The 567,574-nt window shown below is 45.3% G+C and overlaps 4 protein-coding genes, 3 long non-coding RNA genes and 3 pseudogenes across 20 annotated transcripts, besides 58 other annotated features; 8 read left to right on the forward strand and 2 right to left on the reverse strand.

Moving 5' to 3' along the window:
* Positions 5,096-5,365: a silencer, noted in NCBI's record as "silent region_12902". NCBI's record gives its function as "represses an Ori minimal core promoter by ATAC-STARR-seq in GM12878 lymphoblastoid cells {active_cell/tissue: GM12878}" and the evidence as "EXISTENCE:reporter gene assay evidence [ECO:0000049][PMID:35858748]".
* Positions 5,096-5,855: a biological region, named in NCBI's record as "H3K27ac hESC enhancer GRCh37_chr20:37376699-37377200".
* Positions 5,216-5,717: an enhancer, noted in NCBI's record as "H3K27ac hESC enhancer chr20:37376699-37377200 (GRCh37/hg19 assembly coordinates)". NCBI's record gives its function as "activates a minimal SCP1, AML or CMV promoter by ChIP-STARR-seq in naive H9 embryonic stem cells {active_cell/tissue: H9 hESC(naive)}" and the evidence as "EXISTENCE:reporter gene assay evidence [ECO:0000049][PMID:30033119]".
* ACTR5 (actin related protein 5) lies at positions 5,620-29,680 on the forward strand. Its single transcript, NM_024855.4, has 9 exons — positions 5,620-6,013; positions 7,170-7,399; positions 9,291-9,460; positions 12,117-12,334; positions 13,017-13,199; positions 22,562-22,678; positions 23,398-23,537; positions 24,624-24,756; positions 28,719-29,680. The coding sequence occupies exons 1-9, from the start codon at positions 5,639-5,641 to the stop codon at positions 28,974-28,976; spliced, it is 1,824 nt and encodes a 607-aa protein (NP_079131.3). The 5' UTR covers positions 5,620-5,638; the 3' UTR covers positions 28,977-29,680.
* Positions 5,666-5,855: a silencer, noted in NCBI's record as "silent region_12903". NCBI's record gives its function as "represses an Ori minimal core promoter by ATAC-STARR-seq in GM12878 lymphoblastoid cells {active_cell/tissue: GM12878}" and the evidence as "EXISTENCE:reporter gene assay evidence [ECO:0000049][PMID:35858748]".
* Positions 18,688-18,926, forward strand: RN7SKP173 (RN7SK pseudogene 173; annotated as a pseudogene).
* Positions 36,658-37,322: an enhancer, noted in NCBI's record as "OCT4-NANOG-H3K27ac-H3K4me1 hESC enhancer chr20:37408141-37408805 (GRCh37/hg19 assembly coordinates)". NCBI's record gives its function as "activates a minimal SCP1, AML or CMV promoter by ChIP-STARR-seq in primed H9 embryonic stem cells {active_cell/tissue: H9 hESC(primed)}" and the evidence as "EXISTENCE:reporter gene assay evidence [ECO:0000049][PMID:30033119]".
* LOC124904902 (uncharacterized) lies at positions 36,658-43,996 on the forward strand. The gene is made up of 2 exons (XR_007067584.1): positions 36,658-37,112; positions 43,500-43,996. It is a non-coding gene; the product is annotated as an uncharacterized LOC124904902 (long non-coding RNA).
* Positions 37,655-38,155: an enhancer, noted in NCBI's record as "H3K27ac hESC enhancer chr20:37409138-37409638 (GRCh37/hg19 assembly coordinates)". NCBI's record gives its function as "activates a minimal SCP1, AML or CMV promoter by ChIP-STARR-seq in naive H9 embryonic stem cells {active_cell/tissue: H9 hESC(naive)}" and the evidence as "EXISTENCE:reporter gene assay evidence [ECO:0000049][PMID:30033119]".
* Positions 38,156-38,656: an enhancer, noted in NCBI's record as "H3K27ac hESC enhancer chr20:37409639-37410139 (GRCh37/hg19 assembly coordinates)". NCBI's record gives its function as "activates a minimal SCP1, AML or CMV promoter by ChIP-STARR-seq in naive H9 embryonic stem cells {active_cell/tissue: H9 hESC(naive)}" and the evidence as "EXISTENCE:reporter gene assay evidence [ECO:0000049][PMID:30033119]".
* Positions 39,150-39,761: an enhancer, noted in NCBI's record as "H3K27ac-H3K4me1 hESC enhancer chr20:37410633-37411244 (GRCh37/hg19 assembly coordinates)". NCBI's record gives its function as "activates a minimal SCP1, AML or CMV promoter by ChIP-STARR-seq in primed H9 embryonic stem cells {active_cell/tissue: H9 hESC(primed)}" and the evidence as "EXISTENCE:reporter gene assay evidence [ECO:0000049][PMID:30033119]".
* Positions 39,762-40,371: an enhancer, noted in NCBI's record as "H3K27ac-H3K4me1 hESC enhancer chr20:37411245-37411854 (GRCh37/hg19 assembly coordinates)". NCBI's record gives its function as "activates a minimal SCP1, AML or CMV promoter by ChIP-STARR-seq in primed H9 embryonic stem cells {active_cell/tissue: H9 hESC(primed)}" and the evidence as "EXISTENCE:reporter gene assay evidence [ECO:0000049][PMID:30033119]".
* Positions 61,170-62,032: an enhancer, noted in NCBI's record as "OCT4-NANOG-H3K27ac-H3K4me1 hESC enhancer chr20:37432653-37433515 (GRCh37/hg19 assembly coordinates)". NCBI's record gives its function as "activates a minimal SCP1, AML or CMV promoter by ChIP-STARR-seq in naive H9 embryonic stem cells {active_cell/tissue: H9 hESC(naive)}" and the evidence as "EXISTENCE:reporter gene assay evidence [ECO:0000049][PMID:30033119]".
* Positions 62,033-62,894: an enhancer, noted in NCBI's record as "OCT4-NANOG-H3K27ac-H3K4me1 hESC enhancer chr20:37433516-37434377 (GRCh37/hg19 assembly coordinates)". NCBI's record gives its function as "activates a minimal SCP1, AML or CMV promoter by ChIP-STARR-seq in naive H9 embryonic stem cells {active_cell/tissue: H9 hESC(naive)}" and the evidence as "EXISTENCE:reporter gene assay evidence [ECO:0000049][PMID:30033119]".
* Positions 62,033-63,086: a biological region, named in NCBI's record as "OCT4-NANOG-H3K27ac-H3K4me1 hESC enhancer GRCh37_chr20:37433516-37434377".
* Positions 62,177-62,446: an enhancer, noted in NCBI's record as "active region_17861". NCBI's record gives its function as "activates an Ori minimal core promoter by ATAC-STARR-seq in GM12878 lymphoblastoid cells {active_cell/tissue: GM12878}" and the evidence as "EXISTENCE:reporter gene assay evidence [ECO:0000049][PMID:35858748]".
* Positions 62,707-63,086: a silencer, noted in NCBI's record as "silent region_12904". NCBI's record gives its function as "represses an Ori minimal core promoter by ATAC-STARR-seq in GM12878 lymphoblastoid cells {active_cell/tissue: GM12878}" and the evidence as "EXISTENCE:reporter gene assay evidence [ECO:0000049][PMID:35858748]".
* Positions 62,857-180,184, forward strand: PPP1R16B (protein phosphatase 1 regulatory subunit 16B). 4 transcript variants are annotated; one of them, NM_015568.4, is made up of 11 exons: positions 62,857-62,952; positions 92,985-93,335; positions 146,755-146,825; positions 152,725-152,870; positions 157,741-157,844; positions 159,828-159,952; positions 163,129-163,254; positions 164,139-164,214; positions 164,966-165,095; positions 165,188-165,353; positions 175,317-180,184. In NM_015568.4, the coding sequence occupies exons 2-11, from the start codon at positions 93,086-93,088 to the stop codon at positions 175,824-175,826; spliced, it is 1,704 nt and encodes a 567-aa protein (NP_056383.1). In that variant the 5' UTR covers positions 62,857-62,952; positions 92,985-93,085; the 3' UTR covers positions 175,827-180,184. The 4 variants fall into 4 exon arrangements, with proteins under 4 accessions (NP_056383.1, NP_001166206.1, XP_011527070.1 ...); NM_001172735.3 differs by lacking the exon at positions 163,129-163,254; XM_011528768.4 differs by lacking the exons at positions 62,857-62,952; positions 92,985-93,335 and adding an exon at positions 139,652-140,700.
* Positions 63,277-63,496: a silencer, noted in NCBI's record as "silent region_12905". NCBI's record gives its function as "represses an Ori minimal core promoter by ATAC-STARR-seq in GM12878 lymphoblastoid cells {active_cell/tissue: GM12878}" and the evidence as "EXISTENCE:reporter gene assay evidence [ECO:0000049][PMID:35858748]".
* Positions 63,475-64,313: an enhancer, noted in NCBI's record as "H3K4me1 hESC enhancer chr20:37434958-37435796 (GRCh37/hg19 assembly coordinates)". NCBI's record gives its function as "activates a minimal SCP1, AML or CMV promoter by ChIP-STARR-seq in naive H9 embryonic stem cells {active_cell/tissue: H9 hESC(naive)}" and the evidence as "EXISTENCE:reporter gene assay evidence [ECO:0000049][PMID:30033119]".
* Positions 63,557-63,906: a silencer, noted in NCBI's record as "silent region_12906". NCBI's record gives its function as "represses an Ori minimal core promoter by ATAC-STARR-seq in GM12878 lymphoblastoid cells {active_cell/tissue: GM12878}" and the evidence as "EXISTENCE:reporter gene assay evidence [ECO:0000049][PMID:35858748]".
* Positions 65,893-65,942: an enhancer, noted in NCBI's record as "active region_17862". NCBI's record gives its function as "activates an Ori minimal core promoter by ATAC-STARR-seq in GM12878 lymphoblastoid cells {active_cell/tissue: GM12878}" and the evidence as "EXISTENCE:reporter gene assay evidence [ECO:0000049][PMID:35858748]".
* Positions 66,003-66,052: an enhancer, noted in NCBI's record as "active region_17863". NCBI's record gives its function as "activates an Ori minimal core promoter by ATAC-STARR-seq in GM12878 lymphoblastoid cells {active_cell/tissue: GM12878}" and the evidence as "EXISTENCE:reporter gene assay evidence [ECO:0000049][PMID:35858748]".
* Positions 75,126-75,673: an enhancer, noted in NCBI's record as "OCT4-NANOG-H3K27ac-H3K4me1 hESC enhancer chr20:37446609-37447156 (GRCh37/hg19 assembly coordinates)". NCBI's record gives its function as "activates a minimal SCP1, AML or CMV promoter by ChIP-STARR-seq in primed H9 embryonic stem cells {active_cell/tissue: H9 hESC(primed)}" and the evidence as "EXISTENCE:reporter gene assay evidence [ECO:0000049][PMID:30033119]".
* Positions 75,674-76,221: an enhancer, noted in NCBI's record as "OCT4-NANOG-H3K27ac hESC enhancer chr20:37447157-37447704 (GRCh37/hg19 assembly coordinates)". NCBI's record gives its function as "activates a minimal SCP1, AML or CMV promoter by ChIP-STARR-seq in naive and primed H9 embryonic stem cells {active_cell/tissue: H9 hESC(naive and primed)}" and the evidence as "EXISTENCE:reporter gene assay evidence [ECO:0000049][PMID:30033119]".
* Positions 90,817-91,036: an enhancer, noted in NCBI's record as "active region_17864". NCBI's record gives its function as "activates an Ori minimal core promoter by ATAC-STARR-seq in GM12878 lymphoblastoid cells {active_cell/tissue: GM12878}" and the evidence as "EXISTENCE:reporter gene assay evidence [ECO:0000049][PMID:35858748]".
* Positions 99,923-100,032: an enhancer, noted in NCBI's record as "active region_17865". NCBI's record gives its function as "activates an Ori minimal core promoter by ATAC-STARR-seq in GM12878 lymphoblastoid cells {active_cell/tissue: GM12878}" and the evidence as "EXISTENCE:reporter gene assay evidence [ECO:0000049][PMID:35858748]".
* Positions 116,226-116,520: an enhancer, noted in NCBI's record as "tiled region #4490; K562 Activating DNase matched - State 5:Enh". NCBI's record gives its function as "activates a minimal TATA promoter and a strong SV40 promoter by Sharpr-MPRA in K562 cells {active_cell/tissue: K562}" and the evidence as "EXISTENCE:reporter gene assay evidence [ECO:0000049][PMID:27701403]".
* Positions 116,609-116,748: an enhancer, noted in NCBI's record as "active region_17866". NCBI's record gives its function as "activates an Ori minimal core promoter by ATAC-STARR-seq in GM12878 lymphoblastoid cells {active_cell/tissue: GM12878}" and the evidence as "EXISTENCE:reporter gene assay evidence [ECO:0000049][PMID:35858748]".
* Positions 117,625-117,874: an enhancer, noted in NCBI's record as "active region_17867". NCBI's record gives its function as "activates an Ori minimal core promoter by ATAC-STARR-seq in GM12878 lymphoblastoid cells {active_cell/tissue: GM12878}" and the evidence as "EXISTENCE:reporter gene assay evidence [ECO:0000049][PMID:35858748]".
* Positions 118,455-118,544: an enhancer, noted in NCBI's record as "active region_17868". NCBI's record gives its function as "activates an Ori minimal core promoter by ATAC-STARR-seq in GM12878 lymphoblastoid cells {active_cell/tissue: GM12878}" and the evidence as "EXISTENCE:reporter gene assay evidence [ECO:0000049][PMID:35858748]".
* Positions 120,474-120,613: an enhancer, noted in NCBI's record as "active region_17869". NCBI's record gives its function as "activates an Ori minimal core promoter by ATAC-STARR-seq in GM12878 lymphoblastoid cells {active_cell/tissue: GM12878}" and the evidence as "EXISTENCE:reporter gene assay evidence [ECO:0000049][PMID:35858748]".
* Positions 123,731-123,830: an enhancer, noted in NCBI's record as "active region_17870". NCBI's record gives its function as "activates an Ori minimal core promoter by ATAC-STARR-seq in GM12878 lymphoblastoid cells {active_cell/tissue: GM12878}" and the evidence as "EXISTENCE:reporter gene assay evidence [ECO:0000049][PMID:35858748]".
* Positions 123,851-123,920: an enhancer, noted in NCBI's record as "active region_17871". NCBI's record gives its function as "activates an Ori minimal core promoter by ATAC-STARR-seq in GM12878 lymphoblastoid cells {active_cell/tissue: GM12878}" and the evidence as "EXISTENCE:reporter gene assay evidence [ECO:0000049][PMID:35858748]".
* Positions 127,631-128,201: an enhancer, noted in NCBI's record as "H3K4me1 hESC enhancer chr20:37499114-37499684 (GRCh37/hg19 assembly coordinates)". NCBI's record gives its function as "activates a minimal SCP1, AML or CMV promoter by ChIP-STARR-seq in primed H9 embryonic stem cells {active_cell/tissue: H9 hESC(primed)}" and the evidence as "EXISTENCE:reporter gene assay evidence [ECO:0000049][PMID:30033119]".
* Positions 128,330-128,389: an enhancer, noted in NCBI's record as "active region_17872". NCBI's record gives its function as "activates an Ori minimal core promoter by ATAC-STARR-seq in GM12878 lymphoblastoid cells {active_cell/tissue: GM12878}" and the evidence as "EXISTENCE:reporter gene assay evidence [ECO:0000049][PMID:35858748]".
* Positions 128,410-128,499: an enhancer, noted in NCBI's record as "active region_17873". NCBI's record gives its function as "activates an Ori minimal core promoter by ATAC-STARR-seq in GM12878 lymphoblastoid cells {active_cell/tissue: GM12878}" and the evidence as "EXISTENCE:reporter gene assay evidence [ECO:0000049][PMID:35858748]".
* On the forward strand, positions 129,930-130,234 carry RN7SL116P (RNA, 7SL, cytoplasmic 116, pseudogene; annotated as a pseudogene).
* Positions 130,448-130,767: an enhancer, noted in NCBI's record as "active region_17874". NCBI's record gives its function as "activates an Ori minimal core promoter by ATAC-STARR-seq in GM12878 lymphoblastoid cells {active_cell/tissue: GM12878}" and the evidence as "EXISTENCE:reporter gene assay evidence [ECO:0000049][PMID:35858748]".
* Positions 143,758-144,258: an enhancer, noted in NCBI's record as "H3K27ac hESC enhancer chr20:37515241-37515741 (GRCh37/hg19 assembly coordinates)". NCBI's record gives its function as "activates a minimal SCP1, AML or CMV promoter by ChIP-STARR-seq in primed H9 embryonic stem cells {active_cell/tissue: H9 hESC(primed)}" and the evidence as "EXISTENCE:reporter gene assay evidence [ECO:0000049][PMID:30033119]".
* Positions 149,762-149,962: a silencer, noted in NCBI's record as "peak4213 fragment used in MPRA reporter construct". NCBI's record gives its function as "represses an SCP1 promoter by STARR-seq MPRAs in K562 erythroleukemia cells {active_cell/tissue: K562}" and the evidence as "EXISTENCE:reporter gene assay evidence [ECO:0000049][PMID:32103011]".
* Positions 150,326-151,284: an enhancer, noted in NCBI's record as "H3K4me1 hESC enhancer chr20:37521809-37522767 (GRCh37/hg19 assembly coordinates)". NCBI's record gives its function as "activates a minimal SCP1, AML or CMV promoter by ChIP-STARR-seq in primed H9 embryonic stem cells {active_cell/tissue: H9 hESC(primed)}" and the evidence as "EXISTENCE:reporter gene assay evidence [ECO:0000049][PMID:30033119]".
* Positions 165,150-165,649: an enhancer, noted in NCBI's record as "H3K4me1 hESC enhancer chr20:37536633-37537132 (GRCh37/hg19 assembly coordinates)". NCBI's record gives its function as "activates a minimal SCP1, AML or CMV promoter by ChIP-STARR-seq in naive H9 embryonic stem cells {active_cell/tissue: H9 hESC(naive)}" and the evidence as "EXISTENCE:reporter gene assay evidence [ECO:0000049][PMID:30033119]".
* Positions 177,514-178,385: an enhancer, noted in NCBI's record as "H3K4me1 hESC enhancer chr20:37548997-37549868 (GRCh37/hg19 assembly coordinates)". NCBI's record gives its function as "activates a minimal SCP1, AML or CMV promoter by ChIP-STARR-seq in naive H9 embryonic stem cells {active_cell/tissue: H9 hESC(naive)}" and the evidence as "EXISTENCE:reporter gene assay evidence [ECO:0000049][PMID:30033119]".
* Positions 183,195-183,554: a silencer, noted in NCBI's record as "silent region_12907". NCBI's record gives its function as "represses an Ori minimal core promoter by ATAC-STARR-seq in GM12878 lymphoblastoid cells {active_cell/tissue: GM12878}" and the evidence as "EXISTENCE:reporter gene assay evidence [ECO:0000049][PMID:35858748]".
* FAM83D (family with sequence similarity 83 member D) lies at positions 183,577-210,266 on the forward strand. Its single transcript, NM_030919.3, has 4 exons — positions 183,577-184,085; positions 199,119-199,286; positions 205,036-205,160; positions 208,699-210,266. The coding sequence occupies exons 1-4, from the start codon at positions 183,603-183,605 to the stop codon at positions 209,678-209,680; spliced, it is 1,758 nt and encodes a 585-aa protein (NP_112181.3). The 5' UTR covers positions 183,577-183,602; the 3' UTR covers positions 209,681-210,266.
* Positions 183,665-183,764: an enhancer, noted in NCBI's record as "active region_17875". NCBI's record gives its function as "activates an Ori minimal core promoter by ATAC-STARR-seq in GM12878 lymphoblastoid cells {active_cell/tissue: GM12878}" and the evidence as "EXISTENCE:reporter gene assay evidence [ECO:0000049][PMID:35858748]".
* Positions 185,150-185,239: an enhancer, noted in NCBI's record as "active region_17876". NCBI's record gives its function as "activates an Ori minimal core promoter by ATAC-STARR-seq in GM12878 lymphoblastoid cells {active_cell/tissue: GM12878}" and the evidence as "EXISTENCE:reporter gene assay evidence [ECO:0000049][PMID:35858748]".
* Positions 219,369-219,488: a silencer, noted in NCBI's record as "silent region_12908". NCBI's record gives its function as "represses an Ori minimal core promoter by ATAC-STARR-seq in GM12878 lymphoblastoid cells {active_cell/tissue: GM12878}" and the evidence as "EXISTENCE:reporter gene assay evidence [ECO:0000049][PMID:35858748]".
* Positions 219,504-296,881, forward strand: DHX35 (DEAH-box helicase 35). 11 transcript variants are annotated; one of them, NR_033905.2, is made up of 22 exons: positions 219,504-219,567; positions 226,241-226,374; positions 229,719-229,811; positions 240,859-240,936; positions 245,953-246,077; positions 248,614-248,675; positions 249,516-249,585; positions 251,981-252,040; positions 258,890-259,002; positions 259,932-260,028; positions 260,909-261,067; positions 263,306-263,516; positions 267,440-267,564; positions 272,040-272,094; positions 275,964-276,059; positions 279,001-279,095; positions 280,850-280,927; positions 282,390-282,519; positions 285,578-285,659; positions 287,864-287,935; positions 291,366-291,477; positions 295,659-296,881. NR_033905.2 is itself a non-coding variant. In NM_021931.4 (22 exons), the coding sequence occupies exons 1-22, from the start codon at positions 219,528-219,530 to the stop codon at positions 295,701-295,703; spliced, it is 2,112 nt and encodes a 703-aa protein (NP_068750.2). In that variant the 5' UTR covers positions 219,504-219,527; the 3' UTR covers positions 295,704-296,881. The 11 variants fall into 11 exon arrangements, 8 of the variants coding, with proteins under 8 accessions (NP_068750.2, XP_011527274.1, NP_001177738.1 ...); NM_021931.4 differs by having other exon boundaries at positions 245,973-246,077; XM_011528972.3 differs by lacking the exon at positions 280,850-280,927 and having other exon boundaries at positions 245,973-246,077.
* Positions 219,529-219,838: an enhancer, noted in NCBI's record as "active region_17877". NCBI's record gives its function as "activates an Ori minimal core promoter by ATAC-STARR-seq in GM12878 lymphoblastoid cells {active_cell/tissue: GM12878}" and the evidence as "EXISTENCE:reporter gene assay evidence [ECO:0000049][PMID:35858748]".
* NPM1P19 (nucleophosmin 1 pseudogene 19) lies at positions 234,674-235,674 on the reverse strand (annotated as a pseudogene).
* Positions 245,172-245,291: an enhancer, noted in NCBI's record as "active region_17878". NCBI's record gives its function as "activates an Ori minimal core promoter by ATAC-STARR-seq in GM12878 lymphoblastoid cells {active_cell/tissue: GM12878}" and the evidence as "EXISTENCE:reporter gene assay evidence [ECO:0000049][PMID:35858748]".
* Positions 299,772-299,972: a silencer, noted in NCBI's record as "peak4214 fragment used in MPRA reporter construct". NCBI's record gives its function as "represses an SCP1 promoter by STARR-seq MPRAs in K562 erythroleukemia cells {active_cell/tissue: K562}" and the evidence as "EXISTENCE:reporter gene assay evidence [ECO:0000049][PMID:32103011]".
* Positions 327,606-327,900: an enhancer, noted in NCBI's record as "tiled region #15217; HepG2 Activating non-DNase unmatched - State 4:PromP, and K562 Activating DNase unmatched - State 22:ReprW". NCBI's record gives its function as "activates a minimal TATA promoter and a strong SV40 promoter by Sharpr-MPRA in HepG2 cells, with weaker activity in K562 cells {active_cell/tissue: HepG2 | K562}" and the evidence as "EXISTENCE:reporter gene assay evidence [ECO:0000049][PMID:27701403]".
* Positions 364,674-365,873: an enhancer, noted in NCBI's record as "BRD4-independent group 4 enhancer chr20:37736157-37737356 (GRCh37/hg19 assembly coordinates)". NCBI's record gives its function as "activates an origin of replication core promoter dependent on BRD2, P300/CBP, MED14 and CDK7 cofactors, and independent of BRD4, by STARR-seq in HCT116 cells {active_cell/tissue: HCT116}" and the evidence as "EXISTENCE:reporter gene assay evidence [ECO:0000049][PMID:35650434]".
* Positions 366,351-367,345: an enhancer, noted in NCBI's record as "H3K4me1 hESC enhancer chr20:37737834-37738828 (GRCh37/hg19 assembly coordinates)". NCBI's record gives its function as "activates a minimal SCP1, AML or CMV promoter by ChIP-STARR-seq in naive H9 embryonic stem cells {active_cell/tissue: H9 hESC(naive)}" and the evidence as "EXISTENCE:reporter gene assay evidence [ECO:0000049][PMID:30033119]".
* Positions 369,370-369,871: an enhancer, noted in NCBI's record as "H3K4me1 hESC enhancer chr20:37740853-37741354 (GRCh37/hg19 assembly coordinates)". NCBI's record gives its function as "activates a minimal SCP1, AML or CMV promoter by ChIP-STARR-seq in primed H9 embryonic stem cells {active_cell/tissue: H9 hESC(primed)}" and the evidence as "EXISTENCE:reporter gene assay evidence [ECO:0000049][PMID:30033119]".
* Positions 387,192-477,198, forward strand: LOC107985448 (uncharacterized). Its single transcript, XR_001754587.1, has 3 exons — positions 387,192-387,251; positions 388,327-388,413; positions 476,747-477,198. It is a non-coding gene; the product is annotated as an uncharacterized LOC107985448 (long non-coding RNA).
* Positions 408,036-408,536: an enhancer, noted in NCBI's record as "H3K4me1 hESC enhancer chr20:37779519-37780019 (GRCh37/hg19 assembly coordinates)". NCBI's record gives its function as "activates a minimal SCP1, AML or CMV promoter by ChIP-STARR-seq in naive H9 embryonic stem cells {active_cell/tissue: H9 hESC(naive)}" and the evidence as "EXISTENCE:reporter gene assay evidence [ECO:0000049][PMID:30033119]".
* Positions 447,791-448,469: an enhancer, noted in NCBI's record as "NANOG-H3K27ac-H3K4me1 hESC enhancer chr20:37819274-37819952 (GRCh37/hg19 assembly coordinates)". NCBI's record gives its function as "activates a minimal SCP1, AML or CMV promoter by ChIP-STARR-seq in naive and primed H9 embryonic stem cells {active_cell/tissue: H9 hESC(naive and primed)}" and the evidence as "EXISTENCE:reporter gene assay evidence [ECO:0000049][PMID:30033119]".
* On the reverse strand, positions 470,941-481,908 carry LINC01734 (long intergenic non-protein coding RNA 1734). The gene is made up of 4 exons (NR_027124.1): positions 481,715-481,908; positions 473,107-473,272; positions 472,707-472,822; positions 470,941-471,978 (listed from the first exon to the last, which is right to left on the reverse strand). It is a non-coding gene; the product is annotated as a long intergenic non-protein coding RNA 1734 (long non-coding RNA).
* Positions 505,331-506,117: an enhancer, noted in NCBI's record as "VISTA enhancer hs1042". NCBI's record gives its function as "enhancer in: neural tube[5/7]" and the evidence as "EXISTENCE:transgenic organism evidence [ECO:0001131][PMID:17130149]".
* Positions 526,540-527,040: an enhancer, noted in NCBI's record as "H3K4me1 hESC enhancer chr20:37898023-37898523 (GRCh37/hg19 assembly coordinates)". NCBI's record gives its function as "activates a minimal SCP1, AML or CMV promoter by ChIP-STARR-seq in naive H9 embryonic stem cells {active_cell/tissue: H9 hESC(naive)}" and the evidence as "EXISTENCE:reporter gene assay evidence [ECO:0000049][PMID:30033119]".
* Positions 539,347-540,025: an enhancer, noted in NCBI's record as "OCT4-NANOG-H3K4me1 hESC enhancer chr20:37910830-37911508 (GRCh37/hg19 assembly coordinates)". NCBI's record gives its function as "activates a minimal SCP1, AML or CMV promoter by ChIP-STARR-seq in naive and primed H9 embryonic stem cells {active_cell/tissue: H9 hESC(naive and primed)}" and the evidence as "EXISTENCE:reporter gene assay evidence [ECO:0000049][PMID:30033119]".
* Positions 540,026-540,702: an enhancer, noted in NCBI's record as "OCT4-NANOG-H3K4me1 hESC enhancer chr20:37911509-37912185 (GRCh37/hg19 assembly coordinates)". NCBI's record gives its function as "activates a minimal SCP1, AML or CMV promoter by ChIP-STARR-seq in naive and primed H9 embryonic stem cells {active_cell/tissue: H9 hESC(naive and primed)}" and the evidence as "EXISTENCE:reporter gene assay evidence [ECO:0000049][PMID:30033119]".
* Positions 546,920-547,498: an enhancer, noted in NCBI's record as "OCT4-NANOG hESC enhancer chr20:37918403-37918981 (GRCh37/hg19 assembly coordinates)". NCBI's record gives its function as "activates a minimal SCP1, AML or CMV promoter by ChIP-STARR-seq in primed H9 embryonic stem cells {active_cell/tissue: H9 hESC(primed)}" and the evidence as "EXISTENCE:reporter gene assay evidence [ECO:0000049][PMID:30033119]".
* Positions 547,655-548,194: an enhancer, noted in NCBI's record as "OCT4-NANOG hESC enhancer chr20:37919138-37919677 (GRCh37/hg19 assembly coordinates)". NCBI's record gives its function as "activates a minimal SCP1, AML or CMV promoter by ChIP-STARR-seq in naive H9 embryonic stem cells {active_cell/tissue: H9 hESC(naive)}" and the evidence as "EXISTENCE:reporter gene assay evidence [ECO:0000049][PMID:30033119]".

Genomic DNA, 567,574 nt, shown 5'->3' on the forward strand with positions numbered 1-567,574 from the left:
ATCCGTGAATGTGCCCTCATTTAGAAATATAGTTGTTGCAGGTACATAGTACAGATATAATCAGTGAAGCTCATACTGAAGTAGGGTGGGGCCCTAATCCAATAAGACTGGTGCTCTTAGAAGAAGAGGAAAAGTGGGCTGGGCGTGGTGGCTCACACCTGTAATCCCAAAACTGTAGGAGGTCGAGGCAGGTGGATCACAAGGTCAGGAGTTCGAGACCCGCCTGGCCAATATGGTGAAACCCTGTCTCTACTAAAAATGCAAAAAATTAGCTGGGCGTGGTGGCGCATGATTGTAATCCCAGCTACTTGGGAGGCAGAGGTTGCAGTGAGCCAAGATGGCACCACTGCACTCCAGCCTGGGCAACAGAGCGAGACTCTATCTCAAAAAAAAAAAAAAATTAAAAAATAAAAAGAAGAGGAAAAGAGACAGATACACTCAAGGGGAGCACCACATGATGACGGCAGCAGAGACTGGAGAGGCCAAGCAATGCTGAGGATTGCAGGTGTGTTCGTCACTGAGGATTGCAGGTGTGTTCGTCAGGATTCCCCAGAGAAAGAGAACTAATATTATATATGTATACATACTTACACACACTACATGGAATTGGGTTACTCAGTTACAGAGGTAAGCAAGTTCTAAGATCTTCAGGGTGAGTTGGAAAGCTGGAGGCCCAGGAGAGCCAATGGTTTAGTTCTAGTCTGAGTCTGTATTAGTCCGTTCTCGCCCTGCTATAAAGAAGTTCCTGAGACTGTGTAACTTCCAAAGAAAAGAGATTTAATTGGCTCATGGTTCTGCGGGTTATACAAGCTTCACTTCTGGGGAGGCCTCAGGAAACTTAACAATCATGGTGGAAGGCAAAGGGGAAGCAAGTACTATCTTCACATGGTGGAGCAGGAGAGAGCAAGCGAAGGGAGAAACAACCAGATCTTGTGAGAACTCTACCACAAGACCAGCCAGGTCCATGGTGCTAAACCATTAGAACCACCCTATGATCCAATCACCTCCCAGCAGGCCCCACCTCCAACGCTGGGAATTATAATTCAACACGAGATCTCCGTGGTGACACAGAGCCAAACCATATCAGAGTCCAAGTCCGAAGGCCTGAGAACTGGCCTTAGTAGTGTAGTTCCAGTCTGAAGGTCAGCAGTCTTGAGACCAAGGAAGAGTCTATGTTTCAGTTCAAGTCTAAAGGCAGGAAAGGCTGGGCGGCGGCTCATGCCTGTAATTCCAGCACTTTGGGAGGCCAAGGCGGGTGGATCACCTGAGGTCGGGAGTTCAAGACTAGTCTGACCAACATGGAGAAACCCTGTCTCTACTAAAAATGCAAAATTAGCAGGGCATGGTGGCACATGCCTGTAATCCCAGCTACTCAGGAGGGTGAGGCAGGAGAATTGCTTGAACCTGGGAGGTAGAGGTTTCGGTGAGCCGAGATCGTGTCATTGCACTTCAGCCTGGGCAACAAGAGTGAAGCTCTGTCTCAAAAAAAAAAAAAAAAAAAAAAAGGAAAAAAGCTGATGTCCCAGTCCAAAGCCATTCAGGCAGGGAGAGTCAGCCTCTTTGTTCTATTGAACTGATTGGATGAGGCCCACTCACATTAGGAAGGGAAATCTGCTTTACTCAGTCTACTGATTGAAATGTTCATCTCATCCTAAAGCACTCCATAGAAAACACCCAGAAAAATGTTTGACCAAATATCTGGGCAGCCAGAAAGGCTGACATAAAACCAACCATCATAGCTGACAGCACCAGGAAGCTAAGAGAAAGCTGTGGAACAAATACTACCCTGGAGCCTTCAAGAAGAGCATGGCCATGCCGACACCTTAATTTTAGCCTTCTGCCTCCAGAAGTGTAAGAAAATAAATTTCTCTTGTTTCAAGTCATCCTACTTTGTGGTACTATGTTACAGCAGCTAGGAAAATAATACAGTAGGCTTCTAAAGCATTTTTTTTGAGACAGAGTCTTGCTCTGTTGCCCAGGCTGGAGTGCAGTGGCACAATCTCAGCTCACTGCAACCTCCACCTTCCAGGTTCAAGTGATTCTTGTGCCTCAGCCTCCTGAGTAGCTGCGACTAAAGGTGTGCACCACCATGCCCAGCTAATTTTTTGTATTTTTAGTAAAGACAGGCTTTCTCCATGTTGGCCAGGCTGGTCTCGAACTCCTGACCTCAAGTGATCTGCCCCACGGCCTCCTAAAGTGCTGGGATTACAGGCGTGAACCGCTGCACCCAGCCTAATGTATTTTTTTCTAGTCATTTCCATGGGTAAATCTTTACAGCCCTAGATTTTGTCTAGTGCTACAGTGTGCAATAGAGTAGCCACTAGCTACATGACTATTTAAATTTAAACTAAAATTAAGGCTGGGTGCAATGGCTCACACCTGTAATCCCAGCATTTTAGGAGGCCGAGGTGGGCAGATCACTTGAGGTGAGGAATTCACAACCAGCCTGGCCAACATGGTGCAACCCTGTCTCTAATGAAAATACAAAAATTACCGGGGTGTGGTGGTGCATGCCTGTAATCCCAGCTACTCGGGAGGCTGAGGCAGGAGAATCGCTTGAACCTGGGAGGCAGAGGTTACAGTGAGCCGAGATTGTGCCACTTCACTCCAGCCTGGGTGACAAGAGCGAAACTCCATCAAAAAAAAAAAAAAAAGAAAGAAAGAAAGAAAAATTAAAATTAAGAACATTTTAAAAATTCAGTTCTTCAGTTACACTATTCACATTTCAAGTGCTCTGCGGCCACATGTGGTTACTGGCCACTGTGTTAGACACAACAGATACTAGATCATCTCCATCAATTTGCACATTTCCAATGTACAAAGTTCTGTTGGACAGCATTGGTCTAGTGTATTAGTCGGTTTTCTCCTGCAATAATACTGCATAGCAACTCCAGAATTTCAGTGGTTTATAAGAATAAACATTTTTCTTGTTCAGAGGTCCATGGGGCAGCTCAACTTTAGGTTGCAGGTTGGCTGGACTTGGCTTCGGACTGCAGTTTAGGTTCAGATCTGCTCCATGTATCTCTTATCCTCTTTGGACTCAGGTATGTTCCTCTCATGACTAAAAGCAGGAGTGCAAGAAGGCAATCTAAACCAATCATATTCAGTTAACAGTCCATTGGCTAAAGCAAGTCACATGACCAAGCCTAATATCAGTGTCCTCAAGGAGAGGCTCTACAAAGTTACAAGGCAAATGGTATGGATGTATCATCCTACTATAAAGGAGTGAAGAAAAAAAAAGTAAAGGAATGAAGAACTGGGAATAATAATCCAATCTACCTCATGTGCCAAACGCTTATAAAGACCAGCCTGGGCAACATGGCAAAACTCTGTCTCTATGTGGTGGTGTGCACTTGTAGTCCCAACTACTAGTGAGGTTGAGGCTGGTCTTGAACTTCTGGGCTAAAGCAGTCCTCCCACCTCAGCCTCCCAAAGTGCTGGGATTACAGGCATGAGCCACCACACTGGCCATCCCCGTTGGAGTTGCCTCTCATATATATATAAAATAATAATATATATAATATATATATTTACCTTGGTGCTTTTCTTTTTTTCTTTTTTGTGAGACAAAGTTTCACTCTTGTTGCTCAGGCTGGAGTGCACTGGCGTGATCTCGGCTCACTGCAACCTCCGCCTCCAGGGTTCAAGCGATTCTCTTGCCTCAGCCTCCCAAGTAGCTGGGATTACAGACACCTGCCACCATGCCCAGCTAATTTTTGTATTTTTACTAGAGACGGGGTTTCACCATGTTGGCCAGGCTGGTCTCGAACTCCCGACCTCAGGCGATCCACCAGCCTCGGCCTCCCAAAGTGCTGGGATTACAGGTGTGAGCCACTGCGCCCAGCCAGTGCTTTTTCATATTAATATACATAGACACAATTCTTAAATTAACATTCACTAACTTACATTTACTGGTTTCTGTGTTCTGCTGGTCCCCCTCTTAATTAACTTAACGATGGTTACTTCAGATATCTGAACAATGGACGTGTGTTGAAAGACAACACAACCTGATTTTTGCCACTGGGCTGGCTCCCAATCTGGTTTAGGTGTGTTAACAGGCTGGGCCCGTCGTCTCAAGCCTGTAATCCCAGCACTTTGGGAGGCCGAGGCAGGCGGATCACTTGAGCCAAGGAGTTCGAGACCAGCCTGGCCAACGTGGCGAAATCCCGTCTGTATTAAAAATAAAAAAAATTAGCTGGGTGTTGTGGAGCATGCCTGTAATCCCAGCTACTCGGGAGGCTGAGGCAGGTGAATTGCTTGAACCGGGGATGTGGAGGTTGCAGTGAGCCAAGATCACACCACTGCACTCCAGCCTGGGTGACAGAGCCAGACTCCGTCTTAAAAAAAACAAACAACAACAACAACAAACACTGTTAATAGAGGTTCTTGAGATAAGTTAGGAGTTTCATTTCTCGCTTACAATATCTTTTGTAACTAATTTGATTTTATCTCTCAAACTGAAGTGTTATAGACCTGGTAGAGTAGATTCAAGGCAGCTGCTCTATTCTTTTTCTTCTTTCAAAATGGTTATGGCCAGCATGGGCAACATAGTGAAATCCCTTCTCTACTAAAAATATAAAAATTAGCTGGGCGTGGTGGTGCACGCCTGTAATCTCAGCTACTTAGGAGGCTGAGGCGGGAGAATCACTTGAGTCCAGGAAGTCGAGGCTGCAGTGAGCCGAGATCGCCCCACTGCACAAAAAAAGGTTGTAGTAAAACAACTGCTCTAATTCTTACCCCCTTAGCTAGTGAAAAGATGGAAATGCGACAGGATAGAGCGCGACGAGTGCTTTTAGGGCTAAAACTGAGTGGGTCACACACATGGCCTCCTCTCCCACCCGCTCCTGGCCAGAATTTAGTCACATGAGCGCATCTAGATCGCAGCCAGACGGATGGCCACGTGGGAGTGGGAGGTGATGCCACTAAAAGAGAGGGAATGCTTGGGGAACAATCAGCAGTCTTTTCTCAGGGTTTGAGAAAACACTGTGTCTTAGTGAGAAGACACAGTCTGTGCGAGTTAGTAAAGTGAACAGAACTGAGTAGTCAGCTCCCTAGTCAAGAAATTGAACAGTCGGCAGAGTTTGAGATTTCTTAACGTAAAGGAAGCGTCAAAAGATAAAGGACCCTTCTAGCCAGGACGCAAGACTGAGGGCGAGACAGCCACGCGGAGGCGGGGCCGCCGGCGGTCGAAGGTGCGCGCCCGGCCGACGGTGCGCGCCCGGCCGACGGTGCGCGCCCGGCAATGGGGCGTGGCCAGGCAGAGAGGCGGGGCTCCACCGAGCGCGGCGCTGAAGCTGGCAGCCAGAAAGGGGCGGGGCCTGGCGGCGATAGGCTTTGGGGCGGGGCTTCCAAACCGGGCGTCCCGGCTAGAGTGAAGGGGCGTGGGCACTCATAGGCTATTGGGGGAGAGGTTAAGAAACGTAGAATTTCGCAGCCAGAATGGGTACGTCTCAGCGATCCTGAAAGCAGCCTTGACAGCCAGAGGCGAGTCAAGTGGAAAGGCTGGCCGGGCTTCGAGAAGGGAGGGGGCATCGAGGTACTTAAAGGCCTGAATCGCGCGGCGTGACGTCGGGGGCGCGGTTTCGCGGCGTCTGGGCGGACACTGCGCCGAGGGGCGGGGCTGGACGCGCGCTCCAAGATGGCGGCGAACGTGTTCCCGTTCCGCGACGCCCGTGCCGCACCGGACCCAGTGCTGGAGGCCGGCCCGGTGGCACACGGGCCACTGCCGGTACCGCTGGTGCTGGACAACGGGTCGTTCCAAGTCCGCGCTGGCTGGGCGTGTCCCGGGCAGGACCCAGGTCCCGAGCCGCGCCTGCAGTTCCGCGCGGTGTGCGCCCGCGGTCGTGGCGGGGCACGGGGCGCGTCGGGCCCGCAGGTGGGGAACGCTCTGGGCAGCCTGGAGCCACTGCGCTGGATGCTGCGCTCGCCCTTCGACCGCAACGTGCCGGTCAACCTGGAGCTTCAGGAGTTGCTGCTGGACTACAGCTTCCAGCACCTGGGTGTCTCCTCACAGGTGAAGGGCGGAGTAGGCTGGGCTGGGCTGGGTTTGAGGGGAGGGGTGCGGTCTCGTCTCCGCTCACTCTGCTCTCGGAGAGGTAACAGTCACTTCAGTAGCTCCGATTGTCTTTTAGTCGACCAGATGCTAGGCGCTGTGGGTGTAGCAGCGAATAAAATGCTGCTCCTTGTATCTTGGAGCATACCTTTGGGCATATATGCTTGTTTGTTAAGAAGCCCATTTATTAACAAATACGTATTGAGCACTTACTCTGTGTCAGGCACTTTTTAGGCATTTGGAGTACATGTGTGAACACAAAACTTCCTGTGCTTATGGAGCTGTTAATACTATGGAAAGATATTCTAGTATGAAAAGGCAGACAGTAAACATAGAAATAGTAGATTCTACGCCGTGATAGGAGAGGAGGGAGTTACATTTTTTCAGTAAGATGGTCAGGGTAGGACTCGTGAAGGTGATGTTTGAGCAAGGACTTGAAGGAGGTGATTCAGGTAGCAAGCCATGTGAATATCTGAAGGAAAAACGGTCCAGGCAGAGGGAGCAGCCAGTAAAAAGGCCCCGAGGCAGGAGTGTGCCCTAATCCTAACTGCAAGGCTGCCTGTGTGAGGGGGAGAGTAGTACCTGAAAGAGGATGTCAGAGAGGTAGTGGAGAGGCAGATCACACACCTTATAGGCTTTTACTGAGTGAAATGGGGAGCCATGGCAGGGTGTTGAGCTGAAGAAGGACCTGACTTGTGTTTTAAAAGGATCACTATTACTGCTGTATGGAGAATGAATTGTCTTGGATCATAGGGTGGAAACAGGGACGAGTTAGGAGGCTGTTGGAATAACCCAGGTAAGGGATGATGGTGGCTTAGATGAGGCAGATAGCAGGGAATGTCATTAGAAGCAGTTGGATTCTGGAAATACTTTGAAGATAGAGCCAACACGATTTGCTGACAGTTTGGATGGGACCTTGACTTAATAACTTAAATTGACTCTACTTTCGTATTTTCAAGTAAAGATGAGATGGGAGTTTTATAATCGCCTCTGATCAGGTTTTTGATTAAGAAGCCAAAAGCAAATTCAGTCCTGCAATAAGGATTTTGGGTTCTTTTATGCTTCAAAAAGAGTATTCTGTTACCACTCATTTATTTGCCCTTTTCTTTCAAAGTAGGGCTGTGTTGATCATCCCATAGTTTTGACAGAAGCTGTGTGCAACCCACTGTATTCACGGCAAATGATGTCTGAGCTTCTTTTTGAGTGCTACGGGATTCCCAAGGTTGCCTATGGAATAGACAGCCTCTTCAGCTTCTACCACAATAAGCCAAAGAACTCGATGTGCAGTGGGCTAATCATTTCATCTGGATACCAGTGTACGCATGTTTTACCCATCTTAGAAGGGAGGTGAGTTGCACTTGTGGCATTTGAGTGCGATTTTGAGAAGCATTCAGGAAACATTTATTTACTGCGTGCTTTAAAGGCAGAGTAGAAAGAGCAAGTACTAGCCTGTGAACTGAGCCGTTGGGCTTAGCTTTGAACTACCTCACTGTGTGACTGGGTAAGTCCCTTTGCCCATAGTTGTGTCCTTTGTGACCTTCTGGAGGGAGTTGGGGTGGATGATCTCTTAGTTCCACATCCATAATTCTACAATATTATAATTCTGACATAATGGGGAGATAGCTAACATAGTATCTGCAGGTAGTAGGCATTCAGTAGAAATGTTTTGAATAAATTTAATCGAGACCATCTTTGTGTTCTGGAGTTTTTTTTGTTTTTTTTTTGTTTTTGTTTTTGTTTGTTTGTTTGTTTGTTTTTTGACAGAGTCTTGCTCTGTTGCCCAGGCTGGAGTGCAGTGGGATCTTGGCTCAGGGCAACGTCCGCCTCCCGGGTTCAATTGATTCTCCTGCCTCAGCCTCCCGAGTAGCTGGGACCACAGGCACCTGCCACCATTCCTGGCTAATTTTTTTTATATTTTTAGTGAGACAGGGTTTCACCATGTTGGTCAGGCTAGTCTCAAACTCCTGACCTCAAGTGATCCACCCTCCTTGGCCTCCCAACATGCTGGGATTACAGGGGTGAGCCACCGCGCCCAGCCAATTTCAAGTTATTTAATCACTATTGTTTAGACCTTTCAGGTACAGTGCCTGGCACGTAATGGACCCTTACTAAATATTTTCAAGTTGAATAAAAGGCAAGGGTAGTTTATGTCATATTTAAAAATCTGTTGCCACTTTATCGTTGAGCTTTAACTGTCTGATAAGAGCCTAGGCCACCACTGTGTTCTCCTGAGGTTTCTCACATTGGCACAAAGAGACCCACGCTTTACAGCTGAATGCCTGGGTTTGCAGCTCTGCTACTTAACTTCCTCACTTCATTTCCTGATACGTAAAATTGGGAAAAACTGATTTCCCAGGGTTACCCTGAGAATGAAATGAGATAAGGTAGGTAATGGCACTTTGTAAACTGTAAAGCAGACTGAACATATAAGGCAAATACCATTGAATTTCTCATGAAGTTTCTATGAAAATTTTTGAAGAAAAAAGTAATTCTTAGGTGTTACCAAATGCTCCTGATGTATGAAGTTCTCTATGTAAACAGAATATGCAAAAATAAAAAGTAACATATTTTATATTGAGAGAAAATTACCTGAAGGCTGGGAAATTATCAGAGTGAATCATATCGTGTTCTATGCTGGCATCTGCTGGTGAGGTATGATACAGCAGTGACATTTTAGTTCCCTACAGTAAGTTCCTAGTGCTCTGCCACTTACTTTCTCACATTAGGAAAATAAAATTATTCTGGTTCTTTTACAGTAAGTCAGGATGCGTGTGGTTACTTAACGTGTTTGCTTCAGTAGATGTGGAGTGTTAAGGGAGGGCTTCTTAAACTCTGGCCTTCAGTCACCTAGGGAGCTCATTAAAATGCAGATCCCCAGGCCCCACCCCAGAGCAGCTGTGTCCTGGGAATTGGCATGTTTAAAATTTCCCCCAGCTAATTCTGGGATACCTGGTCCCAGGACTACAGTTTGAGAAATATATGACGAGACTCATTAAGATCTGACTGGAGTGCATACTTGTTAGGTGGCCGTGTGACTGTATGGGTGAGCTAGGAATGCCTGCCTAGATAAGAGGTTATACCAGGGGAACTTCAACGTCCCTTCTGACTATCAGGTTTTGTATTTCTCCTGCTGGTCTGTTTCTTCTTTATCTGCCTTAAATTATCTTGTTTCTCCCAAGATGCTCCATATTTCTGTCCTCCAGAAATTTCAGTGCTGTTTTCTACTGCTTGGTTATAGATTAGATGCTAAAAACTGCAAGCGCATCAATCTTGGAGGAAGCCAAGCAGCTGGTTACCTCCAGCGTCTCCTCCAGCTGAAGTACCCTGGGCACCTGGCAGCCATCACCCTCAGCCGCATGGAGGAGATTCTGCATGAGCACAGCTACATCGCTGAGGATTATGTGGAAGGTATCCAAGAGGATGTTTGCCTGCAGCTTTTGGGTGTTGTCTACCTTGTATTCCTTAAATTATTGCCAGCATGATTCTTTGCTTGCTCACTTTTTAAGCACCTCCTTCCCCTTTTTGTATTCCCTTTCTTAAACTATTCAGTAAACTGATAACTTATGTTGTATAGGTTCCCTTCACAAATGGTAGCTTTTATAACTTGCCTTTAATACAGAACTTGGAATTGCACAACTTTCAGCTTTTCCAGATATTAAATATTTTTAAGAGTGAGCAGAACATATCAGACTAAAAATATCTTAAGCTAGAAAACAATTGAAATTGTTTTATTATACCCTTATAATAACATCTATGCTGCAGAAACACCTCTTTTTCTTTTCAAACTTGTCTTGGACTTTTGGTTGTATTTTACTTCAAATTAAAGTATGAGTTTTAGTTGCTATTGTCACATGAATGTGATGAAAATATCTTCCTCGTGAATTTAAATAGTTCATATAAAACCAAAGGACTACGGACAATGCCACTGTGAATACAACTCTATTCCAAGAATGGATTTGCTTGTTGTCATTGAGGGTACTGATCTCAGCTGACCAATAATGAGCTCCTGAAGGACAAAAACTGCATCTTTTTTTTTTAATTGTGAAAACCATATAACATAAATTTGCCATTTTAACCATTTTTAAGTATACGTTTCATGTGTGAAGAGCTGTGTTTTAATTAACTTTAGAAAGCATTTATTAAACATCTGTTATTCCTGGGATACAAAGAAGTTGCGGGAGACAGATAGGGAAATAAATAATTGATGAGGACACTCAGTCCGGAGAGTTAGAGGCTTGCCAGAAGACACGGCTGAGGCACACAGCTCTCCGTGCTCCCACTTCTCTGTTCTCCAGTTGCTCTGGTATTGACTCTTTTTTTTTAGTTAACTTTTTCTTTTACAATTCTATGATATGATTATAAAGAGAGAGCATGAGGGAATTTTTTGGGATGATGAACTCTTCCGTATCCTGATTGTGGTGTTGATTACATATGCTTTCTCTTTATAATCATATCCTGTTTTTATCCACAATAAACAGGAACAAACTACTGATACACTCAACAACTTGAATGAATCTCAAAGGCATGATGTTGAGTAAAAAAAAAAAAAAGTTTCAAAAGGTACATACTATTTGATTCCATTTATGTGACATTTTGAAAAGATAAAACCATAGTGATAGAGAAGAAGTGAGGGAAAGATTGCCTGGGCTTGGGATAGAGACAAGCTTTTGGGTGAACTTGTTTTCATTTCTCCAGAGTAAATAGATTGCTGGGTCATGTGCTTGCATGGTATGTCTTTCCGTCCTTCTACTTTTAATCTACCTATATCATTATATTCAAAGTGAATTTCTTGGTAGTTGGATGATTTTTAAAAAAAATCTATTCAGTCAACCTCTATTTAATTGTTAGACTAAACCATTTATAATTAGTTTTAATTATTCATATGCTTGGATTTAGGTTCACCATTTTATTATTTGTTTTTGTTCCTTCTGTTTATTGTTCCTCTGTTTCTCTCTCCTGCCTCCTTTTAGGTTATTCGAGCTTTTTTTTTTTTTTTTTAAAGTATTTTATCTGTTGTGTTTTTTACTCTACCTTTTTATTGTAGTTTTTAGTGGTTGCTTTAGAGATTACAGTAAACACAACTTTTCACAGTCTACTTAGATTCTGTATTTACCACTTCAAGGGGAATGTGGAAATGTTAGCAATGTACAGACTCCTTTATTTCGCCCGGTTTATCTTAAAGTTGTCTTATTTATTTCATCTGTATACATTGGAAACCCATCAGACAGTGTTGTGATTTTTACTTTCAGTTGTCAAATAGGTTTTAAAGAACTCGTAAGGAGATTAGTCTGTTATGTTTAACCAGATTTTTATCATTTCTGTTGCTCTTCCTTCATTCCTGATGCTCCAAGCTTCCTTCTGGTGTTGTTTCTCGCTGAAGAACTTACTTAGCAGTTCTTTTAGAACAGGCCTGCTGGCATTATGTCCAGGTTTGGTAGCTGCTTTTAGTTGATTGAGTGGATTCAGGGATTGGATGGAGTGTATTTTCTCCATCTGACCTATGTCTGAAATGCTGGTACTGACTTTAAAAAAAACAATGGAGTCGGCCGGGCATGGGGGCTCATAGCTGTAATACCAGCACTTTGGGAGGCCGAGGCGAGTGGATCACGAGGTCAGGAGATCAAGACCATCCTGGGTAACATGGGGAAACCCCATCTCTACTAAAAATTCAAAAAAATTAGCCGGGCATGGTGGCAGGCGTCTGTAGTCCCAGCTACTCAGGAGGCTGAGGCAGGAGAATGGCGTGAACCCGGGAGGCAGAACTTGCAGTGAGCCGAGATCGCACCACTGCACTCCAGCTAGGTGACAGGGCGAGCCTCCCGAGTACCTGGGATCACAGGTGCCCGCCACCACGCATGGCTAATTTTTTTGTATTTTTAGTAGAGACAGGGTTTCACTGTGTTAGCCAGGATGGTCTTGATCTCCTGACCTCGTGATCCGCCCACCTCGGCTCCCCAAAGTGCTGGGATTACAGGCGTGAGCCCCTGCGCCCAGCTGGTATTGACTTTAATTGTTGTGTTAATAGTGTTTCCATTTCATAACTTTCAAAATTGTTTCTTTGAAGAATTACACAAATGGCGGTGTCCTGATTATTATGAGAATAATGTCCACAAGATGCAGCTCCCATTTTCCAGCAAGCTCCTGGGCAGCACTCTGACCTCTGAGGAGAAACAAGAAAGGCGGCAGCAGCAATTGCGGCGGCTGCAGGAGCTCAATGCCCGGCGGCGGGAGGAGAAGCTGCAGCTGGATCAGGAGCGTCTGGACCGACTGCTATATGTGCAGGTAATAGCAGACACAGGGACGGGCGCCCTTCCGTGTTAACAAGATAGTCTCAGAAGATTTTCTTGCATATTTTTCCATTGGCCTTAAGATGCTTTGACTGTTTGTCACCTTTGGGGTCACGAAGGAGTCCAGGGGGATCATCAGCATAGAATACAGTGTAGAAGCAGCTGTTTCTGAAAGAGCTGTGGACTCCAGCATTATTTATTTTCACCTTATAAACTCCTTTATGTTTTTAAACTTTGTAAGTGTAGCATACATGATGCAAAGTGCACAAATCTTTATGTTTCATCTTGATGGATTTTCAAAGTGAAACTCACCCGTGTATCTGCTGTCAGGTTAAGAAACAGCATTGTCAGCGTTCCAGAAGGCTCCTTTCATGTCTCCTCTTAGTAACTTTCCCACCTTCCTTCACATCCCCCGCCCCACCAAAAAAAAAAAGGGTAACAACCTTTTAGACATCTGTCACCATCATTAGTTTTACCTAATCAGTTGTTGCTGGAACTGTGATGCAATGCTAGCCTAGAGACAGAGAGGTGGGCAGCTGTGTGAAACTGGAGGCAGCTGGAGGCGTGGCTCTGGGCAGGGTAGGCCAGGGGAGCTCTGGAAGCCCTCTCCAGCTGTCGTTTTCTCCGTTTGGCTTTGAAGCTACTTTCCTTCCTGTTTGTGACTGCTCTGTTTTCAGGAACTTCTAGAGGATGGCCAGATGGATCAGTTTCACAAAGCTCTGATAGAGCTGAATATGGACTCCCCAGAAGAGCTGCAGTCCTACATCCAGAAGCTCAGTATAGCAGTGGAGCAGGCTAAGCAGAAAATCCTCCAAGCGGAAGTCAACCTCGAGGTGGATGTGGTAGACAGCAAGCCAGAGGTAACTTAGGGCCTTGGAAGGAGCAGCCCTTCTTGAGGGGAGGAGTGTCCTGAGAGGCCTGACATCAAAGGGGTTGTGCCCAGAGTCAGGAGGGAAAGAGAGCAGAGGGGATGTGGGTGGTGGTGGAGATGGCACTGACCTTGTACCAACTGAAATTCTGTCAGAAGGGATTTCACCCTGTAGATCCCCGGACCCCTGAGCGCAGAAAGTGCATTTAACGTAGGAAGAACATTCACACACCAAACCTGTGGTGCTGTCTTGAACCTAAACCAGCTCCACTGATAGTCATTGGCAGTCATATACTTCCTTTAATTTTCTTTTAGTGTTTTATTAAATATATTGTGGTTGATTGTTCACTTACCTCCTTTCCATCTTGATGTTCCCTAAGGACAGGGATCATGCTTCATACATGATTTATGAATTTTTTACAGCAGTTGGTAGTTATGCTCAATAATATATGTATAGGTTGCCTTAAGATCAGCCTTTTATTAGTTGCTAAAGACCCTTTGCATAAGCTCTTTGATTTTCTCTTCTTCTTCTTCTTCTGTTTCCTCACCCGTGCACTGTTAATAAGTGTTTTTGAGGCCGGGCGTGCTGGCTCACGCTTGTAATCCCAGCACTTTGGAAGTCCCAGGCAGGCAGATTATCTGAGGTCAGGAGTTCAAGACCAGCGTGGCCCACATGGCGAAACCCTGTCTGTACTAAAAATACAAAATTAGCTGAGTGTGGTGGCACACGCCTGTGATCCCAGCTACTTGGGAGGCTGAGGCAGGAGAATCACTTGAACCTGGGAGGCAGAGGTTGCAGTGAGCCGAGACCGCTCCGTTGCACTCCAGCCTGGGCAACAAGAGCAAAACTCCATCTCAAAAAAAATAAATAAATAAATAAGTATTTTTGTTTGTTTGAGACAGGGTCTCACTTTGTTGCCCAGTTAGAATGCAGTTACATGTTCATAGCTCAATATAACCTCAGACTCCTGGGCTTAAGTGGATCCTCCCACCTCAGCCTTCTAAGAAGCTAGGACTACAGGTGAACGCCAGCATGCCTAAGTCATTTTTACAATTTTTTGTAGAGATGGGGTCTCACCAAGTTGTCCAGGCTGGTCTCGAACTCCTGGCCTCAAGTGAACCTCCCACCTCAGCCTCCCAAAGCACTGGGATGACAGGCTTGAGCCACCATGCTTGGCTGTTAATAAGTGTCGAAGTAGCCAAAAGAGCTTAGGCCCCAGCATCTTAGTTCCTGTATGGCAAAGGGGCAGCCTGCAGGTCACTCCTCAGTCCAGAAGTCGCTGGTTGAGTCGCCTGCCTTTAGAACTGAAACAAAGAGTAAGTGTACATCCTGTTCCTGGATCTGTCATCCCTAGAATTCCAAAACAAAGGAACTTACTGCCTTGAGACATGTTTTAGGCAGGATAAACCAGACTAGCCTCTTGTTTTTTGTTTTTTGTTTTTTCCTTTTTAAATCAGCTTTCATTAAGCTGTTGATTACTTATCCTTTCAGAAAAAAAATGATACTTTGGAAAAATGCAAGTCAGTGCCATTTGATGCTGGGTGTAGCATAGTGCTTATCAGTGATGTCAGAGTTGCCTTTGGCTCAACAGGAAGCTTGCTTTTGCAGTGATGGGCTCCCAGCTGGAGGCTCGCTCAAGGTTCTGCTCTCACCGTTGCATCCTCTACATCTCATTCCCAGGCTGTCGATTATGTGAGGACAGTACATGAGTGTATGCTTTATAGAGCAGATCCTGAGATAGGCTTACTAGATACACCTTATTGGATCACCAAGATCTTGTGTAGAAGGGGCCTTTACCATCTTCTTCCAACACAGCATCCCAGATCAGCCTCAGTTGAATCAGTGTGTGCCTTTTCCATTTTGCTTCTCTTGGTTTTTCAGGTCTTTGAGATTTGAGTTGTTGTTTACTGAAATCCGGAACCATGTTGTCTTTGTTATGTATTCATCCATATTTAGTTTTTATCATGCTTGACATGTTAGCAGGACATAGTTTTCTTTATACCAGAGCAGTGCCACTCAGCCACAAGCAGATGAGGGATTTCAGATTTCAAAAAGGGAAAAAAAACCAAACAGCTGTGAAGATGTGATTCTTCAGCAGTGGGGAAACTAGTTTTTCCTTTTCTTTGTTCATTTGTCTGCATTTGTTACATGATGTGATTCATCACCCATTCCCCCATTCTTTCAGCAGATACTCAGTAGGTACCTACTTCATTTTATGCTCTGGTACACACATTTAAATCTCCTTGGGTTTAGGGGATTTTGAAATGCCGGACTGCAAAAGATTTTTCTATATGCAACAAATTTGATGATCAGTTGGGCCGGGCACGGTGGCTCACGCCTGTAATCCCAGCACTTTGGGAGGCCGAGGTGGGTGGATCACCTGAGGTCAGGAATTCGAGACCAGCCTGACCAACATGGTGAAACCCTGTCTCTACTGAAAATAGAAAAATTAGCCGGGCGTCGGGGCAGGCGCCTGTAATCCCAGCTACTCGGGAGGCTGAGGCAGGAGAATCGCTTGAACCCAGGAGGCGGAGGTTGCAGTGAGCTGAGATTGTGACATTGCACTCCAGCCTGGGCAACAGAGCAAGACCCCGTCTCAAAAAAAAAAAAAAGTGATGATCAGTCGTCAAAGCTTTAATGGTTAGTCAGCATTCAGCATTTTAGGGTAATTCTTAATGATCAGAGTCAATTACAGTCACATTTGTGGGATAAACTTGACCATGACAATGGCTAGCCAGTTCTACCATTCAAAAAGTATTTGTAGAGTTTCCAATAATATAATTCATTTAGAATGAATTGAATCAATATATGTGAACCAAAATTCATATTGAAATTGCACTTAAGCAGTAATGGCTGAACTGAATTAATACAGCTGGAATTTAACTAATAGAGGTCTCGAAAATCTATTTTTTCTTATAGACCAATCTATTCTGACCCTTGCTATTCTGCAGTTGTTTCTGTGAGGATGTTGTGAAGGAGCAGGCTTTGTTAGCATTTTTACCAAGTATTTAAACCAGAAGATGCTTGCTTTTCATAGCTACAAGCACAGCATAAGAGGGTAGGAGGGGGGAGAACACAGGTTTTGAGCATCATCATTTGTTGGAAAACGCAATGGGCCAAATATAGAAAGTTCTCCGGCTTTACTAGCCAAGATCAGGGTTGGCCTCTGCTTCTTCTTATGCCGCTCAAGGCTGTTTTAGGGAACCATGCTGCATCTTCTGTGGTATGCCTTGGCAAACTGTCATTCCCTGCAGTTCCAAAAGAACAGTCATATTAGTGTTTCTGAACGCCACATAAGACATGTGGAGACCCTGGCAAACTCTAGCGAGAGAGAAGCCAGCCGTGGCAGAGAAAACTATTCTCTGTTGGATGCCTGTTCTCTGTGTTGAAATGATCAGCTTTGTTCCTCTCTGCGACTTGTATGAATTGGGATAAATAAATGTCCTTTTTATAATTTTTGTGAAGCTAAGAAGTTATCTTAAGATGGTATGCTTTGGAGTGAAGCTAGGTGAAGGTGAATGTTGATTTTTTTTTGGCAGCTGAAGAAACCTCTTGAAACCCAAAGCTTTACAATCATCTCTATTTCAGGGGAATTTGAGGGTGTATCCCAGGGGCCCACCACTCAGTGACAGGTGCAGTATACCAGGGATGCAGAGGTGATTAAGATACAATGCCTGCCTTCCTGGGTACCTCAAAAACAAAAAATGAGGGCTATAGCACCATGCTTAGCTGACTGTAATGAAGCGTAGCAGGTATGGTGGTAAATGTGTGTGGGAATACACATTTGGTTTTTTGAGAAGGACTGGATGTTTCAGCTGGGCCTTGAAAGATTATTTGGGCCGGGCACAGTGGCTCACATCTGTAATCCCAACACTGAGAGGCTGAGGAGGGAAGATCACTTGTGCCCAGCGCTTTGAGACCAATCCCTGAGTCACATAGACCCCATCTCTAAAAAAAATTTTTTTAATTAGCTGGGCATGCATCTGTAGTCTCTGCTTGAGAGGCTGAGGTGGGAGGATCACTTGAGCTTGGGAGTTCGAGGCTGCAGTGAGCCATGGTTGTGCCACTGCATTCCAACCTGGGCAACAGAACAAGACCCTGTCTAAAAAAAAAAAAAGAAAAGGAAGATTATTTGATTTCAGTAGGTAGCAAAAGGAGGAGGGAAGGACATTTTAGGTGGAAAGAACCACACATGCAGGCATATAGAGTGTGAACAAGAAAAGCTGTGGTGGGTGATGAAGTGGAGATGACTATTAAGTTCTTTACCCATCAGTCTTATGAGCCTGCATATTATCCTTCAGACATTCGGAGCCTTCCAGGGATGTTGAGCAAGGGAATGAGACGATGAGATTTTGTTTTGGGAAACTAACTGGTGGCAGTTAGGATGATGGGTTGAAGGGAGGGGTGAGACTGCAGGTGGGAAAACAAAACAGATGTAGGATCAGATGTAGGATCCCAAGATCTCGCTGCCATTTGCAAGCCAAGGTGACAAGAGTAGCAGTGTTGATAATAGAGCATGTGGCATGTGCCGACTCCTTGCTGAGCACCTACGTAGGTGTCCTCCTGGTTCGTGTTCACAACTCAATGGGTAGGTACTATCATTATCCCCCTTTTACAGACAAGGAAAGATTTGGAGTGAGGTCACATAGCTAGAAGTAGTGCTGATCAAATTCACACACAGGCAGTTCAATTCCAGATTCCACCCTTGTAACCCTTAGGCTGTATTGAAAGGCAGTGGGTAGATGGTAGTGCCTTTTGACCAAGTTTGGGAAGATAATTGGCTTAGTTTTGAGCACCTTTTTTTTTTCTTTTTTTTAAGAGATTGGATCTTACTCTGTTGCACAGGCTGGAGTATATGTTGTGATGATGGCTCACTGTAATTTATCCTTCAGACATTCGGAGCCTTCCAGGGATGTTGAGCAAGGGAATGAGACGATGAGATTTTGTTTTGGGAACTCCTGGGCTCAATTGATCCTCCCACCTCAGCCTCCCTAGTAGCTAGGACTACAGGAGTGCACCACCATGCCCGGCTAACTTTTTGCTTTTTAATTTTTTGTAGAGATGGGTCTCACTGTGTTGCCCAGGCTGTTCTCGAACTCCTGGCCTCAAGCAAGCCTCCCACCTTGCCTTTCAAAGTGCAGGGATTACAGGCATGAGTCACCGTGCCTGGCCCTGAGCTCCTTATCTTTAAAATTGTTGTAGGACATCAGGTGGAGCTTTTCAGCACTCTGTGGGACATCAGGTGGAGCTATGGGAGGACAGAATCAAATGGGGAGGAAGAAAAGAAAAATTCCTGGAGAATGCCACCACTTGAAAGTTAGGTGACAGAAGAAAAGCCAGGACGAAGATTGAGCAGGAGCAGTAAGAGATAAAGGAAGCCAAAAGGGTTGATGGGAGAGTTAAAAGCTTGAATGGTCAGCTTAACCTAGGATGAGAATTATTTTTTGAAACAAGGAAAGCTTGAAAGGATAAGAAAATAGGATGTGAGGGTGATCTGGCTGCGATATCTGTCACCCCATTGATTGCCAGGGTTGATTCGGCTGATCTGGCTGGCTAAGCTGGTGTCTTTCTGTCCTCACCACTTCGTGTGTGTCTCTCCCAAAGCTGCATGCTTGGTCGAAGAGGACGACCATCCCCAATAGAGGAGGACTGATCTTCCGTCAAGAGTATACGAGTAGCTGCGCTCCCCTGCTAGAACCTCCAAACAAGCGCTCAAGGACATGAAAATAGATAAGGAAGTAGAATGAAGAATAAAGAGGGAAGTTCATTTTTTGAGGCAACTAAGATGATCTTTTAAGATTTCCAGGGTTGAGATTAGAAAGGAGACTGTGGAGAAGGGTGTTGGGAAAGGGCAGGCAGAAGGAAGCTGAGAAGTAACCACAGGATTGCCTAAATAGCACCTGGGACTTTCTGCACTCCTGCCCCCCTGGAGCATATTTAACTTTTCTATTGCTACAAAAACCATTCCAAACTTAGCAGCATAAAACAGCAACCATTTTATTGTGCTCATGGGTTTGGTGGGTGAGGAATTGAGAGAGGCTACAGGGATCTCTGCTTCAAGTTGCCTGGAGCCACTGCTGGGAAGAATTAAATAGTTGGGGACTGGAATCAGCTGGAGGGTTTTTTACTTACCTGTCTGGTATCTGGGCTGGGAGGACTCAAGGTCTGGGTTCATGGGGGACTCTTGACCCAGGCACCCACATATGGCCTCTTGGTGTGCCTTGGGCTCCTCCCAGTGTGGCCACTGGTTTCCAAGAGGGAGCTTCCCAAGAGAGCAGCTAGAGAGTGAATGTTTCAAAAGATGAAAGCATAAGCTGCATGACCTTTCAGGACCTTACCTTAGAAGTCACATGACATCATTTGCACCATACTTTGTTGGTTGTAGTCCTCACAGTCCCCCACTGAGACTCAAGGGGAGGAAACAAAGACCCTCCACCTCTGTTTGGGGAGTGTCAAGGTCACATTACAGAAAAGTGTGTGGGATAGAAGTCACTGTTGTGACCTTCTTTTAAAAATATAATCTGCTCCGGAGCCCAAGTGGAAAGAGTACTGGGAGGCATCCTTTAGACTGCAGGCTTACTGGTTGGGTGTAACAGAAGCAGATAGAGTTGGTGGAGGGATGACGGCAAAAGTGATTGGATTCCAGGCTGGGTAGAGAAGGGCATGTGAATCCACAGGAAAGGTCATCACTTGGATTGAGGGAGGCTGGAGTGGAGGTTAGGATGAAGATGAAGAATAGGGTAAAAATGTGGGATGTAGAGAGGAAGGACTCCAGTGGAGCCCAGTGCTTGCTTTCACCTGTTACTTGGGGAATCACAGGTTACAGGTTTTGTCTGTAGTTATTTTAAATACACAGATGACATCTTTGTCTTCAACCCAGTAATACAACAGAATTATTTAAGGGACCAAATTGAGTGTGTGTTTAAAAGGGAAGAGGGAAGCGTTGTTCGTTTCTCACCCGACGCTGCCCTAAGTTCACGTCCCACTTTTACATAGATGGAGAAGCAGCTCAGAGTGTACTGTTTCCAGCTCTAGTACTGTGACCTTTAATATACCTTTGGTTGCCATTCCGAGCTGGATCAGTGTGACTCCAGAGCCTGACCACCTTCTGTTATGTCACACTGCCTCCTGGTTCCTGGTTCCCCCAGATGACAAACCACCAAATGAAAAAGAACTTTGATGATTAATTTCCATTCCTCCCCTGGAACCCCTTTGGGGTCATTCCTGAAGAGCTGGGTTTGGTGCCAAGCCAGAATAGGCACAGACACTCCCATGGTAGGGCTCCTTTCTTGTGAGGGAAGCTGAGAGTCTTCCAGATCACAAACTGCAGATGGCAAGGGGAATGTTCCTTTACTCCCTCTCTGCTGTCCCTGCTGGGACAGAGGAGCCTGTCATTGCCTCAGCTGGTCTTGCTGCTGCATGTAAAATCTTTCATTCATCTCTTGTATTACCTACTCTGACCTCAGGCTAGATTGTTTTCATGTTCCTAAAGCCCCAATTGTCTTATCCTTAGCCTCATGATTTATAGAACTCCAGCTTAAGGCAGAACAAAGACTTTGGAACTGAGCAGTTCTGCCTCTTCCCACATGTCCACTGCCTACTAGTGTGATGTGATCTTGGGCAAGTTACTTCACCTCTCTGAGCCATAGCATCCTCACCCATCAAATACAGTAATGTCTGCAGTGAGGGTTGTGCAGATAGCAGGTGTCCCTCCCCTCTTTGTCTGATTCAGTATTGGCAGGGACAGCTTTTGCTTCCTTCCCTGAGAGCAAGGTTCTTTAGATTCGTGTCACCCAACCCATCTTCCTCCTCCTCAGATTACCTCTATAAACCAGCCCCCTCATCCTGTGCACAAGTCTCACATGAAGAAACATTCACTTTCCTTTCCAGGGTTTATCCTCAAGCCTGGAAAATCCCCCTCAAATACTGTAGAATCATCTATACTGAACAGAATTTAGAGTACATTGTCACCCATCTTGCATGCCATATTTGCCACATGACTTTTGGTGTGTGAATGTGTGTGGGGTATTGAGGGGTATTGCCTTATTTTAATGCTAGTTTACATTTGCAGTATATATGAGTAGGTTCTAGAGAAGTATATTTAAGTCCTCTGAATTATGTTGGTGATTTACATACTTCATAAATTCCGAGAGTAAGGAGAGACTCAGAATGCATACTCAATGGCGCAGTCTCCTCTCAAGCATACTTGGCTTTGGTTACACTCTGCTTGAACCCTCCCAAGACACTACCTCATAAGACAGTCCATTCTGCAGCAGCTGTCATTGTTACAGCATTCTTCCTTGGGATGCAACTAAATATTTCTACCCAGAACTTCTCTCCATTGAGTCTAATGACAGATGGCTAAAGATGTCTTTCAGAACCACCACCATCCCCAACTTATTTTGTACAGTTTAAAATTAAAAGCACCCTAACTTCTCTTTTGGAAATGGTGCCAGCATGTCTAGACCCCTTCCAGGTTCATTGTGGTCATAGAGGGAACTTGTTCTGCAGGACTCCACAGATAGCAAGCACTCTGCTACCTTGGAGCCTCTAGTCGCATTCCCAGCCCAGTGGGACCTGCTATTAAGGGACTGATTGTTGAGCTCATTAGCGTTGGCACATACATTTATTTATATTTCTGAGGCAGAGTCTTGCTCTTTCACCCAGGCTGGATTACAGTGGCATGATCATGGCTCACTGTAGCCTCAACCTCCCAGGCTCAAGTGATCCTCGACCTCAGCTTCCCAAGTAGCTGGGGCTGTAGGTGCTCACCACCACGCCCAGCTAATGTTTGTATTTTTTGTAGAGACAAGGTTTCACTCTGTTGCCCACGCTGGTCTCAAACTCCTGGGCTCAAGGAGCCCACTTGCCTCTGCCTCCCAAAGTGCAGAGGGATTACAGGCGTGAGCCACTGCTCCCTGGCCAGCAGATGTATTTATTAATTATTAAAAGATTGCTTTAACTTTGCTGGTAGTCTAGCTGCCTTGTAGGATAGCAGCTGTCACACCCTTCTCTTAGAGTTGCGTGTGTGGTGGTGTGACTCATGCAAGCAGCAAGTCTTCCACGGGGCCCAGCCATGAGCTGGCACCATCAGAAGGCTTTAGAGAAGGCGGGGGTTGGTGAGGCTTGTATAAAGTAGGAAAGGTAGGAGATCAAAGCAAAGCCCGTTCCTGGCTTTTTAGTCTTCGTGTTCATGTGTGCTTTTTTAAAAATAGCTTAGAAAAATTTTCATAGTTTTTATGTAAGGTTTTAGAACATTGGGCAAGATCCCAGTTCTTTTTTGTGGCACTAAAATGATAGAACTGAGGCCTGCTGAAGGTACAGGTTCTGTTTCATTTTGCTCCTTCTCTTAGACCCCTGACCTGGAGCAGCTGGAGCCGTCTTTGGAAGATGTGGAAAGCATGAATGATTTTGATCCCTTGTTTTCAGAGGAAACACCTGGAGTGGAGAAGCCGGTCACCACTGTTCAGGTTTGACTTCTACAGCCCAGAACATGCTTATTCTTTGAAGGTGTTGACCTAAATGGCTGGGCTAGTCTGTTTCTTTAGGACTTAAAACTGTTATGTTTTTTAGAAAATTGGGTACCAATACTTAAAACATCTGAAATCAGGGATTTTTTTCCCCCGGTGATTGATCGATTGGTTCTAGTACCAAGATCTGTGAATCTCTGAGAAACAGTCCACCCGGCAGAAACATTTGGTAAAGTAATTGGGAACTTGAGATCTGAATACTGGCTTGTAATAGTTTCATTTACATTTAAGCCAATGCCAGTACACATAATCCTCTTTGGAATCTATGTTTCTGTCATTACAATGCCAACCAGATAAACTGTCCTGAGTCTGAGACCCACCTGGGAGAGAGCTTCCTTGCCGTGCAGGGATAGGGCACTAAGCAAGGCACTGAGCAGGAGACTTGTCCTCTAGACTCGGCCTTTTACTGCTGCTCTCCACAAAGCCTCTCCCTGCAACTCGGGGACCATTTCATGATGGAAACATGTACATGTTTATAATACACAGGTTGGAAGAAGGTAGGAAATTGAATTAGCAGGTCAAGAGAGTTGGGAGAAGCTATACTGGCATTAACAAGGGACAGAAACTATTGGGATTAAGAAACGCAGTTTGAGGAAACTAGCAACTGGAATGTTTGTCATTTGGCCTAAAAATATCTTTTAAACCTTGGGTTTTTAAAGCCCGTGTTTAACTTGGCAGCATATCATCAGCTATTTGTTGGGACAGAAAGAATTCGAGCTCCAGAGATTATTTTCCAGCCATCTCTCATAGGAGAAGAACAGGCTGGGATTGCAGAGACTCTTCAGTACATTCTGGACAGGTGAGACAGCGAATCTGCTTTTCCTTCTATCTTCCTGAACCATTTCCTTGGATTTTGCATTGAATGGTAGATTTGATGGTCAGGCACTTGAAAATGCATCTCACTCTCTTCTTTTCATTGACTTGCTGTGCTCAGATAGTATTCCCTTCATCTCTTATCACCAGGCCTGGCACGTAACTGGGGCTCTGTAGTTGTTTTCTGAACCTGTAAATGCTGGGTTGACTGAGTAGCTTTAAGAGTGTCTTTTAAGTTTGAACAACCCGATAACATGTACACTGGTTTCCATGTAAACCTTCACATTATTAAAGACTAGTGATTTTAAATCACCCTAAAAATATTGCAGAGCTAATAAAATTTTTTTCCCCTCCTTGCAGGCATTTTACTTATTTAAGAGTTACATTTCCATAAGAATCCAGGTGTTTTACCCATTTATGCGGGCATTTTCCTGCAGTGTGAATTTGATAATTCAAGTTGGGCAAGTAGAGAATGGAATTTTGTAGGACTCTGGCTGCTGTTGGTCATAACGGCAGGGAAACTTGTACCTAGCAAGGAAGAAAAAGCTGTTGCTGCTACTTTGTTTGAGTGGCTTTGAGCTTTGTCTTGACAGTGGTTGGAAAGTGATCAAACATGTCTTAGATAAAGCTGTTATTAAAAAAGATAAAAAGAAAGCACAGGTCGATAGATGGGCCCTCAAAAGGGAGGCATGGCTTTTGGGGATAATGGAAATGTTTTGTGTCTTAATTGTAGTGATGGTTACTGGAATGTATAAATTAGTTAGACTTTATCAAAATGTATGTAAATTTATCCTCAAGTTTATTTTTTAAATGTATTATAAAAGTATAAAAATTCTAATCATGTTAAGGAAATAAGTTGACCATTCAGATTACGGTTTTGTCTGGCTGTTTGGAAACATTGGGCTGGCGTTTTGTAGAGACACAAATGAAAAATGAAAGTTTTGATTTTTTTTTTTTTTAGCTTTTTGTGTAGAAGTTTTTCTGTTTTGTACTGAGAGCTTACATTTCTGCATCCACATTTCGTTCTGATATTTGAGTTAAGGGACTATATTAGGAGTTGTTTCTTTCCTAGGTACCCAAAGGACATTCAGGAAATGCTGGTTCAGAACGTTTTCCTCACTGGCGGCAACACGATGTATCCTGGCATGAAAGCCAGAATGGAGAAGGAACTGTTGGAGATGAGACCCTTCCGGTCTTCTTTTCAGGTACTGATTGTTCGAGTAGTCAATTATTTTGAAAATAGCATTACCTGTTTTCTGATTGCAAAAGTAATAATCATGCAGAAATATCCACTGTTAACATTTTTGTGGCTTTTCTTCTGGTCTTAAGTCCATGCTTAATTTTTAAAGCAAAATGGGAATCATGTTTTATATACTGTTTTGTGGTTTCTTTAAATTGGAAGATGAAGACATGCGTAGAATTCTAAGAGTGTGAAAGAGTGTACATCAAAAATAAGTCATTCTCCTACCCAGTCCGGGCCCCTGTAGACATTGTGGGGCATGGGATACATTGGAGCGTTCCAGACAGAAGGACTAGCATGAGCAAGGGCACAGGGGCCAGAAGCTTGTTGAGGGAGTGAGAAGTGGCTGAGTGTTGCTGGAGCACATGGCTGATAAAGAGGAGAGGAGGTGGGTAACGTAGAGAGGTCAGCAGAGCCCACACTGCAGAGCCTGTGCATCCTGCTAAGAAGCTTGGCCTTGGTCTGCTCTGCTTTGCTGCATGATGTCGTGTACATTCAGGGGGGCGTCTCTGGGCTTTGGTGCTGACTCCATCATCACCATTACTGAATTGTGCTAAGCTTTGGCTGTCTCAGTGGTAGGAAGGGGGTAATCGGTACCTGTTGCTGGGATTCAGTGTACTGGTGCCTGTCAAGCGCCCGACAGTGGGCCTGCATGTAATAAACTCTCAGACATGAGCTGTTGTGTTGAGGGTCCCTAAGACCATTCCAGGCAGGATGATTCTCTGGGAGGATTCACAGGACTCAGCTTGTAATCCTACTTACAGCTGTGACTTACTACAGCAACTCAGCAGAGAGACAAGGTGCCCGGGGTGAAATCTGGGAGCAACCAGGTGTAAGCATCCGAGGCCTCTCCCTGTGGAGTCACACAAGACATAATTTCCCCAGCAGTGCCTTGTAAAAGCACATTAAGTGTTGCCAACCAGGGAAGCTTGTAGGAGACGCAGTGTCTAGGGTTTTTATTTGGGGGCTGATCACATAGGCACCCCCTGCTTGGAGCATACCCAAATTCCAGGCTCACAGAAGGGAAGCACGTGTTTGGCATAAACCACATTATTTGTGTGAATGGGCTTATTGAGCCATTCTTATCAGGTGGTGGTAGGAACCCTCCCAATATCCAAGTTCCCAGATGCCTACCAAGGCCCCACCCTTGTAAGTATGCCTTTCTAAGGTAACAGTAGGGTGGTCCTGTTAACTCTTTTCTGCACAGCTCTTATTTTTAGGCCATAGTGATGAACCATGAAGGAGTCTAAGCAGGGAATGTGATCTGATTTACATTTAGTAAGATATATTTGACACTGTTGTGCAAAATAGAGTATTAAGAGAAATATTGGAAGCAGACCAGTTAGGAGGCAGCTTCCCAGCCTCTAGGAGGAAGTCCTCACTCCACTCACCAGGATTTACAGGGTCTCTTGTGTTCTGACCTTAAGAACTGTCCAGGGTTCTCTCATCATTCCCCCTTCCACCCGCTCGTCAGCCACAGCTAACCACTATTAGTTTTCCAGAGTTTTCCTGCCTCAGGGCCTTTGTACATGCTGGCTCCCTTTGCATAGAATACTCTTTCTCCTCATCCAGCTTTCTCAGTGGCTGGTTTCCTGGAAATCACTTCCTCCAGGAAGCCTTCCCTGTCTTTCCCTATGTTCCTTACAAGATCCACCTCTTGTAAGGGAAGAGACAGCCACTGTCTTGTGAAAAGTGTCCCAAGCCCTTGGCACAGTATTACTTGGTAGCTCTGCAGGAAATACAAAAGCAGTGGCAGAGGGAGAGGAAGAGAGGGAGTTGATGTGAAAGAGGCTAAGGCAGTCAAATTGTCAGAGCTTGATAGTAAGTTGGATCTGGGGAGGGAAGTCGGACCTAAGATAATTCCTAAATTCTAAGTGGAGCAACTAGTTTGCTGATTAAGAGATTCACTGAACGAGGAGCCGCGGGAGGGAGGACAGGCTTAAGGGAGAGGATAGTACGTTCCATTTCCAGGGTGGGTTGAGTTTCCAGTGGACACACGAAAAGGTGGCCACAGCTAGCTGGATGAGCGCTCGGTGGGTAAGGGGGAAAGCAAGAGGGTAGTTTCACACCCTCCCACCTGCCACAAACATAAAATGTGCTCTGGGCACTCTTTGGGAGGGTAGTGATGTTAAGGATGAACCCCTAAAGAACACTAGCATTTAAGGGCTGTAGGACACCCATGAGTCTAAGAAGGAGGTGGAGGAAGAGGAGTGGGGAGCAGGAGAGAGCAGCAGTGCTGAAGCCAGGGGGTGACAGTAAGGGGCATGAGCATGGGGCTGGGTCACGCTGGCAGCGGCGACTTAGGATGAAGTAGTAGAGAAAAAAATCGTAGAGGATTTTCAAGATCTATTTCTTGGTAATTTCCAAAGTCTCCCATGAATTACTCTGTGAGCATTGGTTGTGGAATGCTGCTACCAGCCAGATCTTTTCCCAGCCCTGCTTTTGCTGTTATGGTGTCACCTGGCCTAGCCTCAGCTCCCCCCTCCCCTCCTGTTTCTGCCCCCTTTCACATTGCTAATGTAATGAGTGTGTCACACTGTCACTAAGCCCTAATGTTCCAATTTTAGATTATGTATTCAGCAGTGGCTCAAACATACCAACCACCTAAGGCCCTCCGTGATCATTAGAAGGAAGAGAACCCCAAGATGTGCAAATTTACAACTTTAAGTTCCTGTTTTTTCTTAAACAGTAAAACATTTTTAAATATTACAAAAATATCAGACAATTTAAACCAAAATGAAAACCAAGAAAACTGTAGTTTCAGCCTCTGCGAGCAATGTTCTTTGTATACTTTCCAGTCGTTTTCATCTCATGTATGGTTTTAACCAAAAAGAGATTGGTGATAGCTTATTTTGTAACCTGTATTTTTTTCACTTTCAAATTATTATGACAATTTTTTTATATCAATAGGTACATTTCCAGAGCATCCTTTTTATGGCTGTATAGTCTATTAACCATATGTCTTGCTGCATTTTTTATTAGTAATGATGACAGCTATGCTTTATTGAATACTCTGTACCAGGCAGCATCTACCATGTGCCTTACACTCATGCACTTAAATCCCCTGAAGCCAGGGGGTGGGGCCTCTGGTTATCCTAGTGACAAGGTCCTCATTCACAGGCCCCTTGCCCACGTGGCAAGCCCAGCAGCTGGACTCCTGAGCCTGCACTTTCCCACCTCCATTTGTGCATGTTGATTCCACTGTTATGGCCTCTGCCCTTCAGTCCCGAAAGTTCTGAAATCACCATTCTAACCTGGAACTCATGGGATTGGTGGAGTGGGGAGGTGAGAGGGAGGTAGGAAGTGAGGCGGGTAACTCCAGAACACAGGAGGCCCGATGGAAGCTGCAGTGTTACCATAATGATCAGATCAGCCTAGCCGAGGGCCTTCTCAGAGCTGCTGAACCCCAGCCCAACTCCAGTGAGAAGCAGGGGAAACTAAGTGCTGGCAGCCTCACAGAGAACGCCCAGGTCACCCCTCTCTGCTGCCATTTCTCCTGAGGCTCTTTTGCTACCCTGGCTAGAGCTGCCTTGCAGCGGCCCCTGTTTCCCTCTACTCAGAGTGGGGAGCGGGGCCAGGAAGGCCTTTTCCCCAGGTCACGGGCCAGCCTCCACTTCACCTCTCCCTGACAGCTTGTGGTTGACAGCATCAGGCAGCAGGAGGCTGAGCCACTGGCCCCTCTCTGACCCCGAGTGTCAGGTCTTATGTTAGTAAAATGTCTGACAGCCGTCTGTTCTGGAGAGTCTGGGCATTCCAGCTCACCTTTGTTTACAGGGTGTGGAGCTAGCCCCGAACTGTCTTGGAGTGCACTGGGCCCACCTATGTGTATATTTCTGGGGATAAAATATCGGGGGCTGTAGCTGAGCCAGGTCAACATTCACTCCTGGAGCCCTGGTGGAGGTGTCCTGGTGAATCTTTGTGTTTCAGGTTCAACTTGCCTCGAACCCTGTGCTGGATGCCTGGTACGGTGCTCGTGACTGGGCCTTGAACCACCTAGATGATAATGAAGTTTGGATCACCAGGAAAGAGTATGAAGAAAAGGGAGGAGAGTACCTCAAGGAGCACTGTGCTTCCAACATCTATGTCCCCATCCGCCTGCCGAAGCAGGCCTCCCGCTCCTCAGATGCCCAGGCATCCAGCAAGGGCTCCGCTGCTGGTGGAGGTGGTGCTGGTGAGCAGGCATAGCAGAGGCCCTCCAGAGAGACTGCCCTGCACGCCATGCCTTGGGCCACGTTGGCAGTGTGACAGGACTGTGATTGTGCTAGATGTACCTGCCCAAGTCTGCTGGTCACATTTGGCAGCAAAATGGATTTCTCCTGGGGAGAACAAAGTTAAGGGACACTGAGACCTGCCCTTCAGAATTCGGTTCACTTGGGGGCTTCTGTGGTAGAGACTAACTGGCCTTCTGATGTCTTTGTTCAACTGTGGCCAGCTGTGGCATCAGCTTCCTGGAGCAGTAAATGAAGACAGAGTGGAGGACACAAATGTACAAAATGCACAAGACTGATTTCTTACCACATTTTAGTCTTTCTTGTTTTAAAAAAAATTCTTTAAAATTTATCTTGTCCGTGTAGATACTTTATTCTTCTGGATGTATTCAGAAATTGCATGAATGCCCAGTGAGGGGAGGTCTTTCATGCATATAAAAAGGTAATGTTTATTGCCGGGCACAGTGGCACGTGCCTGTTAAGGCCCAGCTTTGTGGGAGGCTAAGGCAGGAGGATCGCTGGAGCTTAGGAGTTCGAGGCTATCGTGTGCTGTGATCGCACCTGTGAATAACCACTGCACTCCAGCCTGGGCAACATAGGAAGACATTGTCTCTAAAAAGATACATTTTTCATAAAAGGTAATGTTTATTCAATAAAAGCAGTTGCCTCAGGAACCGGAAATATTTCCCTCCTCCTATTTTTTCCCCTTACAGATAAGGAGAAAAGCCCAGAAAGTTACCAGCATGTGAGGTCACTCTGCAAGCCAGGGACTTGCTTGGTGCCAGAGCCAGTGGCCCAACTTTGTTCATACTTTCTCTGCTGTAAACTTTTCCACCATACAAGGCCTACAAATGTTTTATTTCTGTCCTTCTGAGTTTGTTGGCTTCTTAACTTTTTCAGACTTTTTGGAAGAAAGATAAGACTGGAGGAGGTTTATCCTGTAGCCTGTTCAGTTTTGCCATAACCTCCCATTCCCTGTACCTTCCCAGCTGTGTCTTAAGTGGACAGATAACCCCTCACCTTCACAGAGATTGCTCGGTGAGAATTTTAACTCAAAGACAACCAATTATTGATCCCAGAAGGCCCCTGAGCTAATATTGTCACTGAATTTGTACCTTTAAATCTTATGGAGCCTCTAGCCCACCCCTCTGATGAGGCCACCTTAGAACCTGTTTGCTCATACAGTCTACCAAGGGTCATCACCTGGATCTCCAGCTCTCAAGGGCTTAGAAACTGCAGACCGGAAGGGAAGGGGCAGTGGTGATGGAGAGAGTGGAAGACCACAGCTGACCGTAAACAAAGGAAAAAGGAAAGGTTATCGCAAACCTAAATAGAAGATGCACAGGGGGAAGATACTCCATTGAAAAGAAATGAAATAAGAAAGTAATAGATAAGGAAAAGAGGCAAAGGAAATTAAACTGTAGTTGAAGAAGAAAATTTAACTATATTGAGTTTTGTGGTGGTGATGGTCAAAACAACATGACAAACTTTACCATCTTAACCATTTTTTTTTTTTTCCCGAGACAGAGCCTCACTGTGTCGCCCAGGCTGGAGTGCAGCGGTGCAATCTCAGCTCACTGCAACCTCCGCCTCCCGGGTTCAAGCAATTCTCCTGCCTCAGCCTCCCGAGTAGCTGGGACTACAGGTCTGTGCCACCAAGCCCAGCTAATTTTTTGTATTTTTAGTAGAGATGGGGTTTCCACTGTGTTAGCCAGGATGGTCTTGATCTCCTGACCTCATGATCCACCCGCCTCAGCCTCCCAAAGTGCTGGGATTGCAGGCATGAGCCACTGCGCCGGGCCCATCTTAACCGTTTTTAAGCGTCCAGAACAGGGGTGTTAACTCTGTGCACATTGTTGGTCAAAAGATCTCCAGAACTTTTTCATCTTGTAAAACCACACTCAATACCCATCAACTCCCTTCCCCCTGCCTCTGTCCATCCCCTGCTCTTTGCAACCACCATTCTACTTTGTAAGAGTTTTTCTTTAGATAACTCACATAAGAGAAGCCATACAGTATTTGTTGTTTTGTAACTGGCCTATTTCACTTAGCATAATGTCCTCAGGCTTCCTCCATGTTGTGGCATGTGTCAGAATTTCCTTCCCTTTTAAGGCTGAATAACATTCCATCATATGGATATACCACATTTTCTTTCTTTACCTTCGATGGACATTTAGGCTGCTTCCATTTCTTGGCTATTGCAGGCAATGCTGCAATTAACATGGGAGTGCAGATATCTCTTCAGGATCCTCATTTCAATCCCTTTGGATATATACCCAGAAGTGGGACTGCTGGATCATATGGTAGTTCTATTTTTAATTTTTTGTGGAACACTCGTACTGTTTTCCATAGCAGCTGCACCATTTTCATTCCCACCATCAGTGCATGAGAGTTCCAGTTCCTCCACATCTTCACCAACTCATTATGCTGTTTTTTTTTTTTTGATAGTTTCCTCATTTACTATCTTTCATCTTTTTGATAATAACCATTCTAACTGGGGTAAGGTGATATTTCATTGTGGTTTTGATTTGCATTTCCGTGATGATTAGTGATGTGGAGCATCTCTCTGTTTGCTTATTGGCCATTTGCATGCCTTCTTTAGAGAAGTCTCTATTCATGTCATTAGCCCCTTTTTTAATTGGGTTATTTCATTTTTTGTTGAGTATAGGAGTTCTTTATATACTCTGGATATTAACCTCTTATTAGATACATGGTTTGCAAATATTTTCTCCCATTCTGTAGGTTACCTTTTCACTCTTGTTTCCTTTAATGGGCAGAAGTTAAGTTTGATATGGTCTCATTTGCCTGCTTTTGCTTTCATTGTCTGTTTTTGGTGTCATATCCAAGAAATCATTGCCAAATTCAGTGTCGTGATGCTTTTTCCCGGAGTTTTCTTCTAGGAGTTTTTCAGGTCTTATATTTAGGTTTTATCAACTACATTACGTTTTATGTTGAAGAAAAAACACTGGAATAGAATTAATGTTTAAACTGATAATAAAATTTTCTTCCCCCACAAAACAAACCACCCTGAATATAAATACTGTAAGGCCACTCTGTGTGCTTGGGAAAGTTGACTCAGAGGTGTCAGATCCTAGTGAAACGATTAGATTTTAAAGATAAAAGAAGTCCTCTCGGGCCAGGAGTGGTGGCTCATGCCTGTGATCCCAGCACTTTGGGAGGCTGAGGCAGGCAGATCACTTGAGGCCAGGAGTTTGAGACCAGCCTGGCCAACATGGCAAAGCCCCATCTCTACTAAAAATACAAAACTTAGCTGGGCTTGGTGGTGCACACTTGTAATCCCAGCTACTTGGGAGGCTGAGCCATGAGAATTGCTTGAACCCAAGAGGCCAGGGTTGCAGTGAGCCAAGATCGCACCACTGCACTCCAGCCTGGGCAACAGAGCAAGACTGTCTCAAAAAAAAAAAAAGTCTTCTCAGCCTCCATGCAGGCTTACACAAGAAAGGGAAATTAGATGGTGTCAGACTTTTTAACAGCACTAATACTAGGAAGTTAAATAAGTTGAATAATTAGAAAACAAAAATGATAAATTTGAAGAAGGATGGCAACATTTTTAAACTACTAGAAAACCTAATTAATGTAGAAAGCACAAATGCATGTAATAAATAAGGTACTAGTCATCAAAAGAAGAAATAGGTTGGGCTCAGTGACACACACCTGTAATCCTAGCGCTTTGGGAGGCCGAGGCAGGAAGATCACTTGAGTCTGGGAGTTTGAGACCAGCCTGGACAACATAGGGAGACTCCACCTGTACAAAAAAATTTAAAAATCAGCTGGGTGTGGTGTTGCATGTCTGTGGTTCCAGCTGCTCAGGAGGCTGAGGTGGGAGGATTGCTGCAGTGAGCCATAAATGTGTCACTGCACTCCAGCCCGGCCAACAAAGTGAGACCCTGTCTCAAATAAATAATCATCTATTTTTCACACACTCTGGAAATACGTGAGAAAATCTAGCTGCAATTGTCAATTTTCTGCATTCAAGCCTTTAATTTTAAAAAAGTGAATTTTCTAGGAAAATAATTCACCAAAACTGACCTTAACAGAGATATATAAAGTTCAAACAGACTTTTTTTTTTTTCCATAGATGAACTCAAGAAAATTGCCACAGAGCTGCCCCCCTCCCTCCAAAAAACTCCAGGTCCAGTTGAGTTTAATAGCTATTAGCCTTAAACACTAGATACTTCCAGTGTTCCTTAAACTTTACCAGAGCATAGGAAAAAAAAATTAAATGATTTTTATGTAGTGAGTATAATGTTGCTATCAAAATCCAGTAGGTTGTACACACACACACAAAACAATCTTGCTTAAAAATATCAATGGAGAAAACAAATTATTTGCAATTGAAATCCACCAACACGTTAAAAAATAACATCATGGCCGGGTGCAGTGGCTCATGCCTGTAATCCCAGCACTTTGGCAGGCCCAGGCTGGCAAATCACGAGGTCCAGAGATCAAGACCATCCTGGCCAACATGGTGAAACCCCGTCTCTACTAAAAATACAAAAATTAGCTGGGCGTGATGGCACATGCCTGTAGTCCCAGCTGCTTGGGAGGCTGAGGCAGGAGAATTGCTTGAACCCGGAAGGCGGAGGTTGCAGTGAGCTGAGATCGCACCACTGCACTGCAGCCTGGCGACAGAGCAAGACGCTGTCTCAAAACAAAACGAAACAAACAAAAACATCGCGACCAAATGGGTTTTATTCCAGGAAATGCAAATGTATGTGTCAAACACCAAAATCTCAGTGGCTTAACACCAAGTATATTTCTTATGCTGCATGTTCAGTAAATACCAGTATGGTGGAGTGTGGGGAGGGGGTGATGCATTGCTGTGGATAATTAATTACTCCACACCATCTTATGATCCTTCCTTCTCAACGCAAAGCAAGGAAAGAGAACATCAAGCGTTAAGTCCTGGCTCCCAAATGTGCCACCCAGAACATATCCACCACGAGTACTCAAATTTCACTGGCCAAAGCAGGTCATTTAGCCATGTTTAATTTCTTAGTATTTCATTTTTAGTTATTTAGTATTTCTATTTATTTATGACTGTATGCCCTTGTGTGTGTGTGTGTGTGTGTGTGTGTGTGTGTGTATGGTGGTGGTTCTAGGAATTACAATATATATCCTTAAAATATTACACTCTGGGGGGTCGCAGGCAAAAAAAAATTACAGTCTGCCATTAATTAATTCTACAATACTTCACATACAATGTCAGAATGCTACCATAACAGTATAACTCTGTTTCCCCTCGGTTGGTCTTTTGTGGTATTGTCATGTATTTTATCTACTATTATGTTGTGAATCCCATAACAGTATGAATTTTTTTTATGTAGTAGTCTTCTAGAGAAATGTAAAAAGATGGTCTTGGTTGGGTGTGGTGGCTCACCCCTGTGATCCCAGCACTTTGGGAGGCCAAGATGAGAGGACTGCTTGAGCTCAGGAGTTCAAGACCAACCTGGGTAACATAGCAAGACCCTGTCTCTATTAAAAAACAAACAAATGCCTGGCGTGGTGGCTCATGCCTGTAATCCCAGCACTTTGGGAGGCTGAGGCGGGCGGATCATGAGGTCAAGAAATCAAGACCATCCTGGCCAACATGGTGAAACCCCATCTCTACTAAAAATACAAAAATTAGCTGAGTGTGGTGGCACATGCCTATAGTCCCAGCTACTGAGGAGGCTGAGACAGGAGAATCTCTTGAACCCAGGAGGTGGAGGTTGCAGTGAGCCGAGATCGTGTCACTGCACTCCAGCCTGGTGACGGAGCGAGACTCCATCTAAAAAAAAAAAAAAAAAAAAAAAAAAAAAAACAAACTCTTAGCTGATGGTGGTGGTGCACGCCTGTAGTCCCAGCTACTCGGGAGGCTGAAGCGGGAGAATTGCTTGAACCTGGGAGGTCAAGGCTGCAGTGAGCCATGATTGCGCCACTGCACTCCAGCCTGGGTGACAGAGGAGCAAGACCCTGTCTCAAAAAAAAAAAAAGAAAAAAAAAGATGGTCTTCAGCACTAACCTGCAAGTTGGCCCTTTCCAGTACAGGAGAGTAGGGATGGAGGGAGGTCATTTCCTTGACGCTAGTCTCTCAGCTTGGACATTCCTCTGAGGAATGCTTAACAGGATGAGGGAGGGGGCTTCGCCTCTGGCCAGTGCCCAGCTTAAGTAGCCTTTTGGAAAAGTTCCAGAGGACATGGAGTGGGGTGGGGTTCTGCAGGCAGCCATTCCTCAGTCTACACAACCCTCTGGTTCCACAAGAATTGGGAGATGAATTTGGCTGCCTGCACTTCCCAGCCTGCATCAGTTTTTTAAATTTTTATTTATTTATTTTTTTTTTAGATGGAGTCTCGCTCTGTCACCTAGGCTGGAGTGCAGTGGTGTGATCTTGGCTCACTGCAACCTCTACCTCCTGGGTTCAAGCGATTCTCCTGCCTCAGCCTCCCGAGTAGCTTGGACTACAGGCGTGTGCCACCATGCCTGGCTAGTTTTTTGTATTTTTAGTAGAGACGGAGTTTCACCATGTTAGCCAGGATGGTCTTGATCTCCTGACCTCGTGATCCACCTGCCTCAGCCTCCCAAAGTGCTGGGATTACAGGCGTGAGCCACCGCGCCCGGCCTGCATCAGGTTTTGATGAGCACGTGGCCAGGAGTAGGGTAGTGCTGTCCAGCCGATCCCCTGCCCGGGGAACCTCCTGTGGATTGCCTGGCATTGAGGTTGATCGTATGCCCTAGCCAGGACAAATTTCTGGAAACCCTTTTGCTTTAGTCATGGGGGCAGGGCTTTACCCACTGATACTCCCCAGCTTGCAATGCTTCAGCAATAATCTGGACTGGGTTTCATCACAAGTGGTGTTAAGTCTCCAAGGCTTTACATTTGGACTATTAATAACCGTGCCCTGGTTATCAATAGAAAGGGGCACTCCAAGAGTGTGAACTAGGTCCTCGTGTTGATGGTGATTCTGCCAGCCTTTGCTACAGGCATTCCTTTAGCCATTCAGAGAAGATACACTCAAATGCTACAGTATACTCTAAGATATGAATAAAATGGACCAGGATATTTTCAGAAGGCCCCAAAGGAGAGGATGACTTGCCCTCATTTTCTTGACAACTTTTCTCACATCTGGGCCTGTGCAATAAGAAAGCTCTTACAAAACTGCTGAGACACACTGGGAAATCCAGGGTATACCGATCACATCCAGCCAGTTCTGGCACTCCTTGGTGTGTGCCAAGCTAGGGGCTATGGGAACAGGGTGAGTGGGTAGATCCTTTGATGCCACTCCAAAGCTTTCTGGGGAGCACCAAAATGACAGGAATGCAAAATCTCTGAAGGCTCTTTTCTGAATTCCAAGCTGACTCTGCAGAAGGGCCAAACTTAAAGAAGCGGCCCAGGCTGAGCGCAGTGGCTCACACCTGTAATCCTAGCACTTTGGGAGGCTGAGGTGGGTGGATCGTCTGAGGTCAGGAGTTCGAGACCAGCCTGATCAACATGGTGAAATCCCATCTCTACTAAAAAATACAAAAATTAGCCGGGCATGGTGGTGGGTGCCTGTAATTCCAGCTACTTTGGAGGCTGAGGCAGGAGAATCGCTTGAACCTGCGGGGGAGGAGGTTGCAGCGAGCTGAGATCACGTTACTTCACTCCAGCCCGTTTATAAGAGCGAAACTCCGTCTTGGGAGGCGGGGGGGGGGGGCATGTGGGAAGAAGCCACCCGAGGAGCCTGGTAGGGTGATGAAAGTGAGAGCAGAGGTGTAGCTCAGGGCCGTGCAGCACCTCGGCTTTGGCTCTTTGCAGGCTGTAGAAGCAGAATCGTAAGACTTCTCCTGGCTTGTTTCTTTCCATTTCTCGATTTGACTCCTCAGCCTGCTCTTCTGGCTCCCTGCTGTCTAATGGAATTCCAGAGCTTGACCTTGAGAATGCAGATTCTCCCGATTGACAACTTCTAGAGAAGGGAATCTCAGAAAGACAAAGGAGATGTTCCTTCTTCCGCTGCAAGAGTGGAAAAGCAGACACTCTCCTGAGAGCCTCATAAAGCTGGTGAAAGCCTGTTCTGATAAAGCACCCAGGAGATCATTCCTTCCGCCCCCTGCTCCCAGGACAGGCACTTAGGTGAGAATGTGTGACTCATCCAGTTCTGATACCTGCTGCAAATGGTATATGAAACAAAGGAATCTTTTAAGCCACCTGGGCTTCAAAGAAATGTAACTGTGTACTTTTTTTTTTTTAATCTGCTTTTAAATTGGTAACCTTGCTTAATTGCATGTTGCCCTGGTAATAACCTTGCAATTGACATCTCTTTTTAAAAAATGAAGGTCTACAATGTCTGTATTGGCCAGAAGAGCTTTGCAAGTTTCTTTGTTCATCTTTCTCCTATGACTATGATTTTCTTCGAACAAAGAGTTTGAGAGGCCTTGCTTCGTTTTAAATTAACAATACATACTTTGCATATTTGACTTGAGAATTGTGTGTATGTTATACACTACTACAAAACAAACCAATTTCAATAAAAATAAAAGCACAATCCTTAAAATCAAAGCAAAGTGAAACAATTGAACCTCATTATATATCAAGTTGGTGGTTTACTCACACGGAGAGGACTTATTTTAAGTGACTTTAATTAGGTGACTTTATTTTAAGTGACTTTCCATGGTAGTTGGAAAAAAAGAAACCACAGTAGTTGAATGTATATCTTTAGTGGGATATATTCTAAGAACAAAAAATAACCGCACAGTAAGAAATCTTACTGTTTTCAGTAATTATGTTGTTAGTAATGGCATTGGTATGATTATTCTGAAGATATAAATATGTGTGTATATATTCAAATAATGTTAACATTGTTAGCAACCAAGATTTTCAGTATAACAAGATATAAAAATATAAAATAAAAACTGAAAAATCATATAATCCTAAATTTGAATTGCACGTATCCATATGAACACATGATGTATTTTCTCTTTACAAATATTAATTAATTAGCCTAGAACAACAAACAGCCAATCAAACAGGCAAATCACCTGAGGTCAGGAGTTCAAAACCAGTCTGACCAACACAGTGAAACCCTGTCTCTACTAAAAATACAAAAAATTAGCCAGGCGTGGTAGCAGGCGCCTGTAATCCCAGCTGCTAGGGAGACTGAGGCAGGAGAATCGCTTGAACCTGGGAGGCAGAGGTTGCGGTGAGCCGAGATTACACCACTACACTCCAGTCTAGGCGACAGAGTGAGACTCCATCTCAAAAAAAACAAACAACAACAAAACAACAATGACAACAACAATAAAACCCTCAAAATTCAGGAGTCCACTTGAAGGGGCTCCCGCTGGCCCAGGAATGGGACAATTTGAGCATCTGAAAAAATAACAGTGAAAGGTTGAAACATACTAAAATCTATGAATTCATCATGGTCACCTTTGGAGAATGCTAGGGAACCAGTTCATCATTCTGAAACTAGGAAATAAAGGGCAAAAGCAGGCATAGATCTCACCTTTCTTGTAGAAACTGTACCTCATGGCAACCGAACAGATAATAAGGGAATGTTTTTCTTTGTAGAGGATTTCTAGCTAAACAAATGAAAACAGAATGATGAAATACCTACCACCATTTTCTCTTTCTTTCTTTTTTTTTTTTTTGAGACGCAGTCTGGCTCTGTCATCCAGGGTGGAGTGCAATGGTGTGATCTTGGCTCACTGCAGCCTCTGCCTCCCGAATACCACCATTTTCTAGCTCCTAATGAAATAAAGGCAAGAGACAAATTCTTCATCAATGACAGCTAAAAACCACTCGGTGAAGAGTTGATGGAAGGCTGGGCACAGTGGCTCATGCCTATAATCCCAGCACTTTAGGAGGCCGAGGCAGGTGGATCACCTGAGGTCAGGAGTTCGTGAACAGCCTGCCAACATGGTGAAACCCCGTCTATGAAAATACAAAAATTAGCTAGGCGTGGTGGCACACCCCAGTAGTCCCAGCTACTTGGGAGGCTGAGGCAGGAGAATCACTTGGAAGTTGCAGTGAGCCGAGATCGTACCACTGCACTCCAGCCTGGGTGACAGACAGAGTTGGTCTCAAACAAAAAAAAAAAAAAAAGAAAAGAAAGAAAAAGAGTTGATGGACATCTTTATAATGGATGGATATTATGTGCCTCCTGGTGTGATACAATACGACATACTGCACATCATCCATGAAGAATTCTTAGGAAAAAATTTGAACCTGAATGTGATCAAGCCACTAAATTTAACTGCCATTTTACTAGAAATTCTGGGGACAGAGAAACATATTATGAATTAGCATCCCAACAGGAAGCAGATGGGATACTCAGGTTAGGAGAATGAGATGTGAAGGCAGGGTGTAAAGATGGTGCAGGGTCCTGGGAAGGTCCTCAGAGAAGCCTTTACAATAGGAAAGGAGAGGCTACCCAAATTTGGAAGGAGAAAGAGTTGTATAGAACAGTTGTGTTGAGAGGGACACAGCTTCAGTCAAGAAGCACAGCCAAACCAAGGTGGCCTTGCCAGGAGGGAGACAGGGAAATACACGCCCCAACTGCATTGTCCTCCCTCCCTCCCACACCTGCCAGGGCTCCCTATTGGCCAAACCCATCTGAAGCCAGAGGGCAAGAGAGCGCAGCTGATGTAATTCACACATGGCAGTCTCCAAGGGCAAATTCAAAGGTCAGAGTGGAGAAGGGTAGTTGCTAAATGGGACAAACGAGTACAGTCTGTCACAAACATGATAAATAACACCACAGGGCTGCAAACAGCAAAATCCAGAATGCAGAAAACTCTCCAGGACAAATAGCATTTTCCCCCCACCAAACAAATTGCAAAGGGGGAAAAGAGAGGGAGAAGATATAAATTAAAAGAAAATTTAGGCCAGTGCGGTGGTTCACGCCTGTAATCCCAACACTTTGGGAGGCGAAGGTGGGCGGATCGCTTGAGGGCAGAAGTTTGAGACCAACCTGGACAACGTGGTGAAACCCTGTCTCTACCAAAACATACAAAAAAAAAAAAAAAACAAAAAACAAAACTAGCCAATCGTGATGATGCACACCTGTAGTCCCAGCTACTCAGGAGGATCAGATGGGTGGGTCGCTTGAACCTGGAAGGCAGAGGTTGCAGTGAGCCGAGATCATGCCACTGCACTCCAGCATGGGTGACAGATCAAGACTTGGCCTTAAAAAAAGAGAGAGAGAGAGAGAGAAAAGAAAAAAGAAAATTTAAAAGCATAACAAAAATATAAAGTGTGGACCTTGTTTGGTTCCTAATTCTAATAAGCCATGTTTGATAAAAGAAACTTCTGAGCAAATCTGGCAAATGTGGATATTTAATAATATGAAAGAATTATTGATAGTTTTTAAAGATGTGGTTGTGATTTTTGTAGTTTTATGGAGGGAGAGAGAGTGAGTGAGCTTGTCTTATAGAGATGCATATTGAAATGTTGGCAGCTGGAGTCATATTTGGGATTTGCTCCAAAATAGGCAAAGGCTTATAGATAAAACAAGAGTGAGTGACCGTGTGTTGATTGTCACTGAATATGGGGGAATAGGTACACAGGGGCTGGTTATACTTCTCTGTTTTTGTGTGTGTTTAAAATTTTCCATTAAAAAAATTAAAAAGTTGAGCCAGGCACAGTGACTCATGCCTATAATCCCAGCACTTTGGGAGGCTGAGGTGGGAGGATCCCTTGAGCCCAGGAGTTTGAGACTAGCCTGGGCAATGTAGCAAGGCCCCTGTCTCTACAAAAGCAAAAAAAATTAGTGAGGCATGGTGACCCAGCTACTCCGGAAGCTGAGGTGGGAAGATTACTTGAGCCTGGGAGATCCAGGCTGCAGTGAGCAGTGATTGTGCCACTGCCCTTTGGCCTGGGTTGCAGTGAGACTGTCTCAAAAAATAAGATAAAAAGTAATGACACTCTTGTCTAGCCTTGTTTTGTTTATCATATAGCAATATTTCTTGGATATCACTCAGTAGCAGTGCGTAGTGAGCTGCTGCTTAAAAAACAAACAAACAAACAAAAACCCAGGAGTCTCACTATTGTTTCACAGGCTGGTCTCAAACTCCTGGGCTCAAGCGATCCTCTCACCTCGGCCTCCTGAGTAGCTGGGATTACAGGTGGGGATGCTTCTTCCTTGTCTCTTTATAATGTATGTCTGTATAAATTATATGTGTCACAAACACGATAACGCCATGGACATGCAATCAGCATATCTATGACATATACATATAAATTTTACTCAAACGGTAGCATACTATGGCTTAACAATATGTCTTGAAGATCACTCCATGTCAATACAAACCAAGCTTCTGCTTTTTTCCCTTATCTTAATATTATTTTTCATGGATAATGCATTGAAAATCTACTCTCCAACCTTGGCTCTTCTTTTTTTTTTTTTGGAGATGGAGTCTCACTCTGTCACCTAAGCTGGAGTGCAGTGGCACAATCTTGGCTCCCTGCAACCTTCACCTCCCAGGTTCAAGCGATTCTCCTGTCTCAGCCTCCTGAGTAGCTGGGATTACAGGTGCCCACTACCATGCCCAGCTAATTTTTAAATTTTTTTTTAGTAGAGATGGAGTTTCACCATGTTGGCCAGGCTGGTCTCGATCTCTTGACCTCAAGTGATCCACCTGCCTCAGCCTCCCAAAGGGCTGGGTTTTCAGATGTGAGCCACTGCGCCCGGCCTCCTTGGCTCTTTTCTCTTAAGAAACGGATGAGAATTGCAAACATTTTCCTATGATGGTATTTGTCTTTTAACTTTGTTGGGGTGTTTTTCCACTCAGATTCTTTTCGTGGACTTAAATTGCTTTTGGGTTTTATGTCATACTTTAAAAGGCCTCACTCACTTTGAGATAACAAAAAAAAAATCCTACGTTTTCTTTTCACATATGTGGTTTTTTAAAAATCCTTTTTGGGCTGGGCACGGTGGCTCACGCCTGTAATCCCAGCACTTTGGGAGGCCGAGGCGGGCAGATCCCTTGAGGTGAGGAGTTCGAGACCAGCCTGGTCAATATAGTGAAACCTCGTCTCTATTAAAAATACAAAAATTAGCCAGGTGTGCTGGCGCGGGCCTGTAGTCCCAGATATTTGGGAGGCTGAGGCAGAAGAATCGCTTGAACCCGGGAGGTGGAGGTTGCAGTGAGCCAAGATCATGCCACTGTACTCTGGCCTGGGTGACAGAGCAAGATTCCATCTCAAAAAAAAAAAATCCTTTTTGGTAATACATACACACATATAATGATATAAAACATAAATGTACACCCAAACAACTGTGGCTAAATGAACACCTGCATGACCACCACCCTCTGTGGTCAAGAAATAGAATACTGCTGCCACCCTAGAAGCCTCCAGTATGATCCATCTTCCCTCATTAAAATCCACTCCTTCCTCCTTAGAAGAGACCATTGTACTGATGTCAGTGGTATTCTATTTCATGTTCCTTATCATGTTGCTACCTCATTATGCATCCCTAAACATTATTCTGTTGTTGTTGTTTTGAGACAGAGTCTTACTCTGTCAGCCAGGCTGGAGTGCAGTGGTACAATCATGAGTTTGAGGCTCACTACAGCCTCAAACTCCTGGACTCAAGTGATCCTCCTACCTTAGCCTTCTGAGTGGCCAGGGCTGCAGGCATGTGCCATCATGCCCAGCTAATTATTTTATTTTTTGTAGAGACAGGGGCCTCCTTTTATTACCTAGGTTGGTCTCAAATTCTTGGGCTCAAGCAACCCTCCTGTCTTGGCCTCCCAAAGCTCTGGGATTATAGGCATGAGCCACTGAACCTAGCCCCTAAACATTGTTTTTTGTTTGTTTGTTTGTTTGTTTTTGAGACGGAGTCTCACTCTGTTGCTCAGACTGGAGTGCAGTGATGCAATCTCTGCAACGTCTGCCTCTCGGGTTCAAGTGATTCTCCTGTCTCAGTCTCCCAAGTAGCTGGGATTACATGGGCATGCCACCATGCGCAGCTAATTTTTGTGTTTTTGTGTGTGTGTGTGTGCAGATAGGGTTTCACCATGTTGGCCAGGCTGGTCTCGAACTCCTGACCTAAGGTGATCCACCCACCTCGGCCTCCCAAAGTGCTGGGATTAGAGGTGTGAGCCACTGCACCCGGCCAACATTGTTTTTAAGATCCATTCATGTTGTGTGTAGCTGTGGTTCATTTTCATTGCTTTGTAGTATTTTATTGTATGCATGTACCATAATTTATTTATCCAGTTGGAATTTATCCTGGCAAAGATTTGCAGTAAGTCTCCAGCTGAATTTCTTTTCAGGCGACTAGCCAGTTGCACCAACAATATTTAGTGAGTAATCCGTCTTTTCTCCACTAATGTAAATGCCACTTTTATTATTTATTAAATGACCTTAAATATTGTGGTCTACTTCCAGACTTGCTCTTCTGCTCCATTCATCTTTCTATTTCTGAATTTGCAATGAACAGTTTATTATTGTCACTTTATAATACACTTTAAGATCTGGCAGAGTTTGTCTCCCGCATTTCTCTTTCTTTTTCAGAACTTTTCTTGATTTCCCTGCATGATCTTTGGAATCAGCTTGTCAAGATCCAAAATAATCCTGTTGGTATGTTTGTTTGTATCCCATTAAAATTATAGATGAAAAGATAGAAAGATGGTATCTTTTCTTCAATTGACTCCTCTAGCCAAAAATGGATATGACTTTTTCCTTTATTCAAGTCTCATGGCACATAATAGCCTTTGAAAGTTTTAGTCATATAGTTCCTGTACATTCCTTGTGAAGTAACTCATTCATTTAAACATTTGAATAGTATTCTATTATATTTCATTCCATGGTTTATTTAATCATTCTATCTTTGAATGGCATTTGAATAAATCTGTTTCCAAGTTTATTCTGTTACATATAGCACTGCAAAGAGTATCCCTGCAAAAATATGTATTTGGAAATGATGTTACTATAAATGAAGTTGATGGACCAAAGGATTTTAAAAATATAAAATAATAAGATAATAAAGGTCATGCTAATATAAAAATAAACAAGAAATTAAAGAACAGTGTGTTATTGGTCAAGTGTGGTGGCTCACACCTGTAATCCCAGCACTTTGGGAGGCTGAGGCGGGTGGATCGCTTGAGGCCAGGAGTTTGAGACCAGCCTGGCCAACATGGTGAAACCCGTCTGTACTAAAAACACAAAAAGTTAGCCAGGCATGGTGACACACACCTGTAATCCCACCTACTCAGGAGTCTGAGGCACGAGAATCACTTGAACCTGAGAGGTGGAGATTGCAGTCAGGTAAGATCGCATCACTGCACTCCAGCCTGGGTGACAGAGCAAGACTCTGTCTAAAAATATATATATAAAAAATATATAAAATATATATATATAATATATATTATATATAAAATATATGTAATATATAATATAATATATATCATATATTATATATATAGCATGCTATCATGTAAAAAAAGAATATGAGGATAAACAAAATATACCAAAATAAGGGTAAAATATGTAATATCCTTGTATTAAGTAGAGGATCATAGCAGGAAAGTAAAGTGATTATTATGGTACTATTACTATTACACTGGTCTTGACTGCAAAATCATTTCCTGCCTGTCCCCAGGCTGGAGGTCAGAAATGGCAAAGCTGCCACCATTAACTCTGTTGAGGTTCTACTTCAGGGCTTTTTTTCACTGAGGTGGACACCTGGAAAGCCTCCACTACAGGCCCATAGCCAGGCAAGGGAATGGAAGCTGCCCGAGGGCTCCAGCTGCTCACTGAGTTAACATGTGGGAGGTGGACCACAGCAACTATGTGGGGAAACCCTGTCTGCACACTGAATCCCAGCAGAATCTAGCAGAGCCAAGAGCTGAGTAACACAGAGCCCCAAGGACATCATGTGAGACCCTGGATCCAGCCTCACCTGAGGATGTTTCAGAGCAGAGTTCTCTAAGGCACAAGCTACAAGTGAGCATGGCTGTAACAGGCCCAAGGGGGCACCAGAACTGGGGAGAGGGGCTTGGTGCCTCAAATATTGACTGCTTTGGGAACGGCAGGAGTGCTTGAGCGGTGGACACCGGCAGCAGCAGCGAGGCCCCTCTAGAAGCCTAAGAAGGGCGCTGGAGCAGAAGGGGACACACAGCAGGGGATTGGTTATCTATTGCTGCATAACACCCACCCCAAAACTTAGCTGCTTAAACAACAACTATTGTATTTGCTCAGGATTCTGTGGCTCAGCAATTCATGCTGGGCTCAGCTGGGCAGTTCTTCTGCTGGTCATGCCAGAGTCACTCATATGTCTATAGTGATACGGAACTTAACAGGGGCAGGCAGTCCAAGGTGGCCTCACTCACATGTCTGGGGCATCAGCTGGGATTCCTGGAACAGGTTGAGTGGCTGGATTATTCCGTGCATGTAGCCTCTCATCCTTAAGGAGTCTACTCCGACTTTATTCACAAGGTGACAGTGTTCCTAGAGAACCAGGCCCTGTGTATACAAGCATCCCAAGCTCCTGCCTGCCTCATGTTTGCTGATGGCCCACTGGCCAGCGCAAGTCACATGGACAAGCCCCAAGTCAGTGTGAGAGGGGGCTATGCATAGGCGTGGATGTCAGGAAGTGTGGTCCATTGGACTCCATTAATGTCATGACGTTGCCATGTAATATACAATGCATGCTTGGCCCTCAGCCTATGTCTAAGCTCAGGTGAGACCTTCCCTGGGACAGCCCAAGCATAAGCAAGTGAGCCTGGCAGGTGAGACTAGAGCTGGTGCAACCTGCATTAATGAGGGGATTGGTGCTTTGATAGGATTAAACCAGGGGCTAGCATAGCACAGAGGAGGGGGCTTAACCAATGCCAGGGCTTTCAGAGGCCCTGTGGCTAGAGGTGACAAACACAGTCTCTCAAACCAGGCAGACCTGGGTTCAAGTCTTCACTCTGCCATTTCCTTCTTCTGTGGTCCTGGGCTAGTAACTCCCCTACTCTGACTGTCAGTTTCTTCATCTGTGAAATGGACCTCACAGGGTTGCTGTGAGAATCAAAGGAGCTCAGAAGAGCTTAGCCTGACACAAAGCAGCAGTCTATAAATGGTGGTGCTAGTGATCAGTGTGATAAGAGTGGTGATAAACATCATGGTCCCTGACATTGGTGACAGGAGGCAGGGTCATGGATGTTCTGGATGAGCAGAGAGCTCTGGATAGGTGACTAGGAGTGGCCTGTTAGAGGAGGGCAGGGAAGGGCATCCCAGGCAGAGAGAGCGGTGCATCCAAAGGCGTGGAGGTAGGATTGAGAATGATGTGCATGACCAACTGCGACACCATCGGTGTGTGCAGTGTGCCTCGAGGACGGGTGCCATGGCAGACCGCATTTTCCCAAGACAGATATCGCCTATATATCACATGATCGTCTGACAATGTGGCTGTTAGGAGCAGAATCATGTTCCCACAAATATATACGTTGAAGTCCAGTACCTCAGAATGTGACTGCATTTGGAGATAGGGCCTTAAAAGAGGTGATTGGCCGGACGCAGTGGCTCACACCTGTAATCCTAGCACTTTGGGAGGCCGAGGAAGGCAGATTGCCTGAGCTCAGGAGTTCGAGACCAGCCTGGGCAACACGGTGAAACCCCATCTCTACTAAAATACAAAAGAAATTAGCCGGGTGTGGTGGTGTGTGCCTGTAGTCACAGCTACTCAGGAGGCTGAGGCAGGAGAATCGCTTGAACCCAGGAGGTAGAAGTTGCAGTGAGCCGAGATCATGCCACTGCACTCCAGCCTAGACAACAGAGCAAGACTCTGTCTCGACAAAAAAAAAAAAAAAAAAAAAAAAAGAGGTGATTAAGTTAAAATGAATGCGTTAGGGTGGGGCTGTAATCCAGTATGACTGTGTTCTTATAAGAAGAGGAGACACCAGGCATGTGCCACACAGAGGAAGAACCATGTGAGGACACAGTGAGAAGACAGCCATCTGCAAGCCCAGGAGGGGGTCCTTAGGAGAAACCAACTCTGCCCACACCCCATCTTGGATTTCTTGCCTCTACAACTCTGAGGAATAAACTTCTGTTGCTTAAGTCACCCTGACTGTGGTCCTTTGCTATGGCAGCCTTAGCAAACGAATATATTGACTTTGACATCCCTCCCATCAAAGGGTGTCCTATTTCTCCTCTCCTTGAAACTCACACTTGAGCCCAACCGCCATGCTATGAGGAAGCCCGAGCTAGCCCAGCAGCCATGCTGTGCCTGAGCTAGCCTAGCTGCCATGTTGTTCCTGAGCTAGCCTAGCAACCATACTAGGAAGCCCAAGCTAGCCCAGCTGCCATGCTGTGAGGAAGCCCAGGCTAGCCCATGCTGTGAGGAAGCCCAGGCTAGCCCATGCTGTGAGGAAGCCTGAGCTAGCCTTCACGGAGAGACCACACAGAGAGACCCTTGGTAGGGGTTGCAGCTGACAGCCATCATCAATACCCAGACAGGTGAATGAAGACACCTCCGGATGATTCCAGCTCCCAGCTATTGAGTCACCCCCCCCTCCACGTCCCCACCCCCAGCTGGTGAGTCACCCCCAGCCAACAAGTATTTCCACCTGAGGCCCGGGACATGTGGAAAAGACAAACTATCCCTGCTTCACCTTTTCCAAATTTCAGACCTACAGAATTCATAAGCATAATGAAATGGTTGTTTTACCCCTCTAAGTTTTGGAGTAGTTGGATACAAAGCAATAGCATCTCCCAAGGGCTCTTCTAGATGGAGCAGCTACCCACAGCCTGGTTCTGTTTTTGACGTAACAGCGTAGAACGCCCCTCTCCCGAGCACTCCCGAACTTTGAGAGAGACCTGATACTGCCACTTGGTGGCCAATAGAAACTATGCAAGACCCGCTGTTTCGCCCTTTCTTCTTCCTTAAGAGTTTATTCACATTCATTCATTCATTCCACATTCATAATCCCTGATGGTGGTGGATCAAGTGTAGTTTTAAAAAGCATATTCGAAAATTACTTTTTTTAATATGCTTTCATCTTTGGTCATGAAATTTCATTTACAAGTCTACAATCCCTTACACTCTTCCAAAATCCAAAATTCTCTGCAAACTCAAAGCGTTTGCATCAGTTTATAAAAGCTTACTCAGTAGCTAAATCTAATCCGAACTGGCTTAAGGCTATTTATAGTCTTTCATTAACATTTCACAGTAAGATTTTTTTTTTAATTTTTTTTTTTGACGGAGTCTCACTCTGTCGCTCAGGCTGGAGTGCAATGGCACGATTTAGGCTCACTGCAACCTCCACCTCCCGGGTTCAAGTGATTCTCCTGCCTCAGCCTCCCCAGTAGCTGGGATTACAGTCACCCGCCACCACACCCAGCTAATTTTTGTATTTTTAGTAGAGACTGGGTTTCACCATGTTGGCCAGGCTGGTCTCAAACTCCTGACCTCAGGTGATCTGCCTGCCTCGGCCTCCCAAAGTGCTGGGATTACAGGTGTGAGCCACCATGCCCAGCCCACAGTAGAAATAATAATATTTGATTTGGGGGTGCTGCTCTAGACCCCTCTAAGGATGTCGTAAAATAGCAGTAGTTCTCAAAGTGTGGTTCTGAGACCAGCTGCATTGGCATCAAATGGGAAATGGAAATGGAAATTCTCAGGCCCCACTTCAGACCTACGGAGTGAGTGTGGCCCAGCCCTCTGTGCTTTAACAAGCCCTCTTGGAGATTCTGACTCACGCTCACATATGAGAGTCACTGATATAGACTCTATGCACCCACCACATTGCATTTATAAAATTCAAAAAATTGTGAAATTCCTAAGCACATGTAGTCCCATGCTTTATGAAAAAGGATTGCTTTCAGACCTGTATTTTGGAATGTCAAGTAATATTAAGGGAAGCCATGAGATTTTCATGTCTAAAAAGGGGGGAAGGGGCCAAGCGTGGGGGCTCACGCCTGTATTCCCAGCACTTTGGGAGGCCGAGGCGGGTGGATCACCTGAGGTCGGGAGTTCAAGACCAGCCTGACCAACATGGAGAAACCCCATCTCTACTAAAAATACAAAATTAGCCAGCCATGGTGGCGCATGCCTGTAATCCCAGTTACTCAGGAGGCTGAGGCAGGAGAATTGCTTGAACCCGGGAGGAGGAGCTTGCAGTGAGCCGAGATTGTGCCATTGCACTCCAGCCTGGGCAACAAGAGCAAAACTCTGCCTCAAAAAAAAAAAGGGGGGGCAGTGGGGAAGGAGTTCCTTGTAGGAATGGAGAAAGGGTGTGATTAATAACAATAAAAGCTAACTTTTGCTGAGTTATTTATAACCTATCAGGCACTGCGCCAAGTGCCTATGCTTATCTAGTCCACATAATGCACCTAGGAGATAGTTACTTTTATCATACCCATTTTATGAATGGGGAAACTGAGGCAAGTGGTGTGAGCACCTACCAAAGCCTGAAGAAGGTCAGCAGTAGAAGCTGTGGCCTTCAGTAGAGGGACACAGCCAACTCACATGGCCTCACTTCTGCCCTCTTATCTCCTACAAGAAGCCAGAAGACAAGGGAATTCCTATGGTGTCATCCACAGTAGTGCAGAGCAAGATGAAGTATGCTACTCAGGCCTCCAAATTTCCCTCCAAAACAACTGCACCAGCGTTTGGTTCCTCCCACCCCAATGGGTTCCACTTACACAGTCTTAGGTCTGTAGGGCTAGTGAAGACAGCCAGCCTATCATTTATTATGCCTCTAGTGCAAATCTGGGTATCACAAATGCATGCTATTGTGGTTATAAAATATAAAAGTATCAGCCGGGCCCAGTGGCTCATGCCTGTAATCCCAGCACTTTGGGAGGCTGAGACGGGTGGATCACCTGAGGTCGGGAGTTCGAGACCAGCCTGGCCAACATGGTGAAACCCCGTCTTTACTAAAAATACAAAAAAAAAATTAGCTGGACATGGTGGTGGGTGCCTGTAATCGCAGCTACTCAGGAGGCTGAGGCAAGAGAATCGCTTGAACCCAGGAGTTGAAGGTTGCAGTGAGCCGATATTGTGCCCTTGCACTCCAGCCTGGGCAACAAGAGTGAAACTCCATCTCAAAAGTAAATAAATAAATAAATAAATATAAAAGTATCACACTGTAAGTGTTCATTTGCAGCTTGCATTTTTTCCCAACTCATTTTGTTTTTTCAGATTTATCTATGTTGATGCAGGCAGCTTTATTTCTGTTCATTCTCTCTGTTGTTTAGAATTCTGCGATATTAAAGCACTCCTGAATCCATTTATCCATTCCCCCTTTGGTAGGCATTTAGGATGTTGCTGGCCTTTTGCAGATAAAGGCCTAATGAATATCTTTAGACATGTCTTCTACACAGGTGGGAGGTTTTCTCCTAGCTGGATGTTCCTAAATGTGGAGCTGCTGTATTACTGGACGCGAGTACCCAACTTTCCCAAATAATGCCAAATTTCCCTCCAAAACGATTGCACCAGGGTTTGGTTCCTCCTACCCCATGGGGTTCCACTTACACAGTCTTAGCCCACCGCGGTATTGAGAGACTATTTTATTTATATTTATTTTGCCTTTCCGATGGATGTGACCTCTACCTCCTATCTGTTTTATTTACATTTCCCTGATAATTCAGAAATGGAGCATCTCTTCAACCCATCTGTCATGTGGGGATAAACATTTTGCCTTTCCACTTCAGGCTTTGCCTATGTACAGTTGACCCTTAGGCAACATGGGTTTGAAGTGCACAGGTTCACTTAAACACAGTTTTGTTTTTGTTTTTTTTTCAATAAATACAGTAGGCTGCCCATATGGATGGGTTCTGCATCTGCAACCCAATGCGGATGGAAGATACCATATTTGCCGGAATCCTGCAGGACTCCTGAAATTTTACGCACTGATTTTGGGAACCAGAGTCCTCTGCAGATACCGAGGGATGACATATCTTCCAAGCATAGATTTCTAGAATTTCAAAAGACCTTCCCTCTCTTATTCCAGGCAGTAACACATGAAAAGCGCTTCGGCTTTCAGGCTGCCTCCTGGGCTGTGGGTGTTCCAGGCTCAATTTTGCCACTCAGGCCTGAGGAACAATTTTGTTTGCTGTCGCTGGCATCTGTCCTTCCCCAGAGGCAAAGAGTGACAATCGCGAGATGGGTGAGAGCTGAGGGCAACCACAGTAGCAGCGCAACAAAACAAATGCAGAAGGGAAGGAAACCTAACCCACATTTGTAATTTCCAAAATATTGTCTTGCTGCATTTTCAAGCTCTGTTTATTAAAGCCCTGATGTATGCCAGGAGTATATTTCTCTATCCTCCAAACACTTCCACCAGCCTCCTAAAGCAGGGTCACTTCATCCCTACAACAAATTCTTGCTGCCAGGCACAGTGGCCCACACCTGTAATCCCAGCACTTTGGGGGGTCCAAGCAGGAGGGCTTGAGGCTGAGTTAGAAGTCAGCCTGGGCAACATAGTGAGACCCCATCTCTACAAAAAAATTTTGTTTTAATTAGCCAGGTGGCTGGGGGTGGTGGCTCATGCCTGTAATCCCAGAACTTTGGGAGGCCGAGGCTGGAAGATCACTTGAGGCCAGGAGTTCGAGACCACCTTGGCCAACATGACAAAACCCCGTCTCTACTAAAAATACAAAAATTGGCCGGGCATGGTGGTGCGCACCTATAGTCCCAGCTACTTGGGAGGCTGAAGCATGAGAATTGCTTGAACCTGAGAGGTGGAGATTGCAGTGAACTGAGATCATGCCATTGCATGCCAGCCTGGGCGACAAAGCAAGTCTCTGCCTTAAAAAAAAAAAATTGCCAGGTGTGGTGATGGCACCTGTAGTCCCAGCTACTTGGGAGGCTGAGGCAAGAAGGTCACTGAAGCCCAGGAGTTCAAGGCTACAGTGAACTATGATGCTATCGTGGCACTACTGCACTCCAGCCCAGATGACAGAGTGAGACCCTATCTCTAAAAAGTAAAATAAAATAAATAAAAATGTCCTTGCTCTTCCTATATGCCAGGCTATGTTAGGCACTGGGAATCCGTGTTAAGCAAAAAGGCCTGGTGTCTGATCAGAGCGCAGGGTGGCACTCACTGGATCAATGTCCTGGGGCTCCCATAACAAAATACTGCAGACTTGGTGGCTCAGACAATTTCCTCACATTTCTGGGGGTTAGGAGTCTGAGATCAAGGTGTCAGCAGTGCTGCCTTCTTTTTCTCTCTCCTTGGCTTGTAGGTGCTGTCTTCCTCCTGTGTCTTCACAGTGTCTTTTATCTGCCTCCAAATCTCCTCTAATAAAGACATTGGTCCTACTGGATTAGGGTCTACCCATATGAACTCATTTGACCTTAGTCACCTTCTTTTATTCTTTTTTATTCTTTTTTTTTTTTTTTTCTGAGATGGACTCTCTCTCTGTCGCCCAGGCTGAAGTGCAGTGGCACGATCTTGGCTCACCGCAATCTCCACCTCCCAGGTTCAAGTGATTCTCCTGCCTCAGGTTCCTGAATAGCTGGGATTACCGGAATCTGCCACCATGCCTGGCTAATTTTTGCATTTTTTAGTAGAGATGGGGTTATGCCATGTTGGCCAGGTTGGTCTTGAACTCCTGACCTCAAGTGATCTGCCTGCCTCAGCCTCCCTAAGTGCTGGGAATACAGGTGTGAGCCACCACACCCAGCTCCTTAGTCATCTTATGAAAGACCCTATCTCTGTATGCAGTCTCATGCTGAAATACTGGGGGTTAGGACTTCAACATAGGAATTTGGGAGTGGTGGGACTCAGTTCAGCTTATAACACTGTCTAATGGGAGAAGCAGGATTAATATTCAATGCCACAACGATGTACAAAATGACAACTGTGGTCCCTGGGGTTATGAGAGCTACTACCAGGGGGTTTGGCTGAGTGGGCTCTAGGAAACCTTCCCTGAGAAAGTGATGGTTGAGCTGAGACCTGAAAGAGGTTGGGGGCTAAGCAGAGGGAGGGAACAGCAGGCCAGGTGTAGGGACAAGATATGCTGCAGGGCTGGGAATACCCCAGTAGGCACATGAAGACCAAAGGCATTAAGCGGCACAGGTTGCTGAGGGGGGACTTCTGGGCACTATGTTGGAGATGGTGGCAACTTACCCCAGGTAAAAATCACCAGAGCACTCTTTTAAAAATACAGATCCCAGGCCTCATCCAGGTCTGCTGAATCAGAATGGCCAAGGGGAAGGGCCCGAGAATCTGCATTCCCTCACAATTTTTCTTATTTTGAAAAATATCAAATCTAGAGAAATGGAAAGAAAAGTACAAGGAACACCTGAACCCCCTTCACCTAGACTCACCAGTTGTTAACATTTTGGCTCATTTTTGCTTTCTCTCTCTCCCTCCCTCACTCTCTCCTCACCAAGCATCTCCTAAAAATAGGGGCCTAGGCCAGGTGTGGTGGCTCACACCTATCATCCCAGCACTTTGGGAGGCCGATGCAGGAGGATTGCTTGAGCCCAGGAGTTCAAGACCAGCCTGGGCAACATAGGGAGATCCTGTCTGTATAAAATTATTTTTAAATTAGCCAGCTGTGGGCCAGGCATAGTGGCTCATACTTGTAATCCCAGCACTTTGGGAGGCCGAGGCGGACGGATCACAAGGTCAGGAGATCAAGACCATTCTGGCTATCATGGTGAAACCCTGTCTCTGCTAAAAATACAAAAAATGAGCCGGGCATGGTGGCACGTGCCTGTAGTCCCAGCTACTTCAGAGGCTGAGGCAGGAGAATCGCTTGAACCTGGGAGGCAGAGGTTGCAGTGAGCCGAGATCGCCCCACTGCACTCCAGCCTGGGCAACAGGGCAAGACTCTGTCTCAAAAAAAAAAAAAAAAAAAAAAAATTAGCTCCCAGGTACGTGGGAGGCTGAGGTGGGAGGATTGCTTCAGTCCGGGAGGTTGAGGCTGCAGGGAGTTGTGATAGCACCACTGCCTTCCAGTCTGGGTGACAGAGTGAGACCCTGTCTCAAAAAACAAACAACAAAAAAGGACCTTTTCCTCCATAACCACGACCAGAACACCGTTGTCATATTTAAGAAGAGTAATGTCAATCCAGTAATGTCATCTAATGTACAGATAATATTTAAATTCCCTGTGGTTTACAACATTTCTTTCATAGCTATTTACTTGTTCAGTCCAAGAGCCAATCAAGGTGCACGCATTATGCACTTTTTATTGTGTCCTTTTAATCTCTTTCAATCTGGAATAAGTCCCTGCCACTATAAAAAATGATATTAACTTTTAAAAAGAGAGTCTAGGCTTTTAGAATGCCCCACATTCTAGATTTGTCTTAATTTTCCTCATGATTAAAATCAGGTTAAGTATTTTTGGCAAGAATATGACATAGAAGATGTTGAGTATATCTTATTGCATCACAGTGGGGGCGAACAATGTCAGGTTGTCCCACTATGGTGATGCTGTGTGATCTCGCGTTTAAGGCAGAGACCACTGGAGTTCTCTGATGTAAAGGTACATTTTCCCCTTTTACCTAGTAAATGATCTGTGGCATGATGTTTTGAAGAGTGTGACTGTTCTGTTACCCAATACCTTTTTTCTCAATGGCTGTAGCAGCTGTTCATGGTTGTTGTTCCCTCAATCAATTATTATATTGGTGGGTGCAAAAAGGAATCTGCATCTTTCTTTCCTTCCTTCCTTCCTTCCTTCCTTCCTTCCTTCCTTCCTTCCTTCCTTCCTTCCTTTCTTTCTTTCTTTCTCCTTCCTTCCTTCCTTCCTTCCTTCCTTCTTTCTTTCTTTCTTTCTTTCTCTCTCTCTCTCTTTCTTTCTTTCTTTCATTTTGAGATAGAGTCTTGCCCTGTTGCCCAGGCTGGAGTGCAATGGTGCGATCTTGGCTCTCTGTAACTTCCACCTCCCAGATTCAAGCAATTCTCCTGCCTCAGCCTCCCGAGTAGCTGGGGTTACAGGCGTGTGCCACTATGCCTGGCTACTTTTTGTATTTTTAGTAGAGATGGAGTTTTGTCATGTTGGCCAGGCTGGTCTCAAACTCCTGACCTAAGGTGATCCACCCGTCTTGACCTCCCAAAGTGCTGGGATTACAGGTGTGAGCCACTGCACCCGGCTGGAATCTGCATTTTTAATAAGTGCCTCAGGTGACTTTTCTTTGCCTGGAATTTTGGAAACCCCATTTAAGTCAATATAAGGAATACAGGAGAATGAGGCATTGCTACCAAGGCAGCTGAAGGCATTAGCTAAAGCCTATTATTCATTAGAATCTGCTAAAATGCATATTCTGAGGCCCGTACACCAAAGAATGAGAAACGGGTGCAAAGGACAGGCCCAGGAAGGAGGATTTTAATACTATCTCTCCCCTACCATCCTGCCAACCGTGGATATGGTTTGTTTGTTGCCACCAAAATTCATGTTAAAATTTGACCTTCAGAATGAAGGTTTGGGGATGTGGCACCTAGTGGGAGATGTTTGAGTAATAGTGGCAGATCTCTCAGGAATAACTTGGTGCTGTTCTCCCAGTAGTGAGTGAGTTCTGGCTCTGGGGAGACTGGAATGGTTGTTGCAGGAACGGATTATTTCCCACAAGAGTGGGTTGTCATAAAGCCAGCACAGTCCTCAGGTTTCCCCTTTTTGCACATGTCTGTTTCCCTTTTGACCTTCTCCCTTCTCTACCATGTTGCGATAGAGGAAAACCCTTGCCAGAAGCCTGGGCCATGCCCTTGAACTTCTCAGCCTGCAGAACCGTGAGCTAAATAAACCTCTTTTCTTTATAAACTACCCAGTCTCAGGTACTCTCTTATAGCCACAGAAAATGGACTAAACTCCCTCTCCCATTTCCTACCCACTTTGTGGTCACCAAAACTTGTGAAACACTGACTTAGGTGGTGATTCTTAATCCTGGCTAAGTTAAGTGAAGTTGCATTTTCAACATGCCTTGGGAGTTCTTTTGATCTGTATGTATGTTTAAAAATAAACCTCCAGAGATTTTGATTCAAAGGGTCTGGGGTAGAACCCAGCCATCAGAAAAATTTAAAACCTCTTAGTGATTCCAAAGTACCACCAAGACTGAGAGCCACTGCACAAGATTCTCCATAAATTGAATATAAAAATGAAAGCCAGCTGGGCACGGTGGCTCACACCTGTACTCCCAGCACTTTGGAAGGCCGAGGCAGGTGCATCATGAGGTCAGGAGATCAAGACCATCCTGGCTAACACTGTGAAACTCCATCTCTACTAAAAATACAAAAAATTAGCTGGGCGTGGTGGCAGGCACCTGTAGTCCCAGCTACTCGGGAGGCTGAGGCAGGAGAATTGCTTGAACCCAGGAGGCGGAGGTTGCAGTAAGCAAAGATTGTGCCACTGCACTCCAGCCTGGGCGACAGAGCGAGCGTCTTTCTCAAAAAAAAAAAAAAAAAAAAAAATTGAAAACCAGTCTATCCCACTCTTCGTTACCCCTATCCTCACAGCATCACAGGTTGAGCTCACCACTAGCCTTAAATGCCTGGGGCTCCTTCCACCTACTTATGGGGCTCCTACTGTGTGCAAACAGCTCTTGGGGAGCTTACAAAAGAGGTAAAAGTCACTTCCCACAAAAGCATGAGGACGTGGGAAAAAACCACACATACAAACACTTATAAGTATTGTACAATCAGAATTGTACAGACCAGGAAACCGACATTCAGAAGAGGAAATGACCGCCCAGCGAGTTCATGCCAGAGCCAGAACTCTTACCTGGGATGCCTTTCTCCTTCTTGGCTCATTTTTACTTGAACCCAAGTTGAACCCTCTGCACTTCCTGCTCTTCTGTTGGTTGGGCCTGGCCTGGAGCTATCATCTTCATCATCAGGAGTAGCAGCATGGGGACAAGGGCAGCCTATCAAGGCTTATTCTGGGTCTAGCATTAGACTAAGTATCTGTTGAATGAATGAATGAATGTAGCCAGCCTAGCACCTGCCCACAGGCTGACATTAAGAACCACAAGTTCAGGCCAGGTGCAGTGGCTCATGCCTGTAATTCCAGCAAGACTGTTTGAGCTCAGGAGTTTAATACCAGCCTGGGCAACATAGCAAGAGCTCATCTGCACTAAAAGTAAAAATAATTGAGTGAAACTCGGTCTCAAAAAAAAAAAATTAGCTGGGCCTAGTGGCATGCGACTGTAGTCCCAGCTACTCAGAGGCTGAGATGGGAGGATCACTTGAGTGCCAGAGGCTGCAGTGAGCTATGCTCATGCCATTGCACTCCAGCCTGGGTGACAGAGTGAGACTCTGTCTCAGAAAACAAAAACAAAAACAAAAACCTTTGTTCAGGCTGGGTGTGGTTGCTCACGCCTATAATCCCAGCACTTTGGGCGGACCACTTGAGGCCAGGAGCTTGAGACCAGCCTGGCCAACACTGGGAAACCCTGTCTCTATTAAAAATACAAAAATTAGCCGGGCATGATGGTGGGTGCCTGTAATACAAGCTACTCAGGAGGCTGAGGCAGGAGAATCACTTGAACCCAGGAGGCAGAGGTTGCAGTGAGCCAAGATCGTACCACTGCACTCCAGCCTGGGTGAGAGACTGAGACTCTGTCTCAAAAAACAAACAAACAAAAGACCTTGGTTCAGATAACCTCTAGAATGAATCCCTTTAAACACTGAAATTAGTTCATTTTTCACAGACTCAGGAATCTCTAGACCTTGCCTCATAGCAACTATATAATTCACCCAAATTCTACCTTCTGTATAATTTTTTTTTTTTTGAGACGGAGTCTCGCTCTGTCGCCCAGGCTGGAGTGCAGTGGCGCAATCTCTGCTCACTGCAAGCTCCGCCTCCCGGGTTCACGCCATTCTCCTGCCTCAGCCTCACGACTAGCTGGGACTACAGGCGCCCGCCATCATGCCCGGCTAATTTTTTGTATTTTTAGTAGAGACGGGGTTTCACCGTGTTAGACAGGATGGTCTCGATCTCCTGACCTCGTGATCTGCCTGCCTCAGCCTCCTAAAGTGCTGGTATTACAGGTGTGAGCCACCGCGCGCGGCCTACCTTCTGTATAATTTCTATGGAACTATGAATTTACTTAGTTGCTGTTGACCGGTTGACCTAAAGTTATGTTGACATTTAACTCTATATTTTTAAACATCAGTGTTTAGATTTTGTATGTTGGAGCCCATTTATTTATTTGGCGGCCCTCAAACATTTTCCCATAGCCTCGTAGAATATTCAGTGGCCTTGGACTGTCCCTTAATGTCTTACTACAGATGGTACCACAGATGACCTCCAAAATAAAGGAAGAGACTTTCCTGCCTGTGGACAGGAGAGAGAGGTGTGGAGGATGAGAGCATAGTTTAACTTTTTTTTTTGAAAAACTTTATTGAGATATAATCCACATGCCATACAATTCACTGGCTTATAAGTATATAATTCAGTGGTTTTTAATATATCCATAGTTGCGTGATCATCACCACAATCAATTTTAAAAATTTTTATCACCTCCAAAAGAAAAACTGGTACTCTTTTTGAGTCACCCCCCATTTGCCTCCAATAACCCCCTCCCAGCTCTAGACAATCACCAATCTGACTTCTGTCTCTATAGATCAGCCTATTCTGGACATTTCCTATAAATACAATCATATAATATGTGTATGGCCTTGGAACTGGCTTCTTTCACTCAGCACAAGGTTTTCAAGGTTCATTCACGTTGTGGCATGTGCTTCATTCATTTTGATTGCCAAGTAATAGTGGATTGTACCGTGTTTTATTTATCCATTATCATTTGATGGATATTTGGATTGTTTCCACTTTTTTTTTTTTTTTTTTTTTTGAGACGGAGTCTCGCTCTGTCGCCCAGGCTGGAGTGCAGTGGCGGGATCTCGGCTCACTGCAAGCTCCGCCTCCCGTGTTCACGCCATTCTCCTGCCTCAGCCTCCCAAGTAGCTGGGACTACAGGCGCCCGCCACTACGCCCGGCTAATTTTTTGTATTTTTAGTAGAGACGGGGTTTCACCGTTTTAGCCGGGATGGTCTCGATCTCCTGACCTCGTGATCCGCCCGCCTCGGCCTCCCAAAGTGCTGGGATTACAGGCGTGAGCCACCGCGCCCGGCCTTGTTTCCACTTTTTAGCTGTTGTGAATAATGCTACTATGAACATTTGTGTACAAATTTTTGTGTATGTATGCTTTTATTTCTCCTGAGTATATACCTAGGAGTAGAATTGCTGGGTCATCTGGCAACTCTATGTTTTAAATTTTGAGGAAATGCCATACTGGTTTTCAAAGCAGCGGCACCATTTTACATTTCCACCAGCAATGTATGAAGGATCCAATTTCTCCATATCCTTACCAATGCTGGTTATTGCCTATCTTTTTTATTATAACCATCTTAGTGGGTATGAAGTGGTATCTCATTGTGGCTTTGCATTTCCTTCATTGCTAATGATGTTGAGCATCTTGGCCATGTGTATATCTATCTTCTTTGAAGAAATGTCTATCCAGATCCCTTGGCCTTTTTTTTTTTTTTTTTTTTTTTTTTTTTTTTTGAGACTGGGTCTCGCTCTGTCGCCCAGGCTGGAGTGCAGTGGTGTGATCTTGGTTCACCGCAACCTCTGCCTCCCAGGTTCAAACAATCCTCCCACCTCAGCCTCCCCAGTAGCTGGGACTACAGGCCCATGCCATCATGCCCAGTTAACTTTTTGTATTTTTAGTAGAGTCAGGGTTTTGCCATGTTGCCCAGGCTCCTTGCCCATTTTTTATTATTTGTCTCTTTATTATAGAGTTGTAAGAGTTCCTTATATATTCTAGATATAAGTCCCTTACCAGGAATATGATTTGCAAATATTTCCTCCCGTTCTGTGGGATATTGTATTATTTTGCCAAGGCTGCCATAACATAATACTATAGACTGGGTGGCTTAAACAACAGAAATTGGCTGGGTGCGGTGGCTCACACCTGTAATCCCAGCACTTTGGGAGGCCGAGGTGGGTGGATCACTTGAGGTCAGGAGTTTGAGACCAGCCTGGCCAACATGGTGAAACCCTTACTCTACTAAAAATACAAAAATTAGCCGAGCGTGGGGGCATGCACCTGTAATCCCAGCTTCTCAGGAGGCTGAGGCAGGAGAATCGCTTGAACCTGGGAGGTGGAGGTTGCAGTAAGCCAAGATCGTGCCACTGCACTCCACCCTGGGCAGCAGAGTGAAACTCTATGTCAAAAAAACAAAACAAAACAAACCCCCAGAAATTTATTCCTCACAATTCTGAAGGCTACAATTCTGAGATCAAGGTGTTGGCAGGTCTGGTCCCCCAGCCCTGAGTCCTCTCTCCTTGGTTTGTAATTAACCTTCTTCTCCCTGTGCCTTCCTCTGGTCTTTCCTCTGTGTGGCGCATCTCTAGTGTCTCTTCTTATGAGGACACCAGTCATTGGATGAGGGCCCCATCCAAGGGCCTCAGTTTAAGATGATCACCTCTTTAAAGACCTTATCTCCATCCACAGTTACATTCTGAGGTTCTGAGACTGTAACCAGTACAGTTCAGCATATGAATGGGGGTGAGGGGGCACACAATTCAGCTTATAACAGTTATTTTTTCACTCTCTTTTTGTTCTTTTTATGTTTAATTTTTTTTTTTTTTTTTTTTTAGAGACAGGGTCTTGCTCTGTCACCCAGGCGGGAGTACAGTAGCACCATCATAGCTCACTGCAGCCTTGAACTCCTAGGCAAAAGCAATCCTCTTAAATAGCTAGGACTACAATCATGAACCACTACGTCTGCCTAATTTTAAAAGAATTTGTAGAGACAGAGTTTCACTATGTTGCCCTGGCTGGTCTTGAGCTCCTGGCCTCAAGTAATCCTCCTATCTCCACCTCCCAAAATGCTGGGATTATAGGTGTGAGCCACCAGGCCCAGCCATAACTTTTCACTTTCTTGATGATACCCCTGAAAGCACAAAAGTTTTTAATTTATCTATTTTTTTTTCTTTTGTTGCTTGTGCTAATATCTAAGCAACTACTGTTTAATCCAAAGTCATGAAGATTTAGGCTTATGTTTTCTTCAGAGAGTTTTATAGTTTTAGCTCTTACATTTAGATCTATATGTTGCATATAGTATGAAGCAGGGATCCAAATTCATTCTTTTGCATGTGGATATCCAGTTGTCCCAGCACCATTTTTTGAAAACACTATTCTTTCCCCATTAAATTGTCTTGGCACTCTTGTTGAAAATCAATTGGCAGTAAGTGTAAGGGCTTCTGTCTGGACTCTCAGTTTTATTCCATTGGTCTGTATGCCCATCCTTATACCCGTACCACCCTGCCTTGATGACTGAAGTTTCCTAGTAAGTTTTGAAATCAGGACTTGTGAGTCCCCCAACTTATTCTGAATTTACTTTAACTTTTGATACCGAACACAGTGTGAGAGGTGAATGAACAGCATGACATTGGAGTTGGGAGCCCCCTCCCTCCAAAGGCCTTATTTTAGGAACACAGGCCCCAAGTGCCACACAAGCCTTGGAGAGATGGGTTCCCATCCTCTCAGCCCATGGCTCTTCATTATCAATCAATGGAAACATTCTTCGGAGAACAATGATTCCCTTGGGTTATTTTAAACATGGCTTTAAGTCTTCCCCACATGCTCTACTGTCTAATTGCTTTTCCTGAAACAGTGTCATTCACAACTGGATTATTAATGAACTGAGAGGGAGCCAGGGAGCCAATGAAGGGGGCTTACAGAGTTCCTGGAGAGGGCCTGGGGGCCTGGAACAAGTTCAACCCACAGATTTTCTCTCCCCCAAGAAAGGTGACTGAGCAAACAGAAAATCACTAAACTCAGGTGATGCTGGTGGCCTCAAAAGAATATTGCCAGTGAAAAAAAAAGGATTCGGGCGAGTTCCTCAAACATGACAGCTGAGAATCAAATTAACTGGGTACCATCCCCAAACTCCCCAAACTTAAACTCTGAATTTCCCCAGCTGGCTGGCCCTGGGGTGCCTAGGGCTCTCATCTGTAGGCCGGGAAAGCTCAGGAAACAAGGCCTTTGTGGAGAAGAGAAACCTATTGTTCTAAGGCCAGGGTTCAGCAAATGTGGATTCCAGAGAATGTTTGGGGAGGTTTTCTCTGCTTTGTTTATGAACTTTCTTTTCTCTTCCTGGGGTGGTGATGGTGGGGGGTGACTCTCAGCAACTTAAATAGTTAAACCCATTGTGTTGTAAAGAAAGGCTGGTGCACAGAGTGCAGAGGCCTTCAGCCCCAGAAAGAGGCTTGAATGAGGTGACAGAAGCCACCGGGTATGTTTTGCTTTTTATTTTTAGCGTTAAATCTCAGGGAAGCAGCCCCTATCTTCATCCTGCACATCTCAAAGGGCGTCAGACGTCAGCAGAGGTACGACCACTTCCTTCCTCCAGCGCTTCACCTCCCTTCTTTCCAGAAAGAGGAAATGATGCGAGTCCACACCGCAGGCCACAGCCCCCATGTCTCGGCCCCAGCAGCTGGGGGACCTGGCCCCACAGATCTGTCCCCAGCGCAAGGCCAGGGCCGGCCCCTGGACCTCCTGGGAAGCCTTCAGACTCAGGCCGCGCAGGCCTTCAAGCTAGGAACCCTGAGTTCCTGGCCCTGGCATTCATTCTGTGTGACCTTGAGCAGGTTACCACTCCTCTCTGGGCTTCAGGATTCCCGTCTGTCAAATGGGAGCAGGGATACCGTCCTTGGCTTCCCTCTTTCCATGGTCGGGGTGGGGGTTAGGAAAACTATTTTGGAGGAGGGGGCAGCGTTAGGAAAACTATTCCGAAGCCTGGCCACGTCCCAACCGGTTTCAACTTCCTGCAGCTCAGAAGAGGGGTCCCCACCCGAGAGCGCCGGGACCCTGTCCCGCGCTGCCTCCCAAGCCGGATGGGGTTGAGCGCGCCCACCCCAGTCCCAGGAGCTCAGGCCCCGCCTTGGGGGAGGAGCCGAGAGGCGGCGCGGAGGCTCGCGGCCGAGCAGAGCCAGCTCTGTCGCCGCTGGAGCAGCTGCGGCTCGGGGACCCACAGACACAGCCGGGGTCGGGAGCCGCCCGGGGCAGGGCTCGGGAGAGCGGGTGAGTTCCCCGGCGGCGCCACCACCCTCCTTGCGCTCTGCGGCTTCGCAGGGCGGGGGATGAGGATGGGGCGGGGAGGTGGTCCCAGCCTGCTATCACCTAGCTGGGGGCCGGGGCGCTTTGGCCAAGGGACGATAGCTTGAGATAAATGGGAGTGTGGGGACTCTGGAAAGACGGGTACCGAGAGCGCTAGGTCCGGGAGTCGGGCTGGAATGGGGGCGTTCTCCCCGGCCTCGCAATTCCTTGACGAGGCCAGGGGAGGGGGCGCATTGGCAGGTTGTTGGCTGCGGCCGTCGTAGACCGATCTTGGGGCGGGGAGGTGGGGTCCTCGGTCTGTTCTGGACTCATGGGGCCGCCGTCTGCCGGGGGTGCAATGCCGGGCGGCGGGAGCCACAGCGGACACCAAACAACCCCCCCCCGCGCACTCTCCCGGCCGGGCATGGTGGTGCCGCCCCCTCGCGTGGCGGGGCTTGGTCCTGGCGGGCAGCGGCAGGGCGCAGAGAGCGCTCCTGCCCGGGCGGGAAAGATCCCCAAGGCAGGCGCCTCCACCTGCAGACCCGCCCCGCCTCAGGATCCGGCTGACAGCACCAGCCAGCCCGGGGAGACCCCGCGAGTGGTAGTTCCCCGGGAGGGGCGCGCCCGGCCTCTCCCAGGGCCCCGTGCGCCGGCGGCTGGGTCCCCCGCGCCAGGAGCGCTCCCCTCTGGGCGACTCCGGCTCATCGATTCCGGCCCAGAGGAGCGCCCCCGGGCGCCGAGGATGGGCGGAGACGTGCAGCCGCCCCTGAGAGGTCGCCCAGAGGGGTCTCCCCAAGGTCACCCGGAGTGCCCAGGCTGAGCTGCCCAGACCGCCCCGGGTGGAGAGCCGGGAGGCAGGCGCTCGCTGCCCTCCTCCTTCCCCCATGTAGACTCCCTTCCTCCGCTCCCCCACCCCGGCCCGGCCTCCAGCTTCACTGGAGATGCTGATGATGCAGCTCCCAGCCCTTGGAGGATAATTGAGCCTGGGAGAGCTTTGAATCTGGCCCTCCTGAGACCCCAGGGCTGCGCCGCTGCCGCGCGCCAGGCCTGGGTCCCGGTGCTCCCGGGCACCTCAGGAGCGGAGGGAGAGGGATGTGGCTTCATCAGCGCTTCTAGGAACCGAAAACCGAGCTGCCTGCGCGCCCATGTGATTGCATTTCACATAAAGGGCCCCTGTTTTCACTGTCAGAAGAGCCCCCCAGCTCTCCGCGGCTCTGGACACCAGGTGCCGCCTCTGAATCACCCTCTGTGGAGGACCCGGGGCCCGGAGGTACAGGCGCCCTTTCCCGCAGGGCTCTCCCTGGAAAGGGCCTGCCGATGGCGGCCTCAGTCCGCAGGGGTACTTCCCTGTGTACCCTGCCATTTCCTGCGGCTGGTGAAGCACCGGAGAAAAACCGTCCATCTAGGAGGCCTCCTCCAAGGCTGGTAATAAAGCTTCTTAGCCCAGCCAGCGACTAGCTGTCTACTCGTGGGCAAGGTACTTGGCTTCTGGAGTCTCAACTGCCTCTAAGATACGGGGCTAACAGCCGCCAGGCTGTGGGGAGATGAGGGAGAGGCTGGGTGCAGCAGAGCGGGAGGATGAACACTCCTTGGCCAATACTGGCCGCCCTCGGGATTGGCTTTGAGTGGGGCGTGTCTCTCTTAGACAGGTGCAGAAGTGGAGCCCTGGTGGGTGGTTCTGCAGGGGCTGGGGGAGTTTCCACATCTTCCTCCCCCAGCTCTGTCATAAAAAGCCAGCTTGCAGGAGGCCGGTGGGGGCCAGCAAATCCTTCCAGCCGGCTGCCTGCTCACACGGCCCTTCCCACACAAATCTCCCATGCCCTTCTCTCCCACCTGTCACCCAAATCCCATCTTCCTGGCTGAGTCCCCAGGATGCTGGGGGCAAGATGTCAACCAGGCCACCCTGGACTGTCAACTCTGTGCCTACTTGTCTACTGGGGTCTACCTAACAGTGTTCCCCTGTCCTGGAACCTTCCTGGCTCCAGCTCTTCCCAGCCTCTGTAATGTCTTCTTTCCCCTCTTTTGGTCTCCTACCACCGTGACACTCATTAGTGGCTCTGTGGTTCATGTGTCAAGGGCCCCGTGCCATCTGTGCTCTCCAGATCATCCATGGCCTAGAAAGACACGGTAGGCAAGGCCCTGTGCCCACTCAGACTTTGCTCTCCCTGGTAATTGACGGAGTGGAGGTTAAATTCTAATCTAGCTGTTAAGTCATTTCAGGAGCTTGAGCCACAGGGCTAAGAGGATACTGATGTAGGCAGGTGGTTTTTCCTTAAAGCCAGAACCTTTCTCCTTTCTGCAGAGCCCATTTGAGCCCTTTGGAAACTAGGCCTATGTGTGATGGCCTCACAGAATCCTCACAACCCCGTGAAGTAGGCATTACTGATTCCCATTTTGCAGATGGGAAAACTGGGGCTCAGCTCCTCTCAAAACCAGCTCCATGCCCCAAGTGTAGCAACAGAGGCTGCAGCCAACCTGGTTTAGGAGAAGGCAGAAGGCACATACCTGAATTCAGGTGCTGTGCTTGGACTCTTGGGACCCCATCCCCCCAACCTTTCCCTCCCCTCTCCCAACCTAGCCACCACCCCTCCTGCACCCAGGACTCTTGTCACATTTGTTGACCAGGAGGTCCCAACTGGCACTCTTCCAGCAGAGACCAGGAAAACCTTCACTGTCCTGAGTGCATCTTAGCAATTGGGCTTCAAGAAGGGCTCGGACAAGCCTGCCTCTTACAGAAAGCTACGAGTATGAAGAGTGAGGGAGCCAGAGAGGTCTAATTTTAATTAGGGATCTATACCTAAAAGCTCTGTGACCCTGTATACATGACTTAATCTCTCTGAGTCTGGTTTTCTCATTTGTAAAATAGGTATCACAGTAATGCCTACTTTGTGGGATTGTAAGGATTCCATGAGACCATTAACACATAGAAAGTGCTCAGTACTAGGGTGGAGCATAGTGGCTCACACCTGTAATCCCAGCAGTTTGGGAGGCCAAGGCGGGAGGATCACTAGACGTCAGGAGTTCGAGACCAGCTGGCCAACATGGTGAAACCCCATCTCTACTAAAAATACAAAAATTAGTGCAGCATGGTGGCGCATGCCTGTAGTCCTAGCTACTTGGGAGGCTGAGGCACGAGAATTGCTTGAACCCGGGAGCAGGAGGTTGCAATGAGCCGAGATCACATGACTGCACTCCAGCCTGGGTGACAGAGCGAGACTCCATCTCAAAAAGAAAAAGAAAAAAAAAAGTGCTCAGTACAGCATCTGGTGTGGGTAGGAATGCAGGAAATGATCATTGTCACCATCACTACTATTTCCTCCTTTGTGTTGGACTCTCAAAGGTCCCACCTCCTCCAGTGCTAGGGTGGGGAGTGAGTGCGACCCTGTCTCTTCTGCCTGTAGCCATCAGGACGGGGAAAGCCTCTCAGCCTGTCTCCTGGGGCGGGGGTGGGGGCTCACTCCTGGGAACTTGAGTCTAGCACCAGCTTTTCCCCGGGGAGTCTGTGAGCAGCCACTTAGCCTTTCTCAGCTGACTGCCATTTTCCAGGATTCATTGATTCATTCAAAAGACGTTTATTCCATCCCAGCCCTTGTGCTTAGCAAGGGATTTCAAGATGAATGAGGCAGCTCTCAGAGTTCTCCCTCTATGGGGAGAGGCAGGCCTGGAGACAGATAATGAGGACACTGTGGGATAAAGGCTGCAACAGCAAGAAGAGAGAGTGACGAGCAGATCCACATGGCTCAGGCTGACCCAGGTCTGAATCTTGAAGCTGCCACCTTGTAGCTGGGTGAGGATGGACAGAGGCCTTACCTCTCAAGCAGATAAGCCACCTCCCTAAGATGATGATGTGAGGAGAGAAGTGAGACACTGTGGATAAAAAACCTAGCTTGGACCAGGTGCGGTGGCTCATGCCTGTAATCCCAGCAATTTGGGAGGCAGAGGTGGGCAGACTGATTGACTCCAGGAGTTCGAGACTAGCCTGGGCAATATGGCAAAACCCCGTCTCTACAAAAAATACAAAAAATTAGCCAGGCATGGTGGTGTGCACCTGTAGTCCCAGCTACTTGGAAGGCTGAGGTGGGAGAATCACCTGAACGGGGGAAGTGGAGGCTCCTGTGAGCCATGATTGCGTGCACCTCTGCACTCTAGCCTGGGCAACAGAGTAAGACCTTGTTTCGAAAAAAAAAAAAAAAAAAAAACAAAACCAAAAAACTTAAAAACCCAGCTTGGGCTTTCTAGATATTAATAAGTGCTCACAGATGTTCGTTGCTATTATTAGTCTATTATTGCCAATAACAGGTGGGCAAAAGTTGCTGTGGGAGCATGTTGAGCCCTTCAGTGACAGTTTTCCAGGTGGTAGGGCAGCCCTAGCCGGGAGAACAGCATGTGCAGAGGCACCGAGGCTTAAAAGTGCTGGATGTTTTTGGAGAGCAGTGGGAGGAGTTGCTGATGGAGCAGAGTCATGAGAAAGTTTGATGGAGGCAGAAGCAAGGCCAGGGAGGTAGCAGAGGCTATCCTGCCGGGAGCCCCGAAGGATTAAACACTCACTGACCCGAGGCAGTCCCTCTGCACCTTCCTTGGAGGGTGGTTCTCTAGTGAGGGTTGTCCAGGAAACTTCAGGATTAACTTTTGCATGGGAGGAAGGGCTGGTCTCTGCTCAACTATCCATACATTCACCATCCTTCCCTCTTCATTCCACCCAGGAAGCACGAAGAAGAAGAGGTCCACTCCCTCTTCCTGAGATGCTTTTCCCACCTCTGCACTTGTTTCTCTCTTCCTGGGACTCAGTTTCTCACCTGAGAGAAGAGGGTAGAAGTGGAGGAAGCGTCATGACCTGACTCACTGATTGATCATGATATAGCACCAAGTGCATTTCTGGATGCTGGTCACTGTCAAAGGTCTTTACTTGCATCGCCATTGAATTCTCATACCAATCCGTTGAAATGAATGCACTTATCCCCCACTGCACAGAGGGAGAAACCGAGGCACAGAGGGTGAGGCAATTTGCTAAAGGGCATGCAGCTTGTAAGTGACAGGAACTCACGTCTTGGGGGGCATCTCAAAGTTGCCATGTGCTATCCTTCACCACCTTCTTCACACACTTTGTAAATCTAAGGCTGACTGCAGAATATCTGGCCTCTTTTGCTTTGTGTACCTTTGGGCGCTGGGCAGTAGGCATTTTGGAGATGGGTCACAGTGGGGTGTGCTCTGGGTATGTAACCTGACTTTGGGGAAATTCCTGGGTGCAGACGCTTTGTGGGGAGGTGTTCTTGGATGTCTCAGAATCTAGAATGGCATTCCTTCGCCCACAGATGTGCCTTGATGCAGGCAATGTGCAGCTTGATTGATGTGGCAAGATGGTGGCTGAGCCCCACGGTGGCCCCAGGAAGGAATGAATGAATCTTTTAGGATGGCTGATCAGAGCATCACATGACCACAGACCCTCCCTGTTTCAGAGGACATCCAAACACAGGCTTACATTTCCTTTTACATGGGGGCAAAGTTTGGGGCCAGGGTTCAAATGCTGGCTCTGCCTCCACTGGCTTTGGGGCCTAGGGAAATTTTTTCACTTCCTTGAACCTTAATTTCTTCATCTGGAAATAAAGATGAAGAAATAAGTTGCTAATTTTAGCATCTTCAATAAGTTGCTAAATAGTAACTCACAAACACAATTCTGAATTGTCATAAGGATTTGTAATCATATGGAAAATGCTTGGCTTCCAAGCTGTAGATAATATTGATGTAATATCCAGCAGATTTTTCTCTGCAGTACTTATAATTGTGATTATATGGTTATATGTGAGCATTACTCTTTTAGTCTTCTGTTTCATCCACTAGACCTGTGGTTCTCAACTTGGGGCAGTTTGACCCTCCCCAGGGGATATTTGGCAATGTCTAAAGACGTTTTTGGTTGTTACAACTTTTCGGGGGATAGTGGGGGAGAGGAGCTACTGACATCCAGTGAGTAGACACCAGGGGTGCTGCTAAATATCCTGTGGTGCACAGGAGAGCACCCCCACAACAGAAAATGATCTGATCCCAAATATCAATAGTGCTGAGGTTAAGAAAGACTACACTGGACGATGAGCCCCATAAGGTCCGTGACTGTGTCCAATTCATTCAGCTGTGTGTCTCCAGTTGGCCAGCGTGATCAGCATGATGTCCAGCACACAGGAGACAATCAATATGCATTAAAGGAATGAATGAGGACTTGGAAGGCCTTATGTCCCCTGGAGTCCCAGGGGTTTAGCTTGTGGAACATTTTGAATAGGCAGAAGAGATTTAGATGAACTTGAATGATGAACAGCCAATTAGTAACTCAGGCCAAAGACATTCAGACCGAGCTCTCTGTTTTCCTTCCCAAGCAGGTGCTTGGGGGCCCAGATTATCTGAATTGTTCCTGCCATCACCACTGCATTTTACCCATGTAGATACAGGACCCGTCTTTATCTGGAAAGTAGGCTGGGGCAGAGGAGCATAGGTGCTGTCAGCTGGGCCCTTGGGATTTGCCAAGCTGGGGCACAGCTGCTTGTCAGCTTCCTGTTTTGTCCCTTTCTAGTGGAATGAAGGAAACCCACTGAATGGCTATTTTCCACTGACATTTACAGCAATGTGATAGGCCTTGGATTAATGAGGTCAAACTGCAGTGTGAAATCTGCCTGATAACTTGAAGCTTGGCCAACGGGAAGACATCGCTTGTTTTCTTTGGACCGTTTGATGTCCCTGGATGGCTTTAGGCAGGAAAGCAGGGGTCTCAATTCTGTACGAAAGAGGAGGGTGTTTTACTTCCTGGAATTATAGAGGCCAGAGGTGTCTCTTTTTCAATTTATTGGGAAGGTTTATTTTAATATGGACTTAGAAATAAATAACTTATTAAAGTGAAGGTTCACCTGGAGCCTTAGGCTGGCTGCTAAGTGTGAGTCTGGGCTGTTGAAGGGACTGTGCTGTTCTTCTGGGTCTCTGTAGGAGTTTGAAGGAGAAGACTGGCCCCAAAGGGTGTTTGAACAGGTTAGATGTGCCCATTGGTTAGAACTTACTTGGATAGGGAGAAGGGATCTAGGGCGTATCCACAAACTTGCATATGGATCCCCTTTGGTTTCCTGCTAAAATGCAGAAACTGACTCAGTAGGGCTGGGTATGGAGTTTTCTGCATTTCTACCAAGCTCCCAGGGGGTGTCAAGCTGCTAGTCTGTGAACTGCACTTTGAGAAGCAAGGGTATGGGAGACCCCAAGTCTACAGGTGAGGGTTCCCTGGTGCAAACCGCTTAAGCATGAAAGCAAATGCAGCCTGTTGTGCCTGTTCACACAGCCATCTGCTGTGCTGGCTGGCTTGCGGAGTCACAGATGTTCACTGTGCCCCTTCTCTGTGTGCCCAGGCCTGGGACCAGACTTGACAAAGAGGATGCTTGGTCTCAAGGAGCAACTCAGACAGCCAGAATGTCAGCTAGAATGATGAGCTTTGAGTACTTTCAAAAACATGTATCCAGGTACATGGTGTTCCTGGGTCATCTGGTCACCTGGGACTTGTGAGAAGTACAGATGCCTGGGCCTTAGCCCAGTCCACCTGTGTTAGAATCAGCCAATATAGGGCCCTGAAAGTCTGTATTTTCTCAAAGTGTGCCAGGTGATTCTGATTCACAGCCAGACTGATGGAAGGGAAGGTGGGAGGAAGAACTGCCAGTACATGCAGGTTAATTGCTCAGCAGGACCTATGTAAGGTTGTAGAGTTGTGTATTGCTGATGGGCACAGTGGCACTCGGCTAAAGGAGAGGCTGAAATCTAGCCTGTGGATCCACTTGCCAAGCTCTGCACCCTGCAGGGTTGCATCTGCTTAGAGGGACGGGCACCTTTTTCTTAATATTCATCATAATCACTTGGTACTTATTATGAGCCAGGTGCTGTCTACTTAACTCCTTTAGTCCTCCTAACAACTCTAAGGGGTGACATCATCATCATCATCATTATTATTATTATTATTATTATTATTATTATTATTATTATTATTTTGAGACACAGTCTCACTCTGTCGTCCAGGCTGGAGGGCAGTGGTGCCATCTCGGCTCACGGCAACTTCTGCTTCCCGGGTTCAAGTGATTCTCCTGCCTCAGCCTCCTGAGTAGCTGAGATTACAGGCACCCGCCACCACTCCTGGCTACATTTTGTATTTTTAGTAGAGAAGGGGTTTCACCATGTTGGCCAGGCTGGTCTCAAACTCCTGACCTCAAGTGATCCACCCGGCTCGGCCTCCCAGGGTGTTGGGATTACAGGCATGAGCCACTGTGTCTGGCCAGGTGTGACTTTAGTGCTACTCTGATTTTACTGTTCAGGAAAGTGAAGCAGAGAGGTTCAATGTCTTACTCAAGGTCACACAGCCAGTAAATGGAAAAGTCAGGATTCCATTTCAGGACATCCGGCTTCAAAGTCCTTGTACTGAATCATTACACTCTCTGGCCCTTTCTTTGCATAAAAATGCTGTCTTCTCTTTATGGGGCTATCCCTACTCTGAGGGAGTACCTTTTTTCTTGTCCTTCCTTCAGAGGGGGGAAGGCTAGCAATGACCTTGGCTGGCTTTAGAGTCAGGTACGGGTTTGATTCCTACCTCCAGCACCTACTGCAACCTTGAGTAAGTTACATGTGTGTATTTGCTGAGCCACAATTTCCCCATATGTAAAACAGGAATAATAATAGTATAATATAAATTGATATGATTAGGCATTTAGCCTCTGCTTGGCAGGTAGGAGGTACCTGATACATGCCAACTATTCTTATGGCATTATTATCATTAGAGTTAGTCCCTAGGAGTATTCAGGAGCTAGGGAAATAGGTGAGCAAAGCACTGTGTCATTATGTCCCCAGGAGCTGGGTCATTCATTTTGTTCACTAGGTTACTTATGGCCATTACTTACCTGGGCATCCCTAGTCTCCTCCGCTTCTTGGCCCCAGAGTCTGTGCCAGCCTGGAGAGTTCTCAGAATGTCTTAGTTCAGACTCTTAGTCAGAACTGCCTTTGTTTCCTCACATCCAAGAACAAGTAAAACATACAAATTTTGACACTTATTCTCTTTAGGTCTCTTGACTCTTTTTGGTGACTTTCTCTGTCTCCTGTTTTCTTTCTGGAACTATTGCTGTCGTTGGCTATCCCATGGACTGGATAGAGAGGAAATGTTGCCTTATAAACATTGCCAATTACCTTATAAAAATATAGGGAAGATTTTCACCAAAATGTCATTCATTTTTTTTCTTTTATATATAAACTTAAGCTTTTGTTTTCCTATGGCTGTATGTCATGCTTTTTAATTACACAAAGTATATAAGTGTATCATAAGTAAACTTTCCCCATCTTCTCAGCCACTCATCCCTTTTCCCCGGAATAAATCTATAAATGTTTTATGTATTTTTCCATAAATTTCATATGCATATATAAACCCATATTCATTTACATGTTTATCCATTTTTCTTTTTAACACAACTATACAAAACTCTCCTGAGATCTTCTTTTTCAGCTAATTTATCTGAGCACATGCCAACACACAGATATACCTGGATCTTTAAGGCTATCTGATAGTCCAGTGATAAAAATGTACCATCATTTGTTTTCTAGTTTCTTGATGATGGCTAAGATAGTTTCCAGTTTTTTTCCTCCTACAAATGTATAATGTTGCAACATCCTTGTTTGAACAGTGTATATATCTTTGTATACTCTACATACTGATGATTTTATTCATAAGGAAAATTCCTGGCAGTTTCAACTGTGATAGACATTGCTAACCTGTTCTCCAAAGAGGCTGAACCAATTTCTGTTTCCTCAACAGTGTATGACTGTTTCCCCCATCTATTCTCCAGCACTGAGGATTAAGTAACTTTCATTTTTGTCAGTCTGACAGATATAAAGCAGAACATTTCTGCATAAGGTTCTACAGTAATTTTTAGATTTTATGACCCTTTGGATTATGCCTACATAATGATGATCAAATATTCAGAAACTACATTGTACCTGGCCTTAGGCTTGGAATTGGATACAAAATTAAATGAAACCAGCTTTTGCCCTCAGGTTGATCCCATCTCCTGGAGTTGGCAGACAAATGAACAAATAAAATGAGAGCAAAACTGTATGGTTCACATTGTGCTAGAGAAATGCATAAGCTTAGCTAACTTTTGTTTGATAAACTCTATATTCATTAATATCACAAATGAATTCATAAAATACCGTATGCATTATGTCCCAGGGTGTGAGGAGGCTTGAAATTCTCAAAAGAAAACAACTTGATTAGAAGCAAAAAGAAAAAAAAAAATAATGGAGCTTATCCTTAGTGGGGGCAGCAGAAGAAGTGGGAAGTTAGGAAGGGGTGAGTAATTTTAGAATAGTCTCTTTGGTAGTTTCCATGTTCACAAATAGGGTTTGTTTGAGGGAGCCTGTGGGGAAACCCAGCTGAGTTTGCAGCTGGCACTGATTACCGATCACTCAAACCCGGGCAGATCTGTACGTTGGTCCAGATAGAGTGGGAGCAAGGAAACAGGAGGCTGGCTTTAAAAATCAGCAACCTTGAAGCTCATAGAGGTTGGATGTAGGTGGCATAAATAGGCTGTTTACCACAGGGATTACAAGCAGGTGTGCTCTGAACAGGCCTGTGGTAGAGTGGATCCATAGAATGGTTTTCAATCAATGAATGAACATCAAACATCTGTCTATGTATTGTAAAGGGACCTCCTTCTCAAAAAGAATAGGTCCATGTAGAAAGGGGTATGATCATCTGGTCGACCCACCTGGGGGGAACCAAGCCTTAGCTATATACATTTTCTTTGGGCCCACCTGTCCTAGATAGCTCTTCATTCACTTGAGACATCTTAAAAGCAACACAACACAAGGAGCAGTTGAGAAAATCAACTGAATCAGCGCTGTGGAATGAACCTAACCATTGTTTTACAACAAATCCCCTCAGCAGCGATATATAGAGCCAATTGCAAAGCATGCAGAGTGGAAAAGGGACTGTGAAGACCAGCACAATCTTAGTCCACCCTCTTACAGGAGGCAAAGGGCAGGGGCCAGGCGAGGTATGTCCTGGTTCTGGTCCCAGGGCCCACCCTCCTCCTCCCCCATTAGCCAAGTCTGTTTTGCCCAGTTTGATGTTACAGCTCTTGTTCTAAGTCAAAGGACCACTCTCTCATGGCAGAACAGAAATTCTTCATGAATTTTCAGTCTCTTGGCCAGCCTCCTGTCCACCCTCTCCCACGTATTGAATACCTACCATGTGCTGGGTGGCGCTATCATGGGATGTAAAGGTGAACAATACATATCCCTTGTCTTCTGAGAGCATCCAGTCCAATGGAAGAGGCAGATCTGAAACCAGCAATTACCAGAGTGCTGAGTGCCACAGAAGAGATGTGGTCAAATGCCTTGGGACTAGAGAGTGGAACGAAGACTGTTTGGCACAGGAGAGATAAAGAACAATTCAGAGGCAATATTAAGACATTGAGGCTGGGTGTGGTGGCTCACAGCTATAATCCCAGCACTTTGGGAGGCCAAGCTGGGCGGATCACCTTAGGTCAGGAGTTCAAGACCGGCCTAGCCAACATGGTGAAACCCTGTCTCTACTAAAAATACAAAAAAATTAGCCAGGCATGGTTGTGTGTGCCTGTAATCCCAGTTACTCAGGAGGCTGAGGCAAGAGAATCACTTGAACCTGGGAGCCGGAAGCTGTAGTGAGCAGAGATCGCACCACTGCACTCCAGCCTGGGCAACAAGATTGAAACTCCATCTCAAAAAAAAAAAAAAAAAAAGACATTGAGACAATATTGTCTAAATGAGACAAGGCAAGTGCTGAGCACGGTGCCTGGAAAGCCCTTAAGAGATGATAGCTATTGTCATTTTAGCACTTGAGCTACCTCTCAAAGAACAAGAGGAGTTTGCCAGGTGGAGAGAAAGAAGGGTACTGCCACTCATAAAACAGCATGTGTGGGTCGGGCGTAGTGGTTCATGCTTGTAATCCCAGCACTTTGGGAGGCCGAGGCGGGCGGATCACGAGGTCAGGAGATCGAGACCATCCTGGCTAACACGGTGAAACCCCGTCTCCACTAAAAATACAAAAAATTAGCCGGGCGTGGTGGCGGGCACCTGTAGTCCCAGCTGCTCGGGAGGCTGAGGCAGGAGAAAGGCGTGAACCCGGGAGGCGGAGCCTGCAGTGAGCTGAGATTGTGCCACTGCACTCCAGCCTGGGCGACAGAGCGAGACTCCGTCTCAAAAACAAAACAAAACAAAAACAGCGTGTGTGAAAGTGAGGAGGTTAGTGTGGTGTAGTGAAAATTGCATGGGCTTTGTAGCAGATACATCTTGGTTCAAATCTTAGCCCTGCCACTTCCTAGTTGTGACTTTGGGCGTGTCAAGAGGAGCCTCCTTTTACTAATATATCCAGTGGGGGTAATGATGCCTGTTTCTAAGACTCATTGCGGGGATTAAAGTCAATTTATGCATAGTACCTGGCACACAGTAGAGTCTCAGCAAATGGTGAGTACCACTGGGGAGGAGTGAATCATCAGTCCTGTTCGGTGCAGCTGGAAAATTGGGTATTTAGTGAGTTGGGGGAGGGGAGGGAAGTCAGGCTGGCCAGAGAGAAAGCTAAAATGTCAAGGCCCAGATATTGGACGGTTTAGGCTGAGAGCTTGAAACTGGACAGCATAGGCAGTGGGAGCCATCAGATGCTTCCCTCCAAGGGAAATACAGGATCAAACTTGGTTTAAGAGTGAAAACTCCACCAGCGTTGTGGATGGCTGGTTGGAAGGTAAGCGGTGGAGGCAAGGAAACCACTTTGGGAACTGCTGCATTCAATATTCTTGTCTTGACAACAGCTCAGATTAGCATAGCAAAGGCTCAGTTAACTCCTGCAGTCAAGTGCTGTCTGGGCAGGCAGTTATGGGCAGTGGTCGAGTGTGTAGGCTTCACTGATTGTCCTCTTTTTTTTTTTTTTTTTTCCCCTTGAGACAAGATCTCACTCTGTTGCCCAGGCTAGAGTGCAGTGATCTGTGATCGTGCAGTGGTGCAATGACAGTTCACTGCAGCCTCAACCTCCTGGGCTTAGGCGATCCTCCCACCTCAGCCTCCTGAGTTGCTGGGACTGCAGGTGGGAGACACCACACCCAGCTAATTTTTTAATGTTTTGAGATGAAGTCTCACTGTGTTGTCCAGGCTACTCTCAAACTCCTGGGCTCAAGCCATCCTTCCATCTTGGCCTCCCAAAGTGCTGGGATTCAGGCATGAACCACTGTACCTGACCCCTTGTAATTCTTGCAAGAAAAAGGAAAAAAAATAAAAAAGAGCATGGGCTTCAGTGTCAAAGCCAATCTGGATTTGAATCCCACCCCTATTGCTTACTGGACATTGGGCAATTACTTAACCCTATGGAGCTTAGTTTGCCCTTCTATAAAATAGGGATTAATAGTACTTTTCTCATAGGCTTGCTGTGAAGATTACATGAAATAGTATGAGTAGCTAAAACACATAGCTTAGCTCTAGGAATGCAGTGAGTGTTCAGTAAAAGTTGATAATTGTGATAAAATATATTACTAGCTGGGCATGGTGGTAGCTATAATCCTGGCTGCTTAGGGAGGCTGAGGCGGGAGGATTGTTTGAACCCAGGAGTTTGAGACCAGCCTAGGGAGCATACTGAGACCCTATCTCAAAAAAGATAAACTAAAAAATAAATATATTATGTATATGACTATAGAAGACTTTTTTCATGTAACTCCTATTAACATCCTCTGGCGCTACTAGTGTTCTACCAAAAACATCCTGCTTTCAGACTTCCTGGAGAAGCAGCAGCACTTTCTGCTCCAAGAAATAGTAAGGAGAGTTGCCAGGTTCTGACACAGTGGTTCTTGGGTGCACATGAGACCCACCTGGGGAGCTTTTAAAAACGTCAATTTCTGGCTGCGTTCCAGACCAATTAAACTAGAATCTGTCGAGGTGGGACCCAGAGAGCAGTATTTAAAAAAAAAAATTGTGATGATTTCTTAAGGAAAAACAAATACACAAAAGTACACAAATCTTAAGTGGATCAATTTTTCACAAACTGAACCTATCTATTTAACCCATATCCTGCTTGGAGTGCTACCAGCACTCCAGAAGCCCCCTCTCCAACCCCGTATGTCCCTTTCCAGTCACTCCCTACACCCTGAAACCACATAGATTAGTTTTGCCTGTTGTTGAATTTTACATAAATGCAATCATATAGTATGCATTTTTGTGTGTTTGGGTTATTTTGGTTAACACTGTTTGCGAGAGTCATCCATATTGTTGAGTGTAATTGTATATTGTTCATTCTCATTGCTGTACAATGTTTCATTGTGTGAACAAACCATATTTTTTCTCCAAACTACTTCTGGGGGCATTTTGGGTTGTTTATACTTTGCGTCTATTAGAAATAGTGCAATTAACATTCTTGTGAATGCCTTTTAGCGAATGTATACAGAAATTGCTGGCCGGGCGCAGTGGCTCATGCCTGTAATCCCAGCACTTTGGGAGGCCGAGGCGAGCGGATCACCTCAGGTCAGGAGTTCGAGACCAGCCTGACCAACATGGAGAAACCCCTTCTCTACTAAAAATACAAAATTAGCCGGGTGTGGTGGCACATGCCTGTAATCCCAGCTACTCAGGAGGCTGAGGCAGGAGAATTGCTTGAACCCGGCAGGTGGAGGTTGCAGTGAGCCGAGACTGTGCCATTGCACTCCAGCCTGGGCAACAAGAACGAAACTTCGTCTCAAAAAAAAAAAACAAATTTCTGTTGGGTGTATTCCTAGGAATTCAATTGCAGGATTATAGGACATGCCCGTGTTTAATTTTATAAGACATTGCTGAACAGTTTTAAAAAGTGGTTGTACCAATTTATATTCCCACTCAGTGTGTAAGAATTTTTGCCAACAGTTGGCATTTTCTGTCTTAAAAAAAAATTTGAGCCAGGTGCGGTGGCTCACGCCTGTAATCCCAGCATTTTGGGAGGCCGAGGTGGGCGGATCATGAGGTCAGGAGATCGAGACCATCCTGGCTAACACAGTGAAACCCTGTCTCTACTAAAAATATATATATATATAAAAATTAGCTAGGCATGGTGGCAGGCGCCTGTAGTCCCAGCTACTCAGGAGGCTGAGGCAGGAGAATGGCATGAACCCAGGAGGCGGAGCTTGCAGTGAGCTGAGATCGCACCACTGTACTCCAGCCTGGGTGACAGAGCAAGACTCCGTCTCAAAAAAAAAAAAAAAAAAATTTGGCCATTCTGATAGATTTGTAGTGGTCTTTCTCTGTGATCGTCCTGTATATTCCCAGCATCTCCAAGTGATTCCAATGCCAAGTTTGAGAACGTCTTTCCTAACAGATTTTGCAAAAGCAGAGTAGAACTGGGGAAAGAGATGTTGTAATGGTGAGTGCCTCCCCATGGACTCCCTGTGATGTCCCAGAGTTTTTGGTAGAACTGACCTGGCTATCAGCCAGTGGAGGGAGAATGTTCACATGTGTCAAACCTGACAGCCTGCCTCTCATTCCTATGTGCTTTATTTGGAGCAAATGGCTCCACCAGAAGTGATCTGGAAGCTAAGGGGGAAGCACTATGAAGCTCTGGAAAGATGCCACAGCAGGACTTTCATCTCTTTTTATAATTTAAGACCTGAATGAGAAGGGAAGATATGAGAAGTGACTAGTGGGCTATATACACATTGTCAGAGAAGAAGAGCTGGTCTTTGTGACATATTTTTTTGCCCCAAAGGCTGCCTAGACCCTGGCACTTGGAAGGTGCTAAAAAATGGTCATTGAAATAAACATATTAGAACTATCCCTAGTGAGAGACACCACCCAAAGAGGTGCAGAGGAAGGTACTGGTGAGAATTTAGTGGAATTGATGCTTTGGGTTCTTTTCTTTGTAATTTCTATGTTGCTGCTGAGATTTCCTATCTGTTCTTTTATTACAAGCATAATTTCCTTTACATTCTTGAGCAAAGTTATAACTGCTTTAACAATCTTTATTATTTCCAACACCTGGGTCACCTTGAGATTGGTCTCCATTGATTGCCTTTTCTCTTGAGTTTGAGTCACATTTTCCTGTTTGTTTGTTTTTAATTTGCCTAGTAATTTTGGATTACATCCTAAATGTTGTGAATGAGACCTGAAGAGACTCTGAATTCTATTCCTCAGAAATATATATATATTAATATATATAATATATATTATATTTACATTATATATAATTTATAATATAAATATAATATATATATTTTTTTAATCAGGCAATTAACTTGACCAAACTCAAACTCCAAACTCAGTCTTTCTTGGGTGGACAACATCTGAAATCTTTGCTGAATTCATTTAGCTTTAGTTGAACTACTTGAAGTCTGCCTTGTATGTACATCATTCAGTGAGATTTGGGCACTGTTTATACTCAGAATTTGGGGCTACTGTTCTGTGATTCTTTTCTGGGATATTTCTCCTTATTTTCCAGCTGTGGTTACCTGAACTCTGTCTTTAAACTCCTCAAATAGTAAGAGAGTAGTTTTCTATCCAAGTTTTAGCTAGTAAGTACAGCACTGACTGGGCGCTTCCCGCAAATAAAAAGCCATTAAAAACACGAAAGTTATCTAGTGCCATTTCTTTCCTTCAGGTGTTGCCTCCTCTCCAGTTTCTACTTGCTTGTAGTTGAACACATTTAGTGCCTTCCAATCTTTTTTTTTTTTTTTTTTTTTTCTGTCTAGAGTTCGTAATAGTTTTGTGTGGGAAGTTTGGTCCAGAAAGAGCTACTTTGCCCTTACTAGAAGCAGGACCTCTCTGATCAATAGCTTTGTTCATTTAGGGATCCTTAGACCCACCCTACTTTATTGCCTACCTCATATAGATGGCAATAAATATTTGTTTATTGGCTAAATAAATAGGATTTAAATTAAAAATGGAAGTGAATTTTCAGAGAAAATTGCCAGAAGAAAACCCTGAAACTAGTAGTTACTTATTGTTGGCATCAAGTATGAAACAGAGTGTTCAGGAATTTGCTGAGTAGAAGGATGGGTGTGGTAGTAGAGCTCCAGACATTTGAGTGTAGACCAAAGCAGTTAACAAAGTGAACCTGAGATTTTCACATGAGGAGATAAATTCAATTGTGTTAGCAATACCACTTTCGTGGGGTGAAACTATGGCTTATAGAGAAGTTATCATGTTCAAAGGAAATACAACCGGTGAGAGGGAAGCGGAGGTATGCTTGGAGTTCTGTATACCCAAGAGGAGGGAATCAAAGTGGAGGAACTTTGGCTGGAGATCAAAGAGGGGAGGAACAGAAGTAATGCTCTAAAGGCAGAATACTACAGCCTGCTTCTCTGCATGGTGACCTGGAAGGTCATAGATCCAGTACTGAGACTTCAAAACCTGCCTATGGGATGGAAACTTCACTTACCAAAATGTAGGGCATCTGGAAACTTTCTGATTTATTGTACTAACAGTTTCATCTCTCAGACAGGAGAGGAGAGAGGCCAGTTGCTGTTGTGAATCTGGTTTGGGAGTTACCGGATGAAGTGAAAGTGCTCACTGAGGCCAGGCACGGTGGCTCACACCTGTAATCCCAGCACTTTGGGAGGCCAAGGCTGGCGGATCACTTGAGGTCAGGAGTTCGAGACCAGCCTGGCCAACATGGTGAAACCTTGTCTCTGCTAAAAATACAAAAATTAGCTGGGCAGAGTGGCACTTGCCTGTAGTCCCAGCCACTCAGGTGGCTGAGGCAGGAGAATTGCTTGAACCTGGGAGGTTGAGGTTGCAGTGAGCCGAGATAGTGCCACTGCACTCCAGCCTGGGCAACAGAGACTTTGTCTCAAAAAAAAAAAAGAACAAAACAAATCCAAAAAACACACAAAAATGCTCACTGAAAAAAGGAGCACCCATAGGGGGTTGAGCCTATAGGGGTTTGGAAAGCAGATTTTATGAAATTTAGGATGAGATATATTTCCTGCCCAAGGCTCCAAAAGTGATGACAGCTCCAACAGTAAGGGAAGTTATGACTTTAATCAGATATCCTTACTCTGCATAGATTTCATTTATTTTCCTTCAAGGACTCCTCTTACCGTCATGCCTCCGTGGCTCATCTTTCCTGTCTGACATTTTTTTTTTTATTTTTAAGGAGAGGGGATATTAAAAATACTTAACTAATGGCATAGAGACTGACCAATCAAAACAGATGCCAGACTAATCAGAAGAGATGCTAACCACACACAACTGGAACATCAGCCCTAGTTACGAGTTCCCTAACCTCTCCGAGTCCCAGTTTTCTCCTCTCTGAAATGGGAACAATATCTACATTGCAGAGTTGGTGCAGTGATTCCCAGAAAGGTTACATGCAAAGAACTTGGCAGGTGGAAGGTATGCTGGACACAGAAGCTGCCATGATTACCTGGCATTCTTTGTTTCTAGGTTCATTTCATGTATCTAGTTTATAGGTTCTGCAATGTTAGCCTTTAGTTTCATTAAGCATGTTTTACTCTATACTGACTTCAGCAAGTATTTGTTCTATTACCAGTTGGTCTCTCTGGTTTTTTGGCCAAAATGTCCCCATCTCCCTGGTCACGAATACTGTGGATTTTCTGAAATCTTCTTGAAATTCATGAGAAAGATCTGTTAAAGATGGTTATGGTTCCTTTAGAGATTTTCCCAGTTCCTTCTTCTCCTTCTGCTTTTTATGGGTGTAGCCTTTGGAGTTAGGCAGACCTGGGTTCAAATGTCAGTTCCATCCCACACTGGCTATGCACTTAATTGGAATCTGCTCTCTGCGTTGCCCTCTGTCTTCCTCTTCTCATTCTTTTGTCCCCCAGGGTAGGACTTTTTCCTTCAAGTTCAATTCTATGCTTTTAATCGTCCTTGTTTCCTTGGAATTATTCTCTGAGCTTCAGTGAACAAACTATATGAAAAGTTTTTAAAAATTCCCATCCCAGGCTGGGCATGGCGGCCACGCCTGTAATCCCAGCACTTTGTGAGGCAAAGATGGATGGAATCACTGGAAATCAGGAGTTCAAGACCAGCCTGGCCAACATGGTGAAACCCTGTCTCTGCTACAAATACAAAAATTAGCTGGGAGGCTGAAGCAGGAGAATCACTTGAACCCAGGAGGCAGAGGTTGCAGTGAGCCAAGATCATACTAACACACTCCAGCCTGGGCAACAGAGTGGGACTCTGTATCCAAAAAAAATTCTATACCAACTACTTCCTAACTGGCTAAGAATATCCCTGGCTAAAGGGGAGGAGATAGCTTGTTAGGGATATTTGAGGTTTCTGAAATGGAGAGAGTGGTCTTATAAGGCAGCAAATTGTGTTCCCCTTCCTCTTATGCTGGTAATGGTGTGGAGCCCAAGATGCTTCAAATGGACAAGACAGTGATCCCCAGACCTGGATGAGGAAGGGTGTCAGTGGCGACAGTGCCTTGGTCCTTTTCCATTCCTGAATGGACCCTATCCAATTACCAACAGCATGCTGTCTCCCCACATTCCAGGGCCAGCCTTGGGAGGGGGAAGTAGGAACTAGAAAAAAACTGTAAAAGAGCCGCAAGTGCTTTAGAAGATCTTCCTGGTAAAATGCAAGAAGATATCAGAAAATCCATTGTATTAGTGATCAGGGAGATAAGGGGACATTTTGGTTAACAAACCAGATAGACCAATTTGTAATAGAACAAGTACTTGCTAACGTCCATATGGAGTAAAATAGGGACTGCCCTCCTCTGCTTGAGTTCCTAGAGTCTGGATCTAGTCACCTTATCAGGGTGGAGTACAGTTCTTCCTTTGCTCCCTAGGATGGGTTATTGGAAACATTCCTATGTGAACCTGAGATTTCCTTGATGCTTATCTACCATGGATGCCACAGTGAGTTGTTGCTGTTGTTTGGATGATATTCTGGGATTTGAAGGGCCTTTCCACTCATACCTGATAACTTCCTAGATCCTTGGCCTCCCAAAGTGCTGGGATTACAGGCATAAAGTACCATGCCCAGCCAAGGATTTTAATCAGTGGATACAAAGGCAACTACTGGATGATGTAGAACAGAATTGCGTACTCAGTGTGCATGCAGCCACTTCCCACCTCTTCAGCCATGGCAGGCTTTGCTAATTGATCACAACACACGTTCTCCCTGTTATCACACATGGCTTCGTAATCCCTCTCCTCACAGTGCACCAAGTAGCCACCACCAACCTAAGTGGTGGCACAAGAGAGGAAAGTTTGGTCATGAGTGTTGTGCTGGGAGAGAAAGGCAGGGATTAGAGGCCACCCCCAGCCTACCCGATGTGAAGGGCCATCCCCAATTTAATAACTGTGTAACCCAGGAGTGTGTTCGGTAGCCACAGGTGGCCTCCTTTGGAAAATGATCCCTCCAGCTGCAAAGGGAGTTTTTATCTCCCTGTGAAGGGAGGGGGTGGACCACACTCCCTCAAGCCTGGAGAAACTGTTTGTAATTTGACTCCCGTTTCCCCAAGCTTAGCTATTACATAAGCTTCTTTAGAAGACAGGCTGTTTGGTTTAGCACCGTGACTGTGACTGACTAATGCGTTTGTAGACATCATGTTAGCTTTGTGTGTGCCCCTGTCCTTGGCACCCTTGTTCCTGTCCCCTACGGCCTTCTCCACACTGCTGTACTTACCCAAAAGTGTGTGGGCTTCCCTGGGTTCAAGTTCTTGCAGGGGAAGCTCAGCATGGAAGACCAGTGTGTTCATGGGTATTCCTTTACCTGTTTGAGCTGTGGCCTCCTTTGAAGTTTTCTTGGAGCTGAGCCTGAGAGAGCGGCTTCACCCTGACAGGCAGAACCAATCCAAATCATCAATCAGCACCTGCTTAAAATGGGCCTTGCAAGTTGTGTAGCCTGGTGGTTACCAAATGCTGGGTGCAGATATGCATGATAGAGTGCTTAGTCCCAATACGATGCCAGCCCCTGCAGGCCAGGATTGGGGCTCATGGGCCTTCATGGGGCCATTCCCGTCTACCACCCACCATAGACCTCTAAAGGCCATGGAGTTCCTGGTAGTGGGGACTCCAGCATCATGCCATGGCTGGACTTTGTTGAATTATCACTGTTAGACAGTTTATCCTCATGCCAGGCTGATCCTAGTTGTTCTTTTTAAAAAATTATTCATGTATTTATTTTTTAAATGATTTATTTTTATTTTTTAGAGACAGGGTCTTGTCCTGTCACTCAGGCTGGAATGGAGTGGTGTCATCATAGCTCACTGCAGCCTCAAACCCCTGGGCTCAAGTGATCCTCCCACCTCAGCCTCCCAAGTAGCTGGGACTAGAGGCACACGCCACCACACCTGGCTAATTTTAATTTATTTTTGTAGAGACGGGGTCTTGCTATGTTGCCCAGGCTGTGGATCCCACTCTTCATATTACCATGCCTAAGCCTCACTCTGCCCTCCAGAGGCCTGGAACAAAGCCGATCCTTTTTTGTTGCCTTTTGTTAACACCTGGTCTGCTCCCAATATGGCCCAGCCAGTTCAGACAGAGGTCAGTAGGTCTGTTATTGTTCCACTGCTGGACATGATGACATGATTCTTCTCCTGGGAAAGCTCAAGATGCATGAGTTGTTTCATCACTCTTTGTTCTTGTTAAATGTGTGGTTTTTGAATCCTGCCTCCTCTACCTTCAGCCTCCCCAACACACACAAAGTCCTGCTAAATGGGGTTATAGTCAATGGGCTTCAGGGGACAGTGACAAGTCAGAGATCTGAATGAAGGAGCACAGCTGGGAGAATTGGAGTTACGGAGTTGACCTGTGGGGATCTGAGTTTCACGACTGATTTAAAACCAGGAGATCTGTCTATGATGGCAATGCCCAAAGTCTAGAAGGTTCATCCTAGCAGGAGTAGGACAGTCAGTCCACAAAAATCCCATGGGAATGAGATTAGGGGAGACAACATTGATTTCTAATTCAGGTATTTGGAGCACCAAGGGCCCCAGAAGTCTCTTTGCTCATGAGTTAAAGCATCTTTATGCTGGAAAAAAAAAATGACGCTATTATTCAAAGAAGTGTGTTGTGGGAGGGCGGGGGTGTACATCCTTTAGGAGAGAAAGTAGGTCCCGAGTGAGATCCCAGGAGTAGGAAAGCCAGCACTGTTTGTTTTGTTTTCTTCTTTCCCTCATGCTCAATGGTACAGGAAACACAAGGAGAAAAGGACCCATCGCCTTCCTCCAGGCTGCTGCCAATATTGTGTAGAGAAGAATAGCTGAAGAACATGAAAACAAATCTTCACATTTCCTTTTAACAGTGTGAACTTTGAAACACTTTCTGACTCATATTTTAAAATCTCTTAAATTTGAATTCACCTTCCTTCATGTTGTTTTTCTCGAGGCACTAGGCTTGAGTCCAAAAATGTGTCAACCGACTGCTCCCCCAGAATTAAGCAGTCACAAAGCCTGGGCCCGCTTCTCCCAGCTGAGTGGGCAGGGAAACCTGGCTTTGACCTTCCTACCCTTCCTCAAAGCTGGGCCTCACCTCAGGCCTGAAGAGCCAAGAAATAACCATTGTAAGGGGAAGAGGAGGTATTTGGTAATATGCCTCAGCAAGAGGCCATTCATTTTGCTACAAGCAGCAGTTGCCTCTGGGGTCCCTATTTCTGCACCCCTAAAAACATCATTGCTGTCTCTTAAGGTGCTTTTGGCCACAGGTGGCAACATCCAATTCAACTGGCTCAAATAATAAAGGGGCTTTTGTTGGCTTGGATAACTGAAGTCCTGAGACCCCTTACTTAAAGGACCCTGTTTCCCTCTGGTGACCGCCAAGCATTGGTTTCATCCAAAAGCCAGCTTCCTGCAGGGATGGTGGCAACAAGGCTTCCAGGAGCAACTGTGTGTTGTGCTTCCAGTTCACAGATTGTGAGAAGAGAGAGCTTCTGATTGGGCCAACTCAGGACACGTGCCTAGCCTCAACCACTCACTGTGCTGGGCTCAGGCCGCTGCTGACAGGCTCTGGCCCATCAGGACCCAGCACTGAGTAATAATGTGGGAATACACAGATCACCACCAAACCAGTGCCTCTGTAGTTTTCCCAGAGGTATATTTATTCCCCCAAATAACACTCTTGTAATAGTCTTCTTTCTTTTTTGAAGGTGGAGAGTGTGAGGAGTTCTGTAGTACATCCTGCCTACTCCCCTGCCATATTTTGGGCGATGCTATTATTCAAAGAAGTGTGTTGTGGGAAGGCGGGGGTGTACCCTGCCATACTTTCTTGCCTTTCCCTTAAAGGGTCAGCCCTCTGGAGCTGAGTCTCTGCTTCCCCAGATATGCACTGACTCTGTCTCTCCCTTTGGGGTCAACAAGAGGAATGGAGTTCGGACTTTGTCAGACAAGAGGGGCTGAGTTAAGGCTCTAGGGGAAGAGGTGAACACACCTCAGTGGCCTGTTCCTGCTTCCCCAAGGGTCAAGTGCCTTGGCCTCAGACTTCCTGCTGGCCACAGTCAAACTATTTTGGTTCATCCACCCAGATGTTAGAAAAATTAAGTACCCTACCCTATTTCCCCTTGCTTCTGATTTCTCTTCTCATATCACAGATACTTCCTGGATGACCTCACCCGACCTGGCCTCCACAGATCCCTGCCACAGATATCTTGCCAGTTCTGGACACTCTGTTGACTTGTGGGCCCATGTATCCCATTCTCTGCAGGATGTTCCGTCTGGATTTTCCGATGCTGGGCTTGCTATGTCTCCATGGAGCTGGTTTTCCTCCAAATGAGGTCTTCCTTGGGGATCCCCTTTAAGTCTTGATGATAACCATTGCTCTCCCAGGTCCTGGCAGTTTGTGCTGTGTTCCCATCACCCTCTGGGGCTTTCTCTGGAAGTGTGGATAGGTGAGCCCAGGTCTTACAAGGAGGACAGTCTGCAGCCTATTGGAGCCATGGCTGCCGTGGGCTGCCCCAGCACCCAGGCCAGTGCCCTGTCTTGGGGCCACCCCGCTGCTGTGTTTGCAGCACCATGGCAGTTCTTTAATTAGACCAAGCAGGGATTTCTCAGACGGGGGTGGGAGGAGGTGTGCGGGTCTATTGGGGGAAACTAGGTCACCTGAAAACCAGTAATCAAGAGGGAGCTGTCCTCGAGCCCCAGCTCCAAGGAACCCAGAGGGGCAAGGTGGGAGGGGCTCGCGGGGAGGGCCAAGTCAGAGAAAATATGCCTCTGGCCCCTTTTACTGGCCCTTGGGAGACATTGTTCTCACCTTTCTCCAGGGAGCTGGGCAACTGCCCTTAATTCCTTTGCTGGGAGTAGGGAGGACACTGCAGTGGTGCCTTCTGTCTGCCTGGGGCCTGCCACCCTGGGGCCCATGGAGGGAGCACTGTGCTGTGAGTCAGGCCCCAGGTTTAGTTACTGCTCAGCCTCTGTATCCTTGGAGCAGGTCACCCACTCCCATGTGTCTGTGCCATCCATCCACTGCACAGGGACTGTGTCTGCCTTTACCCTGCTGCCTCTCTAGCCCTGAGCACAGGCCTGGCATGTGGTAGATGCCACCTAAATATTTGTCAAACAAAATAATGAGTTTATATGAGTGCTTCTCTTGTAAGATTATTGCCACGAAGATCAATGGCAAGATGGGTTTCCCAAATATCAGTCACTTATAAGTTTTGCCAACACTAAACGCCATTGTCATTAAATTTTTCTTTACTATCAACTTCCTATTTCCAACTGAAATAGATTTGTTTAAAAAGGAAATTTTATATCACAACCATAAACAAACAGTAACTGTGAAAACAAATCCACAGGAAACAAAACAATGTTATTACATTCTATCCTAGATACAGTGGCTTGCCCAGGCCAGGAGCTGAGGCCTGCTTTCTCTTTGTTTTGAAGGAGGATTGGCATAGTTATAAAGATGTTAAGGGTCTGTTAGCATTGGACTGACACTTTTCTCTGGAGAAAGTCTGAAAGATTAAAAGAGAAGTGAAAAGCCTATATACCCTGCTCTCTGTGTGGGTCCATGTTACGTCAAGGCTTGTTCCTGTACTTTTGAAAATTTCCTTGGAATGGATTCTCCTTCCACACTTAGGGAAGCACTTGGCTGAGATGATGGCTGGGGAAGTTCTTTGAAAGGGATAAAGTGCTGTAACAGCGCAAGTGATTGGTACCATTACTCTTTACTTTTAGCATGTTTTTGGTACCTTCCACTCAGAGGTGATCAGTCATAATAATGAAGAAATGAGTAACTGTGTTCAGGATCTTAGGGCTGAAAGACATCTCACAGAATACTTAGGCCAATCTGACACGGGTGGACATTTTATCCTCCAGTGAGTGACGAGGAACTTGCCACCTCCTGAGACAGCCATTGACCACGAGCACCTTTGTCGAATTGCTTGTTGGACAGCTCTAGAGGCCGGTGTCTGTTCTTGGGGTGCACACAGCTGCTTCCTTGTACTTCCTTGTTCCTCCAAATGAGGTCTTCCTTGGGGGTCCCCTTTAAGGGTTGATGATAACCATTGCTCTCCCAGATCCTGGCATTGGGCTGTGTTCCCATCACCCTCTGGGTCTCACGAGGAGGCCAGTCTGCAGCCCATTGGAACCTGGCTGCCGTGGGCTGCCCCAGCACCCAGGCCAGTGCCCTGTCTTGGGGCCGCCTAGCTGCTGTGTTCACCCTGCTGTGTGTTGGGGAGACTCACAGGCTCTCTTTCCTTTCTTGTTCAGAGTGGAGCTCTGGTTATTTGGAAACTGCTGTCTCATTCTGCCTAAGACAGAGCTTGCAAACTCAAATGACATTGGAGCTGGCAAATGATGTCAGTTAGTGAGGGCAGTCAGGCGGGAGTAATGGGGAGCATTGGGGACTATGGTAATGGAGAGCGTATGTGCCCTATCTAAAGGGGACAGCCCGACTCTACACCAGTTGATGGTGATGCCGTGTGAGCCCACTGTGGCCCCATACCAAGATGTTCTAAGAAAAGCAGACCCCCCGATGTTGGATATAAAATCTCCAAGTTGTAAATGTCAGCAATGAATTAAAATATTTTAAAACATGGTGTGGACTTCGACCAAACTAACCAACAAACACGATGTGGATCACAGGAGGCTTTCTGGTCAGGCCTGGCCCACAGCCACAAGTGGCTCATCACTGCCAACAAGACTTCTCTGCTCCTTTTGGGCTGGGCAGCCACGTCCTCTTCGGGCCATGCTTGTGCATGTTGGTTTCCAGAGTTCCCTCCATTGTGGTCAGCCACTCTGTACACCTTTGAGCGCTGCCTAACTCCCTCTCAGCTCGTGTCTGCTCCTTTCAACTGGTGAAATCCTACTTCTGCACTGAGATTCAAATCTGTTGTCCTGTATTCTGGAAAGCCTTCCTTGAGAACCCCGGGCAGACTGGCTCTTCCACTATCTAGCGGTGGTATGTTGGGTAAATGACTTAATCACTCTGTGCCTTAGTTTCCTCATCTGGAAAATGGGCATGATAGTACCTAGTACTACTATTTTATTAGGTTACTGGGATAATTAAATGGATTTATGAGATAAATTGACAGACAGAAGGCAGAGGTGGTCCGCATCCGTCTCTGAATCAGGGCTCGTCACAGAGCAGGACTTCATTAAATGTTTACTCACTCGAGGAAGTGGAGTGAAATAAACTTGTGATCTGCTAGCTCCCAGAGAGGTCTGACTATAATAATGATATTGTGTGGTTGTGAATTGAACTCTTTTGAACTCCTTACTTCTAAAAAAGCAACCAAAACATCTATATCTAAGTGGCTAAAATAGAAAGCAGTGACAATCCCAAATGCTGAAGGGGAACTGGATCACTCACACATTGCTGGAGGGTATGAAACCAGCACAGCCATTCTGGAGAACAGTTGGGCAGTTTTCTTTTAAAAGTAAACATGTGCCAGGCGCGGGGGCTCACGCCTGTAATCTGAGCACTTTGGGAGGCCGAGGTGGGCAGATTACCTGAGGTCAGCAGTTTGAGACCAGCCTGGCCAACATGGTGAAACCCCGTCTCTACAAAAATACAAAAATTAGCCGGGCATGATGGTGGGTGCCTGTAATCTCAGCTACTTGGGAGGCTGAGGTGGGAGAATCGCTTGAACCCAGGAGGCGGAGGTTGCAGTGAGCCGAGATCACGCCATTGCACTCCAGCCTGGGCGACAGAGCGAGATCTCAAAAAAAAAAAAAAAAAAGTAAATGTGCAATTACCATATGCCTTATCACTTGTACTCTTGGGTATTTGCTCCTGAGAAACAAAAACTTATGTTTACACAATCTGTAGATGAATGGAACAGCCTTAAACTGGAAACGATGCAGATGTTCCTCAATAGGTAAATGGTTAAACAAATTGGGGCCATCCATAAAATGGAATACTACCCAGCAACAAGAAGAAACGCACTATTGATGCATGCAGCAATGTGGATGAATCTCAAAGGAATGATGCTGGGTGAAAAAAGCCAATCCTCAAAGGTTACCTGCTATCTGATTCTATTTATATAACATCTTTTGAAATGACAAAATTCTAGAGATGGGGAACAGATTAGTAATTGCCAAGGCAGGGACAGGAGTGGGTTGGAGGGGGAGCCTAGAGAAGGAGATAGGTGTGGTTATGAACTGAGGTGGTAGATACATTGATACAATTGCATAAAACAAAACACATCCAAATAAGTACATGTGAAACTAGGGAAATCGGCATAAGATTGGTGGGTTGTATCACGTCAGGTTTCTGGCTGTGATACTGTATAGTAGTTTTCAAGATGCTACCACTGGGATAAACTGGGTGAAGTGTACACAGAATCTCTCTGTACTATTTGTTACGCTCCCTGTGAATCTACAATGATCTAAAATAAAAAGTTTAATTAGTTGAAAGTGCATTGCAAGTGTATTCAAAACAGAAATCAAAACAAAACAAACAAAAGGCAACCAAAACCAGCTAGCTTGTCTCCCATTGAGCCTTGCCATTGGCTTATTTATGCTGGAGGTCACACCCACTCAGACCCTGGAACTTTTGCCCTTTGGGCATTGCCAAGCCAACCCCTTCCCCATTCTGCCTGCTTACTCTCCAGTCTCCGAGCTGGGAGAGACATGAAGAACGATCTGGATCTGACCCAATCTGAGCACCTGAGGATTTAGCCTGAGCCCTGCTCTTCAGCTTCTGTAGAAAGGGCTTTTGGAGGGGCGGGTGACGCAGGCGACCCAGGAGATTAACAACGCTTCCTGAAACCAACCAGGGGCTAACCCAATACTCTTTGAGACAGTGGACCACATCACACAGATGTAGACTCCTGCCATTCTTTCCTGTTACCCAACAACCATAAACCAGCCTTGCCTGCTGGTTCACAAACATGCTGCATTTACATCTCCCTACCATTCCTCCTCCAAGCTTGTGTCTCATTGTTTAGTGTCTTAATGTTTAGGGCCAGCTCTTTTTTAAAAAATTATTTTATTTTTTTGTAGAGATAAGGGTCTCGCTATGTTCCCCAGGCTGGTCTGGAACTCCTGGCCTCAAGCTGTCGTCCCACCCTGGACTCCCAAAATGTTGAGATTGCAGGCATTGAGCCAGTGCATCCAGCCCCAGCTCTTTTTATTCCTTGCACCTGTAACTTCTGGGAGGTGGATAGGACACTTTGCAGGTGGAGGAACAGGCTTAGAGAGGATCAAGTGATTGTCCTAAGACCCTTTCCCTCTGTGTCTGAAAGTTCATAGAGTCCGTGCTGAAGACCAGCTGGCTTTAGACTTTGAAATTTTGTTGACCTCATGTTATTTGAAACTCATGAGAGCAAGGATGTAATTTTTTTTTAAAGGTCATCCAAAGAGAGAAACTTTAACTAAGATTTTCTATGTCCCAGTAGTTCAGCAGTTTTTAAACTTTTTTGTCTTAGGATTTCTTTAGTTCCTTAAATTGAGCATCCCAAAGAGCTTTTGTTTATGTGGATTATATCTGTCAATATTTATCATAATATAAATGAATATTGAGGAATTTTTAAGAATAGCATTAATTCCTTTAAGATAAAACCATAAACCCATGATATATTATAACAATATAATAATCTATAACATATTTTTATTAGACTGTTATAAAAGCATAACATATAATATATAACATTTTGATGAAAAATAGCTATTTTTCAAAACAAAAAAAATTTAGTGAGAAAAGTGATGTTTAAAAATTTTGCAAAATTCTTTATGTTGAGCTTAGCAGCTGGATTCTTGTATCTACTTCTGCATTTAGTTTGTTGCAATGTCACTTTTCATATAGCTTTGGGAACCACTGTATACTCATAAGATAATGAGTAGAAAAGGTTAGTAATATCTTAGTATAGTTATGAAAATAGTTTTGACCTATGGACTTCTTGAAATGGTTTCAGGAATTCCCTATGGGGTTCCCAGACCACACTTTGAGAAGCACTGCAATAGTGTATTGTTTCTTCTGGTCTCTTTCTTGTCCTGTCTGTCCCATCTCCAGTACAACTTGCATCCCATAGTGATCAGAACAAAAGAGGCTTGAGCAGAAGTGTCAGATGTTCATAATTCTGAGGCCTTGGATGTTTGTATAGTCTCCAGATTTTTGGGGGCCTGCAGCCCCCATCATGTCCTGACCCTCCCTGCACCCCTTCTGATTCCAGCACTCAGATACCCAAATCCTTAAAGTAGGGTGACTCTATACAAGAAAACTAAAATGGCATGGTTCTTGTTAAATAGCTGTGGCTAGAGAGGCAGACAACCAAGCTATCCAATAGAGCTTTCTGCAGTGATGGATATATTCTTTATCTGCATTGTCCAGTATGAAGCATGTGGCGATTGTGCACTTGAAATGTGGATAGTGCAACCAAGGAATTAAATTATTTTACTTTATTCTAATTGATTTAAATTTAAATAGCCACAGGTGGCTACTGGCTGCTGCATTAGGCAGCATAGCCAGACCTTGCTGATACTTACAGGGCCACTGTAAGGATTTGCACTTCTCTTGAGGAGCAATGGAAGGAAAACCTCAAAAGCGTTTCGAACACGGGGCGTTGGGGGACGATCAGATCTGAGTTGTGGAGTCTGACACATGTGTTCATCTGTGTCTCCCTCCCTGCCACAGGCCACACCATGAGGCCCCAGCCCCACCAGAGGCCCCGCGCTGCCCTGGCCCCCGGTGCACCGTGCTAGCCCCCAGCCAGGGCGTTGGGGAGGGCGGTGGCCATGGCCAGTCACGTGGACCTGCTGACGGAGCTGCAGCTGCTGGAGAAGGTGCCCACGCTGGAGCGGCTGCGGGCTGCCCAGAAGCGCCGGGCCCAGCAGCTGAAGAAATGGGCACAGTACGAGCAGGACTTGCAGCACCGCAAGCGAAAGCATGAGCGGAAGCGCAGCACGGGCGGCCGCCGCAAGAAAGTGTCCTTCGAGGCCAGCGTGGCCCTGCTGGAGGCCTCGCTGAGGAACGACGCCGAGGAAGGTAGGCCCCTCTGTGCCTTGGCGGCCACGCAGCTGCCTTGGCCTCTGATCAGGGTTTGGAATCCAGGTTCTGTGCAGTAGACGTGTGGGCAAGGCAGGTCTGCAGACCCACTTCCAAGTTCCAGCAGCCCCATTCCTCTTAGGAAGTGGACGTTCCTAGGAACTTCGAATTTATCTTAGACTTCTTTTTTTTCTAAGACAGGGTCTCGCTCTGTCTCCCAGGCTGGAGTATAGTGGCGCGATCTCAGCTCGCTGCAACCTCTGCCACCCAGGCTCAAGTGATCCTTCCACCTCAGCTTCCCTAGTAGCTGGGATCACAGGTGTACTGCCACCATACCCAGCTAATTAAAACAAAAAAAATTTGTAGAGATGGGGGTCTCATTCTGTTGCCCTGGCTGGTCTCGAATTCCTGAGCTCAAGTGATCTGCCCGCCATTGGTCTCCCAAAATGCTGGGATTACAGGCAAGAGCCGCAGCGCCAGGCCTAGACTTTTTGTTTAAACATCTTCGTTCATTTGTTTTTATTTATTTATTTATTTAGACATAGGGTCTTACTGTGTTGCCCAGGCTGGTCTCAAACTCCCAGCTTAAAGGGATCCTCGTGCCTCAGCCTCCCAAGTAGCTAGTATTATAGGCAGGCCACCTTGCCCAGCTGTATTTTTTTGGGAACAAGGATTCCAGCCTTTGGCTGAGGAATACCATAATAACTTTCTTTCCCTCCCACAAATATTTACAGACAACCACAAATACTTACAGACACCTTCTTTTGCATTACTTTCCTAGATATAGTGGTGAACAAGTTGGATCTGGTTTCTCCCCACCAAAAGCTCAATACTCACAGGATCTTGCAATTCATAAAGCTCTCCTCTGTGCCAGACCCCATGCCTGGCACCCTCTGAATGCTGTTCCGTGTATTCCGTGTATGTAGCCTTTGCTGCAGTCATAAATGGTGTAGAGGGATGGACTCTGAAGTGAGACTACCTGAATCTAAAACTGGCTTTCTCAGTTCCCTACGTGAGCTTGACAAGTAGACAAGTCTCTTCCACTCTCTATACTTCGTTTACACCTCTGTAAAATGGGGCTAATAAGAAAATCCACTTTAAGGGCTTGCTGTGAACATTAAGTTAGAAAATCCCTGTGAAGTTCCTAAATATGGTCCCTTATGCTGAGGAAGTGATTATTACTGTTTTATTTTATTATATTAGTATATTTTATTTACATTATCAAAGGATGTCCATAAAGTCTGAAAACAGATATAGACAATGCTATCTAGGATATTTTCACTCTGTAAAGTGAATGAGTAAATAAATATAAACAAACATGTATACACATTCATACAATCTATGTTTCCAGATTTTTTTCTTTTTTTTTTTTCTTTTTTTTTTTGAGACAGAGTCTCACTCTGTTGCCCAGGCTGGGCAGAGTGCAGCGGTGTAATCTCGGCTCACTGCAACCTCTGCCTCCCAGGTTCCAGCAATTCTTCTGCCTTAGCCTCCCGAGTAGCTGGGATTACAGGCGTTCACCTCCATGCCCTGGCTATTTTTTTAAATTTTTAGTAGGGATGGGATTTCGCCATGTTGGCCAACCTGGTCTTGAACTCTTGACCTCAGGTGATCCACCTGCCTTGGCCTCCCAAAATGCTGGGATTACAGGCATGAGTCACTGTGCCTGGCCTATGTTTCCAGATTTTATGGATACCTTGTACTTGCCATGTTTAATTTAATTATATTATTTTTGTGTCTCATGAGCTAGATATCATGATCTGTACTATGTATAGTGCTTTAAGAGCCATGTATGATAACACCCATTTTACAGATGGGGGAATTGAAACTCAGAGAGGTTCAGAACCTTGACCAAGGTGGCAGAGCGGGATCAGAACCACTGGCATCCGACTCTTGTCACTGCCCTCATGGCCTTATAGGTTTGCTTCCTGTTGTAGGAATGAATGGAGAATCCATGATGTAACCACAGCCCCCTTCCCTGGGCTTGTTCAGAGGCGGTCTCGCCTGCTCATTGTGAGCCAAGGTCTGTGCACCTCCCTGTTCCCCTTGGCGCCCATGGCCCATCCCTGTATAATAAGCCTTCCTGGCTGTCCCTGGAGAGGCCTAGCCATGCTTCCTGGGTCCCTGCACACACCTTCCAGTCAATGAAAGAGCAGAGAGGTGTGGCACTTCTGGCCCAAGAGGGTGCTGGGTTTTAGTCACCTTGCTCTTCAGGTTCTAGAACCCTCTGAGAAGTGTAATTCCACTTCCACCTGGCTGCACAGGGCTCTAGGAAACGAGCCAAGAGGCATCCCTGGAACCACTCTGCTGGGAGCTGCTCCGCTGAAAGCCTGGGGTGAGCAGCCTGGGTGAAAAGAGAGGTGGAATCTTGGGCTTGGGGACATGGCCCCGAGGCTCCTTCCCACGTGCAGTTTGCCAAGTGATGCGGCAGCCCCATCCCCACGCAGTGGGTGGCTTGTCATGATGTCTAATTTTTGTTGGGGGCGGAAGTTCATCAGCTCTTCTCTCACCCCTCGTTATTGACTGCCTTCTTCCCTGACAAAGCCCCATTGCCCCTCCCTGAGGGGCTCTGTGCATGGGCTGCGGGCTTCAGACCATCCTCCCAGCCCCCTGCCCAGCCCCTACCCCTTGCTGATGTCTTGTTTCCTGGTTAGAAGGAGCACTGGGCTGGGAGTGGAGGGATCAGTGCCCCGCAGCCCTGCCTGTGACTTTGAGCAGCTTGTTTCACCTCTATGGGTCCAGTTTTTTTGTTTTGCTTTGTTTTGTTTTTGAGACGAAGTCTCGCTCTGTCGCCCAGGCTGGAGTGCAGTGGCACAATCTTGGCTCACGGCAAACTCTGCCTCCCGGGTTCAAGCGATTCTCCTGCCTCAGCCTCTCAAGTAGCTGAGACTACAGGCATGCACCACCATACCCAGCTAATTTTTGTATTTTTAGTAGAGTTGGGGTTTCACCATGTTGGCCAGGCTGGTCTCAAACTCCTGACCTCAAAGTGATCCGCCCACCTTGGCCTCCAAAAGTGCTGGGATTACAGGTGTGAGCCACCGCGTTCAGTTTTTTAATCTGTAAAATCAGGTTTTGAAAGCTTGCCCTCAAGAGGGTATGGCAAGACTTAGACAAGGTCCTGGATGTGACAGTTCTTTGAAAGGTTACCCTGAGACCTGTACCAGCACGGTGATAACGCACTTTATTTTGTTTTGTTTTTTACAGACTTTAATGTTTTTCAGAACCTAAATATGCACAGATACATTCTTCTTGTAAAAATCAATCAACGTAGAAGTGTACAAAGTAAAAAGTCCTTTCTGTCCCTCCCTTCCTCCCTCTCTCCTTCCTCCCCTCCTTTGCTTCTTTTTGTCCATCCATCACTACTGTTGTTAGTTTGATGTTTCTTTTCCAGGTATTTTTTTCATTTGCATATGCACTTGTGGACTTAAGAGAAATATAGAGCCAGGTTTCTTTTTTAAAAAGTTTTTACATAAGTGATGGTATCCTGGATACATTATTCTGCAATTTTCTTTTTTTTTTTCCCATCCAACGGTATATCTTGGAGACGTTTTCATGCCAGAACATGTACAGTACAGATCTGTGCCATTATTTTTATCTGCTGTGTAGTATTCCATAGTATGGATTACCAGAATTTTCTAACTAGCTCCTTATTGATGCAGATTTTTCCAGTAGCTTCGCTTTTGCCACAGTGAATGTTTTATTTCCATGTGCAAATGTTTATCGAGGACAGATGTGATGAAATGAAAGAGATGGATCTGAAGGTATTAAATTTGAATGAGAAAAGTGCTAGACCCCATGGGCTGGTCCCCCTGTCTCTATGGGGCAGCCAAGTGAGGGGAAGGGGCCAGAATACTGTGCTCTGTGGCAGGCTCGTGGGTTGGTTTTAGGGTCCACAGTTGCCTGGGTTTGGATGAGGGGTGTGAGGCTGCCATCAGTCAGCCCTTGACCTCACTGGGCTATGCTCAGCTTCCTGGCAGCACTACAGAGCCTGCTGCTTTCAGCAGGCTGGGAACGGCTGCTTCTTGCTGGTGGAGCTGGTGTTTGGGAGGCTGCCGGGGTGTTAGCTCACAGTGGCGTGGGAGCGTGGGGTGGCAGCTCCCCCACTCCCCTGAGCTCACAGCAGCCTCTGAGTCAACCTCCCCCACCTGCCTGGGGAATGTGAGTTGTTTCCAGAGAAAGGCAGGCTAGGAACTCACTGAGTTTCATCCTCTGGTCCCATATTGCCTTTAGACTAGTGTCCTTGCCCTTGGACCTGCCTGAGCCCCATGCTCACTGCTCTCACTGCCATCACCCTCTGCCCCAGGCGACGCCAGCTCCACCAAGATCCTCCCATATTCCCTGCGTTATCTTACCTCCACACCTTTGTATATGCAATTCCCTCTGTCTGGGACACTCTTCCTGTGACTAACTCCTGTAACCCTCAGCTTTGAGTCCAGCGTGATCTCTGGGGAGCCATCTGTGAGCCTTTTCCCGGCCCTGGTTAAAGTAGCAACTCAATACGTAGCTGATGTTTACTGAGAGACAGTGTAGTGTCATGGCTAGGAGCACAGACCCTGCAGTTTGTCCTCCAGGATTCAAATCCTAGCTCTACCGTTTACTAGCTGTGCATCCTTGGGAAAGTTACTTTACTTCTCAGTGCCTCCATCTCCCCATCGGTAAAAATGAGGATGATGATGTACCCGCTTCATAACGTTGTTGGGGGGTTAAATTAAGTTGATAAATGTTGAAGTGGTATGGTCAGAGCTACGTAAGTGGTATAAATTGTTGTTATTCTACACTATTCTACATTTACGTAATCTATTATTACAGCATATTCTGATTGTCATCATTGTTATTATTTATCAGGTGCTTTGTACCAGGCAGCTTGCCTTACATATGTTATCTCGGTTAATCTTCACAGCAACTCTCTGAGGTTAGAGAGTCAAACCCCATTTTTAAAAAATAGCTTGGGGTTCAGTTTACATATTATAAAATTTGCCCACTTTAAGTGTACTATTCAATGATTTTCAGTAAATTTACAGAATTGTGCATCCATCAGCCACAATCCAGTTGTAAAACATTGCCATCGCTGAGTGGTGTGGCTAACACTTGTTATCCCAGCACTTTGGGAGGCCAAGGTAGAGGATCGCTTAAGCCCAGGAGTTCTAGACCAGCCTGGAGAGCCTGTCTGTACTGAAAAAAAAAAAAAAAAAAAAAAAAAAAAGCCAGCCGTGGTGGCACTTGCCTGTGGTCCCAGCTACTTGGAAGGCTTAGGCAGGAGGATCGCTTGAATCCGGGAGGTTAAATCTGCAGTGAGCCATGATTGAACCACTGCACTCTAGCCTGGGTGACAGAGCAAGACCCCATCTCAAAAACAAACAGAAAGCCTTTTCATCATCCCAAAAAGAAGCCTCATGCCCATTTGCAGTGACTCCTGGTTCCCAGACCCAGGCAACTATAATCTACTTTCTGTCTGTATAGATTTGCCTTTTCTGGACATATTATTTACATGGAATCATACAGTATATGATCTTTGTGATTGGCTTCTTTCATTCAGAATACTGCTTTCAAGGTTCATCCTTGGTGTGACATCATATATCAGGGCTTCATTCCTTTTCATTGCCCTGTAGTATTCCATTGTATAGATATTCCGCATTTTGTTTATCCATTCACCAGTAGGTGAACGTTTGGATTATTTCTATTTTGGGGTAGGATGAAGAATGCTGGAAGGCAAATTTGGGTACAAGTCTTTGTGTGGATATATGTTTTCATTTCTCTTGGGTCATTACCTAGGAATAGAATTGTTGGGTCATATGGTAAATTATGTTTAACTTTTTAAGAAACTGCTGTACTGTCTTGGAAAATGGCTTCACTGTGTGAATTCTCATCCCCCATTTTACAGATGAGAAATTTGAAGCTCAGAGAGACTAAGTCACCTGCCAAGGTCTCACAGGTTTTAAGTGTCAGACTCAATCCCAGGATTCAAACCCAGATCAGTTTCTCCGAAGCCCATGTATTTAACCACCAGGCAGTCCTGTACTTCCTGCTTTTGTTTTCACTAGAAAACTAGAGAACCCTCAGTTGCTGTACTGATCTGTGTTTGTTTTGGCCTTAGGCATCCTGGTGTTTCTGCTGGCATCTTGGGCCCTTTGATTTGGGGCCCCCAAGATAAACTCTTTAGCCCCAGATATAACTTCTTTCTAGGGCCACAATAGCCCAGCCTCCCTTGAAACCATTGAATGTATGTTAAGTTGTTAGAGACTTCTGTTTTTCTCTCAGAATGTGTAGGGTTTTCTTTATGGAAATTCTCATTCAAAAAATGTTTGAGTGATTCTTCTGTACTCTAAATTTAACTCTTATTAAATTTAATGATTTTTCTCACTGTAAAAGTTTTCAAACTCTTTTTTAAGCAGTGGAAACTTTTCTTTAAATGAGATATTATGCAGAAACCCAATATGTAAAACAAAGGAAGGAGCTGTTCTGACTGGGGTCAGGTGGGTGGGGTGCTCAGTCATCCCTGCCACCTGCAACCCCCTCCCCCACCCCCAGGCACAGTGCTGGACACCTGGGCCTTGCCACCACCATCTTAAACCAGCAGCTCATCTACAGGAACTAGCTCAGACTTTCACTTTTGGTCCTTTTAAAAAGGGAAGTTTCTTTTCTTCTAATTATTAAAAAAAAAAAAACCCTGTTATTGTTACAGAAACTTTTAGAAGTACAGAAAAAAAGAAGCATTAAGAAGAAGATAAAATCACCCATATTCCCCCTGAACAGCAACAACCATTGATAATATTTTGGTATTGTTGTGTCAGGCAGCGTCCTGGGAGGAAACAAATGGTGATTTTATATGGGGTGATTTGTGGAAAGTTTGATAAAGGGGCAGTTTGTAAAGGGTTTAGGGAAGTGGTCCTCAAACTTTTTGGTCTCAGAGGCCCTTTATATTCTTAAAACCTGAGAACTCCTAAAAGCTTTGGTTTAGCTGGGTTCTATCTACCCATATTTACTGTATTCGAAATTTAAACGGAGGCATTAAATATTTATTCATTCATTAAGTCAGAATGATAAACACATTATCTGTTGGCTATCTGCTTCTGCGTAGCAGATGAACTCAAAATTTAGCAGCTTAAAACAATAAACATATACTGCCTCACACAATTTCTGTGGCTCAGGGATCCAGAGCAGCTCAGCTGGGTGGTTCTCGTTCAGGATATCTCATAAGGTTGCAGTCACTTCAGGATTTACCTGGGGCTGGAGAATCCACTTCCAAGATGGCTCACTGGCATGGCTCTTGGCAGGAGGCCTCAGTTCCCTGCCATGTGGCCCTCTCTATAGGACAGCTCGAGTGTTCTCTCAGCATGGCAGGTGGCTTTTTTCAGAGTGAGTGATCCAAGAGATAGAGGAATCCGCAATGCCTTTATGACCTTGTGTTGGAAATCATGTACCATCACTTCTACCATCTTCTATTCATGAGAAATGACTCACTAGGTCCAGCCCACACTCAAGGGGTGGGGAATTAAGCTTCATCTTTTGAAGAGAGAATTTGTGGACATGTTTTAAAACCACCACATGTTAACATAAATATTTTTATGAAAAATTATATTTTTCAAAACAAAAAAAAAAGCAATGAGGAGAGTAGCCTTGTTTTATATTTTTGCAAATCTTTTTAAGATCTGGCTTAATGGAAGACAGTTGGAGTATCTTATCTGCTTCTGCCTTCAATCTGTTGTGATATGTTATTTTGGTTGAAGTAAATAAAGAAAATCTTATGTAGTTGGAAAAGGGAGGAAATATTTTAATTGCTTTTTCAGATATTGTGGATATTCTTTGATACTACATCTAAACTCAACAAGTAGTAGTTTCTTAAAGGTTAGTTGCAGTGCTGAATCTGAAGCCATATCAATTTACATCAAAATCCATTGGTCTGTCTGGCATTTTGAATGGTTCTTTTACCCATGTGTACTTTTTTTTAATGTAATATATTGGATCTGTTAGAAAATATTGGTTCACTGAGTTACACAGATCTTCCAAATGTTGACACATTGCTTTATACAATATAAGAAAATGTATAGTTTCAATAACAATCTTGCCATACAATTATTCAGGTACTGGGAAACTGTAAGTTCGTGGTAGCTATAAAAGTTTTCTAAAATTTGGATTTTTGCTTAAAAGTTCAAATTCTATCATTGGTAACAAATGCTGTCAGTTGTGAGAAGATCCATTTGCCCTTTTTAGGAAAAAAAACACTGCCTGTTAAATACTCAAGTCTGAATAACCATTGTTTGCTAGACATCCTTTAAGTAAAACTAGTGCTCCATGAGAGAAGAGACTAGCTTAGCACACAGCTTAAAAAATGGCTCAAGTAATGCAGTTGGAGACAATGATTATTCTTTTTTTGAACTTCCCATTTTGTCACATGGAATATTAAAAGGACATGTACTCAAGGATTAAGGTTTCATAAAATTAATACATTTTATTGCTTTATCAAGGACATTTTTAAGGGAAACTGGTATTGATTTTTTTCTTTTGATTGCACATACAAAACAATGAAGATGGTGATTGCTAGTACAGCTTGGTGCCACTAAGTTAATTCTGTTAAAACAACAGTAGTTTTACCCACCATTGCTTTTACACCATCAGTGCAAATGTCAACACAGTGGAAAATGCAAGTAATTTCTTAGTGTTACTGTGAAAATTATTTTGATGTTTTAATACCCTGAAAGAGTCTAGAGACCACTTTGAGAACCACTGGTTTATGGGGGTCAACAAGGAATGGGACAATACCCTGGGATAGCAAAAGTTGGGAGATCTTACCCACCCCACCCCACCCCCTGGGCCTGAAGGAGACAAGGAAATGAACCTACTGGAACCTAAGGAAGGCACCGTATGGAGAGGGCTACCTAAAGGAGCAGTGGCTGCCACTCCATGCCCCTGCCATTCTGGTGCTTTCGGTGACAAACCTAACCAGAAAGCAGAATGCAAGGAAGCCTTTGATGTAGTGCAAGTCAACTGGCTTCCTCAGGCACGGAGAGGGGAAGATCTAGAGGGACAGATGGGGCAGAGAGTGAGCCCAGCTGTCTTCAGCCCTTCGGATCTACACACAAACAAGGAGTGAGTTTGTGTACATTTAAAAAACAACTTTTAGGGCCAAATGTGGTGGCTCATGCCTGTAATCCTAGAGCATTGGGAGGCTGAGGTGGGAGGATGGCTTGAGCTCAGGAGTTCAAGACTGCAATGAGCTGTGATGGTGCCACTATACTCCAGCCTAAGTGACAGAGGAAGACTCTGTCCCTAAAAAATAAATAAACAAATAAATAAAAATGTAAAAGTAAAAACAACTTTAACCCTAACATTCACTTGTGAATTCAGCAAAATTAGTCATCTGCTAGAGCTGTGGTATCAGGGAGAGCCTGTCTGAGGAGGTGATTTGGGCTCAGACCTGAATGTGGAGGAGTCTGGAGGAAATGTACAAAGGATGTGTGATGGGAACAGGGTTGGCGTGTTTGAAGACAGGAGAAAGATGGGAGGTGGAAGAGTAGGGGGAGGAGGTGGTTGAGGGAGAGCATACTGACCGTAGAAGACTAGAGTAGGAACTGTACATTTGATTTCGATGAAAAGCCACTGGTGGTTTTGAAAGGGGAATCATGTGATGAGATACAGATTTTGAATTCGGGATGGATTTTCCTGGTTGCTGAGTGCAGAATTGACTGTAGCAATCTATTTTCGCAGGGCTGTGAGGGGAGCAGGGAGGCTCATGAGAAGCCCTCACAGTAGCGTAGGTGAGAGCCTATGGTGGTCACTGGGCGATGCAGAAATCAGGAGGTGGAGCCCACAGGGCTTCTGTGTCAAGTGACAGAGGAGGGACTCAGTGATGGCTTTTGGGTTTTTGGCTTGAACATCTAGGTGGATGACAGTGCCACATTTTGAGACTGGGAAGATCGGAGTAGGAGGGAGGAGGGGATTTGGAGAGAATTGAGTTCTATAGGACTGTCCAAGTTGACATGTCCTTTTAACATCCACATGGAGATCTTGAAGAGGCAGATGAATATGTGAGTCTGGAGCTCAGGGGAGATATCAGGGATGGTTATAATACTTGGGAAGTCATCAGCATGATACAAGTGCAGTATTTTCAAAAATGCAGGACTGTAGGAGGTCATCTAGGAAGCAAGGGTAGTTGGAGCAGAGAAGGGATCGCAGAGAAGGGATCACTAGAGAAAGCTCTGGGACACCTCAATAGCTGCATGTTGACCCAAGAAGAAGAGAACAAAGGAGACCAGAATCATCTACTCAGAAGGTAGAAAGAAAACCAGGAATAGTGTGGCATCTCAGAAGCCTGGAAGAAAGGACTGTCAGCTCAGTCAAATGCTGTTGAGGGGTTGAATATTTTGTCTTATCTTTATATACTCTTTGGAAAAAGAGATTTCTAATGATGACCTCATATATCCTATCATGGATGTTCCATAATTTATGCAGCTACTCCCTTATTATTGCATTTTGAGGCCATTCCCAATTTTTGCTACTATAAATTATGCCGTGGTGAATATCAATGTATAAAAGTATTTGGTTGGCCGGGCGCTGTGGCTCATGCCTGTAAATCCTAGCACTTTGAGAGGCCAAGGCGGGAAGATCACTTGAGCCCAGGAGTCCAAGACCAGCCTAGGCAACATAGTGAGACCCCATATCTACACGAAATTTAAAAAATTATCCAGGTGTGGTGACGTGTACCTGTGGTCTTAGCAACTTGCGGGGTGGAGGTGGGAGGAACTTTTGAGCCCAGGAGGTCAAGGTTGTAAGCTGTGATTGTGCCACTGCACTCCAGCCCAGGTAACAGAGTGAGACCCTGTCTCCAAAAAACTAAATAAATAAAATAAAAATAAAAAGTATTTGGCCATAGCTTTGATTATTTACTAGGTAGATTCCTAGATGTTCATTGGCTTTGAGGTCTCGATATAAACCACTCATTTGACTACCAGAGAGGTTGTATCAGCTGTGTGTATCCATCCCTGCTATCTCCCCACCTCATCACTACCTGCCACATCAATGCTGGATGATGACATTGAAAACACACCTTTGCTGATATATTTGATATATGGAAAATAGTCCTGTTGTCTTAATTTGCATAAAATCGAGACAGTTAAGGTTGAATACCTATTCATAAGCTTACTGGTCATCTCTCTCCTTCTTTGAGTTGTCTAGTTTGTTTTTTTGTTGTTGTTGTTTTGAGACGGAGTCTCACTCTGTCCCCAGGCTGGAGTGCAGTGGCACAATCTTGGCTCACTGCAACCTCCGCCTCCTGGATTCAAGCAATTCTCCTGTCTCAGCCTCCCGAGTAGCTAAGATTACAGGTACCCACCACCACACCCGGGTAATTTTTGTATTTTTAGTAGAGATGGGGTTTCACCATGTTGGCCAGGCTGGTCTCAAACTCCTGACCTCAGGTGATCTGCCTGCCTCAGCCTCCCAAAGTGCTGGGATTACATGCATGAGCCACTGCACCCGGACTATTTGTTCATTTTTTTTACTAGTGTGCTTCTTATTGGTTTCAATGATTGTGTACGTTTATGTTTGTGTGTGTGAGAGGAGACAGGGAGAAGGTGAGAAAGGGGGAGAATGACATTGGAGGGAGAGATGCCAACTCTTTGTTGTCATGTATGGTTCATATATTTTCTGCAGTGCGTGTATGTGTTTGCTTTAATGTTTTGTTTATAGTAATTTTTTATGCTTTGGAGTTCTTATTTTTTATATTGTCAAACCTAATGATACTTGATTTCTTTTTTTAAAATCATTTTATTTTTTTTATCCCTTTAAAGCAGGGACCAGAAAACTGTGGCCTGAAGTCCAAATCTTCCCACTGTCTGTTTTTGTAAATAAAGTTTTATTGGAACACAGCCATGCCCATTCATTTACATATTATCTATGGCTGCTTTCACATTACAATGGCAGAGTTGAGTTGTAACAGCGACCATGTAGCCTGCAAAGGTTAAAATATTTACTTTCTGGCCCTTTATAGAAATACTTTATGGGCTCTTGCACTAAAATGTTTCCTCATCTAGTGATGTATATTAAACCTATGTTTTCTTCTAGGGTTTTTTGGCCTTATTTAAATAAATAGGTAGTATTTCTGGACTTCATTTTAGTATAGAGTACTAAATGAAAATCTGTCTATATTTTGTTTCCAAAGCATCAGCAATTGTCCCAACATCCCTTCCTTCCCTACAAGTTTGTGAGGCCACCCTTGTACTCTAGAGCCTCATCTGTAATGAAGGGTAACTCTCCAACCTGTCTATTCTGTTCCAGCAACCTATTTTGGTGCCAGTTACATACTGCTTTCATCCTTGTAGGTTTATATTGTGGCTTAATATGTGATAAAACAAGTTTTTCCTCAGATTACTCTTTTTTTTCAAAATGTTCCTGGTTATTTTCAGCTGTTCACATAATATTTAGGACTGTTTGGTCAAGTTTTCCCTCCAAACCTCAAAAATAGATTTCTCCAAAGCTTTGCAGGGACATGGATGGAGCTGGAGGCCATTGTCCTTAGCAAACTAACACAAGGACAGAAAACCAAATACAGCATGTTCTCACTTACAAGTGGGAGCTAAATGCTGAAAACACATGGACACATAGAGGGGAACAACACACACTGGGTCCCTATTGGAGGGTGGATTGTGGGAGGAGGGAGGAGATCAGGAAAAATAACTAATGGGTACTAGGCTTAATACCTGGGGGATGAAATAATCTGTACAGCAAACTCCCATGACACAAGTTGACCTATGTAACACACCTGCACTTGTACCCCTGAACTTAAAAGTTTTTAAAAAATTAAAATAATTAATTAATTTGGACCAAAGTGATATGTTTATCATACTGAGTTTTTCTAAGCGGGCAAATAGCACATGTCTCTGTTAAGCATGTATTCTTTCTTGTCTTTTAGGAAAGCTGTAGGGTTTTTTGTTTGTTTGTTTGTTTTTGTTGTTGTTACTGTTTTCGTATAAGTCCTGTTTAATGTCTTAAAAGGAGGGCTTTGGGTTTTGTACATTAATGTTATACCAAGCGAATTTACTGAATTCACCTTAGTCTTGGTTTTTCAGTGAGTTATCTTGGGGGTTTCTATTTAGAAAAGAACATTATTTGCAGATGATAAGGTTGTCTGATCATTCCAGTGTTTCAGTAAGCCTGGAGATCTGAGTCCTATCCAGATTCTATCCTCTCTCCCCTTCTCTCCAGGCTAACTACTTCCGTTCCTTTTCATATTCTTTTATGACATGTGGCTTTGAGATTTGTGACCATGCTCTACTCTGTCTACGTTCTTCCCAAAGTCTGATCTGGCTCACTCTGGAGTGAATGGAACTGTCACTTTCCTCGTTCTGGTTGCTTTTGCCTGTTAGTATGACTTAAGTTTCCATTAGCTTTTTGGGTAGCTGCTGTTGACTCATATTGAATTTATAAGAAAACAAAACCCCCAAGTCAGCTTCCCATTAATGAAGCTACATTTTCCCCATCCTGATTTAAAAACAACAACAACAACAACAACAAAAAAAAAACAAAAAACTGTTTGTTGAAGCATAATCATCAGACAGAAAAGGGTAAAACTAGTTGTATTTTCATGTGCTGAGCATACCCATGTAACTAATCAGCACTCAGATCATGAAACAGAACATTACCAGCACCCCAAAAGTCTTCCTGGACACACGGTTGATTTTTAACATTGAGGTCAAGCGCTGCATTTATCTTGTTGAGTTTTGAGCCCAATTATCTACCTGTTCAGCTAGTTTTGGATTCTTGAATGATACGTTAGGACTTTTGTGTCACCAGTGACAAAAACTCAAGCTAACAAGGTTAACAAAACAGTGTTCACGTAGTGGAGAGTTCAAAGATAGCACAGCTTCAGGCACTTGTGGATGCATGAGACTACCAAGAAATGTCTCTGAGAAGACGACTATCAGCAGCTTGAAATATATATCCTAAATCCTTTTGGCAACCTCAGTAAGAATAATTTATTTTCCCAGAAGTGTCCCAGGCTCAACAAGTCCCAGAATGGAACCTCATTGGCTATGAGGTCGATTCCTGAGTCAATTGTAATGGCTAGATAAGGGAAGCAATGCTATGATTGGTCTGGTTGGAGCCATATGCCCACTCCTGGAGTCTGCTTCTCCCAAACACATGGACTGACACTTGGTATTATGTTGTACCTACCCACTCCCCCAAAAATATTGGGATGATATTTCCAGAAGGAGGGAGAATGGATGCTTGTCAGGCCATAATTAAATATATTCACCTCAAATGAAATATTCACCGGCAGTTTCTACTCCATATCATTCATAATTGCAATAAGGATTTGCCTTCTAGACCAGAATTGTGCAATAGAATTTTTTTCTGATGATGGAAATGTGCTGTCCAATACAATAGCTGCTAAATTTTTTATTGTATTTAGTTAGAAATAATGTAGTCAACTGTGGCTAAGCTAGAGGCTGCTGACTTAGAAACACAGTCATAGGCCATTATCCAAATCCCTGATAAAAATGTTGAATAGGGCCCAGCGTGGTGCTCACGCCTGTTAATCGCAGCACTTTGGGAGGCCGAGGTGGGCAGATCACCTGAGGTCAGGAGTTCGAGACCAGCCTGGCCAACATGGTGAAACCCTGTCTCTACTAAAAAATACAAAAAATAACCAGGTGTGGTGGTGGGCACCTGTAGTCCCAGGTACTCGGGAGGCTGAGGCAAAAGAATTGCTTGAACACGGGAGGTGGAGGTTGCAGTGAGCCGAGATCATGCCACTGCACTCCAGCCTGGGCAATAGAACAAGACTCCATCTCAAAAAAAAAAAAAAAATTGTTGAATAGGTCATGGGCAGAGATGCTGCCTGGGGCCACACCCCCGGAGACCTTTTCCAGATTAATGTATCAAAGTCAACTACTGGGAATAGTTGTGCAACTGAAATGAACTTAACTACATTGTTATTTGCAGTTGGTATGTGGGAACAGTAGCAGGAGTCTCGACAATTAAAAAACAATTAAAAAAAAAAAAAGCTGGCTGGGCATAGTGGCTCACGCCTGTAATCCCAGCACTTTGGGAGGCCAAGGTGGGTGGATCACCAGAGGTCAGGAGTTCGAGACCAGCCTGGCCAACATGGTGAAACCTAGTCTCTACTAAAAATACAAAAATTAGCTGGGCATGGTGGTGCATGCCTGTAATCCCAGCTACTCAGGAGGCTGAGGCAGGAGAATTGCTTGAATACAGGAGGTGGAGGTTGCAGTGAGTTGAGATTGCACCATTGCACTCCAGCCTGGGTGACAGAGTGAGACTCCATCTTAAAAAAAAAAAAACCATCTTTCCTACAAAACTTAGAAGACGATTTCTCTCTGAGGGTTAAATTACAACAAAATGTGATGGATCAGAGTAGCAATTCATGCACAGACATTTATGGAACATAGTCTGGACATCATCAGGCTGGCATTGGTTGTTCAGTGGTGAACAAAACAAAATGGGCCAGACCACCTTGGAGCTCAGAGTCTAGCAAAGTCATTGTGAAGAGAGCATAGTATTAACATGCTTAACAATGGATGGTGTTATTATAAAGAAGGCCTTGCTGGGCATGGTGGCTCATACCTGTAATCCCAGCACTTTGGGAGGCCAAGACAGGAGGATCACTTGAGACCAAGAGTTTGAAACCAGTCTGGGCAACATATTGAGACTGTATCTCTACCAAAAACAAAAACAAAAACAAAAACAAAAGCCAGGCATGGTGGTGTGGGCCTGTAGTCCTAGCTGCTTGGGAGGCTGAGGCCGGAGAATTGCTTAAGCCCATGTGGGCAAGGCTGCAGTAAGTCACAATTGTGCCACTGCACTCCAGCCTGGGTGACAGAGCAAGGCCCTGTATCTCGCGGGGACGGCGGGGGGGGAAGGCCTTGTCAAGAACAGATGCCAGAAAAAGGGGGCTAGGAGATCATTTATGAACAATTCTATTTAAATATCGTTCAAGGGAGAGGACACTGTGAGCAACAACTTTGGTGATTACCATCCCATTGCTAAGGACAATCTGATTATGGAAAAAGGGGACTTCAACCCATCTTGGTGATCTTGGCGTAATCATTAAACATGATGATTATGTACAACCTTCTGATTATAATTTGGCGTCCCAGCCAGGTCTGCCTACAAGCACAGAATGAGTTGACCGTGCTTAACTGAATTTCAGACATGCAAGGCAATTATTCTCCTGTGATCCTGGCATTGTGTTTTTATGCAGCAGCCTCATAAACTTGGATAGTATGAGACTGCTCTTGGGAGAAGAAACTGCTGTTGGTAGGCTGGTCAACCATGGTCGATCACCAAGGTGATACCATCCTAGGGATCTTGGGGATATTTAACCAATTGGAACTCCCTTGGAACCTCCCCCAAATCAAACCACAATGACACTCAACCAGCATTTCCCCAGGGTGCTAATAAGGAGGTGTATGAGAGGCTTGTCAGGTGCTCAATGGAGTCTAGACATTTTCTATCTTTGACATTTCTCAGTGTAGTGAACCCATTGAGAAGATAGATGAGGCATTGCTAGCATGATTGATTCTTGCTTGGCTTCTAGGGACCACTGTTTCCTTTTTTTTTTTTTTTTTTTTTGCGGGGGGTGGGGGTAGCATGGGGGGATAAAGTCTTGCTCTGTTGCCCAGGCTGGAGTGCAGTGGCATGATCTCGGCTCACTGCAACCTCCGCCTCCCAGGTTCAAGTGATTTTCCTGTCTCCGTCTCCTGAGTAGCTGGGATTACAGGTGCCAACCACCACGCCCAGCTAATTTTTGTAGTTTTAGTAGAGACGGTTTCACCATGTTGGCCAGGCTGGTCTCAAACTCCTGACCTCAGGTGATCCATTCCCCTCGGTCTCCCAAAGTGCTGGAATTACAGGCATGACCCATTGCGCCCGGCCCCACTGTTTCCTTTCTAATCGAGTGAGAAAATGGTCAGTATTTCTGTCAACAAAATTCATGAGGCTCTTTGTACGCACAGACTTCAGGCCTTTCTCTCAACAATCGCCAAAGCTGGAGCATCACATGGAGGAACACTGGGGTTTGAAAAACAGGAATGTTCCAGAATCTTCTCAGAGTATTACATTTTCCAACATGTCCATCCCATATTTGTACCAACAAACAGAGCTGGTCCCACTGCCCTCATCCTTTGTCTACCATGTTAGGCTGAGGAAGTTGCATGCAGAGCAGAGGTGAAGACTAAGAGAAGAAGATACAAGAAACCTGCTGAGTAGGGGAGAGGGAAATGGTACCTCTGCCAGTTATGCTGGAAAAGCTAAATGAAACCCAAATCTTGATGGAGGTGTTAGGGTTTTCAGTCTTTCAAGAGAAGCTCAGGACACAGGCTTTTTGGCTTAAGGACCCCAAATTTCCTGGGCACCACAAAAGTAGTAACGGCAGTCCTCCAGGTGAATCAGTGTCAAGAGCTAGACTGTAATCACTTGCCTTTTGTTGCATTACAAGCCACTCTTGAAACACTTAGTGGATTGAAACAACAACTTCTTATTTCTCAATGATTCTTTGGCTTGACTGGGCACTCTTTCTGCTGGTCTTCCCTGGGCAGTTCTTCTGCTGGTTCTGCCTGGGCTCACTCATGAGGCTACAGGTAGCTGCTGGGTCAGCCAGTGTCTGGGGCTCAGCTGGGATGACCTGGCCTCTCTCTGCCTGTGGTCCTTTATCCAGCATGATGGTCTCAGGGTTCCAAGCAAGTAAGCCCCAATGCACAAGTATTTATCCAGCCTTTGCCTGCATCGCGCTTGCTCATGTCTCATTGGCTAAAACGGATCACGTGGCCAAGCTCAGAGTCAGTGTGGGAAGAGTCTATACAAGCGCTTGGGTACTGAAAGGCATGATTCATTGGGGGCCATTGTTATAATCTACCACACATTCTAGACTTTGCTTTGCTTTAGATCCGAATTCTAGCAACTCGATGTGATAACCCTGGGCACATCATGTTGCTCGAACACTGTAATTGGCTATTGATGTCCCTGGAATGTCTGAGATGTATGGGGTGGACCAAACACTGCCTCTCTCTGGGAACCCCGGACTTTGGGTTGAGAATGCCTAGTGTTTAGGTGGCATTGACTCTAAAACCATGTGGCATTCAGAATTCAGCACTGGGCAATGGCGCATATGCTGATTTAATTTTATTAGCCTATTAGCTGCATAGACACAACAGTGATTTATGTGATTTTATAATATTATGTTGAACCTTCAATAATTGGGATTAAAGTCTGGATTGATGTTGTAACAGAAACAGGAGTAGAAAAATAATCATCAGCCAGATGGAAGAAATTATTAGTTCACAAATGCAGTGTGCTCAGTAATAAAATCTTTCAAAATGTGGATGACATAGGTGCAATAGAATATAAAGAGGCCTTCAGTGGAAAGCTTGGGAAGCTCTGCAGAGATGCAGTGGACCTTGAAGGTTAAGAATATGGAGTCAGACAAAACTAAATTTTAATCTCTATTTTGTGACCTTGGGCAAGTAACTTAACCTCTTTTGGACTCAGATTCCTCATCTGTAAAGTGGAGAGAATGATGCAGGGAAGGGAGGGGAGTGGGTCACCGTGCAGATTCATGGAAATAAAGGATAGACAGTGGACACGGTCAGTTTGGCTGTTACTATCATCTGCCAGTAGCCTCAGTTACAATAAGCCAGAGGCAAGATTAACATCTCTTCCTTTTTCTTTCTAATTCTTCTGCTCCCCACATTGCCATAACTACTCCCATTTTCTCTATCTCTGTTTACTCAATGGCGGCCTTCTATCAGTCAGTCACATAAAAGTATTCTTATTGCAGTCATTTACACTTTAGTATGAATGAGTCAGCACTTTTTTGCAGCAATTTTCATTGGAAGCCAGTGGGAAGTGAAAGGCTTTGGCCACCCCTCATAATATATGACTTAAAGCCTGCTTGCAATAGAGAGCCCTTGCAGAGTCTCTAAAAGAAAAGGACCTGCCCCCTGAAGAACTTCTGAGACCATAGACCTCATGGTGCCCAGCTTTTCCTGGTTGCCATGTGTCATCTCTAAAGACAGCCATGAATATCTGTTTTGGTTGACTTGAGCCATTTGAATGTCTAAAACCCATCTTAATAACAAAAGCTCTTTGGAGGGACCCTAATTAACTTCTTTAAATTGCTTTCTCTAAACTTTTGGAATTAATACAATCTGTTCCCTTGTTATTAAAAAAAAAAAACAAAACCCTAGGATACTTCGCAAAACTTCCCCCAAGTTACTTGGCAGCTAACATTTTGTCAAGGAGGCATGGTGGCCAACCTTCCCCTGAATGGGATTGGTTTCTATATAGTCATTCCTTCCGGCTCATGACTTTCTTCTCCATTTGCTGCCCACGGACGCCGAAAATAACTTGTTTTCTGGCAAGCTTGGGATGAGATTCCTTATGATTTAATCAGATCCATAATGAAGCTCTCCCAGCTTTCAGGAGAAAACATCCTGAACTGCAGGGCTGGTTAAGGGCAGGGCCCTGGTGAAGAGGAGGAGCCCCCTGCCTGAGCAGCACATTTGGAGCCAGGAGAGCTGCAACAGGGCCATGCCACCCACCCAGTGGGGTGCCCCCATTGTGGCTGAGACTCCTGGCAGTGCTCCAAGGTGTGTACCATGTAAGCTGTGCCTTCCCACTCCCTGCAGCCCAGACTAAAGGCCTCAAAGATAATAGGCAGGACATCGCATCTGTAAATACCAGCTGCTTGGTCCAGGAAGAGACAGTTTCCTACATATATATATATATATATATATATATATATATATATAGAGAGAGAGAGAGAGAGAGAGAGAGAGAGAGAGAGAGAAGGAGGAGGAGAGAGACCAGGACAGACTTGCCCTGGCTGAAACCAGGATTCCCTTGATGGTTCCAAACTGATGTTAAATTAGAGGATAACTCCAGATATGATAACAAGCTGGGGGTGGCAAAGTAGGTGGGTAATCAGGGAGCATCTGAGTAGGTGACAGAGAATTGGATAATGAAGAAGCAGGTAAGGTGATGGGAAGTAGCTGGGGCAAGAGGGAGTAGCCAGGCAATAAGGCAAAGTAGCTGGAGAATGGGAGAGTAACTTGATGATGAAGGCCAGGCACAAAGTGGGAGTTACTGCAGTGGGGCAACAGAAGACAGCCCCAGACCTGGGGTAGAGGCTACCCTGACCTGTTCCAGTTGCCTTCATTTTGCCACTTCCTTAGGTCTTGCTGCTGAGAAGTAAACTCAGCCTAAGTCTGTACCAGTTAGCTGGAATCTGGGCTGTTGTAAACTGTTGTGGTGAAGCTCCCTGGGAGTGAGGCTGAGGTTGTAGCAGTAGCAGGTAGGTGTGGTGAGTTTATTTCCTTGAGGGAGGGGCTCTCTCTTCTCTCAGCCCCTCAAAGGATGGGTGAGGTTGCCTGCCAGAGGTCCTGGCACAACTCACATCTGAGCCCCCAATTTCCCCATCATCACCTTCATCCTTCTCTCAACCAGATTTTTATTGGATAACTTAAGCACCAGGCATTGTGCTAAAAATCTTTCTATGCATCAACTCATTGCATCCTCTCAACAACTCTATAAAATAGGAACCGTTAGTAACCCCATCTTACAGGTGGATAAACTGAGGCTTAAAAAGTCTAACAACTTGCCCACATAAGAGGCGTAGCCAGGACTGTCTGACTTCAGAATCTGTCCTCTAAGCCTTATGCCACAGTCATGGTTACTTCTACATGGAGCATTTCTCCTTCAAAAGCTCACCCCTACCCATTCACTATTTAACAGCACTTAACAAGGTCTGGTTTGGGAGTGAAAGCTCAGGTAGGGTGTCCTGGTTGGGTAAGGAGCCTCAGAAACAATTCAAATGCTCATGGTCCCCACCTACGGTGGGCACAGCCACCTGGCTGCCCTTTTCCAAACCCATTGCCCGTGAGGTCTGTTGGATAAAGTCACAGTTTAGAATCAGTCTTCCCCAGGGTGCACCCACCACTGGCAATCAGACCTCATTTGCACTGAGACATTTATAGTCCACAGTGAATTTCCATTATCTATATAGAATGAGACAAAGAAACAGAAGGCTCCTGGCTTTAGGAAGTTTCTTCTTCTCTCTTCTGTCTGACAGCCATCCTTTCCAGCATGTCTTGGGACAGATGCCATGTCAAGGATCATCTAGATACTTGGAAAATATTGTATAATTCCAGGCTTTATAATTTTTTAATTAAAAAAATTATGTTTGGATCCTGAAGAGCCTAACTGTATTCCTTATTTAATGAAAGCAATGCAATCGCATTGTCACTGGTGACATGGTCCCTCATTTAATAAGCTGCTGGCTCCAAGATAAGCCATCCATTCCAGGAGGTTCTTGATTGGTAAAATTGTTTTGCACTAAAAGGAGCTTAAGGTTAAGCACTAATTAATGGAAGGGGGTTGGATTTTATATAGATAGATCGGTAGGTAGGTTTGGGGACATGTCAAATACACCATCTTTGTCTCTGCAGCTGAAAATATATATTTAAAGCCCACACAACTCCGTAGATTTCTTAAAGCTCCATTTTTGGCAAGTATATTCCAGTCTTGGTGTGCTCTGGTTAATAAGCAGCTTCTGACTCAGGGCACTCAGTGACTGATGGTTGCATTGACCCAAGTATCTCTCAGGACGCAACTGATGTGGTCAAAATCCCCCAGGTGGTTTGAGCCCACCAGTCTTTCTCGGTGGACATGGCTTGAGAACTTCAGTTGGGCACTAGGACACTATCTTATCTGAGGCGGCCAGAAAAAAAATTATAGACTGGGTGGCGTAAACGATAGAAACGTATTTCCTTACAGTTCTGGAAGCCAGAAATCCAAGATCAAGGTGCCAGAATGGCTGGTTTCTCGTGAGGGCTCTCTTCCTGGCTTTCCACCTCCTCACTGTTTCCTCACCTGGTGGTGGTTTGGGGGAAAGGAGACTCTCTGGTGTCTCTTTTAAGGACACTAATCCCATCATGGGGGCCCCATCATCATGACCTCATCTAAAACTATCTCCCAAAAGTCCCATCTCCAAATTCCATCGCACTGGGGATAGGGCTTCGATGTATGAATTTGCGGGGAACACAGTGTAGTCTATAGCAGGCACTTTCTGTGGCTGGGCAAGACAGCTGTCTTCTCTGATGTCCCTGGGGTTCTCTGTGGTGCTGGAGAAACTGATGGGGGAATTCTCTGGAATTTGTGTCCTGGGTGGACACAAAGGCCTCAAAAGCTCGAAGCCCATTCCCGTGGCCTGGCTGCATTGAAGGAAACTTTACTGCTGATTGGAAGAGCTATGGGGTCTTCAGACCCTGCCAGAACACAGGGCATATCATTTTGTAGGGGAGAGCCCTAGTCTTGGAAAACTTCCTGGTGGAAAGCAAAGGAAAGGAGGCAGAGGAAAGGACCAAACCTGATTTATTGGGTAAATATTAATAAATGAATGTACCTAGTGGCTGCCATGCTCTTCTGGCAATGAGATTGGAGGAAGGGGATATGATTCAGACCCATAAAACTCTGGAGAGGGCAGTGGGCTTGTTTACCAAATCCCTGATGCTACCCAGAGAGGTGCCCAGGAACTTGAAGCAAGTAGGGATGTAGAAGGAACCTGTATTATTAGGGAGGTGTCCTGGTTCTCTATTGTCACATAGAAAAGCTATTCTAAAATTTAGCTGCTTAAATTATCTCACATGGGTCAGGGGTTCAGATGGAGCCCAGAGGGGAAAATTTGTCTCTGCTCCACAACGTCCAGAGCCTGAGCTAGGATGACTGAAACAGTCATCCTGTAGTCCCAGGGCCTCCCCATGTAGCCTCTCTACGATGGTGGCCTTGGCAGAGTCAGACTTCTTGGATGATGTCTCAGAGCTCCAAGAGCAAATGTCCCAGGATCCAGGAAGCCGCCAGTTTCTTGAGACCTTGGAACAGCTACCAAGCCGACCCCGACTTCAGTGGAAGGGACCAAGACCCCACCTTCTGATGGCAGGAGTTTGATGGTCTCCACTGGGGCTGTCTTTAAACTGCCATGGGAGGCTACCTGCTGCGGCATTTTGAAGTTTATCTCTTGCTCATGTGACAGCCCAGCACGGGTATTCATGCTTACTTCAGCCTGTGGGTGGGGAACGGGGAGTGACTGCTAGTGCGGGTTCCTTTTTTTTTTGGCGGGGTGGGGGAGGGTGTGTGAAATGTTCTGAAATCGATTGTGGTGGTGGTTGCAACTCTGTGCAACCATCAAAGAGGGCAGCTCTCTTCAACACAATGACCCCATGCCTAGGCTTCTTCCATCCTATGGCTCTGCCCGCTAGATCAGAGCTGTCCAATAGAAAAAGAATTCAAGCCACATATGTAACTGTATTTATTTATTTAGAGCCAGGTTCTTGCTCTGTTGCCCAGACTGGGGTGCAGTGGCAAAATCATGGCTCATTGCAGCCTCAGACTCCTGGCCTCAAGCTGTCTTCCCACCTCAACCTCCCAAGTAGCTAGGACTACAGGCACATGCCACCACACCTGGCTGATTTTTAAATTTTTTGTAGAGACAGGGTCTTGATATGTTGCCCAGGCTGGTTTGAACTCCTGGCCTCAAGCAGTCCTACCACCTCAGCCTCCCAAGGTGTTGGGGTTATAGGCATGAGCCACTGTGCCTGGCTAGTAATTCTTAAATGCACTAGTAGCTACATTTTTAAAAGGTAAAAAAATAAACAGTTGAAATTAATTTTAATAATATATTTTATTTAATCCAATATATCCAAAATGTCATTTCAGCATGCAATCAATATAAAACTTATTAATGAGAGATTTTACATTCTGTTTTTTTCATATCTTTTACATTTATTTATTTATTTATTTGGAGATGGAGTTTCACCCTTGTCACCCAGGCTGGAGTGCAATGATGCAATCTAGGCTCACTGCAACCTCCACCTTCCGAGTTCAAGTGACTCTCCTGCCTCAGTCTCCCAAGTAGCTGTGATTACAGTGCCACCATGCCCAGCTAATTTTGTATTTTTAGTAGACATGGGGTTTCACCGTGTTGGTCAGGCTGGTCTCAAACTTCTGACCTCAGGTGATCCTCCCGCCTTGGCCTCCCATAGTGCTGGGATTAAAGGCATGCGCCACCATGCCCGGCTAATTTTGTATTTTTAGTAGAGACAGGGTTTCACCATGTTGGTCAGGCTGGTCTCAAACTTCTGACCTCAGGTGATCCTCCCGCCTCAGCCTCCCAAAGTGCTGGGATTACAGGTGTGAGCCACTGTGCCTGGCCTTTTTGTATGTTTTTGAAATCTGAAATTGATGCACCATATGTTGATTCAGATTAGCCATATTTCAAGTGTCATGGCCACACATGGCTCGTAGTCACCACATGGGGCGGTATAGCCCTGGATCCTCAGAGTTCCCTCATTCAGGTTGGAGGTGGAGATTGCAGGGGAGGGATCTGCAGGCCAGATCTGGAAGTGGCAAGTTCAGCCCGCATTCCACTGACCAGAACCCAGACTGTGGTCGCACCTTTGCAAGGGAGACTGGAACAGCATCTAGCTTTGTGCCCAGGAGGATAAGGAAGCAAGGTCTAGCGAACACTCAGCAGAGTCTCTCCCAGCAGCCAGCAATTTTCTGTGCATCTACTATGAGCTAGTCAGCCTGGTTGGCAGGCTGTATCTAGGTTTTGAGTAAGGTGGAAGAAATTTTGCTTTATATACTGGTTTCCCTTAGCTCATAGTTCATACTCCTTAAAGTGGCTTCCAGGGTCTTCCATGCTAACTTGCTTCCCAGTGCTCCCAGGGGCCCCCTGCAGGTCCCAATTTGCACACTGTTACTCATGCTCTTCCTCCCACTGGGAGTATCCGTGTTCTCCTCCAGTAGTGCCCATCTTCCCTGATTCTCCCCATTCCCTGGGTCCTCTTCAGTCTCTTATGCTCCCCTTTTATGCCCTTCACCATATACAGACATACAGGCAGCATGAGTGGAGAAACATGCAGTTCAGAAGCAGCTGGGCCTGGATTCCAGCCCCAGTTCTATGACACACCTGCTGTGTGACCCTGAGGAAAGTCACTCAACCTCTCTGAGTCTCATCTGTCCCCTCTGTAAAACGGAAATAACCAGAGCTACCTGGTGGGATGTTGGCCCCCACCTGTCCCAGTGCTGCACAGCTGCAGGCCAAAGCCCAACTTGGTATTTGAGCTGGTTCTGACCTGGGCAGGCCCTAGAAGAGGATGAGACCCCTTCCCACTGAGGGAGGTAGATTTGATCTTGTGATGAGATGTCCTTGTCTATGAGTTGCCTGGGAGAGCCAAGACTCCTGTGTCCCTCCAAAGTGATGGCTCCACCTGGGGGGCTAGGCTCTGCCTCAGGGTCACCATCCAACTTTTAAAACCTTTGTCTAGAAGAATCTCAGCATGGTTACCATAGGACCCTGACCTGTCCGTTTTCACCCTGGGATGGGACATCTTCTTCCCCCCCACCCTTCAGCCAGCCTGCATCAATCTGCTGTTGCCACTTGAGGATCTGGATGGTGGGCCCTGGCCTGCTGCAGTTCTTCTTTTTTTTTTTTTTTTTTTTTGAGACGAAGTCTTGCTCTGTCGCCCAGACTAGAGTGCAGTGGTGCAATCTTGGCTCACTGCAACCTCTGCCTCCCGGGTTCAAGCGATTCTCTTGCCTCGGCCTCCCGAGTAGCTGGGATTACAGGAGCCTGCCACCGTGCCCGGCTAATTTTTGTATTTTTAGTAGAGACAGGGTTTCACCATCTCGGCCAGGCTCGTCTCGAACTCCTCAGCTTATGATCCACCCACCTCGGCCTCCCAAAGTGCTGGGATTACAGGCGTGAGCCACCGTGCCTGGCCTACAGTTCTTCTTTTGCTTCTGGTCTCTTACTGGACTCTTGTGAGGCTGACACCAGCCCTGACCAAGCCCAGTCTCCTTGGAGGAGAGGCCCAAGTCCAGCCCACAACTGTGTAGGGCCCCCCAGCCTTGTTGCCTCCCATGCCTGGCTTCTTGCCCTCTCTCTAGGGGCAGGGCATGCTGGGCTGTCTTCCTGAAGCACCCAGAAAAGTTATGAGGAGGGGACAGTTAATGCCAGGTGACCAGTGACCCTGAGCCAGTCCTCATTGCTATGTTCAGAAGAGACAAAGGCAATGTTAGCATAGTGAATGTTGAACTGGGCTGGGTGCCGTGAAAATGATATAAGGCAGAAACTATAAGGCGGAGGATACTATTATACACCCATTTTATGGAAGAGGAAGCTGAGGTGCAGAGAGGTTCAGAGACTTGCTCAGGTCTCACAGCTCCGAGTGCTCAAGTTGAATTTTGACTCAATATCACATGAATGCCCCCGACACAACCCTACCACCTAAAAACTAAAAGGAAGATATGAAAGCAAATGTAGAGAGAATATAGCTAGTAGCCAGAGGTAAAGTGAAGAGTCCCAAAGACTCAGAAATAAAATCACTGTCTGACCCTTTGTCCAGAAAATTCCTGACGTAATGGATGGGCCTCATCATCCCGAGAAACCCAGAGTCAGAGTCAGGAATAAGCAGGTCCTTGAGGAAATGAGGAATGGGATGAAGAAGAATGTTCAGGAGGGAGAGCATGGCCACAAGGTTGACTGTGGCCTGCCCTAGGGTGGGGAGTGCAAAAGCAAGATCTTGGAGCTCTTGGGTTCCTTCCCTGCTCTCCTGCCCACTCCAGATTCCATCAGTTATGGCCTTTGGAGGCTGTCTGATCTCTGCCCTGCTTCCTGGCTCACCCAGCCACTGCTTGTCACCAATTCAGCTTCCTGGGTGTTCTGATGTTCGAAAGAGGGTGTGTGAATGGTGGACGAGAACATCCTGGTCTATATGAAGGAGTGGGCTTCAGGGTCAGTAGATACAATGGTCCCCCTACTTAGTTCCCTGGTGCTTGGAGACCATCGTGGTGCTGGGTCATGAAGCAGAGAGAACATTTGTGGGCTCTCCCAGCCCAGAACTGAAGCTTCTGAACCATGGTGACTCTAGGAAGCCCACCACCCAGGAGTCAGCCTGCCTCCCTGGATGCAAGTTGCCTCTGGTGCTTACAAACCACAGCACAAAACACAAAAAATGTGGAAATGGGGACGTTCCCAGAAGGCAACTTCCTGGGGCTCAGATAACCCTGGTCTGACCGCAGAGACCTGATGCACCTCGTACTTCCCCTCCTGTCTGTGAAGCATGAACTTGGCTGGTGTCATGCCTCTGTGACTCAAAGATCCCTGCTGACAGGTTTAACTCCCTGCATGGCTGAGCCCCTGCAGAGCCCAGGACCACTCCACTAGGCCAAAGTGAGGGGTAATGGAAATGAAAACTTTCCACGTTTCCGTGTCTGTCTCCCCGTAGCCTGAGCCCACACCATCTGCCTCCTTTTACTCTGGCATGGATGATGGGAAGGACCAGGCCCTTTCCAGGTTCCTGTTCTGGCTCCTCTGTACAGCAGCTGTGTGATCCTGGGCCAGTCGCTTTGCCTATCTGCACCCCAGGTTTTTCATCTGAACAGTGACGGTCACAGTAACACCCACCTCAAGGGAATTGCGAGAATTAAATGAACCTGTGGATGTCATCCTAGAACAGTGACTGGTATATAGTAGGTGCTCAATAGAGGTTAATTCCCATCTTTTCTGCTGGGGGGCCCAGATGAGATGAAGGTTTTCTGTTTAATGAAAACGTGCACAAAAGCCCAGCAGCGCTATTCCTAGATATATTCCCCCAAGAGAAATGACATAAGTCTACATAAACACTTGTCTACAAATGTTCATAGCCACATTTCTCACAATCACCCCAAAGTGGAAACAACCCAAATGTCCATCAACTGATGAGGGGATACATGGAATGCAGTCTAGCCATACAATGGAATATCATTCTGCCATAAAAAGAAATGAAGGACTGACACGTGCTATACCATGGATGAACTTTGAAAACACTATGTTAAGTGAAAGAAGCCAGACACAAAAGGCCACGTGTTCTAGAACTCCACTGGTATGAAATGTCCAGAATAGACAAATCTATAGAGACAGAAAGTAGATTAGGAGTTACCTATGGCTCGGGGTGTGGTGGGGAATGAGGAGTGACTGCTAATGGGTATGGGGTTTCTTTTTGGGGTGTTCAGATGTTCTAAAACTGATTGTGGTGATGATTGTACAACTTTGAATACAATTTTAAAAAACTGAAATGTACATTTTTAATAGGAGAATTGTATGGCATGTGAATTATGTCTCAATAAAGCCGTTTAAAAATGAAAAGTCAGGGAGAGGAAGAGAAACTTACTAGCACTTGCTAGTGCCACTGGCTTAAATTGCTTCCTAAATATTCACCCATTTCATTCTCACAACAACCTTTTGGGAGGTCCTTTTATCACCCCATTTTTGCAGTTGTGGAAACAGAAGCACAGAAAAGGTGAAGTAACATGGCCAGTCACACAGCTAGTTAGCAGACCTGGAATTTGAACTCAAGCAGTGGTGGTTTAGAACTGAACCGCCACCGTAAGCTGCCCCCCACTGCAACCAGAGGTCGGACTTCATGTATAACAGAGGGAGTCACAGGACCTCATTCACCCAGAAAGACCACCGGAGTCCCCCACCTCTCACAGAGGGATCTGCCAGGACTTGGGTGCACAGGGTGTAGGGCCTAGGTACCAGCAGAGAGCCAGGCTCTGAGAGGCAGACAAGAAGTGGGTGTTTCTGGGTGACACTGTGGGACTAACATGTCTCTGACCCAGTTTGAGAGTGCCTGGCCCCTCCTGGAGCTGGAGCTGCAGAAATCGATTTGCAGACTGCCGGTTTCCACTTAATTAGCATGGCCTCCTTCTGGCTGGGAAAACACCATTAAATGGGCTGGGTTGGCCTGGAATCATGCCGGTGGCCTCGGCCCTGGTTCTCTGGGGCTATCTGTCTCTTGGGCTCTGTCCCCTTAGCCAGGCTGGAATTCAGAATGGCCCGAGTTTCTGGTTTGGAGTATGAGGCAAATTCTACCCACGTCCAGGCCCAAGTGTTAGATGATCCTGGGGCCCCGGTTGAGGGAACTGGAAGGAGAAATAGAGGCTTCACTCTTCATACTCTGCCTCCTTGGGCCCATTGGTCAGTGTCCTGGCACACAGACCTCTGACTTGCACAGGGCACCTACCCTGTGCCATGTACACTGCTGCATTCTTTTTTTTTCTTTTTTTTTTTTGAGACGGAGTCTCACTCTGTCGCCCAGGCTGGAGTGCAGTGGCGCGATCTCGGCTCACTGCGAGCTCCGCCTCCCAGGTTCACGCCATTCTCCTGCCTCAGCCTTCCGAGTAGCTGGGACTACAGGTGCCCGCCACCACGGCCGGCTAATTTTTTTGTATTTTTAGTAGAAATGGGGTTTCACCGTGTTAGCCAGGATGGTCTCGATCTCCTGACCTTTGTGATCCGCCTGCCTCGGCCTCCTAAAGCACTGGGATTACAGGCGTGAGCCGCCGCGCCCGGCCTGCTGCATTCTTTAGATGCGTCACCTGGTACACCTTCCACTCACGTCCTGCACAGGTGGGCTCCACTTCACAGATGAGGAGACAGAGGTGCCGAGGGGTTGTCACTTACTGAATGTTCCCATGGCAGTAGGTGGCAGGGCCGGATTCCTATCTCCGGGTCTCCTGCTTCTGGTGTAATCCCAGCGGCCCCTGCAGAGCCTGCCTCTGTTTTGAGGGCACCACTCATCACCTTGGCTTTAAAAAGTTGAAAAGTGGCCAGGGGCGATGCCTCACACCTGTAATTCCAGCACTTTGAGAGGCCGAGTTGGGCGGATCATGAGGTCAGGAGTTCGAGACCAGCCTGGCCAACATGGTGAAACCCTGTCTCTACTAAAAATACAAAAATTAGCCAGACATGGTGGCGTGTGCCAGTAATCCCAGCTACTCAGGAGGCTGGGGCAGGAGAATTGCTTGAACCCTGGAAGGAGAGGTTGCAGTAAGGTGAGATCATGCCCCTGCACTCCAGCCTGGGCGACAGAGTGAGACTCTTGTCTCGGAGAAAAAAAAAATTAAAAATAAATAAATAAATAATAAAAATTCGAGAGGTTTGATTTCTGCTTCTGGTTTCAGAGGAAGGAAAATCACTTAGGCAATGGGCCCCTGGGGAACAGAATAGCTCCTAAATCCCGGGTGTGCTGTCCTCTGTGGGCTGAGTGTCTGTGCAGCGGGAAGAAGGGGCACCTCTGGGTTCTACCCCAGACTTGCTGCATGACCTTCAGCAACTGACTTGATTTCTCTGAGTCTCTTTCCCTCATCTGTAGAATGGGGCACAGTAACAGCCTCCTTTGCAATGTGGATGACACAGAATGCCCCGGAAGGTGCGTTGACACATGGTCAGCGTCCCGTAGCAGCTGCCTGTTATCTCGCCAGCACTCTTGTGGCTAGCCCTTCAGAAACGAACCCAAAGAAGGCCTGCTTGCTTTTTCTCACACCATGGATGTCTGGGGTGTGAGGCAAGGCACATCTTTTTCCCATGGAGGGGATACAGCCCGCCATGCAGGAGATGGCCTGGGATGGAGGGTGGGTCTCCTGGGCCTGGAGCTCAGCCTCTGTCTGGTGATGTCAGGAATCTGCACTGTGGAGCAGAGGCACCCTGCAGTGTGCAAAGTACTGGTGTTTTCTTTTAAATTGAGGTAAAACTCACAAAACACAAAATTAACCATTTAAAAGTGTACAATTTAGTGGCATTTAAGTACCTTCACAAAGCTGTACAGTCATCACCTCTGCTTAGTTCCAGAACATTTTCATTGTCCCAAAAGGAAACCCTGGACTCATTAGCAGTCACTCCCCAGTTTCCTCTTCCCCCTAGCCCCTGGCAGCCGCTAATCTACTTTCTGTCTCTATGGATTTATCTGTTCTGGATATTTCATATAATATGTGACTTTTCGTGTCTGGCTTCTTTCACTTGGCGTAATGTTTTTCGGGTTCATCCACGCTGTAGCATGTGTCAGTACATTATTCCTTTTACATCTGGATCATGTTACATTGTGTGGATAGACCCCCTGTCCCCCGCCAACCACACACACCCAGGCTGGAGTCACCCTAAGGTCCACCTCTGCAGTGATGGTTAAAGCGATGTCCCCAAAGGGCACTGTGGTCTTGGCTCCTTGATCTCACCAGCCATTCATGTCCAAACATCAGCCTGGTGCTGATGGGGACGAGGTGGGGAGTGATTCTGGGGGATGGGGATAGTTAAAGATCCACCAGGGACAGATGAGCTTCCTGTGTGGTCCAACTCAGGAGTCACCAGGGTCCATGGTTCAGATGCTGGGATCTGGAGCGAGACCATCTGGGCTCAAATCCTAGCTCTGTTGCCTATTGGGTGAACTTGGGCAAACCATTCAATCTCTCTGTGCCTCAGTTTTTCTTTTGGTTAAATAGAATAATAATACACTACCTACTTAAAAGGGTTGTACCAGAGCTAAATGAAGCCTTGCTTTAGCACAGTGCCTGGCACAGAGGAATATTTCCAAAATATGTTAGTTGTCCAAAATGTGTTAGCATTTCCAAAATGTGTTAGCTGTCAGCTCTTGTGATTCTTTGATTCTTTTTTTTCCCCCCGAGATGGAGTCTTGCTCTGTTGCCCAGGCTGGAGTGCCATGGTGTGAACTTGGCTCACTGCAACCTCCGCCTCCTGGGTTCAAGCAATTCTCCTACCTCAGCCTCCCGAGTAGCTGGGATTACAGGCGCCCGCCACCACGCCCAGCTAATTTTTGTATTTTTAGTAGAGACGGGGTTTCATCATGTTGGCCAGGCTGGCCTCAAACTCCCGACCTCAGGTGATCCGCCCATCTTGGCCTCCCTAAGTGCCAGGATTACAGGTGTGAGCCACCACACCTGGCCGTGATTCTTTGATTCTATCAGTTGGTGTTTCCCCCTAAAATTGCAGTCCTGTGAGTGTGCTGAGGCCGTGCCTGGGCACTATGCACCCTCATAGCATGGGTTGCCTTTTCTTACTGCTCCTCCCCTGGGCTGTTTTCCATCTATTTCAGGGCTTTCTTGTTACTGTGCATCACTGTGAGCTCCACAGAGCAAAGGCTCACTCTGGTTTGCTCAGCACAGTGTACACGCCGGGCACAGTCCCTCTGAACAACTGCATGCCCACACCACTCCTGCGTTTCACCTCAGGACCCCATGGCCCACCCCTGTGAGCTAAGCTCATGCCTTTTTACTTTGAGATAATTATAGATTTACATGCAGTTAAAAAAAATACAGAGAGATCCCTTCTGTTCTACACCCAGTTTACCCAAATGGTAAGTTTTTTTTTTTTTTGGAGACAGGGTCTCACTCTGTCACCCAGGCTGGAGTGCAGTGGCGTGATCTCAGCTCACTGCAATCTCTGTCTCCTGGGTTCAAGTGATTCTTCTGCCTCAGCCTCCTGAGTAGCTGGGATTACAGGCACATGCCACCTCGCCTGGCTAGTTTTTGTTTTTAGTACAGACGGGGTTTCACTATGTTGGTCAGGCTGGTCTTGAACTCCTGGCCTCAAGTGATCCTCCCGCCTCAGCCTCCCAAATGGTAACATTTTGCAAAACTAATATATGTTATCACAACCAGTAAATTGACATTGATACGGTTCACCAATTGGATCCAGATTTTGCCAGTTTTATATGCATTCATTTGTGTATGGATGTGTGTGTTTGGCTCTGTGAAATCTTTGATGGCAGGAGCAGATTTGTGTGACCAGCACTGCAGTCAAGAGGCAGAATTATGAAATACTGGTTACATGATAAAATTATAATATTTTGGACATATGGATTAGGTAAAATATATCATTAAAATATCACCTGTTTTTATTTTTTAAATGTTGTTAACAAAACATTTCAAATCACATATGTGGCCTATGTTATATTTCTCTAGGACACTGCCATCAGTCCAAAAAGTTCCCCTGTGTCCCTTCCCAGTCAATCCCCTACGCTCTTCCAGGCAGCTATTGTTCTGATGGTTTTTTTCCCCACTAAAGGCTATTTTTTTCCTTTTTGTCTTTTTTTTGAGGTGATATGCACATAAAAAATTAGCCATTTTATTTTTTTTTATTTATTTATTTTTGAGACAGTCTTGACGTGTCACCCAGGCTGAATGCGGGTGGCACGATCTTGGCTCACTGCAACCTCCACCTCCTGGGTTCAAGTGATTCTCGTGCCTCAGCCTCCCGAGTAGCTGGAATTACAGGCGTGCACCACCATGCCCAGCTAATTTTTGTATTTTTAGTAGAGATGGAATCTCACCATGTTGGTCAAACTGGTCTCGAACTCCTGACCTCAGGTGATCCACCCACCTCAGCCTCCCAAAGTGTTGGGATTACAGGCGTGAGCCACCGCGCCTGGCCTATTTTTAACTTTTTGGAGAACTGCCAAACTGTTTTCCACAGTAGCTACGCACCATTTTATATCCTCACCAGCAGTGTACAAGGGTTCCAGTTTCTCCACATGCTTATCAACACTTGTTATTGTCTGTTTTTAAAGAAATTATAGTCATTTTAGTGGGTGTGAAGTATATTGTTAGTTTGCTTTTTCTGGAAAGTCATGCAAGTGGAATCACATAGTATGGACCCTGTGTGAGCCTTCATTTGCTCAACTTATATGCGAAGATTTTTTAGATGTGTGGTTTGAGGGCCTGGAAAGTCATGTCCTGGCCTATGGAATATATTAAAGGGGAAGATAGGATTCCTTAAGGCAAAAGTGGCAGTTCATTAACCCCCTCCCCTGCAAATCCCTGCCCCACCCCCATCCCGCTGCCACATAAAGATGGACCTGTCTGCCTGCCTTCACTGCAGAGCAAAAATTTTATTTATTTATTTTTTTTTTTTTTTAAGACACGGTCTCTCTCTGTCGCCCAGGCTGGAACACAGTGACGCGATCCCAGCTCACTGCAACCTCCACCTCCTGGGTTCAAGCAATTCTCCTTCCTCAGCCTCCTGAGTAGCTGGGATTACAGGTGCCCACCAACATGCCTGACTAATTTTTGTATTTTTAGTAGAGATGGGGTCTCACCATGTTGGCCAGGCTGGTCTTGAATTCCTGACCTCAAGTGATTCACCTCAAGTGATCCACCCGCCTTGGCCTCCCAAAGTGCTGGGATTACAGGTGTGAGCAACCACGCCCGGCCTGCAGAGCAAAAATTTATTGAGCACCTGTGGTGTGCCAGGACTCATTTATAAGTAAATAGAAAAGGTCCCTGTCCTTGTAGGGTTTATAAACTATAGGGGGAAACTACAAGTCCACATACACATAACCTACCATTTAAAAGTCTGACTAAATGCTGTGAAGGAGTAAGCAAGGTGCTTTGATAGGGAACAGAGGGACAGTGTGTGTATAGGAAGGCCAGTCAGGTGGGTCCCTCTGAGGAGGTGACACTTAAGAGACCTGAAGGATGAGAACTGAGCCAGCCATGCAGAAGGATGGGGAGGCTGGGCTAGAGGAGAGTGTTCTAGGCAGAACAAAATAGCACAAGCAGGGGCCCTGGGGCAGTGAAAGCCTCTGGTGGTTCAGTGCAAAGTTAGGAAGGTGTGAAACAGTGGGAAGGGAAGGGACAGGGATGCTCCTGCTGGCTGATGGCCCATACTGTAGGGGCCACAACTTTGTCTTAGCTGCAAGCAGGACCGGAGACATGAAGGGCCAGACTCTGGGCCAATTTCCTTGCTGCGTTCTCAGCTCCAAGAGGCAGCTCGGCTGGGATATTGTGGCTCATTCTAGTGTCTTGCAGCCTCTCAAACTGGAGGGCTGGAGGGTTGGGGCGTGGTTAGTGGCAGCTGTGACGGAGACTTATCAGGAAGCAGGCATGTAATTCCTGCAGTGATTCACACCCAGTCCCCAGTTTACTGCAGTCCTGCAGTGATTCACACCTGGGCCCCAGTTTACCGCAGCTGCACCTTTAAACAGGGCTCGGATGCCTGCATCTCCCTGACCCGTGTGTACCCTCATCATCCCAGGACCTCGGAGGTGTGGGTGAGGCAGCACATAGCTCAGCCTGGTGCCCTCCTCTCACTAGAGAGCTTGACCCTAAAGCCGCAAGCTCAAGCCCACGCCCTGGCCAACCTCCTGGAGCTTTGAGAACAAGGTGTCCTGTACACAGAGTCCTGGCCCCAGTACCTGAGCGCACATGAACCCCGTATGCAAGAAGAAAACTGACCCCAGCCCCATGTTACATAAGAACATCTTTGGAATTTGGCTCCTTTTGAAATGAAATGGGAAACCTGCACTCAAACAAGCAGGTATGGGGAATTCAATAGGAGGCAAATGCCCTCAGGGTCACCTCTGGGCCAGTATGCATTCTGAGGATTGGTTTATTCATTCAGCAAACATTGTGGACACCTGCTTTGTGCCAAGCTTCATGGAGGGATACAAGAACAGATGTTCAATCAATGTCTGTGGGAAGAAGGAGAGAGAAGGGGGATGAAAGGGAAGGATTGAGAAGGAGGAGTGTAGGGAGGTAGAGAGTAAGGAAGAGAGGAACGAAGGGAGGGAGGGAGGGAGGGAAGGAAGGAGGGAGGGAAGGAAGGAAGGAGGGAGGCAAAGAAAGGGGAAGGGAGGGAGGGAGGGAAGGAAGGAGGGAGGGAGGGAAAGAAAGGGGAAGGAACAGAGGGAGGGACGGAGGGAAGATAAATGGGCAGAGATACCCTCACAGAGCTCATCGTCATGTGACTGTGGGTGCAGGTGTGCCCATGGTAATGTAACTAAGTATTTACAATCTAGCTCAGCTCTGATCAATGGAAAAATAATGTAAGCCACATATGTAATTTTAAATGTTCTAATAGTTCCAGTAAAGCAGGCAAGGAACAGGTGAAATTAATTTGAATAATTATTTAACTCAACATTATTTCAATATGTATTTAGTATAAAAATATTAATGGGTATGTTACATATCTTTTTCACACTAAATCTTCAAGGTCACCCCTAGCACGTCTCAATCTGGATTATGCACATTTCAAGTGCTCCCCAGCCCTGGACACCGTGGAGGGTGGCAGGCACTCTGACTGAGGTGCACAGAGCCTGCTGAGGGCACTTAAGTCAGAGTCAAGGAAGACTTCACCGGGTGGTGCCTTCAGTCATTTAATCATTTGCTCACTTACTGTTCACCTAATGTTTATTGAATGCCTCCTGCACTGGGTGTGACGGCTGGGCAGAGACTCTGCTTGGAGGAAGGAGGGAAGGGCATTCCAGACTAGGGAAGCAGATTGCAAGCTCTGAGAGGGCAGACTGGCGTCTGTCTGGTTCACTGCTGTAGCCCTGCACCTGGTGCAGAGTTGGTGCCTGGCGAACATTTGCGGAGCGGGAAAGGAGGGAGAGAGGAGTTGGGCATTTCTAGAGCGCAGGAGGCAGAGAAGACTGGTTAGAGAGGAAGCTGGAGACACCATTCTCAAACTTGACAGTGCACTGGAATCACTGGCAGGGTTTGTTAAAGCGTAGATTGTTAGACACCCCCCTCCTGCAGGGTTCCTGATCCAGCAGGGCTGGGGTAGGGCCACCGGATTTGCATTGCCAGCAAATTCCCAGGTGCTGCTGCTGCTGCTGGTCCAGGGATCACTGAGAACCACTGGGCTAGACCACGAACCCTGTGAAGGCAGAGAGGAGCCAGGAGAGGTTTCTGAGAAGGAGAGAGGGGAGCACTTAGGTTTGTGATTTAGAAAACTGTGGGTGTGCGGCACGGTGGCGCATGCCCGTAGTCCCAGCTACTCGGTAGGCTGAAGCAGGAGGATCACTTGGGTCTGGGAGATCTGGGCTGTAGTGCGCTATGCTGATCGGGTGTCGGCACTAAGTTTGGCATTAATATGGTGACCTCCCGGGAGCGGAGGACCATCAGGGTGCCTAAGGAGGGATGAAGTGGCCCAGGTCGGAAACAGAGCAGGTCAAAACTCCCCTGCTGATCAGAAAACTGTGCATGGCTGCTGAGGACAGGGGTTTCCACCTCCGTCCCACCTCTCCTGCCAGGGCAGTGGCACCCTTAGCTCAGGAGGGTGCGTCAGGACCCAGTTCCATCCTCACACGGTGGGGAAGCCTGGGCTGTGCTCCCAGAACAAGAAACAGACCTGGGTGATGAGTGACAAATGTGGACGGTTCTCTGCACTGTGGGTGGAAATAGAAACCCTTAGTCAGCTGTGGGGTTCAGCAAAGAATTTCCCTGGTTAACGGAAACTTGACTGGCTGTGGGTGAGGGGGAGGTTGGGTTCTGAGACGTCTGGGAGGCCTGGGCTCTTCGGTTCTCGTGGTGCCCAGCTCAGCGTGATGCCTTCAGGTTTGAGACCACTTCCTCCTGTTGAGCCTCTTCTCTGGGGGCACTCATTATGTATGCTGCGTAACAAATCACCCCAAAAGGTGTTAAGTGAAAGTAACAACAGATGTCTGTGTTCTCACAGTTTCTGTGAGTCAGGAACCCGGGGTCGCTGGGTGGTTTGGGCTCAGGGTCTCTCAGGAGGCTGTCGTCAATATGTGGGCCAAGGCCTGACTGGGTTAGGGGATCTGATTCTAAGATGGCGCTCACACGCTGTTGGCAGGAGGCCTCACTCCCTCACTGGTGGTCTTTTCACAGGACTGCTAAGTCCACACTATGACAGCTGGCTTTCCCAGAACAGGTGATCCAAGGGGCAAGACAGAAGCTGAAACATCTTTTTTTTGTTTTTTTTTTTTTGAGATGGAGTCTCACTCTGTTGCCCAGGCTGGCGTGATCTCAGCTCACTGCAACCTCTGCCTCCTGGGTTCAACCGATTCTCCTACCTCAGCCTCCCAGGTAGCTGGGATTACAGGCATGTGCCACCACACTCGGCTAATTTTTGTATTTTTAGTAGAGACAGGGTTTCACCATGTTGGCCAGGATGGTCTCAAACTCCTAACCTCAGGTTATCTGCCCGCCTCGGCCTCCCAAAGTTCTGGGATTACAGGCATGAGCCACCGTGCCTGGCCAGCTGAAACATCTTTTATGACCCAGACTCACAAGGCACACTCCATCCTATTGGTGACACATTAGCCCTGTTCACTGGGGGAGGGAACTGGACAAGAAGGTGAATCCTAGGAGGCTGGGGTACTTGGGTGGCATCTTGGAGACTGACCACAATGCCCAAACTGCCCTTTGGCCTTATCTTGTAGTCAGTCCACAGATCTCCAAAGATAACTGTATCTGGTGCTGCTATTTGTTGTCTTGGAGCTTGAAGACTGGGCCCTACATTCCTGAGGGGTGCCTGCTGGAGCCAGGAGGTGGGGTAGGGGAGAGCCAGCTAGTAGCTAAACACTTTACTCATTCCAGACACTATGGTCAGCACTTTATAATCTAATTCTCAGACAACCTTATGAGATTATAGTCCCCATTCTACAGATGGGGAAACTGAGGCTCAGATAGAGGAGATGACACATCTGAGATCAAACCACTGGGAAATGGTGGGGTCTGAATTCTGAACCACTACACGTGTGTCTTCATACCAGGTGCAATGCTTAGGTAGACTGCATATTCCCCAACAGTGTGCTTTGATGGCTTCTCTCCAGGGTGGAAGTGGTTGGAGCAAAGGTCAGACTGGCCCTTTCATCCCTTGGGCTCAGAGCCTGGCACTAGGCTTGCTGGCAGAAGAGGAAACAGGAAGGCTTTGGGCTGCATGCAGATCCCCAACTCTTAAAACCTGGGGTCAAGTTTGGCTCTCTCATACATTCTCATGGTGGAGCAAGCATGGGTCAAGTGTGGGGGTATTGGAGCCTCTTACCAGCTGAGTAGATTGGGGCAAGTTAATTAAACTCACTGTGCCTCAGTATCCCCAACTGTAAAATAGGAGCTCATTAGAGCCTGCCTCACATTTGCCTTGGGCTGTTGTAAGCATTAAATGAGATCATTTCCTACACATGCTAGACTCAGGGCTGGGCAACAGCAAGTGCTCAGTAAACATGAGCTCTTCTTATCGCAGGCTTGTTAGATGCTGATATGCATCTGCTGTCTGTTCCCACATCTGGCTGAGCTGTGAGGATACGAGGGTTGAAGACCATGGCATTTTTGTCTATTGCTGGGAGCATCAGCAAATGATCCATCCTGCAGGTCCGAGAGCTCAGGACATTTTCAGCAAATGGCTCCCAAGTCCCATACATCACTCTACCTACATCCTGTCCTGGTCCTCTCTGAGCCAGGAACAGAGGGTTCCAGAAGCCCTGGAAAACTTGCAGCTTGCTCCCCTCCGGGCCCAGCCAGCTACTCTCTAGCTGTTCCTGTCTGATAAGAGAGTGGATTTTTCCATTTCCTGCAGCAGAAATGCTCCTGTTTCCTCTCTGCCCACCCAGCTGCCCTGGTTTCTGCTGCTGCACGGGCAGAAGATGGGTATCTGGAAGTCACAGGAGATTGTGCAGCATGCAGGGAGAGTAGCAGGACAGGGCCCCCCAGGCAGGTGGGGCTGCAAGGCAGTCAGCATACCTTGCAGGAGCCAGACTTCTCTGTTTTGTTTTGACATGGGAACCGAGTCTGTATCAGAAATGACAAAATCAAACACCCGCAAACAAAACCCCCCAGCGAAGCAAACAGGAAGCAGGGTCTGGATAAAAATACCATCCTTTTTGCAGCTGCAGCCTCCACCATGCAGGTTTCAGAAGGTCACGCTCTTGACAGGAAATGTGGCTGCTTTCAGAGGGGAGAGGTGGCTGAGTTGGGGCCGGGGGTAGAGACAGTGGGGACAGCCAGAAGCAACAGCAGGCTCTCGGGGGAGGTTCGTGCACCTTTCACTTCTTGACAGGTGAAGGAACTGGGCCCGATCTGTCTGTTCCCTTCCTGGCCACGATCCCAGGGTTCACCTTGGACTTATATTTGTTTCTTCCTCTCCTACCAGGGACCAGGAGACTTTTATTGTGAGGGTGAAATGAGACTGTGGTTTTGAACTTTTTTTTTTTTTTTTTTTTGAGATGGAGTTTCGCTCTTGTTGCCCAGGCTGGAGTGCAATGGTGGGATCTTAACTCACTGCAACTCCGCCTCCCGGGTTCGGGCGATTCTCCTGCTTCAGCCTCCCAAGTAGCTGGGATTACAGGTGCCTACCACCATGCCCAGCTAAATTTTTGTATTTTTGGTAGAGACAGGTTTCACCATGTTGGCCAGGCTGGTCTCGAACTCCTGACCTCAGGTGATCTGCCCGCCTTGGCCTCCCAAAGTGCTTGGATTACAAGCATGAGCCACCACTCTCAGCCATTGAACATATTTTGTTAGCTGAAAAGCATTACCCTGAGGATCAGCAAAGTTTTTCTGCAAAGGGCTAGATAAGAAATATTTTCGGCTGTGTGGCCATATGGTCTCTGTCTAACTCCTCAGCTGTGCTGCTGGAGCCTCAAAACAGCCATAGGCAATGCATAACAAGGGAGCGTGTGTTCCAATTAGTTTTTGGACACTGATATGCCACTTTCATGTAATGTTCATGTATTGCCAAATATTACTCTTCTTTGATTTTTTTCAACCATTAAAAAAAAAATAGAAGCCATTCTCAGCTTGCAAGCAGTATAAAATTAAGCCAGATTTGGTTTGTAGACCACAGTGTGCCAACCCCTGCACTCTCCAAACAAAATGGTTTGTATTATTGTTGCTATTTAACTTCCTACTCAATACAGGAATCCCAGCTTTAGCACTTCCTTCATGGGGTCAGCCAGGTTGAGACTTTGTTTCTGCACTAGCTACTTTGAGCAGAAATAGAGTTCTTACCACTTGGCTATCATTCTGCGGAAGGTTTTTGTTTTTTAGTGAAATTGAGAAGTTCTGATTATAAAGGTAGTACATATGGATTTTAAAATGCTTGGGAAATACTGGCAAACACAAAATAAAAATCCCTGATAAATCATAGCTACTGTATTTTTTTTCCAATGAAAAGTGTGTGGATGTATGGAAAGCATTTTTTTCCTTTCCAGTTGAGATTCCATTGAATGTAAAGTTTTGACTCTTTGTTTTTCCATTCTATGTTATATATCAAGCATTTTCCCATGTCATTAGAAATTCCTCAAAGATACCAGCTGCAGAATATTCCATTATATGGATGTTTCATAATTTACCAAATCAACCTCCAATTGTTTAGGCATTTGGGTTGCTTCCAGGATTTCTCACTTATAAACAATATGCATATAAACAATGCTGCTGTGAACATCCTTGTTCGTAAATCTTTGTCTGCCCTCTGATCTTTTCTTTAGGGAGAATGTGTGCTGAAAATTCCTAGGAAAACTGTGCTTCTGACTTATATACTAACTTTTTTTTTTTTTTGAGTTGGAGTCTCGCTCTTGTTGCCCACGCTGGAGTGCAATGGTGCGACCTCGGCCCACTGCAACCTCCACCTCCCAGGTTCAAGCAATTCTCCACCTCAGCCTCCTGAGTAGCTGGGATTACAGGCACCCACCACCACGCCCGGCTAATTTTTTTTGTATTTTTAGTAGAGATGGGGTTTCACCATGTTGGCCAGGCTGATCTCGAAATCCTGACGTCAGGTGATCCATCCGCCTCGGGCTCCCAAAGTGCTGGGATTACAGGTGTGAGTCACCACACCCAGCCTATACTAACCATTTTTGCTTTACTGAATTTGACTTTGCTGATTATGCAGTTCATAAGGTTTCCTCACTGATAATGACTTCATTCTCCCCTCCTGCACCGCTAGCCCCAGGCGACCACTGATCTGCTTTCTGTTTATAATTTCATTTTGAAGTATCTCATTTTTGATCAGCCTAAAGTTGATTACCTCCTTATTTGCTCAGAATTCCATTCTTCATAATAGTAATGCTGCCACCTCCACTTTCTTTGTGTTTGTGTTTGCCTGTTTTATATTTGAACATTCCTTTAATTTTAGTCTCCGTTATTTTGTTTGGAATATATCTCTTGTAAGCAGCACACAGTTGTTTTTTTTTTTTTTTTTTTTTTTTTTTGGCAACCAAATCATTGCTGCTTTATGGGAAGGATAAATGATTCAATTTACTCATCTGGTACATGTTTGGATGTCGGTCATCTTGCTTCGTGATTTGTGGCATTTATTTCTTTTATTATTTCTTTCATTTTGTGACTTTAATGAATACTGTGTTGATTTGCATTTATCTTTTCCATCGATAATATGGAAGATACAAGTAGTGACTTCAATTTCTTATGTGGTTACCTTTAAAATTTTCAGAAATCTTGTTTTATTTCCCCAGGCAGACACTTGTTCATGTCCTATGTAATACAGGGCTGAGGCAGAGTAGCATCTTTAGGAAAGACCAAAATTGAAAGCCAAGGCAGAGACAGGGGAGGTAGTTTTGGGACAGCAGAACAGGACCAGGGAAATCAGAGGGAAGCTTCAGAGTGGACAGGTGTGAGCTGAAGGAACTTCCCCCTTCATACACAGCTTGTTGCCTTTTCCTAAACATTGATAGGAATGGATTTTATTCTTGGCTATATTTGAGTGAGGGTCCCTTGTAATTAGTCATGCCTGAAATACCAGTTATGTATGGAATCAACCAGACTAGAATTTGAGTCTCAGTGCTTACTAGCTAAATAATCTTGGGAAAATCATATAAGTTATCTGTCAAATGGTCTAATAATAGCACCTAAGTCATGTGGTTGTTGTGGGGATTGAGGCATCCCAGGGATCTGGGATAATACATGTAACATCCTGGTACAGTGCCTTATACTTGGAAAATAGTCAATGAATGTTAGATGCTATTATGATGGCTGTGAAGCTATTACAGTGTTTATATGCATGTATCTCCTACCTGCAGGGCTGGAAATATTTTTATCTATTACTTGCCTGGAGATATAAAGTAAATGGACTATTTTTAAAAATTCAGGATTGATAGCTGGAAGGAGAAGTGAGGTGAGAGATGGGTTTTAGAGAGCAAGAGCGAGTCAGAAAGAGGCATTCAGGGCATCTGGGGAGAGGGGAATTGGGATAAGAGCAGATACCTTGGAGAGCTCCCGGACGGCCAGTGCGTGTTTAGGCGGGCCAGGCTCTGCGGAGCGGAAGGGAGATCAGGTCCCTAGGTCTGCAGTGAAGCTGTAAGGAGAGGTGCTGGGAGAATTCTGGAGGTAGAATCAGTAAAGAACAGGGGCCTGGTGCAGCGGGGGTCTGATGTATTTATGAATAGAATGAGGAAGTTCCAAGTTCGTGTTTCTGGATAAGGGGGACCCTTGCCTTCAGTCTCTGAGATTAAGTACAGTGAGGGGTAAGAGAAGGGGAAGGAAGGGAGAAGAAGAGAGAGGGAAGGGTCCAAGGCACACAGTCTTTGCAGCTTTGGTGGAGAAATCTTACAGGCCCATATCATCTTCACGGTAGCTGAGTTAAATGCAGTTCTCCCTCCCTTTGAGGAAATCGAATACACAAATGTCCCCTCACACATTAGGAAGTGATTCCCCACCTCACCCCAACCTCCATGTGTCAGAAAGACTATACATATTGAAAAAGATTAACTGCAGGCCTACTTTGTACATCAGTTTTCTGGGTATCTTTAGTTTTTTATTCTTAGAATTTAAAAAAATATTTTTAATTTGTTCATTCAGTCAACAAATATTTGTTGAGTGCTTTCTCTAGGAGCTGCATGCCCCACATAAGAAGACAGACACGAGTTGCCCGCATAGAGCTTATATCCTAAAGGGTGTGCTGTCACTTTTCCTGCATACACCCAATGCCAGATGTAAGTTACATGTGCAGAGGCATCTGGGTAGCTGATGTGAATCTCTGTCAACCCCTTCTGTCTAGCAGAGACATATGTCCTGGGCACAGAGGTTCTAGAAGGGAGCAGGTTTATAGCTACGTGTCTGGGGTCCCCTTGGCCATCTTGTCCTGGTGGTGCTAAGGGTGTCAGAGATGCTAGGAGAGGAACTGGCCTCTTTGTTCAAGCCAAAGGGTGAAGATTCTCTCTGACAAGGAAAAGTCTGTGGCCCAGCCTGGGAATGCTCTTGTCCAAAGGAAGAAGCATAGAGTAGCTCAAGAACAGATGTTCTGGCTGGTTCTGAGGCTTGGGTAGAGGCCAGGTAAGCTCCATTCACTTCTGCGGTCATCAGAAATTGACTGGGGGCCTGAACTACATCACAGGAGCAGCACGGTAGCCAAAAGATGGTCCTACTCACCCTATCCCTCCAGAACTTTAGTGTCGTAAAGACACAGACAAATCCATACATAACTATAAAATAGTGTTAAGTCTTTTTGGAGTTTGGGAGGCACAGCAGTCATATGAGAAGGGTGCCTGGCCCAGCCTGGGAGACCTGCAAGAGGCTTTGCAGAATAAATGACATTGAAGCTGGGACTTGGAATCTAAGTAAGAATTAACCAGGTGAAGTGAAGACAGAGAAAGACAGGCAGGGCTGGGTGTGGTGGCTCACGCTTGTAATCCCAGCCCTTTGGGAGGCTGAGGCAGGAGGATCACTTGAGCTGAGGAGTTCGAGACCAGCCTGGACAACATGGCAAAATGCCATCTCTACAAAAATACAAAAAAAATTAGCTGGGCATGGTGGTGCGCACCTGTACTCCCAGCTACTTAGGAGGCTGAGGTGGGAGGATTGCTTGAGCCCTGGAGGTTGAGGCTGCAGTGAGCTTGATCACACCACTGTACTCCAGCCTGGGTGAGAGAGGGACCTTGTCTCAAAAAGAAAAAAATACTATTCCATTGTATGGAATTTTGTTTATCTATTCATTAGTTGATGGAAATTTGGGTATTACTTTAGAGATATCGCGACTAATGCTATAAAAACATTCATATGCAAAGTTCTGTGTGGACATATATGTTCATTCCTCTTAAATATATACCTAGGAGTAGAATTGCTGGGTCAGATGGTAATGCTGTTTAACTTTTTAAGGACCTGTCAGTCTGTTTTCCACAGTGCTGTGCCATCTTACGTTCCCACCAGCAGGGCCCGAGGGCTCTGATTTCCACGCGTCTTCACACGGTTGTCCAACCCCTCCTCTTCTTGAATGGGCCAAGAGTGATACTTTCTATCTGGGGAAGAGCAAGGGGCTGGCTCCTGGGACCTGAGGCTTGGTCCTGGGGATGTGACTTTGAGGGAAGCCCGTGTCTTTCTGGTCCACCAGGGTGAGTCATCACCCAGGATCCCGGGGGAGCTGCCTGGCAGAGGGGCGGGCTGCACCAGCCACTGCAGAAACCACCATGCAACTTGACTGAGTCTCCACCCTCAGCTCCAGGCAGCCGGGCTTCCCTGGGAGCAGCTATTTCTGGCTATTTCTGCTCCAGGGAGGAGCAGTGGTGGGTGGAAAGGTTTCAATTGCTCAGTGGGGTGATTTTTGGAAGCGCAGTGCCTTGGGGGCACAGGACAGCTTTGACTTGGGAGGAGAGCAGAGGGGCTGCTCTGAGAGTGCTGGCCCTTTGGCGTTATCAGAGCAGAGGGCTGGGCACACAGCAGTCCTGACAGCACCTTGAAGAGGGGGAAATAAGTCAGTGCGGACTGGGCTGTTCATGCAGGAGGTGCAACCCAGTGGGCGGGATGTGGCGACATCAGGCAGGCCACCAGGGTGCTTGGAAGCAGGGGCAGGCTGGGGTCTACCTACAATGGAGATGCAGCAGGGAGACCGACAGAGGTGGCGCTGGACCTCAGGCTCAGTGTTCACTTCTGTGCCTCAGTGACTTCATTTGCAAATATAGTAACCACAAAGGCTGCAGCAATGCCTGTTGGCAACTGTCTTCTCTATCACATGATGTTCTGGAACACTGACCTTTATTGGCAATGTTCTTGACCTTTCTCTTAGCTTTTTGCCATCCCTGTGGGCTCTCTTCATGATAACATCTGTGTCCATCCTGTTCTTCTCTCCGCTGTATATGCTTCCTTCCCTGGGTCCTTGTTTGGTACCATTTTAGCAAAGTGGTTAAGGGTTCACTCTTCGGAGCTGGCTGGGCCTGGGTGAAAATCCCAGCTCTACCATTCCCAGCCAGGTGTCTTTGGGCAAATCATTTCATGTATGCAAATCTGAGCCTCAGTTTTCCCATCTGTAAACTGGAGCAATAATCGCAGGGAGCTATTTAATAACAGCAGGTTACTTATCCTCGTAACTGGATTATGAGGACTAATTGACTTGATGGATATGAAGGGCTTAACACAATGCCTGGCACACAGTTAGTGCTGGGCTGTAGAAAGAGCAAGGGCACAGGGCAGAGAGAATGAGGAGTGGGATCCTGGACAGAGGGACATGTTGAGTCCCCTGTATCCAGCCTGCAGAGGGGGACAGTGTTGGGTGGGGCTGAAGGACTGCTGTGGTCAGCCTCCAGGTCAGGTGGTGTTGATGAGGGAGGCTCAAGGAAGGGTGTCTGCTCACTCATTTTTTTTTAAGTTTGTTGTTGTTGTTGTTGTTCTTGTTCTTGTTTTAAGAGACAGCATCCTGCTCTGTCATCCAGGCTGGAGTGCAGTGATACAATCACAGCTCACTGCAGCCTCGAACTCCTGGCCTTAAGTGATCCTACGGCCTCAGCCTCCCAAAGCATTGGGATTACGGGTGTGAGCCACTACATCTGGCCTCACTCGATTTTGTACAAAAGTCACAATCATTGCTTTTTATTCCTGAGTCATACTCCTGTTGTGCCCCATGTCTGTGGGACTACACTGACAAATAGTTTCATGCCCTCAGGAACAAGTAGCTCCATGGGTAACAAAGTAAGTGCTGCTGTAAAGGACAAAAGCAGAAATGCAGGGTAGTGTGGAGAGAATAGATGGGGAAGCTCAATGGAGATTAGGGCAATCAGGGAAGGCCTCCCAGAGGAGGTGACATTTTGGCTAAAACCTAAAGGATGAAGAAGAGTTTGCCAGCCCAAGAATGGGAAGAAAGAAGGCTCCGGGCATAGGAAACAGTGTGTGCAAAGGCCTGGAGGATCAGAGCTCGGTTTTTGTTTTGTTTTGTTTTAGGAAATGAGAGGCCAGTGTGGCTGAACCAGTGAGGGATTCAGGGAGGGATTTCCAGGTAAGGCAGGTGTGGAGCAGGCAGGGACTAGATCATGCAATGCCTTGGAGGCAGTGGGAGGATGAGGCCTCATTGCTGGGCACTGGGCAGGAAAGGAAGGAAGAGAGATAGGAGGGCAGGCCTTGTGAGTGAACCTGACCCTGCAAGTCACATGGCGAGGTGGCAGCAGCTCAGCCCCAGGGCACCCCCCGGGGAGATGCAGCTTGCCCAAGGTCCACCTCCACTGGGCAGACACCTCTGCCTGGCTGTCTCCGTTTCCCCAGAGGAGGAGCAGGAGCCACGCCTATGGTCGCATGTTGCTAACCATCTCGAGGTCAGGAAGATGCTCTGTGAGACGGAGTGGGTCAGATGCCAAAGAAAACACAAGCTTGTCAGCGGTGATGTCTCCCTGCAAAGGCAGCCGCCACCAGCTTCCTGCCGAGATGGGCCGGCTCAGCCTCACTTGCTACAGCTGGAGATGGAGAGGACCAGATGGCCCTGTTTGGCCCAGATTCCAGCCAGATTGCCAGGGAGGTGTAGGCGGAGCAGCGGGGTCGGCGCCAGGAGCAGGGATACGTGAGTGAGGAGGGCGGGAGCCACCTCTTTGCCATCTCAGTAGGGCCCTGCCTGTGTAGGGGGTGGCGGGGCACCGACTGTGGCCTTACAGTGGTCTGTGAACCAGCATATGCTCAGAGCTCCCTGGAGGGAGACTGCCTCTGTCTTTTACCACCAGCTCTAAAGCTCTTGAGAGGTGCAAGATGTTGATGGTTGTATTCCCAGCATCCAGCACAGGGTGGCACACAAGCAAGAGCTCACTGGTTGATTTTTGTTTTTATTTTTAAAATAAATGCTAACAGTAGCCAGGGCCTTGTCTTCCTTAACCCCACAGCAATGCCATGAGGGAGCACTGTTGTGATCCCCATTTTGCAGATGAGGACATGGAAGCAGAGAAGGGGAATAACTTGCCTAGAGCCGCAGCTAAGCAAATGCATGAGAATAAATGGGTCACTCTGACAAACTGATGGCAGAGCCTGGGACTTGGGGCTTTGTGGGCAAGAAGCTGCCCTGAGTGTGGGCAACTGAGAGAAGGTGTGGACACTCCTGGCCGAAGGGAATAAGCGTGCCTTTCTCGTCTTTGTGCTCCCTGAGCTCCAGGCAACACCTTAGACCCAAGCCAGCTTCCTCCATTGCTCCAGGTGCTCCAGAGAGCAAGAGATGAGCCGGGAGAGGTAGGGAGACAGGACCCCTGGCGTGGCTGAGCAGGCTGCACACTGCGTAATTCCAGGGCACTGTATTCACACAGACTATGATGAGAACAGTGCAAGGTACTGTTATGCAAGCGTATTTGCATATTGCCTTGGAATTATGCAAGGCAGTAGCTCTGTAGGCGGAACCACACCATACAGGACTTTGAAGACCAGGGGTCTGCAAACCTTTTCTGCAAAGGGCCAGATAGTAAATATCGTAGGCCACGTGAGCCATACAGTCTCTGTTGTACCTACTCAATTCTGCTGTTGGAGGGTGAAAGCAGTCATAGGTGATATGTAAATGAATGAGTGTGGATGTGTTCCAATAAAACTTTATTTGCAGAAACAGGCTGCCTGCCAGATTTGGCTCACAGGCCATAGTTTGTCAGTCCCAATGAAGGTCATGGAAGGATTTTGAACTTCATCCCAAGGGCACTGTTGGGGCTGGACGTGGTTGTGCGTGCGCCTGGAGTCTCAACTACTCAGAAGGCTGAGGTGGGAGGATTGCTTGAGTGCAAGAGTTTGAGTCCAGCCTGGGCAACATAGTGAGGCCCTGTCTCTTAAAAAAAGAAGGCGGCGGACAGGCACAGCGGCTCACACCTGTAATCCCAGGATTTTGGGGGGCTGAGGCAGGCAGATCACGAGGTCAGGAGATTAAGACCATCCTGGCTAACATGGTGAAACCCCGTCTCTACTAAAAATACAAAAAATTAGCTGAGCATGGTGGCACATGACTGTAGTCCCAGGTACTTGGGAGGCTGAGGCAGAAGAGCCGAGATCGCACCACTGCACTACAGCCTGGGCAACAGAGCTAAACTCTGTCTCAAAAAAAAAAAAAAAAAAAAAAAGAAGAAGAAGAAGACTGGGCGTGGTGACTCATGCCTTAAATCCCAGCACTTTGAGAGGCTGAGATGGGAGGATTGCTTGAGGCCAAGAGTTTGAGACCAGCCTGGTCAACATAGTGAGACCCCCATCCCTATATTAAAAAAATAATAATAATAAAAGAAGAAGAAGAAGAAAAGAGCAGAATGGAGCCACGAGAAGGTTTTAAGCAGGGAGTCAGGGAGCCAGGTTTACATTTTAAATGGCCCTGAAAGAGCTAATCCCTCAGCAGGGCAACACCATTTCTTCTGTCCCATTTGTGCATCCTTGAACTCTTCTATCTTCAAGTAGAGGCTTGGCCTGGGATTGCAGGGCGTCTGATACATAGAGAGTTCCAGAAGCAAAGGTCACTGCTGTCCATTTCCCATTACCCTCGTCCCCAAATCAGCTGTCAGCACAGGTCTCGACGTGGCAGAAATCCAGAAATGCTGTTCCTATTCCTGGCCTTAGGGCAGAGTAGAATGGTCCACTGGCCACCAGCCTGGGCTTTGAAATCAGAGAGGCCCGGTGCCAAATCCCTGCTCCTTAATTTGGCCACATGTGACTAAGCTACATCTTCCTGGCCCTCTGTCTCTTCTTCTGCATAAGAGGAATAATTATAGGTGTGAACTCATAAAATAAAGTGGTTCTGAATTGACCGAGGTGCAAATAAAAGGCTTAGTAAGAAAACATTATTTTTATTTATTTATATATATTTTTTGAGACAGAGTCTTGCTCCGTCGCCCAGGCTGGAGTGCAATGGTGCAGTCTCGGCTCACTGCAACCTCTGCCTCCTAAATTCAAGTGATTCTCCTGCCTCAGCCTCCTGAGTAGCTAGGATTACAGGCGTGCGCCACCACGCCCAGCTGATTTTTGTATTTTTAGTAGAGACAGGGTTTCGCCATGTTGGCCAGGCTGGTCTTGAACTCCTGACCCCAAGTGATCCACATGCCTTGGCATCCCAAAGTGCTGGAATTACAGGCATGAGCCACCGTGCCTGGCCAGAAAACATTATTAATATAATAATAATTTTCTTACTGAACTCTAGAGGCAGGGAGCCCGGTTGTGCACTGGGCGCCGAGGACTTTGCTCCTGTGAGTAGGTGCAGAGCCAGGCCTTGGGCTCCTAGGTACATTGGAAGTAGCACTGCTGAGGCAGCCTTGGCTCATGAGTACTAAGGGCTTCCTAGAGATGGGAATCATTTGTCCCACCTCTTGGGCTGAAAATAACTGCCCAACATCAGGGTAATTACATGACTTGGATTCCTCCACCGCATGGAGAACACCCCAATAATTACTGTGCACAAACACTGCTTTTGGCAGCTGATGCTTATTTTCTGCCTCCAGGAGTATCTCCTGGACAGGAAGCTTATTCTGCTACCCACCCCATGGGATTTGAACCCCTAGCTAATGTGAGCAGAACCATCCAGAAACCCATCCTAGTCAGGGATATAGTGGCCACTGCTCCTCTCCCAAAAGCCATCTGTAATGCTCAGGGCACCCCCACTCACCCGTGGGCAGGTTGGGCCTTGGTGATCAGTGGCTTTGCCATAATCTCCTACATGGTCCTGAGGCTAACACCAGGCACTGGGTCTGTAGGAGATGCCTGCGAGCAGAGGACTGCCTGCTACAGACATGAGTCTTCTGGAGTCAGCCCTTGAGGGTGATCTGCTTTGCTCAGTGATGGAGAGGCTTTGTCCTTGGACTGAACTAGAGGGCTGCCAATTGGGTCAAGGTCCTAGAGGAGTTCTTGAGGACTCACTGTGTACCAGGCTTTAGGGATAGAGCCATAAGTACCAGGTCATGGTTCTGCCCTTGTGGGGCTTAGTGTCCAATGGGCAGATACACTCAAAGCCCATAATTAGTTATATAATTGTAGTTGTGACAAGGCTGTAAATGAGATGTATAGGAGCTATGGGTATATATAACAGGAGCCTGGGGAGTTTAAGCTGAGACCTAAAGGACGAGGAGTGGGGCAAAGGTGTGTGTGTGTGTGTGTGTTAGTGTTAGAGGCAGATGCATGGATGATGGTGGTTGGATGGATGAATGGATGCTGGTGGATGGATGGATGAATGATTGAGTCTCCCAGGCAATGGGAACAGACTATGCAAAATCTCAGAGGCCACAAGAAGTGATGTGACTCTGTAACTGACAAAAGACTATTGTGGAAAGTGTTTGGAGTTTAAGAAATGAGAGTGGTGAGGTTAGCAGGTAGGATGATTGTGCACAGCTGAGCAAGTTGTGTACTGGACAGCTCCAGAAGATGCCAGTCTTATAAACCATGATGTGGATGGTGCCACCTAGAATTGTGCAAGCTAGAGACCTGCAGACAGGGCTCACATCACGCAAGAACTTGTATGCCATAGGAAGAGTTGTGGACTTTATTCCCAGAGCAATGGGGAGCCATGGAAGGATTTTAACAATTTGTGACAGAGCTAATTTTCATTTATAATGCCCCAAAGCAGCACCGTCCAATAGAACTTTCCAAGAAGATGAAAATGGTCTATTTCTACACTTTCCAATATGGTAGCCACCAACCACTTGAAACTGAGCACAGCATGCCTGAGAAACTAAATTTTGAATGTTAATTCGTTTAAGCAGCCGTAATAGCCAGATGTAGCTAGTGGCACCATGTTGGTCAGGACAGCGCCAAAGGATCTGACCGTACTGGACAAAGTCCTGTCATGCTTAACCCATACTGGCTATGCATACTGGGCAGGTCTACTGGAGATGCCACCTCTTACTGGGTGGTGACCTCAACCTCCCCTTCACGCAGGGCCTCGGTTCACACTGAGGCCTAGGGTGCAACTGGGACTGTGGTTTGGGAGCTGGGCCTCATGAGGATGGAGCTGAGGGGCTGTACCCCCACCCCATCCACTGCTCCTGAGCCCTTGAGGACTCCTCCCTTGCCTACCAGCTTCTTTTTCCCCTGGCACCCCCTGGAGTTGCTGACTGGGTTTTTTTGTCCTGCAGAAGGGATAGTCTTCTCTTCACCCTGCCCAGCTCACTTCTAATTTGTTTCCCCACAGCAGAAATCAACGAGGAAACCACCTCAGCCCTGCCCTATGGCATGAACCGTAGCGTGGAGATAGTGTCCACGGTGGGGATTAGGGGATGTGGACTTTGGCTTCTGTTTCACAGGGAGCTAGACTTGGCTGGGGGTGGGAGGAGGCTCAGAGGGCTCAGGGCCAGCCTATGTATCCTGTCTGCAGTGCCTGGGCCTGCACGCCTGGCTTCATCAGCACGATGGCACGAGGGCCACCCACACAAGCCAGCTTGTGTATTCAAGTTCGTCCACTTGCCCCACAAACAGCCACCCTCTGTTCACCACTCTGGCCTAGAGGTCCGCTTGCCCAGTAACTGCACAGTCTACCTTTGGGAAGCTGGATCCAGGGAAGATCCTATTGAGGCCCTGCAAGCAGGCTCGGAGTCATTTGGACAGGGACAGTAGAGGTGTGGCCTGGAAGGGGAGCCAGGGGCTTGGGTGGACTCGTCCCACTGGCCCCCTGGACTCCTCATCCACGGGGAGAGGCAAAGCTGGAGGGCCTGAGATCACCCTGCCAAAGCCAGAGCTGGGGTCCCAGTTGCCAAGCCTGGGAAGGGGCCTGCAGGGCTGGTGGGTGAGCTCCTCTCTTCTCTCCCTTTGCACGTGGGTTCAGGGGAGAATTGGGGCTTGAATGGTGGTGGGCAGAGGAGGAGGGAGGAGGGTCACAGTGATAAGGGGAGGGGGCTTATCCTAAGCAAGAGGGATTCCAGGCTGTCAATGCTGTTCACTCTGGCCTCCCTGCCCACCCAGAATCCCTGAACACACACACACACACACACACACACACACACACACACACACACACACACACCCCTAGACAAAATTCTAGGGATTGGGGATGGTTAAAACCTCTGCTACCCTCCTTCCCCAGGGCTCAGTAGGGCCAAAGAAGGGGCATTTGACACCCATAGGTGAGCCATCACCTGCTGTGGGGACCCACAGTTTTAGTAAAAATCATCACATCTGCCAGAGCAGGAGTTCACCTTCAAACCACATGCTGGCCACTGTGCTGAGCCCCTGGCATGGCTCACCTCGATGACCACTCACACTGCTACTGTGAGGAGGATGAACATCATCCCCATTTTGCAGATGAGAAAACTGAGGCACAGAGAAGGAAGTGTCTTGACCAAGGTTGCACAGCCAATGAGAATGGTGCCCAAATTTGAACCTCCAGAGTGTATGCTTTCAATGACTAGAATGTGCATCCTCTGGACAACAAATATAACTTGCTTAGCTCAGTGCCTGGCATCCGGGAAGTGCTAAATAATTGTTAGTTCTTGTTATTGTTATCCATAATAAGATAGGCAGTGGCATCTACCTCTTGGAAATTCTGGGCGTCAGTTGTCTCATCTGTAAAATGGGGAGTTGTTACTACATTCTTCATAGGCCTGGGGGAGAGCGGGTCTTACCCGGGCCCCTGCATGCCTGCACACCCAGTGTGCAACGGGAAGCTCACTCCTGTACCCTCCTATTGCAGTACGCTACTTCCTGAAGAATAAGGTCAGCCCTGATTTGTGCAATGAGGACGGACTCACAGCCCTACACCAGGTAAGGCCGGGCTCGTTGGGGCTCCAGGGCTCCCTGCCCCTCACCTGGACAGGTACCCTGTTTCTCGGCACTTTCCTGCTCAGAACCCTCAGGGAGGAGGGAATGAGGGAGGGAGGAGGAGCTGCAGCTGGCCCATCTGAAAGGCTCTTGTCTACTTTGGAGATACGCGTGTCTGTTACTGCCATCCCACAGAGCCCTGTGTGCGCCCGCAGACGCGACTGCACATGCAGGCTCTAAGGACAGGGAGCCTTTGTTCACTGCATCCCTCCTGCCCATGAAAGCAAGTGTGTTTGGAGCTTGACAGTGTACGAAGCACATTCACACTTATCAGGACATCCCATCCACCCTGGCGACAGAGGCAGTTGGCGGGACTTATGTGACCTGCCTGAGGTCACATGGTCTTGATTTATGGTCTTGAGCCATGTGCTATCATGACATGTCCTTTCCAAGGCAGAGTGATGGGTCCAGCCCTCCCTGCTGGGGATGGCTTCTCTGGCTGTCACCTTTCACGTGGATGCTGCTACAGCCTCGTAACTGGTCCCCAGCATTCAGTCTGGCTCTGCCATAATTCTCTGTCCACGCAGCAGCCATGGGGATGCTTAAGCCAAAAATCTCTTCCTGTTACTCAAAGTTCTCTGGTGTCTTCCCATAATCTGGGGATAAAGAACAAACTCTGCCACAGTGCACAAGGCTGCACGAGGCTGGGCTCATGACCAATCTTCTAAGCCTCCTGGCTCTCTGGGCTCCAGCCACCCAACTTCTCAGGTCCTTGTACCCAGTGGGCTCCTCCCCACCACACTTCCCACAGCACTTGGTGCTTTCACCCATTAGCTGCTGTCCACAGCAAGAGCCTGGGAGCTGTGCTGTGATAGACATACCCTTTGTCTTCTGAAGGCCCTCTTCCTTCGTAATTAGTCATTTTAGCCATTGATGTCATCACTTGATGTTGACTTCTCCCCTACTCAGACGCTGAGCTGCCTGAGGGCACAGCACATACCTCTTGCTTATGAGTGTGTCCTAGCATCTTTCCCCATGCTGGCATACAGTAGGTGCTCAATATGTGCATGTTGAATTAATGCATGAACACACCAAAGCCTCCCTGTGCCCGAGTTTCTAAGCAGATGGACTTGAGTGAGAGGCCAGGCAACCAGAACCCTGGGCTGGTGAGGGCCTCTCCACCTCGGTACAAGGGCAGGGGTGGGATGCACAGAGAATGGCCACGCCCTGCCCGTAAGCCCCAGGGGCAGGTCCCTGTGTGTCCTCTTGGCTTCTCTCTCACAGGGCCTCAGGCATCTCTCAGGCAGCTGCCTCAGTACCCCCACTCCATCTGCCATTGGAAACTCCCAGACTCCCAGCTCCATGAACCCTAGAGGGCCTGGGACTCCACTAGGGAGCAGAGAGCGGGTGGCTGCTATAGCTTGCCCTGAAATGGAGACCCAAATGCCAATTCCCAAGGCTGGGCTGCACCCACCAGCCATGGGCATGAGGATCAAATGTGTGGGCTACCTCCTACTGCGTGCCAGAAAGGTGAGGATGTCAGGACTGACAGTCAGGCTTGTGGCCCGGAGCTGTCACCCACTAGCTATGTGACTGTGGGGAAGTTACTTAAGCTCTCTGTGCCTCAGTTTCCTCATCTCTAAAAGAGGAATAACAAGTACCCATCTCATTGGGTGGTTGTGAGGATTAAATGAACACATGTAAAACTTTAAGCAGCACTCGATACTGGATAAATATTATTATTATTTATTAAAAGTTATTAAAATGTATCATGTGACCACTTCCCTGCAAATTACTTCAGTTATATATTTCATTTTTATCCTTACAACAAACTTCAGAAATATTATCATCCCCAGGCCAGGCGTGGTGGCTCACGCCTGTAATCCCGGCTCTTTGGGAGGCCAAGGCAGGTGGATCACCTGAAGTCAGGAGTTCAAGACCAGCCTGGCCAACATGGCAAAACCCTGTCTTTACTAAAAATACAAAAATTAGCTGGAATTTGGTGGTGAGTGTCTCTAATCCCAGCTACTAGGGAGGCTGAGGTAGGGAGATTTGCTTGAACCCGGGAGACAGAGGTTGTAGTGAGCTGAGATCATGCCACTACCCTCCAGCCTGGGTGACAGAGTGAGACTCTGTCTCAAAAAAAAAAAAAAGAAATATTATCATCCCTGTTTTATGGCTCAGGAAACTGAGGCAGCCTATTCAATAGAACTTTCTACAATGATGGAAATGTTCTGTGTTTCTGCAGTGCACAGTACAATAGCCACCAGCCACACGCGGATCCACAGCACTCGAAATGTGGCTGATGTGACTGAGGAAATGGATTTTGAAGTTTATTTAATTTTACTGGATTTAAAGAAACAGTGGCTGTCTTATTATACCGTGCAACTTGGGGAGGTGAAATCTCTTTGTCCAAGGTCAAGCAGTGATTGAGTGTTTAAGTCAGGATTTGAAACAAGGCAGTCTTAACTGCTCTGTGGGCACCACAGCTGCAATTCTCTGAGCCCCAGGTCCCCTGTTGAGTTGCCATCCCTGCTTGCAATGAACTCTCAAGTGGCACCCTTTTTTTAGCTTGGGGTTCCCGCCACCTCACATAGTGCCTCAACTTCTTCCTTGTTGGTCACATTGCTTTCTCAGGACCAGTTTCTCCTGTGGGTTCCTGGGCCCCTGGGGATGCGTGGTCAGGGAGGCGGGAACTCGCCAGGCTCCGAGTTTAGCTGCATGAAGCTCCTGGCTGACCAGCTGAAACCCGCACCTCACCCCAACCACCACACGTGCCTTGGGCCCCATGTTGGGGCCTTTCAGGGAGACATCCACCCTCATTAGCCTGTGAGCTTCCATTTATTTTTTCAACAAATACCTATTGTGTACCCACTCCATGCCAGCTGTCTTCTGGGAACAGGGCCCCAGAAGTAAGTTAGGCAGAGTCCCTGCTCTCAGAGTTCAGAGTGTGCTGTGGCCACAGGCACATAAATAATAATAGAGGTAATGCAGTGTGGTCAGCCCTTGCACGGAGATAGGCAGGGGCTCAGTGGCAGCTTAAAACTGGGAACCGATGACTCGACTCAAAGGGGAACTGAGAAAGACTTCTAAGAGGAAGGGATATCTGAGCTGGGTCTTGAAGGATGAGTAGGAGCTTGCTAGCTAGAAAAGAATAAGGCAGAACATTCAAAGCCGAGGGAATAGCATGTGCAAAGCCTTGAGAAAGGGGCTCAGCATTTCAAGTTTGGAGTCTGGAGGGTTCCATGTGGCACAGTTAGAGAGCAGGGAGCCTCAGGGAGAGGTGCAGGTGGTGAGACTGAGAGGGTTGAGAACAGGGCCTTTGGAGTCAGACTGCTTGGATTTCAATTCATCTTACTCCATGTGACCTTGTACCACCAGGCTTCCTTGAGCCAGTTTCCCCATCTATAAAAGGGGCCATTTCCCCGTCTGTAAAAAGAGCAATCCTCATAGGCTTGTTTTGAAGATTAAATGAGGCAATGCATGGCCAAAGCTTAGCAAGCTGCTTGACTCTTGTAAGTCCTCAGAAAGCATTAGACATTGTTATTGACAATGTGATGTGACATGCTATTACTGTTGCTGCCGGGGCTGTTGCTATTGTTATCACTGCTATTGTCACTGTAGCTCCAGTGCAACAAAGGAGATGGGGGCACATTAAGAAGAGCTTCCCATGCCTGGCAAAGGAGTGTGGATTTTCTTCTCTTGGCAACAGGGAGCCCTCAGAGGTTTGTAAACGGAGAGCAACATGATTAGATTAATGAAGAAGCTCTCTCTGGTCGAGGGTGTTAGGAAGGGGAATGACGGGGAGGTAGGGAAAGATGATGAAACTTCATCCAGGGCAGAGGGTGGGGACAGCGATTTAGGAGATGTGCAATTCATACCTGGTGATAGATTGAAGCTGGGAAGGGAGGAAGTGGGAGGAGGCGGGAGGAGGCGGGAGGAGGCGGCTGACTGCCAGGTGCCATTTCCCACCTCGGCCGCAGCAGAGGAGGAGGCCCGCCCACTCCACCAGCTACCACCCACTCCATGTGCGCCCCTGCACCCAGCCCCCAACGCAGCCCTTATTCAGGCCGGGTCTCCCAGGTGTAGACTGGTCCAGCCCCTGGACATCTATCTCACAAGACTCTGCCATCTGGGCACACAGTCCCCTCGCCCTTCAACCAGAGGCTTCCACTCCACCCCCTATGTTTCCTGCGGTCTCTAGGGGTTGGATTTCTGGCCCTCTTGCCCCTGACCCCAGGGGCTCCTCAGCGGCATCTCCCAGTGAAGGCCTGGAGATGCTCACCTTCCACCGCAGCCTCGCTTCGTTGCCTTTGGCGCCCTCTGCCGGCCGCGCCGTGCTGCTGCGTGGTTCTCCCGCCCGTCTGAAGCAGCACCCACTCGCTTACAGGGTCACACCTTTCCCTGCCTGTCCGGAGAGAATGTCCTCAGACCTAGCCACCGTCCCCCCCGCACCCCCGCACCCCCGCCCCGCAAAGACCGGCTGGCGCAGAAAGAACCTGGGTCTCTGGCGCCATCTGTGCAAACGGCTGCTCCTTTCCCACATGTCCTGGCGCTGAGCCCTGGCTTCCCTGGGGATAGGGGTGGGGCTGTGGTGCCGCCCCATCCCACGCCTACACCCACGCCCACAGCCACCTGGGGCCGTGGGCTTCCACGGCCGCTCCTGCTCCTTCTGTTGGCGTCTGGACTCTTCTCTCTATCCCTGTGGTCGTTTCTGGAGGCCAGGCCACCATCATCTCTTAACTGGGTGGCTTCAACACAGCTCCTCACTGTCCCCTCCCAACGTGCACACATGTACGTGGGCGTGCACGCGCACACACACCATCTGTTCTCCACGTGTAATCAGAGGAGCAGTTGTTTTTAAAAGCAATTCTGATCATGCTCCCCTTCGTAGTGTAACTCAATGTCTCCCATTGCACTGATGACCAAGCCCCAAGCCCTTATCTGGGTGGGCAGGGCTGAGCCTGTGAGCCCTGCTGTGTCCCCTGCTGGCTTTCGCAGAGGTCACCTCTAGGGAAGAGTTTCATCCCGCAGTCTGTAAAGTGGCTCCCTGTCTTTCTCCTCTCTCCCGGCCTTTCCCATCCTGGTGCCTAGCTTGACGCTCCTCTGTCTCCTTGGGATCTTTTCCTCCCTGTCCCTGGAGCCTGGGGGCCACCTGTGTTGGAGCCTGCGTTCTCTCTAGGAGGCTGCAGGCTGCTGGCCCTTCCCCCTTACTGGGGCTGCCCCACGTGCCATCACTGCAGCATGTAGGCAGGAACACAAACATGGCTGTCTCCTCGCAGGGACTATCAGGACCCCTAGAATGCTCACGTTGAGCTGGATTATTTCAGGGGGAGTCTTGGTTACCTGAAGGCTTCCCCAAGATCTGAGCTACCTGGTCAGAGGTTCCTAAGTCAGAGGTTTCAAGCTATGATCTTGAAACCGCTTTGGAGGCCACTGCCAGGAAAGGGGACACCCTCCCAACACACACACCCCTGCCTCAACCCAACCAATCCTGTTTGAATTTACTGGTCATCTAAGTGAGAGTTCTCCATATAATTTTCTTTGGAGAAAGCCTTTTGGGATTAAAAAATACGTTTTAAAACCTCATTCAAAATTTTGTCCCATTTCACTGATACTTGCAAAGCACTTTATAGCTGACAGAGTGTTTTTTACCTGTATATTTTTATCTTACATATTATTAACTTCATTTTTACTCACAAGGAGACTGAGGCCCAGAGAGGTTAAGTGGCTTGCTCAAGGTCAAGGGCAATGCTTACAGTGTGAACATCATGGAGCTGGATTCAAACAGGCCTTCCACAGTCTTCCTCATGGCCTCTTGCGGGGAACCTGGTGTGTCCTGACCAGGGCCCGGGGCCCAGTGCCCTGCCTGGAGCTGACTCTGCCTGTGTGTCTCTCCCAGTGCTGCATCGACAACTTTGAGGAAATTGTGAAGCTGCTCCTCTCCCATGGTGCCAATGTGAACGCCAAGGACAACGAGCTGTGGACACCTCTCCATGCTGCAGCCACCTGCGGCCACATCAACCTGGTGAAGATCCTCGTTCAGTAGTACGTGCCCCTCCCTGCCCCAGAGCAGCCTCCCTCCACCTCTTGTCTTTTTCCAACTTCCTTCTTTCTCTCCTCCCTCCCTCCTTCCTTCTTTCTCTCCTCCCTTCCTCCTTCCTTCTTTCTCTCCTCCCTTCCTCCTTCCTTCTTTCTTCCCTCCCTCCCTCCTTCCTTCTTTCTTCCCTCCCTCCCTCCTTCCTTCTTTCTTCCCTCCCTCCCTCCTTCCTTCTTTCTTCCCTCCCTCCCTCCTTTCTTCTTTCTTCCCTCCCTCCCTCCTTCCTTCTTTCTCTCCTCCCTTCCCCCCTTCCTTCTTTCTTTCCTCTCTTCCTTCTTTCTTTTCTCCCTTCCTCCCTTCCTTTCTTCCCTCCCTTCCTCCCTTTCTGCCTTTCTTCTGTCTCCCCTCCCTTCCTTCTTTCTTCCCTTCCTCCCTCCTTTCCTTCTTTCTTCCTCCCTCCCTTCCTTCCTTCTTTCTTCCCTCCCTTCCTTCTTTCTTCCCTCCCTCTCTCCCTCCCTTTCTTTTCCCTACCTGCCTCCCTCCCTCTCTCCCTCCCTTCCTTTCTTCTTTCTTCCCTTCCTCCTTCCCTCCTTTTCTGCTTTTCTTCCTTCCTCTCTTTTCTCTTTTTTTCTCTCTCTCTGTCACTCTTTCTCAGTCTCTCTTGGTGCTTGTCACTTTCTTTCTCCCCACATCCTCTCTTCATCTCTCTCTCTGCTTCTACCTCTCACCCTCTCCTCCCCTCAGTTCCCCTTTACTCTCCCCATCTCTGTGTGCCTGTTCTGCTCTTTTCTTCTTCTATCTCTGTCTCTCCTTCACTCTTGGTCTGTCTCTGTATTTTCCAGTCTCTTTTTATTTTCTCTCTTCTCCTTTCATTCTCCCTTTCCCCCCAATTTTTTATAGTGATAAAACACATATAACATAAAATACCATCTTACCCATTTTAAGTGTGCAGGTTAGTGGTATTAAGTACATTCATATTGTTGTGCAGCCATTACCACTCTCCATCTTCAGAATGACTTTCATCTCGCAAAACTGAAACTCTGTACCCATCAAACAGTAATTCCCATTCCCTGCCTACCCCTGGCTCCTGGCGACCACCATTCTACTTTCTGTCTCTATGAATTTGACTACTGTAAGCACTTTATAGAAGTGGATTCAGAAAGGCCGGGCACGGTAGCTCACGCCTGTAATCTCAGCACTTTGGGAGGCTGAGGCAAGTGGATCACCTGAGGTCGGGAGTTCGAGACCAGCCTGACCAACATGGTGAAGTCCCATCTCTACTAAAAATACAAAATTAGCCGGGCATGGTGGTGCATGCCTGTAATCCCAGCTACTTGGGAGGCTGAGGCAGGAGAATCGCTTGAACCCAGGAGGCGGAGTTTGCGATGAGCTGAGATCATGCCATTGCACTCCAGCCTGGGCAACAAGAGCAAAACTGCACCTCAAATAAATAAATAAATAAATGAAAAGTGGATTCAGCTGGGTGTGGTGGCTCACGCCTGTAATCCCAGCTACTCAGGTGGTGGAGGCAGGAGAATCGCTCGAACCCAGGAGACTGAGGTTGCAGTGAGCCAAGATTGTACCACTGCAATCCACCCTGGGCGACGGAGTGAGACACCATCTTAAAAAAACAAGAAGTGGATTCATACAGTATTTGTCTTTTTTTGACTGGCATATTTCACTTAGCATAATGTCCTCAAGGTTCATCTATGTTGTAGTATGTGTCAGAGTTTCCTTCCTTTTTAAGGCTGAATGTACTCCATTGTATGTCTATACCACGTTTCACTTATGCATCCATTCATTGATGGACACTTGGGTTGCCTCCATGTTTTAGCTATTGTGAATCATGCTGTGACGAACATGAGTGTACAAATATCTCTTGAAATCCTGCTTCCAATTCCTTTGGTTATACACCCAGAAGTGGAGTTGCTGGATTGTATGGTAATGCTATTTTAAATTTTTTAAGGACCTGCTATACTGTTTTCCACAACATGTTACATTCCCACCAACAGTACACAAGGATTCTAGTTTCTCCACATCCTCACCAACACTTGCTATTTTCTGCTTTTTCTTTTTTGTTAGTAGCCATACTAGTAGATGTGAGGTGGTCTCTCACTGTGGTTTTGATTTGCATTTTTCTCGTGATGAGTGACGTTGAGCATCTTTTCATGTGCCCGTTGTCCATCTGTATGTCTTCTTTGGAGAAATGTCTATTCAAGTCCTTTGTCCATGTTTGAACTGGGTTGGGTTTTTGTCATTGAATTTTAGGATTTCTCTATGTATTCTGGAGATGAATCCCTTATCAGATAGACGTACTATTTTCTCCCATTCTATAGGATGTCTTTGAAATCACTGCCAAATCCACTATCATGGAGGTTTTGTTCTATGTTTTCTCCTAAGAGTTTTATAGTTTTAGGTCTTTCATTTAGGTCATGGGTCCAGTTTGAATTAAATCTTATATATGGTATTGGGTAAGGATCTAACTTCATTCTTTTGCATGCGGATATCCAATTTTCCTACACTATCTGTTGGAAAGATGGTTGGTCTTTTCTCCATTGAATGGCCTTGGTACCCTGTCTAAAATCATTTAACCGTGTATGTGAGGGTTTGTTTCTGGACTCTATTCTATTTTATTGGTCTATATGTTTGTCTTTATGCCAGCCCCACACTGTTTGATGCTAGAGTTTTGGAGTTCGTTTTGAAATCAGGAAGTGTGAATCCGCCAGCTTTGTTCTTCTTTTTCAGGGTTGTGTTGGCTATTCAGGTTCCTTGAGATTCCCTATGAATTTTAGAGTAAGCTATTCTAGTCTGCAAAAAACATCATTGGAGATTACAGGTGGCTGACACCTGTAATCCCAGCACTTTGGGAGGCCAAAATGGGTGGACCACTTGAGGTCAGGAGTTCGATACCAGTCTGGCCAACATAGTGAGACCCTGTCTCTACTAAAAATACAAAAATTAGCTGGGCGTGGTGGTGCACGCCTGTAATCCCAGCTACTCAGGAGGCTGAGGCAGGAGAACTGCTTGAACCTGGGAGGCGGAGGTTGCAGTGAGCTGAGTTTGAGCCACTGCACACCAGCCTGGGTGATGGAGCAAGACCTTGTTTCAAAACAACAACAACAACAACAACAACAACAACAACAATCATTGTGATTCTTAAAAGTAATGGCAAGAACCACAATTACTTTTGCACCAACCTAAATAATAATTGGTATCACCCAGAGCTGGGCACTGGGCACACAGGGATGCAGAAGTCCTGGGGAGCCAGGAAGAAAGCCAGGGGTTTTAAGTACCAGAGCTGAGACAGAGCCAGACCAGGGGGCTGATCATCTGAGGGCAAGGAGTCAGAGAGAGTGGCCCAGGGCAGGTAACCTTTTGCACTGGTCTTGGCAGAGCGGCAGGAGCCCATCGTTGGCTCCCGGGGGGATGGATATGACAGTACTGCTGCCCCAGCTCAGAGAGCTGGATAAACTTGCTCTGGGGTGTACGAAAGCTCAGAGAAGTCACAGTGGAGGGCTGTTAGGCCAAAGGACTGGATGGTGGCCTGTGCCTATGTCTCTGATGGGAACCTGAGTATGGCTAATTCTGCTAGGAGCATCAGATGGCCACAGCCTGATCAGTGATGGTGCTAAGAGGACAAGGAAAGTGGTGCCAGCCTGGGTCAGTGGGTCCCAAAGCTGATCGGTATTACAATCACCTGGGGCATGGGTTTAAAACAGATTCCCATGCCCTACCCCAAGGACTCTTTCAGGAGGGCTGGAGTGAAGCCCACCCAAGATGCTGCATTTTATTCCCATGGTCCCCAGGTAATTCTGCCACATGGCATCCAGGGCCATTCTTAGGAACCACTGGCCCAAAGGGTAAATTCTTCCAAGGAGTCCCAGGTCTCCATTCTTCTACCTCTGTACTATCAGCCTTTTGAGTAGGGACTTGGAGGAGGTGGAATATAACTGAGGATGTTTCTGCATATGGGCAAAAAATGAAATAGAACATGGAGAAGTAAAAAGAACTAATATGAGAGACCTGGTTTTGAGTCTGGACTCTACTGTATCCAAGCTGTGTGACCTTGGACAAGTGACCGAACCTGTCTGAGTCTTTTTTTTTTTTTAAACTTGCTCTAGTCTTGCTCTATCACCCAGGCTGGAGTGCAGTGGCGTGATCTTGGCTCACTGCAACCTCTGCCTCCCAGTTTCAAGCAATTCTCATGCCTCAGCCTCCCGAATAGCTGGGATTATAGGCTCCCACACCACGCCCCGCTAATTTTTGTATTTTTAGTAGAGACAGGGTTTCTATGTCGGCTAGGCTGGTCTCGAACTCCTGACCTCAGGTGATCCGCCCGCCTCGCCCTCCCAAAGTGCTGGGATTACAGGCTTGAGCCACTGTGCCCGGTCATGTCTGAGTCTTTGTTTCCCCTTGCGTGAGATGGGGCCAACAGTATTAACCTGAGCTATTATAAGGGTTAAATAAAAGGATGCCTGCAAAAGGGGCTTAGATCAGGTTTGGCTCTAAGCAAGTGCCTGGTAAGTGGTGCTGCTGCCATTAATGTGATTTTTGTTATTGTCACCAGGAGGACTTTTATATCTGTCCCTAAGTCCCTGCCTGCTGGTTCAACAGAGTGAAAGGCTTAGGGAGGTCTTCTGGGATAGCTGTCCTGGGACTTTGGTCTCTTCCCACCTGGGACCCTGGGATCCTGAAGCTGTCGTGCTCTTGGGCTGTGTGTCAGGCAGATCCAAGCATCATCTTGCTGGGGTACACCTTGGTGGGGTTTTGAGTGCCGGGTTGTACAGTAGGATTGCAGGCGAGAGGCCAGAGGGCAGAGGCAGCTAGACCAACCCTAGCCACACCTACTTGGCCCTCACCCTGCCTCTTTCTCTGCAGTGGGGCCGACTTGCTTGCTGTCAACTCGGATGGGAACATGCCATATGACCTCTGCGAGGATGAACCCACCCTGGATGTCATCGAGACCTGCATGGCATACCAGGGTAAGGGAGGGCAGCCTGCTATGAAGTGAGCACAGCACAGAGTTGCAGAGAGCGTCCCTTAAATCAATGCAGGCGAACAGATTAGCTACGCATCGGCCTGCCTCGTGCGCTGTGCTCAGTGAATAGGATGGGTCCCCATTCATATCCTTATCTGTGTGATTATCAAGAGCAGGACATGAGAGGACCCTGGAAAACATGCTGCGCAGAAGGGAGGTATTGATCTCATTCGTGTCACCCACACACGCAGGTGGCCGCAGCTGGCCTTGTCTCATCTTCATCAGCTGTGACAATTTGATTCAATAAATGTTCACCATAAAGATATATTCCTATGTGGGACAATAATAAAGTCAAGAATACTGGAGGGTGCCTGCTCTGTGCCAGGCACCACGCTGGCTGCCAGGGGCCCAGATAAACAAGATGTGGGCTGTTCTCAACTCACAAATGAGGTTCAGAAAGGAAACAGATGCAGCAATGAGAGACCTGCGTGCCCCAGCACCCCACAGATAGACCTCTGAAGCGCCACCTCCTTGGAAATATGTCACATCCCCAGATCCTCAGCTGCAGCTGCAGTCCTGCCCTGGCCCTGCCCTTGTGTACCCCACAGAGCCTCAGTAACCGTGATTGAATGTCTTGTTCCTTGCACCCAGATCTTCCTATTCATCTCCTGCAGAGGTTCTTAACCATTTTTGTGCCAATCTGGTGACTCTATGGACCCCTTCTCAGAATAATGTTTTTATTTTTTTGAGATGGAGTCTTGCTGTGTCCCCCAGGCTAGAGTGCAATGGCACAATCTCGGCTCACTGCAACCTCTGCCTCCCAGGTTCAAGTGATTCTCCTGCTTCAGCCTCCCAAGTAGCTGGGATTATAGGCATGCACCACCATGCCCAGCTAATTTTTGTATTTTTAGTAGAGACAGGATTTCACCATGTTGGCCAGGCTGGTCTCGAACTCCTGACCTCAGGTGATCTGCCTGCCTCAGCCTCCCAAATTTCTGGGATTACAGGCGTGAACCCCCGCGCCCAGCCAGAATAATGTTTTTAAATGCAGTTATAAAAGTATAGGATTATAAAGGAAGCCAATTATATTAAAGCGTAAGTACCAAAACATTTTTCAATGTGTTAGATAGAAACTTCGTTAATTCATTAAACAATAAGATAACAGGATATGAAAATAGCTATAGTATCTGTTGGTAACAAAGTTACAGGCACTGCTAACACTACTGTGGGTTTTGCTTACATTCTAATGGTAGGGAATACTCAATTTCGTTTAAAGCTTAGTCAAAAGAAATGTGTGATTTTATTTCCTCCTTTTGTAGATCTCTCCTGAATTCGATCGAACAGTGCTTGGTCTAATGGATCTTTTTACGGAGCATGTCATCCTCTCCTTAAATACTGTTTGTAGCTGTCAGTAACACACTTTTAAGACAGGAATGGGATTCGGGCTATACAATGTCTCTCTGGGCCCCTACCTCAATTGACTCAGCTCTCCACTTGAAAGTAATACATTCATTCATTCAGTCCTTCTGCAACTAAAATTGATTGAGCGTTGTGCCAGGTGCTACAGACACAACCATGGTTAAGATGAAGGAAACTAACAGAGACCCTGGTCAGATAGGGTGGTCAGCAGAGGCCAGCTTGGGAGATGATCCAGTCCAGGACCTAAAGAATAAGACAGAGGCAGCCATCTGAGCAGTTGGAGGTGTGTAGGTGGATGGTAAGGACTTTCAGGTAGAAGAACAGCATATGCAAAGTGACCAATATGAATCCATTGCCTAGTGGGTGCCAGGCAGGAATGCCCTTGCTCTGTGGGCCAATGCATGGTGTCTCATCAGGCCTGAAGACAATGATCTATGGGCATGTCTGCATGCCCGCTTGACTGGCATATCCTAGGGAACAAGAGCCATGCCTCCCTCATCTGCCTTCCCCTGCCCTCTGGGGTCGTAGGCCTGAGGGTGCTAAATAAATCCCCTCTTTCCCACTGCAGGCATCACCCAAGAGAAAATCAACGAGATGCGGGTGGCTCCTGAGCAGCAGATGATTGCGGACATCCACTGCATGATCGCAGCGGGCCAGGACCTGGACTGGATAGATGCCCAGGGTGCCACACTGGTGAGGAGATGGGCCAGTACCAAAACCAAGACCAGCTAGGTCCGAAGTGGGCCAGCACCTGGTGGGGACCAACCCTGTACCCTTGGGGCCTGTCTGTGACCTTGGACCTCCGCAAGAATCCTTTTGGGCCAGGATTGCCCCTGGATAGGGAGGGTCAGCAGAGCAGGGCTCAGCCTCTTTGAGAACCTGGCCTCTCTCTGGGCTGGGCTTGGTGGCTCACACCTGTAGTCCCAGCTACCTGGGAGGCTGAGGTGGGAGGATCACTTGAGCCTGGGAGTTTGAGTTTGAGTTGTGATTGCACCAATGCACTCTAGCCTGGGTGACAGAAAGACTTTGTCTTTAATAAACAAACAAACAAAAAAGAATCCAGCCACTCTCAAGTGGGGCTTGGAGTTAGGAGCCTGGGTCGGAGACCTGGCTCCCACCTGTTCACCAACTGCTCTGTCTCCAAGATATTCCTTCACCCCAGGCTTCATGTGTCCATCTTGAGCTCCTTATTTCCCTCTCCTCTAATGATGTCCTCCATTAAGGACTGGTGTCACCATTCACCCACTCACTCGTGCTTTCTTGCTTTGCACTGTCCATTCCCCTGCCTTAGTATCACCTCTCCTACCCTAGCACCCCACTGCCTTGCCTCATCAGCTCCCCTGATATTACTGCAACAGCCTCTCCTTTGGGTTCCCTGACTTCAGAGTCTGCCCACCACTCCCAGTCATCCATTCATCCATTGGTCCATCCAACCATCCATCCATCCATCCATCCATCCATCCATCCGTCCGTCCGTCCGTCCATCCATCCATCCATCCATCCATCCATCCATCCATCATTCCATCCATCCATCCAGCCATCCAGTCAACACACAGTTATGAGCACCTCCTCTGTGCACATACTTTACTAGACCCTGGAGACAGAGAACAATGGGACCTTCTTCTCTCTCAAATCCGCCTGGTTAACTCCACTCATCCTTGCAGCTCAAGTGTCACTGACTTAGGAAAACCTCCCTGGCCACTCCTCATAGGCTCTCAGAGCACACTGCAGCCTAATATTGGGGAGGTCTGCTTCTGCAACCTGTAAGTCAAAATTCAGAGCATGGCTATGGCAGCCTACCCCACTGACTGGGGGGTGGGTGCCCTGTCCCAGGCTTAGGTTCCACGCTGGTCGTAAGCACTCAGCAGTCTCGGGATCTCGAGCTCACTAGATAGGGCTCAGCAGTACCAGATATCCTCACTGCCCCTCAGGCCTGACCTGGCAGCCCAGGTGTGATAAGTGGGCTTCTCCCACCTGCTTCCTGAGCTCTCACATCTGTTTTATGCCCATTTCTATTACTTGGGTGCCTGCTTGGATCACCTGCTCAGCCTAGCACTCAAGAATGGGGTCAGGTAGGAAGTCTGACTATTTCTGTCTGAAGTCAAGGCCAGGCTGCACTAGGGCATTACCCAGCCTCATTGCAGCTCCAATGGGGCTGTCATTGGGTCCTCTAGACACAGGGATCTTCTCTACCTGGGCTGGGGCTGGCCTCAGGGTGGCCCCACCCCCATGGGCTGGGCATATACTAGGTCTCAGGTCTTCCCAGTAAACTGGAGATCATAGTGTCTTCCTCACAGTGTTGCTGGGAGCATTAAATGAGATTCTGTGTGAAAGTGCTTAGCACAGTCTGCAAATTCTCAATAGATGTTAGCAATGACCATTATTTTTACTAACAATGCCACTATTCCACTCATACCTTTTCATTTCCAGCCAAGTAGTGAGGTTTGTAATGTCGGACTGGCCAGCAGGTGTCATTCTCTACAACTGACAAGCATCAGACATTTATAAATCAGATAATTATACTAATTTTCACATCATACCCTTGCTTTTTCAAGTTGGAAAAAAAAAAAGCTTCAAGCAACCTTCTCCCAGGATGAGGTGGCATCTGACCATCAGGGCTGTGTTCAGAAGGATCACTTCCTGAGGCCATGCCTTCTTTGTCCCACTGACTCTCCAGCCCAAGACCTCAGGCCCCCGAGGTTCTCTGGCTTCCTCCCAGCTAGTCTTCTGCTAGCCGCCTTGGACTCTCACTTCTATCTCTCATCTTGGCTGGGCAGTTGATGTCTTTTTGCCTTATTTCCTTCTCTCTCCTTCATTCATTCTCATGGTCATCATTTAGGACTCTCTAAGAATGTGAATCCCTTACTGAGTGTTCATTATGGGCTAAGCTATTTATGTATTTTGGGGGCAAATTGAACAATCATGACAACTGAGGTCTGCCAGGCAGTGGCCATGACTGAAGGCCTTGAATGGGATCACAGTCCCTCATTGGATGTATTATCTATTGCTGCATAACAAACTACCCCACAATGTAGCATCTTAAAACAATAATAAATATTTATTGTCTCACATGGTTTCTTTGGGTCAGAGAGTTAGGAACAGCTTAACTGGGTGGCTCTGGCTTGGTGGCTCTCATGATATTGCAACCAAGATGTTGCAATATTGTTGAGACTACTGGGGCTGCAGTCTCATCTGAAGGCTTGACTGGTACTGGAAGATCCACTTCCAAGTCAGTTCACACACATGGCTGGCAAGTTAGTGCTGGCTGTTGGCAGGAAGCCTCAGTTTCTCACCTCTTTAGGACCTCTCCTTGAGGCTTCTTGAGGATCCTCACAACATAGTGGCTGCCTTCTTCTAGAATAATTGATCCAAGACAACATAAAGTAGAAGCAGAAATGCCTTTTATGCCCTAGCCTCAGAAATCACAAACAGGATATTCACAATATCCTACTTGTTAGAAGTGAGTCACTCAGTCTGGCCCACATTCAAGGTGAGAACAGTCAGGCTCCATCTTTTAAAGGAAGATGTGTCAAAGAATTTGTAGACATATTTAAAAATCACCATATTGAACCTCAGAGACCCCTTCTTCAGGGCTCAATGCACAGTAGGGGCTCAGTAAATGCTATCGCTTTAACCACATGGATGCTAAGACCAACCACAGGGGAGAAGAATTCAGCTCTCTACCTTTCCTTTTAAGTCCATATTTCAGACTTAATAATCCTCTGCAATGTGACTGGTATTTCCATTTCATTCTATTCCATTCTACTGGCCCCAAGGATGCTGTGGGAGTTGGGTGAAGGTGAGAGCTAGCCTACCGTCAATGTGGGGCTGATCCCCTGAGGAATGCTCACTTCTTTCCTCTCCTCCAGCTGCACATAGCTGGAGCCAATGGATACCTGCGGGCAGCTGAGCTCCTCCTGGACCATGGAGTGCGTGTGGATGTGAAGGACTGGGATGGCTGGGAGCCCCTGCATGCAGCTGCCTTCTGGGGACAGGTAGTTCTCACCCACAGGGCTGTGGGGGAGGCCGGCACAGGGCTAACCTGCTGACACCAAGTTTTTTGGGCTGGCAGTTGTTTTCAAAGAACATAAGACTTTAAGGCTTAAGGTGTTGAATATAGCTCATATGTGGGATATGAAAAGGCCTAGGGAGTTTGCAAAAAACATTGGACAAAGCAAGTTGTGTTTTTTTTTTTTTTTTTTTTTTTTTTTTGAGATGGAGTCTTGATCTGTCACCCAGGCTGGAGTGCAGTGGTGCAATCTCATCTCACTGCAACCTCCATCTCCTGGGTTCAAACAATTCTCCTGCCTCAGCCTCCTGAGTAGCTGGGATTACAGGCATGTGCCACCATGCCCAGCTAATTTTTTGTATTTTTAGTAGAGACAGGGTTTCACCATGTTGGTCAGGCTGGTCTCAAACTCCTGATCTCAGGTGATCTGCCTGCCTTGGCCTCCCAAAGTGCTGGGATGCCACCATGCCTGGCTGACAAGTTGTGTTCTAATAGGATGGTAATCAAATTTGCCAAATAAGAAAATTACCAGCATTTTTGCTTCTAGCAGTTTCTCCATTTGTTTCCAGATACAAAACTCTGATTGTCACTTACACCTAGTCCCTCCTTAGATACCTGCCAGCTCTAGAGTTACAGCCAACTCTTTCTTCTCCTTCTTCTTGGTGTGGCCCAGGCATGTGGAGGAGGTGCTAAGCTCATTGCATCTGTCTGGATTCCCCCCATGGCTCTAGTTTGCAGGCCTTCCCTGGAAATCAACTTTGTCCCACCATTCTTTGGGTCACATCCTAAGAGGCCTTGGGCACTCTCTCCACCTCCTAGGCTTTCTGAGCTCTGGGCAGGGGGACACATGAGCTTCTTCCTGTGTTTCAGATGCAGATGGCAGAGCTATTGGTGTCCCATGGAGCTAGTCTCAGTGCAAGGACATCCATGGATGAGATGCCAATAGGTAAGTCCAGCACAATAGCTGGTGTGCACAAATAGGCAGTTATCAATGTTTTGATGGGTAGAGGGAGAAATAGATAAATATATGGTTGTATAGATTGATGGATTGGTGTCTAGATAGATAGATGGATTAATTAATGGATGGTAGATGAATGGACGGATGGACAGATTAATGGATAGATGGATAAATGGATGAATGGATGGTTGAGGTGGTAGATGGGTAGATATTATGAGGTCTGGTTGAATGGATGGGTGGGTGGGTGGATGGATGGATGGATGGATGGATGGATGGATGGATAGACAGAAAAATAAGTGGATGAGTGGGTAAAGGATGAATCTATGAATACATGGCTCAGTCAGCAATAGGTAGATAGATGGATGAAGGGGTTAGGTAGAATAGATGGGAGTATGTAGCTTTATTAGCATCTTTGCATAATTTATTGCTTGGGCTATGTGGGGTACCTGCTTGGGGACTCTTCTTGGAAACTATCAAAGAGCAACATGAATCCCTCGGTCATAGCTGGGAAGCTTAGGAATTGTGACTGTGCCCAGAACCTGGGTTTCCCATTCTTATAATCCTCTTATAAACACACTCACTCAACTTTGGCTGGCATTGTTTTCTTGCCTCCCTGCATGCCCTGAAAGATGCTTGGAGTTTTCAGTGGGTTGGGGTGGCAGCTCCTCTGGTCTGGAGCACCCTCTTGCGCCACAGGTCCTGGCCCCGTCCCCCACAACAGACTCCTCTGCCCCTTCAGACCTGTGCGAGGAGGAAGAGTTCAAGGTCCTGCTGCTGGAGCTAAAACACAAGCATGATGTGATCATGAAGTCACAGCTGAGGCACAAGTCATCCTTGAGCCGGAGGACCTCCAGCGCAGGCAGCCGTGGGTGAGTCCGGGGCAGGGCAGCCAGGAGTCCCTGTGTGTGCTCCTGCCTGTGGTGCCTGGGTGCAGCCTCTAGGACCCACTTTGTCCTCTCAGGAAGGTGGTGCGGCGAGCCAGCCTGTCGGACAGGACCAACCTGTATAGGAAGGAGTATGAGGGAGAGGCCATCCTGTGGCAGCGGAGTGCAGCTGAGGATCAGCGGACCTCCACCTACAACGGGGACATCAGGGAGACCAGGACAGACCAAGAGAATAAGGACCCTGTGAGTGGCCTCACGCCCTGCCCTAGTGTCAGCCACTGCAATGGGAGGAGAACAGGGCCCAGCCTGGCCTTGCCTCTTCAACTGAGAGCCTTCAGAGGGAAGTAGCCAGGCACTGCCCTTAAACTAGCATATCCAGTCTGATGATGATGGCTACTGTAGTTAAACCAGCAGATTCAGTCTGATGGTGGTGGCTGCTGTAGTTAAGGAGGTGATCGGGGAGTGTGTTAGAGGCTGAGCTGGGTGCTTTGGCACACAGGTAGGTCTCCTAATTGACAGGGGGTGAGTGTCCGCTATGCGCCTAGCTGTGCTCCAGCACACCTAGCAGTGGACTTCCAAGGAGAGAGCTTCAGTAGGGCAGTCACCCAGGAGCTGAGGGTGCTACAACTTCTTTTTCAGGAAATATAACAAGATATTGAGAATTGTGTTTATCAGAACATGTTTTTTGAAAAATGGAGTAGGATCCTAGTAGGACCTCTGAGAAGCCTGCTCCTGTAGCAGCCAATGGTCCTTTAAGCTTTAAGCTGCTTTCATTTCTGATGGCTGCTTTAAGAAATTATCACAAACTGGATGGCTTAACATGGTGGAAATTTATTCTCTCTCAGTTCTGAAGGCCAGAAGTCTAAAATCCAGGTAACACCAGCATTGGTTCCCTCTGGGGGCTCTCAAGGGGATTCTGTTCCACGCCTCTGCGAGCTTCTGGTGGCTCAGGCGTTCTTTGGCTCTTGCTAGCAATGATTCTAGTCTCTGCTTCTATCTCCACATGACCTTTTTCTTCGTGTGTGTGTGTCTGTTTTCTTTTTTTATTTTTATTTTATTGGTTTTTTTTGAGACAGGGTCTTGCTCTGTCACTCAGGCTGGAGTGCAGTGGCATGATTATAGATCACTGAAGACTCCAACTCATGGGCTTAAGCGATCCTCCCACCTCAGCCTCCCAAGTAGCTGGGACTATAGGCGGGGGCCATCACGACTGGCTAATTTTCAAATTTCTTGTAGAGATGAGGTCTTGCTGTGTTGCCCAGGCTGGCCTCAAACTTAGCCTCAAGCAATCCTCCCACCTTGGCTTCCCAAAGTACTGAGATTACAGGTTCGAGCCACTGTACCTAGCCTGTTTTTTCCTCTTATGAGGACACCAGTCATTGGATTGGAGCCCATGCCAATCCAGTATGACCTAATCTTAATTTAATTTATTACACCTGCAAATACCTATTTCTAGATAAAGTCACATTCAGAGATTCCAGGTAGACATGAATTTTTGAGGGACACTACTTAACCCAGAACCAACACACTCACTCAGCATGGCTGCTTTCTTGCTGAGTGGAGTGAACAAGTTTGGGGCTGGAGTGGAATTGCTGAGGATGAGGGAGAAGTTAACTGTACCAGAAGTGGTCTGCCATTTTCGTTCTTCCACTACACCACGAACAGATGAAAACATGCCTAGAGAGTTTAGCCTTGGTGGGATGAAATTGATTAGCTACCGAGCATGCCCACGTGTCTCAGAGGGACCCTGCTTCCCAGCACGAACAGTGGGGTCACCTACTGCCTGTCTCACCAGGAGGTGTGAAGGTGCCTGCCCAAGGGGAGGCCACATCAAAGCCACCAGCTGGTGATGGAGAGGGCACGTAGGGAAGATTTGTTCTGCCTGGCCCCTTAGTCTGAGGATTGGTGAGAAAAGAGATGTAGATCAGTATCAAATCACATTTCAGATGTCTCCCAGCTGTGCTTTATTTATTTTTCCTTTGTGATTGTGGTGTAACTTAAGTATGGTAAAGCAGACAAATCTTTTTTTATTTTTTTATTTTTTTATGATATGGAGCCTCGCTCTGTTACCCAGGCTGGAGTGCAGTGGTGTGATTTCAGCTCACTGCAACCTGTGCTCCCGGGTTCAAGCGATTCTCTTGCCTCAGCCTCCTGAGTAGTTGGGATTACTAGTGCCCGCCACGACGCCTGGTGGATTTTTGTATTTTTAGTAGAGATGGGGTTTCACCATGTTGGCCAGGCTGGTGTTGAAGTTCTGACCTCAAGCAATCCTTACCCACTTGGACCTCCCAAAGTGCTGGGCTTACAGGTGTGAGCCACCATGCCTGGCCAAGTAGACAAATCTTAAATGAGATTTTCAACAACCTTTTACAAATGTACACACTCAGATGAATTCATAGAGCATTTTCATCATCCATGTTCTCTCTCCGTCCTTTCCCCCACTCCAAATGTAGTCACTATTTAACTTTGAGTTCTAAAGATTAATTTTGTATATGCATATGAATGACCCTGCAGTTTCTTTCGTGTCTGGCTTTTTTTACATCTGTGAGAGTCACCCACGTTGTGGCATATAGCAGTAGTTTTTTTTTGTTTTTTTTTTTTGAGACAGGAGTTCACTCTGTTGCCTGGGCTGGAGTGCAGTGGTGTGATCCTAGCTCACTGCAGCCTTGACCTCTTGGGATCAAGCGATCCTCCCACCTCAGCCTCTTGGGTAGCTGGGACTATAGGCATGCACCACCATGCCTGGCTAATTAAAAAAAATTTTTGGCTGGGTGCCGTGGCTCATGCCTGTAATCCCAGCACTTTGGGAGGCCGAGGTGGGTGGATCACAAGGTCAAGAGATCGAGACCATCCTAGCCACATGGTGAAACCCCATCTCTACTAAAAATACAAAAATTAGCTGGGCATGGTGGCACGCGTCTGTAGTCCCAGCTACTCAGGAGGCTGAGGCAGGAAAATCACTTGAACCCGGGAGGTGGAGGTTGCAGTAAGCCAAGATCGAGCCACTGCACTCCAGCCTGGGGACAGAGCGAGACTCCGTCTCAAAACAAAACAAAACAAAACAAAACAAAATTTTTTAGAGATGGAATCTTGCTATGTTGCCCAGGCTGGTCTCAAACTCCTGGGCTCAAATGATCCTCTTGCCTCAGTCTCCCAAAGTGCTGGGATTATAGGCACGAGCCACTGTACCTGGCCTCATTCTTGTTTTTTTTTTCTTTTTCTTTTTTTTTTTTTGAGATGGAGTCTTGCTCTGTCCCCCAGGCTGGAGTGCATTGGCGCGATCTCGGCTCACTGCAACCTCCATCTCCCGGGTTCATGCCGTTCTCCTGCCTCAGCCTCCCTAGTAGCTGGGACTATAGGTGCCCACCATCACGCCCAGCTAATTTTTTGTATTTTCAGTAGAGACGGGGTTTCACCGTGTTAGCCAGGATGGTCTCGATCTCCTGACCTCGTGATCCACCCGCCTCAGTCTCCCAAAGTGCTGGGATTACAGGCGTGAGCCACCACGCCTGGCCGCCTCATTCTTTTTTATTGCTTTCTAGAATTCGATTGTTTGAATATTAAAATTTACATATCCATGCTCCTTTTTTTTTTTTTTTAAATTGAGACAGAGTCTCGCTTTGTCACCCAAGCTAGAGTGCAGTGGCGTGCTCTTGGCTCACTACAACCTCTGCCTCCCAGGATCAAGCGATTCTCCTGCCTCAGCCTCCTGAGTAGCTGGGATTACAGGTGCGTGCCACCACGCCCGGCTAATTTTTCTATTTTTAGTAGAGATGGGGTTTCGCCATATTGGCCAGGCTGGTCTTGAATTCCTGACCTCAAACGATCCACCCTCCTCGGCCTCCCAAAGTGTTGGTATTACAGGGGTCAGCCACTGCTCCTGGCCTCCATTCTCCTTTTGGTGGACATTTGGGTTTCTTGTTTCTGGCTCCTGTGAATAAAGCTCCTATAAACATTTTTGTACATGTCTTTTGGTGGACATAAGCACTATTTTGTGTTGGGAAAACACCCAGGAAAGCAGCTGGAGTCACGGGTAGGCATATGTTTAGCTTTAGTGGATACTACCAAGCAGTTTTCCAAGGTGCCTTGTACCTGTCTGCTTTCCCATGGCAGAGTGTTTCTTGCCAACCCTTGGTATAGTCAGTCTTTTTTTTTTTTTTTTTTTTGATACAGAGTTCCGCTCTTGTTGCCTAGCCTGGAGTGCAATGGCGCCATCTCGGCTCACTGCAATCTCCGCCTCCCGGGTTCAAGTGATTCTCCTGTCTCAGCCTCCTGAGTAGCTGAGATTACAGGCACCTGCCACCATGCCCAGCTAATTTTTGTGTTTTAGTAGAGATGGGGTTTCACCATGTTAAGGTGGGAATTCTCAAAGCATGGTCCCTGTACCAGCAACATCAGCATCACCTGGGAACTTGTTAGAAATGCAGACTTTGGCTGGGCACAGTGGATCACAAATCCTGTAATCCCAAAACTGAGGGAGGCTGAGGTGGGAGGATCTTCTGAGCCTAGGAGTTACTGGACAACATGGCAAGACCGTATCTCTACCCCCCACCAAAAAAAAAAAAAAAAAAAACAATTAGGTGGGTGTGATGGTGTGTACCTGTAGTCTTAGGTCTTGTGAGGCTGAGGCAGGAGGATTGCTTGAGTCGAGGAATTCAATGCTGCAGTGAGCTATGATAGCACCACTGAACTCCAGCCTGGGTGACAGAGTGAGGCGTGGTCTCTAAAAAAAAAATAAAAATAAATAAATGTAGATTCTCAGGACCCACTCCAGATGTGGCGATACTGCTGCACACAAGAATTTCAGAACCACTTATTTGAGGAATAATTTGTTCAGCCTGACCCCCAAATCACATTTCTTCCAAGGCTGTGCCCTGTTAGCCTTCAGGGATGACTTTGGTTCACTGTTTTTTGTTTTTGTTTTTTTCCTCTGAGACAAGGTCTCACTCTGTTGCCCAGGCTAGACTGGAGTGCAGTGGCGCAAACTTCGTTCACTATAGCCTCTGCCTCCCAGATTCAAGCAATTCTCCCACCTCAGCCTCCTGATTAGCTGGGACTACAGGCACCCGCCACCATGCCCAGCTAATTTTTGTGTTTTTTGGTAGAGATGGGGTTTCCCCATGTTGGCCAGGCTGGTCTCGAACTCCTGACCTTAAGTGATCCACCTGCCTTCGCTTCCCAGAGTGCTGGGATTACAGACATGAGCCACTGTGCCCCTTGTTTTTTAATCTGATGTTTAAGTAGCAGTACAGACAAACTAAATCAGAATCTCAGGAGTTGGGACCTCAGCATTGTATATGTTTGTCATTGGTGTTTTTTTTTAATTTTTTTTAGATGGAATCTTGCTCTGTTGCCAGGCTGGAGTGCAGTGGCTCAATCTTGGCTCACTGCAACCTCCGCCTCCCAGGTTCAAGTGATTTTCCTGCCTTAGCCTCCTGAGTAGCTGGAACTACAGGCGCACGCCACCATGCCCAGCTAATTTTTGTATTTTTAGTAGAGACGGGGTTTCACCATGCTGGCCAGGATGGTCTCAATCCCTTGACCTTGTGATCCACCCGCCTCGACCTCCCAAAGTGCTGGGATTACGGGCGTGAGCCACCATGCCTGGCCATGTCGTTGTTTTTTAAAGCTAAAGAGAGACTGTTTTTGAAGTGATTGCAGCAGTAAGTAGAATGCATCGACCACAGAATTGGCAAGATCTTGGAGGTCAAGGAGAAAGGAGTTCGTTTCCTAGGGAGGAAGACAGAGGCTGCAAGGACTGAGGGTTGGGGGTGGGATGAGCAGGTGGTGTAATTGGACAGTTGACCAGGAATGTGTGTCTGGTGGTCAGCCCATTTCCAGAACGGTCTTCAGGAGAGTTTTTCTGCATTGCAGTGCTTGTTTACCCTCAGGGTGAGTCAAAGTCCAGGATCCTGTGGGGAGGGGAGCAGCTTAACTAAAATTTGGTTAAATCATTTACCGCTGGGCGCAGTGGCTCACGCCTGTAATCCCAGCACTTTGAGAGGCCCAGGCAGGCGGATCATCTGAGGTCAGGAGTTTGAGACCAGCCTGGCCAACATGGCGAAACCCTGTCTCTACTAAAAATAGCCAGGCGTGGTGGCAGGTGCCTGTAATGCCAGCTACTTGGGAGGCTGAGGCAGGAGAATCACTTGAACCTGGGAGGCAGAGGTTGGAGTGAGCCAAGATTGCACCACTGCACTCCAGCCTGGGCAACAGAGTGAGACTCTATCTCAAAAAAAAAAAAAAATCATTTAGCAAGCATTTAATTTCGGTTGATAAATTGACAGTTTAATCATTTCAGAGGAAAAGAATGAGAATTTGGGGGACTGTGTTTGGGTTGTCCTAGGAAAAGGAGGGGTCGTCTGAGCGTTCTGGAAATCCTATGGGGAAGGGTGATTCTGTGCAGTCAGCCATTCCCCAGAACACAAAATGTGGGGGTTTTGTTTAACCTTCCTGTTGTCCAGTATCTCAGTTCAACATTGCCAAGATGATGGTGCCTACCACAAAGGGTGTTCTAGGGTCAATTGTGTTCTTATTTGTATAGAACTCAGCCCATAATTTGTACCTCATTAAGCATTAGGCAGATAAGTACATTTAGAAGTTCCCTGCATCATGAGAAAACCTCTTTCGTCTAACCCACATCCTTCAGGCTGGAGTTAATTCCTCTTCCTTCAATGCTCTGATTTCTGACACTGGAGATGGATATAGGTGGGTTTTGTTTTCTTTTGTTGAGACAGGGTCTCATTCTGACAGGGTCACTCAGGTTAGACTGCAATGGTACAAACATGGCTCACTGCAGCCTCACCCTCCTGGGCTCAAGTGATCCTCCTGCCCAGCCTCCCATGTAGCTGAGCCACAGGCACGCACCACCATGCCCAGCTAATTTTTAAATATTTGGGTAGTGATGAGGTCTCACTATGTTGCCCAGGCTGGTCTCCAACTCTTAGGCTGAAGCCATCCTCCCACCTCAGCCTACCAAAGTGCTGGGATTACAGGCATGAGCCACTGCACCCAGCAGGGATTTTTTTCTTTTTAAACTAATAGATTTTTTTTTTCCGAGCAGTTTTAGAACTCTAGAAAAATGAGTGGAAAGTACAGATATTTCCCATATACACCCCCCTCCACCCTGGTTTCCCCTGTTATTAACAACTAGCATTAGTGTGGTACATATGTTATCACTGATGAGCCAATATTGATACATTATTATGAACTAAAGCCCATAGTTTACATCGGGTTTGCTCTTTGTGTCGTAACTCCTGTGGGTTTTGACAAATGCATAATGTCATGTGTCCGTCATGATAGTGTCACACAGAATGCTCTCGCCACTTGGTTTAGGTGGTTATATTAGACAGTTGAGATTGTGAACAACTGGTGAAAGAGACCAGGGCTGTCCCACTAAACAGCCCTGGTATTCTACTTACGCTTCCTCCCCAAACTCTAGCAATCACTGATCTTCTACTGTTTTCATAAGTCTTGCTTTTCCAAAATGTTATATACGTGGAATTATATAATATGTGATGCTTTCAGATTGGTGTTCTATATGGTTTTTTTTTGAGACGGAGTCTCACTTTATTGCCCAGGCTGGAGTGCAGTTGTGCAATCTTGGCTCACTGCAACCTCTGCCTCCTGGTTCAAACAATTATCCTGCCTCAGCCTCCTGAGTAGCTAGGATTAGAGGCCTGCGTCACTGCGCCTGTCTAATTTTTGTGTTTTTCTTTTAGTAGACACAAGGTTTCACCATGTTGGCCAGGCCGGTCTCGAACTCCTGACCTCAAGTGATCCATCCACCATAGCCTCCCAAAGTGCTGGGATTATAAGCGTGAGCCACCACGCTCGGCCTGTACATGTTTTTTTTTAACTGTCTAGATGATGCCAATGTGCATCCAAGATGGGATCAGTGTCTCAGATCTTTGCCACTCTAAGCATCAGCAGGAAATTCTTAGAAGTGCCAAATTGCAGGCCCCAACCCAGACCTATTGAATCAGAATATGGATTTTAACAATATCCCTAGGCAACTCACATACACATCAAAGTTTGAGAAGCACTGACTAGGACCACCAAGAAACGGTCTCTCCATGACATGGCATCAGTCTGCCTGCATAGTTCAGAAGGAGCCATTAAAAAAAAAAAAAAGGTTGGACTCGGTGGCTCATGCCTGTAATCCCAGTGCTTTGGGAGGCTGAGGTGGGAGAATCATTTGAGACCAGGAGTTCAAGACCAGCCTGTGCAACATAGTGAGGCCCTGACTCTAAAAGGAGAAAGCGAAGAAATACACACTCATAAATGGAAACTTACTATGGAAAGTGTTCTTTGCCTTATCACATATTACCATATATATATATAACATATATATGTTATATATGTTATATATGTATGTTATATATAAATACATATATATGTTATATGTACATATATGTTATATATGTACGTTTTATATATATTTATATATGTATGTTATATATAAATATATGTTAGAAAACTAGATTATAAACTAGATTATATATATATATCTTGGACATCTTTCCATGCCAGCTTGTGGAGAATTCCTTCATTCTTTTTGCCAGCTACAGAGCATGCCAATAGAAGTACTGGCCACAGTGTCCTGCTTGCCCAATGATGACTTTCAGGCTTTGCACTAATGAGAGAGAAAATCTGTGAAATGGGCTTGCTGGTGCAAAGTATACAATCTTTTCTAAAAATTTTTATCATTATTATTGTTTTTATTTTTTACTGAAGAGCTGGGGAGAGAAGAAAGGAAAAAAAGAAAAAAATTTCAGTGAAGGATGATGCAAAACTGTCCATCAAAGAGACTGTAGCAATTTACATTCTCACTTATTTCCCCATACCCCTGCCAACACTGAGTAATAACACACTTTAAACGTATTTGTCAGTGTGATATCCAAAAGTGATATTTTGTTGTTTTAATTTTTATAGTATTAACGATTAGTGGGGATGAATATTATTCCAATGCCATGTATATCTATATATTTTGCTGTGGGCTACATATTAGTATCCCCTGCCTACTATTTTTATTGGGTAGATAGGCTTTTAAAAATTGACTTTTGGCTGGGTGCGGTGGCTCATGCCTGCAATCTCAGCACTTTGGGAAGCTGAGGAGTGTGGATCACTTGAGGCCAGGAGTTCAAGATCAGCCTGGCCAGCATGGTGAAACCCCATCTCTACAAAAATACAAAAATTTGCTGGGTGTGGTGGTACGTGCCTGTAATCCCAGCTACTCGGGAGGCTGAGGCAGGAGAATTGCTTGAACCCGGGAGGCAGAGGTTGCGGTGAGCAGAGATTGCGCCACTGCACTCCAGCCTGAGAGACAGAGCAAGACTCCGTCTCAAAAAAAAAAAAAAAAGGACTTTTAAGAGCTCTTTATACTTTTAGAAAATTAGTCTCTTTTCTGTAATATATGTTGAAAATATTTTCCTAGTTTCTTCATGTGTCTTTTGACCTTGTTCCCTGTTCATGGTGATTTTTGCTGTGCTTTAAATGTTGTTGCATGTATCTATTTTTTAGTTTATAGTTTTTAGGAAGCAGCTACTTTTCAAACTCTTGTTATCCAAGGATTATTAGGTGTACAGGATCCCTGGGTAAGAATCTTTGTGAGATATGCTTCATATACAGAGGAAGGATTACAAGTGACTGAAAAACCCAACTCAAATGGACTTACACACAAGGAATTTATTGGCTTGTGCAACTGAAAAGTCTGAGCCTGGAAGGATCCTGGACTTCAAATGGGTCATCAGGATGCAGTCTCTCTTAGCCTTTCTTCATGCCAACTTTACTTGCAAGCAGACCCTTCAACATAGTATCTCCCCAGCCCTCAGCTTACGTCATTCTTACTACCCACAGTTCCTACAGAAACTTCTCTTTCCCAGTTGTTCTAGCAAAAGTCCCAGGGTTGCTTCACTGAAGCAATTTCAGTTAAGAACTCATCCCTGGGCCAATCCCTGTAGTGAAATATGTTGACTAGCTAGGCCTTGGGTCATGATCCAGGCCCTGGAGCAAGGCCAGGGGTCGGTCAACTGTACGGAAATTCATAGATTGGGGGTTCCCCAAAGGAAAACCCTGGCCCCGATACCCAGGGAGAGAAAACAGATAGAGGAAAAGTCCAAACAATAATGCCCTCAGCAGAGAGACAGGTGGATAGTAGGTTCAGATCTTCCAGCCAGCTGGTAATGTTGTCCTTCTCACTCGCAGAACCCCAGGCTGGAGAAGCCCGTGCTACTCTCCGAATTTCCTACCAAGATCCCACGAGGTGAACTGGACATGCCTGTTGAGAATGGCCTCCGGGCTCCGGTCAGTGCCTACCAGTATGCGCTGGCCAACGGGGATGTCTGGAAGGTGCATGAGGTGCCTGACTACAGCATGGCCTATGGCAACCCTGGCGTGGCCGACGCCACCCCGCCCTGGAGCAGCTACAAGGAACAGAGCCCTCAGACGCTTCTGGAGCTGAAGCGGCAGCGGGCTGCAGCCAAGCTGCTCAGCCACCCCTTCCTTAGCACACACCTGGGCAGCAGCATGGCCAGGACGGGCGAGAGTAGCAGTGAAGGCAAGGCCCCCTTGATCGGAGGCAGAACTTCACCGTACAGCAGCAATGGGACCTCGGTATATTACACGGTCACCAGCGGAGATCCCCCACTCTTAAAGTTCAAGGCCCCCATAGAGGAGATGGAGGAGAAGGTGCATGGCTGTTGCCGTATCTCCTAGTCTCCGTGTGATGGAGGAGGGAGATGCCTGGGGAGGGGCTCCTGGAATCCAGGCCAGCCCAACAGCCCTGGCTGGGGAGGTGTCAGGGCAGCTGGGGAGAGGTGGGCTCTGCTTTTCAGAGGAACTCAGACCCCAGCCCTCAGCTGGCTGCCCATAGCATCCCATGTCCCACGTCCCGTGGTTCTGCTTCCTGCTGCATCGTCTGCCATCTGACACAAGGCCTGTCGTGGCCTCCTGGTTCACTCTGCTGTCTGATCTTGGGAGGGTGGGCTTGAGATCCCAGCTCTATTCTTGGTATAAAGGCTTCTCCGGATCAGTACATGCATGTCACATTAACACACACACACACACACATATACACACACACACAAGCTCGATCAGTGTGTGTAGGAATGACATACCTGGGCTCAGGGGAAGCAAGGGGGCTTAGAATTTGTGGGGTATTCCCAAAAGGATGGAAGTTAAGACTCAGAGTCTCATTACCACTGCCAATGTGGTTTTAGCAGGGGAGGGGACCTGCTAAGCTGAGACCCATAGTCCTGCTCAGAGTTATCCCAAAGTCTGAGCCACCAGCCACACCTGACAGGGGTGAGAAGTCCTCGCTGTGTTCAGAGGGAGCCAGGAATCTACATGGGTAGATGAGATAGACACAGACCTGCTCCCCGCAGCCTTGTTGAGAGCCACACTTCTGCCCATGCCAGGAGCCAGCTGTGTGACCATCCAGGGGTGGAGGGGGAAAACCAGGCAATTTCGTTCCTGGAATCAACCAAATCATGTTTTCCTCTTGGATGGAAGTGTCAAAGGCAGAAGGGTGTGGGAGGGGGACAAGGTCAGTATTTACCAAAGTGTATCTGATTTTAAAAATTCCTTTAGTCTGTAAAACTCCTAGAGGGAGGGAGGTAACTGAATTCACTTCTTTTTGTGGATCGTATCAAGGTCACTGGGTTTTACTGGCTGGTGCTGGGAAAATGAAGCTAAGTGAGGAGCTTCCATTGGAATGCTTTTCCAGGGAGAGAGGCCAGTTAATTTAAAAAAAACAGTCGCTAGTTAACAGCGACAGAGCCCAGCACCCTGGGGTCTTTGTGAATATCCAGACTGTTTCAGCCCAGCCCATCTCAGCCAACCCTCCTTAGACTGAGCTGTCAGAGCAAGCAATTAGGGGCCAGCCTGCCTCCACCTCCCACCCCCTTCCACCTCCATCAGTCATGTGTGCAGAGTCAGTGCTCGGGATCCCGGGCCCAGCTTTTGCCTTTTTGGGGATGCTTGGTGAGACAGATTTGCCAGTCAGCCCTTTTGAGTTCCCGCCTCACCCAGGGGCTCCCAGCCTGCACTTGCAGGAGTGGTGATGCCCCAAGTCTGCGAATCCAGGGTGCACGTGGTCAATATCCCCTCCTGCATTCAGGAGAGCCATGGTAGGGCTAGAGTTGGGTCTTGCCCAGCCCTGCAGTTTCATAGTCCCAGCCTTCCTGGTGCTGGGGAGGGAGGACTGTGAATGGCTGTTCTCCCCTCACTGCTGAGTCTCCCAGGACCCCCTTTGGAGATGCCCATGGCATGGGCACTGCCCACAGGCTCAGCCAGAACCTCTTGGTGTACCCGATAAGCTGCAGGTTATCCCTTGCTCTGTGCGCCTTTTATTTGTCCTTAAACTACCTCCTTAGAGCTCTGAAGGGGTCTCCTAGTTCCAGATTTTAATTTGGGGAACAGATCTGGGTTCTTTTTAACCCTCTTCTTTCTCAGTCTATGAGAAACTTGCCCTGAGGGGCACCTGGGCTAGGGGCTTGGGACTGGAAGACCATCCCCGCCTTGTGCCACAACTTTGGTCATGGGATCTGCTCTTTGTCATTCTTAGCCCCCTACTGTGGCCCCCATAGCCCCATAACCCAGAGAGGGAGCTGGACTTCAGGGAGCCTGAGTGATGCTTTCCCAGGAGCAGGGCAGCTGGCTGGACCAGAAAGTAGAGGGCCCATGGGAGTGACTGCACCCTTGGTGGCTGCTGGAAGGGGAGAGGTTCTCAGCATCAGGCCACCTCCACCCCAATGCCAGGATAGATGTATTCTAGAGTAGGGGTGGAGGCGGCCCAGGAGGCTGAAGACAGGTGCACAGATGCTTCCCACGACCTTGCCATTTGGGGTGGGCTCTTCAACATCTCAGGCTGTGGCTGGAACAGGACAGGATGATCTAAAACACACGTACCATTGGCTGTAAAACAGTATGAGCCCAGACTGACGCTGAAATCCCTCATGAGCCAACCTTAGCTACAAGGTAGGGAGTTCTGAGGGAAGCCGCGTGCTCCTCAGGAGAGAGCTGTTTAGGTTTTCCGATCTTTTTGCTCAGGGGCCAAACACTGAAGGCACGTACTGCCCAACCCACTGAGCGCCTGAGGCCATTCCCTCCTTTTCCGCATGCCTCCTGCCTCCTGGGCTATTCCTCTCCACCCAGAAGGCTGGGAATCCCAGCTGATTCCCTGACAGGAGCCGACTTCACACACAGGTGACTCTCAGGCATTGGCTCATGTTTTCAGCCAGGGATAAACCATCCCTTCTTGGGGCTTTAAGTCCCTGGGGAGCTTTCCCTGTAGGTCTCCTGGGTGTTGAGAGACAAGTTGGAGACCAACCTCCAATGAATGAGCCGCGGTCATTCATTAATTCACTCACGTAATTTACTGAGTAGCTGCAACATGCCAGCCTCTACGTTAGGTTCTGCGGATAAAGGAGGAATAAGACAGAGTCAGGAGAACTGTTCCTTGTGGTTTCCGTCCCTTGGGGACCACAGGCATCAGCAGTCCCATTCAAGTCACCTGAGGCAAAGTGTCTGCATCTTCGTCCAGCGACCCTTTGCTTTTCGGCTCCTAGAATCCTTAGAGTCTGAATTCCTTTAGCTGGGAACAGCTGTCATGGTCACCCCTGGATAACATTTGCCACCAAGTATAGATGCTGGATCTTGGGTTCCAGGCAGACATCATCCAGGTCCATCTGGAACTTTCAGTGATAGCTGCCTTCAGCCAGCATCTTTGGGGGACTCTATAATAGCAGCTTGAGATCAGTGTCTAGAAGACTGTTCTGCAATTTGCTGCCAAATGCATCTCAGGTTTTTAAAGTCATTGTTTCTTGCTCATGGTGGCTCATTTATTACATAGTCCCCTCACCCCACTAATGGATAATGGGAGGAAAAGTTGCTGCTTCCTTCAGCATCAAAGCCTTTCCTTGGGAATCTGCCTCCCTCCATGGCAGGGGTGGATTCGGGAGCTGGGAGTAACCAGGCAAAGTCAACCAGATGCCTAGCTCCTGCTGAGACCCAGGTCCTATGGCAGCTCCTCATTAGATTAAAGGAGACCACTTCCAAAGCAGGTGCTGCATGGCTCACCATCATATGCCCCAAACAACTGAAAGTTGGCGGTTATCACCAGACTGTGAGTTTCTGGCAAGTAGCTTGGGGAAGCTGAATAAACTCTAGGCCCAGGGCTACTAAAGACTTCAGGATAGAATTCTCCATCAAATATACAGCATAAGTAAAACTGCTCTGCACTGTTTAATCCATTTCCAAGGGGCTTAGAAAAGCTAACAAGGGTGTGTCCCCTGTCCTGCCCCACCGGTTTGCTGGCTTTGTAATAACATAAGACCATTGTGGTTGTTGGTGTCAGATACCTTCCCATCCTGAGCTCTCTCACCTACCTGCTCTCTCTCCTAGAGCAGGATACTGGGGTACTTTTAAGAAGGGTGCTCCTTTTAAGATGCCCAGAAAAGCTGTATTTAACTCTTGCTATTTGTAACTTGGGGATGGTCTCCCCTGCCCCAGGGCACATAAGAGCAAAGGCTCCAATGGTCAGTGGATGACTCTGCAAAAGTGACCCCCTGTGCCAGAAGCTATAGCCCTCTCCCCAACAGGTCTCTCTTGTTGGCCAGAGGGCCTGCTTCCCATGGGCATTGCAAGTGCCACCGTGCGGGGCCTGGCTCTGCACACCCAGGAAAAGTCTGCAGACCCCCAGCCCTCCGCAATAATTCACCAGACCAGAAGCCACTGGTGTACAGAGAACACTTAAAAAAATGTATTTTATGTGAAAAAAAATTAAAACTCTGTATACTGTATCAGCAGCTTTGTGTAAAAATGGCAATCAAGAGAGTCTAATATATTTAAAACTTTTTTAAAAAAAATCTTCGCAGATCTTTGATATCGTACTGAGGTAACTTCCACGTAGCCCCTTGCCACGCGGCACCGGTGGGCCTTGGGTCCAAAACTGTGGCTCAGCCACATCCCAAAGGGGGCACATGTCCCTGGAGTTGCTTCCAGCTGCCAAGGCCTGTGACAGAATTCGCTGTTAAGAGTTTTTAATTAAAATTATTAAATTCCTTTTAATAACACCTGCTAGTGTGAGTGATTATTGCTGTGAGCTCACTTGAACAGTGCTGACTTGAATTCACAAAGAGGAGGTTCCTGGAATAGAGGGTGGGTGAGAGCTCCTAGTCTCTTCCCCCTTACCCCACCCCTTTCCCACAGAGGGCTTTCCCATGAGACCCCTGAAATAGAGGGAGCTCTGGGGGCTCAGACCTGGAGCAGATGTCTCCCCAGACTAGGAGATGGTGAAAACTGATGAATTCAAGAAAAGGTGGGTGGTTGGGAATGACCTTCATTCTGTCAAATAATCTCTTTGAAATTAACATGAGGCCGTATAGTAGCATATATTTATTCCATACATTTTCAAAGTTTTTCCTGATATTTATTTATTTATTTTTATTTTTTTAAGATGGAGCCTCACTCTTTCACCCAGTCTGGAGTGCAGTGGCGTGATCTCAGCTCACTGCAACCTCTGCCTCCCGGGTTCCAGCAATTCTCCTGCCTCAGCTTCCCAAGTAGCTGAGATTACAGGCGCTCGCCGTGATGTCCAGCTAATTTTTTGTATTTTTAGTGGAGATAGAGTTTCACCATGTTGGCCAGGCTGGTCTCCAACTCCTGACCTCAAGTGATCCTCCCGCCTTGAGCTCCCGAAGTGCTGGGATTATAGGCGTGAACCACCACGCCCCGCCTCTCATGACATTTATATGTAACAAGGGTGCCCCTCTCCTCTGTCCCATTCTTGGAGTGAACTGACATGTCCTGTCCTCTTCCCCCTGCCCCATTCCACTCTTTCCCCTCGTGTGCTTATTGTGGGGAAGTACGATACTATAAAGTACTTCACCTTATGACAGCAATACAGCAGCTAAGGCCCCGGCCATTCTCATTTTTTACCTCGAGCATTAAAGGCATAGAGAAGCTATGTGGTTGCACAGCCTCAGACCACAGTCCTTGGTCCTTGTCCCACACAGAACTTTGTTGGTGTTTTTCTTGAAAGAGGATGAAAAGGGTGTCGGATCACAAGGTCAGGAGTTCGAGACCAGCCTGGCCAACGTGATGAAACCCCATCTCTACTAAAGATGCAGAAAATTGGCCAGGTGTGGTGGCATGAGCCTGTAATCCCAGCTACTCAGGAGGCTGAGGCAGGATAATCGTTTGAACCCTGGAGGCGGAGGTTGCAGTGAGCCGAGATCACGCCATTGCACTCCAGCCTGGGTGACAGGGCAAGACTCCGTCTCAAAAAAAAAAAAAAAAAAAAAAAAAAGAAGGTGCTCTCTTGCAGCCTCCCGGACCCTGGATACCAGCGCAGGGACACATGGAAGTCCCCACACTTATTCTTGAGAAACTTCACAAAGGGATGGGGATGGGGAGAGGAGAGGTAGAGAGGGAGAGGCGTCTCAACAGCGGCAGGCATTCATCCATTTAAAAAGGTTATTGGTTGCTAAATAATAATGGTAACATCTCACATTTATGACCCACTTTTCATTTACATAAAAAAGATGACGACTGAAAATTGACTGTTGGATTTAGCTCTGTGGAACTCATGATGAACCTGACAAGAGGTTTTGGTAAAGCAGTGGGGGTTTTAGCCTGATTGAAGAGGGCTGGAAGGGAACTGGAGACAGCAAGTATAGACAACTGGTTTGAGGGTTTCTTTTCTTTTCTTTTCTTTCTTTCTTTTTCTGAGACAGGGTCTTACTCTGTCACCCAGGCTGGGGTGCAGTGGTGTGATCATAGTTCACTACAGCTGCAAACTCCTGGGCTCAAGTGATCTCTTGCCTCAGCCTTCCCACTGGCTGGGACCATCATGAGCACTGCCATGCACTAAAAGTTAGGCGCACCACCATGCCCAGCTAACTTTTGTATTTTTTTGTAAAGACAGGGTCTCACTATGCTGCCCAGGCTGGTCTCAAACTCCTGGGCTCAAGTGATCCTCTTCCCTTGGCCTCCCACAGTGCTGGGATTACAGGTGTAAGTCACCATGGCCAGCCACATCTGAGATTCTATGCTGCAAAAATAAGAAGTGAGATGGGGAGCTTTAGAGGAATGTAGGGTCAAGAGAGGGTTGTTTTAAGATGAAAAATATTTCAGCATGCTTGTAGGCTGATAGAAATGAATCGGTAAAGAGGGAAGCTGATGTTCCAGGAGAAAGAAGAAGATTGCTGGAGCGATGCTGGTGAGTAGTAGAGGGGCTGGAAATGCCCAGGCAGAGGGGTTGGGGTTGGATGGGCACAGGCACAGTTCATCAATGCCCAGTATACGGGCAGAGATGCAGACAGGAAGGTAGACTAGATGGCCGCACGTGGACGTTCCCTTCTTACTGTTTCTGTGTTCTTGCTGACATGGAAGACAAGCTGTCAGAGAGGAAAAGGTAGAGAGAATGAGGGAAATGCGGCCTACCAGGCAGTTTTTTTGTTTGTTTGCTTTTGTTTTGTTTTGTTTTGTTTTTAGATGGAGTTTCGATCTTGTCGCCCAGGCTGGAGTGCAGTGGTGCTATCTCGACTCACTGCAACATCCGCCTCCCGCGTTCAAGTGATTCTCCTGCCTCAGCCTCCCGAGTATCTGGGATTACAGGCGTACACCAAGACACCTGGCTAATTTTTGTATTTTTAGTAGAGACGGGGTTTCACCGTGTTGGTCAGGCTAGTCTCAAACGCCTGACCTTAGGTGATCCGCCCTCCTCGGCCTCCTAAAGTGCTGGGATTACAGGCGTGAGCCACCGCGCCCGGCCTCCTAGCAGGCAGTCTTACGGATTATGAATTTAAAACATGACCAGTCAGTAAGCATGGTTACGCTCTTTTTGTTTTTTCTTCAGCCCTGTAGGGCTGCCGGGGTGCAGGTGGAAAGTAGGGTATAACCACGGTTGGTTGGGGTTTTACAAGGCAAAAATCGATGAAATGAGAGAAGACTACCCGAGGGTGTAATCAAAGGAGCAGTCCTAATACGATGAGCCGGTATTCTTTGAATGAATGAATACATGGTTAAAGGCAGGTGATAAAGGCGATATGGTTGGCCATGCCAAAGCACTGAGAGCCTAGGAGCAGCGTGGCCAGAGTCTCCGGGAGTCGGCACCTGCCTCTCCTCGTTGTCTAGGCCTGACTGTCCCTGGCCTTGCACGGCCGCGCAGCGGGGCGACCGGCAGGGGGCGCGCTGGGATGGCCAGGAGCTCGGCTCTCCCCGCTCTGTCCCTGCTCTGCGGCCCGCCTCGCCCCTGCAAGTTTAAATTCCTCTTAGCAAGCCCAGCATCGCAGCCAATAACGCATCAGGGGGCGGAGCCGTAGAGGCTTGCGCCCCGCCTCGCTCCGCTATTGGAAGGAAAGCAGCCAATGGGAGAGCCGAGGCGGGGAGGTGCGGCCAATGGCGCGGGCCTGTTTGATTCAAAGGTTGCCTATAAAGCGGGACTGCACGCCGGTTTTTGTCCGAGGGCTGTCGAGTCCGAGCGCCGCCATGGCTCTGCTGTCCGAGGGCCTGGACGAGGTGCCCGCCGCCTGCCTGTCGCCGTGCGGGCCGCCCAACCCGACCGAGCTGTTCAGCGAGTCACGGCGCCTGGCTCTGGAGGAGCTGGTGGCGGGCGGCCCCGAAGCCTTCGCGGCCTTCCTGCGACGCGAGCGCCTGGCTCGTTTCCTGAACCCCGATGAGGTGCACGCCATTCTGCGCGCGGCGGAGAGGCCGGGAGAGGAGGGCGCGGCGGCGGCGGCGGCGGCCGAGGACTCGTTCGGCTCCTCGCACGACTGCTCTTCGGGCACCTACTTCCCCGAGCAGTCGGACCTGGAGCCACCGCTGTTGGAGCTTGGCTGGCCCGCCTTCTACCAGGGCGCCTACCGCGGCGCCACGCGTGTCGAGACGCACTTCCAGCCCCGCGGCGCTGGCGAAGGTGGCCCCTACGGCTGCAAGGACGCTCTGCGCCAGCAGCTCCGCTCGGCGCGAGAGGTGAGCGGCCCTCCAGGGCCCTGGGTCGCACGGGAGACCCCCTTCAAGAATGGGAAATTGAGGCCTGCTGGGAGTACGGGCCGGGGCCACTACCTCCTCTGCGCCCTACCGGAAGCGCGCGCGGGCTAGGTGGTCCCAGGGTCTCCGACTCACACCCCACTCTGCGTGTCTCCCCCGGATCCCCCGGGCCGCTCCTCGTGGCAGGGGATAGTGGGAAAGCCTCGGTTCCCAAGGATGCGAATTGTGCCCGGGTTCCATCTCCTAACGTTCATATCCCTGAAGGAGGGACCAGAAGTACTCTGAGTTCCAAATTTCAGTTAAAATCAAACTTGGAAAATTGCCTATTTCCCTGTCTGTCAGCCAACGCTAGATCCCACTTTCAGGAGCTTCTTAGGAGACTCATTACCAAAGAACTTACGCAGGGAAAGTTCCAGAAAGATGGTCTCCAGAGACAACTACGGGGCATTAGGAAGCAATTATTATTGCTAATTACTTTCATGCATCTTTTGCTGTAAAAAGCAGATAAACACGAGAGTGGCAAAGTGAGAGCCCTGCCGCTTTTTCTTTCTTGTCTTTTTTTTTTTTTTTTTTTTTTGAGACAGATTCTCTTTTGCCCAGGCTGGAGTGAAGTGGTGGGATCTCAGTTCACTGCAACCTCCGTCCCCCGGGTTCAAGTGACTCTCCTGCCTCAGCCTCCCAAGTAGCTGGGATTACCGGTGCCCGCCACCACGCCCGGCTAATTTTTGTATTTTTAGTAGAGACGGGGTTTCTCCATGTTGGCCAAGCTGGTCTCGAACTCCTGACCTCAGGTGATCCACCCGCCTCGGCCTCCCAAAGTGCTAGGATTACAGGCGTGAGCCACCGCACCCGGCCCCCTGCCGCTTTTTCTACTGCCAGAGACTGGAGGGGAAACTGGGGCAAGGGGTTTGTTTTCCATAGGCTGGGTCTGTGCCAGATTGCAGTGGTCTCCTAAAATGCAGATACATTTGCATTAGATCGGCTTCTGTATTCATAGTGGGTTTTGGTCCTACTGTCTGACTCTTAGTATGGCATGGTCATGGGTGCAATGGAGGTCTTGTCTGCTTGCCAGCCTCGATAAAGCTGCAGCAGGGTGCTGGGGATCAAGGAGGAAGAAGGCAGCCTGCAGGTGGGTGTGGCACATAGAGTGTCGTGGCAGACACCTTGGTCTGGAGCCATGGTCAGGTTGCTTGCTGACTGGCAGTGCCCAGCTCCCTGGCTATCTGCCTGTGCCAGGGACATGGCAGATAAAGCCCCAGCCATGTTAAGACTTGTTAGGGCTGGTACCTGAGTGTGTCTGAGTGTGGGTGAAGATACCAGTGCATTGTCAGGTTGACATGTCCAAGCCCCGACTCTCACCAATGTTCTTAATGTTCTTTCCCTGACTGGTGGGGTTTCAGTGGTAGTGGATACAGTGACCTAGTGCCTTGCCTTTGAGGGAGTGGTTGTGGGCTGCAGCTAGGCTCTTACCAGCCCTGAGGTGCTTTGGGTGGACTGAGGGTTTTTTGATGCAGCAGACATTTTCCTTGCGGGTTCAGTGAAAAGATTAAAAAGATGGAAAAGGCAGACTTGTGTAGGTATGCATCCCCAAAGCTCATGTCCAGTAGAACTTGAGCACTTGGAACCTGAAAAATGTAAAGAACTGGTCTGTATAGTGAGAGCTGTGGATTGTTCTAGTCTTTTGCCCAGCCCCAAATTTTAGTGATAGCAAAAGGGCACTGGAACTAGAGGCCAGAGGGAAACTATTAAACTCACGTGCTGGCGTGAGGAGGGGATGGAGCCAGGAGCTCAGACTCTCCCTCATCTCACGGGCATTTTGTAATACTGACATTTCCAGATAGAACCTGCTGCCCTAGTCTAGCTACCCACAGTTCCCTCCGAGATGCTGTATTTGGAACCTGGGCAGTTTTAACTGAGAAAGGTGGTACATTACCTTTAAATCCAATGAGTATTGGCTGGGCACAGTGGCTCAAGCCTGTAATCCCAGCACTTTGGGAGGCTGAGGCAGGCAGATCACGAGGTCAGGAGTTCGAGACCAGCCTGGCCAACATCGTGAAACCCCGTCTCTACTAAAAATACAAAAATTAGCTGGACGTGGTGGTGCGTGCCTGTAATCCCAGCTACTTGGGAGGCTGAGGCAGGAGAATTGCTTGAACCTGGGAGGTGGAGGTTGTAGTGAGCTGAGATCACACCACTGGACTCCAGCTCTGGGCGACAGAGCAAGACTCCCTCTCGGAAAAAAAAAAAAAAAAAAATCCAATGAGTATTTTCAGTGTGTCCGATAGATGCCAAATTATTTGCTTACTCATTGCCTGCTGTGTATCAGACACTACCATGGCTGGGGCCACAGGGGAAGGCATCATCCTTGCCAACACTTGAGAGTGGACAGTGTGCTGATGGGAAACAGTGAGGAGTTTGCTGCAGGTACTGCGGAAAGGGCTAAAGAAAGAAAGTCTCCGGAGTGGCAGTGACCTCAGAGCTGGGTGGGGCTTGCCAGACCTAGGGTATGGGGGCTGGCCCACAAGTGTTTAAGGACCTGGAATGTTTGGGGGCAGCCAAATTCCCCACAGCGGGTTAGTGGTAGGAGAGGAAGCTGGGGTAAGGGATGCTGAAATGAGTTGGGTTTGAGACAGTGCTGAATTTGAGGTCCCAAAGACAATCTCTTTTGTTTAAAAAAAAAAAAAAAAGCCAGGCCATGGTATCATGTGCCTGTAGTCCCAGCTACTCAGGAGGCTGAGGCAGGAGGATCATTTGAGCCCAGGAGTTTGAGGCTGTAGTACACTATGACTACGCTGTGAATGGCTACTGCACTCCAGCCTGGGCAACACGGGGAGACCCTGTCTCTTTAAAAAAAAAAAAAAAAAAAGTAATGCTTTCTGTTTGCCAGGCACTGTTCTAGGTGATCCCAAGGAAGGTGCGATTATCATCTTCATTTTACAGCTGATAGAACTGAGGCATAGAGAAGTTAAGTGGCCCCGAAGTCATGCAGCTAGAGAATGAAGGAGCCTGTACTCAAATTGAGGCACAGAATGTCTGAACCACTGTTAACCACCACACTCCCTGTGGAGGGTTCAGGAGCCTGTGCTCAGGTGGGGAGAGGTGACAGCAGATCTGGTGGCTAGCTAAGAGCTACTACTATTTATGGGCATGCATTGTGGACAAGGGAGTGGCTGTGTCACCTTGACCACATCCTTTGAAATCTAGTACCTGTGACAGCGAGGACCATGAAGGTGTAGGTCTCAGGCTGCTTTCAGGATGAAATGAGAAGCTGTTCTGCATCCGTGTTCTGATAGCAAAGGTACCTAATGGTGATATGATTGAGCACTTTGAATGGGTCAGTTTCTGTGCTAAACCCTTGACCTGAATTACCTCATTTAACCCTCCCAACACTGGGAGGAGGCTACAATTAAGAAAAGACCAGGCACAGAGAAGTTAAGTAACTTGCCTGAGATCACACAGTTAGCATGGGACAGAGCTGGGCTCAAGCCCAAGTCTGTCTAGTTCCAGCTCTGAAGCTCAAGTGTTTTTTTTTTGTTGTTTGTTATTATTTTTTTTAAGACAGAGTCTTGCTCTGTCACCCACGCTGGAGTGCAGTGGCATGATCTTAGCTCACTGCAACCTCCACCTCCTGGATTCAAGTGACTCTCCTGACTCAGCCTCCCGAGTAGCTGGGATTACAGGAGCACACCACCATGCCCAGCTAATTTTTTCTTTTTTTTTTTGGAGACAGAGTTGCTCTTTTGGCCCAGGCTGGAGTGCAGTGGCACAGTCTCAGCTCTCAGTAACCTCTGCCTCCCAGGTTCAAGCGATTCTCCTACCTCAGCCTCCCAAGTAGCTGGGATTACAGGCACCCTCCACTAATTTTTGTATTTTTAGTAGAGATGGGGTTTCGCCATGTTGGCCAGGCTGGTCTTGATCTCCTGACCTCGCGATCTGCCTGCCTCAGCCTCCCAAAATGCTGGGATTACAGGCGTGAGCCACTGCGCCCGGCCAATTTTTGTGTTTTTAGTAGAGATGGGTTTCGCCATGTTGCCCAGGCTGGTGTTGAACTCCTGGGCTCAAGTGATTCACCTGCCTTGGCCTCCCAAAGTGCTGGGATTACAGGCGTGAGCCGCTGTGCCCGGCCACTGAAGCCCACACTCCTAATCCCTGCTGCATACAGCCTCCCTGCCATGAGGAAGGATTGGAGCTTTGGTAGTTTTCAACAGGCTGAAGGTTTGTAACAGTTGAAGATTGGGACTTTTTAATTTCCATGTTGCGTATTCTATAAACAGGAAAATGACAATGACTAGACCTGTCCTTTTCAGGAAGAAAACGAGGTGGTCAGTTTTTAGAGTAGGAGGCATTAAGGCTGGCAGAGAACCTCCTCAACCCATCAAGTGGGGAAGGTGGTTCATGATGCCAGGAGAACATAGGTCTCTGAGTTTAGGTTTTGTAAACTAGAGTGTGTTTTCCTCTCCCTGGGAAAGATAGAGCCAGATAGATGTTTCTGGTACCTGGAGCAGAGGGATCTGTGAGAATCTTTTGGTGGGTGAATGAAGGAACTTTGAATGCCACATGAAGGGTCCCACTTAACCCCAGAGGTTGGGGCCAGGCTGCAGTAGAGCACGGTCGAACCTCAGTGTTCGCTCCATGCAGCTTTATCTGCCTTCACTGAGGTGGTCTGAGGACCACCCTGCATCTTCAGGAATGTCTCTGGAAGGAGCCAGGATACGAGGCTCCTTGACCAGAGTATAGGCACAGGAAGCCAGGGTTACTTGGTAAATGGTAGGGCCTAATCCTGGCTTTGCAGCCTGAAGCGCTGGTTCTGGGATAGGTTTTATCCAGCAGCTCTCTGACCACACAGAATCACTCAGTGTGTCTGATACATAAAAGATGCTCAGTAAATACTGTAGGGGCCTATTATGTGCACCTTTGCTCATTCAGCTACATGCTTTGAGGAGAAATAAAGGGCAGGGGGAAGGGAGCGGTAGATAGGAAGAAAAGTAGTTCAGGTGATTCTGTCTGCCTTTCCACTCAGCAAGTATTTGTCCCTGGGTGGCTGTGCCTGGGGTTTGTGAATCTGCCAGCCCCTTCCTTGACTCTTGTTTCTATATACCTTTCAAAGTGTGGGCATTCTGCCACACTGAATGAGGTACAGTGTTTAAAAACAAATGGTTTGGCCATGCGCGGTGGCTCATGCCTGTAATCCCAGTGTTTTGGGAGGTCAAGGCTGGAGGATTCCTTGAGGCCAGGAGTTTGAGACCAGCCTGGGCAACATAGCGAGATCCCATCTCTACAAAAAGTTAAAAAATTAGCCGGGTGTGGTGGCATGTGCCTGTAGTTCCAGCTACTCAGCAGGCTGAGGCAGGAGGATTACTTGAGCCCAGGAGTTGGAGGCTGTAGTAAGCTATGATCATGCCAGTGCACTCCAGCTTGGGTGACAGGGCAAGACCCTGTTTCTAAAAAATAAATAAAAACACAATTACGTATAGCATGGCTTGAATACAAGCTGGCTGCTTACCAGGTGCTCAGGCGAGCTTCACCAAAATTGGAGGAAATACTGTTTTGAACCTTTTGAGAACCCATATGTTTGTTTCCTAAGCAAGTTTTTGGATAATCTTGAATTATACAGGATATTTTCCCTACATACTTGCTGTAGATCCACCCCTCCACCACTGTATCTGTTGATGACGCATTCAGCTTTTTGCCTCTGTTGCTGTGTGAACTGGGATTTGGCTGGGCTGTGGCCGCCTGCCTGGAAGGGCTACATAGCCTCATTTTGGCAATGTGCTTATGAATTGGCTGTCCGGCTATTCCTGGTTTGTTGAATGAGAGTTCAGAGGCAAAGCTGGTACCACCACGAGGTTCCAATTCCTCAGAGTCACGTTTCTTACCAGTGCCTATTCTCTTTTGTTCCAAAGAGGCCACTTTTGCTATGACCTCACCCTCGGGCATCCTCTTGATAACCTGAGCGTTAGTAGTGGGGATCATTGCGTTCCCAGAGAGCCCTGCCAGGAGGAGTAGCAGCTTAGGAATCTGTTGGGGGCCCCTGGCATTTACTTGGATGTATCTGAATGAAGGCTTTCCTGTTCTTGCACAACTTTCCTCTGCATTACAGTAGAGCCTGTGTGGTGTGATCAGTTTCTGTTCCAAATGCTCATGTCAGCCCCAAGCAGGGCTTCTCACCCTCAGCACTGTTGACCTTTTGGGTTGGATAATTCTTTGTCCTGAGGGGCTGTCTTGTACATTGTAGGACGTTGAGTAGCATCCATGGCCCCCATTCACTCGATGCCAATAGCATCCCTCACACCAGGTAGTCATGATATTCAGTGTCTCCAGAGTGGGAAATAGTGAGTTACTGATGAATGGGCACAGAGTTTCTGTTTGGGGCTATGAAAAAGTTTTAGAAACAGATGGTAGTGATGGTTGTGAATGTAATTATTGCCACTGAATTGTACACTTAAAAATTATTAAGATGGCAAACTTATCTATTTTACCACAATAAAAAAATGTCTCCAGACATTGCTAAATGCCCTGTGGGGGCAAAATCGCCCTCCAGTTGTGAACCACTGGCCTAGAAGTTCTCACTAGTGCATCATTATGGGACATTACCCACTGGACTGAAGTGTTGCTACTATTTATCCCTTCCTTTTGATTTCATGTGTCAGGTTAAGGATTTTAGAATTTAGCCATTTCTCTTTAAAAATATTGTGGTAAAAAATACGTAGCAAAATTTACCATTTTAACCATTTGTAAGTGTACAGTTCAGTGGCATTAAATACATTCACACTGTTGTGCAGCTGTCACTAGCCGAATCTCCAGAGCTGTTTCAGCTTCCCAAAGTGAACCTCTGTACCCATTAAACACTAGCTCTTCATACCCTCCTTTCCTGGCCCCGGCAACCACCATTCTACTTTCTGTCTGCCATTTCTTTCTTTCTTTTTTTTTTTTTGAGAGTCTCGCTCTGTCGCCAGGCTGGAGTGCAGTGGCACCATCTCAGCTCACTGCAACTTCTGCCTCCCGGGTTCAAGCGATTCCCCTGCCTCAGCCTCCCAAGTAGCTGGGACTACAGGTGCCCGCTACCACGCCCGGCTAATTTTTTTGTATTTTAGTAGAAACAGGGTTTCACCATGTCGGCCAGCATGGTCTCAAGCTCCTGACGTCGTGATCTGCCCTCCTCGGCCTCCCAAAGTGCTGAGATTACAGGCGTGAGCTACCATGCCTGGCCTCTGTCTGCCATTTCTTTATTCTTTTCCCTTAGCGTCTAGCAGACAGTAATGAAGCTGCAGAATTCTTCTCTGACTTCTTTATGGATAGAAGGTATGTTACTTCAGGAAAAAAGCAAGCAAAACCCAAAAATGTAGTGGATATATTGGCTTAAAAAAATCTTGAACCCGGTCTCTACTAAAAATACAAAATTAGCTGGTTGTGGTGGTACATGCCTGTAATCCTGGCTACTTGGGAGGCCGAGGCAGGAGAATAGCTTGAACCTGGGAGGTGGAGGTTGTGATGAGCCAAGATCGTGCCATTGCACTCCGGCCTGGGCAACAAGAGTGAAACTCCGTCTCAAAAAAAAAAAAAAAAAAAAATTCTTGATGCAAATGATATAACCTCTGGAAGGGAATTTGGCAATATCTAGCAAAATTTCAGTTATATTTACCCATTGATCTACCACTTCCACTTCTCTGTATCTTGATATATTGGCAAAAATATGAATAGTTGTAGACAATAGGCCATGCGTTGCAACACTAATTATAATAGCAAAACACAGGAAAGAGTTCAGGTGTTCGTCAGTAGAGGATGAGTTCATCATTGTGAATGAACCGATTCGTCTCTGCAGTGGAACATCCTGTAGCTCTAAGAAGGAATGAGGACTAGCTCTGATATGCGGTATCTAGAATGGTACTGACCAGTGTAGTAGCCATATGAGGCTATTAAAATTTATATGGATTAAAATTAAATAAAGATTCAGTTCTGTCATCTTGGAAGGTTCTATTGGGCCACGCTAGTCTAGAACAATGTGTAGTATTCCATGCTACCTTTTACCTATAGGGGGATATAAGCACATATACATAGTTATATACATAATACACATGTTTATATAAAACAAATATGTTTATATACACCTGTGTATACTTGTTTATATTGAAAAAATGGAAGAATATACAAAAAACTATTGGAAATATTATCTCAATGGGGAGGAGGGACAAGGATGGAAACTAAGTATCTTTGAAAGTACCTTGTTTTGTAAATTGGATTTTGGAACTAGGCAAATGTTTTACATACTTATAAAATAAAAACAATTCAAAATGATAAGCCCTCCTCCCCCTACCCCCTAACTTCTTGGTGCTTTTCCCTCCCCTTTGAAAAGCCCACCTGCTTGTGTACTTCATGCTGGAATAGTACAGAGTACTGAATAGTGGTCAGTCCCTCCAGAGATCAGTGAAAACTTTGCTCCTGCCACCCTCTGGTGGCCCTGCCAGCACTTTCATCTAATACTTAAATTGTTTTATTTGGTTGCTTGTTTGTTTGTTTGAGACAAGTTCTCATTCTGTTGCCCAGGCTAGAGTGCAGTGGTGCAATCATGACTCACTGCAGCCTCGACCTCCCAGGCTCAAGTAATCCTCCTGCCTCAGACTCCCGAGTAACTGGGACTTAAAGGCACATGCCACCACGCCCAGATAATTAAAAAAATTTTTTCTGGAGACAGGATGTCAACTGTGTTGCCCAGAGTGGTCTCAAACTCCTGGCCTCAAGTGATCCTCCCACCTTAGCCTCCTAAAGTATTGGGATTACAGATGTGAGCCACCGTGCCGGGCCTAAATTGTTAATTTGATAATAGCCTCTGAAACAGAGGGAGAACAGTGCACACAAGCAAGTTTAGGTTTCGCTGTGGGAATTTACATTCTTTTTTGTTTTTAAACCCCAAAGATGTCAAGATAGTTACTTAAAGGTTTTTGACAAAATCCCAAGGAGATTATTTCTGTTCTATTAAAACATGTAATACATGGAGAGAAAATATATCTTTTGCTTTTTTAGCAAGAGGGTCCTGAGAGAGTTAGGAGAGGAAGTGAAGGGTCAATGGAGGCCATGTGGTCAGCTGGGAGAATGCAGCAGCCAGGATGTTATTGACCACAGCACAGGCTGACATTGAGTGGGTGCAGATCTTTGGTGGAATTCCAAGCATGTTGCACACCTGACCTCACTTTATGACTCTGGGAGGGAAGGGAGGGAAACTGAGGTGCAGTGAGAAGGGGTGATCGGTACGAACTTCCTCCTTCACACAGAGGAAGAAGAGCTAGAATGAGAACTGGAATGACTGGCCCTGAGGGGCCTGTTGGGGCTGCACATGTGCCTGGTCAGAGCCTAGACCTGCCCATTGAGTGTGTATGAATCACTGACTTCGCAGAGCTGGAAGGGTTCCTTGTTTCAAGGACACCGAGACTCAGATGGAATGGCTTGTCCAGGGATAGTGACGGAATCGGGACTAAGAATATGAGTAGCTGCCATTTAAGGGCTTTCCATATGCCAGGAACTGCCAGCAAACACTATGAGATAGGTACTGTCAATCATCCGTGGTGAGCTTGAGCCCATGCACTTCATGGGCTACGCCACTGATCCTTTAGTGTTTGTTCTAAGCTTCCAGTCATGTGAAAAACTGCCCATTAAACTTGGTTGGAATGATATAAAATACTGAGTATAGTACTTTTTTTAGATGGCTCCGGAGTCACAGAGACCTGGGTTGAAATTCCAGCCCTTGTACTTGTTTAAGTTTGTCACCTTGAACAAGCTACCTAACCTCTCCAAGCTTTGGCTTTCTCATCTATAAATTGGGGATGACAGGTAATGGGGTTTTGAAATTTCTAGATAGCACTTTTGAGCTTTTGTGCAAGAAGGCAAGCAGAAAAGAGTTCAGTTCTATGTGGCAAGTAACATAAACAGGGTCTGTGACCTTCCCAGAGACCAAGAAGGCCATCATGACGTCTGCTGTTCAACTACATAGGTTCCCAAGTCCCTTGGTACAAATCAGGAGGGGACAGGTAGAAGGACTGAGAGAGGTAGGCTTGTGATTTGTTACCTGAGATGATGATGTGAGAGTGGACACACATGCAGCTGCTCCAGATATGGCTGGAGAAGTGCAGGAACAGTGGGGTCCTGGTCAGCAGGCCGGCCATTATGCCCCTGACCAGCTGGATGCGTCCTCCTCACGTCTCCTGTTGTAACTGACTTGCACTGAGTTGCAAATTGCAAATGGGTGTTGACCCTGGAAGGGACTCTTGAAAGTCACCACTCTCACGACTTTCTAGTCCTTAGAGAGTGGGTGGGCTCCATGCAGCACAGACTGGGAGAGTGCCATGACTGTGGGCACTTGATGTGCAAGGGCTGCCTGCCTTCCAGACATGCCATTGTCCTTCGCACATTATTGCCTCCAGGAGTGGGAGCAGTGGCCAAATACACATCAGGTGTATTTCTGGACCCACAGGCTGCAGCAAGAGCACCGGATACCTAGGAGTTGCATCCTGGCTTGGAAAGCAGGACTCGGCCGGTTAGTGGATGAGTCCAGGTCATTGCTCAGCTCAGTGAAGAGAGTGTCCCTTCAGTCTAGCCCCAGGTCTACTTCAGCTATGCAGGGATTGGTTGCATGAGGGCTGGGACACAGGAATGGGGGATGGGGATGGGGATTTGAAGGAAGACTTCCCTACTGATTGCTTCTACAGTAGGACTATGGACTTTTCCTCTGTAAAAGACAAGTACTTTTGGCTGGGCATGGTGGCTCATGCCTGTAATCTCTGCACTTTGGGAGGCCAAGGTGGGTGGATCACTTAAGCTCAGAAGTTGGAGACCATCCTGGGCAACATGGTGGGATTCTGTGTCTACAAAAATTAGCCAGGTGTGGTGGCGTGTGCCTGTAGTCCCAGCTACTTGGAAGGCTGAGGTGGGAGGATTGCTTGTGCTTCAGAGGCGGAGGTTGCAGTGAGCCGAGATCACACCACTGCACTCCAGCCTGGGCGACAGGGTGAAACTGCATCTCCAGAAACAAAAAAATAGACGAATATTTTTAAGAGTCCTGCTTTAGTAAGAAAGGAGTGGATGCTGGGTGTAGGGGAAGTCAGGGGAAGAAAAAAACCTCCATCAACCCTACGCACCCTGATGGTGTTAAGGACTAGTGTTCAAATCCAACGCACAGGAAAGGGTGAGGCTTTAAAACCAAACAATGGAACAAATAGCAAATTAGGTATTTACTCACCATATAACAAAGGTGTTGCACAATTGTTTTGTTAAGTGGTGAATCAAAATTCAGCTTGGCCGTGCCTTGTGCTGTGGGCCCCCAGGCCCATGCCCCTGCCTCCAGCAGGTCTCTAATCCAGCAGCTGGGCTGGGTTTTTCTGATCTCTGTTCCAGTAGCACTGAGGGAACGTGTCCTTTGGCCCGTCACACTCTGTTACCCCTGGCTTGTCTCCTGTCTCATTAGACTGCGTTCTTGAGGACAGGGATTGACACTAGATCCTCAGTGCTCAACACCTGCCTGCCTCGATTGGGTCCACAATGAAGATTTGAAAGAAGAGTGGGAAATCAGAGAGGCAAGCAGGTGTGTGCATTTTCCTCTTTAGCTTTCTCCTGTGAGCTCTACTCTCATTTGTACACCTGCATATTCCAAACCTCTTTTTGAAGGTTTTACTGCCACCTCAAAATCCGTTTCGAAGCTCACCCCTCACTCTTGCTTCTTGTCTTGTGTTTCCTGTTTCCTTGTATCTGAATATCCCTCTCCCTGTCATCCTCAGCCCATGTCGCCCACTGCTCGGCTCTCCCATGATCTCCTTCCCTCTTCTGCAACCCTCATTGCTTCTGCCGTGCTACTGATTTGTCTTCATCTGGTCTCTAGTCCTCCTAAACATTTATTGAAGTTGCTTAACCTAAAGAATATCCACGTGACTGCTGTGTTGCAGGTCCTGTGTTGGAGGAGGTGGGCCCAGATCTCTGACCTATACCAATCTCTTCTGGCATCAGTTTCTTCCATCCTGTTGGATTCTTCACTTCGAACTCATTACTCTTATACAGGCAATGTGGGGAAGATTGAAACTGATTCCTTGGTTGGCATTCAGGGCCTTCTGTGATCTTGCTCATTCATCCGTCTTTTCCAGTCATGTCCCGTGGCTCCCTTTCATGCATGCTGTACGTTCCAGCCAGACTGGTACATACCCCGTCATGCCCTACCTCTTCCTCTGTTATCATGTGGCTTCCTGCGGGAATGCCTTCTCCTCCCTTCACTTCTCCCATGCCCTTGTCCAAATTTTGTCCTTGTGCTTCAGCTCAAATGCCATCTCCTCCAGGAAGCCTTCCCTGCTCTTATCTGGTAAGCATTTGAGTACCTATAGTGCCCATAGTCCACCACTGGAGGAGACACCTTGTTTTTGTTTTGTTTTGTTTTGTTTTGTTTTTTGAGATGGAGTCTTGCTCTGTTGCCCAGGCTGGAGTGCAGTGGTGCGATCTCGGTTCACTGCAACCTTCACCTCCCAGGGTCAAGTGATTCTTGTACCTCAGCCTTCCTAGTAGCTGGGATGACAGGTGCATGCCACCATGTTCATCTAATTTTTTGTATTTTTAGTAGAGATGGGGTTTTACCGTGTTGGCCGGGCTGCTCTCAAACTCCTGACCTCAGGTAATCCACCCACCTCGGCCTCCCAAAGCACTGGGATTACAGGCATGAGCCATCATGCCCGGCCCCCTTAGTTTAATTGCTTAGGCTGTATATATCATTTTGCCTCTCTGCATCCTGTGTCCTCTCCTTGAGGTAAGTTGGGTCTATGTCAAATTCCTCATAGCCATCTTTCTGCCTAGTGCAGTGTGCAGCCCACAGCGTGCTCTGAGGAGGTGCTGGCTGCATAATAGCACCTGTTTCCTGCCTTGCCCTCCCTGTGCTAAGCCCTTTCCATGCTTTGTTTCACTTAATCCTCACAGCAGCCCTTTGACCCAGATGCTATTAATTTTGTCTTCCTGAGGAGGAAACTGAGGCTCAGAGAGATTAAGCCACTTGCCCAGGGTCACACAGCTGGTAGGTGGTAGAGCTGGGTTCTATGCCCAGAACTTTTGCCTTTAATTCCTGTTGTATGACCCGAATGAGTGGGATGAATAGAACTGTCAAAATAGGATGTGTAAAGCCAGTGGAGGATGTAAACTTCAGAGGATGCCACAAATTCAGAAAGAACGCTTCTCATTTTTTAAATCACTGTGTTCAGTGGGTTTCAGCCATGCCCTTTACCAAGAATAGCCCACAGCTTAGACCATCATTAAAAGGGGTGGGGTGGGAAAGGCAGCAGGAGAGTAACTGGTCTTCTCAACCCCCTCACAGCAATGACTTCCCAGGAACTGGTGTTTCAGGGTCTCACATCCTAGTAGACCAGGCCCTGGAGTGTTGGAGAAAGACAGCCAAATTGCCTTTTTGCCTCTTCATTCCTTCTTTAATCCCCCAAATCCTTAAGGAGTCATGACTGTCATATACTGTCCTAAGTCCTCTGGGACCACAGAAATGACTCAATCCCATTCAAGAGCCTTTGCTGCAGGAGAAGGAGTGAAACCCATAAATGAATAATCCTAACTTTCAGAAAAAGAGTTAATGTGATTCTGAGAGACAGGCTTTTACTGTGGAAATGGGGAGGAAGGAGAAACCCTTATATCTCCAGACTACAGAAGAGCCCCCAAGCCTCGGCTTCCTTAGTTAACACCCCCAACTTCTGACTCAGTTTGTCAGGACCTGTTTCTAAGCCTGGAGGTTTGGACACCCCCACTGCCCTGCCAGGAGTTTGCTGAGGACCTTGGTTTTAAGCCTGCAAAAGGTGTGATTAGAGGCATTGTGGCAGGAGCAGCCTGTCTTTAAAAGAGCGAGGAAAGCTAGGCGGTGTCTCCCTGTGTTGAACTGTCTGGACGGCTCCAGCTCTGGACTGGTAAAGTGAATAAACGAGCAGATACTAAGGGATCCTTTGTACCTTGCACTTTATGTAACATAGTCATTTAGTTCTCGATACAACCCTATTTTGCAGCTAAGGAAACAGACATTTGAAACAGCTGTAATTTGCCCAGGAATGCATGGCTAAAAGGTAGCTCTTAATTGTAGTCTGATGCTAGGTGTGGAAAATCACTTGGGAGGCATGAATGGAGCCATGTTGTTGGGGAGAAGAAAGGCCTGTTCTGAGCTTAAGGGCAGAATCCTTAGGAAATATTTCCCTGTTCTTTGCTGTGGGCTTGCACTATGGACGGATACCAAAGAACTGCAGAGAGAACCTTTTACTGAGGAGAGGCCAGTGCAGTGGAAGTCATTTGGTTAGAACCTGCCCAACAGACAGCTGATCAGGCCTGGCTGGTAGAAAGAACAGAATGTTAACAAATATGGTATGCAGTGTTAGGGAGGCAGAAGAAGGGAGAATCCATGGGCCTGCTTCGATTGCTTTCGAGTCATGAGTTGGTGGTGAATGGGACAGGCCTTAAAAAAGTCAGAGATTATGATTCAAAACCAGACAATAATTTAAAAAATAGATTTCGAGAATGCTACCCTCCAGAAGGGCCCTCAGAGAGAATCTGAGGTTTTATTTACTTGTTTAACGGACAGCAAACTGAAGCCTGGTGGGGAAAGCAACAAGCCAAAGATGACAGTGTGTTACCCACAGAACCAGACAGCTTGCTGATCTGAATAAGCCTGTAAGACAGGAGTTTAGTGGAGGAATAGAAGGTGAATGGAGCAGGTTCATAAGAGAGCAAGGCAGTGGATTGATCTGTATTTTTGAGAAACCTCCCAGCATGGAGTTGGGAGTGTTAGCTAGGCCAAGTCAAGATTTCTAGGACACGGGGCCCAAGTGTCTTTGGAGATGCAAAAGAGTCCATGGTGAGGGGGGCACCAACACTGCAGAAGGGGGAGGGAAGGATAACTGTTGGATAGGGATCATTTCCCAGTTCTGAGTGGAGTCCAGAGTCCAGAGAGCGTGCTGTAAGGTGGTGTCCTATAAGCTTATCATGTGCTCTTCCCTGTTTCACCTGTAGGTGATTGCAGTGGTCATGGACGTGTTCACAGACATCGACATCTTCAGAGACCTGCAAGAAATATGCAGGAAACAGGGAGTTGCTGTGTATATCCTTCTGGACCAGGCTCTCCTCTCTCAATTTCTGGATATGTGCATGGATCTGAAAGTTCATCCTGAACAGGAAAAGGTTTGTGGTACACTATATCCAGTTTCACCATAGTCAACAAATATGACCAAGCATCCATTATCTACAAGCTGGCTGGTGGCGGTATCCCTGTTTACAAGGAAGGGACTGAGGCTGTGAGCAAAGTCATTTGCCTGGTCTTACAGAAAACAAACAGTACCTGTGACCTGGCAATTCTCCTAGGTGTCTACCCAAGAGAAATGAAAATATGGGCCCCCACAAAAATTTATGTGTGAGTTTTATAGAAGCATTATTCATAAAGCCAAAGAGTGGAAACAATCCAATGCCAATCAACTGATAAGTGGATAAATGATATGTTGTCTATTCATACAATAGCATACTATTCACCTATAAAAAGGAATGAAGTGCTGATACATGCTACAGCATGGATGAACCTGCAAACGTGCTAAGTGAAGGAAACCGGTCACAAAAGACCACATATGATATGATTCCATTAAGTCAGAATAGGGAAATCTATAGAGACATTGATTAGTGGTTGCCTAGGGCTGGGGAGTTGGGGGAAGGACGGGATTATTGCTAAAGGGTACTTTATTTTAGCACTTTCTTTTTAAACTGATGAGAATGTCCTAAAATTGACTAACGGTGATGATGGTTGCATATATCTGTGGATATACTAAAAACTACAGAATTTGTGTTAATTGTATGATCTGTGAATTAGATCTCAGTTAAGCTCTTTAAAAGAAATGTTAGGATTCAAGACCTTGGCCTCTCCCCTGTACTGTCCTGCCTCTTAATAGAGCCTGGACCAGCTCCCTTGTTGAAGGCCTGAAGGCCACCCTGGAAGTTGCTGCTTTTGACAGTAGCTCCAGGAGGCTGCCCTTTTAATCACAGCAACCAGTATTTTTTGAGCCCCCACTCTGTCTTTGGCACTGCTCCATGCTTTTTTTTTTTTTTTCCTGAGATAGAGTCTCACTCTGTTGCCCAGGCTGGAGTACAGTGGCCCAATCTAGGCTCACTGCAACATCCCTCTCCCAGGTTCAAGAGATTATCCTGCCTCAGCCTCCCAGTTAGCTGGGATTACAGGTGCGTACCACCACACCTGGCTAATTTTTGTATTTTTAGTACAGATGGGGTTTTGCCATGTTGTCCAGGCTGGTCTTGAACTCCTACCTCAGATGATCTGCCTGCCTCGGCCTCCCAAAGTGCTGGGATTACAGGCATGAGGCCCCATGCCCAGCCTGCTCTGTGCTTTTAACAAATGTTATGTAACTGAATCCTCAAAGCAGCCCCTATCAGGTAAGTGGCACCTGTGTTTTAGACCAGGAAATAGTGACACAGAGAATCCAAGTGTCCACCACTTCAAAGTAGTGGGCCTAGGGTCTGCCTCCTTGTATGTCTGCCTCCAACCCCAGTGTCTGTAATCACTATTACATGCTGCTGCTGTTCATTTCTCATTATTGTAAAATTAGATTTTATGTCTATTTCTCTGATTCTGAAAATGACCTAAGTGTTTCAGTGGAAGCCTATACAACATAGCTAGCTTGGTCACTTTCATGGAAAGAAGAAAGAAAAATTGTCATATTTATTACAGAATTTGTTTTTTTGTTGTTGTTGTGTTTTTTTGAGATGGAATTTTGCTCTTGTTGCCCAGGCTGGAGTGCAGTGGCACGATCTCAGCTCACTGCAACTTCTGCCTCCCGGGTTCAAGCGATTCTTCTGCCTCAGCCTCCTGAGTAGCTGGGATTACAGGTGCCCACCACCACACCCGACTAATTTTTTGTATTTTTAATAGAGACAGGGTTTCACCATGTTGGTCAGGCTGGTCTCAAACTCCTGACCTCAACTGATCCACCCGCCTCGGCCTCCCAAATTGCTGGGATTACAGGCATAAGCCACCATATCCGGCCCAGAATTTGTTTTTTAAAAATTAAGCAACCCATGGCTTCTCAGCCTTTTGGCTAAGATCAAGTGTAAAAATTAAGCATCTTAACCTGTGAGCTTCAGAACTTTATTTGTTCATCACCTGTATGAGTATCTATTATGCACTGGGTACTAGATATAAAGCAGTCAGCAAAACGAATTTAGTCTTTGGTACTATAAGTTACTGCCTAAGAGACTCTAACTTACCACCTTATTATTACCAAGCAATTTGGTTTACAGAATTCAGATTCTCCCACAGAGTTCTTGTTGGTTGCCTCATGATAAAGACAGGATTGGGGTTTCTAGACCAATTGAGATGAGACAGCCATGTAACCCAACAGGTGGTTAGAAAATGAGTCCAGGTGGACCCAAGGAAGATACACTTTGGCATGGAAAAGAGCATTATCAGCTAGCCAGGTAAAGAAATGGAAGGTATCAGTGTTTAATTTCAAGGTACTCTTTCTATAATTAAGGCTATGCATTAGCAGAGAAATCACAGAATTGTTCTGGCCACAACTTTGGTCAAGTGATTTTCTCTATTTATCTACTAGACAGAAATCTATGAGCAGGCACCGGTTCAGTTGCCTACTGTTGGTTGTTGCCTTCATAGGTGTCCAGATCCTCTGCAGGGGGGTTTAAGAAGGCCTATTTCTGGCCGGGCGCGGTGGCTTACGCCTGTAATCCCAGCACTTTGGGAGGCCGAGGCGGGTGGATCACGAGGTCAGGAGATCGAGACCACCCTGGCTAACACGGTGAAACCGCGTCTCTACTAAAAATATAAAAAATTAGCCAGGCCTGGTGGCACACGCCTGTAGTCCCAGCTACTTGGGAGGCTGAGGAAGGAGAATCGCTTGAACCCGGGAGGCAGAGGTTGCAGTGAGCCGAGATCGCGCCACTGCACTCCAGCCTGGGCAACAGAGAGAGACTCTGTCTCAAAAAAAAAAAAAAAGGCCTATTTCTCTGGCCTCCCCAGTTTTTGTAGTTTTACCTCCTTCCTGGGGAAGCACTGTCTTCCCTGGTTGCTTGTGTCTCCTGTTCCTCTCTGTGCTAGTGAATTTGTGCCCCTTGCTGTATGGGGGCTGATGTCCCCATGCTCTGCCTCTGTAGCTGGTTCAGAATGTTGGGTTGTGCTGTCTGTAGGAACTTGGTCACACATTGATGTGCAGGCGCTCACAAGTGCTTTGGCCACGATCACAGAGGCATATGCAACATTCAGATGTGTGTCAAAGGGAAAGATACAGAAAACCACACCTAATCTGCCCATAATGGTATTCTTATGCTTATTATATGTTGATCCTTTAAGACTTGGCTCAGGGGTCATCACCTCCTCCAGGAAGCTCTCCTCCCACCAAGTCCAGGTGTACCTCTATGACATTCCCTAGTCGTTTTTCTTTTTTTAATTTTTATTTTGAAATAATTTAAGATTTATAAAGAAGTTACAAAAATAATATAAGAAATTCCTGAATACTCTTCACCCAAGTTCTCCACATGTTAACATCTTACAAACCTCAGTACAAATAACAAAATCAGGAAATAAACTTGATATCAATACTATCTAATTTACAGACTTATACATTTCCCGGTCGTTCCACTAATGCCCTTTTTTATGGTCCAGGATCCAATCCAGTCCAGGATCACACCTTACATTTAGTTGTCAAGTCTCCTTCATGTGATTTAATCTGGAACAGTTTCTCCATCTTTCTTTGTCTTTTAGGGTCTTGACCTGCCCCCACCCCCCCCCCACCACCCCACCCCCCGTTTTTTTTTTTAAGAGATAAGGTCTCGCTATGTTGCCTAGGCTGGTCTTGAACTCCTGGACTCAATTGATCCTCTTGCATCAACCAGCCTCCCAAGTAGCTGGAACGACAGACATTTGGCACTGCGCCCGGCTGGATCTTGACACCTTTAAAGAATACTAGCTAGCTGGGTGCAGTGGCTCACGCCTGTAATCCCAGCACTTTGGGAGGTTGAGGTGGGCAGATCACCTGAGGTCAGGAGTTTGAGACCAGCTTGGCCAATATGGCGAAACCCCGTCTCTACTAAAAATACAAAACAATTAACCAGGCATGATGGCAGGTGCCTGTAGTCTTAGCTACTCGGGAGGCTGAGGCAGGAGAATTGCTTGAACCTGGGAGATGGAGGTTGCAGTGAGCCGAGATTGTGCTACTGCACTCCAGAGTGAGACTCCACCTCAAAAAAAAAAAAAAAAAAAAAAACAATTTTTTGTAGAATTTGGGTTTGTCTGATGTTTTATCAAAGTTAAATTCAGATTACGCATTTGGTAAGAAGACCACAGAAGTAGCATTATGTCTTGCCATAGTTTTGTGTTTTATTTTTAGCTTATTTTGAATATTGATAGATTAACAGAAGTTGCAAAGATTGTACAGAAAAGTTTCATGTACCCTTCACCCAGTTTCCCCAAATGTTACATCTTATGTAACTTATGGTACAATGTCAAAACCTGGAAATTGACATTGTATACAGCTTTGTGCCATGTTATCGTCATGCATGCATATCCAGACAGAAGTTTCCATCACCACAAAGATCTCCCTCCTCCTGCTCCTTTATATAGTCACATCACTCCCCTCACTTTAACCCCTAGCAACCACTAATTTGTTCTCTATTTCTATAATTTTGTCGTTTACAGTCTATTTTGTAAATGGAATTATACAGTATGTGACCTTTCAAGATTTGCTTTTTTTCTCTCATCACAGTGCTTTTGAAATCCATCCAAGATGTGCACGTATCAACAGTTTGTTCCTTTTCATTGCTGAGTATTGTATGGTATCTTATACCATTCAGCCACTGAAGGACATTTGGATATTTCCAGTTTTTGTCTGTTATGAATAAAGTTGCTGTGAACATGTGTAGAGGTTTTGTGTGGATATAGGTTTTCATTTCTCTGGATGCTGTTATGTGTTACTGTAGTTTCTAAATCAATTAGTTTTCTCTCTCTTATTCTAGTCCTTGAAGGTAAGGAGCATGCCTTACATCTCTGTTGTCTCACGGCTTGGCACATAGTAGGGGCTCTCTATGTTTATGGAATCAATGAGTCAAACAAAAATCTTACACGTTTAATTTAAATGTGTAAGATTTCTAACGATATAGAGCCACTGGTCTGCTCCAGAGAATGCAGATTGTTGTAGTATTTTGTATGCCATTGTTTATACATTTATGTGTGTCATTTTACAGGAATAATTATGCATACATGTGCAGTATATTGCCCCAGCATACCACTACCAGTGTACGTTTTTGGTAATTATGTATTTGTAGGAGATGTGACATTGCTTGTTAAGCCACATGTGATATGAGTGTTTCTGCCTCAGCAGGCCTGTACTAGAGAAGGCCTGTCCTGTGTTCCTATTCTCCATACCCATTATGGTGTTGAGGGTGAGTGAGGATGGACTGTTACTCTAATGTGATGCCATTAAACAAACAAGTTGGAGGAAGATCAGCTTACCTTCTTTCAGACTTTGCTAAAATGTTCTTTATTACTAGCATGTTTTCTTTGATGATTTTATCCCACACATTTTGCTTCAGAATCATTTCTTGGATTCTGTTGTTTAGTATCCCAAAAAGGTTGAGTGTTCTTTTAGAACACATACACGCATGAACTAAGGGTCTCAAAAGTAAATATAAGAAAAGAACAGATGAGAAGATGGACCAAATGTAGAAGTAACATCACTTGAGGCTTGAGAACTGTCTGGCTAGTGTACCATGTATACTGTCACTAAATGGTGACCCTAAGCCACGCATATGCCAATAATTATATCTGGGAATTGTAAACTAAGGCTTTTTGTCCTAACCATTTGCTCAGCAGATGAGTATTGCTGAATTGTTCATTTATATTTCTCCCACTCCCTGCCAACAGTTAATGACAGTTCGGACTATCACAGGAAATATCTACTATGCAAGGTCAGGAACTAAGATTATTGGGAAGGTTCACGAAAAGTTCACGTTGATTGATGGCATCCGCGTGGCAACAGGCTCCTACAGGTAAGTCTCTAACCCGTCCAAGGCTTATTAATCTAAACTCTTCAGAAGAAGCATGTCATGTAAAGGTAAAAGCCTTTTCCTCTCAATGGGAGCCTGTATGGCCATGCATTCTGATATGCGTGCATCTGTGTATAGCAGCTGGTTATCAAAGCCTCCTGTTAGAGGCAGTTTGGGTGGGGGTCACTTCCCCTGTCCTGTAGTCCATAGATTAAAATGCAGAAGTTGAACTTGTATTGAGACAACACAGTCAGCAAGTCCTAGATTTCAAGCCTTGGCCCAGGTCTGCAGGGGACGAACTGGGGGTTAACAGCAACACACAGTCTGGAATCCTGGTTCCTTAGGGATCTGGACCCAGCTTGCCCTGCTCACTTGAAGGTAGGGGCAGTTGCAGGCATCTCCATTAGTGTTGAAGGCAGAGCCAGAGCTGTCAGCTTTAGACTCAAATCCTCCACGTTGCTTCAAGCCTTGTAATTTAGAGCTTTAGTCTAGAAAATACTGATTATGTTTCTGACCCACCTTTGAAGTGTCACATTGGCAATGGCATCTTAAGGTAGAGAGCAGGAAGGTTGAAGAGAGGGTGGGGATAATGAGCGGTTTACATGAATCTCTAGAATTTGTGCCATTTGTACATATGTGGCTCCAATGGTTGTATGTTCTGCCGCCTCTGCGGTAGATTGTCTGATGGTTTGCATGAGGTGTGTCTGTAGAATTTTAAAAAGAAAACCCCATTTTTGAAGAAACACACAACCCTGAGTGATAATTACGTGTCAGCCCTGGGTAAAGGTAGAAATGTGAAGGCTTGTGGAAAATGAGGCAGTAAGATCAAGAAAATCTTGACACCTTTCTTTTTCAACAGTACCCTCATTGCTCAGAACAAAATTTGAACTTTCTTCACCAAAGAGGCTGTGGGAAAAAACAAATTGAACTCTTTTTCTTGGAATTTCCTTTTGTAAGAAGTTTATTAAAAAAATTTGTTTTTAACCTAAGTAGGATTTATCTATATTAACCAAACTTAGCTACAAATGGACTTTTGCTGTTCTAAAATATAAAAACTACCCTCTCCAAATGAAATTGATGACGATGATAGCTTCCATTTGTTGAGGAGGTTTTATAATCTTGGTGTTGGATAGGTGCTTTATTTACATTATCTCATTGAAGGCTTTCTTTTTTTTTTTTTTCGTGATGGAGTCTTGCTCTGTTGCTCAGGCTGGAGTGCAGTGGCGCCATCTTAGCTCATTTCAACTTCTGCCTCTCAGATTCAAGCGATTCCTGTGCCTCAGCCTCCCGAGTAGCTGGGACTACAGGCATGCCACCATGACTGGCTAATTTTTGTATTTTTAGTAGAGATGGTGTTTCGCCACGTTGGCCAGGATGGTCTCAGACTCCTGACCTCAGGTGATCCGCTGGCCTCGGCCTACCAAAGTGCTGGGGTTACAGGTGTGAGCCACTGCGCCCGGCCCAGCCTCATTGAAGGCTTTCAAAAGAATCTTCCTTCTCAGGCTTTGAAGGCAGTTTTCAGGGGGACTTTGCATTAGCCATATCTTGGTTACAGGAGACAGAGTTGACTGTGTTCTATGATCTCTGTTTGAAACCTACTTCTGGTACAAATACCACCATTAGTGGGGTGATGGCAAGTGTCAGCTAACTCTCAAACGTACTGACTCGAAGAACCCGGAAGGAAGCATAGAAAGGTACAGTTGGTTTTCAGTTCATCTTGACGTAGGAGCCACACGCTGATCAGAACACTATATCCTGGTTCTGATGTTTTCGAGTTGACTTTTGTTCTTAGGCAGGCTCTCCCTTTGAAGTCAACGATCCTGGCTTTGTTTATTTTTTGTTTTTGAGACAAAGAGTCTTGCCCAGGCCGGAATGCAGTGGACGATCTCGGCTCACTGCCAAGTTCCGCCTCCTGCGTTTACGTCATTCTCCTGCCTCAGCCTCCCGAGTAGCTGGGACTACAGGCGCCCGCCACCACGCCCAGCTAACTTTTTTTTGTATTTTTAGTAGAGATGGGGTTTCACTATGTTAGCCGGGATGGTCTCAATCTCCTGACCTTGTGATCCGGCCACCTTGGCCTCCCAAAGTGCTGGGATGATAGGCATGAGCCACCGTGCCCAGCCAGATCCTGGCTTTCTTATATGGCCTTTAGTAGCTGTCTCCCAAAGGGTGAAACTCTTTCACTCAGAATTACTATCAATCCCTTCTGTCAGAATCCATTTGATAAAGAAAAAAGAAATCTCTGAAAACTTACTTGGCTCTGGTGGGATCACATGCCCACCCTGAATGAATCCCTGCATCCAAGGGAATAGGATACTCTGGCCAGTGTGGACCACATGCCTGCCCCTATTGTGGTTGGAGAGAGTATGATAATGAAAGCTTTCTGGGGTACAGGTGGGTGTGAGTTCTGCTAGCAGAGGAGGGAGGCGGGGAAGGGACACCGTACAGGCAAGGGCACATGGCCACTAATCAGCTCTAAAATGTTTTGAGCCATGGTGTTTTGTGAAAATGGCAGCACAGCCCCATGACTGTGGGTCCTCCACTGTTAGTGAGGAAGACTACTTCAGCAGCCACAAGGACAAGCTTGAGGGCAGGAAGGCCACTGATGTTGCCACTCAAACAGTAGCAAGGAGCAGGGCATTAGCAATTCATAGGGCCTAGGGTCTGATCTGGAGTCCAGCAGTAGCTCCCCTCTGTGATAATCCCTTTATCTGGTTTCCTTACCTTTAAGATGGGGGTGCTGGCCTAAATAGTTTTCTTACCTTTAAAATGGGGATGCTGGCCTAAATATTTAGAAGCCCTATTTTTTATTTTTAATTAATTTTTTGAGATGGAGTCTCGCCCAGTCATGGAATCTCGCCCAGTCATGGAATGTGCAGTGGTGTGACCTCAGCTTACCGCAACCTCTGCCTCCGGGGTTCAAACAATCCTCCCACCTCAGCCTCCCGAGTAGCTAGGATTACAGTCATGCACCACCACGCCTGGCTAATTTTTTATGTGTTTTTACTGGAGACAGGGTTTCACCATGTTGGCCAGGTTGGTCTTGAACTCCTGACCTCAAAGGATCTGCCCACTTCATCCTCTCAAAGTGCTGGGATTACAGTCATGAGCCACCGCGCCTGGCCCCCTTTCCAGTTTTTAAAAACTCTGAGGCAAGGACCAGGTGAGGTGGCTCACACCTGTAATCCTAGCACTTTGGAAGGATGAGGTGGGAGGACTGCCTGAGCCGAGGAGTTCAAGACCAGCCTGAGCAACATAGCAAGACCCCGTCTCAAAACAAACAAACAAACAAAAAAACCCTCTGAGGCTGAGCATTTAGTGTGTTTGTTAAACAGTTGGCCTTTTTACTTTTATGGTAACACACATAAATGTTATATATGTGTTAAGGCTAGTTAAATACATGCAAATGGTAGGTATGATATCACCAAATTTGTGACCCTTATGTGGTAAGATACCTGTACTATATTATTCAGATGGACAGTGAGTAAAACAAAATTGCTCATCCTTACCAGCTGCTGTTTGTTTCTTTTTAATCTTTAAGTTTTACATGGACGGATGGCAAATTAAACAGCAGTAACTTGGTAATTCTGTCTGGCCAAGTGGTTGAACACTTTGATCTGGAGTTCCGAATCCTGTATGCCCAGTCCAAGCCCATCAGCCCCAAACTCCTGTCTCACTTCCAGAGCAGCAACAAGTTTGATCACCTCACCAACCGAAAACCACAGTCCAAGGAGCTCACCCTGGGCAACCTGCTGCGGATGCGGCTGGCTAGGCTGTCAAGTACTCCCAGGAAGGCGGACCTGGACCCAGAGATGCCCGCAGAGGGCAAGGCAGAGCGCAAGCCCCATGACTGTGAGTCCTCTACTGTTAGTGAGGAAGACTACTTCAGCAGCCACAGGGACGAGCTCCAGAGCAGAAAGGCCATTGACGCTGCCACTCAAACAGAGCCAGGAGAGGAGATGCCAGGGCTGAGTGTGAGTGAGGTGGGAACACAAACCAGCATCACCACAGCATGTGCTGGTACCCAGACTGCAGTCATCACCAGGATAGCAAGCTCTCAAACCACGATTTGGTCCAGATCGACCACTACTCAGACTGACATGGATGAGAACATTCTCTTTCCTCGAGGAACTCAATCTACAGAAGGGTCACCAGTCTCAAAAATGTCTGTATCGAGATCTTCCAGTTTGAAGTCTTCCTCCTCTGTGTCTTCCCAAGGCTCTGTGGCAAGCTCCACTGGTTCTCCCGCTTCCATCAGAACCACTGACTTCCACAATCCTGGCTATCCCAAGTACCTGGGCACCCCCCACCTGGAACTGTACTTGAGTGACTCACTTAGAAACTTGAACAAAGAGCGGCAATTCCACTTCGCTGGTATCAGGTCCCGGCTCAACCACATGCTGGCTATGCTGTCAAGGAGAACACTCTTTACTGAAAACCACCTTGGCCTTCATTCTGGCAATTTCAGCAGAGTTAATTTGCTTGCTGTTAGAGATGTAGCACTTTATCCTTCCTATCAGTAACTGCTCCGTGTTCAGACTCCTGGTTTCTTCCAGGCTTACAGTGGACATCATCAGCTTCCTGCTTTAAAAAATATCTTATGTCCCTAATTGCCTTTCTTTTACCTGACTTTGTCACCTTTGTTGTCTTTGAATTCTTTAGGCTGCATATTATTTTACATGCTTTGTTTTGTCATGTATATACCAGGTATTGGTTTTATGGTTTAAACACTATGGATACAGGGGTTTGTTTTGCACAATTTTAATAGTCATGCACTACATAATGATGTTTTGGTCAATGACAGACCACGTATATGTTGGCAGTCTCATAAGATTATAATACTGTATTTTTACTATACCTTTTCTGTGTTTAGATACAAATACCATTATGTTACAGTTGCCTACAGTATTCAGTGCAGTAACATGATGTACAGGTTTGTAGCCTGTTTTGCATTTTTCTTAGGTTGTATGCTCTTCTGTTTTAAAGGTTTGAATCACCAGCATTTTTGTGATCAAAATCCTATTTAGAAAAAATAAAACTACTTTCTGTTTATCTCTTTAGAATATCTGTGTTCTTAGCATTAAATAAATATAAACTTGTGCTTCTGTACTTTTTCCCCCCCTCTGACACTTTTCTCTTTAAATCTGGGAGTATGTCACAAATTAATGCACCTAATAGATATAGGTATATAGATATCTATATCTGAAGGTTTTTTAAATAGTGTCAGGGTGAGGAAGAAGTAGATGATCCAAACTATAGAAGAGAAAATAGATCCACTTAACCTTCCTCAGCATCATGAATATTGATGTTACTCTATAGTTTAAGTGAGGAAACTGGCCAGAAATAGCAGGCCTTTGCACATGCTCTGCCTTTTCTCTTTTCGAAGAAAAAGCCTGAGCTATTTCAGTAGGTCCTTGGTACTCTGGTACTCTGCTTGTCTACCAAAGGAGGCGTTAGTGTATGTTCCTATATTCATTCCCAATATTAACTCTGGTGGCCCCATGGGCCTCATTTCATCAGCTGGGTGTATTGACAGTGATTTAGCCATCTAATATCCCAGAGTAGGGGCAAAAGAGGACACTGACAATTATCCCAGTTTCCTGGTCCAGTGGCAGGCAGTGTAATGGTTTCTACATCCTTCTAATCAGGATTGGTATGGCTGTGGAATCCTGTTTTTGTCTCATTCTCATGGACAGACAAAAGGGAAGAGAGTTAAATGATGCCTTCCTCCCTCTCCTGACTTAGCTACAGCAAAAAAGATCTATAACAGGGGAAGGTGTCTGCCACATAAAATGCTGATGCACTTGTATCATGAGTGTCCCTACACTCACGCGTGTGCCAGGACTTCCTTATGATGGTCAGGCTATTTGCTGGGTTAGTGCTGTAATCTGTGGCTATAAAGAAAAGGAAAGGAAGGAAATTGATCCATGTCTGCTTAGAAACAACTCTGAGCTAAGCCTCGAGTAAACATATTGTTATTTGAAATCATCTTACAGACTTAAGTCACTTCATATATGCCATCTTTGATCTTTGCAGCAATGTAGCAGAGAGCTATGCAGGTTAGGTAGCTGTTATTTCCAATTTTCAGATGAAACTGAGGCACTGATTAAGTAGCATATTCAAGATGACATGGCTTGTAAATGGTGATGCAAGAATTTAAACACAGGTTTCTAGATTCTAAGTGCAGTACTCTGTTACATGACTATTTCTCTACACGGAGTATGGAAGCAGGAGAGAGTGTACCTTGAGAAATGGCAGTTACTGCAATGGTGAATGGAAAACTAAAACAGCCTCATTAACAAACGTTAAGTACAGGCTGGGCGCGGTGGTTCACGCCTGTAATCCCAGCACTTTGGGAGGCTGAGGTGGGCGGATCACCTGAGGTCAGCAGTTTGAGACCAGCCTCAACATGGAGAAACCCTGTCTCTATTAAAAATACAAAATTAGCTGGGTGTGGTGGTGCATGCCCCTAATCCTAGCTACTCGGGAGGCTGAGGCAGGAGAATTGCTTGAACCTGGGAGGCGGAGGTTGTGGTGAGCCGAGATCACGCTATTGCACTCCAGCCTGGGCAACAAGAGCCAAACTCTGTCTCAAAAAAAACAAAACAAAAACAAAACAGCAAAAAAAGCAAAGTACAACAAAAAAAAGTAAGTACAAAGTCCTAATCTGTGATACTTCTTTTTGTTTGTTTTTGAAGCAGTCTCGTTCTATTGCTCAGGCTGGAGTGCAGTGGCACAATCACAGCTCACTATTTTTTTGTAAAGGCAGGGTCTCACTATGGTGCCTAGGCTGCTCTTAAACTCCTGGGCTCAAGTGATCCTCTTGCCTCAGCCCCTCAAAGTGCCGGGATTACAGGCATGAGCTACTGCATTCAGCCTGTGATAATGTATTTTAATTTAGTTTGAAATTTTAACTGAATGTTCTATGGAACTGTTAATAGGATGACATAACAAAGGTTCTGTGTTTAGTGTGAGAAACTGGGCCAAAGAAATGTAAACAAAGTTCTTTAATGCAGGACTACTCAGAACTCTGAAGTAATGATCACAGTGAATTTCTCAGAGCAGGGCAGGTATATGGCTTACCACAAACTACCTACCACAGAGTGCTCTTTTTGTGGAGCAGGACTCAAAACCATTATTCTCTGAAAGTGTGGCCAACAATTAGAAATAAGAGCAAGAGCCGGGCGCGGTGGCTCACGCCTGTAATCCCAGCACTTTGGGAGGCCGAGGCGGGCGGATCACGAGGTCAGGAGATCGAGACCATCCTGGCTAACACGGTGAAACCCCGTCTCTACTAAAAAAATACAAAAAATTAGCCGGGCGTGGTGGTGGGCGCCTGTAGTCCCAGCTACTCGGGAGGCTGAGGCAGGAGAATGGCATGAACCCAAGAGGCGGAGCTTGCAGTGAGCCGGGATAGCGCCACTGCAGTCCAGCTTGGGCGAAAGAGTGAGACTCCGTCTCAAAAAAAAAAAAAAAAAAAAAAAAAAAGAAGAAGAAGAAAAAAGGCCGGGCGCGGTGGCTCACGCCTGTAATCCCAGCACTTTGGGAGGCCGAGGCGGGCGGATCACGAGGTCAGGAGATCGAGACCATCCCGGCTAAAACGGTGAAACCCCGTCTCTACTAAAAATACAAAAAATTAGCCGGGCGTAGTGGCGGGCGCCTGTAGTCCCAGCTACTTGGGAGGCTGAGGCAGGAGAATGGCGTGAACCCGGGAGGCGGAGCTTGCAGTGAGCCGAGATCCCGCCACTGCACTCCAGCCTGGGCGACAGAGCGAGACTCCGTCTCAAAAAAAAAAAAAAAAGACAAAAAAAAAAGAAATAAGAGCAAGAGATACATGGAGTCCTAAGAAAATGACCCAGTCTCTCAAAGTAAGCAGTCTTTCTGGAGTTGAGTCCAGAAAGTATCATTTATATGGCAGAGTTTTTCAAAGTGAGATCTGAGGACCACCTGCATCAGTCTTGGGGTGCTTGGGTGCTTCCATTTAAAATGCTGATTACTGGTTTCACTCCCAGGGGAGCGGGGTATGAGTGTGGCAGCCTATGTAGTTCAAAAATATTTGTTATTCCTCCCTGGGAGAAAATTATATCCCTCTGTCTACTGTCAGATTTGGCCATCGCAGACTTAGCTGTGAATATTTCAGCATATATATCTAAAAGATAACTGTTTTAGAAAACATAATCATGGCCAGGCGCGGTGGCTCATGCCTATAATCCCAGCACTTTGGGAGGCCAAGGCGGGTGGATCACGAGGTCAGGAGTTTGACACCAGCCTGGCCAACATAGTGAAACCCCGTCTCTACTAAAAATACAAAAATTAGCCGGGCATGGTGGTGTGCGCCTGTAGTCCCAGCTATTCGGGAGGCTGAGGCAGGAGAATGGCGTGAACCCGGGAGGTGGAGGTTGTGGTGAGCCAAGATTGCGCCACTGCACTCCATCCTGGGTGACAGTGAGACTCTGTTTCAAAACAACAACAAAAAAGAAAACCACTTTACCACTGTCACACCTAAACAACTTTGATACAAACTTATCAAATAAATATTCAGTGTTTAAATTCAGTTGTCTAATTTTTTTCTCCCCCTGATGGTTTGTTTGAATTAGAGGTTGATCCATGCAGGCTTGACATTCTCCTATTAAAGGAATCAACTGAAGAGGTGGCCGGCCACCCCACCTCTGTAGGCAGTTGGGCTGGGGAGTATCTGTCGTTTACTTATGGGACTTAAAGCGACTAACAAGAAAAGCTAGGGTACAAGGTCGTGTAAATGAAAAGTTACATGAAGGAAACCCAAGGGTGAGGGATAAAAAGTGGAGTCTGGAATGAGGCTTGAAGAGCCCGCCATGACATACACACCTACTTCATGAGGCCACACGTTTAAGCTTTCCAATAGTGAATACAGAGAAGCCTGGTCAGATACACCATTCGCAGTGTCCTTAAGATTAAAGTAAATCCAGATACAGAAAGGACAGTTATTCCCCACGGTGGCATATGCCTGTTGTCCTAGGTATTTGGAGGGCTGAGGCGGGAGGGTGGCTTGAGCCAGAAAGGACGAGGCTGTAGTAAGCTGTGATTGCACCACTGCCCTCCAGCCTGGGTGATAGAGTGAGACCCTATCTCAAAAACAACAAAATTATTCCAGGCACTAAGATAATTTCTTTCAAGGATCTTTTTATAAAAACGATACTTATAAAAATGACATTCTGGTAATCACATTCCGATAATAAACAATGACAGATACTCTGGGGCATGCCCGGACCCTGAACTCTGCAGAGGCAGTTGTCTGAAGCAGTAAATGAGGTGAATGTATTCAGGTGTATTCTGTGAGCATGGAATACATACCTTATGTTGAATATGTTTAGATCTACATTGTTAGGCTAAGTTTACACACACACCTAGATGTATGCCCCAGTTTGCCTGGCAGAGTTCCAGTTGATGCCTCTTATCCCCAAGTCCCATCTGGTTAACACCTCCTTTTATTCTCAAAAGTGTCCCAGTTTGAACTATAAAGTATATAGGCATCCTATATAGAAAGCACCTCGCAGACCTAAGGAGGCTGTCCCCAGTTCACCCAACTTCATTGAATTGTGTGTCCCTCAGGCCAAAGAAACAGAGGCTCCTCTGGCTGCGGAATCCTTTCCAGTGGATCTTTCCACAACTGTACCCAAATCTTTGAAGCTGCGTCAGCACTTTTGCTTATGCTAATAACTGTGTGAACGTGATCATTTGTGTGCAAACCAACAAACCAGACAGGTTTACATATGTTACAGCAAGTTGTGGAAGACTGCACCTTAGACTCTTGGGAAAATCCTGATATAATGCAATTTAGTACAGCAATTCTGTAAAGGACCACCACTTTTCAGTCTGGGGATGGCTGCCTGTTGTCTAGCTTGATGGTGGCAACCAAAGGGCAGTTAGCGTTTCTCTTAGGAAGCTAACAGTTGTAGCGGGTTGATACATGGATGGTTGTAATGGACATCTATTATTTTTGCTTCATTCATTCAATCATTCATCCTCTGGTAATCTCACGCTCAGATTTCCCTCTGAGGAACCGTTCTGTTCCCAGCTTTCAGTCCATGTGTTTCTGCTGAAGCTGACCTAACCCGACCCTGGATGTGGAACATGGGACCAAGGCCTAAGTCCATTAGTACATTAGATTCCTGGGCTTAGTGGTTGATTTAGGGATGGATACATGGCCTGTCAGGAATACGTTGCCAAGGAATTTTGGAAAGAGGTTTAATGCTTAAGAGGATGTGGTGGCTAAAACTGGCATGGCCACTTTGTTACCACGTTACGCCTGAATCAGCAGAACGTGGATCAATATGATCAGAAAGAATCCTGGTTATGTGGTATGTATCCTGATGCAGCTGTGTCTCAAGTCAGAACTACTCTTGGACTTTTCATTTTATTTTTATTTATTTATTTTTTTTGGAGGCAGAGTTTCACTCTTGTCACCCAGGCTGGAGAGCAATGGTGTGATCTCAGCTTACTGCAACTTCTGACTCCCAGGTTCAAGCGATTCTCCAGCCTCAGCCTCCTGAGTAGCTGGGATTACAGGTGTGCACCACCATGCCTGGCAAATTTTTTTGGTATTATTAGTAGAGACGGGCTTTCACCATGTTGGCCAGGATGGTCTCAAACTCCTGACCTCAGGTGATCCACCCCCCTCAGCCTCCCAAAGTGCTGGGATTATAGGTGTGAGCCACTGTGCCCAGCCAGACTTTTTAGTTTATATGAGCCATTTCTGCTTAAGAGAGGTTGGGTTGGGTTTTCTATCACTTATATCCATAAAAGTCTTAACTGGTACAAAAATGAAAACCCTAAATTCTATGCCTTCCTGAACATGGTCAATAGGTTTAGTCTGGAAATTCAAAGCAAAAAATACCCTTTATCATAGGCACAGAAAAACTTCCATATTGTAACACGATTTTGAGGAACATTATCTTTCTGGAAAGCTTATCATTTGGAAGTTGCAAAATACACCTTTATGTAACAAAATGATTAGACTTTTATGGAATTGTTGGCAATCAACTAAATAAATTCTGGATGCCATCTCAAGAAATATCAGTTTTAATTTCAGAGCAGTTATTTTAGCCCATTCTTTCTGAAAATAGTTAATTAGGAAGACTAAGAATCTGTTGAGACCATTCCTAGTTTGTGGAAATAAAACCACAACATCAACATGCAGGTTATTACTTAGGTATTTTCTCTAACAGTAGTCTGTGTAGGCAAAATAACCCCTTGGGGAGAGTTGGACTTTGAGAACTTTCTAAGGCAGATGAACTAATTTTCTTCCAGGAGAGTGTAGCTCTAATGATTTTAAGTGGCCCATGTAGTTGAGCAAACACTGGCCTGGGAATTAGAAAGCCCGAGTTCTAGTTTTAGTTCTGATACTAAATTAACTCATTGATTCTGACCAAGTCCTTTTAACTTCTATGTACCTCAGTTTCCTATAAGACAAGAAATTCAGGCTAGGTGTTAAGTATGGTCTCCTCCAGCTTTAAGATTATGATCCATGAGACCAGCCTGACCAACATGGGGAAACTGTCTCTACTAAAAATACAAAAATTAGCCGGGCATGGTGGCGTGTGCCTGTAGTCCCAGCTACTAGGGAGGCTGAGGCAGGAGAATCGCTTGAGCCCGGTGGGTGGAGGTTGCAGTGAGATGAGATCTCGCCATTGCTTGCCAGCCTGGGCGACAGAGCAAGACTCCATCTAAAAAAGAAAAAAGATTATGATCCAATAATACAGGCATGGCCGATTTACTGTCTCTTCATAAACAGGAAGGTTTCATTATATGAGTAATAGATAAAATAGATAAGTTATTTTATTTATTTTTTTTTCTATTTTTTGAGATAGAGTCTCACTCTGTCGCCCAGGCTGGAGTGCAGTGGCGGATCTCTGCTCATTGCAACCTCTGCCTTCCGGGTTCAAGGGATTCTCCTGCCTCACCTTCCCAACTGGCTGGGATTACAGGTGACTACTACCACACCCGGCTAATTTTTTTGTATTTTTAGTAGAGACAGAATTTCGCCATGTTGGCCAGGCTGGTCTCGAACTCTTACCTCAGTTGATCTGCCTGCCTCAGTCTCCCAAAGTGCTGGGATTACAGGTGTGAGCCACCGTGCCAGGCCATGAAATAATCTTAAAAGTGGCATTTATTTCATTTTGCCTTATATTCATGTATAAACCTTGGTTTCCGTATTTGGGCTGTTAGTAAAATAAGACAAAAATAAAACAAGGAAAAATCAATGTCATGAAGAACTAAAACTAAGCCTAAAGCATGATGTTTATCTGTATATTACTCAATAGGCACTGCTACTGGGCTACGAATGTGAATGTGCCATGGTCCTCGTCCTCAGTAAGTTCCCTGTGTAATAGTGGCGGCAGGTAAACCACAGATCAACTAAAACTAAGCCTAAAGCATGATGTTTATCTATACATTACTCAATAGGCACTGTTATTGGGCTACGAATGTGAATGTGAATGTGAATGCTGACATGGTCCTTGTCTTCAGTAAGTTCCCTGTGTAATAGTGGCGGCAGGTAAACTACAGATCAACTAAAACTAAGCCTAAAGCATGATGTTTATCTACACTCAATAGGCACTTGTTACTGGGCTACGAATGTGAATGTGACATGGTCCTCGTCCTCAGTAAGTTCCCTGTGTAATAGTGGCGGCAGGTAAACTACAGATCAACTAAAACTAAGCCTAAAGCATGATGTTTATCTACACTCAATAGGCACTTGTTACTGGGCCACGAATGTGAATGTGACATGGTCCTCGTCCTCAGTAAGTTCCCTGTGTAATAGTGGCGGCAGGTAAACTACAGGCAACTAAACTACAGGTCACTTTTCTCACAAAAGTGAGAATACAGTTCCTAGACTACAAGGGGGAATGTTTAAGTTGGATAGATAATTTAGAGCTAGCCCTTTAAGGGATAAAGATAATTTAAAGGATGGATGGAGAATTCTAGGCCGAGGGACTAACAGATATTGAGTCCCTACATTAATTACTATAAAAATAAATCAAAGAAGATTCTTACATGAACCTATGCAGGTAAATTCAGATTTTTTTCCCCCTGGTGGATTTGCTCTGAGTTGAGGTAATGAGAGCTAACATTGATTCAGTGCCTGCTATGTTTTGCACTGTTAGGTACTTTACATGTTATCTCATGTAATACCTCTTTAAACCTCATTTTACAACTAAAATTAAATGACAGCTAGGAGCTAGGAAATGGCAAAGTTACGATTCCAAGTCTGGACTGGTTGTCCACAAAAGCCCCTGCTCTTGCCATAATGATGCCACTTCTTTCAAAGAATTCAGAATTTTCTTCACAGCTTTAAAAATGCATAGATTCTGAAGCCTCTCACTTCCTTCCAATTAGTTGCCTACCTAGAAAGTTATTTCCTCCACTTGAGCTCATCACCCCTTCTTAGCGCTCCTTTGGATTACTGTAATTTCTTTTTCTTTGACCTCACCTTTCGTCTGATGGATTAGTGTAATCTTTCCCAAATTTGTTAATCTGAAGAATTCAGGAGCTTCTCAAAATGCAGGTTCCCAAGCCATGCTCCAGGACATCGATTCAGAATTGGATCAAGGCCTAGAATCTGTGTTTTTAACAAGCATTTGACTCAAGGGTATCAAATTGGAGGAAGCACTGAGTTGGTGGACTACCTTAATTGATCTACCCATTTTCAGTCTCTTCTGCCAACCCATTCGCTCCACCCCACCCCCAGTCCGTTTTTCCGTTTTGCCCTCAAGGTCCCTGAAGACTTCCATATCATTTCGCATTGTTTTATTTGGGGCACTGTGCCGCACTACCTGGGCCCACAGCAGGCGCGCAATATTTACTGACAAATACAACCCACGAGGTAGTTCCTATTATTACCCTTCAATTTGAAATTGAGAATAAAACAGAAGTCGACAAGTTGAGGTAGCTTGTGACATCAGTATTTCGTATTTAATCCAGAAAGCACTGCTTCAACGCCCAGTGCGTGCAAGGTTCCACTCTCGGGCCAGCGGTCCTCTCCCAAAGCCCGTTCTTCCTAAGTGTGCGGCCGCCATCCAGGACACGCCACGCTCGTAAAAGGTCACCTGAAGCATCTACCCTCCACGCTCAAGAGGTAGGCGGAGGAGCGCGCCCTTTTCTCCAAAATGGCTGAGCAGGGTCACGTGGGCTCGGGGGCGGGGCCGGTGCGCTCGCCGGAGCCTGGAAGTGGGTCACGTGGCTCAGACGGGGGCGGTAGCTGTGGGGGCGTGGCCGTCACACGGCGCGATCCGTCTGGGCAGCGGCTCTTCGGGGGCCACGCCCTCCGGGCCCTGGGGGCCTAGCGCGCGACGGTGGGGTGGAGCTAGCCTCGTGACCTTTTACCCCAACATGGCTGCGCCCGTGGGACCGGTGAAGTTCTGGCGACCCGGTAAGGCCCTTGGTGGAACGCTGGGCAGATGCGGCGGCCTGACTTCGGTCTTGGCGCCGCGGCCGGCGCCCTGGGGCCAGCAGACCTGCTCGCAGGCCTGACCTCGGCGAGCTGGGCGCTGCCGCCTCTGTGCGGGGGGAGCTCTGGCTCAGGCTCCCCAGTGGTCCCGAGGGATTTGGGGGTGCTCCCCTAGCGTGAGCAGAAACTCTTTGTGACCTTGTTAAAGTGGTCCAGCCTCCTCAGGCCTCGTCTTCCTCGTTACTGATGCTTGTCCTGCCCACCCCGCGAGATGGGGAATCCTAAAGCTCCCTCTCGTGTCTCGTTAGCGCCCTGGGGTTGCGCTGTGGCCCGACAGACAATGCTGCTCGCTGCTGGAGGCTTGCAAGCCCAAGTTATGGAGTCAGACTGTCCGGGTTCGAATTTTCGTCTCTGCCTTGTAGTAGGGTGACCTTGGGCGAGTCACTTAATGCCTCTGAGCCATGACTTCTTTACCTGTAAAGTGGGCAGAACAATAGCTTCTATGCTGTGGGCTTAAATGACAAGCAGAACGCGTTGTCAGACTTAGAATAAATGCTCAAAAAAAGGGAAAGTGTGTTATTTTCTTTTAGGATAATTGTTGTCCACTCCGAATGTCTACTAGAAAAGGGAACAGTCCTTCATATTGGCTGCCAGCCACTTCCTCTCTTACAGACTAACACGAATCACAATCACAAAATGCTTTACTTGTTTTGTCTTGATATTTACTCATTAATCAGGTTTTTACTGAATGTGCATATGCCAGACCGTACTAGATGCATTACTTCCTCTCTGCAAACAGTTTCTTGTAAAAAACAAAAGTTTTTAAATTACAGCTACCAGCTTGATTTTTTTCTACCACCTGCACCCCTGCAGGTCTGGATGTGCAAAGTATATTGCAGCAAAAATGAAATGACACCAAGAATGTAATATAAGCAAAGCTTTTAATTTTTCAGTGGTTCTCTGAAATTCTGACCATGCATATAAGTGATGTGAGAGATAAACCCAAGCAAGAGATATGTTTAATGCTTTTTAAAAATTTGTAGTCTGTCACTTGACAGTTTTATGGTTCAGCATTTCAAGTCATCAGCCAATTATCCATCCTGAGTTTTATTTGCATCCAAAACTAGGAACTTACTAAGTAATGAATACTTTTAATTTATTCACGCTTTTAGTAACAGGTGAAAGTGTTAGGTATAATAAAGAGCTGAATTAATTGTTTGAAATCAGACCAGGGTACTATTTTGGTTAAAGAACGTGGAATTACTCTTAAGAGTTCTATTTCATTATTTAGTTCATCCATTGAGGGTACACTTATTGAAAACCTAATCCTGTGTTCAGGAGACAAATACAGATGCTCAGGGCTCTGCTCTCAAGTTACTGTCTCTCTCTTAATTGAATATAAAGTTAGATGTCCTCTAGAAGAGATTTTACAATGAGACAGAGTAAGGTGGTGGTAAAGAAGATGAGCTCTAGAGTCAGACTGCAGTGCCCATCATGTCTACCACTTACTAAGTTGATGACTTGATAGTCACTTAAATTCTCAAAGTCTCAGTTACTCCATCTGTAAATTGGGTATAATACCTACCCTACCCAAAGTAGTGTTGTGAGGTTTAAATGAGAATAACACACAACAGGATCTTGGCACTAGATAGGTTACTATTATAATTATATGGAAGTATGGAAGAGGGAGGGAAAGTTGAATGTATGGATAAGAAATACTTCATTAAGGTGGTATTTTTGGAGTGAACATTAAAGGATGAATAAGGTTTTGTTTCATAGAGAAATGGAACTCGAAGCAAAGGGTGCAGCATGAACAAAGGCAGAATGGGATTTGTGCCTTTAGAATGTCCAGAAAGCCAAAATAACAGAGCAGTGTGATAGTGTTAAGTGCTAGGGTATATTTTGGGGTATGACAGGAGATGAAGCTAGAAAAGTAGGTAAGGGCCTCATTGTGAAAGGTCTTCATGACAAGTTAAAAAGTTTAGACTTCACTGTTTTTTTGTTTTCTTTCTTTTTTTTTTTTGAGATGGAGTCTGGCTCAGCCGCCCAGGCTGGAGTGCAGTGGCGCAATCTCGGCTCACTGGAACTTCCACCTCCCAGGTTCAAGCGATTCTCCTGCCTCAGCCTCCTGAGTAGCTGGGACTACAGGTGTGTGCCACCACACCTAGCTAATTTTTGTATTTTTAGTAGAGATGGAGTTTCAGCATGGTGGCCAGGATGATCTCAATCTTTTGATCCCGTGATCTGCCCACCTCGGCCTCCCAAAGTGTTGGGATTACAGGCGTGAGCCACTGGGCCTGGCCTGACTTCAGTGTTTTTAAGCAGGAACAAATCAGGTTTACTTTAGAAAGATAACACTGGCAGTGGAGTAGAGAGTGGATGGAGGAGGAAATTAGAGAAGGTACTAGTGAAATCCAGGAGGGATGTTAAAAACCTTAATTCTGACCTGGGAGCTTAGAGGAGGTGCCTGTTGGAGAGACATTTTAGAGGAAGATGTGGGAGAAGATGAAGTCAGTAATAACTCAGATTTCTGGGCTGGGTGACTGTCTAGGTTAGTGATTCTCTAATTTTGCTTTATAGTTGAATCACTTGGGAAGCTCTGAAAAGTCCTGATGTGCACTTGCACCTCACACCAATAAATTAGAACTTTGGAGGCCTAGGAGCCAGGCATCAGTGTTTTTTAAAGTCTCTAAGGAATTCCAGCATGCATCAAAATTTGGGAACCACTGGTCTAGGTAAATTGTGTTGTCATTAGTTGACATGGGAATAGCTTTAGTACACAGTTATTGGGCCGTTGCTTTGTGTTAGTCACTTTCATTTACACATCTTATTAAACAGTCACAGTATCTCTGTGATGACAGTAATACTCTTATTTTAGTGAGGAAATTCAAGATATGAAGTAGGTTGTGGGAAATGCAAGGTGAAAGTCAGGGAAGCTGATATAAGGCTAGACATTCAAATCATGAACATATCCTGTAGGCCTGAGCCTGTGATTACAGAGGTCTTTCAGACAGTCTAAGTGAGTGAAGTTGCTTACTGGAGGTAATAGGGAGTGGTGGGGACTGTGGCAGAGTGTGCATACACTGGATAGTATGTACAGTGGAGATCTACAGTAGAGCTTACATATGCTTTCTAAAATAGGGAGTTGTACTCAGGTCCACCTAATTGTTATCATATGGGTTCAGAGTTGCCCAATTTTTTTTTTAAGAAGCCTAATATCCAGATCTGAATGGGAAAATTTTATGTGTTGTTTTAAATGAATGATTTAAAACATTTTAACAATAGCATGTCTGGGTACCTTAAGATACCCATTTGTGGTGTCTACCTTAGGAGTGTGACTTAAGGGCCTTGTATGACCTGCCTGAGAGTTTTCTACAAAAATCTTTTACTTAATTTGCAAGTACACGTGGATCCGAAGGGCCTGCCCATTTTCGTTTGCTCATTTGATAAATATTTCATGATTGTTGACCATGTGCATGACGAAAACTTTACAATAGGTTTTAAGCTTTTTTTGACTTGACCCACAGTAAGATATAGCACACATACACAACTGAAGAAAAAGTTGTTCATAAACAGTATTGCTTTCTGGAATGTGCTCTGATGCTTTCTATTCTATTTCATTATTTAAAAAGTGCTGGTATGACATACTACATTGATTTCATAACCCACTAATGGGTCACCAGTAAAATTTTTAAAAACCAAGTTAAAGGGAATGAGGAATTAGGGATATCAGCCTTGTTAAGATAGGGAAATGAAGATGTTCATAGTTTGCAAAAGTTATAAAGTTGTTACTCCCTTAAGCATAGAGCGTACGCTCAAGGAAAAATCAATCATAGGCAGCCACAGAGGGGTGTTTATAGAGGGAAAGCAGCCCTGATGTTCTGGTTTGGTTGAAGGAAGTCTTTTATGAGGAGAAGGTATACTGTTTATCAACTGACATAGCTGTTCTTATAAAAGAGCTCAGCTGGGCGTGGTGGCTCATGCCTATAATCCTAGCACTTCGGGAGGTCGAGGTGGGTGGATCACCAGAGGTCAGAAGTTCGACACCAGCCTGGCTAACATGGTGTGACCCTGTCTCTACTAAAAATACAAAATGAGCTGGGTGCGGTGGTGCGTGCCTGTAATCCCAGCTACTCGGGATGCCCAGGCAGGAGAGTCGCTTGAACCTGGAAGGCGGAGGTTGCAGTGAGCTGGCATCTCGCCACTGCACTCCAGCCTGAGCAACAGAGACTCCATCTCCAAAAACAAAAGCTGATAATAGAAGAGATAGATTGGGGCTGTAGGTTAGAGACAAGGGAGGAATACGGTAGTACAAAAGACATGTTAAAATATTCCAGAGAGGATATGAAGGTTTAAAACATGATTTGAAAAGGCAGGAATTCAGGACAAAAACACAGCAGAAAAGGATAAGGTATTCTTTGTCATTGTTTTCTTGAGTAACAATTACAAGGAATTATTAAGATGTAGTGACAAGAAGGGAAGGAAAGAAAGCCTGTCTCTTTGAGGACAGGCATTGTTCCAGGTCCTGTTCCATCTTTTGTCTTGTTGAAAGGAAGGTCAACATTTTGGCAAAAGCAACATGACAGTGCCCCACTTACCTGATTTTTGGCCATCTTGAACCTCTGAAACACAACTCTGTTCCTGGAAGTAAATGGAAAAGGGTCAGAGATCTAAAGCAGTGATTCTAAACTTAGCTCTAGGGGGTCTACGGACCCCCCCGAATTTTATATTCTGGTAAATTCTGGTGTGTTTTTTAGGAGAGGGAGTTCATAGCCTTTATCAGATTGTTGAAGCAATCTGAGAACCCTAAAAAGTGTAAAAGTAAGTCACTGAGCTGAATATTCTTGTTACAAAGCTCCTGTGCTTTCACTTAGCATCACAGATTCTGAGTTCAGAAGACCTAGGAGATGATGGTTATTGGTTATTATCACTGTAGTGCCCCAGCAGGAGGCTGTATAGCATGTGTTTGATCTAGGGAGGATTTTTATTCATTTACAAGGCAGCAAACTCCAGTGCTGAAAAGTGTGACCTTTTGGAAATATCTTCCTTACATTGAGTTGAATTCTGAACCCTGTGTCATTTACTTATTACTCCTAGTTCTGTCCTAGAGTTACAGCAGCAAATCAGCATGAAAAGTTATGGAAGCTGCTCACAAAATTTAAAGTTATGTTTCTCCTGAGTTGTTTTTCTGTTTGAGCTAAAACTGTATGGAACCTTCAACAGGTTTTCATGATGGGATATGGCTTCCCTATTCTTCACCATCATGATCACCAGTTTGTCATTGTTATTAGCAAGAAGCCGGGGTGAAGATCTCTTGTTTAATCTGCCCAGCATGGCGGTTACTGAGAATAGCATTTCCCATCTATCCACTCCCGATTCCATGGTTCCAATGGGGACTGTCATTTACCTCATCCCATTCCACTGGCCATGGTTGATTGTATTGGGGTGGGGATTGGACCTAAGCTGGGAGAAGTCAGTCCCTGTCTGTCCAGTATAAAAGAGCCTCCCCCACCCCCCATTACAACACATACCTGGGACTCCCAGTCCCCCTTACGTTGTCTTTATTTCTCTCCATAGCACTTATGACCACTTCATGCACCAAGTTACTTTCCACTGAGAGGAAGAATTAAAAAAGCAAGTGAGCTCCGTGAGGGTAGGGCTGGCATCTGTATTGTTCACTGCAGTGTTTCTAGTGCTTAGAGTGGTACGTGACATGGAGTGGGCCCTTGGTCCATCCTTGCTGGTCCTTGCTGGACCACGATGAATGATTGGTAGAGGAGTTGTAAGCGTGAACCCTGGCACTGCCGGCAGCCGTCTTTCCAGCTCCTGTACAGTAGCCAACCTAAGGGGCTGGAAGGAACCTGCAAGACGTGCCAAGATGAGAGAAGGAGAAAGCCATGGCTGCTTTGAGTGCCCAGTTTCTGTCATCTCTGAGCCTTATTGCCATCCTACAGTAACAAGATTCATCCTTTTACCTCAGCTAATTCCCACTGGGTTTCTTTCACTTCTGTTAAGAATTCAGTAATAACATGGACATGGAGGCCAGAAGTAAAGACACTGTGCTCTGTAATACACAGTTCTGAGTGGCCAATTTGGAGCCCAGTGGGACTGCCATCTCGTTTCTTTTTTCTTTTTTTTTGGAGACAGAGTCTTGCTCTGTCGCCCAGGCTGGAGTGCAGGGGCCCGATCTTGGCTCACTGCAACCCCTGCCTCCTGGATTCAAGCAATTCTCCTGCCTCAGCCTCCCGAGTAGCTGGGACTACAGACACACACCGCCATGCACGCCTGGCTAATTTTTTGTATTTTAGTACAGGTGGGGTTTCACCTTGTTGCCCAGACTGGTCTCTAACCCCTGAGCTCAGGCAATCCGCCCGCCTCGGCCTCCCAAAGTGCTGGGATTACAGGCGTGAGCCACTGCACCTAACCCTGTCTTGTTTGTTTTTGACACTGCAGTGAAGCTTTTAGGGAAGATTTTTAGTTCCTCGTAGGCACTTTTCTGGATTCTTTCCTAAAGTTAAGGTTGAATACCTTTGAGTAGTTTGAGATAAAAAGTATTGCTTCTTCTGTATATCTTCATCTTTGAAAGTTTATAAACTTAACACCTTTTTCTGTTCATTGTATCAGAGAATCTGAAAAAAAAACATTTCTGCTGCAGGTACAGAGGGGCCAGGTGTAAGCATCTCTGAAGAGAGACAAAGTCTGGCTGAAAACTCTGGGACAACGGTTGTTTACAACCCTTATGCTGCCCTTTCCATAGAGCAGCAGAGGCAGAAGCTGCCGGTATTCAAGGTACGTCAAATAATCATGTTCAACCTGTGGGCTTGAATCGTGTGTCTGCATTAGCTTTATGCTCAGCACTGAAGGGAATGATGGCCTCTTTCTAGAACACAGTGAGCTCAGAGAAACCCTTACTGTAAGGGATGACTTTTCATACTGTGTATTTTTTAGTTAACCTTATAAATCTTGAAAGTCCTTAAGATTTTTTCAGTTGCATCGTACATACTGGAAAACTGGAGGAATTAGAATGACTTTTGTTTTCCCCTTTATTCCTTTCAGCTGTGGACAATTTCAGATATACAGAAAAGTAGAGAAAATAGCAGTTAATTTCTATATAACAGATTACCAACATATGGCCAATTTTTGCTTTATTTTTAAAGTCACTCCTTTAAACAAGTTTAATTGGGAATATGAGGTTGTTTCTGCTGAAGACATCAGTTAATACTCTGACTTCCTCTGAGACAGTGACAGGATTTTGGTATGGTTACTACTTACCAAGTGCACATCCAGACACTCAGTTTTATTAGCGCTCACGAAACAGATGTGTGCTCAGCTACAAGAGACCAAAGTGCAAACTAGAATTCATTCAGAACTGTTCATTTATGGCTAGCAATAATTCTCCAGTACAGATGGACACAGTTGACATATACACTTTGTCCCTGTTGGCACATCCACATGGGAAGCCAAATTGTAATCAGGAAGTACAGAGCCAAGACAGGTTACAGAAATGTCATACAGCCCCTGATGAGGGGTGAATTCTCCCTGCTCCACAGGATGCCCTTGGAATGACCCGAGTAGGTGTGGCCACCAGCATCTGTGTCTCTTTCTTTCTCCTGGACGGTGCTGGGTGAAAGTTGCTGTGTTCTATCTATCTGTCTGTCTGTCTGTCTGTCTGTCTATCTATCAGACAGGGTCTTCCTATATTGTTCAGGCTGGTCACGAACCCCTGAGCTCAAGCAGTTCTCCTGCCTCGGCCTCCCAAAGTGCTGGGATTACAGGTGTGAGCAGCCAAAAGGTGCCAAGTTCTTATACTCATGGAGTTCTTTTGACTAGACTGTGCTGATAATTCCTCTTCTATTAATGTGTTCTTTCTCCAAACAGATAGGCAACAGCAGCCTTCTTAATTTAGCCAGATTGCCTTACTTGGAGTTTTATGTGGCTCCCAATATTTTAGTCACAAGTGAACTGACTGTCTCTGGGTTTCTTCCTCAAGTGACTAACACATTCACTATGTATGAATGTTAGCAAGTTTGACTTTCAGGAGATGAAATGATAGGTTTACTATTGCTTTCTCACCACTGAGGGACAGTTTGAGCTGTGATGAAGTGTCCGGACTCTGGAGCTAGACTTCAGGGTTCAAACCCAAGCTTCACCATTTGTGTGCTGTGTGACCTCACTTCTCCATTCTGAGCTTCTTTTCTTTATCTGTGATGTAGGACTACAGGAGCACCTACCTCATAGGACTGTTATGAGGACCAGATGAGATCATCCATGCAGAGCATTTAGCAAGATACCTGACATGTAGTAAATGCTCAAGTACAAGGGAAATTACTGTTTACTCAAGTATTTAAATTTTGGCCTTTTCTTGACTATTCTTTGTCTCCCAACTGTACTTACAAGATAACATAAATGAAACAGCAAATGAAAAAAAAAAAAGCAACAAGAAGTTAAGAAATGTTTATGAAATTAAAATGGTAAGAAGAAGGGTGTAAGTTACTGATATAAAGCAAAGCAGAGTTTAAGTACAGTTGAGATCTTATAAGATGTTGAAGATGAATCGAGACAAAAAGGAAAACAAGTTACCTCTACGCCATCCTTTTTCCCTTTCAAACAAAAAGTAAAAGTAGCTTTAAAAACAGAAATTGGAGGCTCGGTGTGGTGGCTTACGGCTGTAATCCTATAGGCTTTGGGAGGCTGAGGCGGGTGGATCACTTGAGACAAGGAGTTCGAGACCAACCTGGCAAACATGGTGAAACCCCATCTCTACTAAAAATATAAAAAATTAGCCGGGCGTGGTGGCACATGTTTGTAATCCCAGCTACTTGGGAGGCTGAGGCAGGAGAACTCTTGAACCCGGGAGGTGGGGGTTGCAGTGAGCCAAGATTGCACCACTGCACTCCTGCCTGGGCAACAGAGCGAGACTCCATCTCAAAAAACAAAACAAAACAAAACAATGTTGGAACTAAAGCATCAAGAGATTGTTAAAGATCACTGCCTCTTCCCCAGCACCATTATGAGGCCACCTGTTCCCTTGTCTGCCTTCTTTAGGCTGCTGTATAGACAATAGTGACTCTATCTTGGATGCAAGTCTGCCATGTTCACTTCTGTTTAGACCCAGTCTTATAAATGCCTCCTGATTTCTGCTTTGTATATTGTCCTTAGTGTAAGAACATGTCAACCTCTCTGGGGGCAGCACTATTGACAGCTTCTTGTTTTGTTTTGTTTTTCCCCAAAAACAGTCTACGCATAAACAAGTAGATACGTGTTTGCCCTAAGAAGAATGCAGTTACTAGGGTATTATTCACACTGTTCTACATCTCACTTCCTTTTCTTAACATATCTTATAGTTCATTCCATATCAGTACAAGTAGATATTTCCTCTTCTTAATAACTACAAATTATTCCATTATTGGAATATTTTATGACTGATTTAACCAAACTTTTGTTGATCAACATTTAGGCTGTTTGAATTTTTGGCTATTATAAACAACTCTGCAATGAGTATGCTTGTATTTATGTCTTTGTACACATATAGTATGTAGCAGTATGTCTATAATTTCTTGTTTTTTTTGTTTTGTTTTGTTTTTTTTTTTTTTTTTTTTTTGAGACAGAGTCTCACCCTGTTGCTCAGGCTGAAGTGCAGTGGCATGGTCTCGCCTCACTGCAGCCTCCCCCCGCCTGGGTTCAAGCAATTCTGCTGCCTTAGCGTCCTGAGTAGCTAGTATTACAGGCACTTTCCACTGCGCCCAGCTAATTTTTGTATTTTTAGTAGAGACAGGGTTTCACCATGTTGGCCAGGCTGGTCTTGAACTCCTGACCTCATGATCCACCCCCGGCCCTGGCCTCCCAAAGTGCTGGGATTGCAGGCGTGAGCCACCTCACCCGGCCTATAATTTCTTATAAGTGAAAATGTAAAGGGCGTATGCATTATGTATTTTGATAAGTGTTAACACGATTGCAGTTGTATTCGCTCATACTGAGAGGAACAGTACCTGAGGGTTAGAAATACATTTTGATAGTTCTACTTAAAATTCACTTTCCTTTGAAAACAGCTCATTTCACAATGTTTAAATATCGTTGTTTAGGTCTTTTGAGACAATGTATGGCTATTTGCAAGGTGTGTTATTCTTTTTCAGCTTAGGAATCATATTTTATACTTGATAGAAAATTATCAGACAGTGGTGATTGTTGGTGAAACAGGATGTGGGAAGAGCACACAGATTCCTCAGGTGAGTACATATTTAATAAGTGTCTTTACACTTCGATTTGGCTGGAAGAATTTTGTAACTTGAGAGCTCTCTTTACTATCATTTACATTTTTAAGGTCTCCTTTCAGGAAATGTTCACTTCAACTAGATATTTTTTATTAAACTTTTAGGGCTTATAATTTCTTTGGTGAGTACTAAAGTAACAGTTTGTCTTCGATTTATTATAATTCCAAAATAGTAATGGAATGGCCATCTTCTGAAAGTTACAATGGAGATTTATTCAAAGATGTGAAATATAGAGTTTTTATCCTTAAATAGTTACAGTTGAAGGGGTGGGGTAAAATGAATTTTGCTGTAGTTGTAAATAAAAATTGGCTGTTATAGTATTATGCAGTGCTATGGAAGAACCCTTTCTTACTAGGAAAAATCCTATGTGATGTGGATAGGAGTAGAAAGAAGGATCAAGAAAGGCCTTGTAAAGGAATTGGCATTTGAAATTGACCTTGACTGGGAGCTGACTGAGAAGATATTCCAAGCCAGTGAATATTGTGGTTAGAAATACTGGGGTGGAGAAGTGTAGGGTGAGTTCAGAGTGTGTCTTAAGAACCTTAACTTGAAGAGTGAAGACTGACTGAGCTTGAGAGACCTTGCAGGTTCTTACTTCCTTTTTTAATGTTAATTTTCTTGAGGTATGACATATATGTAGGAAAGTACCTATATCATAATTGTACACCTTGATACATTTCTGCAAGTGGAATACATCTGTGTTACCAGCACCCAGATCAAGAAGCAGAACATTACCAAAACCTCAAGAACTCTTCTTCTGTGTTCTGTTCTCATCTCTAACTGCCATGTCTGCTTACCCCTACAATCATGAACACAAGGGTAGCTCTTATTCTGGCTACTAACCTCATAAATTAGTTTTGCGTATATTTGGAATTTTATAAAGGAATAATATAGCTGCTTTTGTCCAACGTTATGTGTGAGTCTTCCTTGGTGTTGAATTAGTTGCAGTTTGTTCATTCTCATTACTGCATAGCAGGGTTCGGCAAGTCACAGCCAGTGTGCCAGATGCAGCCCGCTGCCTGTTTTGTAGAGAAATCTTTGCTGGCACACAGCCACTCCTACTTGTTGATATATTGCCGGTGGCTCCTTTCAGGCTACCACACAGGGTTGAACAGTTTTGACAGAGACCCTACGATCCTCAAAACCTAAAAATTACCATCTGGCCCTTTACAGAAATGTAAAATGTAATGCTAACCCCTGCTAGTTAGTATTCCACTCTATGAGTATTCTGTGGTTTGTTTATTTTTCCTGTTGTTACTGACATTTGAGTCATTCCTAGTTTTTAGTTATGGATAGTGCTGCTGTGAACATTCATGTGCTTGTCTTTGGTGAACGTATGTGCACATTCTCCTGCTGGGCTCTACCTAAGAGTAGCATTGCTGGATCCTGTGTTCAACTTTAGTAAATAATGTCTAAGATATTCAAAGTGGTTGTGTCCTTGTAGGGTTTGCAAGCAAGTAAACAATATGACAAGCTGAGCTTTAGATAAATGATTATATTGAGATATAAGGTGACTTAGAAACTGGAGGAGGCAGGCCATAGAAAGCTATTGCAGTGGTCTAGAGAAGGATGGTGTAACGGGGTCCTCAACCAAGAGGTGATAGTGGGATAATCTGGTGAGGATGGGAAGGAGAACAATTTACAATTTTAGCGTTAGGGTCTGTAGACATTAGAAACTTAGGTTGGTGCTTTTGCACCAATCTAATAGATGGATATTTGTGATGACAAAGGGGAAGGGACAAAGGTGCACAGTGACTGATCACGACTTGCTGCCTTGGCGAACAGTGCTAGTATTAAATGTGATAGAAAAGTAAAGATTGTTTTTTTGAGGGGAAATTAATGTGTGTGTTTTTAAACATATTTATTTTTTCCTATATTATTGATGGCCTTTGATGACATTAGCAGGAAGTTTGGAATGGGAATCTGAAGCTTGGCAGAGGTCAGACGTAGAAGGTGTGGACATAGGGATTGAACATCCTGATACATGCAGGAAGGAGATGGAACAGAAATAACTGAGAAGAGGATTAAGGACAAAGTCCATGGAGCATCAACATTCAGGAGTCAGGAGCAGAAAGGAGATAGAATGGCAGCCAGGGAAATGACAGAGGAACCAGCAGACTCTTCATGGTTAGAGAAAGCAAAGACAGAGTGAGGTTTCTGGAGAGGTGGGTAGGTGGCAGTTTCAGCCAACAGAGCGGCCAGGGAGCAGGAGAACTGGTTCAGTCCTGGGTTATTCATCTTGGAGATAGCACGTCCAGTGGTAGGGTTTTAGGGTTAAGGGTGTCTAAGGGTAAGATGATAAAAATCCCTTTGCATATTTGAATATGTTAACAATGTGTTGTTGACTGTTTGGTCCAGACTTGTGGTCATGCCAGGATCTGTGTAGATCTTTTTTTTTGTCTGCTCCCCAACTCCATTTTGAATAATGGGTTTATAAATAGGTTGGGACCCAGATGTAGGTATTTTTTTAAAGTTTCCCAATAGACAGCTAGGGAAAGGTAGACAGACCTAGTAAAGGTAGATGACCTAGTAAAGGACAACTTGAAATGCATGCAGCAGAGGAAATGGTGGCCTGGAGGAAAAAGATAACCGTATATGCAGATGGAATTGAGAGCCTAGTAAGTTACTCATTTCTTACAGGAAGAAACAGGAGAAAGGTTAAATTACTGTGTGATTGTCATTTAGAGAGTAATATAACAATAGTATAACAAGTAATAACAGTAATAAGTGCTACATAAAGTGATTTTACACATGTTGATCTGTTTAATCCTCAATGACCCTATGAAGCAAATACCATTATTATCTTCATTTTATAGGTGAGGACACTGTAGAGAGTAATGAGGTTATGGAATATAGAACAGAGGTAAAAGACCACATGATGTTCCAGAATTGTTTGGGAATTAGTCTGTGACGTTATGTAGTCAGCTTAGGATAAACTATGTTCTGGTAACAAAGAACCTGAAAATCTCAGTGGCTTAAAAACACAAAGGTTTATTTCTTGCTCATACTGTGTGGTTATCTTGGGTTGGCTTTGAGATTCTATCACATCATCATTGGGCCTTAGGCTGATGGTACTGCTCTTATGAGGCACTTGTTGATCTTGTGGTAGATGGCAGAATCATGAGACAGCTCTTAAAACTTCTGACCAAAAGTGGGCCTTCTGTTCACATTTCATTGGTCAAAGCAAGTTATATGGCCAGGCCTGATAGCAACGGGGTGACAGTGTATATAATCCTCCCATAGGGATGGGTGGCAGGTATTTGGAACAATGATAAATATATCACAGTGATTTGGCCATTTACTCCTGCAAGGCTTAGCTGCCAGGGAACAGAGAGGGCCTGCTGTGTTACTAAGTCCAGGGAAAGCTGGTGGGAAGGAGAAAGAGCAGAGGCTGAGGATCTAGGCTGGGTAATGTGGGCAAACAAAGGTAGTTTTTTTTTCTTTTAATTTTAAGATTTGAATATTTTTAATATTTTTGAACATTAATAGGTTCACATGATTTAAAATTCAAAAGGCACAAAGGGACATACAAAGATTTCCTTCTGCCCTGTCTTCCTGGTACCCATTTCCTTTGTGCAGTTATAATCAGTATTATGAGTTTCTTGGTAGAAATTTTTTCATGCATTTACAGAGAAGTGTCTGTGTGTGTGTGTGTGTGTGTATGCACATATATGCCCTATTTTAAACATGAAACATCTATACATGTTTTAGTATGCCTTGACTTTTTTTTTTTTTTTTACTTATTCTTTCATTTTAAAAAAAAACTGTTTTGAATTGACACATAACTGTGCATATTTATGGGATTTAGTGTAATGTTTTGATATATGTATATGTTGTATAATGATCAAATCTGGGTCATTATCATATCCATCACCTCAAACATTTATCATTTCTTTGTGGTGAGAACCTTCAAAATCTCCCTTAGCTATTTTGAAGTCTATGGCACATTATTGTTAACTATAGTCACTCTGCTGTGCAGTAGAACACCAGAACTTATTCCTCCTATATAACTATAACTCTGTGCTTGTTGACCAACCTTTTATTCTCCCTACTCCCTGTTCCCCTCTTCCCTCTGCAGCCCCTAGTATCCACTGTTCTATTCTCTACTTTTGTAAGATCAACTTTTTTAGATTCCACATGTGAGTGAGCTCATGCAGTATTTGTCCTTCTGTGCTTGGCTTATTTCACTTAATATCATGTCCTCTAGGTTCATCTGTGTTGGCGCAAATGACAGGATTTCATTCTTTTTTATGACTGAATAGTATTCTATTGTGTATATATATCACATTTTAAAAACCAGTTCATCTGTTGTTGGACACCTAGGCTGATTCCATGTCTCGGCTGTTGTGAATAGTGATGGGAGTGTACATGTCTCTTTGATGTTCTGGTTTCCTTTCCTGGGAATAAATACCCAGTAGTGGGATTGCTGCATCATATGGTAGTTCTGTTTTTAATTTTTCGAGAAACCTCCATATTGTTGTCCATAGTGGCTGTACTAGTTTACATTGTCACCAACAGTGTGCAAGAGTTCCCTTTTCTCCACATTCTTGTCAACATTTGCTGTCGTTCATCTTTTTGATAGTAGCCATTCTATCTGGGGTGAGGTGGTATCTCATTGTGGTTTTGATTTGCATTTTCCTGATGATTAGTGATGTTGAGCATTATTTCGTATATATGAAATAATACACTGTGCATCTTCTTTTGAGAAATGTCTATTCAGGTCTTTTGCCCATCTTTTTTTTAACTTTATTAAAATACTGAGTTTTATTTCACATTTATTTTACATATTTTTGTCTCCCCACCATTTCCATGTCTGACCACCACTACTATTATGTCCTATCATGACATTCCATACATACCTAAAACCAAGCAAAGGGTGGAGTTCCATCTTTAAAAATGAAACAGGCATTTTGGACAACGCAGTCTTGGCAATGGAACCTGGACAACATTTATCAAACACGGTAGGGAAAGTTCTCACTCTGCATTATAAAAAGAACAGCCAGATATCAACTGTTGCTGCTTGCATTTTTGCTTTAGTGTTTTCTACAGAACTTTTGATATTTTAGGAATTTTTTTCTTGTTTTTTGAAGGATTCTTGTCCTTTTGATCTTGGTGTTGGTGGTATTGAGTCTTTTCCATTCTGATTTGACTTTTGTGCATTTTTTGGCTGGAGTATCTTGTATAGCTTTCTTTACTGGGGCTTTTTCTTCAGTTTCCTCATCATCAAAATCATCATCATTAGCAGCAGCAGCAAGTTTTACTTTTTTCTCTGGAACGTTGCTACCACCTCCAGGGGCAGATCACCTTCCAGATATACTTAAGAATTTCACATCTTCTTCCTCTTCATCTTCTGACTCTGCATCTTCCTCTACAGCTACTAAGTGCTGTCCACTAATATGCACTGGCCCTGAGCCACACTTCAACTGTAAGACCACCGGTGGTATTATTTCAAAGCCCCTAAGGGAAATCATTGGCTGTACAGACATTTTCAAAGTTGCCAGTGTTACTTTAATTGGACTGCCTTCGTAATTCATTGCCTCTGCTTCAACAATGTGCAATTCATCCTTTGCACCAGCCCCTGAGCTGACCGTTCTTAAAGATAACTGGTGCTCATCTTCATCATTATCCACCTTAAAGTGATCATCTTTGATGGCCTTTAGTTCACAACCAAAAAGATAGTTCTGGGGCCTCACAGGGCTCATGTCCGTGTCCATCACATCTTTCATGGGGTGGTGGCACGTACTTAGGTGGGAGAGAAGGCGGATGGAGATAAATGACCCCTGCTCCAGAGAACAGCTGTGCAGGGCGGAATCACACCCTTTTGCTCATTTTAAATTGGATTTTTAGTTTTTTGCTATTGAATTGTTTGAGCACCTTATATATTCTAGATATTAACTCTTTATCAGATAATAGTTTGCATTTATTTTCTCCCATTCTGTAGGTTTTCTCTTCACTCTGTTGATTGTTTTCATTGCTGAACAGAAGCTTTTTAATTTGATGCAATCCCGTTTGTCTATTTTTGCGTTTTGTTGCCTATGTTTTTGAGGTCATATCCAAAAAATCCTTGCCCAGACCAGTGTCATGAAGTGTTTCCCTTCTCTTTTGTTCTGGTAGTTTCATAACTTTGGTCCTTTCATTTAAGTCTTTTATCCATTTTGATTTGATTTTTATATGTGGTGAGAGTTAGGGAACTGGTTTCATTTTTCTGCGTGTGATTATCTAGTTTTCCCAGCACCATTTATTAAATAGATTGTCCTTTCCCTAAGATGTGTTCTTGGTGCTTTTGTTGAAAATCACTTGACTTTAAATGTGTGGATTTACTTCTGGATTTTCTGTTCTGTTCCATTGGTCTGTGTGTCTGTTTTTATGTGAGGACCATGCTGTTTTGTTTATAGCTTTGTAACGTTTTTTGAAGTCAGGTAATGCCTTCACACTTGGTCTTTTTTTTCACATAATGTATTGTTGGTTTTTTTTTCCAGTTCCATAGATGCTAGTATGTGAACATAATTTACCAATCCCCAATTGATAGACATTTAGGTTGTTTACAGTTTTGTATTATCACAATGATGCAGTGGAGTCAGTTTGCACATAAATCATTTTGCACACATATAGATATTTTTATAGAATAAATAAAATACTTATGGGGTTGCTGGCTCAAAACACATGTGCATTTGAATTGAATTATTTTAAGGAATTGCATTTTATTATAAACTTTTTAAAAATAGGAAATACATTTACATAGTACAAAATTCAAAAAGAACAAAGGAATAAATGGTGAAAAGTTAATCTCCTAAGCTTTGCTGTTGAAAATGACTAGATCATTGTAATAGATTGTATTATTGGTCCAAATATCTGCTACCCCTCTTATGGAGTATTCCCTTTTCTCCTAGCCACTCAGTTCCCCGTACCTGAGACAGTCACTGTTTCCAACTTATTGTGAAGCTAAATTTGGGCTATGATCTAGGAAAATTGGAATGGCTGAGGAACTAAAGGTTACAGCAAGGATACGGAGCAGGTTTTTCTCTCTTGTTAGATTTATATAGTACCTTTCCTTGGGAAAAAACAATGTGCAAAAGCACTGGATACTTAATAATTTTGAAATTCTACAAACTATATGTAGAACCTAGATGATTTTTTTTTTTTTTACTAGAGTTCTGTAAAAAAAAAAAACAAAAATAAGGGCTATGAACACAAGCTCTTCTTAAGTACAATTTTTATTAGTACTGTTATTGGTGGAGTTCTTCCTAATTCTGTCCTTTAGCCAGAAGCCCAGATTTGGTGATCCTTAAAAAGAGTGGAGAACTCAGATGGACTTCAGCTACGTTTTAGTGATCTCCCTCCGTGACTCTCCACTGCCTCTTGACGTTAGCACTACACCTGCTTTTTCAGTAGCTTTAAATTTCCACCTCTCAGCAATCATAAGCATGCCATAGAAGTCTGAATCACACAGGGTATTGAGGTGACTAGCTTTATGGACAGGCTTATTTTTATGGAAATTGTTTTTCTTTCACTTAACACTACTGCTAAGAGATTGGCTATGTGTGTTTGAAGTAGGATAATATGTTGTGTTCTGTTTATGTGTCATGACTTTGGTTTGCTGAGCTTGAAGTCCAGGATACAGATTTTTATTTGTTTCCTTGGACAAATTATGTGGCCTCTTTGTTTCCTCATCTGTGTATTGTTGATGATGATGTTACCTTCCTTATAGAATTTGTTTTGAGGATTAAATGGGTCAATGCATATAAGGCACTCAGTACAGTTCCTGGCACTTAATAAGGTACTCATTGACTCTTAGCTATTATTCTTATAGTTCTGTTTTTTTTTTTTTTGTATTTGTGTTGATTGGGGTGGTTGGTAGTATTTTGTATATGTATTTAATACAAGATAAACTTTATAGTTTTTATAGCAAAAACCCTACATTATCTTCAACCCTTTGTTTCTTACAGTCATTTTCTAAACTTTATTTTTAACTACTTTTAGACTAATAGAAAAATTGCAAAAAACAATACAGAATTCCCTTATACTCTTCACTACTAGTGCAGAGATCGAAAGCAGGCCATTAACATTGGTACAATAATAGTAATTAGACTATAGGCCTTATTTAAATCTCATCAGTTTTCTTACTAAGGTTCTTTTTTAGTTCTAGGATCCTACATTGCATTTAGTTGTTGTTTCTCCCTAATCTTTTCTAGGTTGTGCGAATTCCTCAATATGTCTTCATCTTTCATGAACTTGACACTTTAAAAGACTAATGGGATTTACTTTGTAGAATGTTCCTCAGTTTGGGTTTATGTCATGTTTTCTCATGATTAGAAGGAGCTTATGTATTTTTGGCAAGAATACTACAGAAATGATATTGTATCCTTAGTGCATCATTTCAAGGGTTCATAATGTTGATATGTCTTGTCACTGGTAATAGCAACTTTGGTCACTTGGTTAAGGTTCCAGCTTTTGCCTGTGAAACTACTGTCTTTCCCTTTTTAGTTGATATGTATCTTGGGGGACATATTTTCACACTGCAAATAGTCTACTTTTCTTCCAACTCTCACCTACTAAGTTTAGTATCCCCCTCAGTGGATCTTGTCTGTAGCAGTGATGATTTTCTTTTCTCCTCTTTCCCTCTATCTTTATTAAATGTAATTTTCTGTAAGGAAGAACTGTGCTTTCTTCCTCACTTATTTCTTAGATTATTTGCGTGTATCAATATGGATTCATAGATACTTATTTTTTTCTATGTGTTAAAGCCCAATACTGTCATTATTTATTGTGTTGCTCAGATTGTTTCATCTTTGAACATTAGAAGCTCCTTCATTTTGGCTCCTGTTTTCTTTCTAAAGCTTTCATTTTTTTGACCGCTTCCTTACTTTCTAGTACTACAAGATGTTTCAGGCTTGTCTTATATTTTTTCCTACACAAGCCCTGGTTCCTTTTATTGGAGAATGATGTTTAGAAATCATGATCTGGGGCCGGGCGTGGTGGCTCACACCTGTAATCCCAGCACTTTGGGCGGCCAAAGTGGGTGGATCACCTGAGGTCAGGAGTTTGAGACCAGCCTGGCCAACATGGCAAAACCTGGTCTCTACTAAAAATACAAAAAATTAGCCGGGCATGGTGTTGCATACTTGTAATCCCATCTACTAGGGAGGCTGAGGCAGGAGAATTGCTTAAACCCAGAAGTCGGAGGTTGCAGTGAGCCGAGATCACGCCATTGCACTCCAGCCTGGGCAACAGAGCGAGACTCTGTCTCAAAAAAAAAAAAAAAAAAAAGAAATCATGATCCGGATGCTAGAGTGCTCATTGCTACGAGATGTCATTGCTGAGTCTCAGTGAGCAGACTTAGGAAATATATGTATGAATATTAAGCCATACATTATAAAAACATCTAGCTATCTGTATCTGTCTATCCATCTATATTTTAAACACCATGAGTTTATGCAAATGCTTCTGATTCCAATCTAATACCATAGGGCTCTTTTGAGCCTTTCTTTATTTATAACTTCTCTGCAACAATGAGAAGCTTAGTCCTTATCATCTACAGTATATTTGTGGATTCATTAAAATAGTTTCAGAATTGCTAACTTGTAACCTTGTTTGGATATTTACTAACTAGATTACAGCATTTATGTACAGTTCTTTCTGTCTTTAGCCTTACAACATACAGTCAAGATATATTTTTCCATCATTCCTTAGGTAAGTTCTTTTCTTCTCCACCCCCTGCAGTGTGGTTATGTTATTCATTTGTAGTATAGAAAGGGTCATCTGTTAGTGTTTATATTTCCTTTAGGTTTCCCTCCACATCCTGGTTGGTTTTATTTGTCTTCTGGGTGTTTAAAAAGTATGTGAAACATGCATGGCTGTGATTCTCAGAGTCAGAGCTACACAAAAAGATCTATTGAGAGCATTGACACGCCCTCTTTATCCCTGTTCCCCTCCCTCCATTTCCCCTTCTTTCTACACCTTTCCCACCCATTCCCTGTAGACAACCATTTCTTAGTATCTATATTATCCTTCCTTTATTTCTTTTGAACACATGAGCAGGTACACGCAGTAACTTTTAAAATCTTTTTTCTATTGTAGAAGTAATACATGTTCATTGTAAAACTATTAGATGTTAGAAAAACATGTAACTGATAACCACTGTTATCCGTATTGGATTTTAAGTGCATATAATCAAATAAATACATAGATATTAAATAAGTAGGTAACTCAGATAAATACACTTAATCAAATTTTTTTTTTTTTTTTTTGAGACAGAATCTCTCTCTGTCACCCAGGCTGGAGTGCAGTGGCAGGATCTTGGCTCACTGCAACCTCCACCTCCCAGGTTCAAGCGATTCTCCTGCCTCAGCCTCCTGAGTAGTCACGATTACAGGCATGTGCCACCACACCCACCTACGTTTTTATATTTTTGGTAGAGACGGGGTTTCACCATGTTGGCCAGGCTGGTCTTGACGTCAAGTGATCTGCCTACCTCAGCCTCCCAAAGTGCTGGGATTACCGGCATGAGCCGCCGTGCCTGTTCAATCAAATTTTATATATGTGTACTAATCTAATGGTGTATAGTCATATATATAAAATCCAGTTGTTTTATTTAATATGGCTGAAATGTGTTGTGTGGTTGATATTTATGTTGAGCCATCTCTATATGTGCTTAAAAATTCTTTGTTCTACAGAGTTAGCACTGTTTTGAGTGACCTGTGGATAATTTTTTGTTCCCTGAGGCATCTGTAGTACATGGTGATTTTCCAGGACTGGGGTGTCAGAATGCTGGAATTGCGCCTTAGTTCTTCTGTTGATCAGCTTTGATGTGAACTTAAGTAAATCACCTAACATTACCAAGCCTCAGATCCTCCATCTGTAAAATAATTCCCAAAGTTCTGCTGGGACAAGAACTGTACTTTTTCCTTTCTTAGTGATTTTAACACAATACGGGAGCATCTTGGGGGAGATTGCTCTGCAAAAGTGGTATCATATGTATACTTAGATGTGATTTTGTTTGTAGTACCTTGCAGAAGCCGGCTGGACAGCTGAAGGAAGAGTGGTAGGAGTGACCCAGCCTCGAAGAGTGGCTGCTGTTACAGTGAGTTTCTTTTTGTGTTGGAAAGATTCTATCTGTGTTGTCTACATTTGTGATTTGTTTACATTTCCTAAAGGCTTTAAATGAATAGAAGTTGCTCCTTAAGAGTTTAGGTCTTCAGTTTTTATGTTTTTTTTATTTTTATTTTTTTCCTCAGACAGAGTCTCACTCTGTTGCCCAGGCTGGGGTGCAATGGAGCTATCTCAACTCACTGCAACCTCCGCCTCCTGGGTTCAAGCAATTCTCCTGCCTCAGCCTCCCGAGTAGCTGGGATTACAGGCATGTGCCACTACGCCTGGCTAATTTTTTTATATTTTTAGTAGAGACGGGGTTTCACCATGTTGGCCAGGCTGTTCTCAAACTCCTGATCTTGTGATCTGCCTGCCTCAGCCTCCCAAAATGCTGGGATTACAGGCATGAGCCACTGTGCCTGGCCAGGTCTTCTGTTTTAAAAGAATTATGATTTGAATATTTTTGTTAAATTGATCCTGCACATTATGAACGTTTTAAACAATAAAGTGCTGAGGAAATAAAAAAACAATATATTTTTAAAACCCCAAATTTCACCATCCAACATAAACAATGTGAACATTTGTGAACATCATTCCAAGCTTCTCCTAAAGATGAAGATGAATGGTTGACTGGCTGGATAGAAATAATTTTATAAAAATGAGATCATATTTAATATTTATTTTTTATTGAATTTAACAAAATAGGAAACTTTAGTGAAATAGGAGTAGCGACTGTACTTTGGATAAATGTTCACCGCAAGATAATTTATTAAAGCTTGAAAAGTAAGAAAAAAGAGTACAAAAAAATTCAAGATGTTACCTATATTTCAAATTACGCCTTATAGTTTCCTGTTATGAAAGAAGAGGAAATTAGCACATGTATTCTTCTTTCCACCTTCCCTTTCTCCATTTGTTGTAGATACAGTCCTGTCATTTTCATTTCAAGATTTATAATATACATGTTCTTAATCATAATTCTCACAGGTGTTTAACCTTAATTCTAGCTTGAATGGATTCATTACTCATCATTAGTTATTTTCTATGGTTTTGCTAACCTTGAATTGCTTGTTTTGCTTTTATTTCTTGTATTGGCTGAATTTTATCATTCAGCTTTTTTTTTTTTTTAATATGCTTGAGAATGTTCAGTTGTGGTTTTTGTTGATATAAAATTCTTGATTCACACTGTCCCTGCAAACTGCAGACTTTGCTCACTGCCTTTTGGCGTTGAGGATCACTGTGTAGAAGTCTGAGCCACCATAAGTTTTTTGTTGATAGTATGTTTGAATTCTTTTGTTGTTTTTAAATTAGCTCTGAGAGATTGGGTGTGGTGGCTAATGCCTGTATTCCCAGCACATTGGGAGGCCGAGGCAAGAGGATTGCTTGAGCCTAGGAGTTTGAGAACAGCCTGGGCAACATAGCAAGACCCTGTCTCTACAAAACAATTTTTAAAAAAATTAGCTGGGCATGCTGGCACCTGCCTGTGGTCCCAGCTACTTCGGAGGCTGAGCCAGAAGGATCTCTTGAGCCCAGGAGTTAAGGTTGCGGTGAGTTATGATCGTGTCATTGTACTCCAACCTTTACCCTATCTCCAAAAAAAAAAAAAAAAAAAAAGGCTTAAAGAAAAGGAAGTAGGGCCTTTAGTTTGTGGCCTTTACCTGGACAAACAATTAATTCTATTTCCCCAAGTTATTTTTGTTCTGTACTGAGTTTTAATTATTGTGTCGTTGTTTTGCCCAAAGTTCATTTTCTAATGGTGTTCAATTAAGAAGTTATACAGTTTTAGAAGTTATGTGTGTGTGTGTGTTGTGTTTTTGTATGAAAATGGGGCTAACAGTTTGGAAACCAAGTTGCAAATGCTGCTGGAGTTAATCTTTTTTGTCACTAAAAGATGACTCAGTTACCTAAAATTAGAACAATTTTTCCTGTTTGTGGTTTGGAATCCCAGCTCTTAATCAGTTTGCATCTTAGTTCCAAATTTGTAGCCATGGATAACTTCCATGAAACCACAGCTTTCTCTTGAAAGAGCAAAGAGCATGTAATATATTAATAGAGCTGTCAAGTTTGAAATGCTACATCTCAGAAAGTACTTTATGTGCAGACTAAAATCTGCAAACAATCTCAGAGCCTAAAAACAGATTGCATAAGCTGTTGCTTGATCTCTGTGAGAGGCAATTAGTAGTGAGTATGCTTGTTGAACTCATGTGGTCTGGGTTTGACTTCAAGACCAGGTAGGTCCTCCCTGACCTGTGATTCAGAATAAGCTCTAACACCTGTCTTATTTCAGTTTCCTCATTTGTAAATACAACAGTGTCTCGTCTACCTCATGGGCTGTGTGTCTATTTAATGAGATACAAATTTGTGAAAGCTTAGAGCACAGCACTTGCCAGTAGTAGGTGCTCAGTGATTTTTTTTTTTTTTTTGGTCTTTTACCTCCCTTTCCTTTTGGTCTGTCAAAAAGATAGTATTTGTCCAGTCTAGTTGATGAGGTTATTGGGAGCAGAACTAAAGTGATAGAGATAAAAATCTATTAAAAAGCCAAGAGAATATAACCTTGTGTGATTATAAATAATAAAAATTTAAAAATAGAGTTTGAAAATAAAAATACATACTTTTTATAGCAAATGTATTCAAATAGTGAAGGAGTAAGAATAAACAGGTTTGGCTTTTACCTTATAGACCCATAAAATGATTATATTTTTACAGAGATTTGTTAATTTATGCTCATTTTTTTAAATTTAAAATTTTTGTGGGTACATCGTAGGTGTATATATATTTATGTATGCTCATTCTTATAAGCCTATTTTCTCCATAAGTTCCTAGTATCTCTATGCACACATTCTCTACCTGTACCATATTCTGAGATTTATAATATAACGACATGTAGGGTTGAAATTGGAACAGTAACAATAACAAATCTGTCCTGGTGAAATGCTGGTCATTGGGAAATACAACCACCAGAGGCAGAGCAATGTAGGATAACTTTCTGGTTTCATAAGACGTTTTGAAAGCCTACATGATATAGACCAGCTGCCAGATGATTGATTTGGTTTTGGCCTCCCCATTCTATAATTTCAAGTCACCAGGCAGAGCTGCTTCTGATCCTCATCTGCTCTTCAGTGTCTTAAACACTGATGGGCAGGAAACGCCTGGGTGTGCCTAGCTCAGAAGCTGAGGGCAGGGAGCCTCTGCCCTCCTGAGCCTGGGGCTGCTGGGGTGGAAAGGCTGGAGCAGTAAGCTCTGTCTCAGGACACCACATGTGCCAGCCATGTTCTAAAGTCAGGACTTGGGAACTGCGTGGGTGCTGGGGAGGTTGTCTCACCTGTGAAAGAGGGAGACTGAACTCCTTCCTTCTGTGGGGATTGGTGTGCTGGGCCCTGGGAAATCTCTATTAATATTGCTTCCCTTTGGTTCTTTTCATTTAGGTAGTTTATGTGGTGGTGAATACTAAACTTTCTTTTCTTTCTTTTTTTGTTTTTTGACACAGTCTCTTTGTCACCGAGGCTGGAGTGTAGTGGTGTGACCTCGGCTCATTGCAACCTCCACCTCCCCGGGTTCAAGTGATTCTCCTGCCTCAGCCTCCTGCGAGTAGCTGGGATTACAGGCGCATGCCACCATGCCCAACTAACTTTTTGTATTTTTAGTAGAGATGGGGTTTCACCATGTCGGCCAGGCTGGTCTTGAACTCCTGACCTCAGGTGATTTGCCTCCCAAAGTGCTGGGATTGTAGGTGTGAACCACCGCGTCCGGTCCTATTTTCTTTTAAATTAAACTAAATGATATTCATTATTGCTCTTCCACTTTTATGCTTGTTCATTCTTTTAAATATTTTCTATTAATAAGTTAACTTTTGAATAGCCTTCTTGGGGGAATGCAGAGATCTTGCTGTTGGATTCATTTTTCTCTTTCCTGCATTCATTTTTTATTTGTTATGTTTTGATGGATGAAATTTTGTCTATAGTTTATGGTCTTCATAATGTATTACATATTTTGTCTTTCACTTTATTATGCTACCTTGGATTTTTTATTGATCTTCTCATCCACTCATCTGCCCCCTTTGTTTTAAACCTGAGTTTGTCTGTATTTCCCCTCTCAGTGGCTTTGGCAGCTGGGACACAGTTGTGAACTGTTTCAGGTATCTCATTCTTGAAACTTAGCTTTTTGCCTTCGATGAGAAAATGAAACTGGCCCAGCTTTGAATATGGTAATTCCTGTTCTGCCTTCATGGTCCCGGGGGATGGGTTTTCTTTTCGAGCGTGGAGATGAAAAGTTGTCCCTGGTTAGTGTGCCCTTTGTTTAGGAACAGGGTGAATCTTGTCATTTCTTTTACTTTCCTTTTTGCTTTGGCCACCAAATTTAGAGCTGAATTTGTGGCTCAACTTGAATAATTTTGGCATATCTATGTTTAACATTTTCTCATTGGCTTTGATCTTTTGAAATTTTTTCTGTAATTTTTTGGATCTTGATCCGTAACATTTTTATGTGATTTTGTTTTTCATTGTGTATGTTCTTATAAGTTGCCCCAAGACCATTATAGAATGAAGTGAGATACATAAGTTAATAATTGGCTGGGTGTGGTGGCTCACGCCTGTAATCCCTGTACTTTGAGAGGCTGAGGCGGGCAAATTGCTTGAGGTCAGGAGTTTAAGACCAGCCTGGCCAACATGGCGAAACCCCATCTCCACTAAAAATACAAAAATTAGCTGGGCCTGGTGGCGCTTGCCTGTAATCCCAGCTACTTAGGAGGTTGAGGCAGGAGGATTGCTTGAACTTGGGAGGTGGAGGTTGCAGTGAGCCGAGATTGTGCCACTGCCCTCCAGCCTGGGTGACAGAGTGAGACTCTGTCTCAATAATAATAATAATAAAAATTGCAAAAGTTATTATGCTTGTTCTCTAATAACTTGTCTCTTTTCATTTTTCATTGTGTTCACATACTATTTAAAATATAAATGACCTTTAGATTTTCCATAGTATGTGCGCTGTGCAGTAATTTCTATGTCTCTATTTTCAGCATGATCTTTCTTCCCAAAGGTTGCAGGGAGAGTAGCTGAAGAAAGGGGTGCAGTGCTGGGCCACGAGGTGGGCTACTGCATCCGCTTTGATGACTGCACCGACCAGCTGGCCACGAGAATTAAGGTAAAGTGCTCAAGCTGCTTTTCCTAGTGGAAATAAGGAAGAAGGTTATTTTGGGAGAATTAAAAACATGTAGTCCTTGCTGCTGTACAGGACATTGATACCATGGCAGAAAGTGAAGAAAAGTATCCTGACATTCAGAGACTTTAGTCAGCTAGGAGACAGAGAGCTCTTCCTTTTTTCTTTTTTTTTTTTTTTTTTGAGACAGAGTCTCTCTCTGTCACCCAGGCTGGAGTGCGGTGGCACGATCTCTGCTTGCTGCAAGCTCCGCCTCCTGGGTTCACGCCATTCTCCTTCCTCAGCCTCCCGAGTAGCTGGGACTACAGGCGACCGTCACCACACCCGGCTAAGTTTTTTTTTTTTTTTTTTTTTTGTATTTTTAGTAGAGACGGGGTTTCACTGTGTTAGCCAGGATGGTCTCAATCTCCTGACTCGTGATCCACCTGCCTCAGCCTCCCAAAGTGCTGGGATTACAGGCGTGAGCCACTGTGCCCGGCCGACACAGGGCTCTTTCAAAGAGTCCTGCAATCTTATCCCAGAAAGGAGCTTGGAAGTCAGGTTTAGTCCTTGATTCCAAAGATGAAGAGGTTAAGGGCTTGGAAGGTTGAATGACTTGCCTGATATTATATGCCAATCAGTGATAGGACCAAGACTCAAAGCTGTCTTTTCTTATGTGTATTTTATTGTATTTTCACTGACTCAAATAGCAATCGAAATATAGAAACAAGCCTGTAAAAGGCTTAAAAATAGAGTAGTATAAGTTGATGAAGTGTAGAATTCATGAATGTTGTTTCACTAATTAGTACTTTTCCATTTTCATATGAAAATGGATTTTACATGTGTGTTCTTTGGCCTTGTTGCTAATGTTAAAATAATTAGTATCAATAGTAATCAGTGTATAATCAACTCAACAGGGTGTGTACTACCTACCACCGTGCTAGAATCAAAGTCTAATCAGACAGTGCAATAAAACAGTGAATGAAAATAATCTGATGAAATGAAAATTGATTATTAGAATCTCAGTTACCTCTTAATTTGCAACAGAGGAAAATTGAAAATCAGATGAGCTGAATGACCAATGTAGTGATTTGTAAAAATGTAGACCTTATTTTCCAGATTGCCATATTTTGTTATATTCATTTTGCTAGGTGAAGGGAATATTTTTCTGTACCATCAAATATATTTGAACTAGCTAATTTTCAGTGGTTTGCATAACCATGAAAACCTTTGAGCCGTCCATAAAAACCTTTTGTATTCCATTTGGTCACAATTTCAAGGTGCTCAGTTCTCGACTGGTGATTTGTCATTGGTGGAAGTTCTCACTACGTATGTATGTGGCAGCTAGTACCAGGTCCAAGAAAAATATGATGGCAATGCATCCTGCTCTTAAAACAAAAAAAGTAAAAAACACCTAAGATACAGCATGCAAGGGAGATGGTTTAACCTGAAAACAAATTCAGTACGTTAAGAAGGCTGTTACTGTATGTGTCTGAAGCATTTTATAAAGATTCATTAATCTGAAATAATATTAGCTGACTTTTCTTAAACACTACTCTGTCCTAGGTCCTATGCTAAACGCTTTACATGTACAGTCAGTCCTCTGCATCCTGCGGGTTCTGCATCTGTGGATTCAACCAACCTTGAATTGCTAATATTACAAAATAAAAATAAAAAATAATGTAAATTTAAAAAAATACAGTATAACAACTATTTACATAACATTTACATTGTTTTAGTCATTCTAAATAATCTAGAGATGATTTAAAATATATGGGAGGGTATGCATAGGTTACATGCAAATACTATGCCATCTTATATAATGGACTTGAGCATCTGCAGATTTTGGTGTGGGTTGGGGGGGTTTCTAGAACCAACCCCACAAGGATACCGAGGAACTACTATACTATCTTATTTATTTTTCACATTAACTTGGTGAGGTAAATACTTTGATTACCTCATTTTACAAATGAGCAATCAGGGACAGAGAAGATGAGTAACTTGTCCAAGGTTCACACAGCTTAGTAAGAGGTAGAGCCAGGATCTGAACTCCCAGCAGTCTGACACCATAGCCCATGTGCTTAACCATGATCCTATCTAGAGTCTGTAAAATAATATTAATTGAAGTTTAAGTTAATAACCTCAAGAACTGCAATCTATAGTCTTTGGGACATTTGAAGAGCAATTATCTTACACTTAGGGTGTTTCTTTGGGCAGATACCAGTTAGTCTTCACTGCCTCTTTATCGATAGTACTGGTGGTGCAAGCCCAGAGGAAATGGGGCATAGCTGATGTTCCCATAATAAAGGCAAGTGAAATTCTGCTCAAAGATTTGCAACTCCAGCTGAGGACCCTGTGTTTAAAGCCTTTTGTGAACAATTACATTGCTTGATAACGAAAATATGGGGGCATTTTCTCACAGTCCTTTGTGGGAATTTACTTGTACACATGCTGGCAAAGAGGTTGCACTTGAACTTAAAAAATACCATTAATATGTAGTGTAAGTGAATTATTTCTAAAGCTTTGTGTTTTTATTTTTTAGTTTCTTACTGATGGAATGCTGGTCAGGGAAATGATGGTTGATCCGTTGTTAACAAAATATAGGTAAATGTGTTTTTCTTATGATAGCTTTCCTAGTTTCCAAAGTCCCCAGGTAGACGGAGAAGCAGGTGTGTTAGTAGCTGGGATTCACGTCTGTGTTCAGCTGCCCCAAAGCTTTTCTCTTGACCTTGGCTGTTGGGACCCTTGGTGTTTTTCTCAGAATTTAAATAGTATGGCCCTTTACAGACACTCAAAAATGGGCACATTAAAATTCCTATCATTACTTAGTCTGGTGACTTGTCCTTTTTATTTTGCCTTGTCACACTCCAGTATTGATGGTGACTGCAGAGAACTAACTGCCCTGTGTTAAATGTAATATACAGAGTCCAAATAATTTTTTATCACTTCCCCCTCTTTGTCTATCTGTCTGTCACTCACAGCATTAAAGCTGTCCTACCTAGGCTCTGGTGTTCTCGAGGAGAGTGTCACATTTGACCCCCTGGCCCACGTGTGTCACAACTGTAGTCAGCTACCTCTTTGACTGTTGTTATAGCTTAACAGTCTTCAGATGGTTGGGCTTTGTTCTGATTTTTATGTGTTCTGTGGGGTTATAGGTTGGTTATGTTTTCATTTAAAATCAGATATTAAATTCTGTTGGAATTCAGTGTGGATGGTAAAACGCTTAAAGATAACAATAGTACACTTTTTAAAATTCAGGTATGTTAATGTCACCGTTTTTATTAACCTAAGAATTGCCTCATTGTCAAAGAAGAGTGACTTAGGTTTACTTTTGATGCAAAGTGATTGTATGAGGACTAAATACCCAGAAGCTCTTTGATGGTCTAGATGAGATGATGTGTGGCTTTTTTAGAGGCTCACTGAGAGCTTCTCTTTGATTCTTAGTGTCATCATGCTGGATGAAGCCCACGAGAGGACCTTGTACACTGACATTGCCATTGGCTTGCTAAAAAAGGTATGACTTCACTGCCAGCTTTTCATTGTGTGTGTTTATTTTATTGCCTAATTACAAAAGCAACTGTAGCAACTTGGAAAGTACAACAAAATACCAAGGAAGAAAATTAAAATCATCCATAATCCTACCCATTCAGAGAATATCAGTGGTAGAATGTTGGTATATTTTCTTCTCTTTTCTGTGTGTGTGTGTGTGTGTGTGAGTGAGTGTGTGTGTACTTGGATCTGTTTTGGCATACTAGGGATTGATTGAATTATATATACTAATTTGTATCTTGCATATTTCCCTTAACATTACATTAGGATCATTTTTCTGTGTCATTTAAATATTCTCTGAAGATATTATTTTTAATGGCTATTTAATCACATCTCTATCATAAAGTATTTAACTTCCCCTACTGTTAGCAATTTATATGGCTTGCAGATTTTAAATATTATAAATACTGTTGTAGCAAGCACCCTTGTAATTGAATCTGCTGCATTTCTGTTTATTTTCTTTAACTTTTTATTATTAAGGTTTCATACATATCCCAAAGAAGTGTATAATGACCCCCATGTACCCTTCATCTGGCTTCAACAATTACAACTCACAGCCAATCTTGTTTCAATCTTAACCTCCACTCTCTCCTCCCTTCCCATATTTTCTGATTGTTTTCTTTGGACAGATTCCCAATTAGAGTCTAGAAAGAAGTGGTAGAACAGGGTGATTAAGAGCATAGGCATTGAGTCAGACTACCTGGGTTCAAATTCTGGCTTTGCTGAGTTTACTCATCTCTAAAATGGGGAAAATAGTAGTCTCTATATCTGTGCTGGTATACTTTCCTTTATGGTAGCCACTAGCCACCTGTAGCTATTGAGATAAAAGTTAATTAAAATAGAAGAAAGTAAAAAAATTCAGGTTCTCAGTCACGTTGGCTATTTTTCTTTTCTTCTCTCTTTTTTTTCTTTTTTTGAGACGGAGTTTTGCCCTTGTTGCCCAGGCGGGAATACAATGGCGTGATCTTGGCTCACCGCAACCTCTGCCTCCCAGGTTCAAGCGATTCTTCTGCCTCAGCCTTCCCGAGTAGCTGGGATTACAGGCATTTGCCACCATGCCTGGCTAATTTTGTATTTTTAGTAGAGATGGGGTTTGGTTCCTCCATGTTAGTCAGGCTGGTCTTGAACTCCCAACCTCAGGTGATCTGCCTGCCTCGGCCTCCCAAAGTGTTGGGATTACAGGCGTGAGCCACTGTGCCCGGCCACATTGGCTATTTTTCTTTTCTTTTTTTTTTTTTTTCACGTTGGCTATTTTTCAAGGGCTCTATAGCCACAGGTGGCTAGTGGCTTATGCATCGGACAGTACAAATAAGGAAAGTTTTCATCATTGCAGAGAGTTCTTTTAGACATAGGTACTGTATATTGTGATTTGTTATGAAGCTTAAGTAAGATAGCAAAAAACTTTTAGGTTGGTGCCTGGCATAGGGTCACAGCTAGACTGTGAGGTTCTTTTGTGCAAATTAGAAAAAGATGTTCCCTCTGGGAGGATGTCTAGAGCTAGGTGGGAGGCAGGTGGACCGGATTGCTGAAGCCCCTAGCCCCCTCAGCCAGGCATCTTTGCACAGTGGGTACACTGTGTACCTGTATGCAGGGCCTCTGGGCTAGCACATAAGTTAGTCTGTATTAGTTGTTATTATTATTATTTTCATTGTTATTTTATTCCATTGCCAAAGATTTAGATTTTTTGATACTTTAAGGGAATTATTGTACCATGTTATTACCTTTTTCAGGAACGGTATAATAAGAGGGCCGATTTCACTGAATCTTTGCCAACACTGAGTATTAGCCTTAAAAAAATAAATCCTTGCCAATGGGATAGATGGGGAAAAAAAAATCTCATTGTTATTATATATCTTAGCTGTAGCTCATTTGGTCACTTCTCCAATGCCTGTTGATTATGTGTTTCTTTGAGTAACTGTTAATATCTTTTATCTCTTTTTTTTTTGCCATATTTCTGTCTTGGTGTTATCATTTATTGTTTGTTTGCTTTTAATATACTTTTTCATACATAGATTCAAACTATCTTGAGACCCAGGTGTCAGGAAAAAATGGTTTTATTCTCAGTAAATTCAAATTTGGGTCTTAAAGCTTCTTTATAGTTTTTATAATTTAAAAAAATTTACTTTGGAAAATTGCATACATTTACAAAATTGGAAGTAATAGTGTAATGACCCCCCCCCCCCTTTATTGACAATTATTAATTTGTAGTCAGTCCTTTCATCTGTAAGCTCCCTTACCTCCTCCTCAGGCAAAAAAGAAAAAAAAAGACACTGAATTTTTGAAATACATTTCAGATATCAAATGATCTCATCCATAAGTGTTGCACTATTATCATTATTTCCAAATGTCTTCTTTTTTAGATTCAGAAAAAGCGAGGGGATCTTCGATTGATTGTAGCTTCAGCCACTCTGGATGCAGACGTAAGAGCCTTGCCTCCCCTTTCCTCCTCTCCTCACAAACACTTTTGTCCTATATATCCTTGGGAAGTTACCTCTAGCAAGAGCTTATCTTTGGCAGAATGCCCTATCTTCTTTATGGGACCATCTGATGTCCTAGATTTCATATAATCAGAGGTTACTCCTTTTCAGCTTGTGAAATTAGACTGTAATTAATTGAGCTCATAATTACCTACCTGTCTTGTTTATCTACATACTGTCTTTCTCCCCACTTACACAGCTTCTTTTTGTTGTTTTTTCAGTATAAGCCTGTATTTCTTGAATTTGTTTATTTATGACTATACTGTATAGATTTAGATTTTTCTGTGCAATTGAAGTTTCTCCTGGGCTGGGCACGGTGGCTCACACCTGTAATCCCAGCACTTTGGGAGGCTGAGGTGGGTGGATCACTTGAGGTCAGGAGTTTGAGGCCAGCCTGGCCAACATGGTGAAACCCCGTCTCTACTAAAAATGCAAAATTAGCTGGGCGTAGTAGTACATGCCTATAATCCCAGCTACTTGGGAGGCTGAGGCAGGAGAATTGCTTGAAACTGGGAGGCAGAGGTTGCAGTGAGCTGAGATCGCTCCATTGCACTCCAGCTTGGGCAACAAGAGCAAAACTTCATCTCAAAAAAAAAAAAAAGTTTCTCCTGTATATATAATAATTTCCATGTTAAAGTTTTCTGTGGCTAGGTTTACATTATTTTTCTCTCTTGTGGACCTATAGTTTAAACAGCAGCTCAACTCAACAAATACTTTTGACCACTTACTATATTTACATGCAGAAATAGATGTTTGCAGTTCAGTGTGTTCAAAGTTCTGAGGCAGCTAAGGAGGGAGCCCTTAACTCCAGCCAGCTGGGGGGTGTCCAGAAACTTTCGCAGAGGTGGTGACCTACCAGCTGTGCTTGAAAGATGGACAGCCGTTTTCCAGATGGATGAAGGTGGGGAAGGGCACCCTAAATATAAGTGAAATCACAGGGACATGACCATGAGTTCATGGAGCTTCGAGTCTTATCTTACCTGCCAGGCCCTCATGGGTGAATTACCCTTGAACTCCCTCTCTGACTTTATCTTCTTCCACTTTCTCCAGTGCTCCCTACATTTCAGCCTCACTGGTCTCCTTGCTGTTCCTCAAAACAACCCAGGCATGCTTCTGCTCTGGAGGAACCCTCTTTTTAGACCATTCCTTCCCCGGACAGCCTAAGGTTCTCTCCTAATTTCATTCCAGTTTTGAGCATTTATTATCTCCTCAGAGAGGCGCTCTCTAAAACAGCACCCCAGTTGCTCTTTATTCCCTTATTCTGATTTTTTTTATGTTTCTCACTTGTCTATCACTATTTAACATTATATGCATTGTTTATTGTGTGTCTCCTGTCACTAAAATATAAGCTCCATGAAGATCAGGACTTTGTCTTATTTTATCTCTTCCACCTAAAACAATGTCTAGCACAGAGTAGGCACTTGGGTTGAATGAATTTTGACTGACTGGGAAGTAATGGAAGATTAAAATGGGGAGGTTGGGGTCAGATGACGGAAAGCCTTAGAGGCTCAGCCAGAGAGGATGAACTCCATCCTGTATCTGGTTGGGAGCCATGGGAACATGTGAGAGAGGGCAGTGACTTCATCATGTTTGAGCTCTATAAAGATCATTCTGAGTGCTGTGTATAGGAGATGAGAGTAGATATGGAGTCTCTAGTAAGGAGGCCAGTTCTGAAATCCAGGTGAGATGTGGTCCCTGGCTCCTGGCTCCTAGTCTCCCTGTGGCTTCTGGGATACAGAACAACTTGGAGAGAGAGAAAGCTTACCATAGCGAAGGTAAATGTCCAACGTGTCCCGAGACTGGTTTCTCAGACCTTTCCACAGGCTGTAGGAGTCTGTTGTTTTAGGTCTGCCCATGGTAACTTTTGGGTTAAAGCTCCTCTGTTGCCCTGTTTAATTGTCATCTCCCTCACCCATGGTATCTGCTGGCATGCTATTTTGTGGACTGTGGCTGACTTCACCTCTAGTTAGCTCCTCTGTGGCTACATTACACAGAACATCTGTATCTCTTTTTCACCCCCCACCTTAAAAATTATTAAATTAAGTTAAAAATTATTCCAGTTTTTATTATGTTGAAAACTATAATGTCCAAGTCTTTTCTTAGATTCATTTTATTTATTTATTTATTTATTTATTTATTTATTTATTTTTTGACACCAAGTCTCACTGTCTTGCCCAGGCTGGAGTACAGTGGTGTGATCTCAGCTCACTGCAACCTCTGCTTCCCAGGTTCAAGTGATTCTCGTGCTTCAGCCTCCCAAGTAGCTGGGACTGCAGGCATGAGCCACCATGCCTGGTTAATTTTTGTATTTTTAGTAGAGATGGGGTCTCATCATGTTGGCCAGGCTGGTCTCAAACTCCGGACCTCAGGTGATCCTCCCGCCTTGGACTCCCAAAGTGCTGGATTTACAGGCATGAACCACCACGCCTGGCCAGATTCATTGTTAATTAATACTTACTAATTGTTCACAATTGCCTTTTATTGTCTTGGTGGAACACAGAGATGAAAAAAATAGCTTCTTTCAGTTCTGTCTATGGTAGTTGATATAGATGACTTTCTGGAAGCAATTTTGTAAGCGGGAAGACAGCATGTAGGAACTTTGTCATGCCTTGCTCTGCTGTGGTACGGGACATGCTGGACCTCTGGTAAGCTGGGCCATTCCTTCTTATCCTGTCCTTGCTGCTCAGCCAGTGCCTCCTGTGTGAGGGGAACGGTGGTTTCTAAGTGTCTGTGAATGGGGGATCTGTGTGTGTGAGTCATCTCTGTGTGGGTTGTGGGTCCGTGTGTGAGGGGCCTACGTGAGGTATGGGATGTGAGTTCGTATGTGAGTGAAAGAAAGAAAGAGGATATAAGTGGGCGAAAGAGGGCAAGAATGAGGACTATGTGGGAGTGGCAGGGGGGTTGGGTGTGGCTTAGGAAACATTTTGATCTAGAGGCGTAGGGAAGTCCAGAACTCATCCCCTGCCCCCCAGCGGCTGGGTCTGTGGGTGACAGACTAATTTCAAACCTCCTAGAGCTAGGGCTGCTGATAGGCCACCTGCCGTGGTTTCTCTCAGGGACTGGGGTGGCCCAGCCTGCAGACAAAGACAGCAGTGGCTGCAGCCGGGAGGCAGAGACCTGCAGAGCATGATGGGGCTGATCGAATAGCTGCTTTGGTTGCTTTATCTGCTTTCTTAATGTAAGCCCAATTAAACGAACAATTATATAACATGACTGGATATAATTATGAAGTATTTATTGATCCTGTATCACGTGATGATATTGCTTTTCTTTTATTTGCGTCCAACTGCATGGCAGAATATATGGTTGCTGGTAGCTCCCATAGTTTTTTTGTCATAAGTCCAGCTACTTGAAGAGAGACTAATTTCTCTTTCCAGATTCTTAGAGAAGGAACTTAGCATCAGCTGGGGTCAGGTCTCCACCCTGGACCAGTCTACATGGGCCAAGGCTGTTGGCCAATCATGGGTGTGTTGGGTAGACATAGCTGCTTATCGGCCACTCCAGTGGGTTAGGAAGGAGCAGGTACCAGGGAAGGAGCCTATGGTGAGCTAGAAGACAACCCTGCAGATGGCCATATCATTTACATTCCATTTCATAGACTGTCCCCTGCCTTTTTATGATGTATGCTTCTTACCATGTCTGTATGTCAATGTGACCCCACCTCTTTCAAACCTGACTCAAATTCTTCTTTTCTGGGTGTGTTGAACTTATTTTACTCTTCTTGTTCCTTGATTCTGCCTCAAGATTCTTGCATTGTTGGTACTATATTTATTTACTTTTTTATGTATTTTGTATTTCCAAATAAAGATACAAGATAAAGATCTTAAAGGTCTTGTGCCTTCTCAGTAAATGCTGAGTCTTAATTCTTTTTGTTTTGAGACAGAGTTTCACTCTTGTTGCCCAGGCTGGTGTGCAATGGAGTGATCTCGGCCCACTGCAGCCTCCGCCTCGCAGGTTCAAACGATTCTCCTGCCTCAGCCTTCCTAGTAGCTGGGATTACAGGCGCCTGCCACCACGCTCAGCCAATTTTTTTGTATTTTTAGTAGAGATGGGGTTTCACTATGTTGGCCAGGCTGGTTTTGAACTCCTGACCTCAGGCCATCCACCCGCCTTGGCCTCCCAAAGTGCCACCGCATGAGCCACCGCATCCGGCCGAGTCTTAATTCTTGAAAGAGTAACTCTTTACTTTTCAGTACCACATAGTCCTTAACGGTAAGGTTTAGGCATCTACTCTAACAAAATTGTCAAGGCATCATCTTCTTCCTTGTTCTGCTTGCTTTTTTGGTAACATTCACCCTTGTCCAAGCCCTTTGGTAAAATCTTCCTCCTTCTCCTTCCATAGCTCCTGGAGCCCTGCTGACTTCCCTCTCCTACCTCCTTGTTGGCTTCCTCTTGGGCCCCTTCTCTGTCTGCTCTTCCTTCTCAAGGCTGCACACCCCTGTGGTCCCTGGTTCAGCTGAGCCTTCGTGCTTGTGGCAGTCTTGACTGTGTGCTTGCACACCAGCCTTAGCTGTCTGACAGCTGGCTAGCCACAGACATCCTAAACTCATAAACTTGTGACTCTCTGATTCTCCATCTCAGTCTCTTTCTCATGATCATAGTCATTTAGGCCAAGACCTCCATTGCTTTAAGAAGTTTTTATCCCCGGTCGAGTAAGAGTCACTCTAGCCTTCTTTCCAATGTGCACGTGTGTGCACGTTCACTCACTGATTGCCAGTTCCCACCAGCTGTATCTCTGGAATGCTTTGCCCAGGTTCACACTTTGTCTCCCCTGCACTATTATGATAGCTTCATTAATTAGTTTGTTTGCCTCGAATCTCTTATTTCCTCTGCCCTCCTCCAAAATGGCCACTGGAGTCTGGGATTCAGCTCACAGGTCTGATAATATCATGCCCATCCTCACTGCCCTTGTCTTGCCCATCGAATAAAGTGCCAGTGCAGCTGATCACTTGGGTCCCTTCAGAGTTATGGCTGACATCACTTATTGAGTGCCATTCTAGGCTAGATGTGTGTCACAACTATCCCACATAGTTTATTTGAACCTCACAGCAACCTTGCAGGGTGGATAGCAGTTTGTCCATTTTGCAGATGAGAGAGCTGACTCAGAGATGAGGAGGCCTAGACCTTGCCTCTGTCCTCCCTTAGGGACCCCTTTACATTTTAGTCCATACTGTGCTATTGTCCTGGGAAGGGATGTCTCCCCCTTCCCAGCCAGTAATAATCCTCCTTAGCCTTTACAGTGCAGGCAAGGGATACTGCTTTCTCCATGAAGCTCTCCCTGAAAGCCGGTAGTTCTTAACTTTTCCTTCTATCAGATTGCAATCTGCAGCTCTTTCCTGGTCACAGGGTCATCTGCCTCAGGGATTATTTTATGATCAACTCTTTGCACGTCTGCCTTCTGTGAACTGTTTACTCTTTTGGGGCATGGGGTGTCTGTTCCCACTTGTTTGTATGTCACTTCTAGTGTACCTGTGCTGTGCATGTCATAGGGATGCAGGAAGGCTGAAGCAACTTGAAGGGAATTTACCCAAAAGAAAGTGAACAGGAGTACTGTGTGGAATTCTGCATAGCAAAACATAGTTTTGTTGACATGAGGCACTTTGATGTCTGTGCTTATTCTTCTCAATTTTGAGGTTAATATATAACATCCCTGTATTTTGTGGTTAAATCCAGTTTACTCTTTTAAAAGTACCCCTCAGAGCCCCTTCACTTAGCGTTTGATGCCATTCGTTAGCACAGCTCCTGGGCTCCTGGGTTTCCTGGAGCAGGATGGGCATGTTTTGTAAAGGTACATAGGGAAATAAAGACAAGCTTTGTAGTTATGTAGCCAGGCCTCAGGGAAATGAGTAGAGGTGGGGAATGGAAAGGGCACCCAGATTCAAATAATGGAGCACTCCACCCGACGGGATATCCATGCCCCCTCTGCAGTGGGCACCAGCTGCTTCCCATCTGGTGCTCACTTGCCTGCCTGCATGGTCACTTAGCTCTTCTCAGTCTCAGCTTCTCTTTGTACCTTAGGGTCACATTCCCCAAGAGAGGATCTTTGGTGGCGTTTCCTTCCCCCATCATTGGCTGGAGCCCTCAAGACAGGTCTCCTTGTGGGCTGCAAGTGGTGGTCAAGTACCATTAAATAGGATGTGGACACCTGTTTGGCAGAAACTGCCAAGAGACACTTCTCCCAACAGGGTACTGCACGAGTGTTGGGGAAGTACATGATTGATGGCCTACCCCATACAAAGCCTCGCACTCACTACTGTAGGGCGTGTAAAGATGGAGAAGACACTATCCCTGCCATCAAGTGGCCTAAAACCAGTAACAATGGGGCCGGAAACACACCTACTGTTCACAGAAGGAAAAGTTTCCTATCAAATGATCATATCTGTGTTTTCCAGATAGAGTTACCCACCAACCTCATCTAACCTGTACTGAACTTGAGTCACACCTTTGACCTAATTTTTGCTTAAATGAAATACAGAGGATAGGAATAATATAAATAATACTAAAGCTACATGTTAACTCAGATGCTATGCTGAATGCAGTTTTGAAATCTAACCTTTATTATTTTTATTAAAACTTTAGTAAAGACACTGTCATTGAAATGTGATTCCCCACAATTACAGTTAGAAAAATGTGAATTTAAAAAATGTATTTTGCAACCCATAATCTGTATTGCACATATATAATCTTGCTACTCACCTGTCTTTGGCAAGTTTTATATTATTTTTTCTTTCCATGAATCGCTACGAACCTTTTTTTCTAAGAGAAATGAAGAATTAATTTTTTTCTTTTTAGAAATTCCGGGATTTCTTTAATCAAAATGAAACCAGTGATCCAGCAAGGGATACATGTGTGATCCTTACAGTGGAAGGGAGAACATTTCCGGTGGATATCTTTTATCTACAAAGGTTTGATGATGCTTGAATTCTGGATGATGGTGTTTAGAAAACTCAGCCTCTGATGTAGAATGTCAGAACTGCATTTGCTCACAACTCTAAAGGATGGGGAGGAGCATGTTTTGTGTCCCTAGTCATTGGTCTAGAATGTTCTTACCCTGCTCCGGATCACTGCTGAATTTAGTTTAAACTGTTCACACTGACATGCAAGTTTCCGTAAGTCTGTGGCCAGTAGCTCAGCCAGAGAGAGCAAAAGTGGTGAAAGGTTTTGGGGAGGGAAGCTTGATAGTTTTCAGAACTGGGGTTTACAAGGCTGCCTGTCAGCAGGGGCAGTATTGGTGATTTGAATCATTTGGCTCTCAGTTCTCTACATCCCTAGCGAGAAGGCCCAGTTGGCATTTTTAGGAGTAGCCTACTTGGACAAGGAAGGGGCCATCCTAATTCCTGTACTAGTCACTGGACAAAAAAAGACCAGGAGCCTGTTCCAGTGGCTGATAAATCCAGAGTCGTGGACTTGATTTCTGAATCGTTTTGTTGGAGAGCTCATCCATCAGGGCCATCCAGCCGACCCATAGATGCTGCTATTGGTTAGGAGGGAAAATGGGCTGGGAAGAGCGTGGGCTTCAGCACTGGGACCACAGCTTCCGATTTTCACTGGTCTGATGTCTTTGCATACTAAAGATAGCACATCTATTTGTATGGGTATATCATGTTATTTCTTTCCAAATAAAGCTAAAAATCATAGTTGACATATAATTATGGATTATTCTTGAATATTAGATTTGAAAAAAATGAATATTTATTTTGTTTATCCTGTACTAATTACCTACTGGGCAGGCCCAAACTCACTTTGATGAGCTTTGCTGCCAGATTATTAGGGTAATTGATCTGTAATTAATGAGCATATTCTAGTGATGAATTCATCCCATTTGTCTTTTCAGTCCTGTTCCAGATTATATCAAATCAACTGTCGAAACTGTGGTGAAAATTCACCAGACAGAGGGAGACGGAGACGTTTTAGCATTTCTTACTGGCCAGGTAATGCCACTGTACTTCTCTGATGAATAGACATGTTAAGACAGCACCAAAAGTAATACAGAGCCTTGTTACTTTACTCAGTCATGTATTTCATGTTTTGTTGTATTTTGTGGTTCCATAATTGTGTAGAAAATTGATTTGATGTCATTCATCTACCATCTAGATTGTCAGGGACTCGTTAGCCCCTGCCTGTTCTGTCTGCAGAGGGTTAAATGTTTTTTTAAATGTATTAGCTGATTCCAAAATAAACTAGGTAGTTGAGTGAGGGCTATTTTGTTTGCCAGAATTGGATACTACATTAGGTCCATGTCCTGCACACATGTTGCTGCTGTGTACCTCTTTTTCCAGTGACACCTTTACAGCTCATCCTGGAGGTGATAAGTGGCCATATTACTGGTAAAACAACTGAACAGACCCAAGTGCTCGCTGACGGTGGCCAGCACTATTCAGACCTGCCCTCCAACTGTAATCTTTTCCACTGCCAAACACTTTCCATGGTTCAGTAATCTTTTTTGGAGAAAGCTTACAGTGATTTTATATGCTGCAACTTGTCTATATGCATGAGATGCTTGTTTGACACCGTATATGTATGCTGAGTAAAATAGTCATCGTTTTTATTTATTGGGAACTCTTCCATTCATTGCAGATCATACCGAGTTTTTAGTAACTAATAGTGTAGTTGCAAAATTTCACCCATTGTCATCATTGTGTATTAGCATTTAATTAAATACCATCCCAGAGTGGAACATGACGGCACTGAAATTCTTGAATCTGACCAAAATTAAAGTCCAGATCCCAACTTTTATTTTCTTTCAGTATGATAAAATAGCATGCTTTAAATTGATCTCGGTTTCTTTGGTTCCTGGTTCAACGTCTTTAGGAAGAGGTAGAAACTGTTGTGTCGATGCTCATCGAGCAGGCTCGAGCACTAGCTCGCACTGGGATGAAGAGACACCTCCGAGTTCTCCCCATGTATGCAGGACTGCCTTCCTTTGAGCAAATGAAAGTGTTTGAAAGGGTGTCACGCAGTGTCAGAAAGGTGAGACTATCCTGATGACCAAGGGTGTTGGCAGCCGTCTATAATCATAATGATGCTCCTTTACTTGTTTTGAAACTTGCTAAACACAAGGCAGACTTCTAGGTCCATATTTCTGTGTAGTAGATCTAAAAGCACACAATAAATAATACATTGTGAAGATTTCTTTTTTTTTTGAGATGGAGTCTCGCTCTGTTGCCCAGGCTGGAGTGCAGTGGCGCGATCTCAGCTCACTGCAAGCTCTGCCTCCCGGGTTCACGCCATTCTCCTGCCTCAGCCTCCTGAGTAGCTGGGACTACAGGCGCCCGCCACCACACCCGGCTAATTTTTTTTTGTATTTTTAGTAGAGACGGGGTTTCACTAAGTTAGCCAGGATGGTCTCGATCTCCTGACCTTGTGATCCGCCCACCTTGGCCTCCCAAAGTGCTGGGATTACAGGCGTCAGCCACCGTGCCCGGCCTGTTGTGAAGATTCTAAACCTGTCCCACTGAAGGATCACTTTGACAGTAGTTATCAGATCAGGTGACTTCTCTTTTCTTCTCTTCTGCCTTCCTAATATTTCCCACGACACATGCTTACTTTGGCTTAAGGGATTGTTTAGGGGGATTGAGGTCAGTCAGGAGCAATAGAAAAATTGGTACACATGGTTTCTAAATAATTTGTTTTAAGTATCAGCTTGCCTATTTTAAAGGGCCAAGTTTAAATCAATTAATTCAAGGTGTGGCTTAAAAATGTTTAGCCTTGAAGTGAGAGTGAGGAAGGGTGTGGTGGAAAGCATTGGTTTGAAGGAGCTGGCAGGCAGCCAGTCCACCTGGGCCTGACTCTGCCTTTTCCTTTCATTAGATGAGGACTGCACAGAACCAGCCCGAGGACAGCTTTTACTGTAGTAGCTATTTATCAACAGATGGCAGAGAATAGAGCAGGTGAGGGATGGTCTGAGGATCCACTCCCAATTTCAGACCACCTGGAAGAGGGTGCTCAGCCCCTTGACCATTGGGATGGAGCAACATGAGTCTGCCCTGTCAAACATTAATTGCAGCCAGCCAATCAGGAGACCTGGATTCTGCCCCTGAGCTACTATGTGCCTTGGGACAACTGACTTAACCTCGAATCTGAGTTTTTGCAGCTGTAAAACGTAAATAATAATAACTTTCAGATAGGTGGTTTTATAGCATAACATCTTAATCCCAACTACATAAAAATATTAGAAAGATTATTTTATAAAATGATCATTTATAAAATAATTTTTATAAAATGATTTATAAAATGTAAAGTGCCTGAAAAAAGTTCTAACTGCTATATATATGTGTCCCCTGCTACTTAAACCCTTCAGGGGCAGCTCCCAATGTACTGGGAATAAAATTCAAATACCTCATGGTGGCCCAGAGACCACATATGATTGCATATCTGCCTCCCTCTGCAACCTCATCTTGTACTTTGTATTTTGGCTGCACTGGCTGTTTCTCCTTCCTTTGAACTGTTTCTTATTCTTGGATCTCTATAGGGTTGGCTGCTGCTTGTTACTCAGGTCTCTGCTCAAAATCTTTCACAGAGGCTCTGCCTGGCCAACAAAAGTAAAGTAGCATGCCCTATTATTACAATAATATATAATATACATGTTATATACTACATCATATCATATTGCCTCATTGTGTTAATATTTTCTTTATAGTATTTGTTGTTCTCTGAAATTATCTTCTTGTTTATGTTCAGCATGTCTTCACCCTAAACACTCAAACTAGAATGTAAACTCTGGCAGAGCAGGGGCCTTGTCTGTCTTGTTTATCCTACATCCCAGCACCTTGAACAGTGCTTGGCAAAGTGCACACCCTCAGAAAGTAATCATGATATGAATGAATAAATGACTATACCTGCGCAAGATGGAGGGTGATTTACTTTGGTTATGCCAAAGGGAAAAACTAACAAATGCTAGGCTCTGATCACTTTATATATTAATTGTATATAGTCCCTTCAGTAGCCCTAGGGGAGGTGGTAAATCTTATTATGTAGATGAGGAAACAGGTTCAGGAGGTTGAGTAACTTGTCCAGGGTCACATGATTAGGGAGAATTCAAACCCAGGGCACCCCCTGACTTGGAAACTCACAGTCTTTCTAGTATATTAAACTGCCTCTCACAGATTCTGCAATGTTGGAAATGTTAAATCTTTTAGGATTTTTACGAGTTTGTTAAAAGCAAAAAGAATAAAATGAGTTTTATTCTTCTTTCTGTGGGGAACGTAGGTGATAGTGGCCACCAATGTGGCAGAAACCTCTATCACAATCAGCGGCATTGTGTATGTGATCGACTGTGGCTTTGTGAAACTCCGAGCCTACAATCCCAGGACAGCTATTGAATGCTTGGTGGTGGTGCCAGTCTCCCAGGCATCAGCTAATCAGCGAGCAGGACGTGGTGGTCGTAGTCGCTCGGGAAAATGTTATCGCCTTTATACAGGTTAGTGTGGCTTTCCCTAAGGGTTTTTGACTTTCTTATAGTCAGCCTGGGCAACAGAGTGTAGCAAATGTTTACTCCTAATGGTAGAACTTAACATAAAATACAGGCCTTCCTCACAAGGCCCTGTGTAATCAGATCCCCACTGCTTTCCTCACTCTAAATATGGTGTTTCTTTGTTACTAGTCCCCATTGGCCAAAGCTGGCCTGTGAGTGACTGCTTATTTGCTATCCTGTTCTAACCTAACATCTGGGCACAGGCCTGTGTAGCCATTTGTCCCTAGGGTGTGGGCTGTGTGTCCTGGAGCCTGTCTTTCTTGCCTTTCTTTCTTGACTTAATGTGCTGTTTTTGTATTCCAAGATCCCTGAGTCTTGCGGAGCCTCACATTGGGTTCCCCTTTTACTTCTGGTTCAGAGCATCTTTGCCAAGTGAAAATGGAAGGTCTGTCCGGAGACTCATTCATAGAAAACAAATAGTTGGTGAGCTCCTCCTCTGTGCTGTGCATCATGCTAGGCTCTGAGGGAACAGAAGGCAATTTTAATACTGTCTCAGCCTTTCTGGAGCTTTCTATCCAGCTTGAAGACAGCCTTACCTATAGACAGTGATGGACCCAGAGCTGCTCTTTCTCTGCACTTCTCTTCTGTGGGGAATGCTGCTGACATTTTCCCCAGTTGTCCAGACTCAATTTCCAAGTCATTGTTAATTCTCTTCTTTATCCAGTATCCATCTGCATTCACTTAACCAGGCCCAGGGTTTTTTATTTTGTTTTGTTTCTTCTGGTGTGGCTGCCCCTAAAGAAGGTCCAGGGGTTTTAGCTCTGCCATTTGTCTCTTCTTTTCCTTTCTGGTTATTATTGTCCTTGTTCAGTCTTTGATGTTGATCTTTCTTTTAGCAGATGTTTGCAGAGCACCTGCTGTATGCTGGCCACGGTGCTAGAGCTTGGAGATCTGGGGCTAGTAACCATGGTCTGTGGCCACAGTGACTGACAGTCTGGTGGTGGAGGTAGACCTCAAAACAGATCAGCATATTATGGTATGATAGGGAGCCATAAAGAATCGGGAGCCTTGGAAGCAGAGAGCAGAGGCTTTTCCTTGGGCTGTTTTCCCTGCCCAGCAGATCTTCCTTATCTTTCAAATCCTCTCTCAGATGGCAGTTCCCTCATGAAGCTACCTTAGATGCCTTCTCCTAGAAGCTGGTGTTATCCTTCTGGGGATTTGGGGAGTACTTCACAACCAGGGTGTTGTTTGAGCCTGATCTTACTGGCAATACAGTCCTTATCTAGGCGAAGAGGTGATTGGGGAGATTCAATTTCAGCGCACCAGGCAGAGGGAATGGAAGGTACAAGTACTTGCAGGGAAGGAAGTGGGTTTGGAACATTCACAGAAGGGAGGGAATAGGCAGAACCCAGGGCCTGAGGACCAAGGGCAACCACTGAAGATGCTAAGAAGGAATGACTAGAGTGGAAAAGGGAGAGCCAGGACTGAAAGGGATTCTGACATGCAGAGAAGGTTTCAAGACATTTTTCTCTTCAAAAATTATTTATTGGGGTGAAATTTACATAACACAACATTAAACACATTAAAGTGAACAATTTATTATATTCACAATGTTGTGTGACCACTGCCTCCATCTAGTTTCAGAACATTTCAGCCACTCCAGAATAAAATCCCTTATGCTTTAAGCAGTTTCTCCCCATTCTTTCTGGCTACCAGTCCCTGGAAATCACCAACCTGTGTTCTTCTCAATGGATTTCTCTCTTTTGGATATTTCATATAAAAAGTCATACAATATGTGACCTTTTGTGTCTGGCTTCTTTTAGCATAATGGTTTTGAGGCTTATCTACATTGTAGCATGTACTTCATTCCTTTTTATTACTGACTAATATTCTGTTGTATAGATAAACCACACTTTGTTTATTCATTTATTAGTTGTGGACATTTGGGCTGTTTTTGCCTTTTGGCTATTGTGAATAGTGCTGGTATGAACCTGCATGTACATGTACTTGAGTAGGTGTTTTTAATTCGTTTTGGCTATTACAGGGTTATATGTAATTTTGTTTAACTTTTAAGGAGCTCAAGTTACTTTTAAAGAGGCCAGCATTATCTCATGTGCCAAGAAATCATGGACTAAAGATAGGCAGGTGGATTTGGGTGAAAAGTCACTGAATCCCTTTGCATGAGCAGTTTAGTGGAAGTGGGGTTGGGGAGGGCCCCTGACTGTAATGAGTGCATTGGTGTCCAGCCTCTAGGCCTCCACAGGAGCCTCCAGAAAGTATTGCTTTGAACAGGGTACCACCTGCTCAGACCCTCCACATTTTCTCAAACCATCCAGGATTTTTCCTCAGCTTATCTTCTCCTACTAACCACTACAAATTGCTTCTCAGCTGAACTACTACACGACATGCTCTCTGCATGAGAAACGCTTAGATACCTTTTCCTTGAGCTGTTTCCTCTTTGCCCAACAGATCCTCCTTGTCCTTCAAATCCTCCCTCAAATGGCAACATGCAGCTTCCCTGGAGGCCTTCTTCCAGCCACCCTGCTTCCTCCTTCCCTGAGCCTCCATTTCTCTTTGGGAGGACCACTCCTTGGGACTTTTCCTATTTCTCCTTGAGGGTCAACTGTTTCTGGTCCAGGTCCCAGGCCCCTGCATATCACTGAAGCTTTTCAAGGGGATTGGCTGTGACTCCTACAGCTTCTGGCCCCATGCTTCACACACTTGAGTCCTCAGGAGAGCTTGCCTGTCATTGAACTTTTAGGAAACACCCACTTCCTGTGAGCTTTTCAGCAGGGTGGTCCTCTTATGTGTTAACTTTGTTTCTCCTTTGGTTAGTAGTGTGCTTGGAAAATGGGGTTATCCTATCAAGAAGCTGTACCCCAAATTCTCTTGAAACTAAAGGAAGTAGCTCATTTGGAACTTCCTGCTGTTGGCCGTCATCCAGAACCTTCTAGTTAGACCCAATTTGTATCAATTAGTCCACAGAATATTGGTTGTCTGTTTTCTCAAAGAAAACCTTTCTGAAGTTTTTCGGGGATAGTGGTATTTCTTCATGGCACTTTTTTTTTTTTCCTCTAGTTAACTAAAGCTTTATGATCTAAATGGAAGTTGGGTCACCCTTGTATTGTTTAAGAAGGGTGTACATCAGTTACAATGTTGACTGATGTGGGAGGTTTTGGTGGGTGGAGCATTCTCTATATAATCCTTAAGCTTTCTGAATATACATGAAAATGAGTTAATCTCTTCCTCTTTTTTCCCCACCCTTCCTGCCTAGCTTTTATAAAAAGGCCTTCTTCCAAAGTCTCTTCTCCTTCCCCCTCCCTTTCTGCCCTTCCTGTCTTGGGATCTCTGTGTCTTAGGATGCTTTTTCCTGTGTAAGGTCACCTCTTCTTCCTGGTAGGGCATGTAAACATTCATTTCTTGGTTTGGGGCAGCATTGGATTCTGGGAATGATATTGTGTACCTGGCTTGTTGATTTAAAAATTTGATTTGGACAATTTTTGCTCTTTATAAGATTTGGTCATTTGTTGTATTTTGGTGATTTATCTTGAAATTGTTCTTTGCTTGTATGTGAAGCTCTTGCTTCCTTGACTTATTCCAAACAGAGATGGTGGCAACTGGGAACTGATAGTGATTCAGCAAGTACTTGTTGGTTTGATTTAATGTTTTGCTGACAAAAAACATTAAAAAACAGAATTTTAGATAAAGTTTTATAAAGGTGTATTCAAATATATTTATCTAAGGCATTTTAAAAATAGAATGGTCTTTCCTAAGTATAAAAATAACTTTATATCATGGTATCATGTGCATCTGCTTCTAGAATCCTAGAGACCCTTGTTCAAGATAGAGAAGAAAATTTGTCCCTTGGCATAGTGATTGCATTTGATTGTGACATTTGGTCCCAAACAGTTCTGATTTCCTATCCTCAGAGGAAGCCTTTGACAAGTTGCCTCAGTCTACGGTTCCTGAGATGCAGCGTAGTAATTTGGCACCTGTCATCCTGCAGCTGAAAGCACTAGGAATTGACAATGTCCTCAGGTTCCACTTCATGTCGGTAAGTCCTGCCTGCTGTCTGGGGCCATAGGGAGGCTAGGGAGCTCACAGGGGGATGTCAGGACATTGTCGTAGGGCATGCCATCTTTCCTTTTTTTCCCTACTCAGGTCATGTGTTGTGTGTCTGCTTTGCAACCAGGCCCTGTGCAGGACGTAGGGGAAAACAGCCAGACAAGGTAGCCTCAATTCCTATTCTTACATAGTTCCTGTTCTTGTCTGCTGGGGAATAGAGACAAGTAAGTGGGTAATTACAGAGCAGTGTGCCCAGGGCTCTGAGAGACAAAGGAAGGGCCTCCCAGGTGAAACCTGAAACCCAAATAGAATCTCACCAGGTTAGGAGTGGAGAGTTCCAGGACAGCTAGTCTTTGTAGAGGCCTAGATGCAGGAGTACCATGATTGGGGGATCCTTCCTGCAGCTTTAGATAGAGCTGCAGGAAGACCCTTGTGCCTGATTGCTTCCTGAGATGATTTCTAGGAGTAGAATGACTGGGTCAAAGGGCCGTTGTCCTGTTTAGGGTCCTGTTACATGGCCAGATTGCTTTACCAATGTCAACTCTAGCAGTGCCTGAATGCCCACCTTGTGGTACTTCCATTGTGCCATGTTATCTTCTTTGGGTTTGCTGATTTGATTGGCCAGAGAGAGGAAATCACCTTTATTATAATTATTTTTAAATTTTTCATAAGATAGATTTTTATAAAAACATTTATTAGTCAGTTTTTATTTCTTCTGAGTTGTTAAGCTATTTATCTGTTAGAATTTGTGTCAGTTAGTGATTTTCAAGAGTCCTTTGAATATTAAAGACATTAATTTTTATAATATTTCTTACAAATATTTTCTATTTATATTTTACTGTTTTTTTTTTAATGTGTGGACATTCTAAACATATTCACAGTAATCTATTTTTGCCTTTATGATTTCTTTGGCTATTCTTTTTTTCTTTCTTTATTTTCTGAGACAGTCTCACTCTGTAGCCCAGGCTGGAGTGCAGTGGTGCCATCTTGGCTCACTGCAACCTCTGCCTCCCAGGCTCAAGTGATTCTTGTGCTTCAGCCTCTTGAGTGGCTGGGATTACAGGTGTGTGCCACCACGCCTGGCTAATTTTTTATATTTTTAGTAGAGACAAGGTTTTGCCTTGTTGACCAGGCTGGTCTCAAACTCCTGAGCAGGTCAGGTGATCCACCCCGTCTGGGCCTCCCGAAGTGCTAGGATTATAGGCGTGAGCCACCACCCCCGGCCTCTTTGGTTATTCTTGCCCTTATGAAGTACTTCTTATATTTGGGTCAGTTAATACATATTCTCTCATATTTTCTTCTAGAATTTTTATGATTTGAGAACTTTGTTTTTTCCCAACTGTATATGATATGACAAGTCTGGAAAGTCTGGATTCTTGGATAGTAAAGTCCCTAATGTCATATGTGATGGTAAACTAGGTGAATGAAAGAATAGAACATACAAATATCAACTCCCCCAAAGAAAATTGTGTACTTACCATAAGTATAGGGAAAATGGACCCTTTGATTATTGGTGTAGAGTAGAAGATATTATAAAGAAAAGATAAACAGGCTGAGCGTGGTGGCTTATGCCTGTAATCCCAGCACTTTGGGAGGCCGAGGCAGGTGGATCACTTGAGGTCCGGACTTCAAGACCAGCCTGGCCAACATGGTGAAACCCCGTCTCTACTAAAAATACAAAAATTAGCCAGGCATGGTGGCATGCGCCTGTAGTCCCAGCTACTTGGGAGGCTTGAGGCAGGAGAAACGCTTGAACCCGGGAGGTGGAGGTTGCAGTGAGCTGAGATTGTGCCACTGCACTCCAGCCTGGGCAATAGGGTGAGACTCTTTCTTAAAAAAAAAGAAAAGATAAACAGTATGTGCTGATTTGAAAGCTTATGAAAAGCCCCGCATGTAAAATTAAAGAAAAACATACAGTGACAGAAATGACAGATCAGTATCTCAAAAAATATGAAGAGTTTTTATATGCACATCATTTACAGTAAATATTCACTAAATAAAGCTAAAGGAAAAAAACAGCACAAATTCAAATTTCAACTATCATTAGGACATGTTGAGCTTCTCTAGGAGAGAGGTGACTGCACGTTGATATAGCTATAAAGGATGACTTTACACTAATTTTTTTTTTTTTTGAGACAGAGTCTCTCTCTGTCACCCAGGCTGGAGTGCAGTTGTGCGATCTCAGCTCATTGCAACCTCTGCCTCTTGGGTTCAAGTGATTCTCGTATCTCAGCCTCCCAAGTAGCTGGGACTACAGGAAAGAGCCACCATGCTCGGTTAATTTTTTGTATTTTTAGTAGAGACGGGGTTTTGCCATGTTGGCCAGGATGGTCTTGAACGCCTGACCTCAGGTGATCTGCCCACCTTGGCCTCCCAAAGTGCTGGGATTACAGGTGTGAGCCACTGTGCGCAGTTGACTTTACACTAATTAAATGATTGAGTATAAACAAAAATGGTGAAATCGAAAACTGCCACAATTTGGGAAAGTAAATTCCTCCCATGTTATACCGTTTCTGTCCCCATGGAGGACTTTCTGACAACATTTAATGAGCCGTAGAAATGTCTGCTATTTCTTCTCATAAAAATTTCTCCTGAAAAAATAATTCAGAAGAAGAAAAAAAGCTTACATATGTGATAATGCTTATAGCATTTATATTACATTTAAAAATATAAATAATGAAAATTATCGTAAAACTTTTGGACAGTTGAAAAATGAAAAAAAAAATACAAATTTATCTTCACATATTTCCTTCTGGTTATTATCCCCTGAAATTGTGGTTTTTATGATTGAAATTACAGAGTACATATAATTTTGTATATTTAGCAATGTTATTTACAATGGTGAAAAACTGGAACAATTTAATTGCCCAGCAATAAGAAAATTGACTTTTTTATGGAGTATGATTGTCATAGAGTATTATGCAGCCATCCCAAGTAGTTACTGTGAAGTTTGTATGGGTGCAAGAAACAATGAAAACAGAAAAACATGTAGTGAGAAGACCACACTAAAACTATACATAAACAGTAATTCCAGATATGTTAAAACAGTGTTTCTGTATTATCCCAAATCAGTTGAGGTCACAGAGAAATACTAGTGAATGTGATTAGATGAAAATACTATGGATAAGATTTTTGTGGAGAGGGGGATAAGTTTTTTTTGTTAATTGACTGGAAATCGGGCCAGGAATTGAGTCAGAGCTGACCTTGTTAGCTTTTTCTGTAATTGTTAAAAGCCTAGTTCAGAGATTGCTATTCCTGTTACCTCATCCACTCTCAGTATAAAAGATCCCACAGGGTTTAAGCTCCTTCATTTAAGTGTTGCCCATTTTGCTTCTTTGTAGAGAAAGATGTTGTAAGCACCAAGGAAGGGCTAGTGGATCATTTACATGATTTGCTCAATGGTGATTTGTTGAATCCTCTCTGTGTAATGAATCCAATAGGTTTAGTTCCTGCCCTCGTGTGTTCACCTGTGTGTACGGTCACTACAACTTTTAAAAAAGTTTAACTTTGGTCTTTGGCAAACAAAGTAGGGAAGGTAGACTGGGAAAAATGAGGCCTGAGTTCAGCTTTGCCACCAACTGCCTATATGACCTTGTTCAGCTGTCTTTTCCTTATTGCAGTTCAGTTTCCTCATCTGTAAAACTGAGCTAAAACAATGTGATGAATAAAATACATTTGTTATGTGAATGCATTTAGAAAAAAATGCTATGTGAATTTAGAAAAAATGCATTTAGAAAACATCCTATGCAGTTTAAAAATGTACTGTAATTTTATTACCTGGGTTATTAGAAACCACATAATTTAGAGAGAAAAAATATGATGCCTGGCACTTAGGTGCTCAGTCAAGATTTGTAGAAGGAAAGGAGGTAAAGATCTGGAAAATCAGACTGAGGCTCACTACATCAGCTTTGCTTATGAACTTTAAGGTCTCTAGAGCTATTATTTTTTGAAATTCAGATTCGACATATGTTGTAGTTTCCAGACAGGGATTAAGAAAAAACAAATTCAGCGTATGTTATTTACCCACCACGGGGCCTGGAGTGGGTCTATGGGGGATGCAAAGATAAATCATCCCCGAGCCCTGAGTGCTGCAGTGTCCTGGGGCCCCGGTGTGGTAGAAGGTTGAGTCTGTGAAGTAAAAATTAGAAATGTCTCAGGAGGGTTTAAGGAAAATGAAGAGGTAGTTTAAGATAGGGACCTATCACGTCTGATGGAGGGGAGGATGAGGGAGCACTTCAAAGGGAAATGTTTCATCAAGCTGAGCCTTAAAGGCCAAGCAGTACAAGGGTGCCTAGAAGGACAGGAAGGACATTTCAAGAGGTGCCAACAGCAAGAACAGAAACATGGAGGCTGGGAAGAATGGGGCATGTTAGAGGGGAGAATGGATTTGAAAAGGAAACAGCCACATTTTAATGTTTGTTGCCCAAATAAATTGATTCAGGAAGATTTTTATGTTTTTTCCAGCCCCCTCCAGCACAGTCGATGGTTCAAGCCTTGGAGTTACTGTATGCTCTGGGAGGTATGCCAGTTTCTCTCATCATTCTCTCTTATTATGTGTTGTCTTTTGTGATATTAGTGAGGTCATATTCACTTTAGGGATTTTAGTATCTTCAGGAATGGGATTGGTTCTCCCCATATATATAATCCCCCTAATGATACTTTATTGAAATAGGAAGTTGGGACCATAATTAGACACATGAAAGCTAATTATGACAGCCAGTATATAAAACATGCCAGTTCGTCAGAAGCTATTAGTAAGAATCACCAGGGCTACACTCCTAAGAGATGTCTAGAGATCAGCAGTTCCCTACCAGGATGTCAGATCTTACCTCCCCAGACCTTTTTTCTCCACCCAACAACCACATCCTTAAAAATCGTGGCTCAGTATTCTCTCCCTAAATCCTCTTCATTTCATTCCTGGAGTTGCTTGTGGAGAATTGGGGACATTATCAGCTTCTAACACCATGTTACGGGGGAACTTCTATTCAGTTGTCGATTGAAGATGTTATTAGGTTGGTGCAAAAATAATTGTGGTTTTTGCCATTGAAAGTAATGGCAAAACCCGCAATTGCTTTTGTCCCAACCTTAATAGCGTTTATCTTGACATAGAGAAAATCATAGTCTGAATTCACCGCTTTGGGGAGTACTGTTTCTTCTGTGATTGGTACCACAAATGAATATAATTTCCAATTTTGAATTAAGTTTTAGTGGAGATTTTGCTTTTTGAGATTTATTTTGAGTGTTACTTTTTTTTTAAGTAGCTGTATTGAAGTATAGTTTATGTACTATACAATTCACTCGTTTACAGTGTACAAATTCAGAGGCTTTTAGCATATTTTCAGGGTTGTGCAACCATCACCACAGTCTAATTGTAGAGCATATTCATCACCCAAAAAAGAAATCTTTACCCATTAGCGCCGAACTTCTCATTCTCTTTCCCCCTAGTCCCCCAGCCCAAGGCAACCACTCTCTGGTTCAGTCTCTATAGAGAGTTTTTATCTCTATAGGTGTGCCTTTTCTGGACATTTCATGTAAATGGAATTGTATAATATGTGGTCTTTTGTGATTGGCTTCTGTTTCAGTCTGTCTGCTGTTGCTATAACAGAATGCCAGAGGCTGGGTAATTTCTAAAGAGGTTTATTTGGGTCACGATTCAGGTGGCTGAAAGCTCCAAGATTAGGCAGCTGTATTTGAGGAGGGCCTCAGCCTGCTTCCACTCAAGGTGGAAAGCAAAAGGAGAGTGGGCGGGTGCAGAGATCACATGGCAAGAGAGGAAGCCAGGAAGAGAAACAGAGGAAGCCAGGCTCTTTTAAGAACCTGCTGTCATGGGAACTAATCCATTACTCACCCTGGGTAAGGGCATTAATCTGTTCATGAGGGATCACCCTCATGACCCATACACTTCCCAGTAGGCCCCATCTCCCAACACTGTCACGTTGGGGATCAAATTTCAACATGAGCTTTGGTGGGGACAAACTACATCCAAACCATAGCAGCTTCTTTCATTTAGTATCATGTTTCACAGGTTCCTTCATGTTGTAACGTATATTCATACCTTATCCCCTTTTATCACTGAATAATATTCTGTTGTATGGATATACCACATATTTTTTATCCATTCATTAGTTGATAGACATTTGGGTTGTTTCCACTTTTTGGCTGATATAAATAATGCTGCTATAAATATTAGCATATAAATGTGGTTTTGGTGGACATTCCCACCAGCAATGTATGAGAGTTCCAGTTTTTCCACATTGTTGCCAATGCTTGTAATTGTCTTTTGTGTTATAGCCATCCTAGTGGGTGTGAAATGGTATCTCTTGGTTTTGATTTGCGTTTCCCTGATGAGTCATGATGTTGAGCACCTTTTCGTGTGCTTGCTGCCCATTTGTAAATCTTCTTTGGAGAAAAGTCTGTTCAAATCCTTTGCCCATTTTTATGTGTGCTGTTGTCTTTTTTTTTTTTTTTTTTTAAATTGAGTTGAAGTTCTTCATACATTCTGGGCACATATTCTTATCAGATATGTGGTTTGTAAATATTTCTCCCATTTTTGTGTTTTGGCTTTTTACTTACATGTACTTACTTTTTACTTATTAGTATTGTTTGCAGTACAAAAATTTTAAGTTTTTGTGTGGTTCCATTTATCTGTATTTTTCTTTTGTTACGTGTGCCCTTGGTGTCATGTCTAAGAAACTTGCCTAACTTGTAGTCATTAAGATATTCTCCTAGGTTTTATAGTTTTGGCCCTTACATTAGGTCTGATCCATTTTAAGTTACTTTTTTGGTATGGAGTGAGGTAGGGGTCCATCTTCATTCATTATGTTGATTTTACTTCTCTGTGAATAGCCAATTACTGATTTAAAAGATCTCCAGTGATTTAAAAGACCTTCAGCTGGATTTACATAAGATCAGCCTGGAGTGAATGTGTGTTGGAGAAGGTTTCCACCCCCTTCTTCTCAAGCATGTAATGGGAACTCGAAAGCACATTTCCTGGGCTGATCTGTAGTGAGGATGAGAGAATGTTGACAGCATAGGAGTTTTTATTTGGGCTGGTTTTTCTCCAGTCAAACAGAATGAAATTTAAGATATTTCCTATTTCTTCAATACCCTAAATAAGCTGGAAAAGATAGAGGGACCCCCCGCCTCCCCCCGCCAGCTTCATTTGATTTCAAGCTGAATTACCACCTTTAAAGAGATGTCTTACTGAGCTCTGCCTTACTGTGAGATCTTGCAGCGTTTAAGTAGTAAAACAGTAGTCTATATCTTGGGAATCCAATACCTGGATATTGGCAAGGTATTGCCAATAGAGGGCAAGAAGGGCAGGTGGGGAGTTGAAAGAGTCAGCCCAGTTCAGCAAAATGTTCAGGAGGCAGTTGCATGAACAGGGCTGGTGTTGGCACCAGAGGGATCTGGGTTAGTGTTTAGATTCCAAGTTGCTGGCCCTGTAGTTGCTCATTGTTGTTCTCATTGTGGCTAATAAAGAGATACTCAAGACCGGGTAATTTATAAAGGAAAGGTTTAATGGACTCACAGTTCCACATGGCTGGGGAGGCCTCACAGTCATGGAAGAGCAAAGGCATGTCTTATATGGCAGCAGGCAAGAGAACTTGTGCAGGGGAACTCCCATTTACAAAGCTATCAGATCTTGTGAGACTTATTATCACGATAACAGTATGGGGGAGACTGCCCCTGTGATTCAGTTACCTCCACTCGGCCCCGCCCTTGACATGTTTACAATTCAAGGTGAGATTTGGGTGGGAACACAGCCAAACCATATCACTCATTTAGTATGAGAAGGGCACAGGACACGGGATGCCATCGATACCATCCTGGCACATCTGTGGCCTGTCCGGTCCTGGAGGTGGTAGAAAGTCCAGACAGTGAGGGGGCAATGGAGATGGCAGAGAACCAGGAGAGTTGGGGGCCGGGAGCTGGCGAAGAGTAGTTCCAAGAAGCAGCGGCCAGCAGAGCCGAGTGCTGCTGAGGCCATCAGGAAGATGCCTTGCGTTTGGTGCTACCCAGTTGTTAGGTTCTTGGGAAGAGTGGTCTCTTCGGAGTAGTGGGAACAGGTGAGGCTCTTGTGGATTGAGGAGAGGGTACAAGCAGGAGAAGGCTGCAGGGGGATTTCCTTATAATTAAGTCCTTGAATAGAAGTCTTTAGAAGTATCAGTTTTTTAAAAAATTGGGTATTCAAGAGCTCAGTGGAGATCTTTTCTTCTTTTAAGGTAATGGCACTCTAGTGTCAAATGGAGTTTGGTGTAGTGCATGAATCATCTTTTGGATACTTTCTTCTTTTTAGCATACATTATCTTTTATTCTCTCAGCAACTGTGTGCCTTCCAACACAATGGTACCTGCCTTCTGATTTCTTTTGTTGTTCTTATGGCAGGTCTGGACAAAGACTGTCGCCTAACTGAACCGCTTGGCATGAGAATTGCAGAGTTTCCTTTGAATCCCATGTTTGCCAAAATGCTGCTTGAATCAGGTGGGTAGAGCCTGATAGCTTGAATTGATTTTATTTTGACTGTCAGAGGTGTTGTTTGCCTGAATTCTGAGCACCCTGGGGAAGAGGGTACAATATGGTAAAGAAGTATATATATATCTGTAACATAACATTTATTGTTTTAACCATTTTATGTGTGTAGTTCTGTGATACAAAGTACGTTCACATTGTTGTGCAACCATCAGCACCATCCATTTCTAGAACTTTTTCCATCTTTTCCATTGAAACTCCATACTTGGTAAACACAAATTCCTTATTCTCTCCTCTGCCCCGCCCCTGGCAACCACCACTACTTTCTGTCTCTATGAATTTGACTGCTCTGAGAACCCTCAGAAGTGCAATCACACAGTATTTGTCCTTGTGACTCTCTTGTTTCTGTTAGCATAATGTCTTCCAGGTTCATCCATGTTGTAGTATGTGTTAAAATTTTCTTCATTTTTAAGGCGGAATAGTATTTTATTGTATATCTATACCATGTTTTGTTTGTTTATCTGTTGACAGACACTTTGGTTGCTTCTAACTTTTGGCTATTGTGAATAATGCTGCTATGAACATGGATACACAAATATCATTTTGAGTCCCTGCTTTTATGTTTATTGGGTATATAGCCAGAAGTGGAATTACTAAATCATGATAATTCTTTAATTTTTAAAAATGTATTTTTAATTGACAAATAATAATTGTATATATTTATGAGATAGAGTGTGATGTTTTAATCTATGTACACATTGTAGATTCAGTCAAGCAAATTAACATATTCACCAACTCACCAACTTATCATTTTTTTTGTGCTAAGAATTTGTGCTAAGAATGTTAAAATTCTATTCTCTTAGCAATTTTGAAATATACGATACATTATTATTAACTGTGGTCACCATGCAGTGCAATAGATCACTAAAACCTATTCCTCCAGTCTAACTGAAACTTTGTACCCTTTGATCAACACCTCCTCTTTCTCCATTCACCCCCTGACCCAGGGGATCTCCCAGCCTCTGGTAACCACCTTTCTACTCTCTGTTTCTATGAGATTGACTTTTTTAGATTCCATATATGAGTGAGATCATATGGTGTTTGTCTTTCTGTGCCTGCCTTATTTCACTTGGCATAATGTCCTCCAGTTCCATTTATGCTGTCATGAATGACAGTGTTCTCTTCTTTTTTAAGGCTGCATGTTATTTCATTGTGTGTGTACATATTTATATAAACCACATTTTCTTTCTTCATTCATCCAGTGAATGGACACTTGGATTGCTTCCAAATTGTGGCTGTTGTAAATAATGCTGAAATGAATATGGGAATGCAGATATCTCCTTGAAATACCAGTTTCAGTTCCTTTGCATATATACCTAGAAGTGTGATTGTCAGAGCATATAAGTCCATTTTTAGTTTTTTGAGGTAGTGCCCTACTATTTTCCATTAATAGGTGTACCATTTTGCATTTCTGCCAGCAGTACACGAGGGTTCCAATTTCTTTGACTTCTTCAGATTTTTGTGAGGACATGGGTTCTAGGTTAAAAGATCTGGAAGTCTTCTCGTAATTAGAAATCAAAGTCATCTAGAAAGTATAATTTGTTTTTTTACCTCTGGGAAAGACAGTTTAATTTTTTCTTGGTTTTGTCTAACTTTTATGTCAACTAGCAATTTATGAAGATGTACTTTAGACCCAGTATGGGGAAAGCTAACTAATTATGTTTTGGAACAACCACTTGTTCTCAGCCTTCCATTTAGAAACAGGATTCTTTTTTTTTTTTTTTTTTTTGAGACAGTGTCTCACTCTGTCGCCTAGACTAGAGTGCAGTGGCGCAATCTCAGCTCACTACAACCTCTGCCTCCTGGGTTCAGTTCAAGCAATTCTTGTGCCTCAGCCTCCTGAGTAGCTGGGATTACAGGCATGTGCCACCATGCCCAGCTAATTTTGTATTTTTAGTAGAGATGGGGTTTCACTATGTTGGCCAGGCTGGTTTTGAACTCCTGACCTCAGGTCATCTGCCCGCCTTGGCCTCCCAAAGTGCTGGGATTACAGGTGTGAGCTACCACACCTGGCCGAGAAACAGGATTCTAAGTGTGGACTGGGGAAGTGCATCATTCATGAGATGGGAGGTAGTGGGGAGATGGGACGAGCAGTGTAGTGTACTCTGCCTTGTGCCCTGGAGTGGTGATTGCTGGTGACTGTTTCCAGGCGTTCCAGCAGCCCCCAGCGTGCTTTGCTGGTCTAGTTGTGCCTTGGGCTTCCCAGCTGAGATGAACCCTTTTGAGAAGGAAGCCACTTCATAGAAGGGGTCAGGAGCAGAGAAACAGCAGAAGGGGCACAAGCCGCTCATTCCCTGTCCCCTCTCGGACTTCCTGCCAGGATTCCAGATGTTCCCACAGGAGGGTAGGGAGCAGGTGCGGAGCTGACCTGCCCTTAGTGATGGGGCCAGTCTTGACCTTGGCTTATAGTCAGAGTCCCCTATATTTCAGCTGCAGAGGGCAGTAACACCTCCTTTTTTGGAGTCCTTCAAGGCTACTATTCATCTGGGTTACATATGGGACTTCACATTTGGCTGAGTGAAATATTTTTATTTTATAAACTTCATTTTTTTGTTTTTATTTTTCTGAGAGAGGGTCTTGTGCTGTCACCCTGGCTGGAATGCAGTGGCGTGAACTTGGCTCACTGCAGCCTTGACCTCCCAGCTTTAAGCAATCCTCCTGAGTAGCTGGACCACAGGCACATACCACCATGCCTGGCTAATTGTTTAATTTTTTGTAGAGATGGGGTTTTGCCATGCTGCCCAGGCTTATATACTATACACTTTAAAAATTAAGCTCTAGAAAAAATATGATCTTAGTCTTCAGTGTGGTGCAAGGAAAGTATCAGAAAATGTCTTTCACTTCTTGTTGGCACATTATATGGTTGAAACCAAACATGCTTTTTGTTTTACAGGAAACTTCGGCTGTTCTCAGGAAATTCTAAGCATCGCTGCCATGATGCAGATCCAGAATATCTTTGTGGTCCCCCCAAACCAGAAGTCTCACGCAGTAAGTCAGCTCTGTCCCCAGGCTGTCTGTACCAGTCTCTTTTGCTTTGAGCTTTCGTTGTCAAAACTGTACTCAGGAACTGCTGAAGACAGAGCTGTACAAATGTGATCTGCTCATGTTTTGAGTGTTTATTCCGTGCTTGATGTTGTGTCAGGTGTTTTGCAGGCATCATTCCACTTTATCTTCATTATAAGCCTGGGAAGTAGATATTATTATCATATTTTATTTATTTATTTATTTATTGAGAGGAAGTCTCGCTCTGTTGCTCAGGCTGGAATGCAGTGGCGTGATCTCAGCCCACTGCAACTGCACTCTGCCTCCCAGGTTCAAGTGATGCTCCTGCCTCCCATGTAGCTAGGATTACAAGCGTGCTCCACCACGCCCGGCTAATTTTTGTATTTTTAGTAGAGATGGGGTTTCACCATATTGGCCAGGCCGGTCTCGAACTCCTGACCTCAGGTGATCCGCCCTTGACCTCCCAAAGTGCTGGTATTACAAGCGTGAGCCACCGTGCCCGGCCTATTATCATATTTTAAAGATGGAGGCATAGAGAGGTTAGGTAACTCATTCACAGTTGCACAGCCAGAATTGTTGGCTCTGGATTCACAGTCCAGAGCCCCACACCTTAACCATTGAACTACCAACTTCTAGTTTCTGTCAGGGAAATTGTCATTCAGACTGCTCTGCTAGAAACCTTGGTGGGCACATTAGTGACATAAGAAGTCAGGTGCCAGGGTATAGCAGGCTGATTCTGGGCACCACACGACATCATGGTCATGTTGCAGGTGGGCCATTATAAGCTAGAGAGATCCAATCCCCACCTAAGGTGCAGGCATCAGCAATGACTAATTGAGTGAACACTGGAAAGACGGAAGGACAAGTTTTGATACTGAAGAGATAGATACTCAGAAGTAAGGTGTGTTGATAGAGGTAGGTCAGAGATGAGTTCAAAGTCAGTTCCTGTTTGAAAGTCAGAGAATTAGCAGCCTTATGCATGGAGGGGCTGAATTTGTATGTGTAATGAGGAGGAGAGAGACTTTCTTAGGGATTGTTGGGATCCTCCTTGTCAGTTGTATAACTATAGATTACAAAGTTTTTCTGCCTCTGTGCCCAGATGCTTATGTCTGTTTTTGTTTAGTTTTGTTTTTAATTAACCTGGAGGAGGAGAGAGACAAGAACACTAACATTTTATCAAATTTCTTTGCCAGATACCTTGTAATAAATTATCTTAATCCACAGCAATCTTGATAGGTTTAGTTTCCTGATTTTACAGATAAGGAAATCAAGGCTGAGAGAGGTTAAGTAACCAAGCTGAGTTCTTTCAAGATATGGCAGAGCTAGAATGCTGCAAACTAGGTCTTTCTGAATCCATAACCCACACGCTATTCACCATGCAATATTACTTCCAGTGCAAAAGTCAATTTCTTTCTTTCTTTCTTTTTTTCTTTTTTGAGACAGGGTCTCGCCCTGTTGCCTTGGTTGGAGCGCAGTGGTGCAAACATGGCTCCTGGGCTCAAGCGATCCTTCCACCTCAGCCTAGTAGCTGGGGCTTAGAGGCATACACCACCATGCCCTGCTGATTTTTTTTTTTAGCTTTTGTAGACATGGGGTTTACCTATGTTGCCCAGGCTGGTCTCGAACTTCTGGGTTCAGGCAATCCTCCCACCTTAGCCTCACCAAATGCTGGGATTATAGGTGTGAGCCACCACACCCAGCAAAGAGTGAAATTCTGAATGTTGCTTCATTCTTTCCAGATTCGAGTGCACCGTAAATTTGCTGTGGAGGAGGGCGACCACCTCACTATGCTCAATATATATGAAGCATTTATCAAAGTAAGCACAACTACTGCTCGAAGTGCCGCCTCAACACACCACCCTCTGGAGGTGATCTAGGAGGGAGGATCCCAGAAGTTCAGTTCGTAAAGGAATGTCCAAGAGAGCCCTTGATTTTCCTGTTAGATTTATTGCCAGTACTTCTAACTGGTGGGTCGGGCTTTCTGCCTGAGTTTGTGGTGAGGTATTGCTGAGAAGAACACAGGAATCATTCATTGCTTTCCCTTGCTTGGAGATATGGTACACTAGTGGCAGGCCAGTGGCCCAGCCTCACGTCATCTCACATCCACTGTGCAGTAGACAGAAAGGCAACATTTGAATAGGAAGTTCTGTTACATTTTCTGCCAGGTGAATGAGGCTGAGAGCAACTTGTAGTCCTGGGTTGAATCTTCAAAGCTGTCCCAGCTGCCATGAGAAGACATTTAGTTGAGATCTGTGCATATTCACATATCCCACCCATATTTAGCTATAAGTGATGTTAATTTTTTATTGTTAATATTCTTTAAAACTAAGCAAATAATACAGCTTAAAGTTCTCATGAAAAATTGTTAATAAAGGTGATGAAAATGATGAAAAAAGTAACCTTACATAAAAGAAAGGGTATAATACTTCAGATTTTTAATACTCATTTCTTAAATACTCTTTTAGAAGTGAAGAAATACTAAATTTTTGTTTACCAGTGATTTGAGGAAGATTATTCAGTTGGTGAAAAGTTTTCAGAAAAAAGAAATTCACTCTTTTTGAGACTTACGGCTTAAATCAGTTAAAATTCATTTGTACAGGCACAATGTATCATCTGCAGTCTGAAGCTTTCTCTACCACTAGAAAGTGGGTATAGGTCTACATTGTATTATTCTATGGTTGCCTTCTTGGAATATCTTCTATTAATTACATTTTCTTTTTTAAAGCACTTTAACTTACAATAGAATTTCAGAGGTACATTTCCACAGCAATAATTTACTCTAAGACATAATGATCATACTTATGAATGCAGAAAAAATTAAATACTGTTGATAGAAAAATCATGCTTTGGGGACAAATAATAGTAATTTGTAAATTATTTCTACATTGGCAAGTGTCATATTGTTGGCTTCTAGTATAATAAAGTGATACATTCAAGCATGCCAAAGAAGAAAAGTTGATTTACAAAGAACCACGTGGAGAAATGGTTCTTTCTGATAGTTCACATCTCATGAAGGTATGTAAGATTGAAACCGTTTCTGCGTGTCATTAAGTTCTCATTTGCCCTTTAGTGTAAAGAGTGAGGTTGCAGAGCAGTCAGATGTGTGCAAGGTTGTTAACATCTGTTTTGAGAGATGGGGCAAAAAAGGGCCAGTTCCCATCTTTAGATCTTATGCCGTTGAACAGCACATGGGGGAAGAGAGAAGAATGATCTTTACAACATAGCCTTAGTCGAGAACATATCTGTTTTCTAACTCCCTCTCTCTGGGTTGTTCTGTAGCACAATAAGGACTCTAAATGGTGTCAGGAACATTTCCTGAATTACAAGGGTCTTGTCAGAGCTGCGACTGTAAGAGAACAATTGAAAAAGCTTCTTGTCAAGTTTCAAGTGCCCAGGAAGTCTAGTGAAGGTGAGAAGAAACCGTCCCAGCTGGTGACCTCCCTTGCTTCATTCTGTTGAGTTGTCTTCCTAAAGTTCTCATGCTGGGCTGGTGCGAGGCAGTGTGGCGTGCTCTGTACCAACACTGGGTTTTATATTTTGAGTTGCCTGCATCTGTGAAAAGCTGAAGGTCAAGTTGCGTATTTTTTCCAAGGAGGTCTATTTTTCTTTCTGATGGGCATTCTTACTAAAGGAATTTCATAGCCCATGACAATACTTAAGAATCACTAACAGTCACATCAGTGCACATCATGTCATTGATTTTCCCATGTAGGCTTTGCAAGAAAAATTACTTTTTGATCAGTGATATTAGTAGCTATTACATAAAAATTAAATTTTATATTCAAAGACAAGTATTATTAAAGCAAGTGCTGGATATTTAGCCTAGGCAGCCACTAAAGGTAAGACAGAAAAGTACTATGTAAGACGTAGTCTCTGGCCTCTAGCAGTGACAGTGACTACTATTAATCAGGGACACAGTAGGTTACGCTGTGGCAGGGGTTCTCCAAATATTCTCTTGCTCAATCTCGCACTCTGTGAGGTGTCGGTAATGTTATCCTCATTTTACAATTAGTCGTAAGATCCTAGGGAGAAGGTAGATTAAATTCAGGACCACGCAACTGGTAAGGAGGAGAGCCAGATCTGTATGTGGCTCAGAAGTCTACGCTTTTAAGGAAGTGACACACCCGCCTCAGCAGTCAGCCTGAAAGCCTAGTGTGCCAGGTACTCAGCCACATCCTCAGCACCATTAGTACTTGGTAACATTTCCTGAGTGCTTATAAGTGGCTAGACAGTGCACTGAGTGTTCCATGTGTTTATTAATTTAATGCTCACAACAACGCTGTGAAACGTGTGCTCTTTTCCCCATCTTATAGGTGAGAAAAGCGTGGCTAAGAGGTAAAATGTAACTTGCTGAAGTTACACAGTGAGGGTATGATGGAGTCAGAACCTGAGCCCAGGCGGTTCCATTTAAGTCTTCTTTTGTCTTTATACTAAGAGCAAGTGATTAAACAATGACGGAGTCTTGGCTTTTACTCTAAGGGAACAGTGTAATGAAGGGAGAGATTCATATGGATAGACAAAGTACTAAGATTATCAGTCCTCTTCGAAGTTAAAGTAGTAGATACTTTAGTAATCATAGAAGACGTGCTGGCAGATGTGGAAGGAATGCCGGGAAGAAGGAATCCAGAGAGGGCTAGCTTGGGAAGTCTTTCAGCTTCCTTGAGGTGTGGTGGGAGTCCGGTCAAGCTTTGGGGTCTGGTTGAATTAGAAAATGGTGGCAAAGAGCACTCTAGGGAAGGAGGACTGGAGACAAGTGCTTGGAGTGAGGAGTATATGAGACGCTCAGAGAATATTTGATGGGTGAATACACTCACGAGAGAGGGAAGAGTTGAAACCTGGGCCATTGAGCCATGTTGGAGTCATTGATAGAAACAGGATGCTTACAAGGAGCACCTAGTTGGAGAGCAGCTCGTCAAACGCCTGTCACCCAGCAGGTAGATGACAGCCTTACTTCAGCAATTGGTGTTCTTCACCTGTGTTTCATTATCAGACCCCTGCCCAGGAGAAAAGTTAAATTTAAATTCTACCCAGCCTGAGAAATTAAATACTAAGGAATAAGATTTTGTAGGGTAGGATTGAGCTTTGGAGGGCTACCGGCCATTGTAGTGTCTAAGATGCTCCCCTCCCCCTGCCTCCAAGAACCAGTTTCCACCCCTTTGGAAGTGATATCACCCCTGTTTAGAGTGCATATTTTACATGGAAATTTCTTATGGACAATAGGAGAGAAGAGACTGGATATCGGATTAGATCATATTTAGACATGTAGATTTGAGATTTTATCAGCTCAGTGCTTAGGAAAAATACAGAAAATCATGGAGACTAAATAAATTACATGCAAATTTAAAACATCTAAGGGTTAAAAAATAGAAAGCAATTAGTGAAAGATACTTTCAGCAGTCATGAGATAAATGATAAAGATTAAAAACTTTATTATAGAATGATTTTATTTAATATATTTAGGAAAAAACAGTTTTCAGGTTGATAAATGGGCTAAGGATTAGAACAAAAAATTCACAAAAGAAGAAATATGCCGATAGTAATCAAATAAATGTAATATAAAAGAAGGTAACAGAAGGTAACACTTTTTGCCAAAACATTGCTAGTAAGAATGCAGTGAAACTGCCATTTTTATATATTGTTGATGGCTTTGGAAATAGTACCACCTTTATGGAACTTACTTACCAACATGCTTTATTCCATTGGATCTAAGATACCATCATGTGTAAGAAACATCGTTATTTTATGTGTCACCAAAGAAAAAAAATGCTGCCAGTTATCATTGTAAAATGCTGTCCTAATTTCAGTGAATTAAAGTTAGAAAAAGAGCGAGTCTTAAAATTGATGAGATGTGATATGTCATTAACCATAAAAATAACATTAGCCTTTTGCACAACAATTTGGAATGTATCCTATGGACATCATCTAATAGTGGGGAAGCTTTATTCATGGAAGATGTTAGCTGTAGCAATAGAAACACCAGTTAAAATGGAACATTTGAAAAATTTGAAGAATTACTTCAATTTTCAAACACTAGCTCATAACCACAGAAGTAACGTTGTATACTATCTCCAGTTTGTGTTTTATAGAAAGAACATTGTTGCCATATGACACTCTTTTACAAAGGAGTTCTGAGGTCACTGACCAGCCTGCAGAGCAGCACTCTTAGGTTCTGGTGCCCAGCCATGGTCCAGTCATCTGTGGCTTAGGGGAGGTTGGAGGGGTCCCAGGTTCAAGGAGCAGACCAGCATTGTTGTCAGCAGCAGTTGTGGGGAGTGGGACCTCCTTAGATGGTGCTGGGGCAGGCATCCAGCATTGGGAAGGGTAGGGCTGGAGCCATTTCAGGAGAGGGTTTCCAGGTGTCTTGAAGCAGCCTGGGGTGGTGCTGGGAGTGGATCCTGTGCATTAGAGCACACGGAGCCTAGGGCAGGCAAGGGTTTCACCCGCCTCTCTGTTGGCTGCCTATGTAGGTGACCCGGATCTGGTTCTGAGGTGCATTGTCTCCGGCTTCTTCGCCAATGCAGCGAGGTTTCATTCTACTGGAGCTTATAGGTAACATGATACTTGGTGAAGTCATTTGTTAAAGGAACAATCTTACAAATGACCCAAACCCCACAGAAAGCTGTGCAGAGATAGTAATTGCATAATTATTTGTAATTTCTACCATGTCTCCTTCCAAAACTGAGTTGAGGTTAGCGACATAGCTTTAAGCAAAATATCTTGACTTTCTAAAAATGATTCTCACATATTCAGCTCATCTATATGTTGTATGTTTTAGAAGGATGACAATTATACATCTTGAGGCTGGTAATATTTCAATTCTAATGACAGAATAATATGACCTGAAGAAACTATTAAAAATAATGTTTCTCAGAGAAGTTATTTTACAATTGGCTAGTTTATTATGTCTTTAGAGATCTGCACGACTGAAGTCCCCTCCCACCCTGGTATAGTGTGGCCACGTCTGGTGTCTTTGGAGGTAGCCAGGTGTTTCTCATGTGCTGGATGTGCCTCCTGCTACATAACCTGATTCTTCCAGTTCCATTTTCTAGGCATAGGAAATCACTCATTGATGCCTTCCTAATGGTCTTTACTATATTCAAATGCAGTGAAAACTAAGCATAGCTTAGGCATACTGTAGCCTGTCAGTATCATGATTCTCCAAACTAATCATTCCAGTGCTTTGAATTGTTACTTTTATTCTGTCTTTTCTGTCTTTGGCTCATTTTAGTTTCATAACCTCAGTGTAGCCTCCTAAAAGTGTAGCTATCATCATTTTCTGTTCTTTAATAAGAGAACACTCCAAAGAATTTCTCCCCAGCTCTTCTATGTATTATTTTGTCATTAATTTTTTTTCCCAGAGAAAATATTACTGCCCTGTTATCTTGAGGTCAGCCAAGATATCCCTTGTCCTGGGCTCCTGTTAATGAGTCCAGAGTTGCACTGAGCCTTTTTTAATTTTGACAGCCAGATCTGCTCCATCTAGTATCCTAGTAGCCGACTGTTGGAACTGCAGGATAGCACTTTACAATGATCTCTAGTATGTTCTCTTTGTTACTCCAGGCATGTTGTAGCCTGTCAGTATTGTGATTCATTTGCCCATTGTATGAGCTCACCTCCCCACCCTGAGTTGTCTGTATTTGAGGCAACTTGTCCATGTGGAGGCGACCCCCACGGTGGCCCGAGATCTTCCCTAAGGAGTGCTGCCAGCTTGTCATCTTGATTGCTCCTACTCTCCTGGAGAGTTAGCAATTTTGACTAGCGTTTGGAAAATTCTTTTATCAGTGTCCTTAGCAACAATGTGGGCTACCTAAGAGGTTCCAGGCTAATCATTCCTTTGAGACAACATTTAGTGTTGATCAGCTCACCACCCCCTGGTAGGACAGCCCAGGACCCCAGGACGCTGGCTTTATTACAATGCCGACGAGGCATTCCGTCACAGCACTTGAAGCACTTCCCCCAAGAAACAGATCATTCTACTGAGTTGGAATTGGAAGTACTATTTCAGAGAAATTAATAGTCCAGTATTGAGCTTTTTTTTTTTTTTTTGAGATGGAGTTTCGCTCTTGTTGCCCATGCTAGAGTGCAATGGGGTGATCTTGGCTCATCGCAACCTTTGCCTCCCAGTTTCAAGCGATTCTCCTGCCTCAGCCTCCGGAGTAGCTGGGATTACAGGCATGTGACACCACACCCAACTAATTTTGTATTTTTAGTAGAGACAGGGTTTCTCCATGTTGGCCAGGCTGGTCTTGAACTCCCGACCTCAAGTGATCTGCTCGCCTTGGCCTCCCAAAGTGCTGGGATTACAGGCATGAGCCACCATGCCTGGCTGTGAGCTTTCTTTTTTCATTATCGTTACGTCCCCCTATAGTCATTATCTTTAGTATTTAACTTTGCTTTTTAGATTATAGAAGAAATCACATGTATTATTTCCATTCCAAAGGAAATTGTTTTGAAAGAGCACCTGCAGAAGATACACATAAACATAGGCAGAGCATTTTATTCCTAAATGTTTTTTCTAAGTGTCCGCGTGTTGCTTTTCTCCTCTTCGCTTTTTCCACGTGATTTATTCTTGACTTCTGGGGTGGCAGCCAGGAGAGGGATCAAGAAAGGTTGCAAGAGAAGATGGAGATAATTGTTTTGCTTGTGACGAGTTCAGTCTGCATGCTTTTTTGGTAATATTAAAAATATCTGTGGGAAAGTCTTGCTATAAGTATTTAAAATGTGCTTCAGACAAAATTCTTCTATGTTCCAAGGACCATCCGTGATGACCATGAGCTGCACATACACCCTGCGTCAGTCCTCTATGCAGAGAAGCCGCCTCGCTGGTAAGCTCATCCTGCTGCTTAGCCTGTGCCTGCTTTGAACAGGGCCATGTTCTTGTTTTTCTCCTGTACATGTTTCTTGACATCGCCTCTAGAATTGCTGCTCTGGGCCGGGCGTGGTGGCTCACGCCTGTAATCCCAGCACTTTGGGAGGCCAATGTAGGCAGGTCACCTGAGGTCAGGAGTTCAAGACCAGCCTGGCCAACATGGTGAAACCTCATCTCTACTAAAAATACAAAAATTAGCCAGGCGTGATGGGCACGTCTGTAATCTGAGCTACTCGGGAGGCTGAGGCAGGAGAATTGCTTGAACCTGGGAGGCAGAGGTTGCAGTGAGCTGAGATCACACCACTGCACTCTAGCCTGGGTGACAGAGTGAGATTCCATGTCAAAAAAAAAAAAGAGAATTTCTGCTCTGGCAAAGAGCTTCTTAAGCAAACAGTGATATTTGTCTACTCACTCATCCACTCAGCAAACGTTCATTTTCAACCACTGACTGGATGCTTAGCCCTGCATGAGGCACAGCTATGCAGAGATGAATTGGGATCCCAGCTCACGGTTCTTTTTTTTTTTTTTTTTTGAGACAGAGTTTCGCTCTGTCGCCCAGGCTGGAGTGCAGTGACGGCGCTATCTTGGCTCACTGCAACCTCTGCCTCCCAGGTCCACGTGATTCTCCTGCCTCAGCCACCTGAGTAGCTGAGACTATAGATGTGTGCAATCACGCCTGGCTAATTTTTGTATTTTTAGTGGAGATGGGGTTTCACTGTGTTGGCCAGGCTGGTCTCCAACTCCTGACCTCAGGTGATCCACCCACCTCGGCCTCCCAAAGCTCTGGGATTACAGGCATGAGCCACTGTACCCGGCCCCAGCCCACAGTTTTGACATAGGGACAGACACAGAGTCAACTACCTTAGGGGAAGGGCTTTACTAGCAGCATGGATGAAGTGCTGGGCTCAGCACATCATGTGCCAGTGAGAGTCAGGGCAGGCTTCATGGAGGAGATAACATTCATTCTGAACCTGGAAACAAGAGTGTTCAGTCAGAAAGGACCCGGAGGGTATTCTAGGTAGAGAAGTAGCAGGGGCAGAGCCATGGAACATAAAGGAACCTCATGCGTTTGGGAAGTGGGGAATCATTGGTATGGGTGGCCCATGCAATGGTGCTGCTCTGTAACACTGCCTAGGAAGAAAGAGGTAAGCACAGAAGTCTAGAGTAGGCCTTTAGACATCTTTATAACATTTCAATGGTTAAGTTTATGTTTGTCCAATTTAATAATAAAAATTGGGGGCTTATATTTTTCTTGTTTACAATTTCATTTTTCTAGAATTCATTTATATTGTATTTTACCAATAAAAAGTACTGATTAAAAGTACTGATCAACCATGGATTGGATTTTGTTTTTTTGAGACAGTGTCTCACTCTGTGTTTTTGAGACAGTGTCTCAATCTGTTGCCCAGTGGTGTGATCTTGGCTCACTTCAATCTCCACCTTCGGGGTTCAAGTGATTCTCCTGCCTCAGCCTCCTGAGTAGCTGGGATTACAGGTGCATGCAACCATGCCCAGCTAATTTTTGTATTTTTAGTAGAGACGGGGTTTTGCCGTGTTGGCCAGGCTGGTCTCAAACTCCTGACCTCAGGTGATCTGCCCACCTCAGCCTCCCAAAGTGCTGGGATTACAGGCGTGAGCCACTGTGCCTGGCCCAGATTGGAAATTTTAAAGACGACAACAACTTGTCCTTCTCCAATTGGAAGATGGAGAAGCCCTGGGAAAAAGGGTGGGGTGTGTGTGAAGAGAGGGAGAGAAGATAGCGGTAGATTTGAAGGCAAGAAAGTCTGTGGTCAAACACTTTGTACCCTAGAATTGCAGCTTTCAAAATGTGGTCTCCAGCCCAGCATCAGTATCACCTGGAAACTTGTACGAAATGCAGCTTCTCAGGCCATGCCAAGTCCCATTCAATCAGAAACTGGACTAGGGCCTAGGACTCCATTTTAACAAGCCCTCCAGATGTTTCTTTTGGGCAGTAAAGTTTGAGTTCTGTTTCCCTAGACCAAGGAATCGGATTTATCCTGTAGCCACTGCAGACCTAGAAGTTGCTTAGGTTGAAAGCACCTTGGTCGGTTCTGGGTTTAGAAATGTTACCCAGTGACCACACTAATGTGGTCAGGATACGCACACTCGTGTGCAGGATAATTTGAAGAGTGCCCACGCCTGTCATCTCAGCACTTTTGAGAGGCTGAGGCCAGAGGATTGCTTGAGGTCAGGAGTTCAATACCAGCCTGGGTGCCATAGCCAGACCTCAACTCTCAAAAAAAAAATGAGCCAGGCATGGTGGCACGTGGCTGTAGTACTAGCTACTCAGGAGACTGAGACAGGAGGATCGCTTGAGCCCAGGAGATTCAGGCTTCAGTGAGCCATGATTGCACCACTGCACTCTAGCCTGGGTGACAGAGCGAGACCCTGCCTTTAAAAAATTTTTTTTTTTAAATCAAGAGAGATGCAAAACCTCAATTTTAGATCCTTTTTTTGCTGACTTTTGGGTGGTTAAATTTGGGAGTTGCTTAAAGGAGAAAGGCTTTTCTTTTTCTTGCTTCATTCCTAAGGAGCTCTGAAGGGCAAAGAAAGGTTGGGGAAATAGAGCCAGCCTGAAGCCATGCCATACCATTCAGGTGGCAAAGAAAGTGCCCCCCAGTCACGGCCTCTTTGCAGGGGGGGCCCTTCTTTTTCCTTTGATCAGCTGAGATTCACTTACTGGTTTTTGAGGGGTGGGGAACCACAGTATGGCTGGTATGTTTATAACATGGGAAGCCCTGAATTAACACTTTGGATGTTTCAGAAACTGATATCTACTCATATGCACACCTAAAATCAGGGGACTGGATGTTATGCTCTTGGCTCTTCGGTTGTCTATTACCTGAGCCTTAGAAACATTTTTTCCCTTAAATAAAGGTATAATTTATTTACAGTGCAAGATGAGTTTTGACAAATGTGTATACCCATGTAACCTGGACCCACATAAATTATACAATATTGTTATCATTTTAGAAAATTCCTTTGTGTCTCTTTACAGTCAGTTCCCAGCCTCTTTCAGAATCAGGCAAGTCTTTGCCTCCATTTCTGCATTTTCTAATAAAGTCATTAGGCTCAGTTCAGAGTTCTGTAAATGCAGATGAAGGATCCAGAAAGGTCCTTCGCGGATAACTGAGATGTTCCAGAAGTCATTGAGGATTTAGAGTCTCATCTGAAAAATGGACACACCATTACCCAGCACTTAGGTCTTGAGGCTGTGGTGAGCAACATAAATGCATGTGTTTAGCACAGTGTCTGGCACATAGAGTAGAACCTGTTAAAGGTTAAAGGAAACAGCATGTCTACCTGTGGTTCCTGACTGTCATCACAAGAGGGGGAAATTAGCTCATGTTTCTTTCTCATTTCAGGGTCATCTATAACGAAGTTATACAGACCTCCAAGTACTACATGAGAGATGTGACTGCCATTGAATCGGCCTGGCTGTTGGAGCTGGCTCCACACTTTTATCAACAAGGAACGGTAGGAATGAACTGAGTCTGTGCCCCAGCCACCTGTTCACAGCCTCTCCATGTTTTTAAATGTACTTTTTTTCTCCAATTTAATGCCCTATGTGTGTTCCCCCTAGGGGTGCATAGGGTGGAAAGGCCATTACCATATCCCCAAAACATTCTGGGAAAGCACTCTAGCGTTTAATTCATAGTGAAGTGCAATTAAAAATAAATCCCCCTAATCTCATAAGAAAAAAAAGGTATCGCTTTCTCGCTTTCTTTCTCCTTTTGCTCTTCCAAACTATTTTTTTTTTTTTTTTTGAGACAGTCTCACTCTGCCGCCCAGGCTGGAGTGCAGTGGCACGATCATGGCTCACTGCAAGCTCCGTTTCCCGGATTCAAGCAATTCTCCTGCCTTAGCCCCCATGTAGCTGGGATTACAGGTGTGTGCCACCACGTCTGGCTCATTTTTTTCTTTTTCTTTTTTCTTTTTTTTTTTTTTGTATTTTTAATAGAGACAACGGTTTCACCATGTTGGCCAGGCTGGTTACAAACTCCTGGCCTCAAGTGATCCACCCACCTCAGCCTCCCAAAGTGCTGGGATTACAGGTATGAGCCAGCAGGCCTGGCCTGAGCTAATTAAAAAAAATTTTTTTAGGGATGGGGTTTCACTATGTTGCCCAGGCTAGTCTCGAATAACTGGGCTCAAGTGGTGCTCCTGCCTTGGTCTCCCAAATTGCTGGGATTACAGGTGTGAGCCACCATGCCACCAGTTCGTTTTTTATTTTTATTTATTTATTTTTGGGACAGAGTCTTGCCCTGTCATCCTGGCTGGAATGCAGTGGCACAATCTCAGCTCACTGCAACCTCTGCTTCCCAGGTTCAAGTGATACTCCTGCCTCAGCCTCTCTAATAGCTGGGATTACAGGCGTGCGCCACCATGCCCGGCTAATTTTTGTATTTTTAGTAGAGACAGGGTTTTGCCATATTGGCCAGGCTGGTCTTGAACTCCTGACCTCTGGTGATCCGCCCGCCTTGGTCTCCCAAAGTGTTGGGATTACAGGTGTGAGCCACCACGCCCAGCTCCTTTTTTAAAAGGGTTACAGCCCTGTGCTGTTTGTGGCCTGAAAATACTTGCTTTACATATTTTGCCCAAGTTTACTGTTGTTTACAGCAGAAGAGAAAGTCTGAAACCTTTTTCTCCATTAGGGCCAGAATTGGACTACACAATGTTTCCAAAGCGATATTTGAATTGATTGCCACATTGAAAAATTGGGAGATTTCATATTAAACATGAATTTCTGGTTTCTCTTGAAAGACATGTTTAGTCTGGCAACACTAGGCTTGCGTTCCTACGTGGTGGCATCACAGGGGCTTAGGGGTGGCTGCCTGCTGTTAGTGACATCGCCAGGTGCCGTAGTCCCATGTCACTTGCTTACTTGCCTGCTGCACTCTTGGAGACATTTGAATTTGTGACCCTGTAAATGGAAGGATCTCCTCATCTCTCCTGCTCCAGCAAAGTCAAGGGACATTGCCCTCTCAAAATTTTATAATATTTAATTTTTATGTAATCAAACAAAAACCATTTCACACCTTTATAGTTCTTCACACATCCCAATTCAGATATTTCAGCTGGAAAGCAGATCAGCCTGCAGGGACTGATAAAAATGCAGTGTGTGTTGTCTTTGCTGAATTAGGTTGATAAGAATAAACCTGGTGAAAGAAAGGCTTTTCCTTCAAAACCTCTCAGGTGGAAAGCAGCAGACTTCAGGAGTCAAGAGAAGGGATCAGAAAGGTAAACTAGAGGTTGAAAGAGGAATGGTGCAGTGGTCAAAATGCCTGTTAAAGTAAGAAGATGCAGACAGCCAGAGAAGGATAAGCCTGAAATTGTCTTGGATTCATTTAGACTCTTGGAAACAGAATTAGCCCAGAAGCTGAGTCATTTTCCCTTCTCAGCTCAAAATTCCAGTTTCTTTAGGTCAAACCCACAAAGTTAAAGAGCAAATAGCTTCAGAAATTTGAAGAAAATAACAAGCCCAAATTTCTTCATTTGTCTCTTCTCTCCAAATGGCTTTTTTATTTTTAAGCTCATCACCTCCACTGTCATCGGAGTATTTTTAGAGAGGCTGGGACAGACCTTTAGAAATCACCTAGTGCGGCCGAGCACGGTGGCTCACGCCTGTAATCCCAGCACTTTGGGAGGCTGAGGTGGGTGGAACACATGAGGACAGGAGTTCGAGACCAGCCTGGCCAACATGGTGAAACCCCGTCTCTACTAAAAATACAAAAATTAGCCGGGCATGGTGGCATGTGCCTGTAATCCCAGCTACTTGGGAGGCTGAGGCAGGAGAATCACTTGAACCTAGGAGGTGGAGGCTGCAGTGAGCCGAGATCACACCACTGCACTCCAGCCTAGGCGACAGAGCAAGACTGTCCCCCCAAAAAAAAAAAAAAAAAAAAAAAAAAGAAATCACCTAATACAACAACCTCATTGTATAACGATGGTCCCCAAACCACAGAGAAACTTGTGTTGTTTCTTAACTGTATAGTCCAAGGGCACTTCTACTATTAACTTGTCCAAAGCAGATTGATTTCTCAAAGAACCTCCAGATCTACAGGGGTTGCCCATGTATGGTAGATGTTCCTTTACTGAACACAGTGCAGCACCTCACAACCTTCCACAGCCCACAGATCATTCACGGCTCTGTTCCTGGCACCTTTGGAGACTTTCCATCACCACTGTTTTTCGGAATGTTGCTCTCACCCTGTGTGGAGGCCTGAAATGGTTCAGAGTCAGCTTTGTTTATATTCAACATTCTTCCCAGAAAAAAGCACCAAAAATGGCCCCACAGGCACAATGGCGTCATCTCCCATCCCCAAGCTAAGGCCGTGGATATCTAACATTAGCTGTAGGGGTTATATCAGGTGACGTGTAGAGAGAGAATTCAGAGAAATTCAGCAAGACCTACAGCTAGACAGGGGAAGAACGGGGTGACCTATTCAGAGATTTGCCTTCTGGCTTTTAAATTATTTTTCCTTATTCTCAGAGATATCTTCATTATTAGGGAAAACCCTTTTAACGAGGCCTTTGCAAGAGCCTGTAGTAGTCCTCCCTCAGGTGTAAGCAGATGGAAAGTCTGAGTTCTTGTAGCTCATTTATACCCGGGTCCTGTTCGCTCTGTTGTCTCTCACGTCATACCTGGTGGTGCGCTGTGTCTTCGTTCACGCCCTCCATTTTTTCAGGGCCTGCAGTTCTCTCTGGGGGCGATGCGGCTTGATGTTGTGGGGCCATGTGGCTGTGCTAAGTAGTGGGCACACCAGCTCCGGAGCAGTCAGGGTGGGCATTCTCATGTGAGGCTCCCACTGTGTGTTAGTTGGCACGGCTTAGGGATCTCTTGGTTATTGATGATTAGTAATGGGCTGTCGGGTATATCCCAGTTGATGAGTGGAGGGAGGTCTTTCATTAAAAGCTTGTATTTACACACTCTGCCTCAAAGGCATATTTAAGGATTTCTGCCACTTTTGGCTTTGCTTTAGAATGTAAAAAATACTTCATTTTCCAATCCTATTATCTGATGCCTATGATTAGAATATTGTGCTTCGTGTTATTCATAATGGTAGAAAGTGACATTTCTGGGGAAAAAAAAAAGTGTCACTAGGAGGTGTCCTTTCTGTTTTCCCAGCAAGCTTGTACCCTCCATGTGGGCAGAGGCCATATCTTTATCTCCATCCTTGAGCATGGGTACCTGGTGTGTTGAGACGCTTGGTAAATTGACTTCCTTGGTCCTAAAGAGAGGATAATTTTTCTTGACTATTGTCAGGAACTTCTTGGAGATTTGAGATCACTTCCAGACTGAGCCCAGTCTCCTGAGCACAGTTGTCTGGCTGCGGTGCTGTCCTCTAGGCTGGGGCAGAGGGAGAGTCGTGTCTCAAAAAGAAAACCTTTCCTTGACAGCTTCCGCAGAGCCCTGTATAACCAGCTTCAGCCGCTGTGGCTTGGGCCTCGGGTTGCTGGCGGCTGAATTCAGGTCGGCTTCTTCATTGGCCACTTGGGCTTTTTCCTTCCAGGCTGTTTCATGAACAGCTCAGCATTTACTGGGAAGGTGTGGACCAGATGGAAGATTTGATGTGGTCATTCATATGGGGATTATGTTGCAGTCTGGTTTCTTTGTCTAATCAACCCCAACTGTAGTGTCTTCTCTTCTGTTGCAGCACCTGTCTCTGAAAGCCAAAAGGGCCAAGGTCCAGGACCCGTGAGAGGAGCCCACAGCTACAGCTGCAGGGACTGCTGGCGTCCTCTCCTCCATGCTGCTGCCCCTGGTCCCAGGTGGGGTGAGCTGGCACCAGCTCCTGTGGAATGTTTGGTTGCTCTGAAGTGGGCTGCGGCCTGTTCATTAGTCCTTTCTTCCCGCTGCCCACAGCATTTGCATCCTTGCTGGGATCCTGGAGGACTTTGTGCATGGGCAGGCATCCTTCTGTGCTGCAGCGGGCAGAGTGGGAGTTGGCTCACTCAGCACGCTCACTAACCCAGCATGCCACTTCCAGCAGGCATGCAGTCCTGGCCCAGCTCTATGGGAAACAAGGAGGAAAGTTAGCCACTGAAGGCCAAAACACCATGTGGGGTGGACAGAGGGTTTGCTGGGCTGGCTTTGCTTTCCCTGCTGGGGCCACAGCTGTGTTAACCAATGAGGTCTGCTGCCAGGTGTGAACAAGCATGTCTCTACGAATGAACGAAACATTGGGGATCTCTGCCGAAACCACCAAAGGGCATGTCTGATGGGCACAGGGTCTCCCAAACCCAGTGGCTTCTGTCTGTCCTCAGCCCTTGTCCCTGTTTATCTGCAGCCAGGAGACTTGCAAGGGATTGGTGATTGACAGAGAGGACTCGTGCGCTGTTTTGTGTTAGCAGAGGATTTGTGTTTCACAGGTAGGCTTAGCGTCCTCTCAGAGTGTAGTGCCAGGTCCTGGTGCCACGCTAGCTGAGCACTCAGGAGAGTTCATCAGCTCAGATCCCACAGGGCCTCCTCTTTAGCAGGAATTCACAACAGTTTGGATGCCCTAAACTTCTGTAGCTCAGGAACATCACTGGTGTATTTGTTTTTTTGTTTGTTTGCTTGGGTTCTTGCAAGAGCGCGTGGGGACAGTTCTTCCAGCAGGCACTGGTTTTGTTGCCCCAGGGCTGCTTTGCTGTGATGATGATTGCATTTCAACACATGCCAGATGCAGATTTTTTCCCCCTTACTGTTTCAATGACCTTTATTTTAAAAACACATAGCTTGAAAATTTATTTTTATACTGATATTAGTTTGGATGTGCCACTTTTGGCACCAAACGTGTATGTCATTTTTATTTCCATTTTATAAACATGTAAATAATAGTGATAACTTGTTAATAATAGTAAACCTTTATACCTAAAGTAAATGTCTTCCCTCCCACACCTGGTTTTCGTGTCTGTATGTTAAGATGTTCTAATGAATTGTTCGAAGTGAGGGCCTGACATTAGCTAAGAAACTTAATGCTGTGGCATACAGCAGCTTTGGGATCTCAGGGACACAGGAAGCCCCCTAAAGCAAGATGATGTGACTGAATGACCTCAAGACCTGATTAGAGTAAACTGTGGGACATTTAAAAGAAGTCCCAAAGAGGTGCTAATTCTTGCCAGTTTCCAGTTGGGATCTTCCTGTAGAGAGGTCAGAAACATTATTTTTCAAGTTTGGCTTTAGGACTGGGGCTGATCCTAAAAAGCTTATATGGCGGTGGAAGGGGAAAGGTACAGGTTTCACACCCTCGGGTTGGAGACCAGAGTCCACTGGGAGCCCGGACAATCTGGAGGGAGCACCCAGAGGCAAGCCCGTCCCTGCATGCTGCCTCTACCCCTGGGCGCCTGATCCTGAGCACATGCTTCCCCTCTGTCCCTCCACCTCTCAGAAGGCAGCCCTCCCCAGGCGACACCCCCCAGTGTTGTGTCCTGTGTTATGTCACAGTCTGTGATGGGTGGGACAGGTCCTTGCTGTCCGAAGCAACTACAAAATCCTGGGCCCATGGGGAGGCCCCTTTACAGTAGGGTTGGTTAAGGCTGGGACCACACAACTCACCAGGGAGTGGGGCCCGGCCTGGGCGAGAGAGATGAGAGCTTTTGACTTTGTCTGTTGCAGGTCTGTGTCCCTGTTCCCATTGTCAGCCCACAGATGTGACAGCAGGGCCTAGTACCTCACAGACTGTCCCCCAGTACTTCCACAGAATTAGTCCCCTCGGGCTCCACACAGGTCTTCAGATACTGCTAGTAAAATTCCCCACAGCATTGCTGTGTCTTCCCTTTGGAGCAAGTGAGAGGGCAGAGAGAAGCTGGCGCTGGAAAGCATGGAGGCGGTGGTGCCCTGTAGGCCCAGAGATGGCAGCTTTCTGTGTTGGTGGCTTGCAGAGACCCTGCCAGTTTTCTGCCATAGCTGGCTTCCCCGGGGGTTGGACATTGTCGTCACAGGGAGCCCCTGGTTCAGCCAGTGCGCTGCTCAGTCCAGCCAGCAAATGTTGAGCCCTCAGGCCATGTGCATGGCACAGGGATGAGGCGGAGACACTTGACAACAAGTAACCAGATGAGTGGACCAGGATGGAGCTGGGCGCACGAGAAGGACAGGGTGGCAGGAGATGGCAGAGGTCCAGTAGGGGTTGTTAAGGCCAGGGCTGTATCCACAGAGACTTCCCCACGACAAGATGCTTTCCTGGTGAAAGGACAGACCGCTCTCATGTTCTTCCCTGGCCATCCCCACATTGCTGAGCATTTCATGTGGGCCATGAACTTGGAGAGCTGCCTAGTGCCCCAGCTCCATGCTCCCATCTCCACTGTTTTGTCCTGGTGTCAGCACAGCCTACTGCCAGTGCTGCTCCAGCTTCATGGGCTGGGCCCTGCCATTCAGTGCTGGGTTGTCCCCAGCACCCCAGCCCTGCCCTCAGCTCTGTTTTCCAGGGCCCGGCGCTGACAGTGTGGCTGACATTTCTCCTAGCCTGAGCAAGAATGTCTGCCGCTGACCAGACAGAGGGTTGGGTGGCTGGGGGAGGGAGGCGCAGGCCAAGGGGCCTAAATCTGGAAAACCGCAAGACTCCGTCCTGGAGCCACAAGACTGGATGTCTGGCAGTGAGGCCTGGGAAGCTGTAAGTTGTAAAAGCCCCATCTCGGGTGGTTCTGATGAAGTGGTGGGCTTGGGAATCCTGGGGACAGGAGTTGAAGATGTGAAGACATGCAGCCCAATGGACAGATAGCCCCCAGCGGGGAGATCAGAGCTTCGAGATCAGAGCGTCAGGTCTGAGTGAAAGCTGATAAATTGTTTCTTCACAAGTGTGCTTAGACCCCAGCCCAATTCCCCTTACGTGTTTCCCCAGAACACAGATCTGTGGGGTTGGGATTCTTCCCCAGGCAGGTTGTGGCAGCAGGCATCAATGTCAGCTCACTATGAATTTTCCTGAGTCTTGCAAAAATGAGGAATGTGTAGTAATGAGCATTTTATAAAGCTTAAGTTTATTCTCTATAAAAGACCATCCTTTAGTGTTTTTTATTTTTTATTTTTATTTTTTGAGTCAGAGTCTTGCTCTGTCACCCAGGCTAGAGTGCAGTGGCATGATCTCGGCTCACTGCAACCTCCGCTTCCCGGGTTCAAGCGATTCTCCTGCCTCAGTCTCCCAAGTAGCTGGGATTACAGGCACCTGCCACCACACCCAGCTAATTTTTGTATTTTCAGTGGAGACAGGGTTTCATTGTGTTGGCCAGGCTGGTCTCAAACTCCTGACCTCAAGTGATCTGCCTGCTTTGGCCTCCCAAAGTGCTGGGATTACAGGCATGAGCCACCTTGCCCGGCCATCCTTTAGTCTTTTCTTGGTGCTAAGATGCTTTTAGGAAACAATGGTGATAGTAGATGGTGGTTTTATTTTTTAATGTTTTCTTTGGAAAAATAAAATGTCAACAGTCGTTCATCTATCACCCAATTAAAAACCAATTCAAAATGATGAAACAAAAACTGATGTAATCCTCAAGTCTGGGAACTACTGGGTTGTGGCTGAGTGGGCCGGGCAGGGCATCTGGCAGCATCAGCACCAAGATCATCATTCTGGGAAGTGGATCTGAACTGCCAAGCACCCACCTGGGTTTCAAGTGAACTTTGGCGCCGCTGGAGGACATTTCTATCCCCTGGAAGAATTCGAGTTGGCAAGTCTCAGCCCCATATCCCTTTTTCACCTCAAGATAAGATCAGGTATTTTCCACTCTCCAATGATTCATCTGAATTTTCTCCTCAGCCTTCTAATTTGTGATGAAACAGGATGATGGAACTCTGGATTTCTTGTCAGTTTAATCTGTTTTTTTTTTTCTTTTTTTCTGAGTCATTGGAACTGGAAATAGCCAATCAAATAATTGCACAAACAGCTGGCTACTGTGGATGACCAGGTGGAATTTGCGTGGCAGACGGTCTGGAGAGGGCTTGTCCCTGGGTCCTCACAGTCATTGCTCCCTCCAGCAAGCAAGGATGACACGTTGACGTCTCTGGTGAATCCTGGCAGTGTTCCCTTTTGCACTCTTGGGTGGCATTGGACTTGCTGGAACAGGGCGTCTCCTTGCCTGCTTAAGTGCGGCCAAAGAGATTCCCAGCGCAGCGTTCCCCCAGGCCCTCTGGCACACATGGCCACCGCTCCCACTTGTGGGTTCTCCTGAAGGCAATGAGCAGGCTAGGGAGGCTGGGAGGTTCACAAGGGAGGGGTGGTGCAGGCACAGGATTTAATACCCCAGGATCTCCATAGCCAGGTGAACGACCAGCACAGGCTACTGCCCATGGCTTCTTGACCATGGCCTCATCAGTGGCTCCAAGTATGAACGTCCTAGCCAGGTTCTTTGCTGGCCTCAGCCTGATGGGCGGACCCATATAGGACCCAAAGGTCGCCTGAGTTCCTTTCTGCGTCCCCACCACTGCCATCAGCCTCTACATCGCCCTGGACCCCAGGAGAGCAGGAGCTGGCTGATAAGGCCTTACCAGCTCACCCTCAGGCTGTTTATTTTAGCCTCGTTCTCTGGTTGCTTTTCTTCCCCGCATTTTAGGCTTGTTCTGTTTTCAAGTGCGGTCTTCAGTTTGCTTGGTGTCTGCTGTCCCTGTGTTTTCCCTTTGCTGTTGTTTTTTTGTTTTTCCTCATGGGTATGCCTCACCCCTTTAATCTCCACCTCTCTGACCTCTGCATTATTTTCCTTTTTACTGCGAAGTTTTAAAAAGAATGCAGTCGTGTTTATTTTTAATGCTCTTCAAAAGTATTTTTTCCTCGACATTTATGTTAACGTCTTGGTCTTTTTTGTACTCTGCTTGTTTGTCTAACTATTATTTTGGACATTTGTTGTCGTGGTTCTATAAATATTTTCTTCTGTGATCTTCTTTTGTTTCTTTTTGTTTTGTTTTGATACAGAGTCTCGCTCTGTCACCCAGGCTGGAGTGCAGTGGTGCAATATGGGCTCACTGCTGCCTCGGCCTCCTGGGCTCAAGTGATCCTCCCATCTCAGCCTCCCCGGTAGCTAGTAAAGACGGGGTTTCTTAATGTTGCACAGGCTGGTCTCGAACTCCTGAGCTCTAGTGATCCACCTACCTCGGCCTCCCAAAGTGCTGGGATTACAGGTGTGAGCCACTGTGTCTGGCCTTTTCTGTGATTTTCATCTTCTACTTTAGTGTATTAGTTTAAAACTCAACAGTTGACTTCCCATTTTATTTTACTTCCTTTGCCCCCCTTCTCTTCATTTCTTTTTTTTTTTTTTTTTTTGAGACAGAGTCTCGCTCTGTTGCCCAGGCTGGAGTGCAGTGGCATGATCTGGGCTCACTGCAAGCTCCGCCTCCCGGGTTCACGCCATTCTCCTGCCTCAGCCTCCTGAGTAGCTGGGACTACAGGCACCCGCCACCGTGCCTGCCTAATGTTTTGTATTTTTTAGTAGAGATGGGGTTTCACCGTGGTCTTGATCTCCTGACCTCGTGATCCGCCCGCCTTGGCCTCCCAAAGTGCTGGGATTACAGGCGTGAGCCACCGCACCCGGCCTCTTCATTTCTTATTATGCTTAATTTGCTTTAGTGGTTGGCAAAAGGCCTACCTGTAGGTGTGGGAGCTGGGGGAAGGTATTCCAAACAAAGGATTAAATGTCAGGAATGTACAAGGAGCTCCTATAAATCACCAGTGAAAAGACAACTCCAGCAGAAAAAAATGGGCACAGGGAATGGAAGGCAATGTATAGGGGCAGACCCAACACTCCACCAAACCACTGAAGAGATATTCAAAGTTAGTCATCAGGAAAACACAAGCTAAAGCAACAATTAGACATCACTCTGCACCAATGAGATTAGCAACACAGTGGAAAGGTGGCGGATGGAGATGCGGCGGCCTCTGTGCGCAGCTGGTACGGCAGTCCTGGAGAGCCACCTGGGACTACTCATGTGTGTTCCTGCCCCACAGCCCAGAAACTCTGCTTCTGGGGGTGTGTTCCCAACAAAATTCTCACCCGGGTCCTTAGGAGACACATGTAAGGATGCTTACTGGTGTGATGGATGGGGTGGGGACTAATGTCCATCCCTGGGAGGTGTGCAGGGACAATGTATTGGATGACACTGTGGATCAGTACAGAGCAGGTTCATAGAACACAGACCTGAGAAATAGCTGAGTGGAAGAATTAAGAAACTGCTGTAATCCCAGCACTTTGGGAGGCCGAGGTGGGCAAATCACAAGGTCAAGAGATTGAGACCATCCTGGCCAACATGGTGAAACCCTGTCTCTACTAAAAGTACAAAAACTAGCTGGATGTGGTGGTGTGCACCTGTAGTCCCAGCTACGCGGGAGGCTGAGGCAGGAGAATCACTTGAACCTGGGAGGCTGAGGTTGCAGTGAGCCAAGATCGTGCCACTGCACTCCAGCCTGGCGACAGGGCGAGAGTCTGTCTCAAAAAAAAAAAAAAAAAAAGAAAGAAAAAAAAAAAGAAACTGATGTGATAGTCCTGTTCACGGAGACTAAAACTACATGCACACAAAACCAATACGATTGCAAAAATATGTACAAACAAGATGTGCATCGCAAGTGTTGCCTGTGGGGGTGGGGGTAGGACACAAGGATTGGCAATAAAATAAAATGTAAAATGAAGTAAGATGGGGATAAGGAGCCTCAAGTGTTCATCTGGAGGAGATGTGGATTTTAGGACACATAGCCCTTCTTGTCTAAGGTTTTAGACCTGCTCACCAGTGGCCCCGGGAGGCAGGAGGTTGTGGAGTTGGCTTCAGAAGCCTGCCTCCCACCTCCAAGCTCATATTCTGGCAGGAACCACTTCTACCCTGGATGGAGTGAGTCGGCCAACAACATGAGACATTTTGATGCTTTTTTTCCCTATCACAGCGCATTTTTACTCAGATACATGATCTCCTTGGGACACCCTTTTAACTCGTGTTTATTCTACATGCCCCATGGTACAGTTAATTTTCATCGGCAATCTGAAAGCCAGCAACAGCCGCAGAGCTTGTCTAATCACCAAGGAGTCAAAGACATGCAGCCCCGCGGCCCCTTTCAGTAGAGGTGAAGGAACTCACTGGAAAAGCCCTCCCCAGTTTATGATTAAATAGGCTACTAAAATGGAGGGTAGCTTATAGGATTTATCTGGGCAGAGCGCCTTCATACTTCCAGGGCAGGAACCAGTAGGACAGACAGTGTCATTTAAGTCCTTCCTGCTGATCAGTATCCTTAGGTTGGAATTTATGCTCTCAGCCCATAGGGACTCTTGTTCCCTCCACTTCGGCACTTGGCACTCTGCTTCTGAGCCTTTGGCCTTCAGGAGGCGAAAGAGAACTGGATACACCAAGGCTTTGAAGATCCTGATGAGCTTTTGCCATCCGAGGAGCATGTAGACTTGAGCTGTGTTTGCTACACCCAGATGTGGCTCCCTCCTCTCTCTTGGGCTTACTGATCATTTAGAACCAGTTTAATTAGCACTGGTGTCTGCTTTTCCAAAGATTGCCTGGTAGGAGGCAGAAATCTGGGCCAGGTTAGTGAGGCAGCATGCAAACTGGAAGAGACCACCAGGGAACTTGTACAATGTAAGTCTTACTCCAAGCTTTCCATTGCTTGGAGAAGGGTGTTCTAAATCACCCTTGGTCTTCCCGACTTCAGTTGCAGACTCAGAAGGAGGGCAGATTCTGGGGCGATTTCTTGACCCAGTGGTGATGGGGTCGTGGGAACTCAGCTTCTAGGGAGACAGGGTAGGTTTCCTGTCCCCAGATTAATAAACCAAGGTCACTTCTCCTGAACTGTGATGATGCCTGGCCCTGTTCTTAGTGGGCATAGATGGAGTTAACTTTTTTTTTTTTTTTTTTTTTTTAGAGGCGGGGTTTCACTATGTTACCCAGGCTGATCTCGAACTCCTGGACTCAAGCGATCTTCCCATCTCAGCCTCCCAAAGTGCTGGGATTATAGGCATGAGAGTTAGATTTTTCACATGGGATTTTTGCCAATTGATTAGTCTGTTGCCCCAGCCAGGATTAGGACAAAAGGGCTTTGCATCCCCACAGCCTCTCTTGATTGATCTTGTTCATGCACAGATGGAATTCGGACACCCTTTGGGTATGTGAATAACCCTTACAGGCCACAGGACCCAGATTAGTGACACCACAACTGGGCATCATCTGAGTAGGGAGGACAGGAGCACTGAGCTCCAAGTCAGAAGATCCGAATTAAAAAATGACCACCTTTAATGAGGTATAATTCACATGTAATAAGTGCACTCATTTAATTGGATAGTCAATACGTTTTGACAAATCAGTACACCACAGTGACCACCAAAATCAAATATAGAACATTTTCACCCAAAAAGTTTCTCATGATCTTTTGTAGTCAACAGCCACCCCGACTTTGCCCCCCAGCCTCAGGCATCACTATTCTGCTTTCTGTCACTATGGGCTAACTTTGCCTTTTCTAGAATTTCATACACATGGGATCATTTAGGATATACTCTTTTGGGTCTGGAGGAGACCTGGTTTAAGCCCCACACCCAAAATTAGATAACTTTGTGACCCTTGGCAAGACATAATTTTGTCTTCAACTCAGTTTCCTTACCAGTGCAATGGGGTGGTAATAACTTAAAACCAGCAAGCCTTCCTTCCTTCCTTCCCTCTCCCTCCCTCCCTCCCTCCTGTCCTTCCATGTGCACAGGTGCCACAGTGAGCTCCATTGTAAAATTCCAGAAAGGAGCTGGGTCAGGGGTTGCTCAGGAAACAGGAGCCTCTGCTCCCTCCACGTGTGTCACAGAGGGCACCCGCTGCCCCTCCCTCCATGCCCATCCCAGCCTCCCTGGTGCCGTGGTGTGCAGGTCCCCGCATCTCCTTCAAGGTGGACTCCTTTTATTTAAACAAGGGAGATAGGAAGTCACCCCGGAAAGAACCAGATGCGGTGATGAGGGCCCCCACCCTCAAGATGGGCAGAGGCCAGAGGTGACCAGGACCTAAGCAGAGGGGAGGACCATGTCAGGGGGTGGGGGTGCACAGAGGCCCGGAGTGGGGCCCGCCTGGCCCTGGGGCTCGGGACACTGGAGTTTTCAGGGGGAGCAGTGAGTGGAAGGCTCGTGGAGCTGCTGGACACCAGATGAGTGTTGGCATCAGGACACACACATTGCTCAGAACCACCCAGGAACAATCTGATGGACACCTTTGTGCCCTTCACAACACAACTCACTGACACTGGACACCCAGAAGCACTTGCAGATAAGAGACCACTGCACACAGAGCACAGTCCCTGCTTCCCTGGAGCTCACGTGCTAAAACATGACCCACATCCAGGCTGCAGCCCGTCCTTAGCCAGGGATGTGGAGGGTCCTGAGTCTGGTCCTGTTGAGTCCTGAGTCCTCCAGACTGGCCCTGCCAAGTTGCCAGGCATCTGATGCAGCAGAGCAGCGCTATGCTGCCCTCTGCTGGCCACATGGAGGCAGTGAGTCCCCACACTGCTGTCCACTCCTGGCAATGGGCTCAGGGGAAGTGGACTGTGTTTCTGGTCCCTTGCTTCTGACAACCTGATAGAGCAGATATGGAAGGGCAGAGGCACTATAAGAACTCTTCTCCCAGTTCCTTGATTCCCCCCCATTATTCCTTGTGTGTCCCCCACTTCCCCTCCCTTCCCTGTGTCTGGATTTAAGAAATGACAGTTGAGGCAAATCATGTTGCTTTTTCGGCCATCTCCTGCAGTGTCCCCTTTCCATGGCCTCATCCTGTCATGGCCCTGAGCTGTTGCAACTGGTTCAGGGAGGTCTCTCTTGGCCATCTTTCATCCAGTGGGGATGGAGAGACCAGTGCCATTTCTGGAGGGAGCACCTGAGTTTGGAGGTGAAACATAGGTGATACCTTATCCAGGTGACACCTTCCCTAGGCCACAAAACCATAGTTTCTAGATGGAGCTGGGCATGGTGGCTCATGCCTATAATCCTAGCACTTTGGAAGGCTGAGGCTAGAGGATGGCTTGAGGCCAGGAGTTTGAGACCAGCCTGGGCAACATAGGCCCTGTCTATACAAAAAAATAACAATTTAAAAAATTAGCCGAGTGTGGTATGTGTGCCTCCAGCCCTAGCTACTCATGAGGTTGAGGCGGAAAAGTCACTTGAGCCCAGGAGTTTGAGGCTGCAGTGAGCTGTGATCAGTTGTACCACTGCATGTCAGCCTGGTCAACACAGCGAGACCTTGTCTAAAAAAAAAAAAAATAAAAATAGATGGACTGGTGCCGTGCCTTTTTTTTTCCCCCCACAGATTCTTTGACATGCCTCCCATGCAGAGGTGGGGTCTATGTCCCTCTCATGAATCTGGCCAAGTTGGTAGTGGTTTTGACCCAGGGTTGTGTGAAGTGATGTGGTGTGACTTCTGAGGCTGGGTCACGAAAGGCCATGCAGCTCCTGCCTGGCTTGCTGGGACACTGCCACCCGAGCAAGCCAGCTACCTGATAACCAGGATGCTGGAGAGGCTACTCATGGGCTGTGGTTCATGATGCCATCTGAGAAGTGGGTCCTCTGGCCCAGCTCTTCCAGGGCCCAGCCTTCTGGGTCACTGTCAGCTGAGGCCCAGACATGCAGGAGTACAGACAAGCTGTCCCTCCTGTGCCCTGTCCCAATTCCTGACCTGGCTTCTGGAGCTTGGTTTGGAGATGGAGCCCACCTTGACAATGCTGTTTCCCTGGGAGAATGGGCCCCCTCTTGGCTGGCTTGCAGGAGCTCTGGGAGTCTCCTTCCCCTGTGACTCCTAGGGGCTTGGTGGCTCTGAGCTGGGCAGCTCCACATTCTCTCAATTTCATTCTGTCTGATCCATGTTAGTTTTATTTACTTTTTATGTATTTTTTATTTTTCTGACATAGAATCTCGATCTGTTGCCCAGGCTGGAGTGCAGTGGGGATCATGGCTCACTGTAACCTTCAACTCCTGGGCCCAAGGGATCGTCCAGCCTCTGCCTCCCAGAATCCATGTTCGTTTTAATATGAAAGCAACGTTTTATGCGACAACCAGGAGCTCTGAAGGGTTTTCACGTGGATGAGCCACACGCCGGGATTTGGAATTGCGGGAAGTGCCCAGCGAGTAGGGTAGGAGGAATGTTGGGGGTGGGACTGGACTAGAAGGGAGGCTGGGACGTCGTCGAGAACGAGATTGCAGGGACGCTGCGGTGGGAGAAGTCGAATTCCCACCCTGTTCGTCCTCCGCAAAGAGTGACTGAGGCTCAAAAAGCCACAGCCTTGCCCAAAACGGATGCAGCGGGCGCAGGCACGGTCCACACCCCGAAGCTTGCCGATGCCCTCGGCGGCAGCCCGTCCTGCAGAGCCGCGTTCCCTGCGCCCAAAGCAAGGTCGGACCCCCACCGGGATTCCCGGAACCGGGTGTCCCGCGCGTCCCCAGCGCAGGCAGAGACGGCGAGACTTCCGGGTCGGCGTTGCACACGGCGGCCGGCAGGCGGCGCTGGAGCCCCGCGTTTGGGCAGCCAGGACGCCCTTGCGCTGCTTCGGGTCCTGCGAGCGCCCAGGGAGGGGGTGAGTGCGGGGAGGGGTCAGACCCGTGTCTTGCCCGGTGCGAGCTCACCGCCTGCCCACCGGGCACGTCCACAGCAGCTCAGTCCCGGTCTGAGCGCATCGGAGTGAAAACAGCCCCCGCACCTCTCGTGACGGTGTCCCCTTCTCTGTCCACGTTGCAAGAAGCTATACTGTACTCACCAAGTCTTTAAATCTTGACCACTTCACCAAGGAAGGTATGAACCTCTCCATTTTACAGGCCCAGTTCAAAAAGCAACGACAAAAATCAACACCAGCAAACCTTTATGGAGTTCTAATTATTGACCTGGCCTGCCAGGGTCCTTCAGAGTGGAGTTGGGGTGGGTGCGGGAGAGGGGTCAAAAGCCAGCCCTCAGGAGGGGGCCACCCGCGCAGCCCTCTCTCCACCATCAGGGCTCTTGCAGACCCAAGGGCCTGCCAGGAGAAGCAGATGGGCCATGGTAAATCTGAGGGGCCATTGGGATGCCCAGACTGTCCCAGGTCACCCCATTTCTGCATTTTTGTTCATTTTGTTCAGGTGGCCCTGAATGTTGTGCCCTCCTCTTGGGAACTGTAAGTAATACAATCTTCCTTTCAGGCAGTTGACTCTGTGTCTGTCATCTTCCCATACCTGATTACAACAAAATCATCCCATGTACATTTTTAAACAACTGTCTAAGATTGTCGCAGGGCTCAAATGACTTAACTTTAAGTGCTTACAATGATGCCTGACACATGGTAAGGCTAATCGAGGAGTAGCTATTGTTACATCTCTTTCTCCAGCCTCTTCCTTCTTTGCACCAACTGCCTCCCTCTGAGCAATTTTGAGGGAGGTTTATCTCGAGGTGCAGCCAATCCCAGCTGCTAGGGCCAAGATCAGCCACGTGCTCCTTTCCCTTGGCCATGGCTTTGGACACTCCAAGCTGGCAGTGAGTGCCAGGTGAGGGGGCTGCTAGGAGCCGGCAGGGGGGATCTCACCTTTGTGCCACTTATGTCCCTAATCAGGGGCAACCTCCCCAAATCTGCACCCCCAAATCCCCTCCCCAGCTTGACTGGAGAAATCACTCTAACTCCCAATGATAGCAACTCCAAATCATAGCAATAATAATTTACTGAGTGCTTACAGTGAGCCAGACACAGTGCTAGCATCTTGTACCAGCAGTTCTCAAACTTTTTGGCTTCAGGAACCCTTTACACCCTAAGAATGATCAAGGCCCTCAAAGCTCTTGTTCATGTGGGTTGTATCTATCACTAATTACCATTTTAGGAGTCAAAACAAATTTTAATAATATTTATTTATAATTTATTTAAAATAGCAATAATAAACACTACATGTGAGCATAAATAATATATTCCTATGACAAATAACTATATTTCACAACACACAAAATTTAAAGAGAAGGAAGTGTGGCTTTGTTTTATATTTTTGCAGATCTCTATAATGTCAGCCTTAATAGAAGACAGTTTGATTTTTATATCTGCATCTGCAAGTTTTTGAGATACCACATGTCATGTAGCCCCTGTAATATTCCACTGGGAGTTTTAAAAAGCTTTCACTGAGAGCAAAAAACCCCCACAAATAACATGTTTGTATTATTGTCAACATTATTCTGAATTTTATGGACCATCTGAAAGGGTCTCAGAGACCCCAGAGGTGCCCATAATACACTGTGGAAACTGCTGCCTGATATACATGATGGGTAGCTTCCAATATTGCCCCATTTTTACATATGAGGAAACTGAGGCACAAGGAGATTAAAGTGACTTGTCCAAGGTCATGCAGCCAGGCATCAAAGCTAGCTGGGGAGTCACTTGATTTTGGTGTCCAGGGTCCCAGCACTGAGCCCTGAAAGAGAGGGTAGGAACTGGGCACAGAAAAAGCCGGAAGGGCAGGTTGGGCCATGAGTGGGGGAGCTGGGTGTGCAGTGAGGGGTGGGGGTGGGAGGGGACCGGGGGATCAGTTAGTCACCAAGTGGTCCTGGTGACAGGGCTGGAGATGGCAGCTGGCGGCGGATGTAGCCTCGGGCTGGAAAATCAATAGGTGATCAGCGGTCCAGGGGCAAGCTGTTCATCAGGTGCGGCAGAGGGGCAGGGGCAGGGGCGGGGGGGCTGGGAGGAAATATCACTGACCCCCGGCAGGATTGATCAAACAGCCAGACACCCAAGGCCAAACTCACTAATAAAGTGAGACATTCAGCTCAGCCCGGCGGCTGCTGCTGAAGGTCTTAAAAAAACCGCTTACTGGGGAGTTCTTGATAAACTGTCTTTGTTTCTTGAGGCAAGTGGGAGGGAGGACAGACTGTGGGGAGGCCTGGCTCGGCTGCCGTTTGGCCTGGGACTCATGGTTTGCCCCAGGTCTGGACCACAGAACCCTGGTGCTTGTATGGCATGTGTGCTTGCACTACAGCACATGCCATTTGTACAGGGCATGTGCAGACACATATGTGCACACTATGTCGCACACATTCAAATGTGCCTGCACATGTCTTTGCACGCCCGTGCACATGCTACAACCTACATTTGCTTATGGTATGTGTGCACACATATGCATGTGCTACAGCACATGTGTACAAATATGCCTTGCATGTGTGCATAGACATGCGTGCACCGCATCACATGGCATTTACACATGCATATGCTATGGCACATATGTGGGCACAAATGTGCCTTGCATGTGTGCGTATACGTGCATGTGCCGTAGCACACAGAATCTGCCTTTGAGGGGTGAGCATGTGTGCTTGGGGGTTAAACTCTTTCTCCATTGTTTCACTGATATCACCACTTTCTCTGCCTGTAGTCCCAAAGGTGCCACATTTGTAATGACAGTCATGATTATTATGGGGTGGGGAGATGGACGGAAAAGTAGGGACTGGAAAACTGTATCTAAAAGGCTAAGCTGTACAACAGAGAGAGGCAGGTGTGAACAGGAAGAAAGAGGGGGAGGAAAAGTGAAGGGCCGGCATGGTAAGGGCTAAACATCGTTTGGACTGGGAGTTGAGGGAGAGAAAATGGCAGGATTCGGGGGTGGCTGGGTAGCTGTTGGGGGAGCAAATTAAAGAATAAAGGATATGCAAATATAATTTTTATTTTTATTGATTTATTTTTTTTAAGACAGAGTCTCATTCTGTTCCCCAGGCTGGAGTGCAGTGGCGTGATCTCAGCTCACTGCAACCTCCACCTCCTGGGTTCAAGCAGTTTTCCTGTCTCAGCCTCCAGGGTGGCTGGGACTACAGTCTCATGCAGCCACGCCCGGCTAATTTTTATATTTTTAGTAGAGACAGGGTTTCACCATATTGCTCAGGCTGGTCTCGAACTCCTTTCCTCAGATGATCTACCCACCTCGGCCTCCCAAAGTGCTGGAATTACAGGCATGAGCCATCGTGCCCGGCTGCAAATAGAATTTTAAGAACTGTGTTGGGTAATGACATCCTTTGACATTCTTTCAGGAATCCAAGTAAAGAGTAGAACCTTTCCCGATCACTTTCTGATTGTTGGACTGTGTTTTGTTAAATGTGCTACCGTATTAGACTGGGCTTGTGCATACACAGAATTTATTTTGATTTAATAATTACATCACTCACATTGAGAATGAAATTTTATTGGAATGCTTTTGCAGATGAGAGGTTTTATTAAGAGCTTTTCCATGTGTCATATACTAACTCGAAGGTATGGATACTACTTTTATTTCCATTTTTTGGATGAATTCATTGGAGCTCAGAGGCTTAATCACTTGCTTAAGTCAGGTGGCTTATAGGAGGTGGAACTGGGATTTGAACCCAGCCCTCTGACTCCAGAGCCCAGGCTGCCTTGGCCATTATTCCAGAGTATAGTGGGGAATCTGGGGGGTCAGACAGGTAGACCAATGGAGGAACATTTGCCATCCCTGTATCTTGCCCCAAGATAGGTGAGTAGAGCCCTGAGGAGAGGGGCAGTGCATTTGGCTTGCACACCATTCAGACCCTTCACCCACCAGCAGTTACAGCCCATCTAGCCCCAAGATCCCTCCCCCAAGATCCCCTGGCTGGGAATCATCTGCTCTCTTGATTGCTGAAGGGTGCATGGATGCATTGGAAGGGGCTGGGAGGATATACCAGGCTCTGACTTTATGGTGTGTAGACCTTAAACCCCCAAAGCCTTTTTGGTTTTATAAAAGCACAGAACAAAGTCATTGAGAATGATCAAGGATCGAAACCATGGGAGAAATATAAAACTATATTTTCTTAAAATGTGGTCATTGAAACACCTGCATTGGAATCACTGGAGATATATAAAAATGGAAATTCCTGGGTGCCTCCCAGATCTACTGAACCAGAATCTCTGAGTCTAGGGGCCAAGGGATCTGCATTTAAAAAAATGTCTTGAGTAATTCTTCTGCACATTCTAATCTGATCCTTTGTATTTGCTGTTCCCTCCACCTGGCATGCTCTCCCTGTAGCTCTCTCTTTGGCTCCCACTTTCAATCCTTTAGATCTCTGTTCAAATATCCTTTCCTCAGAGGGGTCTTTCCTGCTATCTTACCTAAAATAATACCCCTTGCATTCTCAATACTCTTGCTCTGCTTTATTATGTTATTATTTTTAGCTACATGGATGCTAACTATATGTAAATAAATAATATATAGTGTACAATATAGATAACAATACATGATAAAGCCATTTAATCCATATCAGCCTTATCAATGTGCTTATTTGCACCTTTTGGTCTGCTCCCTGAGAGGCGAAGCTCTCGGAGGGCAGGGCTGGCCTGCCTTGCTTAGGGTTGCACCCTCAGTGAACTGTATTGGGTCTAGGAGAGGTTGATATGGGGGAGGGGATGATGCATGCAGAGTGCCCAAGGCTTAGTGGGTGCTCAACATAATGACTGTATCCTAAGCGTGGTGTATACTATGAAAACAAAAAGCCATAAGCTTCCTTGTTCTGGTAGTAATTCCCTACCCCTCCACCCTAAGGACCAGTGAAACTGTTATGAGAGTGACCAAGAAGAAACGTCTTCTCTTGTCCTCTTCAATGTCTGAATTCTGCATCCAGCACATTATCTTCGGTGTCTCCCCCATTTACTTCCCTCGCCTTCTTCCTTAAGGAATATCAGCAATGATAATCCCAGCGACTGGCCAGGCACGGTGGCTCATGCCTGTCATCCCCGCACTTTGGGAATTGAGGCGGGAGGATCACTTGAGCTCAGAAGTTTGAAGCTGCAGTGAGCTATGATCGTGTTGCTGTGCTCCAGCCTGGATGACAGAGCGAGACCCTGTCTCAACAAAAAACAAAAAAACTCAGAAACTATAGGTACTGGTAGACATGCTAATTTCACATCTTAAGTAGACTCCTTAACTCTTTCTGTTGCACTGGCTCTCAGTCAATTTTGGGGAAATCTCTCTGGGAGGGGAACTCTCAGGTCCAAGGCTGGCAAAGGACCAATTGAGTTCCTCTTCTGGAGGACTGGGTGACACAGACACTCAGGTCACTGTGTTTGCCCTGAAGGTGGATGGCAGATGGGCTCCAAAGATGCTGGGGTACAGATCCCCTCTGCCTTTGGTAAGAGGCTGGGGAGGTCTGGCCCTGGTGGAGCCCCCAGGCTGGGACCTTTGGACCAGAGCAGCTTCATTTGTGTACCCAGTGAATCTTACGGATTTTATCACATTCTCTGTGTGCCATAATGTGAAGAACGTTGGGAAGCATTGGTGTAGGTGCAGGGGTGAAGGCAGTTGCATTGGGCCATGAGGCCATCTGTGCTTTGTTTGCTGGTCTTGGACCAGCCTCTGTTTGTGAGTATGAGCTTGTCTGGGCCTCTGTTTCTTCAATCAGTAGCACTGTAACCAGGACACTACAGCAGATATAGCCCAGGAAGGGGCCAAGGGTCTTGAAAGGGCAGAGGCAGTGGAGTGGGGACGATACAGGGAGTCTGAACTGGGAAGGGCCTTGCTAAGAAGAATGTGAAGCCTAAGGTGAGACAAGAGATTATTCGAGAGCTTGGAGCATTGATATATGAGTTGGGTATGATTGTCCCTATGTTTCAGACAAGGAAACCAAGGCTCAGAGTAGTGGAAAAGCTCACCACAGTCAACGGCAGAACTAAGTGGGCCTGAGTGCTTTCTTTTCTTAATGCTGCCCCTTGTAGCTCAAGGAAATTTGATGAAGAGTGTTTTGAAACTTCAGCTGGCTCTTGACAAGTGTTTGTGTGACATTTTGGTGGGAGAGATGGAGATATGTCTGCTGGTATTTGGGACAATTGGGTACATCGCATCAGTACCAGTGGGAATAGAGCAGCCTTGACATTTCACCATCTGAGGAATGGCAGGAGGACTGAGACCATTCTGTCGGAAGAATAGAAAACTTAGAGGGTGCGTTGAGTTGAATAATTTGCCCCAAAAGATATGTCCACTGAGAACTTGTGAATGTAGCCTTTTTTTTTTTTTTTTTTTTTGAAAAAGGAATGGCCAAGCACAGTGGCTCAAACCTGTAATCCCAGCACTTTGGGAGGCCAAGGCAGGCAGATATCCTGAGGTCAGGAGTTTGAGACCAGCCTGGCCAACATGGTGAAACCCTGTCTCTACTAAAAATACAAAAATTAGCCAGGTTTAGTGGTACATGCTTGTAATCCCAGCTACTTGGGAGACTGAGGCAGGAGAATTGCTTGAATCTGGGAGGTGGAGGTTGCAGTGAGCTGAGATTGTGCCACTGCACTCCAGCCTGGGCGGCAGGGTGAAACTCTGTCTCAAAAAAAAGAAAAAAAAAAAAAGAAAAGAAAAAAGAACAAGAAAAAAAAAGATAAAAGGAGTTCTTGCAGATGCAGTTAAACTAAGGATCTTAAGATGAGATCATTTGGGATTATCTGGGTAAGCCCTAAATGCAGAAGAGGAAAAGACATAGACAGAGGAGAAGCTGCTGTGGAGACAGAGGCAGAGACTGGAGAGGTGCAGCTGCAAGCCGGAAATGCCAAAGACTGCGGGCGGCTGCAGGAGCTCAGAGACAGGCATGGGACAGGTTCTCTCTCGGACCCTCCAGGAGGAACCAATCCGGCCAACACCTCTATTTTGGACTGCCCTCCTTCTCAGAACTGTGTGAGAAGGAGAAATGTCTGTTGTTTGACATCACCAAGCTTGTGGCCATTTGGTACGGCAGCCCTGGGGAACTCATACTGGGGGGTAGGATGCCGTCCTCAAAGAAATGAGGGTTGTCATGTGGAAGAGGGACCCTACTCACTCTGTGTCCCTGGAGGAATGTGAGCTTTCCTCTGAGCTTCTAGGTCCTTAGGAAAAGGGCTCCGTACAGTCAGGGGGTTCAGGGATGGAGTGGGCTGCACTGGGGAGGTGTGAGTACCCCATTACTGATATGCCACCAGGGAGTTTCAACTGGCATCTGTTGTGTAGTTGAACTTGACCATTTGTGAGGCCCCCTCCAGCCCTGAGAATCTATGCACTGGTGCAAAGAAAGAGGTAAATGTTTAGAGAGGTGACAGAGGACCTAGAGCTAATGTCCAGGATGCTGCCCAGGGGCCTTAGAGATGGTGACAATGGTTGGTGGGGATATGGGTCTGTTGGAGAGGAGGAAGAAGAGGAAGAGAGCCTGACTGCCAGGCAGGCAGGGGTATCTTTGGGGCTCTGGGAGCCCCAGCCTCTGGATTCTGCCCTCAGTGAGCTTTGCAGGACACCCTACCATACCCCCTCCCTGCTTTCTTCTGATAGAGTCGTTTCCATTTGGATATTGCCTTGAACATGATGTTCACAATCCCCAAAGGGAAGAACATCCCTCAATAAGCCACACAATTCTCCCAGCCAAGAACTTGCTGTTCCAAATTCATTAAAATTGCTGTGATATTCTCTTCCCATTTATGTGCCAAGAGCCGTTGTGGACAGAATTCATAATACCATGGAGTGGTGGATGAAACCGATTGTGCAGTCAGAAAGAAGTGAACTTATTTTATTTTATTTTTAATAAAAGTGTACCTTTCAGGTTGGCAACAAATGCGAGTGTGGGTGTGGGGAAATGGCACACTGATGTGTTTATTAAGGGAGCACAAATTGGTCCAACCCCAATGGATATCAACTTGGAAATGATATAAGATGCAAAATGTGCATGGTAGTTTTGAGTTTTTTAGTCTCTAAAATTCAGGTGGGCGGCCGGGCGCGATGGCTCACGCCTGTAATCCCAGCACTTTGGGAGGCCAAGGTGGGCGGATCACCTGAGGTCAGGAGTTCGAGACCAGCCTGGCCAATATGGTGAAACCCTGTCTCTACCAAAAAAAAAAAAAAATTAGCTGGATATGGTGACACAGTTGTAGTCCCAGCTGCTCAGGAGGCTGAGGCAGGAGAATCGCTTGAACCTGAGAGTCGGAGGTTGCAGTGAGCCAAGATGGTGCCACTGCACTCCAGGCTGGGTGACAGAGCAAGACTCTGTCTCAAAAAAAAAAAAAAAAAGTGAAATTCAGGTGGGCAAGATATGTCAGTTTTAGTTAGTCTGTGATTGAATTTGTTTTTTGTCTCAATACCTCCCTCTCCCTCCCTTTTCCACCAGAAGGTAGAAAATTAATTCTAGGTAATTCAAGATAAACTCGCCATTTGAGGGGGTCTTCAGCCCATTAAGATCTCTTCTCTTACGTTCCTTCCTGGGGGATTTTTGCTTTACCTTAGTAAAGAACCTTTCCTTGCTTCCTGGGGGGCGAGGCACTGTATTTGGGGGTGCTTATGTAGTGAGTCCTTGCTAGGCTGTGACCCCTCACTGCAACAATGGTGCTGGTGAAGGTGTCTGTGGACCAGCGCTGAGTTATCTGCGCCATTTGCTCCTTACTGTGCAGCACTGAGAGCCTTTCCGGTGTGGGTCCCAGCTCACTTTTCTGATCTTCTCAGGTGCACACACTCATTCAGCTCTTCCTCCGTGCTACTTTGGAGCTGTGAACATATAGGGGAGTCGCCTGCGGCTGCGTATCTCCCCCACCATCTCTGCTAGCATGGCTGAAGATTGCAGATGGGAGCTGGCTGGAGCCCAGGTCACCTCTACTTTCAGATCTCCAAACTCATTCAAGGCACTATCTCCCCCATCCCATACTCAGCGCCTACCTGAGCAGCATACCAACCCACACGGCCTTTCTCTGGAGACCTTCATCCCTAGTCTGTTCTCGACCTCCTCCCTCCAGCTTAGAATGTTTCCCTTGTTTTGATTCCCTTTTTGCAGGAAGAAAAGCTCACTCAACAAGCACTCTTCTGCATCTTACCTCTTGAACCTCAAAGCCAGGAACATCCCCACTTTCCTCCTCTATGCTCCTCCACATCGCTCCTTCTGCCAGGCGGGTGCCTAAATTGGAGTGAGTTCTGGGAGAAAAAAACCAATGGGGGCCAGGCATGGTGGCTCACACCTTTAATCCCACCACTTTGGGAGACCGAGGCTGGTGGATCACCTGAGGTCAGGAGTTTGAGACCAACCTGGCCAACATGGTGAAACCCCATCTCTACTAAAATACAAAAATTAGCTAGGCATGGTGGTGCGCGCCTGTAATCCCAGCTACTCAGGAGGTTGTGGCAGGAGAATCGCTTGAACCTGGGAGGCGGAGGTTGCTGTGAACCGAGATTGTGCCACTGCACTCCAGCCTGGGCGACAAGAGTGAAACTCCGTCTTACAAACAAACAAACAAACAACCCAAAAAACAATGGGGCTCATACAACACTTGTCCTTTTGTGTTCTTCTTATATGAAATATATAGACCAGTCAAATTCGTGGAGACAGTGGAATAGAGGTTACCAAGGCTGGAGGGAGGGGGAAATGGAGAGTTATTGCTTAACAGGTACAGGGTTTTGTTTGGGGTGATGTAAAAAGTCTTGGAGATGGATAATGGTGATGGTTGCACAGCAGCAAGCATGTATTTAATGTCTCTGAATGAACTGTACATTTCATACTTAAAACAACCAGTGTTATGTTATATATACATTATCATAATAAAAATAGTAAAAAATAAATAAATGCCAGCAACAGAGCAGAAAATAAAAATCCCGCATCACATCAGCCAATACTTGACAACAGCTTTCTGACTTTGACCCGTTGTTCCATTTAGGGGTCTTGAGTCTGTGGAAACCCTGGCCGGGGTGTACCCAGCTCGAGTGCAGGGGGGCGCGTAGCAGCAGCCTGGCGTGTCATCGTGAGACACGGGAGACAACCTGGGTATCCATCAATGGGGGACCAAGTGAATAAATGATGGCGGAGCCACACAATGCCGTGCTGTGCAGTGGGATGAAGAATGTGCCCTGCTCCGTGTATGTGCCGACGTGGAAGATGCCCACGATGTATTGTGCAGGGAGCAGAATAATGTGTGTGGTAGCATCTTGTTTGTGTAAAAAGGCCTATATATATGGAATGGGTATGAATTTGCTGGACATTTGAGGTAAAGGAAGTGCGACCTCCTTCTTGGCTCCCTCCCTTTTTTCTCTCTTTACCAGATAAGGATTTATATTTGCTTTCCTTACTTCTTTTTCCTCTTTCCACAACTGTGATTTTCTAATCTACGTGTCTACTGTGCCTGACAGTCATTTTCATCTTTTTTTTTTTGGAGGGGGCCCGATTCTCGCTGTGTTGCCCAGGCTGGAGTGCAGTGGCATGATCTCTGTTCACTGCAACCTCTGCCTCCTGGGTTCAAGCGATTCTCCTGCCTCAGCCTCCCAAGTAGCTGGGATTACAGACGGCTGCCACCATACCCAGCTAATTTTTGTATTTTTAGTAGAGACGAGGTTTCACCAAGTTGGTCAGGCTGGTCTCGAACTCCTGACCTCAGGTGATCCACCCACCTCGGCCTCCCAAAGCCCTGGATTACAGGCATGAGCCACAGCACCCAGCCTTCATCTATTTTTAACATGTAAAAAATTTTGAGAGATAACTAATATACAGAAAAGTGCATAAAACAGAGATGTCTAGTTTAAACTTATAAACACCCACGTATCTACCACCCAGGCCTAGACATTGAACAGTGCTAAGCACCCCCATGTGCCCTCCCCAGTTAACTCCCTCAAGAGGTAACTGCTCTTCATTTATAGTAACAATCATTGCTTTTAAAAACTCATTTTATTACCCCTGTAATCCCAGCACTTTGGGAGGCCGAGGTGGGCGGATCATGAGGTCAGGAAATCGAGACCATCCTTACTAACACGGTGAAACCCCGTCTCCACTAAAAAATACAAAAATTAGCCTGGCGTGGTGGCAGGCGCCTATAGTCCCAGCTACTCGGGAGGCTGAGGCAGGAGAATGGCGTGAACCCGGGAGGCAGAGCTTGCAGTGAGCTGAGATCGCGCCACTGCATGTCAGCCTGGGCGACAGAACGAGACTCCATCTCAAAAAAAAAAAAAAAAAAATTCATTTCATTTTGAATAAATTTAGATTGATAGAAGAGTTGCAAAAATAAACCAGAGAATTCCTGTATGCCCTTTGTATACTCACATACCCTTCACTCGCCTTCCCCTAATGGAAACATCTTACATAACCACAGCATGTTTATCAAAACTGAGATTGACACTGGTCCAACACTATTTACCGAACTACGAACTTCATGGATGTCGCCAGTTTCCCATGAATGTTCTCTTTCTGTTCCGGGATCCACTCCAGGATCCCATATTGGATTTAGTTATCATTTCTCCTTAGTTTCTTCCATCCATGACTGTTTCTTGGTCTCTTCTTGTGTTTTCATGACTTTGGCACTTATAAAGAGTGCTTGTCAGAAATTTAAGTAGAAAAGTAAGAAAAGCCAGGTAGAATCCTTGCTTTTCTTTGTAATTTTCCTCTCCTAAGTATATATCCCTGAACAACATAGTTAGGTTTGGCCTGTTTTGAATTTTATCTAAGTGAACTAATACACGCATATTCTTTTGTGTCTTACCTTTTTCATTTAACATTATGTTTTTGGGGGAACCATTCATGTTTTTGTGTGCAGCTGAAGTTCATTTTTCTTGCTGAATATTATTCCGTTGTATGGCTGTAATAATAATAATGCAATGGCTATAATTCTGGATTGTTTCTAGGTTTTGGCTATTGCAAACAATGCTGGCTGAAGCATTGTTTCTTTTTATTTTACTTTAAGTTCTAGGATACATGTGCTGAACGTGCAGGTTTGTTACATAGGTATACATGTGCCATGGTGGTTTGCTGCACCTGTCAAACTGTCATCTAGGTTTTAAGCCCCGCATGCATTAGGTATTTGTCCTAAGCATTCTTTTTTTTGAGACAGGGTCTCACTCTTGTCACCCAGGCTGGAGTGCAGTGGCCCCATCTTGGCTCACTGTAATCCCTGCCTCCCAGATTCAAGTGATTCTCCTAGTTCAGCCTCATGAGTAGCTGAGACTACAGGTGGGTGTCAACATGCCTGGCTAATTTTTTTGTTTTGTTTTGTTTTGTTTTCAGTAGAGATGGGGTTTCACCTTGTTGGCCAGGCTGGTCTCAAACTCCTGACCTCAGGGGATCCGCCTGCCTTGGCCTCCCAAAGTGCTGAGATTATAGGCATGTGCCACCACGCTCGGCAGATGGCCGAAGCATTCTTATTACATATCTCCTGAAATAGTTGGGCCCACATTTCTCTAGGAGAGGAAACCAGGAGATAAATATCCAGGAGAGGAAACTTTGGCTGAAGAATTTCCATGTCTTCAGCTGGACTAGATACTGCCAGACTTTCTTCCAAAGTGGTTTTACCAATTTAAACAGCCCCACCTGCAGCGTCAAGTTCTCAGTGTGCCCTATCATTATTTTTTCCCCTAGTCCTTAGTAACAGACATCATTATTTTTTGAAATCAAAATAAATCAGTCAAGATTCTGGCAGGAAAGAGATGTACACAAAATGCTTATAACAATGCTAGGGTTCTATTTAAGAGCATTTAATAAAGAGATTATTTATACAAGAGTGGCCAGGATGAAAGGAACCAATAAGAAATGCTGAGACACCCAGGCACTAGGGCAGCAGGAAGCTGTTGCTGCCTCTGGGGCTGAAGGGACAGGAGGGAGAAGAGGGGAAAGCGGAGGTCCCTGCCTGGGCTGTAAGCACACATCAGTGTTTCTCAACCCGTCCTTCCTTCCTTTCTTTCTTTCCTTTCTTTCTTTCTTTCTCTCTTTCTTTCTCTTTCTTTCTTTCTTTCTTTCTTTCTTTCTTTCTTTCTTTCTTTCTTTCTTTCCTTCCTTCCTTCCTTCCCTCTTTCTTTCTTTCTCTCTTTTCTTTCTCTCTCTCTCTCCTTTCTTTCTTTCTTTTCTTTCTTTCTTTCTTTCTTTCTTTCTTTCTTTCTTTCTTTCTTTCTTTCTTTCTTTCTTTCTCTTTCTCTCTTCTTTCTTTTTTGAGACGGAGTCTCACTCTGCAGTAAAGTGGCACGATCTTGGCTCACTGCAGCCTCTGCTTCCCAGGTTCAAGCGATTCTTGTGCCTCAGCTCCAGAGTAGCTGGGATTACAGGCACCTGCCACCACATCTGGCTAATTTTTGTATTTTTAGTACAGATGGGGTTTCACCATGTTGGCTAGGCTGGTCTTGAACTCCTAACCTCTAGTGATCCACCCACCTCAGCCTTCCAAAGTGCTGGGATTACAGGTGTGAGCCACCATGCCCGGCCTCAACCTGTTTTTCATCATGACACCCTGTTGCATGTTGAATTGTGTCACCATCCAACATATGTTCAAGTCCAATATCTGTGAATGGGACCTTATTTGGAAATAGGGTCTTTGCAGATGTAATCAAGTTAAGATGAGATCTGTCTTAGCTCAGGCTGCTAGAGCAAAGTATCATAGACTGGTCTCGAACTCCTGACCTCAAGTGATCCTCCCGCCTCAGCTTCCCAAAGTGCTAGGATTACAGGCATGAGCCACCATGCCTGGCCCTGTGCTGTGGCTCTTTGGAGGGTCACAAATTATTGCAATATATAAGGTTATGTCTCCCCAGGAACCAGTGGTCACCCTCTTGGGGGCGTGATTGCTCTTGTTGAGGCTGCAGGAGCCAGAGGGAAGAGCCAAACTGAGGGGAGGCAGAGAAGGGACCAGAGAACAGACCCCCTTCCCTGTCTTTCCACCCACTCCTGGGTGGCCTCCTGCTGGCTGGACTTAGCCAAGAGCCAAGGCTGAGGGGGTTCAGGGGTGCTGCCTTCTGAGATCAGCCCCGGGGAGCAGGGCAGGGCTAAGAGGGGCAGAGAATGGGTGCAGGTTGGGGCGCCCATGAAGAACAACTCAGTTCACAGCCCCAGCTGCTCCCAGCGTCTGCCAGTCCTTCTGGGGGCTGTCCTTCCTCTGCTAGAAAAGTAGGAGACCCCCCCAAGGCCAACATGGCCCAGAAAAATGGGAGGAGAGGCTGATTTTCCATCCAGATGGCCTCTCCAGGTGATCCTGAACCACATGACCTATCTGAAGCTGGGCAGCTGCACTTCCTCTGTGCCCAGCCAGGACGAGGGGCTCTTCACGAGGCTCTGATGTTGTGGCAGTCAATACAGGCCTCCCCCAGCACCCCATAGCCCTCCTGGGTGCCATGGAGGAGTGCAGTTCAGCATCCCTGGCTTGCAGCTCCCCCACCTCCCCACCTGGCCTCCCCACCCCCTCCTCTTTAACAAGGCTTGGAACCCTTCCCCTCCCAGACTCTTCAGGTCTATTTCCTCAGGGAATCGAGGTTTCTATAAAGAAAAGCATAAAACGAGATGAACATCAGCATCTTAGGGATGATCACAGACAGCAGAGTATGGGAGATTAGTTTGGGTTCTGGGCCAGGTTGCCTGGGTTTGGATCCTGGATTTGCTACTCACTGGCTATGGAACCCTGGGTAGGTTACCTAACCTCTCTGTGCCTCAGCTCTCTCTCTGAAAAGTGGGGATATGACAATATCTGTCTTACAGAGTTATTCTGAGCATTAAATGAGCTAATGGATAGAAAGTGCTTAGAACAGTGCCAGGCATATAGTAAGTGCTATGTAAGAGTTAGATCTATTATTACTTTGCTAGGTGTGTCTCTATTTTGAATGTGCCATAGAAAGTTCTAGAGTTGGCTGGCCAGGCATGGTGGCTGATGCCTGTAATCCCAGCACTTTGGGAGGCCGAGGCAGGTGGATCACCTGAAGTCAGGAGTTCGAGACCAGCCTGGCCAACATGGTAAAACACTATCTCTACTAAAAATAGAAAAAATTAGCCGGGCGTGGTCGTGTGTGCCTATAGTTCCAGCCACTCGGGAGGCTGAGGCAGGAGAATCACTTGGACTTGGGAGGTGGAGGTTGCAGTGAGCCAAGATCATGCCATTGCACTCCAGCCTGGAGTGCCAAGAGCGGAACTCCGTATCGGGGGGGGAAAAAAAAAGAAAGTTCTAGAGATGGCTAATGGTGCCACCTCACGGGAGTAGAGCTGGGCCTACAGGAGAAAAACTTTCACTTTTTAAAAATACTTACTTTATGTTATTGAAAAAAAATTTTTTTGAGACAGGGCCTTGCTCTGTGGGAGTGCAGTCTCAGACTGGAGTGCAGTGGGGGAATCATAGCTCACTGCAACTTCAAACGCCTAGGCTCAAGCAGTCCTCCTGCCTCAGCCTCCCACATAGCTGGGCCTATAGATATGAACCACCTATAGACATGAGCCACCCCACCACACCCAGCTAATTTTTATTGATTTATTTTTGGTAGAGACAGGGTCTTGCTATGTTTCCCAGGCTGGCCTTGAACTCTTGGTCTCAAGTGATCCTCCCACCTTGGCCTCCCAAAGCTCTGGGATTACAGTCATGAGCCATAGTGTCTGGCCTTATTTAAAATTTTTAAAACAAGCAATTGTAATAGTATTTAGGAATAACATATTTGCTCTAGAAATTTTAACTTTTTTTTTTTTTGAGATGGAGTCTCGCTCTGTTTCTCAGGCTGGAGTGCAGTGGCGAGATTTCCGCTTACTGCAACCTCTGCCTCCTGGGTTCAAGCGATTCTCCTGCCTCAGCCTCCCAAGTAGCTGGGATTACAGGCACCTGCCACCACACCTGGCTGATTTTTGTATTTTTAGTAGAGACGGGGTTTCACCATGTTGGTCAGGCTGGTCTTGAACTCCTGACCTCAGGTGATCTGCCTATCTCGGCCTCCCAAAGTGCTGGGATTACAGGCGTGAGCCACCGCACCCAGCCTCAGAAATTTTAACTTTTTAAGGTAAAATATAAGTTTTTGCAAAAATATGATAAGCTTTGCACCATTTAGTGTGGAATATAAGACATGACAGATTGTCGTCAGTCTCCCTTTCACTGCATGTGAGCTTCCAGAGAAAAATTTATGGGTGTTCCTGGGATTGGGGTTGGACTTGCCTAATTGCCTAGATTGGGAGTTCGGTAAACTTCTCCTGCTGGACGTGGAGGAGGGGCTGAGCCTTGGGCTGCATTCTCTGCACCCACCTCTAGTAGGCCTCCCAGGACCACCCACCGCCCAGCACCTGCCCTGGTTGCCAGGGAAACAGCCCTTTATCGAGTGGAGCCATCCCCAACTCAGCCCAGTGATTTGTCCTTGTCTAATTATTATTACTCTTTGCATTTTCCTTTTGGATGAGTGATGGGGGAGGGTCGGGGGGGGTGGGAGGGTGCAGGAGCAGAGGAGCAGTGATTTGTGGGGCTGGCAGCTTATCTTTGAGAGGAGGACATTTATCTTTCTGGAAGCAGAAAACCGCCCAATGGAGACAAATTCAGCAGTTCCCGAGTGGTTCTGTTTGTGGATTCACACACTGATCTGGAGTTACCGACCTGGAATTGCATGTGCACGTGGGTTTGGGGTGTGGGAATGTGCGCACGTAGCAAGCAGACCTCTCAGAGTGGCTCTGTCCAGAGCCACAGTCCTGTGAGCGTGTCTGTGGTTATTGTGTGCTCACTGTGTACAGCTCCTAAAATGGTATGTGCACACGTCTGCATGTGTCTGAATGTGTGTGCACACTTTGACTAGACTAGGCAACCTAGGTGTGCCTGCTTGCATGCACTCATGTGATAACATGTGGCTGTGTGTGCACATTGTAGACAAAGCAAGGAAAAGCTGGGTGGGTACAGATTGAATATGTAGCTATCAAATGTGTTTGTCTTCATGGGGCTCTGTGTGTAGGGCCTGAGCACATGTGTAGCCAACTTCTGAGCAGGCCTGCATGTGAACATTGTACACATTGTTATGAGAACCAAAAAATAGACCGTAAAATCAGGGTGCTGACCTAAGCCAGAGACACCTGAGATGAAGGCATAGGGTTTGGATAGTATGGAAGATATGCACACTGCACATTTTAGTAGCTGGGGTAGATTGCAAAAACATCCCCACTCATTTGTCCCTGCCCGAATCCTTGCCCTTTCAATGTGACTTTGCAGTTCCTCCTAATAGAAGATAAAGTCTATTCCCCTACCGTCTTGACCTGGACTGGACTTGAAACTTGCTTTGGGCAATAGAATGAAGTGGAAGGGACAATGAGTCAGTTCTGAGCCTAGGCCTCAAGACAGCTGGCAGCTTCCACTAGCTCTCTTAGAACTGTGCCCAGCTGCACATGAACAAGGCTCAGCTAGGCTGCTGGAGGATGAGGGACCATTAGAGACTAGGGGGAGAACAGCCCCAGTTATCCTGGCTGCAGCCATCCTACACCATCTTAGAGCCAACTGACTTGCAAATACATGAGAGAGTCCGGCCAAGACCAGCAGAGCTGCCCTTCCTAACCTTTAGTTGACCACAGACACATACGTGAGCCCTGCTGACTCACAGACATGTGAGCAATTACAGTTGTTTTTAAGTCTCGTGAGTATTGGGGTGATTTGTTATGCAGCATTATTGTTGCAGTGCATAACTCATTACTAACTAAATACTCAGCATACACACAGATGATGTACACACACAGCAAAAGCATATACCATTGACATACACATAGGATTGTTGGCTCTGTGTACTAAAAGTATTAGTTAGTTATCTGTTGCTGTTACAAATTACTCCAAAATTTAGGAGCTTAACACACAAACATTTATTACCTCATAGTTTCTGTGTCTCAGGAATCAGGGCATGGCTTAGCTGAATGTCTTTGGCTCAAGGTCTTTCATGAGGTTACTGTCTTATTATTGGGGCTGCAGTCTCATCTGAAGACTCAACTGAGGGAGTATCCACTTCCATTTTCACTCACAGGTTGTTGTCAGGATTCTGTTCCTTGATGGTGATTGGTTGGGGCAGGGTCTCCCTCAATTCCTTGCCATGTGGGGTTTTCCACATGGCAAGCTTACAACATTGCAGAGTGAGACAGAGAGAGAGAGAGACAGAGAGAGAGAGAGAGAGACAGAGAGAAGCAATGGTTTTTTTGTAACCTTATTGCAGAAGTGACATCCCATCATTTTTGCCATATTTGTTAGAAAAAGTCACGACATCCAGCCCACACTCAAGGAAAAAGGAGAGGGGATTACATGAAGTGTGAAAGGAGTGGGGGGATCACTGGGGACTGTCTCAGAGGCTGCCTACCACACAGGGTGTACAAATAAATAGGCTCACATTCAGCTGGACTAGCTGTACAAGATCAGCCTTTTTTTCATGGCTTTTGCTCAGCCAAAGACACTGAGTGTCAGAGAAAGTGGGTTTTGCAGGTTCTAAAGACCCAGGTATTCTATTCTCTTGGTCCTGTCATTGGAGCTAAGGCTATTTTGCCTAGAAAGGAAGCTCTCTCTGCTGTGGGATGGGGGAGGAACACTTCACTCCAGACCTTCCAACCAGGATTCCAGACATTCACATCCTGAAGCTTGAGGAGGGACAGGAATCCTCAGGTTCTCAGAGAGGAGGAGCCTTTACTTAGGGTGTGGCTGGAGGTGGAGATGCTTGAGACCCTCTAGAGGGGCAGATGCTGAGAGCTTTCTCCTTTTTGGGCATCTGACCTGGAGTAATGTGGTCTCCCTGTGGGATCTGATTTTCCTTCCAAGCCCTTTCTCCTCTGTGGTCTCAGGGCTGGGCTGTCTATGAACATCGCAGACCCAGCCTACACTTCCCCGAGATGGGCAAGCCCAACCTCTTCCTCCTTAGAGCTCACCTGCCCTTTCCACTCCCTTCCCAACCTGCAATTTCAGGTCCCTTTGTCCCCTCCCCACACCCAGAGCTGGATATTGATGACCTGGGACCCTGTACACTGCAGCAGCACTGGGCAATGCGCAGCTGTGTGTGTGTGTGCACATGTGTGCGTGTGTGTGAGGGTGGTGGGACTGAGGTGGGGGGGGTGGATTTCAGTCCCCATATGAAGCCTGCTGCAGATCAAAATAGGCAGATGAAGTCAGGAGTGGTGGCTCACGCCTGTAATCCCAGCACTTATGGAGGCACAGGTGGGAAGATCGCTTGAGCCCAGTAGTTCGAGACCTGCCTGTGCAACACAGCAAGATCCCGTTTTTGTTAAAAAAAAAAAAAAAAGAAGGGTAGATGTCCTGCCCTGTGAACCAGCCTCATGTTGAAACCTTCTGTTAGGAGAGTGGAGGGCAATGTGTCCTCCCAGAGTCTATGTGGGGCTCCAGCCCAAAGCTGGGACCCACTGCCCTGCAGGTATTCACCCCTCTCCCTGCTTAGAGCTGCTTACTGCACTGCCCAGGGGGCCAGACTGTCCACCCCCAGGACAAACTTGGGCTAAGGGTGAAGTCACGTTTCCCAGCTCAGAGCTCTTGAACTGGAGAGTTTTTGAGCCCCTTGTGTAGGGTCCCAGTCCCTCTGCTTTGAACAAACGTGTGCGTGAGGGTCTTGACATGGTCCAGGGAGGGATGATGGAGTTTGGACTCGGGGGGAGGCGGTGGGGATGGAGAGAAGTGTGGGTGGGTTTAAGAGACATTTAAGCAGTCGGGCTGACAAGCTCAGAGGATGTAGATATGGCGGCTGGGTGAGGAGATGGTGCAGGAGGGAGGGGGAGGAGGAAGAATGACACACAGCATGTTTTCTGTAAAGTTCACTGGGGATAATGAGTGCCTCTGGCATTTGAGTAACAAATACAGCAGCTTTAGTCTCCTGTCCGGGATTGGCTCTGAGGCACTAATGATACCTAATGATATCTGCATGCAGAACTTCCAGAAGGGCAGGTAGAAACTTAGCTACAAGAGGTCGCTTTCTGGGAAAAGAGGCAGAGTGTATTCCCTGAAGGCTGTGTTTCCGTAGGAAGTTGGAAGTTGGGCATCCTGAGACTCTGCAAGGACAGTCCATGTCCACCCCTCCCCTCCAAGCCCCTACCCACTCAAGGTCATCCCTCAGGACTGGTTCCTCCGTGCCTTTTCTCCTTACCCCTACCCTTTGCTTCAATCCAGCCCTGTTTCTGTTTTTGTTCTCTGAGCTCTGGACTCTGTATTTGTCAGGACTTTATTGACTTGTGTAATGAGACACTTAGAGATACATCCGCTTTCAGGAAGCGCTGGATCCAGGAGATTGGCCAGTGGTGTCAGGTGTCAGCTGTGCTTTGTCTTTCAATGCTCCTTTCCTTTTCATGTTCTTTGAAAAGTTTTTTATGAAAAAATTTTTTTTTGACACGAGGTCTCACCCTGTCACCCATGCTGGAGTGCAGTCATGCGATCATAGCTCACTGAGGCCTCCAACTCCTGGGTTTAAGGGATCCTCTCACCTCAGCCTACCAAGTCTCTGGGATTACAGACTGAGCCACTGCTCCTGGCTCTGTGTTCTTGAGTCTCAGTCTACACAGCTGCAGCAACCCTAGATTTTCACTTTCATGCTGAACAACCTCAGAGCAAAGAAGACCTTTATTTTCAGGACAGTTCCAGCAAAAGCCTCAGGACTGACTCACTGGTATGAACCAGTCACTGGCCCAGCAGGACGTGGCAATTTGCCTGGCTGGGCATGTATGGGTGCTCACTCTGAGGGTTGGCCCAGCCCAGCTCAAACCACACAGCCTGAACGTGGGAGAGGGGTGGTCCTCAGAATGAAATTGGGGTACTAAAAGCAGAGCAAAGAGGAATGGAGGCCAGGCAGAGAGGACCCATGGAGACTGACCTCAGACCCTACCTTGTCTCTGTCTCCTTCCTGGCATCTTTGACTTCCAGTATTGGGAACTCACTCACTCATCCAACCCCAGGTTTGGCTCTGACACTGCTTTGGTCACCTGGGGTAGGAAATTTTGCTCTGGACTCACCAAACCTTGTTCTTTTCCTAACCACTGAAGAGGAAGCAGTGTATAAGGGTCCTCCAGAGAAGCAGGACCAATAGGATGTACATGTACACGTGGAAACAGATTGATTCTAGGGGCATGACTCCTGCGATGATGGAGGCTGACAAGTCCCAAGGTCTGCAGGGTGAGTTGGCAAGCTGGAGATCCCAGAGAGCTGGTACTGGAGCTCCTGCCTGAATGCTGGGAGAGACCCAGGAAGAGCTGATGTTTCCATTCTAGGAAGAGCGCAGGAAAATAGGTCAATGTCCCAGTTGGAAAGAGGTTAGGTAGGAGGAAAGATTCACTTTTACAGCAGGGAGGGTCAGCCTTTTTTCTTCTATTCAGCCCTTCTACTGACTAGTGAGGCCCACCCATATTATATGTGGTGGGGGACAGTCTACTTTACTCTGTCCATTTAAATGTTAATCTCATCCCCAAACACCCTCACAGACACACCCAGAATAATGTTTGAACAAATATCTGGGCACTCCATGGCCCACTCAAGTTGGCACATAAAATTAACCATCGCAAGCACCAAGTAGGTCATCTCTGACCCTCTCTAAGGCCGGGTCAGAGAGCTGGTCAGAGGACTGGGCTGAGTTGGAACTCTGACAGGGCATCCTCTCTGTGCCCCGAATGACCTTTTTGCCTACCTTGGAGCAGGTTGTGTATTTCATCTGCCTGTACCTCATTCCAAAATATTATCTTCCTTGGTTACCATCAGGGCGGGGGACCCAGGCGAGGTCTGTTGCCAAGTTCCCTCCATAGGCTCCAACTCTGTCAGGACGGGGTCCACTCTATTATCTCCACACTGTCCTGTGCCCCGGGAAGCCTGACTCCTGGGGGCCGGGGCTTCTGGGCTCCAGGCGGGGTGGGTCCTAGGAGCCCCCTTGGGATCGGAGAAATGGGGGAGAGCTGCCAGGGGTCGGTTCCCCTGCTCCTGCCACAGGTGTGTCCCTCTTCCCTGGAGGCGGCCCTCCCTGCGGCTCCCCCGGCACAGGCTCAATGACACTGCCCTTCTTCCTCTCACCCTCAGGTACAGGGACATGGCTGCTCCTGCTGGTCCTGGTTCCAGGGGGCTCCCCTCCCCTGTTGGGGCTCTCGACCGTGCCCACACCTCTGACAGTCCCCTCATTTTATCTCTGCAGAATCCCAGCAGGCTGTGTTGAGAGTAGTGTTCCTGTGGGAGCTACCCAGGGGGAGCGGGGGCCAGCTCGGCCCTGAGAGGCTGTGTTGGGGGGACCGTCCTACCCTGTGGGCACTACCAAGTCTATCTAAGGCTTTGTGTCCAGAGAAGGCTCAGAGCAGTCAACAGGGTTATCCTAAGCGAATCCTACCCTCCATCATTGGTATGATGAATTTGGGCAGTTAACTGAGCCTGGGTCACTTTCTTTTATCGCCTCTCATTCATTGTGTGACCCATAGAAAGTCAAGTCAGGTGAGCTTTCTAAGCCTCAATTGCCTCATCTGTAAAATGGGTATACTAAGACCTCCCCCAAGGCCACTCTCCATAGCTTATTTCATCCTGCACAGTGGACTTTGTCTTTGGGGAGAATTAAGTTTGGCCCCAATTTCATTCATTCATTTGTTCATACATTCAGGGACTGCCCCCTGGACTTCACAGCATGCTAGAGGCTGGGTTGGACCCCTACCCTTCAGGTCAGAAGCAACTTCTCTCCCTTCTCTCCCTTTCTCCTTCATAAAGATTTTTTTTTTAAAAAGTTGACTTTATCGAGGTATAATTTACATAAAATTTGTATATTTCAGGTTTATAGATCAACCATCTTTGACAAATGTATACACCTGTGTAATCTGCACCCCGACCAAGACATAGACCATTTCCATGAGTCTGGAAAGTTCCCTGGAGTTTTGTTGCAGTCACCTGCCACCCACCCCCCTCACCATCAAGCCACGTCTGATCCAGTTTCCATCACTATCTCTCAGTTGAAATTTTCATTTGCTTTCATTTTGCCTGTTGTACCCTTTCCCTTTCCCTTCCCTTTCTTTTTTTCTTTTTTTTTGAGATGGGGTATTGCTCTGTTGCCCAGGCTGGAGTGAAGTGGTGTGATCACAGCTCACTGCAGCCTTGACCTCCCAGACTCAAGCAACCCTCCCACGTCAGCCTCCAGAGTAACAGGGACTACAGGTGTGCACCACTACTGGCTAATTTCTAAATTTTTTATAAAGATGAGGTCTTGCTATGTTGCCCAGGCCTGGGCTCAAGTGAGCCTCCCACCTCAGTCTCCCAAGGTGCTGGGATTATAGATATGAGCCACCACACCCAGCCGTGTTTTACACAAGGAGAGCACATGTCTCCTTGGTAAAACAATATTCATTTTCCTATAACCTATCTTTTTCAACCATTGCCAGTAATGGCCAGATAAAATACATGAACACAAACACAGACGCGTGCACATACGTGTACCTATGTACACACACAATCCTCTCACATATGCACATTCACACTTACACACATACATGCATTACACAAACTTACATATATGCATACAAATATAGGTTAAGGAAACTTTTTCAAGGCTCAAAAAGATCTAGGCCATGGTGAGACAGAACACAGTTGTGTTTTTACTGAAACCCCTCGTGATAGTGCACACATGAACACACATGCACACAAGCCCCAAAGCTGAGAATCATTTGCCATCACTTCCTGCTCCCCTGTCAGAGTCAGCGCAAGAGGAGAAAAATCGGAATTCTTTCCCTGTCTCAAAAGTAAAAGGGACAAATTAGTTTCTTGTCAGTGCACTGCAATAAATACATTGTCATTTTTATCCCCCAGTGAATCATAGTCTCCATTTCTCCCGTAACTATTATACAGTCTGCTGGCACTATATCATTTTTTGGTAATTTTATTTTCACCAATTGTTTTATGAAATTTTTGAGTTTTATGGACACTAAAACAAATCTAGCCTGCGAGTGTTATAGCCCTTTAAATCATCGGCAGGAAATCTCAAGGTTCCTCCAGACTGTGGTGGAAGGAGGCTTTAGGGAAGAAAGATCGCCCCTAGCTTATAAACTGAGCAAAAACCCAGAGATAAGTTTGTAAAAGGGACATAGATCATGGCGGGTGAAAACTGGGGTGTAAAACATCTCCCTGCTCAGCTCCTATAAGAATAAAAATGGACTTTTATTTAGCAGAAACACTAAAGTAGTTGGGGAGAAGGAACACATGGTCCTAATCTCCTCTTTCTTAGCCACAAGAGCCTGTATTTCCCTGTGGGTCAGTGTGAGCCTAACTCCAGCAGCTCATAGCCAGGAGGGTAACCAGGTTAGGGACCATCTCAGGGAAGCCAAGAATCCCCGTGATGTTGGCACAAAACACAACCCTCTATATGAATGTCAAGGTCATATCTCTGATGTCAGTGGAAAAAGGGATAAAACTGACTCTAAAGCACATGGGAAAAGAAAAACCAACAATCCAATCCAACAAGAGGAGAAGAGCTAAATTGATGTGAAAGAAGGTTTGCCTTACCAGGTATTAAAATGCATTATAAAGCTACAATAATAAAAGCAGCATGTTACTGGCATACGACTAGACAGACAAATCAATGGAATGAAATAGTCCTAAATAAAACTCAGTCCATGAAAAATGAAAGATCACATATCAATAGAAGAGGGATGGATTATTCAGTAAGTGCTATCTGTAAATGTGGTAATTTGGAAAACAGTCAATTTAGATATTTATCTCATTCAAGAGTCCAAAAAATAAAAACTAGACAGATGAAACATTTGAAACTAAAAAATTAAACAATAAAATGCTGGAAGAAAGTATTAAAAAAGTATTTGATTTCCAGATGAGGAGGCTTTTATCCATGACTTTGGGTAGAACCGCTAAGAAAAAAGACCAACAGATTTAGCTTGCAATATGTTTACATGCCTGCATTTCAAGACATATCCCCCACCTAGAGGCCAAAAGAGGCTGGGCATGGTGGCTCATGCCTGTAATCTCGGCACTTTGGGAGGCCAAGGCAGGAGGATTGCTTGAGCCCAGGAGTCTAATATCAGCCTGGGCAATGTGGCAAGACTCTGTCTCTACAAAAAATAATAAGAAAAAATTAGCCGGACATGGTGGCATAAGCTTGTGATTCTAGCTGGGAGGGTAAGGTAGGAGGATCGCTTGAACCTAGGAGATTGAGGCTGCAGTGGGCCGTGTTTGCACCACTGCACTCCATCCTGGGCAACAGAGCGAGACCCTGTCACAAAAAAAAAAAAAAAAAAATGCTGAAAGATAAGCTGACCAAATCTTTTTGACATACATGACAGCAAAAGGGAAATCTCTTGATAAAGAAAATCACTAGGACTTAATGGAATGGGCAGAGGATACAACCCTACAATTCATTGAAGAAAAAACAAATATCTCCTAAGCGTAGGAAAACATTTCCCACCATACTAGCTGTGATGGTTCATTTTATATGTCAGCTTGTGCCCAGACATGTGGCCAAACATTATTCTGGGTGTGTCTACTTCTGGATGAGATTGACATTTGAATTTGGGTAGACCAAGTAAAGCAGATTCCCCTTCCTCATGAAGGTGGGTCTCATCCAATCAGTTGAAGGCTTGAATAGAACAAAAAGGCTGGCCCTCCTGCGAATAGAGGAGCTCCTCCTGCCTGACTATCTTCAAGCTGGGACATCAGGTTTTTTTTCCCCTGGGTTTGGACTCAAATGGAAACATTGGCTCTTCCTGGGTCTCAAGCCTGCTGGCATTTGGACTAGAACAACACCATTGGCTCTCCTGAGTATCTAGCTTGCCCAACTGCAGATTTTGGAACTTAGCTTCTAAAATCGCACATGCCAGTTCCCTCTACTGAATCTCTTTGCATATCAATATCATCTCTATCTATCCATCTCTCCTCTTGGTGCTGTTTCTTTCGAGAACTGTGACTAATGCGCTGGGCATCAAGGATATACAAATTAAAATCCCACTGATATGCTAGTTTTTCTCATGCCTCTTGATTTTTTGAGAATTCTCTGGGATTCTCCTGATCAGAATCTAGACAAAGCTTATCCAATGTGTGGCCTGTGGGCTGCATGCAGCCCAAGACAGCTTTAAATGTGGCTCAATGAAAATTCATAAACTTTCTTAAAACATTATGAGTTTTTTTGCTATATATATATATATATATATGTTCATCAGCTATTGTTAGTATTAGTGTATTTATGTGTGGCTCAAGACAGTTCTTTTTTTTTGAGATGGAGTCTCACTCTGTCACCCAGGCCGGAATGCAATGGCTCAATCTCAGCTCACTGCAACCTCCGCCTCCCGGGTTCAAGCGATTCTCCTGCCTCAGCCTCCCGAGTAGCTGGGATTACAGGCGCGCACCATCATACCTGGCTAATTTTTGTAGTTTTTTCTTTTTTTAGTAGAGACAGGGTTTCACCATATTGGCCAGGCTGGTCTTGAACTCCTGACCTCGGGTGATCTGCCCGCCTCAGTCTCCCAAAGTGCTGGGATTACAGCCGTGAGCCACTGCTCAGCCTCAAGACTGTTCTTATTCTTCCAATGTGGCCCAGGAAAGCCAAAAGATTGGCTATCCCTGATCTGGACATTCTTAAGTGTCTCCCAACTTAAAAAATGATCTCTCTTTATTCCCACAGCTGTGTCAAATCATTAGCTCCTCTTGTCCCTCTCACAGCCCACTTTCTTTAAACTGCTCTCAAGACCTGCCTCTTCCTCTCTTGCCATCCAGTCGTCAAACCCTTCCACGTGGCTTCCCACCTGTCTCTCCTGCGGAACCTCATGTCTGGGTCCTCATCAGGGTCTGCCTGTCCACCACTCCAGGGGCGCCGTTTGCAGGACTTTGATGGGGGTGATGCCCTGCTGTGCAGTACAGCTGCCCTGCTGCAGATCCCTGGGAGCTTGCAGCCCTTTCCTTATCAGAGCTTTCAGGTACATTTGACCCGAGGCTGGTAGAGGTGAGGTTTATGGGAGGAGAAGAGAAGAGAGCCTTCCACGGAGTTTTTAACCCGCATTTCTGCCCCACTCTTTGGAAGTAAATGAGTACATGCTATTTCCTTGCTATCTCAGGTAGGAAAAACAAGCTCCAAAGAGTCATCCTTTTCATTTTATTTAACTTTGTGTTTAAAAATGTAACAGATACTCCGTTAACCCTGAAAATCTGAACAAGTCTTACTAGTTCTTTCTACCCACCCACCTTAGCTTGCCTTATTATTATTATTTTTTGTGATGGGGTCTCGCTCTGTTGCCCAGGATGGAGTGCAGTGATGCTATCATAGCTCACTGCAGCTTCAAACTCCTGGGCTCAAATGGTCCTCCTGCCTCAGCCTCCTGAGTAGCTAGGACTACAGACATGTGCCTTCATGCCCGGCTAATTTTTCTTATTTTTTGTAGAGATGGGGGTCTCACTATGTTTGCTCAGGCTGGTCTTGAACTCCTAGCTTCAAACGATCCTCTTGCCTCGGTCTCCTAAAGTGAATTCGCTGTATTGTTAATGTGCAAATCGTAGCATCTGGCACATAGGAAAAGGTATAGGAGCTGTCATTTGAACCCAGGTGTCCTGGCTTCACAATTTGTCATTTATGTCCTGGATGCTGGTTGCCTCTAGCCTGTTCTCCCCCCAGCAGCCAAAGAGAACATTCTAAGACTAAAATTCTATCACTCTCCCAGTATAATAGAAGCCTTCAAAGGCTTCTATTTGCATATACAATAAAAGTCTTGCCTGGCCCCCGCCTGTCTCTCCAGCCTTTCTTTCCCACCTGTTCCTTCGATCACTTTGGTTTAACCACAGTGACCTCATTTATGTTTCTTTTTTTCTTGAGACGGAGTCTCGCTCTGTCGCCCAGGCTGGAGTGCAGTGGCGCGATCTCGGCTCACTGCAAGCACGGCCTCTTGGGTTCACGCCATTCTCCTGCCTCAGCCTCCCGAGTAGCTGGGACTACAGGAGCCCGCTACCACGCCCGGCTAATTTTTTTTTTTTTGTATTTTTAGTAGAGATGGGCTTTCACCGTGTTAGCCAGGATGCTCTCGATCTCCTGACCTTGTGATCCGCCCGCCTGGGCCTCCCAAAGTGCTGGGATTACAGGCGTGAGCCACCGCGCCCCGCCTCATTTATGTTTCTAGAACACTCAGCACTTGCTCATGTCAGGACCTTCGGCTGAGCCGTGCCTTCTGCCCTGTCAGCTCCTCCCTGCTGGGTTTCCTGTGGCTGGTTCCTGCTGTTCCTTCTGGTTAGGCTTCAGATTAACCCCCACCTCATCAGAGAGGCCACCCCTGGCCACAGTTTAAGGAGCCAGTGAGTGCCCCTTTTATTGGTTATCCCAGTTGATATGGTCTGGCTGTGTCCCTACCCAAAATCTCATCTTGAATTATAATCCCCACAATCCTCACGTGTCAAGGGCGGGACCAGGTGGAGGTAATTGAATCACTGGGGCAGTTTCCCGCATACTGTTCTCGCGATAGTGAGTGAGTCTCACGAGATCTGTTGGTTTTATAAATGTCCGACATTTCCCCTGTTGCACTCGCTTCAGTTTGCTGCCTTGTGAGGAAGGTGTCTGCTTCTTCTTTGCCTTCTGTCATTATTGTAAGTTTCCTGAGGCCTCCTCAGCAGTGCAGAACTGTGAGTCAATTCGACCTCCTTCCTTTGTAAATTACCCAGTCTCGGGTGTTTCTTCATAGCAGTGTGAGAACGGACTAATACACCAGTCTTTTGTTGGTTTCCTTTTCAGCACTTTTCATAGCTTGCAGTTTTCTTATTTTATTTATTTCGTTTTATTCTGAGACAGTCTTCTGCTGTCACCCAGGCTGGAGTGCAGTGGCGTGATTTCAGCTCACTGCAGCCTCCATCTCCCAGGTTCAAGCAATTCTGCCTCGGATTCCCAAGTAGGTGGGGTTACAGGCATGAGCCATCACGTTGGCTAAGTTTTGTATTTGTGGTAGAGATCTGGTTTCACTATGTTAGCCAGGCTGGTCTTGAACTCCTGGCCTCAAATGATGCACCCACCTTGGCCTCCCAAAGTGCTGGAATTACAGGCGTGAGTCACCATGCCTGACCAACTTGCAATGTTTAAAAGTTGATTTGCTGCTTGCTTTGGCTCTTGTCCATTAGAAGCTAAGCTCCACGAGGACAGGAGCTCCCTTCCCTGAGTGTTGTGGTGTGCCCAGCCCCAAGCACAATGCTTGGGACATAGAAGACACTTAGAATGGAGAACTATCCACCAAATTCTCCCCTCTGTCCCACTGAACAAACAGCACTGTTTCCCAGAGAGGTGGAAGGATAACAAGTGGGAACTTATCTGGCTGAGACTGGTAGCAGCTGTAGATTTGTGAAGAAGGGGGCAGCCTGTTTACATTCGCTTATTTATTTATTTATTTATTTATTGAGACTGAGTCTCACTCTGTTGCCCAGGCTTGAGTGTAGTGGCTTGATCTCGGCTCACTGCAACCTCTGCCTCCCAGCTCAAGCGATTCTAGTGCCTCAGCTTCCCGAGTAGCCGGGACTACAGGTGTGAGCCACCACGCCCGGCTAAGTTTTGTATTTTTAGTAGAGATGGGGTTTCACTGTGTTGGACAGGCTGGTCTCAAACTCCTGACCGCAGGTGATCCAACTGCCTCGGCCTCCCAAAGTGCTGGGATTACAGGTGTGAACCACTGCACCTGGCTAACATTGGCTTATTTTTGGTTCTAGATTGATGCTTTGCGAACTCTAACATGCACGGGCAATCACTTGGGATCTTGTTAAGATGCAGATTCTGATGCAGTAGGTCTGGAGTGTGGCTTAGATTTGGCATTTCTAACCAGCACTCAGGTGATGCTGATAGTGTTGGCTGCTTTAGGGGGTCACATGTAAAGAAGCAAGGGCCTGGTTCTCAAATTTGGCTGCATATTGGAATTACCTGGGACCTTTACCTAGAAATTCTGATGTAATTGGTCTAGGGTATGGCCTGGTTATTGTTTTTATTTTTTAAAGTGCACATTAGTGCAGCCAAGTTTGAGGACCCCTGCTCTGGACAGTGTTTTACTTCATACATAATTGTGATCAAATAAAGACATTTGACTTGTCAGAATTCTTTTCATGAAGAGCATTGCATTTTTATGACAAAGGAAATTTCCTTGACAAGCTTGCCTGAGTCACAGCAGGGCCTGAAAGTGGGAAGAACTCTTCTGCAAAGACAAGGTAGTGATAGGGCTCTGCCTACCTTAGGGAGAAGAGGGAAGGTGGAAACAGAGCCGCAAGCTGGTGGGTAATAAATGGAGGAAGGCCTCCTGCTCCTTCCCCTTAAATCTTCAGAAAGTTAAATAGTGAAATGCTTGAAAATAATGGAATTTATTTTAAAGGATGCCAGTGAAAGCAGTAGCAGTTCCCAGGCATACTTGCAGATTTTAATTGCTTTTAAGTTCTTACAAAAATTCCAAATTAGCTCAAAATCTCAGGGTAGGACACAGGCCCCAGAACTTGCTGAAGCTCACCTGCAGATTCCAACATGCAGGCATGTTTGGGAACCCCTGGGTTCAGATGAGCCTCCTGCAACCCAGGCAGATGAATGCAGGGTGCAAAGGCAGAGAGAAGCCAGTGTGAGGCATTGCAGGAATTCCCCAAATGCAGAGAATGTTCTGGACTCTAAGCTTATGAAATCAGGATTCGAATTCAAGTGGAACCAGAACTCCAAGCCAGGAGGGTCCCAGCCAACAACCGCTAAGGAGGCACTTGGTTTGAGAGAATGGCTTCATTAAGCCTGTTTCCTTCTCTGTTAAATGGGAATAATAACACCTGTGACTAAGAAATGTTTTGAGGAACAGAGGAGAAGATGTGGATAGATTTGCTTTGTTATGTGCTGTATAGAGAGGCAGCTCCATATAGCTCTTTGAACGTGGTTTGCTACTTTACAGGGCACAGCTTTTGATAGAAAGGGATAGTGGAGAATAATTTGTGAATCTAGGGTGGGAAGTATCCACCAGTACAGGAAAGAGAGGCACTGGCTGAATCGCCACCTTGTGGTGGAAACTTGAGTTGCAGGAGTGGGAGCCAGAGGCTTAAAATGAGTAGACTTAAATCGTACCAAGCCTAGCAGGGTTTCTCACCCTCTGCACTGTTGATATTTTGGGCAAAATAATTCTTTTTTGGGGGATGTTTTGTGCATGGTAGGCTATTTAGCCGCATCTATAGCCTTTTCCCACTAGCCACACCCCTCCCCTGCAGCTGTGACAACCAAAAATGTCCCCAGACGTTGCCAAATATCCCTTCCCAGGGGCAGAATTCCTCCTGGTTGAAAACCAGGGTGCTATAGAAAACGTCAAACAACAACAATAACAACAATAATAATATCTTCTAGCAGTTTTTGAGTGCTTAATATTTCTAGTGCTTTGCCTAACATGCTAACCACTTTACATCTATTGATTTCTTTGATCCTCACAACATCTCCCCATCTCCAATTTGAGGAAGCTGGCCGGGCATGGTGGCTCATGCCTGTAATCCCAGCACTCTGGGAGGCCGAGGTGGGTGGATCACCTGAGGTCAGGAGTTTGAGAGCCTGGCCAAGAAACCTTGTCTCCACTAAAAATACAAAAATTAGCTGGGTATGGTGGTGCATGCCTGGAATCCCACCTACTCAGGAGGCTAAGGCAGGAGAATCGCTTGAGCCCATGAGGTGGAGGTTGCAGTGAGACCAGATTGCGCCACTGCACTCCAGCCTTGGTGGCAGAGTGAGATTCTGTCTCAAAAAACAAACAAACAAAAAAAAACTGAAGCTGGAGAGGTCATACTTTCCTGGGATGTTCCCATGCTTAGAGAAATTGATGGAGCTTAGTCTGGAGTAGAGGGTGTCTGGAGACCAAAATCTATATTAGTTTCCTAACGTTGTAAAAAAATCACAGTAAACTTAGTAGCTTAGAACAACACCAATGTATTATCTTACAGTTCTGGAGGTCAGAATTCCAAAGTGGGTCTTATGGGCTAAAATCAGGGTGTCATAGGGCTGTGTTCCTTCTGGAGGCTCTAGAGAAGAATCTGTTTCCTTCTCTATTTTAGTGTCTAGAGCCTTCCTTTGCCCATGCCCCTCCATCCATCTTCAAAGCACATCATTCCAACCTCTGCTTCCGCAGTCATGTCTTCAGACCTATGTGGGCTGCGTGTCTGAGGGAGGCAGCCCCTTCCTGGAGCCCTGGAGAGCCTTGCTGAGAAGAATTCGAGGATCTTACAGGAGGCAGATATTAGCTGATACTGAGAAGAGATTTCTAAAAAGCATTCTTGCCCAGGGCTAGGCTGGGTTGTGTAGGGATTTGACCATGGGAGGGAGTAGCTGAGATGGATGAAGGTGGAGGTCCCTGGAGATGGGGAGGTAGGGGATGCCTGACAGCCAGGATGATGGATGGGTTGTCTAGGTGCAAGGCGACTCTCTTAGGACGATGCTGGCTATTGGGTGAACAGGAGCCTGAGCAGTGGCCAAAGTCTTCAGTGTGTGAGGGGATGTGGCCAGGAGGTCAGAGGCTGGGAGAGACAAGGAGAGAAGGGTGGTAGATGGGGCCAGCTGCATGGGCGTGCTGCCAGGGCAGTCCCACAGGCTTGGAAGAGCCCCGTGCTTCATGGTCGCTGTCTTGAAATTCTTCACGATTTTATACTTGAATTTGTGTTACAATGGAGAGTGTGTGCCTCTGCCTGTCATTGCCTCCCCAGGGCAGGCACCCACACCCTCACCCCCTGCCACTTGGTCCTGTTCTGATGCACACTTTTTTTCCTATTGACTGAATGATGCACACTTTAAAACTGGGTAATTGAGAGCAGTTTAATGAAGGGGCCATTTATATTCATGTAGGCAGAGGGAGGGAGTCACAAGGGATGAGGTGGTGTCCCGAGCTAGCAGCTGTAGGGAGCCTTTAGCATCTCCAGGCAAAGAGGCAAGGGGCTGGTGGTTACCAGCACTCAGAGCGGGAGTTGTGTGGAGAGAGCTCCTTGGGTAGAGGGACACAGCCAACCCATGGTCACCCACAGGGACCCTGCAGAGCAGGAGCCAGAGGATGAGTCCTCAGCCTCATCCTCCCTCCTTCAGGTCTCCTGCCAGTGCTGTCTAGTTCAACCAGGAGCCAGAGGGCAGGCGGTCCATAGGTCATCCTCTCCGGCCACCTAGCAGTGGGAGGAGGCTCTTGAGTGGACCTGGAGGGGCCAGGGGGCTACTGGTGGGGGTGGAAAATTCTGAAGAGAGTCAGGTTGGGGGGACGTGCCCAGTTTAGGCCTGGCCTGGTGATTCGAGGTGCATGGAGAAGTCTGGGAAAAGCTGGAGTCAGGATGGGAGGGCCTTCAGCATTTTGGTCGGGTCCCTACCAGCCTTGCACACCCAGGTTGGAGCAGACCCAGATGTGGAGGGGGGCTTGGGAGCCTTTGCAAGTCTGTTCTGTAAAACTCACTTTCCATTTTGCCCGGGAGGAGCAGCTGCTGGCTGGGAAAGGCTTACCCTGACCCCAACCACCTGCTCCCTTTTCCCAGTCAGGGCTTTCGCCCCAGCCCCAACCCCGGGGGTGGGTAGTTTTGTCTTTCCCTTGGCCCCTGGCTGGCCTGGCCAGCAACAGCTCTGTCTCCTGCTGTCAGGCCACCAGAATGTGACAAGTGGCAGATGGGCCTCTGATCAATGGACCCCATCCCCAAGCAAGGACAGTGGGGCTGGGGGCAGGGTGGGGAGCGGCCGCTAATGGATGGGCCTGAGAGCAGTGACGGATGGGCAGAAAGAAGCTGCCATTTGTCTTGGAAGTGAGTGACTCCAGGGAGGAGGAGAAGGGAGGGTGGCTGTTGGGCTCCAGGGTGGAGAGAAAGCAACCGGAGCCAAAGCCCAGCAGGGCTGGGAGGATGGGGCCTGAGGGTGCCCTGGATGGGATGGGATTGGGAGAAAGGTTTTTCCTACCTACCTTTAACTAGAGCTCTTCAGTCCTAGCCAAGAGGGTCCTGACATGTTGAGTGGAAGATCCAGGGGCATCCTGTAAAAATGGAAACTAGATCATGCTCTCACCTGGGTCTCATTCAGGGTGAAGTCCTATCCTTGCATGATTCTCCTTTAAGACCCTCCACGGTCTTCCTCACCTTCTCCTTTTCCTCCCTGACCTCACCTCTCATTACCCTCCTCGCTCATGCCTCTCAAGACAATTTACTTTCTTGTTCTTAAAGGTCTCTAGGCCTTTGCCCCAGCAGTCCCCTCTACCTGGAATGCTCTTTCCCCAGATATCGGCACAGTATTTATTTTTTGAGACAGAATCTCACTGTGTCACCCAGGCTGGAGTGCAGTGGAGCAGTCTTGGCTCACTGAAACATCTACCTCCTGGGTTCAAGCGATTCTCATGCCTCAGCCTCTTGAGTAGCTGGGATTACAGGCGTGGGCCATCACACCTGGTTAATTTTTGTATTTTTTGTAGAGATGGGGTTTCACCATGCTGGCCAGGCTGGTCTTGAACTCCTGGCCTCAAGTGATCCACCCACCTCGGGCTCCCAAAGTGCTGGGATTACAGTTGTGAGGCACCACGCTTGGGAGGATATCTGCACAGTATTCTTATGTCCTGAAGGTCAGGTGTCAGGGCAGCCTTCCCTGGGCACTCCTTATAAACAGCAATGTCTCCCTGCCCCATGACCCCGTCTCCATCTGGTATACATTATCACTCCACCTCTGCCTTGTTATTTTAAAATTATTTTGTAACAGCCACCATCTGAAATGTCATTTATTTGTTTACTGTCTAAGGTCTGTCTCTTCCACTAGATTGTAGATTCCATGAGGACAGGGCGTTGTCTCTTCTCTTTGCTGCTCTATTTCCAGAGCTTAGAATAGCACTCAGATGGGCTCAACAAATACTTGTTGCATGCATGAATGAAAGGGTTCTAACTCCAGTTTTGATGCTTCCTGGCTTTGTGAGTTTGAACCATCTCCTGAGCCTCAGCGTCCTCATTTGCAAAGGGAGGGGGACTGTCCTTCTTCCCAGAGCCCCTGTGAGGATTATGCAAGACAATGTGCATCAGCCAATGCCCATATTTTAGAGAAGTCTAGAAGGCCTGGGACTTGTTGAGGTTGGAAAAGAAAACTGCCTCATATCTCCATTCATCCAGCCAGTAACAAATTCTCAAAGTAAGATAAGACCTGGGTCTAAGGATAAAATTAAGGATGTTGCTGTAAGACCCCTTGTTAAACCCTCTGAAAGACTTAAGGTGGTACTAGCAGACCCTTTAGCTAGACACTGTGGTTTCTAAGACTCTTAAGGGTCCAACAGGAGGGAAGAAGAGAAAGAGAAGCCTGTTTCAACTGAAATGAACCTCAGTCAGATGCATAGAAAACCCATAACATTTTCAAGATATCTGTATCAGTGAAAACACTGTAAGTGTGTACAAAAAGTGACTGCAACTTTTCAAAATAAAAACAGGCCTCTGAGTCTCCAATTTTCTAAGAGCAGAAAGGCTGAAAAAAACTATGTAGCTATAAATATCAGCCATTTCTTATGCAAACAGAAGGATGATTAGGAGAGGAGAACCAAGAGTCCAGAGAGGAAAGTTAAGAGCCATAGAGAACAATGGACTAGGGAATCACTCCAAGGAAGCAGAATTGGACCCGAATCAAGGGCTGTTCCCTGCCCCTGGAAGCAGAGGGAATTGACAACCTGTGCTTTGCTGGATTTTGATGTTTCTATGAACCAGGGACCACTAAGTACCTCCGGTTCCTCCCCTTTTTGTCTGGGAATGCCTATTGCGAATATCCTGTCCCTTTTTCATCTTTATTTATTTATGTTTGAGACAGAGTTTCGCTCTGTTGCCAAGGCTGGAGTGCAGTAGTGCAATCTCAGTTCACTATAACCTCTGCCTCCTGGGTTACAGTGGTTCTTGTGCCTCAGCCTCCTCAGTAGCTGGGATTACAGGCAGGCACCAGCACGCCCAGCTAATTTTTGTGTTTTCAGTAGAGTTTTCTCCATGTTGGCCAGACTGGTCTTGTACTCCTGGCCTCAAGCGATCCACCCACCTTGGCCTTCCAAAGTGCTAGGATTACAGGCAGGAGCCACACTGCATCCGGCCCTCTTTTTCATCTTTATATGTTGAGTATGGGGGTGAGTAGTAGGAGCTGCACCTTATGAAGCCCATCTGCCTCTGTCCCTGATTCAGAAGTGCTATCAACTGAATTGTCTCTTCCCAAAGTCATAGGTTGAAGCTGTAACCCTCAATGTGACTGTATTTGGAGTTAGGCCTTTTAGGAGGTAGTTGAGGTTAATAAGGTCATAATAGTGGGGTCTTAATCTAATAGTATTGGTGGCCTTAGAAGAGGAAGAGAGAAATCTCTCCCTTGCTTCATGGACACGAACCAAGGAGGGCCATGTGAGGACACAGCAAGAAGGTGGCTGTCTGCAAGCCAGGAAATGAGCCCTCACTAGAACCTGACCATGCTGGCACCTGGATCTTGGACTGCAAGCTCCAGAACTGAGAAAATAAATTTCTCTTGTTTAAGCCCCCCAGTCTATGGTATTTTGTTACGGCAGCCTGAGCTAAGACAAGAACTCAAGGTTCTGAACATGAAGCTATAATGGCATGAGACATTTTGTGGGAGGGGAGAATGAGCATATTTTGAATGTGGAAGAAATGAAAGTAATTGTAGCAGAGAGTGGACCAAAATAAGCTTAAAAACATGGCCACAATATTTTTTAGTCCCTTCCATTAAAAAATAGTCTACTTTCCTAAGCTGCCTTGTCATCTGCATTGACATGCAGAATGTGGTGGAAGTGATATCAGTAAGCTCTAGAGTGTGGCAAAATGTTAAAAACAACCCAAATGGCCATCATCAGGGGGCTGGCTAAATAAACAATGATGCATCTATATCTGGAATGCCTCAGCACTAAAACAATGCCTCAGAGCATTAAAAACAATGAAGTGGATCTGTTTCTATCAAGATGGTAGTATCTCCAAGACATATGGTCAAGTTATGAAAACAAGTTGCTGAATGATAACTTCAAGTAAGATACCATTTATGTTAAAATATAAGTTCATGAAAAGATACCATATATAGTTGTCCCTTGGTATCCACAGGGTATTGGCTCCAGGATACCCCTTGGATTCTAAAATCAATGGATGCTGAAGTCTCTGATATAAAATGGCATAGTATTTGCATACAACATATGAACATCCTTTTGTGTACTTTTTTTTTTTTTTTTTTTTTGAGACAGAGTCTTGCTCTGTTGCCCAGGCCGGAGTGCAGTGGTACAATCTCGGCTCACTGCATCTTCTGCCTCCCGGATTCAAGCGATTCTCCTGCCTCAGCCTCCTGAGTAGCTGGGATTACAGATGTGTGCCGTCATGCCTGGCTAATTTTTGTATTTTTAGTAGAGACTGGGGTTTCACCATGTTGCCAGGCTGGTCTTGAACTCCTGACCTCAGGTGATCTGCCTGCCTTGGCCTCCCAAGGTGCTGGGATTACAGGCATGAGCTACCGTGCCCAGCCCTTTTGTATACTTTTAATAATTTCTAGGTTACTTATAATACCTAATACAATGTAAATTCTATATAAATAATTGTTATACTATTTATATTATTTATAATTTTTATTATTTATATTTATATGATTTATATTTTAATTTTGCATTGTTATTTTGTATTTTTTCTGAATTTATTCAGTCAGTGGCTGGTCGAATCCATGGGTGTGGAGTCCAAAGATATGGAAGGCTGACTGTATTTTCCTGTACATAGTGAGTGTGTGTGTTTTTATGTTTGTGCCTGCACACATACACTCGTGTGTGCGTAAGATCATTAGAATAAAATAATAAGTTCTACTCAATAACCCCTTCCAGAATCTGGCCTGGGGTTGACATTATTCTCCCTGGCCCTTGGTTAGTGGAAACCACAGCTTCTTCTCCTCTGAGGGTGCTTCCCTTGAGTCTAGGGTGATTCCTTTATGGCCCTGGGTGCTGTCATTGGTTCTTCCTGCCACCATGGCTGCCAGTTCCTTCTCCTTACTGTCCCTTCTCCCTCTGCAGCTGGAAGATCATTCTCGTTGATCCAGAAGGCACAGGTGCTCCCAAGCTGTGGCGTGTGTGGGTCCCTGCTATCCGTCATTGGCAGGACTTCAGCGTCAGCCTAGGCCTCCATTCCTTAGGAGCTTCTTGCCATTGTGTCACTAAAATGTCACATTGTCTTGTCCTGAGCCGTTCTTGTGAGGAGCCAGTGCAATGCAGAGGGGAACAGAATAATAGGATTGGCCCTTTTTATGGCCCTACAGCTAGCTGTGCAACCTCAGGCCAGCCACTTAATATTCCCCAGCAAATCTTGCTTTTTATGAAATGGGGACAGGAGTGTCTTGCTCCTAGGGAGCAAATGTGATAATGCAGGTAAAGTGCCCCATGCAATGGCAGGCGTGCTGCAGGTGCTTGCAAAAGGATTTTCCCTTTCTGCCCCTAATTCCAGTGTGGCTGTAAATCCCTTCATAGCTGTGTGGCTTTGGGCAAGTCACTTAACCTTTCTGAACCATACCTGTCAAATGGTGATAATGACATCTCCCCTACAATGTTCATTCATTCATTGAGCAAATATTTATCAAGGACCTAGTACGGGCTGGGCATCATGCTAAGCATTAGGGATATAGTGACGGATGAGACTGATGAAGTCTGTGATTTGATGTTGACGATTGCCTAGTGAGAAAGAGAAATAAAACAAATGACTGTATCGATAATTGTCATGAGCTTGGAGTTGAAGCAATAAAATATGTTGTACCCAGTAGGTGCTTCAGGAAGGCAGCCACCCATCACCTACTGCAGTCCCAGCCACAACTGGGCTGCATGAAACCACTACTGGAGCCCCAGCAGAGAGCTCACTTCCACCACCCTGCCTGTGGGGCTCAGCTCAGCAATGCTCTGGCATCTTCTATATTGTCCTGTGTGATTTCTCAGAAGAGGTAGACTGTCCCAAAGGCCAGAGCACTGCTGCTGTCTGAGCAGCCAAGATGCCGAAGCTTCATCTCAAACTTTCATTATCCTTTGCCTTGGGCTGTCCTGTTTTCCTCTCCCCTCCCCCCTCCTTTTTCCTTCCTTCTTTTTCTTAAGACTAGGTCCCATTCTGTTGCTCAGGCTGGAGTGCAGTGGTGCCATTTCAGCTCACTGCAATCTCTGTCTCCTGGGTTCAAGCGATCCTCCCACCTCAGCTCCCCAGTAGCTGGTACTACAGGTTTGTGCCATCATGCTCAGCTAATCGTGGTATTTTTTTTATAGAGACATGGTTTTGCCATGTTTCCCGGGCTGGTCTCAAACTCCTGAGCTCAAACAATCCACCCCCCTCAACCTCTGAAAGTGCTGGGATTACAGGCATGAGCCATTGCACCTGGCCTGTTCTGTTTCTTGGTGGGGAATTAATTCCATTCTTTCTAGGATTTTTTTTTTTTTTTTTAAATCTTCCTTGCTAAACCAGAGCATGGGGGAGGCTCCCAGGGACCCCTCATTCACTATCATTCAGAGTAGCAATAACCATCCATTAAGCATGATGCTATGCCAGGGCACTTTACCCTCATGAACTCTTTGAATCTCACAGCAGCCCTGACAATATTATAATTCTCATTTTACAGAGAAGAAAATGGAGAAACAAAGAGGTTGGTTAAAGTGCCACAGCCACACGGTTGGTGGCTGTGTTTGAATTCAAACCTGGACACCTGTTGCCATTCTGAGGGTGTTCTGTAATAACATGCCTGAATCAGAGTTGGGAAGATGGAGCATGGGATGAGGACAAAGGAGAGAAGTCCAGAGGCTGGCTAGAGATGGTAAGAGTCCAGAGACAAGACCCTGGTGTTGCTGTCCTCAGCCTCTTTTGAGAAGTTCCTGTTATCTTTAGGGGAAGACAGGAGGGGATGGAGAAGAGAATTTCTGGGAGACCTCTTGAATGTTTCAGTTCCAAGACAGTACCTGAGAAGTCCACTGTGAACAGTTGCCCACGTTGTGGACTCCACAGCTCTAGATGACACCATTCACACTGTTGTCAATGAGAATAGACTGTTTAGGTACCCTGTAGGGACATGCATTTTGCATCCTGTGTCATAAGAGGACTTCTAAGCGGTACTGGCTAGAATGCTGCGGGGACAGGGAGAACCTTTCTCACCTTAGAACAGGGTCCCTGGGCTCCTGCTGGGGAGAAAGATCAGAAAGGGACAGTCCACAGCAGGCCATTGAGTCTACTGGGAAGAATGAGATGGGAGATATGGGCACTGTCTCTCCTAGCCAGCTTTTCTGGGTCTCTTTACCCTATTCAGACACACCTGGTGGTCTCACCCTCTGCTCCCCATACATGAGGCTGAGGTCCCTGCACACCCAACCCTGGAATTGGAGCTGGAGCTCACCCTCCCTGCAGGGATGCCGGCTTTCAGGGCCCTGCCTCCAGTCCAGTACTGTGAGTAGCTTCTCTGTCCGCTCTCCTGGATGGCTTCTTCTGGGGACAGCTTGGGGCCCTAACTTGCCCATTTCCCAGAATCCTTCCTGCAACCAACTTGAGAGTTAAGGTAGCTCAGGGTGGTTAAAGGTTAATGTCTGCCCAGCCATTTATCTGCTTTGAATTGACTTATCCCTAAGAGTGTGGCTCTTTAAAATGCAGGAGAGTGTTGGAGCCACCAAACTCTCTCATTGCCCAGTGTCCTCCCCCACCCACCCCCCTGTATAAATCCCCAGTCCCCCTCCCCTTCCTTGTCAGGAACCGATTTCAGCCCACAATGGAGATGGTTTATTACAGCTCACTTCCTGCTGTGAGTAAATAAGTTTGTCTCCTTTAAATTCCCTGGGCAATTAGGAGAATGAAAGACTGAGCTTTGGATTAGCATTTATTTCCTCCAAACGTTTATATGAGGCCATTTTCCCACTGACAAATTGTGGGGCAAATTGTTCTCGAGAAACTGTCTGCAGCAAAGGTGCTATGATTAAACGGCCGGTGTAAATTTGGGGTCATAAATCCTTTCCCTGAGTTAATGGGATTTATTCACAGCAACTGCCATTACAGGCTCAAAGAAATAATAATAAATGAGGTTGATTTTGCACCTGTTTCAGGGTAATTAATATGCACACTAAAGGGAAAAGAGGTTGTTTTTACAAACTGCCTCGCCTGTGGCTCAAGATTTGGAGTCCTTCTGGAGTCTTCAGGTCAATGGCCAGCCTCTTTCAGGACAGAGAGCTGGGAGCAGTTGGGAAGGGGCTTGAGGCAGGGAGAGGGTGGTCTGGGGTGTGACCTGAGACTCTTGCGTTGCAGGTAACGGAACCTCCTCACGCTGGCTTGAGTAGTAGGGTTTGATATGAGGGCAAGGGGGTGAGTAAGACATTCATGAAACTCAAGTGTGGTAATGTTATACTGAATACATTGGTTGCAAGTGACAGAAACCCAAGACAGCTGAACTCCTAGGACTGAAGGAAGTGTTCCAGGAACCCCGGGCCCCAGGGATTGGAATGGAGACTCGGGACCACCAAGTCTTTCTCTCTTGTTCTCTTTCCTCTCTTTCTCTCTCATCTCTGTTTCTCTTTGTTCTTCCAGAGTTGACGCCAAAGTTCTCCTAGATGGAAGGTCAAAGTGCAAAACCCTCTTACATTCTCTAGTCTCCCTCACATGGGATAAAGGGGGTGGTGGTTATTCCTGAGGCACCCTGGAGGGGCCCAGCCCTTCCAGACCCCACTTCAAGCTCATCCTGGCCAGAAGGCCTCCCCCTCCTCTCAAGGAAGCCACTCACCTTATACCATCCCCACTACTGGCACCACTGCCTGCCATTTTGTCCCTATGCCCAGGTGACCTGTCTTCTGCTCACAGAGCTTGCCCAGCTCTCCAGCCCCAGTGTTGCAGCCCAGGATCCCTCCCCAGCCCTGGTCGGACCGCTCCCTGGGAACCCTGACCCTGTGACTCCAGCTACTGCCTGCAGTATTGTTCCCAATGGATTCCCCCTGAATCCTGGGATCTGAGCTACACTCAGGTGGGGCCTCCTTGGAGGGGCATTTGGACACTGGACTTCTGATTCGAAGCAAGATCTGATCCCCTCTGCCTGTTTCTGTTCTGTCTGGTCCCGTTCTCCTCTCCACTCCCTAGGGAGGGCCTGGGCAGTTGAGGTCCTAAGGGGCTTCTCACTAGACCCTCATAGGACAGCAGCTAGAGCAATCTGTCCAAACTCAAATTCAACCGCCCTGTTTTCCTGAGAGGCAGTGGAAGTACAGTGATTATGAGCTTGGGCCCTGGAGCTCGCATGCCTGGCTTTGAATCCCAGCTCACTGCTTCCTCGCTGTCTGATCCTGGCCAAATCCTTTCACCTCTTGGAGGCTTGGTTTCTTCCTCCTCTATGAGATGAAGATGACAGCAGTGCCCAGCTTGCCTGTTTTTTTAAAGTGTAAGTGAGATGGATTTTAGGCCTATGCCTTGGAAGAAGGAGAAGGGAATGGTGAAGGAGCGGAAGTGGGAGTGTCTCTGATCCTTGAAGCCTTACTAGAAAGACAGGATAACTGGCTAACTTGGATTCAGCCCCTGCTTCTAGAAGCTCCTTAGGAAGTCTGGAGAGTGGCTGATCCATCCTGGGGCAGCTAGAGAAGCACTCATGGAAGAGAGGACATAGAAGATGGGGTGTTGTGGGTGAATAGGAGTTCTTCAGGTAGAGCCAGGGAGAAAGGACATTATTCCTGGCAGAGAACAGCTCATGCAAAGTAGTAGAGAAAGAGCATACTATGTGTTCAGGGAATGACTTGGAGTCAGTGAGAGGCCCTAGAGGGATGTGTTAGTTCAAATATGACAGAAGTATCTAATTAGATCTTTTCCTTAAATCAATTAAATCAGACTAACCCCTATCCCCCATCCATTGAATTAGCAGGAAATTCAATTTCAGTCACTACCAAGGCCCTGACCCTTCTGGGGTCCCAAATCCAGGTGCATCTGGCAAATCTTCTCATCTGTACTCCATGCAGCTGCCACAGCTGCCATCCTGTTTATCTGAGTGCACAGAGGTTCCTGAAGCCCATGACCCTCTCCCACGAGGCCCAACATCTGTGTCCAGGCGGGACATGCCAGGGCCTGGGGTCTTGCTCAGTGCATGGTGTGGCTGCCTCTTGGGTGTCTGGGGAGGACAATGAGTTGTGATGAGTCCTCACTCCTGTCTTGTCTGTGTAGCCTGGGAATAATTCCTCCTTTTTGGCCTAGGCCCTCTTTTCCTGACCCTCTGGCTCTGGGTCACCCCTCCAAGTCTTTTCAGTGGCTCTGAGCTTACTATAAAAGCCAGGAAGAAAATGGGCAAATGCTATTTTTTGTTCTACAAGATCCCAAGAGCAAGGGCATTCAAAAGGCTCTGGGTACCCGTTCAAAATGTGGAGAAAGAAGAGGGAACATGCACAAAAATCAATCTCTAAAAAAATTGGCTGGGCATGGTGGCTCACGCCTGTAATCCCAGCACTTTGGGAGGCCAAGGCAGATGGATCATCTGAGGTCAGGTGTTTGAGACCAGCCTGGCCAACATGGCGAAACCTTGTCTCTACTAAAAATACAAAAACTAGCCGGGTGTGGTGGTGGGCCTGTAAACTCAGCTACTGGGGAGGCTGAGGCAGGAGAATCACTTGAAGCTGGGAGGCGGAGGCTGCAGTGAGCAGAGATCGTACCACTGCACTCCAGCCTGGGTGACACAGTGAGACTCTGTCTCAAGAAACAAAAAACAAATTATGCTGCCATGGTATGATGCAGGAGGATGAGTGCCGTGGTCTGAATGCTGGCATTCCCCTAAATTCATATGTTGAACCCTAATCCCCAATGTGATGGTATGAGGAGATGAGGCCTTTGGGAGGTGATTAGGTCATGAGGGTGGAGCCCTCATGAATGGGATTAGTATAAAAGAGGTCCCAGAGAGCTGTCTTGCCCCTTTTACCATGTGAGGACACAATGAGAAGATGCCACCTAAGGGCCCCATTTCCTGGCTCATGCCTGACTCCAAATCTGCCAGTGCCTTGATTTGTACTCCCTAGCCTCCACAACTGGGAAATGAATTTCTCTTGCTTATAAGCCACCCGGTCTGTGGGATGTTGTTATAGCAGCCCAAATGGACTACAACATAGCAACTGAGCAGGGCATGATAGCTGAAGCCTCAATCTGCAGGGGTTTAAAAGTCAGGCTATCTAGCAGTGAGGACTTGACCCAGCTAGGGGAACCATGTGGTCAGATATGGGGCTTAGAGGTGGAGCTGAAGAAGATTCTGGAAGGATCATTTTAGTGGCTTCGGGATATTATAGTCTCTGAGACTGTTGATCTCTGGGGCAAAGACAAAGCCAGGGCTTAAGGTCAAAGCTCTTGAAGCTAAATCCTAAATCCCTCTGTCTTTCTCTTGGGATTATCCTGGGAGAATGCTGGAATAATAGAGATACCCAGAGGCTACTTTTGCCATTCTGTATCTGCAATATGTGTTGATGTCTCAAATCTCCTGTATTAGCTTGCTAGGGCTGTTCTAATCAAGTACAAGAGCCTGGGTGGCTGACCAGAGAAATGTATTTGTCTCACATTTCTGGAGTCCAAAATCAAGGTTGTCAGCAGGGTTGGTTCCTTCCGAGGGCCAGGAGGGAAGGATCTGTTCAGTTCCAGGCTTCTCTGCTTGGCTTGTAAATGGCCGTCCTCCCCCTGTGTCTCTTCACCTAGGCTTTCCTCTGTGCATGTCTGTGTCCATGTTTCTTCCTCTTAGAAGGACACCAGTCATATTGGATTAGAGCCCACAGCAATGACCTCATTTTAGCATGGTGACCTCTGTGAATAATTTTTTCTTTTCTTTCCTTTTTTTTTTTTTTTTTTTTTTGAGACAGAGTCTCGCTCTGTCAATCAGGCTGGAGTGCAATGGCGTGATCTGTGCTCACTGACACAACCACCTCCCAGGTTTGAGTGATTCTCATGCCTCAGACCCCTGAGTAGCTGAGATTACAGGTGTGCACCACCACACCTGGCTACTTTTTTTTTTTTTTTTGAATTTTTAGTAGAGACGGGGTTTCACCATGTTGGCCAGGCTGGTCTCCAACTACTGACCTCAGGTGATCCGCCCACCTCAGCCTCCCAAAGTGCTGGGATTACAGGCATGAGCCCCACCGTGCCTGACTATTTTATTTTATTTTATTTTATTTTTTTTTCGAGACAGGGTTTCTGTTGCCCAGGCTGAGTACAGTGGTGCTATCATGGCTCTCTGCAGCCTTGGCCTCCTGGGCTCAAGTGATCCCCCTGCCTCACTCTCCTGAGTAGCTGGGACTAAAGGCATGCACCACCACCCCCAGTCAATTTTTGATTTTTTGTAGAGACGAGGTCTCGCTATGTTACCCGGGCTGGTCTCGAACTCCTGGATGCAAGCAATCCTCCTGCCTTGGCCTCCCAAAGTGCTGAGATTACAGGTGTGAGCCACCGAGTTCGGCCTCAACTTCTGTAAAGATTTTCTCTCTAAATAAGATCACATTCTGAGGTACTGGAGGTTAGGACTTCAACCTATGAATTTTGGGGGATGCCATTCAACTCATAGGACCTCCAAACAAGCCTACAAAATGCAGAAGTGATGACTATTTTATAAATGAGGAGTTCCAGGTTGAGAGAGGTCAGGCAACTTGCTCAGGGTTTCAAAGCCAGCGAGGAATAGATGGGACTTAAACTCTGGTCTGCTGAGCTGTGCTGCAGCTGGGTGGGTCCCAGGGCCCCTGTGGAGGCAGAGAGCTGGATTCCTGCTGAAGCTGGACCCTGCTTGTCCCCTCCCCTGGATTTTTCCCAGGGCAGGCTTCTTAGCCTGCTGGAAGAAGGCAGGGAGGGGAGAGGAGGGATGTCATTCTGAGCATCACTTGGCCAGGCCTTTTGTCTCTCTGTTCATTGCCTGAAATGTGCTTGCATCTTATTACCCAAGCTAGGTAGATTTTTGCTTGGCTGAGCTGAGATCAAAAAGTAATTTTTCTTTTTGCAACAGCCAATTAGAAATTCATTTATTTTCACATTATGGACATTTGGCAAAAATTTCTTTGGCAATTTAGCTCCATTTATATAGTCTGCATAAAGGGAGACAGTGAGGCTAGGAGAAAAAAAAAAGGCAAGGCCGCGGGCAAAAATTAAATGCCGAATCATGTATTAGAAATGAGATGTATTTACTATTGTTTTTGAAAATTAATGGTGCATTTTTAGCTTTTATAATGTAATTTAATGATGCAATTCATCTAATAAAAAAGAACACATTTCAACTCAGTCATACAGACCTACTGGGGCACAGGGCGGAACACCTTTTCCATGGAAAGGGTTTGGAATGAAATGCTTGGGGCCTTTCTCTTTTTCTGTAAGGCAAAAAAGGAAAAGTGGTCTGTCTGTGTCTGTCTCTCTGTCTCTCTGTCTCTCTCTCTCTCTGTGTGTGTGTGTGTGTGTGTGTGTGTGTGTGTGTGTGTTGCCATTTGGAGTATCAGTGAGAATCTAATAAAAAGGACATTTTTCTTTTGCCATATTGGTGTTTGTGCTGTGTTATAGAAATCAGCCTTTGATTCTGGAATGTTAGAGGGTGTTGGCTGCCCCAGCCTGCTAAGCCCTAGATGGAAAGACCCTGGTGGGTGGGGAGGAGAAAATGGCCTTGGAGCTGTGTCGAGGTTGGTCCCCCCTGGACTCTGAGGGGGTGTGGGCAGACTGGGCATCCCTCCGGAGGAATTGGCCACACTTGCTGGATTTGGAACCCTGTGAGCCTCCTGGGTCCAATGCATCTCTCTCTCTTTCAAGTCCAAGGGCCTGATTTTCACTTGCCATTGCTCCCAATTTTGAATTAAGGCAAGAACGTCCCTCTTTTCGCAAAGAGGATGACTGGAAGAGAAACGAGGGCAGGGAGGGAGGGGGAGGCAGGGAGGGAGGTGAGGCAGGCAGGCCCTGACCGAGCTCCTAGGGTGAGTTGGGCACAGTGGCCACTGCTTTGTTGCGCTCCCACCCTGCCACTAGAATGTCAGCTCTTGAGGATGGAGTACATTTCCTGTCTTGTTCATACCGATCCCCAGCCCCACAGTATACCATATACACTCATTAGATACTTTTTGACTGCAGAGTGGCAGATAAACCCTGGGTTAAATACATTATGTAAATGTCTGCTTAACTCTCACTCCAATACCATGAGAAGGTGGGTACCACGACTACCTTGTTTAATAGGAGGGGACACATTGGCTCAGACAAGTTAGGGAACTTTCTGAAGTTCACTCATCTGTTAAGTGGCAGGGCTGAGACCTAACCCATGACTATCTCACTCCCAAGTACTTGCTCTTAACCACACCAATGTATGCAGTGAATGAAAGAATAATGTTAAGTATGAATGACAGGAGGGCTGGCCTTTCTGAAGGTTACCAAACCAAGGGGCTGGGATTTGAATTCAAATTTTTTGATTCCAAGTTAAGAACTTCTTTCTGGGCTGGGCACAGTGGCTCACACCTGTAATCTCAGTACTTTGGGAGGCTGAGGTGTGCAGATCACTTGAGCCCAGGAGTTTGAGACCAGCCTGGGCAACATGGCAAAACCCCGTCTCTACCCAAAATACAAAAATTAGCCAGGCATGGTGGCAGGTGCCTGTAATTCTAGCTACTTGGAAGACTGAGGAGGGAGCATCACTTGAGCCCAGGAGGTTGAGGCTGTAGTGTGGAGGATTGTGCCATTGCACACCAGCCTGGGCAACAGGAGCAAGACTGTCTTAAAAACAAAACATAAAAACAAAAAACTTTCTGCTACCCTATGTACCCTCAGCAGGAGGGAGGAAGCTGTGGATAGGAAAAGGAGTTTGGCAGGAGTTCAAGGTTACAGTGAGCTTTGATCGTGCCACTGCACTCTAGCCTTGGTGACAGATTGAGACCCTGTCTCTTAAAAAAAAATAAAAAGAAAAGGGGCTTTGGGGCAGGGGGAAGATGAGGGCCATTAGCGTGGGAGGCCAGGGGACACATAGGCCTAGGGGTCTTCCAGGCATGGCGATCCCTGAGGGAGGTGACCAGGGATAGGGTATATAGTTATCCCAGGGGTCAAAGGAAATGCCCAAACCATTTGTATTCATTTGTTCAGTGATTATTTACTGAACATCTATCAGATGCCTAGGACTCACCTGACCTTTTGCAGCTTGAATTTCCTCACTTGTAAAACAAGGTGAATCCTTCAAAGTATTTCTTGACAAGGCGCACTGTTGGTGTTTTGAATGGAACAATCTTACTCCTCGGTCTGAATGGCACTTCCCCACCCTCCCACACACGTGGTGTTCTCTGATCATGGGGAGATTCCTAAATGCTCCCAGATACCCTCCTCGAATGGAAACAGAGGCTTTGTAGGGCTGCTGGGAGGACTCAACAGGACAAGCTGCAGGAAGGCGCTGTGAACAGCCTGGTGCACAGGAGGCTTGTCATGCTTCCTTTGACATCTCCCTTTCCCTTGCCTCTCTCCCTTTCTCCTTCCTCCAGCCCCACAAATCTGCTCTGAGCATCATTTTGAGCCATTGACCCTGCTGCTACCCAGCCAGGCTGTCAGTCAGCTCCCTCCTCCTGCCTCCACCTCCCTCTGCTCCCCTGTCCTCGCAGACCTGCGCCTGGCTGCAGTCCCTGCACGTGGGCTCAGCAGCTGTGGACATTCTGCCACCCCAGCCACCGGCCCCAGCATGACCCAGGCCCTGCCCTGTCACTGAACCTTGGCGGGAAGGTCAGTTATTTCCTTCCTTTTTAGGAGGAGAGCTCTGCCCTTTGGGTGCCTGCCCTGGTGCTGTACCAGCCTCGGATCTGGGATTTTTGCATTTTGGGGCTGCCTAGAGAAGTTGCCAAGCAGGCATGGTAAATAGGCCTCTGAGTGTTTGGAGTCTAGAACTCCACTGTCCGATTTGGTAGCCACTAACTGTATGTGGGTCCCGAGCACTTGCAATGTGAATTGGGGTGTGCTGTAGTGTAAAACACACATGGAATTTGAAGGCTCTAGTGCCCTTGGGGTGCAAGCAGCTGAGTGTCACACCTCTTTATTTTATTTTCTTGGATTTGATTCGGGGTGGCTGGGCACTAGATTGGCCCAATATCAGTTACATAGGATGATCCCTTCCCCTGTTTGAGCCATGTAAATCCATAAACTTGGATATATCCTCACCAGACTCCCAGAGTTGGGATTCTGATTGCCAGCCCTGTAACACCAGAGCCTCTTCACTTCCAAGGAGCAGAGGGGGCTTCAAAAGGGAACATGCACACCCTCTCCCTCTTCCTAGGTCCCAGGACTTCTAGGGAAACCCTTTCCATCCCCTGATGCCCAGCTGAAGAGCCAGGGATGGGGATCGAGGGCTTCTTCCGTGGAATCTCAGAGCACTTGACAGACCCTGTGTGTTTCATTCCAGACTTTTTGCCCACTGCCCTTCTTGGCCTGAGCCCCTGGATGGCTGCACACTGCCCGATGCACTTTTGTGCCTCCCTGGGCCAGGCACAAGTCTCACACCCAGTGGTGTGGTTCAAAGTGAATTGAGGTTGTCAGTTCTGCAGAGGCATTTTTGCAAAGGCCCTGCATGGAGGTGCCAGGTATGAAACTGATTTAAATCACATCCTGGAGCCCCCAAGCAGGTAGGAGCTGGTGGCAGAAGTTTCCATGTCTTAGTACAGGTCCTCTGCCTCTGACACACATGCTGAGGGACACCTATGTGGTGATTCAAGGGAATCTTGCACCCACTGGGCTCTGTGCTGCATGCTTTATACACATGTGCTCACATTATCTTCTCAACAACTGTACTTGGTAAGGCTACAATGATCCTCACTTTGCAGATGAGAAATTGAGCTCCCGAGAGGTTATAAAAAACTGGCTGAAGTCACACAGCTGGCAAGAGGCAAAACTAGTATTGGTCCTCAAGTTGTGTGACCCTAGAACCACAATATAGCAATTCTGCTTCTCACAGGTACACATGTACAGACCCAAAGACACATGGAAATACAAAGACATAGGTATACATAGATGAACATGCATATATAAAATGCAGAGATCCATATAGATATGCGGACAGACATATATGGACATACCCACGTTCCCATGGCTACTCAGATATAAAAATACTCCTATCCATGTACCCACATTCATACCTCCATGTATACTATGCACATACCTATGCATACACCTCATATACAAATATACACATGGCTACTCTGACATAAAGGTATACACACATGCACACACTACACATATTTGCACTTGGACATGACCACAAATATGCAGAGTTGAAAGTCCCCCCTCCTACCACACACACAAGCATATAGTGAGGCTTGTATACCCAGATATTTAACTCCTGCAGAAACACACACACACACACACACACACACAATCTTGACACACTTCTAAGAACGCCTGCCCCCAGGTATACAGAACAGCCCCTCCCCCAGTATACACTCACAGGCACTCACTCAAGCCCAATGATCCAATTTAAACTGAAAAGGGAAAACCAAGTTGAAAATTAGAGGGGAAAAAAAAAGTCCTTCAGAAAGTATAAAGCTAATAGGCTGCAAGTGGTGAGCCTGCTGCCTTCACGATATCAATAACTCAGTATTGGATTTCCAAAAAGACATCACATAATTTTTCAATGAGAAATCCATGAGCCCTGGAGATGCTGTTATGGTGTGAATTACAATGCACACGCTTGTCAGCCGTCCCCGTCAGCACTTTCTCGGATGCCTTAACGGGCAGGAAGTGCTGTGGCTGCAGCAGGGATGGTTATTGTTATTATTTCTTCCTTTTGGAGCCTCAAATTAAGAACCTGGGAAGCCAGCAGGTCCCTTTCTCCTCCCTCCCCTCCTCCAATTGTACCCAAATCAAGAAGTTTTCCTGCTTGATATATTCTTTAGTGTATTCTTCAGCTCTCAGCCTCCCCTCCCCTGTCCTGGAGCCCTAATTCTGGGAGAGACTGACACCTGGGGCTTAGGAACTAGGGTCAGGATACGTGGGTGGGGGCCACCCTCTCTATGGAGCTCGGGCTTGTTTAAGACTTCCTTGAGTGTTGTGGAAATGATAAAAACTGCTTTTCCATTTCCGTCACTTGGACCCAGGGATTTTTTATTGAGCAGAATCAGCCTATTGGGCATTGCTTTCTCCTGAGGTTGCCTTCGGGGCAGGACTTTGGTTCAGTAAGAAGAGCAGGGGTCCCTGGGAGGGATGTCAGGAATGATCTGGACAGAGGGCATAGGGCATCTTTCCTGAGCATATTTAGGAGGAATTTGGGTGGCCAAGAGAAAGGATCTGAGCAGACCACCCAGGAGTAGGAAAAGGGGGCTTGGGCACTAGGGGTGGGGTTGGGGTGGATTGTGGAAATTGTTTTATTCAGCTCAACTCTCCTGGGCTTTTCCCATTCACCATGAAAAGAAGATCCTCCAATTAGTCACTGGTCCCAGAGTGTGAGCCCCATGGAACATACCTGAAAGTGACCTGCAGTCAGGAGCAAAGCCAGTCCTGCTGACTGCAGACCCACGAGTATTGTATACCGTTGAGCCACTTGGGGCTGTTTGTTATGCAGCATTATGAAACAGAAATCTGAGGAGCACAGGGACTTCTCCGTACCTTCATGACTCCCTGGGCTGAGCCCACTGTAGCACTGTGGCTCGTGGTCTAGAATCACCTCTGTCTCTAACTAGTATGAGGTTTAGGGGTTAAGAGTGGAATCCCAGTCTCTGGGTTCAAATTCTGGTTTTGATTATAGTATTGGATAAGTCATTTAACTCCTTTTTGTGTCACTGCCCATTTCATAGTCTCCCGTTTCTCCATGCATCATTCGGGTGGGGACCAGAGGCACCTAGCCCTCAAATCAGGAAAAGGGTGACTCCTTCCCTGGCAGCCATCCCTCCAGCCTGCTCAACAGCCAGACTCCAGCTTCACATGCCTTTTTGTGCCTCCAGGCCATCGGTCAGGTTGTCCCCTTCCTGAAGCTTCCTTCTCACCCTGACAGCTTCTCCAGATCCCTTGAGGCCTGGATTCAAATGTCACCTCTTTTCCCTGAGCATCCTGAAGCAGATGACAGTTGCCCAAACCTCTCCTTGTCACTCCTGGATTGTGCTGTGCTGTGGTTATTTGCTTGTTGCCTTCAGGCCTGGGATGGGCTGGGACTGATCAGTTGACCCTCTGGCTTCTTGCCAGAGTTTTTAGCAGGAGACACACAGCATCCTGTACCCTCCGTCTCTTCCTCCCCTACTGAGACTTGATGCACCCCTCACCAAGGGAAGGTGAACTGATCCTGCCTGCTAAGTTGCTCAGTACATAATTACATACCTATCACGGCATGGGGCTTTTCGGTGTACTTATCCCAGCCCTGATCTCCAGGGTGGGTATGCGGGATGGAGGCAGGGAAGAAGTGCTGAGCCCTTGCCTGTGGGAAGGAAGAGGAGGGTGATGTCAGGAGGCAGCAAGGCCCTGAGGAGGAGGGATGGGGGGTCACCTGCTGGGTGAGCTGGCCTGGGGTTCCCTGGGAGCTTGGGCCCTTCATTAACAGTTTGAGGCACGGAGACCTCAGGTCTGGACTTCTTCCACCACTGACTCACTTCTTGTCTGGCTTGAAGTCTACATTCAAATATGTTGTTTCCTTTCCCTGAGCATCCCAAGCAGATATTAGCCCTGCACCTGAAGCTCCCAAGTTCCCTCCATATCTTGGTGACACTCAAGTACCATACTCTGAAATGGCGGGGTGGGATGGGGGGCATCAAAAGACACTAGAACTTTGATTTCCAGTTTTCTACATTCCATAGGCAAGTAAAATAAAACAAATGAAATACCCAGAGGAGATACCCTTATGTAAAGAGCAGGCCATATCTTTTCTAAGTAATGATGTATAAAACAGCTGTCTTCTTTTATTATTACTATTTCACAAAAGAAAGAATAGTTTAATAGTAAAAACTGGGAGAAAGATATGGTCTCAGAATTAAGCTTCTCCCAAGAAAGGAGAGGGAGCAATGGTGCACAAATGTGAATATCATCTATATTGTGGAGAAGATGTTAGAGCAAAAGAGAAATTGCTAAAGTATTCAACAGAGAAATATCAAATGCCCCTAAATAAAATGTATAGATTGGAGGAAGAAATTTTCAGTGTGTGCAGAAACGATGATGATGATGATGAGGATGAGGATGATGGAGGTGATGATGGTAAGGACGATGATGATGAAGATGGGGTGGTGATGATGAAGGTGGACATGGTGATGATGATGGTGATGAAGATGGAAATGGTGGTGGTAATTATGGCGATGAAGATGTTGGTGGCTGTGGTGATGATGGTGCTGGAGATGGCGATGGTGATGGTGCTGATGGTGATGATCATGGAGATGGTGATGGTGTTAATGATGGTGCTGGAGATGACAGTGGCAATGCTGATGATGGCAATGGTGATGGTGATGATGTCTGACCTTTGTTGAGCTCCTACTGGGTAATAGGTACTGTACTCCATGGATTATCTTATTTAAGACTTAACCCCATGTATTATATTCCTGAAGCCGCTGCAACAAATTACCACAAACTAGGTGATGTAAGACAACAGCAATTTATTCTCTTATAGTTCTGGAGACCAGAAGTCTGAAATCAACTCTGGGCTGCACTCCCTCTGGAGGCTGTAGGGAAGAATGCTTCCTTGCCTCTTCAGCTTCTGGTGGCTGCCAACATTCCTTGGCTTCCTTGGCTTGTGGCCACATCACTTCAATTTCAGTCTCCCTTTTCACACTGCCTTCTCCTTTGTGTATGTCCTCTTCTGACTTATATAAGGACATTTGTCTCTGGATTTAGAGCTTATTCAAGTAGTCTGTGGTGATCTCATCTCAATATCTTTAGCTTAATTTCATCTGCCAAGGTCTTTTCTCCAAAAATAAGATAATATTCACAGGTTCCAGGGACATGGACATATCTTTTTTTTGAGGGGTCACTGTTCAACCCACTGTATCCCATTTTATAGGCAAGGAAGCTGGATGTCAGATTCTTTAAACTAGGTAAAAGTTGTACAATGATCAAATGGCAAAGAAAGAATCTGAATCTGACTCTAGAGCCTTGGGACTTCATCCTTATGGAGACAGGGTAAAGAAGAGAGGCTGTGTGGAACATTTACCTCCCATCTGTGTGTGGGGGAGAGGAGGTGCTTCAAGGCCATGTCAAGCTCTTCAAGGCCATGTGATGTAGGAGGGCTGGATTTGGTCTTAGGTAACAGGCTCCAAGGTTTAGAGCCAGCAGGTCACAAGCAGAGGAGGTAGGGGTTCGGGGGGTGGGGGTAGTTAGAGAAAGGGCAGATCCATGATTTGGGGGACTTCTTAGGGAGCAGAATTACAGAGTGTATGATCATGTCACCAAGCCCAGATGAGAGATGGCTTAGAGGAGAGCAGATTATAGAAATCGAGATGGAAAATGGGGAAGGGATAAAAATGAGTCAATTTGGTCTAAAAGCAGTGGACAAAGAATCCATAATGTATGAGGAAGTAAGTAGATATCTACCCATGTGTCATTTATAAATTCTTTCTATAACAGAGCACCTACCTGGATCACATGAAAGGATGCTAAAATTTACAGAAACAGGTAAAGAGGCATATTTTGGGGGTAAAGAACAGCAATATTCATTTGCTCTGTGGGACATTGCTCACATTTACTCACAGTAGCTTCCTGTGAATACTTACCTGTCTCCTGTGAGATCTTATGGGGGCAGGGTGGGCAGAGTCAACTTAGACATGTTGAAAGCTGTCCACACTTCTTCCCTCTGGGGCTGGAAACCTCAGCTTGAGAAGGAAAGGAGAGAGCTGGGTTTATAACATCTTGGGATGGTTCAAGAAGGAGCTCACGCCTGTCTTATGCCCAGGGCAGGTGTGATCTCTTCTGGGTGTCTCCCTAGAGACTCAGTTCCGCCTTTGGGGAAATAAGATGTCAATGCCATGGGGCATATGTGCCTTGTCCATGAGGCATGGGTGCCCTGTCCATGGAACACAGGCACTCTGTCCATGGGGCATAGGAGCCCTGTCCGTGGGACACAGGCACCCTGTCCATGGGGCATAGGAGTCCTGTCTGTGGGACACAGGCACCCTGTCCGTGGGGCATAGTGACCTTGTCCAGGGGGTGATGCTGTATTCGCCTTGTCTTCAAGGATTCTGATGCCTACCACAGCAGACTGCAGACTTTCGTTTCAGCTGAAACGTCTCTACCTTTATGTGTTGGTTTTCACATAAGAATTTATTTAAGACAAGAGATGAACAAAGTTTCCAGAGTACAGCATGATAATGATCTGTCTGGGAATACTTATTTTTCCTGCGTGACCCCAGGCAGACCTAGGGCCTATCCAGTGTGGTCACATATAGTTACAAAGGCCATGCCCTAATAGCCCCTGGGGTTCCCCTTCACATGTCAGCAATGTGAACTGCACCACCAAGAGATGTGAAGTGTGCTGGTCCTGGATCTGCCTCTAGCTTTGACTGTGCACCCCGGGGTCCCCAGGCTTGGTGCTCCCTCTAGTGGCAGGGTAGTTGTGGTCTGTAAGCTCTCAGTCTTGTGATGCCATCAGGAGCTCCAGAACTGGGAACAAGTTTTGGGGAGCCTGCATCCCTGGTCTGACTTGAGCATTCATGAGTTCATGCCCGTAATAAATACTGAGCGCCTTACTGTGTGCTGGCATTGTGCTTATCACAAGAAGAAAAGATCCCTCCCTCCCGAAGGAGCATCTAATCTACTGGGAGAAACAGACTATGAGGAAGAACACGAATAAATGTGTGATTAAGATTTGTGACCAATGCTATGAAGAAAACAAATAGAGTGCTGACATAGAGACAAGGGGTGGGGGTGACAACTGAGACAGAGGCATTAGGGGAGGCCTCTCTGGAAGGTGACCTTTGAGCTGAGATCTGAGGGATGAGGTGATTGCATGAGAAGAGGTAGGTAAGAGTGTCCTAAGCAGAAGGAACAGTGAGTGCCAAGGCCCTGGGACAGAAGAGGGCATTGCATGTCCAAGGAGCCACAGGAAGCCCATTATGGTTGGAGGGTCATGGGTAGGAGGGCCTGAAGCTTCAGAAGACATCCAGATGAGGCTGCAGTCAGGTGGATGCAGGCATCCAGATGAACCCTCGTGCTCTGTCTCTGAATCCCTACCAGTGGAACCGAGTGTGAGGAGTTAGGGGTTAGCAGAGTGTTAGAGGGAGCCTAGAGAGGAGGGCTCTTAACATTTCCAGGGAATTACCAAATGTCTCCCACTGAGCTGAGGAGATTCTGGGCCGTCTCCAAAAGTATATTCCAGAAGGGAAGCTACCTTAACATTAGTTAAGGTAATTCTATTTCCTGTAACAGAACCCCCCGCCAGATCTCAGTCACTTAATATCCTAGAAGTCTAATTCTCACATTAAGTCCACTTTGGTGTTTGGCAGGTGACTTTCTCTGTGGTGATGCAGGGACCCAGGCACCCGCCATCTTTTAGCTCTGCCATCTCTTAGGATCTTGGAGTCCTTCCCTTCCATCTGGCGAGCAGTGAAAACAGCATGTAGAGCTTTGCACAGGAGGTTTTTGTGGACTGGGTTTAGATGTGTCTATGACTTGCATTTGGGTGTGGCCAAGTAATCCAGTTACTGAATTACTGGGAAACAGAATCTACATGGATGCCCTCCAGGTAGAGGAATTGGGTGCTGGTGAACACACAGTCATCTCTGCCCCAGGCCTCTCTTTGAGTGACAGCAACAGTATGGACCAGAAGCTTTGTGCTGTGGCTTCACATTCAAGCCACTTGGGCGGCTGCCAGCCTCCTATCCCAACTGATTAAATCAGATTCCCCGGGAATGGGGCCTGGGCATCTGTATTGTTGAAAGCACCCCAGGACGTTGCAGCACACAGCTGAGGTTCAGGACCACCCTGAATGGTGGAGAGAGGAGCTTCTGGGACAGCAGTCACAGCTGGGCCCATCCTTCTTCCTGCTCAATAATCATCATTATGCCTTATTATCTTCTTACCAGGTGACAGGCTAGAGTGGCAGGAAGGAAGACAAAAGAAGTTATTTACAAATAAAATGGTCGGTCTTCCGCATTCTAGGGCAGGGGCTGCCTTCATCTCAAATGTGGGAGGCTCTTTGGCAGTGGGCAACAACTTTAATGGCTCCTCATGGTTGAGACAGGTGAACCTTACCTTGGCAGGTCTAGATGGTGAGAGCAGGAGAAATAGATAACTCCATTGTTCAGCTTGGGTAGAATTATGAGATTCCCAGGAAATAATGTGAGAAAGAGAAGGTAAGTGTTCCATGTTAAAAGAGTAGAAGGAAGATGTCAGAGAGTGGGTCGGGGGTAGGGAGACAGAGAGCAAGAGCGAGTGAGAGACAGAGAGATTGAGTCTATGGTAAGCAGTCATGGCTCATGGAAAGAGGGGACAATGAGAAATTCCCTGTGGCAGGAATGACCAATATACTCCTAGGAAGTATCGTGTCCAGCATTAAATTTGAAGTTGTTCTTTGTTCTATAATTGTTTTCCTACCCATAAACGTTTAATAAGTCTCCTATGTACAACAGCCTTGTATTAATGAAGTCTTGAAGGACTGAAGGAAGGAAGAAGTGTGCAAGTTAGAGTTCTTATTTAGCTTCAGGCAGGGAAAAATGGAAAAATGGATTCTGACTAAGCAGCAGAGGAATTTATTATTGGGTAAGCCAGTGACACTGTGACACAGGGACTCATACAAGTCACCCTTCAACCACTGGGTGGATGTGGCTGGCCTTTAGATAACCTCTTACTCGGTCTCTTCAAAACATCTCTTTCCTTCCGTCCTTCTGATATGATGCGCAAGAGCAGATGAGGGCAGGGATGGCAAACGTGAGCCCTTCTACTTCATCCTTGGCAGACATCACTAACTGATCTCTGTGCAAGTTCTTATGGAGCTCAGGGGCAGCTCCCTGGACCCTTTATATTTCCTGTTCCGGGCAGTCATTACTAACAGATCACAGATGATATGTGAAATACAATTTACTTCTGTTCCAGGGTCCATATGACACCTCTTTCAAGGCAATGTGTGTGCAATTTAAATGACACTATCTGTCTCTCAGCCCAAAGCAGCTGAGGATTCCATGTCCCAGGGACAAAGAGTTGCCCATCCTGGGGGCCCACTGCTACGGATCTTGCAGAAACTCAAAGGCTGCCATTCATTCTTGGGATGCTAGTCTTGGGGCAGAGCGGGAAGACAACTCGCTTGGGTGTTACAACCTCCTGACCCCAGCTTCCTTTGGAATGTGGCACCCCAAGCCTGCCTCTCCTGACTCCCAGTCTGTGGGTTCCACTCTGCTCTGATTTCATGATGCATCCTGACTTCATGGGTTCTAAAAACAATTATTTGCTAGCTTTGTGCCCACCCCTTACTTTCAATCAGGCCCAGGGTGGCAGAGAGTCATGGGGCTGCCAGTTTTGGCCAGGCTGGACTGGGGAGGGGATCGGCTACCCCTAAAGGAAAAGCTCTTCCAGCCAGGAATTGCCTTTCTCTTCCTAATGTGAGATAATTGGTTTCCTTTTTACCTAGTTCCTCCACAGCCTTCGTAATTACTGCCAAACCCTTGTCCCTCGACTTTGGCATTCCCACCAATGGACTTTTTTCCAAAGGGAAAGAGAAAAAGGCAAGAAGACTCAGAATGAAGGCCTGGGCTGGATTTACCTCCTGAGTCATCACCTACTCTCTGTGTGACCTTGGGCACGTTACTCACTTCTCTAAATTGTCCTCCCTAACTAACAGCTTCCTGCTGGAATTTTGAGAGGATGAGGTGATTTAAATGCTTAGCTCAATAGCGCATGGTGTGGCTAAACACTCGGGTGAATACTAGTATTGTTTCTTGTTACCTTTGTGCCTGGTGGTTTGGGCTGGGGTGTGAGGGTCAGGCTTTGGGGTGCTGGTTGGGGACTTGTGCCTTCTCTTTTTCTTTCCCCAAAGCTTCTGGAACTAAGCTCTCCCTCATCTCTTCAAGGAAGATGTGACACCAAGTGTGTTTTAGCAGAAACAAGACCCATATAAGTGATCCACTGAGGGGCCAGCAGGCTAATATGATGTTCTGAAAAGGGGCATTTTATTTTGTCAAATTGCTCTGGGGCTGCTGAACTTTGGTGGCTGTTTCTTGGCAGTGTTTCTGGACATCTTGTTCGCAGGTGATGAGAGGAAGGGCTGCCCTGACATCTTGTACAGGTGAGGGGGCTGGAGGCTTCCTTCCTGCGCGTTCCAGCCAGTGCCCCGCCTGCAGTGGGGGAGACATTTTTTCACCCGGTTCAATGTGCGGGAGGAGGAGGGTGAGGTGGGGGCATGGGTAGAGGGGCCAGTGGGAGGAGTCCCCCCCACAGAGTCCTCTGTTAGAACAACCCAGAAGTCCCCCTCCCCAGCTTGGGGAGCCTCCAGGGCCCGTTCCCACCCCAGCAGCCCCCTCCCCAGCTGGGGGAGGCTCCAGGGCCTGTTCCCACCCCAGCAGCCCCCTCCCCAGCTGCGGGAGCCTCCAGGGTATGTTCGCACCCCAGCAGCCCCCTCCTCAGCTGGGGGAGCCTCCAGGGCCGGTTCCACCCCGGCAGCCCCCTCCCCAGCTGGGGGAGCCTCCAGGGTCTGTTCCCACCCCAGCAGCGTCTAGGCTCGCTTCCTGTCTCCCCGTTTTCTTAAAAGCTGTGTGTCAGCACAGGAGTGGCAGGTGTGTTAACTCCCGGAGCCTGCGCCTGTGCCCCAGCATGGGAAGAAAAATGCCGACTCGGAGAGAATCAGAGTCAGGCGCTGGCACTAGCCTTGGGGGCAGGAGAGAGTTGGTCGAAAGGAAGTGTTGGGAGAAGGCCAGGTGGCTGGTACTGAGGTACCCACGCCTGCTTCCTCTGCCAGGAAGAGAGACCCCCCACTAAGGTAACTGTGAGAAGTAGGGCACTGTCTCCCTCCCTCCCTCCCTCCCTCTTTCCCTCTTTCCCTTTTTTTCCTTTCTTCCTTCCCTCGTTTCCTCCCATTTTCCCCCTCCCTATTTCCATTCCTTTTTTCCTTTCCTCCCTCCCTCCCTCCCTCCCTCCCTTCCTTCCTTCCCCCTTTCTCTCCCTCTCTTCCTTCCTTTTTGCCCTCTGTCCTTTTTCCCTTCGGTCCTTCCTTTTTTGTTCATTTCTGCACTCCCCCTCCTCCCCTTCCTTTCCTTCTCTCCTCTTCTCTTCCTTTCCCTCTCTCCTATTCTCTCCCTTCCTCCTTTCCCCCTCTTCCTTCTCTCCCACCTCCCTTCCTTCCTGTTTTCCTCATTTGCATCCCTGCTTCCCCTGTGCTCTCCCTCCTGTCCTCCCTCCTCTTTTCTTGTCTCTTTCCTTTCTCTTCCCCTTCTTCCTCTCTCCTCTTCCTTCCTCCCTGCTCGCACCATGCCACTCAATGCTCCAAGCTGGACACAGCTGCAGGGAAATAGCCTCAGCCCTGGCCCCCAGGAGCTTCCACCTAGTGGGAGCCAGGCAGGTGGACAGGTGATGATCCTGTCACGTGATCCACATGCTAATGAAGATCTGGGCTGGTCTCCTGGGAGCTTTGCTGGGTCTGGAGGGGTAGAGAAAGCCCTCACAGAGCAGGAGACCTCTGGCCTGGGTCTGATAGTTTCTCTGGCTGAGTCAAAAGAAAGGGGCATTGTAGGCAGAGGGAAGAGCTTGCACAAAGTAGGGGGACATGGTCAATGAATTCTTATGCAAATTTGGAATTGGACAAGCCTAGGCTTGAGCCACTGTCAGTATAACCTCTGCCCAATCATTTCAGCCTCTCTCAGCTTCTCATCTGTAAAATGGGGTATGTTAGTACTCATGATGCCCTGGGATGTTTGGGGAACAGAATTAGCTCTTGCATCTGAAAATATCTAGCACTATGTGTCTTATCACATTTTACCCTCATGTCAACCTGGGGGGCCGGGTACAATTATATCTTAATTTTACAGTTCTGGAAATGGTGGCTCAGAGAAGTTGAGCAGCCTGTCCAAGTTCACACAGCCAGGTAGATTGAAGACACAAATGTAGGCAGCCTGATTCCCAAGCCCGAGTGTTTAATAACAATCTCTCCAAAGTCAGCACATACACTTGGAATAAAACTAACACATCAGGTGCCTGCTCTGTAAAATGAGGTTGCACAAACCTGGCAGGATGACAGGGATAACTCTCCAGAGCTGGAGGGGCCATGGGGGATGCACTTTTGATTTTTATGGCTTCTCAGGGTCCCACCAATTGTACTGTCTTAGCCTGTGTCTGGTTGGTGCAGGAAAAAGGAGGATGGGCAGTGGAGCAGGAGGAAGAAGGGGGAGGAAGAGCGAGGGAGGAGGGTGCATTGGAGGGAGCAGGAAGAGGAGGAGAGGGAGGAGGGAGAGGGGAGGAAGGAGGGGGGAGGAGGAGGATAGAGAGGAGAGGAGGAGGGAAAGGGGAGGAGGAAGGGGAGGAGGAAGGGGGAGGGGAGGGAGAGGAGGGGGAGGAAGAGTGGGAGGATAGAAAACGGGAGGAGGGGAAAGGGAGGAGGAAAAGGGGAGGAGGAGGAGGGGCAGGGGGAGGAAGAGGGGAAGGGAAGGAAGGGAAGGAGGGAGGGGAAGGGAAGGAGGAGGAGGAACTCTCTGACCCTACTCCCGAATCTGATTCTGTCCCTCTTTTCCAGTTCCCTGCACTGAGGTGTTGGAAATCCAGCTTTCCAGTGGAGGCTGCCTGGGTTTCCATCCTTGTAGCTGTGCTTTTTCTGTTCCTCTGGGACTTTTCTTCCCTTGACCCCCTTTCTTTCAGGAGCTCTTGGTCTTGTCTGAACAGCTTTTGTCTAAGAAGCCTCACAGACTGCCCTGGGCACCCTTTCCTTCTCCTTGCTCTGGCCTCTACTGTCAGTCTCTCCTCTCTGTTCTCCCTCTCTTCCCATCCTTCCAAGAAGGTGAACCGTGGGACTTCTGAGGTCTAAAGAAGGGTCCTGGATAGGGACTTTAGGAGCCCAGACCGGATGGTCACTGGAGAGGGACCCTTTTGTCATTATGTAGACTGGCCACACGATGGCTCCCTGGGACCGTCAAGCACCTGCCCAGTCTCTTCAGTGGGCCTCTGGTCGCCCTGGTGATTATTCTTTCCCTTAAATGTTCCACACGCACCTCTTCCTTATCTCTGTAGCTGGGCAGCCAACTTCTGGGTTTCCTGCTCACCCTGGGTAGAGAGATCCCAGTCACTGGGGCTTGCGTTAGAGAGGAGTGGAGTGGGGAGAAGAGCAGGAGGGGAGCAGAAAGAGAAGTGAGGGGCTTGCCAGGGGGCTAGTGGCTGAGCAGCTGTAGGAAGGGACTTCGTGGAGTTACTGATGGGCTCAGCCACCAGGAGCTGGGCTCTGGGGAATCTTTAGGAGTGAGAAACAGAGCCTGGATGTCCATTCCAGGGCCCCAAACACAAGGCTCACTTCCTGGAAGCATGAGGACTGGAGGTGACACAGAAAAGGCTGGCGTGAACTTCCAGACACCTGAGGAGCAAGAGCTCAGAGTTCCAGCTGGAGGTGGCCCGGACTGCAGACTTGGCCATGGCCAGTGGTGGCCCTTCCCGGACATGGCTTGGAGCTGATGGAGCTGCTGTTTGGGACAGCAGGATGTGGCTTGACTCGGGCACTGAAAAACAAGGCTGGCTTTTATGAAAAACAAACAAAAACTCAGGTGACCAGAGTTTCACGCATGCTCAGAAAGCAGTGGCAAGTTAGGATTATAATAATAATGTTATAACAATAATAATGTTATAACAATAATAATGACAGTAGCAAATAACCATCTTTTTGAGGATTTATGGAACATGTCAGACACTGCTTTTTTTTACATGGGTTGTTTTGTTTACATGGATTACCCCATAGGGGAGGTAATAGAAGGGGATTTATAATGACAGTCAAACCTGAAAAGGAGACACTTTGTTTTAGCACAACAAGACCCAGGGTACCTGCAGGCTGGAGTGTGGCTTTCTCATGGGCTCCAGGTGATTGCAGGGATGGAGAGAGAAACTCGTCCATTTCACTTGCAGGGTACACAGGGACTTGCCATCACAACCTTTTTCATTTCCAACCATTTTCTTCCTGTTGGAAGGAATATTCCTCAGCTGAAGTTGGATCTGATTTAATAAGGCAATAACCAGAGAAATGCATTTCAATTGATTATTAAGCATTTGTTTATTAGGACTCAGTAGCTCTGACCCAAATAGCTGCTAAGCAGTCATTAAACATCAAAGAAGATGTTTCTGTTTATATATTTTGTTTATTTACCGTCATGAACAAACATTATTGCATCAATTAAATGTCGATTAGGGGGTCTATGGTTTGAATTAGATTATACACATAGTGTCAAATCATTTTCGTGTCTCTTTCTGAGATATAATCTATTTTTGTTTTAGTATCTAAAAGGATTCCATCTAAGTGTTAGAAGCTGTGGCCGGCAGGGGTTACGGGGTGGCTTCTGAGCACTTCTAAAGCTGATGTTTCCTTTTTTGGAGTTTGCAGCCTGGATCCCTGTGACAGCCTGGAACTCCTGATCCATTCCTCATTGATCATTCATGAAGGGGCCATTTCTCTGCGATTCTTTGCTTTTTTGGGCATTAATTTTCTAGAAAACAAAACAACACAACAATAACTCTAACCTCCATCATAAAACCCTTAGATATTTATCTCCAAGGCAGCTAAACTGAGTTGTGGAAATGAAATTAAGTTCTCCATTAATGCTGCTTCAATTAAGCAGCATTGAAATCAGGAATGGTGTGCTTGAAAGAATATATGATTTTCCTAGTCACAGTCTAGAAGCATTGAAATAACATATCTTAATATATTTTTATTCAAAAAAATTGGATAATTTTCTAATTATATGAGACAACTATGTGTATTTATAAAATCACATATAAACCTGAGCTTAATTTTTTTTAAATTGATAAAATTATATATATTTATCATGTACAACATGATATGTATACATTGTGGAATGGTGAAGTTGAGTTAGCATCCTGGCTTTTTAAGTCAGAGGAGAGGGGACCCGCAGGAGGACCCTGGCTGAATTGGGCCCCATCAGACCCAGAATGGAACCCCCCCGGTCCCCAGAATTTGTCCTCCTGTTGTACTCAGTGCGTTGGTGGAAGCAGAACTCCCCATGGGAACAGGCAGACCTAGATTTTCTGGGGTGGGAGGGGAAGGTAAAGGTGCAACAAATTGAGATTTCTCCCTGCCCTAACTCCCAACCCAGCCCAGAAAAGAACTTTGAGTGAGGCCAGCAGTGGGGAGGCTGAGCTCTGGCAGCCTCAGGGGTCAGTCCTGCAGGGTAGCGTGCGGGGATCTGGCTCTAGCCACATGGGGGCTGGCATGGATGCCATGAGGCTCAGCTACCCCTCTCCTTCCACCTTGTTCTTTCTGGGCAGGGGCAGCCCTCCAGATCCCAGTCAGGGTTTATCCAGGGGTAAAGGAGAGAAAGAAAGGTGAGAGTGAAGAGGAGAGTCCAGGTGAGTGAGGGAACAGCTTGAAGAGGCCAGCCATTTGCATATTAAAGAGCCTCTCGGCTGGATGTGGTGGCTCACGCCTGTAATCCCAACACTTTGGGAGGCTGAGGTGGGTGGATCACGAGGTCAGGAGATGGAGACCATCCTGGCCAACATGGTGAAACCCCATCTCTACTAAAAATACAAAAATTAGCTGGGTGTGGTGGCACACACCTGCAATCCCAGCTACTCAGGAGGCTGAGGCAGGAGAATTGCTTGAACCCAGGAAGCAGAGATTGTAGTGAACTGTGATCAAGCCACTGCACTCCAGCCTGGGCAACAGAGCAAGACTCCATCTCATTTAAAAAAAAAAAAAGGCACCTCAAGTTCTCTAACGCTTCTAGCCCAGAAGTTTTCAAACTTTCTTTTAAATCAATGGAACTGTTTTATCAAGTGACATCTTATTTCAGTGAAAGTGTAGTATATATGAAGTTTAAACACAGTTGAAGTGGTCAGTGCAGGGTGCCTCTCACTTGCCCCCTAAGCACTCCCTGCCATGGTACCCAGAGGCGTTTCTGCAGAAATCCTCTTACTTTGTAGACGTGCTTTGAAAACCACTGCATTAGTACACTGGACAGCCCTGTCCTTAAAAGCTAGTCGCCAGCCCAGCATGGACAACAGAAGAATCCCTGGGAATGAGACCTTCTCAAAGTCCCAGGCCCACCTATGAACATTCAGATTTCCTAGATCTGGATTTCACCCAAGAATGTACTTTTAACGAGAGCCCCAAATGATTCTAACCCAGTAGGCTAGGCTGGAACTAGGGTGAGGCCAGCAAGTGCTTGGAACTGCACTTACACGGCCTTGAGAGTGAAGCCTCCTGAAATTTTATACTGTAGGCCCCTCACTGGCCTCACTCTGGTTCTGGCCCAGGTACTAACCATGTGAAAACCAACACCCAGCTACACTCTGGGGTTTGGCTGCATACAGAAGTGCTCAGATGGGGCTTGAAAGAATGAATGAAAGCCATAGAGATCTGCCTCCTGGTGTCCCATGGGACAGACAGCAAAGAAAACAGGTTGTAGGCAATATTCATAGTCATTTTTATTACTGCTATTGTTAGGAATTTATTTTTTGATGCTTGTAAGGTACAAGACACAGTGGGAAACAATTTATAAACATTCTCATCTTTCACCTTTGCATCAGCCATGTAATAGTTCAATTTGTAAATGGGGAAACGAAAGCTTTGAAAGGTGAAAGTCTCGTCCAAATTCACACTGCTAGTCGTGATGCCTAATATTCTCCATGGCTTGAGCTCTTTACCTTTCTGCTGTACTGAGGATAGGTATACGGCCCTTCCTTAGCATGGGGGATGATGTTCCTAAATGACCCTCACTAATATAATAGCATCCATTATGGACTGTAGTCACTGTGTATGTTTGCCCAGCAAGCATCCTCATCTGCTTCTCTGAAGCAAATCTCACTCCCACCCTGGCCACAGGATCACTTGATCCAGGTCTGGCCAATCAGAATCCTCCATTGCCCTAGACCGTGATTAGTCTGGGAGTAGACACGGGGTCTAAGTCAGACCAATCAGATGCCTCCCCAGGATTTCCAGTTAGGAGCTGGAGAAGCTGACTTGCCTCTGGGGTCACTGATCTGGAAGGAGGTGAGGGGTTGCTCACAGCCAGAGCTCTAGGAGAGAACAAAGAAGAGGAAGCTGGTGACCCAGTCTTGTTGGCAGGTCCTTCTTCAGTTCTATGAGGTGCCTGAGCATGTATTGCTGTCAGCTGTGGCAGAAAATAGTTTTCATTTTTTACTTTAGGCTAGTTTGAGTTAGTTTTCTGTCACTTGCAACCAAAGAATCCTGATGAATTCAGCATCCAACATTAACATCACAGTCCCTCTACTCTGAGCCCTGTCTGAACCACCCGCCATCCCGCTGGCATTTCACAGTGGTGTTTGTGCCTCCTTTCTCCTCCCCTGCAGTTCATGCCTTTTCACAGATTGGCTGAGGATTCTCTGAACACTATTCACTCCCAGAAAGTTCCCAACACCACCTGAATGCATTTATCTTTTAAAAATTATGGTAGAATACACACACAACATTTATCATCTTAACCACTTTTAAGTATATTTCAGTGGTATTAAGTTTATTCATACTGTTATGCAAATCATCACCAAATCCTCATCCATCTCCAAAATTCATTTCATCTTACAAAACTAAAGCTCTGTACCCATTAAACAATAACTCCCATCCCCTGCCTACCCTCCTCTCTCCAGCCCCTGGTTACTACCATTCTAGTTTCTATCTGTGTAAATTTGACCATTCTAAGCAACTCATATAAGTGGAATCATATAATATTTGTCCTTTGGTGACTGGCTTATCTCACTTAACATAATGTCCCCAAGGTTTGTCCATGTTGTAACATGTATCAGAATTTCCTTCTTTTTTAAGGCTAAATAATGTTCCATTGTATGTATATACCATATTTTGTTTATCCATTGATAAACACTTGGATTGCTTCTGTGTGATAGCTATTGTCAATAATGCTGCAGTGAACATGGGTGTGCAGATATCTCTTTGGCATACTGATTGAAATTACTTCGGCTGTATATCCAGAAATGGGATTGCTAGATCATGTGGTAATTCTAGTTTTAATTTTTTGAGGAACTGCCATACTGTTTTCCACAGTGACTATGCCATTTTACATATTTTACATTCCCACCAACAGTGTATGAGGGTTCTAATTTCTCCACATCCTCACTAATGCCTTTTTTTTTTTTTTTTTTTTTTTTGCTAGTAGACATCCTGATGGGTGTGAGGTAGTCCTAATGCATTCTTAGTAATGACAATTGTATCAGTTTTGCTCCATAAAAACTACTTTAAAATCAGAGGCTTAAAACAACCACTATTTACTCAGGTCATGATTCTCTTGAGTTAGGAATATGGACTGAGCTCAGCTGAGTGGCTCTTCTGGTCTTGGCCAGACTTACCCATGTGTCTAGGGCAAGCTTTGTGTTGACTTGTCTAGGAAGACTTCAGCTGGGATGACTCATTGGTGCTTCATGCCATCTCTCACCAGAAAGCCAGGCTTGCTCACATGAAGGCTGGGCAGAGTTCCAAGAGAACAAACTAAAGCATTCAGTGGAAGTGGCACAACATTACTTCCTCTGAATTCCACTGGTCAAAGCAAATCACCAGGCCAGCCCAGATTTAAAGTGTGGGGAAATCTCTGTCTCTTGATAGGAGGGTCTGCAAAGGCAAATTGCAAAGGGATGTGGATATGAGAAGTGAATAATTACAACCAATTTTTTTTTTTTTTGCAAAATCTAGCATAACAACTTTTCAACAAGCTTTCATGTCAGACAGAAGGAATTTGCATTTGAGATTTGCTCCAATGGGCTCACCCAATTCATGAGTTTCAAAGGCTGTGGTTCACACCTGCAAAACTAGACTATGCTGGGAATTGTGGAATCAAGGCTAATGCCTGATAATTTCAAATGAGAATTTTTTCCTTCTAAAATCAGTGGATATTTCTGAATAAATTGTTCTTTCAGTCACGAATCATGGAGGCAAGAGCTTCAATTCTCCATTCATTTGCCATAAGCAGTTGACTCAAGGACAGCTCTGACTGTCTAGCCCTGTCTATTAATGAGTGCCATTATACAATTAACTTTTCCATCACCTTTAGAAGATGCCAAGCCAGACTCCTCCTCAAAGCCCACAGTGAACAGGGGAGCCTCCACGGAGCTCCATAGCCTGCTTAGATGTTCAGAAAGTAAAAACCAACTGAAAGTGAAAGACTTCTAAAGCTCAGAGCTTTCCCAGTAACTGGACTAATGGAGAGTACAGCCAGATCCAAATGGTTGGAACTGTTGCCAGGGAAGTAAAGGGAAGTAGGTACCTCCAAGCATTTTATTAACCTGGTAAATCAGTCCCTGGAAGCCCACTGGGAAGGTTTGGAGCAAGTTTCCTACTTCGTTATTTTAGTCACTGCTACTGTAATGCTGCATAACAAAACACCTCAAAGTCAGTGGTAAACAACAAGCATTTATTTTTCTTTCTTATGGGTCTGTGGGTTGGCTGGGGTTCAGGGGATTTTGGCTGGGCCAGGCTGGACTCCAGGGAGGATGTGGGATTCAGATCTGTTCCACAGAGCTTTGTTCTCCTTGGAGCAGTGGCTCTCCAGAGCATGAGCTTCCCATGGAGAATAGGAGGAGCTCAGAGGGCAAGTAAACCATCTGTGCCCACATGAGGCTTCTGCCTGGTCATGCGTACTATCATCCTATCAGCCAGTGTGAGTCACGTGGCCAAGCAAAACATCCATGGGGGTAGAGACATAAGCTTCTCTCCCAGTGGGAGAGCAGTGCAAGCACTGCAAGTTACGTGGCAAAAGTTGAGATGTATAATCTTAGTATGGTGGAGTAAGAATTGAGACTGAAAACAGAATCTACCATATTTACCCAGAGGGGGTTGGAGGTTGAGGTATTGAGGTTAAACCTATGTTGTGTGCAAGTGAAGTTTTGTATTTATCTAGGAATGTCTGAAAGATGGCTGGGCTGAATCAGCAGGGGCTATTGAAATGAGGAACTGAGGATTCTTAGGAGAGTGAGCTCCTTTGGGGTAATAGAGAACTGGGCCAAGGAGCTTATCCAAATAACACAATCCCAGTCCTTGAAGAGAGGGGCATTTCTGAGTACTCCATGATGGAAGTCTCTGTTTTTTTTCCCTGTATGACCCCTATCCCCACCATTGACTCATGACTGGTCCCTGGGGAGAGTTGATTATTCCAATAAAACATTGCGAGATGTTGGGGCCTAAGCACCATTGCTATGAGTCCCTTCTGGGGGAATTAAACATGGAAGAGGGTTTTTTTTTTCCCCCCAAATCACAATTCTTCACCTTGGGGCTTTGAACCCCTGTGGCCCTAGACATCTGCAGTGACTGTGGCTGGCAGCGGGTAGGAGGTGGCATACTCAGTGGTGGCAGAAGCGGTGTCCAAGAGAAGCAATTGTACCAGGGGAAGCAATATTGGTGCCCACCTATCAGGAATGGCAGGGATCTGGACAGGTAGGGAGAGGCAAGATTGAGGAACAGGGAAGGGTGTCCTGCTTGGAGATGTGGCCTGTACCCTGGGCACACTCCAGGCTCAGCACACTCTCTAGCACATGCAGTGGTCCCAGCCATATTCAGGCTAAGGCATAATGCTTAGGCAGCCCTTCTATACTTCAGGAATGTGATGGGTTCATTTATTCCTATCAGGCCATGACAGGGTTTGCAAACAACCTTTTTAACACTGTTCCTTTGTTCATTAAGTATCAAGTACCTTCTCTGTGCTAGGTACTATGTAAGGGATGGTTGAATAGGAAACATTTTCTGCTTTGCAAAGCTCTTCCTCTTAGTGCAAAGTTGGGTAAACTATTTCCTGTGGGCCAAATATGACCCACCATCTGTTTTTGTAAATAAAGTTTTATTGGAATGCAGCCATGCTCATTTGTTTACATATTGTCTATAGCTATTTTAACACTATGATGGCAGCACTGAGTAGTTGTGACAGAGACTCTATGGCCCGTACTGCCTAAACTATTTACTATTGGCTTGTTGTAGAAAAAGTTTGCCAGTCTGTTGTCTAGTGGAAAAGAGAAACATAAACAGATGAACAGATAAATAGGCAATGACAATGTAGCGTGACAATACTGTGACAGAAGTAAGTGCTTGGCTTTGGTGGGAAGTAGGATCAGGGAAGGCTTCCTGGAGTAGGCAATGTCTATACCAAGACCTAAATAGTGAGTTCAGAAATTTTGGCAAAGGTGTGGGGAGAGATTGCCAACAGAGGAAAGCATGAACAGAGGCCAGAGGTAAGAGAGAACATGGGGTTTTGGGTGGTGGGAGCTGAGAGAAGAGGCTGGGAAGAGTGCTGGTAGCATGTTGGGCATCTCGTCGCCATTCAGGAAGGTGGCATCCATCAGCGGTGGGCTGTGCTTGGCACTGTGCTATTGATATGAATGTGTTCTCAATTCCTTCTAGGACTGGATTTTAATATTTCTACTTTACAGATGTGAAATGAACATGGCAATAAAGGAGCTGGAATTTCTGGAGGCAGGGATTTTCTGGATGGACGATTCACGTGTGTTTGCCACATCCTATGAGTGCTGGGATGGGTTGTGGTTAGAATGGTGGGGGTGTAGCCTGGCCTTGCCTCATTAACTTGTGGTCCCTGTGCTATGCATTTCAAGACTTGTTCCAGTCCCAGAGTGTCCTGTGCCCACACTCAGCCTCCTACTGGGGCCCCCACCTAAGACAGGGCTCCTTGAGTTGTGGGTTGAGCTCCATGTCTGGTTCTTCCTCCTTTTCCCATCAAACCTGTGCCTTTTGCTCTCAGGCTCCAACAGGACCTGCAAATCCACACTTGGGGCAAAGCTCCATGACTCAGGGCAGCTACCCTTTAATGCTTAGTGTGAGGCGCAAGCATCATCCTGCCCCTTCTTGTGCTCAGAGCAGACTTGCTAAGGGATCACCAAACCTTCCCATTGAATCCAGACACAGCCTCAGAATCCTGCTCAACACAGCCCTCCACTGATCACCCAGCATACTTGCCATCCTTTCCTTAACCCAGAGGGAAAGCTTGAGCTCACGCAGTACTTTCTGCACAAACCTAGTCACTGCTCGCAGGTAGCCAGCCTTTTTGTCAACTCTGATTTTGACCCGGGACTCAACACAATTCAACAAATGTTCACCGAGAATCCACTAAGTGTCAAGGAGCAGAGATGAATAAACATGGTCTCAATGCCCTAAGGAGCTCACATTCTGATGAGAGACGTTATTGACTTGAGCAACCACTGAAGTGGCAGCCTTTCTCTGCTTTTTCTCAGGGTTGTGCTGACCGCACGCCCTGCAGAACTGGACTCAGGCTTCCCCATCTGAGATGTGGCTATGCCTGGGTGGGGCTGCGTGGCTAGGACTTCTGCATCTCAGACCAGAGGGCAGAAGATGCAGATGAGGAGGGGGAGAGGACCCCACTGGAATGGCAGCAGCTCAAAGTAAAGGATGAGGTCAGGTTTGCACCAGGTTAGGATCAATGAACAGTGAGCCTGGCCTGAGCAGTGGGTACAGCACTAGGGTTTCTGGAATCTTCAGATAAGCTGGTACACTTTGGGACTCTGGCCACCCATTCTCTCCAGGCCCAGTGGGGGAAAGAGCTGACAAGCACAAAGCTACAGTATCAGGACCTCAGCCTCCAAAGCAGAAACAGAGCAAGAAGGAAACTGAGGCAGGGGAGTAGCCAGCCCGACTCCACAGCAGGATTGGGCACACATGCATCAGGAGTCGTGCAGATCACCAGGCTTAGGAAGACAGCAGCTCTAGGAGGCTTGAGGGCTGATTTTTCTGATCTACTGCACCCTGACCAGCACTGGTTTAGGGACGCTGGAGAGTGGGTTCTCCCCATGTTAGGACTCAGTGTGAGAGCTGCTTATGACTTTGCCAGGTTTTTTCTTTAGCCGCTGAGACATCTCTCCACCCCAGGATCTGGCAATCACATCAATCCCAAAAGGGGCACCTAAAGCCTTCAACTATTTGCCTTTCTATGGAGATTTCCAGAATCTACTCAGTTGATGCCATAAATAGGTAGAGAAGGGAGTGTGTGTGTGTCTGTCTCAGTCTATGAACACACACACACACACACACACACACACACACACACACGGAGTCAGACCTCCTTCATCAGAATCAGTTTGCAAACTTCATTTCCTTAGGATGAAGAGAAAAGAAAATTATTATTAACATATCAATGGCACCTCCATGCTGAGAACAAGATTACCCTCAGTACACACAAGCGCCCAGGGAAGCTCAGACACTGTATTTTAAATGTGCTCTGTTTCTGCATCTCCGTCTCCCCCACCCCACCCCCATTCCCTTCCTATTTTTTTTTTTTGTTCCTCTAAGCTTGTTTCTCTTGAAATTTCCACCTTGTGGTTGTGTACTGCTGACTTCACATTTGCTGTGGTGTGAACTCCACATCTGTGAATGGATGACAGGAAAGATTAATAGCCCTGCTCTCTTCTCCTTGACTGTGGGCCCAGCTAATGAATAAATAAATAAATAAATAAGCAGAGCTCCAATCCCCTAAATAGAGACCCAGAGCCAGGGAGAAAACAGCATTTCGCTGAATCCATTCTTTAAGGAAAAACCCAACCTCTAATGATCTCTGATTTACATAGTCGGCAGTTTTTCACTAAACATTTTACAAAGACACAAAAGTGTGGGGTGGAGGGATCGCTCCATGTTCTTTCCAGATGGAGGCAGGGGTCCCCCTGAGAAGCCCACAGGCCAAACAGGGCTGGTGCAGAGTGTGGGCTAGCTATGGAGGTGAGCCGGTTTCCCACTCAGGCCGCCTTAGGCCTGGGATCATTGAGTCGAGCGATGATGAAGAGGGAGGCAAAGGGACCCCTCAGGGGTCCCGGTAGTTGGTCCCCACACTTACCAGGTGGGAGGAAGGTGTGGGCTCACCAGGCAGCTCAGAAAGCCTACGAGTGTAAGGGGAGGGAGGCAGGGAGATAATTCATTTCCTCCTGCTTCCTTCATGCCTCCAGTTCTGGTGAAAGAGAAGCTCAGATATGCGCAGACAGAGCTTCTCAAACTTGAATGTGCCCTAATGACCTGGAGATCTGGTTGGAATGCAGATTCTGATCAGTGGGTATAGGGTGGGGCTGAGACTGGCCAATTCCATTAAGCCTGCAGGCGCTGCTGCTGCTGCTCCAGGGGTCACACTTAGAGTAGCAAGATGTTGCAGAGGCAGCAGAAAGTCAGGTTCTGCCCCCTCCTCTGTGGCCCTTGTCTGAGGCTTCACAACAGTCATCCCTTTCCTGCCAGCCCCAGAACTTGGCTGTTACCTGGTTTTCCAACCTCAGCTGACTCCATGGGTCTAATATCCCAAGGTACCTCAGCCAAATGCAGCATACACATCCTCTCTGGACCAGGCTTGGAGAATTTGGCTTTCCCTTGGCTGTGTTTGTAAAGTATGGTTGTTCCTACCTGGTCTCTGCATCTTTAATAAAGTCCATCATTGGATATGAAGATGCTGTGCCTGGGTGACCTGGTTGAGGGGCAGGTGGGCTCAGTGGCAGCAAAGACATCTGTAGGCTCTGATTGGGCTGAGCAAGAGCTAGGGGTCAAAGGCAGTGGATGCTGGAGGGGCAGCGAGGGGCTTCCCTGCACAGCCAGGAGTTTGAGGGGCCTGAAGGCACACACACCAGCCATCGATCTTAACCTGCTCACTTCTAGTACCCATCAGCTCACTTCACTCCTTTTGATGATGAAGCAGAGATGAGACTAGTCCAGCAGAAACCAGGACAGGAAGCCCCACAATGCCAGCCATGCCCCTCCATTATGATCCCCCTGGCTCAGCGTTCAGGTGGACAGTCTCAGGTGTGGTCACATGGGGATGAAGGGAGCAGACAAGTTAGGGAGCCAAGCTGACCCAAGCCCTGACATTCTGTTCTTCCTCATGATTAGCCCGGTTGTCAAACTCATCCTGGCCCTCAAATTCCAGCCGTGAGTCAGCCTATGAAAGCCCCAAGGCAAGTTTATGATTCACCTGAGTGTAGCTCATCTTCTCTCTGGATAATCCTCAGATGACCCCCACCCAGCCAGGGGGAGCTGCCTTTATCATCCCATGGGCAGGATTAGCCCTGCACATCCAACCACCATTTATTTGTCGAACCTGTATTTGTTCACCTGTGAAACGGGTGAAACGGGGACCCCAATACCTTCTTCACGGAGTGGGGAAGGTAGAGGAGCCAACCCTCAAAAGCACCCAGGTCAGGGTCTCAGTCCACTGTAAACATCCCCCAACCCTGGTAGCAATCATGCCTTTGCATTGCCTTCTCTTTCCGGCTGTCTTCTAGCTCATCACTTCCAGGTGTGCTTCATGAAACAAATCTCATGAGATATTCACACAGAAAAATCTGTAACAAAAAATTGGGAAAATTGCATAATATTCCTTTCTTGAAGAGTTAGTCTAACTTTACTTGATTCTGCTTGACTCAAACTTGTTTGGCCATAGAACCTTTTTCTTGGGCATAACATTTATTAATAACTGGGGTGTCAGGAGATGGGAGCCAGCTGACATGCTTCTTCTCCAAAGCCTTAACCCAGAAGGTATGCCTAGTGGCATCTGGGTAGATCTGGCCAGCTGGGGAGGCTGGGTTTTGTGGATGCAGGTTTTCCCCACTCTAGTCCTAAGCTGTAGGCATCTTTCTCCCATGCCTATCTCTTGAGTATTCTGACACGCTAACTCCCTGGGGCTTTAGCTCCCAGCACCTGGGCAGATTAGGCTGTTCCCTTGCGGAGAAAGGTGAGAATTTAAACTTGGAGCCACCCAGACAAGCTTAACCAGAGCCCCTTGCTTTGTACAACTCAGGGGTTAATGCAGTGTCACAGCCCAACCCAGGTCATGCCTACTGAGACTGATGTTTGTGGCCTGCCCATAGCCCCTTAGCATTTATTGTTGCAGGAGGTGCACACTGGCATTCCATTGTAAGCATTTGTGACTCTGCAAGAGATATTTTTCTCTGTTTCTGGGGAATGCTGGACGTGCAGACAATTAATGCCCCTGGGAGGAGCCCTCACCCACTACCTGATGGGGTGTATTAGTTTCCTGTGGCTGCTATAACAAAATATCACAGACATGATGGCTTAAAACAACAAAAATTTATTCTCTCTAAGTCTGGAGGACAGAAATCCAAAATCAATATTACTGGGCAGAAAGCAAGATATTAGAAGGACCATGCTCCACCTGGAGGCTCTAGGGGAAAGTCTGATCCTTGCCTCTTCTAGCTTCTGGTGGCTGCTGGCATTCCTTGACTCATGGCCACATCACTCCAATCTCTGCCTCCGTGGTCATGTTGCCTTCTCCCTTCTGTTTGTGTCAAATTTTGCTCCGCTTCCCTCTTATAAGGATACTTGTGATTGCATTTAGGGTCCACCTGGATAATTCAGGAAAATTTTCACATCTCAAAGTCCTTAATTACATCTGTAAAATCCTTTTTTTTTTTTTTTTTTTTTTTGCCATATAAGGTCACATTCGCTGGTTCTAGGGATCAGAATATGATATCATTGGAGGCCATTGTCCAGCCTGATATGTAAAAGGTTGGAGGGTAAATACTCCAATTTCCTTGCCTCTTGGGTAAGGTAACACCGAGAGCTGTTCTACACTCTCCTCTCTCCTAAAATTCCTCAGAGAGATTGAGCCTCAGTTGTCCATGGCAACAAACTACTCAGCAACACACTCTGTTGCTTTTCTTTCCTTCCTGTCTCACTTCTCCACTCTTCTAACTGTTGATTCCTGGGATTGCCTCTAAATAAACTACTTGGCCTTGAATCCTCCTCTCAGGGTCTGCTTCTGGGGAACCCAGCCTAAGAAACCCATCTATCACCAACCATGCACAGCAAAGGCAATCACTTTAATCGATTACCCTTTGGATTCACAAAGTCTGGGTGGATGTGCCCTGTAGACACAATGTTTGCAGTTGTGAGTGAGGTAGCTGGGCCAGCAACCCCCCAGACTACAGTGTTGTAACCACCTCCTCTCAAAGAAGATTTAATCCAGCAGAGGGATGTCTTCCCATCTGTGTCTATCTTGACATCCACAGTGAAGCAGAAATCTTGATGGGACGTGAAGAACACCATGGTCACCACAGTCTTTTTTGATTCAGAGATTTGACCTTCTCCAGACTTTGGAGAAAGAGAAGCCCTGGTTAAGCCAAACAGCTTACAGGGGCTGCTAAATCTGATGACTGCTTAGCAGAAAAAAATATCACACGGTGGAAGGACATAGAACCGAATGAATGTCCAGAGGTGCTGTCCAGGAGCCAGGGACTAGAGTCAAAAACCTTAGAAGTCTACCTCATGTTCTGTTGTACTGCAGCTGAGCTGGCACTCAAACCATAAGATGCTATCCTTCCCACTCTTCCCTCCCCTTTCCAAAGGCAGAAGAGCCTCACCCTGGGGTCACAGGCACCACAGGCCCATGGAAAGTACTGCCAGACTACTGGAATATTCCCTTAAGGCCCAAGGGCTCTTCAGTCAGCTTGTGATGAATGCTGCCTGGCCTAGGACTTGACCTTCAGGGCAGTGGACTCCTCTCTGGTCCAGGGCAGGTCCAGAAATGCCATCCAAGAGCCAAGTCTTGGAATCGGGGACCCCAACAGCCTGCTTGGTGCTCTACCCACCCTGTGGCTGAGCTGGTTCCTGAAGTGCAAGACAAAGTCCCCTCCCTTTACTTTTCCCTCTGCTTTTCTCAAGCAGGAGTTAAGGACGCTCGATAGCCACCACAGCTGGCAATGTGCTGAGTCTCATCTGAAGCCAGCAAGTCTTGGATTCCCACCCAAGGCCCTCAGTGTAGTACCTGGGTATTGCTGCTGGCTATTCAGGGCCAAAGGGCTCTTCAGCTGGTAGTTATTGAATCCTCCCAGGACTGGGTTCTTCCCTTCAAGGCAGTGGGTTCCCATATGGCCCTGGGTATGTCTAGACATATTGTCTGGGAGCTAGGGCCTGGAAAGGGGGCCTCATTGACTCTGATAGGTGTCCTGTCCTGCTGTGGCTGAGCTGGTATCCAACATGCAAAACGAAGTCCTCCCCACTTTTCCCTCTCCTCTCCTCAAGTGGAAGGAAGGGTGTCTTTTGGATCCACAAGCTCTGTAGCCTGGGGTTAGGGGAGGAGTGATGCCAGTACTCCCTCAACCACCCTGGCTAGTGTCTCAGTAGGTCATATACTCACCCAGTCCACTGGCTCTGGGCCCAGTTCAGCACTAGGACTCACCTAAGAGTTGTAGTCCTTGTGGCCTAGACTGCCCTTCCAATTTAGGGCCCCAGAGCACTTTAGCCTGCAGTGGCGAGGCTTGTGGAAACTCAAGTTGGGATCACTGGGATTGGCAATACATTTCTGGCTAGGGCTGGTTTAGATGCTCCCTCTGTGGGTGGGGTCAGCTAAGTTTGGATCCATTTTTCTTTCTGCTATAATAGGGCAGCACTGAATTCAATGTCTCACAATTGCTGTGATCTCCCTCTCCCCAGTGCACAGTGAGATTCTCCATACCACACTGTCACTGCTGGCGGTTGGGAAAGGGGTGGCATCAATGATTTAAAACTGTTTTTCTTACCTCTTTAGGGCCTTCATCAGCGATGTGAAATTCAAACCAGGTACTGTGAGTGCTCACTTAGTGTTTGGTTCGTATGAAGGTGCTTTTTTTTTTTTTTTTTTTTGTATATAGTTGTTAAATTGGTGTCCTTTTGGGGTGGGAGGAGACAATCGGTGGAGTCTTCTATTCCACTATCTTGCTCTTGTCTATTTTTGTTTTTGTTATTATTGTTTGTCTGTTTATTTGTTAGGCTGTCACAATCTTGGGTCAAGCCTCATTTCTTTTCCCTGGGCCTGTTGTCTTTGTGACTCTAGGCTCTCCTCTCTTCTGAACTTCTATCATAGATCTGGCCATGACAGGACACTCACGAAAGTCCTTTAAGTGATCCTCACTCTTCAGGACAAAGTTCTGATTCGCCGTGAGACTTATGTTGATCTGTCCGGGCCTACCCCTCTGCCTCTCCATGCTCAACTTTCCACCTGCTTGTGTGTTCCCCTAACCTTCGAAGTTCTCTGCACCAGCTGCCATGCTCAAACACAATACCTGTTTATAACTATGTGTTTTTGAACATGTCATTTCCTTTTCTTGGAATAAATGGCCTTACGGACTGAGAAACTTTCATTTGCTTGCCAAGGCCCACATTGGCAGTTATCTACCCTTCCCTGTTGCTCTCATTGCAGTTTGTATATATCCTAGGAATACACTTTGGACAGAAATTATCCATGGATTCCAGATGTCTGGCACCTCCTGGTCCTTTGAGTTCTGGATAAGCTCGGTTGGTGCTCCCATTTTATATCTAAAATTTACCCCAAACCCTCCCAAATTCTCTGCCTCTTCTTCCAAGTGTTATATTTTCAGTGACTCCTCCACCTTGGGCCTACTGCCATCAGAATTTAAGTCTTGATTAAGACTGGAAAACTCAGTCTTTTCTTTGAGGTCCATGAACAACACCACATCTTCCAAGCATTTATGAGTGCACCGAGTGTAGTAGAACTCAAGTGAAGATGTATTTTGGGGATGAGAGGTTAGCACCACAGGGAAATAGTCTCTTCCCTAATAGCCTCCAATCCACTCTACCATCAGGGCTTCAGTCAGTATCACTGGGCACCATTTTTTCTAGCTTTTTGTCTTCTTCCATCTCACCATTTTCCCTCTTTAAACCTCCCTGCCCCCTCTTCTCAGTAACAAATATTCCCCTCCTTGTTATATGCAGAGAAGTTTGCTTGTTTTCCTTTGTTGACTCCTTGCCTCAGTGGCTTATTGAGGCATTTCTATCAAGACAGTCTGCCCCTACTCCCAGGGGTATTCTGGTACTAGCTATTAAGAGATACTCACCTCTGTTACTCTTGGGTGCTTGTCTATCATCACCAAGGGCCTAGGAAGCCCTGGAGGATAGAGAAGATGAAGAGAACTAGCTTCATTCTTGTGGGAATAGTTGTAAGGATGAAATGCAATCTTTTCCTCCTCCTTCTTCTTATTAGATATTGTTATTGTTACTTTTCACTCATCTTCATATTGACTGGGTTGATCACACTTGCCACTGTGTAGAACCAGCTGTTACTGAGGCTGGATGTTCCTCTGGCTTTTGTGGCCTTGCTCACTGACAACTTACCCTCAAGAAGGGGATCAGAGAGCCAAGATGACATGTGTTTGGGAGCAGAAAGCTGGACATGACATCTCTGGCTGTGCAGGATTTGGAAAGACCCTGTCAACATAGGCACTGCCAGGAGCTATTTTGTCTTGTCCTGACTCAGCCCATACATGACAATCTCCCTTGCTCCCTTCGTTTGCCTGACACTTCTGAGCTCCATCTCAGTGCCACACTTTTCTTGTGATCTTCCTCTCCAGCACCTCTGCCCTGAGTCAGGCATTAATAGCTCTTGGAAGTGGGTAACATTTTTATTCCCATTTTAGAGATAGAGAAACTGAGGCCTAGAGATGTTAGTGAAGAGCTGAGACAAACCCAGGCAGTTTAGCTCTGCATTCTCTTCATAAAAGGTAAGACAGGCTGTAATAAAATGGACTGGGCCTTTGGCCCCGAGGAAGGAAGAGTTGTTCACATTTGACCACTGGGGCCAAATGTGTCTGAGTAGAGGAAAACCCCAGGTGTTGTGGTGGTCACTGCCACAGGTGAGTCAGTTGGCAGAGCTGTATTTGGACCCAATTCTCTCCACTCCTTGTCCTATACTCTTTCTAATACACCAACCTGTTTTACTTTTTATTAGGCCATCCCTGGATAAAGTGGAGGGACTTGCCTGGGGTCCCAAGATTTTGCTGTGAGAGGTGAGATTAGAGTAGAGATCTCCTGCATCCTGGTCTAAAACTCTTTCCACCACATTGAGCTGCCTCTGCCCAAGGCTGCGCCCATCTCTTTGCCTGATTTTCATTCTCTGCTTCTGCCTCCCCTATAAGGGCGCTGCAAAGACTCACCAAGACCTTTCCAATCCAGTTGCCATGACTGTTAGTGTTATGCACCTACAGACTTTGTAATTCAGGTTGCAGAGAAGTCAGTGTTTGTCTAACTTTTGGGGCTGAAGAGGACACTGAGGGCTTGTCTGGGGCATGGGGCTGATTGGTCCTATCCAATCATTGCCTACTTGTCCTTTGCCCCATCTCACAAATATGTAATCAAGTGATAGGTCAGGCTGTTATCTGATTATGTTTGTTAAGACCCAGATAATGATTTCTGTTTCTTTCTCTACCTTCACACACACACACACACACACACAAACACACTCTCTCTCTCTCTCTCTCTCTCACTCACTCACTTCTAGGCACCAAAGGGCTGTAGGCTTTGGGGGAAGACCCATGCTTTAGTTCTGGGCCTTCCAATATGATCTGGGATTTTGGAGGGTGGGCGACAGGGAGGCTGAGCTGTCACTTTGAATTGCAAAGCGTCTATTCATAATGCATAAAGAGGCCCCCGCAAGTGGCCATAGCCTCCTGTCGTCCTGCAGCTCAGGGAAATTAGACAGCTTCAGAGCCCCTTATGAAAATGCAATGTATTACCGCTGCTTTTTCACTAGTAAATTATGCATTCGAGAGTGACAAATTCCAAGATGCCGCCTTTATTAGGAACTCAGTGCGGGGTGGGTGGACAGTGCTGGCTGCCAAGCTTGCGACAGAATGTTTAATAACTTTTTCTGACTGTGCTTCCCGGAGGTGGTGTTTATAATACGTATTTCCCTCCTCTCTCATTTTATCAAAACACCGATGCTGAGCTTATTGCTCTATTTATGCATTTGGAACCTCTTCCTGGGTCAAAGAGCATTTGAATGACAAAAGCAACGACAGAGACCGTTTTTTTAACCAATCTGTCTCACATGCCTGTGACCTTGGTGTTCTTGGTTTTTTAAAGATCCATCCATTTGGAGGAGTCAGCTGCTTCCTGAACTTCAGGCCTTGAGGCAGGAGACAGCGTGTACCATCTCCTGCCATTCTGTTGGTAAGTAGAGACCTGTGATGGTACCCAGGATTCAAAAGTCATCTTCCCCGGCGGGAGGCAAGGGAGGCTTATGGAGAACCTCTTAAAGATATTGTGAGCATTCTACTCATTACTTAGGGAAAGACAGCGGGTGTTGGTCCAACTCTGGCTTTTGTGCCAGGTAGGAGTTGGTCCTGAGGCCGCCCATCTGACCATACTGGACCTGTTTTAAGGTTTTTCTCTAAAAAAATTTTAGATTTGTCAATCTGTGCTCCTGCAGGGGATGCTATGTCCAAATGTCCCAGGATTTGTTTTTTTCTGTCTTTCCTGAGACATTCCCTGCCCAGCTACCCAAGGAATCCTTCAAACGAGCAAATCTGACCATATCTTCTATGGTCAGATTAAAATCTTCCATGGCTCCCTATTGCTTATGGGACAAAATCAAAATTCCTGAGTCTGGTCTAAAAGGTGTTTGATGATCTTGACCTGCTGACTTTGCCAGCCTTCTTGTCAGACTCTCGTGTCATGCTCCGCCTAGACTATGAGCCTGCTATTTCATACTATGTAGCTTTGTAAGTCCCAGAAAATGCTGGGCTCTGACTCTTTTATAACTTTACATATACTGTTCCATCTGCCTGGAATGCCTTCTACTTGTCTGTCCAGCAAATTCTCACTCATCTCTTAAGGCCCAGCTTCAGTGCCGCCTCCTATCATAAGTCTTCCTTGATTTCCCAGGCAGAATTAAGTCCCTCTTACCCCATCTACCCATTGTGTTTGTACATACATTCATTATAGCAATAATCATATTAGATTTCAATGATTGGCTTGTCTTTCTCCACACTTTATTTTTAATAGAACACCTAGGTTTTAGTTAATGCTAAACAAACATTTGTTGGTTGTCTGTGTGGCATCTTGGGTTGCCTGACAGACTCTTGGCCAAATCTGTTCATGCATCCAACACATACATACTGAACAACTTTTGCAGACCAGGCACTGCTGGGCCTGACCTTCTGGTTCCATTACTAACATGTTAGCAGTGTCACTTTGAGCAAGTTACTTAACCTCTCTGTGCCTCAGTTTTCTCATCTGTAAAATGGGAATAATGCTTAGCACTTAATTTTTGGCAAGCTAGTGAGAATTAAATGGGATGATGCCTGTCCAGTGTATGAGGGATAGCCTCTATTAGCCCAGGACTGGCACACTGGAAGCACATAATAAATGCTAGCTGCAATAATAATAATAATAATAATAATAATAATAATAGTGCTATTATTATATTATATGCTTATATAGGATCTATTTACAATAATATAAATATAATTATTATTCATGTTACTTGCTCTCCTTGAATTGACTGGGCCTCCAACTTTCCCTGGCTGCCTTGCCCTACACTTCGCAGATGGGACATGGATCATTTTAATTAGATTTTATTGGGCTGTTATATGGGTCATAATTGAGGCCATTATTCATTTTCATGGGGCTGCTGACACAGCCTCAGTTTAGACATGATGCTATCTTGACGAGACAAGTCCCCATCTCAAAGGATCCCTATTTGAGGGGCTGGAGCTGCCACAGGAAAAGAGTCCTTCCGAGGCCCCAAACACAGATTCTGAAGAGATTAATGCCAGGAGTGTTCGTCAGAGAAGAGGAGATTTGTGGGCGACAGTGGCACCCTTCTGTGTGGTTGTTGGGGCCACCCCTGGGGAGTGGGGCATTCATCCACTTGGCTGTGTGTTCCACTCTCACCCCAGGATCTCCAGTGCTCTGGACAGTGTCTGGCACTGAGCAGACACTGGGAAAATGTTTGCTGAGTGAAAGCCACACTTGCAGGTGCTCAGGAAGGTGAAAGCAGTGAGTGTGGCCCAGCACACAGGCCTGGGGCAGCCTCACAGGTTCCAGCTCCTGATTGTGTGCTGTGGACTGTCCCTTGGTTCAGAGCCATGGGACGCGCTCGTGTAGCCCCAGTCAGGGGCTCGTCGAGGGATTGGTATTGGGGAAAAGTCAGTGTAGGACTATAGCTGGGCCTTTCCCATGAGCCTCAACTGTCTGGATCAGTGTGTTCTTAGGCTTGGCCTAGATGGGTTATTGTTCAGGAAAGCTTCACTCACCTCCCTGTGCAGAGTGGTGGAGTCATATTTCCCTGCCCCATTGATGTTGGTCTTGCCTATGTGTTTGCTCATGTGACAGTGAAACATTAGTAGACTTCAAACAAGAAGAAGCTGTGAACACACTTGTGCTATCTGGCTCATGCCCTCCTGCATGCACACTGGCGAACTGCTGTCATGATAAGCATATCCGAATTAGTCCCAGCATGACCATGCATGGAACAGACCTGAACCTTGTTTGTGGTCTGAAGCCAATTCCAGCCAACTTTCAGTGGGAGGCAAAGCCAATCCCTTGACCCCAGCCTAGATGAGCTGAGCCCAGTCCGCCTACAGACCCAGGAGCATGAGAACCAGTACTTGTGGTGGGAAGTCATTGAGTTTTGGCATGCCTGTTGTGCAGCATTAGCGTAGCAGTAGCTGACCAATACAGAGCCCCAGAGCAGCTCCAGTGGAATGTGTTTCATATATTGAGTTTCTATATAAGCATGTTTGAAATAAGAATTTGATTGTTGAAAACAGATTGAAAGCCTCTACAACAGTGGTTTTCAACTGGAGGCAATTTTGTTCTCCAGCGTACATTTGGCAATGTCTGGAGACACTTTTGGTTGTCACAACTGGGTGGGGGTCGGTGGGAGGGATGGTAGGATAGTGGCATCTAATGGTAGAGGCCAGGGATGTGCTAAACATCAGAATGTACCAGACAATCCCCCGGAGTAAAGAATTATCTGGCTTAAAATGTCAGCAGTGCTGAGGTTGAGAAACCCTGATCTAAAATCTAAGATCATTTGAATCTTTACCACCAAACATCTACCCTCCCTCCTTCCCTCTCTGTCTCCCTTTCTTCTTTCATTCTTCCCTCCTCTCCTCTTTTCTTTTTTTTCCCCTCCCTCCTTCTCTTTCTTTCCTACCTCCTCCCTTCTAAACAAGATAGATATATGCCCAGGCCCTCAGGGAATTTATCTTGAGAGGAACATCTCAGACAATATAGGCATAAACCAGTGAAGTAATGATGACAAATGCTATGCAGGATGCGGTAAGGAAGAATTACAGGGGGGACCACCCTTGGATGGGGTGATCAGGGAAGGCCTCTCTGAGCAGCTGACAGATGTGAGGGTCAGAAGGAGAAGGAGGAATCAGCCTTGGAAGAACTAACAGAAAAATGTTCCTGGCTTTGGGAACAGCAAATGCAGAGACATTGAGATGAGTGTGAACTTGGTGTGTTCAGGAAGCAGAGGGAGCCCCTGTCTGGTGCAAGAAAAGTGAGGGCCAACCCTGCCCTGCCTGGCATGGGGCTGGAGTTTGCTGAGCAATTGATACAATCCATGTCAGCTCTTTGGAATTCCCAGAAATTCCTGTAGACTCCAGAGTCTTGGGGGCTCAAGAGGGTTCAAACTTAAAGCTAAGAAATCACCTCAATGCCATGTTCAATCTATTACTTACAGGCACAGGGCTGGAAATGGATTGGCATTCAAAGTAATGGAATGGAATGTATTTATTTGAACATCAAAATCCTTGGTGGATTAAAATGTGCTGGGAATGTGGAGCATGACCTCACCGTGACACGTGCACCTGCTCAGCTGCATTGAGATACAGGGCCCTGCAAAATGGCTTGTTTTCTCCTAACTTCCACCCTGGTCCCTTCCAATACAGGCTCCACAGGAAAGTCAGGACACAAAGGAATCATTGCACTCCACTCTGCTCTCAGGATAAAATCCATACTACTTCTTCTTTTTTTTTTTTCTGAGACGGAGTCTTGCTCTGTCGCCCAGGCTGGAGTGCACTGGCACGATCTCAGCTCACTGCAACCTCCGCCTCCCGGGTTCAAGCAATTCTCCTGCCTCAGCTTCCTGAGTAGCTGGGATTACAGGCGCCCGCCACCACGCCCAGATAATTTTTGTATTTTTAGTAGAGTTGGGGTTTCACCATGTTGGTCAGGCTGGTCTCAAACCCCTGACCTCGTGTTCCACCTGCCTCGGCCTCCCAAAGTGTTGTGATTACAGGCATGAGCCAAAAATCCACACTTCTTGATAAGGCCTACGAAGCCCCCCATGGTTTGATCTTTGCCCAGCCCTCCCACCTGTCTCATCCTATCCCACTTGCTCTGGGGACCTCAGGGATGTGCCCATACCTTTCCTGCATCACAAGGATCTTCTTATGGAACAGACTTCTCATAGCCCTCAACAGGAACCAGCTTGGACTCTGGGCTTCAGGACTGTGAGAATACAAATTTCCATTGTTGAAGCCACCCAGTCTGTAGAATTTTGCTAGGGCAGCCCTAGGGCATTAATACACACAGGATGGAAGGGATGAATTTGTCTTGAGGGGTTGTGGAAGGAGGTATATGGGTGGGAAGTGGGCTGGGGCTGTAGGTGACTGAGGGTGAGGCACTTACACTAACTCCTATTTTGGCCCTGGGTGAGGCTGTGATGGAAGCTGTGGTTGGTGCTGGCCTGGGCCTTTCTATGTGTGTGTGTGTGTGTGTGTGTGTGTGTGTGTGCGCGCGCGTGTGTGTGTGTGTTTTGGGGATGCAGGGTGTGGCAGGCAGGAAGGAGAGCTTGAGCCAGAGGCATAATGAGGACATGGAGAAGCTGAGCTGTGGAGCCAGCAGGACCTTTTCTCCTGGAAGAGAAAAATGAAACGGCTGGTTGGCTGCGAGTTGTTCAGCTGAGTCCTTGTCCCTAATTACCACCCAGACCAAGCCTCTGGGCAGCATCATCCTGGCCCATCTGCAGCTTCTAAGATGGTCAGGATCCAAGCCAGGTGCCGGTGTGTGTGCTGGTCCTCATGGCCAGTGAGCAGCGAGGGGACTTTAATTAAAGAACTAATTACTCTGACTCTCTACGGGAACATCTGCAGCCCCCCAGCCAGTCTGGAGCAGGACTCCCTCTAATCTGGGCTTTCAGAGCAATGCCTGAGTGTGTATGTGTGTGTGTGTGTGTGTGTGTGTGCGCGCGCGTGTGCGTGCGTGCGTGTGCATGTCCAGGATATGTGCGTGTCTGTGCATGTTGGTATGTGTGCATGCACTTGGACATGTGCTTTGTGTGCCCTGTGCATGTATGTGCACATGTATTGGTGAGTGACCATGTATATAGCTTGCATTTCTATTTGTGCATCTCTGTGTGTGCAGGTGGGAACATGTGCACACGTGCGTCATCATGGTCATGTGTATGTATGTGGGCAAGGGGGTAAATACACATATGTACCCAAATGGTGTGGGTGTGTGCAAGTTCTTATGATTTTTTTCCTTTCCTATGATTGAAGCTTCAGCGACTCTATGGGTTGCATGTGTATGTGTCCCTGGTCATTCTGCAACTGTGAGTGTGTGCAGTGTGTGTGAACATGGCTCTATAAACAGGGCCCCAGCCGCAGGTAACATCTGTGTTTGCACTGGGCTTTTGGAAGCTCTTCCCAAAGGAGGGGAGAATTCGGAGATTTTAGGGAGCAGGTGAAGGAAGGCTGGTCTGTGAGGTGGATGGTTTGCAGTGAGGGGTTCAGCTCTGCCCTGATGCCCTGCTTAGTCATGTTGGACCAAGGTGGGAGGTTGTTCTAGACAGACTGTCCAGGGATTGAGTGGGAGGTTTGGCTCTGGGCAGGGGTGAATAGTTCCAGGTGGACAGAGTAAGCCTTCCAAGCTGAACAGTATGCTTCCCACTGTGAGCTCCGGTCTCCTTGACAACACAGAGTCAGGGCTGGGCCCTGGGGAAAGGGATGTGCATCTCCGTGTGCATACCACGAGGGGAACTCCGGGACGCTCTCCTGGTGGGAACTCAGATTGTTTTACGAAGGGGTTTGGAGTGTGGGGAGAAGAAAATTAAAAAGGTCTCTTTCAACTGCAAAACAAAATTCATAAGTTTTAAACTTCAGGTAAGTTCAGGGTCTGAGCCTGGTTTGCTCTCAGAGGTAGCATGATCTGTTTGAATCCCTGAAGCATGAACACAAGAGGTTTGGAGGAGGCTCAGAGTGGACATAAAGAGATTGGAGGGGCTGGGGCAGGCCCCTGAGGACCATGGGAAACTATGGGTGACCCCTTCATGACTAAGGAGAGGAGATGGGCTGGTGTGCCTGGATCTGGGCTGGATCCTTATGGAGCATGAATGTAGGGACAGAGCTCTCTGGACAGTGGGCAGGAGTGGGGAAGTTGGCACATGGAAAATGCTGACCAGCTGAATCTTGTGTCCTTCCTTCTCTCTCTCCCATTATTTTGATTATTTCACAAGGAATCTGAAGCTTCCCCTCCATGCCCCACTGGCAACCAAGGGTGCAGTGCCAGAAAAAAACAGATATTTCCCCAGAAGTCCTGGGTCAAGTATTTCCTTGCAAGCTCATTAAATCACCTTTTGCTTTGATTGTTCAACTGGTAGTGTCGGGACCTGTGAATGGCACACAGCTCATAGCTCCAAGTGCTCCTGGAGCCACCCGTCCCTGCCAGCTCCCTTGGGGCTGGGAAGCAGGGGACATGCCATGGGCCTTGCTGTCTAGAGGACTGAAGGGTCATTGACCAAAATAACCCCTTAAGTTGTCCTAACCTGCTAGAGAAATGCTTCTGGTTAGACAGAGCAATTGTTGAAACACTGGCCTACGTTTTCTACTCTTTAAGAGATACCTTCCATGAATTAACTTATTAATAGGAGTCATAATAAAGACAATAATAATATTCAGGGCCACCAGTAGCCCAGGTGGCAGCTCTGAGATTTAGAACAAGGCACCATCTCAAGGCAAATAGGTGATAGCAAGTTGTCCCCTTTGATGGCCATTGAGAATGAGGCACTCCTTCCTCTGAACTGAGGCAGCCCCACTGAGGAGCCTGGCGAGGAAGGGGAGCTCAGGCTGGACTCCAGCTGCACTTGGCTCCCCCTTGGCTAGGTGCCTTGGTACAAGGGTCAACCTACACAGCAGTGCATGACAACCCTGGGTGATAGCTAGCGTTCTGCAAGTGCTTACTGTGTGCAGGCACTATGCTAAGAGTGGACATGGATTATCTTATTCTACCCCCACAACAGCTGCACAACCTGGGAAACATCAACCCCGTGTTGCAGAGAAGGGAGGCTTCTTCTCTGAGGCTTCGGGAGGTTCTGCATGCTGTTGGAGGCCACACAGTTTTTAAGTGCAGCATTTGAACCTAGGCAGTCTGTCTCAGAGTCCAAGCTCTTAGCCACAAAGTTAAAGGTAGGGCCTGGGGCAGGTAAAAGGATGGGAGGAGATAAGTTCTCAGGGAGCTCCAGGTTGGTGGGTAGACAGAAGCATGAGAGCCCAGTGGACTCTGCCAGTGCCCTGTCCATGCATCCTCCCCCAATTCTGCTTCCTGCTGATGGAATCTTACTCTCTGTTCAACTGAGGCTTTCCCTTGGATTGCATGCAGGGCAGACCATAAGCGCTGAAGGTTGATGCCCCAGCCAATGAAGACAGGAATTATCCTTTATTGGGATAGCTCTGAGGCATATTCTACCCCGTTTCCTAGGGGTTTCCAGTGGATTGAAGCCAAGTTGCCTACAGGGTTCCCCAGCTCATGAACACACCCCATACTGGCTGTCTTCATTTCCTATATCACTCTCCTACACCTGGTGCCTTACCTGGACCCACCTCCTAAATATACTGCTGTTCTCAGATCCTGGTCTCAGGGTCTGCTTCTGGGGGATCCTGGCCTAAGACGGGGGTCCTATGACCACCCTTCCTAAGCCCATAGCCAGCCTTCCCTACCCAGAAGACAGGAGCTAGAGGAGTCTAAGGAGGAAAAGGAGTATTATGGAAAATCTCCGTGCCTAGAGCAGTGCAGTCCAGCTCAGAGGGGTTCATTTCAGCAGAGGTTTCCAGGGGCAGGGCCAACACATCTGAGAGGAGTGTGTGCACCCGTGTATGTGTGCATGCACAGACACTATGCATGCACACTATGGACTCACCACACACCACACACAGTTTCCAGGCACCAAGCAAGGTTCAGCCTTGCTTAGCCTCATGGCTCTGTGGACTCTAGATTCTCAAACATGAAGCTAAGAGGCCTCCTTGGGGACAAGGCTGTGCAGCAGGGAAGCAAATCAGGTGAGTGGCAGGAGTGTCCTGGTGACTGCAGCCACAGCAAGTGGGGTGCATGCAATGCAGTGCATTGGGATCAAGTACACCTGTGTTTTGTTTTGTTTTGCTTTTTTGAGATGGAGTATTGCTCGTCACCAGGCTGGAGTGCAGCGGTGCGATCTTGGCTCACTGCAACCTCTGACTCCCTGGTTCAAGCGATTCTCCTGCCTCAGTCTCCTGAGTAGCTGGGACTACAGGCATGCTCCATCACACCCAGCTAATTTTTGTATTTTTAGTAGAGACGGGGTTTCATCGTGTTGGCCAGGATGGTCTTGATCTCCTGACCTCATGATCCGCCTGCCTTGGGCTCCCAAAGTGCTGGGCTTATAGGCGTGAGCCAATGCACCTGGCTGCTACACCTGTATTTGAATCCCAGCCCTGCCTCGCAGCACTATGTGACCTCAAGAAAGTTACTGCTCCTCTCTGGCCCTCCCCTGCCTCTGAGACTCTGGCCCCTTTGGCTTCTGCGTCTGCCCTGACACATGACCTCCTTGTTGGCATCCCCCACAACACCCACATACCAAGAATAAGGAGATGGGTCCATTCTACCCAAATTTTGGATGCTGGGGAGAGGATCACATCCTTCAGCCATGGAGCAAACATCAGCTTCCCTCTTCCCCTTCTTCCTCCGGTCTCAATTCCTCTCCCTTGAATAGGACAAGCAGTTCAGCTCCCATAGACTCAAGTAACCAACCCCATCACAGAGCTTAGCTGAACAAAGCTGGGCAGGGCTGCCTCTTGAGCCAGCCTCCTTAGAAGCCTGCTGGGCTTAGAAAGAGCAAAACTGTCATCTTCTTATTCCCACAGCGGATACTGGGCTTTCACTAACATTTTACATAAACAGGGTTTAGTATCTGCAAAAGATGGGAAAACCACTTGAGTAAAGTAAACTGTAAGGACGTTGCCAGTTCCATAGAGCTTTGCAAATTGCTCTTCAATTTTAAACAGCTCGTTAAAATGCAGGCTCACCTGGTCCCCACAGGAATCTGGTAAGGTGGGTATGATGATTATGATTGTCCCATTAGCTAAGTCATCATTGAAAAGTGAGTGATGTTCCCATTTTACAGCTGAGATATAGGGTCACAGAGATGTTATGCACCTGTCTTATTGATGAGACAGAATGTTTTTTGTTATAAGTAACAAAAACCTCAATGAAAATAGTGTTAAATAATGAGGACGATTCATTAGCTTGGATATAGAAGACTCTGGATGTAAAGTGGTTCTAGGGTTGGTCAATACAGTAGCTACCTACTCAGTGACTTGGGGTCTTGTCTTGTCTTTTCTCCTTTCCCTTTCCCTTTCCCTTTCCTTTCTTTCTTGATAGAGTCTCACCCTATCACCCAGGCTGGAGTGCAATGGCATGATCTCGGCTCACTGAAACCTCCTAGCTTCAAGCGATTCTCCTGCCTCAGCCTCCCAAGTAGCTGGGACTACAGGTGCATGCTGCCACACCCAGCTTTTTTTTTTTTTTTTGTAATTTTTTAGTAGAGACAGGGTTTCACTGTGTTGCCCAGGCTGGTCTTGAACTCCTGAGCTCAGGCAATCCACCTGCCTTGGCTTCCCAAAGTACTAGGATTACAGACATGAGCCACGATGCCTGGCAGATCTTTCCATCTTTCTTCAGGACATTCCCACTCTGAGAAGCTTCCCATTTGCAGGTAGGTTTGAAGCTGTTTGTCGTTCATGTGTTGGACATTGTGCCAAGGTAGTTTCATTTACCTACTTTATGGAGGAGGATATGGAAGCCCGAGGCACTGACCTGTGGTATCCCCAGGATTTGTGGCAGGACTTCTCACTCGAATTCCAGGGCTCCCCTTCCTCCTCCATGCCACCAGGCGCTACCTCCATGGAAAAGGCAATGCCACAGTTTTGAGCTGGTTAAGGAAGATACCTCCTCTGCTCCCTCCTTCACCATCCCCCAGTGCAGAGATGGAGCACCTTGGTTCCAGCTCAAGAGGGGAGAGGGGGTAGGGCCACGGCTGGGGGACAATTTAGGGCTGATTCACAGTGACTATGAACTAAGGCCTGACTGAGAGGGTATCTGTGAAGGACACTGATCATCTCTGTGCTTCGCTCCCAATGGTGTCTATTTATAAAATGTTTTAGGGAGTCATTGAATCTTCCTAAGGGGCAGTAGATAAAGCATAACCTTGGAGCAGGGAGATCTGCTGTGTTAGTTTAGGAGACGCTGGCTGCTGTAACAGGGAAACTCTGACATCCCAGGGACTCGGTTCAACAAAGCGTATTTCTTGCTTACAGAAAGTCTACTTGGTGGCAGGGTTGAGGGTGGGTGGGGGTTTTCTGTTCCACAAAGCCATTCAGGCATCCAGGCTGACAGAGACTCTATGCCTTCAACATGTGGCTTCCAAGGTCCCTCTGGATTTCATAAGCTAGATGCGACAGGACAGAGCATGAAGGGCTGGTGCGGGGCACCCTTGGGAGTGGTGCACATTATTCCTCTTGATTCACTGGCTGGAACTCAGCCTCATAGCTATGTAATCTCAAGGAGAGTGGGAAATTTTGTGCCTAGGAAGAAGAGGAAATGGATTTGGAGAGCCACATCAGTCTCTGCCACACTTGGTTTTGAATCTAGACCTTGCCACACACTATTTGTGGGACCTTAGCTTCCTTAACATGTCTGAGCCTCAGTTTCCTCATTAAAGGGCAAATGGTGATAATCTCCTAGGAGGTATGATGTTGGGAGGGTTTCTTGAGTTTTTTCTCCAACACTCCCATGCAGTCGTGGTTCTTACCTGCAGAGCTCCAGCCTCTATGTACAATTGTCCACATACTTGTCAACTTCCTTGGTAATAACTCCTCTCCTGGAGGGCAAACTCCACCAGAATAGGGGCCACACTGCTCTCAATCAGAGCTGCAGCCCTAACAACTGGCCTGGCGCCCAGCACTTAGTAGGCATTCAATAAATACATGTCGGGGAAATGAATGGACGGATAAGTTAATATGAACACATATGTGCTAAGATTTACTCCTTTAAAAATTCTTCCTCAATAAATATTCGCACCTCTATGTTCCATCATGGTGTGGTGAGGGGGAGGGAGGGGGGAAGAAGACGAGGAGGAGGAGGGGCACCTTTCTCCCACCCCTACTGGAGCTCAAACTATAAATAGCTCCAGTTGGAATCTGACTGCAGATTCCTCCAGCAAAGTCAGCATCCCCAGGACCTCTCATCCTGGATGGGGACCGGGAGTGCTTCCTCATTAATCACAGCTCTTTAATTAACAGCTCTGAGCCTGGAACAAAAGGTGCTTACCGGGAGAACGCCAGCGGGCCCTGAACTCTGGCCGCCTGTTTTTATTTGGAGGACCTGGCGCCTTGGGGAGCAGGCATGGCATGGCTCAGTGCTGAGCCTGGCAGGGGATGGGGTTTGGAGGGCGAGCAGCTGGCAGGCCGGCTGCCTGTCTCCACCTTGGACATCTCCACACAGAGCTGACTCGACTTCGAGCAGGTTGCTGGCAGCTCTGTCCTCCTCAGGCTGATGCTGATGTCATTGGTCTGGGGTGGGGCTGGACAGTGAAGTTGTCACGTTCCCCAGGTGGCTCTAATGTGCACAGTTTGAAAAACACTGCTCCAGGGATGGCAGGCTTGGCAGAAGGCACTGAGATGGGTCCAAAGGCCTAACTGAGTGACCCAGAGATGGACACTTACCCAAGGCATGCCTAATGCCCAGGCAGATCAAAGGCCCACTCCCTCCTCTTCTCCCCGTTGGCGGATGCAGCAGGAATGGAACCTGCCTTTCCTTCTCCCATCATGCCTCCTGGAGATGATCAGAGGAGAGCCAGACCACAGAAGCAGGACTTCAGCCAGGGGCTGGGTGGGAGGCTTGGAAGGCAGGAGGAAGCACACACAGCTTGGCACTGGAAGCAGTGGCCCTAGGGCTCCTGCTGAGCCCCAGGTGTAATATCAAGTTGATGCAAAAGTCGTTGTGGTTTTTCCTATTGCTTTCAATGATAAAAACCGCAATCTGACAAAAGGCTAATATCCAGAATCTACAATGAACTCAAACAAATTTACAAGAAAAAAACAAACAACCCCATCAAAAAGTGGGCAAAGGACATGAACAGACACTTCTCAAAAGAAGACATTTATGCAGCCAAAAAACACATGAAAAAATGCTCACCATCACTGGCCATCAGAGAAATGCAAATCAAAACCACAATGAGATACCATCTCACAACAGTTAGAATGGCAATCATTAAAAAGTCAGGAAACAACAGGTGCTGGAGAGGATGTGGAGAAATAGGAACACTTTTACACTGTTGGTGGGACCGTAAACTAGTTCAACCATTGTGGAAGTCAGTGTGGCGATTCCTCAGGGATCTAGAACTGGAAATACCATTTGACCCAGCCATCCCATTACTGGGTATATACCCAAAGGACTATGAATCATGCTGCTATAAAGACACATGCACACGTATGTTTATTGCAGCATTATTCACAATAGCAAAGACTTGGAACCAACCCTAATGTCCAACAATGATAGACTGGATTAAGAAAATGTGGCACATATACACCATGGAATACTATGCAGCCATAAAAAATGATGAGTTCATGTCCTTTGTAGGGACATGGATGAAATTGGAAATCATCATTCTCAGTAAACTATCGCAAGAACAAAAAACCAAACACCACATATTCTCACTCATAGGTGGGAATTGAATAACGAGATCACATGGACACAGGAAGGGGAATATCACACTCTGGGGCCTGTTGTGGGTTGTGGGGAGGGATAGCATTGGGAGATATACCTAATGCTAGATGACGAGTTAGTGGGTGCAGCGCACCAGCATGGCACATGTATACATATGTAACTAACCTGCACAATGTGCACATGTACCCTAAAACTTAAAGTATTTAAAAAAAAAAAGTCTAGGAGAAAACCAATCAAATGGTCAACATGGATGATGGCATATAAGTGTTTTAACTTTTCTTTAACTTTTTGCATTAAAATTTTTTCTATATTGAATAAGCAAAAAAAAAAAAAAAAAAACCGCAATGGGCTGGGCGCAGTGGCTCACGCCTGTAATCTCAGCACTTTGGGAGGCCGAGACAGGCAGATCATGAGGTCAGGAGATCAAGACCATCCTGGCTAATACGGTGAAACCCCATCACTACTAAAAATACAAAAAATTAGCTGGACATGGTGGCACATGCCTGTAGTCCCAGCTACTTGGGAAGCTGAGGCAGGAGAATCGCTTGAATCTGGGAGGCAGAGGTTGCAGTGAGCTGAGATTGTGCCACTGCACTCCAGCCTGGGCGACAGAGAAAGACTCCATCTCAAAAAAAAAAAAAACAACAAAAAAAAACCCAAACAACAACAACAACAAAAAAAAACCACATAAAAAACCACAAACCACAGTGACTTTTGCACCAACCTTATAATTCTTCCTAACAGATCTCTAATGTTCTTTTCAAATTTGTCTCTTCACTTCTTCTCTTGTACTGTGACCACTGTTGAAGGGCTCCCTACAGCAGACCTGGCTCATTACAGAGTTCTGTTAGCATGCCCTCTGAAAGGCAGTGTCTTCATCTATAACATGGGGACATTATGCTTGACAGATTCCCAGTGTTTGCATGTGGTAGGTATTCAGAAAATTCTTGTGTAAACTCTAAAGTTCAAATCAAAGATGGCAAAGAGTTTTCATTCCGTATGCCAGCCTTCATGTGAATGGCCGCGGTCACCTGGAAAGGAATTTGAGGCCAAACTGGGGCTCAGTAAAAAGGATGCGGGAGTTGATTAGTGATGTCTCTCAGGGGTGCAGGAGCAGGAAGTGATGGCCAGAATTGCACGACTTTGCCATCCCTGGTCTTGGCGTAAACTTTATGAAGGTAAGGATTGAGTCTTTCAAAAGTTCACTTTTGTGTCCTTTGCGTTTAGTAAAGAATCTGGTGTACATGAAGTGCTCAAATGTTTGTGGAAAGAAGAAATCTGTCCATTGTTTTTTCTAATTATTATTTTCTTGACTGTTCCTAGTCCACCCTTCACTGGGTCTTTTTTGGAGTTTGGATTCCTGTCTCCTTTCCTAGAGTGATGGTGTCAAAGTCCCTAAGCTGTTTTTGGAAGGGGGCTAGTGTGATTGAGTTGTTGGTTATGCAGTTAGGCAGGCCTGTGCCCACGTCCTGCAGGCACCACTGCATCCTGGCTGTGTGGTGTTGGGCAAGGCATTTCTATTTGCTGAGCCTCATTTGTTTTTTATATCATATGGGAATAATATTGGATTGGTGCAAAAGTAATTGCGGTAATTTTGCAAATGGCAAAACCCACAATTACTTTTGCACCAACCTTAATACGAACTTCCTCACATCTTATCCTGATGATTACATGATTAAATGAATCTAAAATGCCCAGAAAATGCAAGTGCTGAGAGTTGGTTTGCTTCTGAATTTCAAAGTCCAAAGTTTATTTCATTTTTTTCCCCCTCCCTTTCCGTAGGCAACTGCAGTGGGGTTAAAGCATGAATTTTTATGTTCCCTTTCTCTGGGCCTAGTTTTGTCACTCTGAAGTCCTCATTTTTATATTCTCAAATCCCTAATTCTTCCCCTCCCTATTCTCTGCCCTGCCACCCACCTGCCAATTAATCAATTGTTTCAGTTTTCTGGCTACATCTTAGTCTAGCCATACAAGCTCTCTCCTTAGGCTTTTATTTTCCAAAACCAAGGATGGCATCCAGTATGATGGCCCCCGCTGCTGCCTCTGCCCAGGGTGCTGACTTTCTCCAAACTCTCAAGCAGGGGTTAAGTATTAAGAGGTCATCCCTGGGAGTAACCTGAATATTTGGGACTTTTTTTTTTTTTTCCCCAAAATGGTATTTTCCCCAGTCTACTTAAGAGCATATTAAGTGTACATATTCCCAGATCTCATCTAAGACATAGGGAATCGGACCCTGGGGGAGTGGAGACTGGGTACCTGTGAGCTTCAAGCACCCAAGTGACCCTGTTTCACTCTGAGTTTTGACAGTAACTAGAGAATGTTCCTAAGAGAGAACCTCATTTAAACAGTTTCCCAGGATGCCCTGGCATTTCTCTTTGCATGCTCCAGCCCATTTAGCTCTTTTTACAGTGGCTTTCAATATGGACTTCACACTAGATCCCAGATCAATTATGCCAGGAGTTTTGGGGGTGGAGCCTTCTAAAAGTCCTCCAGGTGATTTGAATGGGGATCCAGGGCTGAGAGCCATGAAATTCCTGAGATTCCAGCTCCTGAGGAGGAAGGCAATCCTTGGACTTCTTATTGCAAGAGGAGTAGAATTCTCTTTGCTCTCTGCTCTTACGTCCTCATGATTGGGGCAGATCCTAGAAGCCTGGTTGCCTCGTGTATGCAGTAGACACAGTTACTATGTATTAAAACCACTTGTTACTCATGGACTTGGCCCTCAATTCTTCCTCTCACCTCTGTAAAATTGGTCTAGAGCAGTGATAATTTTGCCCATCTTTTTCTGTCATGCACATTTTAGCACCCTTATTTCTCTGTTCTCCCAGTTGATGTGGCAGGCAGGAGTGCAGTAGTGCACCAAGATTCAGGCTGGACAAGAGAGGAATGGAGTGACCCTCCTAGGACAGGCTCCTAGCACACCGCTGGTCTCCCCCTTCCCCAGGAAATTAATCCTTGTTCTGGCATTACTACCACCAGAGCCCTCTAGACTCTATGTTAGTGTCTTGGAGGGGGAGCTTACTATCTCTTTGGGCAGCTTACTCCATATTTGAGAAGTTTTGGGGACCAAATTCATCACTACCCCTCTTGGTTCTCAGTAACAACAGAACAATTCTTCACCCAGCTAATTCTCAGACAGATCTCAGCTTAAATGCTGCATTTTCAGGAGCCTCCCTGACCACTCCATTTTATTTGGTACCCCCCACTTTCTGCTACTTACTACACTAAGCTTGTTATCTTTATTACAAATACCACAATCGATGTTATGTTTGTTTGCCTGTTTATCACCTGTCTTTCCCACCAGACTGTAAGCTTTACTAAGAGCAGGGACCAAGCCTGCTTTATTCACATGATTCATAAGGGTCCTAGCAAGAAATAGATGTCACACTTGAATTCTGTAGTTTGAGTTTAATAAAGGGACTTTTTATAAGGGTATAGGCTGGGCATGGTAGCTCACATCTATAATCCCAGCACTTTGGGAGGTCAAAGGAGGAGTATTACTTGAGCCCAGGAGTTCAAGACCAGCCTGGGTAACAAAGCAAGACCCCATCTCTACAAAAAATAAAAAAAATAATCAGCCAGGTGTGGTGTCTTACGCCTCTGGTCACAGCTACTTGGGAGGCTAAGGTGGGAGGATCACTTAAGCCTGGGAGGTCGAGGCTGCAGTGAGCCATGATGGCACCACTGCACTCCAGCATGGGTGACAGAGAGAAACCCTGTCTCAAAACAAACAATAAAACTCCCCCCAAACCCACAAGGGTGTAGGCAGGCTTAGGGTAATCCACAAGGGACAGTATATTACCCAGGACTAGCCACACCAGAAAGCTGTGACTAACCCAATAACTGAGGGTTTTTGCATTCCCAAAGGCGTGGTACTGGAGCCCTGGCTGGAGCCTTTGGTTGAGGCCACCAGCAGCAACTTGACAAATACCTTGACCTCGCTCTCCTCTTGCCTTCTGATCTTCTATTGTCTGAGCCTGGTCGGAAGTGAGGGAGTAAGGGAGTCCATTGATATGTTTTATCAGGTGAACATTTTGGGGTACAGAGCGGGATGGAGAGGGCACCCATGGATCTGAAGGGGCCGATGAAAGATACTCCACATTTGCTGTCGTATGCACAGATCCTGGCACTGTATCTGGCACATAATAGGTGCTTATTAAATGTTTGTTGAACAAGTGAATTCTTATTCTATTTGAAGAGAGTAGTCATGCCATCTGGATCTCCAGGTTCAGCTCTCTGTTCATTCTATTAACCTTCAGATAATGCATTTTTGTGACCCCTTTCCACCCTGGTTGCCTTTTTCTGAGTGCACTTCTGTTAGTTATGTCCCTGTAAAGTGTAGTCTAGGTGTGGTCTCATTGGCACAGAGCAGCAGGACCCTCCCGCTGTAATCTCTCTTCATACCGCCTGAGATCCTGAAATCCCAGTATATTTTTGGGAGGACATGCCATGATGTCTTCTTGCTGTCAAGTGAAACCCCTGCATACTTGCATGAGCTGCTGAACATGTTGATTGAATTCCAGGATATAGATCTGCTTTGAACGTTGTCTGACTAGTGATTATAGGATTTGACCTAAATTAAGATTAACAGTGGCAAACACCACACATGCATACTTCCATGGCAGACATTACTAATCTATCAAAGCCATGATTTTCTGCTACACCTCTGAATCCTTCTCAACACATGCTTTAGGCAGTCAGTACCAATCTGTTGGAAGTGGCATATGAAATAAAACCTATTGACCATTCTTGCTGTAGGCTCTCTTTGGATTTGAGAAATGAAGGATGGGAATAGAAACTCAAATATCTTAATGAGGAAAAAACTGTTTCTATTGTCTGCTCAGCCACTGAGCACCTAATAGGGTCTATGTGAGGCTTAAGCAAGCATGTGAGTGAAGTACAGAGCTCAGCGCCAGGCTCATGGTAAGTCCTCACATTGCTGTGGTTTGAAAAGGAAACTGTATATCCAACAAGTAGAACTTCTCAAACTCTTTAGCAGGAAAGGCAAGCCACACTGTGGGGTCTTGCTGTACAGAATTGAAGGAGCTCCAGGTGAGAGTAAGCCTATAATTTGTAGGGCAGCTGGAAAGTCAAGGTGCTGGAGCCAGAAGGCAAGATGAAACTGAGACAGAATCCTTAGGTGGGACCTGGAGTGAGTTGTGCAGCCGGAGACCCGCCATGCTGATGAATGCTTCAGGCACCAGCTTACTCCCTGAGTTTTGGCCTGTCCTAGACATCCAACATGCTTACACAAGCTGACAGAGAAGCTTCTGCCTCCATTTCTCTTCCTGGAGCCCAGCTTATTTGTCAGGGGTCCAGACTTTGGACTTTTGCTTGGTAGGGTGGATTTTATTACTAAACCTTCAGTTGCTGGTCTGTGCTCTATCCTCCCTCACCTGGCACATTTCTAGTTATCATTAGGCCAGCACTAGTTATCACTAGGCTGGCTCTCATAAGAAGGCGTATCTTGAATGACATGTACATTACCAATAGATATGATGTGAGCCACAAATGTGAGTCACTTAATGTACTTCAGAATGTTCTAGTAGTCATATTTAAAAAAGCAAAGAGAAACAGTTGAAATTAATTTAGATAATATATTTTATTTAATCCAAATGTTCAAAATCTAATCATTTCAACATATGATCAGTATAAAATGACTAATGAGATATTTTGCATTCTTTTTTTTGTAGCAAGACATTGAAATTAGGAGTACATTTTTCACCTGCAGCTCATTTCAATTTGCATGAACCACACTTCCAGTGCTCAATAGCCACATGTGGCTGGTGGCCACTGTGTTACACAGCACAGGTTTATGTCCTAGGCAAATCCTACATTCTCAGGGATGTCCCCAAGCCTGACCTATTTGCTCCTTCCTTGGGCTCTCCTTATCAAAACAGTTATCATACTTTACTGTTATTGAAAGTTTACTATTTCTCCTCTTCTCTGGAGAATACATTTTATCTTATTTTTTGAGGCAGGATTTCACTCCTGTCACATAGGCTGGAGTGCAGTGGCATGATCTTGGTTCACTGCAACCTCCGCCTCCCAAGCTCAAGTGATTCTCCTGCCTCAGCCTCCCAAGTTGCTGGGGTTACAGGTGCACACCATTGCACCCGGCTAATTTTTGTATTTTTTTTGTAAAGACAGGATTTTGCCATGTTGCCCAGGCTGGTCTTGAACTCCTGGGCTCAAGCAATCTGCCTGCCTTTGCCTCCCAAAGTTCTGAGATTATAGGCGTGAACCATTGTGCCCAGCCAATAATACATTTTATAAGGGTAGTGAGCAAATGTGCTTGTTTATGCATCTCTCTACCTGGCTTGCCTGGCATATACAGGAGTTCTATAAATCCATGTTGAATAAGTAAATTAACAGGGCCCTCTATTCTCCAGGGACCCCACCACCTTTTCTTCCTTGCTTCCACCCCTGTCCCTGACTCAGTTTCTCAGATCCTGGCACACCTTACGGCCTCCCCATCCCCTCTGCTTGTCTCATCCTGAGGCACCTGACAGCCGGGATTATTAGTGGGCAGATCAGGCAGGGGCCTAATGGACTTGGGCAGCGCTAGTGGGGAGCCAGCACAGTACAGGGGGCAGGCAGAGGGGCCTGGAATGACGAATGGCCCTGCCTGCTGGCCCGGGGAGGCGCCACGCACATACTTCCCACCGATCGGTGCCAGCAAGTGATCCAGGGACACTGCTAAATGCCGGCTTTAAATCTCGCTTAAAGGGCCATCAAGAGCAGCTTTTGGCCGTGAGCATCTTTGCCATTATTCTTTACTAGGCCCTTTTAACGTAACTGGGAACAGGGCAATATTTTGTTCATCTGTAGCTATTGGAAAGAGGCTCAGCGGAGTTTAATGGCTGAGAGCTGGGCAGCAGGCTTATCCTGGGAGGGATCTGGGGCCAGCTGCGGCCAGCTCTGGGGCCTTTTGGGGTAGGGTGGGATCTGGGGTGGTTCTTTGGTGGCTCTGAGGGGCTGGGCCCTGTAGCCTGTGAGGATGAAGGCTGACTTCACCTCCTCCCCAGAGCTGGCCTCCATGCTCCTTAGGTGGGGTGCCTGGCTGGATACTTCCAGGGGCCCCTGCTGCCTCTTGGATTCCTGAGCAACCAGGAGCTGAGAGCAACAGACTCAGCAGTGGCATGTTGGGGGCAGGCAGCTTTGCATTCCCAAATCACATGCTCTTTAAGTCTCAACAGAAACAGCTTTAAAAAAATTCCGACAACTCCTTATAGTCCCTGGTCCACTCCTTCCAGGCACCCTTCAGCCCTGGCCTCTCAGCCTCAAATTATCTATGCAATGTGAAAGCCCCCATTACACTGCTTCCAAAGAAGCAGAGGCTCACAGTCCTTTCTTGGGGGAGACACCCTTGTCCATCAGGTGTTTGAACTAGTGGACTAGCAGCCAAAGGTCTACATGATCACCCACCAGCCAGTGACTCTTACAAATATGAGGCTTCTTGGCAACCCTTAGGCAGGGCTGACATGTTGTCCAACTCACGGGAGGGCACCATTCATATCAAGGTCTATGTGAATGGCATCGCCTGAATTTGTGCAGTGCACAGCTTGGGCAACCACACGCAGTAGCTCTGTCTTCAGCCTCTAGTGCGTCTCTACTTTGGCATGGTGTTGATGTGGGGGTGAGGGGCCTGGCTGTGTGGTTCTCAGAAAGGGTGATGATGGGTTAGCCTCCCTTGACAGAGGCCACTGCTGTCCTTGGTGTAGGTCTGAGCCTCTTCCTCCACTTCAGAATTCTAGACCAGGGATTGGCAGACTGTGCAGTTCTATTGGTCTGCAGCCATGCCATACATATGTAGTTCATGTATTGTCTGTGACTGCTCTCAAACAGTAGACAAGTGAAAGCTACAGTCGATCATAGAGCCCTCAAAGCCCAGATTATTTACTCTCTGGCCTTTTAAGAAAAAGTTTGTCAACCCATGTTCTAGACAGTGGTGAGAGGAAAGGAGAAGGCTTCTAAATGCTTCCTTACTGGACATCTTTGGAGGGCCTGGGGGGGGGGGGGCTTTTATTGATTGCTTTAATTAAGCAGGCCTGGATATATATACCTCTTTTCTTGCTGTCACTGACTTAGTGGAAGTAGGAGTGTCCCAATATCTTTGTTGTGTACTATAGCTGACATCCAATCCAAGGCTGTGTGACCTCAGGGCCAACAGAGCCGTGTGTGTGTGTGTGTGTGTGACCAAGAGAGCCGTCATTCAAGAACTCATTCTGCAAATGTTTATTCTACCTGCCGAATGCCGGGAAACCAGATGCTGTGTGTACAGAGACAAGTAAGACATAGGTCCACAGGTCCTGACCTGGAGGAGGTTATGGGCTAGTTAGGAGGAATGTGTGTACACAGATAACTGGAATATGGTGTGAAGAGTATTATAAAACAGAGGTCCTAAGATGAACTCTTCCATGAGGCTGGTTGGGGGGATGGGGACAAATGAGTCGGGTCTTGAAGTAGAAGTAGAAGTTTTCCAAGTATATGAAAGAGGATGAGGGTATTTCAAACACATGGTCTTAGTTCTGATGTAGTTTCAGCACCTCTGGGACTGAGTGTGTAAATCTGGAAAACATTTAGAAAAGTTACTGCGTTGAGTCTAATGTCTCTTGTCCTTTATAGTCTCACAGATATTGCAACCCTGTCCTTGTATACAAAGACATTTATCTTCATTTCTCTGTCCAGGCACAGTCTCTAAGTAGATAATTACACTGGCAGGCTTGTACAAAGATGGACTTGGACACACTCATGTCAGCCTTGTTCAGTTCATTCCCACCCATGCCTGCCACACAGCTTTGTACACACACCTGAGCCTGCATGTGAATACACCTGTGGACACTGAGCAGCTGGAATGTAAACATGCACACATATCCCTGTACACTTGGGTGTTGTCCTTGATCTTCTGCCTCCAGCGTATGTGATCACCTGAACTTCATCCTCTACCACCAGTGATAACCTGGCTATGGAACTCAGGCATGAAGAATGTTTTGACTAACTCAAATGTGCCTCTCCCTAGTTTCTTCTTTACTCTTATGCCATTCCCTCTTTCTAACCCACACTCCACTTTTGGTGAGGATATATGGTTTATATCCTCAACAAAATATACATGGTGCTGTGACCTGGGGACAAATAACTGGGTGCTCTATTTAGGCTGAAGCCAGGTAACTGAAGTCTCAGAGAGCTCACTGTTGTCAAGGTGAGAATCTCGAAGGCTGGGCTACTGACTTGTCACATAGCCTTGCTTGGTTCTAACAGCTCCTTCCTGGAATTCAGGTCATCAGGAAACTCGCAATCCATCGAGGGAAGGAGTAGATGAATATGAGGAAGCTGAGAGATTTTAGGGCTGTCTCACTCATCCAGGAATCTGCATATAATATTCTTCTCTGTTTTGGCACATGGAAGCCTTAGTGTTTTGCTGGTGGTCCCACACTGAATAGAGTGGATATGTCCATAGAGTCTACTTATCTCATGTACTTCCCTACTGTAGATTTTATTATACGCAAATGTTCTTGGTATTTTCCACTATCATATAATAAACACTATATAGAAAATTGAAGTAATAAACTGGGCATGGTAGGAAGAATGGATGAAAAACTTGTACATGGTGAAGGAACAGTATCCCTAATATATAAAAAGTGCCTATAAATTAATAAGAAAAATGCAAATAGAAAAATTTGCAAAGGGTAAGGACAGGTAATTTACAAAATAAATTTGAGTGTCCTGCAAACATAAAAACAGTTGAACTTCACAACAAATAAAAATGCAAATAAAAATATAATTTGTTACCGAGAGGACTGGCAATGATTAAAAATGAAAAATAACTGACTAATTTGAGGTTGTACAGTAGTAAAATCTCATGCACCATGATGGTGGGGGCAATATAAGTTTGTTCATCTTTTCTGCAGGGACAATGTGAGAAAGTTTATCTAAATTTTAAATGTACACACCATTTAAACTGGTGCTTCTACCTCTAACCATCTATCCTAGGATAATAATTGGACAAATGAACAAAGGTGTACAAATGAACAAAGGTGTAGGTATAGTAGCCCCTTATTTGTGGGGGATACATTCCAAATCCCCCACTAGGTGCCTCTCACTGTGCATACTACTGAACCCTATACAAATGTACCGTGTTTTTTCCTATACCATATATACACACCTATGATAAAGTTTAATTTACAAATTAAGCAGAGTAAGAGATTAACAACAACAGTAATAAAATAGAACCATTATAACAATATACAGTAATAAAAGTTATTTAAATGTAGTCTCTCTGTCTCTCAAAATATCTTATTATACTGTACTCACCCTTCTTGTGAAGATCTGAGATGGTAAAATGCCTACATAATGAGACAAAGTGAGTTTTCGAATGACATAGGTATTGTGATGTGGCATTAAGCTACTATCAACCTTGATATTTTCCACTATGACAATACATCAGAAGGAGGATAACTTGCTTTTGAGTGGTCCTGGATCATTGAGCCATGATGATTTTTCAAACTGACCGTGGGTAACTGAGACGATGAAAAGCAAAACTGTGGATAAGAAGGGGACTACTGTGCAAGGCTATTCATCACAGCATTGTGGATAGGAAAAAAGACGGAACAACTTAAATATCCATTTTAGCTGTCCGTATATGACTAGTAAATAAATTCTGGTAAAATGGTTAAAAAGAATGATGGAGATATATGCTTAATGGCACAGAAGAGCATCTTGATATGTGAGTGAAAAAACGAGACAGGTGGTATAATAGCATGATCTATATGCAAAGTAATATATACTCCTATGGCTGTTGTCCTGGAGTGATGGGACATTGAAGAATCTTTGCGTCTTTCTGGAGGTGTACATTTTTCTACAACAAGCATATACCATCTTAGTCAACTTTAAAAAAAATTGCAGTGCCACAACCCTGTCTTGTTTGATGTTGCTGATTTGCCTATAATGAAATCTATAATGAGGAAGTACATGAATTAAATAGAATCTATGGATATATCCAGTCTGTCCAGTGTGGGACCACCAGATCAATGCCCAAGGTTTCCATGTACCCAGATGGAGGAGGAGATCATTTTCAGATCCTTGGGTGGGTGAGACAGCCATCCTCGTTTTTAAGATAGAAACTTTCATTCATCTCAGTGAAGAGAGTGTATTCAGGTCTTTGAACCCACCGGGCTCAAAGGTAATGATCTATAACCAGATAATCCACAGTAAGGCCTCTTCACCATCTGGGTGAGTCAATCCTGGCTGGAAGGTCAATCCTTAGGCAGACCGTGATGTTGTCTTGGACATCATTGTTTAGAGTGAGACCAAAAGGGAGGTGAGACCTTTAGAGACCAAAAGGGAGTTTACCTGTGATGCAGGGAGGGTTGGAATGAGGAACCTCAGGGCTTGAAGGCTCTGGGTTGCAGGGGTAGGAGATGACTGATGGGCTGGACTTGTTAACCCCTTGATGTCCTACTTAATCTCTTCCCTAGCTAGTGCAATGATATTGATTAGAATGATGACATTCTTTTTTTTTTTTCCCCCCTTCTTGTAAGAGACAGAGTCTCGCTTTTCTGCCCAGGCTGAAGTGCATTGTTGTGATCATAGTTCACTGCAGCCTTGAACTCCTGGGCTCAAGCAATCCTCCTGCCTTAGCCTCTCAAAGTGCTGGGATTACAGGAGTACACCATGATGCCTGGCTGAAATTCTTTAGATATGGTAACCACAGGCCCCTTATATTTCTACAACGGCCCCATTTTCAAACATTATATCCTATTATGAGGCACATGTCCTGATTTTTGCTTTGGAAAATATGGTACCTGCACCTTTAAATGTTTAATCTCCCCCAGCCATGATGAGAAGAAGAGAGGGGAAGGAAGTTGGTATTTAGGGGTGAATGCGATTGAGTGGTTATGTGAAGGGGCGGGAGGGCGGAGTGAATGCTGGGGGACCCCGAGATATTTTCTTTCTTGTCTGTTTTTTCCACCCCATTTCTTTTTCCTCCATGTCAACACCAAACAAGACAGGACTAAAATTAATGGGGAAAGCAGCAATTAGCAAATTAGGTTAGCGGCGTGTTGCCGAGAGGCCCGGCTGCCAGGTGCGGGGTCTCTGGCAGGATATTTATTAGGGCCTGTCAGAGAAGTGACACTTTGATAAATGGAGTTGAGTAATCAGCCCCTTACGACAGCAAGCATTGTGAGGCCTCAGCATGCACGACTGCCGGAGCCAACCTTTGTTATGATTTTTAAAAATTTAACACTCATAAAAGTAATACAACAGCAGCATCCACGGCCACAGAGCATGGCCTCGAACCCCAATCCTGATGTGCAAGGGAAACTGTGGATCTTGAGTTTTCCTTTTGGAATGGGCAACTGGGAAAAGAAACCAATGTGGAAAAGTCTGTCTGAGTTTTGGAAATGCCCTAGAATTAAATAATAAAAAATAAAAAACAGGAGTGGGTTTTAAAGAACAAGAAGTGGGGGAGTTCTGTTTTCACTTGGCTAGTCTGCAAAGGTGACCGTTTGCTGAGGCGCCAGAGTGGCTGGAGTTGAACAGGGGGAACGGACACTGGGAACCCAAGGAGGGTGGCTCCGTACACTGATGGAGAGGCCCCTGGGACCAATGCCTGTAAGGATGGCTTGCCCAAGATTCTTGCTGCAGGGATTCCTTTCCTTGGCAAACACATGCAATTTAGCTTTCCTCTGCAATGACCAGTTTCCTGGAGGGAGGATTCAATAACCAGGCAGAGAGCAGAGCACACTGCCCTAGTGACAGGGTTTGAAGGAGGAGGACCAGGTTCCTGGCCAGAGATGGGTCACTGTGACTTTCAGAAGCTCTCCATACCTGGCAAATCTCACTGGAGTATAGGCTCAATGTGAACAGGCTGGCTGGAGAGCCACTGCCTCTGTTTCCTGGCCTTCAGCCTGCTGCTTCAATGCCTGGCGTCGCCTCACTTCCACCAGGTCATAGTCTTCCTCAGCTCCCCACTGAGAGCACAGTTTCCCTTGCCTGAGTGGTATAGCAGTACTAGAAACTTCTCATTTGACTGATCTGCTAGCTCTTATGGTGTCTCAGTTGCTGGAATCCTGCTCTGATCCTGTTTTGCTTGGCTGGACCCTGACTCTTCGCCCTCTCCTAACACTCCCTATTGCACTGGACTCTGTCACTCTGTCCCCAGGTCTGGTATCCTGATCAGGGTTGGATGCATCTGGATATTGATGTAGGCCGAGTGGAACTGAATTTGCTATACCTCTGTGGACATTGGCACTGGACTGCTGACTTCTCACCTTGGGGCCAGGTCCACAGCCAGGTGGCCAGCCCCAGCCTGCTCCTCTTCCCCATCTAGCTCCTGCTGAGGTTCAAGGAGCTGCAGGCCTGACCCATGCCAGTGATGGTTCTGGGTGAGTGCCTTTGATAACCTCCAGCAGGTGTGTCCCCAAAGGCTGACTCAGTCTCACGTTCCCTAACACATGGCCCTGAGTAGAATGACAGTATCTGTGGTAGGAGGGAGATGGGAGTTTGGGTTGTGACTGGTTGTTCCAGGTATCAGCCACTAGTGTCTCCTGCCTGGCCCCCTATAGGCCCTGAGTCTCTGAACCTTCCTTCGGGCTGGGACCAGAGGCTGATAATAGAGTGAGCCTCTTCCCAGTCTTCTTTGGGGCAGGCTCACCGCAGTCCATCTCTGTGGATGGACACTGGGGCATGGTGAGGGGTATTGGACTCTCATGTCAAGGAGGGTGGGGAAACCTGGGGTTCACATCCTCACCTCAGGAGTCCGAATTTGGGATGAAGGGCAATGTGAGCTATGCTCCCTAGCACCTTGCTAATGTTCTGCCGGACATGGCTTTTGCCATTGGTTTGAGTTGGGTCAAGCCAGGGAAGATCCTTGAGCTGGGCACAGAGCTCCAGGTGTGCTCTGTGCAGCACAGAGGACTATAGAAGGGTCCCCTCTCATGACCCATGTGCCTTTTTCAGGAAAAACAATCCTATTATTTTACAAGAGGGTCCACAGGATTTCAAATTCTTTTCCCCCGAGCTTATGCAATATATGATTTGAACCGAACTTCAATGTGTGATGAAAGAATCACCCCTGTTGAATTTCCTTTGTTGGTTTTGTCCCAGCCATCCAGTTTGTGGAGATCATTTTGATTCTGCCAAATCAGTTATTTCTTAGGCTTTGGAAGAGAAGAGCTCATTTTCTAAGTCTGTGAAGTTATAAGAGAACATGGCAAGAACCAAACCTGTGGCCCCCTGCTGAGATGTCTGCCATTCTTTTTTTCCTTTTTTTTTTTTTTTTCCAGACAGGGTCTCACTGTGTTGCCCAGGCTGGAGTGCAGAGGCATGATCATGGCTCACTGAAGCCTCAACCTCCAGGGCTCAAACTGTCTTCCCACCTCAGCTTCTCAAGTAGCTTAGCCCTTAGGTGCATGCCATCACACCCAGCTATTTTTTTTTTTTAAAGAAATAAAGTCTTGCTATGTTGCCCAGGTTGGTCTTGAAGTCCTGACCTCAAGTGATCCTTCTGCCTCAGCTTCCCAAAGTGTTGGGATTACAGGTGTGAGCCACCATGCCTAGCCATGTCTTCTCTTCTCTTTTTTTTGAGACAGGGTCTGGCTCTGTTGCCCAGGCTGGAGTGCAGTGGCATGATGTGGGCTCATGGCAACCTCTGCCTCCTGGGCTCAAGTGATCCTCTCACCTCAGCCTTCTGAGTAGCTGTAACTACAGGTTCATGGCATCTTGCCCAGCTAATTTTTTTTTTTTTTGTAGAGATGGGCTTTTGCTGTGTTGCCCAGGCTGATCTCGAACTTCTGACTCAAGTGGTCTTTCCGTCTTGGTCTTCCAAAATGCTGTGATTTCAGGCGAAGCACCTGCTCCTTCCTCTACCTGGGAAGCCCCAGCCCCAAGAATCTGCATGGTCTGCTTCCCAACCTTCTTCAGTCTCAGTCAAGATGCCCCCTTCTCAGCTCTTCCCTGACCATCCTACTTAATGCTAATTTCCCCACTGCTCATTCTGTCCCCTTACCTTGCCTTGGTTTTTCTTCATAGCAATCATTGCCATGGAACATACTATACATGTTACTAAGCTGTGTGCTGTGTCTGGCACCTCATGCAGCTACCTGAGGACATGGGTTCTGCTGATTTTATTCATGCTATATCCACAGTGCAAGCACAGAGCCTGAAATTGGTGCTATCTCAATAAATAAATATTTGTTAAATGAATACTTGTCTAAAATACAGATATTATCAGTCCCAAGCATGGGCACTGCATCAAAAAGGAAATTAGAGTAATTTCACCTGACATTCTCTGGAGATGGACATCAGATCATGGTAATTGCTTCATTCTTTTTAAATTACTTGCCAACTGACCAGTTTATGAGAAGGTCTAGAGTCAAAAAAGGGATTGAATCTGACTGCTTCCTGTTTTGGAAAATCAATACATTATTTTTCTTCTGGCTTCTCCAGCATTCTCCTTGGTTTCCTAAAGATTCTTCATGTGACTTTGAGATGGTATCAGTGAGATTCTGCTGTTCCCTCCCACCTTGTCTGCAATATTGTTTCAAAGCAGAGTTTTTGCACCATCATCAACCTTTCCTGTGTGCCTGCCAGGTGCAGAGCACTGTCCTAGGCCTTGAGGACACAAAGCCACAGAGAACACTTTCTTTGCTTCAGAGCTTTCTCAGGAGTCATGGTGGGGGGAAAGCTGTATCCAAAGTGACAGTGGCCCAGTGAAGCCACATGTTGAGACCATGTGATTAGGTGGACAGTGAACATGATGGGTCGAGGCTAGGTCAGCATGGGCATGGGGATCTTGCAGACCCTGCTGTGAGGTTTTCTTTCTGTGGATTATGCACTCAACAAATATGTATTGAGCTTCTGCCATGTGTCAGGCACTGTGCTGAACACTGGGGACACAGTAATGATTTGGACAGATGCACATCCTATCCTCATGGAGCCACATAGTCTAGTAGGGGTGATAAACAAGTAAACAAATAAAAGAATATTTTGCTTGTTACAGGTACTGGGAAGGAAATAAACATAGTGATGAGATTCAAGGTGAGGTGAATAATTATTTAGATAGGGGGTCAGAGAAGTCCTCTCCAAGGACTTCCAAGGAGCTAGCCAGGGAGAACAAAGAAAGGTCATTCCAAGTACCTACAGAAGCCCCAAGGTGGCAAGGGCTTGATGTGTTATGGAATCTGAGAGGAGACCAGTGTGCTGGAATAGACTGTTTGGGAAAGGGATAGAATGGTGTGAGGTAAGCTGGATGGGGAAGGCAGGGATCGGACCATACACCGCACCTTGTAGGTGATGAGAGGGCAACAGGATTTCTGTTAGGAGCAATGGAAAGTATTTTGGGGGAATAGCATGGTTTCACTTCCATTTTACAGAGATTGCTATGGCTACAACATGGAGAATAGATTGAAGGGAAGTAAGAGGAAAAGCAGGACGACTGATGAGGAGGCTGCTGCAGTTGTTCTGGAAGAGATGGTGGTGGCCAGGGCTTGGTGAGGGTGGATGAGATGGAGAGAGGTGGCTGGATCTCAGGCGTGCTCAGGAGTTCAGGTCGACAGGAGTTGTTAATGAATTGGGTGGGATTAGGGAGAAAGCAGGAATGACTCCTAGTTTTCAGTTTGAGCATGCGGATGGATTGTGGTGCCATTTACAGGAAGAACATGCTTATCCAGATTCACCTGGTAGTGAGTGATGAGTTATCAACCTTCTAAATCACCACAGGTATGACCACTTTCCCCCCATCACCAGAGTCCTAACAAGAAGGCTGTATGCCCCGTGCTGGGTGAGCTCCTGTCATTCCCAGGCTTTGCACAGGTGGTGGGCTTTCAGAAAGCAAACATCCCTGCTTTCCAGAAGCTTAGTGTAAGATTTTCTATATATAAGACTGTGTCATCTGCAAACAGGTATAATTTTACTTCTTCCTTTCAGAAAAAGCTTTTGACTAAATTCAAGTTTGGATGCCTTTATTTTTCTTGCCTCATTGCTCTGGCTAGGACTTCTGATGCTATGTTGAATAGAAGTGGTGAGAGTGGGTATCCTTGTCTTTTTCCTGATCTTAGAGGAAGAGTTTTTAGTTTTTCAACATTGTGCAATGTTAGCTGTGGGTTTGTCTTATAGGGCCTTTATTATGTTGGCGCAAATTCCTTTTATACCTACTTTGTTGAAAATTTTAAGGGTATGAATTTTGAATTTAGTCAAAAGCTTTTTCTGCCTTTATTGAGGTGATCATGTCATATTAGTTCTTTATTAATGTGGTATATCACATTAATTGATTTTCTTATATTGAACCATCCCTGGGATAAATCCCATTTGGTTATGGTGTATGAACTTAATGTATTGTTGCATTTGGTTTCCTTGTGTTTTGTTGAGAATTTTTGCATCTACATTCATCAGGGATATTGGCCTATAATTTTCTTTTTGGTAGTGTTCTCATCTGGTTTTGGTATCAGGGTAATGATGGCCTTGTAAAATGAGTTTGGAAGTGTTCCTTCCTCTTCAGTTTTTTTGAAGAGTTTGAGAAGGATTCGTGTTAGTTCTCCTTTAAATATTTGGTTGAATTAACCAGTGAAGCCATCTGGTCCTGGGTTTTCTCTATTGGGAGATTTTTTGATTACTGATTCAATGTCCTCATTTGTTATTGGTCTCTTAGGTTTTCTATTTTTTAATGATTCAGGCTTGGTAGGTTATATGTTTCTAGAAATTTATGAATTCTAGGTTATTCCATTTATTAGCATGTAATTGTTCATAGTAGTCTTTTACAGTCCTTTTTATGTCTGTGGCATCAGTTTTAATGGCTCCTCTTTTACTTCTGATTTTGAGTCTTTTCTCTTTTTTCTTAGTGTAGATAAAGGTTTTTCAATTTTTATCTTTTCAAGAACTGAACTCTTAGTTTTGTTGACTTTATTGTTTTTTGATTCTCTATTTAAAAAAATTTTGCTCTAACAATAAAGGCCATATACAACTGATGTGGTTTGTCTGTGTCCCCACCCAAATCTCATCTTGAATTGTAGTTAACATAATTCCTACATATTGTGGGAGGGACCCAGTGGGAGGTAATTGAATCACTGGGGTGGTTACCCCCATGCTGCTATTCTCATGATAGTGAGTGAGTTCTTATGACATCTGATGATTTTATAAGGGGCTTCTTCCTCTTTGCTGGGCACGTCTCTTTCTTGCCATCATGTGAAGAAGGATGTGTTTGTTTCCCTTTCTGCCATGATTGTAAGTTTCCTGAGGCCTCCCCAGCCATGTGGAGCTGTGAGTCAGTTAAATCTCTCTCCTTTATGCATTACCCAGTCTCAGCAGTTCTTTGTAGCAGCATGAGAACAGACTAATACAACAACAAACCCACAGTTAACATCACATAATGCTGAAAAACTGAAAGCTTTTTCTCTAAGATTAGAACAAGACAAAGATACCCACCTTTACTACTTCTGTTCAAGACAGTGCTGGAAATCTTAGCTAGAGCAATTAGGCAAGAAATAAAAAATAAAAGGCATTCAAATCACAAAGGGAGAAATAAAATTATCTCTGTTTATAGATGACATGATCTTATATGTAGAAAACCCTAAAAATTCCACAAAAAACCTGTTAGAAGTAATAAACAAATTCAATAAAGTTTTAGGGTGAAAAATCAACATAAAAAATCAATTACATTTCTGTACTCTCACAAGGAACTATCTGAAAAGGAAATTAAGAAAATAATCCCATTTACAATAGTATCAGCAAGAAAAAAATACTAAGTAATAGACTTAACCAAGGAGGTAAAAGACTTGTACACTGATAACTATAAAACATCAGTGAAAGAAATAAAACAAGACACAAATAAATGAAAAGACATCCCATATTCATACATTGAAAGACTTATTAAAAATGTTCATACTGCCCAAGGTGGTCTGTGGATTCAATGCTATCCTCATCAAAATCCCAAGGGCATTCCTTTTTTTTTTTTCTTGTTTTTTTGTTTTTTTTGTTTTTCTTTTTAAACAGCAGTAGAAAAAACAACTCTGCCTCTTTGGTGCAGGTTTCTGCAATGTACAGTTGATGAGTCCTTCCTCTGTAGAAAGGCAGTGTGGTGTAGCAGGCAGAACACAATGATTTTGGAGTCAGCAAGATCATCACTTTTATGCCTTGGCCACACTCAACAGTAGTGTTGGGCGAGGTTTATCACCTCTCTGACCCTCAGTCTCATTTGGGTTAATGCCAAATGAGTCAATAAATTATATAGGATAGTTTCCAACATATAACAGGCTCTCAATAAATATAGGTTGTAAATTACTACAGAAACTCGGAAGCTACATCTCAAAGCCATACACATTAGGGAGGGCTTTATCTTTACCCCAGCAAATCTTGGGCATGCACGTCTTCCAGACCAGGGATCTACACATGGGTGAGCAAGGCAGCTTTAACCACTCTGCAGCTAAAGGGACCTTTTGGAGCACTGTTTTGGGGTTGCATGTGGCAGGGAGGACATTAACATTGGACATGGTTCAGTGAGAACTTGGGCTGGTCAAATATTATGATCATTATTATGGTACAAGGGCTACATGGAATGGCCAGATGATTTTGTCCTTGGAAACCATGGGACTTGGGCAGAGAGGATGCTTCTTTCAGGCTCCAGCCATGACAGTTGTCCCAAATCATAACAGAAGGAAGGATTTAGGCCCCATGAATTGGATTAAACTTTTACAATATCCTATAACCTTTGCTATCGTCGCCACGACTGATGTCACCATAACAACAACGATAACCACCCCCTCCCCAATATAAGTTTCATAATGATTTGTTCATTGCAAAATCACCAATGCCTACAGGAGTTCCTGGCATAGTTGTAAATATTACTGTTTATAATAACCATTACCACTGTTAAAGTTAGTAGCAGCTAACATTTAAAAAATGCATGTGTTCATCATCTCATTTAATTTTCACAACAATCTTATGATTTAGGCTGGGGTTCACAATCTACAACCTGTAGACCAAATCCAGCCTGTGGCTTATTTTGTAAGGTCTGCAAGCTAACAATGCTTTTTCTCATTTTAAAACAGTTGTAAACAAAATGAAGAAGATTATGAAACAGAGCATCTGGCCCACAAAGCCTAGAATATGTATTATCTGGCTGTTTGCCAATCCCTGATATGGAGTATTTGCCAGAGTAGGCTAGTGATATAGTTTGAATATGTGTCCCCACCAAATCTAATGTTGAATGGTAATCCCCAACATTGGAGATGGGGCCTGGTGAGAGATGTTTGGATCATGGGTATGGATCCCTCATGAATAGTTTGGGTCATCCCTTTCGTGATAAATGAGCTCTTGCTCTGAGCTCATACGAGATCTGGTCGTTTAAAAGTGTGTGATACCTACACCCTTGCACCTCTTTCTCTTGCTTTGGCTTTTGCCATGTGATGTGGCTGCTGCTCCTTTGCTTTCTGCCATGATTATAAGCTTCCTCATGTCTCCCCAGAAGCTAACACCATGGTTCCTGTAAAGCCTGTAGAACTGTGAGCCAATTAAACCTCTTTTCTTTATAAATTGTCCAGTCTCAGGTATTTCTTTATAGCAATGCCAAAACAGCCAAACACATGTAGTGTATGCTGCCATAACAAACAATGAACTGAATGGCTTAGCCTAACAAAGGTTTATCTCTTGCTGACTCAATGTCAGCTGTGGGTCTGTGCAGCCCTCCAGCGCAGTCACCTTCCAGATGATCAGCCATCCAGGCTATTTTTATTCTGCAGCTCTGATATCTTAGCATGAGACCTCTTGGTTATTGTGGCAGGGGAAGAGAGAGGTTGGAGAGCCTTCTGGGAACTTTTTAGTGTGTCATTCAGATGTGACAGCTGTTACTTGCACACGTGTTTCATTAACCAGAACTTGTCACATGGCCCAGCCTAACTAACTATGAGGGGTTAAGAAATGTGAAGGAGCACCTGGAATGAGATGAGGAAGCTGAGTTTCTGAGAGGTAAATCCTTTGCTCAAGCTTACACAACAAGGAAAAGGCAGAACAAAGACACGTATCAGGCAAGTACAATTTCCAAAGTCCGTGATCTTATCTATTACATTCTCCTTTTCTTATGAGCTCCTTGTTCCAGCAACAAACCGCATTAAACATTTCGTTACTTTGGAGTGGCTCAGACAGAATGTTCCTATGGTTGCTGACACATCTCCCAGAGAAGTCTTCCCAGCTCTACACCCCCACTCCCAGCCTCTGTCCTCCTGGCTCTGGCCCCAAAGGGGCTGGAAGGTGCCACAGCCAGAGTAACTCATGACTCCTTTGGCTCCTCACAGTGATGAATGACAGCCATCCATCGTGGGCCTTGCTGATGGCCCAGCTCATCCATCATGGCCTGGTGTTCTCAGGTGATGTATGAGTGCCTGAAGAATGGATTGCTTAACGGCCGATTTGCTTGGAAAAGAAACTGAGCCAAAGAGTGGATTCAATCTAATTACCTGCTCACTCTGGCCAGGCCTGAGAGGCACTTTGGCAGCCCCTCATAGGTCCCCGCAGAAATATGACTTGCAGTTCTTGAGCTACGAGGTCATTCCTAACTCATTGCTGATGGACAGGGCATTATTTAAAAAAAAAGAAATGTGGGGAGGAGCTGTTGGCAGGTTTGCTGCTTGATGGAAAGCTAGGCAGGCCAGGTGAATCTTCTGGAGGTGAATCAAGGGCAAACCAAACAATATTTGGGGTGATAATTGAGATGAATCAGAGGTGTTGGGTCAATGGACAAGTCAGTAGTCAAGACTGTGAGCTCTAAAGCTCAAAAGGCTACAAGACTGTAGCCTTGGTTTTGTGTCCTATTCCTGTCACTTACTCTCTGTATAACCTTGAGTAAGTCTCTGAACCTCAGCTTCATTTTCTATAAAATAAAAATAATTGTTGTGAGAATTTAATGGAATAATAGATATGAAGTGCTGAGCATAGCAAGTCAGGGCCTAGTAAGTGATGGTGAGAATTATTATAATGAAAAATAATATTAAAGATTGTTCTTCTTGATATCTATCACTTAGGGGTTGCAGTATTGCCAGAGAGACAGTATTGGACAACGATAACTGCAAATTGTTATTCTCCCACTGAGAGATGGAGTGGCTGGCCTCATGTTTACTTCAACCAATGGAATATGTTGGCCACTGGCCTCTGCTCTTCTCTCTCCCTGTTCTTATTCCAAGCTGCCCTTGCCATATCTGCTTCTGATCCCCTTGGTTTGGTGACATGCTAGGATTCTGTTTTCTGGCCTTCAGTATCTTTCTATTAGTGTCTCAGCTCTATATCCTCCTTTAACTATGGTGCCCCTGAAGCCTTGGTGAGAGTCACTGTCTCCACTAGCCTGAGCCCTGCAAAGCTTCCATTGGTGCTGTGCCAGTTCTGCGCCTTGCTGGCCTTTAAGAGAACTGGATTCTTCTACTTGCTTTTTTTTTTTTTTTTTTGAACTTGCTCTGGGGAAAGCCAAATAATATATAAGATGTTCAATTACCCTGAGACTGCCATGCTATGAGGAAGAACAAGCTAACCACCTGGAGAGACCATGTAGAGAGGGATGCTTGGCCAGTTCTCATCTTTTCTAGCCATTGCAACTGAGGTGCCAAACGTGAGTGAAGAGGTCGTCTTGGATGTCCAGCTGAGTTGACCTTTCAGATGACCATAGTCCCAGCCACCATGTAACTGCAACTGCATGAGAAACCCCAAGTGAGAACTGCCCAGCTGAGCCCAGTCAATCCATAGAAAAATGAGAGGGAGTGATAAATTGCTATGCTGAACTACTAAGTTTTGAGGTGTTTGGTTATACAGAAATGAATAACTGGAACAGGAACCAATCCGGATAACGAGTTTATTCAAACTAATAATTATTGAATATTAAATGCCAGGAATTATGCTGGGAAAATAAGCTGGTGGATATTGGTCTTGCAGCCTAAAAGCTCTTTCAAACCTTAGAGTTCCAAGATATGGCTGCAGAGAATGCCTTTCATAAATTGATGTGCTTTTTCAGCCTCAGGGAGGAATATACCACTTATTTTGGATTATGAAACTTAAAAATGCCTTCTTTTGTACCGACTTTCATTCCCATACTTAATTAACCCATTCTTATTTTATTTTTACATTGAATATATCACAGAACACTAATTTTGTAAAACAGTATTTCTCAAACCATCTGTGTTAAGATCAGTGCACATGTGTGTATGTTTTAAATTTTCAACCTGTTGCATGCAGACTGATACTTTTGTAAAATACAACAAAAATGAGTTACTGAAAAAATGAAAAAAATACACAAAATACAGGCCTACTTTTTATTATTAGATTCAACAGACATATAGTTACTCTGTCAAATTGTTATTATGGTTCCTAAACAGCTGCTCTCAATTTCGTTTCTTGTTACACGTCAGGAGCCAGTTTGTGAACAGCAAGTATCTGTGGATCACACACCAGGAATAGTGCTGCTGTAGAACACACTTCACATACCTCAGGAAATGCTACTGTAGATTAAAGAAAATGCAGAATTGGGGAAGGGCTTTTTTTTTTTTTTTTTTTTTTTTTTGAGTATGATGGGACTTGAGTCTGTTTTGTATTTTGAGAGGAAGGAGCCAATGTTGTGGGAGAGGCTGAAGATCCTGGAAGATGGGCGGACTGATGGAATAATGCCTCGGAGACTGCAGTAGATAAACAGAGAGCAAGGCCTCTCCCAGGAGGTCACCAAAACTGCCCACCTACCTCCTCCCTAACCCACTGGCTTCTGCTTTCCTCTCTCCCTGTTCTTATTCCAAGCTGCCCTTACCATATCTGCTTCTGATGCCCTTGGTTTGGTGACATGCTAGGATTCTGTTTTCTGGCTTTCAGTCTCTATTAGCTTCTTAGCTGTATATCCTCCTTTGACTATGATGCCCATTAAGCCTTCGTGACAGTCGCTGTCTCCATCAGCCTGAGATCTGCAAAGCTTCCATTAGCTGCACAGGCACCAAAGGAAGGAACCTGTGGGCACGTTCAGTGGGTGAACCTGGAATTAGCCTCATGGCCACATAAGCCCTGTATGGACATACCTTTTCTTTCTGTCTGTCCAGCTTTGATTATTTTAGGAACTACCAAGTCCTTTGTCTATAAACATCTTGGTCAGGAAACTGAACTTTCCAAATACGGCTTTTAGGAAGCTTATACCCCTGCCACCCATGGGTGGGCATATAACCCCGCCAGGCCAATCAGAGCCTTTGCTGGGACTTTTGCTTGACGTATTATGAAAAATGACATTGACTCATTTGGAATATAGCCTTAAGGACAGACAGGCTGGCTTGGTCACCCCTAAGAGGGGGTAACCTACCTAAGGACACAATCAAGAAGAGCAAAGTCAAGAGACTGAGAGGGCTTGATTAAGTTCTGACAGCAGCATCACTTGGATTCTGCTGTATCTCAGACTTAGACTTCCCAGTTATATGAGCCAGTATGTTTCTTTTTTAATTTTTTGCTTAAGCTATTTTGAATTGGGTTTCTGTCACTCACAACCACAAGAGCTTGGATGAATACATTCATAGTTCAGGGGTGGTAAACCCATGATACATGTCCCACTAGTTCCTACCTTCTGTGCCCAAGATAGGCATGTTAATAAATCACAACACTCTTACTAACCCTAGACTTGACTTCAGAATTTTTCTCAACATAGAACTACAGGCAGCCTCTCCCAACCAACTAGAGCATGCACGTGAGATGAAAGTTACTTGTTATCCTCAGGGGAATATTGGATGATGCAGGTTTCTGTCATGTTTTCCTGATTCTGTGGCTGGTGACCTGCCATCTGCTTCACCTTATCTGTTCTTTTCAGTAATTCTTTCCCCAAGAATGAGAACCCGGGACTTTCATTTCCACCTGCTTCTTGAATCCTGCTCCAAATATACTCAAGTCTTGCAGTTATGACTTTGCTGCCTATGTGATGGACCGAAAGTCACCTCTCCTTATATGCTCCCATCCTGGGCTTCATTCCCCAGTGGTTACAGATGCAGCCTTGCTGTGCTCCTCTACACTGAGAAAGTCCCCCTGCCAGTGAGTTAATCCCATCCTGGGATTAACTCATGTCAGTGAATTAATCCCATCCTGGGATTAACTCATGTCAGTGAATTTTTAACAATGGCCCACTTGCATCACACAGCTTGGATTGTCCTATAAGGTGTCCCATTGGTGACTGATGTAGTCTTCTTTCAATCTATTCTCTGCATTTCAGCAGGAGTGGTCTTTCAAAATGCAAATGCAAACCATATTATTCTCTGTCTATAACTCTGCAAAGGCCTCCTATTGCATTTATGTTCTACAAATGTTGACTTCTTGCTATGGCTTTCAATGCCCTGCACAGTCTGCTGCCTGTCAGCCCACCCAGTCTCATGCTGAATGACCACCTCCTCACCGTTTGCACTGAAACCATGTGAGCATCTGTCAGTTAATGTCTCCTGCTACAGGGACTTTGCACATGACATGCCCTCTCTTCTTCATCTCCTTGATTCCTACTCATCCTCAGGTATCAGCTGAGCTGTAACTTTCATGGGGAAGCCTTTATTAATCACTCTGATTAACTTAATTCCCTCCATATAGAATAATCTAGCTATAATAAAAGAGCTAACAATATATAGCACTTACTGTGTATCAAGGCCCATTATAAGAACTTTACACATGTTATTTCATTTAATCCTCACATCGATCCTATGAGGTCGGTACTATTATTATCCCATTGTACAGATGAAGAACCTGAGGCATATATACCTCTCCTCCATACCACTTCTTAGAGTTGGAATTTTATGTTTATTTGTACTTAAAAAAAAATTTGTCCCTCTCTGCCCTTGAATGTGAGAACTGTATAAACAGGGATTCTATCTGCTTTTGTTCATTACAACATCCTTAGTGCCTAGTACAGGACCTGACAGAATTGGAGCTCAATAAATATCTTCACCTTTGGCAGCCCTGAGCCCCAGGGGCCTTCTCTCTCTGTCTTTGATGGTCATCCTTCCACCCTCTAGTCTGCATGTTTGTGTAGAGTTTTAGGATAGGGCTGGAGTGTCTAAGAGAGTGAGGCTCCACAACTTCTAGGCAGCCTTTCAGCTGGTAGGAGCCTTTCAGGCTGTGCAAGAGTGATGGGGAGTGATGTGGGTTGGCTGTGTCCCCACCTAAATCTCATGTTGAATGGTAGCTCCCATAATCTCCATGTGTGGTGGGAGGGGCGTGGTGGGAGGTAATTGAATCATGGGAGCATTTTCCCCATGCTATTCTCATGATAGTAAGTTTTCACAAGATCTGATGGTTCTATAAGGGGCTTCCCCTTTCATTTGGTTCTCATTCTTCTCTCTCCTGCTGCCCTGTGAAGAGGTGCCTTCCACCATGATTGTAAGTTTTCTGAGGGCTCCCCAGCCCTGCAGAACTGTGAGTGAATTAAATCTCTTTCCTTTATAAATTACCCAGTCGCGGGTAGTTTCTTACAGCAGCGTGAGAACGGACTAACACAGGGAGCAAAGAAAGGGGTATTTAGGGTTAAAGACAAGGCTAACTGGATGGGGCAGGGTAGGGAGAGACATTGAGCACAGCTGCGGGTTGAGGCCAGGGCCACAGAGGCCAAGCCCCAGTGACTGATTTCTTGGATGGTTGGAGCTGAGCTTTAATAGCAGCCTTGACAATGACAGTGATGGAACTCACTACCACGGAGCCTGCGCCTGGGTCAGGCAATAGATGGGGGATGAGAAGCAAGTTGTACATGGTGCATGCATACATTCTGTGTGTGTGTGTATGTGTATGTCGTGAGTATGAGCTGTGTGTGTACGTGTGGTTGTATGTACATTCATGAAATAGCTGTGATTTTATATAATTGTATGTACATTAGTTTGAGCCAAATGAAATTGCCAATAAAAGAGCAATTTCATATGGTTGAGCAAAATGTATACACATATGGATGACCATAAATCATGTGAACATGTGAAGCATTTATGGATATTGCATGAGTTGATGCTGCCTGTGGCACAGTCTCAGTATGTGTGTTTATGACATCATTGCAAGTGGGCATGAGCTGTCTAAGGTGGCAGCTCATGTATATGCACATGGTGCATGTATGTACACATGGTGCATGTGTGTGGTGGTGAGGAGAGGCTGATGAATGTGTCAAGACTGTCTGCCATATTTGGATAGTGACACATACCCTCTAATAACAGAGTGAGTAGACATGTGTCTTCCAATAATTGAGTAAGGGGACACGTGCTCTCTGGTAACTGAGTGGCCTTCATTTTAGCCCAGGGATAAGGTGTATCTCGCAGAATACAATGGACACCCCCAATGCCCCATCTTGTGAACATAGGAGACAAGCTGCTCCTTGGCTTCTCCAGGCACTGTCTTTGATCAGACCTTATACAATACACATTGCCCCATCTCACATAACCTTTATGCCTACCATTGCAGGGAGAGTACATCACTCTGTTAGAAAAATCCCCAAGCAGTCAATATTACTTGCTTCTGGAAAATGAGGAAGAAACAGTGTGGCAGAAGTTAAGTAACCTTGGAATAGCATAAATAGGCATAGACATGATAAATAGGGCATAATTTGCAGAATCAAATCCTGGATCTAGCCCTTACTAGCTGTGTGACTTTGGTAAACAATACTTAAATTGATTTCCCACTGTTAAGTTTTACCTAGCACAACGCCTTAGACATCATAGTGCTCTTTGCCACAGAATCTGGGGTTTGAAGTAAGTGTTTCCTCTTATGCAAAAAATAGTTATAAACATCTACTATGGGAGTTATTTTTGCTATTCACCAATATTTCTGGGTTTTGGTCTCTTAGACACGTGATAGGATTGAATTTCCCTTTCTCTTTTAGTCCAGGTGTGCCACGTGGCTTGTTTTGGCCAATGAGATGAGAACACAGTGACATGGTGGACCGTTTTTAGGTGGAAGTTTTAAGAGGTAGTGCATTAGGTGCCATGTTTTCTTTCCCCTGCTTTGGCTAAGGGAAATCCTGCAGGTGAAGTCTTCCTCAGCCTGGGTCTTTGAGGGAGGATAAGATGCAGCAGGGCCCCAGCAGACCTATGACAGATGTGCTGTGTAGTAAGACATGAAGCTGTTGTTTCAATCCCGAAATTTTGGGGTTGCTTTTGCAGCATGACCTGTCTTATTTTGCTGGACACCAGTTTTGCCTTTTGGTCCACCTGTATGGTAAATACTCATCCTCATTTCACAAATGGCAAAACTGGCCTGAGACATGTTAGGTTTATCTTCAGTCAGTCAACAGGATCAACCTTTTGGTTTGAAAAAAGGTGACATTTGGGACCTTTGCTCCATGAGTACTTTGAGTGTGCCAGAATGGTGACCCAATCTCAGAGACATTTCTTTAGGGCATTGGGGTGTTGGCCAAGGGAGGGCAAATAGACTCTCATAAGTGGAGAAGAATTTGTACAATATTTTATGACCTGATTCTGATAACAAAGGAAGCCCCAAAGTAGGTTAGGGTGATAATGGAGATTTAACTTGCTCCTGCTGGGAAATTCACCCAGCAAGATGCAAAACCCAGAATAGATCACTTTTCATTTCTCAGAGTTACACAGGTTATAGATGATCATTGTATAAAATTTAGATAATTCAGATAAATGAAAGATTAAAAAATTAAAATCATCTAGGCTTGGCATGGTGGCTCACGCCTGTAATCCCAGCACTTTGGGAGACCAAGGTGAGCAAATTGCTTGAGCTGAGGAGTTTGAGACCAGCCCGGGCAACATGACAAAACCCAGTCTCTACAAAAAAAAGGAAAAATCATCTGGGTGTGGTGGTGCATGCCTGTAGTCCCAGCTGCTCAGAGCCTGAGGCAGGAGGATCACCAGAACCTGGGGACGTTGAGGCTGCAGTGAGCCGTGATCATGGGGCCACTGCACTCTAACCTGGGTAACAGAGTAAGACCTGTCTCAAAAAAAATTAAAATTATCTGATATTCTGCTACTTAGAGATAACCACCATTCATATTCAACCTTCTAAACATTCTCCATGTATACTTTAAAATTGGTGATTACAGTAATTGCTTTATCTTTTATCTCATTTAACACATCATAAATATCCTTCTATTTTAAGTAAATAGGGGGCCATATCATCATTTTAAATAGCTGCATAGTATTCCATCATATGAAGCATCAATTTATTAGTATTTCTTAATGAGTCCAATACTTTTGGACCTTTAGGCTGTTTGCAAGCTCTTGCTGTTATAAACAATATTGTGATAAAACTCCTTGGAAGAAACATCTTCTGGCACTTGCCTAATTATTTCCTTAGAATAATTCTTTGAAGTAGGATTGCTCGTCAAAAGAAATGTACTTTCCAAGGGCTTTTGTTGCATATTGCCAAATTGCTGTCCAGAAACACTGCATTAATTTTCAGTCCTAGCAGTAATGCATAGGAATGTCCTTTTCTTGATTTCCACATCAGTCCAGCGTATTGTCAATCTCTTAAACCTTTGCTAATTCTAACAGTGAAAAATTGCACTTCGTTGTTTCAATTTACATTTCTTTGATTCCTAGTGAGTTTAGACTATTTTTTTAAAGGTGCATTGTTAGAATACCTTCTTGGTGATCCTATTGGAATCCCAAGAATACAGAGGAGACAATTTGTTCTTTCATTCATTCATTCATTTAACATGTTTATTTGCACCTACTATGTGCTAGGCACAGTTTTAGAAGCTGAAGTTACAACAGGGAATAAGGCAGACCCAGTCCCTGTTTCAGAGCCTATATATAGCAGTGTGTGTGTTTGGGGGGACTAGGATCTTAACCCCAGGGACATCAGGCTCCTGAAGTACTAGCGGAGTAATTATAGAAAGTAGCTACTCAGTTCTAGTCAGCATGGGCTCAGCTGTACTACAGCCTTAGGCAAAAAGAAAAAAATCCATAATGTGAATCCTATCTTTATTCAAATTTTGATATTTTGTTCATTATGGATTTTTGCACTAATTATGATTTTAAAATGTTGCCATATAATATGTATTCTGATTGCTGAGTTTTCTTGGTGCACTTTTAAGTTCTGTACCTGAGAAAAGTGCCTCACTCATCTTGCTCTAATCTCGGCCCTCCTAATCTATTTCTGATTTCTAAAATTTCTGTGCACACACAGGTGAGACCCTGCAACCTGAACTCAGGGCTTTCCAGACTCATAAATAAGTGCTGTTCTGACTACACATCCAGAAAGATTTCAAGTCAGTCCAATAACTATTACTTTGAGGAATTGCTGTGTTCCAGGGCCTGTGTCAGGCCCTGGGATATAAAGACAAGCACTCAGTCACCATTTTGAAGGTGAGATTTAGAGGCCTAAGTAAACAATATACCCTGTAATCGTCCATCAGCCATCTCTGTCCTTAGAAGTACATGTGAGTAGTTATGCCATCTTGTTCCCATCCTGGTCTCAATCTTTGGTGGAATGATTACCACGTTCTCAAAGGTCTTGGAAAACTAAATGTTAATAATGTTAACCTAAACATAAAATAACTGAAAGCTATTTAAGTTTCCCCTGTGTGCCAAGCATGACACTAGGCACTTGTAGCAGTTAAGTAAAAGGGAGAATTTAATTATGGAGTTGATTACACAGGTGATGGAAAAGTTGAGAAGCTTAGTAGGAGAGGGTGAGGCCATCCAGACTTTATTCAAAAGTGGGAAGCCACTACCATCTCCAGGGCTAGAGAGGCAAAGGGAAATGATGTAGTTATCAGGGCTTTGGGGCAGAAGTTGAAATATCAAGTGTCCTGTTCCACAGGAGCTGAAAACATCGAGGAGGTTCTGCTCTTGCTAGAGATGTTGCCTGGGGAGGGAGGAAGAAGATGATGGAAAAATAGCCAGAATTTTCCTTCCTCTTGCCTTCCAGTCTCCCAACAGGACTTCCCATTGGCCCTCTCCTGCTGGAAGCCAGCTGATCTTGAAGCCAAGTCAGAGGTTGGCTCTCTTTGATAGAGAGGAGAGTTAGGGAAGAGGGAGGAACAGATCTGATTGCAAAGAAGTCACAGAATAGCATCCTCCTGAACATAAACCATCTTTAAAAATTCTCATTACCACCCTGAAGTTAAGTACTCTTGATTCCATTATAAAAACATGACACCAGAAACCAAGAGGAGCTAAGAGATAGCTACAGGGACACACAGTAATAGGGGAATTGGATTTGAGGTTAGGCTTGCTTGGGGCCAAGGTCCTATTTTTCCCACACCACAGGCTTCCTCTCTACCCTGAATCATCCCACCATCATCCAGGGCATCTCCAGTGCTCCTGAGGGTCACCCCTCCCTTGCCCTTGCTTTACAGTTGCTTGGCTGCCCCATCTCCAATGACTGGCACTTACTCTCCATCAGCCACCATGTTGCACAACTCCTTTGAATTTTATGTGAATGGTATTCCTGGAGTTATCCAATGGGATGGCCCTGTTGACAACTACCTAAGCCCATGACCATGGTTTGGATCTAGTCATTATATTTGAACACTTGGCCTCTGAAATCTTAGGTTCTAAGAGGTCCTTCCCTGCTGTCCTTCTTCCTCCTTTCTTTCACTTTTGTTGACTTGCCTTTTTGACCTTTCTCTAACCCCATTGGTATTTATTTCCCTACTCTGAGTCTACCAGCCCTTCCTGGATTGAATCCCCAATATGCCCAATCTAGGCTTCATTGTTGTATACCACTCCTGTGACCTTTGTCTGATACACTCTTGGCAGTCCTACGTAACCTTTATCATTCTTTGCTGGAGAAAACCACACAACTGTGGAGATTGAGCTCATTACACACTTATGATTTCCACGCCTGCTTAGTGCCCTTGGATGGTCCCCTTTGCTCAGCTGTAGTTTAAGAACTTATTTTCCCCTGTAGTACTTACTTCTAACCTCATGATCTCCCCGTGGGCCCCAGGTTGCCTTTTTCCGATAAAGGTCCCAATGCCTACATTCATCTGAGCCAGCTGGGCTGCCAGTGGAAATGCGGGGGTGAGAGGACAGGGCAGAGCACAAAGATTCAGCGTGTCTTCACAGAGGTGGTAATGGTGGTGCAGGTGTAACACCAGAGGTACAGGCAGGAAGACTAAGACCAGATGTTGGCCATTTTCTTCTAGTGCATGCAAAATGCTTTATTTTCTTGAGGTTTCCAATTTCCCAAGATTCCTAGGCTTGATGGCTTCATAAGGGTTAACTCACTATCCTATGGCTCTGCCATTAATTACTCCAGTGGCTGCAGACACTGCACGGAGCTGGATCCTGGTTGTTCCAGCTTCAGAGTGGGTTTATTGCCAACCATGCATTATGAAGAACTAATTGTGAGCCCCTTGCACCTGCTGGTTCCCCCTGTGGCTGGGACTCAGGAAGTGGGGGGAGAGTTATTAATGAGCTTGTTGCTCATTATAATAAAACAATGGGGAAGTTGGCAAAGGAGCTGGTGGTCCAGGTGTGGTGTCAGAGAAGGCTGGTTGGCATTTCTGGAAACATGACTTTACAGTCATATCATCTGCCTCCTTCCCTGGCTCATGCTGTGACACCAAGTGATAAAAGAGCTGTCATCCTGAGGGCCACTCAGAGTCCTTGTGAACTCATGATCAGCGGAAGCCACCTGGATGGAGGAATTGCTGAGCCAGCACTCTGTCCTGGCTGAGATGGGCTGGGGCATGGGGAATGCTGGGATTTCAGCCCCAGAGCAGAGGGGACAGACCTGGCTGTGCCCTGGGTTATCTAGGCTTAATAGATACAGCTGAGAGGAGTGGAAGCCAGTGGAAGGCCACCAGAATGACAACCTCTTGCACGTTGAAGAGCTCTGGATAGGTAATGGTTTGGGGCACAGATACAGGGCTGGGACTAGGGTAAGGCAAGCCAGGGTGCAGAATTTAAGGAGGCCTTCACTCTCAGGCTTGTGCAAATTCAGAAGCAGCATTAAGAGTGAGTGCCTCCTTAATGTTTGTGCCCTGAGTGCACCCTAGTCTGGGCCCTGCACAGGTGGGTGGCTATACTAGAAGGGCCAGGTGGTAGCTCCTCCTTGACATCCTCCCTTGGAGCTTGAGGCAGATCAGTGGACATCTCTTCCTGGTCGTTGGTTCTCCAGGGACTGGTCTGGAAGCCCACTCAGGAAAGTACTATGATGACAACTAACATCAACTGGGCAGTGCCATTATTAATTCTCCTTCTCATTTAATTGTCAAGACATACATGGAAGGGGGGTAAGAAGAATATTCTTCCATGGTGGTGAATAGGGCAGGCTCTTGGATTACAGTTTCTGCCTTCAAGCCCCAACTTTGCCACTTACCAGCCCAGTGATCTTAGGCAAGATGCTAATACCCTGACATCTTGGTTTCTTGGAGTGCAAGTGGCTTCTTCTGTTCCTTGAATATATCAATTTGTTTTCACCTGGAAAGTTCTTCTCCTAGATATTTGCATGATACTTTTTTCATACTATTCAAGTCTCAGGTCAAATGCCACTTCCTTGGAGAGGCCTTCCCAGGCAACCTCATCTAAAGGAGTTCCTTACCACCATGTCTAAATATTGTTACATTAAATTATTGACTTCATAGCCATTATCACTCTCTGCGGTTATCTTTATTTCCCTGATATCTGTCTTCACCATTTGAAAGTAATTTCCATGAGGGCGGAGATTTTCCTATTTATTGCTGTATCTATAGTGCTGGAACTGTACCCAGAATAGGTAGTTGCTGATATAAAATGTAAATAAATGAATTATTTAGAAATGGCACTTAACTCACTGTGTTCTTGGGAGGACTAAGGAGGCAATCCATGAAGAGTTTGGCACATACTAAGTCCTCGCCTCTGAGATTCAAGGAGTGTAAGTGACTTGTCTACATTCACCAGCCAGCAAGTGGCAGCCCTATGACCCAAGACCCAAAATTTGTGCTGTAACCTTCTATCCATCACAGGTTCCCAGGTGCTTTCTGATGAGTCAGAAAAAGAAGCTGGGCTGAAAACTACAGCTTCTCTGGAAAAGAGGGAATCCTGGGGAGAGGAGAGAAGAAATCTGTGTGGGTAGAACTATCCTACAGCTCTATCGTGAGAATGATCAGGTTGTCATAAACAGGAAAGATATTAAACACATTTTACAGCTGGACTGTGACAGGCTAATAATGGCTTCAGGAGATAGTCTATGTCCTAATCCCTAGAACCTGTGAGTGTTACCTTTTTAGATAAAGGGTCTTTGCAGTTTTGATTAAGTTAAGGATGTTGAGATGAGGAGGTAATCCTGGATTATCTGGGTGGGACCTAAGTCCAAACCCAAATGTCCTTTTAAGAGAGAGGCAGAGGGAGATTTGATATAGGCAGAAGAGAAGGGGTCACATAAAAATGGAGACAGAGATTAGAGTGATGTGGCCACAAAGTCAGGTGGTGATATGTGCTATTTTGTTAGCATGATCAGGCAAGGATTCCCCAAGGAGGCAACACTTGATCATACACTTGAGGAAGCGAGAGAATATACCATGTGAATATCTGTGGGAAAAGACTTTCCAAGCAAAGGAAACCTCATGCTCAAAGGCCTTGAAGCAGGAGTGTGCCTGGTGGGTTTTAGGGAAGGTGGCTGGAGTGTAGCAGTCAAAGAAAAAAGGGATAGAAAGTACAGCCAGAGGTATGGCCTGAGGCCAGGGCATGTCTGGCCTTGCAGGCAACAGCAAAGACTGATTTTATTCTAAGTGTGATAAGAAGCCATTGGGGAGATTTGAAAGCAGAGAGTGGAATGCTCTATTTTATGTTTTACGAAGATTATTCTATTTGCTGTGTAAAGAATAGAACAGAAAGGGGCAAGAGAAGATGCAGGAAACCCAATTAGGAAACTATTTCGGTCTGTTCCTGTTGCTGTAACAAAATACCACAGACTGGGTAATTTATAAACAACAGAGATTTATTTCTCACAGTTCTGGCGGCTAGGAAGTCCAAGATCAAGGCACCAGCAGATTTAGTGTCTGGTGAAGACTCACTTTCTGCTTCATAGATGATGTTTCTTACTGCATTCCCACATGGCGAAAGGGGAAAAAGGGCCAGGCAGTTCTCTGAAGCCCCTTTTACAAGGGCATTAATCCCATTCATGAGGGTGGAGCCCTCATCACTTCCCAAAAAGGTCTACCTCTAATACCCATCACCTTGGGGTGTGAGTTTCAGCATATGAATTTTGGAGGGACACATACATTCAAACCACAGCAGAGGCCATTGCAGGCAGAGGTTGATGATGGCAGCTTGGTCTAGGTGTTGGGAAGAAGGCGGTAAAATGGGGTCAGTGACGTGATACATTTTGAAGGAAGAGGCTTGTGGTTTGCTGATGTATTGGATGTGGGGAATGAGGAACAGAGGAATCCAGGATGATTCCAAGGCATTTGCCTGAGTAACTGAATGAACGATGTTGCTTCTACTGAGAGGAGAAATACTGGCAGGAGGGCAGATTTAAGGGAGAGAATCAGTTTTGGTTGTAGAAGGGGAGAATGGTAAAGAAAGAGCAATTAGCAGGGAAGCATATATTGAACACTATGTTAAAATTCATAGTGCTGCACTTCACTCCGCCTTTCTCTTGGGTAGTGGAGGCCATTTGAACTTCCAGGGCTTGATTGGCAACTCCCCAAACCAGGTGAGTAGTGGTGGAAATAAATCCAGAAATAAACCCAAAATGTATTAAAGACTTAAATATAAGACCTGAAGCTGTAAAACTAGAAGAAAACAGAAAACTTCCTTGGCAATGATTTTTTTGGATATGACACCAAAAGCACAGGCAACAAAAGCAAAAATAAATGGACTAAATTAAATGGAAAAATTTCTGCACAGCAAAGGGAAAAATTCAACAAAATAAAAAGGCAACCTATGGAATGGGAGAAAATTTGCAAACTAAATATCTGATAAGGGATTACCATCCGAAATATATAAGGACGTCCTGCAATGCAATAGCAAAATACCAAATAACCTGATTAAAATATGAGCAAAAGATCTAATAGACACTTCTGCAGAAAAGACATACAAATGGCCAACAGTTATATAAAAGATGATCAACATCACAAATCATTGGGAAAATGCAAGTTGAACACACGAGATATCACTTTACACCTGCTAGGATGGCCATTATTAAAAAATGTTAATGAAGATGTGAAGAAAAGGGAATGCTGGTACACTGTAAATGAGAATGTAAATTGGTATAGTCATTATGGAAAACAGTACAGAGGTTCCTTAAAAACTTAGAACTACCATATGATCCAGCAGTCCCACTTCTGGATATCAAAATTAGGAAGGAACAGAAATTAGGATCTTGAAGAGATACTTGCACTTCTATGTTCATTGCAGCATTGTTCACGATAGTGAAGATATAAAAACAACCTAAAAGTTCACTGTTGAATGAATTAATAAAGTATGGTGTATACATACAATGGAATGTTATTTAGACTTAAGAAGCTATGTTGTCATTTGCGACAGCATAAATGGACCTAGAGGACATCATGCTAAGTGAAATAAGCCAGACACAGAAAGACAAATATTGTATGACCTCATTGTATGTGGAACATACTATAGTCAAACTCACAAAAGCAGAAAGTAGGGTGGTGGCTTCCAGGGGTGAGGGGAGCGGGGAAGAGGAAATGGGGAGGTAAGTGATGGTCAAAGGGTACATGTTTCAGTTATGCAAAATAAATAAATTCTGGAGATCACTATACAGTATATAGTGCCTAAAGCTGACAAAACTATATTGTATACTTACAAACTTTAAACTTTGCTGAGAGGGTAGATCTTCTGTTAAGTGTTCTTACACACAGACACACAGACACACACACACACACACACACACACACATATGCACACACTAATCAAGGAGGTGGAAGGAAACTTTAGGAGGTAATGCATATGTTTATGGCCTTGATGGATATGTTTATGGTGATGGTTTCATGGGTGTATATTTATTATATCATCAAACTCCTGGAGTTGTATATGTTAAAAATGTATAGCTTTTTGCGTGTCAATCATACCTCAATAAAACGGTTTAAAATGTAATTACTTTCTTAAAAAATGCCTCGTACAGTCTGGACCAGGTTAAAACTTTATTCTCACATCCAATTCATTGCCCATCTCCTTTGCTCTCCTGGTTGACAGCCAGGCTTTTCCTGGGAAACAGTGATGGGGAGGCCCCGTGTCTGCCCTTGCCCCTCTTGCCATCTCTCCCCATGTCTTTTCTCCCTCTTGAATTGCTTGACTAGGCAGATGTCTAATGAGGGAAGGAGATGTCAGTTACCCTGCATCTTCCTGTTATCCCAAGCTCTACAAGTGATTTCTTTGAAGTTTCCATCCCACACTTGCTTAGAGAGGTGGGAATAACTCCTTTCTCCCTCAAGGCGAAGAAGGAAAAAGACATGATTTTCTCCCCTCCCACTGTGATTCACAGTGTTTCTTCTTTCACTTTGTCTCCTCTCTCTTGGTCTTCTGCTTATATGGTCCTGGTAGTGGTGGGTTCAGGGAGACCTGGATGAGGGTGGCAGAACTGACTGGACAGTGTGTTAGTCCAGGACCTCCTAGAAGCTGACATAGAAATAGGAATAGATGTGCAGGAGGAAATGCTTTTTGTGATGGTTACTTTTATGTGTCAACGTGACTAGGCCATGGGGAACCTGGATATTTGGTTAAACATTATCCTGGGTATGTCTGTGAAGGTGTTTGTGGATGAGATTAACATTTAAATCAGTAAGCTGAGTAAAGCAGATTGCACTCTCTGATGTGTATGGGTCTTATTCAACCAGTTTAAGGCCTGAATGGAACAAAAAGGCTACCCCCTCCCCGAGTAAGAATAACTCCTGCCTGACTGCCTTCAAACTGAGACCTTGGTTTTTCTTTCTGCCTTCAGACTGAAGCTGAAACATGGGCTCTTCTGGGTCTCTGGCTTGCTGACTCACCCTGTAGATCTTGGGACTTGTCAGCCTCCATAATTGTGAGCCAATTTCTTATAATAAATAAATATAAAACTATATAATATAATTATATTTATATAAAATATTTATATGAAATCATTAGCATGTCTAAATTTTAAATAATCCTCAGACAAACCACAAATACTTCAAAATCGAAATGAGAAAGGGGATATAACCACAGATACAAAAGAAATTAAAGGACAATAACAAGACAAGAAAATTTTTTTTTCATTCTTTTTTTCTAATGTATTATACTCTAAGTTTTAGGGTACATGTGCACAACATGCAGGTTTGTTACATATATATACGTGTGCCATATTGGTGTGCTGCACCCATTAACTCATCATTTAACATTAGGTATATCTCCTAATGCTATCCCTCCACCCTCCCCCCACCCCACAACAGGCCCTGGTGTGTGATGTTCCCCTTCCTGTGTCCATGTGTTCTCATTGTTCAATTCCCACCTATGAGTGAGAACATGCGGTGTTTGGTTTTTTGTCCTTGCGATAGTTTGCTGAGAATGATGGTTTCCAGCTTCATCCATGTCCCTTCAAAGGACATGAACTCATCCTTTTTTATGGCTGCATAGTATTCCATGGTGTATATGTGCCACATTTTCTTAATCCAGTCTATCATTGTTGGACATTTGGGTTGGTTCCAAGTCTTTGCTATTGTGAATAGTGCCGCTATAAACATACGTGTGCATGTGTCTTTATAGTAGCATGATTTATAATCCTTTGGGTATATACCCAGTAATGGGATGGCTGGGTCAAATGGTATTTCCAGTTCTAGATCCCTGAGGAATCACCACACTGACTTCCACAATGGTTGAACTAGTTTACAGTCCCACCAACAGTGTAAAAGTGTTCCTATTTCTCCACATCCTCTCCAGGACCTGCTGTTTCCTGACTTTTTAATGATTGCCATTCTAACTGGTGTGAGATGGTATCTCATTGTGGCTTTGATTTGCATTTCTCTGATGGCCAGTGATGATGAGCGTTTTTTCATGTGTCTTTTGGCTGCATAAATGTCTTCTTTTGAGAAGTGTCTGTTCATATCCTTCACCCACTTTTTGATGGGGTTGTTTGTTTTTTTCTTGTAAATTTGTTTGAGTTCATTGTAGATTCTGGATATTAGCCCTTTGTCAGATGAGTAGGTTGCAAAAATTTTCTCCCATTCTGTAGGTTGCCTGTTCACTCTGATGGTAGTTTCTTTTGCTGTGCAGAAGCTCTTTAGTTCAATTAGATCCCATTTGTCAATTTTGTCTTTTGTTGCCATTGCTTTTGGTGTTTTAGACATGAAGTCCTTGCCCATGCCTATGTCCTGAATGGTATTGCCTAGGTTTTCTTCTAGGGTTTTTATGGTTTTAGGTCTAACATTTAAGTCTTTAATCCATCTTGAATTAATTTTTGTATAAGATGTAAGGAAGGGATCCAGTTTCAGCTTTCTATATATGGCTAGCCAGTTTTCCCAGCACCATTTATTAAATAGGGAATCCTTTCCCCATTTCTTGTTTTTGTCAGGTTTGTCAAAGATCAGATAGTTGTAGATATGTGGCATTATTTCTGAGGGCTCTGTTCTGTTCCATTGGTCTATATCTCTGTTTTGGTACCAGTACCACACTGTTTTGGTTACTATAGCCTTGTAGTATAGTTTGAAGTCAGGTAGTGTGATGCCTCCAGCTTTGTTCTTTTGGCTTAGGATGGACTTGGTGATGCGGGCTCTTTTTTGGTTCCATATGAACTTTAAAGTAGTTTTTCCAGTTCTGTGAAGAAAGTCATTCGTAGCTTGATGGGGATGGCATTGAATCTATAAGGTAACATTCCTGAACATCCAGAACTCACATATTTTTAAAAACACTAGATGACTTAAGAAGTGCTTAAAAAACTTGGACAAATAACATAGAAGAAATTAATGAAGTTGTTAAAGATCTCTTTAAGATCCTGAGTCCTGATGATTTCATAGTGAAGTTTTTTCAAATATTCAAGATATTTCAGATGTCATTCAAATTAGCACAGAAGATAGAGGAAGGAGAATTTTCTTAAGTATTATAATAATTTTAACATACCATTGATGCCAAAATCTAACACAAGAAAATTCCAGACCTGTCTTATTTATAAAGATATAAAATTCCTGAATAAAACATTGTTTCATAGAATTTAGCAGTGTCTTTAAATTAATGTATTCTAAGTGGGGTTCTACTAAGGAATAACAGGATTATTCAATGTTAAGAAACCCATAATTATAACTTGTCATATTGCCAGGCCAGAAAATTTAATATCTGAATGAATTCTGAAAAAATACAGATATAATTTCACATTCATTTTTATTAAAATTTGTACTTGAGAGGTTTTTTTTCCCCTCCTGACATCAACTAATTCTGACACCAACTAGGTATCCTACAATTCAACTTGATTCTAACACTAACTACCTGGCATTAGCTACCTGGAATTAGCACCTAAACTGCAGGTTTAGGCACTCAGTCTCACAAGACTGTCCTCACTTCAGATGCCAGTCACAAGTGTCAGGTCGCCAGGTTACCCACACTTCTGTCCAACTTGGCTACAAAGTCAAGGGTTGCCACTCCCCATTCCCTTTAGGCTTGTTAATTTGCTAGAATAGCTTGCAAAACTAAGGGAATCACTTAACTTTTGTTTACCAGTTTATTTTGGAGAATACAAATGAACCGCCAGATGAAGAGGTGCATAGGGTGAGGTCTGGAAGGGTCCTGAGTACAGGAGCTTCTGTCCCCATGGAGCTAGGATGTGCCACCCTCGCAGCATATGGATGTGTTCACCAACTTGGAAGCTTTCCGCTTCCAAAAAATCCCCTCATTTAGGATTTTTTTTTTTATGGCAGCTTCATCATGTAGGCATGATTGATTATTAACTCAATCCCCAGCCCCTCTTTCCTGGGTTGTGGGGCTTAAAGTTCTAGGCTTCTAACCAAGGCTTGGTCTTTATGGAGACCTGTCCCCAGTCTGAAGCTATCTAGAGGCTAGTCAAGAATTGTCTTACTAGACAAAAGACAGTCCTATTATTATTATCACTCAGGAAATTCCAAGAGTATTAGGAGCTCCAGGCAAGGAAATGAGAAGAAGGCCCAGATGCTTTTTAATAATGCCTTGGTAGTTAATAAATAAAAAATTAGGTAATCCTCATTACAAGAATGCTTTATGGTGAAGCAATAAAAACAATCTTGTTAAATTTAGGAAAGAGGAAATGATACTTTCCCTCAACTCTCTTATAGAACATTGTTCTAGAGATGCTTACCAATGCTATTAGAGAAGAAAATAAAAATGAGGTAGACATCTGGCAAACAATAAGATAAAATGCTTATCCCTTGCAGAAGAGATTATTAGCTACCTGGAAAACATGAGAGAATCAATAGGAAAATTTTGGAAGTGATAAAATTTAAAGCATTTGGTTGTAAATGCACACACACACACACACACACACACACACAAATTCTCAATATGTCAACAGTAAGTGATTTTAAAAATTTCTTTACAGCAATAGGTTCATTTTTTTTTCCCTGTGAGGAGGAATCCTGTCTATTGTAAGAGGGAAGATTGAAACATGTTTAGAAGAAACAGAGGAGACAAAGAGCATGTCTTGGAGATGTTGATATCCTTAGTGCCTGTTTTTATTAAGCCTTAACTTCATTCTGTCCTTAGGTTTCATGGGATGCCTCAAAATTCTTATAATAAATCCTCTTTCAGCTTATAGTGGATTTAGATTGGGGTTCTGTTGCTTGCAACTGTAGGGAGCCTAACCAATGAAGGCAGATTTGTTAGAAAGCACAAAACACAATGAACTCTTTGCTTCCCTAGTCCACAACAGTTTTAGGATGCATAAAATATAGTGTATTCAGAAATGATGAGGGGTGAGTGCATAGGTAAATGCATATAGACAAAACAGAGCCTGGGGGAAAATTACAATAATCTTATACTATTAGTCTCCCCTTCAGTAGCATCCTTGGGATCTTGGGTCTCATAATTCTATTTCCTTTTAAAAAGTCGTGCACATACTGTCAACAGCCATTAAACTTGCTTGCTATTGCTGTCCCTTGATGGCCTCAGTCAATAGCCCCCTATATCCTTGCCTGCATAGTCGAGGCTGTTCTTAAACTGAGGACTATTTAGGAGGCTTACCCTTCTACTACTAGCTCTCTCAGCTAGGAATGATTCTTCCCTTATCGTGCTTACAATGCTCAGGAAGCCAAATTCTTTTAACTCAGAATCAGTCCCTTTCTAATCTGGGACATGGCTGGTCCGGAATGGCTAGAAGTTTGGAGTCTCAATCCCAAACCCAAGGGTACAACCTTCTATCTCAAAGTGTTTTCCAGGAATATAGGACTCTTGGATGATTTGCTCTGGCAGCCCAGAATTCTCAATGTGGATTTGCAGATTAGGTTTTTCTTCACTGTTCTTCCCACAATGATCAGGCAGTATATTTAACAGGAATTACTTTACAACTAAAGAAAAATTAAAACCAAGACAAGGATCCCAAAGCTATATAAGAACAAAAGACCTGCTTCTAACTGGAAGAGAATAGAAAAATTATAAAATCTCACTGTAGCTCATGATAGAGTGTTCCCTACCTATGAGTATATGCCATTTCAATAATTTTTAATCCTTTAGACTTTGAGTAGGGCAGTCTGAATGTAAGCATCATTTTGCATTAAGGCCAGCAGGGATGAACCATAGAGAGGAGAAACATTATTGATTGTTATAAGTTCTCAGTAAAAAAAATACCCTGACCTTACTCTACTGCCTTTCCTTACATATCTTCTGGGTGCATAATTTTTTGTTTGAAATCTGCAATAGGGATGGAGGCAGCATATTAGTTATGATTTTTAATGATGATGCTTATAATTATACAGCAAAAAATTGAGAGATTACTATGTGCCAATAACTTTAAGTTTATTATCTAATTGAATAATCACAGCAACTCTGTTATTACCTTCCCTGTTACACGAAGAGACCAAGATTGGGAGCAGGTACTAAATTGTCCCTTGGTCCAACAGGGGAATAAGGTAGCAAATCATGTGAACCTGAATGGTCAGATTCTAGACTCCTGGTTCCATCCTCAGATGGCTGTTTGGTGGCCTTGACTCCCTGGATTCTAGAAGCAAGCCTATGGCTAATATCCATGATATAGTTTGGATGTTTATCCCTGCCCAACACTCATATTGAAATGCAATCCACAGTGTTGGAGGTGGGGCCTGGTGGGAGGTGTTTGGATCATGGTTGTGAATCCCTTATGAATGGCTTGGGCCATCCCTTTGGTGATAAGTAAGCTCTCACTCTGAGTTCATGAGATCTGGTTGTTTAAAGGTGTGTGGTACCTCCCTCCAACTCTCTCACTTGCTCCTGCTTTCACCATATGATGTGCCTGCCCCCGCTTTACCTTCCGCCATGATTGTAAGCTTCCTGGTCCCTCTTTAGAAGCCAAGCAGATGCCAGCACCATGCTTCTATACAGCCTGCAGACCCATGAGCCAATGGAACCTCTTTTTTTTTTTTGTAAATTACCCAATCTCAGGTATTTATTTACAGCAATGCAAGAGTAGCCTAATACAATCCATAACTTGAAGTTTCCCACAACTCTAGATATTCTGGGCCTGCAGCTACTTTGGGTTCATGAACAAAGAGCTGTATTTCAGGTGAAGTATTCAAAGGAGAGGCATTTCCTTATATTTCAGCTCAATATTTTGGGGTGTAAGGCCAAGCAGGTATAGACACACTTGACTGCCAAATGGGGTGTTAGTAAGATGCCCTTGCTCAGGACAGATCTACTGATGTGGAAAGTGTCAAGGAAATAAGAATCTTTAACTAGGAATTTGGCTATCATTTTGGTCAAGGAAGATAAATTTTCAGATCATAAAGGGTAAAGTTAACATTGATAAGACAACACTCAAAGGTAGAAGTTTATAGATAGCTCAAAACTAGTTGAAATAATTTTAGCAAGATGAGTGATCTCTGGGAAATTGCAGACCCTTGAATTAATGATGCTAATTTTCAGAAATCCTAGAGGAGAGAGATGCCTGAAGCCTGGAAACTGGCAAAAAAAATTCCATTTTTCCTTAAGGGAAGAAAGGTGACTCAATCCTGGGCAGGAATCTAGTATGATTTATTTAGGGCAAGATTGTAAACATATTGGAGATCACTAGAAACCAATATTGACTCACTTAGAATAAGTTATAGGAGGATAATATCATTTCCTTTTTAGATAGTGTCACTAGGCTCTCAGAGTAGGATAGTGACATATCTGTTAGGAATTGTACTTGGCTTTGAATAACAGAAACCAAAAGATGAGTGGCTTAAACAGTTAAGAAATTCTTCTTTTTTCCTGCAAGGAGAAGTCTAGTAGCAGGTGGTCTCTAGCATTGATTTCAGAGACCCATGACTTTCAGGGCTACAGTGCCTGTGATTGTCTTGACTTCTCCCTTATGGTTGCAAAATGACTGCTCCACCTGCCACATCACATCAGTATTTCAGGCAGGAAAGGCAAAGAACAAAGGATCTGTGTCATCTGAGCTGGCTTTTTAAAAGTGGTTTTCCTGGGAGGGCTACCCAATAACTTCCATCTCATTGACCAGAACTATGTCACATGACCACTGTTATTTGCAAGGGAGGCTGGGAAATATAGTATCTTGACACATTGCCTCTTGACAAAGCCAGGAAGCATAGGTGTTGGGTGCTAAACTAGTAATCTCTGTCCCATGAAGCAGATAACTGATCTGGCTTTCAGCAGAACATAACAAAAAAAAACTTTAGATATCCTTAGAGAGAAAACTGAAAATACAAATAGGGTCTTAGAGGATCTTGGAATACTAAAAACTAGTTTACCCATTCAGAGCAGATAAATGAATTGATATCATTTTGTGGGGAGGACTTTATTGGAGTGCCTATGGGCTCTATCATAGCCCTGATCATATTAGCACTTTAATGATTTGAATTGAAGACATGGAAAAGCCACTTGCGTGATTTGCTGGTGAAATAAAGTTGAAAGAGAAAATGTGTGAAGAAGCTGGCTGAAAAAATCAGTATCTTTTTAGATCTTGGTTGCTTAAGTGCGGCCAGATTTTATTAGGTGAATCAGCAGAAGAATAAGGGAGGGTCCTGTGTTGGGTTGCAGAAGCGGTGGTCCAAGTGCAGGATCAGGGAGCTCTGGCTTAGTGAAGCAGGTCTGTAAGGTCTTGTGGGCTTTTAGCTCACTCTTGACTTTGTATAGTAATCAGGATGATGTGGATCCACAAGTCCCATTTACCCTCAAGCCATGTTAATAGAAATATCACAAGAGCTGTGATCCAGGGCAGAGAATGAGAATTCAGTGGAAGGAGAGTGTTTGACCCAGAGATATTCAGGTGGTACATTAACCTCTTAACTTATCTCAAAACATTTTAGAGATTAGGGGAAGTATAGTTGAAGGAAGGGGGCCTGGGGTGATTAAAACCATTTATCTATGGAAAACTGCAGGACTTGGAGACATCTGAGGAGCTGACCAAGGATAGAATAAGATATCCTTGGAGATGGTGAGTTCTCTGTCATTGGAAATATTAAGCTGGGAAGGGAGCCTATAGAGATGATTTAAGCATTGGGAGGGTAAACAGACTAGTTGCACTGTTACATAATTCCCTTTGGCTCATGAGGCTGTTTGATTCTCCAAATTTTCTGGTGACCCCTGGGGTCACATGATCAGTAGATATACTGGTCAAAAAGTTACATAGCTGCTGGCCTAAGGCTCTCAAGAGGCTGATGAGACACTGAGCCCTTCCAGGAGGGGCTAAAACACTGATTTAAAACCCTGAGATGAAATATATTATTTTCAAGCAGTCTATAGGTTTGGCCACAGAAGGATAAATTGCACTGGAATTTGACATTAGCTAACCCAGTGGGAGGTTGAGGGGTCAACAGACCATCCTGTAACCTTGAGTCTTCTTGAACCTTGGGAAAAGCTGGCTCTGGGCTGGAGATGACTAGGTGTGGCCAGGACCTTGATTTTCCCTCTGCCTCATTGTGGGGAAACCATCTGTGGCTTCACTATCATTAGTTTACATGGGTATGACTATGGGGTGTGAATGAAAAGAGCACTTAAGTTACCTAAACATTTATCGAGCACCTACTATGTGCCAGGCACTGTGCTGGAGCCAGGGATGTGGAGAGGAATCAAATACGGTCCCTGGGATGGAGGAGCTCACAGATCAGTGATGGAGGGGACCAAAAACCAAACAGATCCTAATAGGCAGAGGGTCTCGATAGACACTTATACCAGGTGCGAGGAAATCTGTTGTAATTACTCATGCCTGGAATAGGGCATCAAGGGGGCCTTCCCAAAGGTGAGCTGTAAGTGGGGAGGTGCTTTAGATAGATAAGAGCACAGGCTGGCCTTTCCTGGTGGAGGGACAGCACATGCAAAGGCCCTGTTTTGCAATGTCCTGGTGTATTCTGGGAATGGTAAACTTTTCTGGGTGGCTGGAAGAGCAAGGTTCATGGTGAGCAAAAAGACTCAGCAAATTTGGGACTGATACTGAATGCCATGCTGAGACATTTTTACTTTGCTCTGTTGGCATTCAGGAGTCACCCCAGGCTTAAAAGTAGGACAAGGAAATGATCAGATGTATCTTCTAAAAATCACCTCTTGGTTTTGTGGACTGGACAGGGATGAGGCTGGGAGCAGGAGGCCAGCTGGACACAGGGTTCCTGCATGGGCTACTTCTTTCTTTGCCACCATCAGGCTGTTCCCAGATTGGATGATCCATGGAAAGATATTTGCTTCTTCATCATTTCCCCTTTACTTTCAGGACCTCATCAGCTTGGGAGAAGTGCTCTTTGCCTGCTTAGTAATCCCATGTAGGGTTATCCAAGAGAACCCCAGGGCATAGCTGAGGACAGGGGAATGAGTCACTATTTGTCATTGTTTGCCACATACCAGATACTTTACTTACACAAGTCCTTTCATTTGCTTCTCACCATGGCTCTGAGTGGTTGCAATTGTGCTTCCCAAGTGGAAAATGATGCTCAGACCAAACTCAAGGTCTCAGAACCTGTAAGTGGCAGAGCTGGGATTTGAACCTGCCTCTACTGACTCTCAGTCCAGTGCTGTTGGCTGCTAAGGGTCCCTGTGTTTGCCTCCCCATGGGGCTGCTGGGGAAGGCTGTGTGTTTGTGTGCACCTGAAGCTGGGCAGCCTGTGTGTCTGGAGGGCCCATCCCACCCGGAGGCAAGGCAGGGAGGCCCATCAGCTCTCTGGTGGCTCCCCTTTGCTGTCTTCGACCTGTCTCCTGCACAGATTAATTGCTGCTCACCCGAGGTGTGATGTTTCCTGGTTCCCTGTTCCGGCAAGTGTGGGTTAGTGGGGAGCGGTGCAGCCATGCTGATCGGGAGTCTGCACTGGCACAGCTGGCGGCCTGCACAGCACCCTCATCGGAAAGTGATCCATCACCCGACAGTCGTGTTGCCATCCAGGCCCAGCTGCCAAGCTGGCATCTTGAGGCCTCCCCAGGTGTGACAGGCCTCCCGGCTCAGAGCCTCAGGGCTGGGCCTGCGTGTCTGCCCCTTGCAGGACTTTCAAAGGGGAGTGGGAGCCTTGCCTGACTAAGGCTTTTACTCTTGGCAGCTTTGGGGAAAGCCCCCAGCTGAAATGCGGTGTTTCCAGTGGGGAAAGAGTAATTTTTGAACATAGCCCCTGTTTTCCCACTGAAAGCTCCCAAGAGGAGCAAGAACCCCAGAGGCATGATGCTTCTTAGCACCCCCAAGTAGTTCCACAGAGACTGGTGTGTCCCTCATATATTCTCAGCTGAGATGGAGCTGGAAAGACCAGGCAGTGTTGGGGCAAGGCCCTGCCAGACTAGCAAGTGAATTTGCGTGGAAGGAGAGAGGTCGGGAGCCTGCCTACGTTCAAAGGGTCCTCGCGGTTCCTGCTCCTGAGATTTAGGTGGGATTAACTTGACCTTCTAGTTTTAAATCAGTACTTCTTAAATTTGGCCATGAGTCAGGATCACCTACAGGGCTTTTAAAAATGCAGATTGCTGGCCCCAACCCCAGTGTTTTCGATTCATTAGGATTAGGGTGGAGTCCTACAATTTGCATTTCTAACGTGTTCCCAGGTGATGTCAATGCCACTGGTCCAGGGACCACACTTTGTGAACCACTGGTTAAGGGGGAGGCCAACCCCCTTTTTAGGCTCTTTAAGAATTTGCAGAAGTCTAAGCTCTCCTGGTTTCTTTGGGTTGTTAGTCCCTGATTAATTTTCTTGTCTCCCCAGGCCACATGGGCTGTCCTAGGGCTAAAATCAGAGATAAAGTTCAGTTCCTTCTGATATCTAACAAGAGCCCATGAGGGTGTGGCAACCAAATTTGGTGAAGTCCGGGGCAGTGGAAGCAGGATTTCTACACGAGCAATACTGATAGCTATAATTCCATTTAGATACTTGCTGTTTTAATTATCCTTTGGCCACGAGGCCTTTGAGAGCACAACCTGAGATGAAATATACGAAAGATCTGGCTTACAGAAGGTGTTTCATCAAGCCTCATTTTCCCCCATCCATCTCTGACTTACTAGTAGAGGCAGATCTGGATGCAATTGAGCCCCAGAAGAAGTTTGGGGAGGAGAGTCTTGAGAATAACTCAGTAGCAGTTCCCTGTTCTTATAGCCCACCATTGGCTGAGGATAAAAGAGATGCTCTCTCCTGGGTCCTTAAATGCCCCCAGAGGCAGAGCTATCTTCTGGATTTGGCTCCTTTCACATTTTGCCAATGCCAGGAGATGGCCTGGCTGGTAGGTCCCAGCTGGTTGACCTTCATAAAGACTATAGGCTGCTCAAACCACTTTCTTTAGGCAAGATCCTCAACTTACCTTTCCCTCTCATTTCATCTCCTGGCGTTTCATCACTGTCCAGAGCTGACTACTAGCTGCTGGATGTCTTGCAATGGCAAAGTGGTCCCCATATTTTTCAGAACTTTGGGAGGGAGGCAAGGGCCTCAGATACCTCCTGGGGCTTGAACTCCCTGAAGGATTTATAGATTTGGTTGGGAGCTTCAAGTTGAGTCCCAATGATCTGTGTAACCATAACCACCAGTGTTCCACCCTCCACTTCCCACCTGTTACCTACCATTTTCAAGCCTTGTTTCCAACACTATGCATAGGCACATGTCCAAGCTTAGCTTTTGTCCTTTTGAATTCCTAAGAGGAATCATTTACCCTGTTCTTTTGTCTTAGTACGTGTGATTCTGCAATTAGATAAATAGTCCTGATTCCTTCCGGCACAAACATAAGAAGGTACTTCAGGAGAAGAGACAAGAAGTATTTTTTTCCAGAGTATTTATTCTTTGCATGTATTATTTGCTCCCTCTTATCCAAGGGGGATACATTCCAAGACCCCAGTGGATGCCTGAAACCATGGATAGTACTGAGCTCTATTTTTACGATGTATTTTTCTTTTTTCTTTTCTTTTTTTTTTTTGAGATGGAGTCTTGCTCTGTTACCCAGGCTAGAGTGCAGTGGCGTGATCTTGGCTCACTGCAACCTCTGCTTCCCGGGTTCAAGAGATTCTCCTGCCTCAGCTGCCCGAGTAGCTGGGATTACAGGTGCCTGCCACCATGCCTGGCTAATTTTTGCATTTTTAGTAGAGACAGGGCTTCACCATATTGGCCAGGCTGGTCTCGAACTCTTGACCTTGTGATTCACCTGCCTTGGCCTCCCAAAGTGCTGGGATTACAGGCATGGGCCACTGCGCCCGGCCACGATGTATTTTTCTATTCGTAAATAACTATGATAAAGTTTAATTGATAAATTAGGCACAGTAAGAGACTAACTAATGAATAATAAAATAGAACAATTATTACAATATACTTTAATGAAAGTTATGTGAATGTGATCTCTCTTTATTAAAATATCTTCTTATACTGCAGATCTTAGCAATCTCAGCATACAATTTTTTTCTTTTCCCTAGTAAGTAGAGAACTTGCATCTTTTCACTTAAAGGAAGCACTTCATGGCTTCTTTTTGGTGTATCTGAATTGCCAGCATCACTACTCTTGTGCTTTGAGGTTACTCTTCAGTTAAATAAAGGTTGCATGAACTCAAGCACTGCGATACCTCAACAGCTGATCTGATAACTGAGGCCACTACTAAGTCACTAATGCGCAGTGGAGCTTATATGGATGGATATGCTGGACAAAGAGATGATTCACATCCTAGGAGGAATGGAGCAGGATGGTGTGATATTTTGTAATGTTACTCAGAATGGCATGCAATTTAAAACTTATGAATTGTTTATTTCTGGAATTCTCTATTGTTTTAAGTTCAGGGGTACATATACAGGATGTGCAGGTTTGTTACACGGGTAAATGTGTGCCATGGTGGTTTGCAGATCATCTCATCACCTAGGTATTAAACCCAGCATCCATTAGCCATTTTTCCTGATGTTCTTCTCCCTCCTCCCTCCTAACTCTCTGACAGGCCCCAGTGTGTGTCCCCCCACCATGTGTCCATGTGTTTTCATCATTGAGCTCCCACTTGTAAGTGAGAACATGTGGTATTTGGTTTTTTGTTCCTGCATTAGTTTGCTGAGGATAATGGCCTCCAGCTCTGTCCATGTCTCTGCAAAGGACATGATCTTCTTTTTTATGGCTGCATAGTATTCCGTGGTGTATATGTACCATATTTTCTTTATCCAGTCTATCATTAACGGGCATTTAGGTTGATTCCATTTCTTTGCTACTGTGAGTAGTGCTGCAATGAACATGTGAGTACGTGTATTTTTATAATAGAATGATTTCTATTCCTTTGGGTATATACCCAGTAATGGGATTGCTGGGTCAAATGGTATTTCTGCCTCTAGGTCTTTGAGGAATCATCACACTGTCTTACACAATGGTTGAACTAATTTACACTCCCACCAACAGTGTAAAAGCATTGGAATTTTCTGTTTAATATTTTTGGACCTCAGTTGAGCACCACTAACCAAAGCCATAAAGAGTGAAACTGCAATTAAGGGGGAACTATTGAAAGTGGGATGTAATCTTTATTCCCTGTTGCATCCCATGCTTGCTTATGGTACCACCTAGGATTGCAATGATAGCTAACTCCCAATCCCCCCAAATCATTGCATTTGGCTGGAGTTGTGGGTATCTTTGCTAGCTGGGTACTAGCCTCTGATTATTTTTTCCAGCTCTTTTAAGGGTAGGGGGATGTGAGGCAGGTCAACTATAATGGAAAGGTCAGAGTGGCTGGTATAGACTGCTTCTGATAGGGCTTATGGTTAGCAAAGAGAGCAGTTTTTACATTAACTAGGATAATTTTTTCACAAATAATATAAATTTAAGACATGGGTGATTGCATTAATCACTTTTGCTTTCTGTAACCCTCTAAAGAGGACATTCCACAAGGCATGGAATGGAAAGAGGAGGTTACAGTGTGACACTTGAACTTAAACCCCTACTATAGAGACAGGAGATAGAACATTGGGGCTTTTGATAGCTAACCCTGAGAAAATGCCTCCATCTGCCCCAGGCTTGCCCTGCCTGCAGCCTTAGGAGATGGTAGCCCCACCAACCTTTCCTGTGAATTTGCCAGTTTCTCTTTGCACCAATGCATAACGTCAAATGAGGGGCCCCCACCAGGGTGCCTGCTGCTTGCTGCCAGGCACTCCTGATGACTTCAGCTAATTTCTGAATCTGGAAACATTGTTGACAATGTGATTTCTGAAACGTGAAAGGCGTTATCTCATTGTGCCATCTGCGGCATGTCTGTCTGAGTCGGGGCTTCCGCTGCCACTCTGCCCCCTTGCAGCACCTCTCACTGCTCCGTCATCATCTCCCACAGCTAATTGCTCCAAACTGACAAGGAGGCTTTTTTCATTTAGAGATACAGGGAAATGGAACTTTCTTGCTGATGTTTCCTAGTCAAGCATGCTTTTTGGAATTCTAATTTGATCTTTTGGTTGCGGGTGGGTGAGTGGGGTCTGGTTTCAGCACTGGGTCAGGGACAGCTCCCAGAGAAGAAGGAAGTAGCACAGTGGGGACTAGGGTGGAAATCTCTTCTGCCTGCAAGGCCGTTAATTGGGAGGTAGTAAATTCTCTGTCACTAGAAGTGTGCAAATGGAGATGAATTTTTTTTTTTTTACTTGCATGGAAAGCTCTAAATGGAGCCAGTCTTTGAATGGGTGATTTCTTCTAGCTCAAGGGATCTCCTGGAGCCAGTTATATCCAGGGGGAGGTGTGAGGTAGGGGAGGATAATCAAAGGGTCAGGGCTAGTGTAGTAGTTATCCATAGCTGTATAACAAATCACTTTAGTACTTTAATAGCCTGAAACAACAATAATCATTTATTTTCTTGCATGGATTTTGTTAGTCATTAATCAAGGCAGGGCACAATGGGGATTCCCTGTCTCTGCTTCAAGTTGTCTGAGACCTCACCTTGAGGACTTGAAGCCTAGGGTCCTAGAATCACCTGAAGGTTTGCCTGTGGCTGAGGATCCATTGCAAAGTGGCTGATAAGTTGGTGCTGACTGTTGATGGGAGACCTCAGTTCTTCCTCCACATGGGTTTCTTCAGAGGGCTGCTTGAATCCTTGTGGCTTTATGGCTGTCTTTCCAGAATAAGCAATCCAATGCCATTTATGATCTACCCTGGGAAGTCATGCACTGTCGCTTCTGTAGTATTCTTTTGGTCACAGAGGTCAGCTTGATTCAGTGTGGGAGGAAACTACAGAAATGTGTGAACACCAGGAGTCAAGGGTCCTTGGGGGCCACTTTGGAAGCTGGCTATTACATCTGGTAATAGAGAGTGAAGCAAGGCACACAGCTTCTATTGATTGAGACAGTGAAGACAAGTTCTGAGCTTGCTCATATTTTAGAAGCAGGAAGTTGGCAGAGGGCATTAAGTCTAAGCTAACTCAAGTTTTTATGAGACTTGTTCTCCTGTCTCTTTGCACAGGCGTCTCCCCTCCAGAGGCATCTACGCTGGGCTTTCACATTTTGCTTCCAGCACTGACCTTTTTCTTGAGCCTTTGATTCATACTTTCAACTCACTCCAACCTCTCTGGCCTCCATCAGCTTCTTGAATATATCGTGCTCTTTCATACTTCAGGGCCTCTTCACATGCTGTTCCCTCGGCTAGGAATACCATCCCTAATCTGTCTTCATCACTCTGTCACTGGTTGGTTTGTGTTCATTGCTGAGATCTCAGCTCAAATGTCACTTTCTCTGAGCAGTCTTTGCTTAGCTCTCCTGTGGCAGATTATATTTTCCAAAGATGGCCACACTAATATATCTCCCATCCCAAATGCTTTTTTTACAATGTGATGTTGACATTTCTCCATCAAGAGGTGGGTCAGTGTTACATTATATAGAACTTGGGGTGGATGTTTGTAACTGTCACAATCAGTAGAAAGTGGCAGAAATGATGCTGTGTGACTTCCAAGGCTAGGTCTTAAAAGGTAGCATAGCAGCTACCTGGAGTGCTGTCTGTCATCTCTGTTCCTCTCTTCCCTTGTCCATGGTACCCCCCACCATTTTGTGAGGAAGCTCAAGTAGCACCTGCGAAGAGACCACCGGGAGAGAAATTTAGGCCTCCAGATGACAGCCAGCATTGCCCATCGAACATACGACTGAATGAGAGTTCAGATAATTTCAGCTCCCCAGTGTTTGAGCCTTCCAGCTGAGATCCCAGACATCATGGAGCAGAGATAAGTAACCCCCACAATGCATCTTTGGAATTCCAACTAAAAGAAACTGCAAGAGATAATAAAAAATGAATGTAACTGTGTTATGAACTGAATATTGGAGTTATTTGTTATGCCATCAAGGTAACTGATATATCTGCAGGCTCCACCAGGTTTCCTTATAATGTGCTGTCCTAGCTTCCAGTATGTTTCCTTCATAGCATTCTTCAAGAGTTTGCACTTATATATGTGACTTGCAACTAATTTCAATTCATTCCCATCTGTTTCACTGGACGGTAAAATGTATGAGGGCAAGCACCATATAAATTTTGTTTGCAAACACCCTGCTAGAGCCTGACATATAATATGTGCTCAATAAATAATACGTGCTCAATGAATGTGTTAAATGGATACATCAATGGATAATCTTTCTCCCTGAATTTGCCATAGATGCCCCAATCTCTGCACATACGAGTTGAAGACACATCTTTGTCTTCCTCTTACATCTTGATGAAGGCACCATTACCTCTTCAGATGCTCAAACCACAAACTTGGAAATCATCTTGGTCTTTTCCCATCTTTTTACTGACTCCCATAAAAGGTTCTGGGTCCTGTGCATTCTACCTTTTAATACTTTATTATTCCACCCCCATTTCCCCACTTTAGTTCAGCTTCTTATCATTTCCTTCTTGTATCCAGTCAATTGACTCCTGTTCAGTTTACTTCCTTCCAATGCATCATCCAAACTGGCAGGTTGACCTCTTCACACTGCATGTCTAAGCCTGTCACTCTTTGGATGAAAATTGTTCACTGACATTATTGTCCTTACAATAATGCCCAAAGTCCTCAGTAGCCTCCTCAAGTCATTTATGGAGATGGGTGTGTTATAAATTGAAACTCCTTGCTGTGGCCTGCAGTTCCTCAATGATCTGTCTTGAGATGATCTCTTCTCCCTCATCTCTCTTTACTTTCACCCCCAGAGCACATGCTGTAAACACATCAAGATCTTGAGGTTTATCCCAAATCACCTGTATTAATTTGGTTGAAAAAGACAGAAATTCCACTTGAGCTAACTTAGGCAATAAGAGTTCATTGGCTCACAGAATCTAAGAAAACTTTTGCAGGGAAGGCAGGCAGAAGAGTGCCCAGGAGTAACTAGATCAAGAAGTCAAGCAGCTTCTACATATCTCCAGTGTTGGCTTCATTCTCTTTCACTACAGAAGAGCTTTTCTATGTTGCTTATTTATTATTGCATTAACAAGCATTTATCATTATTATCTCTCATGGTTCTGAGGGTTACCTTGGCACAGCCAGTTGGCTAATCCTCAGTTTTTTCATGTGGTTGCCATTTGACTGATGTTGGCTGCAGTTGAAGTCATCTTTCTTACTCTCATACCTGGCACCTGGGCTGAGGGATGAGATAGCTGGTGCTCCTCTGCTATCTGTCTCTACCACTCTGTAGTCTGTCTATGTGGTCACTCTAGTATAGCAATTTCAGGGTAGCCAAAATTCCTACATGGTGGCTCAAGGCTTCAGTGATGGGTGTCCGAAGGAAAAATGGCAGAGGGTGCATGGTCCTTCCTAACACAACCTTGAAAGCCACTTCTGCCATAGTCTATTTATCAAGTTAGTCAAAAAGTGTTGCCTGGATTCAAGGGAGGCCCCCTCTTGATGGGAAGGGCATCATGTTTGAACATCACCAGCTTTGCTACTGGAAACAATTCTTGAGTTCATCATCTTACAGTTTCAGCCACCACTTGATCTTAAGTTAAAATCCTCTGGTGGGGATCTCTGAGCCTATCTTGTGTTGGGTGACTCAAGCCCAGTGGACTGTAAGAGAGTGAAGTCTTCTAGAAATATGGCAACTCTTTCATATGGATGAGTATGGCAGGTTTTGAAGTGGAGGTGGTACCAGGTAGGCAGTACAGTGAATGATTTGTACATGGCTCCAAAATCTGAACATAGCACCTTCCCATATTTGCTCAAGCTGTGCCTTCCCAGGAGCACCTTTTCTTCCTTCTTTCCATCCTGTTCACTTTTCTTTGTCCTTCAATTCTCATCTCAGGAACCACCTACTTCAGGAAGTCTTATCTTTTTTGACCCCCAAGGTTAGTTTATCTATTTGCTCCTCTCATTACCAAAGGTATGCTTACTTTCGTTTTAAAACTAATTACACTAGCTCAAAACCTACCTGCCCTCTTTTATCATCTGTCTTCCTCACCAAACTGTGAGCCTCTCTAGGGCAAAACTTGTATTCCTAGTGCCTAGTTCAGGGTCCAGCCCTTTGTAGGTGCTTGATATTTGCTTTTGGAATGAGTGAATTAATCTGAGCAGTAAGGAGGCTGCCCCCAGAATGAACTGCTGTGTCCTCTGGTGTGAACATATGGCCCAGCTGCTGTGTGCTGGGGTAAAAAGAGGCCAACTTGCCCCACAGCTGCCTGGGGTTGAGCATCTGCAGGCTGTTTTGGGAGCTGGCCTGACAGATGGAAAAGGGCTGAAGTCCCCCAGGTCCATAAGTTGCTCACTCCTTTTGAGCCTCTCTGCAGCTGAAGGGCCATTGGGCAGGGGCATGAAAACATCTGGGAGAGGAGGTTGTTCCAGGAAAGCATCTACGCCAGGTGTCAAGCTTCCTGCAGATGAAATAACCAGTCCTGGGCTGGAGTTTCTGACATCTGCTCGTGTGAGGGCTTGAGGTCAGGGGGCCCTGAGAGATGATGCTGAGAATAGGCTTGATTGTTTGGAGCAAGTCCCCCAAATCAGAGATTTAGGGACTAGACAGACATAATAAAAATGAGAGTGGCCACTGATGGAGTACGGACTATGTGCCAAGCACCATGTCAAGCTCAGTGCTTGTGCATAAACTGCTTTTAACCTTAAGAGGCAGGAACTCCTATTATTTCTATTTTATAAAAGAGATAGAAGTTCCGAGAGGTAAAGTAACTTGTCCAGAGGCCCACAGCTCAAAAAGGGTAGAGTCGGGGTTTGAATCTGTGTTTCTGACTGTGTGAGCTCAACTCCACTCATGGTGCTCTGATTAAAAGGGCCCAGACTCCCAGTGAGAGGTGGTGAAACAGACTCCTTCAGATACGGGTTCTGGGAGGATGTTGGCTAAGACATAGAGTCTTTATGTTTCTGGGTAGTTGGGCCCAGTAGACTTACCTCTGCTCCCCAATATAGACCGAAGCCAAGGACTTGGGTGCATGTAATTTTTTTTTTTCAGGATATGACTCCAGGAAGCACAGTAGGAAGTGTGGGCATGAGACCAGGAAAGGAAGGCAGGCAACTAAGGGTACACTAATGAGCCTGGTGGGACAACTGGGCTGAGACTTTCTGAGGACCTGTGTAGAGCTCACCTTATAATTGTTCCACAGACAGGAAGGAAGCTGAGTGTTTGTTCATCTGTTACAGTGCCTCATTGGTTGAGGGTTGTTTCCAGGGGCAAGATCTCCCTGGCTGTTTCCATCTGATCCTCTTTATCCAACATGAGCTGAACCTGCTCCAGTTACAAAAGGAAGCTCTCAGGCACAGAGATGGAGATGCTTGGGGTAGGAATCCATTGGTAAGTACGGAATCTGTCTACGGAAGCTGCAGGTGACTTTGAGGTTGCACCATAGTGATGGGGCAAGCCACCAACAGTGTCTGCTACACTAGCCCTACCTGTGAATGCCCCTACAAATCTGTCCTTCCTCCATCAGGCATTTCTGGGTGCTCCCGGGAGGTATCTTATATGTGTTCTTAATCTTGATCAGTTATTGCTTCCTCCTCTGGGTCGTGCTGGGCACTATCATTTTCCCCAGCCCTGCAAAGACAACAGGTGCTGTGTCATTCTCATTCTCTGAGTATTAGTGGGTTCTTTAGACTCTCATTCCCAGGGAATATCTGCTGCTTGCTGGGCATTTCCACTACATCTGCTACCTTCAACAGTTTTTCTTTTAAACCATAGTCCTCTCTTTTCCTCATGTAGAAAAGAGGCCTCTTGGGAGGCTGTGGTGGGAAATCTGAGAGACAACCACTGCCATGTTGTACTTGAAATACCCCAGACCTCTGATTGGAAGTCAACAGCAGATCTCTTCCCTTTCCTTCAGTTCTAGCACAGTGAGATGCATGGGCAGGGGTACAGATGGTTCAGGAAGCTCTAAGCCTAGTGAATTGGTTAGGAAAATCCCCAGTACATTTGTTTTGTATTTTTCTTCAAAATGAGGGAGTTGGCAACAAAACGTGTGGAAAAGTCATTAGGTTAGTTCATGCCTCATTATGATAACTTAGGGGTTTTCAGAATAATTCCTTCATTTATGTGATGAATATTGGTTGAGCACCTGCAACATGCCAGATACCATCCTACTTGTTGCATTGCATGTCAGGCAGGGCAGGCAAAGGGTGACACAATGGACTCTGATCAGACAGGAAGGCAAGGAATCTACCAGCAGGAAAAGATAAAATCTGAGGTACATCTAGGGAAACATAGTATAAAGATGAAGTTCAAGGTGTGGCTATAAAATCCTTTGCAAAGATCTCAGGAGGATTGAAAGTGGTGCCTCAGAGAGCCATTTAGTAAATAAAAAAGGGCTAATAAGAAAATTAAGGGTATCGTCTCTCAGCAATCTCAGCAGTATCCCAAGATAGACAAAGGCTTGGAGATTTGTAAGCTTGTCCTTTGTCTAATGACATGAACCCTAGTTTCATAGTAGAACCACAAAACTTTTAAGGGCAATGTATTGGCAGAAACACTGCCTGCTAGGACTGAAAGGAACAGAAGTAGTACAAGATGAAAAAGGGCCTTTGGACCCCTGTCTATCCCTGAAAATCTCTGTTTGCAGAGGGTAAGAGAAGGGAAGCACAGTCCTGGCCTCTGGCCTCACTTGGGAGACTGTTTCTGTTCCCTGGCTATGCATGAAGAATGTTCAGCTTCCCATTCTCCTGTAGAATTTGAGCTCTTCACCCTTAGTACCTAATTATAGTTCCAGTGCCTGGTGAACCTTGAGCTTCAGCCTGTCTCAGAATTGTAAAATTTTCTTGCATCACTAGTAAAGAGATTTGAGTATTATTTCTGAGCATGATCATGGCTATTTTAATAATTTAATGTACTTTATGTGCCGTTTCTATGAGTTTGGGAAAGAGAACAGATCATTCTGTGACCTGGAAAGCAGTCCACTAGTATTTAATTTTCATATCTCATTGAATTCTCACTATAACCCTGCAAGAGTACTCTTATTATCTTCCTCCTTTAAATGAGAAAACTGAGACTCAAAGAGATTAAGTGTCCTATTCAAAGTCATTCATATAGTAAGTAGTAGTTGATTCAGGATTCAAACCCAGGAAATATGACTTCGGAGCTCATGCCTTTAACCACTGCTGTATATGACAGAACTTCTCAGAGCCTTTAATATGCTGGTGGGTATTATTAATGTCCAAAAGTGGTTATGCAGAATTTCCCAAATTTATCTTACCCTATCCCTTTTGAGTTTCTTTTACTACTACAGTTCTAAAGACATACTTTGTGAAATATTGCAGAGATTGAGCAGATAAAACTTGAGAAGTTATTGAAGTAGGTGATGTAATAGTAAGCTTTTGTTAAATGAGGCCATGGTAACAAATTCTTCAAATATCAGTGCTTTATCAAACAACAAGATTTTATTTCTCTTTCATGTCACATGTTAGAACTATAGTTTGGCTGCACCTTCGCTCAATATGTCTTTCATTTTGGAACCCAAGGAGAAGGAATTATCCTAATCTAGAACATACCATCTTCATGACAGACAGAAAGAAAGAGCAAGAGATGGGGTAGAAACTTGCAACACATCTTAATTTCATGGATATGGTATATGTTACATTTGTTCACCTGCCATTGGTCAAAGCATGCCACATGGCCAAAAACAAAGTCAATGAGATGAAAATGTGTACTTCCTTTACTGACAATAGAAGGGTAAATAATTCCAACAATAATGCAATCTACCATAGAAAACAGAACCACTGAGAGCCCTCAATCAAACAGGCATTTTCAGTAGCAGAGAGGAGGGAAGTTGGAAGCTGTACTATAAAGATTTTAGGAAAAGCACAGGAGGTGTGATAATATGAGACAAGAGAAAGCATGTGGCTGAGGATTTTTATGGTTTCATGTGGCTATGTGGGTGAGTAACAGAGTCTGTCCAGCATGTCCAGCCTAGGACATAGGAGAAATGTGAGGGTACCTGGATATCCTGTCTGGTATCAACACCTGCCAGCCACCCATGTTAGAGATGTGTTGCTGGTTGCTCATTCTTATATGCCTCACACATTCTGAGAGCTCTTTCAATACAGTTTTTGAAACTACTTATATATCTTCATTTACTTTCCTTCCCCCTTTCAATTGCTCCCTAATCAGCAGTGGATGATGTCCACCCTATAACCTGAATGTGATGTCATCTTTGGTATCGTTTAAGAAATAGCACTTAACAGTTGTTAACTATGGGAATCCATTTTTAGAACACTGCTTATCTTCTCCTTCTTTACAAAGGTGATTAAGATTTATTTTTACTTGGATGAAAACAGCCTTCATTGATTTCTGCCCCATAGAGAGATGACAGGACACTTGCATTAGTCAGAGAGGAAGTTAACCCTTTACTTACTGCCACTGAGGCAGGCTACACAATTCCTCCCAGGGCATGTACAGTGGGCAAACAGAGTCAAAATTGTCTTGTTTTGTACAGAAGCAGCAAACCCAGAAATCAGAGAATGTGACTTCTCTGTGCTCAGTATGGAGGCGATTCTGAGAATTCCAACTTGTGGGAAGCTTTCTTCCTGGTTGACTACCAGGGGAGAGTGTGACTGACTCCAAACCAGCTCTGTGAGCCTTCCTTTCTTTTAGTATGAGAGCTGTACTTCCTTCCTCTCCCTCACACACACCCTGGTACGTCTGCATTCTGTATCCTTGTATGACAGAGACACTTCCACATTTTTAGATGTTACAGCAACACCCTACTTCTAGGTACCAAGATCTATATTGCTTATCTCATACTTGGTTGCTGAAACCAACACAAATTTATTATCTTATACTTCTGGAAGCCAGAAGCCTGAGATGGGTCTTAGGGGGCTAAAATCAAGGTGTTGGTGGGGCTGCATTCCTTCTGGAGGCTCTGGAGGAGAATCCACTTCCTTGGCTTTTTCACCTTCTAGAAGCTGCCCACATTCTTTGGCTTGTGGCCCCTTCCATTTTCAAGTCCAGCAACAATGGCTAGTCAAGTGTTTCTCATGATGCCATCTCTCTAGTTATGATTCTTTTACCACCCTCTCCCCATTTAGGAACCCTTGTGGTTACATTGGGTCCATCTGGATAAGCTAGGATGATAATCTTATCTTAAAGTCAGCCGATTAGCATCTTTAATTTCACCTGCAACCTTAACTTCTCCCTTGCCATGTAACCTAACCTCAGAGGTCCCGAGGATTAGGACGTAAACATCTTTGGGAGGCTATTATTCTACCTACCACAACATCTAAATCTTTTGCCCCTGTCAACTCTGCAAATGGAGATGGGTTTTAACCTGTTCAGAGATCTCTAGGGGGTCAGGGACATAAGAGAAATATACAGTGTATCACACAAACAATTTCAAATTAATGTTATGTTACTCTTATTCTAAAGAGTTCTTTGGACCCTGCAACAATGTGATTTTCTCAGCTTTGCTTTCTCTGTAGCTCCCAGCCACCTGTTAGATTGATGGTTAATATTTTCGCATCCTGACTCATTTCTCCTCAATTAAAAAAAAATTCACAATCTTTCTGCTCTATTATGCAGAGCAATTTGTTTTCTTGAGTCTTTATCTTAGCTCACTGATCATGTCTTTAAATTTTTGATAGTTTGGCATTAATCTTGAGTTTTAAAATATTGCATTAAGTATTATTTATCTTGGTTATTGAGTTTTTTGGTGCCCTTTAAAATTTTGCACCTGAGTTGAGTGCTTCACTGTAGTCTGGGCCCTTTACTCCCTATACCTGCCTCACCTTGTCCCCATCACACTGGTCAGAGGCAGCCCCTGCTAAGAGGTTCTTATGTATTATTCAAATAAAGTTCCATGCATTTAGATATATCTGTAAGTCTGAGTTAGACATCAGTTTCACACAAACATATACTTATTATTCCCTGTTCTGCAACTGGCTTTTTGCCTCACTCAATGTGTTAAAAATCTTCCCAAAAGGTTGATATATTATAGCTCAGCATTATGCTTTTCTTTTTTTTTTGGACGGAGTTTTTGCTGTATTGCTCAGGTTGGAGTGCAAGGGCACGATCTTGGCTCACTGTAACCTCTGCCTCTGCCTCCTAGGTCACTCCTAGGTCTGCCTCAATCGCTCCTTGAAGTGATTCTCCTGCCTCAGTCTCCCAAGTAGCTGGGATTACAGATGCCAACCACCACACCTGGCAAATTTTTGTATTTTTTTTTAGTAGAGACGAGGTTTCACCCTGTTGGCCAGGCTAGTCTCGAACTCCTGACCTCAGGTGATCCATCCGCCTCAGCCTCCCAAAGTCCTAGGATTACAGGCATGAGCCACCGTGCTTGGTCTGACATCATGCTTTTTAACACAGCTCAGAATTTTCACTTTTGTGTATTTTCCTAATAATTTGTAATGACGTTGTATTTTTTCTATACAAGAAAACAAAAGAATATTTAAAATAGTAGTGAAAAGAATAGTTACATTTATTGAGAGACTATTTAAAGTGCCAGTACTATTTAAGTTGTTATGCATTATCTTATTAATCCTGTTGGTAACGCTGTGGGATAGGAGTCATTATTGTACCTTACAGATGAGGAAACTGAGATTTAGATGAATTAAGTAACTTGGCTCAATATATTACATCCAGAGGTGGTAGAGCCAGGATTTGAATGCGGATTTATCTTCCTTCAAAGACCGTGCTTTTAACCACACTCTTTAATATATCAAAGTATTTACCAAGGCCTATTCTTTAAAAGACCCAGTAGAAGCCCCCTGAGTTACATTCAGTGATGAGAATAACGAGGGCCTCATGTGAACTGTTAAACAACAATAAACTTAACAGAGGACAGAGTTATGAGAAATGCCATGTGGGGCTGACTGGTTAAGTATCCCAGGAGTGGATCGGATACATTTGCTTATTTTTCCAGAGTTCGAAGGGAGCTGTGTGGATTGAACAGTTAGTGCCAGAGACTACAAGGTGCGTTTAAGATGCTCCCAGGACAAGCTTCCTTTGCTCCATCTTAGAACAGTAAAAGTTAGCTCAGTCTTTCTTATTCGGTGCTCCTCTCCTTACGTGAGATTACTTACATTCCTCATTCTTTTTCCTGGCCCAGTACTAGATTCTGATATTGGTTTCTGGCTGTAACAGTCATAATACTTTGATTTGCAAATAAGAGAAAAGTCAATTTACATTAGCTTAAATATCGAAGGAAGTTTCTTGGCTTATGTAACTGATTAGTTCAGAGGTAGCATGCTTCAGGCATGGTTTGATCAGAGTTCTGGCTATGTTTCATTGTGAGTTATCTGTGCTGGTATTGTAATGTGTCAACTGGCTAGGCTGGACTGACATTTTCAGAATTTCCTTTTCTGCATGCTTCTTATTAGGGTAGACCACAAAAGGTATTTTCAGGTAAGATAAGAGGGTGGAAATGAAGCAGCAGTCATTTTTGTTTTTGACACTCAGAAGGTCGGAGCAGGCATATGGAGTGGGGAAAGTATGCCAGTTAACCTATTTCATAATCACATGCTCTATCGCTGTTCCTGAAGCTATGCCAAGGTAGCTGGGTTTGGAAGTGTTTCCAGCCTTGGTTTCATGTTCCAGAATTGCAAAACTTCAAGACAAGTGTTAACTTGGGCCATGAACCCAGGCTTTCTCTTCTTTCTGGTGAATCTTCTTTTAAAATCTTGTTGTCCTTACATTTTTTTTTCTATTAGGCAGACCATCTCGGTCAACTCAAAGTTGTTCTAGTGTTGAATCTACTTCCTAGGTTCAGTTCAGGATTTCAATCCCCTTCCTACAAGGTTTTTAGCTCCTTGGTAGATTGATTCATTTCTCCCTTACAAAGATGTTTCTGCACTCCTGGGAGCTTTGGGAAAGTACATTTTGTCGGGTGAGGAGAATCCTCTTTATTCAGGGTTAAGTGTCTCCTTGGACTTAACTTGCATAACTACAAGGGACACCCAAGTAACTCCCAAGAAGTGAGAAAGCAGAGAGCTGCAGAGTGCTTTGCTGGTCTACTTTGGCAGAGAAGAGTCCTCAGCTGCTTTCCCGAGAGAATTTAATTTAATTTCTACCTTACCAAGCAACCCCTTGTATCTGAATTGACTGTGTCTTTATGGGATGATCTCTCATTGCACGCCCTGTTGATGCCCACGAGGTTGTCCCTGGGATCTTGGACACAGCCTAGAGTCCCTTTCACATACATGTGAATAAGTAGAGTGACATTCATTCAATAAGTATAAGTTATGCTAGGGAAGCCATAGGGAAGAGGTGAGCTTGGAAGAATGGGTAGGATTTTGGAAGAGGAGTAATAAGGACCTTGAAAAGGAGGAATGACATATATAAAGGCATAAAGGTGAGAGCAGAGAAAGTTCCAGTTCTTGGGGAGGTGATGAATCTGGAAGGAGAGGCCTCAGCCTTGGCCCCACCACTGTTTGTGGGGCCTTAGTAGAGGATACTCTTGTGTGCTGTCCAGTGACAAATAAGAAACAAGCCTGGATTTTTTTTTGTTTTTTTTCCTGAGACAGAGTCTTGCTCTGTTTCCCAGGCTGGAGTGCAGAGGCACGATCTTGGCTCACTGCAACCTCCACCTCCCTGGTTCAAGCAATTCCCCTGCCTCAGCCTCCCAAGTAGCTGGGATTACAGGCGCACGGCACCACGCCCAGCTAATTTTTTTGGTATTTTTAGTAGAGACAGGGTTTCATCATGTTGGCCAGACTGGTCTTGAACTCCTGACCTCGGGCAATCCACCCGCCTTGGCCTTTCAAAGTGCTGGGATTACAGGCATGAGCCACTGCACCTGGACCAAGCCTGGATTTTTAAGTAAGGAGAGACTTTGTTCAGCTAATAATGTATGAGTCAAAGAGCGTGAATTTGGAGAGCCTTTGGCCTTGTCATAGGTAAACAAGGAGAGGGCACCTGTGAGTCTTACCTAAGACATGTGGGGCAGGGTGCACCATTGCAATAATCTATTTTCTGGGACACCAAAGGGTGGGAGATTTTTTAACTTCCACATTTTCCAAGATCACAGGGCTTGGATAAAGTTCAATATTGTCACTGGATTCTGATGGATCCCTTTTGCCGACTCTGTGTGCCCATCCCCCAGCTTTTGTGGGCTTTGCTGCTGACTGCTCACTCCTGTGACCCTCTTCAGAGGGTTGCCCTTGGGTGCAGAAGCCCATAGGGGTGGGGATAGGTTCCTCCATCACAGCCTGAAGTGCCTGGGACTTTGTTCCCACCATTGTCATGACTGGTGTGGGAGTACAAAGGCCTAGCTCCTGTGTCCAAAGCTGGACACAGTCTAAGGTGCAACTCACTCCAGAACTCCATGGAGGATGAGGCTGGGGCTGAAACTTCTCCGAAATTGCACCTTTGTTCAGCTTCTTTCCTTTTTCTATGTTGCTTCCTTCATTCCCTGACTGGTTTCTTCTTAGAGCACTTCTTTGACAAACCTTCCTACGCTCAAATCTTCAGCTCAGGCTTTGCTTCTGGGAGAACTCAACCCAAGACAGCTTCAGGTTTCCCATTGGTAGAATGGAGGCCTTGGGATAGACCACTGGTTTTAGAGCTTTGCTTTGACTACAGATCCCTTTCTATACATGAAGATCTATGAAGAAGTCCAGAATATCAAACAGGTTAGAATGGAACTGCTGAAGTTGATGTGGGGCAGTGTCCCTGCATCCCCTCCTCACTATTCCCACCCCCCTTCTCAACTTTGGTAGCAGTCCTGCTCTACCTTGCAGATGCTACACCCCCATCCCACCTTCTTGGGGCTCCATGGGCACAGTGCACCAGCTCTGGACTGGATGGTAATGTCCTCTAGCTCTAGCTCCATGATATCCTTGGCATCAAGTGACAGCAATTGTTGCTGCAGACTTCAGGTCAGGAGTGGCCTTGCATGCTCCTGAGCCCAAGGTGCTCCTGATGGTACTGCCAGTGTCCTCACTGGGGCATTTTATCCTGCATATCCTCCTGAAAGGCAATTTTATCCTGTATATCCTGCTTCTGGCCAATCCAGTAGCCCCACAGTCTTCTCTGAGACCTTGAGTTTGCAATGAGGTTCCCAGAGACTGGAACCTCACAGAGTTCCTGGTTATTGCTTTGAATTTGCACCTGTGGATTTAACTCCTGGTGATCCAAAGGCAATCAACTTTGGGGTGGAACTTCATGAGTTGGCTTCCTAGGAGAGAATTGGCAGTGGCAGCTAGAGGAAGTGTGTGAGAGGCTCTGTTCAGCAGGGTGAGCATATGCCTTGCTCATTCGAGGCACTGACAGTGGCAGAAACCAAAGGAAAGGAGCAGAGGCAGAGTGGCTTGGGGCATTACAATGATCCGTGCAGTTAGATGTGCTCGGTGTTGATGCTAGACGTGCTCCTCCCATTGATGATAGTGGCAACAACAGTACTGATCCCTTTAACATTATTGAGGTCTATTATGTGCCAGGTATTGTGCTAAAAACACCTAGTCTTTATGGAAGTCTTGTGATGTAGGCTCTATTCTTACTCCCATTGTACAGATGAAGAAGATGAGGCATAACAATTTGTGCAAGCCCACACAGTTAATGTGCCGGAGTCAGGCTTTGAACTCCGACAGTCTGACTCCAGACCACCTCTTCCTCCCAGTATCCATGCTCTGGTGCCTCCTGTGGCACACTCAGAAGATGGCCTGCATGTGCATGTGCTCATTTCTGTGTGTGTGCATGCATGCATGTTTATGCAGGACTGGGAATGCAGGGGAGTTAGAGTCCAGTTAGGAAGGAGAGAGGAAATATGATCTCTTTGTTGCATGTGGGCACCGTAACTCCAGCCAGGCAAAGTGCTGGTCTGTTGTAGCTCATTTTTATGTTTTTATTTAGAAGCTTCAATACCAGAGCTGATGGCAGAAAATGTGCAGTAAAATGCGGGGAGGCCGCTGGGTAATGGCCCCTGTAAAGTGTTAATTGCCTATTGAGACTGCAGACTTTGTCCATGCTCCAGGATCTGAACTATTGACAGGTTCTAATTTATTTCGGGCCCACAAAGCGGGCTCCTCCTCTAAACAGGCTTCCAATCAGTCACGCTTCCCTGGGCCTGCCAAGAAGCTCCAGTCGATAAGTATGTTTGCTGCCTTAACCCTTTGAAGCTGGTCGTGTGGTCTGATTCTGGCTTGCCTTAAGGAAACTTCCATGCACAATGGTCTTGGATGAAAATCCATGAGAATCAAGTGCTGACTCCGTGCTGGGCTCCCAGCTGGGTGTTTTACATGCATTGTCTCTGATCCTTACCGCTTAGAGAAGCAGGTAGTATCTCTTCAAGGACATCCTAACCTCAGAGAAGTTGAATTAATTGTTTAAGTGACCACTATGATTATACTTCAGACTGTTACGGGCTAAACTGTGTTCCCTCAAATTCATGCTTTGAAGCTCTAGCTCTCAGTACCTTGGAATGTGACCGTATTTGAATATAGGGCCATTAAAGAGGTGATTCAGCTACAACGAGGTCTTAGGGTGGGCCCTGATCTAATCTTACTGGTGTTCTTTCAAGAAGAGGAAATTTGGACACAGATAAATACAGAGGGGTGACCCACTGGAAGACACAGGGAGAAGGCAGCCATCTACAGACTAAGGGGAGAGGCCTCAGAAGAAACCAATCCTGCTGACACCTTAATCTCAAACTGCAAGCCTCCAGAATTATAAGGAAATGAATTCCTGTTGCTTAAGCCACCCAGTCTGAGGTATTTTGTTATGGTAGCCCGAGCAGGTGACTACACACACCCAGGACTTGGTGTGGCCTTGAATTTATGCACATGACCACTGTAAGTATGAAAACTCTGTTCTCTGGCTTATGGCTCCAGTTAGAATAAGAAGCAGAAAGTGGGCAATATTACCTCTTTGCAGTAAATTTGTTCTTAGGTTGGGTCCTCAAAGGGCCCATGCCTATCCATTAGAAAGAAAAAGAAAGCTAGATTTGGGATTCTAAGTGCAAAAAGAAGTCATTGACTGTTTCTAAGCAGAGTCAGTAACACAATCAGAATTTCTTTCTTTTTTTGGAAAAAATAGTCTCCTCTGGCTACTGTGCATAGAGAATGGATGGTAGAACACAAAAGTGAAGCAAGGAGACCCCAGAGGAGGCTGTTGCACTGCAGGCAAGAGATGAAAGTGACTTGATGGAGAGTGGTGGCAACAGAGAAGGAAAGAGGTGAATAGATTTGAAATAGATTTTTGAGATGGAATTGACAGAACTTGCTGATGGATTGGGGGTGGAGGTGAGAGGGAGGGAGTTGACAAGTGATGATGCTCTTGTTTCTGGCTTGAGCAACCTCGTCTTTACAGGAGCTATTTATGAGGAGGGAAGACATGAAGAGGAATCGATTGGGTGGCAGGTGTTCACTTTCTTTAAGTGGGCTGTCCACTGGAACATAAGCTCTGAGAGGGCAAATTTATTGATTGAAGGTTGTATGAATCTATTTATTCCTGTCCCCACATTTCATGCACACATATGGTTTTTATATGAACCAGAAATAATGTAGTTTCTTTTTTCTACATCAGAAGCAGACTATATTTTATGTCAAGGGTGACATCTAATTTTGCTAGTCTCACTCTGTTGCCCAGCCTGGAGTGCAGTGGTATGATGTGGCTCACTGCCTGCCGCCTGAAACTCCTGGGCTCACGAGAACCTCCCACCTCAGCCTCCCAAGTAGCTGGAACTACAGGTGTGAACTACCATACCTGGTTAATTAAAAAAAATTTGTAGAGATGGGTGTCACTATGTTGCCCAGGCTGTTCTTGAACTCCTTGCCTCAAATGATTCTCCCTTCTTGGCCTCCCAAAGCTCTTGGATTACAAGTGTGTGCCACTGTGCCCAGCCATCACTTAGCATAATGTTTCAAAGGTTCATCAACGTTTATCATCCACTGATACATGTTGTAGCATGCATAGGTACTTCATTCCTTTTTATGGTTGAATAATATTTCATTGTATGAACAGACCATATTTTGTTTACCCATTCACCAGTTTTTGAACATTTGTGTTGTTTTTACCTTTTGGCTATTGTAAATAGTGCTGTTATGAACATTTGTGTAAAAATTTTTGTTTGGACACCTGTTTTCAATTCTTTGGGGGTATATAACTAGCAGTGGAATTATTGGATCATATGGTAATTCTATATTGAACTTAGTGAGGAACCAATGTAAGGCATATTGATGATAACTGATATGTTCCATTTTGGAAAGAGGAAATGGAGGCCCAGGATGGTCTCAACTACCATCTAAACATCCTCAACTCTCAGCTCTTTAACTTCGGTCCAAATCTTCTCTGTGGTCTTTAGCCCATGTATTTAATTCCTGGTGGACATTTCTACCTGGATATCTCATAGTCACCTCAAACTCAGAGTGTCTGAAACCAAACACACCAACTTCTTCCGTTTATTCCCATAACAGCTTCATTTCCTGTTTTCATCTCAGTGAATGACACCACCGTCCAATCAGCTAGCAGTGGGACATCATCGTTGGCCTGTCAAGGGATGGTACTATTTACTGTGTGACCGTGGGCAAGCCATCCATCTCTATACTTTAGTTTCCTTGTCCAGAAAGTTAGAAGATAATCTTACTGGGGATGAGTATGAGGATCAAGCGAGATGACTCTCTCTCTCTCATCTCTACCCCCATCTTAGCAAAGTGTCTGGCACACACTGTGAGCTCAACACTATTAACATGGAACTGTTTTGGGTAAGATGTGTTATTATCCTGTGGAGCTGGTGTTTCACAGAACAGAGTTGAGGGAAATAGTGAACTGTAGCAATCATTTTCAAATGTGTTCTTGCAACTGGCAGCATCAGCAGTACCTCCGCTCTATGGAATCAGAGTATTGAGGGATAGAGCCCAGGAACTGGCACAATTAAAAAATGCCCCAGGTGATTTTGACACTCAGCCAAGTTTGGAAGCCACTGAATTCAGCTAATTACATTCTACTATCAGTAAATACATTAGAAACATTAGTAATTTCAATCAAACATGAATTTCACTGTTTTCCTCCCCAAATCTAATAAGAGCATCAATCTTTGATCTTTCAAATAGGTCTCCGTTTCTTCTCACTATTCTGTTGAACTTGGGCAGCCTTTTTTATGTGGTCCCCATCAGAGCTGTCCTTTATCAAGTTGCATTTTGCTCTCAGGACTGACAGCATCTGGACATTAAATTAAAAATTACTTAGACATACTATTGGTGATAATGTTGGGCACTTTGTGACTCACCTCATACTGTCGTCCTTAGGAAAACTGTGGCTAGTCCAGACCAGGCATAGGTCTTCTTGTGGAGGGCATAGATCAGAAAGCATTAGAGATAGAGGAAGGTGTTAGCTAGTGTTCTGTATACAAAGGAGCCTGTAGGACACAGTGTTAAGCAAAATGATCCAGCTTCCTTTTCTTCAGGACTTCTCAGAGCCTTGAATATAGTAGTGGACACTGACTATCCTAAAGTGCAAATGAACTATAACTGCAAGTAGCCCAGTCTGGACAAGGAGGGAGGCCTTCCAAAGGACACAGTTTCTAGGTGGTTAGTTTTGGACATCCTGATATATCTTGTCAGGGGCAGCAGCAAAGCTTTGGGGCAGCCTTCCTGAAGATCTGAGCTGAGGAAGGGTCAACGTGGAGAAGTGGGTGTGAAGGGGGGAAGGTTGTTGGACATTGAGATCTATCCATTGATCTATTTTGATCAATGTCTGTCAATATCCTTATGTCCTGACTACCTGGTTCACCCTCTGGCTCTGAAAAGAACCACTTTGGTTTCTGATGTTCTGGAGGCCCACCAGACCCTCTAATGACCTGAGCACTGGGTCTGTCTTCCTGGCACCCATCACCAGTGTCACATATATGTCCCAGCCACACCATCCATCATGTCAAATTGTATGTACAACTGTCTTCTCCATTATGAGCTACTGAAGGCAGGTCTTGTGTCTTTTTCTTCTGTCGCCTCCTAGCATAGCACCAGGCACACTAGTTGTGTTGATTAGTGTTTGTCAGTTCCATAAGGCCACCAGGATGCTCTGTTTTGTAGGAAAGGAAGAGAGGCAGCAGGAAAGCAGGCAAGGCAGCTTATACACTCTCAGGGATTGGAAGGAATCAGGAGAGGGCTCCAAGCCCCTGGGGCTGCACAGCCCATTTCTCTGCAGATTGCCACCACTAGAGAGCACAGTGCACCTAGGAACAGGGTCTGCCGAGTGTCTGGCTCTGGCCCAGCCCAGCTCTGCTCAGCCCCCCACCCCTCCTGGCAACACTGCAATGGGAAGCAGGATTTGGATGAGGCTCAGCCCTGCCTCAGACACTTTGCAATCTTAGGCCTAATTAAAACACCACAGATGGTTTGAACCCCGCATTAAAATTTGATGAGGAATTGATCAGCCAAGCAAACAGGAAATTTAGCTGTGAGTGAAGGTAATGTTTGCTCAAATGTGTAATGAGGCCCACGGGGAATATTTGTGGGGACCTCCGTCATGTCTGGAGTGGCTCCTGCTCTTCAATTTCATTTTCCCTATTTGCCTTTCCCCTCAAAACATCCCAAGATGCTTCCAGAGGGGAAAGGCAACACAGGGAAAGTTTTAGTTTCATAAGAATTTCCTTTGAAAACCCAAGGAAATCTAAAATCCTCAACTATGTACTGGAAAAATAGCACAGGAAAGGGCCAGACTTGGGTGGGAGTCCTGGCTCTGCCATTTGGCAGTTGGCATCCTTAGGTTGCAATATCTAATTTTATGATTAGTCACTGAGTACCTACTATGTGGCAGCCAGGGGTTAGATCCTGGGGATAGACGGCTGTGCAGAACTGTCTTGGTTCCTGCCTCCATGGGTAAACAGCTGAGTAAGAGAGGCTATGAGTCTCAATTTTCTTATCTGTAAAGTGGGAATATTTGTATGTTATCATAGGGGGTTGTTGGATGAATTAAATGAGAACGTGTATGCAAAACGCAGAGAACAGGGCTGGAATACATGTGTCAAATGAAGGTTCCTCCATGTCCTTCTTCCCCATAACCTGCATCTAAAGTCTATACAAGGCTTTTCAGCTTTCCTTCTACTTAATGTCTCTGAAAGTGACCTAATATGATATTCACTCACTTATATGTTCACCACTGGTGGGTGTAACTGAGGCCAAGGACACAGCAAGTCACAAGACTAACCTATTTACCAGATTGGAATTGGATCAGAAGTTCTCTTAGAAAGAGATGAAATAGCAAGCATTCTTGGGTCATCTGGGATGAGAGGAGTCTGATTTGAGAACGTTGCTCCGAGGATTAGGGAGAAACATCAGAAGCTTAACGTTTCCTTTAGACACATCCGTGATACCTTAAGTGGGAGAAGAGAGGAATATGGAGAGATTTTCCTTCCTTTCACACATCCACGAAGATACTTTACCCTAATAGTAATGATGTGTATGTTGTGTGCTCAGCTTTCCCTTCCTCTTCATCATCCCGACTCCCAACCCAATGCCCACCCATTGCCATTCCTATCCTTATCCCCGATTCCATCCCCACACCCATCCTCATGCCCACGGTTACCCATTCCTATTCTTATCCCCACTCTCATTCCCACACTCATCCTAATGCCCACTGTCACCTATTCCCATTCCTATTCTTATCCCCACTCCCATTCCCACTCCCATCCTAATGCCTACTGTCATCCATTCCTGTTCCTATTCTTATCTCCCATTCCCATGGCCATCCCAATGGCTACTGTCACTCATTTCTGTTCCTATTCTTATCCCCACACCCATCCCAATGCTACTTATCCATGACCATTTCTTTACTCACCTCTACTCCTCCCCATCAATTTTCTTCCCTGTTACCAACATCATTAATATTATCACCAGAATCTTTATCACAAAATATCCCCGTCACTGGTTTGGTAGGTGCAACCAGATTTGATTTCCCTTTCTTCTACTCATAGGATCTTACATAAGTTGATCATGTTTGTTAAATTTCTAGGATAACCCCCTTCCTTAATTCCAAGATGCATGCTTCCCTGTCTCACATGTTTTAATGTCTTTGAATTCAGAAGGTACCTCACAAAAAAATGCCAAAAGACAATTTCTAGCCACAGGTAGAAGAATGAGCTGTGACAGTGTTGTTATTGCTTTGACATTGCAATAGACTGCTGAAGTTTCAAAGATGGGAGAGCCTGGGTGACCAATTTTTATGTCCTGGAGAACCACCACTCAGATATTTACATAAGGTCTAAGGAAAGCAATGGCTGATTTCCAAGTGTCCGAGTTTCATTAATAGGGAATTTCAAAACAAGGGAAAAAACAAAAGCTTGAGTTTAATCAAATAGGAAATGAGGACAAAACCTTGGTTTTCTTCAATATGTTTCAGATGATGATGTTACTTCTAAAGTTCTTAAAATACAGAGCTTAGAATTAGGAAAAACAACATGGCACCCTGATACTAAGGGTAACTGCTCTTTGAGCACTGAGTAATTGAGTAATTTTCAATGACTTTGCTACTATGGATTGAATATTTTTCACTTATAAAAGTCAGTGAAAGTCTGGGAAAGTATAGATTTATATACATTTATTTTGTATCTTGTCATCTAATGAGATATAATAAATTCATTAGTTTATCAAATTCTTGTATTATGTTTTCTAAATTTACAGTAATAACATTTGCAAATGATACCTGTTTTGATTCTTTATTTTCAGTAGTTAACCACTTATTTCTGCCTCCTACTTTATAGGCCAGAGCTTCCATCAGAATCAGTGTATTCAGATTTCCTAATATTATTTAATTAATTTTGGTCATTATAACATTGTGATTTTTCTAGGAAATTACAGGTTTTTTTTTAAATCAAGACCATTGGTATATAGCTGTGCAGTATTTTCTGTATTAATTAAAAATTTCCCTCATATTTACTTTCATATCCCTTTATCCATTTTTAAATTTATGTAACCCAAATGTTACAGTCTCATGAGGTCAGAGTCTCATTAAGAAAAAATCCTGCATTTTGAAGGTTCTGAGTTTCCATCTGACTGGGTCCATGTATCAGTCCTCCTTATTTCTTGCCGCTAACATCATGCAGGTGTAAGTTCTATTAATTTTATAATCCCACTTCTTAAGGGTAACCACAACAAACATTTTGGAGTAGAAAACATCAGTCCTTTTTCTATACATACACAATATGTGTAAATATAATTTCATTTCTTACACAGTGGGGTCATATTATATATTGTTCTGTAACCTGTTTTTTAATGTATCCCAAAATATGTTCTTTATTGACTTCATAATATTCCACAATATGGGTGAACCATATGCTATTTACTAATTTCTTTGTTGTTTCCTAGTCAGGTTGATCCATTTGTTTGCCACCGTAAGTCATATTATGATGAACACATTTGTGAATAAATATTTGTTCACATTTCTAATTATTTCCTTAGGATAAAATTGTTAAGTAGGCATGAATAATTTTTCAGCATCCTTGATACAGATTGCCAAATTACCCTTTAGGAATTTGTACTAATTTATACTCCCACTTGCAATCGATGAGTGCCTAGATTGCTCAACTGTCACCAACATTGAGTTTCTTTAATCTTTGCAAATTTAATAGATTACAAATGAAATCACATTGCTGTCTTAATTAGCATTTATTTGATTATTAGTAGGATGAACCTTTTAAATCTTTGTAATTTATGGTTCTTCTCCTCCTTTTTTGAGACAGGGTCTGGCTGTGTTGTCCAGGCTGGAGTGCAGTAGCTATTCACAGGTGTAATCATAGCGTACTGCAGCCTTGAACTCCTGGGCCCAAGTGATCCTCCCACCTCAGCTTCCCAAGTAGCTGGGATTATAGGTGCATGCCACTGCTCCTGGTTATCATTCCTCTTACATGAACTTTCTCTGTCTGTCCGTGGATCATGTTTCCCTAACTCAGCGTTTGTTTTCTTACTGCTTTTAAGAGTGATCTAACCCGTAACCTTAAGGATATTAACTCTTCATCATACATGTTGGAATTTTTTTTTTCTCAGTATGTTGTTGAATTTTTAATTTTTATAGTTAGGTTTATCAATATTTTTTGAAATTTATTTCTTCGCTTCTATTCTTAGTGAATTCTGTGATTAGATCAATATTGATTTCAGTTTTCTCCCAGAGGCTGAGCTGAGTTTTTGGTGGGTTTGGCACAGAGCTCCTTACCCTAACCTCAATAGCAGAACAGGCCTCCTTTATTGGGAGAGGGAATCCTCTTTGAATGAGACTGCAGCTTTGGGAAGGAGGAAAATGGAGCAGCTATGAAAGATGGTTTGCTGTCCAGCTCATAAAGTCATCTGGCTCAGCCTGGTGATCTTGGGGTGGCATGCATCACATTCTCAGCCCCGTCTGTCTGAGCTTCTGTTTCCTTCTTTCATGTAAATCATTAATCTAAGATTTAGTTCAGTGCATATTTGAGATGAGGCTCTAACAACATATACAATATACAACAATATATATCAACAACAATATGTATTATTAAATACATATATGTCATCTCCCTGAAGCCCTACAAGAGCCTAATGAGATAGATGGTGATATAATTTATAGAATAGGAAACTGAAGTTCAGGGGGGCCAGGCATTTTACTCAAGAACTCTGCCTTTGACATTGACCCAAATACTCTGCCTTGGTTAGTCCACTGGATGCAGTTGCAGTAAAGAGCTGGGAAGCTCCAAATCCCACCTACTTGATTGTGGAAAGGTCAGTCTCTTCCATGCTTCTGCTTTCCAAATGGCTTGGGGGATTTCTAGAGAAGCTTCCATGTGTTCATAAATCAGTCCTGTTGTCATTCTCTCCTTTTCCAGATAAACCTGGGATGACTACGCCACACCCTGACATTACAGCATCTTGTTTTATCTCCCTGAGAGTGCTACCAGCAATGCCACCTCCAAGTGTAGCTGTTTCAGGTGTGGACCCTAACACTGGATTCGTGTACCCAGCTCTGATGCTGTCATCCCTCTTGTGGAGTGAGTAAAAGGACTTTCCTTTGTTATGGGATGCTGGATGCTGTATGCTGTGGTTAGTTGCACTGGGACTTTGTAATTTGAAGGCTCTGTTGCAGCTGTGTGTTCCTAGTGGTTTCAAGGTGCATCTCCTTTAACTATCCAGGCAATAATGGTTCCAAGAGGTGACAAGGACAAAGAACACTTCCTCCTTCTGATTTATGCTCATTTGATGAATGTCTCATTGCAAAACCGTCCAGGCTCCAAAAATATTTTCCAGTTCTTATTCTTAGATTTTAAAACTTTTTCAGTGGTCTCCCTCCCTTCCTACTTCCTACCTCCCTTCCGCTCTCCCTACTTCCTTATCCCTCCCCGCCCCCACACAGCTTCCCACCCCAAATGCTCATATTGCAAATATGCAAATAACAATTAAGATTCCGGGTTATAAAAACAGAAAGAAACTTCACTGCATTTAGGTGAAAGGAAATCTGTTGGCAGGATGTTCGGGATCTCAGAATTGTTAGGCATCATGGACCAGGCTAGCTAAGAGCTCTGTAGATATATGAATCGGGACTCCCAGCAATTGTTTTATGGAAAGAAGGATCTGGTTGGGGCCCCTGTGCTATGCAGCAATGAATGGACTCTAGCCATTTCTTTCCACCTCTTCCTTTTTCTCCCTAGATTAGAAGTCCCCATGGAGAGTGTAAGCCTTCTAACCTTCCTCCACAAGCCTGCCCCTACTCCTGACTGTACTGGGCTAGAAGGAGGAGGATCATTTCTCTTTGGTGTCCCAAAGTTGAAGTGGTCACCTCTAATAACCCTCCCACCAAAGATATGCACAATGAAGAGAGGCAGTTTTCTTAGAGGAAACTAAAGAGAAGTAATAAACACTGGGTAGCAGCTGCTGCTTCCACTTGCCTTGGAGAGTCTCTAAACCACTGACCTCTTAAATCTTTGCTGAGAAGTGGAACAAAACCATGGTGGGGATCCTTGGTGGAAAATCATCTATTGCCCAACCAATTGGGCTGGAAGGGGAAGTTTAGGTCAAGTGGAAGGCTGGAATTAGCCTCATCCATCTACATGGAGGCAGACTCCCTTCATCCCTTAGGCATTCAAGGCTGTGTTGGCCTCTTTATTTTTGTGTCTCTTCCTTCTCAGCGTTTGTTCTCCAGATCATGATTCCTCCCTGCCCCCTGGCTTTATTCCAGTTCACCCTAGTCTATCATACATTTAAAAAAATATCCTTGAACCTCAAGGAGGATTAGAGTTCTGTTTTTATTTTATAGGAGGGTAGGGTCTTAGTTCACATCCTTCTGAGAGGAGGAGTTGGATGCAAGCTCATTTGTTTATCTGGAGGATGATCCCAGAAAATGGAGAAGTAGGGAAAGAAGAACAGGGGAGGAGAAAAGCCAAACAAGCCAAACAAGTGGCATGCTGGTGAGTGTAAGATTATAGCTGTGGGCCACTTGGGGTCAATTCTGCTGGGGACCCACTGAAATAGTGTGTGGTATACACTGTAAAGTCTTCCCACTGGAGGGGGGAGGCTGGGACATCTATCCACTGATTCCTCTACCCCATCATTTGGAGATTGCTTCTGGGGACATTTGTGCTTGCAGCAGGTCAACACACTCAAGGAGTGATAGATAAAGCCCTTAGGCAGAGAAGAAAGACGTAGGAAGAGGCATTAGAGGTGGGAAGTGCCAGTGTCCTGGAAATGTTTCCATCTGCCACTGCAGGTAACCCAGGTGGGCCAAGGGGATATTAGGCAGGATGTCAAGAGCATCTGCTACAGAGCAGGCTCTTCATCTACTATGCAAATTAGTGGATTCATCTCTGCAAGAGGCTAAGTACTGTTACAAGAAATTGATGGAAGACCCCAACGTCTTATCAGTTTTCCACATCCAATGGGCTCTGTCTACTCTACCTTGTCCCTTTTTATTACTTTGTGTCAAAATTATTGTCAGAAATTAAGGTCATAAATAGGTAGCTTAAAAAGTTTACGTTCACATCTATTCCTGGGATCACACATATTTCGTGTACTTCTCACTCAGTTCTTTAATTTCTACCAGATTAATACATTGCCATAAAAGCAGCTTCCAAGTGCAGTAATAATCACAATAATCACTGTAAAATGTAATAGATAATTATATTGATGAAGAATTATATTTAGCCATATGCCAATATAAGAATACTTATTGATTCATGTCTATCATTGTTATCTTCTCTCTAGCCTTTAGGCTATAGTTACCTGTCAGGATTAGTAGTGAGAAGTCTTTGGATGGATTTGGAAGGTTTGTCTGAGCCCTGGCAATGGGTAGGGTACAGATGACTAATGTGAATGGTCTCTAGTTTTGTTCTCTCTACAAATGAGCTATGGGACCTCAATAGGAACTGCACAACTTGCTTTGGAAATTGTCTGACTTGCACTGGTATTTTTGGATGACAGTTTTCCCACTGTTGATATGCCTTTCTCTTTACCAGCCTTTGTTGATTAGAACCATGCAGCAAGAAAACTCATGCATCACTGGAATGCTCCAGTAGAGAGCATTCAGCATTGTGGGTTGGCTAATTGGTTGGGCAATAGTTGATTTTCCACCAAGAATCCCTGCCGTGGTTTTGTTCCACTTCTCAGCAAAGATTTAAGAGGTCAGTAGTTTAGAGACTTCTCCAAGGCATTGTTACTTTGACAAGATGTACCAGGGTAATTGATTAGTTTGCACTTGATATTGCCATAAATAATTACAACAAAGCTATCCTTATCAAAACAAATGAACCAAGCAGTATGTCTGTTTTGCTGAACCCCATGTTCAAAGGGATTAGAAAGATTTAGAAATTAACCAAATCTGTCTTTGAGACACTGCCCCTGAATGAGAGACAGAGTATTGATTAACATCCTGGAGGAAATGACATTGTAAACAGCTCTGGTTTAATGAAACATGGTAGGGAAGTAGGGTAGCAAGACAGGGCTAGAATTCTGACCCTCCACTTACAAATATGCCCTTAGGTAAGATTTTTGCTTGGCTTTCTGTTACCCCATTGATGAGATAGGATAAAAATATGAATCCTTCAGGAGTATCATAAACATGAAGTGAAAGAATGTATGAGCAAACACTTTGTAAATTCAATAATGGCATGTAGATGTTACATGCTCTTGCTGTTAAATACGATATATAGCCCACTTCTTTCTACCCCTTTCCTGGTTTCTCTCTGAGGCAGAGATTCTCAGCCTCAGCACTATTGACATTTGGAGCTGGATAACTCTTTGTTGTAGAGAGCTGTCCTGTGTATTGTAGAATGTTTGGCAGCATCCCTGGTCTTTACCCACTAGATTCCAGTAACAGCCTCCTGGTCATGACCACTGAAAATATCCCTAGATGTTGTCATATGTTCATGGGGGCAAAATAGACCTTGATTGAGGACCACTGCTCTGAGTGTAGAGAAGTTGATGAACATTTCCTGGAAATTCTTTGGACCTTGCCTCTTTACTAGGGGTGGCATCCCTGTATGTTAAAAATGCTCACAGTCATTCTTTGCAAAAATTAATTCCAGGAGCCGGGGTGGATATATCAGCTCAGCCTAAGTTCCACTGTGGTAACAAACACTGCCCAAATCTCAGTGGCTATGTAACCCTCTCCTAAGAAGAGTCAGCCCAGGTCACATAGCCAAATCCACCCTAAGTGGGATGGAAGACATAGAATTTTTCCCTGCAAAAGATAGTGAATATTTTGAAGAATAATACAATCTACTACCAGGAGTTAGTTGGTAGAACACAGGTCCTTTGTAGTCTACAGATATTGCCATTTTTCTCACACATTTTCCTGGACTGACTTTTTCCAGGTACCAGCCAGTTACTTCTTCCAGGTACTTTAGGCCCCAGCTACCAGCTGGCAGGGGCTCAGTCTCCATGCCTTGGGTCTCTTGGACTTCTCTTCTGACCTGACCAAAGCTCCATGTTGGGGTATTAGGCACATGTGCAGCTGATCATCAAGGGACCGCTTTGATTCTCCTTTGCTTTTGCACACATTTATGGCTCATGTAGAAACTTCTCAGAAAGAGCCTTCTAAGGGTTTCAGGCACAGAGGTGGCTAAATAGATCTGCAATCTGTAAAGATGTTGCAGCATGCTTGGTTGAAAAGTCAAGCAGTCAGTTAGTCATTTACTTGGAGTGTTAATATAATGACAGTCACTTGGTTGAGCTGATTTTGTCACTTAACTGCTGGAGACTGTCTACTGCTTAACTAACCAGCATAACCTTCCTCCCTGGTGACACAGCTGGAGTGTGTCAGAAATCCTATCACTTCAGTAGTGGGACTATGGAAATGAATCTTATAGTGGGGCTGAAGGTCACAATGGATGACAACGAAGGGTTTCTAAACCTGGATGCATAGGCTAAACTGGTCTGTTCGTGACATGGTGTTGCCCAGTTATTGAGGCAAATGCAATCACATTTTACCATTTATAAAACACTTTCATATCTACAGTCTTCCCTGAAAGTGCTTCTTGCTCTTTTATCCACCTGGAAAACTCCTATTCACCCTTTAAGAGCCCTCTTAGATGTAGCCTTCCCTGATGGCACTCTCCTCTCCATCATTATACAGTTGTTTGCTCCATCCTCTGTGCTGTCACAATAGTATCCTCCTCCTTCTGGTCTGTGAAGTTGCCAGGCAAAGGAGATTGCTCTGCTGGTCCTTGTATCCCAGGAACTCACCATTGCTCCTGGCGTTGGAAATACATGCAGGAACATGGCTGGTTTACTAGACAGTTTACCCAAATTTTTACCATGACTCTGTACGCCATTAAAAAAAGAGAGATTTAGAAAGATTTACTCACCTGCCTCAAGTCTCACAGCTGCCAATTAACTCTTTGTTGTAGAGAGCTGTCTGGTGGTTGGTGGAATTTAGCAGTCTCAGGACACTTGGCTTCCCTTTTGTTTTCCAGTAAAATTTGAGTCTTCTGGGCACTGATTTTAGATTGGTACAAGAGACAGTGATTGGATGCAGTTTTAGCTGTTCTAAAGAACTGAGTGATATAACTTTGTGGCCCAGGGCTTACTTTATTATGTCAGAAAGACGTGAGTTTGAATCCCAGCCCCTCCACTTACTAGCTGTGTGGCTTTAGGTGAGTTACTTAACCTTTCTGTGTCTCAGTTTCTTCATTTCTAAAATTGGAATCACAATAATGCCTATCTAATGAGATTATTTTTAAGGATTACATGAAATAGCATATTTAAGTGGTTTTAGCATTTTTGCCGGTTATGTAGTACACACTGAATAATTCCTAGTTTTTAATACTGTTTTTATTTCTATTTCTCAAACAGTATATTCTGTTTTATGTTGATGTATTGGATCCTTCCTTCTTTCCTTTGGTAAACTTTGTTGCATGTCTTCTTTGCCATGTATTGATGTCAGAAAGAATCCTTAAAATGACAATACCCAATTGCATGATTAATACCACTTCTTGAGTGCTTGGTTCATTTGAGCCCAACATCCATTGATCAAAATCAATAATCAATGACAGGCATTATTTCATTTAATCTTCATCACAACGTTATTAGGTAGACCTCATTTCTTCCCATTATATGGAGGAGAATACTGAGACTCAGAGTAATTAGCTGAGGGTTTAAGGGAAGAATGGATTGAAGCTGGGTGTGCTCAGACACCTGCGGAGGGAGCAGAGGAGTCCAGCAGTGTGTTGAGCCTTGGTCCTGTCCTGGCCCTGTGGTCTGTAAGAAGGAAGAAAGCCACCTCCATGGGTGCCAGTAGCTGCTTTCTTGACACTTTTTTTGCTGCTGAAGGAAAAGTACCAGATACTCTCCCCAGCTGACTCTCCAGGGTCAGTGGAGATTCTTGAGGGTCAGTGGACCAAAACGGACCTCCAGGGTCAGGGTCATTATTGAGGGTCCGTGGACCAAGGTCAAGAGGCCTTGGGAGTTGTTCTGCAGGGTGTGGCATGGTTCCTGCCCACCAGTTCCCTTCTGGGAAAGGAGAGGGCAATTCTGAGGAACAAAGAAGTTCAGAAGCCACCAGAGGGAGCAGAATCCTGTTCTGCCTCCTTGATCTACCAGAGAACTGATCACTAATTAACAAAGCCCAGCATCAGATTCTCTTCACGCTGCCAAAGCACAAGCAAAAACTTAAAAATTCCCTCTGTCATCCACATGGGACTGTCCAATACATAAATAAGGCAGAGACTCGTTTTGAGTGTCTGCGATGTGCACCTTCCTGACCCAATTCCATGAATTCTCTCAATAACGCTAAAAGGTGGGAAATAGTCATGTCCCCACTGCACAGATTCAACAGTATATTCATTCATGCATCAAGCATGTTTTCAGTGATTCTATGTGCCAGACATGTGCTGGGCACTGGAATACAAAGGTGAACAAGACAGCTGGGGCTTGGGGCTTAGAGAGGTGAGGTCACTTGCCAAGTCACAGAGCTAAGTAAGCAGTGGAGCTGGGATGTGTCCATCCCCTGCAGAGTCTGAGCGCCCACCTGTTATGCAGAAGTAGTAGTCTGGCTGAGATCCCTGGGCTTTCTTCACCTCAGTTTCCACATGCAGATACCAGCAGTAAGTCATATGTGGTATGCTTGCCTTCAGCACACATTTCCTCAGTGGCCACCTGGGCACAGACCCTACCCAGAAGGAGTTTATGCTCTAGCAAAAGAGGCGGGCATGTACAGAGTTGGTCAGCCATGTGCCAAGGCAGATTGTGATAAAATCAAGAGCTGAGAATAGAGTATTAACTCTCACTGGGGTACATGTCTTTAGAGGCCAAGTGACAAGCCTGAGGCTTCTGGTGAGGTTTGGGCAGGCTGATGACCTGAATTCAGCTTTTCTAGCGCGGGTGGAGGTATTTCTGTTTCTTGGTTTTGCAAATACGAAAAGACCACTGGGTGTCTATAATTTCCACTTGTTTCAAGAGAGGTCACTGCATACCTGATTTTAAAAATGCCTTCTGAGTTTCTGCCAGTGCGAGTGAATGCTCAGCTGGTAAACAGCCCCAATGCTGGATGAGGGCATAGAGTCCCCTGGGTCCTGCTGTGCAGGCCATGGTCAGGATTACAAACAGAAGCCCTTCATTACCAGGCATATCTTAGCTTGTCCTGTATAGTCTTCTTTCTCTGGTGAGTCACTTAAACTAGCACTTTTCATACTTCACTGTGCATAAATCACCTGGGATCTTGTTAAAATGCAGATTCTGATCCAGTCAGTTTGGGACGGAGCCTGCTAACAAGCTCTCAAGTGATATGATGCCGATTGTTCATGGACCACACTTTGCGTTGCAAGGATGTAGGCCAGTATCTCCAAACTGGTTTACATAGAACTTTAGTGTTCAGTAAGGTGTTTGTTTTGCCATGTTAAATAAGTTTGGGAAATATTAGGTTAAACAAAGTTAAATGAGCTTTTGCACTGCAGGACTTCTCAGAACTTTTAACATGTTACTGTGCACCTGTCTCTCCAAGACTTGGATTGAGTATACAGTTTCCCAGATTTTACCAGGAAAACCCCCATTCTTGCCCAAGTCCCTCCCAAGAGTAGCCATTTAGTTGTGTGTTTTGGAACACAGCTCAGACATCACTGCTCTGGACTTTCTCATTCTGGAAGCTTTTTGCTCTCCACGCCAATGTATTTTCTTCCATGCTTCATCTTCCTCCAGTCTCTGCATATGTTTCCTTTCTTAGCCTGGAGATAATTCATTAAAGCAGCTCTCCCACTCCCTGCCTCCCTCTTCAGATACACCTTTCCACCTCCTAACACCGTGACTAAAAAACACCATCAATATTTCATAAACTCACAGTGACAAATTTATTTTAATGTGGTCCACCGAGAGCCAGAGATTGATTGGTCCCTCAGAAGCGTGACACGTTTCAAAGCAGGATATTCATGGTGTGTTTTAGTGCCTACATTAGTCAGAGAGGAGCGGAGCCCGGATTTATCATCGTTATGACTTTCTTGGTATCTATTCTCTTCTAGCCACTGGCAGCAACTCTCTGAATGCTCCCTATTGATTGGTTTTGTGTCTTTAAAATGTGCTGGCTGGGGAGGAGAGGGGGGACTTGGGTCTCTATGAAATTGAGCCTAGCTTGCTGGAGTTTCTGCATATTGGGAGCTTGTGTTTGGGTGAAGCCAACTCTAATTCTCTTGGTTTTCACTCATGAGGGCATTGGAAAAAGGGGCTAATCTCCTTGATTTCTGGAGAGTATTAGTGATTGGAAAATGGGACAAATGTGTACGGGGACTGTTTTGCCAGCTGTCACTTTGCAAGCCTGCCCCACTGGCTGAGCAGGTCATAGTAAGTCCTTGACATCCGGGTCCTGAGGCTTGACAGTCTGATGAGGTTTTATTTTGTTGTTGTTGTTGTTTCCCCCCTCCCCCTACCCCCAACCTTTCAGGACAGGTACAGAGTAGGGTCAAAATTGTTCTTAAATTTAGAAAATCTCTTCCTCTCACAGATTAAATAATAATGATAATGGCAAGTGACCTTTATTGAGCACTTACAATGTGCCCAGTACAGTGGGACATGCATTACAGACATAATTTCTTTTCATAATAATCCTAGGAGGAAGAAATTATTATTTCCATTTTACAGATGAGAAAACTGAGGGTTAGAGAGTTAAGTGGCTGGCCCAAAGCCCTGCAGCTGGTATGTGGTTTAGTGAAAACTAAAGCCCAGGTCGAGCCAACTTTACATGCTAGCTCTTAATCCATAGGCCTGACTGCCTAAGTGAAGCAGCCCAGAGAACCTGCTGTTGCCTAACTGATAAGCTATAATTAATATGTTCTTACTTATTCATCCTTACTGATTCAGAAGGTAAGGTCTTTCTTCAGCAATACTCTTGGGCTAATTTGAGTTTCTATCTGACTTTCTAAGTTAAATAAGCTATTGCTCTTTTTCTTTTTCTTTTTATTTATTTATTTATTTTTTTGAGACAGAGTCTCACTCTGTTGCCCAGGCTGGAGTGAAGTGGCACGATCTTGGCTCACTGCAAGCTCTGCCTCCCGGGTTCGCACCATTCTCCCTCCTCAGCCTCCCGAGTAGCTGGGACTACAGGAACCTGCCACCATGCCTGGCTAATTTTGTTTTCGTATTTTTAGTAGAGATGGAGTTTCACCGTATTAGCCAGAGTGGTCTTGGTCTCCTGACCCTTGTGATCCTCCCGCCTTGGCTTCCCAAAGTGTTGGGATTACAGGCATGAGCCACTGCGTCCGGCTGCTATTGCTCTTTTAAATTACCCCAGTTTCTCATTAATTGAGATCTCCTCAAATTAATATGAACTAATGAGACCCTATCATATTGCCACATCACTAAAAGTTGCATTTAGTCATATGTGGCATGCTTGTCTTCAGCACACATTTCCTCAGTGCCCACCTGGGCACAAGCCCTACCCAGACAGAGTTTATGCTCTAGCAAAAGAGACAGGCATGTACACAGCTGGCCAGCCACACACCAAGGCAGATTGGGATAAGACTGAGGGGCACTGTGTAATTGGAGAGCTAAGGAAAGAGCAGTTAACTCTCACTGGGATAAATCTGGGAATATCTTATTGTGAAATATCAATTGTGTGGCGCCTGGAAAAGATGAAAAAAGATTTAAAGAAGCAGAGAGGGTTCTGAGGATGCTCCTCCAGGGAAGTGTCATAAACAGAGATGCAGCGGAAGGGGGAAACATGTTGTGTATGTTAGGGACATATGACTCAGATGACTAGAAAATTTAGACACCCTTTGAGTTCATCCTTCCTTGTATGGATAAACATGATAACACACTTTCTCCCCTCATATGGATAAGGATGCATTAAGCAAAATGACTGTGAAACAAATCCTAGTTCCACTTGGCCTCCATTAGGAAGTCAAAGATATATATCTGGGAGGGAGAAAAAAAATCCTCCAGCAGATTGAACTGAAGCATATTGAGCAGTTGAGGCAGCAAGCAGTTAATCCTGGTGACTGTAGACAGCAGCCATCTCTGTGCAGTGGGGTGCGTGGGCCTCTGCTTAGCAGTCACCTTCCCACTGAATCATTTTGAAGGGGTTTTGCCAACTCTAGGGTTTCCCCTGAAATGAAGACCATCCCCTTGCTCTAGACAACAGAATTTCTTTCATACTTAGGCAACTTTTGACTTCTTATTTTCGGGATCCAGAATTTAGCTGCTTCTTTTTGCCAGGACATAACAGAAACACATTGAGAGAGTCGGCTCACTAGGGCTCTGAATTCCTACGATTGTTTTTCATTCTTTCTGTTTCGGAGAAGGGAATGAAGATTAGGGATACCAGCTCCTGTCTTGGAGTTACTGTAAAATCCAGTCATAACCATTTCTAGGAGAGTTTCTCGGTGGTCTGCAGATGACCTGCATCATACACACCAGGGGTATCATATGAGTAAAAATTCCCAGCTTAAGACCTGGGTGTGGGGCCCAGAAATCTGTATTAAACAAAAACCAAACACCAACAAACTAATCAGAGGTCTTAATGGTCAGAGATGCAATGTGTGGTTGGGTAGGTTTGCCCTGTATACCACTGAGGGCTCCATTTACATAATACATAGGCAGCCCCTAGATTTGTGCAGTGCAAAACCTGTGCAACAGCTCATGGCAGCTTTGCATTGCAGAATCACCGTGGTGAGATATTCTGGCATTGGCATGTATCAAGTCCAAATGTTAGCACTTTTTTCTGATTTATTCTGCCTCACCATCTACTGGGCATGTCAGAGATCCCTGGGGCCCAGGGTAGAGCAGCTACAGAGGCCTTATACAAACCTCATTCTTTAAAGGAAGACCCCACCAGAGTGTTCATCTGTAGTAAATTGTCAGGTAGATTGGGGAATTTTGGAAAGATTCTTCATCACCAAATAAAATGTGTTTGCTTCTTTTTTGTTATTTATTTATTTATTGAGACAAAGTCTCTCTCTGTTGCCCAGGCTGGAGTGCAGTGGCGGGATCTCAGCTCACTGCAACCTCCACCTCCTGGGTTCAAGCGATTCGTACTGCTGGACTTGATGCTTGAATTCAGCAGCTCATGGAGGATTTGCACCCTATTTTCTGTCTGTGAAGCTGCTAATAGGCCCAGGATTCCTCAAGACCACGTTCGGAAATGCTGCCCCATCATCCCCTGATAAAGTTGACAAAGCTCAGCCAGAAGCAATTCTGATGCAGAGGAGAGTACACAGGACGAGAAGACCAGTGTTTGGATCATGACCCATCAGTTACTGGCTATGATATCTTGGATACATTATTAAAACTCTTTGGACCTTGGTTTTGCCATCCGTGAAATGGGGACAAGCATTCTCACCTCCTGGGCAGATGGAGAGAATGCAGTGTGCTAACAAATGAAGAGTGACTATCACAGTAAATAGTATTTCCTTCCTTTATTCAAGCATGTGAGGGACTAAAATGTATCAGGCATGTGCTAAACATGGGGAAAATAATGGCAAATGAATTCACAGAGCTGCTATTGTTAGATCACAGGGTTGATTGGAAAGACTGAAAGTGAAGAAGTCAACACATAAATATAGTCCAGAGAGAAATATGTCCCAGGCAGAAAATTAGGGCTGCTTTAAAATGGATTATCAGGGAAAGCTTCTGGGAGGAGGTAGCATTTGATCTGAGACCTGAATGATGACAGTATGTGAAGAAGACAGACAGGCAAAGAGCAGGGGATGAGCATTTCAGATGGAGGGCACAGCTTGTGTGAAGGCCCTGAGGCAAGGGCTAGTATGATGCCCTGGAGAAACGGAAAGACTGCTGCTGTGGCTGGAATACAGAATGAGAGAAGACTAGAGAAGACTGACATGGAACGGAGCATGGGGATCAGGCAAGGGGTTTAGTTGGAAGTAGTTCTTAGTGTAGTTGGAAGTAGGTTCAGAGGTAATGCTACTTTTCCTTTTCCCTTCTGTGGACTCAGCTGCTTGATTCATGCCTTATATCAATTAAGAATGTTTGTAGCAGCCGGGAGTGGTGGCTCATGCCTGTAATCCCAGCACTTTGGGAGGCTGAAGTGAGCAGATCATGAGGTCAGGAAATCGAGACCATCCTAGCCAACATGGTGAAACCCTGTCTCTACTAAAATACGAAAATTAGCCGGGCGTGGTTGGTTGCAGTGAGCAGAAATCACGCCACTACACTCCAGCCTGGCAACAGAGCAAGACTCCGTCTAAAAAAAAAAAAAAAAGAAAAATTTTTTTTTGTAGCTACAAGTAACAGGAAATGTAACAAAGTTGTCTTAAATAAGCAAGGATGTGTTCTTCTCACATAACAATATGTCTAGAGGTATGAAGATGCTGGTCCTGGTTCAGCAGCTCAACAATGTCACATCTCTGGGCTGGCCTCCCTGTGATTCTCTTGGCGTTGCCCTCATGGTCACAAAATAGCTGTCATAGCTTCAATCATCACATCCTTACACCATGGTCAGGGGCAGGAAGCAGGAGCCAGTGTGGGAGCAGACAGTTTCTCTTCAAGTGCCTCTTTTTCATAAGGTCAGAGAAAACTTTCCTTTAGCAGATCTCTTTGAGTCATATTAGAGTGGAATGATATCCTGGGGTCCAAGCATCTCCACCTGATGAAGAATGGGTGGAGTTTTACTGGCAAGAAAAAAGTGCAGGGCTGGTAATCACAGTGATCTCCAAATTCCCCATGTTTTCACCTAGCTCCCTGAGTGAAGGCTACAGAATTTTAAGTTTTGCCTCCAACTAGGAACAGCAGCCCTCAGAGCAAATTTCAGTCTTCTTGGAAGCTCCTATAAGACTTCTTATTTTTCTCTGGCACCACACAGGCCACTTGTCCCTCTTGCTCTTTAGCAAGTTGAAGGCACAGGATTTAATTAAAAGCAAAACTTGACATAAGTGTTTTTAATTGTAATAGAAAAAAGCTGCCTGTTTTATAAAGGTGACAGTTTGCAAACACAAATGTGAACATATTCCTACCTCACTTGGCGGCGGCCCCGTCAGAGAGTGGCAGAGTGGTACAAGGAGATGGATCTGGTGTGAATGACTTGTTCCTGCAGTGAAGGATGCAACCTGAATTCCTCCTGAGGAGTGCCAGCAACACCTGTCATCAGGTCCACTTAGCTAATGAGATCCAAGGGGTAGCCTCTGGTACCACCGTTTCTCTCCAGCCTTCAGACTTGCCTGGAAGAAAGGTGCAGTTCCCTCTCATATTGGAGAACTGGGACATCCATGACACACTGCAGAAGCCAGACTGTCTTTCACTCAGGCCTGAGTTCAGTGGTGATGCAAATCGTTCATTCTGTCCCCAGGATGCTTTCCAACATTCATGTTTTTAAAGGTCAATCTGGGCCGGGCAAGGTGGCTCATGCCTGTAATCCCGGCACTTTGGAAGGCCGAGGCGGGCAGATCACCTGAGGTCAGGAGTTCAAGACCAGACTGGCCAACATGGTGAAACCCTGTCTCTACAAAAATACAAAAATTAGCCGGGCATGATGGCGGGCGCCTGTAATCCCAGCTACTTGGGAGGCTGAGGCAGGAGAATCGCTTGAACCTGGGAGGCAGAGGTTGCAATGAGACGAGATTGTGCCACTGCACTCTAGCCTGGGCGACAGAGCGAGACTCCATCTCAAAAAAATAAAATAAAGGCCAATCTGCTGGCTGGGGAGCTGTATTTGCATTCTTCTCCTGGATGTTGGGTCAGTGTAGATTCAGCTGTGGTGTACTCATGGAGGCCACTGCATCTTCTGGGTAGAAGACTGAGTCTCTTTCAATCTCGTTTTGCAGAGAGATGTCTGGAGTGTAGAAACCTAGGAAACATTCAGCTGCAGAGAATAGAAAGTGACTCAGATAAGTCCAGACAGAAAGAGGATTTACTGAAGACATCTGAGTCTCTCGAAAAAAATCATATGCAGGAGCCATACGTGGGCTTTTCTTGCATCTCTGCTGTATCTCCCTTTCTAGAGATCTGATTGCTTTGCAAGCCTCCCAAATTCTCAGCCTTGTGGACTTCTTTCTCAGTTTTCTGTGTTGATTCTAGCCTAGCCTCCATCTGACCTTGCTATTCAACTGCTCGTTCATTTATTAATTCAATGATTCATTAATTTATCAAATAATCACAGAATTATGTGTATAATCACAAATGGAGACACCTCCTGCAAAGGAAAGGATTATGGTGTTCTACAGCCAAATGCTTCAGTTTTTGTGTCTCAGTTCCCACCATTCTGGGTGGAGAATATGATTGGCCCAGCCTGCAACACCTGGTCCAATCAGCAATGGCCAAGGGGTGATGAGGTCGCACAGGGCCAGGCCTGTGAATGGAGCATATTGTCTAAGCCTGGGTATGGGGTGGGAGGAAACGCTTGAAATCTCTTTTACAGGAAGAGCTTCAGATGAGATATCCACAGAGTTACCTTGGATGGAATCTGATCCACTTCAGGCTTAGTTCTCAGAAAAGCATCACTAATTATACGGACGAACAGGCTCAGGGGTTTGCATTCTAGATGTTTGGTTTGATTCTGACTGGCTGCAAATGACCAGCCTAACTCACTGGATGGAGCATTCTGCGTTCCAAGTGCCAGGTGTGGGCAGGTGTCCAGCTGCAGATGGGCCTCTGCTGACATCCAGGCCACAGGCTGAGTGGCTGTACTGAAGGGAACACCAAGCCTTTGATTCCATAAGGTCCCTCCTTCACTGAAATGAGATGATGGCACAGGTACCTCAGGATGGAAGGCAGTAATAAGCACTGAAACCCAGCTGTACAGCTTTCCCAACATTTCATGCTAAAGCTTTGAGTATAAACTGAGCAGCATGACGAGAACAGGTGTGAAGGAATCTTTCATCTGCTCATTCACCAGGCTTTGATGGAGGATGGACCATGGCTGACCCAGTCCCAGGCATGGAGAGTCTTGAGGAGTTCATGATGACAGCCTTCCCCATCCCACAGTGTTTCCCTCCTTGAAGGAGTTAAGTAATGGTGTGAGGCAGCCCCAGAGTCTAGGCCCACAGCAGTGGAGTCACGTGCTCCTTGCATTCCAGGACTGGCTGCCTGAGGCTGGGACTTGCAGGAAGGCTGTATACAGAGAGCTCAGGGCAATCATTCAGGGTTCTGAGGGTCATGGGAGGCCTGGCCAGGGGTGGGGGGTCCATCGCTAGCAGCCCACGCCTGACTCTTCACTTTACTCCACCCACTTCTGTTCTCTGCAGCCAAGGAGAGGCGGACTTCCTTGTTCTGCCTGGTTTTCCCCACGTGCTACCAGCTAATAGGCTGCAGCTGTATTTCAGAAGAGTTGCCACAAGGAAAACTTAGCCTGTAAGTCAAGCACTTTAGTTCTCCAGGCGTGAAAAACAACACTCTTTATTTCTGGCCATGCCTGGCTTTGTGAGCTGTGTCTAATGGCCTCATAAGGAGATATACCACCGCACTGTCAGAGTGGTCCTGGGATTTCTGTTAGCAGGTGACCCTCTGTCCACAGGTATGGAAAGGGCTGGAGTTGGAGTCTTGGCCTGTGATATGTTTGCCTTGAAATAAATGTCTTAAAAAATCTGTTCAACATTAAACAAAACAAAAGGAAAAACAGGAAACAAAAACAAAACCAAAAATCATTACTGGATTTTTGGGAGCATGAAAAGAAACTGCGTGAAAAGAAACTTCGTGAAAAGAATTTACACAGTGCTTGGCCCCTATTGAGGGCTCAATCAATATTAGTTGTTATTCCTATTGTAATTACATTAATTTTGCTAAACATTTCAGGCACAATGTCACTGTTCTTCCCAGCCCATGTCAGTCTAAATCTCTATTGCTGGCATTTGCCCTGGTCTGTTTTGTTGTTGTCTCATGTAGTAGCCCAGGAATCCTCTGGGATTGGAGACCCCCATCTGTACCCGCCTCCTTGTCCGTATTTGGGGCTTGCTTCCACAGGCAGAATCTGGGATCTGTACCACCATAGAGAAGCTTTGAATATCACCAAAGGTAAAGTCTTGCCTGGCTGGTGCTCAGCTGCCTGGTTAGCCTCAGCTGAAGTTCTAACTCTTCTAGGAAGCATCCCCGAAAAGTATCCTCCTTTCTGCTTCAATCCACTTTTAAAAAGCCCCTGTGTATGGAATATTGTATTTGCCAAAGTGGGCAGCAATAATATTTCCCATTCCATATGCTTTTTTACAATGTGACTTTGTCACTTTTTCCAGTGAGTGGTAGTGTCATCTCTTCTTGAGTCTTAGTGAATCTTTGGCTAACAGACTAGTGTAGATTGATGCTGTGTGGCTTCGGAGGCTGTGCCATTGAAATGCCACGCAGCTTCCACCTTGCTCTCTTGGGATGCTTACTCTGGGAACCAGCCACCATACTGAGAGTGAGCCCAAATTAACTCATCTTGAGAGACCACATGGAGAAGTAACGTGCACTGTTCCAGCTGACTGTCCAGCTGGGGTCCAAACTGACAGTCAGCATCAACTGCCAATCATGTGAATGCAGTACTTCCATACCAGGGTCAGCAAACATTTTTGTAAATGGCTGGATAGCAAATATTTTTGGCTTTGCAGGCCGTACAGTTTCTCTTGCAACTATTTGACTCTGCTGTCATAGGGCAAAAATAGCTATAGACAATATATAAACAGATGGGCATGGCTGGATTCGGCTCACAAACTGTAGTTTGCATCCCATGCTCTAAATGACTCCAAACCCAGCCATTGAGTCACTGTCATCCTCCCAGCCTTCCCTGTTGAGCTTCTGCCTGAATTTCTCATGGACAGATGCCATGAGTTGCTTTCTGCTGTGACGTTTTGAGGTGGTTTGAATGTAGCAATAGCACCTGGATCCCTCCATATCTCTGTTTTATGATTATCAGTTTTATGATTCCTATGCCTATCCTTCTAGTTCTGAGCTTCCCAAAGGTAGGTACTGGCTCTTCCTCCTCTGCCTCCTCTTCAGCAGATCTAGTACTAGAGTGGCAGGTGTCATGTCATGCACTTTACATGGATTGCCATCTTTAGTCTTCCCAACTATTATTACATCTCTATTTTACAAATAAACACAGTGAATCTCTGGGAGGTCAGTGAATTGCCCCAAGTGACTCAGAAACACACACTCCTCAATTCCAGGGCCCAGGATTTTATCCACGATACCATCTAGCCTCAATGTTCATGGCATAAAATAAAGGTGTGGGAGCCTGAGAAACACCCACCCACTCGATTGAAAACAAAATCTGAGTCCAGAGGCCACACATGTTCAATCCCAGCTCCACTCTCCATGCCTTGCAGAGTTCCTGGGCACAGGGGATTGGTATAGTTTGGATGTTTGTCCCCTCCAAATTTCATGTTGAGATGTAATCCTCAGTGTAAGAGGTGAGGTCTGGTGGGGGGTGTTTGGGTCATGCAGGCAGATCCCTCATGGCTTAGTGCTGTTCCTGCAAACTGATCTGGTTGTTTAAAGTGTGTGGCACATCCCCTTGATCTCTGTTGCCCCTGTTTTCACCAAGTGAGTCACCTGCCCCTCTTCTGTCTTCTGTCATAAGTAAAAGCTCCCTGAGGCCTCACCAGAAGCCAAGTAAATGCTGGTGCCATGCTTCCTGTGCAGCCTGCAGAACCGTGAGCCAATTAAACCACTTTTCTTCATAAATTACTCTGTATCAAGTGTCAGATTTTTCTTTACAGCAATGCAAGAATGACAACACAGGGTTGTACAGTAAATTTTGGTTGGGTGAGCAAATAAGTGAGTGACTAGTGCACATCACATTAGGTTCCCCATTTGGTTAATGTCAGGGTCAGGTGGACTAATGTTGGAGCACATTCCCGGGTAGACCATTTACTTCAGTGAATAAGCCTTGTGCAGATATGGTTGGCAGCCTGTCTGTATCCCCTCTGCCTACTCCAGCAGGTGCCTGCAGACAGTTCCATAAATGCCAGTGGCTGTTTCCCTCTGCCTCAGTGCATGCATAGCCCAAGGGAGTGGCTCAGCTTGCAAGTAGAACTGGTCAGAAGGGTGGGATAACAATCCCAGGATCAGCCATCAACCAATGAGGGATGGGAGTTGGTGGGTAAGTACCCCCGCTTTTCACCCTTCCAAAGCACAACTCTGAGGTGTGCTCACAGGAGTCTCACAGAGGAGCCCTTTGGGATGGAGGTGCATTGCTCTTTAACCTCTTAACAAGTTACCTTTCTTCTGTTCTCATCTCAATTTCCAAACCCTCACACTACTTTCTGAAAGCACCTCCCAAAGAAATAACTTGTAGCCAAATCTTAGTCTTCAGATTTGTTTAAAAGCAAACCTAAAGGGTTTCCCTAAGCTAGAACAGATGTGTATTGTACATGGTGTAAAACCTGGTGCACATTCTAGTACACATGTGTACACGACACATCTGCATCAAAGTCTGAGTTAGGCCGGGCGCGGTGGCTCACGCCTGTAATCCCAGCACTTTGGGAGGCCAAGGTGGGTGGATCACGAGGTCAGGAGATTGAGACCATCCTGGCGAACACTGTGAAACCCTGTCTCTACTAAAAATACAAAAAAATTAGCTAGGCATGGTGGTGGGCGCCTGTAGTCCCAGCTACTTGGGAGGCTGAGGCAGGAGAATGGCATGAATCTGGGGGGCAGAGCTTGCAGTGAGCAGAGATAGTGCCACTGCACTCCAGCCTGGGCAACAGAGCGAGACTCCATCTCAAAAAAAAAAAAAAAAAAATTCTAAGTTAGTGCAAAGACATAATTATTGGTTATATTTTCACGGATGTGGTTTTCTTGCCTTTGAGTATATATAGTAACTGGAATTAGGCTAAGATTTGTTTATTATTCTAATCAATAGATACGAATGATTTGTAATCAAATCAATTGCATTTAAGTAATTGGTGCTCAGAAATACTTGAGGGAGATTCAGAATGGTGCTGTCTTGGGTGGTTTTAATCATCTTACCCCTGAATCTTGCTGTCACCATAACTTTCTATCAAACCTCTTCTTCATGAATCGAAGATGTGCTGGAGTCCAGGCCCAGCCTAGCTCTGTCGCCTCCACACTGGCCAAGGTGTAGGAGGGACACATTTCAGATTATTTGGAGTTAGTGGGGGCATCTGGACTAGCATATGGGGACTCCAAGTGTTGTCCTGGGAATTCTATTGGAAAATTATTTTTGGACACTCTTTGTAGCTTAAGCTGTGTGTGCATCCCTCCAGAGAATTACTGACAGGTGTCTGGGGGCACTACCAATGTGGGTCACTGAGCACTAAAAGTGTGTTTATTTTGGACCACTGGGAGATTTACTTTGAGCTGCATATTCACTGGAGGGCTGGCTTTTGGTTACTACTTTTCTAGGACGTCCCCCCCACTTCTGATGTGCTGAGCGCTGAGCAACTGTTAATTCAGATCTTCTGGGGATGGTGGGGGGTTGGCGGAAGAGTTTACTTCACAGCTTCATATAGAGCATAGACCTTTGGGGTCTTGGTGAGATTGAGGAGGGTCTTCTAATAAACTCTCAAGCTTGAGTTGACTTCGACGTTGTCTTCTCTTTCCCACATTCTATGAGGTTGTGAACATTGAAGCTCAAATTGTCCAGATTTGGCAAATACTGTCTGGACAAAAGTCTCTTCGGCATTCCATATCTCTCTGGGGTTCAGCCTTTACTTCTACTTTGTACTGATAACTCCTTTCAGCTCTTTCATGATTTTAGGAAGATTTACAAAATACATTTGACCCATTTTTTAAAAAGTTACTTTCATCAGGGAGGCTAATTCCAATACCTAATCCACCATATTACAGGAGACAAGTTTCTGTCCCAAGGATTTAACAAGGAGCCTCTCTCAGTTGAACACTGAGCAGGAACCATGAGTTGGAGAGGATTCTGGAGTGTGAGGACAGGACTTTTAAAAACCTTAGCTCACCATTGCAGCTTTGGACATTAGTCTGCTGGTGGCCCCATTTATATAGATCAACCAGTCAGGGAATTAAATACTCTTGTCTTATGAACCAATGGGAACTGGAACAAGTTTGATCTGTCTTATTACAGAGGGCTGAAGTCCTGATTTGGTAAAAGTATTCTGTGATTGGGAACCTAGTTATACCCAACTCATCCATCCATCCATCCATCCACCCACCCACCCACGCACCCACCCAATAAATAGGGACATAGTGGAATCCCATTCTGAGAGAAACTCAGAGAGGAAGGTGAAAACAGACAGCACACATGTTTTAACAAGCCTTCCCTGAAGGATTTAAGGTATTCATATGCCCCATTTGCAAACTCCTTCCTGAGCCAAGTGTTGGATCCAACACCCTGTCATCATGAACAAATTCCTGATAAAATACATCTTGTATAAAAATGAGAATGAGAGACAAGTCTTTGTGAGAAGAGTAGATAGATGTTTAAATTAAGATTAAGATTTTTTGACTGGTAGTTACCACCCCAGTCTTTAGTCTAATTCTGGCCACTGCTAATTTTATAGGATTACAATGGGAAAAGACACTTTCTTCCCCTCTTGTGTTTCATATTGTTTTCCACTGAAGAAAGGGAAATATTAGAAAAATGCCTTTCAGGAACGAGGTCCTATATTAGAGCAATAAAAGCTAAAACCCTAGATCTCAATGGTGCAATGCAAAAAACGTTCATTTTCCATTTATTCCAAGTCCAGTGATTGTGCTCCTGTTCTGTGGCTTTCCTGAAAAGCTTTCCTTCACGTGTGACTCAGGGACTAAAGATATTGCTATTTTGGGATGCTACCACATTAACTCTGTCAACCAACTTAAACTAATTGACATCTATAAAACAACAACAGCAGAAATCACACTCTTTCCGAGTGCACATGGAGCATTTACCAAGATAGGCCATATTCTGGGCCATAAAACAAACCTATTAGTTTTGATAAATTTGAAAGGATTCAAGTCATAAATAGAATTTTCTCTGACTACAATTAAATTAGAAATCAATAAGAAAAAAGATACCTGAAAAATCCTCAAATATTTGGAAATGAAATACCACACTTCTAAATTAGCCATGGGTAAAAGCAGGAAGTAAAACATTTTTAACAAAAAAAAATATGGAATTTATGTGATAAAGCTAAAGCAATACTTAGAGGGAAATTGATAGTGTTACATGCCTATGTTGCAAAACAAGAAAACGTTCACATCAATGACTTCAGTTTCCACCTTAAAAATTAGAAAAGAAGGATCAAATTTAACCCAAAGTAAACAGATAAAAGCGAATAATAAAATTCAGAGTGAAGGCCAGGCATGGTGACTCACGCCTGTAATCCCAGCACTTTGGGAGGCCGAGGCAGGAAGATAACCTGAGGTCAGGAGTTCGAGACCAGCCTGGACAACATGGTGAAACCCCGTCTCTACTAAAAATACAAAAATTAGCCAGGCATGTGGCAGGCATCTGTAATCCCAGCTACTCGGGAGACTGAGGCAGGAGAATTGCTTGAACCTGGGAGGTGGAGGTTGCAGGGAGCCAAGGTCGTGCCATTGCATTCCAGCGTAGGTGACAGAGTGAGACTCTGTCTCAAAAAAAGAAAAAAATTCAGAGTGAAATCAATGAAATAGAAAACCAAAAAAAGAGAAAAATCAATGAAATCTGAATAGACCTATGTCTGTTAAAGAAATTGAATTTGCAATTAAAAACTTTCCCATAAAGAAAACTTCAGGCCCATGGTATCACTGGTAAATTTTATCAAACATTTAAGGAAGACATAATACCAAACATACACAAACTCTTACAGAACATGAAAGAGACTTGACTATTTCCCACAAGATGTCTGCTCTCATCACTTCTATTCAACGTTGTACTGGGTGTTCTGGCCGGTTAAACTAAGCAAGAAGGAATAAAAGGCATCTGGATTGAGAAGGAGGAAGTAAAACTATCTTTACTCACAGATGACAAGATTGTCTCTATAGAGAATCCCATGGAGACTACAAAACTATTAGAACTAACAAGTGAGTTTAGTAAGGTTGCAAGAGACAAGATTCATGTATGAAAATCAATTATTTCTATATATTAGTAATGAATAATTGCATATTGGAATTAAAAAGCAATACCATATACTAGAGAATAATATGATAAAATGTTTATGGATAAATCTAATAAAAGACATGAACAATCTATACCCTGGAAACTACGAAATATCACTGAGCAAAATAAAAGACAACCTAAATAGAGTGCTATGTCTTGCTCATGGGTCTGAATCAGTATTAAGAAGTCATTTCTCTCCAAAATGGCATATGAATTTAATATAATTCCAAGCAAATGGACACACTAATTCTAAAATTCATTTGGAAATGCTAAGAACCTGGCATATTCAAAATAACTGTGAAAAGAAGAAAAAAGCTTGAAGTCTTATGCTACCTGATTTCAAGATTTGTTGTAAAGTTACATTAATCAAACTGTAAGTTTTGTCATCAAAATAGACAAATAGATGAAGGTAACAGAATTAGAGAGTCCAGAAATATATAACAGAATAGAATTCCGCATATATAGGGGCAGCTGATTTTCAATAAAGTGCAAAAGACAATTCAATGAGGACAGGGTAGCCTTTTAAACAAATAGTGCTTGAAGCATTTGGATATCCATATGCAAAAATATCTAAACTTTGATCTGTACCTTCTACCATATATAAAAATTTAAAAAAATGGATCATGGATCCAAATATAAAACATAAACTATAAACTATGAATATATACATATAAGTATAAATCCAAATATAAAACATAAACCTATAAAACTTCTAGAAGAGACAGGAGAGAATCTTTGTGACTTTGGATTAGGCAAAGAGTTCTTAGATAAGACAACAAAAGCATAAGTCAAAGAAGACATGGACCAACTGCCTTTCATCAACATTAAAAACATTTGGTCTTCAAAAGATACTGTCAAGAGAGAACACAAAGATAAGCCACAGGCTGAGAGGAAAGCTTTGTAGAACAAATATCCGCTAAAGGACTTATATCCAGTATATTTAAGGAGCTCTTAAAATTTTATATTAAGAATACAAAGACCCCCCAAAAATTGAACAGAATATGTAAACAGAGACTTTATCAAAAAAGATAAATAGATGGTGAATAGGTACATGAAAAGATGTTCAACATCATGAGCCATTAGGGAAGTGGAAATTACAGCCATAAAGTGAGATCACTATACACCAATTAAAATGTTGAAAATTAAAAAGACTGATCACACCAAGTGTTGGTGAGGATGTGATGGAAAAAAAACTCATATATTGCAGATGTTAATGAAAATGGTACAATCACTTTAAAAACAGTTTGGCAGTTTCTTAAAGTGTCAAGCATATATCTACTATATAACTTAGCTATTCCATTCCTAGATATTTGACTAAGAAAAAAGGAAAACATATGTCTACACAAAGACTTGTACACAAATGTTCATAGTAGCCTTATTCACAGTAGCCTCAAATTGGAAATAGTCCAAATGTTTGACTACAGGTGAATGGATAAATTATGACTCTAGTCATAAAATGAAATACTACTCAACAATAAAATGTAATGAATTATTGATACAGGTAACATGGATAAATCTTAAAATAATCATACTGGGTGAAAGAAGTCAGACAAAACAGAATACCTACTGTATAAGTTCATTTATATAAAACTTTAGAAAATGCAAACTAATCTATAGTGACAGGAAGCAAATCAGTGATTGTCTAGGATGGGGAGGGAGAGAAAGGAGGATTATAAAAGGCCATAGGAAAATTGTTGGGATGATGGATATGTTCACTATCTTGGTTGTGGTAATGGTTTCATGAGTATACACATACCAAATTGCATACTTTAAATATGTGTGGTTGACTGTATATGAGTTATACCCTAATAAAGGTGTTAAAAATAGGCTATCTGGCTGCTTGGTTGAAACAGTTTGTAGATGACAAACATCAAAGAGAAGGCCTCTTTTGGAAGTCCACTGCAATTAGTTCAGGTGAGAGATGATTGGAGCTTGAGCTGGGGTGATAGTAGGGAAGGTGGTGAGTGAAGGTGGGATTCCAGATATGTTGGAGATGGGCTGTGAGAGGAAAAGGTATTGAGGCTTGGGATGCAGTTTCCTGGCATGGGGATGGCTCTGGGAGATTAAATAACTTTCCCTAGTCATGCTGCGAACTAGAGGCTATTCTGGGATTGAAATCCAGATCTGCCAAGCTCCATGGAAGTCCTGAAGAGCAAGGGCTCCCTCCCTTCTCACTGTTTGTGAACCCTAGGGTGAGGAGAGATGGAGTGTGGGTACAGGACCTGGCTGAGAAATATCTGGATGTGGAAGGTTCCTGCTTGCCTGAAATGCAGGGCCCTGTGGTCCTGATTTACCCCAAGCTTCCTCAGTTCCTGGGGGAAGGTAAGATGGGCCAAGGTAGGAGAGAAGAAGGACAAACTGGATGAACCAAGTAGGTGCCTAGAACTCAAGGCAACCTTGACACTGAAGTGAGGGTCCTAAGAGTGCAGTTCCTTAACAACTTCAAACCCTGCTGAACTCACCAGACCCTGAGCCTTGAGAGTGTGACTGAGCACATGGAGGGCTGTGGGTGTGGTACATAGGAGTGGCTGTATTATGTAGGGTGACCAATTCATCCCAGTGTGCCAGAACTGCCCAGGTTTTGGCACTGAAAGCTTATTCCAGGGAAAATGTGGACGGTTGGTCATCCTACCTGTGTGCCTGAATGAATGGGCATGGATGTGTGTGTGTGTGTGTGTGTGTGTGTGTGTGGTGTGCATCTGTGAGTTCTTGGGCCTGTGCAAGTGGGTAGAGCTAAGTACATGAAGGAGGACGTGTTAAGGAGTGTGTATCCACGTGTAAGGGTGTTACTGGGACTTCGTAGATGTCTCAGGCAGATTTATTTATCCCCTCTCCTGACTCCTTCTGTGCTTCCAGAAAGAATTAGAGGTGGCTCTATGTGCAAAGGCAGTGTTCTGAGTGGTGGAGAGTGTGGACTCTGGAGTTTGAATGGACCTGGCTTCACATCCTGCCTCAACCACTACTGCCTCTGTGACCTTGAGCAAGCAACCTAACCACTTTGTGGGTCATTTTCCTCAGTGAACAATGGACACAAGGACCCTTTATCATGGCCACAAAAGAAATAATACATCTAGAAGGATGGCCACTCAGTAATCGTTCAGTTCATTGTAGTGATTACTGTCACTGTTCTTGTGAGTCTGGTGTGTGAGACTGAGTGTTGTCTTATGGAGTGTGTGACTGTGAGTGTGTGCCTGTGTGCATGTGCATGAGTGTGCATGTGTGAGTGCGTGCAATTTTGTGTGTGTATGTGTGCATACTTGTGTGAATGTACGTGCATGTATGGCAGTACCCATGCAGGTGTATGTGAGTGCATGCATGCACATGTGTGAGTGTGTGTGTTTCTGCTCATACAGAGCCATCCACTCTCAGGGTGAGCAAGCTACCTTGGGCTTGGTCAGGAAGATTGTGTGGGGTGGGTAGAGACCAGGGTCCCTGGAGACGAGGTGTCTGGAATCTCTGCGTTCTTTTTCATGGTGCCCTCAGCTCCCAGCAGGGCTCTGGCCCCAGTTCTCAGTGATGTGCGTTGGATAGGATTGAGTTCTGTATTGTACAAACTGCCTTATTAAAATATATGTTGTGCATTCATGAATCTTTAATATGAGGCACTTAGTGAGTCCATAATCTCCTCAATTGAGCTGTATAAAGGAGGACTGTGGGGGAGATGAAGACTTTCTGCAGAGGCTGCAGTGAGGAGGGGCAGCTGGGGGTGGGGACAGAAGGTTCTCACATATGAGGGTGGGGGACGAAGGGACAGAAGGTTCTAGCATATAAGGGGAGGAGGAGGATGAGGATGAAGGAGTGATTCCCCCAGAGGAAGGACAGCAGATCCCACAAACAGAGGATGGTGGTTCTTGTGGACTGAAGGAGGCAGTTTCCATACACTGAGGACAGCTTTTCTCCCAGATGGAAGGAGAAAATAGGTGGTTCCCATGGACTGAGGGAGGATGAAGGAAGAAAGTGGTTCCCAGAGACCAAGGGAGGTGGTTTCTACAGATGGATGGAGGAGAGAGGCACTTCTCATAGACAAGGCAGGTGGTTCTCACAGCCTGAGGGAAGAGGGAGGAAGGAGGTGGTTCCCAGAGGCAGAAGGAGTAGGGAGGCAGTTTTCACAGAGGGAGGAGGGAGAAAGAAAATGGTTCCAAGATACCAAGGGAGGTGGTTCCTTCAGATGCAGGAAGGAAGTTCTCACAGATAGAAGGAAGTGGTTCTTACAGACATAGGGAGGCAGTTCCCACAGGATGTGGGGAGTGGGTGGTTAAGATCCACCAAGGCTGCAGGGTCTGATCTAGGTATTACTCTTGCAAAGAGGTTGACTATGTAAAGGGAGAGGACCTATGTATTTTATGGCCATCTGGTCAGGCTGGCAGGAGGAGGTCAGATTGCCCTGGGAGGCTTGGTGCATTATGGGACTAGAGTGACTTTTCTTGGAGCCAAAGGCCTGTCCGTGGCTTCTTTTACTCAAGCTGTACACTGTCTCTGCTTACTGGCCTGCTTGCATGCTGCAGGCCCTGCTCAGAGAACCTGCCCCACTGCCTTGTCTGCTTAGCTGTAGCCATTGGACCAAGGGGCATCTGCTGATCTGTTGTCAGACATCTCTCATTGCTGTGAGATGCCCATGCATAGCTCAGAACTTGGCATACAGACTGTTCATTAAATATTTGTTGGATGTGTGCTGGAGTCCCCACTGTACCTAGAAGAAATGGAAGTGTGGAAAGATTAAGAAATTTGCACAAAGTCACTTGGCTGTTGTCAGATAAGGAGATCAATCACATTCTCTCTTAAGAATATAATTTGGAGACATAAAATAGGAGTTGGTAGACGGCATTTGAGCTAAAAGTTCATGCACAGTTGGGGCTGGAGTTGGTGTCTTGACAACCTAATTTATTTGAATTATTGGGTGACAGGTGGGGGTGAGTAGGCAAAAAACGTACAATGAAAGAAACCCCTCTGAAGAGGAGATAAAGCTGACTGCAGAGAAAAGTGGAGATCAAAAGACAGAGACAGATGTAGAGAAAGAGGAGAAAGGTGCACTCTTCCTTCCTTCCTGAATGGGAGCAGGTTTGAATGAGTTCAAGACCCTCCCAGGGCTGAGCTTCTGGCCTGAATGCCTTGGGCACTCAGTCTTTGCTGAGGCAGGTACAGGACAGACATTTTCTCACTGGATTTTCACCGTCGTCTTGTACTGTGTGTTTCCCATTTTATGGTTGGGAAAACTGAAGCTCTGATTGGTGACAAATGCCCAGGGGCACACAACTGGGAGGACACAGAGGCCAGATTGAAAACTACTCTTTTCTAGCTCACTGCTCTCTAGCCACACTGGCCTGGGACAACCCCCAGTCCTGTCTCGGGGTCTTTGCACTTTCTGTCCCTCTGCCTGAAACACTTTATCCTTATGTCCACGTAACTGGCTCTTTCTGAACCTTGAGGTCTCAGCTTGGTGTTGCCTGCTTGAGAAAGTTCCCCTGGTCACCCTGTCTAAAGCAGCCACTACAAGCTTTTATTCAGTAATAGCCCTTTGGGGTTGCTGTTGCTGTTGTTTATTAGTTTTGGTCTACACGGCATTTATCACAATTGGTAATTATTTTATTGATTCAATGATTTAACGATTCACACACATCCTGTAAGCTCCATGGAGAGAGGCATGGCCTGTGTTTTTGCTGTGAGATGCCCATGCATAGCTCTGAACTTGGGCATACATATTATGTTCATTAAAAATTTGTTGGAGTCTCCATTTTACCTAGAAGGAACGGAAGTGTGGAAGGATTAAGAAATTTGCCCAAAGTCACTGAGAAAACGAATAGCTGGAGCAGGGGTTGAACCAGCATCTGATCCAGCTCCAGAGTCCACACTCTTCTTCGACTGTCACACTAGGAAATTTCCATGTACTCCTCCTTTGTGAAAATCACCGTTTCTCTGGGCTGGAAGATGTGGCAGAAAAGGCTGTCTCCCACTGGTCTGGGCAGTGAGCACACTCCACACCCCTGCTGTTTACCCCCTGTCCTGAGCTGCAGTGGTCAGGACGTCAAGGTTCAAGACTCAGCCCTGTGCTAGCTTGCTGTGGGAACTTAGGTGATCAATTACCTGTGCGTGTCTCGTCTCCTGCCAGCCATGTGGCTGAGGCCCTGCTGTGCCCTGTGCTGAATAAAGACACAGAGAGAGAGTCAGGAGTGTCCAGGAGCAGGGTGGGTGTTGAAGTGCCTGCTCAGCTTCTGCCATATTTCATTGTCATAGCTATCAACCTTCCTTAATTTCAAAGGTGAGTTTGAGCACCTGGGAGTGAGGGGAGAGGGATGCCAAGGGTCAAAGGCGAAGCATGGCAGAAGACAGGTCACTGCTGCCACAGGCACTCAATGTCTCTCCCTCTGGGAGTGGGCTAGGGGGATGTTTATACTCTTGAAAGCAAGAAACTAGGCACTGGAGGGGCTTTAGGAGGTGAGGAGTGGAAAGAGTCTGCTGCCCTGGTTCACTGAGGTGGAAGCCAATAGAAGAGGAGGGCACTTGGTGCCTGGGCATGGAGGGGAACTCTGACTATCCTGTCCCTGCTCCCAAGACCAAGAAGAGCACTGGGGCCACTCCTGGGCGCTGACTCCCTGCACTCTGGCTCAGCTATGTGGAGGAGGCCCCTGGGAGAGGGGCCTGGGGGGGCCACCAAAGAGGAGGTGGACGAAAAGCCATCCTGCTGTGTCTCCCTGAAGCAGCACGAGCACACGCAATTATAAGACAGTGGGCAGATGACAGAGTTAGTTAATGTAACAAGCCCTTTAAGCATTTAGCCACATTCGAGTGTTTAATCAGCTGTGTAAAGTGCAATATCTATCTTTCAATTTTATGCCATTAGGGGAGACAAGATTTTGATTAGGTACTTAATCTGTGCACGGAAAAAACAGGCCCACAGCAAGCCCACGATGGGGAGGGAAAGGGACATTGGACGGGGGATTCGATAAAGGGGAAAGACAGAAATTTAACATAAAAGAGAATTAGTGCAGCTCCTTTCAATTTAGTGCCCAGGCTTTATGGCCTAATCAATTAGAGGCCTGGCCAAGCCTGCTGGGAAGCTGCTCGGCTGGGCTGGAGGCTCGGCCATATTAATTCCTTTCATTACGCGGGGGTCAGGCTGAGGGCTTTGGGGGGGCTCGGCAAGGAGTGGGTCACTTCTCGGGCACTGGCTCTAGAAGCCAGGGGAGGAGGTCAAATGGTGTCATGCTGGACAGGAAGTGTCCTGGGGGCTCAAGGAGGGCTGGGTACCCAGTAGGGTGGGACTGAGAGGGTTCTGGGGGGGTGCAGGCCCATGAGGTGGTGTAAAGTGGTGGGTGAGCCCTTTAGTTGTGGAGTAGGAGAGGCCTGGGTTTGCAGACCAGCTTTGTGACCTATTGGCTGTGTGATCTTGGACAAATTACTTGGCCTCTCTGTGCTGCAGTTTTCTGTAGAACTACAACTGTGGCTACTCCAAAGGGTTGCCATGAAGAGAAAAAGAAAGTAGCATGCAAAGAGCTTACTTAGCATAGTATGTGGCTGAGTGAGCACTCACTCAATGTTAGCTATTATTGTTATTTGTTTCTAATACTATTATATGTGCCACTGGAGGTAACATTTTAACAGGCAGGAGCTTTAACTGCCACCACCACCACTTCCTTTACACACCAGTCATTGTGCTAGATGCTCTTTCTATTACTAACAGTAGTTTTACAGGTTGGTGCTATTGCCTGCAGTTTACAAATGGGGAAAGTGAGGTTAAACAACTTGTCCAATGTCACACAGTGTTGGAGGCCCCAGAATTAACACTTTCTCTCATGGTCCTTCCTATCACAGGGTGCTCACTCCTTGCTCTCATGGCAGAGTTAAATGGGACTGAATTCCTTAATGGTAGAGGTCACCAGGAAAGGGTAGCCTTCCTAAATGTTCCCAAGGGCTCTAGATCTTAACAAGTCACCTTCCAGTTACTGAGTGAATTGTAGAAAAGATGCCTGAGGCTGGGCCAGTGACCTTTACAGAATCATGGAGACCTTAAACCCTGGGAAACGAAAGTTGGTATCCTGAAAGTTTTCTTAAGCCATGGCCCATGAAAGACAGAAAAAGTAGGGCTGCTTGGGGTGGAATGGAAATGAACAGCTGGGTCGCCTTCACCACCTCCTCTGTGGCTCTAGCATGTCCTGAGAGGCACCTGGGCAGGACCTCAGGGTCCAGAGAGCCCACTGTGAAACCCCTAGAGCTGTGAGTGAGTTGGATGCAGAGTTCAGGTGGTAAAGCTCTAGAGGGACTGTTAAAGAAAAGCCGGGAAGGAAGTGGAGACCGTTGGAACCAGCAAATGTGTCAGTTGAAGGGGCTTTTCTTCTTTAGCAGATATGGGAAGGGGGTGAGGGAGCATGCTAAGATTTATTGGGCACCTGTTGGCTGACTTCTCGCTCAGTAGCTGTGAGACTTAGGGCAAATCATTCACTTTCTCTTGCCAGTTTCTTCAGTTGTAACCTGGAGTGATCATGGTTCCTTCCTCACAGGCTGGTTGTGAGGAGGGGATAAGCTGATGTATGTCAAGTGCCGAGAACCCTATGTGGCACTGAGCTGAGTAGGGATTTGAATAAATATTAATTATTGCTATTACCGGCTGTTACCTCAGCACTTTCTAAGTGACAGGCCCAGTGCTAGGAACTGTATATGTGATACCATCCCATGCCATTCCTGTGCCACCTGTGTGGGTTGTTGATATGGTGTCAGTTACAGCGATGAAAAGTTTAAGTTCAGAGAGATGAAGTGACCTGTCTGATATCACACAGCTGGTGTGCAATGGGGAGGAGACCATCTCCTTGACCGCTAGTTGCTTCTAAAGGCCTTCTTCCATGAAGTGCCACCTCGACAGGCATATGGTATGGCCAGAGTGAATCTAAACTCCAGCAGGACATTTGGGAAATTATGTAATCTGTTCAACATGTATTTGTTGAACACCTACTATGTGCCACATACCATAAGCCCTGTGAAGGTAGGACTCACATCTGTCATTGCCACTGCCACCGAGGAACCACTTCACATGTTTGTATAATGAATGAATGGGTGAGTGAATGGATGTTATACTGAGCCACATCCTCAGTATCCTTGAGGAGAGGGTGGAGAGACGTGAATGACTTGATTTTGGTATTAGGTGGAGTGGGAGGCAACATGATAGAGTGGACAGAAAAATGAGAATCTCTGGATTGGAATCCTGGACTTCTCTCTCTGCAGTTAGATGAGATGTGTAACCTCTCTGAGCCACTTTCTTGTGTTTGGCAGGGGCAGGACAAAAGTCCTGCTCTTCTTGCCTTTTCCCCTGGCTGAGATGATCAAGGGAAATTTCTTGGCTCAAGGTCTGGCGCATGATAGAGGCTCAATGAATGTTACTTGCTATCCATCCTGCTTTTTTTTTTTTCTTGAATGATCAATAAATCAGTGAACCCATAGTTGGTATCAGCCACGAGGGAATCTTTTATTGAGGTGTCATTAGGGTTTGTCCTTGATCTCTCCCTGTTGACATTTTCAGAAATATGTCAAATAAGCATGAAACAACAGTCCAATTACTGCTCCCAGGGCATCCTGTTCTTCATAGTATGATCCTTGGTTTTAAATCCTGTGCTGCTTTTGTCTATTAGACTAGATTTCCACTAGGGTAGGGAATTAATCTTGCTCATTGGAGCAGACTAGCTGCTCAGAACACTTTTTTTTTTTTTATTTGAGACTTTGAGTCTTGCTCTATCGCCCAGGTTGGAGTGCAGTGGCGTGATCTCAGCTCACTGCAACGTTCGCCTCCCGGGTTCAAGCGATTCTCATGCCTCAGCCTCCCGAGTAGCTGGGATTATAGGCACACACCACCACGCCCAGCTAATTTTTATATTTTTAGTAGAGATGGGGTTTCACCATGTTGTCCAGGCTGGTCTCGAACTCCTGACCTCGTGATCCACTCGCCTTGGACTCCCAAAGTGCTGGGATTACAGGTGTGAGCCACTGCACCTGGCCTCAGAACATGTTTTTGCCAAAGGACTAAATAAATGGATGGATGAGAGACAGAGATGGCCTTGCAGTACCGTTGTTGATGGGACATAGATGGGCAGGATAGTTTATTGTGCAGTAGCACCAAACATAAGAAGCTTTCTTGAGGTGATAGCACTGGGCTGAGTTTTACAGAATAAAATTGGACGGACAAAACTGTCAGCCTCTGCACACGGATCCTGTAAACCAGCTGTATAAACATAAGCGTGGGTGAGAGCGACCACTTAACCTTGTCCTTCTTGATTCCTTAGTCGTTTGGAGCAGAGGTTGGCAATGTTTTCTACAAATGGCCAGACAGTAAATATTTTAGGCTTTGAGGACCCTGCAGTCTCTGTTGCCGCTATTCAAGTCTTGTTGTAAAAGCAGCCTTAGACAGTATCTAAGCAAAGGAGTGTAGCTGTGTGCCAGTAAAACTTTATTTACAAAAGCAGGCAGCCAGCAGATTTGGCCCGTGGGTGGGTGGTTGCCAATTCCTGATTTAAAATACAGCCCCAGGGAGTAATCTTACAGCCATACAGCTTCACATCCACCTTAATTAACATTGACTCTGGGCAGCTGTGCTCCCATTTCACAGAGGAGAACACTGAGGCGGATAGGCAAAGAGTCTGTTGCAGAGCTGGACTCAGCAGGGCTGTTGCTCCAGACATGGCAAAAAATATCAGCTGCCACGGAACACATTATACGTCACGCACTTAACATGCATCATCCACAGAGCATCCTCATTGACCTGGAGAGGTCTATCCTCTTATTCTCCTTTTTACGGTTGAATAAACCTGGGCTCAAGGAGGTTAAATGACTGACTTATGGTCCCACAGCAAATGATTTAGCATTTATTTAAGAAGATTTATTGAGCATCCACTCTCTTCCAGATGCTTTTGTACAGTTGGGGCTAAGGGAAACCCCTGACCTCAACGTGCTTACATTGTACTTGAGGAGAGTGGACAATGAATGAATGAAATGAATCAACAATATAGAACGTTAGAAGGGAATAAGGGCCTGTCAGTCAGGACAGGCATGGCTTAAAGCAAGAGTCGGCAAACTCTGACCCGTGGGTCAAATCCTGCCCACTGCCTGTTTCTGTAAATCAAGTTTTAGTGGAACACAGCCATGCCCATATGCTTCTGTGCCTATTTTCATGCTATGGGAGAGTTAAGTTGCTGCAGCAGGAATTGTGTGGCTCTCAAAGCCAGAAATTTTGTGACCTCTGGTTTCAACCAGGGTTTATTTCTTGTTGATGCTTTATGCCCCTCTGGGTGGGCCCAAGAGCACAGCCTATTGGTCCCTCAGGGAACCAGGCCAGTGGGGCACCCACTACCTTGAATATTTGCAAGGCAAAGCAAGATTCTGGAAAGAGTCTCATATGGGCAATTAGGTGCCTGGCCTAGAAGTGACATGTGCCATTTCTGCTCAGAATTTTTTGGCTTTACCCAACAGAAAGAGTTCTAACTTTGCCATGGGTTTAGAAGGTGAAGAGCTAGAAATATTTGGTGAGTTGCCCTGATGACCACATGTGCTATGAGAAATAAGTAACCAGGGTAAGCTGACAGGAAGTGCCAGGGGCTTTTCAATTTTAAGCAATGCCTCCAGGGAGGGCGTGGATGAGAAGTCAGCTGGGATTTGAGCCCAGGTCTACCCATCTTGAAAGAGTGTCCTCTCACCCTCCATGCTATGCTACTGTACCCTCCATAGCCCATAAAGAACGGTTGCTGGGAAGGTCATTTGCTGGCCAGATGGGGAAGCACACTCCCCTTGTGAACTCTTGCCAAAGGCCTCACTGCCCCTGTCCCCAGCCGCCTCACTCCAGCTGTGGGATTTCTGACTCTCACAGGTCACAACCCCATAGCGATCACAACCAGGCACTTTGCTCTCCAGTCCTGGGAGAGATGGGCTGGGGGAGGAGGGCGAGAGGCCCTCTCTGCGAGGCTGTGACTCCACGAGGCACTACATTAACGTTATTAATAACCCTCTCAGCCTTTATTGAAAAGATGCTCTCCGTGCCTGAATTTGCCACTATGGCAACCCATTTATTAAGGCTGTAAGAGCTGGAGTCACTTCAGACCATATTTATTACCATGATTTGCTGAGGGAAGGCTCTGATCTGGGACTGGGGCAATTGGGGGAGAGAACGTGTAGTTGCTTAGAGGGAAGGTCTTGGCTCACCTTGCCAGTAGGTCAGCGAGGGATGCGGTTTCATTCTCTCCCAACTAGATCAGGACTCAAATTGCAGGTGGGGAGCTTGGGGGTTGAACACAGTGGTGATTCCTTCTCTTTTTTTTTTTTTTTCTTTTTGAGACGGAGTCTCGCTCTGTCCCCTAGGCTGGAGTGCAATGGCACAGTCTTGGCTCACTGCAACCTTCACCTCCCAGGTTCAAGCGATTCTCCCACCTCAGCCTCCCAAGTAGCTGGGATTACAGGCACACACCATCATGCCTGGCTAATTTTTGTATTTTTGTAGAGACGGGGTTTCACCATGTTGGCCAGGCTGGTCTTGAACTCCTGACCTCAGGTGACCCGCCCTCCTCAGCCTCCCAAAGTGCTGGGATTACAATCGTGAGCCACCACACCTGGCCTGATTCCTTCTCTTAGTGTGCATACAAGGACAGCAAGACTCAAAGGAGCCAAGTGAGTCCCCAGGGGCACAGAGCTGTGGCCAAGTGAGCAGTAGTGGGGGTCCTACAAGGCGGGGGCTGATTTTTCTACAAAAATATAAACTAGATTTCTCTCTCTTTCTCTCTCTCTCTTTCTCTCTCCTCCCTCCTTCTTCTTCTCGTGATATATAATAAACTGTTTTAGCACCAGAAAAAAAAACTCACAACATCCACAGTGATGGTAACACCGCCACCAGCTAATGCAATCAGTGCTGGGCTAAAGGATTTCTGTTAATTCCCCTCTTTGAATTCTCACCATAGTCCTCTGTGGGTTTTATCGTTGACCTCATTTTACAGAGGAGGACCCTGAGTTCTGGGGAGATTAGGTATCTTGTCTAAAGTCATACAGCAAGTAAGTGCAGAGCTGGGACTCAAAGCCAGTTCTGATTCCAAAGCATGTTCTCGTATCCTGCATACCACATCATCTCCTTTTTTGTTGTTGTTGTTGTTCTTGTCCCCTTTTCAGATTCCAGAGGAGTGACAGGCTCATGTGCATGGACACCTTCTCCAATAACCGTTCCTTTGTCTCTCTCAGGTCCCTTCCTCTAGAATAGTCTCAATATGAGCACTTGGTCAATGGAGTGGGATTTGCATTAGTTTGCTCAGGCTGTTGTAAAAAAGTTGCACAAACAGAGTGACTTTAACAACAGACATTTATTTTCTCACAATTCTGGAGGCTACAAGTCTGAGTTAAAGGTGTTGGCAGGGTTGGTTTCTTCTAAGGCCTCTCCCATTGGTTTGCGGATGGCTGTCTCTTCACTGTGTCTTCACATGGTCTTCCTTCTGTGTATGTCTATGCCCTATTTTCCTCTTCTTATAAGAAAACCGATCATATTGAACCAGGCCCCCCCACCCCAGTGACTTTATTTAAGTTTATATATATTTTCTTTTTTGAGACAGGGTCTGGCTCTGTCATCCAGGCTGGAATGCAGTGGCATGATCTCAGCTCCCTGCAACCTCTGGCTCCCAGGCTAAAGCCATCCTCCCACCTCAGTCTCCTGAGTAGCTGCCAGCATGCCCAGCTAATTATTTTTGTATTTTTTTGTAGAGATGGGGTTTCACCATGTTGCCCAGGCCCCAGGCTGGTCTCGAACTCCTGAGCACAAGCCATCTGCCTGCCTTGGTCTCTCAAAGTGCTGGGATCACAGGTGTGAGCCACCATGCCCAGCCTCAATTTTAATTACCTGTGTAAAGGCCCTATTTCAGAATACAGTAACATTCTGCAGTATTGGGCACTGGGGACTTCAACGTATGAATTTTGGGGGAATGGAATTCATCCCATGCAGGATTCAAGACCAACTTCCCGGCATCTGAAGCTCTCTGGGGTCAGAAGAGAACATCCATGGAGTTCTGCAGTGGAGCACTGGAGGCAACTGGCTCCTGTCTACACTGAAAGCTCTCATTCCCCAGGCCTCACTGGAGCGCAGGTCACATTGATTCCATCTCGAAATGGTCCTCTCAAAAGGGCAGGAACTGTCTATAATTCCCAAAGTCTTCTCTTCCATTCTAGGCCCTGGGCACACAGTTGCCCCACAGCTGTTCCTTCCTTCACATACTTTTCGCCGTTGCCCATTTAAGATGTGCTTCTGGGTATATCTGCAATCTTCAGGCCTAGGATGCCTCCTGTTTCTCTTCCCTGGGTTTGTGCTTTTTATTTCTGCTCTCTTTCCATGACTGACTACATCCTTCCTGGCCTCCCTCCCTCTTTCCTTTCCTTCTTACCTCCCTTTCTCTCTCCCTTAGTCCTTTCTTTCTAACTCTCTTCCTTACCCCCAAAACCATTCTCTATACACGTGTCCCATGTTAGGGACTGTGCTAGATGCTGGGGATTCAATGAAGAGCCTAAACTAAAAATTTAAAGCAAAGATAGATGCAAAACTGGAACCTCTCTAACATAGGCCCCATTCTCATGCAACTTCAGACTAGGAAGGAAAAGGGTAACGAAAGATTACTGCAAGTTAATGCATGGAAAATTGCACCTGCGAAAGTGGCAAGGAAAGGCAGTTGTCATGAGAACATAAAATAGAAAGATTTCTTCTTGCCAGGGAGGCCAGCGGGTGAGGCTGAGCTGAGCCGAGCCTTGGAGGAGGCATGAGGCTTAACTGGGCAAGGTGACAGATGGGGCAGAGGTTTCATGCACGAGGCAAATGATTTAGGCTGTGCAAGGAAAAAGCTGAGCGCGATTGAAGAGACAAAAGTAGGACAGTGTAATTGGAGGAAAGAGAGCAAGAAGCAATGTATGAGATGAGGTTGGCAGAGGCCAGATCATGAGAAGCATTAATGATTTGTTGAGAAATCCATTCATTTAGCCTCAGTGGAATGTGGAGCCACTGATGGGTATTGAGCAGGGAGTGGGACTAGGCAAAGAGACCAGGTTGGTGAGTACAAAAGATCATCCAGGCTGTTGAAAGAAACCTGAGTGGAGGTGGGGAGGTCTGAGCATGTGGCTGGGTGGGGTGGGATATGTTAACAGATAGATATCTTTCATTCTATGCACCCATTGGACTTTTTACTTTTTCCTTAGTAGAAGCTGTCGCTTGTAAGACCAGATAGCAAAGACACTAAATTATTGTCTTTTTTTTTTAAGTTTATTTTGAGCTAATTTTATACTCATGTCATAGTTGCAAAAGTAATACAGAAAATTCCCATTCTTCCAGCTTCCCCTGATAGCATCTTTTATAATCACAGTATAATGATCGAAACCAGGAAACTGACATTGGTACAATATTATTAAGTAAACTGTAGACATGTTTTCACCAGTTGATATCACTGCGTGTGTGTGGTTTTTATTTTTATTTTTTTGAGACGGACTTTTGTTCTTGTCACCCAGGCTGGAGTGCAGTGGTGTGATCTTAGCTCCCTGCAAACTCTGCCTCCCAGGTTCAAGCAATTCTCTTGCCTCAGCCTCCTGAGTATCTGGGATTACAGGCACCTACCACCATGCCCAGCTAATTTTTGCATTTTTGTATTTTTTTTTTTTTGAGACAGAGTTTTTTTCTTGTTGCCCAGGCTGGAGTGCAATGGCACAGTCTTGGCTCACTGGGATTACAGGCACCCGCCACCATGCCCAGCTAATTTTTGCATTTTTGTATTTTTTTTTTTTTTTTTTTGAGGCAGAGTTTTGTTCTTGTTGCCCAGGCTGGAGTGCAATGGCATGGTCTCAGCTCACTGCAACTTCCCCCTCCCAGGTTCAAGCAATTCTCCTGCCTCAGCCTCTGGAGCAGCTGAGATTGCAGGCATGTACCACCACGCCCAGCTAATTTTTTTGTATTTTTAGTAGAGACGGGGTTTCACCATGTTAGTCAGGCTGGTCTGGAACTTCTGACCTCAGGTGAGCCACCTGCCTCTGCCGCCCAAAGTGCTAGGATTACCGGCAAGACCCACCACACCCGGCTGTGTATGGGTTCTGAATTGTGGACTTTTAAATTTTCAAGGTGTGTGGCAGAAAACGAAACAACCTTGCCAAGCTAGTGCCCTCTATCCCAAATACTTAAAGAACTTCTGGGTTTCTAAATGGATGGAAATGAGGGAGAGAGCATGGCACTTAGACGTGATGATTTAGTCCTAAAAAGGACAGAATCAAGCACCCTGCAGTGTGCTTCTCTTGGATGGCTGGGGCAGCTCTGTGGTGAATTTCCATCCTCCACTCTTTTCCCCGGCTCTGTCATCCACTCTACTCCCAGCTTTTAGATTTGCTGAAAGCCCACCTCTGCCTGTGCTCTGCAGGCCACAGCATCTCCCCTCTTCCCCCTCCCCTCTCCCCTTTCCTATGAGGTGAGGTATAGACCTCTTGGGACGTCCTCTGGATCTCTTTACCTATGGGCCCCAGCCAACCTGATATCCCCCATCTTCCTGGTAAATTCCTTCCTAGTTTAACTGTGACTTTTCTGTACCTGACCTTATTCTACCACTGGTGTCTGTGTTCATCTGTATCCTTCCATCGGGAAAACTCATTTTCTTCAATTCTGCCTTTACAAATTCTACTCACCCTTCAAGGCCTCAGCATACCCCTTCACCCCTGCCACCTTGTTTCTCATCTTCACGTGACCTCTTTCAGGTTTTAGCTCAAATGTTACCTCCTTAGAGAAGTCTTCCCACCCCAACTCCACTCCCCTCTGTCCTGACTGATTTTGTTGCTAGTACTTTCAGTCTCTGAAGTTATTCTATTGGTTGACTTGTTTCCTGTATTTTCTACAGGAAGTTTTGAGTACGTCAAGATCCAGTCTGTCTTGGCCTCCACTGTAACCCTGGTACTTGGAACAGGGGATGGCACACAAAGATACTCAGTCCGTATGTACTCAGAGACTGATTGACACATAAATTATAGTGATTGCGTTTAGTTAAATAATAATAATAATGAAAATAATAATAATAGTAGTTTTACGGCTGGGGTAGCCGCACTTTCCTCCGAACTCTACAACTTGCTGTCTTGGCTTTTGCTGTGGATTGCTCTATATCAAGGGTCACAGATGAATCTGGATAGGTCTGCCTTTATGCAGATGCAGAGTCCCTTGAGAGGGTTGGTATTCTTCATCTCTGGATCTCCTTTAGCCCCTGGCCCAGGAGTTGGCACTTGGAAAGCTGTCATGGTAAATATTCTGAATGAACAAATATTTGAATGAATGAGAAAGAGCAGCTATCATTGCTTCTATTTTGCAACTAGTAATAGTCCAGTTTAGTGTGCAGACCCATGCCAGCAGCAGAGCTGGGCAGAGGAGCCAGGCATCATCCTCTCTCTCCCCACACCCTCTGCATGCACTTGGCCTCCCTGTCTCCTGCTCTCTAGGCTCTTAGGAGTACAATATAGTTTGTACAATAAGTACAAACCCATAAAGCTCCCTCCAGTATATCTTGCTTAACCGCTCTTATCAGAATAGAGGAGAACTGAAAGGGCTTTCGAAAGAGCCATCTGTTAGTTTTCATAAAGACATTATGTGCTTCCCATCACAGGGTTTTTGCTGTCTCTGTCATGTGTCCGCCCTCCCTCCGCTGTCTGAGAGAGCAGGAGCGTGGTGCCTCTCCACTTTCCTGTCTGTGCATGGCTGCTGGAGGTGGGCTGCAGATGAGTATTTATCTAAAAGTGAAGAGATCTGACTTATAAGCAAGCCTGATATTAAATGTATAAATAATGCATCCTGTGGCATTATTTATAATGCAATAACATCCCTATAATGTAATAAAAGTATGCAGGTTCCCAGCACTTTTCTTAACCCCTTAATGTCTTGGAAGATGCTGTGGGTTTACCAGCTTCCTCATGCCTCAGGGGCTTTGGGCCATATGCCAAGCCTGGCCAGGCCCTGGCTCCTAAACAGCTGAAGCGTCTTCATAACCACCTGCAGGATAAGCTCAGTCCCAGTATATGGGGTAGTGATTTCCAAACTTTGTTGTGAGTCAGAATGGAGATTTCCTACCTTCAACCTACTGTTTTGGAATCTCATAGCATGGGGAGGGGACATTTGTGTGTTTAACCAGCTCCCTGGTAGGTTCTAAGCCATGTACATAAGGACTCTTGGTCAGTCCTGCCTTGTGACAGAATAGACTAATGAGCAGCTCCAGATCATTGCTATGGGACTCAAAATCAAGTCAATCTTGCTAGGACTGCACTGGCCTGGTGCCTCAGTTTCAGCTCCTGCTCATCTGCCCAGAATGCACATTCCTCCTGTCACTCAACATCAACTGTGTGTCTGAACCCAGCCACCCGCTGGCAGGCTCCCTCAAGGCCAACTGGTGCCTAACCGGTCCTCTGAGTTTTGCCTGCTCTGGTATTTTCTCACTTATCAGGTGGCAGAAAACTCTGGGTTGACCCAGGAAACCAGTGCTTACTTAGGTGCCTGTGTCTGATGTCTTGTAAATTCCCCTGGTTTCCAGACTGGCCTGGGATCCCAGTGCTACCCAGAGATCTACCTTTCTTTTGGGGTCTGTTTCTCATTCTCCAAAGTGGCTGTCTTGTGGTATCTAGTGTCCTTGGATTTCCAATATCTCCCTTTTACAAAAAAAAAAGACAACCTTATATACTGGGACAATGAAAAAACAGAACCCATCAGTGGCATGGATACTCTGAACTTTCTGTTCCTCACCGTGGCTGCCCACCTTCAAGTATATCTCTGCCTGTATCCATGCTGTCTGTCATCTTTCCCACCACAATGGAAGAGGTTTATGGTCTCCACCATTAGGTGACATTCCTCACTTGTGCTCTGGACCCCAACCCTGCAGCCTCCCCAGGTAACTCTCTCTATAGACAATCTCTTCTCTTTCTCCTGAATCTTCAACATGTTTCCCTACTGGTTTTCCATCAGCTTCTAAACATGATCAGCTTCTCTCACCCAACTATCATCATTTGGCTCAAGGCTTCTTCTAGCTACTATCCTATCTTCTCCCCCATCTCAACCATATTTCATAATAATAGTGGTATGTATTTGTTGACTCTTGTCAATGGATACAGTGACAATATATAGTGAATGTGCTAACTCGCCTAGTATTAATTATTTTTTTTCGAGATAGGGTTTCATTATGTTGCCCAGGCTGGAGGGCAGTGGGCTATTCCCGGCTTCATTGTAGCATACCACAACCTTGAACTCCTGGCCTCAAGCAATCCTCTCACCTCAGTCTCTTGAGTAGCTGAAAGTACATTGTACTTGGCTTAACTTATTTAATCTTCACAATAATCCTATGAAAAATTTATACTAGATGAGTTAACACCTAATTAAGGTATAGAGAGATTTGGTGACTTGCCCGGGGTACATACTAGTGTAAGGTTTGATCCTAGGCAGTCTGACTTCAAAGCAAATGTCTACATTTGCCTGTGAATCTTTCTCACCTGTTAGTCCTCCACGATTTGATTTCTACTCTCAGGTCAGCAGAGATCTCTGCATTGTTACATCCAGTGGGGACTTTTGGGGCCTAGTTGCACCTGATAGCACTGACCTCCTTATTCATTTTTGACCTTCGCTTCTTTTGTTCTTGGGTCCCCACAGTCTCCTTGTTTTCCTTTTACCTCTCTGGTCACTTCTTAGTCACATTTGCAGGCTCTTCTCTCTTGGCCCAAGACCTTACATTTTGGGATGTTCCAGGGTTCTATTCTTTTCCTTCTTTCCACTCTGCACACTGTCCCTGTCTTAATTTGTCAACTACATTCTAAGAACCTCAAGTTTTTGTTCTGATAACTAAACCAGAGGTCCATTTGTTTGCTTAAAATCTCAAAACAAATATTTCCCTAATTTAATCAATATTTGGCCTGATGTCGGCTCTTCCTCTTCCCTTTTCTGTCTCAGTCAATGACCACCAAGCATTCATCCAATTGCTCTGGCTGAAATTTGCATAGCATTTTTAACTTTTCTGTCTATTTTTTTGAGACGGAGTCTCACCTTGTCACCCAGGCTGGAGTGCATGGTGCGATCTTGGCTCATTACAACCTCTGCCTCCCGGGTTCAAGCAACTGTCCTGCCTCAGCCACCTGAGTAGCTGGGATTACAGGCGCACGCCATCACACCTGGCTATTTTTTTTTTTGTGTGTCTTTAGTAGAGATGGGGTTTCACCATGTTGGCCAGGCTGGTCTTGAACTCCTCACCTTGTGATCCACCTGCCTCGGCCTCCCAAAGCGCTAGGATTACAGGCATGAACCACCGCACCCTGCCCAACTTTTCTGTCTCTTTTACCCACTCTATCTAAACAATCACCAAGTTATATGAATTCTATCTACTAAATCTCCCCTACTCTCAACCCCGTCCACTTTCGCACTCCTCCTGATGCCCCCTGGGTCTCAATTTCCATCATCTCCTTCTTGAATTCTTGCTACCAGTTTCTAATTGGTCTCTTGATTCCAGTCTTGTGGTCCTCTATACATTAGTTATGAACTATTTAAAGTATACAGAAAATTACAGATAATGGTAAAACAGACACTCATTCATCTACCACTTAGATTTAACAAACATTAGTATTTTGCCATATTTGGATTAACTAATTGAAAAATAAAATGTTACAAATACAGTTAAAGAGCCCCATTCTTTTCTTACACATCTTTCTATCCCAAAGATAACTACTGACAAGCTGGTGTATATCTTTTCTATGTTTTAAAAATTCATATGTAAATATATATCTACAATTTGCATGATTTAAATATTTAAAATTCATATAAGTTATACTGCATGTATAATTCTGAAAAAAATTAATATTATACCTTTGAGATTTATCGATGTTGATACGTAGAGCTCTGATTCATTCATTTGAGCTGCTATGCTAAACTGTAGTTATAATCTATACTTTCCTTATCAGTTTCCCTATCCCTGGTTGCATCCAGCCTTTCTCTGTTATAATAAACGCTTGAAGAGAAATCTGCACTCCCATGTTTATTGCAGCATTATTCACAATAGCCAAGATATGGAGCCAACCTAAGTGTCCATCAACAGATGAGTGAACAAAGAAAAGGTGGTACATATCCACAATGGAATACTATTCAGCCATAAAAAAAGAATGAAATTCTGCCATTCCTGGAAATGTAGATGAATGAAATAAGTCAGACACAGAAAGATAAATACCACATGTTCTCACTCATATGTAGGAGCTAAAAATGTTGGACTCATAGAAGCAAAGAGTAGAATTGTAGTTACTGGAGGTTGGGAAGGGTAGTGGGGAGGGAAGAAAAAGGAAGTTGGTTAATGGATGCAAAAATATAGCTAGATAGGAGGAATAAGTTCTATTGTTCCATAGCTCTGTAGGGTGACTATAGTTAACAATAATTTATTGTATATTTTTAAATAGCTAGAAGAGAGGGCTTTTAATGTTCTCAACACAAAGAAATGACAAGTGTTGGAGGTGATGAATTTGCTAATCACCACATATTGTATAGTGTATCCAAATATCACTCTGTATCCCATTAATATACACAGTTACTGTGTGTCAATTAAAAAGAAGGTTAAGAAACAAGCAAGCATGCTATGCCTTGGCAAAGAAATGTCTTAGATGACTCAGAAAGTAATCTGAGACTCAAAGATACACATGGAGAATTTAAACAAAGTTGTTCCATGTTGTGAAAAAAGTGCTGCAATAAACATACTTATTCAAGGATCCTTAAATATTTATGTGTTTCTCTCCTTTTCAGGGTTAGATCTTGTATAGTCTGTTCTCACATTGCTGTAAAGAAATACCTGAGACTGGGTAATTTATAAAGAAAAGAGGTTTAATTGGCTCATGATTCTGCAGGCTGTACGGGAAGCATGGTGCTGGCAGCTGCTCAGCTTCTGGAAAGTCCTCAAGAAACTTACAATCATGGCAGAAGGCAGAGGGGAAGCAAGGTGTCTCACATGGTGGGAGCACGAGCAAGAGAGAGAGGGGGAAGGTGCTACACACTTTTAAACAACCAGATCTCATGGTAACTCACTATCAGGAGAACAGCACCAAGGGGATGGTGATAAACCATTCATGAGAAACTGTCTCCCACCAGGGCCCACCTCCAATACTGGGGACTACAATTCCACATGAGACTTGGTGGGTCACGATCTAAACCGTATCAGATCTAAAATGAGAATAGTTGAGCATTATGCTATAAGCATCTGTCTTAGTCTGTTCAGGCTGCTATAACAAAATACTACAAAAAGGTGGCTTATAAACAGCAGAAGTTTCTTACAGTTCTGGCATCTAGGAAGTCCAAGATCAAGGAACTGGCAGATTTAGGGTGTGGTGAGGGTCCACTTTCTCATAGACAGTCTTCTTTCCACTCCAACTGCACATGGTGGAAGTGGTAAGGGGTCTGTCTTGGGTTTCTTTTATAAGAGCACTAATCCCATTTCTGAGGTTCCACCTCCATGACCTAATCACTTTCCAAAGTCTCCACATTCTCTTACCATCACCTTGGGGGATGAGGATTTCAACATATGACTTTGGGGGAACATAAATGTTCAGCTCACAGTGTATCTTTACCAGATTTTGCCATTTTTTTTACAACGGTTTTCATCAATTTATACTTCCATCAAGAGTTATCAGAATTTTCATTTTCTTACATTTTCACCGCAACTCACAAATACTTAAATATGAAGAGTGAGAAGTGGTACATCATTGTTTTAATTTGTGTTTAATTGTGTTTCATACGAGAAATAGAGCATCAGAGAAGGAACAAAATTTTTGACTTTCCAGGTTATGAGGACTACTTTGATTGAATTAAATGGGTAGGGCAGAAGTCTGCTGAGCAGGAGGGGCACACAAAGGGAGAACACAGTAGGAAGGGTTGAGGTGGGAGGAGCCTGCACTTGTGATCAGGACTTAGAATGTGTGACAAAAACTAGTGCTGCACATATCACCTGAGCTGAGACTGGGAACCTCTTCTGACTCATCCTCAGATGGAAATAACCCCAGTGACTGCTCCCTGCATCCCACAGAAAAGCCTGCTTCTGGTGCCTTCTGTTTCTGAGTTGTTTTACCTTGCAGCCTCTAGGTGGCGCACCTGAGTTCTAGCTGCTCAGGCCTGTGGAAAGCGCAGGGATGACTAACAGAAGAACTGGGAGTTATCCAAGAGCCGAGGTCCTAGGGTGAAGAGGTGCAGGGGAGCTCAAGCCAGTGTTTAGTAATAATTTTAAAACCCTAATTGCAAGGGGTGAAGCAGATTATAACAGTTACAGTGATGATATGAAGAGCAGTATAATACAGATTTTAATTAATTTTTCATTCAGCACATATTTGTTGAATGTCTGTTGTATGCTAGCAACTGTTGTAGGTGCTGGGCATGCAATTAGCAGTCAATAAAGCAAGACCCCTGCTTGCAGTCTAGTGGGGGAGGAAGATAGGCAATAAGGAAACAAAATGCTTGGATGCAAAGGACAGAGTAAGGCAAGTGGAGGAATTAGTGATATGGTAGACACACTAGGGGATGGTTTCCCAGAGCAGAGTTTTGCCATATGAAATAGGAGCCCACCTTGCAATCCAGCCAGTGGAGCAGGAATAGTAAAGAGAGGACTTTAGGGATTGGGGAAAAATGTGTGCCCAGACCCAGAAGTCTCAACCACAGGAAGGAGGGACTCAGGAAACTGTCTGGGAGTCACTGAATGTTGTCGGTTGTGAAGTGCAGGGAGATGAGGCCACAGAGGTGTTTAGGAGCCGGGTCATGGTTGGACAAGCTATGGGGTTGGAGCTTTATCCAGTGGTGATGGGAAAGCAGAGGGCGATTTTAAGTGAGTGGATTTGCCAGTAGCATCTTGGGGGATAAACTGGAAGCGGGGAGACTTAAGCTAGGGAGACTAGTGGGAGGCAGTGTGTGCAGCTGTCCAGGAGGTGTCAGGGAAGAGGTATGGGGCCTGAATCAGCTCAGTGTTACTGGAGATGAAGGAAAGGAGGTAGGTTTGACTGAATTTGGTGACCGACTGAACATGGCAGTGGGAGGGACAGGGAGGAGTCCTCAATGCCCTGGCCCCTGGCCTGAGTGACCATTCACATTGCCTGAGTGGCTCCCTTTGCCCTATGCATGTGTCTTCCTGACCCCAGAGTCATTTTTATTACTTTCAAGTGTGTAGAGTAACCAGAACTGAACTAATAAAGTGCAGCAGTTCTGCTTTAATGAGCAGAAAAGAGTAATTTGTAATTAGCATATACATTATTTGTACATAATGAGTGCTTCCAAAGTCCTTATGGGGTTGTTTGTCTTCCTAAGTATTTAAAACCCCACCTCCTCCCAACCATCTTGTTTATGCTGTTTATTTGTACTATCTGTTCTTAAAAATGCACCCACGTGCATATGTACACACTGACACATTCATTCGCCTGCAGCCATCTGTACATTGTCTGCAGCCAGAGAGGCACACATAGGAACACGCAGCTACCATTTCACTCATTTGTAAATGTAACCCCACACTTGCATGCACCAGCACAGATACACAAACACTCAGGTCTACACATAAAAATGCACATGCATGTGTACACACATGTACATGTACCTGTTCCCTTGTATATACACATGCCCAGGAAGTACACAGAACATGTACTTTCATAAGAAGCCACAGGTGCAAACTTGCATTTATAACTGTGCCCATGCACATACATGTGTATACACACAGGTCACAGGCCTACATGCACACATGTTCAAACAGATACATAAATCTGGGAGGAATTGGGGCTTCAATTGGTCTCTTTCTCCTCAAGTACTGATGATGTAAAGCTTTTTATGATTTTGGTCTTGTCCAAAGATTTGAGGTTTTGGAGTCTTCGTCTTCTTGTTCAAAGCATCTTGTTCTTGTGTGGATCAGCTACTGTTAGCTAATGTTACCTATCTGTTACCCTGCTGGAAAGCTGGATTTATGAATGATCCCTAAAATAAAGGTCCTATGTGTACCACAGCAATAGGCCTAAATGAGTAGCTGAGAGGTGAACTTTTGCCGCCTTGGGACCAGGCCTCTGCTGGGGCAATAAGCAGTAAATAACTGTAGCTAGTACCATTATTTTTGGGCCCTTACACAAAAAACTCTGCATAGTGATAAGGTAGACTGAAAACAAGCAGCTTCTGAGTAGTAATTGTGTACCAGGATTTCTCATCTACATTGCCACATGGACTTACTCTATAGCATTTTGAGGTCAGAATAATTATCCTTATATTACAGATAAGAAAACTGAGGCTCAACGAAATGAAAGCATTTGCTCACGGCTGCACAAACATGGGTTTGAACCCAGGAGAATCTCTTGCATTATTTAATCTCTTCTCCTTAGCTCACCACCCTCTACCCTGCTGGGTCCCCCAAACACAGGGTCTGCTGGAGCAGATATGAGACAAGGACAGAGCTGGTGATAGTCTTTGGTGCCTCTGAACTTGCATGAGGTGTTTCTGCATGGTTGAAGAGCAATGATGAGATGCTCCATTCACCCAAGGGTCAGAGGTGGTCTTTCCTGGGGAAAACATGACTCAGCTTTTCTGACCTTGTGGTTCGCTTTTGACATGACTCCAGAGAAGGTGCTGGTAAAGCCATCGTTTCTCTGAGGATTTGAGTAGATACCACACCTCAGCTCCAAAAATTAGGTTCGCAACAATTTACAATAAGATATATACCCTAGGTGAACAAGCAAAGGACCAGGACTCCTTTATCGTGTTAGAAATGTCATAGTTCCTAAAATGTCTAAGCTGTATGGTTGGTCACCTGCCATTCATTGGCCAAGCATTGTGCTTAGATGAACCTGGGCATAGGAAAAGTTGAAGGAGACATCCAGGCCACTTTTGGTTTACATTACTGGAAACATTTTAAAGACAAAAAATCATGCAGATGTTTTTATAGCTATTATTTTATTTTAGCCTTAAAACACTCATGAGGAAAGTAATGTTAATAACAATAATGGTGACAACAGCTGACTTTTATCGAATAGTTACTATCAACCAGGTCCCACAATACTCTCAATGTGCTAAGTGCTTCACGTGCAATAGTCTATTCAATTCTCACAACAACCCAATGAAGTTTGAGTCCTACAGTGGGTTATTACTGCTCCATTTTCCTGTTGAAAAATAAAGAATCAGTGAGGTAAAGTGACAGGGGCAGCATCTGCGGTAGAATCCAGGTCTCCTGACTCTTCAGACTGATCTCATGTCCTAGTACCATCCAGGGTCAGAGACTGCAAGGGCAGGTGGAATAAGGTTAGGGTGCTGGGAACAATATGCTGGTGTGTACTCCAGCCTCTGTGGCCCTAAAACTGTCACAAGTGATGGTTTCCAACCAAGTCAATTGGGTGTCTGACTTTCATCCTGGGACCAGGAAAGTGGGGCTTCACGACTGCCTTGATGGTACTGGTTTGTTTTACAGTGTTTGCCAGTTTCTGTGGTGTAAATACTTACACTATGTCTGATTTCAAGCTAGCAACTGTTTAGCAATTGGGAGAGAAGGATAGAGGGAGAAGGGAAGAGAGAGAGGCATTTGCTTACATCATGTCTGATTTCAAGCTAGCAACCGTTTAGTGATTGGGAGAGAAGGATAGAGGGAGAAGGGAAAGGAGAGAGGCATATGTAACAACTGCATATTTAACAGTTGGCTTTCTGGCTCCTCCAGCCGACTGCTTGGGCCCAACACCCTAGCAATTAACCTTTTGCTACTCCTGGGCTCCAAGGAGGCCAGGCCGTGGGAACAGAGCACCAGAAGGATATTTCAAGGCAGTTTCTCCATTGCCTCAGCCTGGATGAGGCTGATAGTGTTTTACTTCTTCCTTTGCCTCCCTCAGGGAGAAAACAAAGAGTGGATCCCAGAAAGGCCAGGGCCTCTAATCTCTCAGTACAAGTCTTTGAAAGGAGAGGAAGGGAGCTGGGTCTACCGCAGAGAGCTGGCAAGGCTGGGTCTCTGGAGGCTGGGGCCAGGGGCTCCGCGTGTGGAGTATGGAGCAGAGCCGGTGGGCTGGGAGGAAACGACTGGCGGAAGGCCTCCTGGACCCTCTATCCTGTCTTCATAACTCCCACACAGATTAATGAGCCTCAGGATGCCCTTGGTTTTGGCCAGCCATGCTTGGGGCCTCCCCAAAATAGACAGGACGCCCAGTGCCTCTTGCTATTGTCCCAGCTATTGTCTTTATGAGCCTCCTGGGTTCAGGGATCACATCCTAACTCTTCCTGTTCGTGCTTAATCACCATCCGGATGGATGGACACTTGCAGACAGACTGGGGGCAATGCAGACTCAGGGAAGCCAGTACTGTGTGCGTGTGGAGAGATCTGGCCCCACCGTGTCCATGGCTGAAAAGGGAGAAATGGGGCCATGGTGGAGCTTTTGCAAAGACTCAGCGCTCCTTTCTTGGCTGAGGCTGGCTGAGGGGGCCACCAGGCTCAGAGCTGGTGCCCTGGGGTAGGGCAGTGTATGGGGCAGAGTCAGCCACTAGGGGGCAGGCCCCGACAGCAGGTGGGCCAGGCAAAACCCTGTCAATGCTCAAAAGGATGGTGGGAGGACTGACAGCCACAAAAACTGACCCGCTTGGGGTCTTGGGGCCCCCTCCAGGGTCTGGTCAGCTCCAGAGAGAACCAACACCCAGGGGAGTCTGGGAAGCAAGGACAGCAGTGATGGGAAGCTATCCGTAGATTCCCTGTATCATCCTAGTCTGGGGTGATGGAACTGTGATGAGCCGCATCTGCGTCTGGATGGGGATGGGCACGTGGCTTCCCCCTGCTGTGGAAGATGCAAGGAGCAGGAAGAACAGTGACAGAGAAGGACAGGCCTGGGGATAGGGTCAGGAGCTGGCAGCTGCAGCCCCAGCACAAAAGCCAGATGCAGGAACCCTGGCTTGGGGTATACAAGCCCCTGAAGGGGCCTTTTTGGTTTGTATCCTCCTGGGCCTGCCTGGCCAGGCCAGCTTCCTGTTAGCCTAGCAAAGCTGAGATTTGTCAGCTACTCCAAAGCAGTCCCTGCCCTTCCTGCTCTTGACTCTGCAGTATTTTGCCTTGGTTGATTCTGGCAGCTTGTGAGCCCTCTGAGCCTGCTGCCTGCCCCGGATGAAGCTGTCTGAGGTTCAGCTGAGCTGTCTGAAAGCCAGAGAAGCTTAGGATTTACCCTGAGGGAAAAAGACTGGGATGCACCCACTACTGGGAGGCCTGATAGACCCAGTGACCTATGGCAAACCATTTATTCTATTCAGCCATTCTCCCATCCATCCATCCCCTCCATCCATCTAGCCCCTCATCCATCCATCCTTCCATCAACTCACCCACCCAGCCACCCACCTACCCAGCTACTCATTTATCTACCCTGCCATGTATCCCTCCATCCTTTTCCATCCATCTGCCCATCCTTCCCCATTCATCCATTTATCAATCCATCTATTTTCCATCCATCCATTAATCTATTCTATCAGTATATGTCATTGAAACTTCCTCTGTGCCAGGCTCTCTTTTGGGTCCTGAGAATGCAGCAGTTCACATGACAGAAAAAGTTTCTGGATCATAAGAGCTAAATTTGAATGGCAATGTCCCAGTGACAAGCCAAATCACTCACTATGACATAAGGATGGAAATTGATGGCTCAGCTCTTAATCCATCGAGGCAGCAAACTCCCTACACCTCTTGCCCTGATACATACAGATATATTTACAATATGTATGAAGGCACCCCAAAATATGCATACCTGTGTATGCTCACATTGCATCCCCTTGGATAGCAACATGTCTTCAGGATAATTTGTGTACACATACCACCATACCCGAATGTATAACTATCTAAATACGTGCATGTGCATGGACATAAATTCACATATGCACACATGTACGTATAGGCACACAAGGCACTTACACATATTTGCACATATACATACATGTGCACATATACATACTTGTATATGTGCACCAGGAACACACAGGTGCACACACACACACACACACCTGTGCACAGCTACTCAGGCACATTGGCATATGCACTTTAACTTCATACAAATATATACACTTGGGTACAGTTTGGATCTGTATGCATATAAGATACATGTGCTCACATATGCACCTATCCATGCACACAGGTTGCATGTACATGAGCCTACACATGTGCATGTAAATACTCCCTCTGACTTTGACCTTTCACCAAAACCCCCGAACCCTACCATTTCCCCATTCTGTCCTGGGGAATTATCCATATCTCTGACAAGAGAATGGGTTACTAATGCAGCCACAGAGCTGTTTTGACACTTTTGATGAATAACATTCAATACTATTAATTGGAACAATTGCTTTTCATTTAACTAAATCATGGGAATTGCTAAACTAAATTGAAACGGAATGTGATTTTGCTTCGCACTGCTTTAATATGGGCCTCTAAATGTCTTCTCTCTGAAGGATTAGTAACTTAATCACCCACCAGTGATAACTGCTTCCCAGGCTCAGCCGGGAGGCTTCCTGCTCAGCAGCAGCCTGGCTGGTGAGGAACTGGGGGCCCAATGGCAACTACTCTGCCCCTTGCTTCCTCTCCCTGCATTATTCATCGTGGGGGAACACGGTTCTCTCCCTTCTCTGAGTCCAGCAGGACCCTCAGAGACAATTTCCATTTTCCCTGGGCTCTGCCTGTCTGCGTCCTGTCGAGGAGCTCTCATTCCAGGATCCTGGATGTGGGCGTGGATTCTGTCTCTGAGCTTCTCTGAGCCTTGCTGGAACACTTCGTCCTGAGAACACTGGCTCTGGAATCCTGGGGCCACGTATACCCTGAGGGCAGCCCAGTGCCTGGCTTAGCTTCCAGGGGCAAGTTGATGTGGGCCAGAAATGTTCCCTGCACTGCCTGGGGGAGCAGGGAAGGCCCCAGCCAGCTGGGCTGTTGCAGGGTGACCAACTGTTCTGGTTTGCCTGGGACTGAGGGGTTTCCAGGACATGGAACTTTTCAGGGCTAAAACTGGAAAGTCCCTGGCAAATCAGAACAGCTGATCATCCTAACTGTGGTGTCATCTGTGCCTCCAGCTAGAAATCATGTTTAACATTTATTGAGTGCTTACTGTGTGCTAGGTGCTTGACATACATTATTTAAATGTTGTGACAATGTTATGGGGATATGTTCTATTAACATATTCATTGTATAAGTGAGAAAACTAAGACTCAGTTATTTTTTAATCTTATCTATGTCCTCACAGGTGTGGACACAACAATAACAACAAGGATAACAAGGATAATAGGAGCTAATTTTATAAGAGCTTGCTCTGTGATAAGCACTTCTGCTAAAGGCTCAATGTGCATCCTACAGCAATCTTGAAGTTAGGTACCATTTTTGCTGTTCCTTCACAGAAGTGAAGGTTATTGCTAGTGAGTGCTAGACTGTGATTCTAGACCTAGCAGCGTCTCCCACCAGCCTCTACTGTGTTGGCTTGCCTGTTAGGCTACATGGGGCCTCCCAAGTCCTTTTCCTCTGGGTGGTCTAAGGAGACCCAGGCTACAGGATTCTGGAGGGTGAGGTCCTTAGCAAATTGAGTTGCTGAGCTTAGTGTGGCCTCTTCTAGGTACAGCTTCTGTCCTTGGGTGTGCAAAGGAGACATGGCCACTCCCTGAATAGGGATTTCAGGGACAGCCACCCCACCCCTTTCCACTGACACGGTTCCTGACACTGGGTCCTCTGAGTGGATTTGGCATGTGATTGTGGGGCCTGTGAGTTCTTATAAAGCCAGGTTCTTGCCTGCTTCTGCTGATCTAGGACTTGTTTGGACTGCAGCAACTTGTTTGCCCTGCAGCATGGTAGGTTGCCGTATCTGCCTCTCCATCCTCTCCTCCTCCCCAGCCCCAAGGTTGTCAGGAAAAATTGCTAAATTTGGCTCTGAGTTGTCACTCCAAAATATTTACAGGAAGAGAAAGGAGCCTGCTTTAAGGGGGTCCTTATTGGACCACTCCTAAGGGTCAGGTACTGTATCAGGCATTTCGGTTTATGTTCTCATTTAATCCAACAACATCCCAACAGTTAGGAATTATTATTCCCATTTCACAGTTCAGAGGGCAAAGGTGCTGAAGGAGGCCCAAGTTCATGCACCTGGTCAGTGCTACACCACAGTTTAGGAATCAGACTGTTTATTCCACTGACTCAATTCTCTTCCTAGGCAGATACTGCCATTCTCTAAAGCGTAGCTACTTCCGACCTCCAAGTTTCTCTGTCTCTCTGGAGAGGGCTCAGTGTGCTCAGTGTGATGATGAAGCTTGCAGGCTCTGAAGACAAATGAATATGGCCTGATGCCTGGTGCTTCATGAGGCATTGGGTTGAGATCTGCTTGTCTGTTGGAGTCTTTATGTGTAAAATAGGGATTCACACAGTCCCGACTTGGTAGCCCTGTTGTGTTGGTTGCACAAAGAAGAGCTCAGCACAGGGCCTGGCACAGGGCAGGGGATTAATAAGTGGTTGCTGCTATTATCATGTTTATGATTTCTGGCAGTTTGAAAGGAGATTCTCTGGAGTTCAGTGCTGTAGATGTCAAGCCTTGCCTCCCCTCCACATCTACGCTGCCTGCGCCCTTGAGTTTCCTATTAACTTAATAGGCCTGGACGTAAAGGAGCCAGTTGTTCATGGGATCCCAGAGTCAATCAACAATCCACCCTTCACTGCTTCCATTTGGTAAAATCGATATGTGTTGATTGAACACTGAGTCTGCGCAGAGCCCTGAGGCTGCGCCTGAGGAGGATTCAACCTCTCGCTGTGCCAGGGAGTGTAACTAAGATAGCGTTCTCTACCTGGGATCCCTGGACCAGCACCATCGGTATCATCTGGGAACATGTTAAAAAAAGCAAATGGGCCTACCCTAAGGCCCATTGAATCAGACATTCTGGGGTTGGGCCCCAGGAATGTGTGTTTTCGCAAGTTCCCCATATCACTCTGAGGCACGCTAAGGTGGGAGAAGCATTGCTCCAAGAGACCAAAACGCAGCTGTCCTCTGACAAGGACCAGCTAAGCCTGTGGGAGCACAGAGGGAAGAGAGGAGGACCCAGCTGGGGAACCTCTGGGGAGTGGGGTGCCCTGACAAATTCTTTCTTCCTGCTCGGGCTTGGGAAGGGGAGGAGCCAGGGCTGCAGTGAGTCCGCCTGGCACCTTCGACCGATTAGACAAAGGTGCCTTTTCTTCTGCGAGGATGCAGCGCTGCCGGTGAGGGGTGCGTAGGCTGGGTTTTCATCTCATTTACCCTTCACCCACATATGCAAGGCCCAGGCAAAGTGTATGATAGGCCTGGGTGCATTTGACAGGGGAAGAGCCGACCATACCTGTCCTCTGACGGTGGGGGGTGGCTCCTGGAATGCTGAGCTAGCAACCATGGTGAGTCCCCCTACTGTGTGGACCCTTGCCAGGCCTCAGGCCTCAGCAGTCACTTACATAAAACAGGTGGTGAAGGCCAAAGCCTGGGGAGAAAGAGGATAATCAGAGTCAAGTCATGAAGACAGCATGCCATGGGCTGGAGGAGATGTCCCACCCTGAGCCACCACAGGAGAAAATAAAGCAAATGATTGACAGCCCCTAAATGTGCGGGTTCCTCTAGAGCACTGTCCTCCTGCCACAGACAAATCAGCTGGATTTTGATGCAAAAGTCAAACCAACCACCGAGTATGGCTGAGGAGGAAGAGAAGGCTGTTGCCCTCAGCCTGCCCCAGTCAGTGCCACACAGTTAGCCTTTTACTTCCTTCTCCTTTCCTCCCTCTCTCCCTGGGGACCCTCTCAGACCACTCTCCCAAGGCCAGCTGGCCTCATTCCCATCCTCCCAACATAGGCTACCTTGGACTTCACCACCTCTAGATTTTGGCCTGCAGGAGCACCGCTCTCCACTGAGAGCACTTGCTGTCTCCCTTACACACCTGTTCTTGGTGGCCAGTGGCTCCTCCCTTCTCCTTGGCAGGTGTCCTAGGTTTTGTCTTCTGTTGGTTTCATGGAACACTGCCTTAATTGTTCCTGGGGCTTTAATGGGACCCTGTCCTCTTCTACATTCTTCTCTCTCCCAGAAGGTGACTTCTTGTAGGTAGGGGGTACTTGAGTCTCCTCCTCTGTTCCCCTTTTGTCCCCCAGACTGGGAACTTTTTATAGCAAAGTTAAGTCTCTCCCTGTCTCTGAACCAGTTCTCCACTCCAACATTTGCTACCACAAGTTTTGGACAAAGTAGAGGGAGAGGGAGCCCACCCAAGTCCAGCTCCAGGGGCCCCTAGACCTGCTTTGTTGGCCCTGTCTATGTCCCAGGTACCACAATTGTGGCAGGTCACTCTGGAGGGACTAGCTATCCTACAGCCCCAGACAATGGTCTGGGTTCTCGTTCCCTATCTCCTACCCCTCACCCCATATACACCCCGTATACCCACACAGCATGGGAGGTCACTAAAACTCATCACTCTCCCTGGAGGAAGCCTGAAGGGCAGCTGGACTAAGTGCCTCCATCCAACACCCTTGGAGGTTCACACTTATTTCTGTTGTCTCCATACCAACAGTGCATCAACTCTCATCTTTTCTGGCCCAAAGTTGGATAAAGCCCCAGCTCAAGTTCTCTTTTGTAGACTGGCAATAGAGTTGAGAAATGTAAAGAAGACGGATACTAAAAGATGAAGAAGTAGAACTTCCAGGAGAAGGAAGTTCTTAGGCAGTTCGTGGATGGGGCTCTAGCTAGGTGTAGTGAAGTTAGAAATGTGTACTTTCTAAGTCAGACAATTCTGAGTGTCTTGTATTTACTTTCATGTTTCTCAGTGATCTCTAACATTTGGTCCATATCTCACATCCTTGCCCTTCTCCAGAAATTTTCTTCTTTGATGTCGTAACTATTTTCTGGCTCCCAAAATCAGGTGAACCTGGGTACCATCTTCCCTGGGTCCTATGACCTCTCTTGCTGTGAGATGCCACTCTTCTGCCTCTTCCCCACTCTCTGTCTCCATCTTCTCTTCTCTTTTATTGACATGTCCCAAGGGTGCTCTTCTATGTTCTTTGATCTCTCCCATCTGTCTTGTTCACCTAAGCTGTCCCTTTCGTCTCTGCACATAGCTCCCAAATTCCAATTCTTGCTTCTAAGAAGGACCCTTTGGAACTGAGAGCTCTATGGAGCTACCCTCCAGCATAATCAGTTGCCTAGAGACATTTTCAAATGTAGTCCCGGCGAGTATCTAAAATCTGACCTGCCTCCAACTAAACCCAATATCTTCCTTCTCACTAGCAGTAGCTTCCTGCCTCACTCTTTCTGCTAAAAAGTTTCACCCAGACTCGAAAATTAATGTGTTTCTTTCTTGTCCCTATTTTCTTCTAAAAATCTGATCGGTAAGTTCCAGAATTTCCCCACCGTGTCCTTTCCTCTCCTGTGGACTGAACCCCTCCCTGGCTCACACACTTGCCCCACTGAGGGCTTCCTCCCATTGGCAGCTTCTATGCCATTCATCCAAAACATGCTGCCTGCCAAACTTATCTTTTTATTGCCCAGCAAGGACCATGTCCCTCTGCTACTTAACAATATTCTAGAGCATTATGCCAACTTCTCCCTGAATCCTTTCATTTGGGAGGTTCCTATGAGTATAGAGCTTAGACTATAAGGCCAGTCAGACCTGGGTAAAATTCTGACTCTGCCATTAAGTGAGCCCATAGGAGAGTAAACACACAGCCCTTAATAAATATGATTTCCCTGATTTATTCAAGTACAAGTAAGTTTACTTTTACTTTTCATAATTTTATGTCTCATTCGTACTTCTCTTTTGGTATCCACTACTTTTTTGTATCTAGCTATTTTAGTATGTATTTTCTTTTTAAAATTAATTTCTTAAGCAGAACCTACTTAGATATTTTAAAATGCAATAAATATTATGTAGAAAATTAGAACATATTAACACATACGGCCTCAGTGGCCAAAGCTGTAATCAGATGTCAATTCATAGCTATTCATTCCTTTGCTCTTACCTGGACAGGAGACAGCTACTGACCATTAAAATCTATTGTCTCTTTCCTTCATTTTAATAGATGTGCTGGGTACATGGTTACTCAGCTACACTTTATTTTTTATTTTCCCTTGAAGTTAGATGTGATTGTGTGACTTATTTATTTACCATAGAATATGAGCAGAAATGCTTTGTGCCATCTCCCATATACCCCCTCTCATATATTCCCCTCTGTGTTTTTTCCCTTTTTGGCTGATTGAGATGGCAAAAAGTAGGCTTGGAGGCCATTCGTTGAAGATGACATTGTCACTATCAGCCTGGGGTCCTGAAGGACCTCGTAGGACAGAATCTCAGCCACTTGGAACCTCTGCCCTGGACAGTTATGTGATAATTATAAAATCAGTCTTGCTTTTAGGCTACTGAAATGTGGGGGGTCTGTTTGTTACATCTGTTAATAGTTAGCCTACCTACTACTTACTCCCCATGGTAGGCAGAACTTTGGAAAGGTCCCATTCTAATATCCAGAACCTGTGATAAATACAAGGAAATATCATTCTCATGATTATGTTATGTTTTATGGCAAGTTGACCTTAAAATAGGGAGATTATCCTGGGATATCCAGGTGGAGTCAATGAAATCGCATGCGCCCTTAAAGGTAGAGAAACTTCTCCAGCAGTTGGCATAAGGGGAAGCCAGAAAGACTCAAAGTAGGAGAAGGAGTCAATGTGCCATTGTCGGTTTTAAGCTGGAGGGGCCTGTGAGCAGGAATGTGGAGTCCCCTATGGGCAGAGTGGCCCCTGACTGGCAGTCAGCAAGAAACCCTGGAATCCAGATCCAGAACTGCAAGGAGCTGGATTTTTCCAACAACGAAGCTGAAGCTGGAATCAAATTCTTCCCCTGAGCTTGCGCGTCAGAGTTTACCCTGGCCGGCACTGTAATTTCTGTCTGTGAGACACTGAGCAGAGATCCCAGCTGAGCCCACCTGGATTTTGACCTATACAACTGTGAAATAATCAATGGCATTGTTTTAACCCACTAAGCTTGTGGTAATTTGCTATGCAAAAATAGAAAACCAACACAGTCCTTTAGAAGGCAAGGACTCAAATCTTATTCTTCTCTGCTCTCTCTGATGTCTCAGGGTAGCACCTGGCATGTAAGAATTTAGGAAGCTTTTGTTAAATGGACAAATGAGTTAGTGTGGTGGGTGAGTGAGAATCCTCAAGGTATAGATCCAAGGTCTGTAAACCTTTTTCATGAAGGGCAAGATAGATAGTAAATATTTAGGCTTTGCAGGGCTCTGTCACAACTAATCAACTCTGTCACTGTAGCACAAAAGCAGTCATGATGATATGTAAATAAATATGCATGACTGTGTGCCATCGAAGGTTTATTTAAAAACAGGTGGTAGGTCAGATATGGCCTGCATGCAGGAGTGTGCTGACCCCTTTTATACATCATTGGAAGACTTTGGGTACTTTCATCCAAAGATGGGGAAGCTTTTGCCTAGAACCACAAGACTTAAATAAATGGCTTGAGGGCAGAAATAGTTTCTACTGTAAGAAATACATCATCAGGCCTGAGAGGTGGTTTAGATTGTTCCAGAGCACATGGAACTTTTTGGTTTCTAGGGAGATAAATCCCATTAAAAAGTCTCTTTTCTTTCTTTGGCTTTCAAGAATTCTTCTATTAACATACCCTTACCTGGTTTTCCCTTCTTACAATGAGATGGGACTGGCTCTCTGGCCTGGCAGAAGGACCCTAGCCTGCAGCAGTTTGCAGAGTAAGGGATTTACTCAGCTGGTTTTCAGCTGAGCCCCCGCCCCATGCCTGAAGCCTGAGTGAATGTCTCCAGCCAGCCCCTGGGCAGAGATGGTACATTGCTTATGGGCCTGCCTGCCCATCCTTCATGAATTTTTATTAAACAAAACTGTAAGCAGATTGATTTTGTCCTCTTTTATTGCATTTTTATTTAATTCCGTTCCATGGTGGAGGCTCCATCATGTTACCGCAGAGTAAATCACTCCAGGGCATCAGGCCAAAACCGTGGAGAAGGGCAGGATCTGGCTTCCCAAGAGCACATTTACCGCATAAGAACCTTTATTAGCAGAGAGCCATTGATTTCTTTTTTTTTTTTTTCAGGTCATAGCCCCTTCACATCCTTTAAATAAGAAAGAATCACAAAGTTATAGTGGAAGAGAGACTCTGTGTGGCCAGGGTCATGGGGTGCTAGCTTGTGTCCAGGTCTGACAACATCTGTACTACCCGTACCCTCAACTCAGCTCCTACTATGTGCTGGGTGGGGTCATATGAAAAGCTTGGAGAAAAGTAGTTTGGGTGGAGCATTGGTGGCTGATACAGATGGAAGGGAACATTAGGTCCAGGAACAAAGTACTTTAATATACTTTTTAAAAAAAATTACGGGTGGTTATAGTTTAGCCTCAGACCTTTATGTAAAAAGTCAAGACTGTGACAGCTGTAATCTAAATCTCCCCCTCCTTCCATAGCTCCTACTTTCACACTCCAGGTAAAGGACTTTGGGATTTTATCCTTAGGAACTAGAGAGCTACTGCCTGTTTTAGAGCAGGGCAGTAACAGGATACTATTACTATCTTTGTTAGAGGGGATCAATCTGGCAGCAGAATGTAAACTGAATTTGAGGAGAGTTCAGGAGTAGGGCAGGGTTGGAAGCTAGAAATGGGGGCATCAGTTAATAGGATATTGCCATGGTCTAGCCACAAGGCAACAAGAACCCAAAGTTGAAGTAATGAAGTTGTAGAAATAGTAGGGGAGAGAGATTAAACAACAAACAGTTGGAGGCGACTCTGAGGTTTTGTCAACTGCAAAAGGGAGTGAAAGGGGTGAAGTGGTTTGAGCAAAGAAAAAGCAGAGCTGAGTTTGGTACATGCTTATTTACAAAGTAAAAGAAATACTTATATATGTATATACGTTATTGCAAATGTGATGCAGATAAATTGCAGAAAATTAAAAAATGGAGAAAAGCATTATAAAGAAAATAAAAATCATATTTAATCCCACAACCACAGTTTGCCATTGCAATAGTACGTTTGGTATATTTCTTTCTAGATAGATAAATAAACAGATGGAGCATGGTACTAAGTAGTCTTCAAAAATATGATTCTCACTCGCTGCGTATTACCATCTGGATACACCAAAATTGATTTCACTGTGCATCAATTGTTGGACTTTAACTTGATTTATAGTTTCTCCACACTATAAATAATGCCATGGTGAACATCTTGCTGTATGCTTCTTTGTCTGCCTCTCTGATAAATTTCTAAAGTAAAATGATTGAGTTAAAGGTTATAATCTTTTTTAAAGTTCTTAACTCATGTTGTCAAATGCTCACTCGATACTTACTGATACAGTGTATGTTCAGGTTGATTTCACAGCACATTCATCAATCAACACTAGAATTATTTTGATTTTTTTAAACCCTTGGCAATTTCACAGTATAAAAGGGATAATCACTATTTCTTAAATTATTTGTTTTTTATTATTACTAATACTTTAATAATAATTTTGGGTGTGCCTATTGGCCATTTTCAATTTCTCCTCTTTTGAAAATTGTATCATTTTTTCATATTTCTGTTGGACAAAATCTGTTTTTTATGTACCAGTTTATGACAACTTTTAATAGTGGGGCTATTACAGTTTTGTGTATTAGACATGTTGCAGTTTTTTGTTTTTTTTTTTTTTTTGCCACATTCTCATTACCTTTCAAAGTTTTATATGGTATTTTTGATAAGTAGAAGTTTTGAAATTTTATGTAGTCATTGCTATCCCCTTTTGGATTTTTTTTCCTTTTCTGTTATACTTTGACAGTCCCTCTCAAAACAAGATTCAGTAAACATTTACCTATGATTTCTTTTAATTCTTTGTGATTTCTTCATTTGTCTCCTTATTTGAAGCATCAGCCTGTGGTGATCATGAACACAGGCTCTGGAGTTACATGGACTTGGATTTGGATGCTGGTTCTCCCAATTACTTGCTGTGTGACCTTGGATAATGCTTAACCTCTCTGAAACTCAATTTTCAAATCTGAAACAGGGTTGGAAGTTGCAGGAGATAATGTATGTCGAAGTGTCCAGCACATTACTTGGTCAGTAGCAGACATGTAATCTTAAATATTGCCACGTTAGGTCTCTGTTAAGTATGTACAATTTTGATCTTCATGAAGGCAGAGACACTGTCTTATTTACCTCCATATCGCATGTCTAACTGAGGACATGTCTTAAAATATATTTTCAGTGACTATTTGATGAATGAATGTATGAAATGAGCTTAACAGATTGCATTTTGTAAGTTGTAAAGGCAAAAGGAATTCACTTTAAGACGTCGAACTCATTTAGAAAGAACCAGAATAGTTACTGTGCATCTAGAATGTAAGGAAAAAAAGCAAACAAGAAACAAATTAACACTGTTCTTTCATTAGCTACAGCTCGCCATTCAGTCTTGTGGGTCTGGTCAGTCACCTTTGACCCCTGACCTCTTGCCTTGACCTAGGCATACAGGCCATTGCCAAGCTCTCTTGAGTCTGTATGTAGAGAGATTTTAAGAGCTCATAGGGCCCTCTGAGGTCATTTGGTCAGCTCAACTTCCAGTATTTGTATTTTAGTTGTCAAGCACTTCTTTTCTAAAGGAATGTGACCCTGAAAGTCCAATATGTAAAAACAGACTGAGGTAGAGATGCCATGATTGAAACACAGGATCAGGAGGTCATATTCCTTCTACTGAGGGCTTTGCAGATGCCGTTCTCTTGGACAGAAATGCAATTCCATCCTCCCTGTCCCAATTATCCGGCTAAGTATTACTTGTGCTTTAGGTCCTAGCTTAAATAACACTTTCTTCAGGAAGCCTTCCCTGACCTTCTTTTGACCAGGTCAGTTTTCCCTTCTGTATATTCATAGTCCTGTTACCTCTATTTGCTAGCACACGCCTCAGTTGCAAATTTGCATCTATTAATATTAATTTCCTCTTACACTAGGAGCAAAATAGAGGAAAGCCTGTGATGAGTTTGTTTACTATTATACTCCGGGCACTCATTGCAAGGCCTGGCTTGCACACAATTGGTGTCACTTAATATTAATACCTTAATAGAAGTGTATCTGATTTAATCCCATTCTTTTCCAGATTGCACAAATGCTACTGTGTCCACTGCATGCCAGATACTCTTTGAGTACTGGAAATACGCTAGTGAAGGAGGCGGACAGGAGTATGCGTCTAGTCAGGATGACAGACAACAGAGGAATCATTAATTTCAATGGTGATAAATGCATTTCATACATTGGACCTCTATGTAATATTTAATCAGAAGATAAAGTTCTTTTACTGAAAAATAATTAGTAGGTTTCTAGGCCAGCACATTTTGTGGGTCATGAAGTCAGCAGCTAAGAGTGGTACTTGGAATCTTGTCTTTGTGGTTCATTTAGGGTGGGAGAGTGTCTGTGAGGCCCAGCCACCTTGTCAGAATGGAAGTTTCATCACCCGCTGATGAGTGTTAGACAGTGCGTCAGTTCATCTCAAAGTTGCCAAAATATGCACCTACCTGGGTCTGCTTTGATAAATAGATAAGAACTTGTGTTCCTTGCGAGTCCATCAGAACTCAGTTATCATAATCATCTGTCACATGTTCCTTAACCCTATGGGCAATTCTAGGGAGGTGGCTGATCTAGATGAAAGAAGGTCCTTCAGCAACTGTCCAGGGCACTTGGAAGAATATCCAAGCTCCCCACCATGACCTATGGGCCTGTGCTGATCTCGGTCTCTTCTCCCTGCCCATCTTCATTTTGTTCCATGGCCTCTCATGTTGCAGATGTCAATCTCAGGTCCTATTTGAATTATTCCCAGTTGCAAATCAGGAAGGTATTAATTGGTGCATGTTCTGTAAGTGCTGTTAGAATTAGAGCTACTGGGCTGGCTGACAGGAGTTTAGAGGGCAGCCCTTTTCCTCCTCTGAGCCTGTCTCCCCAGCCATCCCTTCTAAAAGTTGCTGGGCTGATGCTTGTATCTTGGCTGGCTCTGATGCCAGCTCTGACGGGGCCACCCTGGAACCTGCTTGCACAGGCTGTCGAGGGCGTGAGAACCCAAGCAGACAACTCCCAGTCCTACCTCCTTTGCTGTGCCAGGCTGCCAGTGCCAGCTGAGGAGGCCCCCTCCTGCCTCTGCTTGTTTCCCTTGATTGTTATGTAATGTTCGGCAGCAGGAGGTAAATTCCTCTCCAATTTCCAGGCCCGTTACAGCGCATGAACCCCACCGTGGGGAGCCACAGTGATTGAGCTCAGCAGCCAGGTCCCATGCTGAGTGTCATAAATCAGGCCTATTACCAGCTTCTCCTGGCAGATGCCATAGCCAAGAACCTGCCCACTGCTTGCGAGACCCAGCCGCCTCTGCATACTGTTAAACCAGGGCTGACAGATCCACCGGGGATTTAGGGGATCTTCATGACACTCTGGCTGGGTGTTGCCAGGAATCTTATTCTGAGAGAGCAGGAGGTGACACAGCCCTTGGCAAGGCATCTCAGACCTGAGATCTCACAGCCTGATGTACGGGGAGCAGAATCAGGGCATGATCACCTGCAGGCTACCTGGATTTCCTGGTATGGTGGCCTCTTGTGTGCCTGGCTGTACACGTAAGAACCTCTAGGGGACTTGTTAAAAAATATACATCTCCCAGGTCCATCCCCAGAGATTCTGATTTGGTAAGTGTTCCTTGGGACATGGAAATTAGCATTTTTTACTAGATCCCAGGTGATTCTGATGCAGGTGGTTCCTGGACCACCCTTTGAGAAATGCTGCTTTGGGACCAGCTGTATCCCTGAAGTGATGCCTGTAAAATGAATGCCTATAAATTGTGGGTCTTTTTTTTCCATTTCCTTCTATCATTTGGCTGAAGATGTGTTTGCCTGGGGAAGAAGATGTGGGCTTCAAGAATCAATGGCAATCAAACTGAAGAATAAGACAAATCTTTGACTATGACATATTTAAAGGGCAATAATAATGCTAATAGCAAGGGGAAAAGTCCCGTAGTAGGATGTTTTGCTGATACTTAACGTGCTACAGGGGGAGCTCTATCCTTGTTTCTCATTGGCTCTGTCTGTATGACCAAGGTTGTCATATGTCCTGGTTATCCTGGGTCAGTCCAAGTTTATGCAGGTTGTCCCAGTGCAACTTCTAATAGTTCCCCCTTCGACTCTCGAAAGTCCCAGTCTGGATGACAGTTGTTACTCTGTCAATAACCCATAGGATTGCTTCCCTTAAGACCTCCACTTTTCTTCCAAAGGGATCTGCCCTATAGTTGTCTCTGAAGGATTTTGTCAGACTGATCCCAGTAGTGGATTTCACACTAAAGTTCACCCTGACTCTGGGCTGGGATGAATGGTAAAAGGAACTCTTTGACCAGGTAATCCCCCTACTCTTTCCAGGAAATCCCGGTGGGGAAAAGGAAGGTCCTATGACCTGAACAGAAGAAACAGAATTTGGTGGCCAGGGAAAGCCTTCCCTGGGGGTCCACCCTTCCTGTGACCTGAACAGAAGAAACAGAATTTGGTGGCCAGGGAAAACCTTCCCTGGGGGTCCACCCTTCCTGTGACCTGAACAGAAGAAACAGAATTTGGTGGTCAGGGAAAACCTTCCCTGGGGGTCCACCCTTCCTGTGACCTGAACAGAAGCAACAGAATTTGGTGGCCAGGGAAAGTGTTCCCTGGGGGTCCACCCTTCACTTTGGGTGCATGAGATAAGACTACATTTTCCTCTCAAATATCATAATAAAAACATTAATAATAAGTCCTAATAATCCATGAGATGTGGAGAAGTAGATAAGGAGTTCTAGAGTTAGACAGGCTAGATTTGATTCCAGCACTGCCCTCACGGACTTGACTTCAAGCAGGTTGACCATGTGGGACCTCATTTTTCTCCTCTGTAAAATGGGGATAAAAATCTTCAACCTGGGAGAGGACTTGAGATATTTGTAAAGAGCAGACACTTAATAGGTAGTCAATAAATGGTGATGGTTAGTATAATCATCATGACAATGACAATTAAAAAGCAAGATTTAATGTTTTAAAAATGTTTCCCAACATATTTCTTCTTTCGAAGGTGGGGGCAGTTAATGGTTTTATTTCTTTATCAATTTCCTCCCCTGGAACTTTCCACCATGAAGGGTAAGCTATGAGGCTTCTCTGAAAAACAAAGAGAAGATTCCATTTAGAACAAAAAAACCCAGCATGAACATAGAAAACCCAGTGTGGGTTAGAAACACCCAAACATTTCTAGGGAAACTCAACAGGAGAATTTATTTCTCAAGGATTTTAGCATTGCATGGGAACTTCCCAGGCCCTTTTGTAAAGTCCTGAATTTAGCAAGATGCTGGAGGCATGTGGCACTGAAAAGAGGTTAAATTAGAATTGGGTAAGGGAAGAGTTCGGGAGACATGCCCAGGACAGCCCCCACACTGCTGTGGCACCTGAGATCCTATATGCCGCAGCGGGGACACACGTGCTGAGAGCTCTTGCAGACATGAGGTGTCTGGGATCACAACAAAGATCCTACCATGTTGGGGACTTTATGACCAGAGGCTGTGGCTGTGCACCTCAGTCACGGGTACCAATGGGACGCCCCCAAAGAACCATGTGAGACCAGTCACACCTTGGCCGATGCTAGCGCAATGCTCAAAACCAGGTCAGAGGCCCAGGCCCCATACAGTGATGTTTGTTTCCATCTCTACTTGGGAAAGAGTTGGGGCATGGAGTGAGGGTGGGGGTTATGGGGAGTCATCCCTTTGAGAGAGCAAAGGGGAGATTTAGATTTTGCCTTGACCAAACATGCTAAATGAGACTATTTACATACATATACATATTTTTTGAACTTTGAAAGTCTTTATCACAGTATTGCATGTGACAGAAAATTGCAGAGCCTATATGTTTAACAAGAGGCAAATAGTTAAATAAATGTTGGTACAACCTTGAAAGAAATTACTAAAAGCCATTCATATTCATATGGTATAGGAGACACCTTCATATAATGACTTGGAAAGAAAGCTTACAGTTCGTTAACTAGTTAAAGAAGTGCCCCAGAGCTCTGATTGGCAGGAGATAGAAATCCAGTCAGAGCAGCTGAAGTGAGAAGATAAATTATAAGGTATCTTAGCTCAGGCTGCCTAGAAGCAGAGCCTGAGGCAGGGTTTCTTGGGCAAATGATGTAATGAGGAAACACTCTTGGGAAAAGGAGCTGAGGGAAGCGGGGCAGGGCAGGGGATGGTGCTAAGAGAGGATGTGGTCTCTAGGTGAAGACGAGCTTCAGCCTGATCCCATAGGGAACTCTGGTGTATAAAGAGCTTTATAGAATTGACACCACCTTAAGGCAAGGAGGCTAGCCCCGCGCACAGAAGCCAGGTGATGGGTGCACCAGCCTGGGCGAGGAGATCAAGGCTTGGTACCAACAGCATCAACTACCTAAAGATAGACTACGTAGAAAACTGAGAAAAGAACTGAAGTGCATTTGGGCTCTGCAGGAGTAGGCCTCCTCTCCTTCTTTCTGTATACCTGCTGTATTCTCCTCTCATAGAATGACTCCACTGGGCCCACACTAGATTCATGAACTAAAAGGCAGTTCATATACAACTTGGTGAGTTATGTGATATGGTTTGGCTGTGTCCCCACTGAAATCTCAATTTGAATTGTATCTCCCAGAATTCCCACATGTTGTGGGAGGGACCCAGGGAGAGGTAATTGAATCATGGGGGCTGGTCTTTCCCATGCCATTCTCATGATAGTGAATAGGTCTCACGAGATCTGATGGGTTATCAGGGGTTTCTGCTTTTGCTTCTTCCTCATTTTATCTCTTGCTGCTACCACGTAAGAAGAGCCTTCTGCCTCCCGCCATGATTCTGAGGACTTCCCAGCCATGTGGAACTGTTAAGTCCAATTAAACCTCTTTTCCTTCCCAGACTCAGGTATGTCTTTATCAGCAGCCTGAAAACAGGCTAATACAGTAAATTGGTACCAGTAGAGTGGGCTGTTGCTGAAAAGATACCCAAAAATGGGGAAGCAACTTTGGAACTGGGTAACAGGCAGAGGTTGGAATAGTTTGGAGGGCTCAGAAGACGACAGGAAAATGTGGGAAAGTTTGGAACCTCCTAGAGACTTGTTGAATGGCTTTGACAAAAATGCTGATAGTGATATGAACATTAAGGTCCAGGCTGAGGGGGTCTCAGATGGAGATGAGGAACTTGTTGGGAACTGGAGCAAAGGTGACTCTTGTTATGTTTTAGCAAAGAGACTGGCAGCATTTTGCCCCTGCCCTAGAGATTTGTGGAACTTCGAACTTGAGAGAGATGATTTAGGGTATCTGGCGGAAGAAATTTCTAAGCAGCAAAGCATTCAAAAGTTGACTTGGGTACTGTTAAAAGCATTCCATTTTAAAATGGAAACAGCATAAAAATTCAGAAAATTTGCAGCCTGACAATGTAGTAGAAAAGAAAAACCCATTTTTTGAGGAGAAATTCAAACCGGCTACAGAAATTTGCATAAGTAGCAAGGAGCCTAATGTTAATCCCCAAGACCATGGGGAAAATGTCTCCAGGCCATGTCAGAGACTTTCACAGCAGCCCCTCCCATCGCAGGCCTGGAGGTCCAGGAAGAAAAAGTGGTTTTGTGGGCTGGGCCCAGGGTCTCCACGCTGTGTGCAGCCTAGGGACTTGGTGTCCTGTGTTCCAGCCACTCCAGCCATGGCTGAAAGGGGCCAAGGTAGAGCTCAGGCTGTGGCTTCAGAGGGTGGAAGCCCCAAGCCTTGACAGCTTCCACATGGTGTTGAGCCTGTGGGTGCAAATAAATCAAGAAATGGGGTTTGGGAACCTCTGCCTAGATTTCAGAAGATGTGTGGAAATGCCTGGATGCCCTGGCAAAAGTTTGCTGCAGTGGTGGGGCCCTCAAGGAGAACCTCTGCTAGGGCAGTGCAGCAGGGAAATGTGGGGTTGGAGCCCCCACACAGAGTCCCTGTTGGGGCACTGCCTAGTGGAGCTGTGAGAAGAGGGCCACTGTGTTCCAGACTCTAGAATGGTAGCTTGCACCGTGCACCTGGAAAAGCTGCAGACACTCAATGCCAGCCTGTGAAAGCACCCAGAAGAGAGGCTGTACCCTGCAAAACCACAGGGGCAGTGCTACCCAAGACCATGGGAACCCTCCTCTTGCATCAGCATGACCTGGATGTGAGACCTTGAGTCAAAGGAGATCATTTTGGAGCTCTGCGATTTGACTGTCCTACTGAATTTCAGACTTGCATGGGCCCTGTAACCCCTTTGTTTTGGCCAATTTCTCCCATTTGGAATGGCTGTATTTACTCAATACCTGTACCTCCCCTTTGTAGCTAGGAAGTAACTAGCTTGCTTTTGATTTTACAGGCTCATAGGTGGAAGGGACTTGTCTCAGATGAGACTTTGGACTGTGGACTTTTGGGTTAATATTGAAATGAATTAAGACTTTGGGGGATTGTTGGGAAGGCATGATTGGTTTTGAAATGTGAGGACATGAGATTTGGAGGGGCCAGGGGCAGAATAACATGGTTTGGCTGCGTCTCTGCCAAAATCTCAACTTCAATTGTATCTCCCAGAATTCCCACGTGTTGTGGGAGGGGCCCGGGGGAGGTAATTGAGTCATGGGGGCCAGTCTTTCCTGTGCTATTCTCATGATAGTGAATAAGTCTCGTGAGACCTGATGGGTTTATCAGGGGTTTCCGCTTTTGCTTCTTCCTCATTTTTTCTCTTGCCGCCACCATGTAAGAAGTGCCTTTCACCTCCCACCATGATTCTGAAGCCTCCTCAGCCATGTGAAATCGTAAGTCCAATTAAGTCTCTTTTTCTTCCCAGACTCTGGTATGTCTGTATCAGCAGTGTGAAAACGAACTAATACATTGACTTGTCCAGCATAGCTGGAAGGGATAAATTGGGTCATCTAGATCTTCTCTTAGCAATTATGAATTGGAGAATAATTATTGAACCAGCTAGCTATAGAAGCTGAACTGAACTAAAGGGACAAGAGGAAGCTTGGACCTGGGGTGGCTACCTTGGTCAATTTATGTAGTGAAGCTCAAGAGAAGTAGAGACAGAACAAGTGAAATAAGTGGGGCTGCACACAGGTGCCTCCCCTACCCAGGGCCTCCTTTGCTTGGGGTTTGGTTTCCACTTGGCCTGGGCTTTGGGGAGTATCAAGGAATGGCTTTACACACTGACTGATGGGTGCTGAGGGACTCCCCAGATTTATCTAGGCTGATATTGTGTAGTAGTACCAAAGATATTGATGGCAATTAAGATAATAATAAAAATGGAGATAGCAATAATGATAACTCGAAGTAAGGACTTGCTGTGTGCCAAGAACATTCTTAAGCACTTTACCTGTATGTTATCATGTCTTCCTTACAACGACTCCATGAGGTAAGAACTATTATTATCTTCCTATTATAGATAAAGAACCTGAGATCCAGGGAGATCAATAGATTCTCCCAAGTTCACTTGGCTAGTTAGTATTGAAGTCTGAATTGAGGTTTAGCCAGCCAGACCCAGGCATGCTATGCTATACTAAAATTATGCACCCTCATACACACACATGCATACGAATGGGCCCTGGATTCACACAACTCTCGAGTCAAGCTCTCCTTATTCTTATTCTACTCCAGCAAGCATCTCAACCTATCTTAAGCTCAATTTTCAGGGGAAGTCCCTAACACAGTGTCTGACACTCAGTAAACGTATAGTAGCCACTCAGTAGATGTGTCTTCCTTCGTTTGATTCTTCTTCTCATGTCTGAGAGAGTGTTTGGGCATCTACATTTACATAGGGGTCAGAGGTGAGCACTGGTGCTTTGTCCCTGGCTTTCTACTCTGGCAGAGAGAGCACATTTTACCTTCAGAGAGGCAATTAGACCCCAGATGGCAGCACTGAGCTTCTGCACAGTATTGGCTCCCCAGTGGACTAGGCAGAAGAACATCACCTCCAGGATCCCCCTCAGGTGTGGGTGTGACCTAGTTACTGGATGGTTGCAGAGAGGACAGACCCCAGTTACTGGATGGATGCAGAGAGGACAGACCCCATGGGGGAGTCAGGGAAATGAGTTGAGTTCCAGGGGGCTGGTAGCTCCCACACTCACAGAGTGGAGTGTTGGGGATGTCAGGAGCCCTCATCTCTGATCTGAGCCTGTCCCTCCCTTCTGCTCTTTCCCTTTTTCCCAGCCCCACCTTCTCACTTTAAGTCTCTCTATGTCTCTCTTTTTCACTCTATTGCTTTTCCTTCCCCCTCCTTTCCCTTTGCTCTTTCTCTCTCCTATCTTCCATCCTTTGCTTTTCTCCTTTGTTCTTCCCCCACATCTTGCCATCTTTGCTCAGCTGCCCTCCCCTCTGACTACTAGCCTTTGTCTTACTAATTGGGATGGGCAGTTCCATCCCAAGCTGCCCTGATTTGACCCCTGACTGTGAGGGCTTTGATAGTCCTTGAGATAACAGCAGCCTCTGCCCAAATGAGGTTTCTGTCTTGAACAATCACATTGCCTGCTTGGTAATGTGGTTTCGGCTTCTGTAAAATGGGGACAGAGCTGGTGCTGGACCAAATCCAATTCCCCAACTTGACTTTATACTTGAAGAGTGTGCGTCTTCCACACAATGTGAAACTATATAGCAATACGAATGAACAAGTTATAACTACACCCACAGAGAGGATGTTGAGTAAAAGATGCCCAGACACAAATTTACTGAATGATTACATTTATAGGGAGTTAGCAAAACTGACAAGAGGCATCTATGGTGTTAGCAGTCAGAATAGTGGTTACCCTTGGGGGAGTAGTGACAGAAGGGATTTTTTTTCTGGGGTGCTAATCACACTCCATTTCTTGACCTGGGTATTGGTTACATGGTGGTGTTCACTTTTGAAGATTCTTCAAACTATTCATTTGTGATTTGTACAGTTTTCTGTATTTATTATAGAGAAAACATTAAATTATTTGAAATGGACCAAAACATAACTGGGCATTTTTAATAGAAATCAAGGTGTCTAAAACACCTGTTGTGTAATAAAGAATTTGGCTGGCCTTTGCTCCTTGTTTTGGAGAGGGAGCCTCTAATCCCTTGGAATTTTTGGACTGTTAAGAATGTGTTTGTTATTCATGGCTTGCATCTCAGACACACCTGGCTTCATGCTAATGAGGTGACTAATGGTGGTCCCTAGATGGTTTCAGGATGGGAGCTGGCCACACCAGAAAGACCAACCATGTGATTAAGAGGTTGGAGCTTTTAGTGAAGTGATGTCAGTTTGACCTCTGGGGAGTGGAGGCAGGTTAGAGATTGAGTTCAGTCACATGGTCAATGATTCATTCAATCCATAGTGAAATCCCAGTAAAAATTCTGGACATTGGCGCTCAGGTGAACTTTCCTGGTTGGGGATGCACATCTATGTGCTAAGAAGGTAGCACATCCTGAGGATGTGGAAACCTTGTGTCTGTAGCCGTCCCATACTTCACACTGTGGGTCTGGTCTCTTCTCTTGGCTGGTCCTGATTTAATCCTATGTAATAAAGCTGTAATCATAAGTATAGCACTTTCCTGAGTTCTGTAGGCTGTTCCAGTGAATTATTGAATCTGAAGGAACCTCTGAGTTTGTAGCTAGTTGGTCAGAAGTGTGGGTAGACTGGGGACTTTCAAGCTTGTGGCTGGTGTCTTAAATGAAGGCAGTCTTGTCGAGGACTGTGTCCTTTACTTGTGGAGTTTGACCTGATTCTAAGTACGGAGAGTCAGAAATGCATTGTGGTACCCTTCTGGGCAATCTGATTTGTTAAAAGAAAACTTCAACCAAGTTAAATAAGAGTTTAATTGAGCAAAGAATGATTCATGAATTGGGCAGCCTCCCAAGCCAGAGTAGGCTCAGAGAGTCCAGCACAGCCACATGGTGGAAGAAGATTTATGGACAGGAAAAGGAAAGTGACATACAGAAAATAGGAGTGAAGTCAGAAACAGCCGGATTCGTTACAGCTCAGTGTTTCCCTCATTTGAACACGGTTTAAACAATTTACCACATTTGATTGGCCAAAACTCAGTGATTGGCAGAAGAGCAGGCTACAGTCTGTTTACAATTCCATTTAGATTATAGTTCGCAATGTACTGAGAAAACTTTAGGCTGACCTTAAAATATGTAAGGAGGAGGCAGCTTTAGGCTAGATTTAACAGATTCTATAAGGGCTCAGTGACCTTTAATATCTTTGAGCTTTTTTATACCTTTGTAAGTTGTAGTTAACTGAAAGCAGTGTAAATGATAGCTGCCCATAGATGTGCACATTTTGTCTGGTGATAGAGGGATAATCCCTCTTCAGTACTCCCAAAGCCAGTTGTATATCTATTTGTAAATTCATTTCAGCATGAACTGAATCAACTATAAAAGTGTGATACTTTGAGTTATCTTTTGAACCCATCATAACATCTTACTGATTCCATAGTTAATAGGTTAAATATCTTCAGCATATTTTCATTTTATATTTGCATAAGAGTCATGATTGTCTTTTAAAGTTTAATAATGTTTTATACTTCAATAATTTTTTTTAAAATATGCATTTTCCCAGGCCCTATATGAGCCATACTGATCCATCATTTCTGGGATTGGGGCTACAGGAATCTGCATTATAATAAATTTTCTCAGTGATTCTGATGCTATTACTCATGGCCTAATAATTGAAACTCTGCACTAGACAATAGCCAAGGCTCCCTGTGGCTTCGGCACATCAGGATTTGAGAGCAGATTTGAACCTCCAAGGTTATCATTTGACGCCATTTATCTTCATCCTGTTTGGGGTTTTCATTCATAAAGGAGTTCCTGGCCAGGATTTGCAAAAGAAAATAAAGGTTACACCCTTGCAAAGCGGTGTTTGGAAAGCCTTCTAGCCAAGACTTTTCCTTCATTCTGTTCTGGAGTCCAACCAAAGAGGCTAACAAAGAATCAGGCAGGGCTGGGCTGTGACTCAGGCCAAGGTAGACAGAAGCTGAAGAGCCCCCACTTACTTCTATGCCACTTTCTTATTAAGCTGCAGCCTTGGTTTTGCAATGGAATTATTTTTTTTTTGTCTTTCTTCCTTCAATTTCTAATGCAAACAGCAATCCTCAGAAAAGCAACATTTATTAAATCAGGAGAATTACAATATCAATGGGAAGTTATCATGCAATAACCTTCTATTGATTTGTGTATTGCCAGTAATGAAATCAACTGGAATATTATTTATTAAACATATTGATTAGCAAAAAATAATTTGCAAGGATGGAAGCCTGACTCTACAGGGGATCCCACTGAGTTTTGAGTGTGTATCTGCAATTTTTTCCTTTTGCTTGGGGAAGAGCTGTAGTGAGTATCTGACCCAATACAGAGCTAGCCCCAAGATGCAGTGTCCTTGAGAGCATCCACTGGGGAAGGGCAGATTTGTAGCCTGTTGGGCCTGGACATTTGTATGATTGGCCAGAAAGGGCCCAGAACAGACTGCCATTGTTTCTCTACCAAAGACAGGATGAAGTACTGACTGGGTAGAGTTGTTTCTCACTCCTGCTTATCCCAGGGAGAGAGTGGTGGCTGGGAAGTGGGGAAAAGTACAAAGGGGCAATATCTTGGTTTAGGTTCTCCCAAAAGCAGACACTGAGGTAAGATTTGGGGGCAGGTGGTTTGTTTGGGAGATGATCCTGGGAAGTACAGGGAATGAGGGGATGGGGAAGGTGGAGTGTGTCATCAGTGAGTGTGTCATTGACCGGGTAGCACTTTGGGCAACTGGGGCTCAGTTCTGCTGGGGACCCTCTGAACATATGTTTGACATATATCATAAATGCTCACCAAGGGACAAAGAAGCTGAGGCATTTTCCACTAGCTCCTGCCTCTCATTGATTGAGACACATTCCTCTTTATCTTAACCCTCTGGCATCTCTTGTATTCCTGGGCTATCACACACATTGGCTGAGCATGTTATTCAGGAAGTGCGTAGCTATATGTAGAAAGATACAGGTGCTTGAGGAGGAACCTTCTTAATGGATGAGAATGGTCCACTGCAGCTGTAGGATCTTTGCGGCCAAGGGGATGTGGGAGGTGCCTGACAGTATGTGCCACAGACACACCAAGCATCAGTCTCAGGGCAGGTTTTCCTTGCAGCCATCTTTGATTTTTAACTCTTCCTCACAGGTTCCCTGCAATCTTGAATCCTTTCTCTTCTTTGAACAGTATCTTGAATTTTCACAGAGGAGCAGCAGTATGAAAATAAAAACACTTCTGAGTGCTTACTAAATGCAGTTGATCTCATTCATTCTTTACAATGAAGAATGTAGATGAAGCCACTGTTATCTGTGTTTTGCAGATGAGGAACCTGAGAACACAAGAACATGCAGGGTAGAGAATGAGAGATCTGGAAGTCAAGCCAGTTTGTCTGACTCCAAAGTGCATGATTTGGTTCTGAGTAGAATGATTCTGAGCATGGGATCTTGGGATAGATTTCCTGGAATGGTATCTTGGCTTCATTCCTATTAGTTTTGTGAGCTTAAATAAAGAACTTAACCTCTCTGATCACCAGTTTCTTCATCTGCTGTGGGGATAACAAAACCTGCTGCTCCACAGGCAATAGTGAGGATTAAATGACATCATGGACTTGGTTATTACATAGTAATTTTAGTTAAAATTCATGTATGTATCATCACCGTTACCCATCACTGAACTTCATGGCTGCTGTACTGTGCCTCACCTGTTTGCTCTGATTCATCCCTTATCCTTCCTTGCTCCTTTCTGTGTCATAGGGAGGCTGACACCTGCAGCTGCCTTTTCCAGACTCCCACATTTACGGGTTTCTGGCTGGGCTTAGCCAATAGGAGGTGCTGATGGGAAATTAGAGGGTTGGAGGAAGAGAGAGGCCAGGGTACTTCTCCCCCTCTGCATCTTAAGGTGGTAGCAGCTATGCTTCTTTGATGGCTCCTGTTGTTATGGGACACTTTCTATGCATGAGCATGGCCCCTGGCTCCTAGTAACCCCACCTCCTCCCTCTGTCTCTGGGTGGTAGCAGCTTCCTGCTATTGTTAATCTCTGGGTTTCCTCTCTGTTTGGTTTCTCAGTCCTTTCATCACCATTACAGCCAATTTCCTGGGATAAACCCTCTTTGCTTGTGGCTTATTTTCCTTTTTTAGATTCTGATAAAAGCACTTTTAATATGATAGTGTCATTTCCATGTCTGAAATAATTTTACAGTTCTGCTGCTGAGATCCTTGTGCTAGACACACAAACTTTGGACAAGGCAGGGATGGGAAGAAATAGGATCAAGGTGATTGAAGAAAAGAAGTCCTAACAATTATGGAGAATCTGTTACATATTGTACTGTTTACACCTTATTTCAGGCTTGGCTTATTTCATCTTTACACTGTAAAACTATACAACTGGCATTACTGCACCCATTTTATGGATAGACAAAATAAGATGCTCAAGAAAGATTAAAGAGCCATGTTAGCAGTAGGTCTTTGCTGGAGGTGATACCAAGGGAATTCCAATGATACTCATCTAAATTCAAAGACACTCCCTACTACCTCTCAAGGAGAGGAGACCTTCCTCTCCACCAGCATTCACAATGACAAAAAAAAAAGAAAGAAAAGTTTCTGACTCTGGTTAGATCAACAATAGCTGATGGGTAATTAGGCTGAAAAAAATTGCTGGCACCTCCCAAATTGACCTGGTGATAAGGACGAAAGCACGGCAGTACTTGGGAGTACAGCCCTGAAAGGTTAATGCCACACTCTGACATGTGGATGTTGTTCTCCTGGCCAGATATTCACATGGGTGGCAAACTCCCATTGGTGCACCCAGGATTTGACAGAGATGTACTCACACTTAAACAATATGTGACCTAAGTGGACACCCTACTGGATGTCAGCAGAGGGGCAGCTGGCTCACTATGGGTTCCAGCATAGAGAAAGAGGGTTGGCCTATTCCCAGGGCAGTGGTTTGAGAATGTGGTGGCTGTAGAACATGTGTCAAATCCGGAGGTGGAGTCTTTATCCCTCCCCTTGAATGTGGACTGGCTTTAGTCATTCACTTATAATGAACAGCATCCTACGGAATTGATGCTCTGGGCTTCCAAGCCTGGGTCATAAAAGATATACAGCTTTGGGTGGGCATGGTGGCTCACACTTGTAATCCCAGTACTTTAGGAGGCTGGGGCAGGCAGATCACGAAGTCAGGAGTTCGAGACCAGCCTGACCAATATTATGAAACCCCATCTCTACTAAAAATACAAAAAATTAGCCGAGCATGGTGGTGCACACCTGTAATCCCAGCTACTCGGGAGGCTGAGGCAGGAGAATCACTTGAATCTGGGAGGTGGAGGTTGCAGTGAGCCAAGATTATACCACTGCACTCCAGCCTGGGCAACAGAGTGAGACTCCATCTCAAAAAAAAAAAAAAAAAAAAAAAAAAAAAAAAAAAAAAAAGAAAGAAAGAAAAAGATATACAGCTTCCACCTGGCCCTCTCTCAAGACACAACCCTTGATGCCTTGGACCTCTATGTAAGAAATCCGGCTGCCCTGAAGCTGCCATCTAAAGGGACCTTTTGGGGAGATCATGTAGATATAGAGATGCCCAAGGAACCCCAGCTGTCCCAGAGCCCAGCCATTTGAGTCTTCCCAGTCTGGGCACCTGCCATGAGTGAGTAGACCTTCAGCTGTTTCTAGCTCCCTGAGAGAGGGCAGGGACTGGGGCAGGAACAGTGAGAAGGAGCAACAGTGCTGAGCCAGCCATAGAGGAGCCTGGGGCAAAAGGAAACACCAGTAATGCTGACCCTGTCTTTAAAATTTTGATGTTTTGTTCACAGATGTTTTGCATTAGTTTTGATTTTTAAAAAGTATCAGTTGAAATATTATTTATCTCAATGACTGAGTTTTTTTGGCATCCCTTTAAAATGTGTGCCCAAGGTGAGTGCCTCATTTGCCTCATCTTAGTCCTTGCCTGTGAGAGACCTTAAGCAAGAGCTGCCTGGCTGATCCAAGTCGGTGCCCAGAAGACACAAGGGCCATAATGACATTGGACTGATTCATTTTGCAGCAATAGCTGCATACAAAGAATAATCATGGTCAGTTTGCCTGGATTTAAATACTGACTCCACTACCAGTTAGCTGGTGTCACTGGACATGCTGGCTAACCTTGCCAAGCTTCAATTTCATCATCTGCAAAATGGGCACAATAACAGTACTCTCTTCATGGGATTGTTGCGAGAATGAAATGTAAATGTTCCATGCGAAGCATTAAACACACTGCCTTGCATACAGAGAGTGCTCAGTAAATGTTAGCTATCATTATTTTTGTTTTTGCTGCCATTGTTACATAGCAGTTGGAGAACCTGGGAGAGCTCTGCCTGGATAATTTCATGGGGCCAATGTCCTTCCATTATGCTGCATTGTACCATCGAGGATAATTGCTCTCTGAGCTATATTTCCATTACCAGGTGCCATATCACAGCAATGTTTTATATTATATCATTTTATTTTATTTTTGTGAGGCAGGGTCTCTGCTGCCCAGGCTGGAGTGCAGCAGTATGAACACAGCTCACTGTAGCCTCCACTTTCTGGGCCCAAGCAGTCCTCCCACCTCAGCCTCCCAAGTAGCTGAGACCACAGGTGTGTGCCACCACCCTTGGCTAAATTTTTTAATTTTTTGTACAGACAAGGTCTCACTATGTTGCCCTGGCTGGTCTTGAACTCCTGGGCTCAAGGGATCCTCTCCCCTTGGCCTCCCAAAGTGTTGGGATTACAGGCATGAATCATCATGCCTGGCCTTACTGCAGTATTTTAAACCTAGATTGGAAAATTAGCAATTAAAAGTGTTAAATATAGAACTATCAAATAGATGGACTAAAGACATATCAAGCTCTTGGTAAGAACAACAGTCTTGGACTGACAACCTCTGAGTTAAAGGACAGCCGTGTTTTCAGAATGAGAGCACAACTAGATAATTGATTGGTTCATCCTCTTCCCTCTGGCTGGTGTTGCATTTTGGTTGTAAATATGCACGAAGTGTGTGCATGTGAATGTGGGACTGGAGGGAAACCATGAGTATCTAATTAGGCATGTTTATATGTGACCTGTGTGCTTATGTGTGTGCGTGTGTGTCTGTGTGTGTGCATGCATGTGTCTGCGTGTCTCTGTGTTTCTACATATGGGTCTGTGTGTATATGTGTGTGTGCCTGTGTATATCTGTGTGTATGTGTGTTGTGTGTCTGAAGGTAAACTCCAAGAAGGCAGGGGCCATGTACTTAGCATAGTCACTGGTACAGAATAAACACTCACTATTTGTTAAATGAATGAATGAATGTGTATGCGTGTCTGTGTGTGTGTGTGTGCATGCATGTCCATATGTGAGTGCGGGTGTTTGGGTTTCTGAGAGTGGGGTTATTAATGCTTGAGTGGGTGTGAGGGTCCTACATCTGATTATGTGTTTAGGTTTCTGTAAGTCTAGAACTTGACCATGCAGAGACAATGAATTTTCTTGCACTCCTCTGACCCCTACCTGTGCTCCCACTCATCTTCCTTAGGGCTCCCCTTGCCTGGGGAGCTACCCTCCTCACCAGCCTGTAGCCAGCCCCCATTTGGACCTTTACTTCTGTGTGTCTTCCGGAGGACACAGATGGCAGGAGCACGGAATCGGAAGCACTTGGCAATGAAGCAGCAATTCATTCCGCAATCCCTTCGTATTCATCGCAACAATGCCTGCTCTGATGGGCTCCGCGCGCTGAATGCAGCTTTCAATGTGCAATCCAGCGGGAATTGTGGTGCTTTGTGGTCCTCATCACGTCCACTTATTGTCAAGTGTTGCTGAGAATTCTCCCACTCGGGATGAGGGAACCACTTGTTTTAGCAACTGATTTCCGAAACCTTCTCTGGGTTGGGGTATCTGCGAAGCTCCTGGTGATGTGTTATTGTTCCTGGTTTGTGTTTTGGACACTCATGTGCTCTGCTGAAGTATGTAAATTGCCATAATGTGAGGAAATGTGATATAAAAATAACTCCGGGGCAACAAACACCAGAGGAGCTCCAAGATTGGCACAGCCTTTCCTGGTCCTGCCTTGGGGCTAGGGAGCATCTCTTGCCGGCAGTGTTGGCAGCAAAGGCCTGAGATGCCCTGGAATGACCACTGCCCATCCTCCTGCAGCTGCCCAGCTGGCCTGCTGGAGAAGGGCGGGTGAGACCCCTCCTAGGAAGGCAGGAACAGCTGGATGTGGACCGTCTCCTTTTTTCGCAGCTGGTCAACAGAACCACAGGCTTTGCTCTGGCTAAAGGGAATCTGCCACCCCTGACTATTCAGGTGGCTGCACACACTCAGGGGCAAATTCACATTCATTGTTGGCCGCCCACAGCCCGTTCATCTTGCCAGCAGGGGGCTGTTTCCCAGGATCCCAGGTCAGGTGGCTTCAGCTGGGATCCACTGGGAAGCATTGATGGGGAGTGGAGGACAGCGGAGGGGAGGATGGAGACAGGAGGAGCTGGGAAAGTCTCTGTTTCCCTCTCCTCTCTGACTCAGATAATGTCTTCAGGAGCAGCTGGTCTCCTCTGTGGATCCAGACCCTAAAGGTGACCTCCTGTGGTCTTAGCTTCTGGCAGAAGACCCTTGCTCCTGGTCATCCCATCTCTCCTCTGACCCTCTGGCCTAGCGGTGGTGGTGATCTCCTGCTGTTGTTTATCTCTGGGTTGACTCACTGGCCCTTGTTTGGCCTCTCAGCTCTTCCATTACCCATGTGACAGATTCCTGGCATCGAAGTCCCTCTGTTTTAAGTGTTCAGTAGTTTCTTTTTCTTGTTTAGACTCTGATACTTCATCAAGGACGTCTTGGACTACCAGATCTTCCTCCATGGCCTGTCGAGGAAATGAATCAAAAGGCAAACCAGGCACAAGGGAAACAGGCCATTTTTCTACAAGGATGGAACTGAAGGGGAATTAACAGCAATAACAAAAATATCTAACATTTACTAAGTTCCACATGTTGGTCACTGTGCTCAGCACTTTATACTTATTATCTTATTTAATACAGTAACCATTTGAGGTGGATATTACTATTATTCTATTCTATATGAGAAAGCTGAGGCTTACAGAAGTGAGGCTGATATATCTAACAGAGTGTGCACGCAATGGTCAGGATTTGAATCTAGCAGCTTTATCCCAGGACTCAGGCTGCAGGACACAGTGTGCTTCTCCTTTTTTAGTAGCACCTTTCAAGCTGTAGCTGGTGGTGCTGTAGTTCCACTTGATGTTACACAGGCAATAACAACAAAGGGTTCTACAGTGCACTGAAATTGGGGACATGGCATGTTCTATCCCCACCCTATCTTGGAGGTTTGCAATGCATATTGACATATTAAAGGCTCTGATAAGTCCTGCAGGAAAGAAGCACCTCTAGTTCAGTGAACCCCAAGTGTTCCCCTGTGGAATTCTCGTGTTACTCTTGTTAGCATCCTTTAGGGGTTGGTGGTCCAGGGACGTCATTTTGGAAAATAGTGCCCTAGAGAGGGGACTCATCTTGAGAATATCATATTTTATATATATAGTTGTATTTAATATTTTAAGATGAATTATCTGAAAAATCGACTGGGGACAGAGGTCTTAACATTGCAGATTGAGAAAATGCCTTAGGAATGATTGCTTCTAATGCCTTTCCCACTTCCTGAATTATTCTCTCCTGTCCCATCAAAGTGTTCGTGGGCTTTGCCTGGACTCTCCCAGGACTGAAGCATCCTCCCTCCAAAGCCTTGCAAGCTATTGTTGGATGTCTTGGAGGCTGAAAGACATTCACCTTCCTGTAACTCTCATCCATGGACTTTGCTTCTTTTCTCACGGGGCAGTTCACTGACTTTTAGAATGTATTCATCATGTCCACCTTCTGTCTTGCATTTTCCAGCCTAATCTGTTTCTGTTCCCTGGTGGGTTTGCACACCCTCCAGGGTGCCCTCCTCCTTGGAGGCTGGTGCCCTGTGTTGAACCAGCAGAATTAGGGTGTGCCAGCTATATGCAGAGGTGAGAATAGAACTCCTGCCTTTTAAACTTTCTGTATCTACTAATATTAATAACATTCATATTGTAAATGCTGTCTTCTGGCCACCAGATCAGAGTTTTCAATGAGATTGAATCTATATAGTCAGCCCAAGCTTTGACATGTCCTATATATTATTTTTAATTTCACAGAAGCTGCTGTTTGTGTCTCCCTCATCCTATGCTTCTGCAGATGATTTTGAGATCCTATTGCAGGACTTAGCAAATGTCTCTATCAAATGTTATTTCATTAGTTTGACGCTTTATCTCTGTTTTCTCTTGCATCTCATTCACATCCACAGTCTACATTTTCATCCACATCGTTGATAAAAATGTTGGATAGGATAAAGTCAACCATAGTGACCTGGGACTCACCAACAGACCTTGACACTGGTCTACTAGACAACGACTTGCTTATTAAGCCCTGTCATAGGCATTCCCACATTTCTACTTTCCTTTGATTAAACTGATGCTCAGGTATGTAAAATAAAATGTACAATGAGAATGCACTTGTGGCAGGACTGGTACCTAAAGCCCATGCTCAGTCCAAGAAAGTTTGCCATTCTTCAATAGAAATGTGCTCTGCCTTCCAACCAAGGCTATTGGGAAAACATGGTCTGAAAACGTTTTGCAGGATATGGCAGAGTTACCCCTGGGTAGTACAATGGTGGCCAGGGCTTCCTAAGTCACACTGGGCTGTGTAACATGATGGTGCTCCCAGCATCCTCACATCCCCATCTTTGCAGATGGTGATGACGTGGTTCCCCCAGCATCTCCGACACCCTTCAATGAAGCAGTCTTCATTGCCTCACAGACCCGCCTGCCTGAGTTTTCTACCTGGCCTGCCCCATTCTCAACAGGACAGAAGAGCAGAGGGTCATAGGTCACACCAGCACTAGGAGGTTCCCATGAACACCTCCTGGATGACTCATTAGCATATTAATGCACAGCCTGTCTCCTGAGAATTAAACAAAGTTAGGGGTCATTTAATTGGAAATCTAAAGGACAGCACCTACCACAATCTGTCCAGAATTTATGCACGTCTGTCTTGATGAACTTGGAGGGAATGGATGATTCACAATGGGCCACCTGCCTTCTGATTTATAACCCATCATTTACATGTTACTAAAGTCAATTGGCACGTGCAGAAGGTCATCCTCAACTAGAATTAGGCTCACTAAATCTCTGGGGGCCTGGTGTTCTAGTCAAGTTGTGCCCCAATCATAGGGCCTAGGCTTCTATGGCCAGAGGAAATGACGAAAGACCTGGGCCAAAGAGTCTTGGGAAGGACAGTGTCCAACCCCAGGGAGCCCTGGCCTCCTGGTGGACTGTACTACTCAGTAGATTGTAGACTCTAGGTCATTGTTAAGAGCATGAGATCTAGAGTGAGACTGTTTACTTTCTAGCCCTCTAACTTTGAGGAAGCCACCTAACCTTTCTTAGCTTTGGTTTTTTGTCTATAAATGGCAATAATAAAAGTAACAACATCACAGGGTTGTGAAAATTAAAATGAGCTACATTAAATATTTAGGAAAGGGCCTAGTATATGAGGATGCTTGCTCAGTGTTGGTTATGAGATTCTAGTAGTTGAGTGGCCCATTTGTGGAATCAAGACGACTTGTATTCAAATCCTGGTTCTGTTATTTAATAGCTGTATGACCCAGTGAAATGTACTTACAGTCTCTCAGTCTTTATGTTTTCATAAGTAGTCTGAAGATGAAGTAGGTAATAATGCACCTAATTCTCAGGGCGGTGGTGAGTTTGAGTTAAAGGGGGCTATTTAGGTAAAACACTCAGCAGTGTGTTTTTCAAATAGCCCTGCTGCTCTTTAAAGGTTAGCAATGTGAAAGAAGGTTGTGGTAAGTCTCGATTTGGACTACCGCCTGTCTGACCAGATCTTGTTTCATAGTTTGTCATGCATGAGCTGCGAGCTGGCCTGTTGTTCTCTCCTCATGTATTTTAAATGTATTTGTAATATTTTGTTCTTAAAAAATAATAATTGTATGTTTTTATGGGGCACAGTGTGATGTTTTGATAGTGTATATATTGTGGAATGATTGACAACAGCCACATTTCTCACCTACAGGATCAAAGATTCCTTGTTCTTTCTTGACTTGCTTTCATAAATATCTATAGCTCTTGTTTTTTTTTTAAATTTTATTATTTTTATACTTTAAGTTTTAGGGTACAAGTACACAACACTTGTTTTTACTTCTTCAGGCTTTCCCCATTTTGCCTCTCCGAAATTCCCTACTCAGAATCTACCTTTAGCCCACGAACATATCAACTCTCCTTTGACTAAATAATTGGGATTTTTTCTTCCCTTGTCTACTTTGAATTTGAAACATCCAAGTGCTGGCAAATGGATTCTTTCCATGGTAGAAGCAGCACTGACATTCATAGCCAGGCTTCACTCTCACCTGTGTTCAGGGCATGGAGTCTGTGAGTTTGAGTAACAGCCTGCAGCCCCTGCTCATAGCACGGAGATCTCTGTTCTATTGATTGATAACCCTGGTCAGAGCCTTAGTGACCACCTGCTCTGACCATTGGGCAGCAGGACCATGGCTGAATTAGCAGCCATCCAAGGCACATACAGAGTGGACCTACTCAGGAAACTTGTGCTGAGTGGAGAAAATGATGAACAGAGTTACAAAAATTAGAGGGTATGTTTCCTTCTTCCTTCCTTCTCTTAAAGAGAGTTAATAAGTGGTGCCTTTCTTGAGGTAAAACACATAGAATCAACATTTTCCTTATCAACATGTTATTTTCAACATTTAAAGTAATCTCAGTGGGTTGATATTTTTTGGAAAAGTTAGTTGACTTATTTCCAGTGAATTTTCCTGAGTTTTCATTATTAAAAAAACATAAACTACTCGTGATGCATTTTATAATCAATTCATTGTAATAGCTAATATGTATTGATTGCCTTCTCTATGTCAAATCCCAGGCTTGGTGCTTCATGTACCAATCCCCTGCCATCCTCCCAAAGGCCCTGAGACTTAGGTATTTGTATTATGGTAATTGCTCCAGCTGTCCCAACATACAAACTGTGAAATCTCAGTGGCTTAATGTGATTAAGTTGTATTTCTCACTCTTAGTTTGATGGGGTTGGGTGGGCTCTCTGTTGCAGTTACAACATCTGCAACGTGTGGCCCCCAGGGTCACTATGATAAAGGGAGGGAGGAAATGAGACTTTTATTGGGTGTGTTTAAAAGTCAGGCCTCGAAGCGACTGACATCACTTCCACCCATATCCCATTGACCAGAACTCAGTCCATGGCCCAACCCAAGTGCAAGGGGGGCTGGGAAAGATACAAGACTACGTGGACATTTGATAGTCGCTAGCACTATTCACTACATGTCATTTCTATTTAATCAACAAAAACCAGAAGTTCATAAAGTTAAATAAATTGCTCCAAGTCATACATAGTAAGAGGAAGAGCCAGCAATTGGAATCAGATCTCCTGACCTCGAAGCCTATGCTACCCCAACTTTTGTTCACCCCATCTTTCGTGAGTTCTGTCCTTTAGAGAGAAAAGATACATATCTTTGGATGCTAGAGAGGTCTGGATATGGGGTCAGCTTCACACTCCATCCATCTGCAGCCGAGGGGAGCTGAGAGAAGGGATAAGGTCCATTCCTTATTTAAATGCTATGCAATCCAAGGCAAGCAGCTTAACTACTCCAAGGCTCGATTTCCTATCTACAAAGGGTAGGAACTAATCATACTGCCACAGACAGAATTCTAAGATGGCATCCAAGATTTATGTTTGCTGTTGAACATTCCCGATATAATCTCCTTCCCATGAGTGTGGGCAGGATCCATGAATGTGATGGAGTTATGCTACATTATATGGCAAAGGAGATTTTATAGATAAAACTATGGTCCCTGATCATTTTTGACTCTGAGTTAATAAAAAAAGATTATCCTGGGTGGTCCTGACCTAATCAGGTGAGTCCTTAAAAATAATAAGAAAATGCAGTAGATGCTCTTTTGCTGGCCTAGAAAAAAGCGAAAAGCCATGTTATAAATTGCCTGTGAAGGTCACATTGCTAGGACCTGAGGGTAGCTCCTAAAAGCTAAAAGGGACCCTAGCTGACAGCCAACAAGAAAACATGATCTCAGGCATACTAAAAGAAACTGGATGCTATAAACAACTTGAATGAGTTTGGAAGAGGACCCTGAGCTGCAGATGAGACCACAGCCTAGCTAACCTGTGCCTGGACTTCTGATCCACAGAACTCCTAAAGTAAATTTATGTTGTTTTAAGCTGCCAAATTTGTGCTAATTGACTATGTAGCAATAGAAACCAACACACATACCCATCTTGGAGTGTTGTTGGGAGGGTTAATTAAGACAACACATGCTACCTCTCCTAATACAAGGCTTGGCACATTGTAGGCATCAAAAATAGCCTGATGAACTGAGTCAAATTTCCCAGGATTTAAGGTGTCCAGAAGTTTGACTCTTGCTTCTCTGAGGACAGTTCTTCCTTTGGCTATGGTTGGTATGAGGGGAACTTGCACATTCACTATCTTAGGTCAAGTTCCCTAGAAGCAGAGCCTGTGCATGTGATGAGTTGAGGGAGGGCCTTCCAGAAGAACTCATGATGAGGTGAGAGAAGCAGGATGGGCTGGGGAAGAAGCTAGATCAAGTTGTGTGTTTAGCTGGAGACTAGCCTCAGCCTGAGCACATGGGGAGCCCGGGACCATGAATGGCACCACAGGCTTTGCCTACCTCAGGGCATGGGGTTGGGCTCTTGTATTCCACCATCAATCAGTTATGGGCTGGGGACCTCCCCTAGTGGGTGAAGGAGGGAGCTAACTCCCAAGCATTTCCAGGGCGATAAGTAGTGCCCACCCAGGACAATTCTCCAAAGAATGGGGCAGCTATGAGCTGCTTGCGGTGAGGCAGTACCTGGTAAAGGGGATCTGAGTGGGGCACCGACTGTATTTGCTACATTCTCCTTTTCTGCTGGTCAATGTGTTGATCTCTCAGGTTCTATTCTCAGTCCTTTACCTACCTTTCAGCCTCATAGACTTGAAGATCCCGGTTCAAGCCTTTTCTGTGATTATTTGGATCTTTCAAGGGTCTCCACAGACTCTCATCTCCATCGTTACACACAGACTCCAGCCAGCTCAGCTCTGATGTCATGCCCACGCCACCTCCAGTACCCCAGCACCCTGGGTGCCGGCTCCTTTAAGCCATGCTGCTAGATTAAGTACTTAAATATTTGTGGCCCCTGTTATGTGCCAGGTACTGTGCTGGGGGTGGGTGGGAGGAAATAAGGGTATATTAAGAAGAAGACCTTTCCCAGAGTTTACATTCTAGTAAGAAAGAGACTCATGAAAGAATCAATTATACAACTGTGGATGGCGTGTAGTGGACACCTCTTGTGCCTAGTGTCCTAGCAATCTTCTCACTGCCACCCTATACCCCCAGTGCCTTTCACTCCATCCATTGGTATGTACCAGCTGTGTGCAGGTGTAGCATGATAGCCCCTTGTCTCAGCTGAGCCTCTTGCTGTCTACCATGAGTCTTTCCTCCTGTCACTGCTGCATGGGAGACCTGCATGAAGCCTCTCAATAATTTGGACGCTTGGGAATTTTTGGAAGAGCAGAAATTTAACACTCCATGAAGCACTTTTGGCCACCAGGGGACCGGGGCCCTCATTTTCATACCTTGGGTGGAAATTTTGAAAAGCCTTCTCTATAGCTACTTAGGGCATCTCTGCAGGATTGAGTCCCAGTTGCTCATAGCTCGGTAACATATTATTGAATGGGCTTTACCCTCTTCTTGTTTCATTCTTCCCAGTACCTTCTACCACTCCTTGAGATCACCTCCCAAATAAGCTACCTGCACTCAAGCCTCTGTCTCAGGCATTGCCTTCAGGGGTAACTCAGGATATGGCAGGAGCTCTTAGGGCACCTAACATGCCACCTGCCATGAGCCCAACGGTAGATAGAAAGGATTTTTCTTTAAAATCAATACAAAATATTTTACATATTTATGGGGTACGTGTGAGTATTTGTTACATGCACAAAATGTGTAATGATCAAGTCAGGGTATTTGAGTTATCCATCACCTTGAGTATTTATTGTTTCCATGTGTTGGGGACATTTCAAGTCCTCTCTTATAGCTACTTTGAATTATACAATACATTGAGGCTAACTATAGTCACCCAGTCTGCTACAGAATAGTGGGCTTATTTCTTCTAACTGTATGTTTGTACCTATTATTGAACCCCTCTTTAGCCCTACCTTACACCACACACTTCCCGGTCACTGATATCTATCATTCCACTATCTATCTTCATGAGGTCAAGTTTTGTGTGTGTGTGTGTGTGTGTGTGTGTGTGTTTGTTGTTGTGGTTTGTTTTTTTTTTTTTTTTTTTTTTTTTTTTGAGATGAAGTCTTGCTCTTGTCCCCCAGGCTGGAGTACAATGGTGTGATCTCGGCTCACTGCAACCTCTGCCTCCCAGGTTCAAGCGATTCTCCTGCCTCAGCCTCCCGTGTAGCTGGGATTATAGGCGCCTGCCACCAAGCCTGGCTAATTTTTGTATTTTTAGTAGAGACGGGGTTTCACTATGTTGGCCAGGCTGGTCTCAAACTCCTGACCTCAGGTGATCCACCTGCCTTGGCCTTCCAAAGTGCTGGGATTACAGGCGTGAGCCACCGCACCTGGCCATGAGATCAAGTTTTTTTTAACTCCCACATATAAATGAGAACAGATGGTATTTGTCTATCTGTGTCTGGCTAATTTCATGAAACATAATGACCTCCAGTTCCATCCACGTTGCTGCAAATGACATGATTTTATTCTTTTATGTGGCCAAATAGTATTCCATTGTGCATATGTGACACATTTTCTTTATCCCTTCTTCCAAGGATGGACACTTAGGTTGATTCCATATCTTTGCTATTATGAATAATGCTGCAATAACATGGGAATGCAAGTATCCATTTGATACACCAATTTCTTTTCCTTGGTATAAATACCAAATAGGGAATTGCTGGAACACATGGTAGTTCTATTTTTAATTTTCTTGAGAAATCTCCATACTGTTTTTCATAGTGGGTGTACACATTTACAGGCCACCTAACTAAACTATTAACCAAGCTGAGAACTGAGAGCTGGCATAAAGCGGTGAATGGGACAGCGTTCTAGGTTGAGGATCCCTTGGCTCCTTCTGCACCTGGTGATCTATTTGTTCCTTTGCGACCTAATATTATCTGTTCCTTACAGGATCCTTGGATGTAACAGACATTTGGTCTTCTATTATGACACTTTCCAAAATATATTGCAGCAGTTCTGAAACCTTAGTGTACATAAGAACCATCTGGAGAATTAATTAAAAGGATTTTCGGCTCCTCTATTGGATATCTATCGCTGCTTAGCAAATTATCCCCAAATTTAGTAGCTTAAAACAACACACACGTATTATCTTACAGTTTTTGTGTAACAGGAAGCAAAGCATGACTTCACGGTCTCAGGATCTCTCACAAGGCTTTAGTCAAGGTGTTGGCTGTGGCTGGGGTCTCATCTGAAGACTCGATTGGGGAAGGATCTGTTTCTAAGCTTATTCATGTGGTTAATGGCAGGATTCACAGTTCTTCACCACATGGGCCTCTCTATAGGGCAATGCAACATCTTGTTTCATCAGAACAGAGATGCAAGAACAGACAGTGAGGTGGAAGAGTAAGATGAAAGTCAGTCCTTTGTAACCTAATCATAGGAGTGTCATCTCCTCACTTTTGCTGTATTCTATTTGTCAGAAGCAAGTTTCTAGGTCCTGCCCATACTTAAGAGGAGGAGATTGAATTCTAGGCCAGGATCACTGGGAGTCATTTTAGAAGGCAGCCTTCCATAGGCCCCACTTGTAAAGCCGCAGATTCAGGAAGTCTGGAATAAGGCCCAAGAATCTGCACTTTTTAGTAAACACACTAGATTGGTGGTTATTAAGCTCTGTTGCATATTAGAATTACTTAGGGACTGGGCACAGTGGCTTATGCCTGTAATCCCAGCACTTTGAGAGGCTGAGGTGGGCGGATCACCTGAGGTCAGGCGTTCAAGAACAGCCTGGACAAAATGGTGAAACCCCATCTCTACTAAAAATACAAAAATTAGCCAGGTATGGTAGCACACGCCTGTAGTCCCAGCTACTTCAGAGGCTGAAGCAGGAGAATCGCTTGAGCCCGGGAGGCGGAGGTTGCAGTGAGCCAAGATTGCGCCACTGCACTCCAGCTGGGCAACAGAGCAAAACTCTGTCTAAAAAAAAAAAAAAAAAAAAAAAAAAAAAACTTAGGGAACTTAGAAACATCCAGTGCCTCAGCTGTACCCAGACCAATTAAATCAGAGTCTCTGGTGGGGTGAGTGCGGTGTGTGGAGTCTGGATATCCATACTTTTTAAAGGTCTCTACATGATTCTAATGTGCAGCTAAGTTTGAGAGTTCTGGTGGTCTGTTACATTGCTAGCACTCAATAAACTATGCGTCCTGGTATTCATGTCCTTTCTTTTAATCAGGGCTGGGCTGTGACTTGCTTTGGTCCATTGAGTGCAGTAGAAGTGACACTGTGCCTAAGTCTTAAGAAGTGCCTGGCACCTTCCACTTTTGGACTCTTGGGAGCTCTGAGACCCCATGTAAGAACTCCTACATCCTCTAGAGAGAGACTGGAAAAGACCATGTGGAGAGGGAGAGCCTGCAACTGTATGGTTGTTGTTCAAGCCATTACGTTTTGAGGGTGATTTTTCAGCAATTTCTGTTTCAGTTACCTATTTTACTTATTCTTCCAACTCTACCATCTGGCTGGACTTGGTGAAGCAGTTTTTGAAGGTGGTCACTTGTGTGGCTACATTCAGCAGGGGGGATGTTTGGGGCTGGCTCAGCTGGGATGCTGGGACAGCTGGGCCTGGCTTTCTCTCCATGTGGTCTCAGAGCTCTCTGAGTGCAGAAGCAGAAGCTGTTTGGTCTCATGAAGACCTGAAACCAGCACTGTATCACTTTTCATGGAAGGTGGCTTGCTGGGGGCCCCAACACACAGATACCACAAAAATCAGTGCTTCTCAAACTTTCATGTGAAACAGATCCCCTGGGGACTAGGTTAAAAAGAGGAATCTGATTAGGTAGGTCTGGGGTGGGGCCAGAGAACCTGCATTTCTAATGAGTTCCTGAGTGATGCTAATGCTGCTGGTTCATGGGCCACATTTTGAGAATCAAGAGGCTAGAAGATTTCGTTATTGGTGCCCCTTGAGAGATACAGAGTTCTATTGTAATTATCTTTTCATACGTTTATTATTGATCCAGGGATGCTTAAACATCTTTAGTTTATGGACCCCCTAGACACAGGGAGTATTGCAGTAAGTTTAGAGTTTACAGACTTACCCCATCACCTGCCAGGAAGCCTTCTATGAACCCCTGCAAGTAAAGAATCCCTACCCTGGACTGGGAACTCCTAGATCTGTGTTATTATTTGGCCATGACAAACAGTAGGAGCTTAATATATGTTTGCTAAAAATAAATGGATGAATGATTGGCTATAGATATGGTATATGGTGTATATGATATAATTATATATACATAATTTATCTCAATTTGACTTAGAAGGGCCTTACTGCTAACTAACCACCGGAGCAAATTGGCCTAAACCCTCTCATGTCCCTGACAAACTGTCAGTGAAGGTAGGGTGATCAACTGTCCAGTTTGCCTGGGACTAAGGGCTTTTCTGGACATAGGACATTTAGTGCTAAATCTGAGACAGTCCCAGGTAAACCA

Source organism: Homo sapiens, chromosome 20, assembly GCF_000001405.40.
Source record: "Homo sapiens chromosome 20, GRCh38.p14 Primary Assembly".
Classification (NCBI taxonomy): Eukaryota; Metazoa; Chordata; class Mammalia; order Primates; family Hominidae; genus Homo; species Homo sapiens.

Excerpts from the sequence above, each read along its gene's own strand:
- ACTR5 (NM_024855.4), top strand. The coding sequence starts at position 5,639 with ATGGCGGCGAACGTGTTCCCGTTCCGCGACGCCCGTGCCGCACCGGAC. Across the intron at positions 22,679-23,397 it reads AGCCGGTCACCACTGTTCAG|CCCGTGTTTAACTTGGCAGC; the intron begins GTTTGACTTCTA and ends GGGTTTTTAAAG. Across the intron at positions 23,538-24,623 it reads CTTCAGTACATTCTGGACAG|GTACCCAAAGGACATTCAGG; the intron begins GTGAGACAGCGA and ends TTTCTTTCCTAG.
- DHX35 (NM_021931.4), top strand. The coding sequence starts at position 219,528 with ATGGCTGCGCCCGTGGGACCGGTGAAGTTCTGGCGACCCG. Across the intron at positions 229,812-240,858 it reads AGAGCACACAGATTCCTCAG|TACCTTGCAGAAGCCGGCTG; the intron begins GTGAGTACATAT and ends TTTTGTTTGTAG. Across the intron at positions 260,029-260,908 it reads TAGCATTTCTTACTGGCCAG|GAAGAGGTAGAAACTGTTGT; the intron begins GTAATGCCACTG and ends CAACGTCTTTAG.
- FAM83D (NM_030919.3), top strand. The coding sequence starts at position 183,603 with ATGGCTCTGCTGTCCGAGGGCCTGGACGAGGTGCCCGCCGCCTGCCTG. Across the intron at positions 184,086-199,118 it reads AGCTCCGCTCGGCGCGAGAG|GTGATTGCAGTGGTCATGGA; the intron begins GTGAGCGGCCCT and ends TTTCACCTGTAG. Across the intron at positions 205,161-208,698 it reads GTGGCAACAGGCTCCTACAG|TTTTACATGGACGGATGGCA; the intron begins GTAAGTCTCTAA and ends TTAATCTTTAAG.
- PPP1R16B (XM_011528768.4), top strand. The coding sequence starts at position 140,439 with ATGTTGCTAACCATCTCGAGGTCAGGAAGATGCTCTGTGAGACGGAGT. Across the intron at positions 163,255-164,138 it reads CAGCTGCCTTCTGGGGACAG|ATGCAGATGGCAGAGCTATT; the intron begins GTAGTTCTCACC and ends CCTGTGTTTCAG. Across the intron at positions 164,215-164,965 it reads CATGGATGAGATGCCAATAG|ACCTGTGCGAGGAGGAAGAG; the intron begins GTAAGTCCAGCA and ends CTGCCCCTTCAG.